The sequence below is a fragment of the Pongo pygmaeus genome, chromosome 8 (assembly GCF_028885625.2).
Source record: "Pongo pygmaeus isolate AG05252 chromosome 8, NHGRI_mPonPyg2-v2.0_pri, whole genome shotgun sequence".
Classification (NCBI taxonomy): domain Eukaryota; kingdom Metazoa; phylum Chordata; class Mammalia; order Primates; family Hominidae; genus Pongo; species Pongo pygmaeus.
Window position 1 is genome coordinate 78,949,249 of NC_072381.2, and position 576,716 is coordinate 79,525,964.

Genomic DNA, 576,716 nt, shown 5'->3' on the forward strand with positions numbered 1-576,716 from the left:
ATTTTTATTTCATTTTTCATATTATCTGTATTTTCCAAATTTCCTATAGTAAGTATATTACTTTTGAGTTATAAACCAATAGGTTGGGTGCGGTGGCTCACGCCTATAATCCCAGCACTTTGGGAGGCTGAGGTGGGAGGATCACCTGAGGTCAGGAGTTCCAGACCAGCCTGGCCAACATGGCAAAACCCCGTCTCCACTAAAAATACAAAAATTAGCCGGGTGTGGTGGTGTGTGCCTGTAATCCCAGCTACTTGGGAGGCTGAGGCACAAGAATCACTTGAACCCGGGAGGCAGAGGTTGCAGTGAGCTGAAATTGTACCACTGCACTCCAGCCTGGGTGACACAGCAAGACTCTGTATCAAAAATAAAAATAAAAATAAACCAATAAATGCTAACAAAGAGCTTGAGAGGAATGACCATCTGATTCAATTGGTAAAAATTCTCTTTAATAAGAGGACTGGAAAGCAGGCCAGGAGAGATCTTAGAGTGTATCCTGGAGTTTAAGGAGAGCTAGTGAAAGATTTGAGTCTGGCAAAGATCACCGTAGGTGCAGTGTAAAGAATGGATTAGAAGGGAGTAAGTGAGAGGTACAAAGTCCTCTTAGTAGGCGTTTGCAAGAATCTGAAGGAAAAAATTCTGAGGTCTTTGTTTATATTGAGAAACAAACCTTGTGTACTTTCTGAGATCTCTGGAGTGCCTGTTGCTTTACTTTTGAAGTTGGAACAAGTACCACACCTTGAGCTTGGGATCTGCCTTCCTGAGAGCCACCAAGCGGCCAGATGACACAATCCAATTCAGGGGTGTTTATCTCTCCATGGGGTAAAACTTCACCAATGGCAAATGGATCCAGGAGAGGGACAGGAAGACACACTCGCCCTTTTTCTCATGTGGAATAGTCCAAGATGGAGTTCTTCCTTGTTAACCCTTCCAGGGACGTCCCATGCCTGCTGAGTGACTTGTTGTATGACTGCACAACAGTAAACAGTATAACAGTGCATCTCACTGTGTCCCATCTTCCCCTCCTCTTCCCCCTCCTTAGCAGACTGCTTTGTGCCCTGCTTTCTACAGTAGCTGGGCTTACACCACCTTTACCAACATAGTGGCACCAGGAGCGAGTGAAGAGGAGAACAAAACTTCTAGAGATATTTGGAAGGTAGTATTGGCGCCAGTTTGGTGGCTGACCTAACGTGGGGAGTGAATGAGGGGGGTATATTTAAGACGACGCCTAGGTTTCTTTTTCTTTCTTTTCTTTTCTTTTTTTTTTTTTGAGATGGAGTCACTCTGTTGCCCAGGCTAGAGTACAGTGGCACGATCTCGGCTCACTGCAGCCTCTGCCTCCCAGGTTTAAGCGATTCTCCTGCCTCAGCCTCCCGAGTAGCTAGGATTACAGGTATGCACCATCACGTCCAGCTAATTTTTGTAATTTTACTAGAGACAGGGTTTCACCATGTTGGCCAGGCTGGTCTCGAACTCCTGACCTCAGGTGACCCTCCCACCTTGGCCTCCCAAAGTGCTGGGATTACAGGCGTAAGCTACTGTGCCTGGCCCAACTCCTAGGTTTCTAACTTGGACAACTAAGTGGCTAGCACTAGCACAATTCCTAGCACATATTAAGCCCTCAGGGAATATTTACTGGATATATAAATACATGATTTATGGGACCATAACTAAGGTAAAGACTGCAGAAGGTGTTTATTATTGAATCATATGTAGAATAACCTCAAGGAGGTTTCAACAAACACTAGTTGGGGGTGTTTGCAGTCCTTTCTAAAGAGGCATTCATACAGTTATATATGAATGAGTCAAGGCCCTAGAAAGAGAAGAGAAATGAAAAGCTGAGCCTAGAAGGGTGCTGACAGCCTGTCCACAGTTCAAACAGGTTTCATTCTTGTTAAACCCGAATATGGACCTAATCTGTTCCAAATAACAGTTTAAACTATTTCAATTGTCCATGATTCACAAAGCATCCAGGCCCAGTTCACATAGTGCTAAATCTAGAACCTCTCATTTCTGAGCTATTTATATTTTATGAAAACCACAGAAAAACAGAGCTAAAAAGCCTTCCAAAGGTTATCTGGCCCACTCCCCTAGTTCAGGAATGATTTGGTACACAGGTTTAGCAAGATCACTGGTATTTATTTTTCTGTAGAGCTGACTGACACTCAACTACCAAATAACAATATTATGTTATGGAAATGCCAGCCAAGAAAAGCCTACAGAATTAAAAAGGAAGAAACATCTTTTTTTCAACTATAATTGGGTGGTGACCCCTGAAGGTACAGTTTTTTGCAAAGTTAGGGATATTTTGGCTTAAATGGAATTTATGGCTAAGCAAAAATGCTAGACTAGCAATGGTTATAAAATAATTATTGTACTTGGTGCTAAAACTAAAATTACTGGTCTAAAAGCATAACGAAAATTCCAATGCCAGTCACTTCAGAGTAGCATCTTTTTTTTTTTTTTTTTTTTTTAGATGGAGTCTCGCTCTGTCACCCAGGCTGGAGTGCAGTGGCGTGATCTTGGCTCACTGCAAACTCTGCCTCCTGGGTTCACACCATTCTCCTGCCTCAGCCTCCCGAGTAGCTGGGACTACAGGCACCTGCCACCACACCCGGCTAATTTTTTTGTAGTTTTAGTAGAGACGGGGTTTCACCATTTTAGCCAGGATGGTCTCAATCTCCTGACCTCGTGATCCACCCACCTCGGCCTCCCAAAGTGCTGGGCAGAGTAGTATCTTATAAGTACTCAAGTTATAAAGTCCCCAAGAAAGGGGAGAACCAAGTACAGCCAAATAGGTTTGCTTTAAAAATACTCAGACACAGCTTACTATGTTCTAGGCACTGTTCTAAGACGTTTATATTATTAATTTAATCCTTGTAACAATCCTATAGAGGTAGTACTATTATTAGCCTCATTTCATGGATGAAGAAACTGAGGCATTGAAAGGGTAAGTAACTTCCCCAAGGTCACACACTAACGTGGTGAATCCAAGATTCAAACTCATTACGAAACTTCTCTGCATGTAAGGGCCATGCTGTTCAAACTGTCAGCATCTTTAAACACCCAGCATGGCACATTGATCATACTGTGAATAGCATAGGGGAACTAAGAGATAAAGTAGATTCACATCTCCCATCTCATACTTGTTCTAGTGCATACACTTACTGAGCAAAATAGTAAACACACTTCCTCACACTATTTAAATTGCTCTCATTCTTTCTCTGTCACTGAGTGACTGTAGTTTGATTTGCATATTTATTGGGTGCCTTTTCTATGACAGGTACAGTTTTGGACTGGAGGTTCCTTGTTGAACAAGATTGACCAAGTCCCTACACTCATAGAACATGCATTCTAGAGGTAAAGCAAACAATAATCAAGTAAACAGGTAAACAGGTTATTTGATAAGAGATGTGAAGGTGAATAAAGTAGGGCAATTGGTTAGGGAATGGCTACGGCTACGGTGCTTCATTTATATTAGGGGTGGTGATGAGGGAAGTCCTCTCTGAGGCATTTGAGCAGAGACCTGAGTGAAGTAAGAAAGAAAGCCATGTGATGCTCTGAGGGTTGAAAACAGAGGAAACAGCAAATGCAAGACCCTAAAGCAGTAGTCTGCTTCATATTTCTGAGGAACAGTGAGAAGGCCAGTTCCTGGAGAGGAATGAACAGGGAAGAAAGTGATAGAGGATGAGGTGAGAAGATTAGGCAAGAGTCCAGTCATATAGGCTGTGGTGAGGGAGTGTGGATTTTATCCAAGTGTGAAAAGAAACTACTAAAGGATTTTGAATAGTAGAGTGAGCATATTTCATTTGTATTTTTTAAAAAAACCGCTTTGGCTGCTGTGTGGAGAATGAAATACACGGTGAAGGAGTGGAAGCAGGGAAAATAATTAGGAGGTGATTGCAGCAGGTTGGGCAAGAAATGATGGTGGTTTGGACTAGTTGTTAGTGCAGGAGGTAGTAAGAAGGGATGGGGTTTGGGATACATCCATATCCATAAATTAGAGCTGAGAGGGATGGCTGCTTTTGCCTTTGCTGGTGCGGTGAGAGCAGCTTCAGGAATCTGATGGCCCTTGAATATTTTGGCATCTTCAGCCTACCAAAACTGTGTCAAGAATGCCTCTCTTATTTCTGCATTGTCCACTGGACGTTTTAGTCATATTCAAACACCAGTTGTTTCCTCCACTCCCAGACTTACCACATCTGAGAGAAACCTGACATGTGGGCATACTTCAGCGATCCTTAATAGAGTGTCCCCCTTGCTTCCGAGTGTCCTGAAGTTGCCAGTCAGATCTCTAACATACTTCAGCACACGAAAAGACAAGAGAAAGACTGTGAAAGCTGTCATCTACAGGTTTCTTCGACTTCATTGTGGCCTTTGGGTGAGGAGAAAGGCTGGTTATAAGAAAAAATTATGGAAAAAGGAACCTGCAAGAAAAAAGGATTGAGGGAATTTGTATTCTGCAATAAAACCCAGAGTAAACTCTTAAGATAAAGTGGCGACGTCCTTCTGGGAGAGGTGAAACTGGTATGTCCATGATCCTTATCAGAAGTATCACGATTGAACAAACCTGAAAGTATAGATCAGAAGTTTCACTTGTTTCTGTTATTGAATATGTATCTTTGTGTACATGCTATCTTTGCAAAAATGGAGAAGTATAAAACGATGTAAATTGTACCAATGAATATGTAAACATACAGTGACAACATTAAACTTATAAAAGTTTAAAAAAAAATTAGACCTAAGAGAAAGGGCTGATCCATTGGATGTGGAGTGTGAGGGAGATAATTTAGGGAGATGAGGCAGCTGTGTTATTATTTGGGAAATATTTCTCAGGGAAGATGATGAGAAAAAAATTGCATAGGAGGCATCTGAAGGTAAAATGGGACTAGAGCCCTGACCACAAAGGCCACAGCTCTATCTTGAGGAACTTTCTGAGAACATGACAGGAGACCCACAAGAGGGCACACTTCTCTCTTCCAGCCAAAATCATGGACACCTTCCATTCCAGTCCCTTCTGCTGCTGAAAAGTCATCCTTCAGACCACGATCATAGACAGAAGAAAATTCTACCTGTTTTGTAGGTAAGGTATTAGGAAGACTCACAGGGTGATCTGTGTGTATACAGAATCTATACTATAGATAAGCTAGAAATAAATACATAGGTACCTCTTATTTTTAAAATATATATACCAATGTATATATTAATATATCCACTACATATATTGAAATATGTTGGCCGGGCACCGTGGCTCACACCTGTAATCCCAGCACTTTAGGAGGCTGAGGCGGGCGGATCACAAGGTCAGGAGTTCGAGACAAGCCTGGCCAACATGGTGAAATCTCGTCTCTACTAAAAATACAAAATTTAGCCGGGTGTGGTGGCACACGCCTGCAGTCCCAGCTACTTGGGAGGCTGAGGCAGGAAAATTGCTTGAACTCGGGGGGTGGAGGTTGCAGTGAGCCGAGATCGCGCCATTGCTCTCCAGCCTGGGTGACAGAATGAGACTCTAATCTCAAAAACAAAAACAAAAACAAAAACAAAAACAAGGAAAGAAATACGGCTGGGCGCGGAGGCTCATGTCTGTAATCCCAGCACTTTGTGAGGCTGAGGCAGGCAGATCACGAGGTCAAGAGATCGAGACCATCCTGGCCAACATAGTGAAACCCCATTTCTACTTAAAAAAAAAAAAAAAAAAAAAAAGCTAGCTGGGCATGGTGGCACACACCTTGTAGTCCCAGCTACTTAGGAGGCCAAGGCAGGAGAATCGCTTCAACCTGGGAAGCAGAGGTTGCAGTGAGCCAAGATCGTGCCACTGCACTCCAGTCTGGTGACAGGGCGCTACTCCGTCTCAAAAAAAAAAAAAAAGAAAGAAATACGTTGATATATACCTGGTTATAGACACTTTACCTTGCTTTATAATTCGTACTGGTCTGAGTTCCTTAGCGTCTCTTCACTCCATGATTTTTTTTTCTCTTTCTCTTTGTTTTTTTTTTTTGTTAAGAGACAGGGTCTCACTATGTTGCCCAGGCTAGTCTCAAATTCCTGGGCTCAAGCGATCCTCCTGCCTCAGCCTCCCAAAGTCTGGGATTTCAGGTGTGAGCCACCACACTTGGCCATGATATTTTGTCAAGCCCAAAGCCTCTCAAAGTCCTTCCCCTCCTGGTCAGGGCTCTGGAATACACAGAAAATACCTGGACACAGCTACCTTTGAAACCAAAGAGTTTGAGTGCAGGAAGGAAGAACTAGTCCAACCCTTCTTTAACTTTAAAGCAAAGGAAGCTGAGCCTGAAAAATTTAAAAGACTCCTATAGTTTCAGCAGCTCCCCTCTATACGCAATAGCCCTGACCTTTTCAGAATTGCACTTTCTGTGCATCTAATATATTTTTGAGTTCCCAAATTTTCACTTAATACAGAGGTTGCCTTGATCAGATTCTTCTAAAATTCCAAAGGAAGAAGGGGCTACACAGAAAAAGGAAGAGGATGTTTTTAACATACATCTGTTAATACCTTATCATCACCCTAGTGAAATTTTCTGAAAGAACGAACAATCTTCTTTGGGAAGTGGTTATAATGGGAAACCCAGAAGTCAAATCCATGTTTTAAAAGGCTTTCACAGTATGATGAAAGACTAGGTATGCATCATTATCATTTCATCCAATTTCCTCTAGTTAGACTGAAAGCTCTGCCAGGGCAAGGACTGGAGATGTGCCTAGAGTGTTGTGGGTTTTATTCATTCATCAAATGTATTAAAACTCATACTCCTTTTAAAAAAGGTCTCTGGAGGCTACTCAGTTACCATTGCCCACACCTTTCATTTTGGTGGTAAACAGTCTACTCACATTGATAATAACAATTATGTTCTTCCTATGCATCAAACTTTGTGTTAAGCACCTGATTTGCAATATCATTAATCTTTAACCCTTACACCACCCCTATGCTACTCTAAAATGTACAGTTACATTTTAGAAATGATGAAGCTTGCCAGACATGGTGGCTCACGCCTGTAATCTCAACACTTTGGGTGGCTGAGCTGGGAGGAATGCTTGAGGCTAGGAATTTCAGGCGAGCCTGGGCAACATAGTGAGTACCCTATCTCTAAAAAACAAAAATAAAAAATTAATCAGGTGTGGTGGCATGCGACTATAACCCTTGCTGGTTGGGAGGCTGAGGCCAGAGGATAGTCTGAGCCCAGGGGTTTGAGGCTGCAACGAGCTAGGATCGTGCCACTGTACTTTAGCCTGGGCAATACAGTGAGACCCTGTCTCTAAAGCAGCACCAGGGGCAAAAGACATTGTGTAATTTGCCACAATTCACAGAAATAAGCAATGGAAGAGCTCATATTTGAAAACTTACCGCAGGCATTTAATATCTTGTTTTCTTTTCATTCTCAGTGAAGCCTGGCAGTCTTTGGGAGAGGAAACCCCAAGGCTTGTTCAGAGTTTCAGCTGGTGAATAAGGTGGGACCCATTCATGCACTTCGCCCCCAACGGGAGATGTGCCATAAATTGAAGACTGTGAATTGTCACTGGTTTTGTAAGAGACTATGCGTCAACTGGGACCATCCGATGAAAAAGGACCAACATCATTTAACATAATTTTCTTGTTGGTTATGATTTTTTCTCTAAGGATATTTCCCCCTCTGGTTTTCTAAATTGTCACAAAACATTTGCGCAACGACCTGGGGTGTTATGACACCCTTAGATGAAAATCTGAGGACAGCTTGGATGAAGGGTAACTTTTAAGTAACAACACAGTCCGCCCTCGCCTTGGTTAAACAGATCGAATGGAAACGATTTGTTCAAGATGGGAGCATCCAATAGACGCAAGCTCTTCGAAACAGCCCTGATTGCCTGGCAAACGCTGTTGCTTAGCGAAACGTCAAAACCCCTGCGTGCAAACAAACGTCTGAGGGGCGCACCCGCCCTGAGCAAGGTTCTCCCGGTAGCTCGGGCTTTGGAGAACGTCTGGAGGACATTGGTAGCTCCTCCCTCTCCGGTTAAGGACTTGGTAGGGGGAAGAGGGCAGAGGATCGAGGATCTCCGGGTCGGGTCATCTGGGTTGACGCCTCCGGACTCCCAGGACAGTGCAGGAGAGCTCGGGGGCGAGTCGCTCCGCGCCAGGAAACGCCTGCGTCTCAGCGCAGGAACAGAGGCGAGAGGCAGAGGGGAGCCCCGCCCTCGGTCCAGTTCTGGAGCAGTGCGCCCCTCCCCCGCCCCGGAAACGTCCCCGCCGCCCCTCCCTCCGCCACCACCTCCCGGGGACCTAGGTTGTAAAATCCCACGCAGTGGGGCGGGCACGGTGACGGGGGTGGGGCGGGTGGCGTAAGGCGCCACCGCCCACTGGCACGGCACCAGCGCCCTCCAGCACCCAACCGCCGCCTCCCTCTCCCCGGCGCGGCTCCAGCCTCCCCCGCGCCAGCCCAGCCCCCCAGCGCGGCTCCAGCCTCACTGCACCCACCCACCCTGCACCGCAACCTCCCAGCCCCCTAGCTGCCCGGCCGGCCCAGCTTGGCCCTGGAGGGCGCCCCTCGCATCTCGACTCCCGCTGCCCGAGGGAGGAGCCGCAGCCACGGTCGCCCCGCCCCTGGCGTTCTTTGACTCCCCCGGCCTCTTGGACATCTGGGTGCGGGGGTTAGTGCATCAGATGTGGCTCCTGGGCCGCCAGATGTGCGCGTTACCCGCCCGGGGCAGGCAGCCGGCGAGTCTGGGCGGACGCGTGGGAGGGGCTGGGAGTTTTCCCTCCTAGCAGACTTAAAAGCCAGCAGAACCTCAAGCCCCCTGGGCTCCCGGCCTGGGCCTCCCAGTTCTCCGGGACGCACTGCCCAACGGAAAAGTTTTCAGCCCAGTCTGTGCCTCGCCGCCAAGCAGCCGTTGGGGCTTCTCAAAGTGGTAGAGAAAATAGGGCAGCTCTACAGGATGCCCCAAAGAAAACTCTCATTTGTCGACCAGGCGACCTTAGTGCTGGCGTGGGACTACAGCTGCGCAGCCAGCAAACCCCAGTTGGGGGAGGGGGAGAAGTGGCAGTAGAGTTCGCATCTGGGGCTTGCTCTAAAGCACTCTTTGACTGCTTTTGGATTCCATATTTGAAGTTGAGAGTCGTATTCCACCTGGTACAGGCAGTTCAGGGCAGGAGAAAAGCCAAGTGAACTCCGTGACTCAATCCCCTTGGAATGTGCCTGGAATAATAATAGGGACTTGAAAGGGTTTTATGGCCGAGGTGGCTAGTGGAGACCAGGCTCCTACGCCTTGCAGTTGGAGGACGGCCGAGGGGGGCAGTATTGCCTTATGCAGAGCTTCTGCGCCTGCAAACGGGACAAAAATAGTCGGAGCATCTGGTTTAAATCAACCAAAAAGCATTTCTATCAGCTTAATCCACCGGCCTACAGAACCGACAGAACAGGACAAGCCAAATATATTCCCGGTACTCTTTTAACACTCCAATAATAGCTAAGCCCAATCACACTTTACCGCTGGGATTTCTGTGTCCTACCATACAACTGTCGTTATTTTATAGATGCTGCAAATTAAACTTCCTTTTCTGGGGTTGTGTGTGGGCATGTGCTTAAGCAGTTACATTTGCAAGCAACGCTCGACTACGCTGCCCTTTTCGTTTTCCTTTTTCTTTCTCTCTCTCTCTTTTGCTATGAGGTCTTAGAATAGTCAAAAGTATCTGAGGCCAACATATGGGTTGCTTACACCACTAAATATATAGCTGCATTTTCCTCTCTTAACGCCCTAATCAGAATTCCAAAGGCAAGCTGGAACAAAAGAAAAACGTGTCTGAGTGTAAAGGGAGAACTTGTGCCAAGAATTACAGTCGCAGGGTAAATAACCTTGTTTTCTCCTTCATCAGTGGCCGCTACCAAGCCCCGTTCTTGGAAAGTAGCCAACAGTCTGTCTGGTGGAGGGTGCTGCTAATTAGAAAGAGCCCATAAACCTCTCTGTCAAAGAGGGCACGTGACCTTCCCTTCAAGTTTGAACAATAAAGCCGGCGAACTGCAGACTGCACTCAACACTGGCTGCCCCGCGGATTCCCTAAATAGGAACAGGATGAAGGCCAGGCTCAAGAGGTTACCATAGCTCTGCTCCCACACTTTGAGGAATCGGTCACTCCACTTCCCCATATAACTTGTTTCAATTACTCTCTACAATCTATTTAGAGGAGAGCAGCTTGCAGAGAGCACTCATTGTCTAATCTAAATGAGGAAGCAATTATTACTTGCTGCAGTCTAATGTGCTTTGAGACTGGTAGGTCAAAGAGCAACCTGATTTCTTGTAACGTGTCTTTGCACTTTGGAAGATACACCTTTTTAACATTTATTTACTCCTGCTTTTAGGACACATTTTTCTTTCTATTAAGATTACAAAATTAAGGTTTCTTCCCCTTCTCAGTCTTCAATGTCCTTTTTAATTTTAGAATTTAAGCTATTGTAAACACCCGAACTACTTTTGCATATTGCTTAATATTAAATATTACTTTTTTTTAGTGCTTTCTTATAGGCATGTTCTCTGATTATAGCAAAATAGAGTTCTCTAAGTCTTCCCTTCTTTGTTTAATTTACCTCCCTGGGAGCCCCCTTGCTAGCTTTAATTTTATACAACATGTTGTAAACTATAAATAATACAGCTCCACTTTCCTAGAACATATGGAAACTGTCGCCTGCTATATATCCTAACTGTACTTGCTTTCAGCTTAAAGACTGAATAAAGTTAATCTCCTGTGTAAAAAGGCATTTGGCCTTTTGTGTGTGTATGTGCATTTTATTAGTTAAAACCCAGTATGGAACAGCACATGAAATTCTTCTTGTTGTGAACAGAGCACATAAAAGGGTTTACAAGGTGTGGTTTGAAGAGAGGAAGCCGTGGAACAAATGTTGGTGGAAAGGAGAGGAAGGAAGGAAAGCACTTCCTGAGAGGATACTCCTGTTTCAGCTGCATCCACTCTTCAGATTCTTCCTGTTTGTCTTAGTCCATAACTGATAGTAAATTATTTGTCTTCATTTTTTTCTATTCACTTTAAAAGCATCCTTTCTCTCTGTACGAAAGCTACTCTTAAAACCAAATCCATTAACTTCCAATGACTTAACAACTTTACTTCATTTAACATTCTGATAATCTGAAAGTTTTGTATTATATAATACATGTATGGAAGGAATCATTTCCATGTTAACTTTCCAAGTGTTCTGTGATCTCTAAGATAACCAGCTGTGACGGAATTAACAACAGAGTCCGAAGTCACAAACATTGCGGTTGCTTGGGTCATAGGTTGGTCACTGTTTTTTGTTTTTGTTTTTGAGACAGTGTCTCACTGTGTCACCTAAGCTGAAGTGCGGTGGTGCAATCACAGCTCATTGTAGCCTCAATTTCCCGGGCTCAAGCGATCCTCTTGCCTCAGCCCCGCAAGTAGCTGGGACTACAGGTGTGCACCAGCCACCACGTCCAGCTAATTTTTGTATTTTTTGTAGAGACGGGGTTTTGCCATGTTGCCCAGGCTGGTCTCGAACTGTGCTCAAGTGATCCACCCGCCTCAGCCTCCCAAAGTGTTGGGATTACAGGCATGAGCCACTGCACCCGGTCACAGGTTGGTCACTGATGAGTCTCTGCGTATTTGTAAAATCGGGATGATGCCTCTTCGCAAAGTGTGAAAACAAACATATGCTACTGTTGGTTATCACAACTGAATGTAAGGGGCATCACAAGCCTTATAAAGTATTAATTCTTCTTCCAAATACATCACGTGCTACAACATCCCCTTTCTTTACAAGATAAATTAATAAAATATTTATAATTTCTACATACTGAATTTATGACTTTATATTTTGAAGTGGAGTTTCTTTTGGAATTTTTTTTTTTTTTTTTTTTGAGACAAGGTCTCACTTTGTCACCCAGGCTGGAGTGCAGCACAATCTCAGCTCACTGCAGCCTTGACCTCCCAAGGTTTAAGCAATCCTCCTGGCTTAGCCCCCCAATTAGCTGGGAATATGGGTGTGTGCCACGACACCCAGCTAATTTTTGTATTTTTTCATAGAGATGGGGTTTTGCCATGTTGCCCAGGCTGGTATTGAACTCCTGGCCTCAAGTGACCCACTCACCTTGGCTTCCCAAAGTGCTAGGATTACAGGCGTGCGCCACCATGCCTAGCTTTTGGAATTTAATTTTAAGGATACTGCGATAGTTAATTTTATGTGTCAAATTTGGCTAGGCCATGGTACCCAGGCATTTGATCAAACAGTAGTCTGTGTTGCTATAAAGGTATTTTCTAGATGCAATTAGCATTTAAGTCAGTAGACTTTGAGTAAAACAGCTTACTCTCCATAATGTGGATGAGCCTCATCCAACAGGTGAAGGGAGAATTCTACCAGCAGAATTGCCTTTGTACTTGAAACATCAGCTCCTCCTTGGGTCTCTGGTGTATTGGCCCACCCTGTAGATTTTGAACTTGCCAGTCTCCACAATCACCAGTCAATTCCTTGAAATAAATCTTTCTCTACATATCTTATTTGTTCTTTTTCTTTGGAGAACCCTGACTAATTCAGACACTTACTATTGACTCTTGGCACTACCATATCTATTGTAGCCCTCAAATTGAGAGTGACTTAAATTATGCTTAGCATTGCCATGGGGGAAATGCCCACATATACCCTATGTTTCCCAGTAGTTTGAGATAACATCCTGTCAAAACACATTAGAATTCAGCCAGATATTCTAACCTGGCTTCATTAACTCTCCTCACACATCTTTTCCAAATCTCAGCATTAAACAGTGATTGGAAGAGAAAAACAGGACTGATGTGCAAAAAAGCATCTGATCCTGTTCTCTCCTTTCACAACTTTCTTTTTATGAGTATTCCCCCAAGGCGCTGGTTGAAAATATAAGAAACTGTGGCAGTCCTAAGGGACTCAAGGTTAAAAGTCACTTTGAAAAATTTGCAAGGCTACTGAAAATGTAGTAAGGTTTCAAGAGTGAGATGGTCAGATTCAGGATGTATTCTGGAGATAAGACAGCCAAAACAACTTAGCAATGTATTGGATGTAGGAGGTAAGGGAAGGGAACCAATAATTAAAAAACAAAAACTGCTCTGAGAGAACCACATGAATTATTCAATAGCCAAGAAGAAATTCTAGAATAAATAATACTCAAATAATTCAAACATTGATTTGGTTGGTAATGGTCAATTCATTTTATTAACAGCAAGAATTATTTCCCTTAAATTAATTCTATGCTACTTTACTTAGATATAAGCATTGTGCAGAAACCTAACAGTGCTGTCATAAGAAGTAGGGAATCAGTGGATATTTTCGAATTAAAAAAAAATAGATGCTGATTTGATTTTCACATAATGCCAAAATAACATGCTTGCCTTTTTCTCTCTTAATCTGGGATTGTAAGGTAAACAGTATGCATGGTGACTTTCCTGCTTTTGTTGAGCATGGTCCTTTAGTAATTTACACTTATAGACAATTATCAATCCTGTGCTTTAAAATTTCAACTCAAAGCATTGTCTTATAAAAAGCAGTTTAAAAAACGCTACCAAAGACAGACCATAAGGAGAGTGAGTTAAGACTAAAATACTGATGGGTAGGTAAAGGGGTAGAATGTTTTCCCAGAGAACAATTCATCAGCCTCTGACATGATGTTTGTTGTGTAAATCTCTTTTTTAAGAACAGTGACCGATTTAAAGGGAGACTAAAACACTGAAAAAAATGCTGTTCATATATTGTGTTCTTTTGAATTTTTATTTCTAACCTCTTTAGATCATTACAGGTATATACCTCATAATAAAAATGAAAATAATTCCATTTAAAATGCTATCTAGAAAGACCTTAACATACATTATGTGTCATAATGAAGTAACACAAAGAAACTTCTTAAAACATAGGATTTCTCTCTAAAGCTTAAATGTGATGCAGACAGACGTCTAACTTTAAAACAGATGGAACCCCAGAACATTTCCAGGATACATAAATCTGAATTTTGTGTTACATTTTATGCCTGAGACAGCTAACCAATCCAAATTGATGGTGAGGATTTCTGTACTCATTGTTTTTCCTATCTTCCCTTTCTAACATCCAAATTTAACAATTCAGTATTTCTTTTTCATAACCCTATGGATGACCACACCAAATGTTTATGATTTTCATAATTTGCTCTGTGATTTGTAATCCTAAGTGTGTGCATATATTTAATCAACACATAATAATAAGTAATACCAATTCATGGAATCCAACATATGTACTCTGGCATAAAAAAAAGAAACGCAAATTGCCACAAATAAAATGAGTTTATTTTATATTAAAGTTATAAAAAAACACACCTGTAAAATTACCCACATACTAGGCTTAGAGATAGCCTTTACAAAGAGATTATTAAAAATCTGCAAACTTATTTTCTCTTAACTATTAAAGTACATAGATTTAAAAGGTGTTAGAAGACAAAATGTTAAGTCATGGTCAATGTCTTAAAAAAGAGTTAATATAATTAAATCTGTAGCATACTACAAAAAGATTAAGTCTTAAAAATATTTTGGGAAAAAAGCTATAATTTTCTTTCTGAAAAATTTAATCTTAAGTGATATTTACTAAGAAATATATACTGCAAACCACAATAACAATGATCTTCTCAAAATTTACCTAATTGCTTCACAAATGAGTCAACTTACAAAGAAGAAAACACAGAAAATTGCTTTTAAATATATAACTCCTTAATTTTCCTGATAATCAAATGAAAATTTAGTCCATCCCAATTAAAAATACAAATTAGACTCATGCTTAATGTAAGATATCATTATATATTTCTTAACAACATAAAAGTTCAAGCATTTTTGGAAAGCACAGACTGTGTTATTCTAAAAAAGGAAAAAAAAGAAAAAATATTTAACCACAGAAATTTGGAATATTTATATACTTTATAACACTGCAGAAATCTTTGGTGGTGACATATGGAATAAGATCCCTGAAAATACTTTAATCATTTTGTCCCATCAATCAGTGTACTCAAGTATTTATAATCAGTAATTTTGGCAGTATAATTTTTTAGCCAAATACACACACACACACACACACATATATATATTGTGAAGTATGTGAGGGGGATCTTATGCAGGACCTAGGTGGGCTTACATAATTAATTATTTAGCAATAAGGTTTATTTCTGGCTCCTTTTTATACCAGGAAAAATATGGTAAACTAAAGAATGGGTCAATTCTTACTCCTAAACAAACTCTGGAAATAGTTAAATACTAATGGATAAGTTGAGTAAATGTACAGCAAAATAAAATACCAGCTGCAATTTCTGGATAAACTCAAACAGCTACCAAAATAGTTCCCTAAATAGGTTTGTGCATTTAATCCCGTGCTCCATGTGCTGGCAGAGGAAAAAGCAAGGCACTGTGGTCTATGGATACATTTACCTCTTTTAAAACCAGTAGACTTAAAAGGAGAAACAAAAAAAGATCTGTTCTGTCTTAAAAGAAACAAAAATGTATAGGCTAATTAGACAAAGTTCAAAGAAAAGGGCCCACTAAAACACATGTACAGGAAAAGAACCAAAATTTAAGAAATGTAAAAGAGAAAGAAGAATAAAATGATATCAACAGTGTATAATGATGTAAGGAAAGATATCAGAGGAAGCACTGTGAATGTGAAAAAGTACAGTTAAACAGGACTTGGACTACCTCTTTGAGACTATCTTTGATAGAGAATTTTGAGTCTAGAAGTACAGAGGAATAAATAATTTCTTCAATTTAGAACAGTAATATGAGTTTACTAAAGAATAGGTTTAATACTGAGACTAGACTTTAAAGAGATAAAATGGTGGCTGGGTGCAGTGGCTCACGCCTGTAATCCCAGCAGTTTGGGAGGCCGAGGCGGGCGGATCACGAGGTCAAGAGATGAAGACCATCCTGGGCAACAAGGTTAAACCCCGTCTCTACTAAAAAGACAAAAATTAGCTGGGCGTGGTAACATGTGCCTGTAGTCCCAGTTACTCGGGAGGCTGATGCAGGAGAATCACTCGAACCCGGCAGGCGGAGGTTGCAGTGAGCCGAGATCGCGCCACTGCACTCCAGCCTGGCGACAGAGCAAGACTCCATCTCAAAAAAAAAAAAAAAAAGGTAAAATAGTGCAAATCAGCTCCCACAGATAAAGTTCTTGACTCGACTCACATGACCTTATTAGGCAACTTCAGATGATATTGTCTTTGATTAGGAAAGACAAGGACAGTGTAACAGTTATATTAAGAAGTCTAGTACCAGGTCATATAAATAAAACTCTCTTCCGAGAATTTACAATTAGAATTCATAGGAATTTGGAATAGAAATTAGAGTCCTTCCAGAAACTAAGAGGCTAAAAATTAGGGTAAAGTAGATAGAGTTATTCAGAATTAAACGTTGGGAGAAAAAAACTGAATTAATTTTACTTGTTATATATGAAGAATGTGAAATAATCCATAAAATATTTTATGACTATTATCATGAGACAATGTGTGCATTATACCAAGGTACTCCTGTGTAAACATTATGTTCTTGGCCAATACTCTGAGGAAGTCCTGAATATACATTACCAGCTGGCTTCATTTCTTAAAAGGGAGACAGATCAAAGATCTCTCAAATCTCTCTCATCATTTTACCTTTTGGACAAACAAATAGAACAGTCAAGTAAATTACCTGAACAAGCATAATAAGTACAAATTTGATTATTGATCACTAAAACCACCAAAAATATATTGACTTAGGGTTCATAATGCATAGTTATCAGTTCAAGCTAAAAAAGCCTTAAGAGTTCAATAACTCAAAATCTCTTTGAGATTTAAAGTTAAAAAGTAATATGTTTCTAATAATTTCCAATGTGCAGGATTAATGACGACTGTACTTTGCATTGGCAAATTATCTCAGCCAGAAGAGATTCAAATGATTTTCGTCAACGCCAGTTTATAAACTAGCAGCACATATCAATGCCAAGCTTGTGAATGGATTGGCTGAGAAAAATTATATGAGTTAGAAGGGATCTAAGTGCTATACTGGTCACTGATTCTATTTCACAAAAGCTACCATTTTTAAAAGCTGAAAATGTAATTGGTGTTGACAAAAACATGTTAAGTTCAACTACTCTGTATAGCTAAATATAGAAAATTGGTTAATGTTTAAAGCAACTTCTTATTTGTTAAGAAGATAATTAAAAATAGTTAAAACTGAACAATTAGCTATACTTTTATATTATTAAAATCCAATGAATTTAACAAATGAAACCCACAGGAAAAGAGATGATATAATTCAAGGCATAGATTTGACATGTCAGAATACGGCAAACGACAATAAAGATAGCGTCAGTAAAACAGTTGTAAAATAAGTAAACAATTTTCAAGTGTGCAAAACTAGTCAGGAATAAAAGTGCTATGTGTGGATACCTGGTTTTCAAACATTTGTTTCAAAAACTTTCAGCTGATGGTGGAAAAACTAGAAAGTATTCTATAAGTAAAAATTTAAAGAATATATAAAACATACTTTGTTATCTTACATTATGTCCTTGTTATGTCACTGCTGAGGCCTATTTAATTACCAGATATAACACAAAAGGAGGTAAACACAGTACATCACAAAGGCTGATTTATCCTGAACCGTAAAAAGGCTCCTTTCAAGTATACTGTGGATTTGTGTTTCATTTTACATCTCAGGCACTCTAGGCTGTTGATGAATTTGAAAACGGACAACATGATTTTCTACAATTTCTAATATACATATTAGTACATCTTGCAGAACTGCCTTTAGTAGTCAATATTTGGAAGCAATTGTTACAGAAATAAAAACAATTTAAATTCATGAAAGTAAACCCCATCACTGCCACAATTTAAATAATCATTTTAATGTGTAAATCTTGAATATATCATGTTAGAAGATGAAGTCGATGTATTTAGCATAATCTGTCTTGGGATATTTGAAGTGTAGATGACTAAAAATACACTTGTGGTCGTTTCTTCACTTTATATTTTAGTGACCCGTACCGCACCTGAAGAGAGAAATGTTTTATTATTAAGAATTAGATTATTACTTTAAAAAATTACATCAGATTTAATAGTTCATAATCATAGTAATTTTTTTACCTTTTTGATATAAAGAATAAATTCTCTTAATAAATGCATATAAGACAGCACTACTTATAAACTCATAAAAAATGTAGTTGGTACTATTTAGACATATGTTACAGATTATTATTACTAATAACATAAAAACATTAATGTAACATAAAAACATTAATCCTATTATTTATGTTTTGCTTAGTACAATGTCAGTGAACATTGATTATAATGATCAGAGGCCATTCACAGTCCTCCACTGCTTTCTGGGTACAAAGACAATATGTTATTATGGTTAACTGTTTACTGTTTAATCTTCATGTATCATTAGCTGAAAGCAAAACTGTGTGGTTAATTTTATTCATTGCTTTCTTTGTTTATGCATAGGGCTGGGACTGGGTATTTGAACTACGTGATTTGCTAAATGAGAATGCCATTTTCTACTTATAGCAGAAGATCAAGAGTTTACCATTTTCAAAATTTCCTGATATCCTGATACATCGATCTGAATAAATAATTTTAAATTTAAACTGCTGGCCGGGTGAGGTGGCTCACGCCTGGAATCCCAGCACTTCGAGAGGCGGAGGCGAGTGGATTACTTGAGGCCAGGTGTTCCAGACCAGCTTGGGCAACATGGTGAAACCCTGTCTCTACAAAAAATGAAAAAATTAGCCAGGTGCGGTGGCATGTGCCTGTAGTTCCAGCTACTTGGGAGGTTGAGGTGGGAGGACTGCTTGAGCCCAGGAGTTTGAGTGAACTGTGATTGCGCCACATTGCACTCCAATTTGGTTGACAGAGCAAAAAAGCTCTATCCCCAAAAAGTAAAAAAAAAAAAAAAAAAAAATCAAACTGCTGTTCTACCATTCCAATCCTTCATTTATGGATCATTAATACCTTAAACGATAACGCAGCAGGGAAATCCTTTACTAATCATTAGGAAAACAGCTCTACACTTAACTAACCTCTTTGCGGCCTTTGGTGGTTTTCACAGATTTCATGCTTTGCGATCTTCGAAGCCCTTTGTGTGTTAACATCTCATCATCTGAATATGGCCCCTCTGCTTCTTCATCTGTTTTCTCATCTCCATCTTTCAGTGGAATTCCATAACCTAAACGAATTGTAAAAAACAGCATGTTTTGGTAAAAGGACACCAGTCAGCGCCAGCTCTTTGACCCATCTGTGTACAGTTCTTTGTATGGTTTGCATTTCCCCCAGTTACTCTTTTTGCATCTGGAATGGGCTCCATGCCCTTTATCATTAAGCTTTGCCTCTTGCACTATTCCAGGTGAAACTCATAACTCATTTCCTTCAGGAAATATTCCCTGATCATTCTTATTTTTACTATGCATTTTTAAAAATAATTATAAAATAATTTATTTTTGAGTAGGTAACATACCATCTTGTTAAAAAATTCGAGAATATAAATATAGAGCAAAAAGTCTCTTCCCACCTTTCCTCCTCTTCATGAATTCAACCCAAGCATTTGTATTTTAGTCTGTCATTTGCACTTTTGCCTTGAATTAGGAATTAAGGCTTTTCCCTTCTGTGTGTCGTATCTTTTGTCAAGACTGGGAATGGTAGGGTTTACTTAAGGCATTGAGGAAGACCCCAGGGGGCTAGAACTTTGGGCAAAATAAGGTCACTGGGGGCAGGTGATGAGGATGGGGATGTTAGCTGCTATTGCAGTTGCTGAGATAAAACCCAGCCAGGTAGGCTGCAGTAATTAGAAGTACCACAGACTATGTGACAGATATTAGTCAAAGAAAATAGAATCAGGCAGATCAGTGAGAGATCATGCAAGTATGCTAGAAGGCTGTTATGTGTAGCTATAAAGACTTACTACGGGCCAATATGCAAACATCCACACAGTCAGGATGGTTATTGTCAGGAAGTCTGAGAGCATCCCAAGGCTTGGCCTCAAGGACAAAAACTCTTCCAACCCTGAAGCTGAGGTTCTCAAACTTGAGCACATTAGAGTTACCTTGAGAACCTGTTAATACAAGTTCTGACAATCCCAGAATTTCTGATTCAGCAGATTTGAGGTGGGGCTGAGAATCTGCATTTCTGACAAGTTCCCAGGTAATGCTTGTGCTCATGGTCTGTGGTCCACACTTTGAGAACCACTGCCTGAGGATGCTGGAAACAGCAAGACAGGGGCCCAAGTCTCAGGCAACCAGAGTACTAAGTAGGTTATGAAGAAAGGGGTGAGATTAGAAATCCCCATGAAGAGGCCGGGCGCGGTGGCTCAAGCCTGTAATCCCAGTACTTTGGGAGGCCAAGGCGGGTGGATCACGAGGTCAGGAGATCAAGACCATCCTGGCTAACATGGTGAAACCCTGTCTCTACTGAAAATACGAAAAAAATTAGCCAGGCGTGGTGGCAGGAGCCTGTAGTCCCAGCTACTTGGGAAGCTGGGGCAGGAGAATGGCATGAATCCGGGAGGTGGAGCTTGCAGTGAGCTGAGATCGCGCCACTGCACTCCAGCCTGGGTGACACAGCGAGACTCCATCTCAAAAAAAAAAAAAAAGAAGAAGAAGGAGGAAAGAAATCCCCATGAAGTTATAAATTCTCCTTTAATAAAAATAAGGAGCATAAGGAGCATAAATACTTAAATCTTCAGGTGAGGAGAAAGTGGAAGGACTTACAGCCAGGCGCAGTGGCTCACACCTGTAATCCCAGCACTTCGGGAGGCCAAGGTGGGCAGATCACCTGAGGTCAGGAGTTTGAGACCAGCCTGGCCAACATTGTGGAACACCCGACTCTACTAAAAACACAGAAATTAGCTGGGCGTGGTGGCAGGAGCCTGTAATCCCAGCTACTTGGGAGGCTGAGGCAGGAGAATCATTTGAACCCAGGAGGTGGAGGTTGCAGTGAGCTGAGATTGCACCACTGCACTCCAGCTTGGGTGACAAAGCAAGACTCCGTCTCTTAAAAAACAAACAAACAAACACACAAACAAAAAAAGAATAGAAGGATTTCTAGGCTCAGAAGAAGGCACGGGATAGATTCCATGCATGTGATAAAAAGTAAAACTGGGGTGAGCTTGGTGGTTCATGCCTGTAATGCCAGCACTTTGGGAGGTCAAGGCATGTGGTTCGCTTGAGCTTAGGAGTTTGAGATCAGCCTGGGCAACATAGTAAAACCCTTTCTCTACAAAAAATACAAAAATTAGCCGGGCATGGTGTTGTGCACCTGTAGTCCCAGCTACTCCAAAGGCTGAGGTAGGAGGATCACCTGAGCCTGGGAAATCAAGGCTGCAGTGAGCTGTGATCATGCCACTGCATTATAGCCTGTTTCAAAAAATATACGTCTTAAAAAAATTGAATACATGTTTATTGGTCTGCTCTTCTAAGACATGAATAATTTGAGAATCACTAAGCAAACTACAAAGAGTTGTTAATAAGCTTGTTACTTTCATAATAACATGAGCAACTTGAATTGTATATTAGTCAAGTATAATTTTATGTTCTTAGACTTCTAGGCTAGAAGTCAGAGGAGATTTGGAAGTGGAATCAGTCCTTATTTAGGCCAAGATCCTTTGTTTTCTTGCAGTGGTCCAAGGAAGTGTGTGTGTTCCGGGTAGAAGAAACAGCATGCACAGAGGCACTGAGAAGAGTAGCTAGGGCTTGGGGACTGCTTGGAAGAACTGCAAGGAGGCCAGTGTGGCAAGGAAGGGGATGGGTCAGTGGTCCTGGAAAAAAGCTCCTGAAGCAATATGAAGTGTGGAAAAAAAAATGTACATATAGAAACAAACAAAGGAAAAACATAAATGAAAGGATTACACCTCATGGAAGTGAGCTTTTAAGTGATTTTAAATTTTTTCATTTTTTCTTTTTTTACTTGCCAAATTCTTATTTTAAAAAAATGTTTATTTTATAATTGAGAAAAATAAACCAGGCTTCAGGTTTAGGTTGTCATTTCTAGATTTTTTTTCTATTGATGTTGCTTATATAGTATTCCTGATCCTAATACGGTAAAACAGAATGAGGAATCAAGGAAAAAGTCAGAAAGGAAGTAACTGTGATAAACAATTTCTCTAAGGCCACAAATGTAGCATAAGAGCACAGTTCAACAAACCCAGTCCTTGCTATTTTAATTGCCTCTTATTTTGTATGATTAGGAATTGGAATTTCATTCAAAAGCTGATTATACATCTTATTCTTTTCTTTTTTCCTAATTCCAGCCAAAAAAAAAAAAAATCTTATTAGCTTTCTAATTACAGCTTCAGGAAAAGTGATGGATTGATTCATTACTCCACAAGTATTTTTAAAATTCTATTATGAATGAGGCAGTGTGCTGAATTATGAGGATACAAGGATGAAAAAGACACAGCTGTCTTTTTCTACCCTCAAAAAATTTAGAGTCCAAAATTTAGGGAAACAGACGGTAATGGGCATTATGATACTGTAATAAATACTATAAGCTAATGACAAGGTGTCAGAGGGCATACAGTAAGAGAATGTAATCAGCATGGGGTGGGTTGGAAAGGGTGGGTTATGAGAGAAGGCCTTGTAGGAGGTGGTGGCTAAGCTAAATCCTCAAAGAGTCATGATTCTGTATGGCTAGCACTTGATGCAGTGGGAGAACAAGGCTGGGGAGTTAATATACCATGCTATCTAGTTTGGACTTCATCAGAGAGCAATGAAGCCTCTGGAGGCTTGGGGAGAGTATTGAAATGTTTTAAGCAGAAGAGTAACATGATTAGATTTGGGTTTTGTAAAATATTCTTCTTGCGCTTTGGAAAATGAATCAGAAATGGATAAGGCTGAGGGAAGGGAGCGTAAGTGGGGAGGTTACTGTAGTATAGCAGGTCAGAAATGACAGAGTCCACAGAGAGTGAGGACAGAGCAAGGATCCAAATTTAGAATTTATTGGGAAATGAAATCAACAAGTTTAGGCTGGGTGTGGTGGCTCACGCCTGTAATCCCAGCACTTTGGGAGGCTGAGGTGGGTGGATGACATGAGGCCAGTAGTTTGAGACCAGCCTGGCTAATATGCAAAACCCCATCTCTACTTAAAAATACAAAACTTAGCTGGGTGTGGTGGCACGTGTCTGCAATCCCAGCTACTCGGGAGGCTGAGGCAGAGAATTGCTTGAACCTGGGAGGTGGAGGCTGCAGTGAGCTGAGATCCTGCCACTGCACTCCAGCCTGGGCGATACAGTGAGACTCCACCTCAAAAAAAAGTTTAATTTAGCAATTTATTAAACCAATCCTTGAATCAAAGAGAGAGGAGACACTAGAATCAAGTCAAATATTTTCATTAAAATATACATTTTCTGGCTGGGCTTGGTGACTCATGCTTGTAATCCTAGCACTTTGGGAAGCAGAGGTGGGCAACATACTGAGATCCCATCTCCATTAATATATTAAAAAAAAACAAAAACAAAAACAAAAAAACATTTTCTGTTTAACTTAAAACCCGAAAATGAATACCTTATTTTTTCAGAATGAAGAGTATGGCTGATTTACTTCTGATTTTAAGATTAATAGGTTAATTTAAACAACAACAACAAATGAAAAAGCTCACTACTCAGGGCTAAACACTGTTACCATTTTAGTAATACCCTTCCAAACTTTCTCTTATGTATATACATTTAAAAAATTAGGTATATTAATCCATTTCATCATCTACTTATTATTGTTTTTTCCCTACAATCTGGATATGTTTTTATATCATTAAGTATGGATTGACATTGTTATGTTTCACAGCTAATAAACCACCTTTTGCTTAATCATTTCTCCTAGGCATTTGGTTCATTCCAATATTTGTGATTATAAACAACGAGATGAACATTCTTGTAAATACATTTTTGAACACTTGTCTGATTATTTTCTTATGACATATTCTTAAAAGTTTCTTGCTGAGCTAAAGGGAATAAATTATGATGATTACTGCCAGATTGTCATCCAAAAGGATTATTTCATTTTAAACTCATAAAAAGTGCCTAAGAGTGTTTCTTAACAGGCTTGCTGTGTGGTTTTAAAACATGTCTACAGATTCTCTGACACTCCTCTTCCCTTCCCTTAACATCTCAGAGGCCTTTGTACTTGCCTCAAAAAATTGCCACAAAACATGTGACGGAAGTGATGCTGCTTCTAGGACTTCTGCAAGTTTCTCTCGGCACACTGGCCTGGGAGCCTTCAGCTGCCAGGTAAGAAGTCCAACTACCCTTAGAGACCACATGGAGAGAACATAGAGGGAGATGGCTGAGAGGCTCCAACCATTCTAGCCAGCAGCTGCTTGACTCTTTTCAGCTCAGACAGCAGATGTGTGAGCTCTCTTTGAGATTATGACTCTAGCCCAGCTGCTGTCAGACCACAGCTGCAGGAGACCCTGCTTTGCCAAGTCTAGTCACCCCCAGATCTGTGAGCAAAATAAATGACCATGATTGTTTCAAGCTGCTGTTTTGGGGTGGCTTATTATGCAGCAATAGATAACTAGATAACTAAAACAGTTCCCAACACAGAGCACTGTTAATTAAAAACATTTTTTTGTTGGCCAATCTGGCAAATGAAAATTATTATTATTACTATTTTTTGATGATCTGAGGCTGAGAATCTCTTTCATATATTTCTTTTGCTTTTTTTTTTTTTTTTTTGGAGACGGAGTCTCGCTCTGTCGCCCAGCCTGGAGTGCAGTGGCGCGACCTCGGCTCACTGCAACTTCCTCCTCCCGGGTTCACGCCATTCTCGTGCCTCAGCCTCCCGAGTAGCTGGGGCTACAGGCGCCTGCCACCACGCCCAGCTCATTTTTTGTATTTTTAGTAGAGATGGGGTTTCACCGCGTTAGCCAGGATAGTCTTGATCTCCTGACCTCGTGATCCACCCCCCTCGGCCTCCCAAAGTGCTGGGATTACAGGCGTGAGCCACCGTGCCTGGCCTCTTTCATATATTTCTTGACCAGTTGTATTTTTTAATAGCATTGACAATAATTGCTTTGTAAGGGTTACTGGATGTTGAATCTGAACCCTTTGCCTATAACATATAATGGGAATATTTCTGACAGTTTGTAGTTTGTCTTTTTTATGTTTTTTCCCCCCTGTATTATAGTTTTATGTATTTTTTATGCAGGAAAATCTCAAAAACTATTCCATTATGTTTTCTGGTTTTGATATCATGCTTAAGAAATTTTATCTATCTGAAGATTATAAAAATATTCACAGGGACTTCCTACTATATAGTTTAATTTTTTTATACTTAAATCTTAATCTTTTAAGAATTTATTTTGATCTAAGATTTGAGGCAGAGATATAACTTCATTCTCTACTCCACCTTCTGGCAGTCTAACAGTTATCCTAGCATCATTTATTAAATAATCTGTCTTTCCTCCACCAATTTGAAAGATCGTCTTTCTCATTTGATAAATTTCCATGTACACCTGGGTTTGTGTCTATCTAGATGATCTATTATTAACTTCTCTTCACCTATTCCGGTCCTAGAACCATACTGCTTTGTTAAAAATACGGTCAAGAGAGAAAGTTTTGATGAAAGTTTTTCCTTAGGGAAGAAAGGCTCAGAATATATACCATTCTGTAGAAAAATTGGAAACTGGGCAGAGTTTATACTCTGAACAAGTACCTTTCATAACTGAACAAATATCTTTCTCATACTGCTACCACATACTTCATATTTTTATAAAACTTATTTAATTTCATGATTTGAAATTTAAGAACAGCACGTCAATATTTTAAGATATTTTAGTCACAGATACAAAATTTGGTAGGTGGCCAGGCACAGTGGCTCACGCCTATAATCCCTGCACTTTGGGAAGCTGAAGTGGGCGGATCACGAGGTCAGGAGTTCGAGACCAGCCTGACCAACATGGTGAAACCCCGTCTCTACTAAAAATATAAAAATTAGCCAGGCGTGGTGGCGCACGCCTTTAATTCCAGATACTCAGGAGGCTAAGGCAGGAGAACTGCATGAACCTGGGAGGCGGAGGTTGCAGTGAGCCGAGATTGTGCCACTGCACACCAGCCTGGGTGACAGAGATAGACTCCGTCTCAGAAAGAAAAAAAAAAAATTGATAGGTGAGTACCATAAAAATAGTATTACGAATTTTCATATTTATAAACCTGTTTTTATTTACCTAATTAGAATATAATTCTTAGCCAATCCTTGGGTATGATTATGAATACACTGCTAATAAAGGACTCTGGTCTAAGATATCTGGTCTAAATCAGCAAAATATATATAGCAGACTCCAATCAAAATCAATATACCTAATTTTTTTTTTTTTTTGAGATGGAGTCTCTCTGTCACCCAGGCTGGAGTGCAGTGGCACGATCTTGGCTCACTGCAGCCTCTGCCTCCTGGGTTCAAGCGATTATCCTGCCTCAGCCTCCTGGGTAGCTGGGACTGCAGGCATACACCACCACACCTGGCTAATTTTTGTATTTTTGGTGGAGACAGGGTTTCGCCATGTTGGCCAGGCTGGTCTCGAACTCCTAACCTCAGGGAATCTGCCTGCCTCGGCCTCCCAAAGTTCTGGGATTACAGGTGTGAGCCACTGTGCCTGACCACCTAATTTTAAATGCATATTAAGAAATGCCAAGGCCAGGCGATGTGGCACATGCCTGTAATCCCACACAGCACTCTGGGAGGCCGAGACACGCAGACTGCTTGAGCCCAGGAGTTTTAGGCCAGTCTGGGTAACATGGTGAAGCCCCGTCACTACAAAAAATGGAAAAATTAGCAGGGCATGGTGGTGCACGCCTGTAGTCCCAGCTTCTCCGGAGGCTGACACAGAATCACTTGAACCTGGGAGGTCAAAGCTGCAGTGAGCCAAGATCATACCACTGCACTCCAGCCTGGGTGACAGAGTGAGACCCTGTCTCAAAATATATAAATTAACAACAAAAACAAACAAACAAAAAGGAAATGTCTACATTAGGAACTACTTTTACATTATTAATGTACTATTAAGACTGATGGTTCCTCTCTCTCAAAGGCATCACTACCTTAATCAATGGCCAATGCTTGATCATTACCTCTTAGATAATAGTCACAACTTGTAAAGGTATTCATTCTTGGAAGAAAGCTCATTATTTTTTCTTTTTCTTTTTTTTTTTTTCTGAGAAAGGGTGTTGCTCTGTCACCTAGGCTAGAGTGCAGTGGTGTGATCACGGCTCATTGCAGCCTCGACTTCTGGGCTCAAGTGATTTTCCCATCTGCCTCCCAAGTAGCTCGGTGAGTACCACCATGCTCGGCTAATAAAATTTTTTTTTTTTTGCAGAGATATTTTTCCTTTTTTAAGGAGGAACAGTTTATTTTTATTTTTATTTTTCAAATTGATTTTAATTATAAAGATGATTTTCAATCTCTCTCAAAAGAAAACTTCTTTTTTTAATAAAAAGTCAAATCGCCCTATACCTTATGGACTTAACACATTAATAAGGAATGTCTTGAAAATCTTTGTTCTCAGCCTTGCCTTTTGAATTAAAACTTTCTTATTATATGTGATAAAATGACTAAGGAACCGTGTCTAATTTATATGTATGTTTCTAAGATCATGATAGTTTTTTTAAAGTTTTAGAATATATTAACTATGACATGTTCATAATTTATACTAGAATATGCCTACAAGCTAGCTCTTGAACTAGAATATGTAATTTTAACACATTTTCCATGGGAGTAATCTTATTTTCAAATTGAGTCATCTTTTATCACGTGCTTAAAACTTTTAATCTGTGAGTCAATATCCTTATTTGTCCACAGCACTTACAGTAAAGAGTGTTCAACTATAAAACTCCTTAGATGTCAGTGCACAGTTCGAGCAGCAAGAGTACTGATTACAGGTTAGAACTAGTGCTGGTGGTGAGAAGGTGTTGGTAACCACACCTACAGCTTCTAAAATTCATGGCAGCAAAAGAGGCTACTTTGTTAGCTAGATTATCTCCAGAATCAGCAAAAGGCAAGTACTAATCTTTTTTTTTTTTCCTGAGATAAAGTCTCACTCTGTTGCCCAGGCTGGAGTGCAGTGGCGCCATCTCAGCTCACCGCAACCTCCACCTCCAAGGTTCAAGCAATTCTCCTGCCTTAGCCTCCCAAGTAGCTGGGATTACAGGCGTGTGCCACCATGCTCAGCTAAGTTTTTTTGTATTGTTAGTAGAGACGGAGTTTCACCACGTAAGCCAGGCTGGTCTTGAACTCCTAACCTCGTGATCTGCCCGCCTTGGCCTCCCAAAGTGCTGGGATTAACATTGTGAGCCACTGCTCCCAGCCTGAGTCGCTGTGCCTGGCCTAGCAAGTACTAATTTAGAGAAAATTCAGAGAAAAAGAACTATGATTAAATGTAAAAGTAAAAAATACAAGCTTAGAAGTAAATTTTGTCTACCTAAATTCAGATAGTTATCATGTATCATGTATTATTTTACTATCCACAAGCCCAATTATGAAAGAATCATATATACGTATATGATATATTTATATATATACGTATATATACACATATATGATATACAGATATATATACGTATATATTTATATATGTGTATATATACGTATATGATATATTTATATATACATATATGATATATTTATAAATATACATATATATATAATATACGTATATATATATATTTTAATTTTACTGTAAGTTCCAGGATACACGTGCAGAATGCACAGGTTTGTTACACAGGTATACATGTGCCATGGTGGTTTGCTGCATCTATCAACCCATCATCTAGGTTTTAAGCCCTGCATGCATTAGGTATTTGTCCTAATGCTCTCCCTCTCCTTGTGCCCCACCCCCCGACAGGCCCCAGTGTATGCTGTTCCCCTCCCTGTGTCCATGTAAAAGAACCATATATTAAAACAAACAAGCACACCTGCTGATTCACTGGGGGCTGGTTTACTTTTCTTTTTTGCTTCTGGTAGAGGTTGGTATGGTCTTTGTCCCACAGGCTCATCACCTTGGATAGTTGTTAAATCATGCATACTGAAGCTTCTTAAACGTTCAGTTATTGCTCCTTGGCTCTATTTAACAGAGAAGTGATAGATCCAAGAAAAAATATTTAGTATGCTTACATTTAACTATCCCTGAACATTTTATTAGGATAACTTCAGAAAAGCTGAAAGAATTGTACAATGAACACCCAATATTGTTTACATTTTGCAGTATCTGCTTTCTCACATATCTACCATCTACCCATCCATGAATTCATTTTATTTTTTCATGCATTTCGAAGTAAGTTGGAGACATCAGTATATTTCAACCTCAACATTTCAGCATCATATTTAATTTTAAAATGTAGAAGATGTATGATGGGCTTACCCTCAGAGTAAACAGCATCCATAATATTGCTGTCTCCTAAAACTAGTACTTTGGGGCTTAAACTTTAATATTTAGGGCAACTTTTAATTTTTTGTTTTATTTATTTATTTTTATTTATTTATTTATTTAGAGACAGAGTCTCACTCCGTTGCCCAGGCTGGACTGCAGTGGTGCGATCTTGGCTACTGTACCCTCTGCCTCCCAGGTTCAAAGGTTTCTCCTGCCTCAGCCTCCCGAGTAGCTGGGATTACAGGCATGTGCCACCATATCCAGCTAATTTTTTTATTTTTAACAGAGATGGGGTTTCGCCATGTTGGCCAGGCTGGTCTTGAGCTCCTGACCTCAGGGGATCCACCTGCCTTGGCCTCCCAAAGTGCTGAGATTATAGATGTGAGCCACTAAGCCCGGCCAAGGGCAACTGTTTTTTTTTTGAGACGGAGTCTCGCTTTGTCACCCAAGCTGGAGTGCAGTGGTGCAATCTTGGCTCACTGCAAGCTCTGCCTCCCGTGTTCACACAATTTTCCTGCCTCAGCCTCCCCAGTAGCTGGGACTACAGGCGCCCACCGCCACGCCTGGCTAATTTTTTGTATTTTTAGTAGAGATGGGGTTTCACTGTGTTAGCCAGGATGGTCTCGATCTCCTGACCTCATGATCCGCCCGCCTCGGCCTCCCAAAGTGCTGGGATTATAGGCGTGAGCCACCGTGCCCGGCCAAGGGCAACTTTTTAAAGTAAAAGAGACATGACATTGTTTTAAAGCTAAGCTAAGTCAGGACTGGTAACGACTCTTCCAGAACAAGTTAGAAACATATAAGAGCCAAAGAATCTTGAATACAAAATGATAGTCAATTAGTGAATTAACTATCTGGCAAGACATATCTACTACTCTACATTTGACTTTAAGTCCTTTCCCTTAACAATATGGCAGGCACTAGGCACAGGTGGGTAGGAGACAGCAACATTATGGATGCTGTTTACGCTGAGGGTAAGCCCATCATACATCTTTTACATTTTAAAATTAAATATGACGCTGAAATGTTGAGGTTGAAATACACTGATGTCTCCAACTTACTTTGAAATGCATGAAAAAATAAAATGAATTCATGGATGGGTAGATGATAGATATGTGAGAAAGCAAGATACCGCAAAATGTAAACAATATTGGGTGTTCATTGTACAATTCTTTCAGCTTTTCTGAAATTAAGTTAAATAAAATACAATATTCAGTTCTTTAACTGCACTAGCTACTTTTCAAATGTTCAATAGCTGCGTGTGGCTAGTGGCTACTGTATTGGATGGTGCAGACACAGAACATTTCCATCACAGCAGCTCTGAAAGAGGCATTTTCTGAACTGTTCATGTATAACTACATTTCCCCTCCTAAAGTATAAAGCTTTGTAAAAGCAAAAAAAGAAAAAAAAATTCTAAATTTACCTACTTTAAATTTGCATAGCATATAGATGAGTCATTTCTTATTTATAGCTAGATTAAAAATATTCTTCGAAGGGGTTTTTTATACTTATTATTTCTTCTTTTCACACATATGAATTTATGATTTCCTCTAGTTACAGTGTTACCATAGAAACTAATCCATAATGCTTCATCTCTAAATTTCAAAGTCAAAGGTGCTACAAACATTTGGGCATTACAGTTAACTTGTATTTTACACTCAAGAGAAAGGTCTTAATTTATGAGTCTTGATTCAGTTACTTTGGGTTAATAATATATTATGTCAAAACCAAATGCCATCTCCATATCCCACTTGAGCTGCGTATTTCTACCATATTTTTGAATTGTGATACGAAATCATTAAAGGTCTTTATTCTCAATAAAAATAATTGGATTTCACACATTTAAAAAACATTTGTGGCATGGATTAATTTATTATACTTGCTTCCTCCTTAAAGATATCATTTACTTATCAAACAGATAGTTGACAGAAGACTCCAGAGACACACTACAAGGAAGTGACCAGTGTTCATCTGAAACAGATGCCTTGTTTCTCAGAAATGTCATTCTCTTTATTTCATCTTCGTAGTTCTGTGCCTTCTCTCAGCAATTTCTGATTTCTTTATTTACTGCCACACAGATGACAAATGACATGCATGTCCATGATACCCTTTACTCAATTCACATGCGATTTCCAAGGCTGGCTATAATTCCCAAACCCTCCCACTCAAGAAGGTACATTTCAGGATACAAATGACTCAAAGTGCAATGGAATCAGTCTAGTTTTATAATTATATCATCCCCAAACTCTGGTATGTTTAACAAGCATAATCAACAAATCTCTTGGGATATACCTCACAAATGAACTCACGTACTACTGTTACTTCTATTGTTGGGATAGGTATATTTTGCCTCCAGAGCAAACTTTTAAGACTCTAGAGGAGAGGGACAAATCTTAGGCTTCTTCTATTCTCCTGGAGCGCCTGGTATGCTACTGATATTGAGCATGTAATAAATAAACAAAATACTCTTTTTATGTCCCTTCTTTTTCATTAATCTTGACTGTTAAAGACTTCTCCATAGATGGCATCATGTTTTAATGTAAACACTGTAGGTTTTATGCAGAGTTCAGCAGCAAACTACAGGTATGGCCACAAGTTTCTCCATGGATAGACTACACAACCCACCAACGGTTTGCTTCAGGTTTAGAATAAACATGAGGAAGGCAAGGCCCAACCTTGAGGTATCTGGGTGATCTATCTAAAGGCTGGATTTAAATTTAGCTCTTGAGTAACCAATGCTACTATTATCAATACCCAAGTATTATCAACCTCTTCAAGGCTTTCAGGAAAGCCAGGCACTGTAGGGAAAAGCAAAAAGGGAATATGAGCCCTCTTTGAGAAACTCCAACACTTTAACAGCCATTATTACCTTGGAAAATTGGACTTTCCACTGTATATTTTTTATGGATCCAGAATAAAACTAATATAAGAGAGAAATTGGTGCAGTATTGTGGACTTTGAAAACATTACGTAAATTACAAGTATCCAATGTAACCAGTTTAAAGATGGGTATAATTATAAAGTCATCACTCTGAAGGCCATCTTATTCCTTCCAGTTTTTACATCTTCAGCACAAAAAGTCCAGTAATAAAGGAACTATGTTTGCTATATTAATGGTAAGTGGAGATCTCTTCCCTCTACCCCAGAATTCTACAGCACATGCATAATATGGTTGCAAGTATGCAGTATGGCTATAAGTAGGCAGGGAAAAATGCAAAACTAACAACAGTACAATGTTTAGGCAGATGGGATGGGTGACTTTTTTCCTTTTTTAAAATATTGTCTTTAATATTACAAAATTAGTCAATATGTGGTATACTATAAGAATTTCCAATCCATTTCTCACCCATGTGTCCTGTATCTAATGCTTTATTCCCATCAATAAAAGAAAAATGTCTATTTTTGAGGCCACAAATAGAACATTATAGTCACTTGTAAATAACAATGCTAAAAGGGATTGGTTTTGTTTAAATTAATGCTTTGTGTATCTATTTTCTTCTATTTAATTTATATAATATTAAGACAAAAGTATACGAAAAGTGAGAAAAGGACCCGATGCAGTGGCTCACGCCTGCAATTCCAACACTTTGGGAAGCCAAGGTGGGAGGATCATGTGAGGCCAGGAGTTTGAGGCCTTAGTGAGCTGTGATCACAACTCTGCACTCCAGCCTGGGTGATAGAGCAAGACCCTGTCTCTAAAAAAGGAAAGAAGAAAGAAAGAAAGAAAGAGAGAGAGAGAGAGAAAGAGAGAGAAAGAAAGAAAGAAAGAAAGAAAAAGAAAGAAAGAAAGAAGGAAAGAAAGAATAAAAGTTCTAGTCTAGTCTGCTGTATGGAAACAGCGGTCTTAGTCAATAAAGGGGACAGGCGGGATTACCATTCACAAGATAATTCCATATTTCAGCACTTTAGATCCTATTCTCTGCAGAATTGTCTGTACTCTGTGTATGTTAAAATTGATCCTAACAATCAAAGTAACAGAGATTATGATGAAAAGCCAAGGTAATTAAGTATTCTGTAGAATATTTTACACATTGAAACTGATCATCGGTGAGCAGAATTGTTTCTGAACCATCTGAACTTCAGGTGGCATTAAATTCTCAGGTTTTGGATTTAGGTGGGCCCAAATGCCTCTGTAAGAGAATACTGAGAATACTGCAGGGGCTGACTGGGCAGGAGGGCTGGGTCCAGAGCCAGCACACTCAGGCTCTGGAAGGGATTCTTCAGCAGAGAAGCAGCTCCCCACACTGGCTCCACACAGAGCTCATTTACATCCAAGGGCACTAGGACATCTGAATGTCTACTCAAGTATCTAAGCACGTGGTTGGCATCCATAAAAAGGGACCCTGAATGTATGAGTAATTCCAATTTCTTTATACTCAAATAATGCTGTCTTTGTTTAAATACGTCATTTCCTGGTTAAACACTACATTACTATATTTTGTTTTAAATAAGGAGAACTTATTTTGTTTATCAGCACCTTTGTATAAAACCTTTAATTTATTTTCTTCACATTTTAAATCACAGATTTAAAAACATATAACCAGCAATGCTTTATAATCTTACAAGCACAGAACATTCTTCTACAGAATAATTCTTATTATACTATTCAGTAAAGAATAGCCACTAAGCTCTATTTCTTGTTGATCCTTGATGTTACATTATAATTGCAGATAAGGTTAGTTCCCAGTTTTTAGGGAAATCTCATTTCCCCATGCACATTCAACAATTAATCTGATCAAGCCCAGAATGGAATTGACTGCATTTGCATTAGGTGAATAAAATATTTTAGTGTGTTTAAGATTAAAGCAATACGTATTTACTGAAGAACATTGATAACATGGAGAAAAATTTTAAAAAGGAAGTAAAAATTATTTGTAACCTACCACCAAAACTACTTATACATATTTATATATTCTTTTAGTTTTTTATGACTCATCATACTTTCAGAGCAGTTTCTCAACCTTAACACGCTTGTTATTTTTTGTTGTGGGGAACGTCCTGTGCTTTGTAGAATATTAAGCAGCATCCCTGACCGTTCTTTACTGACTAGATACCAGTAGCAGCCCCCTCTCAGTGGTGACAACCTAAAATGTCCCATGGTAAGGGTAGGGGCACAAAATTGCCTCTAGTTGAGAACCACTGTTTTAGAGATATAAGGGGTTTTAGAAATCATGTTTCACCTCTTCATTTTACAAGTGAGAAAAATTAATACTTAGATCAATGCAGATGATTTGCCCAAAATCTCATGGCTAATTTGTGGCAGAATCAGCACTAAAAAAAAAAATCCAGATTAAGTCAATTGCTGTAACATTCAATGTTTGTTATACCATTCTGCTTCCCTATATTTTAGGAAAAATAGTACAACCTTCTTTTTCCATTGTCTGGACAAACGTTCTTTCCTTTTTTTTAAGTGTATAATACTAAGCTGTATATCCTCAAAGCCATTCACAAACAGAAAGTCATAGACAGTAAGATATTTGGATTTTTGACCTAATCGGGATCATTTAAAGTTAATTAGATTTAAACAATTTTACCTGTAAAGTTCAAAAGTCTGTGGTAATTGATTTCTTATATCTGCTAAAGAAATTCACCAAAAAAAGGCTGCCAGAGAAATTCAAAGACATGATTAATACAACAGTACTTTTCTTCATCTGTCCTTCATCTGGCAGTAGTGTTGCTCATCTGCACAAAACCACCTACGTTTCTCATGTGAAAAGCTATGGAATGCTGTACATCCTCAGCAAAATCCTTGAAGGTCCTTCAAATGTTTATGCTTTGCTCAGCCAAAATAAACTTGTACAGTGACCTTGCGAACAGATGCCTGGTAATGAGGTCATAGAACTGAGTAAGATTTTCAGAAAATTGCTTTACGGTGTAATAAATGTTCTGATTAGATTCCTATTTTCACCTTTAACATGCTCAGGTGGTTCAACCTGGGAAACCTAGTCAGGGTTATTACCCATTCTTGAAAGGTCACACCAAGAGTCCAAGAATTTTTAGCCTGAAAGATACTTTAAACAAACTATATATTGTAAAAATTTTAAATAATTTTCAAATCTTACTGTTGGCTTTCTTGCAGCTTCTCCTTAAACCTGACCTATTTCCTATTTCAGTTTCAATTTACTCTTCAGTATGAAGTGTCTGGTTCAGTGATTCTTCTATGACAATGCCCTTGTTTGACATCTGCAGAGATGAAACTAATTTTGTATACTTTAAAATAAGCGCAGTATAACTTGAGGCAAATAGGGTTTACATTATGCTATGTTCAGCATATTTAATGACCATTTCTAGTGAATAATATAGACTCCAGGATGGGGTCTCCAACATTCCTGTACTCATGAGAATAGTGAAGGTCACCTCATATACAGGGATGTTATGGATAAAAGAATCACAACATTGCAAACAAATGGGGACAGTTCCAAATTCAGTATCCGATTTCATTTAGGGGATATGGGCTTCTACTTGTTTTGCAGGAATGACTTAGATGATTTTTATCAATATTACTGCCTTTGGGGTGGACACGTGATTTTAAGGTGTTAAACATATAAATTAAAAGAAACAATAAATCACAAGAGAGCCAGAAAAATAGATATATGAAATAGATACATTTTTGTTTTCATGGCATTTTTACAGAAAAGTATTCCTGTGAGATAATGCTTATTTTAATAATGAAGGGTAATGGGTGGGGTCTTTTTTTTTTTTTTTTTTTTTGAGACAGAGTCTTGCACTCTCGCCCAGGCTGGAGTGCAGTGGCGTGATCTCGGCTCACTGCAAGTTCCGCCTCCTGGGTTCACACCATTCTCCTGTCTCAGCCTTCCGAGTAGCTGGGACTACAGCCACCTGACACCACGCCCAGCTAATTTTTTGTATTTTTAGTAGAGATGGGGTTTCACTGTGTTAGCCAGGATGGTCTCAATCTCCTGACTTTGTGATCCACCCGCCTCAGCCTCCCAAAGTGCTGGGATTACAGGCGTGAGCCACTGTGCCCAGCCATGGGTGGGGTCTTATCAACCAGGGGTGAAATAAAATTTTCAGTTAGAAATAAAATTTTTGTGGGCTATTCCCTAGCTAATACAGACATTAGCTCCAGACAGACAGTAGATTGTGCAGGTGAGGGCTGTATCTATCTTGTCCTTGCTACATTCCCAGTATCTACTATGCAGTAGGCACTAAATAAACAGATGCTGAATAAATAATATGTAGAATGCTAAATACCAATGGAGGCGAAGTGTAAGATAAAAATAAATGGGAAGGGAATGAGGATAAGATAATAGAGTGGGGACTGCTGATTCCCTACGTGGGAGTAGTAAACACAAGTCAAAATAAAACAAGTACCGCACAAAATAGTCACAATATGTACAAAGGTGTCTCACAAAATAGGAGAATAATAGATTATTATATGCAAATGTTAAAAGTGAGGAGGAAAAATGGGATTTGTATGCTTCTTTGTTTTTTAAGACAATATTCTAAAATGTGTTCTCTAAATAATTTTTCAACTTGAAATTTAATTTTTAGTTTTTCTCCACAGAACCATGTTGAAGGATGCTTTTAAATACGAAAAATTCAGACAGCATCTTCATTGGGTGTAAATAAATACATGCACTTGATTTGCAAAGTCAAAAATGCTAAATTTTATAGCAAAAAGCAACAAGCTCTTAGTCTCCTTCTCCTCTTCATCTGCTGCCGATGCAACCCCTTTAAACCCTCTACTTTCCTATTGTAACCAACGAGGATTTTAGTTCTCTTCCACTTTACTTCTCTTTCCCCCACACTCTCAATATGGCAAAACCACAGTTGTTAAATCCTTAGTCTGTGTTCATTATTATAATGCAAATGCAGTCATACTCCATTATTTCCTTTCTTATGTAACTTTTGTTTTTTTCCCCAGAGTTAATGATTATGCCTTTTTTTTTTCTTTTTCATTGTCTTACCCTCTTCCTCTTTACATTGCCACCAATATATTTTTTCATGGTGCTCAGGTGTCCATGCAGCTGCATGGGCACCAGTGGCCTATAGCCAATGTGTCATCTGGTTGAAGCACGCCCTCTCCCTGCTTTTATTTTTTATTATTTATTTATTTTATTATTAGTATTTTTTGAGATGGAGTTTCACTCTTGTCGCCTAGGCTGGAGTGCAATGGCGTGATCTTGGCTCACTGCAACCTCCACCTCCCAGGTTCAAGCGATTCTCCTATCTTGGCCTCCTGAGTAGCTGGGACTACAGGTGCCCACCACCATGCCCAGCTAATTTTTTTGAATTTTCAGTAGAAACTGTGTTTCACCATGTTGGCCAGGATGGTCTTGAACTCCTGACTTCAGGTGATCCACCTATCTCGGCCTCCCAAAGTGCTGGGGTTACAGGTGTGAGCCACCACGCCCGGCTTCTCACTGGTTTTAGTATCATCCCTGGGCAGCATGAAAAATCCTCTTGGCTTTGTAGGTCTACCAGAGACATCCCTCCTGGCACCTTTCACCCACCACATCCAGTTTTGGCTGGCTGCACTTTGGACTTGCTGTGTGGTGTTCTCTCTGGGAATTTTTGTCATCTCCTTTCTGTGCTGAATGACTTGTTTCCCAGATCCCATGGGTTTCCTTTTTTGTGGACCATTCCCTAGCTCTGGGGAGCATATCTGCCCGGACAAAAGATAACCAGTGGGTAAATCTTGTGACTCTGCATGCCTAGAATTAAGAAATTTCTGAATTCTAAGCTCACACAATTGAGAGCTTGACTTGACTGTTATAGTACTTGAGGGTGAAAATCATGATGGTATCATGGATGGTATTACTGTCTTCAAGCTTTCACTGTCACTGTTTAGAAATTTAATGTCATTCTGATTCTACATTATTTAAATGTGACATGCTTTTTTTTTTGAGATGGAGTCTCGTTCTGTCACCCAGGCTGGAGTATAGTGGTGTGATCTTGGCTCACTGCAGCCTCCGCCTCCCGGGTTCAAGCAATTCTCCTGCCTCAGCCTCCCGAGTAGCTGGGATTACAGGTGCCCGCCACCACGCCCAAGCTAATCTTTGTATTTTTAGTAGAGACGGGGTTTCACCATGTTGACCAGGCTGGTCTGAATTCCTGACCTTAAGTGATCCACCTGCCTCGGCCTCCCAAAATGCTGGGATTACATGTGTGAACCACTGCACCCGGCCAAATGTGACATGCTTTTTATATTTGGAATCTTTATGAATTCTTTCCTTATCACTGGTGTTTTGGGATACCCAATGACTTCACTTAGAGTCAGTCATTCTTTTCATTCATTGTGCTAAATACTTGGTGGGTCCTTTCAATCTGAAGATTCATATCCTTCAGTTCTGGGAAATATTATTGTATTATTTCTTTGATAATTGCATCTATTCCCTCTTTTTAGAATTCCCAGTGGCTGGATTATCTCCTGGATAATCTTTTTTAGCAGATATGGAAATCAGGAATGCATTTTCACTAAGCAAGAAATAAAAAGCAAAATGAACTTCTAAAATAAAACATAGTCCTTTAAGCTGAAAATTTTGCTATTTCTGTATTCATTTATAAACCTATCCTAATAAAAGAAAAAGCCTTTAAAAGCCAAATAACAAGAAAACTATGCTATATTAAAGTGCTGATGATTAATAATCATTAATAATATAGTTGTCTTACATGTATAGTGCTGCATAGTTAATAAACTTCCATTTAACCCTCAATGTAACGCTATTAGGTATATAATTTGAATTTTCCTTCTTGTTCATTACATTCATTTTGATACTTGAGCCAAAGACCTCTCTGAAAAGTGGAAGTGCCCTCATTTCATATCCCTTCACCATTACAGTTATATAAAATCACCACTTAACTAGAATATTTATTTCCATAGCAGTTGTTTTAGTTCAAGATAACTAAAACAGACTAACTTGAAAGCAGAATACTATTCAATCTCAATTTAATTTAATAGCAAAAAACTTAAATTTTCACTTGAATTTTGAATGGAGATAGACACATGATATTTATGTTTATCGGGCTCCTACTATATGCAAGCAAGCACTGTACTTTTATATATTCTCACAGGTATATTACCCCCATTTTATACATGAAGCAACTAAGGAACACGGAAGGCTATTTTCTTTCCATACCAAACACACCAAAATCAATTATGCTAAAGTATTTAAAATAAACCACACAAATTACAACATGCAAAGAAATCCAAAACCATAATGCAAATTTTTACAGAACACATTCATCTGATAACTTGGCTTGCAAACACAACAAATGACATTAGTAACTGGCTAAGTATCAAATTTTAAGAACAGACTTTTTCATGCCTTATTTTGAATAATCAGTTACCTCAAATTGATTGAAGTAGAGGTGCAGAAGTAAGCCAGAAATCCTACCAAGATATTGCCATTGAGAAAGAGACAGAAAAAAAGAGAGAAAGAACACCAAAGACAGAGAAATAAACAATGGTCATCTTTACGTCAGGTGATTTACTCAAACTACTTTAAGGTGATTAAGTGGGAAAGTTATGACTAAATGACATTTTCAGGTATGTATTATTTATTAACTACCTCTCATTTTGTGATCAATTAAGAGATTCAAAATATCAAGTATGGAAAACATAAAATATCTTTTAAATTATTTACTTGTTTTCCAGTATTAGAAAAATAAATATACAGCAAAATGCCACAATTTTATAATGGTTTGAAATAAAAAGCCACCTTTATTTGTTGACTTAATATGACATTGGATTAAAAAGTTAAATGAACAATTACCTTTACTGCTGCAGTAACAGCAGCAGTAGCTGCAAGGTTTAAACCTTGCCGTCCAAAGTTTACCATGGTTTCATAGCCTCGTTCCTTTGCTTGTACAATATAATCATCAATCTCCTGGGGGAAAAAGCCACAGATGTTAGTTTTACTTAAAAATAGTGTTAATAAGCCCCAAACTAGAACATTCTCCCTATAACAGTTTCATGAATTTTATAGCATTAAGCATGTGTTGATAGGCATTTCTTTCTTTTCTTTTTTTTGAGAGCGGGTCTCTTCCTTTTGCCTAGGCTGGAATGCAGTGGCATGGGACAATAAGCGTGCACCACCATGATGAAATAATTTTTATTTTTTTTGTAGAGATGGGGTCTCACTATATTGCCTAGGCTGGTCTCAAACTCCTGGGCTCAAGCAATCCTCCCACCTTGACTTCCCAAAGTGTTGGGATTACAGGCATGAGCCACTGCACCCAGCCCAGGCGCTTCTTTTTTTTTTTTTTTTTTTTTTTTGAGACGGAGTCTCGCTGTCTTGTCCAGGCTGCAGTGCAGTTGCGCAATCTTGGCTCACTGCAAACTCCGCCTCCCGGGTTTACGCCATTCTCCTGCCTCAGCCTCCCGAGTAGCTGGGACTACGGACGCCCGCCACCACGCCCAGCTAATTTTTTGTATTTTTAGTAGAGACAAGGTTTCACCATGTTAGCCAGGATGGTCTCGATCTCCGGACCTGGTGATCTACCCACCTCGGCCTCCCAAAGTGCTGGGATTACAGGCATGAGCCACCGTGCCCGGCCTTTTTTTTTTTTGAGATGGAGTCTCATTCTGCCGCTCAGGCTGGAGTGCAGTCGTGAGATCTCAGCTCACTGCAACCTCCGTCTCCCAGGTTCAAGCGATTCTCCTGCCTCAGCCTCATGACTAACGGGGATTACAGGCATGCACCACCATACCTGGCTAATATTTTTTTTGTATTTTTAGTAGAGGTGGGGTTTCACCATGTTGGCCAGGCTGGTCTCATATTCCTGGCCTCCAGTGATCCACCCACCTCAGCCTCCCAAAGTGCTGGGATTACAGGTGTGAGCCACCACACCTGGCCTCGGCTTAGGCATTTCTAAAAAATTATTTACGGAAGTAATTTATATATCTTACCCTTTCCTTTGAAGAAAGAAGTGGATGAAGGAATTTTCTATATATTAAACTTGCTCCTTTGGTATAGGGAGAAAGCAGCCATATGACAAAAGCAATCTTCAGCTCATAGTACAGGGGAAACCTAATAAGAAAAACATTTGGAAATAAACTGCCAGTGAAAAATAAACCACTGTAGAAATCACAAAAACACCTTTTAAAAAGTTCAGTCACTATGCTGTTTTTTTTTAATTTTTTTTTTTGAGACGGAGTTTTGCTCTTCTCATCCAAGTGCAATGGCACCATCTAGCTCACTGCAACCTCCGCCTCCTGGGTTCAAGTGATTCTCCTGCCTCAGCCTCCCCAGTAGTTAGGATTACAGGTGCACGTCACCACTCCCAGCTAATTTTTGTATTTTTAGTAGAGGCAGGGTTTCACCATGTTGTCCAGGCCTCGTCTTGAACTCCTGACCTCATGTGATCCGCCCACCTTGGCCTCCCAAAGTGGTGGGATTACAGGCATGAGCCACAGCACCCAGCCTATGCTAAGTTTTTGAATGTAAAAGTTAGTGATCTGGAGACAACTGTGTTTGAATAATCTTGTTTCAACTATAGGTCAGTTCATGAATGTGTGACCTGAGAGATTCCCCCCTCATTCTAATACAAGAATCTTCCTTTGTAGTAAGCATAGGAAAGCTGCCAAACTGAATGCAGCAGTTAAGAGAAGGCACTAATACCATTTATCCAGTGCACAAGGTATGGCCACCCTATCTGCAGAGCCAAACTGGCAATGGAAGTACATGACCCTATCTCATATGATAGTTGTGTCTATCAGAGAATGACTTCATATGCTCCAAGTGCACAATGTCTACCCCATACACACACGTCTTCATCTTTTTCAGAACTCCAAAAAAATATCCCTTCCAATTTCATTTGGCCAGAATTGTAGCACTCTGCAGACCTAAATTGTTCACTTCCAAGGAAAATACAAAGTGTTACAGTGGGCCTCCCCTGTTGGCCCAGTATACTTCCTCAACCAATGACTATGGCTTTAACCATGTGACTTGCTTGCTTTGGCCGGCAGAAAGTGAACATGATACATATCACATGCAAGCAGAAGCTTTAGAACACCCTTTGACTCCCTCACTCCATTACCCTCAAACTCTTGCTTTAAGCTTTTGCCTTCTGGCATGAGAATAGCTGCTTCTTCAGCCTTGGTTTAAGGGGCCAGGTGAGGTGCTCACGACTGTAATCCCAGCACTTTGGGAGGCCAAACTCGGAGGATTGCTTCAGCCCAGGAGTTCAAGGGTGGGGTGAGCTATCATCATGCCATTGCACTCCAGCTTGGGCAACAGAGTAAGACCCTGTCTTTAAAACAACAACAAAAACAACAGCAAAAGTGACCTGACCCCAGCAAAGATGCAGTCAACCATTTGCCCTCATGTAGCTTGAACAAGAAATAAAAGTTTGCTTTTCTAAGCCACTGTACTTTTATGGTTGTTTTTTTGCCACAGCAAAAGTTCACTAATATATAATGAGAGGCTCAGTATCTTGTTATCTGTGAGAACCACACAAATGTAGTCCATTTATCACTAGGATAAATGATAGCTGAGCAAATTTGAGTTCTTCTGTCAAGGCAGGCAGGTAGAGAGCAGTGAGGATGACTTACTGTGTAGTCAACAAAGAAGTCTCTGCCACACTGCAATTACAGGAGTTTCTGGATTCAGTTGTTCATGTTAAACATTTTCTACATCGTTCACTTTTAAATAACATATATAGCCTACATTTGCAATCAGAAAAAAATGAAGTCTTAAAAAAAGAACTTGGAAACTTAGATGTAGCATGGTTGGGGATCTGTGCTCTGTCACTTAAAAACAAAGAGACCCCCCCCCCCAGCCAACGAAACCCCTATACCAAAAATATAACAGATAAATGAATGAGCTTTGGGGCACAGGAAGGGAAATTTTTACAGTATTTCAAATCAGAAGAGAGATACAGTGACGTTTGCAAATAAACGAAGGTTGTTAAAAATATTTTAGTATGATGACTTCTATTTTTCTCCTAGCAAATCCAATAGGACCTAATATGCCACATGAATAGGAGAATAGTAAAATGGGAAAGAAGCTTAAGGAGAGAATAGTAAAGGTTTGAAACAGACCCAGGCAAAATGTAAGTAGACACTGACCAGGAGCAAGTAAAAATAATGAGGTTCAAGCTGATACCTATGTGAGCAGCTGATTAATTTTTTCAGCTGCTGAATTTAGCAGCCCAGTTAAAGAAGTAAAAAAGAGTCATTTTAGCTGGGTGCAATGGCTAATGCCTGCAATCCCAGCACTTCGGGAGACCAAGGCGGGCAGATCACCTGAGGTTGGGAGTTCGAGATCAGCCTGGCCAACATGGTGAAACCCCATCTCTACCAAAAATAAAAAAATTATTACATGGTGGCATGTGCCTGTAATTCCAGCTACTAGGGAGGTTGAGGCAGGAGAATCGCTTGAACCCGGGAGGTAGAGGTTGCAGTGAGCCAAGATCGTGCCACTGCACTCCAGCCTAGGCAACAGAGCAAGACCCTGTGTAAAAAAAAAAGAAAAAAAAGACGAGTAATTTTTAGGCTAATTTAGACAGCAGGTTTGTGCATCAAGGGTAGATGAAGATATCAGCAAGGTAGTAAACCAAAATATTTGAAAAGGACAAGTTCTCAAAGTGATTGCAGGGTTTAAATGGAAATGCACTACTGAAATATACCACAGGGAGATTTGAGTTGTCCAGTTAAGTACTGCTCCTTGGTAAAATGTCAAATCCCTGAGTATATAAACACACTTTAATTTTGCCTCATCTATTTGGAACAGAGCAGCCAGGAAGCTGGTGCCGAGTGGGTGTCCACGTGGGTGCTGACGTTTTCCAGTTCAAATGTTTGTAGATGAGAGTTTTAAGGATAGGATAAGGGAGGGGGTGCTAAAACCAGATACTGTGGGCTTCAAAAGCGGAGTCATTTAGGAAGTGATAAAGGAAAATGTTCTGAAGTCATCAGTGCAGAAAAGGATGATGACAATCAACTTTCCCTATTCCAAGATACTGGGGGAAGGTGTGTGGGAGGTGAGCAGGGAGCAGTGCATGGGGAGGAAGATGAGCTGCCTTTATTTGATGGGGCCTAAAAGGAAAGTAGTGTTCTATGGGAAAGCAGATGACAAAAACAAATGGCTGGATAATTAGGTAACTTGATGAAAATCACTCAGTTAATAGCAAGAGCAGGATAAGAACTTAGGACACCTGATTATGAGTCTGTAGTCTGGCCCCTTCTCAATAGTAAAACTTACCAAGCAACTGTTTGATCTGCTACTGTTTCAATCACAGTATAGAGAGCAAAAACAATCCAGTACATCATCCATCGAACCTGGAAATAATAAAAATACTCATGAAACAACAGACGAAAATTATTTGCAACTCTGAATAATATGTATGTATGTATCTATTTCTGGATTTCATAATAATTTCATATTATGTATGTATTTCTGGATACACAGTATGTTGGGTCAAATGCAGAAAGTGATGGTTTAATTTTCAACAGGTTTTATGTTTGAGTTCTTTACATTACTACATCAACAGTCTTGGGATAGAAGGAGCAAAGATTAATAAATCTCTGGGACTTGATACAATATAATCTAGGAATCTAAATCAAGGAATTGGGAAAACAGGAAATATTTTTCTTAATTGGAAAAAAGTTCTTTAAAAGACGTTATCTACTTGCTTCTTTATGAAGACTATAAGTTATTTATTTTTGTTTTTTGTAGAGACAGGGTAGGCTGAAGTGCAGTGGTACAATTATGAGCATGACTCATTGCAGCCTTGACCTTCCAGGTGCAAGTGATCCTCTTGCCTCAGCTGCCCGAGTAGCTGGGACTACAGGTGTGCACCACCACACTTGGCTAAATTTTTTTTTTGTAGAGATGAGGTTTTGCCATGTTGCCCTGCTGGTATTGGACTCCTTGGGCTCAAGCTATCTGTCCGTCTCGGCCTCCCAGCGTGCTGGGATTGCAGGCATGACCCACCATGCCTGGCCTTAGCTATTTAATTGTTACATAAATAATATAGTATGATATGATAAGACTACATTTAATCTTTATTAGTCTTTAAAATTTTATATTCCTTATTTCCCAATATATATAAATTGTTCAGAAAGCAAAGAACAATCCTGGGCTTCTTACTTCTGTTAATGATGCATCCATAATGCTAGTTACCCAGGTGGACAGCATAAGGTTAATCTTCTTCCTCTTCCCCTGATGTAAACCTGTAATCTCTCACACATCTTTCCCCTTCTTCCACTCTAATTCCACAATGGTAGTTCAGGACGTTTTAATCTCTTCTGAATCAGGGCATGCTGAATGGTCCCTGGCACTCTGCCTTCTCTTGGGATCTATCCTTCTCAAAGAAGCATGCCGGATTAATGTTTTCTGAGTTAATTCTCCCAAATTTATATTTTTTCATTGACCTCAGTACACAGAGTTTCTTGTCTCTCAAGTGCACTGGAGTTTCACTTACGATTAAAATCTCTGCTTTTCTGTGCAGTAATAGTAGCAAATACACAATGCCATGCCAACCAGGTGGCGAGGAATTACGTTGATAAACATATAACATAAATTAATTCATTTAATCCCTGTAACAACCTTTACAAAGTAGGAAATATAATTAATTCCATCATCGATAAGAAAACAGTGGCAAAGAGAGGTAAAAGAGAAGTCATTTGGCTAGGATTTGGGTCCAGGCTGCCTGACTCTGGAACTGGTTAACCCATTATACCAGGCAGAGAGAGAAGATGTGAGAAACTGCCCAATGTAGGGTCCAAGGATGACTACCACTTTCCTTGTTCTCACCTCATGAGTGACAAAAAAATTTAGGTCCTTATATATAACTGGGAAATTGACCTATTAGTTTTAATACAGATACTTGTTTGGGTATTTCGTAGGCAATATAAAACGATAACTCAAGTAGCTTTTTCAATTGTCTATTTACATGAACAACCCAATAGAAAATAGCCATGAATAACTTCTGAAGCAATTGTATTGTGAAATATGAATACTGCCAATTTGTTCTAATTTATAGAGAATCCTGAAAGCTTAAAAAATTTCCCAGAGCAAATAATAGGGTACATTATCTATATTTGAAATATGAGGAAATTGATTTATAAAATTATCTTAAATGTTAAAAAAGTTAAGACTAATGTTTTCTTTAGTTTTCCACTTTTCATGAGTTCTTTTCAATCTCTCCCTGCTCCCAATCCCAAGCTTTTGTCCAAGTATGGGGATTTTCTTCAGGTCTAAAATCCTATGCGGGTCTCTGTGTGTGTTATCTTTTCTTCCCTCCCCACTCCCTACCCATTTCTTTCTTTCTTTTTTTTTTTGAGACGGAGTCTCACTTTTTCGCCCAGGCTGGAGTGCAGCGGCGTGATCTCGGCTCACTGCAAGCTCCGCCTCCCGGGTTCATGCCATTCTCTTGCCTCAGCCTCTGGAGTAGCTGGGACTACAGGCGCCCACCACCACGCCGGGCTAATTTCTTTTTGTATTTTTGGTAGAGACGGGGTTTCACCGTGTTAGCCAGGATGGTCTCAATCTCCTAACCTCGTGATCCACCCGCCTCGGCCTCCCAAAGTGCTGGGATTACAGGCGTGAGCCACTGCGCCCGGCCCCTCCCTACCCCTAAAAGAGGAAATGATGCTCTTGTATGAGTTCATTCCCTCAGTCCTTCCAAATCCAAACACTAATTTAGTACTTTCACTTCTCAGCTGTATTCATAAGGTTTTTTTTTTGTTTGTTTTTGTTTTTTGAGACAGAGTCTTGCTCTCTCGCCCAGGGTGGAGTGCAGTGGTGCAATCTCGGCTTACTGCAACTTCCACCTTTCTGGTTCAAGCAATTCTCCTGCCTCAGCCTCCTGAGTAGCTGGGATTACAGGCACACGCCACCACGCCTGGCTAATTTTTTTGTATTTTTAGTAGAGACGGGGTTTCACCATGTTGGCCAGACTGGTGTCGAACTCCTGACCTCAGACAGTCTACCTGCCTCAGCCTCCCAAAGTGCTGGGACTACAGGCGTGAGTCACTGCGCCCGGCCCATAAGGTTATCTTTTAGAGTCAATCATGACTATAGGCCTCCCTCCTAAAAAGAAACAAAGGAAAAAATGACTACAAACTGAACAATGTGCTTTTGTTAAGCTAGCAGGGATTTGGGGAATCATCATGCTTTTTTAAACTAAACAACCCTTTAATGAAAAAAATAAAAAATAAAAAACCTGTAAATACATTACAAGAGAAACTGTTCTGGCTGAGTCTCTCATTCATTCTACCCTAGACTCTTGAGGAGACTCCAAGAAACCCTTGTGCTCTATGAGAAGAGTTTGAAAATAAGTAATATGGTGAACTCCTCTCATTTTACAGAGGGCCAAAATCAATAAGTTGCTCAAGATCACTGCACTAGGAAATGGCTGAAGGAGGCACAGTCCACCTTGAAGCCCAAAGGATGCAGCTTTTTAAACAAGCGGCTGCCATCAGACCAGTCTCTCCAGTTCTCTAGGATTTCTTGGCTCTCTCCCTCTCCAGTACTCAGCACAGAGACCTCAGTGTAAATATTATCACCTCCTTTCCCAGGAAAGTGGAGGCTTAAGTGAAATATGGCTCACTTCACAGAAAATTTAATAAATTCACAGAAAAATAAAAGCATTTAAGTAACTGCTTGCTATTTTTCATTATTTCACGTTTTCATTATTTTACAACTGTGTTGATGGTTGTGATCTTCCAAGGGGATAACAACTATAAGTAATGCTCCACAAATTGTTTTAATTTACTTGTTAATAGGGTTGAGTAGAGGCAAAAGGACTGTACAGATAGTAGCCATTTGCTGATATTCCCTGAATGACGAGTTGTGGAATGAATTAGAGCTGCTGCACAGTCCGAAGATTTCAAAAGTAGCTGTGCTTCAGTTAAGTGCTTATTCAATTTTCAGATGAAGTCATCAAATTAATTTTAAAACTCACAAAATAAATATGTGCTTTAAAATATATGTTTTTTTCTAAGAAAGCAAAAATTATGTCTGTTTAGGTTGTGAGAATATTTAATAGTGTCAAAAATAAAAGAGAGAGAAAAGGCTTCAACTTTTAGTTAAACACCCAACAGCAAATTGTCTAATCAACAGGGTATTTCTAGGCATTTTCCTGGTGAATTGACTACAGTTCTACATATGCAAACCCCATGGCTTTAATTTGTTTTTAATTAATAAATTCTTTGACAATTTGGTCTCTTGAACCTATGATTTTTTTGTTCTCATCACAAATATGAACCTTAAATATAGCTGAATATAGGCAAAAATTAAATAAATTCAATGACCATGTATTATTCATGGAAGCAACCATAAACAAAGTTAACCTTGAAAATATATTGCTTTCTTTTTTTCCATTAATGTATTTGGTTGGGAGTTTATACCAAATGATTACTCAGTGATGCCTTTATTAAAACTACACCTCAAGGCCATTCAGCCTGCTGTTTAAGGTTTTGCTCAAAAGAAATAGCAGAAAGAAGTCAAAGTCAAAAAAAAAAAAAAACCCACAAAACCTAAATGTATGTGACAATAAAGGAAATATTCTTTAGATCAACAAAAAACATTGATAACAAAATGCAGTATTAATACCAAAAAATTGAAAGGAAACCAATACACTATCTTATGAACATATGTAACCAAATATAATAGAAAGAATTGCTGTTAAAATATGTAAATAGAAGTCAGTAATTTATCAAGTGACTTTAATAAATCACAAACCACCTTTTAAGCTACTGGGAAAAAAGGTTACTAACTTTATTGATAGAAATATATTATCAGGGAAGTGAGAACAAACCGTATTTCTTTCCAGTTCAGAAACAATTGGTAAAATCAACAAACTGTTGTTTAGATATCTTCACAAAAACAGTGAATAATGAGAAAGCTATACCCAATATTTTCTTAAAAGTCCCTTTGGCCCTTGTCAATCTACAAATCCCCCATTCCCAGTGGTGCACAATTTCAACCCAGATGACAGTTCATTTTCAGAAAGGGGGCTTGTATTATAGGAGGCTCACATAACATAGGAATTGCCCGAATACTCTGCACCTCCCTTCTGTGTAGCCTAGTCGATAATTATAAACAACTCAAGGAAAGAAAAAAAAATTTCCTTGATCCCAGAGAACTTAATTATCCAAAAAGGTGAAGTTTACACCTATAAGCACTAAGATGGGGACACACGCACATATATCCTCCTTTTCATTAATCTTTCATGTAAAACATAATTTAGTCAATTCTTGAGGACTCAGGTGGCAACATTAAAAATAACACTCACTGATTCAACTGTAAGCAAATACTACCTGCCTCATGGCATGGGAATAGAAACATAAACATGATAGTTCCATCCTCAAGGATTCAACATTTCACTGGGCAGAAAAACATGTAAATAACTATGATTTTTAAAATGCGTGAGTGCACCTGTAGTTCGAGCTACATGGGAAGCTGAGGTGGAGAACTGCTTTGGCCCAGGAATTCAAGGCCAGCCTGGGCAATATAATGAGATCCCGTCCCTAATTTAAAAAGATGTTCTGGGCCAGGTGCGGTGGCTCACGCCTGTAATCCTGCCACTTTGGGAGGCTGAGGTGGGCGGATCACTTCAGGTTAGGAGTTCGAGACCAGCCTGGCCAACATGGTGAAACTCCCTCTCTACTAAAAATACAAAAATTAGCCAGGCATGGTAGCGCGTGTCTGTAATCCCAGCTACTTGGGAGGCTGAGGCAGGAGAATCACTTGAACCCAGGAGGTGGAAGCTGCAGTGAGGTGAGATCATGACACTATATTCCAACCTGGGCAACAGAGCAAGACTCCGTTTCCAAAAAAAAAAAAAAAAAAAAAAGATGTTCTGCTGTTCTTAGTACATTAGACGTCCTAGCTCCCAGTATGGGTCAAAATCCCAATATTTGGAGGAAAGTTTACTAAAGGGATTATTTATAAATCTGTGTGCAAGGTTCAAGAACACCAATAAAGGATAGTGGCGAGCCCCTGAGCAAGCAACTGCAGGAATTGGTATTATATCTAGGTGAGAAGGAGGTAGGGGAGGAAAAGGCTTCCTGGAACCCAAAGATGGTAAGTAGGTGAGAGCTACAGTCACAGCTAACTGGTGGTGGCAGCGAGGGGGCTGGGAGAACAAATATTGTGACCTCATACTTTTCCTGTCTTCTGATCTTGTGCAGGGGCCTCTCATGGGCCAAACCCAAAGGAGGCCAGAGATGATCCAGCCTGTATAGATCAGTCTCCTGGGCCATAAGCAGCAGGGCAGAGAAGTATGGAGAGTGGAGGGGAAGCTCCACTGGAGGGGCAAATAGAAGGTCCCAGCACTACTAAACCTGTTAGCCCTTTGAAACACCCAGAATAGAAATCATTTTTCATTACCTCCTCAGCTCAGATGACCATCACCTCCTGTCTGGATTATTTCAGTAGCATCCTAACTGGTCACTCCATTCTTTTGACTCTATTCTGCATACAACAGTCAGGGTGCCTACTTAAAACAGAAGCCAAATCATGCCATTCCTCTGCTCAAACCCCTCCCATGGTTCCCAATCATTGCTTACTACAGCCTGGAAAGCCCTGTGTATCTACGTGGCTCCAGCGATCTCTCTGGCCTCACCTGCTACTGCACCTCCTGTTCTGTTCTGCTCCAGCCACACCTGCTCTTTTACTGGCCCTGGTATGTGCTGATATGCTCCTGCCTCAAGGCCTTTTGCATGCTGTTTCCTTGTCTAAAATGCATTTCCCCCAGTTATCCATGTGAAGAGCTTGCTCACTTGCTTCAGGTCTGTGTTCGAATATCTCCTATCAGAGAGGCGTTTCCTGACTACCCTCTTTAAAATATCAAAATCCTTACTCCCTTATTCTGCTTTATTTTTCTCTTTAGCATGTATCACATATCATAAGCACATCTAACAAATACTTGCTTTCCCCCCTTCCTCTGCTTTTTCCCTAGTAGAATGTAAACCCCATGATGACAAAGACTTTTATTTTGATCACTGATGAATCATCTGTGCCTGGCATAAAAGGTGTAAATAAATGTATGTTGATGAATTGGTGAATGAATGTGGGAATGCACATAGCTTAATGTGTTCCTTTTTGTAAGAACTGCAAAAGGCTAGAAAGTAGATAGGAGGTAAAAACATGATGAGTACATATAAATTAATCTTTTAAGAGATTTTTTTTTTAAGGAGAAGGAATAAAAAATAGCATGAGGCAACACGAAAGCATGTTTATGTTCTCAAGGATTTAACGTTATACTGGAGAGATAATGAGATTCAAATTATGAGAAAGCAGGAATATTTAATGGAACAAGATCCTGGATGAGACAGACAAGAATAAGATTAGGAATACAGAGGGAAAAGAGTGGGCTCAAAAAAGAAGCAGGGATACCTCTTCCTCTGGGACAGATAGGAAGAAGAGAGTGGCTGTGTCCAGAAGAGAGTTGAAGGGTTCATGGGTTAGGCCCTCTACCTTTACTCTGCAGTAGGGGGTATATTAGCTGTTAAGGCTGGACATGAGTAGGAAGGTGAGTGGATTTCAGAACAGCAGTAAATGTTTAGAAAAGATGTTTTTAAGGATGGGAAAGGGAGTTGTCTAGGGAAGAGCTGGAACAGACTATGACCAATGGTGCCTTCACCAGTTCTGGGTGCTGGTGCCAGAGCTATAATGAAAGGTCTAGGACAGTGAAACAAGTATGAAAAGTCTAGGACAATGAAACAAGAGAAGTATGGATATGACGTACTGCTGTCCATAAAAGGCAGAATGACAGAGTGTGGCTAGAAAATGGCTGAGCCAGGGCCTGGGTTCCTCAGCCCCTCTTTGCAGGTAGATGAGGAATCTGTCGAGTTCTCACCAAAAGAATATGAGGTAAGGCTTTTGAGAAGTGGGGGTGTCTCTTCCACTTGCTCTTCCTCCCTTCCTGCTGGCTGGGATGGCAGGGAGCAGAGCACCCTTGGAAGCTATGTGTTGAAGATGGGTAGAATCTGAGTTTTCAAATATTAATAGTTGCATGGGGAGAACTTCTTCATGAAATGAGCACCTAACCAGGACTTTTATGTGAAAAAGAAATAGATTTCTATAGTTCTTCAGTCATTGCATTATTGTTACATACTATGATTATAGCGGCTTAGCCTACCGCAGTATAAGAGGTTACACTAATCTCTGTAATAATGAGAGAACAAGGCCACAGCAGCAGTGGTTCCAGAATTAGGTAGGCACTGGTCATCATACTATTAGCTGCCATCTGTGGCAGGGCTAATGCCCGGACTTGTCGTGACAGTACTACAATGATTGAGAAATGGAGAAGGAGACCACATTTTAAGCAACTGTGGTTGAGATATCCTTAGGGAAGTATTTTGGAAGGAAATGAAGGGTAGGAAGGATTGATGTTCTCATGCAGCAGACTGAGGCAGAGCTAGAGGAATACCATTTTAAATTATTATTGTGATCCCTTGGCAAGTGTGGAGTCTGTGTGAATTTGTTAGCTATCATCTGCATTCAGTCTACATGGCTTCAGCAGCAATCCTCTTCTACTTTCAATAGGCCAAGAAATCAGATAAATGAACTTGTTAGAAATAGGCACAATATTTCAAGTAAATATATTCTGAGTGGGAGGCCAGTGAATAAAATGCAAAAAAAAAAAAAAAAAAGCATAAACGTCAGTAGGAAAACTCTATAAACAAAGATGTTTGTTGTTTTATTTTGCTTACTTTGTTTTCTTTGCCAAGAGTGTATTTAATGCCTTGTACAGTACCTGGCACAAAACAGAAGCTCAAAAATACTTATTAAAAGAATTAATAAGCCAGGTGTCGTGGCTCATGCTTTTAATCCCAGCACTTTGGGAGGTTTAGGTGGGAGGATTGCTTGAGCCCAGGAGTTCCAGACCAGCCTGGGCAACACAGCAAGACCCCATCTCTACTCCTACCATAAAAAATTAATTTTTTAAAAAAAGAACGAATGAACTGGGTTAACTTGACAAGTGAGATTATAATTTCCATTTTTTCTAATTATTTGGTAATAAACTTCTCTTTAAAGTGGTCACAATGAAATGGCAATCATTTTCACTACTGGAGCACTTTACCTACTATATTTCTTGTGGCTAAAGAAATGTGATGAATATTTTCATTTAAAATAAAAATATATAAATAAAATAATCCTCAAATGGAATCTTAAAGTCATTTAAAAATCAAAAGAAATTGATTTTCCAAGGAAATATGCTCTTATAATTAGTCAAGTTCTTTTGAAGAATATGGAGTCATCTGCGATATAAAGTCATGGTATTTAAAATTACATTCTGATTTATATAGTGCATGGATCAGATTAGCCTACTTAACAAGCCAGCACTTGCTTTATTATTACTCAAATCCATAAGGCTTTTATAAAGACTTAGCATTTCAGAAATCCAGACGGTCATGTGAGAGTTCTTAGCTTCACTCTCTCAAAGGAATTAGAGGATATTTAAAGCTGGAGTGAATATTGTAAAATGAACATACTCCTAGGCTAAATTTACTATCAAGAAAACCATGCTTCATTTAATAGGTATGCATTTACCTACCCTAATGCCAAATGAAGAGTTAGCTTCATTTCATGATCTCTTAACATTTTCAACAAAACAAGATTCTACGATTTACATTCTTAGAGAAAACTTTTGTGAAATTGATTTAGATCCCAGGATAAACAAATAAAGCAAACAGAAAGTAAGCTGCAATTGTAAAATGATCCTCACGATTTCCATCACAGAAATTGAGAGCAATACACAGGCCCCAAGTATACAAGGAAATATGGTATGGTTGGAGGTACACTGCTGTAGATTTATAAGAGCCATAGATAACAGCAGTAATGGCATCTTAACTTCAAAGTATTTTTCTTAAATGATACCTTTATATAACTTGTTATACTATGACCAGTGAGATATTATGATAGCAATGATAATGTTAAATGTTATAATTGTAATAATTTACACTTGTATAATAAAAAGAAAAAATGTGATATATTAATTTGATAAACATTACTTAGGGCCTACTACAAACAAAGCCTTTGACATGAGATAGTCATAAACCTTGATGTCAAGGTTTTCCTACACCCACAAAGCTTTCATGGGGGGATTAGTATAAGATAGAAGGATAAGAATAGGTGATTACCAGCACAATGTCTGATTCAACATATAACTACTAGTATTTTATTACATTACATATTATTCACTGCCTTGCATAAATAAAATTTCTTTATTTCCAAAAGAAAGCCTTTCCTAATTACCCTGACTCCCTCCAGAGATCATATATAATCCCTGTGTACTGTACTTTTCCTTTGTAACATATCCATATGGTTGGTTTATGTAACAACCACCCCTGCCATTTGACTGTAACAACAAAGAGGGATCAAAAGTGCCTTGTTCATCTTCATATTATCAGTACCTAGCACCCTGTGCCTGGAAAGCAAGCACAATGGATGGCTTCCACTTCTTACATTTTAAGGTCTGAATTGATACATGATCCCAACAAGTAACTCTAAACTGCAGGCAGCAGTTTATCACATATAAAATAGCCTATTTTTTCAGAGTTAACAGAGATTAAACAACTCTTCAAACTCTCTTAATTACAGACTCTTTGAATTATGAAGCTATTAATGCTGGTCTTTAAGAAAAAATGAAAAATCACACATGCCTAATGATTCACTTAAAACCATACTAAGTAAATCCAGAGCATAACATGTTAAAATATGCTTCACTGGAAAAAAAAAATCTCTGAGTCTAAAAAGAAATAAACACTGCTGAATTTCAGACCACCCAATGAGAACTTTATTTTCTGACCATTACTTGTTACCCACTCAAATCAATTCACCCAAAACATTCATTCTACACCACATTTCAGAGACAACAGAGAGATCCTCTGATACAGATTTTTTTAGAGACAGTATAGAGTTGAAAAGATCTATTCCTGATTCACTAACTTATCCAATAATTTGGTTACTTCATAATGATTTCCCCCCCCCCCCAACCATTAAAAACAAAGAGGAACAAAATGTGAGAAATCAAATAGAAAAGCTCCCTGTTTTATCCAACCCAGATGGCTTGGTTATGGGATTTTTCTCAGAGCTGTGCCAAGTTAGAGGCATGGTTGAAAAAAAGCTATTTGAAGTTAAATCCAAAGTGACTAGAGACTGTGGCTGAAAATAGTTTGTTTTTTTGTTTAAAAAAAAAGATGGGGCATGTGTTGGGGGTGAATATGTTAGCTTAGGATTAATGTGAGCTCCCTCAACTTTGGGGTACTTCTTCCCCCACGCCCATCTAAGTAGGTTTTAACTGTCAGCACCTCCCCAGTACACCAATGACTGGGAGTTCTACTTTCAGATGCGGAACTGGCAGCAACATTGTTTACCTGTAGTTTCTAATTATCACTGCCAAAGACCTCACAGAATATCCTGTTGCTCTGAAGGAGAAAGCCTCACATTATATAAATGTATCTGGTGTTACAGTGAGTTAAAATGGGGCCGACTGTATATAGAAATGGATACCTCTGTCGCAACATTGCACTGGTCTTCCCCAGTGCTCTTGAATCAGAGAAGCCTTATATATCTCAACCCTGACCTCAGTAGAGTCTAAGAAACTTGAGAGATGGGAAAGTACAGATATGTTTAAAAATTAGATGTTAATTAATTTAAAAGAAGTGTTAAAGATGCAAAAATCAGGAACTGCTTAAGGGAACTGTTCCCAGGAGCAGAATTTAGGAAGGAATGACTTCTCAGTCCCAAAATAACTCTCTCCATCAACACTGGCTGAGAATTCATACTTCACTTTTTATATTATTTAAAGTTCTATTGATTTATTTGGGATAATAAGCATTTGTAAGAGACACAGTTCCCTTTTAACAGGACCACACAGAATTTCTCGGGATTTTATATGGGAAAAAAGACTATTCAAATATAGACTGGGCTACACAGCCATCCTACTGGTTATCTTAGTTCCCATCCCAAACTGTCATCCTACTTCCTTCTTTCTCTTGGTCTTGGTCCCACTTCTTAGGCACCTAGGCCTTTTCTAACTTCACATAGTCGACTCCATCTGGCTCCTTCCACAAGGGACCTTAACCGAGCCACCAAAAGAGATGCTTCATTCTCTAGGTGTCTGGCATGGCTATGGCTGACTTAGTAAATGAAAAATTCCATTCTTTAGGGAAGATAACACCCCCTATATACTACTGTTGCTTTATAGTAGGTTTGACAGCATACTTTAAACATACAGTAAGTATTTAAATGTCAAGAACTGGCCCTTATAATAGTAGGACCACATGGTCTCCCTGAGAAAGCAAAGACTGATAGAAAAAAAACTCCAAGGGCCGGGCGCCGTGGCTGATGCCTGTAGTCCCAGCACTTTGGGAGGCTGAGGTGGGCAGATCACGAGGTCAGGAGATCGAGACCATCCTGGCTAACACAGTGAAACCCTGTCTCTACTAAAAATACAAAAAATTAGCTGGGTGTGGTGGCGGGCACCTGTAGTCCCAGCTACTTGGGAGGTGGAGGCTGAGGCAGAAGAATGGTGTGAACCCGGGAGGCAGAGGTTGCAGTGAGCCGAGATCGTGCCACTGCACTCCAGCCTGGGCAACAGAGCGAGACTCCATCTCAAAACAAAAAAGAAAAAAAACTCCAGGAAGACAAAATCTCCATCATGACTGAGAACAAACCTGTGTTATCAAATTACTTCTCTTCAAAGGCATGTGCAATCAACCACACAGAGAGAAAGTTCACATTTAGGTGAGTGGGAGATGGGGGAGGGCAGCAAGTAACGGAGCACAGAATACAGGATACATGGGTAAAGAAGGGCTGCCTGAGTGCCACAGTGGAGGCCTAAGGAAACAGAGGTGCACAGAGGCTGCAGAGAGCTATGAAAGAAGGGTGGGTGATTATAAAGGGAAACTTCACTGACGGAGACATTTGGTCTAGAGCCAGCCACAAAAAATGGAAACTAGGAGAAAGTCCTACTCAATAGTCTTACTCCCCTAATTGTATCTTATAGTTAATTTTGCTAAAATATTATTTTTCTATAATATATTCCAAGTTGCTAATCAATCAATTTACATAAGATGTTTCTAAAATCAACTATTCATTTACATAAACATATATGTTTTTAAAAGCACACAGCGTAGTAAAGGTGTAGTGAAGGGTTGCCTGAGTGCCACAATAAAATAAGATACTCCTTAATCAGTGGTTTTCAACTTGGCTGTGGATAGGAATCATGTGGTGATTACAGTTATATAGATTCTGAGGCCTCATCATCACAAGGTGCAGAGAGAGGGCAGACAGATGTTTAAAAGGCAAGCTCCACCAGTGGTTTTGATGTGTAACCAGAGTTGAGGACATGCACAGAATCTTTGCGATGTGAACTGTGGTCTACAGACTAGCAGCACTGGCATCACCTGGAAGCCTGTTGGAAATGCAGAATCTGAAGCCCAGGCCAGAACTATGAAATCAGAATCTGCATTTTAGCAGAATCCCAGGGGATTGGCATGATCATTAAATTTTGAGAAGCACTGCAGTGAGAGGCTGTGCTGTGCATGTTCTGACAGTATCAACTAGGGAAGGTGGTGCCATTTCCGAAGAGAATGTAAGAGCCTTGGGTTTAGAGAAAAGACAAACTTGGTATTGTGAGATAATCTGTTCAGTGTAAACATTTAAAATGTACCCTTACTTTCATAATACTGTTTGGGCACATCATCATTTAAAAGAAAAATACCAAAAAGCTAAAAAAAAAAAAAAAGGAGCTGAGCCTTTAGCATACTTCTCAGAGGCACTGTTCATAGCTATCAATTGAGTAGATAAAAGAATTTTAAAAAATACAATTTAAAAAACTCTATTCTAATAGCAAGAGTTTTTTTTTTTTTTTTTTTTTTTTTTTAAATACAGGGTCTTGCTCTGTCACCCAGGATAGAATGCAGCGGCACAATCATAGCTCAGTGCAGCATGGAACTCTTGGGCTCAAGCGATCTTCCTCCCTCAGCCTCCTCAGTAGCTGGGACTATAGGCATATGCCACCACGCCCAGCTAATTTTTCCTTATTTTTTATTTTCTGTAGAGACAGAGTCTTGCTACGTTGCCCAGGCTAGTCTCAAACTCCTGGGCTCAAGCAATCCTCCTACCTCAGCCTCCCAAAGTGCTGGGATTACAGGCGTGAGTTGCCACACATAGCCAAGAGACAAAATTTAAGGTAAATATTTGTATAATACATTTCAATGCATTTTAATTTTTTATAGTTTTTCAAAAAAACTTTATCATTTTACATTTCCATTACATTTTGGGTGCTTTTAAAGTTATGACGTTTTGGAGAGTGATTTTATTTTATGTATTTAGCTACAATCTTCAGGAATAGCTCTAGCTTTTATATTTTTAGGAGGACCTTTCACGGTGTGATGGCAATCTGGTTGACAATCTGATTATTACAGCTGTAGTTGGTAAAGCACTATATTTTTAAAATTACATAATGGAAAGATGATGTACATGTCTGGGTATTCCAAAGACAGATCCTAGTATTGTGTGAAAGGGGAAATGGAAATGTCATTGCATAAATAATATAATCTTTAGCTGAAAAGGAAAAAACAGGTCTATCTGATATTATTAGAAAATACTCTTTTTAATTTGTTTAGAGGCAGGGTCTCTCTCCCTTAGGCTGGAGTGCAGTTGCATAATCCCAGTTCACTGCAGCTTCAGCCTCCTGGGCTCAGGTGATTCTCTTGCTTTAGTCTCCCAAGCAGCTGGCACTATAGGCACATGTCTCTATGCCCGGCTATTTTTATTTTTTTTGTAGAGGTAGGGTCTTGCTATGTTACCCAGGCTGGTCTGCTGGGTTCAAGTGATCCTCCTGCCTTGGCCTCCCAAAGTGCTGGGATTACGGGCATGAGCCATGGTGCCTGGCCCATTTCTTAATAAAAATTATAGGTAGTTTAATATTTTCTATGTCACTTAAATTTAGTACTGCTTGCTTAAACTCTTTTCTTGTTTTTCATTTTTTTCAGTCCTTTTCTACCTTACCCTGTACCTTAGTTATTTCAAGTGTTTATTTTATTAAACTTATTCAAAGAAACTCCTAGATACACTAATTTACCTGATTGTTTTTATTTTTTGTTCTTATATTGCTTTATTCATGCTACATTTCTCACACATTCTTTTAATTTTGATTTTTCTTCCTTCCTTTTCAAAATAGTCTTTTAAAGCTATTATAGCTGGATGTAGTGGCTCACACCTGTAATTCCAGCACTCTGAGAAGCTGAAGTGGGAGGGTCACTTGAATCTAGGAGTTTGAGACCAGCCTAGGCAACATAGTGAGACCCCCATCTCTAGAAAAAATTCAAAAATTAGATAGGCGTGGTGGCACACATCTGGAGTCCCAGCTACTGAGGAGGCTGAAGTTGGAGGATAGTTGAAGCCCAGGGTGTTGAGGCTGTGGTGAGTTTGATCACACCACTGCACTCCAGTCTGGGCGACAGAGCAATACCACCCTCTCACCTCAAAACAACAACAACAACAACAACAAAAAGCAGCTATTATAGTCAAGAATATAAATTATGATATATATTACTATCATTTCAATTTTTTATAATTAGTTTATTACTACATTGCTGATTTCTCTTATAGTCAATGATTATTTCTCCTGTGTGGAAATTATTGGTATTTTCTTCAAAGTAGTGAGGCTATGTTTTCTGAAAAAGGGAAGGCAAACACTGGCTGCCTCTGAATTCGGGTCTCCCTGCAGTGAGGGTGGTAGCAGTTGAGTTTTCTGGTTATTGTAGCTTTTATGGTTTTAAACTATTCCATCACTAGGGATTAGGATGGGGGTGGCTAGGCCTCCCTCCAACTTACTTCTTAGCAACATTTCCTTTAATGGAAACAACTGTTTCAGTCCCATTTAAAATGGTTTAAAAAATCCATTTCCATTGGCACTACAGTTGGTAACATTCTTCCTAGATTTTAGCAAAAGCCTGATTGCTTAGCCTCTTAGGTTTAAGTATTACTGTGAGAATTTCTTTTTCTATGTGTATGTTTTCCAAAGCATTTTCATTGGAAGCTAAAAGAGGACAGGCAGCTGTGAGTTGGCTAGCTACATTCTAGTGTGAACACTGTGGAAATGCTTTCAATTTACTTCAGAAGGGTCAAGGGTTCCTTGAATTCACATTCTAAAATTTTGGATCAAACTCTGTTAGGCATTTAATTTAAATCCCCTTATTATATAATCTTATTCAAATTTAATACTTACTTTCCTAAAGTTAGATCTGTTGTAATAATCCCCAGGTGATCATAAATTGTTTTTAGAAAACATAATGAAGGGCCCGGTGTGGTGGCTCAGGCCTGTAATCCCAGTACTTTGGGAGGTTGAAGTGGGGAGATCACTTGAGGTGAGGAGTTTGAGATCAGCCTGGCCAACATGGTGAAACCCCATCTCTACTAAGAATACAAAATTATCTGGGCATGGTGGTGGGTGCCCGTAAACCCAGATACTCGGGAGGCTGAGGCAGGAGAACTGCTTGAACCAGGGAGACAGAGGTTGCAGTGAGCTGAGATGCGCCATTGCACTCTAGCCTGGGTGACAGAGAGAGACCCCACCTCCAAAAAAAAAAAAAAAAACCACATAATGAAGAATATAAAACACTTGATGATTATAACAGTACCAGTTAGTTTACCAGTGAAGTGATATGCTGTATATATTACATATAAAATAGTAAACATGACATATGAAAAATTAGGTTTATAAAGAAATAATAACCTAATTTAAGTAAGCGCACATGAATTCAGTGTATGTCAGCTACAATCAAATGTTAAAGTTATTTTCAAGCATTGAAAAAACGACAGTATGTATTACTTTATTTTTATTTTTATGTTTCGAGATAAGGTCTTGCTCTCTTGCCCATGGTGGAGTGCAGTGGCATGATCTTGGCTCACTGAAGCCTTGAACTGCCATGCTTGAGCGATCCTCCCACATCAACCTCTCGAGTGGCTGGGACTATAGGAGTGTACTATCACACCTGGCGAATTTTTGTATTTTTTTGGTAGAGACGGAGTTTCACCAAGTTGCCCTGGCTGGTCTCAAACTCCTGGACTCAAGCAATCGATCCACCCACCTCGGCCTCCCAAAGTGCTGAGATATAGGTGTGAGCTACCATGCCCGGCCATGTATTACTTTAAATCTATTTCCTAAGTGAACACATTTAAAAACCAATGTTAAGGGTATAATAAGTCTTACTTAATATTATAGAGTAACTTGGCTGGGCGCTGTGGCCCACGCCTGTAATCCCAGCACTTTGGGAGGCTGAGGCGGGTGGATCACGAGGTCAGGAGTTTGAGACCAGCCTGGCCAACATGGTGAAACCCCGTCTCTACTAAAAATACAAAAATTAGCTGGGTGTGGTGGTGGGTGCCTGTAATCCCAGCTACTCGGGAGGCTGAGGCAGGAAAATCGCTTGAACCTGGGAGGTGGAGGTTGCACTGAGCTGAGATCACGCCATTGCACTCTAGTCTGCGTGACAGAGCAAGACTCCGACTCTAAATAAATAAATAAATACATACATACATACATACACACCATAGAGTAACTCATCTACAAGTATCCCACTCACAAAGTCAATTTGGAAATTTGGGTAAAGATGGTAAACTGAATATACATATTCAGTTCCACTCCCTCTACAAATATTAAAACAACAGTAAAGTGATTTTTAAAGACGGCATAAGCTCAGAAGAATATAGAAGAGAACATAAGAATTTTGGAACCAAGAAGGAAATGGATGAGTAGTAACTGAGTTAGGAGACCTGAGAAAACTGAACAGCAAGCTGGCAGGGGGAAAAACTGAGAAGCAACCTAACTCTACACTGCAGAGCTCGCCAAAAGAAATGGTGGCAAAATTCCTGGTCAAAAGGGTTACAGAGGCTGGGTGGAGTGGTTCATGCCTAACAATCCTGGCAATTTCTGAGGCCCAGGTGGATGGATAGCTTGGACCTGGGAGCTCAAGAACAGCTTTTTTTCCTACTTAAAAGGAAAAAAAAAAAAAGAAAAGAAAAATAGCCAGATATGGTGCCATGTGCCTGTAGTCGCAGCTACTGGGGAGGCCAAGGAGGGAGGATCGCATGAGCCCAGGAGGTGGAGCTTGCAGTGAGCTATGATGGCACCACTGCACTCCATCCTGGTCAACAGAGCAAGACCCTGTCTAACAAAACAAAAAGGACAGGGGTACTAAAGGTAGGAAGGATGGCTGTACATCTGCTTAAGGAGGAGGGAGACTCCAAGATACCTTCTCATTCCAGAAGCCTGTCAATGTCCCTCCTTCCCCAGGGAAACCCTTATGTTTATTCTCTGGAAAGGGGTGAATCAGGGTTTCTGGATTTGAAATCTCCAGAACAACTGAGAGTGGGGCTAATAGGGATCGAGTAAAAGTTTATAAACTGAATGTTGAGCGCCCCCAAGCCTTATTCTCCCAGTAGGATGCTGGTAACCAAGTACCTTTCAGAATGGAAGAGTCTTCTCTGAAGAATCTGACTGGCACAAGAGAAAATACCTAAAGATATAGACATTGATAACTTTCCAAGAAATGGTTATGGGTTGAATGGTGTTCCCAAAACAGATGTGTTAAGGTCTGCTCTAGACTGAATTAGGTTTTCCCAAAATTCATAGGTTGAAGTTCTAACTTCAAATGTGTCTATATTTGGAGTTAGGGCCTTTATGGTGGTAATTAAGGTTAAATGAGGTCACAGGGTGAAGCCCTACTATAGGGCTGGTGTCTTTATATGAAAAGGAAAAAGAGGAATATTTCTCTCCATGTGCACACATCAGAAAGACCATGTGATGACATATGGGAGGGTGGCTGCCTTACAAGCCAGGAAAAGAGCCCTCACAGGAAACCAACCCTGGCAGCAACTTGATGTTGGACTTCCAGTCTCCAGAACTGTGAGAAAATAATTCCTGTTGTTCAAGTCAATCAGTCCATGGTTTCTGTTATGGCAACACAAGCTGACTAACACACAGTCCTAAACCCCAATCCCTCAGAATGTGACCTTATTTGGAAATAGGGTCATTGAAGATGTAGTTAAATGAAGTTATGTGACTGGTGTCTTTTTAAGATGAAGAGACAAAATAGACACACAGAGACATGAGGGGCGAGTCCTATGTGACAATGGAGGTAGACTGTGGAGGTAGACTGAAGTGCTGGCAACAATCAGCAGCTAGGAATTCACAAGGAACGATTCTCCTCAACAGGTTTCTGAGGGAGTGTGGCCCAGTCAACATCTTGATTATGAAATTAAGGACTTCAAGCCTCCAGAAATTGTGAGACAATACATTTCTGTTGTTTTAATCCACACTGCTTGTGGTACATCCTTATGGCAGCCATAGGAAAATATTCTATAGTCTAGTCAGATCACTCTACAGTGAAGATCACGTTCAACAAGCCCTTTCATGGGCACACAGCTCCAGGCAGCTTTTCATTATTATCCTAAAAAATGAGCAGAGAACCAGAGATCATCCAACATTTGAGGAAATTATACATGAAAAACAGAAGCTGAAACAAATGTAAAACAGAATTCAAATGAAAGACTATGTAGAAAGAAGAAAATGTCCGCCGGGCACAGTGGCTCACACCTGTAATCCCAGCACTTTGGGAGGCCAAGGCAGGCGGATCACCTGAGGTCGGTAGTTCAAGACCAGCCTGACCAACATGGAGAAACCCCTTCTCTACTAAAAATACAAAATTAGCTGGGCCTGGTGGCACATGCCTGTAATCCCAGCTACTCAGGAGGCTGAGACAGGAGAATCACTTGAAGCTGGGAGGCAGAGGTTGCGGAGAGCCAAGATTGCACCATTGCACTCCAGCCTGGGCAGCAAGAGCAAAAACCGCCTCAAAAAAATAAAATAAAATAAAATAAATAAAAAGAACGTGTCCAAAAAATTGTCAGTCATATTCTCAGGAACTAAGCACATAGGTACAGAAATTAAAAGATCAATTGAAGGGTTAGAAGGTAAAACTGAGAAACTCAATCAGAAAGTAGAACAAAAAGAGATGGGAAAGAGAAGGGAAAAGATTAAAAAAAAATTGGAGTCCAAGTGCCTTATAAATGAATAAAAAGAATTCCAGACAGAACAACAGTAAAAATGGAGTACAGAACAGTATTAAAGAGATAATTTTAACTAAATTTCTCAGAGCTGAAGGAAAAAGGATTCCCAGATTAAAAGGGACTACTGAGGGTTTAGCAAAATTGACTATAACGGACTCACGCAACAAAGCACATCATCATGAAATTTTAAAACAACAGGAAAATAGAAAATATCCCACAAGCTTCCTGAATGGGGAGAAAAACAGGTAAGAATCATAATGGCTTCAGCCTTCTCAACAGCAACACCAGAAGTTAAAGACAATGAAGAATTGCTCTCAAAATTCTGAAAGAAAATGATTTCCAACCTAGCATCTCAAGAAACTGACCTCTTGGGGGCTGGGCGCGGTGGCTAATGCCTGTTATCTCAGCACTTTGGGAGGCCGAGGCAGGCAGATCACGAGGTCAGGAGTTCAAGACCGGCCTGGCCAATATGGTGAAACCCCATCTCTACTAAAAATACAAAATTAGCCAGGCATGGTGGCACATGCCTATAATCTCAGCTACTTGGGAGGCTGAGGCAGGAGAATTGCTTGAATCTGGGAGGCAGAGGTTGCCGTGAGCCAAGTCGTGCCACTGCACTCCAGCCTGGGTGACCAAAAAAAAAAAAAAAAAAAAAAAAAAAAAGAAATTGACCTCTCATTATAGCCTTCTCAGGAAGGATGCATTTTATCAAAATGAAGAAATTAAGTAATTAAGAAATCAGAGAGTCCAAAACAAGAACCAATCCAGAATGTCTAATGGAGGTGAATTCACTGAGAAGAAATGCACACAACTCTAGGAAAGTTTGGGTCTGGATACACAGTAAGAACACAGAGAACACCACACAAATGAAACAACAAGACAGTGAATAACACCAGAGTAAAGAATGGTAATGGCAGGATACTGTAGAGATCAGCTGTGAATAGTGTTTACATAATGAAAATGATTATATGACAGGTACTGTTATGTTTAAGGTACTGATTTAAATGCTTTATGTGCATTCATATAATATAATTAAATAATATGTTCATTATTTACTACTACTTACTGATTAGAAAACTGAGGCACAGAAAGGTTAAATAACTTGTCCAAAGGTACAGCTAGTAATGGGCAGGGCTAGGATGAAACCTAGGAAGCCTGTTTTCAGACATTGTGCACTTTAGCTCTATATTCTATTGCTTCTAATTTTGTCTAAATAATATAAATATTGAATATTGAGCTAACCAAATTATACTGCAATGATTCTGGGAAGCTATAAGAACAGAGAAATATGCATGTGTATAGTGGCATTGGGTAACTGCTAAATCATCTTTCGTAGAAGGAAGTTAACTCATGAGGTCTATCTGAAAAATTAAGAAATAGCACGGTAAGCATGTTATTTGGAATATGGCAATAAATGCTAAAAGATTCAGATAAAAGAGTTTGAAGTAGTTGCCTCTAGAGAGTTAGACATAGGGATGGGAGCCTGGGGAACTATTGTTTTCCATAATAAGCCTTGGAAAACTAATTGACTTTTTACATTATAAGTAAATACAGCTTTGATAACAATAAAAACTAAATTAGAATAGAAAATACACAGACAAGTAAGTGGCCTGACAAAACTAATTTTCAGTAAAAATCCCATCATAATCAGTAGGCTAATCTTTAAACTTTCTAAATTATTAAAATCCTTAAATGAAATGAATACTTTTTATCAAAATTATCAAAAGATACCTAGGAAACACTTCTTGAGAACAAAGAAAAGTTCTTTAGTATGTTTTTCCCCTTCTATTTCCACTCTAAAGTTAGCAGACAACTTCAGATTTCATTATCAATAAGATCTGTAGAACTGGCATGTGGTATATTTGTTCATTTTCCTATCACCTAAATAGTCAGTCGAAAATTAGGTCACTTTCCAAAACCAAGTCAGCAGACTTTTAGAGGGCCATTTCTAGGCCTTTTAAAGAGTAATCTCCCAGTTTTTCCTGTTCTTTGTTCTTGCTCACAGTAAATCTCAGGACCAAATGTCTGATTTTGATTTCTAAGTGCTGTTAGCCAATCTTTTCATTGCTGCTTTCTCCAACATTCTTAGAATAAGAACACTGGTTTCCTAGAAAAGCTACAGCAATTACACACGACTTGGAAGTAAACACTCTATTTTCAAGTCATGAGATGGAATGAGCCTGAAAAAATTTGCAAAACCATACTAATTCTTCAGTAAGTTTACATTTCAATTACTGCAAGACTGAAAGTCTTTAAGTAGGCCATATCAGCCACACTATGTAGGAAATTATATCCTAGGAAAGCTCTGTTTTAAAAATAGGCAAAGGAAGAAAGGAAGGTTGCCAAAATACACAGTACTTTCCATTTGTTTTGATTTGAGCACAGCATCTGTTTTATCAGGTGCAATCTACCATTTGCAGGCTTAAGGGGAATGGTAGTAGTTAGGGGTGGGAAGAAGTAAATTAACCGAAAATGTTTGCTTTCTGAAAATAATCTTGAAGTAGATAGCAGTGGAATCTAGGTCATAACCAAATACCACAAAGAAACTGGGTTTTGGGATAAATGTTAAGAGTGGACTGTATTCTCCCTAACCCAGCAGAATCAAAGCTGGTAAACTAGATCAATCCACTTAATAAATGTACAAGCTATTAAGCACAATATTTGATATTTACTTAAAAGTCAACTTTTGTCATTTATTTATTCAAGAAATATTGAGTACCTATTATGCAGCCAGGTACTGTTCTAGGTACAGGAATATAGCAATTAATAAAACAAAACACTTCCCCATGGAGCTTATTCTGGTGGGGAACACAAACATATTCAAATAAAGAATATAACATCAGATACTATAAGGTGCTATTAAAAACATAACAGGGCAATATAAAAAGGTTAATTTTACTAAGAAAATACCATTTATAAAACAAAGCAAATTTGGATAGGATTACTGTATAGGAAAACTTTATGAGGACAGAGTTCTGATAAAACTGTTAACAGTCAGTTTAACAATGAGAACACGTGGACACAGGGAGGGGAACATCACACACCGGGGCCTGTTGGAGGGTCAGGGGCAAGGAGAAGGAGAGCATTAGGACAAATACCTAATGCATGTGGGGCTTAAAACCTAGGTGACAGGTTGATGGGTGCAAACCACCATGTCACATGTATATCTATGTAACAAACCTACACGTTCTGCACGTGTATCCGAGAACTTAAAGTATAATTAAAAAAAAAAAAAGAGTCAGTTTAAATCAGATGGCTAAGTTTAGGACTTAGCCTTGCACTGGGTGCAAGCAAATAATGTTCAAAATTTTTGTCAGAGTAAAATTAGATTGGAAATACTTAGAAGATTGTCAAGATTTAAGGGATTTTATTTTTTTTTCAAAGGAGGAACTTTACAGAATTTTCAAAACCTTCTATTTCATATTGAACCTCTTTGTTCACATGTGTTTTCAATGCTGGTGGGTCCCGCCCTGGTAACCTGCCTGATTGTCCTTGGAAAATATCTATATGGCCGTGGCCCCTGAACATCCAGCTTTGAATTAATCAGATGCATATTCACTGGCTGGTTGTGAAGTCTGTTTCAACTTTTACGTGAAGCTAGAATCTTCACCTGTGTTTCTACAGGTAGCATGGTAGAATAGAATGAATAAAATACTAGAAACAGAAGATCTCTGGTACCAATTCTGTCTTTACAATCCATGTGACTCCAGGTAAATTCACTTCTCTAAGCCTGTAAGACTGGAATATTTTCTATGCCTACTTCATAGGACTGCAGTAAGAATAAGTGAGATATTATTGGAGTAGGCAGAAAAATGCCCTCTCTCCCCTGAAGATGTCTGTGTCTTAATCTCTGGAAACTGAATATGTTAGGTTACACCGTCAAGGAGAAATAAGGTTGCAGATGAAATTAGGGTTGTTAATCAGCTGACCTTGAAATGGGACGTTTATCCTGGATTAATCAGGTGGGACCAATGTAATCACAAAAGTCCTTATAAGTGGAAGAGGAGGCAGAAGAGAGAGAACCAGAGGATGGCAGCATGAAGAGGTCTCAGCCCAACGTTGCTGGGTTTGAGGATGGAAGAATAAAGCCATAAGCTAAGGAATGCGGGCAGCCTGTAGAAGCTGGAGTAGACAGGGAAACAGACTTTCCCCTAAACCCTCCAGAAGGGGCGAGGCCTGTGAACTCATTTTAGGTTTCTGACCTCTAGGACTGTAAGAGAATAAATTTACGTTGTTCTAAGCCAATAAGAGTGTAATAATTTGTTTCAAAAAATTATCCAGGGTAGCAAATGAAAACAATAATAAACAAAAGTACTTTGAAACTGGTAGGAAATCATATAAATGGAAAATATTACTATTCCAAGGTGACATCTCAACTTAGTCTCTCTAGCAGCCACCCCCTGATCCCACCACCCCACCCGATGGTCTCACTCTGTCTGTCGTCCAGGCTGGAGTGCAGTGGTGCAATCAGGACTTACTGCAGCCTCGACCTCCCAAGCTCAGGTGATACTCCGACCTCAGCCTCCTAAGTGGCTGGAACTACAGGCACATATCACCACGCCCTGCTAAGTTTTGTGTTTTTTGTAGAGATGGGGTTTTACCATGTTGCCCAGGTTGGTGTCAAACTCCTGGGCTCAAGAGATCTGCCTGCTTCAGCCTCCCAAAGTGCTGGGATTACAGGTGTGAGCCACTGCACCAGGCCTCTCTAGCAGCCTTGATGGAAGGCAATATGGTTGCTGGGAGGGTCTTCAGAGATGATACATTTCCCTGTCAAAGGCAGACGCCCTGTCCTTGTTTCAGTGCCTGACCATTTATTTTGCTTTTAGTTCTCATTTTATTTGTGAAGTAGAGTTGATTACCATGTAATTATCAAACCAGCTCCAGCCACCTGCCTTTCACCTTCCCTAATTTCTCCTCAATTACTCATTATTCTGGTCTTCTCAAATGGATGGTTAAGAAAACCTTTTTTCAGGGTACTAGGCTTAATACCTGGGTGATGAAAGAGTCTGTACCACACACCCCCATGACACAAATTTACCTAACAAACTTGCACAAACCCTAAACTTACAATCAAAGTTAAATAAAAAGAAATGCTTTTCAGAGTCATGGTATTACTGCAAAATTATGTATAGATAATTCCAGCTTTATTAATGAGTATTCTCTGAAAACAACTGTGCAAAGCTGTATGCTCACTATGTAACTAAATACACACATATACATATATTTCAATACATATCATGTTTATAGTTTTCTCATCAGTTTGAATGCTAATGGATTATCTTCCATAGCTTAAATTATCTTCACACTTGATCTTAGCCAAAATGCCAAGAAGCAATTTAATTATCTTTATAAAGTTGAATAAAAATTTCAGGGTTAGACCATCCTTACTAATCCCCAATTTTTAATCTAGTAATGAAAATCTGAGCGTTGTATCAGGGGTAATAAAACACACAAATTCTTTTTTTTAAGTCTTTTTTTGTTGTTGTTTTTAAGTCTTTAAAAATAACAAAGTTGAATTGATGCACATCATTTATAAATGGATTAATCTTTCTGATTTTTATTTTATTATTATTGTTAATATTTTTTTTTGAGAGAGGGTTTCATTCTGTTGTCCAGGTTGGAGTGCAGTGGCAGGATCATGTCTCACTGTAGTCTCGATTCCCAGGCTCAGGTGATAGTCCCACCTCAGCCTTTCCAGTAGCTGGGACTACAGGCATACGCCACCATACCCGGCTAATTTTTATATTTTTTGTAGAGACGGGGTTTCACCATGTTGGCCAGGCTAGTCTCAAACTCCTGGCCTCAAGTGATCCACGTGCCTTAGCCTCCCAAAGTGTTGAGATTACAGTTGTGAGCCACTGCACGTGGCCAAGCCTATTTTTTATTACATTTTATTTACTATTTTTATATTTCTTATTGCTATCCCTTTACCTTTGACTTTTATTTTAGAGATGGTATTTCTGTGCTTACTGATAATATCCTCAAGTTATTAGAGCTTCTCATCTAAACATTTTAAATTTGTACTTAGCTTTCTTTTCCTAAAAAAAAAAAAGCAGATTTGGGAGAAAAGATTGGAGAATACTGTAAACACAAATATATATACAATGCACACACACACACAGCAGCACACCAAATTATTATATATCCCGGGCTTCTGGAATGCTTTCTAGGTGAAATGGGCCCAATGTTGAGAGACATAATACCCTGTACTTCAACTGTACATTGAATTAGACTCAAAAAAAGATCTAATTTAATAACAATATAAAAAACATTCCAAATAGGGAAATGGTTCCCATTTATTAAGCACTGGCCAGAAGTAGATTCTTCAACTCATATTTTCATGGTGTTTGGAAATGATGGCCAACTCTTAATTTTATCTTTCAAAAGAGAATTCCAATTAAAATATTACACAGTAGGGCAGAGTGTTGTCTATGGAATTGTACAAGGCTGTAAAAGCACTACTGTGTTACTGTAAGTATATTAATAATACAATAAAGAAAACAATAGGCAAAAGTACATTATTTGACAGTAATTTCATGTTACTGAATATAGCAATAAAAAATTTGGGAGTTGGGCACTGTGGCTCATGCCTATAATCCCAGTACTTTGAGAGGCTGAAGTAGGTGGATAACCTGAGGCCAGGAGTCCAAGACCAACCTGGGCAACATAGTAAGACTCTGTCTCTATAAAAAATAATTAAAAAAAAAATTAGCTGGGCATGGTGGTGCACGGCTATAGTCCCAGCTACTCAGAAGGCTGAGGTGGGAGGATCGCTTGAGCCCATGAGGTCCAGGCTACAGTGAACTATGATGGTGCCACTGCACTCCAGCTTGGGTGATAACAGCAAGACTCTGTCTCAAAAAAAAAAAAAAAAAAAAAAAAAAAAAATTATGGGTTGTATTTCAGGTTTAGGGGCTTTTTTCATTTCTTTATTTCTAGTGATTAGTATTTCATTTTATAAAAGTATTAGTCGGCCGGGCACAGTGGCTCACGCCTGTAATCCCAGCACTTTGGGAGGCCAAGGCGGGTGGATCACGAGGTCAGGAGATCGAGACCATCCTGGCTAACACGGTGAAACCCCATCTCTACTAAAAATACAAAAAAATTAGCTGGGCGTGGTGGCGGGCGCCTGTAGTCCCAGCTACTTGGGAGGCTGAGGCAGGAGAATGGCGTGAACCCGGGAGGCGGAGCTTCCAGTGAGCCAAGATCGTGCCACTGCACTCCGGCCTGGGTGACAGAGCAAGACTCCGTCTCAAAAAAAAAAAAAAAAAAGATTAGTCTATGACTTATTCGAAAAACAAAAGTGGTCCTGTACCACAGGCAGCTTGAGAAGCACTGTTAACAGACATGCTGGCATCTAGAAACTAATGTATTCCAGCACTATAAAACAATACACAAAGTATTTACTCCAACTTATATTAGAATATGAACCTTCAAACCATGTATAAAATGAATTTAAATTACCAGGACTTAATATGGTTCCATCTCTTAAGATTAATTTCACCAATCCTAGGTCCAAGGACAGAAAAATTTCAGAGCCCACTTATGTAACTTATTTACCTCTGCCAGATGTATTCCACCATTTTGACTTAAATTAATATATGCTTCACTTCAGAAGTTAGTTCTATATACAAGAGAAAAAAATGACTGTAAAAGTTTAATAAAATGAGTTAGTTATAAAAGTTTCAGAGTCTGTCCCTTCCTCCCACCCCCCAAAAACCCTGAAAATATAAAGAATCATGATCTAATCTCTGTTCATTTGACCAACTGGATGACAAGACTATCATCTAAGATTCCTTACAAAGAACCACAGCTATATATCCCAAAGAATCAAACGCAGGTGCTCAAACAAATCCTTGTATGTGAATGTTTGTAGCAGTACTATTCATAATAGCCAAAAGACAGAACAATTCATATGTCTGTCAACAGATGAATGGATAAGGAAAATGTCATATATCCATACAGTAGAATGTTACTCAGCCATAAAAAGGAATGTAAAACATTCGAAATAAAATACATACTAAGATATGTATGAACCTTAAAAACACTATGCTGAGTGAAAGGAGCCAGACACAAAAGGTCACATATTATATGATCCTATTTATATGAAATATCCAGGATAGGTAAATACATACAAACAGCAGGTTGGTAGTTGTCAGCGACTTGGGCACAGGGTTTTATTTGGGGTGACGAAAATATTTTGGAACTAGGAAGAGTTGTATTATATTGTATTATATATATGTATAATATTGTGAATGCATCAAATGCCTCTGAAATGGTTAATTTTATGTTATGTGAATGTCACCTCAATTTAAAAAAAAGAGCCATAGTTATTGATGTGCTGTTATCTCAGTATTGACTGCTTATCCTGTTGATTAACACCACCAATACAATATGCTTTTGCTATTCTCTAAAAATTCACTCCATCACATATACTAAACTATATCAGGATTTATAGGTGGGGAAGGCCATTTACTATTACACAGTATGAATAAAATGGGAAATGAGGAGAACTTCAGAAATCATAAAAAATAAATGTTAGTGACAGAAAAAGAAAATTAGGGAATAGGGAAGAGGAAACTAAAAACAAAGAAATACTGAGGACTCATAGCAAATCAAAGCAAAATAATTACAAATGGAGTCTGATTCAAGAAGGAAAAAAGACTGTAGTTGTCAGTGGTGATGGAGTATCTGCATATTTATATAGATTAGAAAGTGATGAAACACCTACAGAAGAGGAAAAAAGCTTTGGGGCCAGAGAGATATTCTCAATGTACCTATAAATTTGTAAGGCAAAAAGCCCCACAACTCCCCTCCCCACATCAAACAAACAAAAGTTCTCCAACCCCTTATTACACTGGAATTTATAGACTAAATCAAGACCTATTCAATTACTCATCTTGGGAACCATACACTTATTTTTATTGAAACTCCACTTTGGGGTTATCTTCAAAGATTGTAAAAAAGATTAGTTTTGTTACTTCACATTCATAACACCTTTTAACCCAAAACACTACTCCAGCCATTTCTAAGAGAATAGCAGTTTTTCAGTGTGTATCATTAAAATATTAAACTCAGATTAATCACTCATAAAACTATACTTACATATTCCTTCACGTTTTTTGTTTTCACAGCTTTGTATGAATAATATGCAGGATAAAGCATTCCAAACACCAGCCTAAAAGTAAAAAAAATGAGAATACTGTTCAAACACAACGTTTTAAACAGCTCATAAAAATGTAACCTAATAAACAAGTAACTGTAAATTTGTGTGTAAATTAAATCCGCTCAGAAAAAGTAAAAATATATTTTTAATAAAAAGATAATTTAGCCAGGCGCGGTGGCTCATGCCTGTAATCCCAGCACTTTGGGAGGTCGAGGCAGGTGGATCACGAGGTCAGGAGATCAAGACCATCCAGGCTAACACAGTGAAACCCCATCTCTACTAAAAATACAAAAAAATTAGCCGGGCGTGGCAGGTGTGCCTGTAGTCCCAGCTGCTGGGGAGGCTGAGGCAGGAGAATGGCGTGAACCCGGGGGACAGAGCTTGCAGTGAGCCGAGATCGTGCCACTGCACTCCAGCCTGGGTGACAGAGCAAGACTCTATCTCAAAAAAAAAAAAAAAAAAAGATGATTTAAATATTTAGATAGCAGTTTCATGAAAATAAAAACTTTATTTTTTGAAAAAATTGACTTCTAAAACTTTTTATCTCATTGCAAAAAATATTCTGTGATTCCTTGAACAACATTTAGAAAATGTAGGAAATCACCAAGAATAAAATAAAAATTGCTCCAACCATACCAGTCGACATAATCACAGGCAACATCTTATTGCACACAAATCCCACTATTTATCCACGTGTAGTATACCTAAGACATAAACATACACATACACAATTTGTGGTAATGAAAACTTGGTCCTTCACTCCACTAGTTAGAAGCACTGGGTTCTAATTGTGACAGAGGTGTAAGGCAATTCTTGATACATTAACTATAATATGCATTAAAATAACTTTCTTTAAGCATTTATAAATTGACTTTAAATCACGAATAGGACTTAATTTAATGCCATTTGTAAAGATCACCAAATCCCAGGTCCAAGAGATATGTACAAATGAATAATGAAAAGATAGACACAGAAATCTCACGACACAGTATACACAGTTTACAATGGATGTTTTCACATAATATGGCATACAAGTTTTTGTCCTCAAATGTTATCCTACAGTATTTTTATTTATTGATTGACCAATTGATTGAGACGGAATGTTGCTCTGCCACCCAGGCCGGAGTGTAGTGGTGCGATCTCAGCTCACTGCAGCCTCTGCCTCCTGGGGACAAGCGATTCTCCTGCCTCAGGCTCCTGAGTAGCTGGGATTACAGGTGTGTGCCACTATGCCCAGCTAATTTTTTTTGTATTTTTAGTAGAGACAGGGTTCACCATGTTGGCCAGGCTGGTCTCAAACTCCTTACCTCAAATGATCCACCTGACTTGGCCTCCCAAAGTGCTGGGATTATAGGCATGAGCCACCACGCCCTGCCAGTATTATTCTCAATGTCTGCATTGCATCACACATTGACGTTCCTTTACTTTATGTAAACAATTCCATGCTTACAATCTTTTGATTAATTTCTGAGGTTTTACTATTCTACACAACACTGTGAAAAACTTTGTCATCACCGATGTTCACTTCTTGGTTGTGATGTTGCTGCTTCAAGGGGTACACATATTTTTACCTATTACCAAAATGCCCTCCAGAAAGGCTGATCCATTTTACATTCCTTTACATTGCCGATCATAGGTATCATCGTTAGGAAAAAAAAAAAAATTGCAAGCTAAACAGGAGAAAAACAATAACCTTATAGCTATTTTAATGTGCATTTCTTTTTTTTTTTTCTGAGACAGGGTCTCGCCGTCGCCCAGACTAGAGTGCAGTGGTGTGACATCGGCTCACTGCAGCCTCCGTCTCCCAGGTTCAAGCAATTCTCATGCCTCAGCCTCCCGAGTAGCTGGGATTACAGGCATGTGCTACCATGTCTCGCCAATTTTTGTATTTTTAGTAGAGACGGGGTTTCGCCATGTTGCCCAGGCTGGTCTCGAACTCCTGACCTCAAGCAATCTGCCTGCCTTAGCCTCCCAAAGTGCTGGGATTACAGGCACAAGCCACAGCATCCGGCCTAATGTGTGTTTCTGAATACCAGTAAATTTGAAATTTTTTCAAGTGCTTACTAGCCTTTTGATGAGTATACGATAACTTTTTGTCTATTTGTTTTCTGTTGTTTTAAATGGCCATTTTTTGAGAATATTTTACAGAAAAGTTGGAAAGATAGTACAGATAGTTCCCATATACTCCATACCCAGTTTCCCCTATTATTAACATCTTATATTGGCATGGTACACTCATTACAATTAATGTACCAGAGCTGATTTTTGTTTATGAATTAAACTTTATACTTTATTTAGGTTTCCTTAGTTTTTACCTAGTCTCCTTTCTCTGTTCTAGGATAGCACATTACACTCAGCTGCTCTCTTAGCTTTTTTGGCTGTAAATTTCTCAGACTTTGTTTTTTATCACCTTGACAGTTTTCAGGAGTGCTGGTCAAGTATGTTGTACGATACTTCTCTATTCACTCTAATCATGATTAGAGTGAGATATGGGTTTTCGGGAGGAAAACCACAGAGGTCAAATGCAATTCTTATCACATTATATCAAGGACACAGTCTATCAACATGACTTATCACTGCTGTTAATCTTGACCACCATGCTGAAGTAGGGCTTTGTCAGATTTTGCTGTTACTCTTTTTTGTCCACTTTTTAGTACTATATCATTTGGAAAGAAGTCACCATGCACAGCCCATGCTTGAGTGGGGAGTTATTCTCTACAAATAACAAATCATCCCTTTGTTCAGTGTATCCATGCTGTATACATTACCTGCCCTGTAGTCGCTTATTCTTAGCAGCTGTTTTGGTTATCAGATTAAAAAAACATAGTATATATAGGCTTTGGTGCTAACCATGGTTTCAGGCATCCACCAGGAATCTTGGAACATATTCTCCTCTGATAAAGGGGGACTACTGTATCTCCTGCCCCATTCCTAGAATCAGCTATTTCTCCAAGGAGCCCCAGTTCCTTTTACTGGAGAACAGTATTTGAAACCAAGATCTGGGAGCTAAGTGTGCTCATTGCTACTGGAATGTTGTTGATTCTAGGTCCTTCTTTGTCTATTTTATATGTTAATCAGTATTTTCGTAGGTTATTATCTTTTGTTTTAATTTACAAATTTTGCAGAAACGCATGCATATTGTATTAGTTTGCTAGGGCTACCCTGACAAAATACCACAGACTGGGTGGCTTCAACTACAGAGATTTGCTTTCTCACAGTCCTGGAGGCTAGAAGCCCAAGATCAAAACGCTGGCAGATTTGGTTTCTTCTGAGGCCTCTTTCCTTGGCTTGTAGCCTTCTAGCTGTGTCCTCACATAATTGCCCCTCAGTTTGTGTGTGTGGCCTAATCTCTTCTTAGAAGGAAGCCAATCATACTGGATTAAGGCCCTCTCTAAAGACCGTACTTGAACTTAATCACACCTTTAAATAACTTAACTCCAAACGTAGTCACATTCTGATGCGCAGGGGTTAGGACTTCAATATATGAAGTTTGGGGAGACAGAATTCAGCCCATAACACATATATATTTGTGAACCGTTAGAGTAAATAAGTGTTTGCATTTACATAAGTCTTTCTTACACTGGAGCAAATATTTACATCTCTCCATATTTTTAGTTCATTTATAGTTAGTTTGTTTACCAATTGATTGACTGATTGCTGCAGAGGGCAGTACATGCCTGGTGGCTTCCTTATCCATCGGTTTGGGGCTTATGTCAACAAGTCACAGGAAGAACACCAAGTCTTCTCTTGCTGGGGATTTTATACTTATCAACTAGAAGCCACATCATTAACAATCTCTGCCTTAAGGCCGGGCACAGTGGCTCATGCCTGTAATCCCAGCACCTTGGGAGGCTGAGGGGGATGGATTACCTGAGGTCAGGAGTTCGAGATCAGCTTGGCCAACGTGGGGAAACCCTGTCTCTACTAAAAATACAAAAATTAGCAGGCGTGGTGATGTGTGCCTGTAATCCCAGCTACCCAGGAGGCTGAGGTAGGAGAATCGCTGGAACCTGGGAGGTGGAGCCTGCAGTGAGCCGAGATCGTGCCACTGGCACTCCAGCCTGGGCGACAGAGTAAGACTCCGTCTCTAAAAAAAAAAATCTCTGCCTTATTTAACAATATTACCCATGAAAGCGACTTCACTAAACTGCCAACCCCCAGGCTCTGGATACAGGATTTTTAGCTGTGCCACAAAGCTTGGGGCTTTTCAATTTAACTTAGCACCTCCACCACTCCTCCACCACACAGGAGCTTTTCAGTTTAGAGACATCTAAGGAAACAACTAACAAGAGTGTAAACAAGAACACAATTCCCAGATCTGCTGTGTGTTCATCCACACTGCTGACACTAGATATAATCCCAAAGTTATGTTTTACATATTCAAGCTAATTATTTTAATTCACTTTGTATTTCCCTTTAGAACTTGGATACAATCAAAGTATTATCTTCTGTATTCCCATACAATCTAGTACCATCAGATTTACATTCAATGTGGGATTCTTCACTTCTTTCACTGGATGGGGCTTTGATACCTCCTTCCCCCAGTACAACATTCTTCCCATCTGTAACCTACTCCTGGTGGTTCTACCTTGGTGAGAGTACATGCATCCATTCTCTTGTTTTATTTTTCAACTCGTGGCCAATAATACATCTGGGCTCATGCCATCTCATCGGACTTACTGAATAGTTTCCCAACACATTCCTCTGTGTCCACTGTCAGATCAGTTTTTCTAATATACCTGCAGCACTGCCTCACTTAAAGACTTCACTAGTGGGCCTCCTCACCCCTTGCTGCCTAGCCCCTCTGGGGGTGGCATCAGAACATAACTTGAAAAGCACTGCCTTATATAAACCATCTGGTCCAACATGGTTTCCTCAATATGCCTCTTGTATTTCTACTTCAATCCAGGAGCGTCTGCTTCATGCCTGGATTGCCTCCCTCCCTATCTTTCTTCCTCTTCTTTCTTCCCATTCTTTATTTTCTTCCTTAATTAAAACACATATTTTTCTTCAAGATCTACCCTTCCTCAATAAACTTCTAAATTATCGCTATTTTGCATTTTAGAAGAATTTGTCAGGACTAGTCATTTTCCATTTAACATATTCTTTTTAGATTGCTTGACATATTTCTTAAATGTATGTAACTGGCTTCCAAAGCAGATCATTTTCTCTCACATAGGAAGGATTTGGTGCTAGTTGATACTATACATATATGTGCTTTGCCTTTATTTTTTAACTTCTGTATTAAAGAGAGTAAGTCAAACAAATAAACAGAATACCCTTAACACTTCTTTCTTGTAAGAGTAGAAAGTAGAAAACAATAATCATGTCATCTGGAACATGGGTAAGATTGAATGTCTTAGTGAATAGTGGGACCATTTTTAAGGACTGCTACTACTAATATAATTTATTACTGCTCCAATGTGAATATTACTGAGAATTTATTATTAATAACTGTAATATTTTCTAGGGTTTTGAGGGGCTTGTTTTCTTTAACACTGGGGTCTACTGTAGATGTCTGCAGCCTGGGAGGTTGGGCATAAAGCCAAAGCATGAGCACAGTGTGTAAAATCAAATAAAGTATATTTTACAGGGCCACCTACAAGATAAATGGAGGGCTTATAAAGGGAATATTTGCTACAAGTAAAATTCACTTATATTGAATATTGTTTCAGTTATAGAGACAAGAAGAAATAATTACTCCTTTCCTCTTTGCCTCATTTCCGTCTAAAGAGGGGGAATTTTGTCAAAATAAGATACTGTTCACCCCCACTAATGTAAAGTTGACTTTCGAAATGTACGAACGCTGGCTATGTTGAAAAATCTGCACTATTTTAAAAGATGAAAAATAAAACCACTTATGGGAATGCAGTAGTGGGAGATGGTCCTCATATCATTTTCAGATACGGAAAATACTTAAAACAGCTGTTTTCTAGACAGATATTCAGACACAATCCTTAACCAAGCAAGTCTGATATACATCTCTCAAATGCTTTAAGAAACCATTAAAAAGTATAAATAATGGTTTAATAACAAAACTGGTCAAGAGTTAATTTACATTTAAACAGGTTACAAAGCACTAATATCAAGGATTTTATCTGTTTTTAATCTGTTCTTGTCATTCTTTTTAAAAAGTATTATGAAAAACAAAAATATGTAGAAATAGAATAGTATGAATATAATAAATCTCCATATACCTATTACCTAGTTTTAAGAATTATTAACAGTGAGCCCCTCTTTTCCAGATTTTTCTATATTTTTAAGAATCATTACATGTAAACATAATTAACATATTTTAAAAACAATATTTTATAACATCATTAGAAGATAGTTTAAAACATAATTAACATCTTAGAGCATATAGAGATTTTTATCCTTCTGTTTCACTCAATGCTACATTATCAGCATTTTCTTATGTCTTTAAATATTCTTTAAAAATATTATTTAACAACTACGTGGTATAGTATTCCCTTATATGAATGAAAATCATTCAAATCCTTTCCTACCTGTTTTCTATTTTAACTAATGCTATGAACAATCTTTCTACGATTATTAACAACAGCAATTATTTATTGACATTTCATAAGAGCCACAATGTTAAGCACTTTACTTATATCACTTGATTTTCACAATAACAACTAGAGATGGGTGTTATTTTAAAACCAATTTTACAGATGCAAAGACTGAGGCTTAAAAAGGTAAGAAACTAACCCAAGGTCATATAATTTGTAAGTCTGTCGGCTGCATTCAAAGCCAGGCACTCTCACTCCAGAACTCACACTTAAAATCTCTACTTCCTAATGATATTTTCCTAGAAGTGAAATAACTGGGTCAATTTTGAAGGTCCTCTGCCAACGTGCTCTTTAGAAGGTTAACACCTATACATATTCTTACCAAGAATGTATGAAAATATCCATTTCAGGACTATTTTAAAAAATAAGAAAAAAGTCAACAGATGAATTAAGTAAAGTAAAAGAGTAGCTAACAGACATTATTTTCAAAAAATGAATTGTATTTCTAAGGTAATAAGGTATGGATTAGAACAATTATGCAGTGTATACATCACTACTAAAATGGAGAAAAATCCATAAATATCATAGTTAGTAGTGTTAATAATTAATTTCTGAACTAGCTATATTTTCCCCTGAAATTTTCTTTAGATTACAAATTCCCTCTCTAATATGACAAAATAATTTAAGTTGTAGCTTGTTAAAAATAAATATAACAAATAATTTATTGCTGATAATCTACATATTACTTAAATGTAACATGACCACACTTACACAAGAATTAGTGGGCCAAATTCTCCTTATTTCATGGCTTTCAGAATCATGCTTCTAAACAACAACAACAAAAATGTAATTACAGTGTACTATTAGACTAAGGGACTAAAAATAATGAGACTAGAGGTAAACTAAAATAGAATAGCTAATATTAAACAAACAAAATAAACTAGAGGATCAAAAATTGGAATGATGGAAGACATGTCCCAAGCTCATTAGAATGAATTAGTCACAATTCACACACACACACACACTATATACACTCTCAAAAATCAATACAAAATACAACACTCCAGCCTCTTTTTTAAAACTATTTTTTATTTTTTTTTGAGACAGAGTCTTGCTCTGTCACCCAGGCTGGAACGTAGTGGCATGATCTTGGCTCACTACAACCTCTGCCTCCTGGGTTCAAGCGCCACCATGCCTGGCTAATTTTTGTATTTTTTTTGTAGAGAGGGGGGTCTTGCCATGTTGGCCAGGCTGGGCTCGAACTCCTGGCCTCAAGCAATCTGTCTGCCTTGGCCTCCCAAAGTGCTGGGATTGCAGGTGTGAACCACTGTGCCTGGCCTCCAGCCTCTTATCGAAGAGTATAAACTCCATTAGTAATCCAGTTTATACTAGAGATGCCATCTAAAACCAATGAAATTTACATAAGATGTGAAGTAAGGATGGCAAAGATGCAGAGGTAACTGTGCTACTCCTCATTCTTGTGATCAAGTCAGAGATTGCTAGGCATTACCTACATTTGTTTCTGCTGACCCTGGTCTCAGAATCCTTGTCAACACAGCACCATAACCTCACGCTAACCAAGGACAGGAGCTAGGTAAACCTATCTGTCATCTTTTGCCAACATTGTTGTAAATCTTTATTCCTCTAGGTGATGTTATTATAACTTGATTACTAGGTTATATTCCTAAACTATTACACCTGTCTCCTTTGGGGGAAAGTCATACTACATTCTTGATTTTTTTGAAGTATATTATAATAATCTGCTCTATAAAATCCATAAGAAGTAGAGAAATATGGCACTATTTTATTAGTCAGTATCCCTATATATGAAATTTCATGTGAGAGATTTACTCTGAAATTCAGTACAATGCAATGCTTAGCTTTCTTTGAGAAATTGATGCCTTCCTTCCATCTGAAAAGAATTATATTATTCCTTGCTTCCCTCCACGGGTTGCCAGGAAACTCAGAATCAAATCTGTTGTTCTACTGTATCAACACTTGTGGTCCTCAGAATTGGCATATTTTTATTTGTACTCACCAGATTTTTATTTTCTTTGATTGCTATTTTCTAGTCTCAATTCTCTTATTTTTCTTTATAATTTAACATGTCAATTTGGAAAAAAAATTCTCAAATCATTTGAAAGAACATAACAGAGCATAAATAGTTAAAATGTAGTAGTCAGTGCAATTAAGCACAAAATGCAGCTCTAAGGTGCCAGGCAAACCAAGAAAAGACTGGTCCCCAACCCTGCAACACCTCAAAATCACCCGGAGAGCTTCTTTTTTGTTGTTCATAAATTTAACATAGGTAATTAATTTAAATAGAATAAGGAAGAAAACGCTAAGCAAAAACCTCCCATTTTGAAACAGTGGCATTTCCCAAAGATAAGCATGGAAACAGTTTATTTGGTATCCAAACAGTAAAATAAGTTATACATATAAAATTTATTAAAGACAAAGGTAAATAGTCAAAAACTCATTCTTTTCTAATTATATTTATTCCTAATTATTTTACATTTTACTATGCTCTTCAAGTTATATACATCTATTCTATCTGTATGGTGGAAATACTAGAAATACTAAGCGTGCTGTGTGCACTTCTTTCCAGCTCCACATTCAGTGAGGTCACGCTGGGAGCTTGAACTAGGCTATTGTAGGGAGTACTTTACATCACAGAAATTAGCAAATTGTATGAATCAGTCCTCTTTCCCTCAGTTGTCAAGCATTACCGGCACACCACTGCCTACATGGGTTTTAGCCAAGGGAAACTATAGTATGTTTTTATTGGGAGGACAATGGAACACTATACATAGTGAGAATTCACAGAATTTAGTGAAATCAAAAAGGCAGCCCATTATAACAACCAAGTTTTCTGGCTTGACCCTGGGATCAAAAAACAAGCAAACAGAAAACAAAACAAAACAAAACAAAAATCCCACGAATTTTAAAAATCGTTTAATGCAAAATTAAGAGAGAGGGCAAATTTTTCTGTCATTTAAAATAGTTCACTCCAATTCTGTTTGAGTATTAGCTCTCTAATATTAATATAGACTGTAGTGAATTTAAAAAATAGAATCATAGGCCAGGCATGGTGGCTCACACCTGTAATCCCAGCACTTTGGGAGGCCAAGGTGGGCGGATCATTTGAGGTCAGGAGTTTGAGACCAGCCTGACCAACATGGTGAAACCCCGTCTCTACTAAAGATACAAAAAAAAAAAAATTAGTCAGGCATGGTGGCCCGCGCCTGTAGCAGGAGAATCGCTTAAACCTGGGAAGCGGAGGTTGCAGTGAGCTCTGTTGCAATGGGTGACACAGCGAGACTCTGTCTCAAATAAATAAATAAATAAATAATAAAATAAACTCAGAATCTTAATCTCAATGAGGAATCCCAGAAATAGTTTATAAGAATGGTTTTCTGGTTTTTTTTCAAGGTAGTATTTTTTCCCCCAGAGGAAATGTTTCTTATGAACTTCATAAATAAAGAGATAAACGCAGTTAAGAGGTTCCTAAGACAACTTATTTTCATTGATTGTAGAATCCTCTGACGAATTTTAAACCCTTGAGAATTATTTGAAAAGCACCCCTTACAAATGGTTCAGTAGCTCCCAAACCTGTCTATGTAAAAGAATCAACTGGGAAGGAGGATTTTTGGCAGTAGGGCTCAAGGATCTGAATTTCTAAATTCTGCATCTTCAACAAACCAATGTGTGACAATATTACGCTTACTTTGGTGTTGGATTAAAACTGATTATGATTAAGCAATATGTTGTCAGTACAGTACGTTGGTTAACTGGATTTTTTAAAGTAATGTGAAAGTCGTTATAGGTTATCTTGACTTTTGCCACGCTCTATCCTTCACTTAGATGCAAAAATAAATGTAAGACATCATGATAAAAGAAGACAGAGTTACAAAGAGTAAACTGAATGATTACAAGTAGTGCAAAGTCTACTGATAACCAAGGTACCTGTGTATATTCTTCCTGTGATAAACCTCCTACATGAGTTTTTCTGCCACGGCAGCCATCAGGTAGCAAAGGTCATGCATGATCACTGCCAAAATAATATGCAATTTTTGTCTTACACAAATTTTAAGAAAAATACATTTGTTGCTAAAAATCTCTGTCAGTAGAGAATTCCCATTTAGTAAAACAATGGTTAAGTGACTAAACCTTAAAGAAAAATATGAAAATTCCATACAAGGAGAAAGAGTCAAACCCATGGGGAAAAAAACAACAACAGCCCCAAATCCTGACTGAATTCTATAACCAAAGGTCCATGTTTAAAACCATGAAGGAGAGAAAAAGACAGTGGAAATTCCTTTGAAAGACTTTATGTTTTTCATAATACTCATCAAAAGCTATGAAACTTAGAATTTTCATGTTAGAGCTAAACTTAGCTAAATTGGAGCTACACTTCTAATTTTACTCCAGAGCCTATAATTTCTATTCTAAAAGGAAAGGTAAAGATGAAACTAGAGGGGAAAAAAAATCAAGCTACAGCAACTCAGACTCAAACTTCCTCATCTCCTCACTCTCTCCCCACTAGCCACGCCCCACTACAACCACAAGGGCCTACGATGTGGTAGACCCCAACAAAAAAATGTTTAGAAGAATGCTGAAGTTGGAACAGAGTACACTGTAGAATCAAGGGCTACAAACCCTTGAAGCACTCCAGTAACTCAGCATCCTGTGAAGAGTACCACAGAATGGCTCATAGGGCTGAAAGAAGACAATGGTCCCTACAATCTACAGCAGCTCCACAGTTTTCCAGTTGCAATTTTTCCATCCTGATTGTCATTACACATAGAAAATTCATAGGCGAGGTAGGTGCTATTGTTCTAGTTCTACAGATGATAAAAGTAAGGCTCAGAGAGATTAATGATCTTATGAATTAAGCACCTAGCAAGTGTTAAAGCCAAAACATAGAACTTCTAATTTGAAGACCTGTGCTCTTTCCTCTATACCAAAAAACTCTCCCCCAAAGAAAATCTGTATTTCATACAATGTATAGCTTATAGCAGATCCCCAATATTAACAGTTCAATGATGTCAATATTCCGAAGTTCTCTAAACAATTGTAACTCCACAGGTATACTACTGTCATATAAAAAAAGATATCTGAGACCCATTTTCTGATTGTATACTAAGTCTACATAAAGGAATATCCATGTCTTTAATCAACAATCATCACACCCTTTAATTCCTATCAAATGATTACTCATCATCTGACCAACTCCTGATTCCTGAGTAACTCTTGACTCAGAGGAGTTGTTTACTTTATTTAGCCCCTTAAGCACAGGATGTGTAAAACTCGAACTTACCATTAGCCCCACTGACTTACAGATAACGTGAAAGTTCAATTGCAATCTAAGGTTGTTTTTTTTTTGAGACAGAGTCTCGCTCTGTCACCCAGGCTGGAGTGCAGTGGCGTGATCTCCACTCACTGCAAGCTCCGCCTCCCGGGTTCACGCCATTCTCCTGCCTCAGCCTCCGCCTCCCAAGTAGCTGGGACTACAGGCGCCCGCCATCACGCCCGGCTAATTTTTTGTATTTTTAGTAGAGACGGGGTTTCACCGTGTTAGCCAGGATGGTCTCGATCTCCTGACCTCGTGATCCACCCGCCTCGGCCTCCCAAAGTGCTGGGATTACAAATGGGCGTGAGCCACCGCCCCCGGCCAATCTAAGGTTTTTTAAAAAAGCTTCTGGTGAAGAAAAAACATGTACAAACAATTGCGAAAACGTTGCAAAAAATTTCCTCTCTTGAAATACATCTGTCTCTACAAATTAAAGGAGGATGAGTAAGGAAAGCCATAAACACAAATTCTACCCTATTCTGTGCAATTCATTCAGTATCACATGACCACAAAGTGAACTTCTCTAAACTGAACTCAGATATAAAATTCTGGCCAAGCCCTCCTATAGAACATTCATACCTAATGTACAGTCTAAGCTACAGTTACCTACAGGCACTTCACCAATGAGCACGAAAACGCTTCACTAGGTGAATTTAATATTTTGCTTTCAAACAATCTTTTAAGTCTCCGTTAAACAATAACAGGTATCACTGACGGCATACTACATGTCAAGGGGCTGTGTTTTTCTATCACTCGGATACATCAGTGAACTTGCTATCGCTTTTTAATTAAAATTAAATTTGTGATGATTTGGAAACCAAAACATTCTATTTTCATATTTCTTAAACCATTTCCTTCATTCCATTTATTCAAATCACTCTAATACCTCCAGCATCTCCAACACAGTAATTTTTTCCCATGCCACTCCCTGTAGCTAGAACAATCTCGCTCTTCATGTTGTGAGCTCTCCCTCCTCTCAGAGCCACACTGCCTGTTTACTGTCTTTCATTAATGAGGGTTTAAAAAAAGGTTTGGTCTTCTTATTTTGTAAAGTAAGTGAACAATAACAGAAATTACATTACAGAAGCAACAACCAGAATATAAAAATTAAGTCATTGTAAAAGCATTTGTGAGTATTCTCCATGTTCTCTTGAGATGGTCAACTGACAAAGAGAATGTCTAAGTACCTTCTTAGAACAAGAAAATCAGAGAGGTGGGAACTTTATTTCTATCTGGGACAACCTGACAGAAAAAGAAACAAACATGTGCCACAAGAACTACACTACCACCTAATTTAATTCTGACATCAGTAATTACAGCACAAAACCAGCAGACTAGCTGCTTGGCACTAGCAAGCCCCCTGTGTCTAATGAAATGTCACTCAAAGGCAGTCTGGGATGATCCTACTTGAGAAATGGTATAATCTCCACCAATCCTAACTTTACTACTTTTTTCCTCTCTAAAGAAACATATACAAGTGATTAAAGGGCAGTCCATCTATCAACTGAAAAGAAGGGGTGTTAAAATTCCTCATCATGAGGGCACTGTTCTGCTAGGCAAAAAAAAGAGAAATGACAATAAGATGCAATGCTATTTGATTGGCTTCTGTATTAAAAACAATAACCACGTAGTTACATAAGGCACTACTTGGGCAACTTGGGTATTTTGGATATGAACTACTTTAGGTATTAATAGTTCATCAATGTTATATTTCTTTCTTTCTTTTTTTTTTTTTTTTTGAGATGGAGTCTTGCTCTGTGGTCCAGGCTGGAGTGCAGGGTCAAAATCTGAGCTCACTGCAGGCTCCGCCTCCTGAGTTCATGCCATTCTCCTGCTTCAGCCTCCTGAGTAGCTGGAACTATAGGCATGTGCCACCACACTCAGCTAATTTTTTTTTTTTTTTTTTTTTTTTTGTATTTTTAGTACAGACAGGGTTTCACCGTGTTAGCCAGGATGGTCTCGATCTCCTGACCTCATGATCCACCCGCCTCGGCCTCCCAAAGTGCTGGGATTACAGGCGTGAGCCACTGCGCCCGGCCCCAATATTGTATTTCTTAAGTGATATTTGTCTTGTGACTATATAAGATAATGCCTTATTTAGGAGATATAATAATTAAGACAGAAATGCCATAATGTTGGCCACTTACTCTTTTAAAATAAAATTTTAATTTTAGAACAGTTTTGCAGAAAAAGTGTGAAGATAGTACAGATAGTTCCCATAAACTCCACAACCAATTTCTCTTATTCTTAAAATTTTACATTGGTATGATACATTTGCCACAATTAAGAAACTAATAATAATATATCATTATTAATTGAAGTCCATACTTTATTCAAATTTGCCTGGTTTTTCCTAAGGTCTCGTTTCTTTTCCAGGATCCCATCTGGGATCCCATCCATTTACCATATCATGTTTACTCATCATGTTTCCCTAGGCTCCTCACAAAGTTTCTCAAGCCTGAGTTTTGATAGCCTTGATAGTTTTGAGGAGTGCTACTTAAGTATTTTTTAGAATGTCCCTCAATTAGGGACATTTGTCTGAAATTTTTCTCAAGATTAGACTCAGGACATGGGTTTTTGGGAAGAATATCACAAAGATGACGTGGCTGAGGTAGTATATGTTAGGTAAAGTTACTGGCGCCCCTCCCCAGATTTACAAACCACGTTTTTTTGGCAGAAAGTCACTATGTACAGCCTTAAGGAGTGGGGAGTGATGCTCCATTTCCTTGAGGGCAGAGTATCTACATAAATTATATGGATTCTTCTACAGGAGAGATTTACCTATTCTCCTGTATTCATTTATTAATATGAGTATGGACTCATGATATTTATTTTATGCTTTGGGTGGTATAATCCAACACTACTTTATTTTGCTGCTTAAATTGTTCCAGATCTCCTTGGGTCATTGGGATCTTTCTCAATGTCCTGTGTCCCTACGACATACCTACATTGTTTTTATTTTGTTTGAGCACTTTCTTTACTTTCTGGCACTACAAGATGCTGCAGGCTCATCATGTATATTTCCTGCCCATTCCTAGAATCAACATGTCTCTAAGGAGCGTTTATTCCTTTTATTGGAAAATGGTATTTGAAACCAAGATCTGGACACTAGCTATTCTTGTACTACTGGAGTGTTGTTGATTCTAGTGTTAGTTTTATATGTTAATTGTCTGTTTTATATGTTAATTGTTATTTTTATAGGTTATTGTTACCTTTTGATTTTATGCATTTTGCTGAAGTGTATATATTGTATATCTGTGAACCCTTGTATTAAATAACTTTGCATTAAGACTTTCCTACATTGAAAGCAAGCAAATACCTGTATCTCTATATATTTTTTAGTTCATTTATAGCTTATTTATTTTCTTTAGATGGAGAGGATAGAAGATACTAGCTGAGGTCCTTACCCCTGACATCCTTATCCTTCCTTAACCTGGAGCTCTAGGTTTATGGCTTATTGGGCCCAAGGAGGAATACCAACTCTTCCTCTGTTGGGGATTCCATCCTTACCAAATCTCTGCCATCCTTAACAATACTACCCTGTGAATGCTACCTTACCAGAAGTGTCAACTCCTAGACTCTGGATATGGGATTTTTGGCTGTGCCACAGTACTTGCGACTTTTCAGTTTAACTTATCCCCACCCCTACCTAGACTCAGAAATTTAGAGACTTCTAAGAAAATTAACCTTAAGAACTGAGTTGTAAATAAGAATTCCCAGGTCTGCTGTGTGTTCATCCGCACTGCCGACACTAGATATAATCCCATAGTAAGCCATCTAGTTATATTTGATATATTCAAGCTAATTATTGTAATTCCCTTTGTAATTCCCTTTAGAACTTGGATACAATCAAAGTATTAACTTCCATATTCCCAACCTAGTACCATCAGATTTACATCCAACATGAGATTCTTCACTTCTATCACTGGATGGGGCTTTGATACCTCCTTCCTGTGGTATAATATTTCTCCCATCTGTAACCCAGTCCTGGTGGTTCTCCCTTGGTGAGAATACATGCATCCATCCTCTTGTTTTATTTTCAAACTCGTGGCCAATAACACATTTGGGCTCATGCCATCTCATCGGATTTACTGAACAGTTTCCCAACACATTCCTCTGTGTCCACTGTCAGATCAATCTTTCTAATACACCTGCAGCACTGCCTCACTTAAAGACTTCACTAGCGGGCCTCCTCACCCCTTGCTGGCCAGCCTCTGTGGGAGTGCATCAGAACATAATTTGAAAAGCACTGCCCTATATAAACCATCTGTTCCAGCATGGTTTCCTCGATATGCCTCTTGTATTTCTACTTCAATCCTGGGTTATGATTCTTAGCTGGAATGCCTCCTTCCCTCCTCATCTTTCCTCTTCCCCACACGGATCATTCTAGCTTCCTCTCCTTTCTTATCTGTACCCTAACATTCCAACAATGAGAAATATTTACTTAACTGTTCAATTCCAGTAAACATATATGGTGGTTTCAGAATTGCTAACCATACACATTCATGGTATACAACTTTATCAACTACAGTAGTATCATGTACGAGTCTTTTTGAGTTCAGTCTTACTGATTCCAATCATTTCCAGTTACTTACATCAGCAGCTTTTCTTTCTATTCCCTTTGACAATATCACCCAAACTGGAGTACAGTGGTGTCATCATAGCTTATTGCAGCCTCAAAATCTGGGCTCAAGGGATCCTCCTGCCTCAGCCTCCTGAGCAACTAGGATGACAGGCGAGGGCCATCATGGCTAGCTAACTTTCAAATTTTTTGTAAAGATGGGGTCTCACTATGTTGTCCAGGCTGGTCTCCAACTCCTGGGCTCAAGTCATCCACCAGCCTTGGCCTCTGAAAGTGTCGGGATTACAGGCGTGAGCCACCACACCTGGCTGTTCTTTCTTTATCTCTCTCCCCACTCCACACCCCTGCCTTCTATGGAATAAATGAGACATAGTTCTTTATTTCTTTGGTTTCTAGCTTTATGCTATTAGACTACCTACACTGGGTCAGTCCTTGGTGTTGCTTTTTGCCCAACATGCCCCATGAGAACGTGAAAACCAAAATGTCAAGGTTATCAGGTTTCAGGAAATGTCCTTAGGTGAAAGGTGGCTTTAGCTGTTTACCTTTCTTGGCCTTTGGCCTCTGAGTAAGCTGTACTTTTTAATAAACTCAATGGTGCATTAAAAAAAAAAAAAACAAACAAACAAACTCAAAAGTCACTTATTTTGACTTTTACAAGAGATCACCATCAAACATTTCCAATTCTGAGAACTTACATGTTAACAACGGTATATTCTTTATACAATATTCATTGGTTCTAAAGTTTTTGGTTGACCATGTTATCAAGTAGTATTTGATTATCATTTTGTTTATACAAAAATGCATGGTCTGAATGGTCCCTGACTGGTGCATTGAAAAAGCATAATTAAATAAATATTTTAGCTAGCATTTTTTTTTCAATGGGAGGGCCCATCGCAGTTACATTTTTGTTCATTTTGCTGAAAATAAAAACCTAAAACCTGGTCTTTAAATTTTCAGCAGATTTGTTCTAAAAAAGGACAATCAGAAATATCCATAAAAGAAAATCAGTTTCTCATTAGGCACTTCTGGGAATAGAGGAAATAAAACAGAGGTATAGGAGTTCCCTATACTGGATGTGAATTATGTAAATTAAGCACCTAAACTACTGCTTATGCAGGGGAGTGTCTAATGTTCTTTGATGCTTATGGTAAAAAAGCTTTTCTTTAAATGGTAATTACATGTTCAAGAATAGATTTTTTTTTTCTTTAAATGTACCATCATTCAATTTTTAGGCCAAATTTGAACAATCTCAATTTCTATTCAATTCTAAAGATTTAATAGCACAAAATAAAAACTCAGGCAGCTCTAATTCTTTCCCCAAAGATATATAAAGAGAATGGAAATGTGGTTCAGCATTACATAATGTTGCCACCCACTCCAGAAACAGAAATGAGTGCCTAGCAACAGTAAAGGGTCATCTCAGGAGAGTGCTGATTGCTCATTGGAGCATTCTAAACACAGATGCTTTTCTATCCTTATCACTTCCAGTCCCCGCTGAACACAGGCTGGTTACCTTGGATTCCAGTGCCATCTCATGAAAATCTTCTTCTTATGACAATCAATAAGTGACACTCAGGGCAGCCTCTACCTTTAGGTTACATCCTTGGGAAAAAAGTCAAAATAGATTTTGAAACATTAGAAGAAAATAGGCATTCTTTGTACAGAATTGTCTCGGTGTTCTTCTTCCCTGGTGATATTTCTTTTAAAATATGAATTGTTAGTTTTTGTAGTGGTATTTTTCTGACCTCATTCTCCATTCCACAGGTTTTAGCTGCAAGGCTGAGGCATCCAACTCTTAATAAAGAGGTTATGCATGAGCGTGAGTGTGCCCAATATTATCTGATGCAAATGGTAGAAGAGCTTTTCTTAAAATAGTAATCTCATCTTCAAGAATACATTTTTATTCTCTTTAAATGTACAACCATTCACATTTTAGGCTAAATTTGAACAATCTTGATTCCTATGCAATTCTAAAGGTGTGATGGTACAAATAAGGGCCCAGGAATCTCTAGTTCTTTCCCCAAAGATATAAAAAGAGGATAGAAATGTGGTCCAGCATTACATAATGTTGCCACCACTCCAGGAAAAGAAGTGAGAGCACCTTTTCCTATGTTTCTTGGCTATTTGCATGCAACCTACCCCTTTTTTGGTGTGAAGTATCTTGTTCATTTTTCTTTGTATATTTTGAATATGAGCCGTTTCTTGCATTTACATGTGATTTTCTCCCATTTTGGCTTCTTTTTTTACTCTCAATGGTGTCTTTGATGAAGAGAAGTGCTTAATTTTAGTGTTTTCCAATTTGTCATTATCAGCCTTTTCCTTTATGATTAATGCTTTTCTGTATCATGTTTAAGGTTGTTTTTGGTTATCTTAAAGTTGTGAAGAATTGGACGGGTGTGGTGGCTCATGCCTGTAATCCCAGCACTTTGGGAGGCTGAGGCAGGCAGATCACGAGGTCAGGAGTTTGAGATCAGCCTGGCCAACATGGTGAAACCCCGCCTCTACTAAAAATACAAAAATTAGCTAGGCATGGTGGCGGGCGCCTGTAATTCCAGCTACTTGGGAGGCTGAGGCAGGAGAATTGCTTGAAACTGAGAGGCGGAGGTTGTAGTGAGCTGAGATCGCACCACTGCACTCCAGCCTGGGTGAAAGAGTGAAACTCTGTCTCGAAAAAAAAAAAAAGTCATGAAGAAGTTTCCTATATTATCTTTGAGAAGCTTTATTGTTTTATTTTTATCTGTGATCTGACTGGAATTTATTTTTTGTGTTTGGTCTGAGATAGGTGACTATAATTCTGCAAGTGAAGGATATCCAATTGGCATACAATCATAATTGCGAATAGCAATCTTTCCCCAATGCTGTGTAGTGCTACCTTTGTGATAAGACAAATGACTATGTATGTATGGGTCACTTTCTAGACTCTGTGTTTTTTATTGATCTATGTGTACATCTTTGACCCAATACCATGTTGTTGTAATCACTGTAGCTTTATAATCAATCTTGATATAAGTAACTTATTCCACTACTAATATCTGTACGGCATCCCAGTATTTTGTTCTTTGCTCTTCTACTTCAAGATTGTCTTGACTATTCTTGGCCCTCTGCATTTCCATATACATTTTATAAATAACTTGTCCATTTTCTTCTCTTCTCTAGGTATACTTACTCCCTACTTCATGAACTCATGAGGTTTCTTCACTTTGAATATTCACAGCCAATCTGTCAAACAATCCTATGGGTTCTATCTTTAAAATGAATCTAGCATCTGACCACTGCTACCAGCCTGGTCCAAGTCACCACCCACTACTCACCACTACTCTCTGGTTTATTAATATAGCCTCTTAACTGGTTTCCAAGCTTCCATCTTTGCTTTGATACAGGCTGTTCTCCGTAGTAGAGCTTTTAAAACATAAAATCTGATAATGTTACTTCTCTGCTCAGAACCCTCCAACAGCTTCCCACCTCACTCAGAGTCAGTTCCAGTGTCTTTAACAATGGCCTACACCTCTGGTCACACTACTCTGCTCCAGCCACATTGACCTCCATGTGATGAGTACAGACCTGTCTTAGGGTTTACACCCGGTTGGCTTCCTTCCTGGGACACTCTTCCCCAGAATCTGTGTGGCTAATGCCTTCACCTTTAACTCTGTTCAAATATCCACTTCTCAGAGGCTTTCCCCAACTACCTTATTTAAAATTGCAAGTTACCCCTGAGACTAAATGAAAATTTGATTCCAAACAAAATGTTTTACCTTCAACAGAAATGTAACACCATAAACAAGTTGAGGCTAGGCGCAGTGGCTCACGCCTGTAAGAATCGCTCGAACCCCGGAGGCAGAGGTTGCAGTGAGCCGAGATCGTGCCACTGCACTCCAGCGTGGCCAACAGAGCAAGACTCCATCTCAAAAAAAAAAAAAAAAAAAAAAAGTTGGCCGGGTGCAGTGGCTCATGCCTATAATCCCAGCACTTTGGGAGGCCGAGGTGGGCGGATCACGAGGTCAAGAGATCGGAGACCATCCTGGCCAACATGGTGAAACCCTGTCGCTACTAAAAATGCAAAAATTAGCTGGGCATGGTGGTGGGTGCCTGTAGTCCCAGCTATTTGGGAGGCTGAGGCAGAAGAATCACTTGAACTTGGGAGGTAGAGGTTGCAGTGAGCCGAGATCGCACCACTGCACTCCAGCCTGGCAACAGAGCGAGACGCCATAAAAAAAAATAAATAAATAAAAAGAAGTTCAAATGTTCTATAACACTGTAGGATGGCTATAGTTAACAGTAATATACAGTTTCAAATAGGTAGAACTAGAATATTGAATACTCCCAGCACAAAGAAATGGTAAACATTTGAGATGACGGGTATGCTAATTACATTAATCTGTTCACTGTATGTTCTATGTATTAAAACATATATTATGTAAATTTTAAAAATTAAATTTAAAACAAAGAAACAAGTACCCATAATCACCACAAACAATTTAAAAAGCAAAGTTTTTCATTTGCTTCAAATAGCTAATTCTGTCTTCTTTGTATTTATTAAAAAATAAGATAGCCACAGAAATTAATCTAACCACAATAAATACCCCAGAGTTGCAGGTGATAACTTTTTCTGCTGGTCATAGAAATCACTGTTCCTTTGTATTTTTCATTTTTAACATATGAAGAAGAGCTATATAAATCAAATAGTCTTTGCTTTGGTGACATTTAACTAATCCCTAATGCATATACATACGGGGAGAATTGGGTTGTCTTCTCAAAATCTTAACATAGGGTATTTTTTTCCAATAGCAGTTTTACCAAATGTTACTTTAAAAACTTACTACATATTATCCATACTAGAAAATATATGTAATATGTGCAAGTTATGAAGTCTAACAACAAAATGAACACATGCGAACCCAGTATCCAAATTAAGATGAAAGCATTGCCCTAACATCCCATCTGCTTCTGTGTACCTTCCTTATCTAAAGTGCTCTGTTCACCCTTTCCCCAACAACACACTTGCTGTTGTTTAAGCTCATCATTCCTTCTCTAAACCTTTTCTTCCTCTCATGTTTGACACCTCCCACTCAAGGATCCAAGCCAGAAATCTGAAATTCCTTCCTCCTCCTCACACCCAATCGTCAAGTTTTGTCAAATTCTCCCACCTCCCCTAAATCTCTTTCATATCTGTTCCCATGTCCCAAATACTTACTTCAGCCTTAATTCTGACCTTTCTTATTTTTCATGGGAACTGTCTGCCCTCATTCACTTTCCTTACACCCCCTATTAATATCAACCATTACTTAAAATATTTCAACAACCTTTCCTTGCTTTCTCATTAAAGAAAAATCCCCTCATCAGGCTATGCAGGTTAGACCAAATTGATCTAACTCCTCCGACTTCTCCAGTTTTATCTTTTGCATCTCTGTGCTCAATTGATATTGAACTGCTTGATTTCTGAAGAGAGTCATATTATTTTTTTCTGCCTTGGCATATTTTGTTCCCCCTGACTGGGGCCTTTTCACAAGGAAGATAATTTCAAAGATGAAATTGAAAGTTCATTTTCTCTGGGAAAATATCTTTGCTTCCTCTAGGTGAGGAACCCTTTCTCCATGTTCTCATAACATTTTGTACACACTTGAAGTAGCAGTGTGACTTTGGGCAAGTTGTTAACCTTTCTGTGTCTGTTTGCTTTTCTGTAAAAACGTAACAATAATTATACGCATCTTGCTGTGAACATTAAATGAGTTAAACCATATAATAATGCCAGGCACATGGTACACATTTCGTAAGTATTACTCGTTTTACTGTCATCAGACGATATTATGTTCACTGACTTTCCCATTTGTGGTCTCTGTGTTGAGTATTCCTTTAAAATGGAAACTGTGCCATGCTTAGCTCTGCATCCCCAGGCCTGATACGTAGTAGGTATTCAATAAATATTTGCAGAAAGAATAAAAGAAAAAAATCCCTTTCTTTACTGTGGATAGGAAGGCAGAACTGAATCTTCCGTACACACAATTTACCTAAGTTGAGACTAGAAAATGAAAATGTGACAAAAGAAATGGACAAACTGCTAAATATTCTGACAGTTCTTTGACATTCTTTTATGGTTTTAAAACACAATAGTGAGACCTTGTCTCTAAAAAAAAAAAAAAAAAAAACTTAATGGGGCATGGTGGTGCAAGTCTGTAATCCCAGCTACTCGGCAGTTTGAGTCAGAAGGATGGCTTGAGCCCAGGAGATGGTGGCTGTAGTGAGTCATGACTGTGCCACTGTACTTTAGCCTGGGCAACACAGCGAGACCCCGTGTCAGAAAATAAATAAATAATTCCAAACAATACAAGTTTTCCATGTTATTAAAACATGAGAAAGATTAAAGAAAGCCAATGTAGAACAGAATTTTCATGTGAACACATTTGTGAGAAATAATAAAATGATTATTATTTTAAGCCACTAAGTTATGGGGTGGTTTGTTACACAGTATTAGGTAACTGAAAGCAGCAAGGAACTCCAGGTGGCCTTGGTGGCAGTGAGCACAGACTCCTGAGGTCACAGAAAGCCAGGGGTGAATCATTACTGCTGGATGAATGGCTGGGGAGGAGCACTGGGGTATAATAAAACATAGAGAAACGTGGCAGCAATATGGCATGAGGAATAGCTAGAGGAGAGAACTGCAGGGCTGCAGGATGCTACTCTGATGATACTTGTGGCATCCTGTACCTTCAACGTGCCCAGAGAGACATAGTAAAGAGCTGAGGTCTTACCTAAGTTAGACATGTTAGAATTATTAATCTATTAGACTTACGGTCAAACTGTTAAAGTCACCTTACTTAAGGTCCACAAATTGGCATCTACATGATATTAAGATGTGAAAAAACTCCAAAATATAAAAATTCCAGAAGCTTATTTTTCATCATCTTTCATTTCTTTGTAATTCTAATAATGTTCTTACAAAAGGGTTGCGAGTCTGAAATACTGATTAGTGCCTTGCTGTAATGCAAATGGATTGTTTTAAAGGAACAAGGAGTGGTAATATAGTGCTGTATTTGTATAGTTAATACAAAATTTATGTAGATAATACACTTCTCTGTAGATAATATAGTTCTTTGTATCATAAGGATATAAAGGATATTTATACAGAATATCACACTTGTGCCTTTCAGCAATGTCTGTGAGTTAATCAAGAACAGATGTGTCCTCATTTTAGAGCTGCAGTAAAGTCATACAACTACTTAGAATTAGTGATGTTGGGCGGGTGTGGTGGCTCACGCCTGTAATCCCAGCACTTTGGGAGACAGAGGCGGGTGGATCACCTGAGGTCAGGAGTTCGAGACCAACTGGCCAACATGGCAGAACCCTGTCTCTACTAGCCAGGCATGGTGTGCATGCCTGTAATCCCAGCTACTGGTTGGGCTGAGGCAGGAGGATCGCTTGAACCTCGGAGGTGGAGGTTGCAGTGAGCTGAAATCATGCCACTGCACCCCAGCCTGGGCAAGAGTGAGACTGTCTCAAAAACAAAAACAAAAACAAAAACAAAAAGAAGTAGTGATGTCACTTATACCAACTCTAATTAGGATAATGAATTAGGATAATGATGTGTTTGGCATTTTATGAAGCTCTAAATTCTGGAAACTAGAAGTAATATGACATAGAAATATTAGTAAGTTTTACCTTATGCATAAAAATGGAAAAATGTGAATTCTAAAAGTTGTTATAATTTCATAAAAACAATTTCAAAGTTGGCTGGAAGAAGGAATTTAATATTGCTTTTATCCCATTGCTACGGGCAGGGCCACTTTAACTGGAAAAAAGAAATATCACTTATCCTTTGTTGAGATATCTTAGTATCAGATTTTGAAGAATTTAAACTGCATGTAAAATGCTACTGGTTGACCTTTAAATAACAAACTAAGTACTCAGTTCTTTCGTTAATATAACTGGAGAGTTTATTAACCTTTAAAAAAAAAACTTCTCTGGATAGAATAAGTATGTTAGAACAAAGGTCATCAATTTCTGTTCAGCGAATCGTATACTGGTAGATGGTTATACTTCTGTAGCTAATAAACACTGCTTATTTGGGTTTAAATGCTACCACTTTGTTTTTGTCCTAATATAGAATAGATGGAAACTTTATTCTTTTGTACTGTCTCATTTTCATCTGATTATTTAAGAAAAATGAATTCTACCTAGTAAGCAAATTCTAGGGTTCTATGGAAAATCTAGAATTATATGAACCATCTGAAAAGAGTCAATCACACCCCTCTCCTCCTATAAATAACTTTTAAAGGTTAAGGTCATATGGTTAGACACATGCTAATATTTCAGCTTGTTTTGTACACATACGCCATTCTACGGCCAGCACTTAAAGATTTTAATCATGGTTGATATGAAAAGTTGAGACTATAAAATAAAGGTATTGATAATTCTGAGGGAAGATGAATTAGAACCAGTCTTCAATTTAAATTATTTTATTTGTTTAAAAAATAACATGTTTTATGGCTTAAAATACATGCTTTTAGTAGAGATGATTCATATTTATTATAGAAACACTGCCAGAAAGAATAAAGAAATCTAAAACTCTCCCCTAGATCCACTGCCCAGAAATAATCAATGATAACATTTGATTATCTAATTTCATATTATCAGTAAAGAAAGAAGATTGATAGACTACATAGAAATGGGATCTTAAAAATATGTCACTTAAAATAACAATCCTTAAGCTGGGCATGGTGGTGTATGCCTGTTGTCTCAGCACTTTGGGAGGCTGAGGTGGGAGGATGGCTAGAGACCAGGAGTTTGCCATCAGCCTAGGAGACACAGTGAGACCTTGTCTTTTTAAAAAAACAAAACAAAACAAAAAACTTTTAAATTACATTTTGCTTAAATTTAACAGGTGATAAGTAAAACTGAAGGAATAAATAAGTTGTACTTAATCAGTAGAAATGTCAGGGTCTAACATAATCTTTTAAGAAAAGGATTATTATGAAAGGCTGGTGTTCCAATTCTAAAAAGCATCTGTCTTTCTGCTATGGAAGATAAAATTTGCCCTCAAGCTTCCTTCCTCCCTTTCCCTTCCCCCTCCTCTCCAGATTTTTATTACATATTATTTTTTAACCAAGATGTAGAACACATTCTAGTTTACAGTCTTAATACTGTGGATACATTAAAAGGTATGAAATGATTTTAATTAAAAACAAACATAAAGCTCCACACTGACAAATTTTACAAATGATCTTTTCAAGGCAGCTTAAATGTGTATTGCTACAAGTGTGCTGTACAGCCATCTCACAAATATGTTATTTTGCTGTTTGCTAGACTTTGTTCTCATACTAACTGGAAATATAAATTGCATTTCCAAGTTGAATTTCATGAGGTACTGCAGAGAATGTTGTAATAAAATCCAGACAGTCCATCTATTACATTCTTTTCTCCTAATACTTCTGTAATTCAATCTTAAAAGACCAATCAAGTTTGTCTAGAAAGATCACTTCCTTATAGGCCACTAATGTTGCTTACTGTTAAGCTTCAGATAATTTTTAGATACTCAAATTTTCTTGTTTTAATATCATCAAGTCACTGAAAATCGAACTGAGAATATTTTACAATTTTTGTTGCCTTGTTTTAAAATGGTAATATTTGGCAGCTCAGCTCTGTGACCATTTCCTGACACTACACTACCATTTCTCAAAATATCATCACCCAGGTTTTCTCTCATATCCTCTAGTGTAATGTTTTTCAAACCCAATCACCTGGGGAGTTTTTTAAAGAAAAAAAGTATGTCCAGGCGCCATCCCAAATCAGTTAAATCAGAATCTTTGGCAATGAAGTCTGAGAAAGGGTTTTTAAAGCTTTTAAATATGGTATAATACTTTGTAAGCTCTAATTCTAAATGAAGAACCCAAAGCATCTCTAAGACAATGGATAATCTTAATTTATCATGTGTTCAGTAACAGTGAACATAATTTTAACATTTTTTTTAAAGAGATGGGGTCTTGCTCTGTTGCCCAGGCTGATCTCGAACTGCTAGGCTCAAGAAATACTCCCGCCTCAGCTTCCTCAGTAGCTGGGACCACAGGTACACACCACTGTACCTGGATTCTTAAGATTTTCTAAGAGCTTAAAGTTACATGAAAAATATATGGTCTATCAACCATGTTTCTCAAATTAAATGACAGCATCAATTTCCAACATTGGTAAAGCTATAAAACTGCTCTTCTGGCTCAAAGCTATAATTTTAAATTACCCCATCTTACAAAATTCAAAGGGTCAATACAGTTAGAAAATTTTGCCTGTTTATCAGAAAGTTTTAGGATTGGTTTGAGAGATTAAATGTTACCAAAACATAAGACCCTAATAAACCTATAGTTAAACAAGAATCTGGTTAGGAGTAAAAGAAGTAAATGGTCACTGATTTCAGGGCCCATCTGTAGACTAGCATTCTTCATACAAAAAAAAAAAGGTGTTATTTAACCTAAAGTTGGCAATCTGTTGGTATTTCGGGCAACTGTAGGAGTGCAGTATAGGTATAGATAACTTTTAAAGTGAAATCTAGTAAATTTAGTTACCTTGCATTCTTGAACTAGAAATCTTTGTGAACAGATCTGCAAATCTAGCTAATGTCTCACGGTTATGTTCTTGAGGGGCAGTGAGGCTGTGAATGTCCTCTACTGATCAAGTGAGCACAGCACATGGAATGACAAGGAAGCAAGGGGATAGTCTCATAGGCCAAATAAATCCTGGCCAGCAGTAGGTGACAGATGTCTTAGCCAGATCACCCCCACAGCAATGTTGACCACATGGAAAACACACATGGAAAATTCACCATTTAATAATGTTCATTTTCTTCATCTTTATTTATTTATTTATTTATTTTGAGATGGAGTCTCGCTCTGTCACCCAGGCTGGAGTGTAGTGGCTTGATCTTGGCTCACTGCAACCTCTGCCTCCTGGGTTCAAGCGATTCTCCTGCCTCAGCCTCCCGAGTATCTTGGATTACAGGCATGTGCCACCACATCCAGCTAATGTTTGTATTTTTAGTAGAGACAGGGTTTTGCCATGTTGGCCAGGCTGATCTTGAACTCCTGACATCAGGTGATCCGCCCGCCTCGGCCTCCCGAAGTGCCAGGATTATAGGTGTGAGCCACCACACCCGGCCCATTTTCCTCGTCTTATATAAATGACACTCTGCGTGCATAAAGAATCAGAGCTACACATCAAGTATAAAATGTTAATATTAGATGTTATCTCCCACGATAGGTTTAGAACCATCTAGATTCTGGGCTAATGTTATTTTCTTTCTAATTATGGGGAATTGCTGTGAAATAGAACTCAAAAATTTAAATGACTCTTTTTCTTTTCTCTTTTTTTTTTTTTTTGGCGACGGAGTCTCGCTCTGTCGCCCAGGCTGGAGTGCAGTGGCGCAAGCTCGGCTCACTGCAAGCTCCGCCTCCTGGGTTCACGCCATTCTGCCTCCCTCCGAGTAGCTGGGATTACAGGCGGCCGCCACCACGCCTGGCTAGTTTTTTTGTATTTTTAGTAGAGACGGGGTTTCACCATGTTAGCCAGGATGGTCTTGATCTCCTGACCTTGTGATCAGCCCACCTCGGCCTCCCGAAGTGCCAGGATTATAGGTGTGAGCCACCACACCCGGCCCATTTTCCTAGTCTTATATAAATGACACTCTGTGTGCATAAAGAATCAGAGCTACACATCAAGTATAAAATGTTAATATTAGATGTTATCTCCCACCAATAGGTTTAGAACCATCTAGATTCTGGGCTAATGTTATTTTCTTTCTAATTATGGGGAATTGCTGTGAAATAGAACTCAAAAATTTAAATTACTCTTATGTAGGTATTAGGGAGTTTCAAGCAATGTGACATTTTTGATAGGCTAAACTAACAAAATAGGCAAGAAATATCACAAAAAATAAGAAGCAGAAGCTGTTGAGTGAAGAATATTATTCTACATTTCAATATCAACACTATCTCTTAGGCCTGTCTTAAACTGGAAGGAGCTATAGTGCAGGCACATTAATTTACACATTTTTTAGACATTTTCTTTTTATAGCAATATCCCATATATCAAATGAATAGACAAGAAAACAACTGCTATCTGAATAGACAAGAAATCAATGGGGGTGGGGGGGAAAGAAAGCTTTTAAGTGGCTATCTATGTATGTACCTCCAGAACCTCAAAAATCCCTTGGGTAAATAAGAAATTGGACATTCTTCTTTGGATTCATACCAGCTTTGAGAAAAAGAAAGGACAAGAGACAGCCTGCCTGGCGATTTCATAGAGGTTCTGGCCTTCTGTTCACATACTCATCATGACAGGTGCAGCCCCTTCCCTGCCTCCATCTGTGGCCTGGCTCAGCACTGAAACTGGCCTCTACACCAGGAAGAAGCATATGGGCTGGGACAGGATCAGCCTCTCCTTTCCGTTGCTATCTGCTCCCTGCTTGTCTAAGCTCGCCCCTTTAGTTACTGTAGATATCTTGGTCCTGACTCACTGCAAGTGTTAAACATGTTTTTAATGTAATCATTGATTAAAGGAAAAGAATATATGACACACACTTCTAAGTTATGAAGCACAGTAAAATGAGCCCAGTGAATCTGGCATCCAACTTAAGCAGCAGAATATCAAATACCATTGTTCCAGATCCCTCTCCTCTCCCAGACTCTCAGAGCTAACCCCTATCCTAAAATTTATCATTATTGTCTTTTCTGAAAAATAGACTTGCTAAATATATATATGTGTGTATATATACATTACTAAACTATACATTGTTCAGTTTTGCCTATGGTAGGGCCTTTAAAATGCTATCATACCATAGGTAATCATATCTGGCTTGCTTTAGAAAAAAACAAAACACAAACACTATAACTTTCCTAATGGTCGTCCAAGTTGAGGCTTCTAAGTAGTACTTCCTGTTGTATAATATTCCATTTTGTACATAAACCAATGTTTATTTACCAATTCTTCTGTCCATGTAAACTATTATTTTTCATAGACTTTTGCTTTAAGAATTTTCCTATAAATATCCTTGCAAATGTCTTTTGATGCATATGCCAAATTTCTTTGATGGTACATAGCTACTTGTGGAATTGCTGGGTTATAGGGTATGTGAATGATTAACACTATAAGTTAGGGCCAAATTGTTTTCCAACGCATTCTTAAGTTCCAGCATCTTACTCTCCTACTGGCATCATGAAAAGGATCCTGTTGCTCTACACATCTTTGCCAACACTTGGTATTTTCAGACTTCTTAATTTTTGCAATCTAGTAAGTGTGAAATGGAATTTCAATGTGGTTGTAATTTACATTTTCTTGAAAACTAATGAGTTTTGTCTATCTTTTTATATGTCTAGTTGCCATTGGTTTCCTCTTCTATGAGATACCAGTTCATTTGTCCACTTTTCTTTTTAGGTTAACTTTTTTTCTTACTGATTTTAAAGAATTCTTTTTATCTTCTGATTATTATACTTTGTTAGTTATCTAAGCAATGTAACTGGTGACATTTTTTACTCTCACTGGGCAACACTCCTAGTGCTGGCTTCTCCCATTGCACCCTCCTTCCTTGCCCCAAGTTAGAAAGGAATTGAGAAAACAGCAATATGAGTTTCTAATTAGCTTTTACAATTCTATATCCTGAGGATATTTTAAATAATTTAGATACTTTTCACATAGAGAGAGATAAAATTATTATCAGGAATGGTCAATGTAATAGAAATGGACATTCAACCACCACTGTGGATAATGTAAACTGAATCTTGATAGGGTGATGATATGTGAGTGTACACATTTGATGAAATGCATAGAAATTATTGTATATAAATTCTATATCAACAAGGAGTATTTAAAATAACAGGTGTAAATTATAGCACATTAGGGTCTATGTCCGGAGCTCGACTGCCATATAGCTTTGCTACTTGGCAGCTGTGTGACCACTTTGGGCAAGTTATTTTACATTTCTAAGCCTGAGGTTTCTCATTGGTGAAACGAACATAACAGCAGTACCTGTGTCATGAAGATGGTTGTGAAACAGAAATAAATTAGTTTGAAACTGCTTAGAATAATGCCTGATGCAGAATGAGCATCAGATACATGGTAGGCTATAAAACATGTAGACAAATGTATCTGTTGCTTCCTCTATGGTTTGTTGTAGGGTCTGAAAAATTCTTCTCTACCAAATTGTGATATTCTTCTACCTTTTCTTCCAAAAGTTTAAGTGCTGTACTTTTTACACTTGGGCAGATAATACATTTACGATTTATTTTTGAGTCTGCTGTGTAGTAAAGATCTTTACTTTTAAATTTTTTTTCTGAGAGATAATCAATTATCACAACACTATTTATTAAGTTAGGTATATTTTCCCATTGATTTTGAATTCTACCACTGTCATATCAGATTCCTTGCAAGCTTGGGTTAATTTCTGGATTTGCTACATGTTCCATTAAGTCTACTGTCAATCACAGCAATAATACTACATGGTTGTAATTCCTACGTTATAATAAATCATGATATGTAATAGTGGAAGTTTTTATTCCTTATTCTTCACAGTTGTCTTATTGATTCTGGGGCTTTTGCTCTTTCATATGAACTTTACAGGTAATTAGCCTACCAGGTTCCATGAAAACAACAATAAAAATCCTGTTGGAATTCCATTAAATTTACAGCCTTTTTAGGAGATGAACTGATAATCATTAATTAATATTGACCCATTAACATAAACTATACATTTATTCAGATATCCTTTTATCTTTCAATCATGTTTTATACTTTATAGTTCTTCTCCTTCCAGTATTTTAGTCTGTCTTTTAACAGGAAGATATAATCTGTTGACATTTATTGTTATTATTGATATATTTGAACCCATTTCTACCATCTTTTTTTCCCCTTATGTCTCTCTCACCTACTTGACCCCTTTATTCTGACCTTCTGTATCTCTTTAGCCTCCTTTGCTCTCTTCTGTTAGTTTGGAAACAATAGATTATATTTCTAATCTTTAAAAATTATTATTTCTCTTCACATGACAGAGACCATGCCATTCTCTTCCTACTTTTATTGAGAATGAAGGAAAAAGAAAAACCCAGAGATAAAGGTGAGGAAAGAATAAAAGAGAGGCCAAGTGACAGTGATGGCATACTTTGAAGTGGGAGAGCATAATTTTAGACCTCAAAGGAAAAACTGACTGCTTTCCTTTCTCATACAGTTCCTGCCCTCATCACACACTTAAAAAGTGTGTCTAGGCAGTGTCACTTGCAGGGTTATAGGTCATTTCATTTTCAGTGTTTCCTTTATATTTATCAAGTCATTCAGGAACTCAAGGTCTCTATTGTAACCATTACTCTTAAAATGGCTTACTATCCTATATTTTTCTGATCCTAGTTTTAGGTGAGCTATTTTAGTTAAAGCACTGTAAGAATTTGTCACCAGCAAAAATCTGAGGCAATTGGGTACAGATTTACACAGAGACAATACATTTGTATCTTAAACTTATAGGAAACCAATTGAAGCAAGGCAGTATTTGCATCCCATTTACCACATAAAATATTAAAAACTGGTTGTAGTGGCTCACGCCTGTAATTCCATCACTTTGGGAGACCAAGGAAGGAGGATCACTTGAGGCCAGGAGTTTAAGAACAGTCTGGGCAACATAGGAAGGCCCTATCTCTACAAAATATAAAAAATTAGCTGGGTGTGGTGGTGTGTGCTTATAGTTCTAGCTACTTAGGAGGCGGAAGCAGGAAGATCGCTGGAGCCCAGGGATTTGAGGTTACAGTGAACTATGATTGTGCCACTGCACTCCAGCCTGAGCAACAGAGGGAAACCCTGTCTCTAAAAAACAAATAAAAAAATAATAATAATACTTCAAGATATAACATCTAGAAATTCTTAGGAACTATTTCATCATAATAAGCATAATCTTTGTGGACAAAAAAGTTTATTTCCAATTTAAATTTCTCATTTTTACTTAGCAAGGAAAGATCAGTTTTTTTTTTAGAATATCTCTACACAGAACTTTCTGACTATTTTTCTCATATAACTTTATTTCACACCTTAATATTTTCAGGTTCTTTAAGATTTACATACTTCCAAGGGCACGCGTGATGGGTCATGTCTGTAATCCCAGCACTTTGAGAGGCCGAGGTGGGCAGATCACCTGACGTCAGGACTTTGAGACCAGCCCGGCCAACATGGTGAAACCTTGTCTCTACCAATACTACCAAAAATTAGCTGACATGGTGGTGGGCACCTGTAATCCCATCTACCCGGGAGGCTGAGGTAGAATTGCTTGAACCCGGGAGGCGGAGCTTGCAGTGAGCCAAGATCGCGCCACCGCACTCCAGCATCGGAGACAGAGCAAGACTCTGTCTTAAAAAAAAAAAAAAAAAAAAAAAAAAATTACATACTTCCAAGGCTCTTTCATGTGGACTTATATAGGTATATCTTTAAAGAGTACTTTCATTCACTCACGATCCATTAAACATCCTAAAACCATTATCATTTCTATTTGCAAAATTAACTTAGGTATACGAAGTTAAAACAGAAAGTCCCTATATTTCAGAAAACCAGAAAAAAAACTATGCTTGATGAAAATTAATAACCAAAAATATAATGCAAATAAAAACGACTGAATGAACAACTTGGAAGTGTGTTCAGCAATAGTGAGATTGATCAGCTTCCTAAGCAGAAAATAAAGACCACAGCCACAAAGCAGTGAAGGACTGATCATGACAATAACAGTATCAATTAGGCAAATATCACCAAATATTCTATTTTATTCCCATATCTGCACTTTCTTCATGTCAACACTCAAGAATGACTAGGCTTGTTGTTTCTGTGGGCCTCTCCAAGAGTCAGTTTGCCCACTTCACAGTTTTGGTGAAAGTGCATTCCAAATTTTATCTCTGATCCTCCACAGGAAGCATACAAACAGTATAGTTTAAGATCTTCAACTAGGGTTCTACCCTGCCTTTATGCCTCTAGTGATGGTATACACACTGCACTCATGATGTTGGCAGTCTCAAAGTTGAACAATTTTAGATGTTATAAAGTTTTCCTCAATATATGGAATAAAACTGGCTTCCTTATAAGACCTACCTTTAACCTTGGATTCACAATAACAGAAAAATCTGTCCCCCTTCCCCATGTGATGACTCTGAGACAGTTAGTTTGTTCGACATTTTTTCTCCTTTTCTTTCTTATGAGACAGGGTCTCGCTCTGTCGCCCAGGCTGGAGTACGGTGGCACGATCCTAGCTCACTGCAGCCTTTACCTCCTGGGCTCAAGGGATCCTTCTACCTCAGCCTTCTGAGTAGCTGGGACTACAGGCGCATGACATCATGCCCGGCTAATTTTTGTACTTTTTGTAGAGACAGGGTTTCACCATGTTGCCCAGGCTGGTGTGGAACTCCTGAATTTTTTTTTCTCCTTTTCGTTTCTTTTTTTTTTTTTTTTGACAGAGTCTCGCTCTATCGCCCAGGCTGGAGTGCAGTGGCGCGAGCTCGGCTCACTGCAAGCTCCGCCTCCTGGGTTCACGCCATTCTGCCTCCCTCCGAGTAGCTGGGATTACAGGCGCCCGCCACCACGCCCGGCTAATTTTTTGTATTTTTAGTAGAGACATGGTTTCACGGTGTTAGCCAGGGTGGTCTCGATCTCCTGCCCTCATGATCCACCCACCTCGGCCTCCCAAAGTGCTGGGATTACAGCACTTTATTTCTTTATTTATAGGTGAGAATAATTCTTTCCCAAAATGAACACATCATTACTTGAAAGTGTTAATGCTCCTGGTATTAATATATCTGAATATTTCCTAAGATTATGTTTTGAATTATTGGTTAGCATAAACCTATTTTGTTTAGATTTGTCCTATGACTTTTACTTTTATGATTTCCTTGATAGTTTTGATTCTGCAGAGTCAATGACACTGTTGTTAAGAAAAGCAACATAGTGGTAACCTTCAGCTCTGTATTCTAATCCTAATGTCTTAATCAATTCTAAGACCAGGAAAAACTATAACTTGTAAGTCATACTTCATTTACAGGCTAAAAAATATTGATTATAACACCTGATGTGCAGAATATGTGAGTATAAAAATATTTGCAAAGTGTACTATATCAGTAATTTTCATCAATTTTTAGAAATTCTCTGTAAACATGAAAATAGGAATTTTGAAATAATAAAAAAGATTGTGACAGATTGATCAGCAACAGTAATTTCTTTTCTACAAGTAGCAACAGTATTTTTATATAGAATATTCTTAAGCCAGAGCTATCCTAAGATACTTGTGAATTTCCAAATATCATTATAGAATTTCTCTCATAAAACACATAGAAGCAGCAAATAGAAAATAGCACAGCCATTTTCAGGTGGAGATGCTGAGCGGACTATATCTCGTAAAGGATCACTTCAACAGAACTCTGCGATGATAAAAATGTTCTATTTTTATGCTGCCCAGTAAGGTAGCAGAGAATAAGATAAGCATTCACATAGCTACTGAGCACTTGAAATGTGGCTAGTGTATTGAGAAATTTAATTTTAATTAATTTACATTTAAATAGCCACACATAACCATATGAGATAGCACAGTTTTTAGCCTCATGCCCTCTCCATATATATTTTTCTTCCCTTTTTACTTAACACAGTGGTTCCCAACCAGTGGCAGTTTTGCCCACTAGGTGACATATGTCAATTCCATATCTGGAGCCATTTTTGTCTGTCACAACTGGTGGATGCTGCTAAACATCCCACAATGCACAGGAGAGTCTCCCACAACAGAGAATTATCCACTCAAAAATATGAATAATGCTGAGGTTAAGAAACTGTGATATATTAAAACCATCTTCAAATGAAATGAAAAGTACTTTGAAAATAATTATGAATGGCTATATAACATTCTAATGTTAGCTAGTCTCCTCATTACATAAAATAATCTCTAACCACTGTTGGATAATTCCATCCTGATTGCTACTGTTTTCCCTGTTCACAGTATTTTGGTGAGTATGCCATCTCGCCTGATTTTCATTCAGTCATAGTGGCCTCTGTAAATATAACAACATGACCGAAACTGGTAAATTTACTTCAGTAATAGGGATAAGTATGCATAAACCCTTAACAGTTAGTTTTGTAAACATGAACAATTTTATAACAAAAATTTTTATCTTTAACCTCTCATTTACCTCAAAAGTTGTATGAAAGGATTAGTTTAGTGCAGATGTGTAATCAATGACATAAAAATAAGTTCATGTTGTTATGAATCACCAGTAATCTTTTTCCATGAAATGATCAAAACAATAACATCTTTTAAGATATTTAAAATACCAATTTATGCCACTGTTGTTGTAATATACCATTTATTTGAACAGTTTCATCTATACTGAAAGTACAGAATATAAAAATCTCCATCCTAAAAGGGTTTAAAATATAGTGGAAAAAGAAATAGCTAACAGAGCAGCAGTAACAAAAAATGGACAAAAGCAAATTGTTTTTGAAATGCAGGCTAATAAAGGAATCTTGTTGGAAGTTCTAGCCCATGCAGTGAAAACAAGACCCAATAGTTTAGAATGTGTTTTCTTTCTTAATGAAAGAAGACAGAAAAGATGACCTCTTACAGGGCATTTCCTACATATATTTTTAAAATGTCAACTTTTTAATTTTCTTGAAAACATCATTGTTCCTATTTACCTTATTTCTCATTGTCTAACAGCAATGTATCTTATTCTTAGATACAACTAATGAACATGTAAGCTATTCACATATGGATCTCATAAAAAATGGTAAATAAAGACAAAATCTACCTTAACCTAATTGAAATAAAATATTTTAGCTATCATTGAGATTTTACCAGTTAAAAAATTTAAAGCACATATAAAGGAAGAAAAATATCACTCATATAATTGTGACTGCCCTCAAACTTCCGTAAGGATTTAAAAATTAGGATGTTTTTCATTAATCCTATCATAAACTTAACAAACATATACCCTAACAAATGGTACATTCTCTTGCTATATTATAGCAAAGATGAATATAAAAATGACATTCATCAGGGCGCAGTGGCTTATGCCTGTAATCCCAGCACTTGAGGAGGCCAAGGCAGGTGGATCACCTGAGGTCAGGAGTTGGAGACCAGCCTGGCCAACATGGTGAAACTTTGTCTCTACTAAAAATACAGAAATTAGCAGAGCATGGTGGTGGCCACCTGTAATCCCAGCTACTCGGGAGGCTGAGGTAGGAGAATCGCTTGAACCCAGGAGGCAGAGGTTGCATTGAGCCGAGATTGCGCCATTGCACTCCAGCCTGGGCCACAAGAGCAAAACTCCTCAGTCTCAAAAAAAAAAAAAAAAAGAATGACATTCATGGCCGGGGCAGTGGCTCACAACTGTAATCCCAGCACTTTGGGAGGCCAAGGTGGTAGGAATCCTTGAGGCCAGGAGTTGGAGACCAGCCTGGGCAATATGGCAAGACCCCCATCTCTACAAAAGTAAAATAAAAAAATTAGCTGGGTGTGGTAGTGCATGCCTCTAGTCCTGGCTACCTGGGAGGCTGAGGTAGAAGGATTGCTTGAGCTCAGGAGTTTGAGGCTCCAGTGAACCAGGATCATGTCACTGCACTGTACTCCAGCCTGGGTGACAGAGTGAAACCCTGTCTCTAAAATAAACAAATAAATTAAATAAATAAAAGAATGACATTCACTTCCAGTCATATTATTCTATTTTCTTTCCTATATTTGTTAAGGTATCCAATCCTACTTCCCTATCTATCTCCAAAACAATTTTAGCTAGGTTACCAAGATTTAAAGAGATTGTTTTTAGTAACAGTACAAATGCAGAGCCTTTTCTCTTTTCCCTATCTGGAATAAGTGTGTCTGGAAAGAGGCTCATTAGTGAAAAAAACTTTTATTCAATGCTGAGATCCTTTCAGTCTCTCTTTCCAAATAATTCATTCACTGCAGCTTTCATGAGAAAAATTAATTGTGAAATAAGCTCTGGAGGAGGGAAAAAAGGCAGTCCCCAAATTCATGAGGCATAATATTTACTATCAATAGTTCTGTGATTTATAGTTCACATTCATTTTTTTCATTCTCTTACTGCAGAAAATATTTATTGAGCTTCTTTTTTGTGCAATGAACATATTAGAGAAAAGACTTCCCTGATGGAGACTGTTTTCTAGTTGGAGAGGACAGATGATAGATTAAAGAAGTGACGTACCAAATACTACAGACAACGGAGCGGGGAAGGAAAGCAGGAGTGCTGGGGTCACTGAGAAAGTGAACACCTGAAGGAAGCGAGGGAATGAGGCAGGAGAGTATCTGTGGGAAGCGCACTGAGGCAGGGGCCATCAAGTGCCCAGGCTCTCAGGTAAGACCTGAGAGCCCACTGTGTTGGGACCACTGTGGCTGGAGTTATAACGGCATCGGGCAGGGGGAGACAAAGGTTTGAGATGGAAAAAAGTCCAGATCATGTCCTGTTTGTAGACCATCATAAGGACCTGGCTTTCCTGAGTGAGGCAGGAAGTCATCTGAGGGTTTTAAGCAGACGAGTCACATTACTTGACTTGGGTTTCAACAGGACTATTTTGGCTGCTGTTGAGGAGGGACAAGGGCAGACACAGGACACTATGCCACCACAACACATTTCAGAGACGATGTTGGCTTGGACTAGAATGGTATATGTAAAGGTGGTGAGTACAGGATCTATTTTGAAAGCAGAGTCAACAAGATTTGCAGATTCAATGTAGGGAACTAGAGAAAGAGAGGAATCAAGGATGGTATGATCCCAAGGTCTTTGGCCTGAGCTGCTAGTAGGTGGAGCTGGCATTAACAGAGTGGGGGAAAGCTGCCAGAGGAGCCAGATGGAGAAGGAAGCTCAAGAGCCTAGTTTTGGATGTTTTAAGTTCAGTCTGACTTTCAGATGTTTCCAAGTGGAGCAAAGAACGCAGCTGAAAATATGATCACAGAGTTCAGCAGAGAGATCTGGGTTGGAGATGTAAATTAATGGGAATCCTTAAAGGACTACAAATAGAAAAGAGAAAACGGTCTAAGGACTGATCCCCGTGACATGCCAACTTTAACAACTTTAAGAAGTCAGGGAACATGGAGAAATGTGCCAGGTAGGCTGAGAAGGGAGTGGCCGTTGAGTTATAAAAACAAAAAAAAAAACAAAAAAAAGCAAGGTTTCTTGAAAACCAAGTGAAGAAAATACTTCAAGGAGAAAGTGAGCAATTGTATCAAAAGCTGCTGATAAGTCAGATGAGGACCAAACAATTTGGCCAAGTGGCGGTCACTATTGATCTGAGAAGGGCAATTTCAGTGGAGTGGAAGGAGAGAAAAGTCTAAACAAACGTATGGGTTCCAGAGTATCCTGAAGGAAAGAAAGTGAAGATGGTGTATAGACTATCCTTTTTTTTAAAAAATTATTTTTCTTTTTTTTTTGAGACAAGGTCTCACTCTGTTGCCCAGGCTGGAGTGCAGTGGCATGCTCATGGCTCACTGTAGGCTCAACAACCCAGGCTCAAGTGATTCTCCCACTTCAGCATCCACAGTAGCCGGGATTACAGGCATGTACCACCACGCCCAGCTAATTTTTTTGTTTTTTGTATTTTTTGTAGAGATGGGGTTTCACCAGGTTGCCTGGATTGGTCTCGAACTCCTGAGCGGAGGCAATCTGTACGCGTCAGCCTCCCAAAGTGCTGGGATTACAAGCGAGAGCCACTGTGCCCGGCTTGGACTATTCTTCTGAGGAATTTTTGCTTTAAAGAGACAGAGGGAAATGGGGTGATAAGATGAAAAGTATAGTAGATTAAAAGAGTTTTTTTTTTAAGATGGGAGAAATAATAGCATGTTGGTATGCTATTGGGAAAGATCTAGTAGAGAAGAAAAAAGAGATGAAGCTGAAAAGAAGGGGGAAAACTGCTGAAGTATGGTTTTTAAGATGTATAATTTAGCCTCTGAAGACATCCATTATAGCATCCAGTATAAATGAAGAGAATCAGTTAGAGAAAAATAATTGCCGGTTTTAAGAGTACTGCCAGACAATTAAACTAAGGTAAAACAAAAATGTATTATCATTGTAAAAAAGGGAAGTATAGATATATAGAATTGAAAAGGAAGTCTCCAAATTAATCCACTTCTACATAGGAAAGTAGTACTTATCAAATATCTGTAGTACCTAATTTTACATTTAGAAATGATCAAGAAATCACAAAATAAAAAACAAACAAGGCGAACTATATTAAAATTATAAACTATGCAACCAAGAACAAAATATCTAAAAGAAAACTGAAATTAGATTGAGAAACACATTTGCATGAAATATCACATAAGGTTAATTCCTTTATTATGTAAAAAGTTCAGACAAAACAAGTAAATTATCAAGTAACCAAGAAATAAATGGGCAAAGTATATACATACTATATGCACAATATATATAATTAATAAAAATCTGGACAAGCATTCAACCATGCTGATACAAAAGAAAACAATGAGATATGTTATATTTATTGGTAAAGTATTAAAAAATTAAAACTTCTGATTTTGGCTACATTGTGATAAAGAAAGTACTCATACATTGCTGCTAGCATGTAAAATATTAATATTCTTTTGGAAAGCAATTTGGCAATTCATATCAATGATCATAAAAATATTCAGTGTTTGACTCAGAAATATTCTTCTTGTATTTTTATCCCAAAGAAATATGTACTTCAAAAGAAGTATATATAATGTCCATTATAGTATTATAATTGCATTGCAGCATTACTTATAATAATGAAATATTAAAAATTATCTAAATGTAAAATTAAATACAAATAGATGAATGGCTAAGAAAATAATACTGGCCTGATCAAACAGAAGATATTAAATAAGATTTCAGAGCAACATAGAAGATGCTTATAAGATTTCAGAGCAACATAGAAGATGCTTACAATATAATAAAGAATAGTATAACATTTTTACTATACTCTAATTAAAATTATGTTACCTATACACAAAGTGATTCAAACAAAAAATGTATATTGAAGATACTTTAAACATTCAGCACGCTGGGATTTTAGGAGAGCATGTTTTTCCTTTTTCTGATAACTACTACTAGCATTTACTGAATGCTTACTATGTGCCAGATGCTGGACTATGGACATTACATATAGTAATGTATTTAATCCCATGGGGTAGGTTATGATGCATAAATGGCAGAGCTAATAGCTGAATTTGGCAATCTGGCTTTAATCTTGATCTTAATCACAATGCTACATCATAAAAACAAATTAAGAAAAGTTAGGGAAAAAAATGGAATTTCCCTCAACTTATGAGAGTCATGTTTCAAAAGGTGAGGTGTGGATATCATATATGAATGGAACATCATTGGTAATCTCAAACTACTATCCCTTAAAAATTGGTAACTACTCATGCTTGTAATCCCAGCACTTTGGGAGGCTGAGGTGGGAGGATCACCTGAGGTCAGGAGTTCAAGTCCAGCCTGGCCAACGTGGTGAAACCCCGTCTCTACTAAAAATACAAAAATTAGCTGGCCGTGGTGGCACATGTCTGTAATCCCAGCCACTTGGGAGGCTGAGGCAGGAGAACTGCTTGAACCTGGGAGGCGGAAATTGCAGTAAGCCAAGATCGTGCCACTGCACTCCAGCCTGGATACCAAGAGAAAAATTCCGTCTCAAAAAAAAAAAAAAAAAATGGTAACTAATCTGTCAATCTTGCCTGTGATGTTAAAGTAAGCTGAGATTGAACAGACTGTAAGTAATGGAAAAATACTTTCATATCATCACAGAATGCTAAGGCTGGACAAAAGAGCTTGGGGGTTATCAGGTCTCTTTGCCTCTTCTGAGAAATTGAACCAAGGTCTATAATCAGCAAGAGACTGCCTCAGGGTCATTCAGCTGGTTAAGGTAACCAAAGCCAGTTCTGAATTCCAAGTTTCTTGATAACAATCCAGTGATATTTCTTCCTACACCATTTTACTCACTTCCCTCATAAAAAAGCTATCTATATATCTATTACGTTTTAAGTGCACACTCAATGCCAAGCACCACACTTCCACGTTTTAGTTAAACTAATTTAATCTTTACAACAGTCTTTTTTTTTTTTTTGAGACAGAGTGTTGCTCTGTTGCCCAGGCTGGAGTGCAGTGGCACGATCTCAGCTCACTGCAACCTTTGCCTCCAGGGTTCAAGTGGTTCTAGTGCCTCAGCTTCCCGAGTAGCCAGGACTACAGGTGTGCGCCATCACGCCTGGCTAATTTTCTTTACAACAGTCCTGTGTAGTATTTATTATAATCACTTAAAGGCAAGAAGACTGAAGCTCAGAAGGGTTTAGCATGCTGCCCAAGACCACACAGCTGTAAACAGTGGTATCCAGGGCCAGGTGCGGTGGCTCATGGCTGTAATTCTAGCACTTAGGGAGGAAGGTTGGCGGATCACTTGAGGCTAGGAGTTCAAGGCCAGCCTGGCCAATATGGTGAAACCCTGTCTCTACTAAAAATACAAAAAAATTAGCCGAGTGTAGTGGCGTGCACCTGTAGTCCCAGCTACTTGGGAGGCTGAGTCATGAGACATGAGAATTGCTTGAATTGGGAGGTGGAGGTTGCAGTGAGTTGAGATCACGCCACTGCACTCCAGCCTGGGCGACACAGAGAGACTGTCTCAAAAAAGAAAGAAAAAAAAAAGAGTGGCGTCCAGGGCTGATTTCTCTGGTGTTAAAGTGCAGGATCTTGGGACAAAGTGCTTCTACATACAGGGTGCTTTGGTTATGGAGGTTCCCTGCCCATGCTACCAGAGGTTCATGTTGAGAGAAGGGTCTGATCTTGCTCAGGAGGAGGTGGTTGTCTCAGTAGGTTAGAAAGAATCAAGTAAATTCTACTTCCTGGTGTGAAAAAGGTTTCCAAGTTTGTGTAGATCCTGTGATTGCTCTTTCATGTTTAGAGAGAGAAACTGAGTAAAGAGGAAAAATAGAATGATGTTTATATTCTCTACAAGTGTGCTTCCTAATGTGCTAATGTGTTCATGGCTCACAAAATAACAGTTCCTGACACTTGAGAATACATTTCTTTACATGACATTTTCTTCCTCACATTATTGCTCCCTGTCTTTAGCCTCAAACCTTATATTCTGTAGCTCAAGCACTTTAACTGGAGAGAGGCTTTAATTCCCTCTCTCCAGTTAGGGAGCCTCCTAAGGAGTCTCCTTGTCTTCCAGGTCTCCATTGCCAATCATTTCACAGAAGGGCAGAGAATCTTCCAAAGCAAAGCTGTTGCTGCCTTATAACATTTGCCCCTTCCTTCTTGAAAACAGGCCCCAGGCTACCTTTCCAGCTTGCTTTTTCCCCACCCGAGTCCCTCACGCCCACTGTAACTAATCTGGGCTTTTCCTCCTCTGGGCTTTGGCTCACGCCAGTCCCTATATCTGGAATCCTTTCCTTTTTCATCTTTGGCTGCCTAGATTCTGTCCATTCTTTTTTGTTTTTTTGAGGCACAGTCTCACTCTGTGGCCCAGGTTGGAGTGCAGTGGCACGATCACGGCTCACTGCAGCCTTGACCGCCTGGATTCGAGTGATCCTCCCACCTCAGTCCCTGAGTAGCTGGGATTACAGGTGTGAGCTACTGTGACTAGCTAATTAAATTTTTCTTTTTTTGTGGAGACAAGGTCTCGCTATGTTGCCCAGGCTGGTTTCTAACTCTTGCGATCAAACGATCTTCCCTCTTTGGCCTCCCAAAGTGCTAGGATTACAGGTGTGAGCCACTCTACTGGGCCTATTCTTTAAGGCCCATCTGAAACGCAATCTCCCTTGCCTTTTCTGATTCTCCAACCAGATATCCCTTCCTTGTCCAACACTGGGTATTAGACTGGGGGTAACTTTTATAAGAGTTGACATTTGGACCTGTACTGCAGATATCTGTGCACCCAAACTGTCAATTCCCATGATTAACTACGTGTTACTGACCTTTGTGTTATAGGTAGCACCTAGAACAGACGTTCATATTCATTGTCAATTATGAAAAACAAAAGTCTAAAAGTGCTTCACAATTTTCTGCCAGCTGAAGAACTAGTCAAAGAAATCCAGAGGCTTTTTTTTTTGTAAAGTACAGCTTCTTAATAGGGCACTTGATTTTCTAGGTGTGGACACAACAGTTGATAGACATCTACTAGATCAAGAAAGGTATGCCTGAATTAGGTAAATGACAGACTCAAAAGAGAAGCCAGGAAAAGGCTGAAAAACAATCTGAAGGCATCTGTGGTATCCTTTTGTTTATATCTTGATTTTTAGTTTCGTACAGGGGAACACAGGAAGCTCTGAGGCTTTAAAACTAGAAACTTTGCAATTTAATCAAATGAAAAATTTTGAATGCTGTGCTGCAAATCAGAATAGGGCTAGTAATTCACTTCCAAACAAAATAAACCCCAAACTCAGAAAATTTAGCTCCTTTTAACAAAAAGTCTGGTAATGTTCTTTTTCCTAAATTCTAAAGCTAATCAGAGAAGCCTACCCCCTCACATAAACATTTTTTCGTATACCTTTATGAAACCTTCTGAGATAACACTACTACAGAGATGAATAATAAATTCACAGGCCCTAGCTGTAACTACGTCACTGTTTACTTGGTGACTTTTTTTTTTTAATCGGGGAGAGGGGTAAAATGGGGATGAGAGAAAATCAGTTTAAATTGTATTCAAACATTTACACGATTAACACCACAACTCAAGGAATTTTTTTTTTCTTACAGACCTGTAGCACTTGTTGGTAGGAGAACAATGAAATGAACCGATAATTTGAACAAAGGCAACAGGCACCTGCAGCCTTTCAATCACTTAGCAAATATTTCCGCCAAGACAGGGCCGAATTCGGGGATCTGGGCGAGCAGCCGGTGTCACCTTTCTCGGTAAGCTGCATATCTTGGGAAAACTAGGACCCTTCCCAGGGATCCTGGGCTGGGAGCGGTCTCCGGTTTTTAGACAAATCTCTCCTCCTACCACACGTGACCGAATGGCAATCAGCCGCCAAGAGAGACACCGCAACGCATCAGCCGCGGGATACAAAGGCTCGGCACTGCCGTTGCATCCTCGGGAGGATAGCTGAGCCTCCCGCGCTCGGCGTCTGCGGAGCCTGCGCAGGGAGCAGCTGCGAGGCGCGCCGCTCCCGGGCCCGCAGGGCGGTGCCGCGCTGCGCGGGGAGCAAGAGCGGGGAGCGCGCGCCGCCTGCCCTGAGCGCCTGCCCACCCAGCGCCGCCGGAGCAGGGGCGCCGCACCGCACGCAGCCGATCAGCGCCACAGCCGTCGCCGCCGTCGCAGTCGCCGCAGCTAGGCCCTCGGCCGTCGCAGGGAGCCCCGCAGCGACGTGGACCAAGGTGAGGAAGCCGAGGGCTTCCCCAGACCCTCGGCAGGCCCGAGGCCGGGCCACCCCGTCCCCGCCCAGGCCCAGGCCTTCCCTTTCCTCTCGGCTTCTTCCCCTTCCCACAGCTCCCCTGGGCCTCGCGCCGGCTGCAGGGCGCAGTGAGCGGCACTTACACCACGGCTCTGGAGATCATCCAGGACACCATCTTCACGGGGGCTTGGGCCCCACGTCCGGGGCGGGTGGGCGCAGAGCACTGCGGACCAGGCCGCCAACGGCAGGCCGCGCGCTTCGCCGTCTCCTCGCGCTCCCCGGGGCCGCGCTGGCGCCCTCGGGAGCCGGGCCCGGTGTGTGCGCGCGCGGCGGCCTGGGCTGCGCGGCGGTCGGTCCCCCGCCCGTCCCCGCCCGCCCCCGCCCGCCGGCCCGGCCGCCGAGCCGGCCAGCCCCGCCCCTGCGCTCCGCTGATAGGCGGCGGCGGCGGCGCGTTGGCCCGGGCCAGGGCCGGGGCCAGGCGGCCGGGCTCCAGGGCTGGGCTGGCGGGACCCTAGCCCGCGCTGGACGGCCTCGCTGCCGCGGCCTTGGCCCCTGCGCTCTAACCAACCTTACCCTCCTCCTTAGCTCTTCGGTACGCCCACCTCGCGGCGAGAGTGGGGCAGGAGGCTGAGGAAGGGTACTGGAGGGTAGGGATTGGCAGTGCCTGTGTGAAAAGTGAGATATTCGCAGCAGCTCGGTGTCCAGTAAAACTCTCGACCAGGCCTTGGCCTTGGTTTTGGAGAGCCAAGACTTTGAGGTGTGCCTGGCCACATCCGGTATCCTCAGTGTTTACGGAGGCCCAGCACCAAAGGCGTCCTTATATTACCGCATTTTAAGGGAAACGTCGAGAGATTCTTGCACAGGCCTCCGTGTGTGCCACAAGTCTCGTGGTGCATTGCAGGGAGGGACAGAGGAGGATTTCATGTTTGCAGTAGTGGGTGCAGTGATACCACTGTTCTGGGCCTCTTAGGGCACCTTTTCATCAGAGCATCTGCAAAGACTGTTTACAGATACAAATCTCCATTATTTCCCTGAGGACTGCCAGATGTTCAAAGTGAAGGCTGGGTCTAGGATTCCTGACCTGTCTTAAGATTTACAACTATATTACAGCTATAAGATTTACAACTGTATATTTTGGAGGTTGGGTTACTGCTTACACCTTGCTGTTCTTGCAAATATCATTTCAAGGGTAGATTTTTAAAACTGTTTTTCTTTTTTTTTTTTTTTGTGACAGTACCAAATTGAGAAAATGATCTTAAAGTTTAGATATTTTTCTTTTTTCCAGTTAAGACGATAGTAAAAGATAATTCTAGTATTCAGATGGTGCGAAGAATAGAAGATGAAATGTAGGCTTGGAGCATTTAATTAAAGTCCTAGAAAATATGATGGCTTTTGTGACCATACTGTAATTTTGTATTCTTGTTCCTCAGTTTCCCTGTGATAAAAAGGGGATAATAATACTGTAGTCTGTCTCTTGCCTTTCAAGGGTGATGTGAGGCACTGCTAAATAATATGTTTAGGAAATACTCTGACTTGCATGGAAGACAATCAAAGGATACAACAGATTATCCTAAATTATTTTCAGTTCTTATTCAATAAATTGGGTAATAGTTCATTATTTAAGAAACAAGCTCAGAAGCTACTTTCTACTCTTGGGTTAGGTTCTTTTTGCTTATTAATTCATGTCAAGACTATTTTTATTTCAGGAATTTCAGTCATAATTTGCATTTACTCTGAATCTTTTATTTTTGGCCATTATTCAGCATTATTTGAGGATCAGGTGTGCTGCATAAGCACCAGTTTTTTGGCAAACTCTCTTGTTCAATAAAACTCAACTGAATTTGAATATCATTCAGATCCCTTCATGAACAGGTCCTGAAATAGCTTTACAGCCTTTACTTTTACTACTTTCACCCCCAACTCCTAATGTATCCGTTCCCTACCTCTCTTCTCTCAGCCAACCTGTATTTTCATGCTCAGTGCTTTTGCCCAGATTTTGTTTTTCCCTTAACACTTTGCTCCCCATTCTGTACCTATCAGAACTCTCATTTTTCAGTGGCCTATGCCATGAAGACATCCTTGGTTTTCCTCAGGGACAATTATTCCTAATTTTGTCTGTGCCCTCATAATTTATTACTTGAATTTCTATTTCTTATCTGTGTCATTCTGCCTCTACCATGTCTAATGTACTGAATGGTAAAATGTTTGAGAACAGACATGGTGTATTAGATTTCTTTGTGTTTTCCAACTATCTAGCCTCAGATAGAGTAAACGTCCAATAAAAATTTGAATAATGTTTGTGAAATAGTCACTCTTTAAGCATCAGATTTAAAAAATTTCAGCCACGTACATTGGAAGTCTCTTTTAAAAATGTCTTTCTTGTCTTTTTACTTTGGAGGTCATCATTGTGAATATTAATTATTTCAGCTAATCCTAGTACATTAATGCCTTCAGGGGTTGCTGAGATAGGTAGGATGGCTGGCTGCTCTCTGAAATGTCCCTAGACTGCTGTGCGTTAAATTTCATTTTGTATGCTTATTGTATCTTCTGCCTCTTCCACATTTAGGTTACTTTTTGCTGCTTTCTTTCTATTTACCTGGAACAGTGCCTTTTTTCACATCTCAATAGGCCATGGGTTGGAAACCACCTACCATGTGCTATACACATGTTATTGAGTCATTCTGACAACTTAAAAAGCCAGATAGTGTTTATTCCCTTTTGGTCCCATGGAAAGTGAGGTTTAGAGAAGTTAACTCACTGGCCGGTGATCACATAGGTCATTGGTAACAGAACTGGAGATCTAATTCATGCTTCCCAAGCTTGTTTACGTTATACTGGGATAGATAGCAGAACTGTGTTTAAGGCGGTGGGTCCAGCTTGGTGTTGCCCTCCAAGGGGAAACTGGAAGGCATTTTTTAGATTGTTGTAATGATTGGAGCTAACAACTTGCATTTGTTGAGTGGAGGCTAGAGGGGTGTGGGACAGTCCTGAACAAAGTGTTCCCATGTCTTGCATGATTTAAGAATATCTGCCTGACTTTCATGTAATATTTGTAATTATCAAAGCCTGGAACCTCTATCTTACATCATGATTTTAACTGAGACTGAATTTTCCAGTGTCTGTTTCCACATGCAACGGTTATGTGAATTGAAGGAAGATTGTTTTGTTCACAACTTGACCAAGAATTGTTTACAGTTTTGGAAAATTGTGTCACAAACAGCTCTGCATTCATAGATACATTCAGCTACTAGTTACTTCTTTAAGTCTTCTAGTGTAGTTTTGCCCCACATCGAAATATATGTTATTATAAATCATTTTCATGTCTCTTTTCCACTCTTATTTAGGGTATATGGACTTGTTTGAAATTGTAGGAATATTGTTATTTTGTTTCAGGGTGGTAAAGCAGAAGTTGGAAAATATTTTATGCAAGGGGCACATTGAGTCTGATATGGTTGAGAACTGTTGATCTAAAGTAAGAGTAACTTCATCTGAGGAGAGTCTCTCATGAAAAGTGCCCAGATTTTAGTGGAGGGTGTTTATAATTTCTGTGTATTGGACTGTGACTCAGATACACAGAAATCTGCTAAATTTATTAGCAGATAGTTGAGATTTGCTAAGAAATAAGTGGCCGTTATGCTGGGTGTGGTGGCTCATGCCTGTAGTCCCAGCACTTTGGGAGGCTGACAAGGGCAGATCACTTGAGGCCAAGAGTTCGAGGCCAGCCTGGCCAACGTGGCAAGACCTCATCTCTACTAAAAATACAAAAATTAGCTGGGCATGATGGTTCACACCTGTAATCCCAGCTACTTGGCAGGCTGAGGCAGGAGAATCACCTGAACCTAGGAGGCAGAGGTTGCATTGAGCTGAGATTGCACCACTGCACTCCAGCTTGGGTGACAGAGTGAGACTCTGTCTCAAAAAAAAAAAAAAAAAAATTGGCCATTAGATAAGTACTTCACTGTATAAGATAAGGCACTAGGGGCACTAGGAGAAAAGGAAATATAGTACCTTCTGCCTAGAAGCTTTTATACTGTGGTCTCTTGGAGTGCTTGAAATCATTTCTTATATAGAAGATATGATTTCTTTAAGTACTGAACTTAATTTTGATTTTATACATATATCACTAATATTCATACATTGTGCTATATAAAGTGCATCCTTCATTGTGTTCTGCAAAGACACTTCTTCTCTGAGGAAGGCAGTGTATTTAGGGCAAAGGACAGTCTCACAGGAGACCTAGTTCTACTACCAGTAATGTGATGTTTGGTAAATCACACTGTATATTTCATGTTGAATATGGGGATGATACTGTTACGAAGATCAAACATAAGGGGCTTTAAAATCTAAGGGTAATTAGACTGTTAAAAGCATTGGTTTCTCTTTTAAATATTAGTTTTCCTAGGAGATATGTGGAATGTGCATCTTCTGCATGTTAAAAGAGTTCATTTATTAGCAGAGCAACAGAGAGTAGGAAAGTACCTAGGAGAGCAGGTAGTGAGAGCAGAATTAGAGGGTACAAAGATAATGTCTGATCCCTGTAATTATTAATGAGAATGCTAATGAAACTGAATACTAGGTCACCTTCGCATTTCTATTAAGAGAGCATTTTCAGTGGCTAAAAAATATATTTATTTGGAGAAAGGCTAAAATTACTAAATGAGTCTATCTTTCATAGTTGTTTAGAAAATAGGGGGAGAGAGAGGATCTTAAGAAGACTGACGTAACAGAAGAAAGCTGTTCTTTTTCTATCTGCTGCTAGGTGAATACCTCTTTTCTCTCAGGCAGTCTGCTTATGGAATTATGGTTACAACAGAGGTTAAGTTTGGCTTCAGAGATTGAAATTGAATGATAATGAAATGATATTGAAAATACAATGATCAGCAATAGAATAAAAAGATTAGGTTCTGATTAAGTATTCACTATAGGTATTGGTAGAAAAAGATGGTGACTAGCTGACAACACAAAAAGTAAAATACATCTGTGTTGGCTGGATCTGGGAAACACACAGAGTAAGAAATTGACATTTTCTGAGATTCTTATACATTTCCAGTAGTAGCCTTAACTATAACAATTAAGGATTTAGACAGAAGCTTTTGTTTTTCCTTCATGGTAAAATATGGTTTTGTGTTTGACCATGTTAAGTGGCAGAGAAACATCTAGTTTAAGACAATTGAGGTACTTTTACTATTTATTTAAAATAGAATAGATTAAATCAGGGTTTTAAGCTCAAGATAGACTTATGATTTCAGGTATTCAGGTGCATATGGGGTTGTGGTATAATTTGCCAAATCTGAAATATTTGATAATGACATGTCTATTAAGCAGAACTTCAACAAATTTCTGTTGATGTTTTGAGTGATAATTCAAAGCACATGGAATAAATTTAAAAGGGAACATTGAAAAGTTAGTCTTTTTTTCTTCCCTGTTTCCAGCTGCTCAATTCATTTCACAGGCAGTCTCTGTTCCCAGGTTTTTTTTTTTTCCTCAAAGTCCAGAAACATACCCAATTATTAATAGATATTTAGTCTAAGATAAAGACAGCATTTTAGGGTTTTTGGAACACGATGGAATTATTCAGTAAATGATGTGACAGCCAGCCAGCCATTTAATAAAAACTGAAGAAAAAAAATTCTGATAGGAAATGGAAAAACTGAAGGTACCATAAAAGTAAAAAAAAAATAGATAAAGGTATTATATTCTTGATAGCAGGAGGACTTTCTGTCATAAAATCAGAAACCATAATCATAGATTTGAGGATATAAGAATTGAAACTCCTGTGCCTCCAAAACCAATATAAACAAGATTGAAAGACATGACAAACTAGGAAAAAAATTGTAAAACCTGACAGAGGGTTTTTTCTCTGATTTTTGGGTATACATCTTCATATACAAAGCATTCTTAAAAACTATTAAGAAGTAATCTCTGAAGACTTCCAATTTCCAGTGTAGCATGTAAGGAGCTCAGTAATTGCCACTTGGTCCTGACAACAAATAAATAACTGAACAAAATGAAGAATAGACTACACTTCTTAGATTCCTCAGATAAGTGAAGTCACAGGGCAAACCACATCCTCCAAAACTGGAGAGACAGACAGCTGGATACAGAGAATTACAACTACTGAAGCAGAAACCGAGGATCAGAAACCCCTGAGGGAACCAGTACCCGGGTAGGAAAACCTGAGCTGTAATTGAGGAGTTGCTGGAGGCTCAGTGTGGACAAGTCTGAGACCTAAAAGCTCCAGGGAGAGCCAGTCCTAAGGAAGCCCCCATAGTTTTGTGAGATTTACTTCCTGGAGCTCTACCAGGTCCTCACAGTAAATATTTGAGAAAAATCCTCTTATGCTGTCAGCAGGAGAAGGGAGAAGTGAAACATTTTGAAATACACCAAGGTATTCTGTTCTTAACAAGGCCTGCCCTCAGGAGAAATTATTTCTCTTCAACCAAACCTAACTGGGGAATGGGAAAAATGCAGCTCCAGTCAACTGTAGCCCTCCACATGGAGAAAAGGAAATTCCTAACTCCACCTCCCTCTAGACTTCCAGTTGGGGGAAGGGAAATAACTCCAGCCCTCTCCAGCCACCCTGTTCCATTTGAAGGGAGGAAAAACCTGAGAAATGCTGGTGGAAGTTCACAGTCTAGAGGCACAGGCTCACCAGAGGACTGAGACCTAATCCTAGGCCTATAGAATGCTTCTCCTCCCCTATCACCCTAGTACTGCATTACAAAACACCTGTTTACTGTAGGCTTTTTTTTTTTTAAATACTTAGTATATTATGTCCGCCTTTAACAAAAAATTACAGGCATACTAAAAGGCAAAAACTGTAGTTTGAGGAGACCGAACCAAACATCAGAACCATAGCTAAATATGGCAGGAATGTTGGAAATATCAGACCAGAAATTTTTTTACGTATTTTAACTTTTTTTTTTAAACTTTTATTTTAGATTCTGGGGTACGTGTGTGTGGTCTGTTACCTAGGTATGTTGCATGATGCTGAGGTTTGGGGTCTGAATGGTCCCATCACCCAGGTACTGACCTTAGTATCCCACAGTTTTTCATCCCTTCCACCCCCTCCCTCCCTCCTCTAGTAGTCTCCAGTGTCTATTGTTGCCATCATTATGTCAGTGAGTACCCCTTGTTTAGCTCCCACTTATAAGTTAGGGTATGCAGTATTTGGTTTTCTGTTCCTACCTTAATTTGCTTAGGATAATGACCTCCAACTCCATCCATGTTGCTGCAGAAGGGCATGATTTCATTCTTTGTTACGTCTGCATAGTACTCCATGGTGTGTGTGTACCACACTTTCTTTATCCAGTCCCCTGTTGATGGGCACCTAGGTTAATTCCATGTGTTTGCTATTGTAAATAGTGCTGTGATGAATATGTGAGTGCATGTGTCTTTTTGGTACAACGGTTTGTTTTCTTTTGGTTGTATACCTGGTAATGGGATTGCTGGGTTGAGTGGTAGTTCTTTTAAAGTTCTTTCAGAAATTTCCAGACTGCTTTCCACAGTGGCTGAAGTAATTTACATTCGCACCAACAATGTATAAAGGTTCCCTTTTCTCTGTAGCCTTGCCAACGTCTGTTGTTTTTTGACTTTTTAGTAATAGCCACTCTGACTGATGTGAGATGATAACTCATTGGGATTTTGATTTGCATTTCTCTAATAATTAGTGATGTTGAGCCTCTTTTTTCATATGTTTGTTGGCTGCTTGTATGTCTTCTTTTGAGAAGTGTCTGTTCATGTGTTTTTGCCCATTTTTAAATGGGGTTATTTTATTTTATTTTATTTTATTTCATCTTTTGAGCTAGAGTCTTGCCCTGCCGCCCAGGCTGGAGTGCAGTGGCGCGATCTCGGCTCACTGCAAGCTCCGCCTCCCGGGTTCACGCCATTCTCCTGCCTCAGCCTCTGGAGTAGCTGGGACTACAGGCTCCCGCCAACATGCCTGGCTAATTTTTTTGTATTTTTAGTAGAGACGGGGTTTCCCTGTGTTAGCCCAGATTGTCTCGTTCTCCTGACCTCGTGATCCGCCTGTCTCGGCCTCCCAAAGTGCTGGGATTACAGGCATAAGCCACCGCGCCTGGCTTAAATGGGGCTATTTTTTGCTTCAATTGTTTAAGTTCATTATCAATTCTGGATATGAAACCTTTGTCAGATACATGGTTTGTGAATACTTTCTCCCATTCTGTAGGTTGTCTGTTTTCTAACTTGGTAGTTTCTTCTGCTATACAAAAGCTCTTTAATTAGATCTCAATTGTCAATTTTTGTTTTTGTTGCAGTTGCTTTTGAGGACTTAGTCATAAGAGTCTTTCCCAAGGTGCCAATGCCCAGAATGGTGTTTCCTAGGTTTTCTTCTAGGATTCTTATAGTTTGAGGTCTTACATTGAAGTCTTAAATCCATCTTGAGTTAATTTTTGTATATGGTAAAGGTAGGCATCCAGTTTCATTCTCCTGCAAATGGCTTGGCAGCTATCCCAGCACCATTTATTGAATAGGGAATCCTTTCCCCATTGCTAATTTTTGTTGACTTTGCCAAAGATTAGATGGCTGTAGGTATGTGGATTTATTTCTAGGCCACGAATTAAAAAAAAATAGACGATTAACATGCAAAAAGCTTTAATGGAAAAAGTAGACAATGTGCAAGAACAGATGGATAACGTAAGCAGAGAGATGGAAATTTTAAGAAAGAATAAAAAAGAAAATACTGTAGTAAAAAATATTGTAACAAATGAAGAATTTCATTGATAGGCTCATTAGTATACTGGACTTTTAAAAATCTCTGAGCTTGAGGATATTACAAAAAGCTTCCAAAACTGAAAAGCAAGAAGAAAAATGACAGAGAAAAACTCCCTCAAAACAGAATGTCCAAGAACTGTGCGACAGCTGCCAAAGGTGCAAAATATACATAAGGAAATACCAAAGCAGCAGAAAACAAGAAAGGAACAGAAGCAATATTTTAAGTAATAACTGAGAATTCCCCCAAATGAGTGTCAGATATCAAACTACAGATCCAGGAAGCTCAGAGAACACCAAAGATGATAAGTGCCAAAAATCTACACTTAGCCACACCATATTCAAACTTCAGAAAATCAAAGATAAAGAAACCATCTTGAAAGAGGCCAGGGAGGAAAAATACCTTACCTATAGAGAAACAAAGATAAAAATTACATCCAACTTCTCCTCAGAAATCATGCAAGCAAGAAGAGAATAGTGAAATATTTAGTGTTGAGACAAAGAAGCCCACCACCTAGGATTTTATATCCTGCCATGTTGTGTTACCCTTCCAAAGTGAAGGAAGAATAAAGACTTACTCAAAGTGAAAATTGAGGGAATTTGTTGCAAATCTGATTTGTAAGAAATATGTATAAAAGACTTAAAGCAAAAATTGAGGGAATTTATTGCAAATCTGATTTGTAAGAAATATGTAAAAAAAAAAAAGTTCTTCAGAGAGAAGGAAAATAATATAGGTCAGAAGGTTGAATCTTAGAAACTTTTATATTCCTTATTCATAATTGATCTGACAGATAACAGTTTGTTAAAATAATAATAGTGACCATGTATTCCATTATGCTTCTGTGGGTTTGTGTATGTGTGTGTATCTATACATGGTACTTAGGTATAAGTGAAATGAATGACAGCAATGATGCAACAGATGAAAGAGTGGATTTAGGAATATTTGGTTATTATAAGGTATTTGGACTGCTTATGAAGTGGTATAGCGTTATTTGAAAGTGGACTTGAATGAGTTGTAAATGTTTATTGCAAACTCCAGGGAAACTGCTGAGAGAAGTAAAAATTGAAAAAGAAGAAGGGGAAGGAGGAGGAAGGGAAAGATGAGAACAGTTATTTCTCAGTATACATGGGCAATTGGTTCCAGGACTCCTTGAGTATACCAAAATCCTCATACTCAAGTCATGCATATGGTCCTGTTGAACTTGTGTATACAAAATGTTGGTACTACATATATGTAGTTTTCACATCCCACAAATACTGTATTTATTTATTTATTTTTATTGAGATGGAGTCTTGCTCTGTCACCCAGGCTGGAGTGCAGTGGTGCGATCTCAGCACTCACTGCATCTTCTGCCTCCTTGGTTCAAGCAATTCAATTCTCCTGCCTCAGCCTCCGGAGTTGCTGGGATTACAGGCGCCTGCCACTGCGCCCGGCTAATTTTTGTATTTTTAGTAGAGGTGGAGTTTCAGCATGTTGGCCAGGCTGGTCTCAAACTCCTGACCTTGTGATCCACCAGCCTTGGCCTCCCAAAGTGCTGGGATTACAGACGTGAGCCACCACGCCTAGCCAAATACTGTATTTTCTATCTGCTTTTAGTTAAAAGAAATCTGCATATAAGAGGACCCATGCAGTTCAAACCCATGTTGTTTAAGGGTCAACTGTATAATCGATATGCCAAGAAAAGGGAGAGAATGAAATCATATAACGTGCTCAATTAAAACCACAAAAGGCAGAAAAAGTGTAAAAGACAGAAATAGGAACAAAGAACAGGGGCCACACACAGAAACCTGTAACAACTATGATAGATACTAGTCCAGACTATATCAATAATCACTTTAAACATCTGTGGTCTAAATATACCAATTAAAAAACAGATTAGTAGAGTGAATTAAAAAGCAAGACCCAACTATATGTTATCAACTAGATACCCACTTTAAGTTTAAAGATACAAAGATTAAAAGTAAAGGAATGGAGAAAGATATGCTAACATTAACCAAAATAAACTGAGGGTAGCTATATTAATAGTAGACTTCAGAGCACTGTACGTTATCAGGGATAAATAGGACGTAATGACAAAGGGATAAGTAATCCAAGAAGATACGACAATCCTTAATATCTATATGCCTAACAACAGAGCATCAGAATATGTGAGGCAAAAACTGATAGAACTGCAATGAGAAATATATGAATGTACTATTATAATTGGACACTTTAACACTCCTGTATCAGAGATTGACAACCCCAGTAGACAAAAAATCAATAAAGACATAGTTGGAGTTAATAGCAGTATCAATCAACTGGGTGTAATTGACATCTATAGACTACTTCACCAAATAACAGCAGATTACACATTCTTCTCAAGCTCACATGGAACATTCACCAAGATAAACTTCATTCTAGGCCATAAAACAAACCTTTAACAAACTAGAAGTCATGCCATATCTGTTCTCAAAGCACAATAAAATTAAATAGAAACCAGTAACTGAAAGATAGCTGGGAAATCCCAAAATATGTGAAAGATTAAACAACTTCTAAATAATACATAGTTCAAAGAAGAAATCTCAAGAACACTTAAAAATATTTTGAAATAAATCAAAATGAAAATACAGTTTATCAAAATTTGTGAGATGTAGTGAAACCAGAGCTTAGAGGGGAATTTATTGGATTGAATGCATTTATTAGAAAAGACGAAAGATCCAAAATTGGCCAATCGCGGTGGCTCATGACTGTAGTCCCAGCACTTTGGGAGGCCGAGGTGGGCGGATCACGAGGTCAGGAGATAGAGACCATCCTGGCTAACACGGTGAAACCCTCTCTCTACTAAAAATACAAAAAATTATCCGGGCGTGATGGTGGGCGCCTGTAGCCCAAGCTACTTGGGGGGCTGAGGCAGGAGAATGTTGTGAACCTAGGAGGCGGAGCTTGCAGTGAGCCGAGATCACGCCACTGCACTCTAGCCTGGGCGGCAGAGTGAGACTCCGTCTCAAAAACAAAAAAGATCTAAAATCAGTAATCTAAAGTTCCACATTAGGAAACAGAAAAAGAACACATCAAATCCAAAGTAAGTAGAAGAAAAGAAATATAATAAAAGTTAGAGCAGGAATCAATGAAATGAAAATCAGCAAACACCTAGAGAAAATCAATAAAATCAAAAGCTGATTCTTTAATAAGATTAGTAAAATAGGTAATCCTTTAGCTAGACCAGCTAAAAAGAAAGGATACAAATTACTAATATCAAAAATGAAAGAGCAGCATCTTTACAGATCCCATTGACATTAAAAAGGTAATAAAGGAATATTGTCACTGACCCTGTGCTTATAAATTTCATAACCTAGATGAAATGGACCAGTTATTTGAAAGGTACAATCTGTCAAAAGTCACACAAGAAGAAATAGACAATCTGAATAGGCCTGTATCTAGCAAAGAAGCTGAATCTACAATTAATAATCTTCCCAAACAGAAAGTACTAGGTCCAGATGGTTTCACTAGTGAGTCTACCAAATATTTAAGGAAAAACTTACGCTAATTATTCACAATCTTTTCCAGAAGACAGAAGTAGGGGAAATACATCTTAATTCATTCTACCATTATCCTAATTCAAAAAACACATATTGCAAGAAAAGCCAAGTACATACTAACATCTCTTACAAACATAGATGCAAAAATCCTCCATAAAATTAGCAAGTTTGATCCAAAAATGTATGAAAAATTATATACCACAACCAAGTGGGATTTATCCCAGGTATGCAAGGCTGGCTTAATATTGGATAATCAATTAGTGTAATCTAGCACATTAACAGGCTAAAGAAGGAAAATCACAGGGTTGTATCAATAGATGCAGAAAAAGCATTTGATAAAATCAAACATTAATTCATTATGAAGACTTTCAGTAAATTAGGAAGAGAGAGGAACTTTCTTACCTGATAAAGAAAATCTGAAAAACCCTACAGCTAATATCATAGTTGATGTTGAGAAACTGGAACCTTTCCTGCAAAGATTAAGCCAAGGCAAGAATGTCCTCTCTAATCATTGCTTTTCAGCATCATTCTGTCCTAGCTGATGCAGTAAGACAAAAAATGGAAATAAAAGGTATATAGATTGAAAAGGAAGAAGTAAACTGTCATTGTTCACAGATGACAAGATTATGAAGAAAATTCAAAAGAATCAAGAAAATTACTTCTGGAACTTATAAACCACTATCACTTTCTCATATTGCCAGCAGTGAACAAGTGGAGTTCAAAATTAAAAACACAATACCATTTACATTAGCAACCCCCAGAATGAAATTTATAGGTATCAATCTAACAAAATATATACAAGATCTATGTAAAGAAACCTACAAAACTGATGAAAGAAAACAGAAGAACTAAATAAATGTAGAAATATTCTATGTTCATGGATAGGAAGACACAACATCATCAGAATGTCAGTTCTTCCCAACTTGATCTATAGATTCAATACAATCCCAGTCAGAATCCCATTAAGTTACTTTGTGGCTATCAAGAAACTGATCCTAAAGTTTATATGGAGAGGCGGAAGATCCAGAACAGTCAACACAATATTAAAGGAAAAGAACAAAGTTGGAGAATTGACACTGCCCAAGTTCAAGACTTAATATAAGACTGCAGTTATCAAGGCAGTATGGCACTAGTGAAAGAATAGACCAATAGATCAGTGGAACACAATACAGCCCAGACATAGACCATTGTAAATATAGTCAAATGATTGTTGACAAAGGAATAAAGGCAATACAATGGAAAAAAGATACAATATTTTCAAAAAATAATGTTGGAATAACCTGACATTCACATGCAGAAGAAATCAATCAAGACGCAGACCTTACACCAGGCAGGTTGCAGTCCAAGATTGTGTCTTTGGTGTAGTATCTAGAAAGCCGTTGATAAGACTTGATAAGCTGGAATTTCATTAAAGTTAAATTTTTTTTTTCTCTGCAAAAGACACTGTGAAGAGAATTAAAGGACAAGCCACAGGCTGGGAGGAAAATATTTGCAAAAGATATATTTGATAAACGACGACTACTTAAAATATACAAATAATTCTTCAACGTCAACAGTAAGAATATAAACAACCTGATTAAAAAATGAGCTAAAGACCTTAACAGACACCTCACCAAAGAAGATTTGTAGATGGCAAGTAAACATGTGAAAAGATGTACCACATCATATGTTGTCAGGAAAATGCAAATTAAAATGTGAGATACCACCATATACCTATTAGAATGCCCAAAATTCAGAACACCGATGACACAAAATGCTGGCCAGCATATGAAACAATAGGAACTCATCCATTGCTGGTGGGAATGCAAAGTGGCATAGCCACATTTTTTTTTTTTTTTTTTGAGACAGTCTTACTCTGTTGCCCAGGCAGGAGTGCAGTGGCGCAATCTCAGCTCACTACAGCCTCCACCTTCCGGGTTCAAGTGATTCTCCTGCCTCAGCCTCCCGAGTAGCTAGGATTCCAGGCATCTGCCACCACTCCTGGCTAATTTTTTGTACTTTTAGTAGAGACAGAGTTTCACCATGTTGGCCAGGCTGGTCTTGATCTCCTGACTTCTGGTGATCCACCCGCCTCAGCCTCCCAAAGTGCTGGGATTACAGGCATGAGCCATCGTACCCGGCTGGCACAGCCACTTTTAAAGACGGTTTGGCAGTTTCTAACAAAACTAAACATACTCTTAACCATTTAACCCAGCAATCATGCTTCTCAGTATTTTCCCAAATGAATTGAAATGTGTTCACGCAAAAACCTGCACACAAATGTTTATAGCAGCTGTATTCATAATCACCAAAACTTGGAAGTAACCAAGATGCCTTTTAGTAGGTAAATGCATAAATGAGTTAAGGTACATTTAGACAATGAAATATTAGCATTAGAAAAAAATGAGCTATCAGGCCATGAAGAGACATAGAGGAACCTGAAATTCATATTAGTAAGTGAAACCAACCTGAAAAGGCTGCACAGTGTATGATTATGACTGTACGACATCTAGAAAAGGCAAAAACCATGGAGACTGTAAAAAGATTAGCCATTATTATGGGTTACAGGGGAGAGAGGGATGAATAATCAGAGAACAGGATTTTTAGGGCAATGAAGCTATTATGTACAGTACTGTAATAGTGGATACATGTCATTATACATATGTCAAACATGGTAGAATGTACAACATCAAGAGTGAACCCTAATGTTAACTATGGACTTTGGTTGATAATATTGGGTCACTGTAGGTTCATTGATGGTAACAAATGTACCATTCTTGTGTGGGATGTTGATATTGGGGGAGGTTGTGTCTGTGTAGGGACAGGCGGTAAATGGGAACTCTACTTTCCACTCAGTTTGGCTGTGACCCTAAAACAGCCTTAAGAAACAAATTTTATTAAAAAATAAGTCTCAGAAGAAAAAATATGCAAAGGATATCAGCAGAAAGTTTACAGAAGCAGCTAGGCTTTTCCAGGTGGCCAGGAAAATGGCCTGGATGTAATTCCAGCTAATCTAGAAAAGTACATGGTGCAAGTTCAGAACTGGGGCTTGTTCAAGAAGCATAGTTTAAAACCAGAAGGAATTAAAAAGGAATTCTATTTGTCTTCAAAGAGTGTATTAAAAGGAACTTAATTCATAACCACATTAATATTTTTTACAAGTTCTTTTTCTCTTTTCCTTTCTTCCTGCTGCCCAGGAACTTCTCACTGGTCAAACTCTAAAGCTTTCTTCCTAAATCCCAACCAACAAGGTTTCTTCTCATCAACATGTCCTTCTTTATTCCTTTATTATATTGATCAACTTAGTCCCAGCAAATCTTTCCTTTTTAGGAAGGGCAGAATGAGTAGAGGAGGAAGACTGAGTACACTCACATGTTAATAAATTTTGGCATGTCACAGTAAGGAAGTGTTTTTGGTCTCACTGATTATTAAAGAAATCCAGATAAAAATTTTCTTACCTGCCAAATTAGCAACTATTAAATAGAAGGATACTGCTGTATTGTTGAGAAAGTGTGGATACCAGTAAGTTCTTATTGGAGAGAAGAAAGACTAAGTTAAATTTTGGCAGGGGGAGAAATTGTACACGTTTGCCTTTTCATGGATGTCAGGCTTTGATTCTGAATCCCACCTATAAGACGTTATCTCAGGCCTGTTTCAGGTTATGTGTGTGTTGAGGTGGGGTGGGTACTGTGGGAGGAGGAGGGCTATCTAGTATGTGTTTAAAAGCTCTATTTGCATCTCTGTTTGTTTTACATTCTCAAAAGTGACTCTGTGCTATTTATCTTGAAATTGTTTGTACAACCTATGCTCAAATCTTCTGTGATGCTTCTTGAACAAACATTCTCAGTTCCTACCCCAGACCAACTAAATCAGAATCTCTGGGTAGGACCCAGTAACTTTTTTAAAAGCCCACCATAATTAGATATATAATTAGCTATATGGTTAAATAATCAGAGCCATTATAACAGACTCTAAAGTTGTGAACTACTGCTCTGCTATGAAGCTTCCAATCCCATTCAGCTCAAACCCTGAAAATGCTTGTCCGTCTCTAAAATCTTGAATTTTCAGTCATCTTACCGTGAAATTCCTTTACGTTGCTTAGCCTCCTCCCTTCTTTTTATGTCTGGTTCTAAGGAGGAACATGTATGCCTTGCTAAAAATCACTCGAGGAAGCTTTTTTTTTTTTTTTTTTTTTGAGACGGACTCTCCTACTGTCACCCAGGCTGGAGTGCAGTGGCGTGATCTCGTCTCACTTCAAGCTCCGCCTTCCGGGTTCATGCCATTCTCCTGCCTCAGCCTCCTGAGTAGCTGGGATTACAGGCGCCAGCCACCATGCCCAGCTAATTTTTTTAAAAAATATTTTTAATAGAGATGGGGTTTCACCGTGTTAGCCAGGATGGTCTTGATCTTCTGACCTCGTGATCCACTTGCCTAGGCCTCCCAAAGTGCTGGGGTTATAGGCGTAAGCCACCGTGCCCGGCTGAGGAAGCTTTTTTAAATGGAGATAAGACCTTGCTATGTCACTCATGCTGGAGTACAGTGGTATGATCATAGCTCACCTCAAACTCCTGGGCTCAGTTGATCCTGTCTCAGCCTCCCAAGTAGCTGGGACTGCAGGCTTGTGCCACCAAGCTCGGCTAACATTTTATTTTTATTTTTTGTAGAGACAGGGTCTTGTTTTGTTGCCCGGGATGGTGTTGAACTCCTGGCCTCAAGTGTGCTGGGATTATAGGTGTGAGCCACTTCTGTGTCTGGCCCCCTAATTCTATTATTGACCTGTTTCATCTGCATAGCAAGCAGAGTGGCCTTTTTAGTACACAAATGAGAGAACTTCTTAAAACTCCCTCCAGTGGCTTTCCTTGCACTTGGATTAAATTTCATGTTTGCCCACAAAGCCTTGTGTGAGCTGGTCCCTGCTTGTCTTTCCAAATTCATCTTATTATCATTATCCTCCTGGCCCACTAAGCTTCAGTCCTATTGGCCTTTCTTCTGTTTCTGTAAACATGTCAGCCTACTTTTTGCCTTAGGGTCGTTGATTCTGCTGTTCCCTGCTTCAGAATGAGCAACTGTCTCACCTGCATTGGCTTCTTAATGCTGTTCAGATTCCGTGGTGACTCCTTCATTTATTACCCAATCTCACCTAACCACCTAATCACTCCTGGGTCATCCTGTTGCAGTTCCCTGCATTGTACTTAACCACTGGCTGCTGTTCTTGTTTTCTGTTTCCTCCTCCAATTAGAATGTAAGCTCTATTAGAGCAGGAATGTTGTCTGCCCTGTTTTATTGTTGTAGTCTCAGTACCTATATATCTCTTATATAACATCCTCTAGGAATTTGGGTGGTTATCTATAGCCAGAAAAGTACAGAAACAAGTAATGACTTTATACATTAGGTATGATATTATACTTTTTGTCCATAGGGCACTCATAACATTTTATGGAGTATACCTCAACCAAAATCAGCCAAAACAGAATGATCAATTAAAGGGTGTCATGGCAGAGTGTGGGTTGTAGCAGCTCAAGTGGAACGAGCAAGGAAGCAGAATAGGGAAAACAGTGCCCATGAAACACAAGCATGTGGACCATGGTGGTTAGATACTTCTTAATCTATCAAAATGATCCACATCCCAGAGGAGGCTAGGATGGAGACTCAATGATCATACTCCAGGCAGTCACCAGGAGATGTTAGGAGTTGAAGGGGCAGAACTACGAAAGTTGTCAAAGGCAAATTAATCAACAAGTATCCAGGAGAATCTGAAAGTAATGGGAAGAAACCAGATAAATGGGAAGAAAAATTGCTTAGGATTCACAGCAAAGAATAATGTTGAGTCAACTTTAGGTTTTTCAGCTCGTGCTGGTGAGAGCCAATCTCAGTTTCTTAGGCTCGTCCGTAGGAATAAAAAGCAGCTGGTTGGTTGTGAGTGTGGTATTCAGAGGGAGGGAATAAGGGACAGGAGTAAGGGTGGGGCAGGCACATTACTGGTATAGAAGCCTTTAGCAGAAACTCACGTTAGATCCATCATAGATCATGCAGGTCTTTTAGTCCATTGTCTCCCAAACTTCGTAGAAAGGATCTCTTAAATTGTTTTTTCCACTATAAATTTCACACTACAAAAATGTTTTTGCTCAGAACGCTTAATTATTAATAATTTGTCTCCCAGTTTTTAGCAAAAGATTCTAATTAGGGCAGCATATTAGTATCTATACTGAATTGACCTAAGTTGAACTAAAAGCCCCCCAAAAACCCCTAAAAAACCTACAATTTTAGTTAGGGAATTTCACATATAAATGATTGTTTCATTTAGATTTTGGAAGTATTAAAAATGGCCTGTGCCATTTAGGTTGAGAGCTTTTGGAACTTGGTCATTAAAGGCCTAAGCATATTTCTAAGGCCCTTTGTCTTCAAATCTATCTTTGTGTGTCACTTAAGGGCTAAGCTTTTTTACATGGATCATTTAGCTTTAAGACTCAGTTTCCCCATCTGCAAAATGGGTATAATAATAGTATCTACTTCCAGGAGTTATTTTGAAGATCATTTGAAGCACTTGGCATATTGGGTGATACAAAGTATGTGCTCAGTAATTGTTACCCATTATTCTGTTTTTATTGCTGTAATCTACAGCTGTACAGCTCATGTTTCTCGGAATAGTCTTGTAGATTTTGGATTCCGAGTTTGATCTTTTTATCCGTAAGAATTGATTCCAAGTTAGAGTGAGATCCTGTATCAAAAAAATAAAATAAAATAAAAATAATTGATTCCTTTTCCTTTAACTCCAAGAAATGTAGAGTTGAACAAAGAATATATTATATTGGCAGTTGTGGGTAGAAGGAGAGTTGAAGAGCTGGCAGCTGGCAGTTTTTTTTTTTTTTTTTTGAGACGAAGTCTCGCTCTGTCACCCAGGCTGGAGTGCAGTGGTGCAACTTGGCTCACTGCAAGCTCCGCCTCCCGGGTTCACACCATTCTCCTGCTTCAGCCTCCCGAGTAGCTGGGACTATAGGCGCCTGCCACCATGCCCGGCTAATTTTTGTATTTTTATTAGAGATGGGGTTTCACTGTGTTGGTCAGGCTGGTCTTGAACTCCTGACCTCTTGATCCACCTGCCTCGGCCTCCCAAAGTGCTGGGATTTACAGGCATGAGCCACTGCGCCTGGCTGCTGGCAGATTTTTAAAGCTAACATTCTATACAGAAAACAGCTGTTCTAGTTTCAGTGAGCACAAACAGGCTGTAACGTCAGTAGTAAGTGGGTTACTGATGTGCAGCTGCTGGTGATGTTGTAGGGGTTACCTTACTTGGGAGAAAGGAGATAGAAGAGGTGAAATCTGCAAACTGGCAAAATTTGTAAAACTGATTGTGACCTTAATTGTCTCTCATGCATTCCATTTTCTTGCAACATGTTTCACAATAGGAATCAATATAGAAATGAATGTACATAAATAAGTATTTTCCTTGGTAGCCATTTGGCATATTATTTCAACACAGGAAGGAAAATATTTCCTTTATAAATTATCAGTCTTATTTACTACCTTTAGAAAAATGATAAATTTGGCTGTATTTTAAATACCAAAATTAAGTCTTTACCCTGTCCCTGCCTCCTTTCTTCTCTCCTTCTTTTTCTTTCTTAGGACCATTATCAGTTTGTTCATAGGTGATGATTTTGCTGGAGGATTAATAAAGCACTCATGGGGCAGAAATAGTAGTAGTAGTATTTTTTTGTTTTGTTTTGTTTTGTTTTTGAGACGGAGACTCGCTCTGTTGCCGAGGCTGGAGTGCAGTGGCGCGACCTTGGCTCACTGCAAGCACTGCCTCCTGGGTTCACGCCATTCTCCTGCCTCAGCCTCCCTAGTAACTGGGACTATAGGCACCCGCCACCATGCCTGGCTAATTTTTGTATTTTTAGTAGAGATGGGGTTTCACTGTGTTAGCCAGGATGGTCTCGATCTCCTGACCTTGTGAATCACCCTTCTCGGCCCCCCAAAGTGCTGGGATTACAGGCGTGAGCCACCGTGTCTAGCCAGTATTATTCTTACTAAAACAATTTTTAAAAATGTGAACAGAATAATAGATTTAGTACCTTTGAAAAGTATGGGGGAAAGGGCTGAAAAATGTGACACAATTAGCAGTGAATTTTTTAACTGTGAAATAAAAGCACAATTAACAGCAGTATCTTTTTCACAGTCTTTTCCAATAAATCACTTTGTCTTCTTCAACACCTTTGTAGCTACTGTAAAATTTACATGACTGAAATTCCATGCCTTTAAAATTCATATAACTAAAGTATTGTAAACTCTATTCATAGCATTGAATAAAGTGGCACTAAAATGAGCTGATAATATGGACATTCATGTGTCCTGATTCAGCTACAGCGTCTGGCAGGTTCAAGAGCCAGAGGCCTGGGTTCAAGTTGTGATCCTACCTCTTAAGGACTGGGAATCTTGGGCACTTTACTCAGTTTTTATGTCTTTGTGTCCTCATCCATAAAATGGGAATTATGAAGTCTATCTTATATGAATGTAGTAGTTCGTGTTATAATTTTAAAGTGGTATACAGAGGAAAAACATATTATTTGAAAAATGTATTATTTTAACTGTTTTATGTTGTTTTCGTTTTTTAACCAAGCTACCTTCTATAGTTAAACATACATTTATCTCTCTATCCATCCACCCATCCTTCCATCCATGCATCCATGCATCCATCCATCCATCTATCGAGACAGTCTTGCTCTGTTGCCCAGGCTCAGTGGCCTGATCTCATCTCACTGCAACCTCTGCCTCCCAGGTTCAAGTGATTCTCCTGCCTCTGCCTCTCGAGTAGCTGGGATTACAGGCGTGTGCCATGACGCTTGGCTGATTTTTGTATTTTTAGTAGAAACAGGGTTTTGCCATGTTGGACAGGCTAGTCTCGAACTCCTGACCTCAAGTGATCCACCCACCTCGGCCTCCCAAAGTGCTAGGATTACAGGCGTGAGTCACCATGCCCTGCGACAGTTCTTTGTTTTTTTTTTTTTTTTTTTTTCCCCCTCTGGAGACAGGGTCTCACCCTGTTGCCCAGGCTGGAATAAGGTGGCGTGGTATTGGCTCATTGCAACCTCTGCTTCCTGGGCTCAAGCAATCCTCCCATCTCAGCCTTCCAAGTGGCTGGGACTACAAGTGTGCACAACCACACCTGGCCAATTTTTGTATTTTTTTGTAGAGATGGGGTATCACCATGTTACCAAGCTGGTCTCGAACTTCTGGGCTCAAGCAGTTCTCCCGCCTCAGCCTCCCACAGTGCTGGGATTATAGGCATGAACCACCATACCTGGCCTTACAGTTAAACATGTATTTATTATGGACAGTTCTAAATAACACATAAATTATATGCCAGGCCTCTCAGTTTGTTATTTACATTTACCCATAGTAAGACCTTAAAATATGACTAATTCAAGGCTGATTTACCTAATATGAATATGTTTAGGTACAAAGTAGACTACTAAGTGTTAGTAGAATTTTTTGAGGCAGTAGCATTATAATAGGTAAAAATGATTTGTAAATATCATGTAAAGCATTTTAAAGTACATAGCTTCACCTAAAACAAGAGGATTTATTCAATAATGATTTTCTTCTGAAATATTTTAACGTCTCCTTTGATAGTGTGTATGTTTATAAATTTGCTTTTTAAGTATTTGCATAAAATAAAGTTCAGAAATTTGAATTTATAAATCCTTAATGAACAGGGCTTGAGGTAATGAGATTCAATTCTGAATTTGTTTTTTAATTGTTTGATTTTTCTTTTTTTCTTAGTATTTGGGTGTATAGCCTTTCAGACATGGCTGAAAGGATACCCTTCAGTATTCTCTAAACTGTTGTTTTTCCATTATATCTTTGCTATAGGGACTAGAATGTAAATTTTTTTCACTTGACATGAAGGCCATGATCTACATTAGTATGGTGGTCTCTAATCAGTCTTGCCTATACATTTTATACAAGTTTAGAAGTTTCGTTGTCTACTTTTTAGTGCATCCACTAAAGGCAGGTCACCAAAGGCAAAGCCAGACTAACAGCTATTATCAAAAAAGAAAATATAACAAGTGTGAGAATGTGGAGAAATCAGAACCCTTGTCTACCTACTGGTGTTGGGAATGCAAAATGGTGCAGCTGCTATGGAAAATAGTATGAAAGTTCCTCAGAGAATTAAAAAGAGAACTACCATATGATCCAGCAATCCTGCTTCTGAGTATTTATCCAAAAGAATTGAAATCAGCATGTTGAAGAGACATTAGCACTCCTGTGTTCATTGCAGCACTATTCAGAATAACCAAGATGTGGAATCAACCTAGATGTCCATTGATGAATAAAGGAAATGTGGTATATACATACAATGGAATATTATTTAGACTTAGAAAAAGAAGGAAATACTGTCATGTATGACAACATGGATGAACTTTGAGGACATTGTGTCAGTGAAATAAGCCAATTACAAGGTCAAATACTGTATGATTTTAGTGATAAGAAGAATCTACAATAGTCAAAGTCATAGTAGCAGAGGGTAGAATGGTAGTTCCCAGGGGCTCATGGGAGGTGGAATTTCAGAGAGTTGTTGCTCAGTGGACATAAAGATTAAGTTATGCAAGATAAACAAGTTCTAGAGATCTGTGTAACACTGTGCTATAGTTAGTTAACAATAACACTGTATTGTATACTTAAACATTTGTTAAGAAGGTAGATCTCATATTAAGTGGTCTTACCACAATAAAACAACAAAAAAAATAGGAGTCCTAGAAAACTTGAATGATATATCTCTTTTTAGTCTGTTTTTATTCAGGTTTCATAATTTGGCACTACATTTTCCAGGTTTTTTGGTAGGGAGTGTAGGGTTGGGGCCCCACACTTTTACCTCATTAACTCCTGAGGGCCTTGCTATATAGTAATGATATTTAAAGTGATGACATTGTTTAGTTAAGGAAAGACAAAATTAAATATAATTTACATTCTTCAGGAAGGTTAAAAATGTTACATGTTTTGGAAGTGGAAAATGTGAAAGTAGAAGCTTTTTTTCACTAGGGGCAAAAATAAAACAAATTTTAATAGTAATCAGATAAGGGATTGTTTTCAAATATGTAAAGCTTATCTGAAGCCCCTTGTTTCTTGCTGATGAGAATAGAATATTAAAGGCAGAGAATGGTCACTTTTACAACTGTACAGCATGTTGATAATTCATCTTCTTATGCAGACTACATGATTTGCTCCCATCCTCAAACTTACTGCCCTTTGGTCTCCATTCTCTGTTTTCATTAGATTAGTGACTTGCTATTTTTTAGTCATGTTATTTACTTATTGAGGAAAAACTGTTAGTATCTGACTCTTGATTTCATTGCTGTAGTATATGCTCGTGATATTTTTATTACAGGGACCGTATCACTCTTTGATAGGTATCTCCTTCATCTCTCCATGAAGTATAACTTTACTGCACAACTCATAGTGATTGGTTGCTTCGACATTTAGCAAAGGTTTTTGCATTATCTTTTCTTTGTTTTCTGAAGGATTTGATTTTTTTATTCCACCTCATCTGAAGGTTATGTTTGGAATCCGTTTTCAAGCAAAATTTATCTGAGCTTTTATTCTGATGTTTTCTCTAAAGTTTGCTACTTGCCTCCACTTTCCCAGGTACTTAGGGCTTTTTAGGGAGGTCGTTACTCCCAGTTTGCAAAGAAAGCTTGAACAACTTTAGAGCAGAAAATTGACTTGTTACTTCCTTTACAGTTTTCTTAACTTTCTAAAACCATTCATTCATAGACTTTAAAATAATAGCTTTATTGAGGCATAATTCACATACCATGTAATTCACCCAATTGAAGTACACAGTTCTATGGTTTTTAGCATGTTCACAGAGCTGTGCAACCATTACCACAATTTGAAATTCTTCATCAGCCCTAAAAGAAACTGTCTTTTAGCAGTCACTTCCCATTTCCTTCAACTCATCCGGCCGAGGCAAACGCTAATATCCTTCTGTCTCTATAGATTTGCCTGTTCTGGACATTTCATATAAATGGAATCATATAGTATGTGGTCTTTTGTGACTGACTTCTTTCACATTGCAAAAAGTTGTAGCATTTATTGGTACTTCATTTTATTACTGAATAATAGTCCATTGTATACATAAACATTTTATATCATCAGTTGATGGATATTTGGGTTGTTTCCACTTTTTGGCTGTTACGAATAATGCTGCTATGAACGTACATGTACAAATATTTGTAGCCATATGTTTTCATTTCTTTTGGGTGTTTTTTTTTTTTTAAGTAAACTAAGATTAATCAAGTTCTAAAGGAAAAGAGGTTGGCTGCTACTTTTGGAAAAAATCTTCTGTGAATAATATAACATTTCTCTCATTCTCTTTTTATCCTCATGTATTTTTGCCAGGTTATGCTGCACTAACATGTTCGGATAACATGTACAATAACAAAGGTTTGTTTCTTTCATATGTTACATGTTATAATTGGCTGGGGCTCTGCCTTACCTCTCTTTTCATCCAGTATTCAGACTAAGGAAACACCCTTATTTGGGTAATCTTGTTCTTATTATAACCAAAGGAAAAAGCAACAGAACTAGTGGAAACATGCATTTAAAGCCTTTGCTCAGAAGTGGCATATGTCACGTTTCTGGTCACATTTCACTGGTCTAGGCAAGTGATAGGACCAAACCCAAGAATTGAGCAGGGAAATATAAACTGACTATAGGTAGGCACTGAAAATCACATGGCATTAGGTGGGGTCATATATAGTCTTCATTTGTAGAAGGAGACACAAATGATTTGGGACAGAAATTGAGGCTATTACAGCTCAGAAGAAATAATGAAACTTGTGGAGGAAAGCTGAAGAAGACTCAAGTGGCATGGAGTGAGGTTAGTGGAGCTCCATGTCTCTGAATTCAAGGGACTATCCCATAGTCTGCAAATATTTAGAAATAAACCAGAGACCTTTGGAAGAAGAAGAGAGTGAGGAACAAGGCAGAGATCATATTATGTGTGTTATTGTGGGGGATGACTTGGAAGAGGGGAGCTACCCCTAGGTAGTTTTTATATTTCCCCAATTATCTTTTTTTTTTTCTCTCTTTTTAAAAATAGTTCGAGTTGAGATCAAAGTAAAGTCTGCATAATATGCTGGTCTTAAATTTTTTAAGTTTCTAAAGTTTTTTTCTCTCTTCTCCCCCTTCTCTGTCCTCTGTTCTCTTTCTCTTATTTTCTTGTACTTTTTTGGCTGAAAAAAATAAGTTATTTATCCTGTAGTTTTCCTCAGTCTCGATTTTGCTGATTACATACCTGTGGTGTCATTTGACATGTTCTTCTTTTCCTATGTTTCCTACAAATCAGTAGTTGGATTTAGAGGCTTGATCATATTCAGGTTTGAGGTTTTTTTTTTTTTAATTTTTTTTTTTTTTTTTAGTGCAATTGCCTCACAAGTGATATTGTGTATATCCATCAGAGGAACATAATGTCTGTTAGTAGCAATTGGTGGTTGTTGCTTAGATCCATTAAGGGTTGAAAAATGTTGATATCCTTTTTTAAAAATATAATTTCTTCTTTAATTGCTAAAATATTTTAAAATAAAGAACTTTTCCTCTGCTCACTTTTTGTTACCCTGAGGTATACTTTAAATAGTAAAGGAAGGATAAATGCTTCATTCTTTCCCTTTATCAGTTTTCTTCTTCTTCTTTTTTTTTTTTTGAGTCAGGAGTTGTTTTTTTTGCGGCTGGAGTGCAATGGTGCAATCTCGGCTCACTGCAACCTCCGCCTCCCACGTGCCTCAGCCTTCCACGTAGCTGGGATTACAGGCGCCCGCCACCACACCCCAGTAATTTTTGTATTTTTAGTAGAGACAGGGTTTCACCATGTTGGCCAGGCTGGTCTCGAACTCCTGACCTCAGGTGATCCTCCCGCCTCAGCTTCCCAAAGTGCTGGGATTACAGGCGTGAGCCACCACTCGTGGCCCATCAATTTCCAAACTAATGAACTGTTTTCCTTAGAGTCTTCCAAAGTTGATGAATGAATTATTTTTAGTCTTTTTTTTATGAATTCTTGGGTTTAAAAAATATTTGATATTTCAGTTCATTAGTCTCCTTATTGATACATTGGCCAGTGAAAGTCTCCAGATTGGCTCCTATGTCTTACCTTAGCAGTCTTTGCTAGCTTCCTTTTTTTTTTTTGAGATAATCCCAGGATTATCTCATAAATGTCCTGACCTAGACCTGGAATCAACCGTTTTCACAAAGAACATTGGTTCCTTTGAGTGAGAAATGGTATGTAGAGACCACATTCTGTGTGCCTGAGGCATTCATTGTTGCTTAGCTTTTCAATGAAGAAAGAAGTTAAAAAAAAAATGCACTAACACTGTGCTTAGCACTTGGAGGAATAGATATAAAACATAGTCCCTGTCTTTGTTAATTAAAGTACAGCATTATAAATACTAAATTGTTTGACTTTTGGTATGGAAGCTTATAGGAGGGTCTTCTCACATACAGAGGGAAGTGGGGGCATCAAGGAGGGCTTCCTCAAGGTACTTGACCTCAGCTTTGAGGAATAAAGTGAAGGTATTTTGAGAGGAGCCTGTTCAGATCATATTGTGGTATGCCGTTCTCTCTGTACTAGTGACCTGACCAGTGTGAGCCTCAGTTTCCTCATCAATAAATTTATGATATTTGTCAGCATACATTTTGCTTCTCTTTAGGTTTTTCTCTGTCAGTAATAGTACAATAATTATTGCAAGGAATATTACTATGTGTGTACTTTTGTGCATTTGTCCATGTATTTTGATAGGACAAGATTTCTAAAAGGGAAATTGCTTAAAGAGTATATATGCATTAAATTTTTCTTATGGATATTGCCAAATCACAATCAAAGAAGGTTATGACAATTTAAAACTTTTACTCATGATAGGCTAGTGAAATCTTAAAATTTTTTTTTTTTTACTTATTTATTACCATGTTGTAATTTCTTCCCATAATATAAAAAGAAGTTAATTTAAATATCTTTGCTTTCTAATATACACAGTATGATGACATTTTTAACTTAAATGATATGCAGCACTTTTTGAACCTAGAAACTTATTTAATAATGAAGCTTTATAACTCTTTGCTATAGATTAATAACTTTCCAAACTTTTTTTTTTTTTTTGAGATGGAGTTTCGTTCGTGTTGCCCAGGCTGGAGTGCAGTGGCGCAATCTCAGCTCACCGCAACCTCTGCCTCCCGGGTTCAAGCGATTCTCCTGCCTCAGCTTCCCAAGTAGCTGGGATTACATGCATGTGCCACCTTGCCCGGCTAACTTTTGTATTTTTAGTAGAGATGGGGTTTCTCCATGTTGGTCAGGCTGGTCTCAATCTCCTGACCTCAGGTGATCCGCCCGCCTCGGCCTTCCGAAGTGCTGGGATTACAGGCATGAGCCACCAGGCCCAACTTTCCAAACTTTGAAAAGTATTCTGAGACAGGCTACATAGAAATCATATACCCTACTTCCTACTAGCTACAGGAAGAAAAGACTCCATGATTTCTCTCTCTCTTTGTTTTTTTTTTTCCTTCATTTTTAAAAATGTGATCAGAGATCTGGATTGGAAAGAAAACATTCTTAGGGTTATTTGAGAGCTTTGTTATTTTCCCAGTTCCTTTCTAACTTTATATGAGTTTATTACCTCCGTTTGTAAAGTGGCCACTCATCTGGTCTGTGAAAATGGCTGATCCCTAAATTAATTTATGTTCAAAAAGAGAACATTTATGCTTCTGTTTTAGGTGCTGTTGAATTTATTATCTAATAATATGTACTTTCAAAAATTAGGAGTTAGCCGGGTGTGGTGGCTCATGCCTGTAATTATCAGATTTAAAATTTTTATTATAAAAATTTGAATTAGGCTGCGGGCGGTGGCTCACCCCTGTAATCCCAGCACTTTGGGAGGCCAAGTCAGGCGGTTCACCTGAGGTCAGGAGTTTGAGACTAGCCTAGCCAACATGGTGAAACCCCATCTCTATTAAAAATACGAAAATTAGCAGGGCGTGGTGGCTGGTGCCTGTAATCGCAGCTACTCATGACGCGGAGGCAGGAGTCATGAGGCGGAGGCAGGAGTCATGAGGCGGAGGCAGGAGAATCGCTTGAACCAAGGAGGTGGAGGTTGCAGTGAGCCTAGATCATGCCACTGCACTCCAGCCTGGGCAACAAGAGTGAAACTCCATCTCAAAAAAAAAAAAAGAAAAAAAGTAGGAGTTTTGTTCCCATCTACTTAAAAATAGCCTGTGATTCTTACATATATGTTGATTTAGATTGTAGGAGTATCTTTCTGCTATAAATAGATTATTTTGTTAAGTCTCCATACTCAGTGATTTTGCTTGAATTACGAATGGTGTTGAAAAAAGATAATGGAAAGGTTAACATAGGAGAGAAATGGAAAGAAAGAAAGAAATTCAGGCAATTGAAAATCATCCTTCTATTTCTCCCCCTTAAGCTAACACTTTCACCTGATACTTACCTTGAAGATATATGTGACAGTTATCTAGACTCATATTTTAGTTAGTACCTCACAGCTAAGAGTGAAGACTTTAAGTTCATGTTGGGGTTATTCTGACAAAACTGTAGTGGGTTATTTGTCTGAATTATGTTCAGTTGCTTTGACGTGCATCCACACTTTGAACTTGCCACTTGGAGATTGGCATATTAAAAAGTGTAATTTGTTTTTTCCCTTTTTCTTATATTTTTAATGATTATTTTTATTAATGTGCTTTTTAAAAATAATCTTTTATTTTTATTTTATATTGTTTTGAGACAGAGTCTCACTCTGTCAGCCAGGCTGGAGTGCAGTGTTTGCAATCTCGGCTTACTGCCACCTCTGTCTCCTGGGTTCAGGTGATTCTCATGCCTCAGCGTCCCGAGTAGCTGGGACTACAGGCCCACGCCACCATGCCCAGCTAATTTTTGTGTTTTTATTAGAGACAGGGTTTTGTCGCGTTGGCCAGGCTGGTCTTGAACCCCTGACCTCAAGTGATCCACCAGCCTCGGCCTCCCAAAGTGCTGGGATTACAGGCGTGAGTCACTGTGCCTGGCCATTTCTTTATAATCTTTTAAATCTTTATTGTAGGCTAAAATTTTTCTTCCCATGATTAATTTCATCAAACTTTGTTCATATCAGAAGGAATCTTTTTATTTGGAGTTTCAGCTTGACTTTGAAAGAAAAAGTGCCAGCCTGGGCAACATGGTGAAACACTGTCTCTACAAAAAATACAAAAAATTATCCGGGCATGGTGGCATGGGCCTGTAGTCCCAGCTGCTTCCCGGGCTGAGGCGAGAGGATCCCTTGAGCCCAGGAGGTCGAGGGTGCAGTGAGCTGAGATCACGCTTTACTCCAGCCTGGGTGACAAAGTCTCTCGAAAGAGAGAGAAAGAAGAAAGAAAAAGTTATAATTTACTCTATATGTTGTTTAAAGGAAAAGTTTCTCTGTAAGGAAAAGGAATTTCTGCTACGTTGCATTCCCCCCACTCTGCCCCTCTTAATTTAGAATGAATTCTGTTTTGTGCTGACAAATAGCTGTTTCTGAAGTTGGCAAGAAAATTTCCTCTTGGGACTCCACTAGAAGTGTTGTAGCAGCTATCTGATTCAACTGCTTAGAAAGCTCTCTGAAAGTTGCCTTGTTTGTCTGGAAAGAGTGAGGAGCCCAAACCTGCTTTTTCCCTGGAGGGGGGTTGTAGCTATAAGCTGTTATGGGAAGAACTAGGAGAGATTGTGTCGTAACAGTATGAAATTGAGCAATACCAAGGCATAATTAAAATTTCATACTCCAAAGCAAATTTTCAGACACAATAAAGAAGGGCTCTTAAAGGTAGGCTTGTGTAGTATTTTATACTCTTATCCACCTTCTTAGGAGATAGAAAGGAAAGAGGAGGAAGATTTTCCTTTTCTTCATTTTCTTTTTATTTAAAACAGTCCACAAGTAAGCTGACTGCCTTATGCGAGTCATTATGCAAGAAAAGAAGGGGGATCAAGAGTTACTGGTGCAGATTCCATCTTACTATAAAATAAAATCATGGGTCTTTATGTAATATCTTATTGAATACTAATTGTTTTATATTAAAATATTACATGTAAATATTAAAATACCCCATGAAATTATTTTGAATCAGATCAAGTGGCAAGGAGAAAAGAGTCAGTAGTTAAGAATAACTGGGGGAGGGGGTGATGAAAAAGAAAAGTTATAATGGTAAAATGAGATGAGGAAGGTAATAGAAAAGTTGGAAGCAGAGAAGTTAAGTAAAATAACTATTTCTGTTTTCTCCATCTGCCATCTTCATTCTTTGCCAACTTTTAGGCCACCTTGAAGAGATTACCTTGATTATCTTGCCCACACACTAAATTGTGTGACCACAGGGGAAGATACAACAATTTGTCATCTCAGTTTTCTTATTTCTAAGGTTAGTAAACTAGTACTTAGCACATAGAGTTGTTGCATGGATTAAATGAGCTATCTATAGATTGCTCATTAGCGTGCCTGGTGCATGGTAAGTGCTCAGTAAATGTTAACTTATTTTTATTGTCACTATTTTTATTAATACCTCCTTTATTTATTCATGCATTCAACAGATGTTTATTGAATGCTTATATTGGAAGTTGGTGATTAAACAAAACAAAGTTCCTGCCCTTCTTGTGTCCCTGCCCTCAAGAAGCTTTCATTCACTCTTGTGAACAAGACAGATAATAAGCAAGCAAATAAATAATTAGGCCGGGTGCGGTGGCTTACGCCTGTAATCCCAGCACTTTGGGAAGCCGAGGTGGGTGGATCACAAAGTCAACAGATTGAGACCACCCTGAACAACATGGTGAAACCCCGTCTCTATTAAAAATAGAAAAATTAGCTGGGCATGGTGGCACGTATCTGTAGTCCCAGCTACTTGTCAGGCTGAGGCAGAAGAATCACTTGAACCCGGGAGGCGGAGGTTGCGAGGAGCCAAGATTGCACCACTGCACTCCAGCCTGGCAACAGAGCGAGACTTTGTCTCAAAAAATAAATAAATAATTATAGATTGTGCTAAGTGCTGTGAAGGAAATAAATAGAGGGACAAGAAAGAAAGAATAACTGAGGAGTCACTTTCTGTGAGGGTGTCCATGAAGGGCTTCATGAAGAGGCGGCAGTTTAGCTGAGGCCTGAAAATTGAGAATGAGCCCAGTAGGTCAAGAGCCTGGGAAAGTGCATTCCCATAAAGGAAGCAGCATGTGCAAGGCTCAGGTTGGAGACAGCTTGTACATCTGAGGTGTAGAACAGTGGTTCCCAGCCTTTTTGGCACCAGGGGCCAGTTTCATGGAAGACAGTTTTTCCAAGGACTGGGGTGGGTGAATAGTTTTGGGATGAAACTGTTCCACCCCAGATCATCAGGCATTAGATTCTCATAAGGAGCACACAACCTAGATCCTTCGTGTGCTCAGTTCACAGTAGAGTTTGTCCTCCTGTGAGAATCTAATGCAGCTGCTGATTTGACAGGAGGCAGAGCTCAGGCTAGATAATACTCCCTCACAGGCAGCTCACCTCCTGCTTTGCAGCCCGGTTCTTAACAAGCCATGGACTGGTACTGGTCCATGGTCCGGGGGTTGGGGACCCCTGGTATAGAACATGGAAAAGTGGGCCAGGCCCAGTGGCTCACGCCTGTAATCCCAGCACTTTGGGAGACTGAGGTGGGTGAATCACTTGAGGTTAGAAGTTCAAGACCAGCCTGGCCAATATGGTGAAATATGTCTCTATTGAAAATACAAAAATTAGCCAGGTGTGGTAGTGCATACCTGTAATCCCAGTGTTGAATCTCTCCACTCATTCGTTTTAGACCCCCATCCAACAGTTACTCCTCTTGCTTGCAGTACTTTTCCTTGAGATTTTTCTGAAAGAATGCGTCCTTTAGTTACAGTTTCAGCTCCACTCCTTTCAGCCAGTACTTGGTGAAAGAGTAGAAGAAGCTTTCTAAACACTTGACCTGCCATGACTCCTGCTGCTGTAGCTTATACTCACATTATTTATTTATTTATTTATTTTTCAGACAGAGTCTCACTCATGTTGCCCAGGCTGCAGTGCAGTAGTGCGATCTCAGCTCACTGCAACCTCTGCCTGCCGGGTTCAAGTGATTCTCCTGCCTTAGCCTCCTGAGTAGCTGAGATTACAGGCGCCCACCACCATGCCCAGCTAATTTTTGTACTTTTAGTAGAGACGGGGTTTTGCCATGTTGGCCAGGCAGGTCTCAAACTCCTGACCTCAGGTGATCCGCCTGCCTCAGCCTCCCAAAGTGCTGAGATTACAGGCGTGAGCCACTGCGACTGGCCTCATTTTTTACTTTTTAAATGACTAGCAACACAGTAGGTTTGTTTACCCCAGCATCACCACAAACATACGAGTAATGTGTTTTGCTAGGATGTAATACCAGCTACGACATCACGAGGTGATAGGAATTTTTCAGCTCCAGCATAATCTTATGGGACCATCATCCTATATGCCATCTGTCATCGACCAAAAAACGTCATGTGACACATGACTGTGATAAGGATATATCTCAATGAATTTTAAAAAACTGAACACACTCATATAAACAGCACCCAGAATAAGAAACAGCACATTACCAGCACTCTCAAGCTCCCCTCAAACACCCCCTGCAGGTTATCAACTTCCCTTAGCAAAATTAGGCTATTTTATGCCATACTATAACATATCTTCAGTTGCCAAATAATGGGAAAGATAGAGTTAATCTCAGCTTACTCATATATAAGTCACATAAAACACTTTTTATTTTATCTTTATTGCTGTCTTTTCAATTAAATGGATACAATGAGTGCTGAGAGCATGTCCCTGCTGTGTAGTGTCAGTAGTGTTATCTTTAAATATAGTACAGTTTTTTTTAACATTCATTTTCAACTCATTTTGAAAAGAACCTGGGCTTAATGGTTTTTCAAGAAATGTTAGGAAAGCCTTGTTTATTTTTCTTTTTCTCTAATGTATGTTTTATATTTTACCTAAGAAAAAGAAGCACCATATTTTTTTCCCACACTGGTCTTAGAAAGGTAGCTTTAGAACATTGATATTTTAAAAATATTTACAAATACTATTTTCCCAGTTCTAGGGAGGCTCCACATGGTTAAAGTCTTCTGGTCTGATGGATCACCACTTTGTTTGAAATAAGGGCACATATTAGGAGGGCCTTCCTTTGAAGTAAAGAGGTATTTGCATACATAAATCTATGCTGTGACTATAAAGTACTGAGGCCATGTGTACTTTGTGTGCAAACAGGTGTCTGTAAACATATGGGCCAGTCTCTTCTCCCACCCCATTTTTTTGTAAGTCATGGCTCCTATGTTTTGGTTCAGAAAGTGTGAATTTGGAGATTCACTCATTCTGGAGTGAATCCCAGCTCTGTCATCCACATTGTATGGCCATATACACTTAACTTTCACCTCTCTGTGTCGCAGTGTCTTCATTTATGAAATTGGAATAATATACCTTTCTTATAAGTATTACATGAGGAATAAATGAAATAACAAATGTGAACTAGCATCCTGGTTGGTTCATACAACTTCATAGTAAATGATAGTTTCTTCTCTGTCACTCAGAGTTGAAAACTGCAAAGTCTATCACATTATTCCTGGATGAATGTAGTAATGTCTTAAGAGTGATCACTCATTGATGACATGTCAGCCATTTGAACATTTCAAACACAGAGGCAACTTTGTCCCCCTCATTGATCTGTCGGGCCTCTCATATACTAAATTTTTGCCTTACCCACCTTCATGGTCTATCGCCTTAACTCTGATCAGTGTCTTTTAACTTTCTTGTCCCTTTGTCTTCCCATTGATTTGCCTAGGAAATCTGCCAACCTGGATCAGTCAGGGTTTCTCAGCATCAGCACTATTGACATTTTGGATCCAAATAATCCTTTGTTCTAGAGTGCTGTCCTTGGCATTATAGGATGTTTAGCAGCATCCTAGCCTCTATCCACTGCATGCCAGTAGCAACTCTTTTCCTGCAGATTGTGACAAACAAAATTGTTTCCAGACATTGCCAAATGTCCCAAGGGGAGAAAATTGTTCACCCCAGCCCACCTGTGTTGAGAATCACTATCTATATGCTTTACTTGCCCCTTCATCTTTGGTCCTGATGAAAAGTGACACAGGTCATTGTCACTATAAATCCATATTTTCTAATTTCAATTAGGTCCTTAATTTTGCCTGGTAGTCCTTTAATACTTCCTAGTCCATTCTCTCTTCCATTTTTCATGGGCCTATTTTAGACCTCCTTTATTGTCTTCAGACTTCCTGTATCATACCTTCCTCTTATTCTTAACAGATGACCTTGTCTTCTTTTCAAACAGAAAGTAAAATAGAAGCTATTATCTTTGTCCTCCTACAATTTTGTGATGCCAGCCATGAACTTACCTAAATCTGAGTTCTGGCTTCAGCATTTAGCAAATGTTGTGACCTTTGGCAAGATAGCTTTTAAGCCCCACTTTCTTCATCCGTATCATTACTGTTAATGATAGAAATCATGTAAGGTACTTAGTGTAGTGCCTTGTCCATAGTGTCTGATGATGATAAGGGGTAGGGAATGCCACAGGTGTGGAAGGTGGTGCTATTTTATGTAAAGTGCTCAGAGAGCCCCATTTTAGGGTAATATTAGAGTAGATTTCTGAGGAAAGTGAGGAGTAAGCCACGCAGAGTTATTTGGAGTTATTTGGAGAAAGTCATGCAGTTCACTTTCAAGAAGTGTACTATGAGTGAAGAGACAGAATGGTAACTGCAGGGTGATATGCAGTTAAGGGAGTGGGTGGGTTTGTTGTTTTTTTAGATGAGAGAGATATAAACATTTTTAATTGGCCATAGTAAGGTACCATTAGAGGAGGAAGGACTAAAGTTACAAGAAGAGATAAATTAAGCTTATTTATTTCAATAGACTGAATTATTTCTATCCATTTTCCGTGCCACAGGTAGATTAATTATTCTAAATGCTGATTCCTTTACTTCCTTGCTTAAAGTCCTTAAATGCCTTCAGTTTCCTTTAGTTTAAAATACAGCTTCACAAAGTGCTTTTTACCAGGTCATGGTCAGTTGGTCCCTGCTAACATATCCACCCTCAGCTCTCAGCACTCCCTCTACTCATGCTTCTTCTGTCTCCCAATCTCCCTTGCCCCTGCTGTCCCTTAAGCGTGCTAAGCTTCAGTCATACTCTAATGAATTTCTCAAACTTCCTCAAATGTGGCATGCTCTCTCAAGTTTTTTTTTTTTTTTTTTTCACATTTGCCTGAAGCCCTTTACTTTCCCCTTCTCCACTTCTTTGGCTGACTTTCATTCATTCTTCAGGCTTTGTCATGTCTATCACTTATTTTCTGACTACTTCCCTGACCCCAATCCTGGATTAGGTGCTGCCCCTTCTGTGTGCTGCCATCATCCATTTAATATCTTCTGTTGGATTTCTCACTTTGTGATACTAAATTATATAGGCCGTTTTGTTTGTCTTGTCCCTACTGTGCTGTAAACTTGGTGGGAACAGGCCATATATGTCCTGTTCACTTTTGGATCCCTGTACAAGGCAACAGTACCAGGCATACAGTAGGCCCTTTGCAAGTATTTACTAAGTAAGTTAATAGATTTAATTGCTTGTTAGATAAAGGAAAATATTAGTTCATTCATATAGCACTGTTATTTAAAATTACCCTGTGCTGGATGTTGTGCCAAAGGTCCCCAGGCACTGCTTTCAAATGCCAGTCCTGGAAATGAAACATGCGCAGTGATGCTTTTCCAAATATGAGTTCTCCTAACTCAAAATGGAGTAAATTTGGATTTATTTTTAATACTTCTTTGTTAATTTTGAGAATTTTATTTCTAGGATACGATATCACTCATTATTCTACATCAAACTGTCACACGTGCTTAGAAAAAAAGAAACAAATAATTGAAGGGGAGAGGGGATCTTTTCTCTTTTCTTTTTTTTTCTCCTGCTGCTGTTTTGTCTGAATAAAGACTTGTGAGGTAGAAATGGAGACTGTAAGAAAGGCTTGCATTCTCTGAGCACAACCTGATAGCAAGGGGATTTTGAAAGAATAGGTATAGAAAGAGGAGAGCACAGTAAGTGTTTCAGGAAGAGCCATAGATACTCTCATCTGTGTTTTAAAAGTTTTTCTAGTAGCGTTTCCTTTCAAAAACAAACAAACAAAAAGCAATGAACACCTAGTGTTTACTCTGCACTTATATGCCTGGCACTGTGCTACTTGTTTTGAATTTTTTTTATTTAATCATTTTAAATATTTAATTAAATTTATAATTTAATTTATAAATAAATGATTTATTTTAATCTTTATGAGGCTAGTGTTGTTACCATCCATTTAGTGGGTATACATCTATTTCTGGATTTCTTTTTTTTTTTTTTAAACCCATAATGCCAAATCCTAATTCACTCCTCCAGTGAATTAGGGGAGGGGAGAGCAGCACGAACCCTAGCTTGGTCTAGTGTCCTGTGGAGCCTCTAGGGCCTTGGAGTAGTGGAATCGGGAAAACTGAGGAAAGTTGAGTGTTTCCTTCTTTCCTTTTTTTCCGCCCTCTATTTTCTATTTGAGTCTGGCCATTGTCAGAAATATGTCATATTATCTCAGAATCAAAGCTCAATAGAAATTAAATGTACAGTACTCATTATAATCAATTTTAGATAGATACATAAATTGGCATGGATAGTCTCCTTATCTATTCTTATCTATAATCTATTCTTATCTATTCTTCTATTTTTATCTTATTCTTATTCTTATTCTTATCTTATCTATTCTATTCTTATCTATTCTATCTCCTTATCTATTCTTGCCATTTTTTTTTTAAGTTAAGAGACAGTAAAAGTAGGGTTGTCATTGCTTTTATTGGTTTGATCATCAAGATCTTACGTTTTCAACTCCATTTTTTTTAAACAAAATCTCAAGTTCAACTACAAATTATCCTACGACAAAGGCCACTATTGAAGTTCAAATAAGTGCTGTGCTTGCTCTGAAGTGGGAGGGTATAAATAGCGTGAAAAGGGATATATTTGGAAAAGTTACGTACACTAAAAGTTACATATTGAAAATTATTCAATGAGGAAAGCAGTATGATCTCAAAAAATACGAAGTCCATTATTAGTTTTTGAAATGGTGGTTCTTAGGATCATTCTGGTGTTGTGAACTTTTTTATTTTTATCTGTCTATCTTTATCTATCTGTCTGTCTGTCTGTCTATCCATCCATCCATCCATCCATCCATCCATCCATCCATCCCAAAGTGCTGGGATTACAGGAGTAAGCCACCATGACCAGCTAGTGAATATAAACACTGACTTTGGAAGCTTGCAATCCAGTCCTGGTTCTGTCACTTCCTATCACTGTGAAGTCATGTTCATAACTTAGGCATGTTATTCTTTCTTAGCTTCAGTTTCCTCACCTGAAAAAGTAGAGATAATATGTATTCAGATTATTGTTAGGACTAAATTATATAATTCATGCTAAATGCTTATTAGAGGCTTAGTAGATATCACATGCTGAGAAGTATTAGCAGTGCATTTACTGAAGTACTGTGCTAGTGATTGGCAACATAATGTGTCTGGTTTAAGATATTAAAATTTTTAATCCTAATGAAGAAAGGACAAATTAAAAATGAATCACAGTTAAAATGTATATATACATTATTGAGAAATGAATTACATTATTTTGGGTTCTGCAGAGAATCAGGTAAGTGTAAAATAGATGCCAGCAGCAATATCATTTGCAAGTATAATCAAGATACTAAAATGCATTTGGGGAAGATAATCCATCTTTTTGTGAAGTTTTCAAAAAATGGCAAAAGGGGGAGGGATGGGAGAAAATTGGTTGTTATTATAATGCTACTTTGTTATAAACAAATTTTCTTACAAAGCAGAGCAATTGTCATTTGACAATGTCTGGAGACACATTTGGTTGTCACATGGAGGGTGAGAGTTGGGGAGGTAGGTACTGCTGAAATCTAATGCGTAGAGGCAGGGGTGCTGCTCAGCTTCCTAAAATGCATAGAGGATAGCCTCCCCCTCCAAAACTTATGTTTCCTAAAATGTTACTAGAGTGAAGGCTAAGACTTTCTGATCTGGACTTATGCAACCGCTCACTTGGAAGCTAATGTTATGGTACGTTTTGTGGTAAATACTTTGTAGAAATGTCTGATTGTTTTAATCTTTCATACTTTATCTGTAACTGAAAATGGTGTTTTATCCTCTTGAAATTCTATTGGTTTTCATGGAGGAACGAAAATTAGTAAATTTCTCAGATAATTACTTGTTTTCATGATGAATAATGAACAATCCAATTGACCAATTTTAAAGACTATTTTGATTGACATATAGTTATTTTACATTAGATTTTATAGTTATAATTTGAGATGAGTTCCTTTATGATGATAATTATTTAGACTAGAGTTATTTGGAGATTTTTCAAAATGGTCATAATTGATTAGATTAACCATACATAGTAATTAGGGATTTAATTTTTCAAAAATTAGGAAGCATTTCATTGATTTTTTTAAAAAAGCAAATGGGCTATTACTGACCTTTCTTAGCAATAGTTAATTGAGTGCTTCCTTTGCTCAACTATGTTCTATGCATATATTATGTATTCATTATGTGATCCCCACCCACAGCAGCTTCTTTATATAAGAATTATTCCCATTTCATAGATAAGAAAGCACAGAGATCAAGTGATTTGCATGGTAACACAGCTAGTAAATGGTGGAGCTAGGATTAGAAGTCAGGCAATGTAGCTCAAGTTTGGGGTCTCTCTCTCATTTTTTTCTTTTTTTTTTTTGAGATGAAGTCTTGCTCTATCACCCAGGCTGGAGTGCAGTGGCGCGATCTCAGCTCACTGCTACCTCGGCCTCCTGGGTTCAAGTGATTCTCCTGCCTCAGCCTCCTGAGTAGCTAGGACTACAGGTGTATGGCCACTGTGTCCAGCTAAGTTTTGTATTTTTAGTAGAGACTAGGTTTCGCCATGTTGTCCAGGCTGGTCTTGAACTCCTGACTTCAGGTGATCCGCCTGCCTCAGCCTCCGAAAGTGCTGGGATTACAGGTGTCAGCCACCATGCCTGGCTCATTTGCTGTCTTAACCACAATATCATTAAAATCTTATACTGACATTTAACGAAGAATGTTTAAGTACTTTCTGATTATTTACTTGTCTCTAGAACACATCAGTGAATAGTTAAGTCCTTAATGTCTTGATAAGTTCCTGGAAAGGTCTACTTAAAGTGAAACAATGTATAATGAAACCAATTTTTTTTTCCTCTTCAATGTCGAAATGAGGTTGATTGAAACAACTTTGGAGAACCTGCTGTACTCCTTTCATTTAGTTGCGGTTTCCAAGAACCTATCCACAACATTAAGTGGGGACTTACTATATAGCCAAAAATAAAATGAAAGGCATATACTTTTGAAATGTACTCGTAGCTTTGGAATATACTGTACAGTGAGTTCGTCATACATCTAGATGAGGATGTAAAAGAACAAAAACTTGGAATTTCCCTCCCTCTCCATGCAGCTTTGAAGAGTCTTTAATCCAAGGGAAACCTACAGTTCTTTCTCTGCCTTAGGTTCTCTTCTCCTCTCTTCCACTTCCTCCAGCTCCTGTTTGTCTCTTCCTTCCTGTGTGTCTTACTACCTTGTTTTGGGGGTCTGTTTTCTCTCCTGATTTTTACCTCTTTCGGTTCTCAAAATGGTCTGAATAAACTGGAGATTTATTTTTGAAAGAACTGTTTGTATCTACTAAGTGAGGTTATGGAAGAGATCCAAAAATGTTCTGGGTGGCAGGAGAAGACATTTAAAATACACAGTTAATAAGCCACATTTAGATAATCTATAATTGACTGTAGTTTATTCAGAAATGTCTTTTGTTAAATAAAGCTTCTAAGTGAAGTCTCAAAGCCACAGAATTAAAGGCTGTTTAGTCAATGTGATTACTGCTCATATTTTAAAAAGGAAAAAAAAGCAAAAAAGAAATCAGTTTTTTTATAAAAGGAAATGTGTCCACTGTTTTAAAGATATAAATATTCTATCTAGTAGATATGGTATGTGCAATAAATGTGTTTGGACATATTGTCATATTCTGTTAATATCACCGTAATTTCCAAGTGAACTTTAAAAAACTATAAGGGATCAATTATTTTTCAAATCTGAAAATTTTATCTGAAGTTCAAAAACTATTTCATTCTACAGCTATTTATCAACTAAAGAAGAGGACTTCATATCATTTATTAGCAGTACCTATAATACAAGGAAATCCTATTTAGTTTCCTGAAGAAAAATACTTATAGTTTCTCAACAGGTAGAAGTTGAATTTAGTAAAAACATTTGAGGATTCAGTCTATGATATGATTAACCTAATTTTATAATGTCAACACATGAGTGGCATTTATAGAATTTACAAATAATGATACTTAGTTCTGATGAGTCTACAATGTGGTTATATTAAACATAATTTCTCTTACATATAAATATGAATTATATGCTAGGCGATGAAAATGCTTACCATTTCTTCTCCAGAAAATTAATATCCTGTGATATACAATGAAAGTAAGGAAAGGACTGTTGTTGGTAGTCACAAAAAGGAACTTTTTCTTCCTTTATAGCTATAGCCAGAGTCCTGGGCTTTTTCATTTGCCATTTCCATTTTTTTTTTTTAACTGAGTGATATAACAGCAATGTAGCAAAAATAAGTTTGAATTCACAGTGCTTTCTGTCAGAAATGGTGCCTCTATCTATAGGCATTCAAACCGGCTGTGATGAATAATAGTTTTTTTTTTTTTTTTTTTTACAATAGTACTTTTAAATTGTCAATAACATCCACTGAAGGAAGCTTTAAATGCTTTGGTCCTGTAACCATTGTGCTCACAGCTTTCATTGCTAACATTCTAGGGTGCCAGTCCCTGGAGTTGTGTTGGCTTTATAAAACTATAGTTTAGGCCAGGTGTGGTGTGTCATTCTTACGATCCCAGTGCTTTGCGAGGCCAGTGTGGGAGGATCACCTGAGCCAAGGAGTTCGAAGTACAGTGAGCTATGATTGTACCACTGCACTCAAGCCTGGGTAGCAAAATGAGACTGTCTCCAAAAAAAAAAAAAAAAAAAAAAAAAAAATCAAGCAAACTATAGTTTAGGCTGTTTCTGGAGGATTCATTAGTGCTCCCATCGAATGTATTTAGGAGACCCGCATAGGGTTGCAAAAGATGGGCTTTGTAGGTCATTTGCATCTTGGCAAAATGGGACCCTTTCCAACAGGATCAAAACCTTTTATATTGGCCGCAGAACATTGTTGTCTCATTTGACAAACTCTGGACTACAACTATATAGTGTAATTCTTTAAAGATTTAAAAAAATTGTCAAAGTAATAGATATTCATTCTTTTTTATAATGGTATTCTAGAGTATCATATTTAGAAAATCAGAAAACGAACAAATTAAAAAATATGTATTTGGCAAATCTATCACCCAAAGAAATCCACTGATAGTATTTAGTCTTCTCAAAAATCTCTTCCCTGTTTTTGGTTACTGGGATCATTATAGTCTGAATCTTTCAAAGTAGAAATCTGGGTCTCATATGTCATTAAATTTAAGAAGTTCTGCTATTTCTGTGTCACTCTCTTGGGACAAGAAGACATTATGTGTGTCCTAATGTAATGGATTAGGAAAGTACATGTATCACCTATGGACTATTATGGACTATTTTTGCCAAAAAATTGAAACTGAATCATGTCTCTAGATCTAGATCTTACTACCACTTTACAAGAAATATGGGGAACAGAATAGTAAATTAATACCATGAGGGAACAGTTAGCTGAATTTAGGATATGGGAAATTCTCCAGGACAAATGACTTAAAGGAGATTAAATGAGATTTAAAGAGACTTATCAATCAGATGCAATGTGTGGTTCTTGTTTTGTTTCTGGTTTATACAAACTAATGGCAAAAATTTCATTTTTGAGGTAATTGAGGATATTTGAGTATGGACTACTTATTAGATTATACTGAAGAATTATTGCTTATTTTGTAAAATGTGATAATGGTATTGTAGGGTTACTTTAAAGAAAAGTCTTTAACAGATAATGATACCTTCTTTACTATTCCTGGGTGAGATGATACGGCATCTGGGATTTGCTTTAAAACATTCCAGCCAAAAAAAAAAAAACAAGAGAGAGAAGAAATAAGATCGGCAATTTGTTGGTATTGTTGCATGAAGGGTATGTGGGTATTCATTCTTCTTTTTCTCTCTCTCATTAATGTTTGAAAATTTTTGGAACAAAAAGCTGAAAAAATTAAATAATACATAAAAAGTGTATGGCAAAAAATGTTCTAACAGCCTACATAGAAAGAAAATTGGGTCAGTGGTATAATTCATTGTCTATACGATAAAAACAAAACACCTGCTAGGGAATAGAACAATTCTTGCTGATATTAAGACCAAAAAATTTTCTTTATTAGTGGTTTTTGTTCATTTGTTTTTGAGACAGGGTCTCATTCTGTTGGAGGTTGGAGTGCAGTGGCAGGATCCATAGCTCACTGTAACCTTGAACACTTGGGCTCAAGTGATCCTCCAGCCTCAGCTTCACAACTAGCTAGCAGTGTAGGTATGCACCATGTGGTTACCAGCTTGACTTCTGGAGGGTCTGGAGACTAAGGTCAGCCATGCACATAGCCCCAGTAAAAACCCTAAATACTAAGCCTCAGGTGAGCTTCCCGGTTGCCAGTATTTCCTGCATGTTGTCACATGTTGTTGCTGGGAGAAATAAGCCCTGCCTGCATGACTACACTGGGAGAGGACAACTGGAAGCTTGTGCTTGCTGTCTCCTATGCCCCTCTTCCCTTTGCTGATTTTAATGTTATCATTTTAGTGTAATTAACAGCAAGAGTATAATGTTTCTTTTGAGTTTTATGAGTCTTTCTAGTGAGTTCTGAGGGTGGTTTTGAGGATTCCCCAAACGCAGAGCTTCATCCATATCCATATTGTTGCATGTATAATATTTCGTTTATTGTTGAGTAGCACTCCATAGTTTGCCTGTTTCCCATTTGAGGGACATTTTTGGTTGTTTGCAGTGTTTGGCAATTACAAATAAAGCGGCTATGTACATTTGGGTGTAGAGGTAGGTTTTTGTAGGAACGTAGGTTTTTATTTCACTTGGGTAAATACCTAAAAGTGGAATTGCTGGGTCATATGAAAAGTATATGTTTAACTTTATTAGAAACTCTTTTGCAAAGTGGCAGTCTCTTCCAGTCAGTACTGTATGAGAGTTCTGATTGTTCCTCATCTTCCTTTACTGGGTCATATGAAAAGTATATGTTTAACTTTATTAGAAACTCTTTTGCAATGTGGCAATCACTTCCAGTCAGCACTGTGTGAGAGTTCTGATTGTTCCTTATCTTCCTTTACACTTGGTATCTCATTGTGGTTTTAATTTGCATTTCCCTGATAATTAATGATGTTGAGTGTCTTTTCTTGTGCTTATTTGTCACTTGCATGTCTTATTTGGTGATGTATTTGTTGAAATATTTTGCCCAATTTTTAAAAATTTGTTTTTTTATTATTGAGTTTTGAAAGTTCTTTAAATATTCTAGATATCAATCCTCTATCAGATATGCATTTTGCCAATATTTTACCTCACTCTGTGACCTTTGGAGAGCAGAAGTTTTTAATTTTAATTATGTTTACTTTTTAGTTTTATGAATCATGCTTTTGGTGTTGTAGGTGAGTAATTTTTGCCTATCCCGGTGTCACAAAATGTTTCCTCCTGTTTTCTTCTGAAAGTTTTTTAGCTTTATATTTTACGTTGAGATCTATGCTCCATTTTGACTTAGTTTCAGTATATGCTGCAAAGTATGGGTCAAGGTTCTGTTTTTTTTTTTGATATATGGATGACAAATCGTTCCGGCACCATTTGTTGAAGAGATCATCCTTTCTTTGTTGAATTGCATTTTTACCTTTATTGAAAAATCAATTGACCATATAAGTATGGGTCTGTTTCTGGACTCTCTTATTTTGTTCTGTTCATCTATGTATCTATCTTTTTGCCAACATTATGGTGAGTTGATTACTGCAGCTATATAGTAAGACTTAATATAAGATAGTATATTTTATATAAAGAGTCTTCCAATTTTTTCATTCTGAAATTGTTTTGGCTGTTGCAGTTTCTTCATCTTAACTTATTTGGGTTTAGAATCAACTTGTCGGTGTCAAAAAAAAATTAATACTGTCATTTTGATTGGGATTGCTTTAAATTTGCAGATCAATTTGGAGAGAATTAGAATCTTACTAATATTGAGTCTTATTAGAATATTATTAATACTGATGCATGGACATGGTATATCTCTCCACTTATTTAGATCTTCAGTCTATGTCTTTTTGAGAGAGGTCTACAGTTTGTGTCTCTTAGCAATTTCTGTTTCATGTAAATTGATGAATTTTTTGTATAAAGTTTTTTATACTTTCTCTTTTATCCTTCTAATATTTGTAGAATCTGTAGTGATGTCACCCCTCTCATTCCTTTTATTGGTAGTTTGCATATTTTCCCCTCTTCCTTGTCTAGAGATTTCTTTCTGCAGCTTTGATCTGCTGGCCTCAAGTGATCCTCTTGCCTCAGCCTCCCAAAGTGCTGGGATTACAGGTGTGAGCCACCATGCCTGGTCTTTTAAAAAATGTTTTTAATTTAATTTTAAAATTTTGTCTACTTATTTTAGAAACAAGGTTTTGCTCTGTCATCTAGGCTGGGGGGCAGTGGTGTGATCATGACTCACTGCAGCCTTGATCTTCTGGACATAAGCAATCCTCTTGCCTCAGCCTCCCTCCCAAGTAGCTTGGGCTGCATGTGCACACCACCAGGCGTGGCTAATTTTTAAAAATTTTTTGTGGAGACAGGGTCTCACTGTGTTGCCCAGGCTGGTCTTGAACTCTTGGCCTCAGTTGATCCTCTTGTCTCCCAAAGTGTCGGGATTACAGGTATGAGCTACTCTGTCCAGCCTATAATTTTTGATTGAATGCCAGCCATCATTTATGGTAAATCGTATTTATGCTGAGAATTTGTCATGACTCTTGTTCTGCTAAGGTGTTAGCATGGAGGGTTGAATTAGTCTTGCTTGGAGTTGATGAGAATTTGCCGTTTATTGCTCTGATTACCTTCAGTGCATTATCAACTTTATTTATATATATAATAAATAAATATATATATATTTATTTATTTTTAGACAAAATCTCATTCTGTCGCCCAGGCTGGAGTACAGTGGTGCAATCTCGGCTCACTGCAACCTCTTCCTCCCAGGCTCAAGGAATTCTCCTGCCTCAGCCTCTCGAGTAGCTGGGATTACAGGCACCTGCCACCACGCCTGGCTAATTTTTTGTATTTTTAGTAGATACAGGGTTTCACCATGTTGGCCAGGGTAGTCTCAAATTCCTGACCTTAAATGATCCACCCACTTCAGCCTCCCAAAGTGCTGGGATTATAGATGTGAGCCACAGCTACCAGCCCATTATCAACTTTAAATCTTTCTGTTATCACCTAGTACTTAAGATGGGGATTGATTTGCTGGAAAGTTTTGACCAATGTTTTTACTCCATGTTTACCTGTTAGCCTTATCTGCGCACCTGAACTTCAGAGAGGGTCTCTCTCTGTTCTTTTGCTACTTCTCTAGTAGTCTAATGCTCTTACTTAGGTGTTACTCGGAGGTGGTTTGTGTTGTGGTGGGCATGGGGCCTTGGATGCTGGTTACCTTTGTGGTGGTAGGAATTGAGCTTTCTCTTTTGTCCTAGACCAGTATTAGTCTTAGGCAGGCTCTGTTTTCCTCTATTCTTGATAATCCTGCTTCTCCCCAGTAGTAGGAGACCTCTATTGTTTTGGTTTCAGGTTACTTTCTTGTCTGTCCCTCAGAAGTACATACAGTATCATCTAATTTTGCAGGAATTTATTAGGAAGTGTTTTCACATCCTGTATTAAAAGGAATATATTTGGAAGCCATTTTTGACAAGTACCTGAACTTTTTAAGGTAGCGCTATTTTCATGGAATTAGATCTTCCTTACAAGTAAAACATAGTTTTCAGTGGTGATAATGTAGACCAAATTGAAGGCTATTTCTATTCCCTCTAGGAAGTATGTTTTCAGATGGATTATTTTTTTAAAAGCATAAAACAAAATTGTAAAATGGGGAGTATCCTTAGCTGTCCAGGGTTCATAAATGCAGTCCTAATGAAACTGAGCATTTGAGAGAGAAATAATGACTCTACATATGTTGCAAGTAATAATGATGTAATTACTTATTATAACTGTAAAGGAAAGGATAATTATGTTTAGAATCATGAACATCTGCAAATTTTCATGATTTATCTTTACATTTTATACTGGTTTAACCATCACTATATGACGAAGATATAGGGCATTTCCAGCACCTTCATGCCACTTCACAGTCAATACTACCCACCCCCATGGGTAAGCACTGTTCCAACTTCTATCAGCATTCATTAGATTTGCTGTAATTTGTTCATTTAACAATTTGTCACATTTTCCTTATTACATTATTACTCATTTTTTTTTTTTTAAATAATTTGAGAGTAGGCTGACTGGACTACATAATTTGGAACTTTTGACCCCATTACCTTCAGTCTTCTCTTTGATTTTATTTTGCTGTGTTTAACAAATTGTTTTGGGCTGAGCACGGTGGCTCATGCCTGCAGTCCCAGCACTTTGGGAGGCTAAGGTGAGAGGATTGCGTAATGCCAGAATTTGAGACAAGCCTAGCAAAATAGTGAGACCCTCGTCTCTACAAAAAAATAAAAAAGAAAAAATGAGCTGGACGTGGTGGTACATGCCAGTGGTCCCAGCTACTTGGGAGGCTGAGGCAGGAGGATTGCTTGAGCCCGGGAGGTGGGTCAAGGCTGCAGTGAGCCATGATTGTACCACTGCACTCCAGCATGGGTGACAAGAGTGAGACCCTGTCTCAAAAAAAAACAAAAAAAAAAAGGTGTTTTTATTTCTATTTCATCCCCGTCCTTTGATAAATTTTCTTCAGGATTCAAGTATGTATCTCTCTCATCCTAAAACACTCTTCTTCATGGCTGCCTGCTTTATAAGCACTCTTACACTCCCACTCATTTTAGCGATTGAGGAGAGATTTAGCAATCAATTGACCAAAGCATCTAACATACTTTTTCCGTATTTTGATATCCTTAGTCTGTTCACTGAGGGTGATTTCCAAGGAGTAGAATTACTGAGTCAAATGGTATGATTTGTTTAAGGCTGTTATCAGTAAAGATGGTCAGATTGCTTCCCAGAAGTTTTTTTTTTTTTTTTAGTGTACCAAGTGTGTATTTATTTCTTTTTTTCTTTTCTTTTTTTTGAGACAGAGTTTCACTCTTATCACCTAGGCTGGAGTGCAATAGCACAATCTCGGCTCACTGCAACCTCTGCCTCCCAGGATCTAGGGATTCTCCTGTCTCAGCCTCCTGAGTAGCTGGGATTACAGGCACCCATCACCATGCCCAACTAATTTGTGTATTTTTAGTAGAGACGAGGTTTCACCATGTTGGCCAGGCTGGTCTCAAACTCCTGACCTCAGGTGATCCGCCCGCCTTGGCCTCCCAAAGTGCTGGAATTACGGGTGTGAGCCACTGTGCCTGGCCCCAAGTGTGTATTTCAGTTTACTTTATGCAATTCAACAAAAATTTAGTCATAATTTACCAGATATACATAAATGATTTAAGTAGTGAAAGAAAATTCAGCTTTACAACAATAAGTTCATATCTTGAGGAAAAGTAAAAGTACATTAAGAATGTAAAGGCAAGTCCAGTTTTGATGCAATAAGTGAACTGTAATTCCTAGAAGTTCTTTTTACCTGGCCAGGCACAGTGGCTCATGCCTGAAATCCCAGCACTTTGGGAGGCCAAGGTGGGAGGATCACTTGAGGTCAGGAGTTCGAGACTAGCCTGGCCAACATAGTGAAACCCCGTCTCTACTCAAAAATGCAAAAATTAGCCAGGTGTGGTGGTGTGTGCCTGTAATCCCAACTACTTGGGAGGCTGAGGCAGGAGAACTGCTTGAACTTCCGAGGTAGAAGTTGCAGTGAGCCAAGATTGTGCCACTGTACTCCAGCCTGGATGACAGAGTGAGACCGTGTTTCAAAAAAAAAAAGTTTTTTAACCAAATGTGTATTACTTCTACAACAGAGCATTTGTTTTACCATATCCTTGTCCTACTTAATGTTTTTTCTTTTTCATCTTTATTAGTTTTATAGAAAGTATTATATCTCTATTCTGTATTTCTTTTGTAGTTAAGGGATACATTAACAGATTTAAAATTTGAATTAGGCTGGGGGCAGTGGCTTATGCCTGTAATCCCAGCACTTTTGGAGGCCGAGGAGGGCAGATCATGAGGTTAAAAACTCGAGACCATCCTGGCCAACATGGTGAGACCCTGTCTCTACTAAAAATACAAAAATTAGCTGGGCGTGGTGGCGCTCGCCTGTAGTCCCACCTACTTGGGAGGCTGAGGCAAGAGAATTGCTTGAACCTGAGAGATGGAGGTTGTGGTGATCCTATGATTGCGCCACTGCACTCCAGCCTGGGAACAGAGCAAGACACCATCTCAAAAATAAATAAATAAATAAAAATTGAATTATAAAATTCCTAAAAGAAAATACCAAAGAATACCTACATAGAGTATTTTTAAAGCATGCCTTAAGGCTGCAACATAAATATATTAGCATATTTGGCTATATATGAAATTTTAAAACTTGTGAATATAAAAAGAAATTGCAGGGCGGGGCGCGGTGGCTCATGCCTGCAATCCCAGCACTTTGGGAGGCCGAGGCAGGTGGATCACTTGAGGTCAGGAGTTAGAGACCAGCCTGGCCAACACGGCGAAACCCCATCTCTACTAAAAATACAAAAATTAGCCAGGCGTGGTGGCACATGCCTTTAATCCCAGCTACTCGGGAGACTGAGGCACGAGAATTGCTTGAACTCAGGAGGCCGAGGTTGCAGTAGCTGAGATTATGCCATTGCACTCCAACCTGGGCAACAGGGAGACTCTGACTCAAAAAAATAAATAATTAAAAAGAAATTGCAAGTGGGGGAAAGAAGCATCCATGCAAATTTAGATATAAAAGCAAATGAAGCAATTGCTTTTAAGATAATTTTTGTAGCTAGAATAGTTGAAATTATTAAGAAATTATTATATATTATATATAATAGTTGAGATAGGATTTTTATCTATTATAGATGAAGACGGTATATAAGGTTAAAAAGTGTCAATTCAAAAGTTTATTTGTAATGCAGAACATTGCAAAAATTCTTCCATTTCAAGTTAGTTTTGATAGACTGTTTGTTTGTTTGTTTTGAGACTGAGTCTCACTCTGTCGCCCAGGCTTCAGTGCAGTGGTGCAATCTCAGCCCACTGAAGTCTCTTGCTTCCCGGGTTCAAGTGATTCCCCTCCCTCAGCCTCCCGAGTAGTTGGCACTACAGCCATGTGCCACCATGCCCAGCTAATTTTTGTATTTTCAGTAGAGAAGGCATTTTACTATATTGGTCAGGCTGATCTCAAATTCCTGACCTCAGGTGATCCGCCCCACTCAGCCTCCCAGTGTGCTGGGATTACAGGTGAGAGCTACCATGCCTGACCTATTTGTTTTAATATAACGGTTTTATGACCAAAGTTGGAAAGCAGAGTAAAGAAGCAGTTTTACAATGTTTAAAAACTGTTATTTAGTACTTTGGTTTGTATTATATTATTATGTATTAATATTAGTAATTAATTAGTATGTAGTAATATTAGTATTAATCTATGTATATCTTCTTTGAGACCTTTGAGAAATAGCATATGCTGAAGTCTTTCTAGCAATATTTGTTTTGCTAAGCAAGATTACTTTTGTCAGTCCTTTAACATTTTGGGGGTTTGAACCTACCACATGACAGGAAAGTATACTTTGCTCCTTGCTGAATTACGTGTGTTCTTGATCATAAAGTTCCTTCATTATATAATACCTAGCTTCACTGGTGAGGAAGAACATAGATGGAGTATATGGTTAGCATGCAGAGATTTTGAGTTTGTATTACTTTTTAGTTTAGATTTTACATTGGCTTTCCTTCATTTATAGTTTTAATACAAGTTTAGAACCTCCTTTACTTAATGAACTTTCATGGATGTAAACAGAAGACTTTTATCCTGCTGCTATTAACTTGTAACAATAGTGAAAGCTTGTAAGATTAATAAGAACACGACCCTTCTGGAACCTAACCTGTTTGCAAAGTGCAAACTTGCATATTTTAATGGTAGTTAATAGTTGGAGCATTTATGATAGGGATGATGAACAGAGAAAAAGTGCAGTGGGACACCCCGGGAAGACTCTTACTGTGTGCTCAATGGCAACTTTCCATTTCTTTATTTATTGTAGTTCCTCACTCAGCAGATTAGGAATTTTCTGATGCTTTGTGTATTCTTTCTAAATTTTTAATTTTTTATCATTAAAAATCAACCTTGTTTTTAATAGAGAAGAGAATGTTGAAAAGAAGTGGTACGTTCCTGTGCAGCCAGAATTTAAACTGGAAACTGGATAACAGATGTATAGAATGTACAATTAGAAGGCCCAATAGAGATTGCTTCACTTCCTCCTTCATTTCTTTTCTATCTTCCTTTTTTTCTTCTCTTTCCCTCCTTCAATGGCATCAAGAAGATAGTCAGAAAGTTATGTTTGTATATTGGCTCCATTAAGGATGTTATTTGAGACTGTTCTTTTTAGAAGACTAAGAATAGACTAGTGTTTTGGATATACACTCATAGGATCATTTTTGGGTTTGTATTAAATTGGTAGTTTGGTAATGAAATGAATGTTTTTTCTTGAGAATTGTAACTCTTCCTTCTACATCTGTTCTTTAGAAATTTTCCCAGGAAAAACCTTGCTTTTCTATTGAAGCATGTTTTCGAAGGCTTAACATTGTACCTCCATGATGAAATGAGATAATGTAGATAAGACATTATTTTGAAGGTGATGAATAACCCTGTAGGAAGAACAGGAACTCTCATTTATATCCGAGATTCTAAGTTCCTCTTAGTTGGGTTAGATTTAGAAAAAGGTACATTTTGCTATATTCATTCATTCATTCATTCATGCTATAACATGTATTATCATCTCTTAGCAAGGCCTGGTAGCTGCTGGGAGTATAGTTATGAACAAGACAAAGATGCCTTATGGAGCTTATATATCCTATAAAGGGAAAAAATATAAATGATCAATTACACAATAAATGGTGTAAATACAGTTGTGGTAGTACTAAGACAAATAAGGCATGTTTTGAAAATCTGTTATTGGGGAATCCTACATAGTCTGAGAATCAGGGATGGTTTCCTTGAGGAAGTGATATTTTGATATTTGAGTTAATTTATCATTATCATAAATGTGATTGAGGAATTCATTTTAAATAAGTGCTTAGGGTATACAAACCCCAAACACAAATTATTTAAGGTTTAATAAAAAAATGGTAACATAAATTTATATTCCATTTATTCTTGGTCTTCCACTTGCATAATTCAGTTGAAACTCTTGGTTTCCCTTGTTTAAATAGTGGCTTGCACGATTCTTAGTGCTATCTATATATATAATCTAAGACTTCATAAACACAGTCCATTATTTACATTTGAGAATTAATAAAAGCCTTCAAGTTATAATAGGTTTGAAAAATATTTGTTAAAATGCATTAAATTTGGATGAAATTCTATTGATAGTTCCTTAATTAAATAAACCAAAGCATTTCTATTGTCTATCTTTCCAGATAGACTGTGAGCTTCTCAAGGATAAAGGTCCTATCTCCAGAACCTTGCAGGATGTGACCCACATAGTAAGTGCTAAATAAATACTGAACACATCAACTATGAGTAAACTGTAAATAAGGATGAAACAACTTGATAACTGACCTTCATGTTTCTTTTAAGTGACTTTTTAGTATAATAGTTAATAGCAGGGAGCCTTTGTTATCACAAGATCTGGTTTTGAAAACCAGTTTCTTTAATATGTATTCTTAGGTAAGTTACTAAACTTCTCTAAACCTCATTTTCTTCATCCTCAAAGTGAGATTACGTGTGTAAAGTACTTAGTATACTGTCTGACACATAGTAAGTGTTCTATAAGTGGTGGCTAAAAAGATGTGTTGAACTTTTTGTCTGTGTTAGATAATATCTGTGATATTTAAAGTAGACATGTATAGTGGCATAAAATATTAGTATGTATGAGAGCAGATGATGGACACTTTCCACAGTTACATACCAAGTCAAAAAGTGAAAAATCTATAACTACTAGGCTTTTGCTTATTCAAACTAAACTAAGTAGATAATTATGGTTCTTATTGCAGTGAATACATTTTCTTCCTTTATAAGTCAGTTTTTTTAAAAAAACAAACAAAATAGTTTGTGGGTTTGTTTTGTATTTTAAAAATGTTTTTTAGAGACAGGGTCTTGTGATGTTGCCCAGCCTGAATAGAAGTCCTGGGCTCAAGAGATCCTCCAGTTGCAGCCTCCAGAGAAGCTGGGACAACAGGCACATGCCATCATCCAGCCCAAGCTGTTTTTATGAATAAATTTTTGTGAACTTCTAAAAAGGGAAAAAATCAAATAATCTCCCAGTCTTTGGTGTAGATTAAGATATTTGATGTAGGAGGTTTGCTTGAATTGATGTGTGTATAGACATATTTAATGGACATATTTACACGTGGGGATGGAAAGACTAGAAAATCTAATTTATACGTTTAATTTTCAGCTTCTATAAGTAAACTTAGTTATTTTAAGTACTTCACTGTCATTCTTTTTACCTGTATAATGAAAACAAATACCATTACTCTTCTGTTTCCGAGTATCTTTATGGAAGTAAAGAATGTAAGGAAACATTAAGTTAAGAAACAAATATTCTGAAGTTTCAAAACCGACTTGAAAAATTTTTTAAATTCCTTGTTATTTACAAAGTTATGATTTGCTGGCAAAAATAAAATAATACAAATACCCCTTAATACAAAATGAAGCAAAAAATGCCAGCAAACAAACAAAAAATCTTTAAGAACTTTTTATTCTACATTTAAAAAAATGTACTTTTAAGTTTTTCCAACAGCAAAATATCCACAAATTAGTGTAAACTCTAGGCATTGGCTATAGTCAAGGGATTAGTAGAAGAGAATTTGGACCAGAGTTCTAAAAATATTAAGACACTTGATTAAAAATATTTTGGGGATATATGCCGTCCTGAAAAACTTTGTTTCTATACATGAAATTTTTTTTTTTTTTTTTTTAGCTTTCATTGAATTTTTTTTTTTTTTTTTTTTTTTAAATTTATGAAGTATTTATTGATCGTTCTTGGGTGTTTCTCGGAGAGGGGGATATGGGAGGGTCATAGGATAATAGTGGAGAGAAGGTCAGGAGATAAACACATGAACAAAGGTCTCTGGTTTTCCTAGGCAGAGGTCCCTGCGGCCTTCTGCAGTGTTTGTGCCCCTGGGTACTTGAGATTAGGGAGTGGTGATGACTCTTAAAGGGCATGCTGCCTTCAAGCATCTGTTTAACAAAGCACATCTTGCACCGCCCTTAATCCATTTAACCCTAAGTTGACACAGCATATGTTTCAGAGAGCATGGGGCTGGGGGAAAGGCCATAGATCAACAGCACCCCAAGGCAGAAGAATTTCTCCTAGTCAGAACAAAATGGAGTCTCCTATGCCCACCCCATTCTACACAGACACAGCAACAATCTGATCTCTCCTTCCTTTCCCCACACTTCCTCCCCTTCTCTTCAACAAAACCGCCATCGTCCTCATGGCCCGCTCCCGATGGTCGCTGTCTCTTTGGAGCTGTTGGGTACACCTCCCAGACAGGGCAGCCAGGCAGAGGCGCTCCTCACGTCCCAGACAGGGCGGCCGGGCAGAGGCGCTCCTCGCTTCCCAGACGGGGCCGCCCGGGCAGAGGCGCTCCTCTCCTCCCAGACGGGGCGGCCGGGCAGAGGCTCTCCTCACATCCCAGACGATGGGCAGCCGGGTAGAGGCGCTCCTCACATCCCAGACGGGGCGGCCGGGCAGAGGCGCTCCTCACTTCCCAGACGGGGCCGCCCGGGCAGAGGCGCTCCTCGCTTCCCAGAAGGGGCCGCCCGGGCAGAGGCGCTCCTCGCTTCCCAGACGGGGCTGCCCGGGCAGAGGTGCTCCTCACTTCCCAGACGGGGCCGCCCGGGCAGAGGCGCTCCTCACTTCCTCCCAGACCGGGTGGCAGCCGGGCAGAGGTGCTCCTCACCTCCCAGACGGGGCGGCCGGGCAGAGGCGCTCCTCACCTCCCAGAGGGGGCGGCCGGGCAGAGGCGCTCCTCACTTCCCAGACGGTGTGGCGGCTGGGCAGAGGCGCTCCTCCCTTCCCAGATGGGGCAGCCAGGCAGAGGCGCTCCCCACTTCCTCCCAGACGGGGTGGCGGCCAGGCAGAGGCGCTCCTCACTTCCCAGAGGGGGCGGCCGGGCAGAGGTGCTCCTCACTTCCTCCCAGACGGGGTGGCAGCCGGGCAGAGGCACTCCTCACCTCCCAGACGGGGCAGCCGGGCAGAGGTGTTCCTCATCTCCCAGACGGGGCGGCCGGGCAGAGGTGCTCCTCATCTCCCAGACGGGGCGGCCGGGCAGAGGTGCTCCTCATCTCCCAGACGGGGCAGCCGGGCAGAGGTGCTCCACACTTCCTCCCAGACGGGGTGACGGCCGGGCAGAGGCACTCCTCACCTCCCAGACGGGGCGGCCGGGCAGAGGCGCTCCTCACCTCCCAGACGGAGTGGTCAGGCAGAGGCGCTCCTCACTTCCCATATGGGGTGGCGGCCGGGCAGAGGCGCTCCTCACTTCCCAGATGGGGCAGCCGGGCAGAGGCGCTCCTCACTTCCTCCCAGACGGGGTGGCGGCCAGGCAGAGGCGCTCCTCACTTCCCAGACGGGGCGGCCGGGCAGAGGTGCTCCTCACTTCCTCCCAGACGGGGTGGCGGCCGGGCAGAGGTGCTCCTCACCTCCCAGACGGGGCGGCCAGGCAGAGGCGCTCCTCCCTTCCCAGACGGAGTGGCCAGGCAGAGGCGCTCCTCACCTCCCAGAGTGGGCGGCCGGGCAGAGGCGCTCCTCACTTCCCAGAGTGGGCGGCCGGGCAGAGGCGCTCCTCACTTCCCAGAGTGGGCGGCCGGGCAGAGGCGCTCCTCACTTCCTCCCAGACGGGGTGGCGGCCAGGCAGAGGCGCTCCTCACCTCCCAGACGGGGCGGCCGGGCAGAGGCACTCCTCACCTCCCAGAGTGGGCGGCCGGGCAGAGGCGCTCCTCACTTCCCATAGGGGGTGGCAGCCGGGCAGAGGCGCTCCTCACTTCCCAGATGGGGCAGCTGGGCAGAGATGCTCCTCACTTCCTCCCAGATGGGGTGGCGGCCAGGCAGAGGCGCTCCTCACCTCCCTGACGGGGCGGCCGGGCAGAGGCACTCCTCACCTCCCAGAGTGGGCGGCCGGGCAGAGGCGCTCCTCACTTCCCAGAGTGGGCGGCCGGGCAGAGGCGCTCATCACTTCCCATAGGGGGTGGCAGCCGGGCAGAGGCGCTCCTCACTTCCCAGATGGGGCAGCTGGGCAGAGGTGCTCCTCACTTCCTCCCAGACGGGGTGGTGGCCAGGCAGAGGCGCTCCTCACCTCCCAGGCGGGGCGGCCGGGCAGAGGCGCTCCTCACCTCCCAGGCGGGGCGGCCGGGCAGAGGCGCTCCTCACCTCCCAGAAGGGGTGGCTGGGCAGAGGCGCTCCTCACTTCCCACATGGGGTGGCAGCCGGGCAGAGGCGCTCCTCACTTCCCAGACGGGGTGGCGGCCAGGCAGAGGCGCTCCTCACTTCCCAGATGGGGCAACCGGGCAGAGGCGCTCCTCACTTCCTCCCAGACGGGGTGGAGGCCAGGCAGAGGCGCTCCTCACTTCCCAGACGGGGCGGCCGGGCAGAGGCGCTCCTCACTTCCTCCCAGACGGGGTGGCGGCCGGGCAGAGGCGCTCCTCACCTCCCAGACGGGGCGGCCGGGCAGAGGTGCTCCTCATCTCCCAGACGGGGCAGCCGGGCAGAGGCGCTCCTCACTTCCTCCCAGACGGGGTGGCGGCCGGGCAGAGGCGCTCCTCACCTCCCAGACGGGGCGGCCGGGCAGAGGTGCTCCTCATCTCCCAGACGGGGCAGCCGGGCAGAGGCGCTCCTCACTTCCTCCCAGACGGGGTGGCAGCCGGGCAGAGGCGCTCCTCACCTCCCAGACGATGGGTGGCCGGGCAGAGGCGCTCCTCACTTCCCAGATAGGGCGGCCGGGCAGAGGGGCTCCTCATATCCCAGACGATGGGCGGCCAGGCAGAGACGCTCCTCACTTCCTAGACGGGGTGGCGGCGGGGCAGAGGCTGTAATCTTAGCACTTTAAGAGGCCAAGGCAGGAGGCTGGTAGGTGGAGGTTGCAGCGAGCCGAGATCACACCACTGCACTCCAGCCTGAGCACCATTGAGCGTTGAGTTAGCGAGACTCCGTCTGCAATCCCAGCACCTCGGGAGGCTGAGGCGGGCAGATCACTAGAGGCCAGGAGCTGGAGACCAGCCCGGTCAACACGGCGAAACCCCGTCTCCACCAAAAATACAAAAACCATTCAGGCGTGGCGGCGCGCGCCTGCAATCCCAGGCACTCGGCAGGCCGAGGCAGGAGAATCACCGGAGCCCGAGGCAGGGAGGTTGCAGCGAGCCGAGATCACGGCAGTACAGTCCAGCTTCGATAACAGAGGGAGACCGAAAAAAGGGGAGAGGGAGGGGGAGGGGGAGGGGGAGGGGGAGGGGGAGGGGGAGGGGGAGGGAGAGGGAGAGCTACATGAAATATTTTGATTGATTTGTTGGATTACATGCTTTTCAGAGGACTGAAAAGGATGGAATTAAACATGTAGTGGGAGTTCCTAGGGGCCCATTTAGAGCAGTTTGCCTACAAAATTGAAAACAGCTGGCAGTTTTATGTAAGGCAACCAGCAACCTATACTCTTAAGAATGTAATTTGGTGAGTGGGATTTATGTAATAACTGATGAATTTGCATGTTTTTCTCAAATGACTTTATTTGTATGTTTTGTTTGCTCCTAGGATATCACTGAAAATTAGGATTCAGGCATTTTTGCATTTTTACAATTGCATCATGCCCACGGTCACAAAGCAGATCACTGATGACTTGGTATCTGGATGTTGATCTCCCTACTCTTTTATTTTACATATGTTGAATTATTGTCACCAAGTCACTTTACTGGCTCCCTAATCTACATTGATTTTAGAAATCTTCATCTGTAATTCTTAAGATAATTTGCTAAGTATTATACAGTGTACACTGAAAAAGTGGACTTGGAAATAAAATTGCCCAAGCAAAATTAAGTTTTTCTCTGAACTTGCCAATATGCATATTTGGGTATGTTTTGCCATTTTAATTTATTACAGGTTTTTTTTTGTTTGTATTTTTGGGGGGGACTGAGTTTTGCTCTTGTTGCCCAGGTTGGAGTGCAGTGGCACGATCTCGGCCCACTGCAACCTCTGGCTCCCAGGTTCAAGCGATTCTGCTGCCTCCTGAGTAGCTGGGATTACAGGCATGCTCCACCATGCCCAGCTAATTTTTTGTATTTTTAATAGAGATGGGGTTTCATCATGTTGACCAGGCTGGTCTCGAACTTCTGACCTCAGGTGATCTGCCTCCTAAAGTGCAGGGATTACAGGCGTGTGAGGCACCGTGCCCAGCCTATTTATTACAGTTCTATGTTTGGTCTTTAGCAAAATTTGACCATGATTATTAAAATCCATCTTCCTTATAATTTTGGTTTCTAACCTATTAGCAGTGGTTGTGTTTCTCCACTTCAAATTGCCCAGCTTAAGTGTTCTAGAGAAAACAGATAAAAGCCTTATAGTTATTTTAAACATTCAGATTACTAGTGTAAACTCTGTTAACTTTTTTAATAGAGGTTCAGGAAAATCTCTAAGAAACTGAAATTTAGAATATTGGACTACCTATAAAAAAAAAGCAGTATAAAGGGTGCCTGAAATAGAACTGCTCACTGACATTTGTAGGGAGGTTTGATTTATAACAATTAAATAAGTTGATCAAAGAAGAGTGATTGTTCCAAGTTAGAGATCTTTGTGTGGGTTAAGGAGTCCTATTGTAATTGGATGGGAAATAAATATTTATTTTCTTGAATTGTGATTGGCTAAAATCCTTTTCTTTCCATGGTATTTTCTAATAACTGAATCTGGGGATTTTCTCTGCTTTTATTATCTGACCAGTGTGTTTGAGCTGTGTACCAGTACTAAAAGTACTAAGACTGTCGCAGACACGGTTTGTGAAATTTCAGGACGTTGACAAGGGCCCGCCACGGAGCATTTGCTGTTCTTATAATAAAGCAGTGACGAATTTAAATCTGTGAATAGCTTAAACATGTAATTAGTACCACCACAAATGAGAAGAATGAAAGGATCACATTTTCCCCCTCGTTTTCCCTTGAAGTCATGAACGGTTGGTTCTGCTGTGACTTTGGGGCTTAGTTTTCAGTAGAAGTGTTGTCCTGCTCTGCTGCTGTTACTGCGGGACTGCTAATTCAGGCTAACTCAGGCGGCGAGCGCTGTGTGCTCTGAACATCGCGCCGCGGGTGAGGCGTCAACCCAGGAGTTTATTTTGTGATCAGAGTGGAACCACTACACTTCACTTTCCCCTCACCTCCACCTCTGAGGGAGCAACGAATATAAAGGTAGACCCCCAAAAGCTTTGAATAGCTGTCGCCTACTTCCCTGCGGCCGTCTTCATTTTTTCGTCTCCGGCCGCCGCCTCTCGATCTCGACGGACCCAGTGGTCGCTGCCGCCGCCTCCGCAGGGCCGGGCACTACTTTCCGTCTGCGGTGGTTCCGCCGACCCTCCCGCGGCTCCTGCCCCGCCCGCGCCGGCGGAAGGAGACGCGCTGCGCGCCGCCGCTGCCCGGGGAGGGAGACGGAGCAGTACTGGCCGCGGCGCGGTGGCGGCGGCTGGGCTGCCTCGGGGTCTTCGACGGCTGCGTTGGGTTTTGTCTCAGTTTTCTGGTGTGGCGCTGCAGCACAAGGCTGCGAATCTGGGAGTCCAAAGGAGTGTTTGGGGGAGGGCCCGAGGTCGCCGTGTCCGGGGCAGAGCGGCCGGTTCGTCCCGAGTCTGTGCTCGTTCAGGTCCGCTGCTGTGCCCCAGGCTGCTCTCCTCAGCATGAGCGGCCGGTAGGAGTGAGGTTTAATCGGTTCCCTCGCACTGGAGGAGGCAGCGGCCGCTTCGGCAGCGACAGCTATGGCGGTGGAGACGCGGCCGGAGCTGGTGGGGAAGCGGTTCCTGTGTGTGGCGGTCGGCGACGAGGCGCGTCCGGAGCGCTGGGAGAGCGGACGCGGCTGGCGAAGCTGGCGAGCGGGGGTCATCCGAGCCGTGTCACACAGGGACAGCCGCAATCCGGACCTGGCGGTAAGAGAGCGAGCGCCCCCCTTCTCCCCTGCCGCACCCGCACCCGGCTCTCGCAGACGTACCTTGCGGGCTTCCCTCTGGCACCTCGCTCAGCCCGGCCAACTGGCGGTCACGCCCCTCTGCCGAACCCTTGGCGCGTTTGCCCGCATCCCTTGCCTGGGTTCCTGCCTCTCTCCGAGCGGCGTCCCCTGTGGAGGTGGTGTCGGAGCGGGACTCCCGGGATAGCCGCGGAGGCTACCCTGGCCCCCATCCCGGAGGGGTCGACCGCGGCTCCCCGCTGTGGCGCCTGGGCGGCCGCGGAGACCTCCCCGAAAGGCGGAGCTGCGAGTCCGGCGCCGCGCGGGCAGGTAGGGGTAGGGGGCGGACCACTCATAGCGATAGGCGGCCAAGCTTCCCTGGCATCTCTTTTCTTGGAAAAGTCTTAATAGTGCTGTAGCTCGAGACTTAAAACTTATCCTGTAAGGTTGCTGAAGGGGAGGGAGAAAAGGAAAGAGACCTTCCCACACAGTCCGGGGATTCCTATGTGTTTCAGAGGCAGAGGCCGTGGTGGTGGCTGTGCCCGGATTCATCCTCTCCTTAATAGATGCTTGGCTTTCTAACCGTAAAGGATAAAAGTGAAAAATTTTGGTATGGAGGGTAATCTCTCTTTCTGTCCCCAATGTGCTTTTTTTGTTAGAAAGGTATAGTGCTTTGGAGTCAAGCTGTTTTTGGGTTTTATACGATTTTAAATAAGACAAAAAATGTTGTCAATTGAAATGTTAAATGCCATGCAGAATTGATTATCTCTTTTTTTTTTTTTTTGGTTTCTTAACATGTGAGTGACACTGCCAGTGTTTTCTTTGAGTAGCGTAGGTATGTGCATGATATTGAGCTGTAATATGCTCTGTTGTGTTCCAAGTACATTCTCACTGAGGGACAGCTTGAAGATAAGGGGCGGAGTAGAGACAAGACATGGACTAGACTTCCAAAGGTTGATTTATGAATACGTAATCTATGAAATTTATTTGTAGTGCCCTGAGCCATTTACTTTTTCACTGAAAACTTCAAATTTAGGAATTTTTTTCCCTTTGTGTGCATGCAAGATTACAATTCCAAATTCACTGTAATATCTGTACAGGTATCTACCTAATATTTTTTACCTACCTATTTTAATAGTTTCTGAGTGTGTTTTTGTAAACTCGGGTTTTCATCACTGTAGTCAATGATATGGTTAATGCGGCATGTATTAATATTGACTCGATATTGCAAAATAGGTGTGTTTTGCTAATAGGTATTTCTAACATAAAATAGAGGTAGTTTTGAAGGTTTTGGCTGGTTATTTTCGTACAGAAATGTATAATCTTCCTTAAAAAGTATTGGTGATGTTAGTGGTTCTAGAAATTGTGGCAGTTCAATTCAGTAACTATTTTTATTTTGTTTGTGTAAAAGGCTTAGGTGAGAGGATTGCTAGAGCCCAGGTCTTATTAAGAGTCCAGCCTGGGCAACATAGGTGAGACCCCCTCATCTATAAAAAAGGAAAAAAAAAATTTTGTATATATAAATGACTTAATTGCTTTCTTAGTTGGGAATTTAAGTGATGTAAAGAGTAAGTTTACATATGTTAGTAAGGTATTAAGCTGGATATTAAAAAATAAATTATCTGTGGATGGTAGAGATTGACTGGAAAGAATAGGAGTTTCTTCAGGTGATAGAAATGTTTCCTATCCTGATTGTTGGTTACACAGGTATATATATTTGTCAAAACTTATTGAATTCATGCTATCTTTGTGTTTCACCATATCTAAATTTTACCAAAAAAAGAAAAATGTATCTTGAACCATACCTATGTGAACCCTTGATGAGGTTTTTTAATCTGTCTTTATTTGAAAATTTGAATATTACTAATTTAGTTTTTTTAGCCTAGAATCTACCATTTTAGATTTATTCCCAGATTTTCTTACATTCACATTTCTTAAACGAAACTTGGAACAGTTTAGCATTAACATAATGTAATATTCCTGTTCAACTTTGATTACTGCAGAGTAGATTTTAAGTTACATGAAATTAGGCTAGGCACAGTGGCTCACGCCGGTAAACCCAACACTTTGGGAGACTGAGATGGGAAGATACTTGAGCGCAGGAGTTTGACCCTGTCCCTACAAAAAATACAGAAATTAGGCGGGCATAGTGGTGCAATGCCTGTGGTTCCATCTACTCGGGCGGCTGAGGTGGGAGGATCACTTGAGCTCAGTGAGGTTGAGACTGCAGTGAGCCAAGGTTATGCCACTGCACTCTAGCCTGGGCGACAGAGTGAGATCCTATAAATAAATAAATAAATAAATATATAAAATGAAATTGTGTGGAAAATGTTGAATAGGCTAGTTTGTGATTTTTTTTAAAGCTACAAATATGTATAATTAAAAACCTATTAAGTCTACTAGAAGTCCTGGCTGGATACACCTGTGGCACATGATTTGGAAGGATAATAAGAACTTCGAAGTAGTTGAGGGAATATTGTGTCTCAAAGATAATCAGTTATTCTTATTTTGGGTCTTATGTATGAGGAATTGCCACGTGCATTAAATTTCTGTAATTGTTTTAACTAATTAACGTAATCTTGGTGGTTTAAATGTTATACGCTTATTATTTTGTAGTTCTGGAGATCACAAATAAGACCTGGATTTTGCTGGGCTAAAATCAAAGTGTGGCAAGACTGTTTATTCTAGGAGAGATCCATTTTCTTTCCTTTTCTAGTTTTTAGAAGCTGTCCACATTCCTTGGCTCATGGCCCCCTTCCTCCATCTTAAAAGCCAACCAAGTTGTATCTCTGACCATTTTTCCCTAGTCATCTCCTTCTGACTCTCCTGCTTCCCCATTACACTTCTAAGTGCCCTGTTGATTACTTTGGGCTGGTTGACATAATCCAGGATAATCTTGCCATCTGTTAACAACCATAATTCCTTGTAAACTTTAATTCTCCTGTGCCATGTAATGTAACAGTTACAGGTTCCTGGGATTAGGACATGGATATCTTTGGGATTAAATTATTTTTTACTACAGCGTGGTAGCAGACATATTTCTTGTACAATATGAACATATATAATTTGATACAAATAAAGTAAGATTAAAGTTTTATTTTTTCAGCCAAGGGTTATAGTGATATTACTTTCTAATCTTTTAAGTAATAAGTTTAATTAATAGAGTTTTCATTAGGTTATGTTGGATAATTTCAAATAGTTTGTCAACTTTTAAAAATACGGGTTGAGAACCTTTTGGGTTATCTGTATTGGAATTATCTTTGCTAACAAAATATCTAAGCCTTTTTTATGCAGGAGGACAAAGTTGTTGAAGAAGTTGAAATATATACAGCACATTGTGAACCTTTTTCATTTTGAGTTTCTTTTTTAGCCCCATTACTTAGTTTTGTCTTGGGATACATTTTTGACATTAATGCTGTTCTACTTTTTGAGGAATTTTTCTAGAAAATTGATAGTGTAAGGAAAACTGGCAGTTGAGAAGTACTGTTGCATATTTGTCCTTGAATAATATTGTAATATTAATTGAAGAGCAGACATCAATTTACTCTCCTCTTGTTTAACTTTGCTTCCATTTATGATCTCAGTGATTTATTTATTTGCTTATCTGTCCATCCATTCATCCATACACCCATCTGTCTACCTTTCTTTGATGCTTAGGTTGATTGTATTTCTGTTTTCAAGCCAGTTCTGTCTAAAGTGTAAGTATTTAATAAAATATGTCTGGTTTTTTCAATAGAGAAAAGGACAATAAAAAATCATACTGTGTATTAAAGGCCAAACCCATAAATTTGCTTGTATTTAGGGGATAACCTGGGAATGAAGAGTTTAAACTGTTCTGAGATGTGTATCAGCTGATGTTATTTTGCAAAACTTCTGTCTTAAATATGAATAATATTCATGTTTAGGAAATTTAAAGTGATTTATGATTTTGCATGTAAATAAAACCTTTTTGTTTTTGGGTCTACACATTTCTGCTTAGTTTTCTCATTTAAGTTTCTTATTTAGTTGGTAGCATTACATTTCCTTGTATGTTTGTTTCTTTATGTCAGTCTGACATTTATGTTGTCTTGCATCAATATTAAAAATGCTGATTTCTGGTCTGTTTACAAAATGTTGACTGTATGAATGAATAAATGATTTTTACTTCATTGGTCAATACGATCTTGATAGGTTTACTATAGCAAAATTGGTTTTTTTGGTAGGTAGAAAGACTTCTATGTCTGATGTAAGTATGCCAACTATTTTTCACACTCTTGAATTTGTTATTGCTATTGGTGATAAAGACTTGAATATAGGAAAATGACAAAATTGTCCCAATGGTGGGACATAAACTTGTGCAGTTATTACCGCTAGCTAGTTTTAAAAGAAGGTGATGATCACCCAATACATGTTGTTAATTGTGTTTCTGTGTAAAATTCAAGGGGCTATTGTTTTATATGATCTTTTGACCCATTATCTGTATGTTCTGGCACATATTTTAAATAGGGAATTCGAATAATTTCCAATAATTTTAAATAGGGAATTCAATAAGTTTCAATAATTTTAAATAGGGAATGTTTTCATTCATTAGAATAGTTGAACTATAGAAATTTTACCATGTGAAACCTTATCGTCTTTGTATAGGGATATTATTGCATGTGAAAGTAAAAATGTTAACTAGATATTTCAATGTAATTGAAAGCATACAGGCTATTTTCCTGTATTTATAGATTTTATATATTATTTTTAGACAATTTCAAATTATATACAAGAAATGTCTTTCATATTTAGTACAGTACCTAGCATTTACTTAGGTGTTCATAAATGCTTATTGAATAATAAAGGAATATCATAAGTTAACTTGAATATTTTAATTCATACTAACCATCTTAAGTTTCTATTACTATTTACTCTGTTTTGACACAGGGTCTTTCTCTGTTACCCAGGCTGGAGTGCAGTGGTGTGATCATTGCTCACTGCTGCCTGGAACTCCTCAACTCAGGCAGTCCTCCCACCTCGCCTCCTGAATAGCTGGGACTACAGGCATGTGCCACTATACCCAACTAATTTTTTAATTTTTTTTTGTAGAGATGAGGTCTCACTTTGTTGCCCAGGCTGGTCTTGGACTCCTGGCCTCAAGTGAGCCTCCCACCTTGGCCTCCCAAAATGCTGGGATTACAGGTGTGTGCCACCTACACCTGACCTTACTATTTACTCTTAATTGTAAATTTTTTGTTTCTCTTAAGGCACTGTGTACCTTCCCCTCCCCAGTATCCATTCTATCTTTTATCCAATTGTGTGGTTTGACTACAGGATGGGCCATGATTTTTCTAAGCTAACTTACAGAATAGAACTCCATTGATTGGTACAGGCCATAAATGGATCCAGTTGGAGGGATTTCAAGGATAGCATTGTGTGAGTATGAGTCTGGAACTGCTGCAGCCATTTTTCTACTTTAAGGTAAACCAATTTGAAGGCAAAGCTGACATACAGAGGTTAATAGTATTGACACGGTAGTAGGAAAAAATGTGACTGACCAAACTTTTTCTGAATCCTACATACTACTGTGGATTTTTCTCTTACGGAGTTTTCATTTTGGGAGGATAAATTTACTTAAGGTTTAAGTCTGTTTTGCTTCCTTTTTGTTTGCCTTGGAAGCAAAAGTATGTTAACTGATACACATGGTAATATTTCACTTCACTCTTTTTGAATAATGAAAGCAGCATTTTCTTGAACCTTTTAAATTTGTTATTTGGTGTTCAGATGTTAGAGTCTTCTCATACTGATTTTTGTATAACTGATGATTTTCAAAAAGGGTGATATGTTCTGCTTTTATGTGTCCAGGTGTATCCCAAAGCTTTGTAAAAATTAATTTGTTTTAATGTGTATGAAGTATAAATATCTAACTTTCTAAATATTTACAAATAAGAAATAGCATTGAGTTTTTATATTAGGAAGTGTGCCATAACTCCTCACAGTTAAATAGAAATTTCAGAAGAGATACATCGTTAATATTTCAGAAATTAGCAAGAGAGGGCAAGATTGGCTTTTTAGGTCACATATATCATAAACCCTAGTTTATACTCTGTCAGTGTTGGTCAGATAAATAACTGTAGGTCCGCTGTTCTTTATCTGCAATTCTGAAATTCAAATAGCTGTAGCAACTACATTTTTTAATGACTCATTTGGAAGCAAAACCTGACTGACTAAACTCATTTTTTTAGTAGAGCTTAATAGGAATTGAGTATTTCTTATAGGAGAAATATTAATGTGCTTAACTTTTAGAGTTCTGTTCTAAATCCTTCAGAGATGTTATATATTGCCTAGGAACTGTACTATATTACCATAGTTAACTACCATAATGTAAGGACTTGTACTATATTACCATAATCAACTACCGTAACGTATGCTATAGGCCAAGCGCAGTGGCTAACATCTGTAATCTCAGCACTTCGGGAGGCCAAGGCAGGGAGATCACTTGAGCTCAGGAGTTCAAGACCAGCCTGGGCAACATGGTGAAATCCTGGCTACTGAAAATACAAAAAGTAGCCAGGCGTGGTAGTGTGCGCCTGTGGTCCCAGCTCCTTTGGGTACTGAGGTGGGAGGATGGCTTGAGCCTGAGAGGTCAGGGCTGCATTGAGCCGTGATCATGCCACTGCACTCTAGCCTAGGTGACAAAGTGAGACTGTTACTCAAAAAAATAAAATAAAATAAAATAAAAAAAACTATATTTAACTTTATAAAAATCCAGTAAACTTTTAATACCAAAATATGTTGAAAGAGTTTGGATAAGGGATTGTTATTTGATTACTAATACAATTTTGGTGGTGTAGATTTAATGGCAACAAATACTGCTAATTTTATTTGTTAGGAGATTTGATAGTGATCATATGTCTGCCTAATTTCAGATAAATAGTTTTTCCAGTGTGGATTTTAGCAGACTTTTTTTTTTTTTTTAAAGACAGGGTCTCGCTCTGTTGCCCAGGCGGAGTACAGTGGCATAATTACAGGTCATGGCAGCCTTGACCTTCCGGGTTCAAGAGATCCTCCCACCTCAGCCCCACAAGTAGCTGGGACTACAGGCATGAGCCACCATGCCTGGCTAATTTTTTTTTTACTTTTTGTAGAGATGGAGTCTGACTGTGTTGCCCAGGCTGGTCTCAAACGTCTGGGCTCAAGCAATCCTCCTGCCTTAGACTCCCAAAGTGTTGGGATTAGAGGTGTAAGCCATGGCATCCAGCTTCACACTTTTATTAGATATAAAATTCTTAATCTGACAAAGAAATGTTTAGGGATTACGTACTTTTACAACTGGTGTTTACTAAATTGTTAATGTTGAAACATTGTCTGAAATTATCGAATTGGATAAAATCCCTTTGTGTAGAATTTATATTTTATATTCTAGCTAGTTTACGGAATTATTATCTTAAACCCCTTGATGAAAATGTTGATTTATCTTATATTGTAGAACTATTGATTTAATTATAGAATACATGGCTAAGTAGAAAAACAGCAGCTCACAATCTGTTTACTGTTTTGTCTGGCAAAACAAAACTATGCATAGTGCTGACTTAGGAAAAACTCAAAAGAGTTTTTGAAATCACGCAATCAGTAAGTGTCAGGGCAGGAATTTGAATGCAGATTTCTGATTTCAAATCTGTTATCTCTGTACTCTGCCATATTGCTTCTCCCAATGGTTTGTGATTCACAGACTCAAAAACCAGAAATTCCCTTTGATTGTAATGTTATATATTCTTTCTGAGTCCTTTCTCTTTCTTCATTTCTATAGCCCTATGGTTTAAGTCCTCTTGGACTTTTATTTCTCCTTCCTTCCTGTCTGCAGTTCCTTTCATCTTCTTAATTTGGTATTTCAAATTCAGTCCTTTGCTTACTGTTTGTTGTTGTTTTAATCTTGTTATTTCCTTTGTAGAATTTACTTATACTATGTTGCATAATTACTCACAAATCTACAATTAAAGATTGGCATTTTTTCAATTTGATCCACCATCTCTACTGTTTGGAAGCTTTACATGAATGTCCCGTGTGTAGGTTTGAAATAATGTGTTTAAAGTATAATTTATTATCTTCATGTGAAACCAGCTGCCATTTTGAGATTTAATTTGAAGTCTCACCTGGGCTTGAAAACACCTTCATCTTAAATGTTTTTCCACCTTGAATGTCGGCATTTACTCAGTTCTGCAGATTTCTTCCCTTTAAATCGGAACCCGCTTTCCTGTCTCCATTCTTTTCAATTTGTACTACCACTTGCTCAAAACCTTCCTTACTTGATTTATTTGGGTTATATCTATTGATACTTACTGTATTAAAAACTAAGCTGAAGTTTTTAAAACACAAGAGCAGTTTTTCATAAGTCAGCACTATGCAGACATAGTTTTGTTTTACTAGACAAAACAAGTAGTCTTCTGCTCTAACACTGATGAAAGAATGAATGGAAAAGGCAAATAATGTCTTAGTAGTATTTTGAGAAATTTTTATCTTACTAATCCCTTGAATGGATTTTGTTGCCCTGGAAACATTTGGCGAAGGTATCTGTTCATCTAATTCTCTTTAGTAGAATTATTTACATTAGTATCACTAAATAGTTAAATTTTAAGTTGAATTTGGCTTCTTCATCATTTCAGGTTTCTTCCAGTATTTTCTATGTGGCTATATTGCTTATGAAAATTATGTATTTTGAACGTAGAAGGTTGCATGTAGCATGCCAGAAAATGTTAACATGGCAGTAGGAATAGTCAGCATTCCTAGAATAGACTTCAGATTTTTTCAAAGCTAGAAGAGGTCTGTGTGACTAATTCATTTCTTGTGAAAGACTGACACTTAGGAGCTGAAACATCTGATCCATCTGTTAAAGTTAGGAGTTTAAGATTCAAAAATCTTTAGGCTCAGAGGAATATCAAAGAAGGAAGCAGTATGTTAATGTTTGGTTAAAATTATGTGTTGTTATTTAATATAAAATGACTATGTATATTTAACATAGAATTTCTTTCCTCTCTATATTGTGATTCTATAGATGGAATCTTGATGCAATACAGGACTAGGAAAAATATTTGTATAAGAATTTAAAGTTGATGAACTATTCCAGTGTGTTGACTAACATACTATTATTTGGTCTATGTTCTTTTTCTTCTTTAAAATCACATTGATAAAACTATGTAGAGCCTATTTTAGAGCATTTCCACTATTCCCTAAAACATTTTATTGCCATAATTTTCAAAATCTCTGATCATATTTTAATACCAAAGTGAATCATTTTAAGGGAAACCATTTTACTTTACATTGTTCATGTGAATTAAGAGAGTAAGTTGTGAATATGAATATAGCCTATATGTGTTTCACCTTTCCATAATGGTTTTGAACTATACAAACATATACACATAGTTATATAATAGAAATAATTATTAAGACCCCTTGAACTAAGTATAACAAGGAAAAAAGCAAATATGCTTACAGTTAATATAATATTACATTAAATTTGCCTCAATTTTCTCAGTCTTAAGAGCAAAATAAGAATTGTGATTAATTAAAATACCATTTTTTTCAGAGTGTTTTTTCACTAGGTTCTACTGCCTTTTTGAATTGCTTTCTTTGGTGTCTTGGAAAACTAAGTGACCAGAGGGTATAGGAGACAAGAAACCTGAGAATACTGAATTCTCATTTTTATTGCTTTCAATTAGAACACCACTGATTTTATCAATTTTATTTAATAATGATTTCATAGGCCAGAAAATTAGGTTACACAGTTCTTTTTTCAGAGAGAAGGAAATAAGCCATTTTTAAAGAGAGAAACTTTTCTTGAAAAAAAAAATCTGAATCTGGTAGCTTAATACAAGGGAAATAGCAAATGAAGAGCTCTTTCTTGGTAAATAAGAATCCAGTGTGTCATTATGAAGTACCACTTCATGAGGATATTCCTGCAAGAGATTAAAATAATGTTGACATATGTAACTGTATAGTGATCAGTGGAACTTAAAGGAGAAGAAACTAATAATAAATATGACTAAAGTTCATGATTGTCAACCTTTTATTTCTTGTATTCATTGCAGTGTCCCAGTGGATAGGGTTAAGCTTTAACGTGCAGAATTGTGGAGGAAATATGTTTGAATGGTTTTTTTCTAGACCTCATACCCAGATACTGTGATCTTGGATATGGAGTATAGGACAAGAATCTGTACTAAAATTTATTAACTTTTTTGATTGGGTACCACAGAAACATAAAAAAGTATATTTTGAATAATCTCACTCCCACACCTGCCCCGATCAGCCTAGTTTACTCTGTATCTCTTTAAAATAACCATTTTTGTTAATTTCTTATGTTTTCTTCCAGAGTTTTTTGTTAAAAATAAAGATGTGAACAGATGCACATAGTCTTATTCCTCCCAGGCATATGTAATCAAGCTGAGCATCACCTAAAGGAAAATAACCACGTTATAGGTGTTGTGATACAATACAACAGGAACTACACAATTCAACTTATGAGGTATTTTTGCCAAGAAGAACTGAACCTGAATATAATGAAGCTTCTAGATTCTGACAACAGTTTACAGGACATATGGAGGTAGAGGAACATGTTAAATTACACCATGAGGATACAGTCAGCCATATTCATTATGTGGGGAATTAGAGAGCTGTGCTTTTCAGTATGGTAGCCACTACTCATGTGTGGCACTTTAAATTTAATAAAATGAAAAATTGGGCTAGGCGCAGTAGCTCATGCCTGTAATCTCAGCACTTTGGGAGGCCAGGGTGGGTGGATCACTTGAGGTCAGGAGTTCAAGACCAGCCTGGGCAACATGGTGAAACCCTGTCTCTACTAAAAAATGCAAAAATTAACTGGGTATGGTGGTGCAGGCCTGTAATCCCAGCCACTAGCGGCGCTGAGGCATGAGACATGAGAATTGCTTGAACCCAGGAGGTGGAGGTTGCTGTGAGCTGAGATCGTTGTACCACTACACTCCAGCCTGGGCAACAGAGTGAGATTCCATTTCAAAAAACAACAACAACAAAATTAGTTGGGTGTGGTGGTGCAAGCCTGTAATCCCAGCTACTCTGGAGGCTGAGGCATGAGAATCTTGAACCAGGGTGGTGGAGGTTGCAGTGAGCTGAGATCATGCCACTGCACTCCAGCCTGGGTGACAGAGGGAGACTCAGTCTCAAAAAGAAAAAAAAAAATCAACTTCTCCTTTTAGAACTCTGATCACATTTTGTATGCTCAGTTGACGCATAATGGTTAATATCCACAGTCTCAGACAGTACAAATATAGAAAATTTCCATCATTGCAAAAAGTGTAGATACAGCTATTCAATTGGATACAGCTATTCTATAGTAACCATTAAAAAAATTAAAAATTAAAACGTGTAATTTTCTGACTAGTAGAAAAAAATTGGAATGATACAAACAGAATTGGAGGCCGGGTGCAGTGGCTCAAGCCTGTAATCCTAGCACTTTGGGAGGCTGAGGCGAGCAGATCACCTGAGGTCAGGAGTTTGAGACCAGCCTGGCCAACATGGTGAAACCCAGTCTCTACTAAAAATACAAAAATTAGCCGGGTGTAGTTCCAGCTACTCAGGAGGCTGAGGCAGGAGAATTGCTTGAACCTAGGAGGCAGAGGTTGCAGTGAGCCAAAGTAGCGCTACTGCCCTCCAACCTGGGCGACAGAGCGAGACTTTATCTCAAAAAAAAAAAAAAAATTATTGTTTTTTCACATGCAAGTTTTTTCCTAGTCTCTTGCCGTTTTTAACTACTTACAGTACATTATTCTGTATGGCTTTGCTTGAGAGACACAAAGGATCAGTAAAAATTTTTCCTTTGGCATCAGGCCTTTGTTTCAGCTTAAGAAATTCTTTCTAATTTGAAATTATATTTTAAAACATTCACTTTTTCTCCAGTAATATAAAATGTCTTTGTCTTTTGCTATATTTTAGGAATATTTGTGGACTATCTGTTATATTCCATATATCTTTCTGTTTCTTGTACCGCAAGATCAGAGTGTTTTAATGATTGCAGTTTTATAGAATCTTAATAGGCAAGGCAAATGTGTTCATTACTCTTCATTTTCAATAACGGACATTCTTTAAAAAATTTTTCTTATTGTGGTAAAATATATGTAACAGAACTTACAATTTTAACTTTTTGTTTTGGTTTGTTTGAGACAGGGTCTTGCTCTGTTGCCCATGCTGGAGTGCAGTGGCGCCATCTCGGCTTACTGCAACCTCCGCCTCCTGGGTTCAAGCGATTCTCATGCCTCAGCTTCCCGAGTAGCTGTGGTTACAGGCACCTGCCACCACACCCGGCCAGTTTTTGCACTTTTGGTAGAGATGGGGTTTTGCTGTGTTGGCCAGGCTAGTCGCAAACTCCTGACCTCAAGTGATCCGCCTGCCTCAGCCTCCCAAAGTGCTGGGATTACAGGTGTGAGCCACACACAGCTCATTTTAACCATTTTTAAGTGTACAGTTTAGTAACATTAAGTATATTCACATTATTGTGAAATTATCAGTACTATCCATTGTCAGAAGTTTATCATCCCAAACAGAAACTCTCTATCTAATGTGTCTGTGAATTTGCCTGTCCATCATAAAAGTGGAATTGTACAATATTTGTACTTTTGTGTGTGGCTTATTTTAACTTAGCATAATGTCAAGGTTTATCTGTGTTGTAGCAAGTATCATAACTTCACTTCTTTTTATGGCTGAGTAATATTCCATTGCATATATATACCACATTTTATTTATCTACCAAAAGGTAGAAGGGTTGCTTCTACCTTTTGGCTATTGTGAATAATGCTGCTATGAACATCAGCATATCTATCTAAGTCCCTGGTTTTTACTTCCTTGGGGTATGTACCCAGAATTGGAATTGCTGGATCATATGATAATTTTATGTTTTGTGAGGAACCACTGCACAGTTTTCCACAGTGGCTGCACCATTATATGTTCTCAACAGCAGTGAAGATGGTTTCCAGTTTCTCTACATCCTAGTCAACACTTATTATTTCCTGGGTGTTGTTTGAAAATAGCCATCCTAGTGAGTGTGAAATGGCATTTCATTATGGTAATTTTCCCAATGATTAGTGATTTTTGAGCATCTTTTCATGTGCATGTTCACAATTTGTATATCTCCTTTGGAGAAATGTTTTAAGTTGTTTACCCAGTTTTGATTCAGCATGTTTTGTTTTGTTTTGCTTTGTTATAGGAGTTCTTTACATATTCTGGTTATTAGTACCTTATCAGATAAATGATTAGAGATATATTCTCTATTCTGTAGGTTGCCTTTTCACATTCTTGATAATGTCTTTTGATGCATAGAAAAATTTTAAATTTTAATGTAGGTCAATGTATCCATCTTTTATTTTATTTTATTGTTGGTGCTTTTGGTGTCATTTCCCAGAAGTTGCTGCCAAATCTAAAGCGTTGAAGCTTTCCAGTCTTCATTTGCTTCTAAGTCTTCTATAGTTTCAGCTCTTGGTTTAGTTCTTTGATCCATTTTTAGTTGACTTTTGTATATGGTGTAAGATAAGGGTCCAGCTTTATTTTCTTACATCTGTTAATCTCGTTTTCTCAGCACCATTTATTGAAAAGACTGTCCTTTCTCCGTTGAATAGTTTTGGCACCTTTTTCAAAAATTATTTGGCCATATATGCAGGGGTTTATCTCTGGTCTCTCTCTTCATCTGTACAGTTGTCTCTCAGTATCGTGGGGGATTGATTAGAACCCCCAAATCCATGGATGGTCAAGTGCCTTATCAACCTTAAGGTGGCATAGTATTTGCATGTAACCTACATACATCTTTCTGTATATGTTCAGTAATCTCTAGAATACTTAAAATTCCTAATACAATGTAAGTGCTGTATAGTACTTATAATACCTAATGCAGTGTAAATGCTCTGTAAATAGTTGTTATACTGTGTTTTTCAAATTCATATTTTTTAAATTTTTTTCTGAATATTTTTGATCTGTCATTGGTTGAACTCATGAATGCAGTCTGTAAATACAGAGGACCGACAGTATATCTGTGTTTATCCCAGTCTTGCAGCGTTTTTGATTACTGTGGGTTTGTAGTAAGTTTGAAATCAGGAAGTGTGAGTTATTTAACTCTGTTCTTTTTCAAGATTGTTTTGGCTCTTAAGGGTCCCCTGCGATTCCATGTGGATTTCAGAATTGATTTTTCTATTTCTGTAGAAAACATGGATATTAATAGGGCTTATATGTATTGAATCTGTAGATGGCTTTGGGTAGTGCTGATATCTTAATATCAAATTTTCTGATCCACAAACACAGATGTCTTTCCATTTATTTGTGTCTTTAATTTCCTTTGATATGTACCAGTCATTTGTCTCCTTGGTTTCTTATGTATTATTTTTTTGATGTTACTGTAAATGGAATTGCTTTAATAATTTCCTTTTCAGATTGTCCATTGTTGGTTTATAGAAACACAACTGATTTATGTGTGTTGATTTTGTATACTGCAATATTGCTGAATCTGTTAGCTCTAAAATTTTTTTTTTCTCTGTGTGTGTGAAATTGTTAGGGTTTTGTACATAACAAATTATGTCATTTGAACAGAGGTAATTTTACTTCTTCCTTTCCAATTTGAATGTCTTATCTAAGTTTCTGACTAGTCCAATGCTATGTTGAATAGAAGTGGCAACAGCAGGTATCCTTGTCTTGCTCTTGATCTTAGAGAAAAAGCTTTTAGTGTTTCACCATTGAGTATGATGTTAGCTGTGGGATGTTCATACCTGGCCTTCATTATGCTGTATTTTCCTTCTTTTCCTAGTTGGTAGAGTGTTTTATGAAAAAATGTTGACTTTGTCACATGCTTTATCTGCAATCAATTGAGATGATCATAAGATTTTTTTTCCCTTCATTCTGTGAATGTATTGTATGTATTGACTTTTGTGTGTTGAACCATCCTCACATTCCAGCAATAAATCTCAGTTATGGTATATAATTTTTTTTTAATTTCTCTTTTTAAGAGATATGATCCCACTCTTGCCCAGGCAGTAGTCCTATGGCTGTTCACAGGCAGAGTCCTGGTAATAACGGTAATAATGCTGCTATGGTAATAATGCTGCTGTGAACATCATTGTATGAATATCCTTTTATACACCCCTGGCCTCAAATGATCCTCCTGCCACAGCCTTCCAATTAGCAGGAACTACAGATGGGTACCTCTGCACCTGGCTTTAATTGCATTTAACTAAAAAAAAAATTATTTTGTGATGCCTTTCATTGTTTCTTTGCCTTTCTCACACTAATACCCTGGTCTAATTTTGCTTTTCTTTTCCTCTTTTTTTGTTTTTTGTTTTTTGAGACAGGGTCTCACTCTGTCACCCATACTGGAGTGCAGTGGCACAATCACAGCTTATTGTAGCCCGGACCCCCTGGGCCCAAGTGAGCCTCCTATCTCAGCCTCCCAAGTTACTGGGTCCACAGGTATGTGCCACCATGCCTGCCTAATTTTTAAATTTTTTTTGAAGATGGAGTGTCCCTTTGTTGCCCAGGCTGGTCTCAAATTGGCCTCAAGTGATCTTCCCACCTCGGCCTCCCAAAATGCTGGGATTACAGGCAAGAGCCATCACACCTGGCCTAACTTTGCTTGGAATTGTGTACAGTTTTATAGACTAATTTAGGAAGTGTGAATATCTTTTCATTACTGAGTCTGCACTTCAAATAACATATAATATTCCTCCAGCTATTCATGTTTGATTTTTTTACATGTTCTCCAGTGGATATGATTTTCTTCATGTAGGTCCTGTGTTTGTTAGGCTTATTCTTAGACACTATATATTTTGACACTTAGATGTATATTGATATATGCCTCAATCATTAATACATATCTTTTACTCATTTGTTTCTTCAGACACAACTTTTGGAATAAAAATAATGTGATCTTTCTTTTCCCAGTATATATTTTTAGCTCATATAATAGCTTGGTAGCTTTTTTCATTCATAGGCTTAATAAAGTTACAGTAGACTTTATGAAAAGTGTTGTAAAGAAAAAGTGAAATAATGTTACTAGCTTCTTAAATCTTGCCTAAAGTTTCAATAAACTGTTCAAGATGTTATTTCCTTATCATGTCTTTTGTTTTATCATTATAATCAATGGAAATATAATGTTTATTTTACAGAATTTCACTTTTAGATTGTGTACCAGTTCATCTTCAAGTGAAACTGTAACAAAAAATTTCTCATTCAAAATACAGATTAAAAAACATTTTAGTGACGATTATTTACTATACAAAGCAAGTGTATATTAGAATCCTTTACATTTTATTTTATTTTATTTTTGAGACGGAGTCTTGCTCTGTCATCAAGGCTGGAGTGCAGTGGTGCGATCTTGGCTCACTGCAGCCTCTGCCTCCTGGGTTCAAGTGATTCTCCCGTCTCAGCCTCCTGAGTAGCTGGGATTACAGGCACACGCCACCACACCCGGCTAATTTTTGTATTTTTAGTGGAGAAGGGGTTTCGCCATGTTGGCCAGGCTGATCTCGAACTCCTGACTTCAGGTGATTCGCCCACCTCTGCCTCCAAAGTACTGGGATTACAGGTGTGAGCCACCGCGCCCGACCTCCTGAAGTATCTTAAACACTACTTTTTCAAAATGCTGTGTCTATTCAATACAATCACAATGTGTTTAGCATGATATATATATAGACCTTCTATAGAGTTCTTTTAATTCTTTGCAATAGACTTCAAATGATTTTTCACCTCTGTCAAGTTTTAGAGAACTGCTTTATTTCTATTTCTCTAGAACTCTACTTTAGCAAGGGTTAAAATTTGAAGAATAGCAAACTGACTTTCTCTTATGTATTTCCTTCAGGTTCTAATGTTTTTAAACATTGGTAGGGTTGAGGAAATAACAGATCAGAATGTATCCACTTCAAACAACAAATGGTTATACTCTGAATTCTTGGCTGAGGTACTTGTGATATTTTAAAATGTATTGGGGCCAGGTGTGGAGGCTCACACCTGTAATTCCAGCACTTTGGGAGGCCAAGGCAGGTGGATCACTTGAGGTAGGAGTTGGAGACCAGCCTGGCCAACATGATGAAACCTCGCCTCTACTAAAAATACAAAAATTAGCTGGGCATGGTGGCATGCATCTGTAATCCCAGCTACTTGAGACGCTGAGGCAGGAGAATCCCATGAACCCGGGAGGTAGAGGTTGCAGTGAGGGGAGATTATACCGCTACACTCCAGCCTAGGTGACAGAGCAAGACTCCATCTCAAATAAAATAAAATAAAAATAAAATAAAATGTATTGGGAAAATGTTTAGTTTTACTAAATTCAGTAATGCACAAAGGATGAAAAGAGGATAGGCGCTTTAGGTATTGTCTATTAATGTCTTTTTTATTTTTACATAGGACAGAAAAGCAATAACCTAGGTTTTCACAATACTTTATTAGACTTTGTTTCAAGGAAATTTTTTCTTTCTCTCTCTCTTTTTATTTTTATTTTTGGAGACAGAGTCTTGCTCCATCACCCAGGCTGGAGTGCAGTGGCGTGGTCTCAGCTCACTGCAACCTTCGCCTCCTGGGTTCAAGCGATTCTCCTGCCTCAGCCTCCCAAGTAGCTGGGATTACAGGTGTGTGCCACCATACCCAGCTGATTTTTGTGTTTTTAGTAGAGATAGGATTCAGCTTCTACCTTCCCCTATGGTTGACATACTGCAACTAGATGGATAATGCACTTATACTGCTGATTCCTTTTAGTTGTGATATTGATGTCACAAAACCATAGAAAATAAGATTTGATCACTTCAGGTTATAAACTGTTACCTTTATTATTTCTGTCCGTCTAAGTAATTTGGAATATTATGATTCATGTTAGAGTACCCAGCAGATGTGAAGGAAAATATATAAGCTTAGTGAAATTTTGACTGGTCACTTAATTGTTCATTGGGAAATGAAAGAGGTCTAGAATATGTTGAAGTTTATTACAGACAAAAATAAAAAGGGGAATCTAAATGCATTAACATTTTGTACCTTTTAATATTACAGTTTTTTTCTTCCTCTGTTCCAAAGTTTTCCAGACACTGTAGCCTGCTTTTTACTATGTTGATAAAGAGGAGGTGTCTGAGAAGCTTTGTAGAAATAATGTGGGAACATGGAGAAGAACTGAATTGAGGTCAGGGAAGCTATAAACCTTTGAGTGCTTTTGTGATGTGCTGTGCTCTATGGGAGGCTGTATATGAGTTCAAGCTTGAGAAACTTGCTTGATAAAAATGTGACTATTAACACTTACTGTTCCTTCCACTTGTTAAGAGTCTCTTGAGAAGATGAATTTTTATTTAAATGCTGTTTTGTCATTTTTTTTTCTGGTTATAAAATGCTTACAGATATTTTGTCCTTAGAGTTATACCTATCCCTCACAAATAACCTGAAACATAAATATAATAACAGAGTATGTCGCAAAGATAGGAAATTCCTGGTGATTCCAGAGAAACTGGAATCTCTAGTTTGTAAGGAAAATAGTCTCTATCTTTGGCTCCTTTGACCTGTAAAGTGCTTGGTATTATACAGATTGTCCCCAGTTTCTTGACTCCTATTATGACTTGAACCTGCTCTAGAAAGGCTTTTGCCCCCATTACTCCAAGGAAACTGCAGTGATCAAGGTTGCAAATTACCTCTTTTTAAAATCAAGCATCATTTCCCAGTCTTCATTTTACTGGGCTTATCAGCAACATTTAATATGGTTAATCACCTTCTTTTCCTTCAAGTACTTTGTTTATTTTGCATCCTAGGACATTATGCTCTCTTGGTTTTTCTTGTATCTGTCTTTCTTGCCTCTCCTTGGAAGGTTTTCCTCATATCTACAATCCTTTAAGGGCTAATTTCTTGGACGTCTTTTCTAGCTACGCTCTTGTTCTTGGTCACATCTATTCCTATAACCTTTAATACCATCTATATGCTGGAGACTTCTATATCTATGTCCTTGTTTGGATCTCTCCCCTAAATCTCAGACTCTTATTGAAACAGCCTATTCATTGTCTCTATTTGGATGTCTAATAGGCATCTCAGACTTAATATGTCTGCAGCTGAGTTCCTGATACTAACCTGTTCTGCTTTGAGTCTTCATTATCCAGTAAATAGCAACTCCATCCTTCTAGTTTAGGTCCCTTGCAGTCATCCTGGACTCCTTTCTCTCACATCCCATATCCGAACTGTCAGGAAAGTCTTGTTGGTTCTATCTATAAAATATATTCAGATCCCAGGCAGGGCACGGTGGCTCACACCTGTAATCTCAGCACTTGGGGAGGCCAAGGCGGGTAGATTGCTTGAGTCTAGGAGTTCAGGACCAGCCTGGGCAACATGGCAAAACTCTGTCTCTACTAAAAATACAAAAAATTAGCTAGGTATGGTGGCACGCGCCTGTAGACCCAGCTACTTGGGAGGCTGAGGTGGGAGAATCACCTGAGCCTGGGAGGTTGAGGCTGCAGTGAGCCCAGATCACACCACTGCACTCCAGCCTAGGTAACCAGAGTGAGACTCTGTCTGGAAAAAAAAAAAAAAAAAAAATCAGATCCCAGCACATGTCATCTTTTCTATTACCATTATAGTAGTTCAGACTTCCATTATCTTTTGCCTACATTTTCTTCTTAAGAGTCTGTTGAGTCTATTTCTAGTAGTCACTTAACTAGTTACTTGTAACTAGATATCTAACTGCCTCATAACTAGTTCTTACCCATAAAAGTCTATAGTGCCTATAGCAAACAGTCAGATTATGTTACTTTCATGGTCAGATGCCTCCAAAGGCTTCTAAACTGATTAAGAATAAAAGATGAAGGCCTTATAATGGGCTGAGAGACTCTACATGATATCCTGCTTTCCAGTCATTGCACATTGACATTATCTTCTATTACCCTCTTACTTGGCCTTTTTGCTGTTCCTTGAACATGCCAGGTCTGGTCTCCGCTTATGGCCTTTGCACTGTTTCCTCTGTCTAGAATTTTTTCCCCAAAGATACCCACATGACTCCATCACTTCTTTCAGGTAAGTATGTTCAGATGTTAACATGCTGGCTCGTTTTGGTCTTCTTTGAAGACTACCTTATCTAAAATTGACCTCTTCCCTCCTCCGTCAACATTTTCTATCATCTGTCACCAAATATCACTCTACTTGCTTTGTCTCATTTCTTTTTTAAAATAAAAATCATTTAAAGACTGGTTCTTGTTCTGTCACCCAGGTTGGAGTACAATGGCGTGATCATAGCTTACTGCAATCTCAAATTCCTGGGCTCAGGTGATCCACCCAAGTAGCTGAGACTACAGATGTGTACCACCACACCCAGCTAATTTTTTTTTAATTGTTTTTTTGTAGAGACTGGGTGTCATTATGTTGCCCAGGCTGGTCTTGAACTCCTGGCCTCAAGCGATCCTTTCACCTCAGCATCCCAAAGTGATGGGATTACAGGTGGGAGCCACTGCATCTGGCTCTTGTCTCTTATTTCTGTCATACTAAACATTGTACTTCTTTTTCTGCATTAGAATTGAATTGCTCCATTAAATGGACTTTTGTCAGCTTTCATAAACTGTATTCCCAGCATTGAGAACATTGCTTAGTGGATAGTAGGTATTCACAAAAAATTAGCTGGGCGTGGTGGTGGGCACCTGTAATCCCAGCTTCTCAGGAGGCTGAGGCAGGAGAATCACTGGAACTCAGGAGGCGGAGGTTGCAGTGAGCTGAGATCGTGTTATTGCACTCCAGCCTGGGCAACAAGAGTGAAACTCTGTCTCAAAACAAAAAAAAAGATAGTAGGTATTCAGTAATTGTTTGTTTAATTAATTAAATAGAAATGTCCACCGGGTACGGTGGCTCACACCCGTAATCCCAGCACTTTGGGAGGCCGAGGCGAGTGGATCACTTGAGTTCAGGAGTTCAGGACCAGCCTGGCCAACATGGTGAAACCCGGTCTCTACTAAAAATACAAAAATTAGATGGGTGTGGTGACATGCACCTATAATCCTAGCTACTCGGGAGGCTGAGGCAGGAGAATCTCTTGAACCTGGGAGGCGGAGGTTGCAGTGAGTCGAGATTGTGCCACTGCACTCCAGCCTAGGTGACAGAGTGAGACTCTGTCTCAAAATAAATAAATAAATAAATAGAAATGTCCTAGAATTTTTTGAAATTTATCTTTAATTCTTTGAGATGCATCACTTTTATTTTGAAAAAATCCTAGTAAAGCCAATAAAATAAAACTCTGTAATATGCATATATGAAATCAGAAAACTCCCCAGTCACTTACTGTTATGAATTGACTCTCAGTAAATGTTTTGAATGTATAAATATCAAGTATTGATTATGTATGTGGTCAGTGTTGTAGGCTAACATAGCATTTAAGAAGTAAACCCATTCTCAAGAAATTTCTACTTCTAGTGGAGAGAGGTGATGAGTATTCAGCGGTTGATTCATACTACTGTATACAGTTGTATATTTAGAAACATGTTTGTTATTTGTTCCCAGTTCCTGGCACAGAGCTTCTGATACCCTTGGACTCTCCCGAGTGATAGGGGTGACAGAAGTGTCATTTGTTCTATGAGGCAACCCTTGGTGGACTTCTAGATAACTTCAGGATATGGTCTGGTCACCAGAAACACCAGACCTTGATTAGAAGCTTGGAACACTCTTATCTCCATGCCCTAACCTCTGGGGAGTAGGGAGTGACTGGAGATAGAGTAGAGTAAATTACCAGTGGCATATGTAACCAAACCTCTATAAAAGGTTTGCATATGTAACCACATCTCTATAAAAACTTGTCAAAAGGCTGGGAGCAGTGGCTCACGCCTGTAATCCCAGCACTTTGGGAGGCCAAGATGGGTGGGTGCCTTTGAGCTCAGGAGTTTGAGACCAGCCTGGGCAACATGGCAAAACCCTGTTTCTACAACCAGTACAAAAATTAGCGGGGTGCGGTGGCTCACACCTGTAGTCCCAGCTGCTTGGGAGGCTGAGGCTGGAGAATCGCTTGACCCAGGAAGAAGAGGTTGCAGTGAGCCAAGATGCTGCCACTGCACCCCAGCGTGGGTGACAGAGTGAGACCCTGTGTCAAAAGAAGAAAAAGCAAAACAACAAAAAAAAACAAAACCCTGTAAATGATGGGGTTTGGAGAGCTGAGAGGGTGACACCCTGAGAGAGGGTGTGGAAGCTGGAAGCTCCCTTACTTCCTACCTCACCCCATGCATTTCTTCTATTTGGTGGTTCTTGGGTTGTATCCTTTATAATAATAATCTAGTAAGAAAATGCTTTCCTGAGTTCTGTGAGTAATTGCACCAAATTACCTAACCGGTTGAGGGGGCCTGGGAGCCCCCAATTATTGCTGGTCAGTTGATCAACCAGAGGATTGGGGAACCCCATGCTTGTGACTGGTGTATGAAGTAATGGCAGTCTTGTGAGACTTAAATCTGTGGAGTCTGATGCTAACTCTGGGTAGTTAGTGTCAGAATTGAATTGTAGGGCACCTAGTTGATGTCAGAGAGTCGGAGAAGTGGTATTGGAAAAGACATCATGTATTTGGCGTTAGGAGGAAAAAAAACTCAATAATTAAGGATTGGATTATGTAGTAATAAGTGCTGTAGATATTAAGAGAAGGAACGTTATGAAAATGTGGCATTGTTATACTTTCTATGACAGGAAGGCTTAATGGAGAAGCTGGATTATATAAAGGATGGGTAAGAGTTGTGTTTGATGAAGAGACTGTGTTCGAGAGAGGAGAATAATGTGAATATTTGCTTGGAGGCAAGAAATGTATGGCATGGAAATAGAAACACTTGCCACATTTTTATGACATCTTGAAAACTTTCTCTTCATTTTCTGGTTGGTTACATTTTGAATTATAATGCATTTATTTTATGTACATTAAATACATAACATTCCGCTGCACTGCTAGAAGTTACAGATGATACAGTGACCTAAGTCTCTTCTTAGAAGTTTTTAAGTATAATCGCTCTTGAATCAAATCTAAAACAAATATGAATACACATACCTTCTTCATATATATTCAACATTGTCTTAATGTATTTTGTATGTGCGTGTAATATACTTTAAACTGCATTGTAAATTCTCTTGTATCCTAGATTTATTAAGAGTAACTGATTTCAAATTGATACATACCCAGGTTTAAAAATTGTTGGTGTTTTTTCTCCCTGGCAATCTAGGACATCTTACTCTGGGCTTGTTCACTATACTCTTTACCCTGTAATGGCAAAACTCAACTCTTGATTAGATCAGTCTTCCTGAATCTTTGGACAGTATTTTTGGTTGCTTGTCTGTACATCATTTTACCAGGTCTAATTTTCTTGCTGAAGATCTCACCAGTTACCTCAACCAGTCATCAGTATGTACATTTAACACCTTAGATGTGTAGTCCACAGAACAGTGCTTAACAAATAACAGGTGCTATATAAATATTCTTGAATATTTAAATGTCTAGTAGATGTTACTCACTTGGGTCTCCCATGCTTCAAAAACACCTAACGCTGTTAACATTGAGAAGAGGATTGAGAGGAGCAGAATACAAAGGTATTTATTAAGGTGATTATAATAGCCGTAGAATAACAGCCCAGAGAACTGAAAGTGATTGAATAATGAGAATAAAAACAAAGGAAGAGGGTTGAGTGTGGCAGTACAAAGGGATCAAAGTCAGGGTTTCTTTCACTCCCACCATATGTTGGAGTTAACCCTTTAAGTCAGCAGCTGATTATGATGTGATTTTGTTGAAAATTGGGTGATGCTTGGAAAAGGAAAACTGAGAAGAGGGCGTTAAGTAAAGTTGAGGAATTCAAAATGAGATAATTTTGAGAAGGACTTAAACGATCTAATGCAGTAGGAAGGGAGGAATGATTGGTATTAGTTCCCATTAATATAGTACTTCCTGTGTGCTACGTATTGTCTTAATCTTAAGCACTTTATATGTATTAACTTGCGTCGTTCCCCATGGAAACTTTATAAGTTCATTACTACTATTATTTCCATTTTATAGATCTGGAAACTGAGGAATAAAGAGGCTAGAAGAATTTCTCCAGCTCATGCATATTGTAACTGATAACTAGTATTTGAACCCAGGTCCTATGACTCCAGAGTCCACTTTCTTTTGTGTTATACTGGGTCCCAGTAATAGAATCCAAGGACACCTTTAGGAGTTACAGAATTAAGTGACTGTCAAGATTCAGTCTAAACCGTGTAAAAAAGGGAGAGTCTTCTAAATCAACGGATTAAAGAGAGCTTTTAGTTCTTTTGTATATACAATACTGTTTTACACACGGCCTTTTTCTGTTTGTCCCTTTTTCCTATAATCCCTTTGCCTTTACACCTACTCTGTGCCTGGTTAATTCGTACTGTCCTTTTAAAGCACAGTTCTTCCAGGAAGTTTTCCCTGACCTCAGGCACCTTTCCTCCTACTTATTTGTGTTAGTGACTTCATAGTAGGTTGTCTTCATAACTGTTACTTGTATGATTTAACCTCTCTGAACCATGGCTTTTTTGATCTATAAGATAGGTACTATTTTACCTAAAAGGGTTGTTATATGAATTGAGTGAAATTGTATGAAGCAGTTACCACAGTGCCTTTTTATGTTTCTTTTACTAAACCTGCTTGTGCACACTTAGTGTTAGGGAGACTTCAGTAGACAGTACAGTAATAAAGGTCAGTAAGCTCAAGGCTCAGTCTTCAAGGAAGATATTTTGAATTAAAATATCCAGCAACAGTCTGGTGGTTCTCTTCCTTCTGAGACTCAGTTGTCTCCTGGGGTTCTAAGAGGTAGATCATAGAAACTTTTTATAAAGGCTACCATTATTTGGTGGATGCTCAGAGAATGTGTCTGAATTTTGTTGATTAGAAACTTCTGAATGAAAAACAGTGTAATTAAGAATCATTTGAGGTATTTTAAAGGCAGATGTGAATGCTTGGATGTTTATTGGAATTGCAGAATTTTCTTATTGATTTGAGTAATACTTCCTTAATCGGCTCTCCCTCGTGCGCTCGCACGCTTGCACGCCCACTGTATCTCTCTCTCTCTCTCTCTCTCTCTCTCTATATATATATATATATATATATATGTATATATATTTTTTTCTTTTTTCTTTTGAGACAGAGTGTTGCTCTTGTCACCCAAGCTGGAGTGCAGTGGTGCGATCTCGGCTCACTGCAACCTCCATCTCCCAGGTTCAAGCGATTCTCCTGCCTCAGCCTCCCGAGTAGCTGGGATTACAAGCGCCTGCCACCATGCTCAGCTAATTTTTGTATTTTTAGTGGAGATGGGGTTTCACTGTGTTGGTCAGGCTGATCTCAAGCTCTTGACCTCAGGTGATCCGCCCACCTTGGCCTCCCAAAGTGGGCAATAGATACTGAAAAAATATCCATCAGTAATCCTGGTTGGTTTTCTGTAATGTGCCTACGTTTCTCAGTGTCTTTACACTGTAGATATGAAAGCAATCTGTAGATTAAGGTTGCTTTCATATCTCACTGTCACTTTAGGCATCATTGTATCTCATTCCCTTGCTGCATATGCACTTTTCTCTTATTGGTAGGTATCGTCATCCTTGTAGCTGATAGAGAAATAAATTCCTAGTTAATTTTGTTATGTCAAATTACTTAAAAAAATAGACTATAGACTAGAAGGACTGCAGTATATATGTCAGTGAAGTGATTTAATGACACATAAGTGACTTTTTTATGATCTACATGTTGTTTTTATATATGGTAGTATTAGAGAATTATATGGTCTGTTTTTCAGTTATTTACCTAAATAAAATTTTTTTTTATTTTGAAGTGACTTTTGTTAAGGATAACTATGAATAAGATTGATAAAATAGAAATAAGGCCTTAAGAAACATCCATGTAAACTGAGGTGGTTCAGTAGAAATCTCCTCCTCAACTTAAATGTATGAACAAATGATAAGTGTTTAATTCTGAAATTTGTTACTTGTGTGGAGTTGGTGAGAGTCAGGGATATATTTGGTAAATAATGAAATAAATAAATTTTTAAGAGGTTGTTTTTCCTGGCTGAGTTTAAAAAGAACCCATTTTTCTTTAAGTAATATTAAATGTTGTAATTAATAGTGATGTTTATAATAGTTTTGTGCTTTGTGTGGAGGTTCTTCATATGGCTGTTAAAAAATAATAATTCTCAGTGAAAGCCAGGAACAGAACATTACACAATAGCTTACTGTTGTTCTACAGAGAAGAAAGCTACTGAGGTCTAAAAATACAGCTTTATAAAATGATAGAATTTTGAGTATGTACTAATGGGCATTAATACTTTATCCTGTGGTATTTGAAGACCGTTTTCACATAAGCATCTTCAAATATCAGTGTTATTTAGTCTTTGACAAGTGTTGGATAGCAGTTAAAGATTGAAGTATGAGGGGGCAATCCTAGATTTAAAATCCATTCAGCAGATACTTATTGCATGCCTTGTACATATCAGGCACTGGGAATAAAGTCATGAACAAAGTGGATCAAATTGCTGCCCTTATGGAAATCAGTTTATGGAAGGAGAGACAAAAGATAAGAAGACAAATGAGTATGATGAATGGTATGTAAAATAGAGATAAGTGCCAGGAAAGAAAATGAAAGCATGAATATTGAGGGGGTGGAGGTGACATTTTAGATAAGGGAGCCAGAGAATGCCTCTCCGAGTAGGTGATTTTTGAGTGAAGACCTGAGGGAAACAAGGAAGCTAGTCACGTAGATGTCTGGAGTAAGTACCAGGCCTAAGGAAGAGCAAAGTACATAGCCCCTGAGATTGGGAATGAGCCTAGCATATTTGAGGAGCAGTGAATGTGGTATGGTCAGAGAGGAGTGAAAAGTGGGAGAGGAGAAGGAAAAGATCAGAAGGGGAACAGGATGGCAGGGGATAGTTTGTGAAGGACCTTATAGACCATTTTAAGGATTAAGCTTTCATTCTGGATGAGATGGGAAGGCATGAACGAGATGGTTTTAAAAGGATCCCTCTACTTTTTTTGTTGATAGTAGACTCATGGGGTGTGGGGTGAGGCAGATGCAGGGAGAGCAGTTAGGAGGCAATTGTAATGATTCTGTGGTAGCATTAGATCATGGTGATAGCAATGGTAGAGGTGATGAAAAATGCTGATTCATATTTATTTCCAACACAGAATTGATAAGAGTGGGTTGCTGAATTGCATATGATGTGAGAGACAGGGTTTAAGATGGGTTCTAAGGTTTTGGCTCCTGCAAAACATAAGAGTTACCATTTTTTTTTCAGATGAGAATTGACTGGAGGAGCAGACATTTTGGAGAGTGGTGGTGATAGCGGTAATAATACTGGGGATTAGGAATCTGTCCTTTAGATATGTTAAATTTGAGGTGTTTATTTAGACAGGCAGTTACTTAAAGTATCATGTTTGTTAGTTAAAGGGAGAGGTCTAGGCTGGAGAATCTGGGAGTAGTCAGTATATAAATGGCATTTAAAGTTATCAGACTGAATGAGTTGATGCAGAGTGTGAATATAGAACATACCTAAGTGTTAAACCCTGGAGCAGTTTTTAAAGATTAGATATATGAGAAAGAAGGGACAGGGAGGTATGGAATCCAGAAGTGATGTTCAGAAAGCTTAGTAGAATAAGTGTTTCGAAGAGGAGGGATTATGGGTTGTGTCAAATGCTGCTTAGTGAAATAAGATAAAGGCTGAGAATCTACAATTCAGTTTTAGCTAATGAGTCATTGGTAACCTTGATCAGCAGTTGCAGTGTAATAGTGGGAACAAAAGCCTGATAAAGTGAGTTTACTAGAGAACTGGAGATAGTAGGTTGGAGACAGATTATAGACAAGTCATTTGGGAAAAAGAGAAATGGAGCAGAGCTTTAGGAGGAAGATAAGATTTTGTAAAATGGAAGACAATATACCGTATTTGCATGCTGATGAAAACAATTCAGAGATAGGATTAAGTTGATGATGCAACTAAGGAGGAATTACTAGAACCCTGTCTTTAGGTAGTAGTAGAATTGGCCTTACATAGTACCATAAACTTATTCCCTAGTAACAGAAGAGAAGGAAAAGATACTGTATTTGAGAATAGCTGTAGGTAGCTAGGTAGTGAGAGAGAGGTAAGAGCTTGTGGAAATCTGATTGCTTCTGCTTTTTAGTGAAATAGCAGCTGATAGGATTTGAGAAGAGAAGTTATGAAATAGTCATGTAGGGGAGTAAAGATTGAATGAAATAAGGAAATTATGTACAGCAAAGACTGACTTGACATTGGTCATGATTTTTTAACTGACATCATTAATTTTTGATGAATTCATCATTCATTTCCCTACAGTCACTCATCTCCAGCTATGTTCAGCTGATTGATTAGATACAGAAACAAAGTAGGCGGAGAGTTGGATTTAATGATGATTGGGGTTTGGCTGGAAAACTAAGATGCATTCAGAGATGGGCAAATGAATTATTCTAATGATAGACCTAGGATTTTACATTTGGTGAGCAAAAAAGTGAGAAAATGAGAGATGAATAGCAATGAAATGGTGTTGAGATCAGTGAATCTTAAGTCCAGGGGAACTTGAATGTGAAAAGGAAAAATAGGAGGTAGTGGCGTGAGAGAGAGAAAGATGCTTGAAATCGAGATTTTTGAGGGATTGCTGTTTGGGGCCATGATATAAGGGTCTAAGATAGGATTTCTTACGTCTGAAAGGATAGTCCATAGGTTTACATTGCCCGAGTAAAGTTAAAGATCCTCTGGTCTAGAGTATGCCATGGTAAGTCAGTGGTTGAGATAAGGTTGAGGACAAAATCATTAAAGAAGAGGAAATCAAAGAAATGAGAAATGGAACAATTAAAACAGTCATCACAAAAAACAACAACAACAAAAAAAAACAGTCATCACTGTGGATACTGAAATCACCAGAAATGATTATTGGACAGAAACTAGGACAGAAATAATATTGAATGGCATGATGAATAACATCTTAGGGTACGCATGAGTGTGGTGGATGACTGGTTGATGGTAGTAGGTTAGTATAATGTGCTGTTCAGATTTCAAGGTACTGATTTTTAGAGATGAGAGGATAGAAGTCTGAAATCATGGTAGAGGAAACAGCTACACCACCATACAAGAGAGTAAGTAGCTTCAAAGGAGATTTTAAGAGTGATTTTGGGGAATTTAAGAGCTGGAGTCATTGTTTACTTCACTGTGGCACCTTTGAAACTGTTACATTAACATAAGGTAATTGAAGAATTGTTATTCCTCTTGTATTCAACTGAATATTTATGGTTAGCTTACAGAAATTTGCAGTTGTGAAAAAGAACAGAAACTTGTGTTGAATTCGGCTACTACTTAAATATGCATTTTTAATACTCTTTAACACCTCCTCCCTGCTCATATAATCTCAAGGCCTGTGATTACATATTGCATATTGAAGTCACTTCTTTTTTCTCTTTCATAGATATTAATGCCTTCCAATGCACTGTTGTTGATAGAATATAAAACTATGAGGTAAAAATATCTCAAGGTTTTGCCTTTGAATATAGAATCTAACCTTTCCACCATATTGGGTATTTATTTAGAGAGAGTACTCAAGTATTTTGCCACACTCTTTTTTAGTTTGTTTGTTTATTTGTTTGAGACAGAGTCTTGCTCTGTTCCCCAAGTTGGAGTGCAGTGGTGCGATCTTGGCTCACTGCAACTTCTGCCTCCTGGGTTCAAGCAGTTCTCATATCTCAGCCTCCTGAGTAGCTGGGATTATAGGTGCATGCTACCACGCCAGCTAATTTTTGTACTTTTAGTAGAGATGGTGTTTTACCATGTTGGCCAGATTGGCGTCGAACTCCTGACCTCAGCCAATCCACATGCCTCAGCCTCCCAAAGTGCTGGAATTACAGGTGTGAGCCACCGCGCCCGGCATTGTCACACTCTTAAGTCATTTTCAGCTGGAATTCAGGAGTCACTATGTGGGACACTGTGAGCCAGTAGAATATTCTAAAAGTTAGAAATACATATTAATCCTCAGAAATTAGAAATTTCTTTTCCAAGTTTTTCATTTTCCATTTCTTGGACTATTTGCTGTTACAATCTGTGTTTACTATAATCTTTCCAAATTAAATATTAATTTTGTCTCTGTTCTACTTGTTTGATTTATTCAGTCATTCCCTCCCACTTTTCAATTATTCAGTCTGTTAAAAGTACAATTATTTTCTGGAAAAAATAAGCCAAAGCTAGAAATTGTTCAAGCAGGAGATTTTGTTTGTGGAGTGAAAGTGAACCTCACTAAAATAGCAATGTGTTACATACTGGACTGGCATGTATACAGAAAACAGCAAATTGATCTGTAAGGCACTGTTGTAGTAAAGGAGTGCAAGTTATAACCTCAGCTGAATGATAAAAGGTAATTTATATGAGAAGATTACAGGTCAGGAAATGATTTATTCCAAATGCAAATACTTGAGTGCATTGTTCAGTAGAGACAACATTTCTGTGTAGGCTGTTTCACAGACAATGTGAGATTTTAATTGGTGTTCTAAAGATGTGCTATTGGTATGAGGAAGTGTTGTGAGGAGGGCATTTTAGAGCAGATATTAGTCTAGGGCAATTTTTTTGTCCGTTACAAATCCTTGTGAGTTTTTTCAGTGCCCTGTAAACTATGAAGTTAATCACTTCTACTGTTGGGAACTATTCCAAACTCAGGTGAACTTAGAGAATTTCACTCTCTGATCCTTTCAGTTTGTTTCATCCACCTTTGTGTAGCTTCTTAAAAGCACATAGGCTTGGTCAATTTTTTTTTTTTTTTTTTTCTTAATAGATGCGCTTTGACTTTGTTGCCCAGGCAGATCTTGAACTGCTGGGCTCAAGTGATCCCTCCTGCCTTGGCCTCCCAAAGTGCTAGCGTTTACTGCGTGAGCCACCGTGCCTGGCCCAGGTTGGTCAATCTTTATCTCATTGCTCAGAGAGAACCTCCTCTGGAAATCTTCCTCTCTCGGTAGCTTATTCCTCTCTGCTATTGTGTCCTGAGAACTCCAGAGTCTTAGCCTCCCTGGACTTCTTTCTAGCCTTATCTCCTTGACTTACAAAGGCTCCTGAATCCCATGTGATTTCCCCCTTCTTTGCAGGATAGTTTGGAAACTCTTCAGTCAAACTGGTGTGATCAGAAAGCTTACATAATTTGTTTCCCATAACCTAGTCCATTGCCGTTTGTTAACATATGTTGCATCTTAATTGTTTCATCTGTTTTTCCAGGTTTTTTGTCGTTTCAGGCAGAAACATAAATGCCAACTCTGCTAATTCATCTCACTGAAAACAGAAGTCTGCTTATTAAATTTTAGCTTTTTGTTATTAAAATTTAAATAAAATGTGAATGTTGGGTACCCAATAGATGTTAGCCCCAAAGCTGCAAAATACCGGCTTGTAGAAGTGTTTTGTTGGTTTATATGACAGTTTAAATTTTGGGACATTAAACATAAAAACTGGATTTGGGATTTCTCTTGATACGTTTATACTGTAATGTTTTGTTTGCATTTCAGCATTTAGGTGGAACTGAAATGATTCCTAGTTTAGTCACAGCATACCCTCTCTAAATTGTTACCTTAATTTTCCCTTTTTTTGGAACTCAATTTATATCGTATGGGCCAGGTACAGTGACTCACACCCGTAATCCTAGCACCTTGGGAGACTGAGGTGGGAGGATTGCTTGAGGCCAAGAGTTCAAGACCAGCCTGGGTAACAGAGTGGGACCCCATCTGTACAAAAAATAATTAACTGCATGTGGTAGTACACGTGTGTAGTATCAGCTACTCGGGAGACTGAGGATCACTTGAGTGCCAGAGGTCGAAACTGCAGTGAGCCATGATCTCACCTTTGTACTCCAGCCTGAGCATCAAAGCGAGACCCTGTCTCAAAAAAAAAAAAAAAAAGTGTACATTGTTTCTTGCCCAGTAGAGTTTGAGTTTGAAATTTGTCATTGAGGAGATATGAATATTCTCATCATGGTTTGTGAATGACATAATTGAATTATTAGTTATTCCTGATGTTACAGTTAATCCATTGCTGCTATTTTTTAAATTCTCGATATCTAAATAAATAAATAAATCCCTTAGGCCGGGCGCGGTGGCACAAGCCTGTAATCCCAGCACTTTGGGAGGCCAAGGCGAGCGGATCACCTGAGGTTGGGAGTTCGAGACCAGCCTGACCAACATGAAGAAACACCATCTCTACTAAAAATACAGAATTAGCTGGGCGTGGTAGCGCTTGCCTGTAATCCCAGCTACTTGGGAGGCTGAGGCAGGAGAATCGTTTGAACCGGAGTGGGGGCGGCAGAGGTTGTGGTGAGCCCAGATCGCGGCATTGCACTCCAGCCTGGGCAACAAGAGCAAAACTCCGTCTCAAAAAAAAAAACCAAAAATAATAAATAAATAAATCCCTTGTTTGCGATCCATGTATATAGGAAAACAGATTATTTTTATTTTGTGTTTATAAGCTATGGTAGGTTGACAGTGAAGAGAAGAGCTCAGGACAGTTAATGAAAGCATCACCTTTTCTTTACTGAGATCTCATATGTAAGGAAAGCATTCAGTTAGTCTTAGAATTGTCGTGAAAGTTAGATTAAGGAATGTTCATAGCACTGTGATCATCATCTTAGGTATTCAGTCTGTGAATTTTTGTTTTTAGGTGTAATCTAAAAGTTCTGTAAAATAAACATCAACAATGTTGTACGCTTCTTATGGCTGTTCTAGGTCTCTGTTTTTATTATGAACTTGTATCTGATCTTTTCAAGTTTTTGTCTCATGGTATTTTTTCCTCAATGCCAGTTAACAGTGGTTAAACAAAATAGATAAGGTTTTCCTTCTAAGTCCAGAAGTAGACATTCCAGAGTTGATGTGATCATTTAAGGATGCCAGGGCTGTCGAAGACTGGGCTGTTGTTCTCTTGGTCTTTTCCTCATGGTCAGTTACAATATAGCTGATACTGTTGTTGTCTTCCTTAGTTCAGCTCCAGGCAGGAAGGAGGAGAAGCAGAAAAGGGCAAGAAGGCTCATATTGTTATGCACACAATGGGTGGATTCATTTGGTTGGTGGGTGACAAGTCCAGTGACCACAACCAAGTACGATTTAACAGGGGGATTTTATTACTTGCACCAAGTAAGGAGGACACTAGGGATAGTCCCAAAGGCAGTACCTCCCCAAACAAAGGTGAACACCTGGGCTAGTTAGCTGAGTCATTGTATTAGAGGTGGAATAAAGGCAGTGCAGGCACGTTTATCATGCTTTTACATACATCAGATGTATAGAAAATGGCACATAAGCTACTTCCTGGGTGGAGATTTTAGTATGGTAGTGAGGAGAGTTTGCCAAAAGTTCATCTCCAGTTTAGTCATCTCTGGACCCAACCACTGGGCTGAGCTTCTTTCTGAAACTTCTTGAAACAACAAGAACTCAAGGTGCAACAGTTACAAAAGTGAGTTTTCTTTTTCTTTTTCTTTTCAGACGGAGTCTCGCTCTGTCGCCAGGCTGGAGTGCAGTGGCGCCGTCTTGGCTCACTGCAACCCCTGTTCCCTGGGTTCAAGTGATTGTCCTGCCTCAGCCTCCCGATTAACTGGGACTACAGGCATGCACCACCATGCCCAGCTAATTTTTATACTTTTAGTAGAGATGGGGTTTCACCTCGTTGGCCAGGATGGTCTCCATTTCTGGACCTCGTGATCCGCCCGCCTTGGCCTCCCAAAGTGCTGGGATTACAGGCGTGCACCACTGTGCCCGGCCACAAGTGATTACTTTTTCACAGTGCATACTCCAAAACCTGGGAACCCTGAGTTACAATATCACCTTAGTTTGCCCCTAGTCAAGGAGCTTTCTAAAACTCACCCCAAGTCATCTCAAATATTAAATCTTATTTACCAGAATTATGTCATATTATCGTCTCTGTCTTCCAGAACCTTAAAAATTTTAGGATAGTCCATTATTGCCCCTAGCAAAATCAGTGTTCTTTTGGTAAGAAAGCAGGAGTAGATGGATACTGTATTTACAACTTGAAGTCCCTACCTCAGAAACCACCATACTTTAGGAGCCTTCTGTTATACCCATAGGTTGGCCTCCTCATTTTCCATAACTGTGCCGCTTCTGAAAGCATAAACTACAGTATGTCATTCTTACATATTTCGGTACATTGATCTTTTCCGTTAGCTTTTATTCTGTTAACTTCCTCAATAATTAAGTTGGTCTTTTTGAATGAGATGATTGCCCTCCAAATGTTTTGAAGGCAGGAGAAGTGATTAATGTTTGTTAAGTCAATATATGTTATAGTATTTTATTGTTCATACTCTGTCATTTCCTCCTTTCACAGACCAGTAGATAGACTTGGTTATAAAGTCTGTAATCCCTGAATTTGTTTGCTTTTCATGACCATCTGCACTGGTTTTATTGTCATCTAATATAGGTGTTAAGCCATTGTTACTTTTTTTAAAAAATAGTTTTGCCAGGGTCAGTGGATCACATCTATACTCCTAACACTTTGGGAAGCGAGGTGGGAGGATCGCATGAACCCAGGAGTTCGTCTTCATCGAACGAAACAAAACAAAACAAAAATTAGCCGGTATGGTGTTAAACACCTTGTAGTCCCAGCTACTCTGGAAGCTGAGGTGGGAGGATCTCGTGAGCCCAAGAATTCCAGGATGCAGTGACCTGTGATCATGCCACTGCTCTCCAGTGAGTGAGCTCTTGTCTCTAAAATAAATAAATTAGATAGTTTTATTGAGATATAATTTACATAGCATAAAAATTCAACCTTATAAAATTCATTGATTTGTAGTATACCACAGAGTTGTGCAACCATGACCACTATCTAATTTTAGAATACCCCCAAAAGAAACCCACTATCCATTAGCAGTCACTTGTGTTCCTCTTCCTGCCACTTCCAGCCCTTTGGCAACCGCTTATCTACTCTCTGTCTCTATGGAAATGTCTGTTGTGAACATTCCATGTAAATGAAATCATATAATCTGTGCCCTTTTGCATCTAGCTTTCTTTCACTTAATATAATGCTCTCAAGATTTATTCATGTTGTAGCGACAACTTCCTTATCAGATAATGATTTGCAAATATTTTCTTCTATTCTGTAGCTTGTCTTTTCACTCTTGATTTTGATGAAGCCCAAGTTATGTTTTCTTTTGTTACTTGTGCTTTTGGTGTCACATCTAAGAAACCATTGTCACAAAGATATTCTTATATGTTTTCTTCTAAGAGTTTGATAGTTTTGGGTCTTACATATTGGTCTCTGATTTGTTTTGAGTTAGTTTTGTATATGGTGTGAAGTAATTTCCCAACTTTATTTTTTGTATATGGAAACCCAGTTGTCCCAGTACTATTTAAGAGACTCTTCTTTCCCCCATTGAGTTGTCTTGGAACCATACCAACTTTTTAAAAAGTGACTTTAGAAATAGTTGTGCATAAATAAACATGATTTTTTAATTCTTAATATTGAATCTGGATATTTAGAAATGGGACAGAGTTTTTAGTCCTTAGATAAGAGCTTACTTCCCTGTTGACAATGACTAGGATAGCAAGTAGCTCACAGTAGGAACTCTGAATAGGTTTGTTGAATATATATGGATGGTCTCTTGAGAGAAAATTGAGTGGGTGAATTTAAATGCTGTTGGAGCATTCAGTTAGAGATACTAAAATCATAAACATTCTTATTTGTAGTAATATAGTGCTATAATAAGAGGCATAGTGATGATTCTTCTTTTTGCTTTGGTTTTTTATTTTGATTGTGCTGAGTATTCATACTTGTTTGAGATGTCAAGGTGCTGCTTTCTCAACTGGCGAATGTTTTAGAATAAGAAAACCTTTGCTCACAACATTTTCCTTGCAGGCTACTTTAAATTTTGCCTTGAATCTGAAAGCCTATGTAACATTGTATCAAAGCAACTCGTTTTATGCATCTGTGTTGGTCATTAATGCTGTTTACCAAATAGTTTTTGTTCTCATCCTTCATGTTAGGGACTGTAACTAATTCTGGCCAATAAGTGAGTTGTGAGAAAAACAGATGTTTGAAAGAAAATTGTGCATCCTAATATTGCTGCAGTATTTAAGTTCCAGTATGAGATCTTCAAAGCTGTCTTTTTTTTTTTTTTCTTCTTCCGTCCTCGGATCCTGAGGCAACATTTTGAGGTGCTATTCCCCCTGAGTTAAAAAAGACCTGTCAGGCTGGGCTCGGTAGCTCATGCCTGTAATCCCAGCACTTTGGGAGGCTGAGGTGGGCGGATCACCTGAGGTCAGGAGTTCGAGACCAGCCTGCCAACATGAAGAAACCCTGTCTCTACTAAAAATACAAAATTAGCCAGGCGTGGTGGTGCATGCCTGTAATCCCAGCTACTCGGGAGGCTGAGGCAGGAGAATCGCTTGAACCCGGGAGGCAGAGGTTACGGTGAGCCGAGATCGTGCCATTACACTCCAGCCTGGGTAACAAGAGTGAAATTCCATGCCCCTCCCCCCTCCACCAAAAGAAAGACCTGTCAATAAGGAATGGACAACCTGAAGAAGTAAATTTTATTTTAAGCCAGAGATTTTATGGTTCTTTTTGTAGCTACATAACCTGGCTTACCTTGACTGAGTATTTTTTTCTTGTTGGATTCTGAGACTTAGATAACAGTATTGTTATAATAGTATAGGTATTTCAGAAATACTTAGATAAAAGTCAAGGATAAGGGAAAGATAAGATACATGGTATTGAACAATTAGCATTTTTGAGTTTTAGTTTCTTGCCCTTATTGTTTCTTCTCTTTTTTTCATTGTTCTTAATTTTCTTTTATGTTTTGTTTCCATAGTCTAACTGGTGAGGTAATCATGATCAGTGGTAACTTGAACTGAAGAATGGTTTTGTTCCAGTACGTGTTTCTGCTTATGGTCACTGAAAAGTTTCTCATCTATTCCAAAGCCCTGCTTCTGTGCAAATTTAGTTCCTACTACATCAAGAAAAGAAAGGAATTTTAAGGATCAGAACTGTAGAAACATTCAGTTGATTTCTTTGACCTGTTGAACACTGTTCTGACATTTCAAGTAGTGAATGTTTTGTAATGAATGAGTCTTTTTAATCTTTGTGAAATAATTTGTAAAATTTCGTTAATTGATCTTTTGTCGATATTAATGCAAGTTAGAGAAAAATGTTCTTTACTGGCACTGCGTAATTGAAATCAGAGTTACGAAGAATATTCTTAGTATGTAAACTAAGTATATACATTTGCAAAGGAGAATTTTATTTAAAAAAAGTAATTGATGTAGTTTCTTTACTGTGAAAAGAAAAATGTTTTCCTGTTTTTAAGGCAACTTGTTTTTTTAGTCCCCTCCTCTCATATGAATTCCTTCATAAAATCTATGATGTTTGGTAAAGTAATTGATCAGCTGTCTTAATAAATATATATATGTGTGTGTGTATTTTTAGGGCTGGAAATTGATTTTTAATGATAAAGTACAACAGGCGGCGCAGAAGGGGCTAAGCCAAACTGTCTGGGATGCTGTGGTGGCAATGGGCTGGCCACACAAACTGCTGCTGCTGCTACTTCTAGGTGGCTGCCTTGCTGGTGAGGTCCTTGCCTTATCTGTGGCTGCCAGTGCCATCTCCTTTGCTTGCTCCTTGGCTTCCTTGGCTGTCTCAACAAGTGTTTTAGAAGGGGCCTAGCGTTGCGTCTTTGCCAAGATATATTCAAAACCCTTCATAGTCTTGGTCACGTTGCTTTTGAACTGGGCAAGACCAAATTCCTGGACACTTCTGGAGACACCAAATAAGCTAGAGGAGACTCAGGCTTCTCCGCGGATTTTGGTCCAGCCACTGTTGTCAGAGTTCATATGGTAAACTCATCGTTTCTCCACCACCATCAGCTGTGCATGGTTGATGTTCCAGGTGAAGGTGGTCATGGTCTGATTCTATGGGTCCACAATAGCGTCCTCCAGGATGTACACTGAATGAAGAACATTGGCAGGAAACAGTCGCTTGGCCCAGTGGTCTTGGTCAGGAGTTGCCGGGACAGCAGTTTCTGGTCAGCGGTCACCTCCTGGTGTACTATGTCTTCCGTCAAGACATGTTTGCTATAGGGATTTGGGTACTGATGCCAGAAGGCAGTGAACACTTGGTCCCAGGAACTCTGGAGCACGCTCTGGCCCAGGAAATACTTCACCATGGTCCCGGCTGGAACGGGCTCCAGAGTTCCTGGGACCAAGTGTTCACTGCCTTCTGGGAGACAAGTGGGGACCGGAGCTTGGCGAACACCTGCCGCCAGGCTCCTAGCTCAGTCACCACTGCACCGTGCCCAAGCAGCTGCTGCCGCCACTGCCGTGAGTTGTCTGCTGTCTTAATATATCTTAAAAGACTTGTGTATAGCAAATGCTGTTATAAGTGTGGACAGCATTACTTACATACACAAACCACATTGTAAACCATGATACTTACTTTTAACGAGGTTGTCTTAAAGTTATTTTTAAATTTGTGCTTTTTAAGGAAATAATAGAAGCAAAGGGAATATTAAAACATCTGATTGGTTAGTTTTATACTTGATGATAAAATGTATTTTTAACTGTGCTAAATCAGTAATGGAGGTGAAGCCAAGTACATTACTAATTTTCTATCTTTTTCTCTTTTGGAGAAAATATTATCTTAAACTAGATACTCAGAGTAAGACTTCTAAAACTAGTGGTGAAAAGGAAAAAAAAACTTCATATATTTCATTTTCTTTCTTGTGAAATGAGATTTTCATAAGGATAGTAAGTAACCTGTGGCTAAGATATGTGTTGGGGATGATTTCATTGTCTTTTTTTTTTTTGAGACGGAGTCTCCCAGGCTGGAGTGCAGTGGCGCGATCTTGGCTCACTGCAACTTCCACCTCCCGGGTTCGAGTGATTCTCCTGCCTCAGCCTCCTGAGTAGCTGAGATTACAGGCGCGCACCACCACGCCCAGCTAATTTTTGTATTTTTAGTAGATACGGGGTTTCACCACGTTGGTCAGGCTAGTCTCAAACTCCTGACATCGTGATCCACCCGCCTCGGCCTCCCAGAGTGTCATTGTCTTTTTTATATTTACTGTGTAGTAATAATACAGTCTCTTAACGTTTTAGAATTTTTTTTTAATAGATAGGGTTTTACTCTGTAGCCCAGGCTTAAGTGCAGTGGTATTCATAGCTCACTGCAGCCTTGAACTCCTGGGCCCCAAGGATCCTGTGAGGACTACCGGTATGCACCACAACACCTGTCTAATTTTTAAATTTTTTTGTAGAAAGAGGGTAGGTGTTGCTGTGTTGCCCAGGCTGGTCTCAAACCTCTGGCCTCAAGCAATTCTTCTGCCTTGGCTTCTCAAAGTGCTGGAATTACAATCGTGAGCCACCAGGCCTGGCAAGAAATTCTTAAATGCATTGTGTCACATCCTTTTACATCTTACTGAAAAATAAATACAGAAGAACAATGTAGAAAAATAATGCCTAAAAAATGTCTTAAAATTTGTATTTAAACTTATGCCTGTGTATGTGTTTTCCCTAACTTACATAGTAAGCATTGACATTCAGTAGGGCTGTGTCCTTAGCCTTTGCATATCTCCAAATTCAAGAACACTCACATAGAATATATTTCCATTGAGGGGAATGTATTTGCAGAGTATTTGGTTATATAAAATGTTTAATTATTGTTTCAACTTTTGTTTTTTTATTTTGGAACAGGGTGTTGCTCTGTTTCCCAGGCTGGAGTGCAGTGGTGCAATCTTGGCTCACTGCCACCTTCTCCTCCTGAGCCTAAGCAATCTTCCCACCTTAGCCTCCCAAGTAGCTGGGATACAGGTGCGCACAACCATGCCTGGCTAATTTTTTTTATTTTTTGTAGAGATGGGATCTCACCATGTTACCCACCCTGGTCTTGAACTCCTGGGCTCAAGCGATCTGCCTGTCTTGGCCTCCCAAGGTCCTGGGATTACAGACATGAGCCACTGCGCCCAGCCTTTTCAGTTTTGACTGAGATTTTATTTGTCATGTGATGTGCAATTTGGACATGGTTTAGAGAATTCACAGGAGCAGTTTCATCACTCCTTATTTCTTTGTAGATTGTATAGAGACTTTTACTCTCATAAGATCTAAACTACCACTGAATTTTTTACCGTGTTTTAAAATTCACCTAAAAATTTTGGCTTTCTGGCCTCCCCTGCATGCCTGACTATATCAAAATTTAGTTTTAAAATTTTTTATAATTTAAGGATATAGTATTAATAGTTTCATGTCAGTTTAAAGGAAATATATTATTTGCAGTTGTTCAAAATTTTATCTGTATTTATACCTATATTTTACTTCAGGGTTCCCATCTTTTCCACTTTTATTTTTTCCCAGAAAGTAAGGTGAATTTCTAAAATTAGAAATGGCAATTAAGTAGTTAGTGCCTGTGTCCTATAGTTCTGGGTGTTTATGTGTAATAGAGTAGAAATTATGGAAAGATGTTTTCAAGCTGGTAAGTCAATGAGCAGCCACAGTTAAAAGCTGAAGGGTTGAATGTTTCAGCATGAGAAATAGTGGTGGAAGGATTTCTAACTTACTCATTGATTGTGTTCAGTTCTGAAAAATTTTTCTTGATGTCCCATTGCAGATTTGAATGTGGTCTTATAATACCCCAAATGTATCATCACTTTTACTTCTCTGAGTAAAGAAAATCTGGTGTCGAGAGTTTGCTTTTGCTGATTGAGCAATTTATACTTTTTTCTCAAGAAATTGTAATACCTTTTATCATGATGTTCAGGTCTGAATGATAGATCCAGATTATTTAAAATAATGGGTTTTGGGCCAAGCATGGTGGCTCACACCTGTAATCCCAGCTACTTGGGAGGCTGAGGGAAGATTGCTTGATCCCAGGAGGTCGAGGCTGCAGTGAGCCACAGTCGCATCATTGTACTCCAGCACAGGCAACAGAATGAGACCCTGTCTCAAAAAAAAAAAAAAAAAATAATAATAATAATAATGGTTTTTGTGTAAGTTAAAGATGATGTTGAGCAAGCCACTTTAAAACAACACTGATTTTTCCATATAAACAGTAGTTTTATATGAAGAAGTATCATTTTGTTTTTCATTTCAGAAATACAGGCCATGTGCAGTGGCTCATGCCTGTAATCCCATCACTTTGGGAGGCCATTGCAGGGGTATTGCTTGAGATCAGGAGTTCAAGACCAGCGTGGGCAATATGGTGAGACACTGTCTCTACTTAAAAAAAAAAAAAAAAAAAAAGCTGGATATGGTGGTTTGTACCTGTAGTCCCAGCTGCTACTCAGGAGGCTGAGGTGGAAGAGGTTTACACCTTCAGTCGCTTCAGTCCATGAGGTTACAGTGAACCACGATAATGCTGACAGTAAGATCTTGTCTCTAAAAATCCATTTTTTAATTAAAAAAATACACACAATCATATGTCTGACAGTGGTTTAATATGCAGAATATATAAAGAACTTCTAAAACTTCAACAACAGGAAAACAACCCAATTTTAAAATGGGAAAAGGGCTTGAATAGAAATTTCTACAAAGATATAAAAATGGCCATTAAACACAAGGCAAGATCCTCAGTATCTTTCCGCAAATGTAAATCAAAACCACTGTGAGCTTCAAACTTACTAATATGACTATAATTTTTTTAAAAAATACAAAACCTGGAAAATATCAAGTGTTGGAGAGGATTGGAGAAATTGGAACCTTCGTACATTGATGGTGGGAATGTAAAATGGTTTAGCCACTGTTGAAAACAGCTTGGCAGTTCCTCGAAAAGCTAAACATGGAATTACCATATGACTCAGCAATTTCAATTCTGCATATTTATCCAAAAGAACTGAAAGACTCAAACAGATACTTGTATACCAGTACCATTATTGACAATAGACAAAAGGCAGAAATAACCCAAATGTCCAGCAACAGAGGAATTGATAAATAAAAGTGAGGTGGCTATATAATACAGTGGAATATCATTGGTGCCTAAAAAGGAATGAAGTTCTGAGGCATGATACAACATATGGATAATCCTTAAAAACACTATACTATGTGAAGTAAGCCAGACACAAAAGGACAGATATATTATTCCACTTAAATCTAGAATAGGCAAATTCATAGAGACAGTAAATTAGTGATTACCAGGGGATGAGGGGAGATGAGAATGAGGAATTATTGCTTAATGGATGCAGAGTTCCTATTTGGGATGATGAAAAAGTTTTGGGCCAGGTGCGGTGCCTCACGCCTGTAATCCCAGCAGTATGGGAGGCCGAGGTGGGCATATCACCAGAGGTCACGAGTTCAAGAACAGCCTGGCTAACATGGTGAAACCCCGTTTCTACGAAAAATACAAAAATTAGCCGGGTGTGGTGGCACATGCTTGTAATCCCAGCTACTCAGGAGGCTGAGGCTGGAGAATTACTTGAACCTGGGAGGCAAAGTTTGCAGTGAGCCGATATCGTGCCATTGCACTCCAGCCTGGGTGACAAGAGCGAAAACTCAGTCTCAAAAAAAAAAAAAAGAAAAAAAAAAGTTTTGGTAACAGTGGCGACAGTTGCATAGGGTGTGAAAGTTATTTTAGTGCCATTAAATTATACATTTAAAAATGGTTAAAATAACTTCATATTATACATCTTATCACAATTTTTTTAGAAAGTACATGTGAATACCTTTTCACTAAATTGCCCTCTCGTTAGTATGGAATGGCAAAGTCTATATCATCCATTTGAATATTTTCTGTGCCCATGATTTAAACTTTCCCAAGTTCCACTATTTATTTTTGTGGTAATCAAATTCAGGAAGCATATTATTGCCCTCATGCTCTCTATGCAAAAAGTAGCATATAGTTTGAAAGTCCAGTACATTTAATGTTCATTGAGTGGGTCTGCAGTAGAGACTCCTGCTTTGAATATATATGATCAGAATTAATGTTCTGAAGCAAAGTGCTTGGGCTGAGTAGAAAATATAAGATATTCCAGATAGAGGAAATCTTGTAAGCAAAAGTGTGAAAAAGGTAAAATAGATCTATTATTTGCCATATTAACATGAGCAAATGGCAAGTGTTCCTTTTTTTTATTTTTAAATGAGACATGAGACAGAGTCCTGCTCTGTTGCCCAGGCTGGAGTGCAGTCGGCTCACTGCAACCCCGCCTCCTGGGTTCAAGTGATTCTCCTGCCTCAGCCTGCCAAGTAGCTGGGATTACAGGCGCACACCACCACACACGGCTAATTTTTGTATTTTGGTAGAACCGGGGTTTCACCATGTTGACCAGGCTGGTCTTGAACTACCAACCCCAGGTGATCCACCCACCTCGGTCTCCCAAAGTGCTGGGTTTACAAGTGTGAGCCACTGCGCCCAGCCCCTTCTTTTTAAATACATATTGTTTTTATAATAAATGGTGTCTCTCTCTTCTATGATCTCAAAAAATATTTCATTGTATTTTTATCTTTAAATTTAACACCTTGCATTATAATCTTTTAAAAAGTGAAATGGGACTGTATTAGTTTGCTTAGGGTTGCTATAGCAAAATATAGACAGGTAGCTTAAAAACAGAAATTAATTTTCTAACAGTTCTGGAGGCCACAAATTCAAGATCACAGTGCCATCAGGGTTGGTTTCTAGTGTGGGCTCTCTTCCTGGGTTGCAGAAGGCTGTTTTCTTGCCATGTCCTCACATGGCCTTCTCTTGTGTGTGACAGGGTAAGAGAAGCAAAGAGGAAGTGAAGCTCTGATATTTCTTCGTCTTGTAAGTACTCCAGTCTTAATCAGATTTTACTTCAGAGTCTCACCCATGTGATCTCATTTATTCTTAATCATCTCCTTAAAGGTCCTATCTGCAAATATAGTCAGTCACATCAGGGGTTAGGACTTCAGGGGAAGGAGCACAGCAGTTCAAAATAATAACAGAAAAAGTACACAAAGTACAGATTTACAACTCAGCTAATCATTCTGAAGAACACCTGTGTAACTTTCCCCCAGGTCAAGAACTAGAATATTGCCCACACTCCAGAACCTCCACCAGTTCAACTTCCCAATCATCACAAATCTCTTCTACTTAGAGATAATTGCCAACTTTATGGCAATAATTTTCTTGCTTTGCTCTATATAGTTTTGCCATCTAAGTTTGCATTTTTTTTTTTGAGACGGAGTTTCACTCTTCTTGCCCAGGCTGGAGTGCAATGGCGCGATCTCGGCTCACCTCAACCTCCGCCTCCCGGATTCAAGCGATTCTCCTGCCTCAGCCTCCCACGTAGCTGGGATTATAGGCATGAGCCACCACGCCTGGCTAATTTTGTATTTTTAGTAGAGATGGGGTTTCACCATGTTAGTCAGGCTGGTCTCGAACTCCCGACCTCAGGTGATCCACCCGCCTTTGCCTCCCATAGTGTTGGGATTACAAGCGTGAGCCACCACACCCGGCCTGAGTTTGCATCTTATAAGCAATGTCTAAGATCTGCTGCAGTGTCTTTTTCATTTTTTTGTCTTGCTGGGGTTTTTTTAGTCTCACCAGAAAGTTATCAGTTTCATTAATATTTTCAAAAACGCATGTTTTGGTTTTTCGGTCTCCATTATACAATGTTTGTTTTGTACTTTGTTGATTTTGTTTGTTTTGTACTTTGTTGATTTCTTCTCTGTTCTTTATTTTCTTTCCTTTTACTTTCTTAGAGTTTGTTTTGCAGTTCTCTTTCTAATTTTGTCAGGTGGATTCTTAACTAATTCTTTCTTTCCCAGCCTCCTTTTTTTTTGAGACTGGGTCTCGTTTTGTTACCCAGGCTGGTGTGAAGATGGCTCATTGCCTCCTCAGATTCCTGGGCTCAAGTGATCCTCCTGCCTCAGCCCCTGCCCCACCCCCCCACCCCCCACGTAGCTGGGACTAAAGGTGTGTGCCACCATGCCTGGCTAAGTTTTGTATTTTATGTGAAGACAGGGTTTTGCCATGTTGTCCAGGCTGGTCCTGAACTACAAAGTTCAAGCGATCTATGCTACACCTGCCTCCACCTCCCAAACTGCTGGGATTACAGAATGTGAGCCCCCATACCCAGCCCTTTTTTAGTTTTTAAATGGGCCTTAAAGGCCCATTTGAGCCTTTAGATTTTCCCGTTTATTCTTACTGTGTTCACAGATTTTCATATGTGATACTTTTGTTGGCATTTAGTTTTACAGAAATACTTACAAATTTTGTTGTTTATTGATCTGCTGGTTTTTCTTCATGTCACCTTATTTTCTCATGTACTTGTTTATCTGTGATTGTGTGCTGGGCACTTCATTTGAAAAATTAGTTGTAGAAATAACTTAATGTCTGGGGTGTTTTTTTTTTTTTTTTTTTTTTTGAGACAGTGTCTCCTCTGTTGCCCAGGCTGGAGTGCAGTGGCGTGACCTCGGCTCACTGCAGCTTCTGCCTCCCGGGTTCAAGCGATTCTCCTGCCTCAGCCTCTTGAGTAGCTGGGACTCCAGGTGCGTGCCACCACGCCCGGCTAATTTTTGTATTTTTTAATAGAGACAGGGTTTCACCATATTGACCAGGCTGCTCTCGAACTCCTGACATTGTGATCTGCCCACCTTGGCCTCTCAAAGTGCTGGGATTACAGGCGTGAGCCACCGTGCTTGGCCTTTTTGTTTTTTGTTTTTCATAGAGGATTTGTATTTCTTTCATCCAGGTGCCTGGTGATAGGGATTGTCTGATTAACTATCCTTTTCTTAGTGTGATTTGAGATTTTCTAAGCCACCTTGATTACTCAAAGCTGGACTGCAGACCATAAAGGAACTGACTTAATTCTGGGTCACTTTTGCTCCCAGGATATAGCCTTTCTGAATTCTAACTCAATCAGGGTCTTTACCTTTGTTGGACCCTAGATTTGGACTTTTTTAGATCTATTCTGTAGAAGCCACCAAGTGTATTTCTTGGCCTTTCAATCCCAGGACAAAAGTAGCTGACAGTGCTTTGCTTATTTCTCTCCCTGGGTTTCTCACCTTTTCAGGTCTTAGCTCAGTAGTTCTTGTCTGTTTTATTAGTATATGGCTTAAAACCCCCAAACTTAAAGTATATCTTATCTAGATTTTTTTTTTTTTTCGAGACAGAGTCTTGTTCTGTCGCCCAGGCTGGAGTGCAATGGTGTGATCTTGGCTTACTGCAACCTCCGCCTCCCGGGTTCAAGCCATTCTCCTGCCTCAGACTCCCAAGTAGCTGGGATTAACAGATGCCTGCCACCATGCCCAGCTAATTTTTGTATTTTTTAGTAGAGCCGAGGTTTCACCATGTTGGTCAGGCTGGTCTCGAACTCCTGACCTCAGGTGATTGACCTGCCTCGGCCTCCCAAAGTACTGGGATTACAGACAGGAGTCACTGTGCCCGGTCCTTATCTAGATTTTTTTTTTGAGATGGAGTCTCACTCTCTGTTGCCCAGATTGGAGTGCAGTGGCACGATCTCGGCTCACTGCCACCTCCGCCTCCTGGGTTCAAGCGATTCTCCTGCCTCAGCCTTCTGAGTAGCTGGGACTACAGGCATGTGCCACCATGCCTGGCTAATTTTTGTATTTTTAGTACAGACAGAGTTTCACTACATTGGCCAGGCTGGTCTCGAACTCCTGGCCTCGTGATCCCCTGCATCGGCCTCCCAAAATGCTGGGATTACAGGCATGAACCACCATGCCAGGCCCCTTATCTAGATTTTTAATGGTCATGGGAATGGTTGATGCTGTTCTCAAATATACAGGAAGCAGAAACCCCCACATGATATTTTAATTATTTGTTTATATGTCTGTCCTTTCAGTAGGGTGGCCTTTTAAATTTATTTTTAGTATTTCTCTACTGTAAGCCTTTTATTGTTTGTAACTCAGCACGTGATAATGTCTGATACATAAGTGCATAGAAAATATTAACTGGTTTTGGCATGGCTTTAAGAAAAAATTGTGAAGGTATCCTTTCCTTTGAGCCATAAAGGAAAATTGAGATTAAATCTAATTGTTTTATTTGTTATACCTTCAGTACCAGACATAATAAATTTGGATGTTATTGGCAGTGGAAAATCATGGGATAATTTCTGAATAACCACTTAGTGCCTCTTAAATGTGGTTAAAGGGAAGATTAATTTCAAAACTGTATGCAGGATAGATTAGATATTTTGTCAGGATGCATTTTATAAGTATTCTCTAGTATGGTAATTTTTAAAGCGTGGTCCCCAGACTAGGTAGCGTTGGCATTACTTGGGAATTTGAAATGCAAATTATCTGATCCTGCCTCAGATCTTCTGAATGAGAAACTATAGTGGTATGGCTAAGCAGTTTGCTTTAAAAGTCCTTAGTTAGGTTCTGATGCATACTTAAATTATTGAGCTACTGCTGTTAACAGAATAAAACAGGGTATGATTTTGATTTAGGCCCCTTAAAAGCTAAAGGTTATTTATCTTCCTATGATGAGAATATTTTTGGAAAATATTTAACGTAGTCTCAATGTTGATCTTTCTTTAGAATTAAATTTTAAGCTTCTATAAAGTCATTAGGTTTATTAGTGCAAAATTATGACCTGAAATAGTTCATTGAAAAATAAAAACTTGTCTGTGTTACACAGGAAAATGATACCGGTCTAATTGTTGACAATAACTGACTTATTCCACTTGCCTTGCAGTGTTCCTTAAGGGAGTGGATTGTTTAGGACCTAACTTTCTTAATACAAGTTTCATTAGAAGTAAATTCTCTATTTTTTCATTGTTTGGAAGGAAATATTTAACATATACAATATGATGGAACTTCTGTAGAATATAGCATAATCACAGAGACAGTTGTATCCATGCATTTCCTAGTCAGTTTCACCATATTTTTAAATGAGGCACAAGATTACTATGTTAGCAAAATGTTAACATTAAGCTTTTTAACAAGTCTTTGTGTAGTCACTTGATTTTTCAAATTTTGCTCACTAATTTTATGAATGCCATTGGGCAAAGTGTTTTAATCCAGAATTTAAAATTGTTCATTTGTAATTGGGCAGGCTTATAAAAAGGGGCATATTTTAAATCTTTATCATCACTTTATAGCCATAATATACTTACTAAAAGTTTGGTAGCAATTTGAGTATTTAACTACATAGGGTGGTACTTTGAAGGAAAAAGCGTTTTAAGTTGAGCTTTAATTTAATTTCTGCTTTTAAAAACCCAATATAGTAGTACATCATCTATGTATGTACATTGAGCATGCTTCTTAACAAATATTTAACTTCAATTCTTTGATAACCGGTTGCATTCAATTACTTGTTTAAATAATTGGACAAGTTTCCTGAGTTGTAGACTGTGAAATATTTTCAAGATGGTTTGGGTAAAAAATTTTTTCAAAGTAGGTGCCATCAGTCACTTTGATCACAGAGAAATCAGTATGATCCTGTGACAAGTTTAGTTTTAACAATGTAACTTCTTGTGTAAACTCAGTCACCTAGTAATGTGAATTAGTTGCAAAGTAATTCTGTCTTCTTAGTGACCCACTGTTAGATGTTTTCAGACTAGTAAAAAAATGATAAATATTTATCGTTAAAACCATCCTTAAAATTTTATTTGAACATGCAGCACTTTTTGCAGTGTGAAATTGAAAAATCAATTGTTTAGTTTTTACCAAAGGAAAATTAGAGTTTTGTATACATATTTGATGAATACAGTAAACAGGTTAAAATTTAGCAAATAGAATTTTGTAAGCATTTTTTAAATGTGTGAATTCTGTGATAAGGGGGTGGCTTTGCTACAATTTATTACAAAGCTAAGTTATATTTCATTACTTATGTAAAATAGTGTTCTTTGTTTAGCTGCTTAAAGTGGTAGGAGAATTGTATAGTTCCATTGATTGGTTCCATGCAGTGGAAATCTGACCTTTAGCAGATGTTTGAGAAATTGCCAGCACAGCATGATCAACCAAAAAGACAGTTTTCCCCTTGTTATTTGACAGGCCTTTCATGCTTTAGTAACATGCCAAAGAAATGTTTAAATTATTTTTTTATAATGTCACATGCTTTCTAAAATGTTAACAATACATTGAAAAACATGGATAAAATGAGATAGATTTTTCCTGCAATTGCGGATTGCAATTCAGCTGACTTTTAAATGTTTATTATTAAAAAAAAAACAAAACTAAGATAAATGCTGATTGTTTTGTGAATTATGTTTTACTTTGAGATTTAAAATGTCTTTGGCTATGTTGTTAATTGTTATTACGGTTTGATGTGTGTTATTTTTTCCATGATCATGTTTTCCTTGTACAATTTAAACATTGTTATAAGTTTCTCTTATTTTAGTGTTATTTAATCGCAAGTATCGTCTTTGGTTGGCTTTTTTATTTTTTAATAGAGGCTTTTTGATAGGGGTTAAATGCATCACAGAGCAGTTATCCTGTCTGGAACTTCTCGCTAAGGGCAGGATACTGCATGAATCCACTTTAAAGCCTCTTCTCTGAAGGACAGTATTTCTTTAGAGAATGAAATGGGTTCAGCTGTGTAGTTGTGGGGGTTCAGCTGTGTAGTTGTGGGAGTTCAGCAAATACACTGTAAGCTCTGTTTTCTTCAACTTCATGGATTGAGCGTACAGGAAGGGGAAGGAGTTGCCTTAATGTTTAAGAATGAAGTGATGAATTGATAGTATCAGCAGTTGCCAGACTGTATCTTTTTCTGCAGGTGCTTATTTTCTGTAGGGCATTGCAGTTGTTTTTCATTGTGTTAGGTTATGAGAAGAAGATTTTAAGGAAAATTTAAGGAATATGATCGTACATAGTTTCATTTTACAGTTTTGTAACTGTTTTGTATGTCTTAGGTTTATATACTGAATTAGTTCTTCCAGAGGATTATGATTGAAAGTTTTGGCTGTGTGTACCTATCACCTTACAAAAATAAAAAGATTTTTTTTAAGGTCATGTTCAGTATCAGTATTTCTGAGAATATGCTAAATTAAAATTTAAAAATCAAACACCTATAATAAAGTTTTGCTGAAACCACATGAATTGAACTAATGGTTTGTAATACCAGTTATATTACAAATGAGAACTAGTTTCATATTTTGATGTATAAAAGCTTTAAAGGAAGCATAATTGATAACTGTTTATTAATATCGCATAATAGTTAATCTTTCATATTGGTACTTTCTGATAAGGTTTTATTAGATGGAGAAGGGTTATATAATTTAGTAAACTGGCAGCTTTTAAAAAATGACACTAAAATTTAAAGATTTAATCATAATGAGGTATATCTGATACATAATACCTGTGATATTATATATTAATAGTAAAGTCATTTTATATAAGGAAAAATTTTATTCTTAAGTGAGGTTTTCTAAGTAACCATATGTTTACACAAAGTCATACTGTTACATTTAGTCACTTCCAGAGTCAGTGGAGTTGTATCCTGAAGAGGATTAAATTGCAAAGTTGGCACAGCACATAAAGCAAAAATGCACTTAAATTCAGTTCACTTTTAAGGCCTTGTTGGGAATACCAACCTATTGTTTGTCAATTCATCCAAGACAGCTTTTTTTTTTTCCTCTAGTGTTGGAATAATTTTTTTTTTTTTTTTTGAGATAGAGTCTCGCTGTATCTCCCAGGCTGGAGTGCAGTAGCCTCATCTCAGCTCACTGCAGCCTCTGCCTCCTGGGCTCAAGTGATTCTCCTGTCTCAGCCACCCGAGTAGCTGGGTCTACAGGCGCCTGCCACCACACCCAGCGAGTTTTGTTGTTGTTGTTGTTGTTATTTTTAGCAAAGAAAGATGAAGTTTCACCATGTTGGCCAGGCTGGTCTTGAACTCCTGACCTCAAGTAATTCACCCTCCTCAGCCTCCCAAAGTGTTAGGATTACAGGCATGATCTACTGTGCCTGGAGCAGAATAAATTTTTAATATATATTTTGATAGGCTTATTTTCTTGCATCTCGATTTTTCTTGTATGTCTAAATAACTGGAATCACAGTTACCTTTTGAGCGTGGTGCTCACATTATGAGAGTTGAGAAAATTACGGGGAACAAACTCTAGCCTTATGGTGATCCTGGTTAGACTTGAGATCTCTAAATTGATATTTTTAAATCAGAATATATAATACACAGACTAAAATATACATTTTAAGGTTAGAAAAAGAGAAACTGTTTACTAAGAATGTTTAGTAGATTCAGTTTTCTTAGTGTTTAATACTAGAAAATATACAGTATTGGCTGGGTGCGTGGCTCACGCCTGTAATCCCAGCACTTTGGGAGGCCGAGGCAGGCAGATCACGAGGTCAGGAGATCGAGACCATCCTGGTTAACACAGTGAAACCGTGTCTGTACTAAAAATACAAAAAATTAGCTGGGCGTGTTGGCGGGCGCCTGCCGTCCCAGCTACTTGGGAGGCTGAGGCAGGAGAATAGCATGAACCCAGGAGGCGGGGCTTGCAGTGAGCCAAGATCCTGCCACTGCACTCCAGCCTGGTCGACAGTGCAAGACTACGTGTCAAAAAAATAAAAATAAAAAAAAAATACAGTGTTGATAGCATACTTTTAAGAAATCCAAATGTCTTTGTAAAAGTAGATATTTTTCATTCTTTCAGTATTTATCAGTTACTCTTCACTATGGTTCTTTTTCACATTTAAATGGAATCAAGTAACCTTTTATCTTTGGTTTATCTGGTATTTTTCAGTGTTAGCAATTTTGAAATTCTCTAATTTTTACCACAAACATTTTTGACTCTTTCATTCAGCTTTTAGTCTGAATTGACAGAAAAATCCAGGGAGAAAAGTTGAAATACTTCCTAAAGTTAAAATATTTGCTTTATTTAGATTTCTAGTATTTCTTATCAAGAAAAAAAATACTTTTTCATTATCTTATCACTTGATAACTGTTTTTTGTCTCAGCTAAACGGAAGAAAAGTTACCTGGCAGCATAAGATAGCTATGAAGAATCTTTCCTCCACCAGGAAGAAGTTTAGCAAACTATTTTACTGAATAAATCTAAGACTTCCTCCTTCCCAGTAGTTGCCCACAATTTTCCTACAATATGAGATTATGTCTCTATTTTGTAATTCTGCTCAGAAAACCTATCTTAAAATCTACACATATTAAACTATAATGTCATAAATTTTAAGAATGTTATTTAACAGAGGTAAATTTATCATGAATACCATATATTTAAGGTAGCAAAACATAAAGAGAGTAATAACCTCTTTTGATATTCAACAGCAGACCAGGTAAAGTCCAAACAGTTCTGTCTCATCAAAATAGTGAAGGTTGCTTGTCTTTGACCTCTTTTCCTGTTACCTCTTTAAGAGGTAACACACATATACATATGCTTTTGTAGATGAGACCATTCTAAAATTTATAAATTGTGTTATATATCTTTGTCTGCCTGATTAAAATGGCTTGTCTTAAGATAACACTGAACTGCTTACTCTTTCAATAGGAATTTATTTAGCAACTACTTTGTGGTATTGTTTTGATATACTCTATTTTTGTGTTTTGGCTTTTTCTTATTTATTTTAATTAAATCAGTATCATCCCTCATATACACTATTCTTATGTGCAGTTGACACTTGAACAATGTGGGTTTGAACTTTGAGAGTCAATTTATATGCAGATACTTTTAAATAAATATATTGCAAAATATTTTAGAGATTTGCAGCAATTTGAATAAACTCATAGATGAACCATGTAGCCTAGAAATATTTTTAAAAATTAAGAAAATGTTACGTATGTCATAAATGCATAAAATATATGTACATCTTAGTTTTATCATTTGCTACCATAAAATATACACAAATCTATTTAAAAAGGTAAAATATCAGAACTTTACCCACACAGAGACGTGACATGGCACTATTTACAGTAGAGAGAAATATAAACAAACATAAAGATGCAGTATTAACTCATAACTGCATACAATTAACTTCAATACATGCTGTGATAGGTTTTTAGCCACCTCCTGATTTTACTGTGTTGAACTCAAATGTTGCGAATGTCTGCTTAAAACTCAGTGTGATGCTAACATCTCCATGTGAGTAGTTGACCTCTCCACTAAATACCATATTACAATAAGAAATGATCTCTCGCAGTCCTTGCATAATTTTTAATGTTGTTTAGTGCAGTCTCGCAAACCTCGAATGATACCATAGAACAGAAATTTAGGGATCGATAAGTACAGTACTGTAAATGTATTTTCTCTTGCTCATAACTTTTTTCTCTAGCTTACTTTACTGTAAGAATACAGTATATGATAGACATACAAAATATTTGTTAATTGACTTTATGTCATTGTTAAGACTTCCAGTCAACAGTAGGCTATTACCAGTTAATTTTATGGGGAGTCAAAAATTACACTCAGCTTTTCGACTGGGCGGGGCGTCCTCAGTCCCAACCCCTGAATTGTTCCAGGGTCAGTTGTACATAGCTCTTCGTGTTTTTTAAAAAACACATTTTTGGCTGGGCGTGGTGGTTCAAGCCTGTAATCCCAGCACTTTGGGAGGCTGAGGTGGGCAAATAGCTGGAGCTCAGGAGTTCAAGAGCAGTCTGGGCAACATGGCCAAGATCTTGTCTCTATTTAAAAAAAAAAAAATCGGGCCAGGCGCTGTGGCTTACACCTGTAATCCTAGCACTTTGGGAGGCCAAGGTAGGTGGGATCACGAGGTCAGGAGATCGAGGCCATACTGGCTAACATGGTGAAACCCTGTCTCTACTGAAAATACAAAAAATTAGCTGGGCATGGTGGCACGCACCTGTAGTCCCAGCTACTTAGAAGGCTGAGGCAGGAGAATCACTTGAACCCAGGAGTTGGAGGTTACAGAGAGCCAAAATTGTGCCACTGCACTCCAGCCTGGACAACAGAGTAACACTCCGCCTCAAAAAAAAAAAAAAAAAAAAAAAAAAAAAATCAGGCCGGGTGTGGTGGCTCACGCCTGTAATCCCAGCACTCTGGGAGGCCCAGGCAGGCGGATCACCTGAGGTCAGGAGTTGGAGACCAGCCTGGCCAACATGGTGAAAACTTGTTTCTACTAAAAGTACAAAAATTAGCTGGGCATGGTGATGGGCACCTGTAATCCCAGCTACTCAGGAGGCTGAGGCAGGAGAATTGCTTGAACCCGGGAGGCAGAGGTTGCAGTGAGCCAAGATCAGGCCACCTACTCCAGCCTGGGCAACAAGAGCGAGACTCCGTCTCAAAAAAAAAAAAAAAAATCAGTGACACATTTGTATCTACTCATGTAACTACCATGTTTCTCACTCACTGTAGTTAACCTGGTACCTCTACCCAGTCTATACTGCCCCTCTGTTCCACTGATCTCAGTTCTATCACCAAAGATGAGATTTGCCTGTTATTGAACTTAATATAACTGGAATCATTCAGTGGCTTTTTACACTCAGTATAATATCTGTGAAACTTAACTATATTAGATTCCTAGGGCTGCTGTAACAAATCACAACAAATTTGGTGGATGGAAACAACAGAAGTTTATTCTTTCATTGTTCTGAGGACCAAAAATCCAAAACTTCTTCATTAAATGGGACATAGACTGATTAGTAACAAGATTTACTTGTTTTTCTCCATGGTTTCAACAGTGAAAAGTAGTTTTAATGTTGACTGAAAGTTGATTAGTGCTTAAGACCTGAAAATGCTTAGGATTGTTTCCTGTTGGAAGATATGGCTCTTATCTGCTTTTCTCCATTAGAGCTCTGGAGTTCTCTTGGGCCTAGAAAGAAGTAATTTGGAACAGTTAGTGTAGTGTGGGGTATTATGAAAACCAAAATAGAGTATTATAATAAAATATAAAATAATATATAATAAAAACATACATAAAATTACTGATTTGGGCTCAGTATATTTTTTGTCTTTAAAAAGAAGATGCTAACTCAAGGAAAGGGTAATAAGGTATGCTGGAAAGTTTATTTGCTTAGAAGTTAGGACTGATTTCTAGTCCTGGCTCTGTCATTAATTATTATGTCTCTGGATTCTTATGGAAGGTTTTTCCAGTTCTTCATATGACAGCTTGGTATTAGCAGTGGTCCTGACATTTATAGATATTATCACTTTCTTTCACCTCACTCACTCTTCATTTCTTTCACAATATTAACAGTTAACCTTTTTTCTTACATTTTGTTAACTTTAGAAATAGTAGATCATGTTAGACTAAGTAGAGATCACAAAAAGATGAGATTTAGGAGAAATCCATAGATGTTTTGAACTGTGGATGAGTAGTTCACCAACTATTTCCTGTACACAAAAGCCATGCAATATATGTGATTAAATTTGTGCCTTGGTGAAATAATATGTTATATGTCACTGTATGTATTGTGGGGTCATTTATAAATGGTTACAATATTTTAAAGTAGGAATACCTAGGGTCTACTTGTCATTAGTTTTCTGTGATAGATATTTGACAGTGCTTCCTGGCATTTAGGAAGGGGCAGTGAGATCTTTTAATACATCTAGAGAAGAAACTTCCTTATATGATCTTTTCATTTATTCAAATATATATTTATTACTTCCTCTGTGCCAGGTACTGTGTGGCTGAGCAGCCTAGACTTGATTCTGTAAAGAAAATTAAAAATCCCAGGACCTCCAGACTCCTTATGCAAAAGGAAAGTTAATCCTGGAGTCTGAGTCATGCAACACACTCTTTCAAATGAGTAGCTGTTACTAACATTATGCCTTAACCAGATCCCCATGTAAAAGTAAAAGACCTCAGGCATCTATGAAAGACTTCCCCCACAGATCATTGAAAAGCAAATGCTTTGCTGGTCTCCCACAAACAGATACATGCCAATTGTAACTTTAGGTCTACAATCTAAGTCAAGCTCCTAAAACTAAGATCTGTTCTGTGCCACACTGATAATGTCATTTACAATCTTCTCAGGTGCAGAACAGAGACAAGAACAGTCATTCTTCCACTGACCCAGAGATGTCTGCAGAATTGATATTTCCTTTACTCTGTTTTTCTTTCATTCACCTAATATTATGTAAAATATAGTTTTTACTAGATACCAATTAAAATCTCACAGGAATTTAACCATTCACCTTACTGCCTACCTGCCCCTCTTCCTACATGCCTCCCCCGCTTTAAGGAAACACATAAATAGGAAACCTCCTGAAAATCTCTTTGGAAAAACAGTTACATATGTGTTGGTTTTTCCTGGATGGGCCGTAAATCTGGCTGAATAAACCTTGATTGGTTGAGACTGTGGCCTCAGTCACTCATTTTGGTTGCCAATTCCATCCCTCCCATAGTTTTCTGTGTATGGAAGTTGTTTTATGTATGTAGTAAGATTTCAATTACAACTGGTTTGTAATGACTGTGCTTTTGAAATGCTAGTACTTATTAAACATTAGTAATTTGAGAAATTAACCTGCATGAGACTTAAGAGAGAACATTAAAGTAAACATTTAAAAGTTTTATTTCTAAAATGTCAACACAGTTTTTGGTTAGCTACTTAGTATATGTTGACTTTTAATTTCTTGGAAAATACTATTTTTTTGGAATTAATGATATGTACTTGCCACTGATTAATCAGATACTCCCTAAGTTATGTAAAATCATTTCAGTACATTCAGGTTTGTATATTAGGTATCCTGTCAATTTTACCTTCTTTATGAAATCTTTCCTCAGGCCTTTGTATCTGTACTGGCCCTCCATGCCTCTTGATTTTATGTGACTTATCATCTTGGTGATTTCCTTGACTCTCTTTTGCTGGATTCTTTTCCTGGATTTCTTGTCTTAGTTTATTCTGTTGTATCGATGGAGTATATCTTACTCTTTAAAAAAAAAAAAAAAACAAAAAACAAAAACCCTACATTTAGGATATACTTGATGGCCCGTTCATCTGAAAATATCTTAATTCTACTCTCAAATTTGACTCAGAGATGACTGGATATAGAATTCTAGATGAAAGATTAGAAATGATTTTTCCTCAGAATTTGGAAAGCATTAATCAGTGACTTCCAGGTTCTGAATTTGCTTTTAAAAAGTCAGTCAGATGCCATTCTGGTTTTTGATCTTTTATATAAAAGAAACTTGTGGGATCTTTTCTTGTGTCTCTGCTTGGAAATTTCACAATGACGTTCCTAGATGTACATTGATTTTTATCTGTTTTTTTTGTTTTGTTTTGTTTTGTTTGAGACAGTTTTGCTCCTGTTGCCCAGGCTGGAGTGCGATGGCGTGATCTCGGCTTACTGCAACCTTCGCCTCCCAGGTTCAAGCGATTCTCCTGCTTCAGCCTCCCGAATAACTGGGATTACAGGCGCCCGCCTCCACGCCCAGCTAATTTTTTGTATTTTTAGTAGAGATGGGGTTTCACTGTGTTAGCCAGGATGGTCTCTATCCCCTGACCTCGTGATCCGCCCGCCTCGGCCTCCCAAAGTGCTGGGATTACAGGCATGAGCCACTGCACCAGGTGATTTTTATCTGTTGTACTTAGCTTTTGAGGAGTTGCTTTTCAGTTTTGAAATTTATGAGTTTTAGTTCTGAAAAGTTTTTCTGAATTGTTTCTAAGATTCTCTTTTTTCTCTGTTATGTTTCTCTTTTCTGAAACTTGTGTTGGGATATTGAACCACACCGATTCTATTTTTCCCTTTGTCTCCTATATCCTTTATGTTCTACTTGGAAAAATTTTCAGCTTCCTTTTCTAAACCTATTGTATTTTTTATTTCTGCTATCATAATTTAATTTGCTAAAGATTTTTTTCTGTTTTTTTGTTTGTTTCTCCAAATCGTTGTATTTTGATAGCATCCTTTTTCTTTTGATTATGGTATTTCCCTCTTACCTCATTGAGAATATTCTTTTTTTTTTTTTAATGTTTTGTTTTCTTCTCTTTGGTCTATTTTCTTCCTGTCATTTTTCTCTATGTATGTTTTAGTCTCTGTATTTTATGTTTAATGTTTTCTTCACATGAAATTCCTGACAATTCTTTCTGACTACTCGTATGTAATAGAGTAACACTAAAAAAGTACATTGGAAGCTCTGAGCATGTGGGTGGACTTTGTTGGATGTTATCTTATCTATTTGAGATCTGCTCATTTCCATAGGGGAATACCTAATGTCTGTGTATCTAGATTTTTTAAAGTGGTTAGGTTTCCAAAGAAATCTGTCAGTGCTTTGTCTGGCTTTCAGAGTTATGCCCTGTGAGGAAAGAAGACTGAGGATGAAAGGAGAGTCTAGTCCTAGACATATTTCATTATGTCAGCTTTCACTTAATCCTTCTTCTGTTTCAATGGTTATCTCTGCCCTCAACCTGCTTTAATATGCTTCTTGGTCCAGGGACCCTTTCATAACCTTTTCTAAGAAATAAACCTTTTTTTCGTACCATAATGGGAAAGGAGACAGTTGCTAGGCTAGAGTCAGGGAGAAATCTGAGCGTCTAGCTGCTGCTTCAGTAGACTATGGTCAGTCTTCCTGTTAGCCCTACTTTACCCCTACTCAATTTTTGAACCTTTGGGGCATAGCTTATCTTTGGTAATTTAGCATATTAATCAGCTTTCCCTAATATTTGGCTTTAGATTAAGCTTCTTTTTTTTCCACTAAGTTAGCCACCACTGGTTTTGCTGTTATTTTAAAATTAGTTTATTTTACCCATCTTTTCAATCTGTTGAAACCTTACAATCCTCATCATCCAGCATGTTAATTGTTATTCTTTGAGTCCTACATTCATTTCACAATTTGACTTTTGTAAGAGTCTTGACTGAAGTGTAAGGATAGAGCCCTGTGGAATATATTTGAAGACATTTTATCAGTTTTACTTTAGTTCTTGGTTAATATTATAAGTTACGGTTATTTATTCCAGCTATGAGTACCTGCTTGTGCTGTATTATTGAGTTTTTATTTTTTTATTTTATTCCTAAGAATATTTTCAGGATATTTTCCCATACTATTTTGCTTAAAAAAAAATCTAGTGTTGGATTAGTTATACTAGCCTACCTAAAAAGAATAAATTTATTAATAATAAAAATTTAACATCACTTGTAGGGAAATAAAATTACCTTTTGGTGTAGCCTTTTTTCTTTTTTTATGCCTTTAAACCATCTTACAAATAAAAACTTCTGGACTTTGATGTGGACGCATATTGATGGATTATTAAACTTTTACACTTGAAACTTCTGTGATTGTTTGATACATATTTTCTAGGAAATGTTTTTCTTCATGTCCAAAATTGCTTATTAGAAACTGTTCTCTTCCAGTATTGTTTTCCACACATTGGAGATGCATACATGCCTAATTTTGACCTGTGATTAGTTAAGCTCTACAGACAAAAACTAAATTTAAAAGTGGCTAGGTATTCTCTGTCTTCTTATTTGATCTTCATTTACTTTTTAACCATGTTTCTTCTACCTTTTCCAGTTTTCTATTCAATTCTCCTTGGTGGAGAAGATGGATACAAAACAGGAGGTGTGAGTAGTTGTTTATTCTCTCTGCATCTGTTAATATTACACCATCTTTCCCATGTAATATTCTTGTTTCTTCTTAGTTTAGCCTCCTAAATTTATGCAGCCAATGGGCCTGTTTGGTTTTCCTTTTTACTACTTATAAAATGTAGTTTATTCTGATAACGTTCTTATAAGATTGATGATATTAATCTGTAAATATGCATATTTATGTTTCTCTCCTGTTATATATATGTCCTTTAAAAATCGGACACCAGAAACTATGTAGCTGCATTGTTTTACTCATCCCCTTCATTTATTCAGTCCACTGACAGTAAGTTCCTAATGTATGTCAGGCCCTGAGAAATCAAATATTGATATTACTTTTTACTACTAGAGTTACTACTTTCACAGGAAATGTCTGCTGCATTTTCTTATTAGGATTATTCACATCTATAGAATTAAAAAATACATCTTTTGCTTTTTGGTCTCCCATCCATATTGTCAAGTACTGTTTCCTTTTAAATGTACATGTGGGGCTGGGCGCTGTGGCTCATGCCTGTAATCCCCGCACTTTGGGAGACTGAGGTGGGTGGATCACTCAAGCCCAAAAGTTCGAGACCAGCCTGGCCAACATGGTGAAACGTCGTCTGTATTAAAAATACAAAAAAATTAGCTGAGCTTGGTGGCGCACACCTATAATCCCAGCTACTTGGGAGGCTGAGGTGTGAGAATCGCTTGAGTTTGGGAGGCAGAGGTTGCAGTGAGCTGAGATCATGCCACTGTACTCCAGCATGGACAATAGAGCAAGACTCCATCTCAAAAAAAAAAAAAAAAAAAAAAATCTACATGTGGTATTAAAGTAGACTCAGGTTTGAATTCTGACTCTCCCATGTATTAGCTGTGTAACAGATAAATCACTTAATCTTTTTGGGTCTTGAGTTCTCATCTGAAAAACATATTTAATACCTACTTTATAGGATTTAATTGAGAGAATTGAGGTGCTAAAAATGAAGTGAGAGAATGTACATACATGCATTGTGTAAACTTCTTAAATTTAAAAAGTTATATGATGGTAGTATTTTTATAAGGATTGCTATTCACATATTTATCCTTGCACTCTGTTTGAAATATAAATGTAGTTATCCTTGGGAGCAAGAACTAATTGTATCATGTTGATCCTTAAACATTGCAGCTGGTAAATAGCAAAGACTCCTACTTTTTGGATTGAATTTCTTTAGAAAATGGACTTAGAACAAGTGTTAAGGTAGTTGCTATTTCTTTTCACCCCATGTACTGCTTTTGTTTCATTTTAAAATTTAATATTAAGAAAACATTCTTTATATGACCAATTTTTGTTACATATTTATAAGTAAATAACTGCTTCTCTTCATCCTCCTTCCCTAATTACTATGTTGTCACCCTTGGGTTTATGGATTTTAGATGTTTTACATCTCTGCTACTCAGTAACCCTTCTTGTTTAGATCTGTTTTTGAAAAGATAAATTATACAGACATGTTACTATATTCCAATCATAAAGTTCATTTTTCTTCTTTTTTCATATTAAGAGATAATTTTTACTTCTTCATGTTAAAATCTCAAATATATCTTAATACTTACTGGGTATGCTAGCACGTAGCTATAGTTACTCAGCTACTCAGGAGGCTGAGGCACAAGGATCCCCCGAGTTCAGGAGTTTAAGGCCTGCCTGGGCAACATAGCAAGGCCCTATCTGTTTAAAAAGAAAAAAAAAATAGCGTGTGGTTCCACCACTGGAATATAAAAAGCCAAGATTAAAAATATTAGTGTGTTGTATATCTTTTCTCTCTCTGCTTTTTTTGGTCTCGTTTGTTTTGAAATGAGACTGGCCAATTTATCTCTTGGTTCTTCCTAAAATCAAATTTGCTGTTTCTCTCTAAATAACTGCATTTTATGTGTCCTTACTCTTTTTAACATTTCATTACAGTGCAGTCTTGGTCATGGTGACAAATATCTGTCCAAATATTGTCTCTCTAGTCTTTATGAAGTACATCATTCATTTTTTTTTTGAGATGGAGTCTTGCTGTGTTGCCCAGGCTGGAGTGCAGTGGTGCGATTTCAGCTCACTGCAACCTCTGCCTCCTGAGCTACAGCGATTCTCCTGCCTCAGTCTCCTAAGTAGCTGGGACTACAGGTGCATGCCACCATGCCAGGCTAATTTTTGTTTTTTTCATTGTTGTTTTTTTTGAGACAAGAGTCTTGCTCTATCGCCCAGGCTGGAGTGCAGTGGCGCAATCTCGGCTCACTGCAACCTCCGCCTCCTAGGTTCAAATGATTCTCCTGCCTCAGCCTCCCAAAGTGCTGGAATTACAGGCGTGAGCCACCATGCCCGGCCTTTTTGTATTTTTTAGTAGAGACGGGGTTTCACCATATTGGCCAGGTTGATCTCAAACTCCTGACCTTGTGATCCGCCTGCCTCGGCCTCCCAAAGTGCTGGGATTACAGGTGTGAGCCACTGCGCCTGGCCTGTACATCATTCTTTTAAGTTGGAAAAAAGAAAGGAAAACCAGTGCTTAAACAGTGTTCGCACTTAAGGTCTATTGGTTACTTTGTTAAGTCCTTTTGTTATCATGGTTAATCCTTAAAACAGCCCTCTGAAATACTATTAATTTTGACTAACTTGAAAACTAAGGCTCAAAGACATTGTGTTCAATGTCTCTGGTTCTGACTCCAAAGAATATAACCTTTGCATTGTAATGGATTACCTGGAAGCTAATGTTGCAGAACATTGAATATGTCATTTCACAAGCTCTTATATGGTATTACCTATGTAACTTGATCATCTGATGTGAAGACCTTAAGTGATTTTAAGTACTACCTTTATTAGATTTTAGAAATATTATAAGTACTCTTTATTCATTGTCAGTCTTACTAAATTGGTACTTAACTGGAATGCACTTTGGAAGTTTGTTTCTGAAGTTTTAAAAAGTTACACAGTTTGGATAAGTAATGTACAGTTGAGTGGCAGGATGACTTATACTAGCTTTGGGCGTCCCTTGGCTTTCCTGGTGACACTTAAATTTCCAGTGTGCTGACACTAACTTCTTTTCCTTAAGAAAATAAAAGCAGAGATCCAGAGAGTGGTCTGTCCACCTCAGCTTCTCCTTAACTTTCTTTTGGTTTCAGACATTATTTCAATCATGCTTTCCTTCTACCATGATGGAAAAATGAGCTTGGTATGTTTTAGGAATAGGAAGAAGATTTACCATACTGATCCGTAGAGTAAGGGACAAGTGGTTGTAGTAAGGTCAGAGGAGTCTGCAGAAACCAGATCTTCAGGGACTTTTTAACTAGTATAACGAGTTTAGATTTTATTCTAGTCCCATAGAATGCTAAATTTTAAAATAAGGGGCATGATTTGACATCTTTTTTGAGGTTTTTTAACATGTTATTCCACACACAAAAAGGGAGATTTAAAAACGTACCCATTAAACTGCTAAAAAGTAAATCGAGTGGTGAGAATCTAACAGAAGTCTAATTTCTAGTATGTTTATTATATGGTTGTAGTTACAGGGACTCTTCCTAGCTTAAAGCTGGGGCTCTGGAGGCTATTTTATACTTTAATGCAACATGATAGGGAATTAAAGTGCTGAAATGTTTGTTTATTATCACATTTTTCTATCCCAAAGTGGCATGAAGAAAACAGCTACTTGACTGCACAGCTTGTGGGAATGGGGATAAGGCATTATGATATTCGTAAAAACATCTTGTTCAGATGAGTGTTATATATCATCAGGTATTAAGCTTCTGCTCATTTACACAGTCACAATTTCATTTATTCACTCAACACAAAGGACTAACAATTTTTAAAAAGAAAAGGGAAAGTGGAAAGTTTATTTTAACGAAATGTTACAAGTATTCTTCGTAAATGTACTTACTTCCTCATTTTATATGTAAATTATGGTTTTAATTTTTTATTTCTCTGATGATTTGTGACATTGAGCATTTTTTTCATGAATTTTAACCATTTTTTAGCCCTTTGTATGTTTGCTTTTGAAAACTCTCCCCTGCCCACTTTTTTTTTTTTTGAGACAGAGTTCGCTCTTGTTGCCCAGGCTGGAGTGCAATGGCGCTATCTGGGGTCATTGCAAACTCTGCCTCCCAGGTACAAGGGATTCTCTTTCCTCAGCTTCCCGAGTAGCTGACATTACAGGCATGTACCACCATGCCTGGCTGATTTTGTATTTTTAGTAGAGATGGGGTTTCTCCATGTTGGTCAGGCTGATCTTGAACTCCGACCTCAGGTGATCTGCCTGCCTCGGCCTCCCAAAGTGTTGGGATTACAGGCGTGAGCTAATGTGGCCTGCCGGGTCCTCTTTTATTAGGGTATTAATTCTATACATGAAGGCTCTGCTCTCATGTGTTAGTCACCTCCTGAACATCCCACTTCTTAATACCATCCCAATGGTGACTAGGTTTCCACATATGAATTTTAGTGGGGGACACAAACATTCAGAATATAGGAGATATTTATAAAACAATCCCTAAAGCTTCATAATGCACACTCTTTTCAAGTGTACGTGGTATGTTCATCAAGAGAGACCATATGCTGGGCCATGAAACAATCTTAAATACATTGAAACAGGCAGAATTAATACAAGAGTATATTCTCGGACCAAAATGGAATTAAATTTGAAATCAGTAACAATAAAAGAGGCCTAGGTGGGGGGATTGCTTGAAGCCAAGAGTTCGAGACCAGCCTGGGCAATACAGTGAGATTCTGTTCTACAAACAAAAACAAAAAGTACAGTATCTAAAAAGAAACCCAAATATTTTTACATTAAACACAACAATTTTTGACAACCTGTTGGCCAAAGTAATCACAAGGAATATTAAAAGTCCTTTTGAACTGAATTATAATGAAAATAAAGCAAATTAGAATATGCCAGTGCATCTTCAACTGGAATTAGAGAGAAATGTGCATCTTCACATGCTTGTAATAGAAAAGAATAGAGGTTAAAAAAAAAATTGACCTAAAGTTCTACCTCAAGAGAGGAAATGAGGCTGGGTGCAGTGGCTCACGCCTGTAATCTCAGCACTTTGGGAGGCTGAGGCGGGCGAATCACCTGAGGTTAAGAGTTTGAGACCAGCCTGGCCAACATGGCGAAACCTCGTCTCTACTAAAAATACAAAAATTAGCCGGGTGTGGTGGAGGGCACCTGTAAATCCAGCTACTCAGGAGGCTGAAGGAAGAACTGCTTGAACCTGGGAGGCGGAGGTTGCAGTGCACTCCAGCCTGGTGACAAAAGTGAAACTTTGCCTCAAAACAAAAACAACAACAACAAAAAGGGCTGGGTGTGGTGGCTCACACCTTTAATCCCAGCACTTTGGGAGGCGAAGGTGGGTGGATCACAAGGTCAGGAGTTGGAGACTAGCCTGGCCAACATGGTGAAAAACATAGTGAAACCCCGTCTCTACTAAAAGTACAAAAATTAGCCGGGTGTGGTGGTTGCATCTGTAATCCCAGCTACTCGGGAGGCTGAGGCAGGAGAATTGCTTGAACCTGGAAGGCAGAGGTTGCAGTGAGCCAAGATTATGCCATGGCACTCCAGTCTGAGCGACAGAGCAGGACTCCATCTCGGGGCGGGGGGAAAGGCGGAAAAGAACAAAGTAAACTCAAGAACAAGGCAGGAAATAAAGAGCAGAAATCAATGAACTAGAAAATAAGCAGGAAAAAAAAATGAACCAAACTACACTGAGTTAACAATGTTCACCTATAAGGTAGTCCCTCACTTGGCTTCTCTTCCCTCAGTGGACAACACACCCAATTGGTCAGACTGTAGAGGAGAGGAATGGACACACTCACATGTTGTTTATTGGAATGCAGAGTGGTATAACCTCCTATAATGGGGTTTTGTCAACATCTAGCTAAATTACATGTTCATTTACCTTTGATCTAGGAAATCCTACCTTAGGAGTATACCTTAAAGATAGAATGGCAAAAACACAAAATGACATATGCACAAGGTTATATTCATTGCAGCATTATTTAGAATAGCAAAAGATTGAAACAACCCAAATATCCATCTATTAGGGTTCTGATTGAATAAAATGGTTCATGTGCCAAGTGGGATATTATGTAGGTATAAAAGTCAAAAACAATACCTTTTAAGCTGTGATTGCTACTGTACATTTTGTTAAGTAAAATAATAAGATATAGAACAGTGGGTAAAGTAGGCTATTTTTTATTTAAGTAAATATATTTGAGTATGTGTTCATGTGTATATCTATGTTTCTACTTTTATTTTTTTTTAAAATGGAATTAATCCAAAACTAATTTATTATAGGGAACAGGTATAGAAGGACTAGCTAGAATTCTCCGAATATACCTTGTTTTCTATATGTGACTTTGAATCAAGTATGTCAATATTTTACATAATCCTAAAAGAAGTGTTTGTCATTAAAAAGAAAAAACCCTAAAAGGAAAAGCAAAATGAAACAGAAGCCTAGGTGGCATAACCATAGGAAGAAACTATTTTAAGTGTTTTTAAAACATAGTGATTTAATTATATATGCCTGGGGGTTATACCTTTGTACAAAAAGAATGGAATATAAACCATTTAATCATAGTGTTAGTATTATTATTTCTAGACTGTTGTATATGTATTGTGTGACAAAGTAAATGAGTTTATGTTGTTGCATAACAAGATTTTCAGTATAAGAGAAAAGATCAAGGAGGTTGAAAAACAGTGTAGAATTTTATTTGAAAGTGTCAGTATACTAATTCTGACCACTGTATAAAGGCCTAGAAAAGGTGACCAAATCAGGAGTAATGAGCACCCCTAGCACTCTGATTGTTGTTTCTGAACACAGTTTCCCGCAGAAAAGTACCAAGGTTCCTTGGATATATGGTTGATTTCAGGTCTGGGGCAGGAAATGGACAAGATGACGCTGGGATATTTTGTAATACCAGAATCAAAGAAGCTATTAAGAGATTACTAAGATTGTATCTAAAGGACTTAGGAGCTACCTTGAAGATTGTCTCACTGACCAAAGATAGGAAAATTTGACATCAATAAGAATAACAACTGCAGTGATTTGATACGTATCACATTTATTTAAATCCGGAAAGTTTATGATGCTTTCCCTAAAAAACATCTATTGTTTACTGTTCAGGGAAGTCAGGATACCAACTGATTTCAAAACTCATAAAAATCAAGGATTTATTCTTCTTTTTAGAAACAACCTCAAAGAAACCAAAGGTTTGATGAGGGAATTCTCACTTAAAAGATATTCCAGTGGCCAGGAGCGGTGGCTCCCACGTGTAATCCCAGCACTTTGGGAGGCCAAAGCGTGTGAATCACACTTGAGGCTAGGAGTTCGAGACCAGCCGGGCCAACATGGTGAAACCCTGTCTCTACTAAAAATACAAAAATTAGCTGGATGTGATGGCACATGCCTGTAATCCCAGGTACTCAGGTGGCTGAGGCATGAGAATCGCTGGAACCTGGGAGGTGGAGGTTGCAGTGAGCCGAGATTACGCCACTGCACTCCAGCTTGGGTGACAGAGTGAGAGTCTGTCTCAAAAAAAAAAAACAAAACAAAAAAAAAAACGTTTTTCAGATAGTAAATGATGAAGTAATTATAGTTAGAATATCAGTATTTGCAAATCTCAGTGAAATACTAGATTTAGACAATTATCATTGGCTGCTGTCACATAAAAATATAATCAGACAATACATATGTGCCTCTTGATGAAGAACACCGTATTATGTATGAGGTAGTCTTTTCTAATTATCAACCTTGAATTTGATTAATACTCCAGTTAAACAATTACTGGAAATACAAGAATGGAGAAACATATTTTAAAATGCCACAGAATAGTAAAATACAGGTAATTGAAGGCTGTATGGGAGCAATGACTTTATTTCTTTAACCAAGAGGAAAAAAGCAAGAGGAACCTATAAATAATAGATTTAAGAGTCATATATGATTGAGTGACCTGGGGAAGCAAGAAAAAAAAAAGTCATGTCAAACAGTTGCAATATGTGGACCTTATTTAGATCTTAACTTGAACAAACTGAAAAAACAAAAAAAAAACCTGAGAAACTTTGAATACTGACTGTTAAATAATGGATAGTTTTAGAGAATTAATACTTCTTTCAGTTGACACAAGGTTTGCCATGAGTTGAGAATTGTTGAAGCTGGATGATGAGTACCTGGAAATCTGCTGTTACTGTCTCAGTAACAAAAGGTTAAAAATTTTAAAAAGAACAATTAGGTTATTTTCAAAATAGCATTTCGATATTCCAAAGTTAGACATGAAGAGACTAAATTGCTAAATTATTATTTATGAACTTTAATTATTTGTAATTTTCACTCTCTTCTGGTGATGAAACATTGGTTAAAAGATCAAGCCAGGCACTGTGGTTCATGCCTGTAAAATCCCAGCATTTTGGGAGGCCAAGGCAGGAGGATCACTTGAGCCCCAGAGTTGAAGACCAGCTTGGGCAACGTAGTAGGACCTTGTGTCTAGAAAAAAATTAAAAACTTACCTGGGTGTGGTGGTACATGACTGTATCCCGCCTACTTGGACAGCTGAGGTGGGAGGATTGGTTGAGCCCAGGAATTTGAGGCTGCAATGAACCGTGATTGTGCCACTGTACTCAGCCTGGGTGAGAGTGAAATCCTGTTCAAAAATAAAATAAATAAAAAGGTCAGATCAAAATAAATAAAATAGGCCAGGCACGGTGGCTCACACCTGTAATCCCAACACTTTGGGAGGCCAAGGCGGGCAGATCACCTGAGGTCAGGAGTTCAAGACCAGCCTGGCCAACAAGGAGAAACTCTGTCTCTACTGAAAATACAAAATAAGCCGGGTGTGGTGGCACATGCCTGTAATCCCAGCTACTCGGGAGGCTGAGGCAGGAGAATTGCTTGAACCTGGGAGGCAGAGGTTGTAGTGAGCCGAGATTGTGCCATTGCACTCCAGCCTGGGTGACAAGAGCGAAACTCTGTCTCAAATAAAATAAAATAAGGATCAGTTCAATAAATAATAGTTACTTTTGTTTGAAGACTGTGGTTATTTATTAAATGTAAGCACTATAGTGGATCCAGTAAGAATGAAGAGATCAAAACAATTACTGATTAATAGGGTTTGATAGGAAAAATTCAATCCATTAATTTGTCAAAATAGAGTGTTACTGAAAAAATATATACATGTAAATAGTCTTAGAAAAGCTTTCTTCAGACGTGATTGTGACACTTAACTCCAGCTTAGACAATGGGAGTGAGACCCTGTCAAAAAAAAAAAAACCAGTTCTTGAACGTGGCTGTGATATGAAGGTATAAAAAATGAAAATTTCTATGAAACTGAGATGTAGTTTGTATGCCAGTTGTTACTTTCCTTTTTTAAATTTTATACTTTATTTTTTTTTGCTGAATCTAAGGAAGTATATCACAAGACATACCTAATGCTCTGTGCCTATTGTATCATTAGTTTCTCTTCTCTAAAACATAGAAATATCCTTTCTAACATTTCCCTGGAAACAAATGTTTCTGAGCTTGTAAATAAGATTCCATATCCTAAACTTTTCTGGGACCCAAGATTTACCACGGTTTCATTTAGGGAATACTATTCTGTTAATGCTTTCTCTTTCAGCCAAATTCACTACATTGTCCGTTGTATATCATCTGATTTGTTGTGTGCACACCACATGTCTTTAATCTCAAGTTGGCAGCGTTTCTATAGCTGCTTTCTCACCCCTACTTTTACTCCTACATTTGCCTTTTTAAAGCAAAAAATAAAAAAGGAGAGGTGGAGGTGAATATGTCAGAGAACTAACAAGGCTGTTCTTTTTTATCTCTTAGGAAATACTATTCGGGGACCAATTTGTGCCGTGATAATGGGGTATAAGTGCAGTAATCTTCAGCCCACAGTGTGTTAGGATATAGCCTCTGTTCGAGATTATTGTCTCATTCTTCTACCCTTTAACATAAAAGGCACGTGAGATTTAGAATGTATAGTCTAATCTCTATATATATCATCATTGCCTTTGGGAGAAGGGAGTGGCATGATTTTTTTTTAAGTCATGCTCATTCTCACTTTTTAACTTTTTTATATAAATTCTCTACTTAGGCGTTTAATTTGTTTTTAATTAGAGTAAAATTTAATTATTTTTAAAAGTTTATAAATTAGGACAAATGCAGTCATGTAACCATTACCACGATTAAGACATAGAACAGTGCAATCACTCCCCAACAAAATTACTTTTGCTACCATTTCTTTGTAGTGAAACCTTCAACTGTCTTTCTCTCTCAACTCTGAACATTAGATTTTCTTGTCTTTTTCTTGGGTGTCGCATGAATAGAATTATACAGTGTATAGATTTGAGTCAGGCTTCTTTTCATTATACTAAAACATTAGAAATTCGTCTTTATTGTTGCATATATCAACAGTTTGTTTCTATTTATTGCTGAGAAGTATTTCATTATATTATCTGCTACAGTTTGTCCGACTTCATTTTGGGGACATTTGGGTGTTTTCCAGCTTTTGTCTATTAAAAATAAAACTGCTTTAAACATTCATGTACAGGTTTTTGTGTAAATATAGGTTATTTCACATGGGTGAATATCTAAGTATGGAATTACTTTTCTTAAGTAGTTTATCATTTTGTGTTCCCACCAGCATCCAGAGTTAGTTGCTTTGCATCCTTCCCATTCTTTGGGCAGTTTTAAAAATTTTAGTCATTCTTTTTTCTTGAGACAGAGTCTCCCTCTGTCGCACAGGCTGGAGTGCAGTGGCACGATCTTGACTCACTGTAAACTCCGCCTCCCGGGTTCACGCCATTTTCTGGCCTCAGCCTCCCGAGTAGCTGGGACTACAGGCATCCACCACCCGCCACCACGCCCAGCTAATTTTTTGTATTTTTAGTAGAGATGGGTTTCACCATGTTAGTCAGGATGGTCTCAATCTCCTGACCTCCTGATCCGCCCTCCTTGGCCTCCCAAAGTGCTGGGATTACAGGCATGAGCTGCGGTGCCTGGCCAAAAATTTTAGTCATTCTAATAGATGTGTAGTAGTAGCTCATTGTGGTCTTTATTTGTATTTCTCTAATTAATAATTTTGAATATCTTTTGACGTGCTTACTTGCTGCCTGTATGTCTTCTTTAGTGAAGTACGTGTTCAAATCTTTTGCCCATATTTTTGAATTAGTTTTCTTTTATTGAGTTTTGAAAGTGTTTTATATATTCTTGATACAAGTCTTTTGTGAAATACATGATTTGTAAATATTTCCTTACAGTCTGTGGCTTGTTTTCATTTTTTTTAACATTGATTTTCACAGAGTAAAACATTTCCAATTTTGATGGCATCTAACATGACTTTTTTTTTTTTTTTTTGAGATGGATTTTCACTCTTGTTGCCCAGGCTGGAGTGCAATGGCGTGATCTCCGCTCACTGCAACCTCCACCTCCCAGGTTCAAGTGATTCTCCTGCCTCAGCCTCCCAAGTAGCTGGGATTACAGGCATGCGCCACCACGCCTGACTGATTTTGTATTATTAGTAGACACGGGGTTTCTCCATGTTGGTTAGGCTGGTCTCGAACTCCCAACCTCAGGTGATCTGTCTGCCTCAGCCTCCCAAAGTGCTGGGATTACAGGCATGAGCCACTGCGCCCAGCCCACATTTTTTCTTTTATGGATTGTGCTTTTGATCTCATTTCTAAGAATTCTTTGCTTAATCCAAGGTCATGAATATTATATTTTCTTGGACAAAGTTTTACCTTATACATGTAAGTCTGATTTATTTGAGTCTAATTTTTGTATATAGTGAGTATAGATTGAATTTATTTTTTCCCTGCAGGCATTCAGTTATTGAAGCATCATTTGTTGAAGAGACTATCCATTCCCATTTGAATTACCTTTGCACATTTGTTTAAAAAATTCAATGTCAGTTCTGTTTGGATCTGTTTCTGGACTTTATTCTCTTATTCATCTGTGTGTCTAGTTTTTTTTGATGCCATATACCTTTACTGTAGCCTTTTTTTGGAGACAGAGTCTCACTCAGTCGCCCTGGCTGGAGTTCAGTGGTGCAGTCTCGGCTCACTATAACCTCTACCTCCCGGGTTCAAGCAATTGTCCTTCATCAGCCTCCCGAGTAGCTGGGACTGCAGGTGCACACACTACCAGTCCCGGCTAATTTTTTGTATTTTTAGTGGAGACGAGGCTTTGCCATGTTGGCCAGACTGGTCTCGAACTCCTCTTGACCTCAGGTGATCTGCCTGCCTTGGCCTCCAAAAGTGCTGGGATTAGAGGCATGAGCCACTGTGCATGGCACCTTTACGATAGCTTTATATGCAGTCTTCAAACCAGGTAATGTGAACTGTGCAACTCTTTGTTCTTTTTCAAAATTATTTAGCGATTCTATTTCCTTTTTCCTCCCCCATGTAAATTTTAGAGGGTACACGAAATTTGTGTATATATTCCACATTTCTCCATTTATTCATCTACCAATAGTTGAATAGATGAAGAAAAATCTTGATGGTATTTTATTGTGTATATATTCTACATTTTCTTCACCTATTCATCTGTTAATGGACACTTAGGTTGATTCCATATCTTGGGTATTGTGAATAGTGCTGCAATAAAATGGGGGTGCAGGTATCCCTTTGATGTGCTGATTATCTTTTCCTTGGATAAATACCCAGTAGTGAGATTGATGAACCATATGGTAGTTATATTTTTAGTGTTTTCAGAAGTCCCCATACTGTTTTTCCTAATGACTGTACTAATTTATATTCCCGTCAACAGTATATGAGAGTTCCCTTTTCTCCACATCCTCACCAGCATCTGTTATTTTTTGTCTTTTTAATAATAGCCTTTCTCACTGGAGTAAGATCTCGTTGTGGTTTAGATATATACATTTCCTTGATGATTCATGTTGTTAAGCATTTTATTTTCTGTTTCACTTTTGAGACAGGATCTCACTCTGTTGCCCAGGCTGGAGTGCAGTGGTGTGATCACAGGTCACTTCAGCCTCATCTTCTCAGGCTCAAGTGATTCTCCCACCTCAGTCTCCTGATTAGCTGGGACTACAGTTGTCCACCACCACATCCGGCTAATGTTTTGTAGAGACAGGGTTTCACCATGTTGCCCAGGCTGGCCTCAAACTCCTGGGCGCAGGCGATCTCCCTAACTCGGCCTCTGGAAGTGCTTGGATTACAGGCATGGGCTGCTGCTCCTGGACTCATTTTTTTCATGTACGGTGTTGGCTGTTTGTATGTTGTCTTTTGAGAAATTTCTGTTTATGTCCTTTGCTCGTGTGTGTGTGTGTGTGTGTTTATGTACTTTTTTGCCCACCTTTTTTTTTTTTTTTTTTTTTTTGGGAGACGAAGTCTCTGTCACCAGGCTGGAGGGCAGTGGCGTGATCTCGGCTCACTGCAACCTCTGCCTCCCGTGTTCAAGCAATTCTCTTGCTTCAGCCTCCCGAGTAGCTGGGATTACAGGTGCATGCCACCACGCCCAGCTAATTTTTGTATTTTTAGTAGAGATGGGGTTTCACCATGTTGGCCAGGATGATCTTGATCTCTTGACCTCATGGTCCACCCACCTCGGCCTCCTGAAGTGCTGGGATTACAGGCACCACCGCGCCCGGCCTTTTGCCCACTTTTTAATGGGATTTTTTTTTTTTAAACTGTTGAGTTTCTCATATATTCTGAATTATTAGTCACTTGTGCGATGAGTAGCTTGCAAATACTTTCTTCATTCAACAGGTTGTCTCTTCATTCTGTTGTTTCCTTTGCCGTGCAGAACTGTGCAGTTTAATATAGTCGCATTTATCATTATTTGTATCGCCTCTGGAGTTTCAGGTCCTAGCCATAAAATCTTTGCATAAATCTGTGTCCTAAAGTGTTCTCCCTTTGTTTTCTTCTAGTAGTTTCATAGTTTCGGGTCTTATGTTTTAAGTTTTTAATCCATCCTGAGTTGAATTTTGTATATGGTGAGAGATAGGGGTCCAGTTTCATTTCATGTGGATATCCGGTTTTTCACATACCAATTATCGAAATGGTTGTTCTTTCCATAATGTGTTGTATGTTCTTGGAACCTTAGTGAAAAATCTGTTGGCTCTAAGTGAGACTGTGTTTGCAAAATTATAACTGAGGAAATTGTGACAGTGAAAGAAATCAGGGGTTTTAAATACATGTTAAACCGTTAGCAACTTTTGGTTTAAAGCCTGATTAGTACATGATTTTAATTTAACCAATACCATCCTGTTTTGGCCACTGTAGGCTTGTAATATATTTTAAAGTTGGGTAGTGTAGTGTGATTCCTTCAGTTTTGTTCTTTTTGCTCAGAATTGCTTTGGCTCATTAGGCTCTTTTTACTTCCATAGGAATTTTAGGATTGTTTTCTCTATTTCTGTGAAAAATGATGTTGGTATTTTGATAAGGATTGCATTGAATCTTTGTATTGCTTTGGACAATATGATCATTTTAATGATAATTCTTCTTTTGAGCATGGGATGTCTTTGTATTTGTGTCTTCAGTTTCATTCATCTGTCTTGTAGTTTTCATTGTAGATATCTTTTCCCTTTTGGGGTACATTTATTCATGGATGTTTTTTCTTTAGGTATTGTAAATGGAATTGCCTTCTTCTTTTTTTTTTTTTTTTTTTTTTTTTTTTGGTGAGACAGAGTCTCTTGTCGCCCAGACTGGAGTGCAGTGGCGCAATCTTGGCTCACTGCAAGCTCTGCCTCCCGAGTTCACACCATTTTCCTGCCTCAGCCTCCCGAGTGGCTGGGACTACAGGCACCTGCCACCACGCCCAGCTAATTTTTTGTATTTTTAGTAGAGACGGGGTTTCATCATGTTAGCCAGGATGGTTTCCATCTCCTGACCTCATGATCCACCCGCCTCGGCCTCCCAAAGTGCTGGGATTACGGGCATCAGCCACCATGCCTGGCCACCTTCTTGATATGTTTCTCAGCTATTGCATTATTGGTATATAGAAATGCTACTGATTTTTGCTTGTTGATTTTTTTATCTTGCATCTTTACTGAATTGATCAGTTCTATGAGGTTTTTGGTGGAATCTTTAGGTTTTCCAAGATACACAGTCACATTATTCTCAAAGAGGGACACATTGACTTCTTCTTTTCCAATTTGGATGACTTTATTTCCTTATTTTGCCGGATTGCTCTGGCTAGGACTTGCAGTATTATGTTGGATAGGAGTGAAGAGAGTGGCAGCTTTTTTGTTTTGTTCCAGTTCTTAGAGGGAAGGTTGTCAGTTTTCCCCATTCAACATTATGCTAGCTGTTGTTTGTCACAAGTGGCCTTTATTATGTTGAGGTATTTTTCTTCTGTGCTTAGAATGTTGAGAGTTTTTATTATGAAGGGATGTTGAATTTTATCAAATACTTTTTCTGTGCCTGTTAAGATGATCATATGGTTCTTGTCCTTCATTTTATTGTTGTGATGTTTCATGACTCTTGATTTACATATGTTGAACCATCCTTGCATCCCTGGGAAAATTTTCACTTGATCTTGATGTTTTTGATGTGCTGTTGAATTTGGTTTTCTGTTTTGATAAGAATTTTTGTATGTATGTTCATCAGAGATATTGGCCTGTAGTTTTATTTTTTTGTTGTTGTTGTAGCATTCTTGTCTGGTTTTGGTATTAGGGTAATATAATGCTGGCTTCTTAGAATAAATTAGGAGGAATTCCCTCCTCTTCAGTTTTTTGGACTAGTTTGAGGAGAAGTGGTGTTAGTTGTTTCAAAGTTTGATAGAGTTCTGCAGTGGAGCCATCTGATCCTGAACTCTTCTTTTTTGGGAGATGTTTTACTACTAATTTTACCTCATTACTTGTTATTAGTTTGTTTAGATTTTCTATTTCTTCCTGATTCAATCTTGGTAGTTGTATGTGTCCAGGAATTTATCCATTTCTTCAAGGTTTTCCAGTTGGTTTTTGTATAGTTGTTCATAATGGTCTCTGATGATCTTTTGTATTTCTGTGGTATCAGTTGTAATTTCTCCTTTTTCGTTTCTGATTTTGTTTATTTGCATATCCTTTTTTGTTGTTTATTCTCAACAAGCAGTTAATTGATTTTGTTTATCTCTTCAAAAAACAATTTTTCATTTCATTGATCCTTTGTATTTTGTTAGTATCTGTTGCATTTGTTTCTTCTTGATCTTGTTTCTTTCCTTCTGTTAATTTTGGGCTTGCCGTGTTCTATTCTGTTTTCATGGGATGTATGGTTTGACACTTTGTTTGAAATTCTGTTACTTTTTGGATATAGGTATTTATTAATTACAAACTTCCATCTTAGCACTACTTTATTAAATATTCTCTAGATTTTGGTATGTTTTGATTTGATTTTTATTTATTGTAAAGCTACATTTGATTTCATCCTTAGTTTCTTTCTTGACCTAGTGGTCATTTAGGAGCATGTTGTTCACTTTCCATGTATTTGTACACTTGCCAAAGTTCCTCTTTGTTGATTTCTAGTTTTATTTCGTTGTGGTCTGAGAGGTTTGATACAATTCTGATTTTTAAAAATTTGTTGAGACTTGATTTGTGTCCAAACATATGGTCTATCCGGGAGAATCTTCCATTTGCTGGTGAGAAGAATGTGTGTTCTTTAGCTGTGGGATGAAATGTTCTATAAATGTTTGTTAGGTCCATTTGGTCTAATGTGCAGTTTAAATCTAATGTTTCTTTGCTAATTTTCTGTCTGTTAGCATGCAGTGAGTTTTTGAAAAAAAAAAAGAAAAAAAAAGGAAAAAAAAAAAAGAAAAACAAAATTCTGTCTAGATGACTAGATGATCTCCCTAATGCTGAGAGTGGGTTGTTGCAAACCCCAGTTATTATTGTACTCTTTCTCTCCATTTAGATCTTTTTTTTTTTTTTTTTTTTGAGACAGGGTCTCACTTTGTCACCCAGGCTGGAGTGTATTGGCATGATCTCAGCTTACTGTAACCTCTGCCTTCCAGGTTCAAGCGGTTCCCCTGCCTCAGCCTCCTGAGTAGCTGGGATTATAGGCGTGTCACCAATTTTTGTATTTTTAGTAGAGGCAGGGTTTCACCATGTTGGCCAGGCTTGTCTTGAACTCCTGACCTCTGGTGATCTGCCCACCTTGGCCTCCCAAAGTGCTGGGATTACAGGTGTAAGCCACCACACCTGGTCTCCATTGAGGTCTAATAATATTTGCTTTATACATCTGGGTCCTCTGCTGTTTGGTGCATATATGTTTAGAATTGTTTTATTTTCTTGCTGAATCAGTCTCTTTTATCGTTATATAATTACCTTGTCTCTTTACTGCTTTTGACTGTTTAATTGTAGCTACTTGTCCCCACTTTTGGTTTCTATTTGCATGGAATGTCTTTTATATTCCTTTACTTTCAGTTTATATGTACCTTTATAGGGGAGATGAGTTTCTTGTGGGCAGCATATAGGTGTGCCATTATTTTAAATCATTTCAACTAGTCTGACACTTTAATCTGTTTTATTATTAACATGTGAGGGCTTATTGCTGTTATTCTGTTACTTAATTTCTGGTTGTTTTATGTATTCATTGTTCCTTTCTCTCTTCTTGTTAACGTTGTGGTTTGGTGGTTTTCTGTAGTGCTATCGTTTGAGGCTTTTCTCTTCCTTGATTGTATTTGCTCTACCACTGGGGTTTATATTCTGCGTGTTTTCATGATGATAGATACCATTCTTTATTTTCCCAGCATCAGACTCCTTTAAGCATTTCTTGTAGATTTGGTCTAGTGATGATGAATTTTCTTGCTTTTACTTGTTTGGGAAAGACTTTATTTCCCCTTCATTTATGAAGGATAACATTGTTTGGTATAGTATATTCAGCTTTTTTTTTTTTTCGCCTTCAGCTTTTTGAACCTATTATCCCATTGTCTTCTGCCCTGTAAGGATTGTGCAGAGAAACTGCCGTTAGTCTGATGGGGGTTCATTAATAAGTGACTAGATAGTTATGTCTTGCTTTTTAAAGAATTCTCTCTTTGTCTTTGACTTAGTGACATTTTTACTATAAGGTGCTGTGGAAAAGATATTTTTGAATTGTATACCTTTGGGAATCTTTGTGCTTTATCTGGGTATCTAAACTTTTTGCTAGCCTTGCGAAGTTTTCATCTATTATTTTGTTAAACAGACTTTCTAGCCCTTCAAGTTTTCTTGTTGCCTCCTCAAACACAAAAAATTTGAAAATTTGGTAGCTTTATGATATCCTATATATGATGAGGATTTGCTTGTTCTTTAAGAAAATTTAAATTTTCTTTTTTCGGCTGGGCGCAGTGGCTCACGCCTGTAATCCCAGCACTTTGGGAGGCTGAGACAGGCAGATCACGAGGTCAGGAGATCGAGACCATCCTGGCTAACATGGTGAAACCCCGTCTCTACTAAAAATACAAAAAATTAGCCGGGCATGGTGGTGGGCACCTGTAGTCCCAGCTACTGTGGAGGCTGAGGCAGGAGAATGGCGTGAACCCAGGAGGCGGAGCTGGCAGTGAGCTGAGATCGCGCCACTGCACTGTAGTCTGGGTGACAGAGCAAGACTCCATCTCAAAAAAAAAAATTTTTTTTTCTTTTTTCTTCTGACTGGGTTATTTCAAAAGGTCTGTCAAGTTCTGAGATTTTTTTCTTCTATTTGATCTAGTCTGTTGAAGGTTTGAATGCATTTTGTTTCATTCGGTGAATACATCAGGTCCCGAATTTGTTTCATCCTTTTTTATGCTGTCTCTTTGGTGAATTTTTCATTGATATCCTGAATTGTTTTTCTTTTCTTCGTATTGTTTTCTTTGTATCTCAATGTAACAGAATACTTCTTTAGTATCAATATTTTCAATTCCAAGATTTTATAAATTTCTTTCTGATTGGAATCTGTTGTTGGAGAATTACTGTGTTCCTTTGAATTTATTATCATGGATTCACATTTTCTTACATTTTCTTGTTTCTTTTATTTCTACATTGATATCTATGCATCAGGTATTGACAGTCACTTCTTCCAATAGTTTGAATTTCCTTTCATAGGGGAGGAATTTTTCCTAGAGATGTATCTGTGGTGTTGGTTGGGTAGGGCACTTTTGCTTTGATTCTGGATATATGCGGTAGTGTAGACTCCATATGATTTTTTTAGGCATTAAACAGGGTCGGTGTTGTCTGTGATTTCTTCTGTGGTTTAGTGGGTGGTTCTTAATGGAAGCTGTGGTGACATTTTATTAGGGAATGGGTTGCCACATGGGCCACTTTGGGCTCTTTGGGTGGTAGTAGTCAGAAGATCATGTCTGTTTGGGGCTTCAATGTGGCATATGCTGCCACCAGAATTAGTGGGTCTGTGCAGGTCGATTCTTGGGCTTCCAGGCAGCTTGCTTGGGTGCCAGGAATGGCAGTAGTGGGGTGGATGAGTGGACAGGTTATGGGCCCTGGGTGGTAGGCGTGGCATAGTTGATGTCAGTAGCAGTGGCAAGACAACCCTCTGGAACCCAAGCATTTCACTTTGGTGTTGGCAGTGGTTGTGACAGGCTGACTAAATCAGTCTCCAGGCCTGCTGCAGGTGCCCACATGTGGGTGGGTGTCAGCTTTGGTGATAGTGGTCAGTTGAATGGACCCTGGCCCCTGGAAAAAGTGCTCAGGTACCAATGGTGGTAGACTAAGCAGGGTAATCTCCAGACCCTGAGCAGTGTGCTTACATACTGGAGGGGGCTGAGCTTGGATGAGCAGACCTGTCCTCAGGTTCCCTGATTGTTTGTGCAGGCACTGGCTGTGGTCAACAGGGGTGGCATGATCCCCAGACTACCAGTGGAATGGTCAGGTGAGGGCTCCAGCCATCACGTTGCAGCCCTGCTACTGGGGAAGGTGAGTTGCTTTCTGTTGGAGCAGCTATAGGCAGGCAACTGGTAACTGGGCAGGTGCACTTTGCTAGCGTGTTGACCCTGGCAGCAGTAGCCCACAGTACCGACGCTGGGGTCTGTGAAGTTTGTATTTAGGGCATATGAAAATGCCTAGTTACCCCACTGCTAGAGAGGGTGGGGTCCGGCTAGTACCTTGTGTTTTCCTTCAGGGCTGTTGATTTGAGAGATAACTTATTCTTTTTTGGGGGGGGGTGTGTTTGTTTCACATTTTTTAGGGTTAGCCTGCATCCAAAGAGAGTTTATTCTTTACAATAGTGAATCTTTTCATTTGTGAACACAGTGTATCTATTTAAGACTTAAGATTCCATGTTCGGTGTATTGTAGTTTTCACCGTATATACTCTGAACATTTTTGTTATATTTCTTCTTCATTTTTTTCTACTTTTTATTGTCTTAAAATACTGTTCAAATCAGGATCTGGAGTATCCTGGGTTATACAAACCTATATATAAGTGAATATACATTTTTTATTGTAGTTTGCTTTATTGCACTTAGCAGATGCTGAATTTTTTTGAACGAATTTGAGGTTTTATGATAGGTGAAATGACATGCACCTGTAATCCCAGTTACTCGGGAGGTTGAGGTGAGAGGATTGCTTGAGGCCAGGAGTTTGAGACCAGCCTGAGCAATATAGCAAGACCCCATGTCTAAAATAAATTTAAAAAGGAAACATTAGCCGGGTTGTGGTAACATGCACCTGTAGTCCCAGATGCTTGGGAGGCCATGGTGGGAGGATTGCTTGAGCCTAGGAGTTGGAGGCTACAGGGAGCTATGATCTTACCACTATACTCCAGCCTGGGTGATAGAGCAAGACCCCATCTCTTAAAAACAGCAAAAAAAAGCAAAAAAAAAAAAAAAAAAAAAAAAAAAGCGGGGGCAGGGAAGGCATGGGATTTGTGACAACTTTGCGTCTATTAAGTCTGTCGGTTTCATTTTTCCAGCTGCATGTGGAAAAATATTTTCATGTGTCTGTTACATTTTAATTATCACGATATTTCAAACTTTTATTATTATTACTATTACATCTCTTATGGTGATGTGTCATCAGTGATCTTTGATGTTAGCATTTTAATTGTTTTGGGCACCAGAAGCCACACCTGTGTAAGAAGGCAAACTTAATCCAGAACACTCTGTGTGTTCTGACTGCTCCACTAACCAGCCATTCCCCTGTCTCTTTGCCTCTTCTTGGACCTCCGGACCTCCCTATTCCTTGAGACACAATAATATTGAAATTAATCCAATTAATAATCCTATAGTTGCCTGTATGTTTTCAAGTGAAAGGAACAAGTCACACATCTCTAACTTGAAATCAGAAAGCTAGAAATGATTAAGCTTAGCGAGGAAGGCATGTCAAAGCCAAGACAGAGCACAAAGCTAGGCCTGTAGCACCACACAGTTAGACAAGTTGTTATTGCCAAGGAACAGCTTTTGAAGGAAATTAAAAGTGCTACTCCAGTAAACACAGGGATGATAAGAAAGTGAAACATTGTTATTGCTGATATGGAGAAGCCTTATGGACAGGCCGATTCTCTTGTTAGGGACTAAAGTAACTGGTGACTTTTTGTTGAAGTCATTGCTCATTGACCATTTCATAAATCCTAGGGCCCTTAAGAATTATTTTAAATCTACTTTGCAGGTGCTCTGTAAATGGAACAACAAAGCCTGGATGACAACACATCTGTTTATAGTAGGTTTTTCTAAATATTTTAAGCCCACTGTTGAGATGTACTACTCAGAGAAAAAGATTCCTTTCAAAGTATTACTGCCCATTGACAGTGCATCTGGTCACCCAAGAGCTCTGAAGGAGATTAATGTTTTCATGCCTGATAGTACAATTTTCATTCTGCAGCCCATAGATCAAGGAATAATTTTGATTTTCAAGTCTTATTATTTAAGAAATAACATTTTGTAAAGCTATAGCTGCCACAGAGATAGTGATTCCTCTGATGGATCTGAGCAAAGTAAACTGAAAACTTTTTGGAAAGGATTCAGTATTCTAGATGCCATTAAGAACATTCATGATTCATGGGAGGAGGTCAAAATATCAACATTGAGGTGTTTAAGACTTTCAAGGGGGAAGTCATTGCAGATGTGGTAGATATATCGAGAGATTTGTAATCAAAATTAGAGCTTGAAGATGTGAGAGAACTGCTGTAATCTCATGGTTGAACTTGAATGGATGAGGCATTGTTTCTTACGGATGCGCAAAGAACATGGTTTTTTGAGATAGAACTGAATACTACTTAACTTTTGGTGATAATGCAACCTCAGCTTGTGAGAGGATTGACTCCAGTTTCAAAAGAGGTTCATTTGTGGGTAAAATGGCCAACAATATTGCATGCCCTAGGGAAATCTTTGATGAAGGGAAGAATTAATAGATGTGGCAAACTTTTGTTGTCTTATTTTAAGAAATTGTCACAAACACCCCACCTTCAGCTACCACCACCCTGAGCAGTCAGCAGCCAAAAAAACACTGAGGCAAGGCACTTTATCGGCAAAAAGATACTACAACTCTCTGAAAGCTCAGATGATTGTTACTGTTTTTTGGCAGTAAGAACATTTTTAAGTTAAAGTGTGTACATTGTTTTTGATTTTTATTTTTTGAGACTGGGTCTTGCTCTGTCACCTAGGCTGGAGTGCAGTGGCGTGATCATGGCTCATTGCAGCCTCAACCTCCCTGGCTGAAGCAACCCTCCCATTTTAGCCTCCCAAGTCGCTGGGACCATAGGCACATGCCACCATGCCTGGCTAATTTTTTTCATTTTTTGTAGAGACAAGGTCTTACTGTGTTGCCTAAGCTGGTCTTGAACTCCTGAGTTTAAGTGATCCTCCCTCTAATAAAACAATGGGTTTTATTAGAAATAGCCAGCTGTTTTGTTGGCTTCTTCCTTGACTTGGATTTCTTCCTTGACTTGGTATGGATAGTTAACTGGAAACAGATGTTAACTCCTTGACCAGTGCATTTCTCTTTCCCCATTCTAATAGATAAGCTTTAATGAATATCTTTAGTGGATATTCTAATAGATAAGCTTTTTTTTTTTTTTTTTTTTTTAACAAGCTTCCTAGTGGGCAGCAGTATAAACACCACCAAATCAAACTTACCTTTTACCAGTTTGCTTTTATTTTTTAAAGACCATGATTGAGTCTAAGAGTCAGGAGGTTTTTAATGTTAATTAAAGACTTTATATGTATGCAGCACTGTAGTGAGCACTAAAAATAAATGAAAGAACAGTTCTACCTTAAGTGAGTTTACATGCATAATTTAAAGATACTTTTATTACACTTAAAAATATAGGATGGTATTTGCTTATATACTAATACAGTGTAAGCTGTAAAAAAAGTAATTTCAGTAGAAATTCAGAGCTAAGTTGGAGTTGAAGTTGGGGGATGTAAACATCATGGAAGAACTTGAGCTGGGCCAAAAGAGCAACCATGATTCAAATAAGTGGAAATGGAAACTCTTCAGGTGTAAGGGAGCAGAAGATGGGTGGCAGAATTAGGGTAAAAATATAAGTGATGAGAAGACTGCTTCCAGCGTAACTAATAATGAAGTTGGGAAGACAGCTCTATGAACAGATAACCTTAGGGAATGAATGCAAAAGAATGAAAGTAGGGGAGCAAAGAGTGGAATGATTGAATGTCCTATGAGCATAGAGTCAGCTTCAGTTTTCCAAATTGTAACGTCCTTGTCTTGTTCCCATCTTAGAGGAAATGCTTTTGATTTTTTACTGTTGTGTATGATGTTAGCAGTGGGTTTTTCATATAGACCTTTTTATATTTAGATATTTTCCTCCTGTTCCTAGTTTGTTGTGTGTTTTTAATCATGAAAAGCTATGGAATTTGGTCAGATGCTTTTTCTGCATCATTAAAGATGACTTTTTTCCTTTATTCTGTTAATGTGCTATATTACATTAATTGAACATCATATGTTGAGCCATCTTTGTACCATTGACTACCTTTGTAAGTAATGTTTTATTAGCATAAAGTCAAGCTCAATTGTTTACATGTTGTCTATGGTTGTCTCTGTGACAGAGACAGAAGTAAATAATTATGACAGAAACTATCTGGTTTGCAAAATGTGAAGTATTTACTATTCACTCTGTTGTGTGTGTGTGTGACGGAGTTTTGCTCTTATCACCCAGGCTGGTGTGCAGTGGCCTGATCTTGGCTCACTGCAACCTCCGCCTCCTGGATTCAAGCCATTCTCCTGCCTCAGCCTCCTGAGTAGCTGGAACTACAGACACCTGCCACCACACCCAGCCAATTTTTGTATTTTTGGTAGAGATGGTGTTTCACTGTGTGACCAGGATGGTCTCGAACTCCTGACCTCAGGTGATCCACCCGCCTTAGCTTCCCAAAGTGCCGGGATTACAGGCGTGAGTCATCGCGTATGGCTACTATTTACTCTTTAAAAGCATTTTCTAACCTCTCCTTCTAGAGTCATCAGTATAGACATCATTATTTAGTGTACATTTAGAAGTTAATGGACTAATCTTTACTGAACAACACTCTGTAAATTGCTTTACTCGATATAGTTATGGTTTATCTCCCTGTCATAAGGGGTATAATCTGATTAAGGGAAGTTAAATGATGGTTTTATGAAACATGTTAAGTTAAAGAATGAATTTGTTAATGTCCTTTCTAATTCAAGTTCATGGCTTATATTTTGAAATATTGTTATACTCATTAACCAGCCTCTTTTCTTCTTCCCCCTTCACCCATCCTAGTCTCCGATAACCATCATTCTACCCTCTACCTCCATGAGATCCACTTTTTGTTTGTTTTTTAAATAGGCAGGGTCTCATTCTGTCACCTGGGCTGCAGTGCAGTGGTGCGATCATAGCTCACTGTAGCGATCATAGCTCACTGTAGCCTCAGATTCCTGGGCTCAAGTGATCCTCCTGTCTTAGCTTCCTGAGTAGCTGGGACTAAAGGCATGTGCCACCATGTCCAGCCAAGTTTTTTACTTTTCTCTTTTGTTAGAGTCAGGGTCTCACTATGTTGCCAAGGCTGATCTTGAAGTCCTGGGCTCAAGTGATCCTCCCATCTCTGCCTCCCAAAGTGCTGGCATTACAGGCATGAGCCACCATGCTGGGTCAAGATCCACGTTTTTGACTCCCACATATGAGTGTGAACATGTGATATCTGTCTTCTGTACCTGGCTTATTTCATATAACATAATCATCTCCAGTTCCATTCATACTGCTGCAAAAGACAAGATTTCATTCTTTTTTATGGCCTAATTGTATTCTATTGTGTATCTATACCACATTTTCTTTACCCATTCATATGTTGATAGATACTTAGGTTGATTCCATTATCGTGGCTGTTATGAATAGTGTTGCAATAAACACTGATGTGCAGCTGTCTCTTCAATATACGTTCCTGTCTTTTGGACATTTACCCAGCAGTGGGATTACCAGATCCTATGATAGATCTACTTTTAGTTTTTTGAGGAACCTCCATACTGTTTTCCATACTGGAGGTACTAATTCACATTCCCACCAACAGTGTACTAGAGTTCCCCTTTCTGCTTCCTACAATTAGATAGAAGGAGTAAGTGCTAGTGTTTGATAGCACAGTATGGTAACCATAGTTAGCAATAATTTATTGTATTTTTCAAAATAGCTAGAAGAGGATTTGAAATGTTTCTAACACAAATGATAAATATTTGAGGTGATGGATATTCTAATTGCCCTGATTTGATCATTACACATTGTGTGCATGTATCACAATATCATATGTACCCCATAAATATGTACAATTATTATGCGTTAGTAAAAAAAAGATATACCACTCTTCTATTTTGCTAATTGAATTTTGTGTTTTTGTTTTCATAGGTGTATGTGGAATTTGATGATCTTGAATGGGATAAACGAGAGTGGGTTAAAGTTTATGAAGATTTTTCAACTTTCTTGGTGGAATACCACTTAATCTGGGCCAAAAGGAATGACCCTAGCCAGACTCAGGGATCAAAGAGCAAACAGATTCAGTGGCCTGCATTGGTAAGGTGTATTCCTGTTTCATTAAGCATTTTCATTTGTTCGTTTAAAACAAAGAACAACAACAACAAAACAAAGTCTGTGTTTGGTGACTGACACCTGTAAAACTAGCACTTTGAGAGGCTGAAGCAGGACGATTGCTTGAAGCCAGGAGTTGGAGATCAGCCTGGGCAAAAAAGCGAGACCCCATCTCTACCAAGAAAAAAAAAAAAAAAAAAAAAAAATAGCTGGATGTGGTGGCACATACCTGTGGTCCCAGCTACTTGGGAGGCTGAGGTGGGAGGATCCTGTGAGCCCAAGAATCCAAGTCTATGTGAGTTACTGTCATGCCGCTGCACTCCAGCTTGAATAACAGAGTGAAACCCTATCTCTTAACAACAACAAAAAAAAGAATAAATGAAAATTTAAGACCAAGAATTAAATAAAAGTTCAGATTCATCTTACTGATTTATAAATTAATATTTTTGAAGAGTCTCTGACGAATCTGGCAGAGATTTTAAAACACTGCCTTCATTTTGTTAAAACAACTTTAGGTGTCTCTTTGTTAGTATTCTGTCAGTATATGTAGTTCACAAATAAGTTTATTCTATCAAATTAAAATATAAATTGGATTAAAGGGACCTGAGAGATAGTTGACTGTATGCCATGTGGAACAACTTTGCTGAATGAAACTTTGTTAAGTGGGAGATGGAACATACTTTGTATTAAAACATTTAATAACGAGTAATTCTTCTTGGTTTGTTAATCAGTAAATCATTGTGGGTGATAGATGTTTAATGTGTAATTATTCAGGTAATGGATTAAATTACTTCTTATCAGGAAATGTTTAAGAAAATATAATAATTTTCAGCAAATTCTCTGGTACTTTGAAGAGTTTTATTAAAGAAAAGAAACAGGAAGTAAACAAGGTCATTAAATTGTATTAGGAAAAGAGCCACATTCATTTAACTATTGTTATCGCTGTTTTCTGGCAGAATGTCTAGCATGTAACAAATTTGCAATATTTGTTAAGTTTTCTTCTTATGTTACTATCAAAGAAATACTTTAAAAGCCGCTGAAACATTATTGCAGGTATTTGATATAACTAATGAGTTAGGGTAGTTCCTTTCAATTTTTTAAACCTGCAAATTAACTAATTACAAGGATAGCTTCTGCTTGCTAATAATTTTAATGCATATACATTTTCTATTTTAGTTAATCCTGATGCTTTTCTGTATAGAATAGAAATTTAATAGATCTGTTTATTTGATTATTCTTTTTTAAGAAGTCAGTGGAGATATGAATAAAAAGACAGGATAGGAAGGGAGGGAAGAGAGTGAATGGAATCAGTGGCATTTTTAAAAAGAAAATATAATATTGAAAGATGAAAATAATATCTGTGTCCTGTAGTTTCGATAGGAAATTTTGCATAGCAAACTAAAGATAATTTTATCCATAGTAGATTTTAAAAAATATTTAATGAGTATGTTGAATTGTTCATATAAAAAGTTTAAACCATTACTAGCATGATTTTAATTTTATAGACCTTAATCCAAAAACTGGATAAAATTTGTGAGTGATTATGAATAATTAGACATATAGGTGAATTTTGTATGAGAATTCTCAAAAGCAGGAAGCAGTAGCATCAATAATATGAAAAACTATACGTCAGTATCAGAGTTAAAAAATTAATAAAGCTTTAGAAAAATCTTTGCCTTTTTGTTTTTTTGAGATGGAGCCTCGCTCTGTTGCCCAGGCTGGACTGCAGTGGCATGATCTCGGCTCACTGCAAGCTCTGCCTCCTGGGTTCACGCAATTCTCCTCCCTCAGCCTCCAGAGTAGCTGGGACTACAGGCGCCCGCCACCACACCCAGTTAATTTTTTTGCATTTTCAGTAGAGACTGGGTTTCACCGTGTTAGCCAGGATGGTCTTGATCTCCTGACCTCGTGATCCACCTGCCTCGGCCCCCCCGAGTGCTGGGATTACAGGTCTGAGCTACCGTGCCCAGCCAATCTTTGCCCTTTCTTAAAGGCAATTAAGATTGAGATGAATTTCTGTTGTATTCGTAAAATACTGATTTTAGAGATAATTTTTATTGGAAAATACTGTTTAATGATAATTTTGTCGTAATTTTACAAAGTTGTTTCTGTTGAAAACCTCTGAGCCTTGAAATTAGGCCTACAAATCACCAACCTTTTCTTTTTAACTATATCATATACAAAAGAAAAAGTGATGAAAAGTTTGAAAAACACTGTGGTATAAAAGTAATAGAAAATTATCTTTTTAGTCCTATTACTAAGAGATAACTCGTATATATTATATATATACTAATATATATAATTTTTGATATATTTTCTTATGAAACATATTGCTCTGGTTCCTTTTTTTTTTTTTGCCATACTATTTATTTTATTTTATTTATTTAGACAAGGTCTCACTTTTTCACACAGGCTGGAGTGCAGTGGTGTGATCACAGCTCACTGCAGCCTTGAACTCCTGGGCTCAAAAAAGATCCTCCCACCTTGGCCTCCCCAGTAGCTAGGACTACAGATGTGTTCCACTGTGCCTAGCTAAATTTTTTTTTTTGAGACAAGAGTCTTGCTCTGTCACCCAGGCTGGAGTGCAGTGGCACAATCTCGTCTTACTGCAACCTCCGCCTCCCAGGTTCAAGCAATTCTCCTGCCTCAGCCACTCGAGTAGCTGGGACTACAGGTGCCTGCCATCATGCCCAGCTAATTTTCGTATTTTTAGTAGAGATGGGGGTTTTCAACATATTGGCCAGGCAGGTCTTGAACTCCTGACCTTGTGATCTGCCTGCCTCAGGCTGCCTCCCAAAGTGCTGGGATTACAGGCATGAGTCACCATGCCCAGCTTTCTGCTAAATTTTTTAGTAAAAATTTTTAATTGTGGTAAAATGTACTTAACATAAAATTTGCCATTTTAACTGTTTTTGAGTACACAGGTCATTGGTAGTAAGTACATTCGTGTTGTGTGTTACCACTGTTGTCATCCAAACACAGAACTTTTTCTGTCTTGCAAAACTGAAACTGTACTCATTATAGAGCAGTTCCTTATTCCTCGGTCTTCCTGGCCCACCATTCTACTTTTGGTCTCTGAGTATCTCATATGAATGTAATTATACAGTATTTGTCCTTTTGTAACTGGCTCATTTCACTGACAATGTCTTCAGGGTTCATGCATGTTAAACCATGTGTCAGAATTTTCTTCTTTTTATTGCAAAATAACATTCCATTGTGCTTATACACCATGTTCTTTTCATCCATTTGCCCATTAATGGACAGTTGTGTCACTTCCACCTTTTGGCTATAGGGAATAATACTGGTATGAACATGGCTGTGTAAATATCTGCCCAAGCCTCTGTGTTCAACTATTTGGGTATATACCCAGAAGTAGAATTGCTGGATCAGATGGTAACTGCATTTTTAATTTTTTGAGGCACTTTCATACTGTTTTCCAAGTGGCTGCACCATTTTTCATTTCCACCAGCATTGTGTAAGGGTTCCAGTTTCTTTACATCCTCACCAACATTTACTTTCATTTTTTTTTGGTATTTACTTTCTCAGTAGGTGTGAAATGGCATGTCATTGTGGTTTTGTTTTATATTTTTCTAATGCTTAATGTGATGTTGAGCATCTTTTCATGTGCTTCTTGGCCATTTGTGTCTTTTGAGAAATATCTATTCATAAAGTTCTTTGCCTGTTTTTGAATTGGATCATTTGTTTTTTTTTGTTGTTGAGTTTTAGGATTTCTCTATATATTCTTGATATTAATCCCCTTTTAGATACATGATTTGGTAACATTTTCTTTCATTTTACAGGTTGCCTTTTTACTGTGTTAGCAGTGGCCCGTGCTGCACAAAAGTTTTAAATTTTGATGAAGCCCAACTTGTCTGTTTCCGTTTGTTGCTTATGCCTTTGTTGTTGTATTAAAAAAAAATTGCCAAATCCATGTCATGAAGCTTTTCCCCTTATGTTTTCTTCTAAAAGTTGTATAGTTTTAGATCACAAATTTTGGTGAATTAATTGATTTTAAGTTTGGAATATCATGTAAGAGTCCAACTTTTTTTTACGTGTAGATGTCCACTTTTTCCAGCACCATTTGTTGGAAAGACTGCTTTTGCCCCAGTGAATGGTCTTGATGCTGTTATAGAAAATATTTTGACTGTATATGCAAGGGTTTGTTTCTGGGCTTTCTGTTTCATTCCATTGGTCTATACGTTTGTTCTTATGCTGATACCAACTCACTGTTTTGATTACTGTTGCTTTGTAGTACATTGTGAAATCAGGAAATGTTTTTCCATCAACTTTCTTCTTTTTCAGGATAGTTTTGGTTATTCAGGGTCCCTTGAGATTCTGTATGAACTTCAGGAAAGATTTTTCTTTTTCTCCAGAAAAAGGTCACTTGGATTTTGATAGGGATTGAATTGAATCTGTAGATGGGTTTGGGTGGTAGACATCTTAATATTAAGGGCTGGGTGCTGTGGCTTACACCTATAATCCCAGCTCTTTGGGAGGCTAAGGCGAGAGGATTGCTTGAGGCCAGGAGCTCAACACCAGGCTGAACAATGCAGCGAGACCCCTTCTGTGCAAAAAAAAAATAAATAAATAAGCCGAGTGTGGTGGCTCACGCCTATAGTCTCAGCTACTTGAGAGGCTAAGGCTGAAGGATCGCATAAACCCAGGAGTTCATGGCTGCAGATTGTGTCATTGCACTGAAGCCTGGGTGACAGAGTGAGACCCTGTCTCTAAAACTACACACACACACACACACACACACACGTGTAAATATTAAGTCTTCTAGTCTTTGAACAGGGGTGTCTTTTTACTTGTTTATGTTTTCTTTAATTTTGCTCAGTTATGTTTTGTAGTTTTGTTTATTTCATCTCCTAGGTAATTTATTCTTTTTTGATGCTCTTGCAAATGGAATTATTTGTTAATTTCATCTTCAAATTATTCATTATTGTTATATAGAAACTAGTGGGCATGAGCCTGTAGTCCTAGCTACTTGGGAGGCTGAGGTGGGAGGATCCCTTGAGCCCAGGAATTCAAGGCTGCAGTGAGCTGTGATTGCACCAGGGCACTCCAGCCTGGGTGACAAACCAAGACGTTGCCTCAAAAAAAAAAAAAAAAAAAAAAGCCGATTTTTATGTGTTGATTTCATATCCTGTTGCTTAGGTAATATCCTAGTCAATGGTGAAAGACTGAAAGCTTTTCCTCTAAGATCAAGAATAAGACAAGGAATCCCTGCTTTTGCCATGTCCACTCAACATAGTATTTGAAGTTATAGTCCAGAAATTAGACCAGAAAAAGACAGAAAGCATTTAAATTGGAAAGAAAGAAGTAAAATTGTGTCTGTTCACAGATGATATAATCTTATGCTTAGAAAACCATAAAGACTTATTGGAACTAATAAATGAATTTGGCAAATTAGCAAGTACAAAATCTCTGCCTTCTTTTAAACATAGTTTTAGCTAACACTCCATTAAAATTGTAGATCCTGCTTTTTTGCTTAACATCTATCCTCTACATTTCTCCTCATGAGTAGTAATTTAAGATCATTTTTAATGGCTGCATAATATTTAATCTTATAATGACCCATTTCCTTAATGTTTGACATTGTAGTTGTTTCCAGTTTTAGGGAGCATTATAAGTAACTGGGATAAATACCATTGCAAGCCTTTGTCTGCATCTCTGATTTTTTAAAATGTATATTAATAGTAGTAGAATTAATAATCACAGGGTATGAACTTGAAAGCCACAAAAATCTATCTCCTGACACTCTTCACAAATTGTCTAAAGGTTGTACTGACTGCCATTGTCCTCAGTCAGTGTTGGGGTGTTTTTATCTCACTCATCACACCCTTGTAAGCATTAATTATTTGTTTGCAGTTTATCTTGTTTTAAAACACAAATATTTGGCCAAAACAGGAAGAGTTTTACATCCTAAGGGGATGCAGCATTGAATGTTACTCTTTCTCTGCTAATTGGATATTTAAAAATAATATTTTGTTGTTTCAATTTGCATTCCTTAAATAGGGTGAATTTTTTTCATGTTTATGAGCAACTTGTATTTTTAGTGAATTGTTATTTAGTACTTATTAGGGCTTTGTGTTTTTGATATTTGTTATGAACTTTCTTTATATTATTACAGATATTATAACCTTTTTGTCATATTTCATAGTTTGCTTAGCCAATTGTTTGATAGTAAGTCTTTTTGAATTGTATGTTTATTTTTAAAGTCTATACAATGGGATATTGTCATTAATTCCAGTAGTCAGGTTATGTGTGCTTGCCTTCCTTCCTTTTTTCTTTTGTTTTAGAAGATTGTAAAAATTAATAAACAAATGAAGTGAGGATGCTTGTTTGTAATAATTAAGAAAATAGTCAATTTAAGTTTCATAAGCATTTTGCAAACATTTATATACAGTAGATATGACTGAGATTTTATTGTTTCCTTTTTTGTTCATTAAAATTTGGCTTCTTTAAGGATGTCTATAAACAGCAATTATGAAGTTCAGCATTTTAAAATTCCTACAGCGTAATGAAATACTATATCTACAGATTTGAGAAATTTGAGGGATCTGTATATGAGATGGCAATAGAATGAAACACAGTAGAAACTAATACTTTGTCTTTAATTTTCTACAAATTTAATGTTTCTATTTCTGTGCACATGATACTTGCTTTATGTTCTTTTGTATTTAAACATGTTTGTATTTATTATCTTCTTTCTAGTTGTTTCACTCCTCGTGTGGTACTTGTTTAATATTACATATCGGTTACGTTATCTTGTCTACCTCTTATACCTAGAAATTAGTGGAAACTGGCAGTGTACCTGCTGGTTCTTGAGATTATGACAAGACAAAAACAAATCCTGTTGTCTCATTAACATATTTAAAAGTATATTTTTAAAAACTTAACATAATTGCATCTTCAACAAAATATGGATAGTATAATACCCAGGCTCCTTCTCTGGAATTGTCTGGTTCCTCTTTCTTTCTAGGATATCAGTAGCAAAACATTTATGGGAGCACCACATGTAAGATGCTGAAGTGGTGTCTTTTTTTGCTTGGTCCTGTATAATCAGAGTACCACTTGAGGCCATTCTAATGCTGTAGGCTGAGGTAACTTGCATCTTCATGTAAGTTACTTAATAGATTGTCAAATTTTATTTACTTTTTAATAAAGTAAAATACTTGTGAAAGCACATTTATCGGCACCAGGGAAAGAAAGTGTTGGCATTCATAATTGAAATCAACGAATCACCTACCTAACTGGGTTAGGGCCCTGGCTCCATCTCCTTTAGGAAAACCTTCTGTGGGGAGTGGGGCTTCGACCCTAACCCAGGTGGGCTGTAACACTGCTGTATTTTCTAAGGGGCAGAGTTTTCTACTACTTTTCTGCTGGCCCAGCCTTCCAGATCACCCCAACCAGTGCTCCTATATAACCATCCTGTGCTCCTATAGAACTTTGTTTTGTACCTCTGTTTTAACAATCAGCACATTCTGCTTTGTATTATATCTATTTGTTTGCATGTCTGTCTTCCCTTAATAGATTGTAAGTTCTTTGAGGACAGGAGTCATGTCTTAGTCATCTATGTATGGTTCCTTGGAGTCTAACACAGTGCTTTACCCATCTCAGAAAGTAAATTCTTATTTTAAAGTGATGAATGTGCTGCAACCCAGCCAGTGAAAAAGAACCCTACTGGGAGTTATCACAAGTTTTCTGACTATTAACATATGATAATATCAAAGGACAGGAAAGCAGAATCACCCAATTGTGGTAAAACTGTGAGTTACCAATTTTAAACATGTCAATATATAATAAAAAACAAATACTAAAAAGCTTATAATGCCAGTTCTCATCAGGTACAAATTTGATTCCTGAAATCACCAAGGGGAAAAAGGTAAAATTACCTGAAATATGTTACTTTAAAGATGTTAAAGGAAGAAACAGAAGTCCTCACAATTGACTTAAATATTCAAATCTTTGATAATTTACCTGAATTTCTGAATTGAGTTTTAGGAAACTCAGACTACTTTTTCTCAATGTAGCTTTTCCTTCATAGATAGGCGTTTCTGGTTCAACCAGGAACTGTGATGATATCATAAACACGTAAACTCTTAGCAATTTATTTATTTTAAAATATTCTCTTAGTGAGAGTGCGTTTTAGTTACTATCTGTTCCAAAAGAAACCCCTCAAAGGAGAATAGAGTTCACTGCTCTTTGGGACAAGATTACCTTTATATCCAACAGTTACATTGCCAAAGTTGGTTTAGATTATGGCCTCAAGCAAATTTTACTAAAATGTGAAAATATGCCACCTTCCAAGTCAGAAATAAACTTTGGAGTATGTTCATTTAAAGAGTTTTTACATATTTATAATTGAATTTCCACAATTAGAATAAACAGTTGCATGTCTTTTTGTACTTTGTTAAATAATGAAATGGAAGTAATGACAATATAACTTCAGGATTATTATTTCTCTACAAGTAAAGCACTTTAAGAGATCAAATTATACATAATAAAATATTAAGCTTTTTAAATGATAAACTAATACTGGCATGTATTGCAATGAACGAGTTCACACACTCATATCTTCTGGATTATAAAATGACATTATTCTTTTGGAAAGTATTATAAGAACCATAAGAAGTTCATACTCTTTGATTCATTAATTCTAGTCTTAGGAAACGATGCTTGAAAACCAGTTTTTACAAAGTGTATTCAGTTTAGCTAATGTTTGTCACATACCTCATACGAATTAGACACTGTGGTGGGAGCTGCAGATTAAAAAAATGAAAGGCTTAATGTTACTAGAAGAAAGATGTTTATTGCAGTCATAAAAGAGGAAAAGAAAAATGGAACAACTTTGATGTTCAACAATTTGTGAATACTGTTAAATTAATATTTTGGCATATTATGCAGCTTTAAAAGTGATAATTGTACATACTTTAGGAAAATGTAGAGGAAATTTAAGTAAAAAAGTATTAATTACATCAGCACTAGAATTATGTATTTAAAAAGTCTTACAGACCGGGGACAGTGGCTCGTGCCTATAATCCCAGCACTTTGGGAGGTTGAGGCGGGAGAATTGCTTGAGTCCAGGAGTTCAAGACCAGCCAGGGCAGCATAGCGATACCTTCATCCCTACCAAAAAAAAAAAAAAAAAAAAAATTAGCCTAGTGTAGTGGCACACACAAGCCTTGTAGTCCCAGCTACTCAGGAGGCTGAGGTGGGAGGATTGCTTGACTCCAGGAGTACAAGGCTATGGTGAGCTATGATTATGCCATTGCACTCCAGCCTGGGCAATGGAGCAAGACCCTGTCTCAGTGGAAAATATATATATTATAAAGTAATGAAGATCATTATTTTATATTATGGCAGAATTTTGCCTGACCAAAATTGTCTTTTCCCTAAAAAAACAACTATTACTTCCTAGCAAATTGGAAATTTCATATAATGATGTTATTCAGTATTTTATGTTTTGGAGGTAGTCTTCTTCAAATGAGTTATTTTAGTAAACTTGTTTTATGTTTCTGTTAGTATACTTTGATAGGTATTATTTGTGTTTTGCTATTGCAGCATTTAAAAAACTGTCCTTAATATACAAAGAATTAACACTTAATAATAAAAATGACAGCTTAAACCATAACAAAGTAAAATATAATGAAGATTATTTAAGGCTTGTTTTAAGTCTGTCTGAATTTCTTGTTTACTTGTAGATTTGCATGGCTTGAACGTTAGAATTGGGGAGAAAAAAACAGCAGTTATCAAGGAAGGTAGCATAATATGTTAAGGACATAGACTTTGTGGCATATTTCTTGGTTCAAATCCTGATTCTTCCATTTACTGTTAATGTCATTTATACTCTGTATGTCTCACTGTGTTCGTAATAGTAATATCTACCACAAAGAGTAGTGAAGATTAAGCAAGACAGTATATAAATAAAACTTCAGTATAGCACTGCAGTGAGTTTAGATAGGTGCACACTTTGAGAGAAACCTCTGTAAGAACACCTTCACTTCTGGCACTAGTTTCAAGTTTGAGGCATTCCCAAAACCATCCACAGGGTTGATAAATCACTGGAAGATTGATATAACTCACTGAGAGCGGTTATGTTCATGCCTACAGTTTATTGCAGAGAAAGTATAAAATCAGCCAGGGGAAGAGATGTTTAGGTTAGAGTCCAGGCTCTTCTCCCTGTGCAGTCATGTCCAGCATTATCTTTTTATGTCCACAGTATGTGAGTTTTGTCAGTGAAGAAACTCATCTGAGTCTTTGATTTTCTGGTTTTATTGGGGCTCAAAATCACATACTAGCTGAAAGGTGTAGCTTTGGTCTCTGGGAGGTCAGACTAATAACTTTAGTTCTCACTTCTTCTGGAGATCAGAATTGATACTGGAATGTCGAAAGCCCCCATTGTAAATCACATTGTTAAACTGTTCAGTGGCCAAAGCCTCCAGGCAAACAAAAACACTCCTATCAAGCAGGTACTCCTAAGAAGCAAGATATTCTAGATCCCTGGAGATCATCTCTCAGTTGCCGAGGTGGAAGCCCAGGCATCTTTTTCTTCTTTGGTGTATAGGCTATGTCCTAGCCTTTGGCCTACACTCTTAAAGCAAAATGAATATATTTGAACGTCTACATTTAATTTTTATATGACAGACATTGCAGTCGTAACCCTTTGAATATGCCTGATATTGGGAGGAGCCAGTGTTGAATAGGTATACATTTAAATAAACAGTCAAGCTAATTTATAAAGCCATTATGTACATCATTTTCTTGTACTAATTTAATTACTCATTTTCCCCTGGATTTACCACTATTTTTGTATCTTACGAAAAATTTATGCAGGACTATTGGCATAGAAATTAGTTGATGGGCTGGGCATGGTAGCTCACGCCTGTAATCCCAGCACTTTGGGAGGCTGAGGTGGGGGGATCACTTGAGGTTAGGAGTTCGAGACCAGCCTGGCCAACATGGTGAAACCCCATCTCCGCTAAAAATACAAAAATTAGCTAGGTGTGGTGGTGCACGTCCATAATACCAGCTACTTGGGAGGCTGAGGCAAGAGAATCGCTTGAACCTGGAAGGCAGAGGTTGCAGTGAGCCGAGATTGCGTCATTGCACTCCTGGGCAACAGAGTGAGACGAGAAGAGGAGAAGAAAAGAGAGAGAAAGAGAAAGAAAACAGGAAGAAAAGTAAGAAAGAAGAAAGAAAGAGAAAGAAATAAATTAGTTGATGGTTAACTAATTCTTTTAGGCTATTCATTTTCCATCATTATTACACCCTGAGGAGGCTTTAACTAAATTTCCTGATACATTAGATGATCAATATCAGTATTATAAGATTGATTTCTATAAGGAGCTGGGCATGATGGTTCATGCCTATAATCCCAGCACTTTGAGAGGCGAGGGTGGGCAGATCACCTCAGGTCAGGAGTTCGAGACCAGCCTGGCCAACATGGCTAAACCCTGTCTCTACTGTAGTCCCAGCTACCTGGGAGGCTGAGGCAGGAAAATCGCTTGAACCTGGGAGGTGGAGGTTGCAGTGAGCTGAGATCACGACACTACACTCTGGCCAGGGCAGCTGAGCAAGACCTTGTCTCAAAAGAAAACAAAAAAGATCTATTTACATAAGGTGAATGAATCTTCCCAACAATGTCACTTGTTATGCCATAGCGTGTTATGTCACAGCGTGATGCTGTTTTATTACTGTTCTGTAATCAGAATTGCAGAGGAATTTGCTATGCCGCCTCAGCAGAATTGACCCTTACCTAGATACTGGATATTTTCATGGATAGGTATAGTTACAGTGGGCCCTTACTCGGTTATTTCTGAGTTTCAAGTCATTTAAGAACAAAGCTACTTACCTTGTCTCAGTTCACAGGCTTGTACTAAGACTGGTTTCCCTATGTGCTGTTATATAGTAGGGTCTCCATGTTTGTGAATATGATGTATTTCTTTGGTAGCATTTTCCTGCACAGAGCATTCCAATTTAATTATGGAACTCTTCTGGGTACTGCTTTCCCATGAGAATTTTTCTCCAACATTTCCCAGGACAGTATATATATTTCAGGTTTTCAGATTCAGAGAAGCAGTGTCAGTTAATGCCCAATAGTAAACTAGTTGTCCCTCAAATTGAAATTTTTGGGTCCAGAATCCTGGTGGTTTTCCTATAAGCTCCAGTCTGTGCTCCACACAGGACTGTTGTATAAAGAATTTGCCCAGCTTCTATTCCGTACTATTTGAAATTAATTTGGGTGGGCTCAGGCATTTTCACTGGTTTTCAATTAGCATGTCCTATAAATATTGCCTGATAGGAAGATTTATATGTATTCTGTTTAAGTAGGGGAAACATTCACCATTCAGACATAATAAATATCTCCATAATGCATTCAGGTAAAGGAGACACACTACTGTACATAAAGTACGTTCAGACATCCTGATTTTAATCCAGAGTTTTACCTTAATCCATAAACTCTTGTGTTGTTATGTCTTTCCAATATAACTGTAGCTCCTGTTAGGACTTCACCAACAGATTTGTAGGTTCTGTGCATGGGTCTCTCGTGGAAACATCTCTATGCTTAACTATTTTATCAACATTTAAAAGCATTTGACTCTGGGTCCCCAGCTAGGGACTAGCAAGGAATCCAGGCCTTCTCTTCAGGCCTTATCTTAATTAGATTGCAGAAGCATTGGCTTAGGCAAGTTGAAGTTAGATTTTTCTTAGTCATTTTTGCCTTCCAGTTTTTAAAGTTTCCTCAAACTAGGGTGAATTGCCGGGTGCGGTAGCTCACTCCTGTAATCCCAGCACTTTGGGAGGCCGAGGCTGGCAGATCACCTGAGGTCAAGAGTTTGAGACCAGCCCGACCAACATGGAGATACCCCATCTCTACTAAAAATACAAAATTAGCCAGGCATGGTGGCACATGCCTGTAATCCTAGCTACTCGGGAGGCTGAGGCAGGAGAATTGCTTGAACCTGGAAGGTGGAGGTTGCGGTGAACTGATTATGCCATTGCACCCCAGCCTGGGCAATAAGAGTGAAACTCTATCTCAAAACAAGCAAACAACAACAAAACAAAAACAAAAACAAAAACTAGGGTGAATAAAGCAGATTTGTTTAGGGCGCTTTAATGGAAGGAGACCAGCAGGGGCTTGTTGGTCCACTCAACCTCTGAGAGTGCTGCAGTGTGACCTTTGTTTTGGCTTCAATATTTTATTCATCCCATTTCTTAATAACTGTTTAAAGATTTACACCCAGCTGGGACTAGTCTCTTGAATCTCCTCTTTTTTTTTCTCCATTGTCTTTGAATCTTTATTGCCTGTTATTTTGGCAAGACTTTTACCTATGTCAGTGGGTCTGTGACTACTGGCTATAACTGGATCTGGCCAAAAACCAGGCTTGGCCCAGCATTAGGTTTTGCGTTTCTGTTTCGCTATTCCAGGTAACAATAATCAAGGGATTATATAGTAACCTTATTTATTGTTTATGTAACATTTTCTTATGTATCCAGTGAGCCAGGCCCCCAGGAGTTGGATCTATCATTTCTAAGTCCCACTGATAACTTTCATTTCTACTAATTGATTGTAATACAGCTGTAGTTGGAGCTATTATTTGTAAATTCCACTGGTAATGTTTGCCTCCAGTAAATGATTATAGCACAGCTGTAGTTTTATACCATGAGTGGCCCTGTAACCACCCAGGAAACAAAGGTTTGTCATCCCTCATTCTTTCTCTTCATTCAGTGAGTCAGCTTCAGCAAGTTAATGTCATTCTCGTGCGCACTTCTGATACCATTGCTGCAAGCTTGAGGGATTCCAAAACCAACCTCAGGTTTGATAATTTGCTAGAAGAACTCACAGAACTCATTATATTCATGGATATAGTTTGTTACGTAGAAATGATACACATTAAAATCAGCCAAGGGAAGAGAGACAATAGGGTGCAGAATCCAGGATGAGTCCAAATGTAGAGTTTCTGGTTGCCCTCTCTCTGTGGTATCATAGACAACATTAGCTCATTTCAATCACAGTGTATGACAGTACTCACAGAATATTGTCAAACAGGGAACCTCAGCAAAGCCTTTGGTGTTCATTGTTTGTATTGGGATTTGATCACATACCACCCACATGACTGACCTTTAGTCTCCTGCTGCTTCCAGAATGTCAAACTATTACCTTTAGTTATTCCTTTCTCTGGAGGTCACAGCTATTACTGTGTGGCCCAAAGCCATACTGTGTGCTGTTATATAGTAGGGTCTATGTGCTCATTATAATGATAAGTTCCTTTGGTAGCATTTTCCTGCACAGACCATTCCCATTTCATTATGGAATTCTTCTGGGCACTTCCCATTGTAAATCACATTTTTAGATAGTCCAGTGGCCAAAGCCCCCAGACGAACAAAAACACTCATATCAGCCAAGACATGTCAGAGGCCTAGTGATTGTTTCCCAGTAGCTGAGGGCAGAAGCCACACCTCTTTCAATAAGGTTGATCTTTCACTGTATTAACACCATATATAAAGGACTTTTATAAAAGCTTGTAGTTATGGTATTATTGTCATCATCCAGTTTAATGCCCTCTTTTTTCCAGTAAGAAAAGAAAGGTCTGGGATAATTATGTTAGTTGATTTGTTTACATTTTCATTTTAATTAGTAGCACAACTGAGAGTGAAAATGGAACCCAAATAGTCCATCTTCAGCATAATACTTTTTTTCCTCCTCTAGTGGAGCTTATACCTTGCCAATTATTGAATCTTGAACTCCTGACCTCGTGATCCACCTGCCTCGGCCTCCCAAAATGCTGAGATTACAGGCTTGAGCCACTGCGCCTGGCCTGAATTATTGAATCTTACTGAGAATAATCATGAAAAAAACATTGGTATTTTTTGATCAACCTAGTTTCAGGAAAAGTCTTAAAAGGAAAACAACCTAATTTTTATTTTAGTTTACTCCTGATCAGACAATTTAAGATTTGGAGATATAAATGAGAATAAACTAAAATTTTTGTGTTCGGGAGGTATAGAGAGTAAGGAGACAGATGCACAAGTGGAAAATGAAACATTCAGTAATAGAATAAAAGTTTATAAAAATGGGACAAATGAAGAGGAAGTGCCTGGCTTGGCTAAGGAAAAGCGATACAGAGGAGGATGAGGCTTGCTATGATTTTAAATGCTGAATTGGCATTTTCTGATCCAAAAAGGTTGGAAGGCGTTGTATGAGAAAACAGGTCCTGATTGGGAAATCCCAAGGTCTTGTGCCAGGCTGGCATAGGTAGAATAATTGTGATGGAGTGGCAAAAGATGAAGTAGAAAAGAGTAAGTGGTGATCAAATCATAAAGGGTCTTGTGTTACAATAGAATTTTGGAAATATTCCTCCTGTAGGGAATGGAAAGCCATGGAACCAAAATTATCTGGATTAAATAATCAATTTTGTATTTTAAGTAGGTTGCTGTAGCTATAGTATAGTGGGATTTGAGAGAAGCTAGTACATTATCTTGTAATTCATCCTTTTGTTTGATCTAGGTGAGACTTGGATAAATTTGTCTGGTAAAACATGTGCTTGGCCAGGTGTGATGTGGCCTGTACTCCCAGCACTTCGGGAGGCTGAGGCAGGCAAATCACTTGAGTCCAAGAGTTCGAGACCAGCCTGAGCAATATGGTGAAACCCCATCTCTACAAAAAATTAGCCAGGTGTGGTGGTGCCTACCTGTAGTCCCAGCTCCTTAGAAGGCTGAGGTGGGAGGATTTCTTGAGCCCAAGAGTTTGAGGCTGCAGTGAGCTGTGATCCAGCCTGGACAACAGAGTGAGAGCCTGTCTCAAAAAACAAACAGAAAACATGCTTATCTTTGCTTCCTCCAAAATTGCACCAAGATAGCAACAACAAAAAAAAAGATGAACAGAGTAAGAGATAATGGTCACAAGATAGAAATACATTTTTAGAATGTAGGGAATGGGTGTCAATTAGTGACCAATTTAACAAGATTAAAGAAAACTGGGCCAGGCTTCACGCCTATAATCCCAGCACTGTGTTTTTGTTTTGTTTTGTTTTCACCCCTTGCCCACTCCAATCCCAGCACGTTGGGAGGCCAAGGTGGGAGAACCGCTTGAACCCAGAAGTTGAAGACCAGCCTGGGCAACATAGTAAGTCCTCATCTCTACATAAAAGTTAAAAATTAACCAGGCAGGCTGGGCGCAGTGGCTCACACCTGTAATCCCGGCACTTTGGGAGGCCAAGGTGGGCGGATCACCTAAGGTCAGGAGTTGAGGACCAGCCTGGCTAATATGGTGAAACCCAGTCTCTACTTAAAAAAAAGATATACAAAAATTAGCCAAGAATGGTGGCACATGACTATAATCCCAGCTACTCAGGAGGCTGAGGCAGGAGAATTGCTTGTACCCGGGAGGTGGAGGCTGTAGTGAGCTGAGATCGTGCCAGTGCACTATAGCCTGGGCAACAGAGTGAGACTCTGTCTCAAAAAAAAAAAAAAAAAAATTATCCAGGCATGGTGGCCGTGTACCTATAGTCCCAGCTACCCAGGAGAGGCTGGGGCCAGAGGGGGAGGATCACTTGAGTCTGGGAAGTAGAGAATACAGTGAGCCATCACTGCACTCCAGCATGGGTGACAGAGTGAGACCCTGTCTCATAAAAAGAAAAACCTGAAATCTAAATGTCATCAGAGGGAAATGCTAGCAGATTTTAGAAAGCTTCAAAATCAAAGCCCCAGATGCTTTGCATGGTAGAAGTGATGGGAACTGATAATGCAGGAATTGATTGAAAAATTGTATGGGTCAGGTGTGGTGGCTCACACCTGTAATCCCAGCACTTTGGGAGGCCAAGGTGGGCGGATTCCCTGAACTCAGGAGTTCTCAGCCAGCCTGGGCAATATGGTGAAACCCCATCTCTACTAAAAACAAAAAATTAGCCGGGCATGGTGGCATGCACCTGTAATCCCAGCTACTCGGGAGGCTGAGGCAAGAGAATTGCTTAAACCCGGGAGGCAGAGGTTGCAGTGAGCCAAGATTATACCACTGCACTCCAGCCTGGACGACAGAGCGAGACTCCATCAGAAAAAAAAAAAAAAAAAAAATTGTATGAAGAGAAGTAGACTCCCAGTGCTTTCTTCATACTTCTCACAGTTGGCAAGCTAACCTCTCCACTACTTACAGTACATTCTCTCAAGAATATGAACAGTAGAGGTTCTGGCTTTAAGAACATTTGGCCCATCAGAATTTCTGATGGGACAAGTGCATTAAATGAAAATCCTTTTTTAAGTGGTTCTTTCAGCCCCATTTATTTCATGTCAACCAGGTACATCCCCCCTGAAATGATTAGAGGATCGTTACCTCAGGGAAAGTGAAGGTCCCTGAGAAAAGAACAATAATAAATACTGGTAGTAAGTGCCCTACAGTAATACTCACCAAGCCACTCTCATTCACAAAGTGTTTTTCAATAGCTTTTTAGTGCCTCATGCTTAATTATGAATGCTTAGTCAGGGATCCTCAGTCTTCTAAGCACTGATCATATTTTAGGAATTGTATGTAAATACAATATACTAGGCCAGGCATGGTGGCTCATGCCTGTAATCCCAGCATTTTGAGAGTCCAAGGCAGGCAGATTGCTTGAGCCCAGGAGTTCGAGACTAGCCCAAGTAACATAGTGAAACCACACCTGTACTAAAAAATACAAAAATTAGCGAGGTGTGGTGGTGCCCACCTGTAGTCCCAGCTACTTCAGAGGCTGAGGCGGGAGGATCATTTCAGCCTTGGAGGCCAAGGCTGCAGTGAGCTGTCATTGTGCCACTGCACTCCAGCTTGGGCAACAGAGTGAGACCCTGTCTTAATAAATAAATAAATAAATATATATATATATATATATATATATGTAACTGAACTATTTAAACTATTGTGATTTACAACTAAGTTTTTGCCTATATGATGACAAGAATTGTGCATTTCAGTGTATTCAGTAGAGGCTGAATACCTGATACTGTTAGCTGTTGAGTAGATAATGAATAAAAGACACTTTAGTTATGAATTAAAAGGAATGTCTTGATTTTATTGTTAAACACTCCTTTCAAACTAGTGATTTTTTTTTTTTTTTTTTTTTTTTTTTTTTGAGATGCAGTCTCACGCTATTGCCCGTGCTGGAGTGCAGTGTCATGATCTTGGCTCACTGCAGCCTCTGCCTCCCAGGTTCGAGTGATCTTCCTGCCTCAGCACCCCTAGTAGCTGGGATTACAGGCACGTGCCACTATGCCCGGACAATTTTTGTATTTTTAGTAGCAGTGGGGTTTTGCCATGTTGGCCAGGCTGGTCTTGAACTCCTGACCTCAGGTAATCCACCCGCCTCGGCCTCCCAGAGTGCTGGGATTACAGGTGTGAACCACTGCGCTTGGCCCAAACTAGTGATTTTTAAAAAGCCAGTATTTCTGAAGTTGCATGAAAAAAGGAAGTGAACCATTATTCTAAATATCCTCTTAAATTGTTTTCCAGAATTAAGTACATTTAAAGAGTAGATTTAATTTTTTTTTTGCTCTGTAATTTTGGACTTTGCTTTCTATATTTCTTGAGTGTGTGAAATTGAGGAGTAGGATATTCTTTTTTTTTTTTTTTAAAGTTGAGACAGTCTTGCTCTGTTGCCCAGGCTGGAGTGCAGTGGCACAGTCTCAGCTCACTGCAACCTCTGGAGTAGGTTATTCTTACTGAGTCCTTAACTTAAGACATGCCATAAATAAAGTTGAGAGGAAGCTGATTTTTAATTTTAACTGCTTTCAATTGAACTATTTGTCAAACCCCAGAGACACTTCTGCTTTTTATCTAACTTTTCTTTCTTTTTAGTATTTGGTGTATACCAAGTTCTAGGTATACAAGTATCAAGTTGTTCGTTTGTTTGTTTATGTACTTATTTATTTATCAAGACGGAGTCTTGCTCTTGTTGTCCAGACTGGGGTACAATGGCGCAATCTCAGCTCACTGCAACCTCCGCCTCCTGGGTTCAAATGATTCTTCTGCCTCAGCCTCCCAAGTAGCTGGGATTACGGGCACGTGCCACCACGTCTGGCTAATTTTTGTATTTTTAGTAGAGACAGGATTTCGCCATGTTGGCCAGGCTGGTCTCAAACTCCTGACCTCAGGTGATGTGCCCAGCTTGGCCTCCCAAAGTGCTGGGATTACAGGCGTGAGATACCGCACCTGGCCTAGTTATTTATTTCTTAAGACATTAAAATAACTCACTTAAGTTTAAAATTAGAAAATTATTCAAAAATAAATTTAAAAATTGTAGTTTTAAGCCACCAGCCAAAGTTAATATTTGAAACTGTTCATTTGTAATGATGAAGATAATGGAAAACAATTGGAAGTATTTAATGGAAACTATACTTTTTAGGCCGGACTCGGTGGCTCACGCATGTAATCCGAGCTACCTGGGAGGCTGAGGCAGGAGAATTGCTTGATCCCAGGAGGCAGAGGTTGCTGTGAGCCAAGATCTCACCACTGCGCTCCAGCCTAGGTGACAGAGTGAGACTCTGTCTCAAAAATAAAAAAAGAAACTATACTTTTAAAATCAGGTTTAAATATATTTGAAACATGTAACTTTTGTGGTAAGTAATATTTATCTTTATTAGAAGTAATTTTTTTATAATATAAGCATGCCATCATTATCCAAAAACGATCTACCTGCCTATCTGGTAAGAATTCTGATTAGTGATTTCTAATCATTTTGTTATGAACAAAAATGTTTGTGTTGGATTTTCATTAAGTTAAACATACCTATTGTCAAATATCCTTTTAGGAAATTACTGCATGACTGCAAGTTTAGTCTTACCAAGATTGCAAGCCAAGTTTTAAAATTAAGGCGCTGGAAATAAGAAGACTTACAAGGTTGGATTAAAACATATCCACAGAGTAGATAAGGTATATAATACCTGCTTAATACATGTTTAAACAAAGTACATTTTAAGATTTCATTTCTTTTATTTGGAGACAGGGTCTCACTCTGTCACTCGGGCTGAAATGCAATGGCATGATTATAGCTCCTTATTACCTCAAACTCCTTGGCTCAAGCGATGCTCCTACCTCAGCCTCCCAAGTAGCTGTGACTTAGCCGGCTACTAGGGAGGCTGAGGTGGGAGGATCATTCTTCTAAGAATGCACCACCACCATGCCTGGCAAATCTTTTTCTTTAATTTTTTTAAGAGTTGGAGGGTCTTGCTATGTTTCCCAAACTGGTCTTCAACTCTTGGCCTCTATTGATTCTCCTGCCTCAGCCTCTCAAGTAGCTGGGATTACAGACACAAGCCATTCTGCTCCCTATTTTAAGATTTCTCTGTGGTATTCCTTATTGTTTTCTGTCTGCTATCTATAGAAAAGATAAGGTCTTCCATACTTTTTTTTAAGGAACAAAAGGTATTTTTAAATTCTACACTGACTGATAAGAAAATATGCAGATCCAGTCTTTTTAATTATCTTGAATCTAAAAGTACTGGGCTACCATATGGAAACAATACCAAGCCATCCTTACAAAAGAGTTTTAAATTCTAAATTGTGAGAGCAGTTATAACAACTTTCAGTACTTTCTTCAATAACTATATTTTGATTAGCATTTCTGTGACATTAGTAACTGATAAAATGATTTCATGAAACAGGAGGAAACGACCAACTCAATGGCTAGAAAAGAAACATTTCAACTAGATTAAAACAAAGTTAAAACTTGTACTGAGACCACAAAATTCCTATCATGGGTAATGAAAAGTATTCACTAAAATTCAATTCAATTTTTTATGTAATAAGAAGTTAGAAGTTGGATAGTCATATTCAGTTAAATTGGTCACATTATATGGAATGCAGAAAAAAACAAGGGAAATAAAACCAGTTCTACAAAAATGTTTTGTCATTATAAAAATATTAGATCACATTTTCAAAAATTAACTTTTGAAGAAACTGCTGTTTTAAGAAAATGAAAGTTAGTAGGATAAATTCTCTGCAAAATGTCCAGAACAAATGTATGAACATAATATGTGGTTATTACCATGATAAATGTGCACAACAGCTTAGAAAAATGTTAAATAGTTGTGAATGTAGAAATGGTGATAGCCATGAATATGGCCCAGGCCAGTTATACCAATGGCTAGGTAATAGTGAGAAATTATAATAGCAATCTTTAAGATGATACTAAAACAAAATGTTACTTTCTAAGAATTAACATTACTAGGATTATAAAACAACTCCAATTTAAATGGGAATTTAGGCTCTCAAATATTCTAGTATAGCAGGTGTTCCTTTCATTAGTATGGCTGCTCAAAGAATATGAAATGAATTTCTATCTGGTAGTAATATTCTTAAATTCACACAATTACCATGCTTCGGTGGAAATTGAAGGAGGTCATTATTTTGAAGGTCCAACATGGTTAGATTTTCTGTCATCTTCATTTTCAGAGGGTCCACAGATACAATCTGATCGTTACTAATCAAAACTGTTTTAAATGTGAATATGTTGTAGAACATAAGGTAGTATTTTGAACTGGATAGTTTTAACTGGCCGCCTTTCCAGACTGCCTTTAACAGCCCCTGGGTTATGGAGGTATTGCATTCTCTTCTATTAACGTTGAAACTTACCTGGGGACCTCACCCCACTCTTCTACTGTCAGATGTTCAAACTTTTATACAGCTTTTTTTCTGTTTTAAAATCTTGTTTTTGTTGTGATTTTATTAGGATCTAAATCCTAATAAAAACCATATTACTGAATTTTCATAATTTTTTCTTTTTTCTGTTTTTCCCCTATTCTAACCCTAATATATAATATATCTTAATTATATCGTATTAAAGAGACAGGATCTTGCTATATTGCCCAGGCTGGACTAGAAGTCCTGGCCTCAGCCTTGTGAGTAGCTGGGATGACAGGCACACACCACCGTATCTATCTTCAGATTTTTTTTTTACCCCATTTCTTAAATTGTTATGTCATATTTCATTGTTTTATCCAAACATGACAATTAGTTGCCATTTACTAGAATTTAACAGAATGTTTAGATTTCTCAGGATTTCTATGATCTTGTAGAACTTTTCTGGTTTTGCCTATTTCTTAAGCCATAGTGAGTTTTCTTTGGTTATAATCTGTGAAAAAATTTTCATATCCTAAAATAGATGATAGTTTGGAATCATTTCTTTGATTCCTTGGCCTTTCCATTATAAGTATTTCCTATATCTATTCATCTCTTTTGTTATACTTGGAGTTACTTGGGATTTTCACTTTTTCATTATTGTAATTCAAAACAGCCAAGAACAGCAAGCCATTTAAATATGAAGGGTGTTGATTCCATTTTTCTCCTGTCCAGAAATAAAGTTGCCACGTCTACATGTGTTCTAATTTGAGAGGTTTTTTTTTTTAATTTAGTTCTTGGGGGGCTGGCAGGGGGAGTCTGTTTTGGGTATTAAAAGTGCTTGCTTTTTTATGTAAGGAGTTTGTGTGTGTGTGTTTGTGTGTGTCTGTGTCTTTTGGCATTTTAAACACAGCATCCTATCTGTGTTGGGAGATAATTTCATTCATTCAATAAATATATTTGAATACTTACTGTTGGCTAAGCATTATGTAGATACTATGAATCTCTGCTGTCTGACACAAATAGGTTAACTGCAATTGTGAAGAGTTTTATGAAAAATAAATACAAATATCTTTTTATACTCTTTTTAAAGCACATTTATGCTGGGCGTGGTGGCTCACACCTGTAATCCCAGCACTTTGGGAGGTGGAGGCGGGTAGATCACCTGAGGTCGGGAGTTCGAGACTAGCCTGGCCAGCATGGTGAAACCCCGTCTCTACTAAAAATACAAAAATTAACCAGGTATGGTGGTGCACACCTGTAATCCCAGCTGCTGAGGAAGCTGAGGCAGGAGAATCGCTTGAACCTGGGAGGCGTAGGTTGCTGTGAGCCAGTATTGTGCCATTGCACTCCAGCCTGGGCAACAGAGCTTGACTGTCTCAAATAAACAAACACATCTGTATTTACCATTTGAAGAAAAATATTTGTGTGATCATGAGGTCAAGAGATCGAGACTGTTCCTGGCCAACATGGTGAAATCTCATCTCTACTAAAAATACAAAAAATAGATGGGCGTGGTAGCACACATCTATAGTCCCAGCTACTGGGGAGGCTGAGGCAGGAGAATCACTTGAACCCAGGAGGCAGAGGTTGCGGTGAGCTGAGATCGCGCCGCTGCACTCCAGCCTGGCGACAGAGTGAGACTCCGTTAAAAAAAAAAATCATATAATGTCAGTAATGTATTATTACTAGTTCATTTTTGAAGGCATACCAAGTTCCAGATATTTTTCTCAGTGTTTTACATTATTCTTTTGAGGTAGACACTATTATTCTTGTTTTTATAGATGAATAAACAGGCATAGGGTAGTTAATTAACTTGCTAAAGTCAGAATCAACTGTATATTGAAGTTTAAATAGTTGTGAATAGTATAAGGTTAAAAGTGAAAATGTTCTGTCTTTCTCTTCCTGTATTTCCCAGGGGTATCCTTAGCTAACAGATTGTTATATGTTCTCAGACTTGCCCTCCCTTCCTCTCACTGCCTCACTTTGCTTCCTTCTTTCTGGGTAAACATAAATATTTGCCAAAAATCTTGTTTTAAACTAAATAGAGAACTTATATACATATACAGCCTTGTGAATGAAATGCAATTTTGATATCTTATGGTTGTAAAGTTGAAATGCAGATGGATGAACAATGAAAAATAACAGTCCCAACCATTGTAATATCTTCTAAATCTGGTAAGCCCGAAGGTGCTTGTGCTAACCTTGAGGGTCGGGTCCACTAGGGATTTCAAGGAATCAAAGAATGCTTTCTCAGGTCTTTTTTGTTCTTCAGTGAGGGTCTGGAGGTAAACTAGCTCAAAGTAATTCATTTTCAGAGTGAAGGAAGGAGGTCCTTTCTTTGATGATGAAGAAATCATTACAGATTTAGAAATATTTGTATTTCATGTGTCTCTATCTCCCACTTTTTAGTGAGTAATGCCAGAAAATATCTAGTATTCAGACACACGTTGTGTTTGTAGGTAAAGTTTGTCTTCTACTTTGTAGTAGATGAAGTAGTTATTGGTCAGTAATATGTAAGTAGTTGTGTTACATATGGGTCTGGATTAAATCTTTTACAATCCCTTTTGTTACTGTAATGTAGCACTGCCATATACTGCTATGTAGATTGTGTAACCCTAACACTATCTTACAATTTTTCACGTAATATAATTGGTCTTTATGCTTAATTTTTCCTCTCATTGGACTACGAGAAGTCCTCATTTAAATATAATTTATTTGAAGAACATGAGTAATTTTGGAACACCAGATGAATTTATTTTAGAGAAATAGTGATGCAGTAGCCTGCTATTTTAGCTCGATTGTGGTTTATTTGGGCTTTAAATCAGCTAGCCTTGAAACCTCATTATTGTGTAGTCCAAATAAAGTTGGACCTGCTTGCTTTCTCACTGGGCTCCCATCTCATTATTGTATGTGATCTAAAATAAATGCGCATGAGCACACATTACCTTTTTTTTTTCAATAAGTAACTAGGGAAAACATCATAGAATAAAACTTCTACAAAATCTTCTTTGCATATCTTTCTTTCCAACCAAGAGCAACTCTCTCACACAACTGTTACTGGAAAAGTTCTCTTTTCCAACTCCTCAACTTTTTGCTGTTGTTCCCTCTTTCACATACGGCTCAAATTTTTCTCTTCCAAGAGTAGCTTTGTAGTCTGTCTCATGTAAATAAATTTAGGCTCTGTTTCAAGAGTTTTATAAATGAAGGCAATAGGGATCCTTGTGACGATGGAACAATTCTCTGTTACAGTTGTGGTCGTGATGTTAAATGAATCTTCACATGTTACAAAATTGCATAGAACTGCACAGCCATGCGCACACATATGCACACAAATGAGTATATGTAAAACGGGTGAAATGGAAATAAGCTTTGTGGTTTGTACTTAATGTCAGTTTCTTGGTTTTGAAATTATACTGTAACTATGCAAGATGTGACCTTTGCATAACATCTTGAAACCAGGTGATGGGTCCTCAGGGGCCTCCCTGATTTTGTTTTTTAATGCAGTTTCTTGTGAATCTGTGATTATTTCAAAATGTTAAAAAAAAAAAAAAAGTAGATCGGTTGGAACATGGCAGCACAAGTGAAAGAGGTTAGAGAATCACTTGCTTTTGTTTTTTTCTAAGACAAAATCTCTGTCTTCCTCAACATTGTGCTGAAAGCCATCTTTATTTATTTGTTTATTTTTTTCCTGACACAGGATGTCACTGTGTCACCCAGGCTGGAGTGCAGTAGTGCAGTCTTGGCTCACTGCAACTTCCACTCTCCAGGCTCCAGTGATCCTCCCACCTCAGCCTCCCAAGTAGCTGGGACCACAGGTACACACCACCATGCCTGACTTTTTTTTTTTTTTTTTTTTTTTTGTTAAAGTAGGTATGGGGTCTCACCATGTTGCCAATGCTGGTCTTGAATTCCTGAGCTCAAGCAATCCACCTGCCCCAACCTCCCAGAGTTCTGGGATTACAGGCATGAGCCACCACACCCAGCTGCTATCTATTTTTAATTCAGATATATTAAAATTTTTAAAATAAATATAAACAGAAAAAAGCAGTAGAAAATTTGGGTAGAAAATACTCTGAATAATAGAAGAAAGTAAATATAAAAGATGATTAAAATAGAAAAGGTATTTTTGAAACTAGAGAAAAAGTGAAATACACAAGTTTATGTAAAAATCAGTTTAGCATGCTCATCTCAGTTGTAATAAAAAAGGATAAGATTGTTAAATCCAGAGAGCTACACAAATAAAAAATATGAAAAATTGGTTAAAATGAAATGATTAATAAGATAAATTCAGCTACTTAGACACAGTAAATAATACAGTACATTCATAAACTTAAAAATTAAATAGGCAATATATTCAAACAATGAAAATGAATAATTTTAGGTTAAGAAAAATATACAATTTCATTAGATTAAAAACTAGTGACTACCCTTCTCTTAGTGATAAGAGAGTTGTTAATTGTGGGGACAATTGATTCATAATCACCTTTTTAATTAGTTGAAGTTGTGGATTACTATTTATATTGTACTTAACCTTTGCAGTTAAATGCTGGATTACTATAAAAATACCAACTCAGGGCTAGGCGCAGTGGCTTATGCCTGTAATCCAGCACTTTGGGAGGCCAAGGCGGGCAGATCATGAGGTCAAGAGATTGAGACCATCCTGGCCAACATGGTGAAACCCCGTCTCTACTAAAAATGCAAAAATTAGCTGGGTGTGGTGGTGTGTGCCTGTAGTTCCAGCTACACAGGAGGCTGAGGCAGGAGAATTGCTTGAACCCAGGAGGCGGAGGTTGCAGTGAGCTGAGATGGCGCCACTGCACTCCAGCCTGGCTACCAAGCGAGACTCCATCTCAAAAACAAACAAACAAACAAAAAAGCCTCAGTAATAAATTTAAACAAGGATTCCTTGGCCAAGCATGGTGGCTCACACCTGTAATCCCAGCGCTTTGGGAGACCGAGGCGGGCAGATCACTTGAGGCCAGGAGTTCGAGACCAGCCTGGCCAATATGGTTAAACCCCATCTCTACTAAAAATAACTGGGCGCGGTGGTGCGCGCCTGTAATCCCAGCTACTCCGGAGGCTGAGGTAGGAGAATCACTTGAACTTGGGAGGCACAGGTTGCAGTGAGCCGAGATCGCGCCACTGCGCTCCAGCCTGGGTGATAGAGTGAGACTGTCTCAACCAAAAAACAAAAAAGATTCCCAAAGTACCTGTGGTTCCTAAAGGAAGCAGTCAATTATTGTGAATATATTTCCAAATAAAAATCTACCGTTTCACCTGCTTTGCATAAAATCTGTTAGCATCTTCACATTAGTAGTAGATAAAAAGACCAAATATATTCATTTATAAGACTTGCATGGTCTTGCCTTTCTAGCCGTATGAACCACCATCATTACTGTGACCCCTTCCCAAATCTTATTCACAATTTATTGCTGTTTCTTTGAGTTCTTACAAAAAAATACTGTATTTTCTTCTGCCTAGTTCTATTGCATATACTATTCTCTCTGCCTAGAATGCTTTCCTAGTTAACTTGACTCATAGTTCAGATATTACTTTATGTCTTCATGGAAGAGCTCTCTACACCCATGGTCTTGATTGAGGAAAGTACTTAATAAATTTTCCTAACTTCGTTTATCACACATGAAATGTAATATATTTTATGTTGTTTGATGACCATCAGTCTCTCCTTGTAGACTGTATGTCCCATGAATACAGTTGTCAGGATTGGTTTTGTTCAGTGTTGTGAACAATACCACTCCTCCATTAGTGAACTCCAAATAGCATTCTAGGACCACCAGCCTGTTTTTACCAAATTCCACACATACTCAAGTCCTGAAGTTTGACCCATAGAACACACTCATAAAAAGTCAGCCGTCTGTATACACAGGTTTCACATCCCATGAACACTGTATTTTTGATCCATGTTCGATTAAAAACTACGTATACCTATGCATTTCAAACCTCTCTTGTTCAGCGGTCAACTGTATATTATTTTTACTGTTTTATTGCTTTGCCTCTGTGCTGTATTTCCTCTGACCTGACTTCCAGTTTAAATTTTTTTTTTTTTTTTTTTTTTTGAGACAGAGTCTCACTCCATCACCCAAGCTGGAGTGCAGTGGCTCTATCTTGGTCCACTGCAAACTCCACCTCCTGGGTTCAAGTGGTTCTCATGCCTCAGCCTCCTGAGTAGCTGGAATTATAGGTGCATGTCATCATTACCAGCTAATTTTTGTATTTTTAGTAGAGATGGGGTTTCACCGTATTGGCCATGGTGGTTTTTAACCCCTGGACTCAAGTGATCCACCTGCCTCGGCCTCCCAAAGGGGTGAGATTACAGGCATGAGCTACCACGGCTGGCCAGACTTCCAGTTTACTTATCCTTTTTATTGGTATCTAATAAACTTTTATCAATTCATTGCTTTTTGAAAATATGTCTATTGGTCTTTCATTTTTAGAAGCTCTGTGTAGTTCTTTTTCAATTTTACTTGCTCATTTAATTTGTTTCTAAACGTATTTCTAAACTTACCTTTATTTCGTTAAACATAAAGTACCTCAAGTTAGTCTGTGTTAATCTGTATCTGCTAATTCCTATGTCTAAAATTTTTTTGTTTTCTGTCTTCGTTGGTTCTCAGTCATGTGACCTTGTTTCCTTGTGTTTATTTTTTTATTCTCGCCCCTCCTTACTAGGATGAGATGGTTAGGGGAGATTTTTGAGAATGATTTAGGTCTAGAATGGCGGTAGAATTCTCTAGAGAGGATTTGCTATTGTGTCTGCTGTATATCTGGGGAGATGGCACTGATGGCCTTGGACTACATTAAATTGAAAGCTTGAAGTTTTTTATATCACTAAGATGATGTGAATGAATTCATAGTGGGACCGGTTTGTGGTTACAGCTTTCAAGGATTTTTTTTTTTAAGCTGTATTTGCTCGGTGCTAACCTAGCTTTCTTTGCAGACCTGTGAAGGTAAAAAGAGTTACTTCTGGTACTCTGTTATCCCAATGAGTAGTTAGCCCTTTGTCGGTCTCTTGTTAGTCTTCTTTACATGAACAGACTGTGCTTTTATGTTCTATTTTTGTTTCCCCACAAGGCTCTATAAACTTGATTTTGTTTGTCCCCATTCAGCAAATGCTCTCAGGGTAAAAGAAGAAAAGTCTATATACTGTTCCAGCTTTTTTCATATGACAGTTTTGAAGTAAATGAAATTAATGTTGTCTAGGAATTATAATAGATCTCAAACTTGTTTTATACAAATTTAATACATATATTGGAATTATTCAAGTTAGATTATTATTGGTTATAGTATTAATGGTTATAGGCTGGGTGCAGTGGCTCACACCTCTAATCCCAGCACTTTGGGAGGCCGAGGTGGCTGGATCACCTGAGGTCAGGAGTTCAAGACCAGCCTGGCCAATATTGTGAAACCTCTTCTCTACTGTAAATACCAAAATTGGCTGGGCATGGTGGCAGGCGCCTGTAATCCCAGCTCCTCAGGAGGCTGAGGCAGGAGAATTGCTGGAACCTGGAAGGCAGAGGTTGCAGTGGGCCGAGATCTCACCACTGCATTCCAGCCTGGGTGATAGAGCGAGACTCCATCTCAAAAAAAAAAAAAAAAAAAAATTCTGTTTGTCAAGGCACAGTTCAGAGAAGAACAGAATCTATATCAAATGTTAATATTAATGTAATTAATATATATTGATGTATATTAAATATAATGATTGCTTATATATCTAGTCATAAATACAGCAGCAGAGCCGGGAGAAATATTTAATATATATAAAAATTTTGGGCTGGGCGCGGTGGCTCACGCCTGTAATCCCAGCACTTTGGGAGGCCAAGGCGGGCGGATCTTAAGGTCAGGAGATCGAGACCATCCTGGCTAATATGGTGAAACCCCGTCTCTACTAAACAAATACAAAAAAATTAGCTGGGCATGGTGGCGGGCGCCTGTAGTCCTAGCTACTCGGCAGGCTGAGGCAGGAGAATGGCATGAACCCGGGAGGCAGAGCTTGCAGTGAGCTGAGATTGCACCACTGCACTCCAGCCTGGGCGACAGAGTGAGACTCCGTCTCAAAAAAAAAAAAAAAAAAAATTGGTTCTGCAACTCACTAGCTGTTTAATTATGGGTGACTGCTTAACTCCCTCTGTAATTCTATTTTCATATCTCTACAAAGGAGAAAACAATAATACCAACTTCATAGTAATGTTGTGAGTTTTAAATGTGTTTACCTATATAAAATCCTTCGATGAATTCATAGTATTTCTTGGCACTATTACTATGCAAAAGTTATTTGACTTTGAAAAATGAAAAAAAGTTATTTCGAACAGTAGTTGGTATATTAATCAGCAATAAAATTGGCAGTATGATTATCATGACAATAGATCAATCAGGTAAGGATTTTAAAAATCTGAAAAAACATAAACCCTTTAGTATGTATCTAATGATATTGGGTGAGAATAGCTTTTCCTACGTCTGCCACTCATAAACAATAAATCCTCACACAAGTTGCTTATCTCATGAGTCAAGTCACCTTTTCTGCAAAATGGAGATAATAAGGATGTTACAGAAGAGTTAAGTATTTGGTTGTGAGATTTCATTGATAGAGAAGTGAGAAAATCATTTTATATGAATAATACATTAAAATCTTATTCTTTTTGTCTTCTTTTATAGGTATAAATTTTTATGACATCGTAGGATGCTTGTCATATAGAAGTTATAAATGCTTTACTTTTTAGTTACAAGCTTTCAGCACGGGGCAGATTGTCAAGAGTTTTTAAAAACCCTAAAGTTTTAAAAAATTTATGTAGATACTCTTTACCAGTTATCAATCTGTAATGTCAGGTATCTGTCAATTATTCTTTTAGTGAATTTACAGTATTACAAAATTCATCAGTATTTTCCTCAATGCTATATTTTATCTATACCTAACTGTTTAGCACTTCCGGAAAACACTAGGTGTTTTTACATGTCCATTCTTTTATTCATACTTTTCCCCCACCTATGAAGCCTTTTCACCTATTTCTGCTAATTAAATCCCTAAAAATCCAGAGTAACTCATATAGTTCCCACATTTCAAGGATTCCATTGGTTGCAATCAGAGACTCCTCTTTGTAAGTCTAATGCTTTTTATAAAAAGTTTCAACATTTACATGAGGCCTTGAGATACAGTTACTGCTAATATATTCCTGGCTATCCTACTATTCTATAAGCACTTGGAGGACAGGGATTGATTATGTTTTATTTATGTGTTTTACTTCCTTTTCCCCAAGTGCTAGAGCACAATATCTTGAACTCATCATTGACACAGAGCGTATGAGAACGCAAAACTGGTATTGATAACTTCTGTTAACAGACTTTTGTTCCATACCAGGCATTGTGTAAAAACACTGTCTTAGTCCACTTGGCGTTGTTATAAAAGGAATACCTGAGACTGGGTAATTTATAAAGAAAGGAAGTTTTTTTGGCTTATGGTTGTGCAGACTGTAGAAGAAGCATGATGCCAACATCTGCTTCTGGTGAGGGCTTCGGAGAGCTTCCGTTTATAGTGGAAGGCAAAGGAGGGCCCGCATCACATAGGGAGAGTGAAGGCCTTTTTGAGACAGAGTCTCACTCTGTCACCCAGGCTGAAGTGCAGTGGCGTGATCTCAGCTCACTGCAACCTCCGACTTCTGGATTCAAGTGATTCTCCTGCTTCTGCCTCCTAAGTAGCTAGGATTACAGGCGCCTGCCACCACGCCTGGCTAATTTTTGTAGTTTTAGTAGAGACGGGGTTTCACCATGTTGGCCAGGCTGGTCTCAAACTACTGACCTCAGGTGATCCACCCGCCTTGGCCTCCCAAAGTGCTGGGATTACAGGCATGAGCCACTACCCAGACTCTCTTTAATGATCATTTTTCCTGGGAACTAATAGAGTGAGAACTCACCCATTATCTTGAAAAGGACACCAAGCCATTCAAAGGATACGCCCCCATGACCCAAACACCTCCCATTAGACCCCACCTCTAACAATGGGGATCAAATTTCAATATGAGATTTGGAGAGGATAGACATCCAAACAGTATCAGTCACCTTCGTATGAATTTATCACAACATCCTGAATCTTCACAACATCCTTATTATCTCCATTTTGCAGATAAGGTGACTTGACTCATGAGATAAGCGATCTGCATATGGATTTATTGTTTGTGAGTGGCAGACCTAGGATTAAGCTATCCTGACCCAATGTCATTATATTTAACCAGGTAAACTATCTGTAGAAATGAATCATATCTCTGGATTATGTAAAGCTTTCTTGTTAGTCATGGTGTAAACTGAGAGCCAGTTTTAGTTCAGATAGCCAGTACATCTTCATAGTCTCATGGACTGGAGAGATGACTTTATCAATTCTCAGAGTTGACTCAGTGATACCTGCTTAAGATATCTGCCCTGGTCAAATGCCAGGACTTTTTGATGTCTCGATGACATTTGAATGCTTTTTTTTTTTTTTTTTTTTGAGATGAAGTCTCTCTCTATCACCCAGGCTGGAGTGTAATGGCGCGATCCCAGCTCACTGCAACCTCTGCCTCCTGGTTTCAAGCGATCCTCCCACCTCAGCCTCCCAAGTAGCTGGGATTGGAAACATGCACCACCACACCTGGCTTATTTTTGTATTTTTAGTAAGTGGAGGTGGATTTCACCATGTTGTCCAGGCTGGTCTCGAACTCCTGACCTCAAATGATCTGCCTGCCTTAGCCTTCCAAAATGCTGGGATTATAGTCATGATCTGTTGCACCTAGTGGTAATTTCTCTTGTTTTGAGATGGAGTCTTGCTCTGTTGCTTAGGCTGGAGGGCACTGGTGTGATCTCAGCTCACTGCAACTTCGACCCCCTGGGTTCAAGAGATTCTCCTGCCTCAGCCGCCCGAGTAGCAGGGATTACAGGTGCCCACACCACGCCTGGCTAATTTTTGTATTTTTAGTAGAGAAGGGGGGGTTTCACCATGTTGGCCAAGCTGGTCTTGAACTCCTGACCTCAGGTGATCCACCCATCTCAGCCTCCCAAAGTGCTAGGATTACAGGCATGAGCCACTACGCCTGGCCTGTAATTTCTTTTTTTCTTTTTCTTTCTTTTTTTGAGATGGACTCTCGCTCTGTCGCCCAAGCTGGAGTGCAGTGGCGCAGTCTTGGCTCGCTGCAGCTTCCACCTGCTGGGTTCAACAATTCTCCTGCCTCAGCCTCCCAAGTAGCTGGGACTACAGGCGTGCATCACCATGCCTGGCTAATTTTTTTTGTCTTTTTAGTAGAGTCGGGGTTTCACCATCCTGGGCAGGCTGGTCTGGAATTCCTGACTTTGTGATCCACCCGCCTCGGCCTCCCAAAGTGCTGAGATTACAGGTGTGAGCCACCATGCCTGGCCCGTAATTTCTTTATTGAAAAATTTTTACAAGGAGGCATAAAGTTGGAGTTGACAAAAATACAAAAATCAGCCAAGCATGGTGGCAGGTGCCTGTACTCTTAGCTACTTGGGAGGCTGAGACAGGAGAATCGCTTGAACTTGGGAGGTGGAGGTTGCAGTGAGCTGAGATCATGACACTCCTCCAGCCTGGGTGACAGATTGAGACTCCGTCTCAAAAAAAAAAAAAAAAAAAAAAAAGAAAAAATTCTTTTCATTTGTTCTATACTGCAGAATAGTAAAAGCTCATTAAAAATGTCATCCCTGAGGGGCCAACTTTACTTCTGGTGTGAAAATATATATCATGGAGGGCCGGGGCTATAGGGGGACCTAAGTCCTGAAATTATAGGACTTTCACTTTTTCCCAAAACTGTGTTACTCATTAGCAGATGAATTTTAAAACTGCCTTTTAAAATGATATCTTAGTTGCGCTAAATTATGGTATGACACTGAATGATACGGTAAGTCCTTAAAAATAGTAGCAAAGTAGATAGACCAATAGACTGTTAAAAGAAAAACTTTTCAGACAAATTTTCTAATTTAACTGAGCAAGGAAAAATGATCCACAAATTGGGTAGCCCTTAGAGCAGATTCAGAGAGGCTGTGGTACTGCTGCATGGTCTTAGAGAATTTACAGACAGAAAAAGAAAAGTGATGTATAGAAAATGGAAGTATGAGGTACAGAAGTGAATTGGTTACAGTTTATTTGCTTTATTTGGCAAAATGAACATGGTTTGAACAGTTGGTTATTCATGAGTGACTGAAGTATGGCTGCTGTGGTTGGCTGAGATTTAGCTATTGTTACAGAAGCGTATTGCTGAGAATTTGCTTACCTAATAAGTTAGGTTGCAGTTCATACAAAAGAACCCAAGTATGCTTTAGGGCTGTTTCAGGCCAGATTTTGATTTAACAAAACTAGTGTCACTCATAGGCTTTAGAGCCTCCTCTTCATTTATCTTATGTTTCCCCTTTTCATGGCTTTATTTTAGTTGCTTCTCAGCTACTCAGAGAAATCTCTGTAACTTGTAGTATCTAATCACACTTTTAAAAAATGATTCATTTCCCAGTGGGCAGAGTAGCACACAGCTGTAGTCCCAGCTACTTGGGTGACTAAGGTAGGAGAATCTCTTGAGGCCAGGAGTTCAAGGCTATAGTGTTCTATAATTGCACCACTGCATTCCAGCCTGGGCAAGATAGTGAGACCCCATTTACTGATTATAAAATTTAAAAATATCTGCTGCGTGATTTGTGAAAAACACAGAAAGTCATAAGGAGTAAAATAAATCATCCTTAATTTTTTTTTAAAGTTAACCTCGGTTAAGAGTTGGGTCTGTTTCCTTTTATTCTGTGTATACCTTTTTCCCTGTCTCCTTTAATTAGTACTGAGTTAAAGACCGTGCTTTACTTAGTACTTGAGTATGATTTCTGGAAAAAAAAAATTACTGGTTTTATAAAAACGTATGTACACTAAAATTCATTTATTTTACCATGTACAATTTTGTGAGTTTGGGCAAATTCATAGACTCAGGTAACGACTGCCACAATCAAGATACAAAATAGTTCTCTCACCTTAAAAATGTTCCTGTGCTGCCCCCTTGTAGTTGTCTCCCTACTCCTAACCTCTGGCTAGTTTCTGCATTTTTCAGATCATTGTATAAATGTAATGATAAAGTATATAACCTTTCGAAGCTGGCTTCTTTCTTTCATTCATTAATTTTGAGATTCATTCATGCTATTCCATAGATTGGTAGTTTGTTACCTTTTTTTTTGAGACGAAGTCTCGCTCTTGTTCCCCAGGCTGCAGTGCAATGGCACAATCTTGGCTCACTGCAACCTCCCGCCTCCCGAGTTCAAGCGATTCTCCTTCCTTAGCTTCCCGAGTAGCTGGGATTACAGGTGCCTGCCACCACGCCTGGCTAATTTTTGTATCTTTAGTAGAGACAGGGTTTCACCATGTTGGCCAGGCTGGTCTTGAACTCCTGACCTCAGGTGATCCGCCCGCCTCGGCCTCACAAAGTATTGGGATTACAGGCGTTAGCCATTGCGCCCAGCCAGTTTGTTCCTTTTATTAATGAGTATTCTGTTGTATGGATATACCACGATTAGATTATCCATTCACCTGCTAACAGATACCCATTCTACTTTTGAGTGATTTTGAATCATGCTCCTAAAAACATACATATACAGATTTTTGTGTGAACATACATTTTTATTTTATTTGAGCAGATATCTAGGAGGGGCATTGCTGGATTATATGGTAAGAGTATATTTAATTTTATAAATAGCAGCTGCCAAACTGTTGTCCAGAGTAGCTGTACTATGTTTCATTCCCACTTGAAATGTTTGAGAGTTCCAGTTGATCTGCATCCTCACCAGAACTTGGTATTATTAGGGTTGACTTTTATTTTTTATAGGCATACTGTTAGATATGTAGTGGTACGGCATTGATTTAATTTTTTTTTTCCTTGTGGTAATAAGTGTTGAATACTATTGGTGAACTTTTTTACCGTCTATATTTTTTGGAGACATGCTTGTTTAAATCATTTTTGTTGTTTTTCTTATTTTTAAGTTGTAATGGTTTCTTTTCAACTTTGAATAATATATGTCCTCTTTCAGATGCATGGCCTTCTACCGGTCTGTAGCAAAAGATCTTTATTATTATGAAGTTTATGTTTTTATTTCTTTCATGGGTCAGATTTTGGTGTCATACCTAAGAACTCATTGCTGTGATCACAAAGGTTTTTTTCAGTTCTCTTTTATGAATAGCCATGCATCACTTAATGGAGGGGATACATTCTGAGAAATGTGTCCTTAGGTGATTTCTTTGTTGTGTAAACACCACAGAGTGTTCTTACACAAACCCCACAAACCCCATTACTAGTATATACTTAGGCTATATGGTATGGCCTGTTGTTCTGAGGCTACAAACCTGTATAGCATGTTACTGTACTGAATATTTTAGGCAGTTGTAACACAATGGTAAGTATTTGTGTATCTAAACATAGAAAAGATACAAAAAAATATGATATAAAAGGTAAAGGAAATACTGTACAGGTTACTTACCATGAATGGAGCTTGCAAAACTGGAAGTTGCTGTAGGCATGTCAGTGAATGAGTGGGAAGAGAATGTGAAGGCCTAGAATGTTACTGTACACTACCATAGAATTTATAAATGTTGTGTACCTAGGCTATGCTATATTGGTTTTGTTTGGTTTTGTTTCTTGAGACAGGGTCTCTGTCTGCTGCCCGGGCTGGAGTGTAGTGTTGCTGTCTTGGCTCACTGCATGCTTGACCTCCCGGGCCCAAGTGATCCTCCCACCTCAGCCTCCTAAGTAGCTGGGAGTACAGGCACACACCACCACACATGGCTAATTTTTGTAATTTTTGTAGAGATAGGGTTTTGCCACGTTACCCAGGCTCGTCTTGAACTGCTGAGCTCCAGTGATCCACCCACCTCCGCCTCCCAAAGTTATGGGATTACAGTCGTGAGCCATTACGCCTGGCCCACTAAATTTATTTTTTTAAAAATAATTGCAGTACAGTGTTATAATGGCTGTGCAGTGTCACCAGATAGGAATTTTTCAGTTCCATTGTAATTTTATGGCACTGCCTTCATATGTGGTCGGTTGTTGACTGAAATGTCATTATTCAGCACATGACTGTACTTTAGTTTCACATTTTACATTCAAGCTAAGATGATCAGAGTAGAAGCAGTGATGTAAGGTATATATATTGACAAAATCTTTTTATGTATATATTGTATGTATGTGTATGTGCTTTATTAATGATACCAGAAAAACAAATGAAGTCACCAGCCAACCTAGGCTATATGTACTTCATTAGTCCATGTGTTAGCATAAATTAAAATCTGGGTTTTTTTTGTTTTTTTGTTTGTTTTGTTTTGTTTTTTTGAGATGGAGTTTCACTCTTGTCACCCAGGCTAAAATGTAATGGTATGATCTTGTCTCACTGTGTCCTCCACTTTCTGGGCTGAAGCAATTCTCCTGCCTCAGCCTCCCGAGGAGCTGGGACTACAGGTGTGTGCCACCACACCCAGCCAATTTTTAAAAAAATTTTTTGTAGAGACAGGGTTTTGCCATGTTGTCCAGGCTAGGCTTTAATTCCTGAGCTCAAGCGGTCTGCCTATCTTGGCCTCCCAAAGTGCTGGGATTGCAGACATGAGCCACTGTGCCTGGCCAAAATCAGTTATTTTTTTTAATGCAGGTTGAGTATCCTTATCCACAATGCTTGGGGCTGGAAGTGTTTTGGATTTTGGATTTTTTCAGGTTTTGGAATATTTTCATATACTTGAGATATTGCGGAGGTGACCCAAGTCTAAACACAAAGTTTGTTTATATTTTGTATACACCTTATATACATAGCCTGAAGGTAATTTTAAATAATACTTTAAATAATTGTGTGCATTAAACAAAGTTTGTGTACATTAGAAAGCAAAATTATCACTATTGCAGCCACCCACGTGGACAGTCATGGTTGTCACCATTTTTGAATCTGAAATTATATGCTATTGATAAGTAATCATTTTCTTATATTTATTCACACATAACTACTGAACAGTAAAAATATGAAATATCATTAGTACAGTGAAGAAATAATGTGTTCACTGTAACTAATCAGCACAGTAGCATTACCAGAATACCTGTATCAGATATTAATAGCAACAACAGACAACAGGCTTTCAGTCTCCCACCTCTGATGCTGTGTTTTGATTAAAAGGTTACTGTACATTGTATTTCTTTTAGGTGAGAAGAAAGCTTAGAAGGATTTGAGGACCAGGAAATGGGTCCTCTAGTGATGAGGACTTTAATAATTTGTGATGAGGAGGTATTCTGCTAGATGGCTTTTAAAAATGTTTTCCCCAGTGTCATCTGCCTCATTAACAATGGTTTTTGTCTTAGAGGTCTCTCTTTGATTTTATAAACTGACATGATTTCTTCTTCTGTTATGAATGCACAATGCTTTAGTCCTTCAGTAAGCCCATCACACATTTTTATCATGTCATGCATAGGCACTTTTTCCTGCAGTGTTTAACAATGTCATCTTCATTGTCACTTATTATAATCACTTTGACTCAGAACCATTTTGGCTATTTCACTATTGGTTAATGAATGAACAATTGGAATATCATTATCAGTGTCAAAGTCTTCTTCGTTATCTACTTCCTATAGCTTACTGATGGACTGTGATGGAATTTTTTTTGCATATGTAAGAAGGTTGGAAACTTTTTTCTCACTTGACATACAGAATTCTTCAAAGTCACCATTTGTTCACCATCATCACTGAATATAGTTACAGGCACACATAACTGCATCATTAGTAACTGTGTTCAAAGCGTTGGCAACAGCGTATGTGGCATCTTCACCTTTTTTGAAAACCTTCTACACCTACAGTTCTGTTTTACTGCTGTTAGCATGTCGTTCAAGAAAGTGTGTTTATATTTACTCGTTATTGATCTAAGGATACCCTGGTCACATGGCTGAATTAATGAAGTCATATTTGGGGGAAAGTACATGGCACGAACATTATTTTTATTGAGAATTTCAGCTGAAGGATAATTAGAACAGTTGTCAAGGAATAAGAAAATCTTGCAGTCATCATTCTGTCCAGCTTCTCTGCAGTGAACATGAGCTACTGATACAGCATGTTTGTGAAACCAATCAGAAAAGATGTCCCATGCGTTTTCATTAGCTTAATATGGGCTTGTAAGAAATTCACTCCTCGAGAACAGGGAGGACACAAGCTTTTGCCTATCATAGGAAGTGTACATTTATGTATGCATATTGTATTAACGTATCCCAACACAGTTATTCTGTCCTTGCCATCCTTAATTCCTGTAGAGGCTGTCTCATCAGCTGTAGTCAGTGTCTTTCTAGGGCAATAACGCCACAACATTGATGTTTCATCAGTATTATAGATTTGTTCTGGTGTCAGATTTTCATAAGCAATGACCTTGGCAAATTTGTCAATGAATTTCTCTACTGCTTCATGATCAGCAGATGCTTTATCACCACAAACCTTTAAAAATGCAATGCTGTGCCTTTTCATAAATTTGTGCAACCCACCTATTGAATATTTATAGTTCCCTTCAGTTTTTCAGCTCATCCTGATGGATATTTGCTTGTGTCATGATCAGAATACCATTAAGTGGCATTTGTTCACTGTGACACTGTTGGATTCATTCTTTTAATACACAGTTGAGATCTTCATTTTTAGCTTTGTACAGCATTTCTCACTAACTTCTGTTTATCAGTTTCAGTATGTAACTATCTTTTGTTTCTTCTACTTTTTTTTTAAGACGGAGTCTTGCTCTTGTTGCCCAGGCTGGAGTGCAGTGGCGCGATTTCAACTCACTGCAACCTCCATCTCCTGGGTTCAAGCGATTCTCCTGCCTCAGCCTCCCAAGTAGCTGGGATTTCAGGTGGCTGCCACCACGCCTAGCCAATTTTTGTATTTTTAGTAGAGATGGAGCTTCACCATGTTGGCCAGGCTAGTCTCAAACTCCTGACTTCAGGTGATCCACCTGCCTTGGCCTCCCAAAGTGCTGGGATTACAGGTGTGAGCCACGGCGCCTGGCCTATCCTTTTGTTTCTTCATGTTATATTAATATATGGTGGTCATGCAAGCACCATACTGTTGTGTAAGACATGTTACGGTTACACTGCTGTCCAGTTTCTCTAACAACTTGACTTTCTGTGATATAAACATAAATGCCTTCTCTTTTTTTTAATAACCGTTACCCATAGGAATATCTGAAGGACTTTTTGACATTTTCAATAGTATCTTTACACCACAGAGCAGAGAATAAGTAAAAAAAACAAAAAACCACACACACACAGTGAGCAACGCACATAGGTGTTGGCTCCATGTGGAGCCTGCCATTGTCATGTCCTGCCTGTGTATGTGCCATTTTGGCCAACTTTATGTGCACACATGTGTGGGGTAATCTGGGCGTATTCAGAAAAGATATATTGCAGCTAAAGGGGGCTGAGAGGGTCTTTTTTCCCTCAGGATTGCTGAATAAACTGTGTGTTGTATGCCTGCATTTTGTCTGTGAATTGTCACATGAGGTCAAGTGTGGAAATTTCCACTTGTGGTGTCATTTTGGTGCTCAGACATCAGATTTTCAGATTAGGGATGCCCAAGCTATATATGTGTAATTTACTTATTATTTATTTATTTATTGAGATGAAGTCTCGCTCTGTCACCCAGGCTGGAGTGCAGTGGCGCTATCTCAGCTCACTGCAACCTCTGCCTCCTGGGTTCAAGCATTTCTCCTGCCTCAGCCTCTCAAGTAGCTGGGACTACAGGGACTACAGGTGCATGCCTATAATGAGAATTTCAGCTGAAGGATAATTAGAACAGTTGTTAAGGAATAAGAAAATCTTGCAGTCATCATTCAGTCCAGCTTCTCTGCAGTGAATGTGAGCTACTGGTACAAAATGTTTGTGAGACCACATCCGGCTAATTTTTGTATTTTTAGTAGAGACGTGGTTTCACTATGTTGTCCAGGCTGGTCTCGAACTCCTGACCTCAAGTGATCCACCTGCCTTGACCTCCCAAAGTGCTGGGATTATAGGCGCGAGCCACTGTGCCTGGCCTACATTTAATTTTTTTTTTTTTAATTAGAGATAGTGGTCTCACTATGTTGCCCAGGCTGGTCTTGAAGTCCCTGACTCAAGCGATCCTCCCATCTCTGCCTCTGAAAGTGCTGGGATTACAGGCGTGAACCAGCACACCTGGCCTCAACCTATATACTTAATGTATTTCTTGTTTTTGCGTCTAGTCTAGTCATTATCTCAGCCTGCAGTGTGTTTTGTTCATTCCTCCACCATTTTCTCATACCGTGTATATGCAAGTGTTATTTTTTCAAGGTTTAGTTGAAGCTCTGTTTTTTTAATCACCCTCACTTTTCTTGATCTTATGTCTAAGAATGAGAAATGGTTTAAAGAAAAATACGGGATATAGCTAGTATATAATTGCTTACAGCACTGTTTCCTAAGATGTCTGTATTTGCCTTAGTGCAGTAAGTCTCTTCAGTGAATCTCTTATTTTGCTCCTTTACATTGGTGTATACAGTACCATCCTCTCCCTGTTGGGCTGGCTAGATCTATTAGGCAAGTGGTAAAGTGGTATATGTATCAGCTTGTAGAATGGTAATAGAAATATATTTTTTGTTTTTTTTACCATAAACAAGGGGCCTCTTGGGATGAAGAAAACATATTTGCTCATTCTCACATCTTCATAAAGTGAAACAATAATCTTTCGTACTACACAAGATGAAGAATTAAACTAAAGGCTGGGCGCAGTGGCTCACGACGCCTGTAATCCCAGCACTTTGGGAGGCTGAGGTGGGTAGATCACCTGAGGTCGAGAGTTCAAGACCAGCCAGAGCAACATGGAGTAAACCCCGTCTCTACTAAAAACACAAAATTTGCTGGGCGTGGTGGCACATGCTTGTAATCCCAGCCACTTGAAAGGCTGAGGTAGGAGAATCGCTTGAACCCAGGAGGCAGAGGTTGCGGTGAGCTGAGATTGCACCATTGCACTCCAGCCTGGGTAACAAGAGCGAAACTCTATCTCAAAAAAAAAAAAGCTAAGGAGCAGAAAGATATTTGATTATTCAAAATGTTTAAAGTTTGTAGTGGCTAATGTAGCATGTGTAGTCAGCCCTTAAGCTTCCTTGAAATGATGCCACTATATCTAGGTCTATCTTAGTGGTGCCTACTTAAATTTTATCTGAAAAGTTCTAAAAACAGCCAGCCAACAATAACAAAACAAATCATTAAAATCCAAATCAAGGGCTGAGAATGGTGGCTCATGCCTGTAATCCCAGCACTTTGGGAGGCTGAGATGGAATAATTTCTTGAGGCTAAGAGTTCAAGAGCAACCTGGGAAACATGGTGAAACTCCATCTTACAAGAATTTTTTAAATAAGCTGGGCATGGTGGTGCACGTTTGTAGTCCCAGCTACTTGGAAGGCTGAGGCAGGAGGACGGCTTGAGCCCAGGAGCTTGAGGCTGCAGTGAGATCTGATTGCACCAGTGCACTCCAGCCTGGGTGACAAAGTGAGACTCTGTCTCTTAAAACCGATGATATTCAGATCTGCTCTAAAGAGCTCCAGATAAACTCTTTAGAAATAGTATTTCTGTTTGTTTATGTTGGTCTTTCATTCTTACCTCTGTGAAAAGAAAACTTGGGTTAGTGGTCAGCTGACATGGATTTTAGTCCCAGCTTTCTTTATGAAGATTATGAACTTGTATGTTATTTAACCTCTTATAGTTTTACTTGCCACATCTTCATCTTGAGATTTTTATGGTGATTAAGACAATGAATATGAAGTGGTTTTAGTTTACAATTTTAAATTATCAAATACTTTGTGAAGAGATTTCTTACTTAGTAATAACTACAGAATGTCACTAAATATACCTTACCTCTGGGAGAAAAGGGCATGAGAGCATGATCACACATTTTCTGGCTCATCAGCTTGCTCTTCCTCAAGTGGTAGGAAGAATGACGGAATCCGTAATCTATATGAGGCTTCCCCAAGGAACAGGACTGCCACTGTTAGTGGATTACTGTGAGGAACAGTAGCGGATTTTTTCTTTTCTTTTCCTTCTCTCTTCTCTGCTCTGCTCTGCTCTCTGCTCTCTGCTCTCTGCTCCCTTCTCCCTTCTCCTGTCTTTCCTTCTGACAGAGGCTCACTCTGTCACCCAGGTTAGAGTACAGTGGCACGACCTCGGCTCACTGCAAGGTCTGCCTCCCAGTTTCAAGCAATTCTCCTGCCTCAGCCTCCCGAGTAGCTGGTACTACAGGCGTGCGCCACCACGCCCGGCTAATTTTTATATTTTCAGTAGACATGGGGTTTCACCATATTGACCGGGCTGGTCTCAAGTGCCCGGTCTCAGTGGTGCCCATGCCTGGTCTCAATGGTGGAGTTTTATGATTTTACAAAGCATTTCTTAACTTGGAAGTTAAGAGGGCTAGAGTTGGCCAGGCATGGTGGCTCAACGCCTGTAATCCCAGCACTTTGGGAGGCCAAGGTGGGCGGATCACCTGAGGTCAGGAGCTCGAGACGAGCCTGGCCAACATGGTGAAACTCCCCTCTACTAAAAATACAAAAAATTAGCTGATTGTGGTGGCGGGCACCTGTAATCTCAGCTACTTGGAGGCTGAGGCAGGAGAATCGCTTGAACACAGGAGGCGGAGGTTGCAGTGAGCCAAAATCATGCAACTGCACTCCAGGGGCAACAGAGCAAGTCTCCGTCTTAAAAAACAAACAAACAAAAAAAGAGGGCTAGAGTTGAATGCAGTGGGCACTAATTAGGAGTTAGCTTTTCCTGGCTCACACTCTGTTTATTTGCATTCTTCTATAAGGGAAAATCACAAGTTGATATCAGATTGTCAGGGTTTTCTAATATAGGATTTGTGTGAAACCAAGGAGCCATAACACCTTGTTGATGTCATTGAGATAGATGGTGAGTGCTGACCCTTTGTAATATTTGTCCTTTGTTTTTTAGATTAACTATCTGATTCTTCTTTTTTATTTATTCTATAGATTTTAAAGTATCCTAGGAAATAGCTTTAGGGATTGTGATGTGGAAACTAATGGAAAATCAAATATATTATTAGGATTGAAATCTGGGTAAGTAGTTTTATTTATTAATTATTATTTTTTGAGACAGGGTCTCGCTCTGTCGCCTAGGCTGGAGTTCAGTAGTGCAATCTTGGCCCACTGCAACTTCTGCCTCCCAGGTTCAAGCAATTCTCCTGCGTCAGCCTCCCAAGTAGCTGGGATTACAGGCACATCCCACCATGTCCAGCTAATTGTATTTTTGGTGGAGACGAGGTTTCACCATGTTGGCCAGGCTGGTCTCGAACTCCCAACCTCAGGTGATCTCCTGCCTTCGGCCTCCCAAAGTGCTGAGATTACATGGTTAATACAATTTTAAGGATGGTTTTAGATATTTCTGTTTCATAGACGTGGTTTTTTTTCTTTTTTTCTTATTTTTTTTTGAGACAGAGTCTCATTCTGTCACTCAGGCTGGAGTGCAGTGGTGCGATCTCTGCTCATCGCAGCCTCCGCCTGCCAGGTTTAAGTTTCTTCTGCCTCAGCCTCCCGAGTAGCTGGGACTACAGGCACAAGCTACCTCACCCAGCTAATTTTTGTATTTTCAGTAGAGATGGGTTTTCACCATGTTGGCCAGGCTGTTCTTGAACTCCTGACCTCAGGTGATCTGTCTGCGTTGGCCTCCCAAAGTGCTGGAATTACAGGCGTGAGCCATGGTGCCCAGCCAAAGTTTTTTTTTTTAAGGAAAATATTATGCCAGGCGCTGTGGTCTTCATGCCTGTAATCTCAATACTTTGGGATGCCGAGGCAGGCAGATCACTTGATGTCAGGAGTTCAAGAACAGCCTGGCCAACATGGTGAAACCTTGTCTGTACTAAAAATACAAAAATTAGCTGGTTGCAGTGGCAGGTGCCTGTAATCCTAGCTACTTGGGAGGCTGAGGCAGGAGAATGGCTTGAACCCTGGAGGCGGAGCTTGCGGTGAGCTGGGATTGCGCCACTGCACTCCAGCCTGGGCGTCAGAATAAGACTTTGTCTCGTAACAAAAGAAAAAAAACAAGTATGATGGTTCAGATTGCACATTGCAGTGAAAATGCCAACTTTTAAGGGGAATTATATTTGGAATCAATTTTCTTTTTAACTGAATGTTAAATGGAATATTTAGCTTTTTAACTGGAATATTAAGCACTTCTTTATATTCTTAACAAATGGTAGTGCAGAGGTCTTTTTTTGCATTGCTTTGCCCCCATGCCTACATTATCACCATTTTTAAACAGGGTATCCAGGTTGATTGTCTTACAGCTTTCATTGTTCAGGTTGAAGTAGTGTTCTCTGATAGCAATATTCAGAGGCACTTTGTCAGACTGCTGTGTCTGACCTGGAACAACAATCTCTGATAGCAACATTCAGAGGCACTTTGTCAGACTGCTGTGTCTGACCTTATTACCTGTGAGGTAATGTCTCCATTTTTCTGGGTCAGTTCTTTTTTGTGAAGGACTGGAACTCCTTAGTTAGGAACAAGATTTTTTTTTTTTTTAAAGACGGAGTCTTGGCTGGGCATGGTGGCTCACACCTGTAATCCCAGCACTTTGGGAGGCAGAGGCGGGTGGATCACCTGAGGTCAGGAGTTCGAGAACAGCCTGGCCAACATGGTGAAACCCCGTCTCTAATAAGAATACAAAAATTAGCCGGATGTGGTGATGCACACCTGTAGTCCCACTACTTGGGAGGCTGAGGCCTGAGAGTCGTTTGAACCCGGGAGGTGGAGGTTGCAGTGAGCTGAGATCACACCACCCACTCCAGCCTGGGCGACAGAGTGAGTTTGAGTCTGTGTCTCAAAAGACACAGTCTCACTCTGTCGCCCAGGCTGGAAGGCATTGGCACAATCTCAGCTTGCTGCAACCTCCACCTCTTGGGCTCAGGTGATCCTCCCAACTCAGCCTCTCGAGTAGCTGGGACTATAGCACATACCACCACGCCTGGATAATTTTTGAATTTTTTGTAGAGACAGGGTTTCATCATGTTGCTCAGGCGGGTCTTGAACTCCTAAGCTCAAACTGTCCACCTGCCTAGACCTCCCAAAGTACCCGGTGGAACAAGATTTAACAACAAAATAGATAATTTTTTAAAACTCCAAAATCTCTGGAATGTATTCCTGACATATAGAAGTATAGATTATATTCATCTGTGTTCATTAGTATTTTAATGAATATTAAGGTGGTATGATTTGATTTATTAAATGAAATCCAAATTACATGTCTTTTCCCTAATCTAAAAAGAGTTACATCAGTCATTTAAAATTGAACACAAATTTATATTCAGAAGAAAACAGCAAAAACCATGTTGTGTGTCTCCTTTATTCATCAAAACTTGTGATTCTAATCATATTTAACAGTACTGAAAAAGTGGTACATGCTGAAGAATAATGGAGTATGTCTACCACCTCTTCTTGGGTCAGCATCTAATGTATTTTGTGACAAGTCTTGTGTCAGTACAGTCTCTGAAGGTTATTTAGGAGTGCAGTGAATCACTTCTGTTACTTATTTTCTTTTTATCAGTATACCAAATAGCCTCTGATTCTAATACATTATTTTTTTTTTATTGATCTGCTTTGTGATTTCATTTTGGTATTTGGATTTAGAAAACTGTCTATAGATACAGATATTTTGCTGGAAAAATAGTAAGTATTTAAATATTCAAAATTTAACTAAGAAATTATATCAAGGTGAAATGACCCTTATGTTTCATTTGCAAGGATTGTAAAAGTCTCTGACAATTTTAAGTGCTCAAATGAAGAGATAGTGTAGAAGCCTTTTCTTCGTTTTTTTACAGAAGAATGATTATGTGGGCAATGCTCCTAGGTTTCTGCCTCATAATTGTCATGTAGATTACAATTAAATTAGAAGTTTTTGCAGAGCAGTGAGTGAGTTTACCACAAGATGGTAACATTTTATTCAGATTCATGCTTTGGGAGACATTTATGGTCAGTAATAGTGCTTTGCCTTTCTTTCTCTCTCTTTTTTTTTTTTGAGATAGGGTCTCACTTTATTGTCCAGGCTGGAGTGCAGTCATTGCAGCCTCAACCTCCTAGGCCAAGCCCTTCTGCTCCAGTCCCCTAAGTCATTGGGACCACAGCCACCATGGCTGGCTAATTTTTCTTATTTTTTGTAGAGAGGAGGTTGCGCCCTGTTGCCTGGGCTGTTCTCCAACTCCTAAGTTCAAGTGCTCCTCTTGCCTTGGCCTCCCTAAGTGCTGGGATTACAAGTGTGAGCCACTACACCCAGCCCTGCCTTTCTCATACACAAGAAATAGGAGAACGGATATTGTTTTTCTTAAGAAGCTGTATTATGTGATTTGTTTTAAAAATTTTGTATCATGCCTTTTAAAGGTCAACAGTTTTTCATTTGTAGATAGAAAAATGCTAAGAATCTATTAATTTTGTATGTTTTACTATATTATAAAGAAAAATAATATGCCAGTGTTATAAAAACTGTGTTTTTCTTTTAGGAAATATTTCTGTTGCTAAAAATTAAGCTTAAGCAATGCTGATAGAATATACAGGTTTGCTTTTTTTATTTTTGAGAAATGGGTTGTCATTCATGATATGTATTGTGGTCTGATAATTAGCATAATGGTTTAAAACTGGAAATGATAATAGAAACAATGAATCTAAGCCTTTCACGTGATAGATCAGTATTCCTAGACAGCATAAGTTAGAAATCTCTACCTGATACAGCTAGTTGAAAAATTAAATATGTATAACTCTGAACCTAGCATATTCTTTTGAATTCCTTTCATTTGAAAAGTGATTCTTTAACCTATAAAAATAAGTGGAACATAGAGATGATTATTACTTTTTGAAATCTAATTGATAATTATCATCATTGATACTATTTATCAGGCATTTAAGTAATACGTAAGATATCTCTGTTTTGTAATTGAGAAACCTGGAAGGTGAAATGAGGCCTAAACTCACACAATTGGTAAGTTACAGAGCTATTACTAGATCTCTTTCCCATTCATTTCTTTCTCTGCCTTCTTTGCCATCTTGATTTAGTTAAACTGAGTCTGGCACCAAAGTTACAGTCTATTCCTCCATTATTATAAGGATCCAGTATTCATTACACAGGTGATACTTAGGTGTTTTCATTATCTGACATGGTGCTTGAGATGTCTGCATCTGAATTATCTTATTGGTTATATCAATATAGAGTTGGTGCATCATATTAAATTTTGGGGAATTCCTAGAAATCATGAATTGACATCGAATTTAGTGACACATATGGTGGCTTATCCAGCTGAACCTTTTTCTTACTTTACTTATATAAGCTGCATTTTCTTGTGGGAGTCATATTTTGAGGTCCACTTAGAAGTCTGATGTCATGCCTAACTTAGACTTCATCTAGTCAATGTTAATATAGAGTTTGGTTTTGTTTTTTAGTTAGGGTAAATGGTATAATGTTAGAAAAATGTTGGCTATTGTCTTTTGTGGAAAGCAAGAAGTTAACTGGTTTTTAAGATACGCATATTAGTATTTAAGTGAAGAATAGGCAGTTACTTTCTGAGCATGTAGTGAATATGGGTAGTATGTGTACCCTGGGAATATACAGTAATCTGTGATATGTTGGTTGTTAAAAGGTCGGGTGCTGTGGCTCATGTATGTAATCCCAGCACTTTGGGAGGCTGAGGCAAGGGATCACTTGAGGGTCAGGAGTTTGAGACCAGGCCGGCCAGTATGGCGAAACCCCATCTCTACTAAAAATACAGAAAAATTAGTTGGGCGTGGTGGCACATGCCTGTGGTCCCAGCTTCTTGGGAGGCTGAGGCATGAGAATCACTTGAACCTGGGAAGCAGAGGTTATAGTGAGCCGAGATTGCACCACTATACTCCAGCCTGGGCAACAGAGCAAGACTGTCTCAATATATATGTTTATTTATTGAAGTGTTGAACTTCTCTGACATTCTGATAAAACGTCTGGATCACCCTAGAAACAAATGGAGGCGAACAATTTTATATAGAATATCAGTGGATTTGTGGACTTCCCTGAAGTGTATCTTTGGATCGCAAGTTAAAACCTCATAATCTAAAAGTGAAAAAAATAGGGCAAGCAAATGAAAAACCATGTAAGCGAATGTATTGGAAATGTAATTCTAATTGTGCAGTTTCACATATAATTTTGTAGGACGAGGATATTGAAGTAAGTAAAATTGAGATTTGATAGGAAAAAAGTAAGTAATGAGAAGTGGGTTTAAGAGTTTTAACAGAGGATTGGACATATTTTTATAGGGCAAGAGGTAACGTAGAAAGCTTAGGCAGAAATGAGCTGATCACATGCGAAAAAGTGTTATGTTTGAAACCAGAGTCTAGGAGAATAATAAGAAATGAAGGAGAGAAAAAACTTTGTTTTAGCATATTATATTTTAAATGTTTGAGATACTAGCATTGGAAATTTTCTATTGATAGTACATATTTTAGAAAACAGATTAATTATTACTATGAATTTAGGATTCAAAATGAAAGTGATACTTGAAGATAATGAAGTCAAGTAAGTAGGTGGGGAGTATACAGGTCATAGAGTAATTGACTGTACAGAGCCTTAGAGGAATGCCTACCTTGAACAGTTTATATCAGAGATGTGAGATGATTAGATTCTAAAATTATTTTAGAAAGGAAAAATAAGAACAATAAGTCTTTTGGAGTAAGCGCTGTGTTATTCTGGGCATTTTAGTAGAGCATTGAAGGTAAAGCCAAATTTCAGAAATACAAAGAGGAGGACTGTTAAAGAGGAAATGGTTTTAATTTTTGATTTTAGAATATTATCTGTGAAAAGGAGGTGGATCATTAGCATCTGGTAGAAGTATCTTCAGAACAAATGAGATATAGGTAGGCTAAACAATAGAAATAATCCTAAGAAGAGAAAGAACAAATGATAATAGAAAGGAGAGTAGGGACTTCAATATTTTAAATATGCGAACATTAAGAGGAAGAAAATGTAGATATACTCTTACTGTCTTTGATTCTCTCCCTTCTTTGCCATTGCCTCTTTATATGTAATAAACCTTTGGATTCTAATAAAATTTAAAATCATGGATATATAATACTTTCATTTTTTTAAAAAAGTAGAACATGAATGGTAAAGCATTATGGTAAACTAGAAAGATACCATTTTCTTCTTTTACATAAATAGAATTGTTTTCATGTGTTCTCTTACTAAGCATGTACAGATGTTCTTTGACTTATGTTAAATTCTAAAAACCATTGTAAGTTGTGAAAATATTCTAAATTGAAAATGCATTTAGTACACTTAACCTACCGAACATCATAGCTTAGCGTAGCCTACCTTTAAACATGCTTAGGGCCGGGCATGGTGGCTCACGCCTGTAGTCCCAGCACTTTGGGAGGTCAGGGCAGGTGGATCACCTGAGGTCAGGAGTTCGAGACCAGCCTGACCAACATGGTGAAACCCCGTCTCTACTAAAAATATAAAAAATTAGCTGGGTGTGGTGGCGCGTGCCTGTAGTCCCAGCTACTCGGGAGGCTGAGACACGAGAATCTCTTGAACCCAGGAGGCGGAGGTTGCAGTGAGCCTAGATTGTGCCACTGCACTCCAGCCTGGGCGACAGAGCGAGACTCCGACTCAAAAAACAAAACAAAACAAAAAAACATGCTCAGAACACTTACCCTGTAGTTGGGCAAAATCATCAGGCAACACAATAAACTATAGAATTTCTGTTGTTTACCCTTTGTAATAGTGTGGCTGACGGGGAGCTGTGGCTTACTGCCGCTAACCCACATTGAAAGAGAGTATCAACGGTGTATCACTAGGTTGGGAAAATATCAAAATTCACAGTACGATTTCTACTGAATGTGTATTGCTTTCACAATGTCATAAAGTCAAAAAATTCTGAGTTGAACCATTCTAAGTCAGAGAACATTTGTATATACATATGTGGATTTGTTTTTATGTGTTTGTCAAGTTAGTGTATTGTTGCTGACAAGATTTTTCTTTTTTTTTTAAGTGTTTTTATGGTGGACCCGCAGTTGACTTTTTCAGTTCATATCCTTTTTTTTTTCAATTGATGGAGATAGTTTTGTTTATTCACCCAAGTTTCTGAATAATTGTTCAGGCCCTGTTGCTAGCTTATCCTGTCACAAAAATGAGTAACAGAATTTATTCATAGTCTGCAAAATACCTTTTAGGAATTTTTGAGGAGATGAATGCTAGTCTTTAATTTCCTTTTTTCTTTTTTTTTTTTTTTTTTTGGAAATAAGGTCTCCCTGTTGCCTAGGCTGGAGTTCAGTGGCTCGATCATGGCTTACTACAGTTTCAACCTCCCAGGCTCAAGCCATTCTCCCATCTCAGTCTCCTGAGTAGCTGGGATTATAGGCGCATGCCACCAAGCCTGGCTAATTTTTGTATTTTTTGTAGAAACGGGGTTTTACCATGTTGCCCAGGCTGGTCTTAACTCCTGGTCTCAAGCAGTTCTCCCACCTCAGCCTCTCAAAGGGCTGGGATTATAGGCCTGAACCAGGGCACCTGGCCAGCTTTTTACTGTTAATAGTGAAGATAATTTCCAGTGCATGAATACAGTGTTTTCACAAGTTCCACTGCCACTGTGGAAATGATAGTGTAATCCTAGATCTTGTGAAATACAATTAAAATATAATGTACATTTACTTACTAATAAAAGTAACTAGAATAAATGTCCCAGATAAATTAAAACAGCACTCTTTTTAGCAAAGTTAAAGTACATATTAAACTGAGTTAGACATTTTTGCATAATTCTACTTATTAGCTATTTATTATAGTATGTTCCAGGTATTTAAGTTGGAATACAAAGATATAAAAACATGTCTCTACACCCTCAAAATATACAGTCTAAAAGCGAAAACATTTAGTTTCAGATGAAAGCTGTTCCCATATTTACGCGTTTATGTATGTGTACATGTTGCAAATTTCAGTTGTTTGAACAGAAAATTACTTCTGATATGAAACAGCCGTGACAAAGTGCTCACCAATAAAACTGGAAATACAGACAAAACATCACATGTCTATAAATATAATGTTATTCACCTCGTTTATGAAATGTGTGCATTTCAATTTGTAATGAATTTGCAGTGGGAGCTCTTTTTTAAGTATATGCAAAATCAAAGGTTATCAACATATTGCCAGCTTTTTCCCCTAATCCTCTCAAATTTTTTATGTGTGTGACAAGGTAAATTGGATAGCATTTTTATATATTTCTTTTCTTTCTTTTTTTTTTTCTTTGAGATGGAGTTTTGCTTTAGTTGCTCAGGCTGGAGTACAATGGCACAATCTCGGCTTACTGCAACCTCCAACTTTGGGGTTCAAGCGATTCTCCTGCCTCAGCCTCCAAAGTAGCTGGGATTACAGGCATTTGCCACCATGCCTGGCTAATTTTTGTATTTTTAGTAGAGATGGGGTTTTGCCATGTTGGCCAGGCTGGCCTCAAACTCCTGACCTCAGGTGATCCGCCTGGCTTGGCCTCCCAAAGTGTTGGGATTACAGGCGTGAGCCACTGCACCTAGCCTTACTACTTTTCTAAAAAATTTCGGCCAGGCATGGTGGCTCACACCTGTAATCCCAGTACTTTGGGAGGCTGAGGCAAGTGGATCACCTGAGGTCAGGAGTTCAAGACAAGCCTGACCAACATGGGAAAACCCTGTCTCTACTAAAAAATTACAAAATTAGCTGGGCGTGGTGGCGCGTGTCTGTAATCCCAGCTACTTGGGAGGCCGAGGCAGAGGAATCGCTTGAACATGGGAGGTGGAGGTTGCAGTGAGCCAAGATTGCGCCATTGCCCTCCAGCCTGGGCAACAAGAGCGCAACTCCATCTCAAAAAAAAAAAAAAAAAATTTCTGTGTACCCTTGATATAGTGTCCTTAAAAAGCAATTTAGTTGAAAGTGCATTGACAGCAGAATGAAAATCTGAAACTTGGATTCTTCCACTACATCTTCTCGTAACTTTGTGATTTAGGAAGTCCATTTACCTTTTGTGAGCTTCTTCCTTAGTTGTAACTGGAAGGTATATATCTAGCCCAAATTTATTCTTCTGCCAGCACTAAAAGGCTTTTACTTGGGAGTGGGGGAAATATACATATAATGGCAATGAAGTAGCTTTCTCTATTTGTTTCATCCTTTTAGAAATTGAATTTCAGCAGATAAAACCACAGTTGTGTAGGCTTATTTACATTAATAAAGCAAAGTATTGGAATGAAGGTGAAGCATGTTTACATAGAAACATATGTTTTAGCCCCAGATATTATTATTATTGTGTTCTCATAACACTTGTCACTTTTCAGATTGTAGGCTGTCCTGTTTTTTGTTTTTGTTTTTGTTTTTTTTGAGGCAAGGTCTCAGTCTGTGGCTCACGCTGGAGTGCAGTGGTGCTTTCACAGGTCACTGTAGCATCAGCCTCCTGGGCTCAAGCGATTCTCCTACCTCAGCCTCCTGAGTAGCTGGGACTACAGGTGGGTGCCACCATACTGGGCTAATTTTTGTATTTTTTGTAGAGATGGGGTCTCACTGTGTTGCCTAGGCTAATCTCAAACTCCTGGACTCAAGCAATCTTCCTGCCTCGGTGTCCCAAACTGCTGGGATATCAGGCATGAGCCACCATGCCCAGCCCCTGGTTTTTTTTGTTTTTTGTCTTGAGACGGAGTTTCACTCTTGTTGCCCAGGCTGGAGTGCAATGGCACGATCTCGGCTCATTGCAACCTCTGCTTCCTGGGTTCAAGTGATTCTCCTGCCTCAGCATCCTGATTAGCTGAGATTGTAGGCACTTGTAGGCACCCACCACCATGCTCGGCTGATTTTGTATTTTTAGTAGAGACCGGGTTTCGCCATGTTGGTCAGGCTGGTCTCGAACTCGTGACCTCAGGTGATCTGCCTGCCTCGGCCTCCCAAAGTGCTGGGATTACAGGCGTGAGCCACTGCGCCTGGCCCAGCTCCTGGTATTTTAAGGAATGTGTCAGTGTCCAATGTCTGTCCAGCCTCCACCAGTTTGATGTGGACCTTCAGTATTTCATGTTAGGCTTTATAGGCAGTATCTCATAACATTACTGATTTCTAGCCATTGTAATAAATTGTTATCATATTTTATTTTATTTATTTATTTATTTATTTTTGAGATGGAATTGCGCTCTGTCTCCCAGCTGGAGTACAGTGTATTTTGAGTAGAGACAGGGTTTCACCATGTTGGTCAGGCTGGTCTTGAACTCCTGACCCCAAATGATCCGCCTGTCTCGGCCTTCCAAAGTGCTGGGATTACAGGTGTGAGCCACCATGTCCGGCCATTTTATCATCTTTAAACATGGCTTTCACTGCGTTATTACACTTCTCAGAAATTGTTACACTTCCCCGTCAATTACAAATGTCATTTCTTATTTGTCACCTATTCATGTTGCTCATTGTTCCTCTATATGGATACTTCATTACATGAAAGATGTTCTTAGTTGTACTAAAATATATTATGCTCACATATGCATCTTTGTCTTCATTATATTGCTGTTGTCGTTTAAAATAATTTTTTATAATTCAAAAACAACTGTGCTATGATGGATTTAGCAGTTAATATGTAGATGGAATAAATATAAGTATGTTGATCTACATAGAATATATGCATTAAGACATTGGAGGGATATGGAAACAAGTATATGATCCCTAAAAAGTTGGAAATAAGGTGGTTCACTGAGATTTATAGTTTATTCTAACAAGGATTATGTTTAACTGTGTCCAGAATAAATGAAATATTTTTGGATAAATTAACAATTTATCAGTTATAAGTTAACTGGATGTCAAGTACATACTTAAGGAATTTGAGGGATGGCACCAAAATATAATTGAATTTAGTAATTAGATATCTAATCAGTTGTATTTACTCCTTTTTTGAGTTTAGAAGGAAAGAAAAAAGAAGTTCTTTTTAGGCTCTAGATATGGAAAAGAGAGGTCCGAAGAGCCAGAAGTTGACATTGCTGATTTAAACACTGTTGGAGGAATTAGTTGGGTGGGCGGTGTGTGCCTGTGGTCTCAGCTACTCCAGAGGGTGAAGTGGGTAAATTGCTTGAGCACGGAGGTTGAGGCTGCAGTGAGCTGTGATCTCCTCACGGCACTCCATCCTGGGTGACAGAGCCAAACTCTGTCTCAAAACAAAACAAAACAAAAAGCCAAAACACTGAGGTAGAAGAAACCCTATTCTAGTATTCTTGGGCTTATTATTCCCCAATTTTACATCATTTGTGTTTATCAAGTAATATTTTGATTTAGCTTTCCTAAGGAAAAGTTTGTATTATTTGTTAATCCCCATGCTTTCTACACTAATTGACAGCTAATAATAATCATTTTAAAGTAATAAATTTGCATTCTGGTTTATATGTCAGTAGCTATGAGCTTGATTACTAAGTTTGTCCCTAAGAGGACATCTAGTCTCAGTATGCTTACAAAATCAGGTGTCTGAGTTTGTAATATTAGGAGTTAGGCTATATATATCTTTGTCATTTTATGAGAATAAAGGCCACCTATGATGGCTTTAGGTAGATAGCCAGGTGACAGTAAACATCTATGTTTGGTTTGTATGAAGCAAGCTAAGGATTTCATGAGTCCAGCAATTTACAGTTTAACTCAAAATCTAGCTCAAAGCCTAGTTCAAGTTCTGTCTTTTCTATTAAATGTTTTCTGATTAGACTTACATGCAGTGACTACCCAGTATAAAACACCACCCTGGAACCTCTTTTCTTCCTGAAAATGCTTATTTTTCTCTAAATCAGTTATCACCATCTGACATACACGTTTACTTGTTTATTGCCATTTCTACACTCACACAGGATTGTGAGCTCTATAGGTAGGAGTTCTGTTGTTTTTTTTGTTTTTTTTTGTTTTGTTTTTTTTTTTTTTTTTTGAGACGGAGTCTCGCTCTGTCGCCCAGGCTGGATTGCAGTGGCGCAATCTCGGCTCACTGCAAGCTCCACCTCCCGGGTACACGCCATTCTCCTGCCTCAGCCTCCCGAGTGGCTGGAGGAGTTCTGTTAACATGCTGCTTTGACTTTGTGGTTACCAGTGCTTGTCACATATCAAGTTCTTAGGAAGCATTCATTGAATGAAGGAATCTGTTTAATTCTGAATCTTTCTTTCCTCTAGGCTTCTTTGTTTATAAGTTGTAGTCAATATAGAATAATACAGGGTTTGTATTGTTTGATGTCTATAAATCTGATCTCCGTCTGCAGGAACTTTCTTGGAGCAAGGGCCCAACTTTGTACTATTATCTCCTCCACAGAATCTTAGTTGGCGTTTGTGTTTGAGCTCTTGATTTAGATAGACATGAGTTTGATTTTTGGTTTAGCTGTTTACTTACTTTTGTGACAGTAGGTAACTTTTCTGAACCTTGGTTTCTCTGTTTTAAGGATATACGAGATAGTGTTGGTTGAGGACTGTGATGGTTCATTTTATGTTGTAAGCATGACTGGGCCACGGGATACCCAGATCCTGGTAAGATATTATTTCTGACTGTGTCTGTGAGGGTGTTTCCGAAGAGATTAGCATTTGAGCTAGTAGACTGAGTAGGGAAGACCACCCTTATCCATGTGGGCAGATACTGTCCATCCTTTGGGGGCCCACACAGGGAAAAAAAAAAAAAAAAAAAAGGCAGACGAAGGATGAATTGGCTCTTTCTGAGCTGGAACATCCTTGTCTCCTGCCTTCAGATGTGGGTGCTCCTGGTTCTTCGTTTTTCAGACTTGGACCAAGACACACCACTGGCTTTCCTGTTTCTCCAGCTTTTGGGCTGCAGATCATGGGATTTTGGCTTTCATAATCATATGAGATAACGAGCCTATATATATATATGTATACACACACACACATATGCATACACACAGATATGCTCACACTCTATTGGTCCTGTTTTTGTGGAGAACCCTAATACAAAGACATTTGAAGATTGAGAGAATGCACAAGATGGCCCCCACAGGCCATTGTACTAGCCATCTCATTTTATATCACATCTAAGTATGCCTTGAATTTTTTTAGTTTTATGTACCTGGCCTTAGTGTGCTCTTATCAGTATGACTTCTGGTTTTTGAATGGATAACATTGTTTTATAACTTGTGCTTCAGAAAATACCAGTGCTGTTTCTTTCCCCCCTTTCTTTTTTTGAAACAGAGTCTTGCTCTGTCACCCAGGGTGGAGTACAGTGGCGCGATCTTGGCTCACTGCAACCTCAGCCTCCTGGGTTCAAGTGATTCTTCTGCCTCAGCCTCCCGAGTTGCTGGGATTCCAGGTGTGTGCCACCAAGCCTAGTTTTTGTATTTTTAGTAGACACGGGATTTCACCATGTTGGCCAGGATGAACTCAAACTCCTGACCTCAAGTGATCTGTCTGCCTTGGCCTCCGAGAAGTGTTAGGATTCCAAGTGTGAGCCACTGTACCTGGCACCATTGTTGTTTCTAGGCTTAATTAATTTGTTGTGGCCAACAGGCTTTTCCTTGTGTTTCAGCTTCGGCACCACCTGTCCATCATAGCTATCATTATAGCTTTGTTGACTTTGCTGTCTCGCATACTCTTACCCAGTGCTTCTTTGGTCTTGCCCAAGGCGGCAGTTCTTTCCTTTTCTCTCTCCTCTACTTTTTGTTCAACATTATCTAATTTTCATATATAGATCTATGTATGTATATGTTAAATTTTTATATATATTAAATACTTTTCCCAGCTCTGCGTCTGTATTTATGACTAGATACGTAAACAATTATTTTTAATATACATCAATATATATTAATTACACTAATATTAACATTTGATGTAGATTCTGTTCTTTCCTCAACTGTGCCTTGACAAACTTAGAAAAAAATTTTTTTTTTTTGAGATGGAATCTCACTCTGTTGCCCAGGCTGGAGTCCAGTGGTGCGATCTTGGCTCACTGCAACCTCTGCCTTCCAGGTTCAAGCAGTTCTCCTGCCTCAGCCTCCCTAGTAGCTGGGACTACAGGAGCGTGCCACTAATTTTTGTATTTTTAGTAGAGACGGGGTTTCACCATGTTGGCCAGTCTGGTCTTGAACTCCAGACCTTGTGATTCTCCCTCTTCGGCCTCCCAAAGTGCTGGGAGTACAGGTGTGAGCCACTGCGCCTGGCCAGAAAATTTTTTAACAGTTCAAATAAGTGTAAAAAGTTAAACCCTGTTCTATCTTAATTTCTTGCATTTTGTATTTTACAATTTAGCAGCTTTAAAATCATCATACTGAGTCCCTTCCACCTAAGTCACTTTCCATCTCTTGCGCTCATAATATACTGCAAGTTGGCATATACCTTTTAACTAAGAGTTTGGGAGGGGGATTTTGTCGTTGTAGAAATTTGAATTTTCCAGAGGAAGAAGATTCTGAAAATTTAGAGTCCTTAGGTGAGATCCTCAGTAAACTGACATCCACTCATTTTAATAATATTCTTTTCTCTTTTATGTAAATTGATAACCAAGGCATGTGCAACATTTGAAAAGAGCTTTCCTAACATGAGAGAGAATAAACATGCAGGAAGAAAAGAATAGCCAGGAAAATACAAGGAACTGTTTTGAAAGCTTTGGGGGAAAATCCTCTTAATATACTCAGATGAGAAGATATTTCATCATTTCAATGAATGAACTGGTTTAGATTCCTTGAAAGACATTCAAGAAGTGTGACTATTGGCTTCCTCACCCAAGGTCAGTTTCAGCAGTTACAAGGGAAAACTAAATGTTCTGAGCAAATGGTGAGAAATCCCCTAGGTTGGTGGAAGAAAGGCTGTTTTGAACTGGTGTGTGGAATAGAGAAGCTTTGTCCCAGGCCAAGAGAGAAGGCATTCTCCTGGCTATCAGAAGAAAAAATAGGAAAGGAACAAAAGTTCTTCACCCCTTTGAAGCAAAGGTGCCTAACTCCCGTACACTTGTAAAGTATCAGACCTTTGATATTTTGAGGAGTCAATTCAGGATAGTGCAGAGGCCCTTTGCTTCTGATTTAAAAAATGAACTTTTGCTTCCCTACCTCTTACCCAGAAGGTTCTCAGTGCTAATATGCTATAGTTGGTAAGAGATGCAGGAAAAACCAAACCAAATTGTTTTTTCCACTATTGGCTCAACACAACACTTCTGACACCAGATGTGTTGGGGTATTTTCTTACACACCTAGCAGATCTCCAGCAGGCATGAGCTGGATATCCTCCAATTGAATTATTTTTTCACGCTGTCTACCTACAGCTAGCGTCAGATCCCACTGATTTGAGGACTCAGTCTCACAAGACTGCCTCCCACTTCAGATGACAATCGCAAGTAGTAGTTCGTCACCTATACTTCTGACTGAGCAGCTATAAAATCCACTGATCAGCTATAAACCAGCTCCTCCTCATGTTCAATTAGTTTGCTAGAGCAATTCACAAAGGTCAGAGAAACACTTTACTTATTATGTTTACCTATTTATTACAAAGAATATTTTAAAGGATACAAATGAATAGCCAGATGAAGAAGATAATGGGATGGGATCTGGAAGCGTCCAGAGAACAGGAACTTTCATCCCTGTGGAGTTTGTGTGTGCCACCCACCTGGCACGTGGATGTGTTCTTGTACACCAGTCTGGAACCTCATTCAAACTCTATTTTTAGGGGGTTTTATGGAGACTTCATTACATAGGCATCATTGATTACATAATTGGCCATTGTTGATCAACTCAATTCAGCCCCTCTCCTCTCCCTGGAGGTCTGGGGTGGGGCTATGAACTTTCCAACTCTCTAAACACATGGTTGGTTCCCTTGGTAACAAGCACCATCCTGGGGCTATCTAGGAGCCCACCAAGGTTGCCTCATTAGAACAAAAGAGTCTTCTGTCACCTAGGAAATTCCAAGGGATTTAGGAGCTTGGTGTCAGGAACCAGGAGTCAAAGGACAAATATTAGAACAAAAGATTCTCCTAGTGCCTGTATCTACAAGGATTTTAGAAGCTGTATGTCAGGAAATGGAGACAAAAAACAAATATATATTTTATATTATCACAATAGTCGACGGAGAGTCTCCATTTAGATGCTTTAACATGTGAAAAAATAGTGAAGCTACTTTCCAAGGAATTGTTTTGAGAAAAGATGAGAGATTGTAGTTTTCTGCTGCCTGGAATATTCCATCTTAGGTATTTTCCACTTGTATGTCTTGAGCTCAATGGGGCTGACAGTGATTATGGGCTGACATCGTCTATATACATTGCTTAAATGTATTTTCCTAGAAGAAAATGAGCACACAGACCAAATAAAACATTCAAAGGAAAGAAAAATAATATACTGGATTACAGATGCCATTAGTAGTAGAAATACTAGATTAGACAAATGATGAATATACAATTATCCTAATAAATGTATTAAAAATATTAGAGGAAGATAATATGAAATAAAATCTAAAAGAAAAAAATTACTCAATATCAAAAACATAATACAAAATGTAGGATAGGCTGGGCATGGTGGTTCACTCCTGTAATCCCAGCACTTTGGAAAGCTGAGGTAGGCGAATCACTTGAGGCCAGGAGTTCAAGACCAGCCTGGCCAACATGGTGAAACACCATCTCTACTAAAAATATAACAGTTAGTTGAGTCAAGCATGGTGGCTCATGCCTGTCATCCAAGCGCTTTGGGAGGCTGAGGCGGGTGGATCACCTGAGGTCAGGAGTTTGAAACCAGCCTGGCCAACATGGTGAAACCCTGTCTCTACTAAAACTACAAAAAAATTAGCTGGGTGTGGTGGCATGTGTCTGTAATCCCAGCTACCCAGGAGGCTGAGGCAGGAGAATTGCTTGAACCTGGGAGGTGGAGGTTGCAGTGAGCCAAGATAGCACCGCTGCATTCCAGCCTGGGCAACAGAGCGAGACTCTGTCATGGAGAAAACAAACAAACAAAAAGATGAATAACAGAATTGATCTATTTGAAGAACAAAATTGTTAATTGGAAGATTAAAGAGAATATTTCACGGGGATAAAAGGACAAGGAAATAGAAAATATAAAAGAAAAATTGACAGCTATCAAATACAGAAATAAAGGTATTGACATCCAGAAGATAGGAATCTAAGAAGGGAGATAATTTTTTTTTAAGTGGAGAATAAATACTTAAAGGGATAAAAGGGATAGGTTTCTAGAATTAAAGTGAGAGAGAAAAGAGGTGAGAAATTTCAGATTAAAAGGGGTTCAGAGTCAAGAGAGAAGAAAGAAACATAACATACGTTAGAGTTAAAATATAAGACTGCTAGAGATAAAGAAAATGCTAAAGACTTGCAGAGATGAGGGGAAAAAAAAGTCACAAACAAGTGAAGAAGAATTAGATTGGCATCACACTTTTTCAGCAGTAACTCTTAAATGTAAGCAGAAAATGTATTAGCTTTTTTTTTTTTTTGAGATGGAGTCTTGCTCTGTCGCCCAAGCTGGAGTGCAGTGGCGCAATCTCGGCTCACTGCAAGCTCCGCCTCCGGGATTCACGCCATTCTCCTGCCTCAGCCTCCTGAGTAGCTGGGACTACAGGCACCCACCACCACGCCCGGCTAATTGTTTGTATTTTTAGTAGAGACGGGGTTTCACCATGTTAGTCAGGATGGTCTCGATCTCCTGGCCTTGTGATCCGCCCGCCTTGGCCTCCCAAAGTGCTGGGAGCATTTTTTAAGGTTTGAAGAGAAAGAACCTAGATTTTAAATCCCACCAAGTTGTCATTCAGATATTAAAGCCATAACAAAGATTGTTATCAAGAATACTGATATCAGAAGTTTTGTCAAACCTTAATATTAAAAATAAGTTTAGATGAAGCACTGAAATGAGCAGACCCATTTAAGGAAACGTTGAAAGAGATAAATGAAGTAAAGGTGATGAAATACATTGGTTAGTGAAGCTAACCAAAGTATAGAGAAAATATGTCCATATTAACCCTGAACCTAAAAGTCTAGGTCATTACTTCTCAAATTATCTATGCTGAAGAAACATTTTTTTTTTAAATTCCAGTTTGTTTAGACAAATCACAAGTATTGATGTCCCAGTAATATTGAACTTACGTAAGGGTTCTGGACATGTTATTATCAGTTCCTATACTTTTGGACCGGTAACAGAATATTTAAAGGAGCAAACAACAGAAACAGATGCAATAATGACAGAATGAAGGAAATGGCAGAAAAGGGCATGATTATAATATACTCAGTATACTCAAGGATTTAAAGGAAAACATTAACATAAGAGAAATGTAAAATATAAAAAAGACTCGAACATTTAGAGGTGAACAACACAAATGAAATCACTGGATGGTGATTTCAAGATATTAGACATGGGAAAAGAAAAGATCAAGCTGGGTGTGGTGGCTGACACTTGTAATCTCAACCTATAATGCCAACACTTAGGGAGGCCAGGATAGGAGGATTCCTCGAGTCTAGGAGTTCAAGACTAGCCTGGGCAACATAAGGAGACACCATCTCTACAAAAAAGTTAAAAATTAACAAAAATTAGCTGGACGTGTTGACATGCACCTGTAATTCCCAGCTACTTGGGAGCCTGAGACACCAGAATTACTTGAACTTGGGAGGCAGAGGTTGTAGTGAGTCGAGATGGCACCGCTGCACTCCAGCCTAGGTGACAGAGCCAGACCCTGTCTCCAAAAACAAAACAAAGCAAAACAAACGAGCATGGTGGTGCATGCCTATACTCTCAGCTACTTGGGAGGCTGGTGAGGCAGGAGGATCACTTGAGCCTTGGAGGTTGGGGTGGCAGTGACCCGTGATCGTGCCACTGCATTCCAGCCTGGTTGACAGAGCAAGGCCCTGTCTCGAAAAGAAAAGAAAGAAGATCAGTGACCTTTAATGTAGCAATAGAAACAATGCAAAATGAAGCACAGATAGAATAGATGGGATGGGGGCAACAGGGGACACACTGAATAGAATTTCAGTGGCCTGTGGAATGATATCAAATATTTATGTATGCACCATTGGCATTCTGGTGTTGGGGGAGGGTAGAAGGACAAGGAGGCAGCCAGTGAAAATATTTGATTAAATAATGTACAAAATGTTTTCATATTTGCAAGAACATTATAAACATGCAGAGTCAAGAATCTTAAAGAATTGCAAACAATGGGAATGATTGTGTGTGTATGTGTGTGTGTGTGTGTGTGTGTGTAGCAGGTTTAAGAGGATGAGAGAAGTTGATTAATTAGTAGAGACATACATTCAAATAGAAGAAATAAGTTCCAATGTTCTATGGCAGAGCAGGATGACTATAGTTAATAAGTCAAGCGATTCTCCTGCCTCAGCCTCCCAAGTAGCTGGGACTACAGGCACATGCCACCGTGCCAAGCTAAATTTTGTACTTTTAGTAGAGATGGGGTTTCGCCATGTTGGCCAGAATGGTCTCGATCTTCTGACCCCGTGGGTCCGCCTGCCTCGTCCTCCCAAAGTGCTGGGATTACAGGCATGAGCCACCACATCTGGCGTTTTATATTTCAGAATAGAAGAGAAGACTTAAATGTTCCTAGCACATAGAAATGATAAATGCTGGCTGGGCATGGTGTCTCATGCCTGTAATCCCAGCACTTTGGGCGGCTGAGGTGGGTGGATCACTTGAGGTCAGGAGTTCGAAACCAGCCTGGCCAACATGGCAATACCCTATCTCTACTAAAAATACAAAAATTAGCCAGCCATACTGGCATGTGCCTGTAATCCCACCTACTCGGGGGGCTGAGACATGAGAATTGCTTGAACCCAGCGGGTGGATGTTGCAGTGAGCCAAGATCCTGCCAGTGGGCTCCAGCCTGGGCAGCAGAGCAAGACTCCATCTCAAAAAACAAACAAAAAAAAGATAAATACTCAAGGTGGTGGATACTCTAAATACCTTAACTTGATCAATACAATTCTATGCATGTAGCAGAATACCACATTACTACATAAAAGTGTATGAATATTGGCCGGCTGTGGTGGCTCACGCCTGTGATCCCAGCACTTTGGGAGGCCGAGGTGGGCGGATCACCTGAGGTCAGGAGTTCAAGATCAACTTGGCCAACATGGTGAAACCCCATCTCTACTAAAAATAAAAAAATTAACTGGGCATCGTGGTGGGCACCTGGAATCTCAGCTACTCGAGAGGCTGAGGCAGGAGAATCGCTTGAACCCAGGAGGCAGAGGTTGCAGTGAGCAGGGATCATGCCATTGCACTCCAGCCTGGAGAGGAGCGAAACTCTGTCTCAAAAAGTATGAATATTATATACAGAATAAAAGAAAAAGAGTTACAAGCAAGAGAAGTACACACAAAACAAACCAAAAAACACGTATGAAGCCACATCATAACCAAATGCCTCAAAAGCAGTGACAAGTATAAAATGCCAAAAGCAGCCAATGAATCAAGACACATTACTTTCAGAAAAACAAATATGAAAATTACTGCGTACTTCTAACTAACCAAAAAATTTTCAAGCCAAATGCAGTGGAATGACATGTTTGAAGTGCTAAATGAAAACAAATTTTTGTTTGCATGTTTGCTTTTGAGACAGGATCTTGCTCTATAGCCCAGGCTGGAGTGCAGTGGTACAACCATAGCTCACTGCAGCTTCATACTCTCAGCCTCAAGTGATCCTCCCACATTACCCTCCCAAGTAGATGGAACTCTACAGGTGTGCACCATCATACCTGGCTAATTTTTTTATTTTTTAAGGAGACGGGGTCTCACTGTTTTGCCAGGGCTTGTCTTGAACTCCTGGGCTCATGCACTCTGTCCATCTCAGCCTCCCAAAGTGCTTGTATTACAGGCATGAACCACCATACCCAGCCATTAGAATTTTTTCTTCTTTTTCTTCTTTTTTTTTTTTTTTTTTTTGGAGACAGAGTCTCACTCTGTCCCCAGGCTGGAGTGCAGTGGCGCGATCTCAGGTCACTGCAACCTCTGCCTTGCGGGTTCAAGTGATTCCCCTGCCTCAGCCTCCCAAGTAGCTGGGACTACAGGTGCATGCCACCATGCCAATCTAAGTTTTGTATTTTTAGTAGAGATGGGGTTTCACCATGTTGGCCAGGATGGTCTCAATCTCCTGACCTTGTGACCCGCCCGCCGTGTCGGCCTCCCAGAGTGCTGGGATTGTAGGCATGAGCCACTGCACCCGGCCAGAATTTCTTACAGCAAGTATAACCTTCAAAAGTGAAGAGAAATAAACTTTTCCAGGCAAATAAAAACTGAGTGGGTTCATCATTAGCAGACATGAACTGGAAGAAATGTTAAGGTTCTTACAGCAGAAGGAATGTTATAATAGATGAAAAGTTACCCTAAACAAATTAACACAAAAAGAGAGAACCAAATACTGCATGTTCTTACATGCAGTAAGAGCTAAATATCTGGTACTCGTGGACATAAAGATGGCAGCAGTACACACTGGGGACAGCTAGATAGGGGAGGTAGGAGAGGGACAAGGGTTGAAAACTGTTGGGTACTATGCTGAGTACCTGGGTGATGAGATCATTCGTACCCCAAACTTCAGCAACATAATTATACCCAGGTAACAAACTTGCAAGTGTACTTCCATGAATCAAAAATAAAAGTTGAAATTAGCCAGGTGCGGTGGCGTGCACCTGTAATCCCAGCTACTCGGGAGGCTGAGGCAGGGCAATCGCTTGAATCCAGGAGGCGGAGGTTCCAGTGAGCCGAGATCGTGCTGCTGCACTCCAGCCTGGTGACAGAGTGAGACCCTGTCTCAAAAAAAAAAAAAAAAAGAGGCTAGGCACAGTGAACTCACGCCTGTAATCCCAGCACTTTGGGAGGCCGAGGCGGGCAGATCACTTGAAGTCAGGCATTTGAGATCAGCCTGGCCAAAATGGTGAAACCCCGTCTCTACTAAAAATACAAAAATTGGCTAGGCGTGGTGGTGCATGCCTATAATCCCAGCTATTCCAGAGGCTGAGGCAGGAGAATCGCTTGAACCCAGGTGGTGGAGGTTGCAGTGAGCTGAGCTCGCACCATTGCACTCCAGCCTGGGCGATAGAGTGAAACTCGCATCTCAAATAAAATAAAATGAAAGTTGAAAAAAAAAAAAAAGAACAAAACTTTGAATCCTTACAAAGGAGTGAAGCCTACCATAAATGATTAATTAATTGGAAAATATAGTTTGTGTGTGTGTGTGTGTGTGTGTGACAGGGTCTCACTCCGGTTGTAGTGGCATGATCACAGCTTGCTGTAGCCTCGACTTTGCTTGCTCAGGTGATTCTCCCACCTCAGTCTCCCAAGTAGCTGGACTACAGGTGTGTGCCACCATGGCTGGCTAACTTTTGCATTTTTAGTGGAGATGGAGTTTCTTTATTTTGCCCAGTCTGGTCTTGAACTCCTGGACTCAAGCAGTCTGCATGCCTTGGCCTCCCAAATTGCTGGGATTATAGATGTGAGCCACCACATTCCCTGCCTGAGAAATACAGAAGATTCTAAAAGAAATTTTTTTAACAAATACAACTGATCCTCAACAAAACAAACAAAAACATGAAGTGGGGAAAGAACACCCTATTCAACAACTAGTGCTGGGAGAATTGGCAGGTCACATGTAGAAGAATGAAACTGGATCCTCATCTCTCACCTTATACAAAAATCAACTCAAAGTAGATCAAAGACTTAAATCTAAGATCTGAAACTAACAATTCTAGAGGATAACATTGGAAAAACCCTTCTAGATGCTGGCTTAGGCAAAGATTTCATGACCAAGAACCCAAAAGCAAATGCAACAAAAACAAAGATAAATAGGTGGGACTTAAAGAGCTTCTGCATACCAAAAGTAACAGCAGAGTAAACAGGCAACCCACTGAGTGGGAGAAAATCTTCACAGTCTATACATCCTAAAAAGGACTAATATCCAGAATCTACAATGAACTCAAACAAAAAGTTCAACAGTCCCATCAAAAAGTGGGCTAAGGACATGAATAGACAATTCTCAAAAGAATATACACAAGTGGCAAATGGCCAACAAACATATTTAAAAATGCTCAACATCACTAATGATCAGGGAAATGCAAATCAAAATCATGAGATTATCTCACACCAGTCAGATTAGCTATTTTTAAAAAGTCAAAAAATAATGGATATTGGTGCAGATGTGATGGAAAGGGAACATTCATTCTTACACCGCTAGTGGGAATGTAAACTAGTACAACTAATATGGACAGTGTGAAGATTCCTTTAAGTAGAACTACCATACCCAGTAGTGGGATCCAGCAGTCTTACTACTGGGTGTCTACCCAGAGGAAAAGTAGTCATTATATGAAAAAGATACCTGCACACTCATGTTCAAAGCAGCACAATTTAGAATTACAAAAATATGGAACCAGCACAAATGCTCATCAATCAAGGAGTGGATAAAGAAACTCTTACACACACGATGGAATACTACTCAGCCATAAAAAGGAATGAGTTAGTGGCATTCACAACAACCTGGATGGGATTGGAGACTATTACTCTAAGTGAAGTAACTCAGGAATGAAAAACCAAACATCGTATGTTCTCTTTCATAAGTGGGAGCTAAGCTGTGAGGATGCAAAGGCGTAAGAATCATACAATGGACTTTGGGGCCTTGCGGGGGAAATGGTGGGAGGGGATTGAGTGATAAAAGACTACAAATCGGGTTCAGTATATGCTGCTCATGTAGTGAGTGCACCAAAATCCCACAAATCACCGCTAAAGAACTTACTCATATATCCAAAAGCTACCTGTTCCCCAAAAACCTATGGAAAAAAAAGTTTTAAAAAACTAATTGTTTAATGTAAAAGTGTGCTTCTAGTTTAATAACATCTAAAATTAGGGTGGCCACGGTGGCTCATCCAAAGGCACAGAACTAATCAATTCTAAGTATAATTAAATCGGAAATACCATTTATAATTATATTTGGTAATCAGAGACAAATACTTTGGAATACATTTAGCAAAAAATTTTCAAGGCGTGTATAGAAGCAATTATAAAACATACTATGTTACAGGAATATTTACTATAATATCAGTTCCTTCTCAGATTCATTTGTGTATATAATATAATTTCAGTAAAAATTCTGATGGAGGTTTTTTTGAAGGTTAACTTTACTCAATTTTATTCAGAAGAGCAAAGATACTCTTGGGGAGAAAATCCTGGTGTTGATGTTCACTTTACCAAATATCAGGACTACTGTGAAGCTTGAATAATTAAAACACTGTGGCATTGTCACAGGAATAGATAAGTTGTCCAGTTCATAGAATAGATATTCTACATAATAGAACTGCATATGCTGTAGATTTTTTTTGTTTTGTTTTTTGAGACGGAGTCCCGCTCTTTTGCCCAGGCTGCAGTGCAGTGGCGTGATCTCGGCTCACTACAACCTCTGCCTCCCAGGTTCAAGTGATTTTCTTGCCTCAGCCTCCTGAGTAGCTGGAATTACAGGCACACACCACCATGCTCGGCTAATTTTTTTGTGTTTTAGTAGAGACGGAGTTTCACCATGTTGACCAGGCTGGTCCTGAACCCCTGACCTCAGGTGATCCGCCTGCCTCAGCCTCCCAAAGTACTGGGATTACAAGCGTGAGCAACCGCGCCCGGCCTGCTGTAGAATTTTGATTTATGACAGAGGTGAAACAACAGATCAATTGGTAAAGGAGGGACTGTTTTAGGTGGGAAAAAAACACTATCCTTATGAAAGATGAAATTAGATCTTCCAAAACATATACAATAAGTAGATGGATTTGTAAGAAACTGATGGGTACACATCTCAATTTCAAAAAGAGAAATTTAAGACTTTGCGAAAATAAATGTGAACATTTAGGCTGTGAAGTAGGAAATGTTTCTTGAAAACAAGATTTAAAATGTCTTTTTGTTTTGAGACTGTTTGGCTCTGTCGCCCAGCTTGGAGTGCACTGGCATGATCATGGTTCACTGCAAACCTCTGCCTCCCATGCTCAAGCGATCCTCCTGCCTCAGACTCCTGAGAAGCTGAGACTACACATGTGCCATCGTGCCTGGGTAATTTTTGTATTCTTTGTAGAGACAGAGTTTCCCCATGTCATCCAGACTGGTCTCGATCTAGACTGGTCTCGATCTCCTAGGCTCAAGTGATCTGCCCCCCTCAGCCTCCCAAAGTGTTAAGACTACAGGCGTGAGCCACTGTGCCCAGCCTCAAAATGTCTTAATAAATATCGGTAAAACAAAAAAAAAAATTGGTAAAACTGAGTTTATGGTTATTTTTTCTTTTCTCTTTTTTTTGTTTTTTGTTTTTTTTTGTTTTGTTTTGTTTTGAGACAGTCTCACTCTGTTGCCCAGGCTGGAGTGCAGTGGCATGCTCTCAGCTCATGGCAACCTCTGCCTCCCGGGTTCAAGCAAGTCTCCGCCTCAGCCTCCTGGTTATTTTTTCTTTATCTAAACATGCTTTAAAATTTAAGAGGATATTAAATGATTTCTATAGTGAGTAATGCACAAAACAGCACAACAGGATAAAGAAAAAAAAAGGAGGGGATGCATGAAAAGACATTTCACAAAAAGGGAAATACTTTGTGGCTAATAATCTATTAAGGTATTCCGTATCATTAGTGATCAGGAAAATGCACATTAAGAAATACTATGACGTTGAGAGCAGTGACACATGCCTGTAATCCCAGCTCCTGGGGAGTCTGAGGCAGGAGGATTGCCTGATGCCAGGAATTTGAGGCTGTAGCATCACATCTGTACATTAGTCATTGCACTCCCATCTGGGCAACATAATAAGACACCATCTGTTTTTTTTTTTTAGTGTATATATATATATATATATATATATATATATATATAAAATAACAATTATATGTATATATAATTATACTAAGTAAGATTTTTAGTCATAAAAAAAGAAAAAATATTACACAAAAACATTTTTGAAAGAAATGTGGTAATACTATGTGTTTGGAGACAGTGCAAATCCATGAAATCTCTTTTACCTTTCTGGTGAGAGTCTAAGGTGGTATTAACACTTTTATAAAATATGTATCTTCTCAAAGTGGCCATTCACATAGCTTTTGTTTTAGAATTTGGTTATCATGTTTATTATATTAAAAATAAAATAACATTTAATACTTCCTTACAGTTATTTTAAAAGCCATGAATAAGAAACATTAACCAGAAATTTGATTTGTTTTTTGATATTGTCAAAAAAGCACCTTTCCACAAACCAGCCCACCCCCACACTTCCATCCTTATATATTTTATTTGTATGACATTTTTGTGTTTCTTTTTTTTTTTTTAGATGGAGTCTCGCTTTGTTTTCAGGCTGGAGTTCAGTGGCACAGTCTCAGCTCATTGCAAGCTCCGCCTCCCAGGTTCAAGCAGTTCTTCTGCCTCAGCCTTCCGAGTAGCTGGGACTACAGGGGGCATGCCACCACGCCCGGCTAATTTTTTTTTTTTTTTTGTATTTTAGTAGAGACGGGGTTTCACCATGTTGCCCAGGCTGGTCTCGAACTCCTGAGCTCAGGCAGTCCGCCCGCCTCAGCCTCCCAAAGTGCTAGGATTACAGGTGTGAGCCATTGTGTGTTTCTTTTTAAAATGCGGTGGATTTTGCTCAGAGGCTAACATCTCTGAGCAAAAGAATAACCTTTCTTTTTGTCTTATATTCAGTATGAGAGTGGCCAAATTGCTGTTTGAACACCATATCATTTTAGCACTAGAAATTTATTTGTAGTCCATGTGGCCTACCAGCTGCCATAAGAGAATATTTATGTTATAGGAAAAAGAGAGATAAATTTAAAAGCGTTTAAAAAGAAAAACACTTTTTATTATATTCATTTTAGGAGAAAATATTATTTGTTTCCTTTTCCACAGTCTGAGCTTCTAGGTTTTCAATATTACGAGTCGTTCTGAAATGCTATGAGGTGGAAAAAGTTGGTGAAAAGTAAATTAATGTCTTAGATTTTTTAAACAAAGTGATTAATTCGCAGAAAATAAATAGAAAAAGAATGAGATAGGAGAGAAAATTCAGGAGTGGATTGTTAAGTATATAGCACAAGGCATTTAGAAAACTTGTTACTAAATTGTTTAGTTCAGATTTCCACTTCACAACTTTTTAAATATAAAAAACTTCTACTTTTGATACCTTTAGTTTAATCCTTGTAAGAAAGAAATTATTTTTATTTAGATTTCCTCATGGAGTTAAGTGGGAAAAGTAATTTTTTAGGTTAGATTATTAGGTTAACTCCATATTTCTTGGATTTTGATGCACAGACACATGTAATATTTACTTACCAACACACAGATATGTTTAATATTTAGCTAGTCAACTGGGCATGGTGGCTCATGCCTGTAATCCCAGCACTTTGGGAGGCCAAGGTGGGCGGATCACCTGAGGTCGGGAGTTCAAGACCAGGCTGACCAACATGGAGAAACCCCGTCTCTACTAAAAGTACAGAAATTAGCCAGGCGTGGTGGTGCATGCCTGTAATCCCAGCTACTCGGGAGGCTGAGGTAGGAGAATCGCTTCAACCTGGGAGGCGGAGGTTGTGATGAGCCGAGATCACGCCATTGCACTCCAGCCTGGGCAACAAGAGCGAAACTTCATCTCAAAAAAAAAAAAATCTTTAGCTACTAGTCATAAATCCATGACTGGGGAGAAGTATTCCTTATTATGAAGAATTTTGTTTACTTTTTATTTGTTAAGTAATTTATTTTGGCTTTTGACAGGTACATAACTTTATATAATTGAGGTTTTCTCAAAATCAGAAGAAATAATTAAGTGAAAGCATATAATAAATTAAGAATAACCCAATATATTCCTAAGTACGTACCCTGCAGCGTTGTTATCTTAACATTTTGCCTACTTCTTCCAGACCATTTCTACTTGAAATAAAAGTGTTCTTGTACTTCTTTTTAATCCAGCTCTCCTCTTTCTCCATCAGTAATCACTGTCTAAATTTGTTGTTTCTTACTCTCATCTGCGCTTTTATACTATATGTGTAGGCGTTCATAAACAACGTGGTATTCATAAATGTATTTCACATGTTTCTGAACCTGACATACTGTATAAATTGCAATTTTTTCAGAATGATTTACTTGCTTTCATGATTTCGATTATGTATTTTAACTTAACGTGTGGTTTTCAGTTATATGATTCCGTCAGAATACATTTATCCATAACTCTTTTTAATAACTTTTAGGTTTCTTGGTTTTTCTTTTTAGACACAATGTTGGAGTAATTGTTTTTTACTTTTCTCCATGATGGACACGTGAGGATTAGTACAGAGTATATTTTGGAAAGTGGAATTACTGAGTTTATTTATTTTTTGAGACAGAGTCTCACTCTGTTGCCCAGGATGGAGTGCAGTGGCACCATCTCAGCTCACTGCAACCTCCACTTCTTGGATTCAAGTGATTCTCCTGCCTCACCCTCCCGAGTAGCTGGGATTACAGCTGCCCATCACCACACTTAGCTAATTTGTTTTTTTTTTTTTTAGTAGAGCCGGGGTTTCATCATTTTGGCCTGGCTGGTCTCGAACTACAGACCTCAGGTGATCTGCCTGCCTCGGCCTTCCAAGGTGCTGGGATTACAGGCATGAGCCACTGCACCCGGCTGTAATTAATGAGTTTAGATCATACCCATTTACTAGACATTCTCATACGTCTCTCCAGTGTGGTTTTCTTCATATATTTTCCCATCACTTCTTTTTGAAAGTTCCTATTTTGTAACATCTTTATCAACATTTAGTATTTTCAGTCTTTGTAATTGCTGTAAATCCCGTAAGTATAAAATCGTATCTTAATGTCGTGTTTATTTGTCCTTCTTTGATGACCAATAAAGTTAAACATCTTTTTTTACATTTGTTGACCATTTCGGCCTTTTCTTTTCTCAGTGACTGTTCATTATTTTTCCCCATTGTCAATAGAAAATTGTATTTTAAAAAAATGATTTGTAGGATTTGTTTTTATATTTTAGATAGTTACTTATTGGTTCTATATCACATATGTCATTTCCCAGCAGCTCATTTTTCCACATTAGCAAGTTTTAGTGAATAAAAGTTTTAAATTTTAGAATAGTCAATTTATCAAGTTAATTTCATGTATCTTCTGAAGAATCAGATTTTTTCCTATGTAGTGTATTAAGTTTCTAAGCAACACTTACTAAGTAATCTGCCCATCCTTCACAGTAATCTTACACCCGCATCTTGTTTTAATGAGTAGGACTGTTTCTGATTCATTTAATCTGTACCACTGTTCCAATTGGTTTTCTTGCACCAATAGAACAATATCTTAAATATTGTAACTTTATAAGTCTTGCTATCTGGCAAGGCAAGCGTTCCCATTTTGTTGTCTTGAAGTTCTATCTTAGCTATTCTTGGCAGTTTTCAAGATTAGCTTAATACATAAAAGAAGGAACCCCTTCGAGATTTTTCACTGGAATGGCATTGAATTTATGTATTATTTTAGGGAAAATGTCTGTTTACTGTAATCATTTCGTCCATGAATATAGTATTTATGTCTCATTTGTTTGGAGTCTTGTATTATGCTGTTAGATAGGGTTTACACTTTTTTCTATAAAGTTTGCAAATTTTTTGTTGATTCCTGTGATCTGATAGTGGTTATTGCTATTATGAGTAAAATCTGCATTTGGTGGTAAATATTGATATAGAGAAATACAGCTAATTATTGTGATGTGATCTTTTGTCCAGTAGGCTTGCTGAACTCTTTTAAATGTTCTTATGGTTTGACTATAAATTATCTTTTTCTTTTGAGACGAAATCTCACTCTGTCACCCAGGCTGGAGCGCAATGGCGCGATCTTGGCTCACAGCAACCTCCACCTCTCGGGTTCAAGTGATTCTTCTGCCTCAGCCTCCTGAGTAGCTGGGATTACAGGCGTGCGCCACCACACCCAGCTAATTTTTGAATTTTTAGTAGAGACTGGGTTTCACCATGTTGGTCAGGCTGGTCTCGAACTCCAGACCTCGTGATCCGCTTGCCTCGGCCTCCCAAAGTGCTGGGATTACAGGCGTGAGCCACTGTGTCCGGCCTGTTTACCTGATTTTTGAATCAAAATGTTTCAATGTGGATTGGTTACCATGCAGGTCTGTTATACAGTTATAAACTTGGGATCTTCCTTTATTATCATCTTAGAGGTTGCTTTATTCCTTTTTTTTTTTTTTTTTTTTTGAGATGGAGTCTCGCTCTTGTTGCTTAGGCTGGAGTCCAGTGGTGCGATCTTGGCTCACTGCAACCTCTGCCCTCCCGGTTCAAGCAATTCCCCTGCCTCAGCCTCCCGAGTACCTGGGATTACAGGCGCCTGCCACCACGCCTGGCTAATTGTTTGCGTTTTCAATAGAGATGGGGTTTCACCATGTTGGCCAGGCTGGTCTCGAACTCCAGACCTCAGGTGATCCACCTGCCTTGGCCTCCCAAAGTGCTGGGATTACAGGCCTGAGCCCCCGCGCCCAGCCACTTTATTCCTTATACTGTGTTAATATTTGCTTCTGTTCTTAGTTTACTCTGTCATTTTGGTGGGGTACATCCTGAGTAGTTTCTTGAGATATGGTGCTTGAAGTTTTTTGTTGTTGTTGTTTGGTCTTTCTTGAATGGTTTGCCCCGGGTGTGGAATTTTAGTTTGGAAATTACTATTCTGAAGATGGACCATTGTAAAAGCATCCAAGCCTGCCATTCTGCCATTCTGTTTTCTGATCTTTTGTCACTTTTTCTTTCTAAAAGCGTATAGAGTCTTCTCTTTTTCCCTAAGATTCTGAAATGTTACTGTGATATTTCTTTATGTGTGTCTATTTTTATCTGTTGTGTTAGGCCCTTTCAATCTGGCAACTTATTCTTCTGCCCTGGGAAATTTTCTTTAGTTGTTGTTTTTTTTCTTTTTTAAGGCAGTTTTCCCTTTTTTTTTTTTTTGTTCTCAAATGGATGTTGTCATTTCAATTTTATTTTTTGGCTTTCTAGTTTTCTCTCCTATTTCTGTTTCTCTCTCTTTGTTCTTCTTTCTGGGATTTTTCCTTAAGTTTCCTTTTAAGCTTCCAACTTTTTTTTTTTTTTTTTCCTATAGCAGCTTATTTTTGTTTCTTAGATGAAATAACTCTTTTTCTGATAATACAAATCTTGGTTTTGTTAATGTTTTAGAGTCTGTGTAAATCTCTTTTTCCTACTTGTTGCTCTTATTCTTTTGTCTCTTTGTTCGTGGACCCTTTAAATTTAGAAGCTTTCTACAAATACTAAATAATCACTGGCTAGGATGGATAGGGTTTGTCTATTTTGAACTTTAGTTGATGGTGATCTGGGAACCTTATTTTGTGGGTCAAACTCCAGTATACTAGAATTTTGAGGTATCATCTCTCAGACTGGTTACTTTCCCCAGGGAAGAAATCTATCTCCTACATAGATGGTAAGGATCTTTCTGCAAGAATTCTGGGTGCAGAGTCGGGGAAAATGGCTGAAGTTCGTTAGATATTAGTATGCATACAGTCATTTAATTTCCCAATTTTTTTTTTCTTTTGAGATGGAGTCTCACTCTGTCGCCCAGGCTGGAGTGCAGTGGCGCAATCTCAGCTCGCTGCAGCCTTCACCTACTGGATTCAAATGATTCTGCATCAGTCTCCTGAGTAGGTGGTATTACAGGCATCTGCCACCACGCCCAGATAATTTTTTTTGTATTTTTATTAGCGACAGGTTTACACCATGTAGGCAAGGTTGGTCTCGAACTCCTGACCTCAAGTGATCCTCCTGCCTCAGCTTCCCGAAGTGCTGGGATTACAGGTGTGACCCACCGTGCCCAGCCTAATTTCCCAATTTTGTTCTGGATATGATGATGAAGCACAGAAATGGCCTTGGGTTTTCTCTGTATTGAGACCCTCTATTTTAAATTCTGCAGAGCCTTAACTTCTAAAACAGTGAATCTCCCTAGTACAGAGAGTTATGGAGGGGATTGAAGGATCTATTTTTTTTTCTTAAATGGCTGTCACTGAAATTCTCCTTGCTTTTTAGCCCTCTACTTCCTTAGCCCCCAGTGCCAGTCTTACCTGGTGGTACCATTTCTTATGCCTGTTTAAGATTCTATGGCATACAGTGGGTTGGTTCTCAGCTTCTCTGTCAGACTGGAATTCAGCTTTCTATCAAATTGCCATTGCTTTTTCTGTTTCTACCCACTTTGCCCCTGTCCTTATGAGGTATTTTTCTTAAAGATTTCTCCTGATGTAGTTTGTAGTAGGTTTCACGAGGGACTGAAATTACATAGATGTCTATGATTTGCCATCTTAACCTGGAAACCTAAACCTACTTTTAAATTGTCCTCCTTATTTTTAATATGTGTGGTATTTATGATGAAACATTGAAATATCCTGAAATGCATAATATCTAGTTGTTCCATATATGTTTTTAAAATACATGTTTCGGCAATTCTATTAACTATTTTTGTAAATCTCAGCATTCATGCTTTCTTTTTGGAATGGGAGCAAGATTTTTATTTTAAAGAGACAGTTTAGGAAATTTTAGATGAATCCTCAGAATTATTTGTTGTGAACACCAACCACTGTAAAAATACCTAAATGAAAAAATTTTGCATTTAAATACCTCTTTTCAGATAAATGTTTAAGGAGAAATATCAGAAAAACGGTTTTTAATTAAATTACTTATGTTACAGTACAGTTCGAGTACAAGCATAGCAATATCCCTTTCAGAAAGATCTTTCAATAAAGTAAATGAAGTTAACTCTAGGATGTCTGATCCTTGTAAATGAAGAGGGATATGATTGACCAGACTTAATACTGATCCTTATAAACATGTTATAAATATTTTTGTTTCATATGGCAGTAAAGCTACCTATAAACCTTATTTATCATTGTATTTACTTGAATATTTGGAAAATTTTTGAAAACATCTATTATCCCAATAATACATCTGGTGTTATTAATAGGTTATTGATATGTAACATTTTTATACTTTTCCTACAGGCTCAGTAGTGGGAGCTCTTAAAAATAAGGTCATTGTACTTCTATATTTTTAGTTTCGAAATATTTAGACTCTTAAGATAAAATGTGAAATAGGTAAGCCTAGGTATATATACCATTTTTTAAATAAAAAAAAATTGTTTAAGTGATGTCACAGTCATATATTTTTTCTTTTATAAATCTGGTTTCATCTCACAACCACCTTGATCTTAGACTTCCAGCCTTTAGAATTGTGAGTTACTGGAGTTTGAGGCTCTGTATTGATGAGACCATAGGATCCAAAAATTAATCTAAGAGTCATGTCAAGACTTTGTCGGCTGGGCACAGTGGCTCACGCCTGTAATTCCAGTACTTTGGGAGGCCAAGATGGGCAGATCATTCGAGGCCAGTAGTTTGAGACCAGCCTGGCTAACATGGTAAAACTCCATCTCTACTAAAAATACAAAAATTAGCCTGGTGTGGTAGCAGGCACCTGTAGTCCCAGCTACACTGGAGGCTGAGGCAGGAGAACTGCTTGAGCCTGGGAGGCGGAGGTTGCAGCGAGCCAAGGTCACACCAGTGCACTCCAGGCTGGGCAACAGAGCAAGACTCACTCTGAAAATTAAAAAAAATTAAAAATAAAAAAAAACGTGATAAACTAATGACTAAGTCTTTTTCTTTTCTTTTTTTAAGAGATGGGGTCTCTACCGGACACAGTAGCTCACACCTTTAATCCCAGTATTTAGGAGGCCAAGGTGGGCAGATTGCTTGTGCCCAGAAGTTTTAGTCCAGCGTGGGCAACAATGTGAAACCCCAACTCTGCAAAAAATAAAAAAATTAGTTTGCACATGCCTATAGTCCCAGCTACTCAGAAGGCTGAGGAGGGAGAATCACTTGAGCCCAGGAGTTCAAGGCTGCAGCGAGCCGGGATTGTGCCACTGCACACAGAAGAAATATCAGAAAAATGATTTTTAATCAAATTACTTATTTACAATACAGTTCGAATACAAGCATAGCAATATCCCTTTGAGAAAGATCTTTAAAACACACACACACACCCCCCTTTGAGAAAGATCTTTAACACACATACACACACACACACACACACACACACACACGCCAGCATGGTGGTGCTTGCCCATAGTCCCAGCTACTTGGGGGCTGATGTAGGAGGATCTCTTGAGCCTGGGAAGTTGAGGCTGCCAGACCTTGCCGAGAGAGAGAGAGAGAGAGAGAGAGAGTCAGAGCGTCTTGCCATGTCATCCAGGCTGGAGTGTAGTAGTGGTACAGTTAGAGCTCACTGCAACCTTTTTTGTTTTTTGTTTCTTGTTTTTTTTTTGAGATGGAGTCTTGCTCTGTTGCCAGGCTGGAGTGCAGTGGCATGATCTTGGCTTACTGCAGCCTCCGCCTTCCGGGTTCAAGTGATTCTCCTTCCTCAGCCTCCCTAGTAGCTGCGACTGGAGGCACGTGCCACCACACCCAGCTAATTTATTTTAGTTTATTTTTTTTAGTAGAGACAGGGTTTCACCATGTTGGTGAGGATGGTCTCCATCTCCTGACCTTGTGATCCGCCCGCCTCGGCCTCCCAAAGTATTGGGATTACAGGGGTGAGCCACCATGCCCGGCCACTCACTGCAACTTTTAACTCCTGGGCTCAAGGAGTCCTCCCACCTCAGCCTCCCGAGTCACTGGGTCTACAGGCACATGGCACCATGCCTGGTTTATATTTTAAAATACTTTTTTGGTAGAGATGGGGTCTTGCTCTGCTGTGTAGGTGTTCTCAAATTCCTGGCTTCAAGTGATCCTCCTGCGTCAGCCTCCCCAAGTGCTGGGATTACAGTTGTGAGCCCCTGCCCCTGGCCTCCTAGTCAATCTTTAGTTGGCTATTTACCAATTTGCTGTGTATGTAAATACACACATACATACACGTTTATATTTAAGTTTCCTAGACTTTGCATACAGATTAAAAGAGAGTAAAAGCAATTGCCATCTGATCTTTTCTGTGGCCTTATTTGAGTTTTTCTACCTCAACCCAGTTCCCAGTGTTTTTACTATATAGACTATGGTCATTATTATTATTCTTGTGGCAGATTCTGCCAACATTAAAAGTTGATTTGCATTTTAGACAAAGTAATCTTACATTTTGAATTATTCCTGACAACCCAAAAAACAAGAGTTTATTAATATGAATGTTTAATTAAATCCCGCGTCTTTTATTTCTTTTTGAGTCCTTTTCCATTTTGAATTTTAACAGGGAGCTGGGTTTTTTTGGTGTTTTTTGTTTTGCTTTGTTTTTTTAAATTCCTGGCTGTGAATCTTAAGTCCTCATTCTCTCAGATGTAGCCAGCAATCTGGGCATGCCTGTGTCTGAAAAGTAGAGACAGCCTTATGCCCAAACTTCTGTTACCAACTCCTTCTGATATCCAATATGAGTTATTTTGCTTGCATTTCTGATAATGGCAAAGGCAGTAACCAACTATTATTCATATTTAATGGTTTTCAAAATTTTGAAGTTTGTGTCTTTGGTCCCATTTTGAGGTCATAACAATTAAGATATTTTATATAGTACTAACTATAAGAATATTCTGATAGAAAGATACTGCCAGGAATACAAAGATGAGTAAGGCAAAGTCCTTGCTCAGACAGGTCCATTAATTACTGTAATTCAAGGTAGAGTAAGATTAGTGTCGTAAGAGTATTTGTTTCTAACATCAGTTCCATGACAGACACTGGCTTCTCAGGGATATCCTTACTGTTCCTTCTAAAACTATTATATTGTTATCAGAAAAACTCTTAGTATGAATTTAGAGTATCTGGAAGTATTAATGATAAACAAGAATCTTGGTTATTTTTTGCTTGGCAAAGATAACAAGCTATTATTAATGGCTTTCTGGGGCAATGAGCTATTACTGTGACAGAAATAAAAAATATTTTTTTAAACCTGTATCCAAATAGTTTGTATGCTATTGATCTTAGATGCGTGAAATGTCTATGTGCTTACAAAGTGACGTAGCAGTACAAGAAATAACATGATGTGAATCACATATGCACATTATACGTGAGGTTGTCATTTAGCACTGGGATTGATTAAAAGCACAAGCAGGCCAGGCGTGGTGGATCACACCTGTAATCTTAGCACTTTGGGAAGCCAAGGCAGGCAGATCACCTGAGGTTAGGAGTTCGAGACCAGCCTGGCCAACATGATGAAACCCTGTCTCTACTAAAAATACAAAAATTAGCTGGGTGTGGTGGTGCGTGCCTGTAATCCCAGCTACTTGGGAGGCTGAAGCAGGAGAATTGCTGGAACCTGGGAGTCAAAGGCTGCAGTGAGTCAGGGTTGCACCACTGTACTCCAGCCTGGGCGACAGAGCGAGACTCCGTCTGAACAACAACAACAAAAAAAGGCACAAGCAGAGTCTTTTTCAGTAAGTTAGAAGAATGCCTCTCTTCCCTGAATGAGTCACAATACATACAAGCATTTTAAAGTCAGGTTAATAGTTGAAAGATCTTAGATGCAGAGAGTTTTAAATCATTAGTTCAAGAACTAGTCAGTGAGTGATTGAATAAACTTTATTAAAACATGCTTAGTGAATTAGTGAATATTACAACACAATTTTTTTCCTATTACTTTCTTTGAGTTTCAAGAAAGTTTCTAGCTGGGTATGGTGGTGCGTGCCTGTAGTTCCAGCTACTCGAGAGGCTGTGGTGGGAGGATCCCTTGAGCCCAAAAGTTGGAGGTTACAATGAGCTATGATAGGCAACAGAGTAAGACTCTGTTTCAAGAAAGTTTCTAGCTGGATATGGTGGTGTGTGCCTGTAGTCCCAGATACTGGAGAGGCTGTGGTGGGAGGATCCCTTGAGCCCAAGAGTTCGAGGTTACAGTGAGCTATGATAGGCAACAGAGTAAGACTCTGTCTCAGAAAAAGTAGTTTCTATATGTGTATATAAACTTTAGGAAGAAGTGGATGTTTATCACTGTTGGTTTGTTTCTAAAGTGTAATTATTATTTGACTGTGACTTGAATCTACTTTTTAAGAGGCCATAATTTTGGCTAATTCCAAATAAGACCTGACCTTACAAATGGCCTCATTACTAAGTCCTGCTTGTGCTAGAGCTTTCACTAATTACTGTCTGGGTCTAGGACTAGTAGTCAGACTGCAGCAGTCACAACTTGGCAAACATTTTAAATACTGACTTAAGATTTTTATATTCATACATGATTCGTAATTGAAGTAAAAACTTAGTTCCAAGATGTTGTAAAGGTGTCTTTCACTTTTTCTTCAATCTTAGCTGTCTGTGAAGATAAACATACAACTTGCCTCTTATAAATGGTTCTCATGCAAGATAAAGCTATAATGGGATACTTTTTTTCTATTTTTCAAATATCAGATTAGCAAAGATCAAATGTTTTGAACACATGTTTTTTAAAAGAGTGTGGAAAGACTGCCACTGTCGTTCATTGCTGGTTATGAGTATACACAGATATAAAGCTTGTGGAACGCATTTCTAATTATATATATTCATTTACTCAGTCATTTTTCTTCTCGTAACTTATTGTGCAGTCTACATGCATTTATGCATTTGTGGGAAATGACTTGAGTACAGGGCTTCTTTTTGTATGTACTAGAGGACTGGAAACAGCCTAAGTATCTGTTAAATAAACTGAGTGCAGGTGCTAATGCCAGTAGTCCCAGCTACTCGGGAGGCTTAGGTGGGAGGAATTGTTTGAGCCCAGGAGGTCAAGGCTGCAGTGAGCCGTGATCCCACCACTGCACTCCAGCCTGGGCAACAGAGTGAGACCTTGTCTCAAGGAAAAAAAGAGTTTAATAAATTATTTTACATCTGTCCAGTGGAATACAATGCAGCCAGCCATTTAAAAGAATGAAGTAGTTCTGTATGTACTCATAGGAAATGGATTGGTTTCCACGTCATAGTAAGTTTTTTTAAAGTGTAGGACAAGACAGAATTGCTTTAGCCATTTGTTTGTTTGTTTTTTCCTTCGTTGTGAAAATGTTTTATTTTATCTTTAATTTTACTTTTAAGTTCTGGGATACATGTGCAGAATGTGCCAGTTTGGTACATAGGTATGTATACACGTGACATGGTGGTTTGCTGCGTCATCAAGGTTTTAATCCCTGCATGCATTAGGTATTTGTCCTAATGCTCTCCCTCCCCTTGTCAGGCCCCCGACAGGCCCTGGTCTGTCATGTTCCCCTCTCTGTGTCCGTGTGTTCTCATTGTTCAACTCCCACTTATGAGTGAAAACACGCGGTGTTTGGTTTTCTGTTCCTGTGTTAGTTTGCTGAGAATGATTAGCCATTTGTTTTATTTGTGATCTATATCTTAAGTGTGCATGTATGTGTGCTTGAATATGCATACCATATCTCTGGAAGAAAACATAAGAATGCGTTAAAAGTTGTTGCCTGTGTGATAAACTAGGTGTACTTCCTAGAGTAAAAGGGTAATTGGGATTTTTCTTCATATTTTTGAATTTTTGTACCCTGTGCATGTGAGAGAGAAAGATTCTCAGAGGCTGGACGTGGTGGTTCATGCCTGTAATCCCAGCACTTTGGCAGGCCAAGGTGGGAGGATTGCTTGAGGCCAGGAGTTCAAGACCAGTCTGGACAATATGGCAAAACCCCATCTCTGCAAAGAAACAAAAATTAGCCCGGCGTAGTGGTGCATGCCTATAGTCCCAGCTACTGGGGAAGCTGAAGCAGGAGGATCACTTGAGCCCAGGAGGCAGAGGTTTCAGTGAGCTAAGGTCATGCCACTGCACTGTAACCTGGGTGACAGAGCAGACTCTGTCTCAAAAAAAGGTTCTCATGCATTTTCCTTTATTGCCCTTCCTGGGATATATGCTTCAGTAGCCTGAGAAAATATGCCAGGGCCTTAACATTGAATATTCAACATTTATAGATGGTTCTCTCTTAATGAATTCCTTTTTTTTTTTTTTTTTGAGACAGAGTCTCAGTCTGTTGCCCAAGCTGGAGTGCAGTGGTGTGATCTTGGCTCACTGCAACCCTTCTCTCCCGGGTTCGAGTGATTCTTGTCCCTCAGCCTCCCAAGTAGCTGGGACTATAGGTGCATGCCACCACATCCAGCTAATTTTTGTACTTTTAGTAGAAACAGTGTTTCACCATGCTGGCCAGGCTGGTCTTGAACTCTTGGCCTCATGAGATCTACTGCCTCGGCCTCCCAAAATGCTGGGATTACAGAAGTGAGCCACCACGCCAGGCTTCTTAATGAATTTCTTTTAGGCTTCAACTTTAACCCTAAAAATAATTCTCTGCTGTTTACATGCTATGAAGATTCAGACAAAGAAACAGCAAAGATTTTGTTCATATAGTGGAGATGGTTCGATTAAAAAAATTATTCCTGTGATAGAACATTTTTCTTTTTTCAAGCTCTTGAAACAATAATACCATTTCCCAAAGTAGCAAACTTAGATGATGTGTAAATCTCTTTTATTTGTATCTAGACAAACAAGGATAGCTTCCCTTTCTTTTGGTACAAATATTTTCATCTCTAACTTTATTGTGCATACAGAGCTTCATGTGAGATAGTGTCCTTGACCTTGGCCTCACTAGTACTATAATCAAGCTTCCTTACCAGACTGCCTGAGTGTATTAACTTGAATATTTGGTTGAACATTGTATTCACTTTAATGTAATAACTGCCTAGTGGAGTCAGCATTCAAGTAGTGTGGTTGTTTTATGCTGTATACTTAGCTGTTTTTCTAGAAAACACAGATCATCAGCAATTCTAATTGTACATACTCATCAACTCAGACATTCCACTTGTAAGGAATTTATCCTACAGTCTTATTTGTTGGAAATAAGTATAGGATCATCATCATCATCATAAGTGACATAATTCAAAGACCTGATCATCTGTAAAAAAAAAAAACTGAAAATTCAAGAAGACTGGGTTCCTTGAAAGGCTTTAACTATTTCTTGCAGAGATGATTTTCCAAGGCAAAATCATCTCTGAATTTCAGAGATGAATTTGAACACAAGGATGAGGGCATTCTTGTAGAGTTTCTTGGAAAAGTCATAGGAATTAACCCAGTTTGTTCATCTTCAAATCGTTTTTATGTTTTTGCCAAAGAGAAGATTATCAATTAACAGTAATAGTTTTTTTATACAAAAACTATAGGCAGCAGTATCAAAGTTGACATTATTTGTAGGGCATTTGAAATGTTTGTTTTGCTCTATTATTTGTGCTATTGTTTGTGCCGTAGGTGAGCTCTGTTTTGTTGTTAATTAACCATTTTTAAATGGTCTTGCTGTTAAACTAATAAGAAATCTGGGCCAGGTGCAGTGGCTCATGCCTGTAATCCCAACACTTTGGGAGGCTGAGGTGGGCAGATCACTCGAGGCCAGGTATTTGAGACCAGCCTTGCCAACATGGTGAAACCTCATCTCTACAAAAAAAAAAAAAAAATACAAAAATTAGCTGTGTGTGGTGGCATAGGCCTGTAATCCCAGATGCTTGGGCGTCTGAGGGGCGAGAAGTGCTTGAACCCAGGAGGTAAAGGTTGCGGTGAGCCAAGATCGCACACTGCACTTCAGCTTGGGTAGAGCAAGACTCTGTCTCAAAAAAAGAAGAAAAAGAAATTCAGTTATAATGTTTAAGGATAATTCATATATCTTTATTTCTAAACTTTTTGTATTATATAGTTTCTAGCATGGTGCTTGATATAGACTTAGTAATAATGTTTATTAAATATGTAAATTAATGACTAAAGTGTTTTTTTAAAGATTAGAATGAAGGCCGGGCATGGTGGCTCATGCCTGTAATCCCAGCACTTTGGGAGGCTGAGGCGGGCGGATCACCTGAGGTCAGGAGTTCAAGACCAGCCTGACCAACATGGAGAAACCTCGTCTCTACTAAAAATACAAAAAAGCCAGGCGTGGTGGCGGGCACCTGTATTCCCAGCTATTCGGGAGGCTGAGGCAGGAGAATTGCTTGAACCCGGGAGGTGGAGGTTGCGGTGAGCCGAGGTTGTGCCATTGCACTCCAGCCTGGGCGACAAGAGCAAAACTCCGTTTAAAAAAAAAGATTAGAATGAATGTGGCATTCTGTCTTTTACTGATGTAGGGAGAACATCTTAAATAGATATGTTACGGGCTGAAATGTTTTCCCCAAAAAGATATATTGAAAACCTAATACTTATAGTATATAGTACTTATGAATATAACCTTAAGAAATAGGGTTTTTGAAGATATAATCAAATTAAGATGAGGTCATTAGAGTTGCCCTCAATCTAGGGTTCTTATAAGAGAGAATATGGATACAGAGATACACAGTGTAGACACCATGTGACAACATTGGCAGAGATTGGCATGATGCTTCTGCAAGCTCAGGATTGCAAAAGGTTGCCAGCAGACCACCAGAAGCTAGGAGAGGCAAGGAAGGGCTCTGGTACAGTTTTCAGAGGAGACATGGTCTTGTTTATGTCACAGGTGTCACTTCACCAGCTAGAAATTATGTGGCCAGCGGCACCAGTGCTGGAGTTTTGCTCATTCCCGCTGGGCTCATTCTGCCTACTTGGCCTGGCAGGCTGAACTCGGCTCACACTACTGGCCTGGATCTCATGCCTATCAAGGGCGAGCCAGGAGCAGAGTGGTGAGGGGTGTGTGACCGGGCAAGCACAGGGTCCAACCACTGTGCACAGCCAGGCGTACTGGCTGCTACGGGGCAGACAGCTCCAGGCACCAGCACAGGTGCTGGCCCCATTGTGAGGCTACAGCTGGATCAGATGTACCGTAAGTGGCTGTCGCTGCAGCACCTGCGTGTGGATGGAGGGAACGTGGTATCATCTGAAAGCTTAGAGGTGCCAGTATCTGCAGAGCCCCCAAAAAGGGTGTTACAGCGTGTCACAGCCCTGGCTTGAGGAGCCCTGAGGTGTGGGCTCCCAGTAGGGCCACAGCTCTTCTTTCTTTTTCATCGCCTGCAGTGTGGCGAGTGAGGGGGCGAGTTTCTGGAGGGCGGTTTCAGCCCAGTTGTGTTACAGCTCTTTCAGTCTTGCCATCCCTCTCCAGCTGGCAGCTCCTGGGCTGGCCCAGCCCGGCCCTGTCACTTTTTCCCATCCCATGGGGTGGCTACCTGGTGGAGGGCAGGAGGGCTATAGTGTTACAGAAGCTCTGGCTTTGGGAACCCCGAGGTCTGGGCCCCCAGAAAGTTCACCACTCTTCACTTTCACAATCTGGGAGCATGTTACCACCCACACCTCAGTAAGCCAGCCAGGAATGTGTTACAGCTCCTTTCAGTCCTGCCATTTGGTGGGTCCAGAGTTCTTGTCCTGCATCCAGGAGGAATGAGGTTATGTGGACAACTGGAGGGTGAGCAAGGCAGAGAGGAGCAACAGAACAGCTCTCAGCGGAGAGGAGATCTGAAGTAGGTAGCTCCTATCTGCAGACAGGTAGTCCTGATGAGTGTCCAAGCCTGGCTGAGCCCGGGGTTTTTGTAGGCTCAGAATGGAGGAAGTGCATGCTGATTGGTCCATGGGTAGGCCTGGAAAAAGCACTATCTGTCTGGCCAAAAGGCATCAAGGAAGTTCCCTGGGTTGGAGACTACCCAGAACTGGCAGCCCGGCCTCCAGGCTTCAGGCCATCCCTGGCTTGTAGGATTACAGGCGTGAGCCACCGCGCCCGGTTTATCTAATGTTTTTAAATAAACACTTCACTGTCGACACAAGTAACTGCATATACTTTTCAGGATCCTGGGTATGATGATGAGAAAAGATGCCAAAGGAGATGACTGGTTCCTAATTTTGAGAAACTCTCAATCTAAGTGGTGAAATAAACACATATGGTTCAAGAAGGGAATAATTATCTAGTAACAGGTACTTCGAAGAAATGTGTAACTTGATTTATGAAAATCTTAAAATGGGAACTTACGAGTAAAATAGAGATTTTTGTTTTAAATTAAAAAAAAATTGTCTATCCTCCACCCCCTTTTCTTTTAAAAACTTCATACTGTCAACCAGGAGAGACTATCTTTTACAGCTAGATAACTAGGCTTACTAGCATGTAGAAAATATAGCTGATCTCATTATATGCAGATTCTGTAATTGCAAATATGCCTACTCACTAAAAATTATTTGTAACCCAAAATGGCACTTCCTTGGCCGTTCATAGACTATGCAGAGTGGAGAAAAATTTTTGTCACCTATACGCACATTTCCAACTGAGACTGAACAGGTGATGTTCTGCTTTCTTGTTTCAGATTTCATACTGTACACGAGTATCCTTTTAATGGTCTATTTAATGTCATGTTTTTTGTACTATTGTGTTTTTCTGGTTTAGGTTAGTGATTTTGCTGTTTAAAATGCTCCCCAAATGTAGTGCCGAGTACTGCCTAATGTTTTTTAAGTGCAAGAAGGCTGTGATGATATGCCTTTTGTGGAAAACACATGTGTTAGACAAGTTTCATTTAGGCATGAGTTAATAGTGCTGCTGTTCGTGATCTCAATATTAGTGAATCAACAAGATAGCCAGGCATGGTGGCTCATGCCTGTAATCCCAGCACTTTGGGAGGCTGAGACGGGTGGATCACCTGAGGTCAGGAGTTTGAGACCAGCCTGGCCAACATAGTGAAGACCTGTCTCTACTAAAAGTACAAAAAATTAGCTGGGCATGGTGGTGCATGCCTGTAATCCCAGCTACTTGGGAGGCTGATGCAGGAGAATCGTTTGAACCTGGGAGGCAGAGGTTGCAGTGAGCCGAGATCATGCCATTGCACTCCAGCCTGGGCAACAAGAGTGAAACTCCATCTAAAAAAAAATATATATATATACACACACACACACACACACGTATATATATATACACGTATACACGTGTACACGTATATACATACACGTATTCACGTATATATATACATAGTGTGGTTAAACAGAAACACGCATGAAACATGTTTATGGATAAATACAGTTAACAAAAACGTGACAAGGGGCTCATTGGAGCCTACCTTGTATTTTCCTTAAGAGCAGTAGCTCAGTATTTACTAATTCATTGTTTGAAGTGGCTTTACAGAGCGTAACTACCATGAATAACAAGAATCAATTGTACCTACCAGATTTTTCTTGACTAAACTGTTGAAAAAATTTTGTCTCTAACAATTTGGAAATAAATTGTACCTTTTTCTGTTTGAAATGAAACTTGCTCATAAAACAATTCAAAATCTAGTTAATGTTTCTTGAGAGAGACCTTCTTGATCAACAGGTTCTCTGGTGAGCCTATATAGAATCATAGCAAGAAAGCAGCCAATAAAGACAGAACTCATAGGCTTGAAACACTAATTGTAATTTCTTAACATTTTCAGTTAATACTTATGGTTGCCCTCAGAATTCTAAATGCAAGCCAGGCGTGGTGGCTCACACCTGTGACTTTGGGTGGCCGAGCACTTTAGGAGGCTGAGGCAGGAGTATCACTTCAGGCCAGGAGTTCAGAACCAACCTGAGCGATACCCTGTCTCTACCAAAAAACAAACAAACAAAAAAAAAAACAAAATTAGTTGGGCACAGTGGTACATGTCTGTGTTCTGAGATACTCAGGGAGGCTAAGGCAGGAGGATCACTTGATCTGAGGAGTTCATGCCTGCAGTGAGACTGAGCCATGATCAAGCCACTGTACTCCAGCCCCAACGACACAGAGAGATCCTCGCTCAAAACAAAAAACTAAATGCTATTCCTTTTTTTTTTAACTACTTCAGAAAGAATCTTTATCTTCTAATTCCTGTTTCTTAAATGTGATGACCTAAGATGGTTGTGGCTCTTCTTACATAATTTCCTCATAAAAAATTGTAGACTGGCTGCAACAATTTAGTTCTACATTTTCAATAATGCCTTTCAAAATTTATTTCCTAGGAGCTGGTGGAAAGTGTTTTCCTTAATGACCCTCGATTTTAGAACTTCTTTAAAAATATTTAATGATAGCCTTTGTTTTTAGATACTATGGAAAATACAAAAACAAAACTGAAGAAATCTTTGTCTTCCTAGAACTCAAAAGTTTTGTGGAGACAGATACATGCATAAATAATAAGTTAAAACTATTTTTACTGTGTTGTAGTAGAAGTCCAAACAGACAGCAGTCGGTATATAAAGCAGGAAAGGATTAATTTTGAGTGGTGAGATACAGAAATTCATAGACAAGGCTGTGTTTGAACTAGGCCTTGGAAAGATTGATTGACCAGGGCGCAGTGGCTCACGCCTGTAATCCCAGCACTTTGGGAGGCCAAGGCGGGTGGATCACGAGGTCAGGAGATGGAGACCATCCTGGCCAGCATGGTGAAACCCCGTGTCTACTAAAAATACAAAAATTACCTGAGTGTGGCCGCACACACCTGTAGTCCCAGCTACTCAGGAGGCTGAGGCAGGAGAATTTGCTTGAACCCTGGAGGCGGAGGTTACAGTGAGCCGAGATCATACCACTGCACTCCAGCTTGGCAACAGAGTGAGACTCCGTCTCAAAAAATAAAAAAAAAATTAAAATAAGATTGAACTGAACAGATAAAGGGAAACATCTTGAGCTAAATTAGAGGAGAATAAATGTAAAAGAACAGAGGACGTTTAAGGATGTGAGATACGCATAATTACGAAAATGACCCTAGTGAATGAATCTGGAAAGAGGAAAGGGTTGAATTGCTGAAGAGTTCATCTGCAAGGTGAAGATGATTAGGATACCTTTCAAAATGTAGTAATAAAGTGCTTTGAATAGGGAATGATTTAGTTAAATTTGTCTTTTAGGATCAGTTGGAAGAGTTAGATTAAATGCAAGAAGGCCAATTAAATAAAAAAGAACTGAATTAGTACATGGGAAAGGTCAGAAAAAGGACCTAAATGTGACAGTTTACTGCATATGGATAATATTTAGAGCCGTAAGATGATCAGTTGGAGTTCAAAGTGATTGGCTTAATCTTGAGCCACATCCACATTTAAGGGTTGTAAAGAAGTGGAGCCATCTGGGAAGACTGAAAAAAAAGAATTAGAGAAATAGGGAAAGCATCAGAATATGGTATTTTCAAAGTCGAAGGAGAAATAGGCCTCTTATAGGATATCATGAATACGAATGCCCCTGTGTTGAGGAGGGTGGAGGACTGAATTTATCAATAATTGGGCCACTACTTTGCGAGAGGAGTTTCAAAGGAATGTAGAATTAGAAAGCTAGATCACATGTGATTATAAAAGTAGGATGACCTGAAGATTTTATCTTCAGGCCCTATTTTATGACAATGAGTGTGTTGATTGTGTATTTTTGATAAAGAAGGAAAAACAAATATTACTTATTTTATCTTATTTGATGGACCTGAGAGAATGGTAGCAGTGAATATTACGTGGTAAGTAAAAGAAGTAGGCGAGGTCTGATCATCAGAATATGGCTAGGAAGGTAGTGATATGTTCTTGGAATAAAAGCTCTGTGAGAGCAGAAAGATTTGTTTGGTTTTACACACTACTTACCTCTAGGTATTTGTTGGTTTATTTGCCAGCAAGAAGGATGAATATAAAATGGAGTGACCATGGTTTATTTCAGTTAAGGTTTGGTGGCATTGAGACCACCAAACCAAGAAAAGGTCGAGGAAGTCATTTATTCTTTTAGACTGATTCTAGAATAACAACAGTAGAAGTGATTATTTCTGATAATGGGGATTAGAATGTGTAATCATCCTGGGGAAAATACTTGGCTAGGTTGGTTGTAGGTAATGGTTTGTTTGTTTGTTTTGTTTGTTTATTTTGAGACAAAGTCTCACTCTTGCCTAGGCTGGAGTGCAGTGGCATGATCTTGGCTCACTGCAGCCTCTGCCTCCTGAGTTCAAGTGATTTTCCTGCCTCAGCTTCCCAAGTAGCTGGGATTACAGGCACGCACCACCACGCCCAGCTAAGTTTTGTATTTTTTGTAGAGATGGGGTTTCACCATGTTGGCCAGGCTGGTCTCTAACTCCTGACCTCAGGCGATCCGCCCACTTCAGCCTCCCAAAGTGCTGGGATTACAGGTGTGAGCCACCACACCCAGCCGGAAATGGTTTTAAGGAAGACATTAAGAATGGTAGGTGACTTTATATCATCATGTTAATAAAGAGGGACTATGGACGAAGTGGATTTGGTTTTAGGATGTTTGTAAACTTTAATATGATGTGATGATTATCCTGTTTTATTTTTATTTTTTTGAGACAGAGTCTTGTTTTGTCATCCAGGGTGGAGTGCAGTGGCGTGATCTCGGCTCATTGTAACCTCTGCTTCCCGGGTTCAAGCAATTCTCCCACCCCAGCCTCCTGAATAGCTAGGACTATAGGCATGCAACACCACATGTAGCTAATTTTTGTATTTTTACTGGAGACGGGGTTTCGCCATGTTGGCCACGCTGGTCCACTGGTCTTGAACTCCTGGCCTCAAGCAGTTGCCCACCTCGGTCCCCCAAACTGTTGGGATTTCAGGCATGAGCCACTGCACCCAGCCAGTTTAGTAAAATTCTTTAAAACAAGCCTGTGGGAGTGAAATTAAAATGCAGAATAGAAATATAAATTTAGGGCCCAGCATAGTGGCTCACATCTGTAATCCCAGCACGATGGGAAGCTGAGGTGGGAGAATCACTTGAGACCAGCAGTTCAAGACCAGCCTAGGCAAAAAAAAAAAAAAAATCTGTCTACAGAAACTAAAAAAAATTAGTCAGGTATAGTGGCGTGTGCCTATAGATCCCAGCTATTCAGGAGGCTAAGGTGGGAGGATTGCTTGAGTCCAAGAAGCTGATAATGTAGTGAGCTGTGATCGTGCCATGACACTCCAGCCTAGGCAACAGAGTGGGACCCTGTCTCAAATACACACACACATACAACACACACAGACATGCACACACACACTTCTCATGTCTATACATAGTTTATTTTCCATTTCCAATCAACCTCCCCCACCCAAAGAAATGAAGAGACAGATTAAAATAAAAGATTAGTTTTAAACCCAGCTTTATTATAGAGACTAGGATAGCAAAAGCATTGCAAAATTGTAATTCCAGCTGGCCACATTGGCATATGCCTGTAGTCCCAGCTACTCTGGAGGCTGAGGCAAGAGTTTGAGGCCATAGTGCCCTGTGAATAGTCACTGCACTCTAGCCTGGGCAACTTAGCAAAGCCCTGTTTCCTTCCTGTTTTTTTTTTTTTTTTTTAAAGACGGAGTTTCACTCTTTTTGCCTAGGCTGTAGTGCAGTCGCGCGATCTCGGCTCACTGCAACCTCTGCCTCGCGGGTTCAAGCAATTCTCCTGCGTCAGCCTCCCAAGTAGCTGGGATTACAGTCGCCTGCCATCACGCCTGGCTAATTTTTTGTATTTTTAGTAGAGACGGGGTTTCACATGTTGGCCAGGATGGTCTCGATCTCGTGATCTTGTGATCCGCCCACCTCGGCCTCCCAAAGTGTTGGGATTGCAGGCGTGAGCCACTGCGCCCAGCCTTTTTTTTTTTTCTGAGACGGATTTTCACTCTTTTTTCCCAGGCTGGAGTGCAATGGCGCTATCTCAGCTCGCTGCAACCTCTGCCTCCCGGGTTCAAGCGATTCTCCTGCCTCAGCCTCCCAAGTAGCTGGGATTATAGGCATGTGCCATCATGCCCAGCTAATTTTTTTTGTATTGTTAGTAGAGACAGAGTTTCACCGTGTTAGCCAGGCTGGTCTTGAACTCCTAACCTCATGATCCACCCGCCTCGGCCTCTCAAAGTGCTGGCATTACAAATGTGAGCCACTGCGCCCAGCCCAAGCCCTGTTTCTTAAAAAGAAACAAAATAGTTGTAATTGCAATCAGATTTTTCTTACTAAATATCTATAAGTGTTTGGACATGTTTTGAAACAACTAATATACTTAATATTTTTTCTCAATATTTGTTATCTTAAAAAAATAAAGATTTTCTACTGATTTTTTTTACCTTGTCATTACTTTCTTCATGAAGAAACTTAAATTTCTATAGCCAGTCCTCATTCATTTTTGTCTTTGTTATTGTGAAATGAATTCCAATCCTGAATATCATGAATTATAGTAATAGCAAAATTGCAAGCATTTTGCTACAGTGTGTATTTTAATCTCTTTCCATAAATAAGTACCTCAGAGTAATCATAGACATTAGACATAGAAAAGTCCTATTAGATTATTTTGTTTGTGTCTTTCCAGTATAGCTTTAACCTATATTATTGCTTCAGAAGCTTTTTACCATCTATTTTTATTTATTTATTTTTGAGACGGAGTCTTGCTCTGTCGCCCAGGCTGGAGTGCAGTGGTGCGATCTTGGCTCACTGCAACCTCCGCCTCCTGGGTTCAAGCGATTCTCATACCTCAGCCTCCTGAGTAGCTGGGTTTACAGGCATCCACCACCACACCTGACTAATTTTTAATAGGGATGGGGTTTCACCATGCTGGCCAGGCTGGATTCAAACTCCTGATTTCAGGTGATCCACCCGCCTTACCCTCCCAAAGTGCTGGAATTATAGGTGTGAGCCACCGCGCCTGGCCACCATCTACTTTTAAATGTTTTTCGTGTTTTCAGAAGTTTCGGAAATATACAGAGTTCCCTAGAAGTCTAATATATGCCTTTTAGACCTTTCTTTAAGATTCTTTTCTCAGTTATAAAAGTTTAGACCTTCCTTTAAGGTTTTTTTCAGTTATAAAAGTTTGGGTTATTTTGACCCAAACTTCTTTTGGTGCTTTCCAAAACAGTCATGTAATTTATATATTTTCAAAGAATTGTCCTGTTTATTATTGCTTATTTGACGTAGGCTGTATTGTAGTATTTGATTTTGTTCACCTTTCATTAATCTTTCCTTTAAATTTTTTTAACTTCTGTGATTTTCATATTCTTTTATTATGTATTTAAATTTTATAAGTAACATGGGTACAGTCATCTTGGAATTTTTGCCTGTAATCAGATTTTTGAATAATGAATGACCTTTCTAAAATGCCATAATTTAAAAGTGTTTGTGGCATCTGTGATCTAATATTTATGTAAAATCCTGTTATAGTATATACTATTGCACTGAAAACTGAGTTTTAAAAAAATTATGAGATTCAACCAGTAATCCAGAAACTTTTAAGTAATATGGATTACAATACTGTTTATTTTAGAATTAAGGTATTTGTAAATTTTCTTGGCGCTTTATTTAACAGGATTTAACTTGTAAATACATAAATTTAAACTATATGCAAACAATCAAGTAGAGCTTGTCACTATTCATGAAAGGCAAGTCACTGCTCTTGAAACTTTAATTTATAAACTAAATCACTGCTGCCACTGCTAGAAAAAACAAATACTCTCAAAGGTGTTAAAGTTATTTTTTGCTGTTTTAGTTGATATTTCCATCCACTAATTTACATTTTTTTATTTCATCCATTTCAGATCACAAATAGTTTTTATCATGTGCCTAGCAAAATGAATCATTAGAAAGTAACTTACCAGTCCTCTAAGAGAAAAAATGTTTATGTTTCTCTTATTAAATTTGTGTACGCATAAACCAAATGAAAGTCTTATTACATGACTATGAAAAGAATGAACTGAGTAGAAGTACAATGATTTAAATTTCACTAGTTCTGGATTTTTTATAGCTGAGGTGATGTTTACTAGTGTTGTGTAGAAAACTACCCTAATTTAATGTTATTATCCATGTGTACTAACTGGCAAAGTCTCCCAGAGGCCAGGCAACAAAAAGACCCATAACCCATATTAAAATACTGGGATTCTAGAATTATTAAATCAATTTATTGCAAGAACTAAGGATATTGAAAGAATGAGAAAGCAAGCGTGAAGAAAATCTTTGCAAAAGACATGTCGGATTAAGAAAAAAGACTGTTAAATAAAATATACAGATTATTATCATTATTATTATTATTGTATTATTATTATTATGAGACAGTCTCACTTTGTCGCCCAGGCTGGATTGCAGTGGTGCGATCTTGGCTCACTTCAACCTCTGCCTCCCAGGTTCAAGCAATTCTTATGCCTCAGCCTCCCAAGTAGCTGGGATTACAGGCATGTGCCACCATGTCCAGTTAATTTTTTGTTTTTAGTAGAGATGGGGTTTTGCCATGTTGGCCAGGCTGGTCTCAAACACCTTGGCCTCCCAAAGTGCTGGGATTACGGGTGTGAGCCACTGTATTCAGCCCTTGAAATATACCAATTCTTAAAACTCAACAATAAGAGCATGAACAACCTGACATAAAAATGGGCAAAAGACGTGAATAGATTAGACTATAAGATACAGCAGTCATTCCTTGGTGTTTACCCAAATGAGTTGAAAACATGTCTACCCCAAAACCTAAACGTGGATTTTTTTTATAGCAGCTTTATTCATAATTGCTAAAACTTGGAAGCATCCAAGATGTCCTTCAGTATGTGAATGAATAAATAAGCTGAGGTACATTCAGACATTGAAATATTAGTCACTGCTAAAAAGAAATGTTCTATTAAGCTATGAAAAGACATGGAGAAAAATGCATTTTACTAGGTGAGAGAAGCCAATCTGAAAAGGCTACATAGTATATGATTCCAAGTACAGTTGACTCTTGAACAATACAGGTTTGAACTGCATAGATCTACTTATACAGAGATTTTTTTTCAGTAGATACAGTTGGCCCTCTGTGTCTGTGGGTTCTGCCTCTGCAGTGAAACATGGATAGAAAATTCAGTGTTAGCCTGGGCAACAAAATGAGAACCTGTCTCTACAAAAAATTTAAAAATTTAGCCAGACGCAGTGGCTCACACCTGTAATCGCAGCACTTTGGGAGGCTAAGGCTGGTGGATCACGAGGTCAGGAGATCGAGACCAGCCTGGACAACATGGTGAAACTCCGTTTCTCCTGAAAACACAAAAATTAGCTGGGCGTGGTGCAGGTGCCTGTAATCCCAGCTACTTGAGAGGCCGAGGCAGGGGAATCGCTTGAACCCAGGAAGTGGAGGTTGCAATGAGCCAAGACCATACCATTGCACTCCAGCTTGGGCAACAGAGCGAGACTTCGTCTCAAAAAAAAAAAAAAAAGAGAGAGAGAGAGGAAAGAAAATCTAACCTTTTAAGGGGAAAAGAACACATATTTATCACGTATTTATAAATATTTGCAAATAATTACAGGGTATTCTAAGACTCCTTGAGTGCTTTCTAAGAAAACTCAGGATGAGATCCTCTGCTCTAGAATAAGATATATGAAATTTTTCGTGTATATTAAAGTATAATGAAGGTTTTAGACTAAACATTTCTATTTCTTTTAGCCATTCATAACATAACGATTCTAGATAGACCTTCACTATCCGTATCACTTGGCTTTATTTTCTTATGTTTCTAATGTCTTTGTTTGTTTTGTTTGTTTTCTAATGTTTCTAATGTCTTTCTGAATGGTATGTCTTTAATTTTCATTTCAAATGATTTCAGTATATTGAGACTGGTACTTCACATACGTGGAATGACAGCTTTAACCTTCATACCACAGAACAGTGTTGTCTCCTACTGAGTTTCTGTTTAGCTTCATCTTTGCATCACCCAAAATCTCTGAGACAATGCTTAACACACTTTAAATGTTCCAGTGAATATTTGTTGAATGAATAGAACTTCCTAATCCTTTTTTGCATCAAAAGCTGCCAAGCTGGTTTTACCACATATTATACTAATATGTGCCTGTGGGGGTGGGGTTTGTATGTATTGCAACATACTTAGCCTCTTAAGTAGATGGAACCACAGGTGTGCGCCACCATGCCCAGCTAATTTTTGTAATTTTTGTAGAGACGAGATCTCCCTATGTTGCCAAGGCTGATAAATTTTTTGTTGAATGATTAACTTAACTTCTGGTTTCTCATGTCTTCTTTTGAGGCACTTTTTCTTTGTTCCTCTTAGTATGCATAGAAAGTTGAGATCAACAATGATTGAATCTTCATCTTTTTTAAGCATCAAGAAGAAACTACTTTTGAGGTTATTCTGTTTACTATTTTTACTTACATTCTTTTTCTGTGTATTCTGGGGAGGCAGCATAATCACTTTCCCAGGGTGCTGATTTAGCTGCTTGATATTTTTAGGGAGCCAGAATACCTTTAAATAAATATCTTTCTGCAAAATACCAAAGAGCTTATTCTCTTACTAGCCCTAGGTTTTTCGTATTTGAAAACCTGGTGTGTATAATTGGGTAAAGTTTAAAGGGCCTCTATGAGGTTCAAAGAGCTACATACTGAGGATGGGCAGCTTTCCAATGTAAGCTCTTGGTAAATTATTTAAAGGTCCTGTGGTTCCTGAGAAAGTAGGATGTTGAGTGAGCCAAGTGACCAGGAAACTGATCTGTTAAGAGAATGTCTAAGTTCTGGACTGAGGTGCTCTGCTCTGAGATATATTCACTCTAGGCCACGTGTTCTTAACCGTATTCATGGTCGCAATGGCTGAAGCAACGGTTCCTAAAGGTGATTGAACCTCAGAACTAACCCAGAGAGCTTTTTAAACGTAACGATTCCTGGGACCTACCCTCAGTTTAAGTTACAGAGTAAGGCTTAGAAATGTACATTCTTAGAATGTTCTCCAGGTGATCTTGAAAATTCTGAAATTGTGGAGCAAAATAGTGTGTGTCTCATGTTTCTTTTGGAGCTACAGCTTTCATCAGATTCTTTAAAGGGTCTTTGATTCGAAAATGTTTAAGAACAGTTGCTAGAAGCCACTGATTCTCAAACTTGATAGTGTATCAGAATGACCTAAGAATTTGTTAAAGCACAGATTGCTGGACCCCACTTCTAGAATTTCTGATTCAGTAAATCTGGTTTGGAGCACAGGAATATGCATTGTTAATTACAACAGGTCCTTGAATGATGTCATTTTGTTATTTCATTGATGATAAAAAGTATTGATTCCTAGCTGGGGCTACTCTCAAGCAAATGGGCTTGCTGTCCAGTGTGCAACTGTGGCACTGGCTTTTTAGAAAAGAAAGGTTTTTTTTGTTTTGTTTGTTTGTTTGTTTCTGAGACAGGGTCCCACAGTGTTGCCCAGTCTCAAGTGCAGTGGTATGATCATAGCTCACTGCAGCCTCAAACTCCTAGGCTCAGGCGATTCTCCCAACTCAGCCTCCTGAGTAGCTGGGACTAGAGGCACACACTACCACACCCAGCTAATTTTTATATTTTTTGTAGAAATGGGATTTCCCTAGGTTGCCCAGGCTGGTCTTGAACTTCTGGGCTCAAGTGATTGACCTGCCTCTGCTTCCCAAAATGCTGGGATTAGAGGCTTAAGCCACTCTGCCTGGGCAGTAAAGAAAGGCTTATGGCAAAACTGGCTAGGAAGGAGACAAGAGTCAGACTCAAATCTGTCTTTCTGATTTGGGATCTGCGGCAAGTTTATGGACTCAGAGGGCAAGGGAAGGGATTTAGAAATGTTGGCTTAGCAGGGTCTGATTGGAGGGCTTCAAATTTTGCCATTTACGGTAAGTTATGTTGAGGCCAATTTTAGCCCTGTATCTTTTCAGACCACTGGACCCCTCACTTCCAAAAGAGGTTCTGATATTCAAGTTCTGCTCCTGTCCCAGTCTTGGTTCTGAGGAGAGGAATTATTGGTTCCAGGTGTTAAGTCATTAATGCTTTTTCTGTCGTGCATGCTACATGACTTACAGTTTGGGGCTCCATTATACCTATGAGATAACTCGACATTTTGTTATCAACAGTGTAGGCCCAGTTTGGTCACAAACTGGTTGTGACAGTGGTGCTTATAGGGCCACTGTCTGTGAGGAGTTTGCACTTTATTTCCACGTCTGTGTGGGTTTGCTCAGGATACTCTGGTTTCCTCCCAAATCCCAAAGATGTGCAAGCTAATTTAATTTACTTGTGTAAATTGTGTGTGTATGTGTGGCGTGTGTGTGTGAGAGAGTATGCACGTGTGTGTGTGAGAGAGAGAACAAGAAAGAGAGAATGTTTGTGTGTGTCTGTGTGTGTGTGAATCTTCCCTGCCAGGGAATGGCATCTTGTGCAGGATTGATTCTGGCCTTGAATGGTGAGCTTCTAGGATAAGCTCTGGCCACTCACAACTCTGAACTGTAATAATTGGGTAAATAATTACCTTGTTTTTATTAATCTTTCTTAAATGTATGTATAGCTTACATTTATTTCAATGTTAAATAAATATTGAATGTGCTTTGAGTCCTTATTTCGAAGTTTAATGATATTTTTGTCACCAGAAATATGCCATAGGAACTTAACTCTTGTTTATATCAGCCTGTGGTTTTGGTTTCATTATATGTTATTCCCAAGAACCTATGGATGAAGTTAATGAAGGGTTGGTGTTTCTGCAGATGCTGCTGATCGAGGGTTATCCTTTGAGAACCACTGGTTCTAGGCCTTGGTTAACACCACTCTGAGCCTTCAGCATCAAGCTTTCAGGATTCTTCAGAATGAATGACAGTAATAAACATAATGAAGCATAACAAAGCTCAATCTAATTCACCACGGTAAGAGAAGGATAAAGGAAACTCCAGGCCAGGTGTGGGTGGCTCACTCCTGTAATCCCAGCACTTTGGTAAGCCGAGGTGGATGGTTCACTTGAGGTCAGGAGTTCAAGACCAGCCTGCTCAACATAGTGAAACCCCATCTCTACTAAAAATACAAAAAATTAGCCAGGCGTGTTGGCGTGCGTCTGTAATCCCAGTTACTCAGGAGGCTGAGGCAAGAGAATAGCTTGAACCTAGGAGGCAGAGGTTGCAGTGAGCCAAAATTGCGCCACTGCACTCCAACCTGAGTGACAGAGCGAGACTCCGTCCCCCCCCCCAAAAAAAAGGCGAAGAAAAGAAAAAAGAAAATTCTCTTTTTCCTAGCAAGGTACACAGACATTTTAAGTTGACTCTTGACAAACCTAGTTCATGAACAATTGCTTCTCTATGTAGCATTTTGCTTTTCTTCTTGTCAGAGTAGAAAAATGCATATTTCCATGACTACTTTAAATGGTTTTGTTTTGTTTTTTTACACTGAATTATGTAACTTTTTAAGTATACCCACATTTTTCCAAGGCCAAGTAGAATACAGCACAAAGTTAAAACAAAATATTGTTTAACCTAAATATGACAGGAAGCAATATGACAGGAAGCAGGAAGAATGATTCTGAGAATTCCTGAAATGAAGAAGAATGGTTCTATTAAAAAGCTCAGAAAGGCCAGGTGCAGTGGCTCATGCCTGTAATCCCAGCACTTCGGGAGGCCGAGGTGGGCGCATCACTTGAGGTCAGGAGTCAAGACCAGCCTGACCAACATGGTGAAACCTCATCTCTACTGAAAATAAAAAAAATTAGCTGGGTGTGGTGGCGGGCACCTGTAATCCCAGCTACTTGGGAGGCTGAGGCAGGAGAATCGTTTAAACCCGGGAGGCGGAGGTCACAGTGAGCCAAGTTCGTGCCATTGCACTCCAGCCTGGGTGACAGGGCAAGACTTGGTCTCAACAACAACAACAAAAAAGGCTCAGAAAGCAGGTGGTCAGGTTGCTAATACAGGGAGGCTTTCAGATCCCCAAAGAAAAGGCAATTGTTACCAAAGCTATAAAACACTGCTAAATCCATAGGAGTCCTACAAAGAAGTTTATTTGCTCAGACTGCTTATAGGTTATCTGAAACTTTGTAGGAAACTGCAACTCTGGAAGAAATCTCTATTATTTATGAAGAGTCTATGAAATTTTCCTGTCTCTACAGGGATGAACTTGTAATGATGCCCAAAGGCATCATTAGTGGGCCTTAACTTTTTTCTTTCCCAGTTAGATCTGGGACTCCTGTCTCATTCCTTTAGAGGGACAGGTCTTCAGTGAAACTGACCTGAATTAAGAAAACCTAGAGGGCTGGGTGCTGTGGCTCACACCTGTAATCCCAGCAACTTTGGGAGGCCCAGGCAGGCAGATCACGAGGTCAGGAGATCGAGACCATCTTGGCTAACACAGTAAAACCCTGTCTCTACTAAAAATACAAAGAATTAGGCATGGTGGCACGCGCCTGTAGTCCCAACTACTTGGGAGGCTGAGGCAGGAGAATCACTTGAACCCGGGAGGTGGCGGTTGCAGTGAGCCGAGATCATGCCACTGCACTCCAACCTGGGCGATAGAGCAAGACTGTCTCAAAAAAAGAAAACCTAGAGTTTTAGTGGGGAAGGTCTTTTAAAGAAGAAATGTTATTGAAATTTTATTAATAGTTATTGACCTGAGAGGAGATTAGTATATTTGTTTTCCCTGTACATTTTTAAAATATAATGTTGTTACCCCTTAACATGTTAGAAAGGGAAGAACTTTTAAGTGAATAATAATTTGTAATTGAAAGAAAACACTTCAGTGCCAATCTTTGTGTGAAGAAGGTCTCTCTTTCAGTATAGTCTTTCTGTGTTGCATATCAGTACTTTGATATTTCACTGCTGTCAAAATATTGGCATAAGTTACCAATACTTAAAGAAATATGGTAGAAACTTGGATTACTTTGTTATTACTTTACTATGTTTTGAATCTAAATACTACTTAACATAGGTGATCATTGTCACCTAAATGTTAATCTTCTAAATATGCAAAAATAGATACTGCATCGTATCATATACTTAATGGAAATTGTGAATCTCATTTGTCCATTGAAAAATTCAGCTTCCAGATTGTTGCTGACATCAGCAGTTTTAACAAACCAGGAGGTAATGGGGAAATAATTGTAGAGGCTTGTTGACTTATACTGCACAAGAAACAGATGTTTGCCAGATGGAAATGAACAAAACCAGTGCAAAAAAGGTGTCTTATTCAAGTTTCTAAGAGGACAAACAATGAAACGATTAGGAAAAACTGGAAGATGCATATTACTAGCTTTTGACCAAAAAAGGTCAGGAAATCAGTCATATGCAAACGTAACGTCATATGTCCTACTCCCTGAGGATAGTGTGCTTGACAGGACTCAAGACTGAAGACATTTTATTTTAGGTTAACCTCAGTTTCTCCTGTGATTTTTATGAGTATTAACATTTTAACACAAACATTGCTTTTATGGTTGGGTTGATTTAATAGTGTAATATTTCTTATTCCCACAAAATTATATTTAATTTTTATCCTCAAGAGGTAAAGGATCGGGTGGGCGTGGTGGTTCATGCCTGTAATCCCAGCACTTTGGAAGGCTGAGGCGGTGGATCACGAGGTCAGGAGATCGAGACCATCCTGGCTAACATGGTGAAACTCCATGTCTACTAAAAATACAAAAAGTTAGCCAAGTGTGGTGGCACGCACCTATTGTCCATGCTACTCTGGAGGCTGAGGCAGGATAACCACTTGAACCCGGGAGGCGGAGGTCGCAGTGAGCCGAGATCACACCACTACACTCCAGCCTGGGCCACAGAGTGAGACTCCATCTCAAAAAAAAAAAAAAAAAAGGCCAGGCGCAGTGGCTCACGCCTGTAATCCTAGCACTTTGGGAGGCCAAGGTGGGCAGATCACAAGGTCAGGAGTTCAAAACCAGTCTGGCCAACATGGTGAAACCCCATCTCTACTAAAAAAAAAAAAAAAAAAAAAAAAAAAAAAACCAGAAAAATTAGCCGGGCATGGTGGCGTGTGCCTGTAATCTCAGCTACTAGGGAGGCTGAGGCGGGAGAATTGCTTGAACCTGGGAAGCGGAGGTTGCAGTGAGCCGAGATCGTGCCACTGCACTTCAGCCTGGGCGACAGAGCGAGACTCCATCTCAAAAAAAAAAGGCCGGGTGTGGTGGCTCACGCCTGTAATCCCAGCACTTTGGGAGGCAGAGGCGGTGAATCACGAGGTCAGGAGATCAAGACCATGCTGGCTAACACGGTGAAATCCCATCGCACCACTGCACTCCATCCTGGGTGACACAGCAAGAATCCGTCTCAAAAAAAAAAAAAAAAAAAAAAGAAAAGAAGAAAAAGAGGTAAAGGATCCCACGCCACACAAGCATCTTGTGTAGTTTTATTTCTGTCAAGTGGGACAGCCTACTTGGTTTACTTAATCAAGTTTAAAATGGGAGATGTTACTTTTTACCTTTAATTCTGCCAGTTCATGTGAATAATACATGAAACATTCAGGAGTACTTATTTTATGCTTCTTTATATATACACAAGTGGTAGCAGTGTTTATGAAGAGTTTGGTTTATCACATTTATCTGTACTTTGCTCTTAAACACTAAGTAGATTGAACAAGATAATATTAAAATCTTAGAATTGAAAAGAATCTTTAATATTTTATAAACCATCCCCAGGCAGAGGCAGAAATGTATTCCTTATGGTGACGACTTGACAAATTTTCATTCAGAATCTTCTTTTTTTGAAATGGAGTTTCACTCTTGTCGCCCAGGCTGGAGTGCAGTAGTGCCATCTCGGCCCACTGCAACCTCCACTTCCTGGGTTCAAGTTATTCTCCTGCCTCAGCCTCCCGAGTAGCTGGGACTACAGGTGCGTTCCACCACACCCAGCTAATTTTTTTTATTTTTAGTAGATACCGAGTTTCACCATGTTGGCCAGGATGGTCTCAATCTCTTGACCTGTAATCCGTCCACCTCAGTCTCCCAAAGTGCTGGGATTACAGGCGTGAGCAACCGCGTGTGGCCTACACTAACTTTTTAAATAATCGTACATATTTATTATTTGCCCCTCTTCTCTTCCCCAGGCAAAACATTTACCATTCCTTCAAATGATCTTATTATTCTGCAATTTTTTTTTTAATTGATAGAAGTCTCACCCTGTCACCCAGACTTGAGTGCAGTGGCATGACCTTGGCTCACTGCAACCTCTGCCTCCCGGGTTCAAGTGATTCTCCTGTGTCAGCCTCCTGAGTAGCTGGGACTACAGGTGTGTGCCACCACACTCCAGGTAGTTTTTGTATTTTTAGTAGAGACAGGGTTTCACCACGTTGGCCAGGCTGGTCTTGAGCTCCTGACCTCAGGTGATCGCCCACCTCGGCCTCCCAAAGTGCTGGGAAAACAGGCGTGAGCCACCGTGTCCAGCCTATTCAAGTTTTGATTCCCCCCACTCCCATTTAAAAATGTATATGTAATATGTATTGGTTTAGTGTCTTCAAACCTTTCAGGATTCTTTCTCATTAATTAATTAATTTAGAGACAGGGTCTTGCTTTGTCATCTAGACTGTAGTACAGTGGCACAAACATGGCTCACTACAGTCTTAACTTCCTGGACTCAAGTGCTCCTCCTTTGTAGCTGGGACTACAGCCACATGCCACCATGCCCAGCTAATTAAAAAAATTTTTTTTTGTTGTAGAGATGGTCTCACTATGATGCCCAGGCTGGTCTCAAAGCAATCCTCCCACCTTTGCCTCCCTACCAAAGTGCTGGGATTATGGTGTGAGCCCCTGGCCCCTGGCCTCTTTCACATGCATTTCAAGGAAGCTAGTGCTTCTGTACATTCTACTTGAGTAGTTTGAGTTTTTAAACCTAAATGTAGGTAAACTTTTTCATTATTAAAATTTAAGGTTAATCCTTATTTCAGCTTTTTAAAATTTTTTTTCTATTTCAGTGGATACAAATCCAGATTTTCTTGATCATTTTAAAATCTAGGTCATGATTGTTTTTATCATAAGACATATTTTTAAATCACTATGTAATTTGTTTTGTTTGTTTTGAGACAACGTTTTTGCTCTTTTGCCCAGGCTGGAGTGCAATGGCACCGTCTTGGCTCACTGCAACCTCTGCCTCGCGGGTTCAAGCGATTCTCCTGCCTCAGCCTCCTGAGTAGCTGGGATTACAGGCACCCGCCACCACACCTGGAGGATTTTTTGTATTTTTAATAGAGACGAGGTTTCACCATGTTGGCCAGGCTAGTCTAAATCTCTTGACCTCAGGTGATCCACCTGCCTCGGCCTCCCAAAATGTTGGGATTACAGGCGTGAGCTACCGTGCGCAGCCAGCCATTCTGTCATTTGTTAATTTGAAAATAGAGATAGCTTTCAAGCGATGATGGGTATATAAGACCAGAAATGAATGAATAACATATCACAGGTTAATAACAGTACTATTTTTTTTTTTTTTTTTTTTGAGATGGAGTTTTGCTCTTGTTGTCCAGGCTGGAGTGCAATGGCGCAGTATCAGCTCACCGCAACCTCTGCCTCCTGGGTTCAAGCAATTCTCCTGCTTCAGCTTCCCAGGTAGTTGGGATTACAAGCGTGTGTCACCATGCCTGACTAATTTTGTATTTTTAGTAGAGACAGGATTTCTCCATGTTGGTCAGGCTGATCTTGAGCTCCCAACCTCGGCCTCCCAAAGGTGCTGGGATTACATGCTTGGCAACAGTACTGTTAATCAGTACTCTTTTTTTGTTTGTTTGCTTGCTTTTTTATTTTTTTGGAGACGGAGTCTCGTCTGTTGCCCAGGCCAGAGTGCAGTGGTGTAATCTCAGCTCACTGCAGCCTTTGCCTCCTGGGTTCAAGCGATTCTCCTGCCTCAGCTTCCCAAGTAGCTGGGATTACAAGCGTGTGTCACCATGCCTGACTAATTTAGTGTTTTTAGTAGAGACAGGATTTCTCCATGTTGGTCAGGCTGGTCTTGAGCTCCCAACCTCGGCCTCCCAAAGGTGCTGGGATTACATGCTCGGCAACAGTACTATTAATCAGTACTCTTTTTTAGTTTGTTTGTTTGCTTGCTTTTTTATTTTTTTGGAGGCGGAGTCTCATCTGTCGCCCAGGCCAGAGTGCAGTGGTGTAATCTCAGCTCACTGCAGCCTTTGCCTCCTGGGTTCAAGCGATTCTCCTGCCTCAGCCTCCCAAGTAGCTGGGACTACAGGCATGCGCTACCACACCTAGCTAATTTTATTATTATTATTATTATTCTCTTTTAATTGTTGTATTTTTAGTAGAGACAGGGTTTTACCATGTTGGTAAGACTGGTCTCAAGCTCCCAACCTCAAGTAATCTGCCTACCTCAACTTCCCAAAGTGCTGGGATTACAGCTGTGAGCCACTGTGCCTGGCCTATTAATCAGTACTCTTTAACCCACTGCAGATATGTAATTATCATCCAGCCTGTATTTCATTGACTTACCTATTGTAGGTTGTCTTGATAAAAGTTTTGTTTAAGTCAAGTTCCTTAAATCTTAGTTTCAAATCTTATTAACCCAATAACTTTTGTTTTTATTAAAATGCAGGCTGGGTGCAGTGGCTAATGCCTGTAATCCCAGCACTTTGGGAGGTCGAGGTGGGCAGATAACCTGAGGTAGTTGGAGACCAGCCTGGCCAACATGGCGAAACCCCATCTCTACTAAAAATACAAAAGTTAGACAGGCATGGTGGCGCGCACCTGTAATCCCAGCTACTCGGGAGGCCGAGGCATGAGAATAGCTTTAACCCAAGAGGCGGAGGTTGCAGTGAGCCAAGATCACATGATTGCACTCCAGCCTGGGAGACAGAGGAAGACTCTGTCTCAAAAAATTAAAAAATACATAAAATAAAATGAAATGCAAATTACTCTCAATGAATATATTTTGCTCTTACTTGGTCAATTTGTATTTTAAAAATTTTCATTATACTGATTATCCATTGTTGGCTCAAGATACCCCACCCAAAATATTCTGGTAAGAGACCAGAATGTACCATCCCCAAAATATCTTTTTTTGCCATGTTTTGAGCTAGTTATTCTGAGAATCTGCAGACACAGGAGTAATTCTGAAAAGCTGCCCTTTTGTCAAAGAAATTTACCCATCTATAAAGGAAATCTACTTTAGTAAAAGTTACCTGTATCAGGGAAAGGGCTGCTGCAGACAACTGTTATTACCTGAGAGACTTTAGTCTGCATAACAAGACTATCTTTATTCATCATGTATTTCCTCCTCTCACTCCATTTTGTATAACTTGCGTAGACACCAACCCTTAAAAGCCCCGAGCTTCTGGGAGCCGCGATGGCTCAGGCCGGTTGCCCTGGCACTCAGGGAGGTGAGGCTACACATTCGAGGCCAACCTGGTCAACACTGATTTAAAAAAATAAATAAATAAATAAAAAATAAATAAATAAATAAAAAATAAAAAAAATTACTATTTTGGCCAGGCCCGGTGGCTCGTGCCTGTAATCCCAGCACTTTAAGAGGCCGAGGCGGGCGGATCACGAGGTCAGGAGATCGAGACTATCCTGGCTAACACGGTGAAACCCTGTCTCTACTAAATATACAAAAACTTAGCTGGGCATGGTGGCGGGTGCCTGTAGTCCCAGCTACTCGGGAGGCTGAGGCAGGAGAATGGCATGAACCCGGGAGGCAGAGCTTGCATTGAGCCGAGATCGTGCCACTGCACTCCAGCCTGGGCAGCAGAGCGAGACTCTGTCTCAAAAAAAAAGGCCCCAGGCCTCTAGTCCTTCCATAGCTTCAGATACTGTATAAGCTTCAATATCTGACTCTTCAGTGAGTCTCATATTTTGTGGGACTACTGTTAATTACATATGTAATTAAAATTGGTTTCCTGGCAGGGTGCCATGGCTCAAGCCCGTAATCCCAGCACTGGGAGGTTGAGGAGGGTGGATCACCTGAGGTCAGGAGACCACCCTGGCCAATATGGCAAAACCCTGTCCCTACTAAAAATACAAAGATTAGCTGGGGCGTAGTGGTGGTGGGTACCTGTAATCCCCATGCCCACCTCAGCGTCCTGAGTAGCTGGGATCATAGGCACCTGCCACCATGTCCAGCTAATTTTTGTATTTTTAGTAGAGTTGGGGTTTCACCATGTTGGCCAGGCTGGTCTTTTTTTTTTTTTTTGAGACAGAATCTCGCTCTGTCGCCCAGGCTGGAGTGCAGTGGCGGGATCTTGGCTCACTGGAAGCTCTGCCTCCCAGGTTCACGCCATTCTCCTGCTTCAGCCTCCCGAGTAGCTGGGACTACAGGCACCCGCCACCCCGCCCGGCTAATTTTTTGTATTTTTAGTAGAGACGGAGTTTCACCGTGTTAGCCAGGATGGTCTCGATCTGACCTTGTGATCCGCCCGCCTCGGCCTCCCAAAGTGCTGGGATTACAGGTATGAGCCACCCCGCCCGGCCTCAACTGCCTATCTCTAATGTCTTGGCAATGCCATGATTTTTTTCAAAGACTGCCAGTAAATGGCTCTGAGCTTGTACCTACCAATTTAGTATTCTAACATATAATTTAATCTATGATATTTAATTACTAAAAGCATGAAGATGTTCATAGTATTGTTTATAATACAAAATTGCAAGCAGCTTAAGCATTCAACATTAAGAGAATGAATAATAAAACTAATGCTTTAATAAACTCATGCCTATTTTTTAAGTAGTTAAAATGATCGCAATGTGAGAACATGAGAAGATTATTAAATAAAATGAGCAACTTAAAATTTGCGTGTATCCTGAATGTTGATAACTAATATGGTTGTGAGGAAAAAAAGGGCTGAAAGTGCGTTTAAATAGTTAACTGGCTGGGTTCGCTAGGGATAAGAATATGGGATCTTTTTCATGCATTTATTTTACAAATTTTCTCAAATATAATTATGTTACTTGTTAAGAAAACTATTTTTGGAAACAAAAAGGATCGTCTACATATCATTTAATCTTTAGTTTTATTTTTAATCTCTAGTTTATATTTTCCATAGTAAAATCACTTTTTCTTGACAGAAATAAAAGTAATTAAATAAGCTTTTCTTTCTTCCAAATATTGGTGTTTTATCATCTTCCCCAATGTTCTTTTTCTGAACATAGCTTTAAAAACCCTTTATGTTGAATTGATTTTTCCTCCTAATCCTGCTTATTTCTCCTTTGTGAAAGGTGACGTATGTCAGTAAAGCAAATTAAAAATATATAAACTTATGTCATACTTCTTTTACTTTGTACTTTGTGACTTTGCAGTTTCTTCTAGACAGGCGTCATTTTTCTCCATTCAACGTTCAAAGTTTAAAGTTTAATTCAGCAGATGGCAAAACACTTTGCTCTCTGCCACTCATGCCAACCAGCATGAAAATAAATACAATGCTTTCACACCATCTTATGATGTAAAAATCATTCAGCTGTGAATTAGGAAATCCAAGTTCTGGTCCTAGCACTTCTATAAACAAGATTTTTGACAAGCAAAGTCACTTAAACTCTTGAGTGTCCATTTTTTTAATCTGTAAAAATGAGAGTATTTCTAACATTAAAGTAATAGGACTAAATTTTGTATTTCTTTTTGAAAAATACCTATATTTTTAGAGACAGGGTCTTGCTCTATTGCCCAGGCTCAAGCCATCCTCTCAGCTCACCTTCTAAGTAGCTGGGATTCCAGGGGCATGCCACTATGTCTGCTTGTATGATTGCTACTTGATTTGTATGATTACTGTATTCTGTTCTCTTATAAAAGACTGAATACTCTGCTAGGGTAAGAATTTGGTTGTCTTTTCCTCACTATTGCATATCCTGGCCCAAAGCATGGTGCCTTGCACATAGAAGCCATTTTATACCTATTGATTGAATGAATGTGCTACAATGTTTCCTGGAGATAGCAGAGTTAAAAAAGTCTTAAGGTCCGTATCTACTAGAAATCCTTGTAGAAATCATAGACTATTGAAGGTTTGAAACTGTGTTACACAAGTTTTGCATTGCATAGAAGATCTGCATGGAGTTATTAATGTTAAAAACTTTTTTGTTTTTTTTTTTGAGACTGAGTCTCGCTCTGTCACCCAGACTGGAGTGCAGTGGCACAATCTCAGCTCCCTGCAACCTCTGGCTCCTGGGCTGAAGCGATCCTCCCACCTCAGCCTCCTGAGTAGCTGGGACCACAGGTGTATGCCACCACACCTGGCTATTTTTATTTATTCTTTGTAGAGACAGGGTTTCACCATGTTGCCCAGGCTGATCTAAACTTGTGGGCTCAAGTGATCCACCTGGCCTCCGCCTCCCAGAGTGCTGGGATTACAGGCGTGAACCACTGCGTATGACCTACTGTTAAAAACTTAATCCTTTGGACATTACAATGATGTAGGAGTTACATTTTTATGTATTTTCATAGATTTTACACTATGGCTTATTGAAAAATACTTTAATGAATTATAATCAGCTTTCTTGTAAGGCCAGTCAAGTTGAATTCCTCTTATTATTGTTGTTCATCTTTTTTTCCACCCATATGTCTTTAAAAATATTTATATTGCTAGATCATTGAACTTGTAAGAGTTTTTTGCTTTTTTGTTTTTGAGTCTGTATAATTTTTAAAAATCCAGTGGTTTGTTTAGGCTTCCACATGTATAAAGATGAGAGGTGTATTCGTTTCATGGCCCAAGATAAATGGAACCAAAATCCTTGTTTATTTCAACTCTTAAAATTGTACATATAAGATTCTCACATTACTGAAAGGAGTAGATTTTCTTTGGGTAGGCAGGCAGTGTTGCCTTCCTTTTAGCCTCTGTTTACTTTCTGACCTCTGTTGATTTATTCAGCTTGTAACCTAGAAACCAACTAAAAAGGAAGGAAGTTAGAGATGTGTATTTCTGGGCAGTAACTGGAGTAGTTTCCTCTTCCCCTAGCCTGGTTTAGCAGCCAAAAAAGGCCTTTTACTCCCCTCCCCACCTCCCAGCAAAAAGAAAGAAAAATTAACTAACTTTTCACCTTTTTACCTCAGTCTAGTAAAGAAGGTATAAGCCATAAGAACAATCAATTTAAAGGACTAAAAAAAAAAAAAAAAATTTAAAGGACTAAAATGTGTGAAAGGTGGGATCTACCATTCTCTAATGAGTTCTAAGAACAGGAGTGCATTAAGGAGACTTGAAGTAAAACCTAGCAATTTATGCTTGATACCAAGTGGGTTCTCTATGTCATTACTTCATTATTTTTGTTTGTGTTAAAAATTTACCAGAGTACCAGACCAATTAATACCAGACCAGTCACATTAATATATTTATATTAGCCAGATGTGGTGGCACTTACTTATAGTCCCAGCTGCTCAGGAGACTGAGGCAGGAGGATGGCTTGAGCCCAGGTGTTTGAGGCTGCAGTGAGCTGATAGCTCCACTGCACTCTGGCCTGGACAACAGAGTGAGACCCAATCTCTAAATATATGTATGTCAAGCCCATTTTAAATATTTAAAAGGCATTCATTATTACCAACTAGTTGTAACTCTGCATCCTTTGCATCAAGAATTGATTCTATAGTATTTTTAGTAATGGAGAAGCTAGTCTTATTTTAATTCAACCATGATGTAGTGTGAAATACTTTTTAAAAATGAATGTTTGGTTTTTCAGTATTGTTAATTACATTAATTTTAACTAAAAATGAGTACATTTGTGTTACTAAGAATGTATGACTTTTGAGGCAATTGTATGGTTTAGCTAAGTGTACTTCTGTGTGCTATATGATTCTGTAAGGGACTGAAGTACTTGAGAAGCAAAAATAGCTGTTTTTAAGTCTATATCATATAATGTAGACAAACTTGAGTTTATGCAAGATTATGAGATAAATCCTGTGAAATTTTCTAATGTACAATAAATTGGGGAAATGTACTAAAGTACTTAAAATTTGATAGCTTGTTATATTAAGCTGTATTAAGCATTTGCTTTTTTTGGTTTGGTAACATGACATTGTGAGTTCTTTTATTTACATAGGTTCTTTTTATTTTATGTCTGATTAATTGTGAATGAATTATTAGGATGATTATATGCGATTTAATGTCCACTTGACAGCGTTATTAAAAACACTTCGTTCTAAAGTTACCTTGGCTGGGAGCGGTGGCTCACACCTGTAATCCCAGCAACTTTGGGAGGCCGAGGCTGGTGGATCACCTGAGGTCAGGAGTTTGAGACCAGCCTGGTCAGCATGGTGAAACCCTGTCTCTACTAAAAATACAAAATTAGCTGGGCGTGGTGGTGTGCACCTGTAATCCCAGCTACTTGGGAGGCTGAGACAGGAGAATTGCTTGAACCCGGGAGGCAGAGGTTGCAGTGAGCCGAGATTGTGCCATTGCACTCCAGCCTGGGCAAAAAAGAGCAAAACTCCATCTCAAAAAATAAAGTTACCTTTTTGTATCATGCGTGTTCTACACAATATGTTCTGTAAAATAAAGCCATATTTTACTCACAGTCTTAGGCTAATCATTGCCCATCTCTTTTTCATTCTTTTTATAAGTGTGAGTTCATCATATACTAAATTGAAAATATCTTTTCAGTAGTTTTTCTTGGTTCTTTTTTTTTTTTGAGACAGAGTCTTGCTCTGTCACCCAGGCCAGAGTGCAGTGGTACGATCTCGGCCCACTGCAGCCTCCGTCTCCTAGGTTCAAACAATTCTCCTGCCTCAGCCTCCAGAGTAGCTGAGACTACAGGTGCGCCACCATGCCCTGGCTAATTTTTGTATTTTTAGTACAAACGGGGTTTGCTGTGATGGCCAGGCTGGTCTCAAACTCTTGACCTCAAGTGATCCACCCACCACTGATCCCGGCCTCTTTTCAGTAGCTAACCTGATAATTTCTGTGAAATGAAATTGATACTTCTGGAGTAGATTTAAAGGGATTATGTATGTGGTATTTAAAAAACAGTATGAATACAAAATTAGCCAAGTGTTGTGGTGCATGCATGTAATCCCAGCTACACAGGAGGCTGAAGCAGGAGAATCGCTTGAACCCAGGAGGCAGTGGTTGCAGTGAGCCAAGATTGCACCATTGCACTCCAGCCTGGGCAACATGAGTGAAACTCTATCTAAAAAAAAATTATTTTTTAATTAGCATGAATTTTTAGATTTACTGAAATTGAGATTTCTCCATAGGGATACATTTATAATAAAAGACTGTTTACATCTGGGCATGGTGGCTCACGCCCGTAATCCCAGCACTTTGAGAGGCTGAGATGGGTGGATCACTTGAGGCCAGGGATCTGAAACCAGCCTGGTCAACATGATGACACCCCTGTCTCTACTGAAAATACAAAACTTAGCCGGGCACAGTGGCGCGTGCCTATAGTCCCAGCTACTCTGGAGGCTGAGGCAGGAGAATTGCTTGAATCCCCACAGGGGAAGAGGTTGCAGTAAGCCGAGATCGTGCCACTGTACTCCAGCCTGGGCAACAGTGAGATTCTGTCTCCAAAAAAAAAAAAGAAAAGAAAAAAAAGAGAAAGACTGTTTACATACATCTTTTTAAAATAGATTAAATATTTTCTTGCACCTACAAGTGTATTTTTAAAGTTTCAGTGCATGTTACCATATATAATTCCTCTATTTCATCGTGTAATTTCTACAATAAAACTGAAACCATTTCAATTAAATTGTAATACAGAAGCGTGGTTGACTTAAGTATATGGCCAGCTTTCCTTCTCTAAGTCAGAAACTTGCAAATTTTCACTGGATGCTCTAAAGGTTAAAATTTAATTATACTGACAAATTAATAGACATAACCTGATGTTTTACATAGAGCCACAAATTTATATTCCATCCCATCTCTGCTCTTTGATTTATTGAGTAGCCAAAGTCAGTCTCATATCATCACGTAAGTCTCCACTATGAAACAAGAAATTACTATAAGGCCTGGCAGGGTGACTCATGCCTGAAATCCCAGCACTTTAGGAAACCGAGGTGGGTGGATCGCTTAAGTTCAGGAGTTCCAGACCATTCTGGGCAACATGGTGAAACCCTGTCTCTACAAAAAATACAAAGAGTTAGCTAGACATGGTGATGCCCACCTGTAGTCCCATCTACATGGCAGGCTGAGGTTGGAGGATCGCTTGAGCCCAGGAGCCAGAGATTGCAGTGAGCCAAGATAGCGCCACTGCACTCTAGCCTGGGCAACAGAGCAAAATCCTGTCTCAAAAAAAAAAAAAAAAAAAGGCTGGACACAGTGGCTCACACCTGTAATCCCAGTACTTTGGGAGGCCGAGGTGGGTGGATAGCCTGAGGTCAGGAGTTTTTGAGACCAGCCTGGCCAACATGGTGAGACCCTGTCTCTACTAAAAATACAAAAATTAGCTGGGCGTGGTGGTGCATCCCTGTAATGCCAGCTACTTGGGAGGCTGAGGGAGGAGAATCGCTTGAACCCAGGAGGCGGAGGTTGCAGTGAGTTGCGATCATGCCACTGCGCTCCAGCCTGGGTAACAGAGCAAGACTACGTCCTCCAAAAAATAAAGAGAGAACTTACTATTAGAGCATTCTTGTCCAGTAGAAATAAAATGCGAGCTACATGTGTGATTTTAAATTGTCTTTACATCAAAATCTTAACATAGGTATATTAATTTTACAGTATTTTATTTAACCCAATATGTCAAAATATTAGCATATCAAAATAAAATTATTCATGAGATACATCTTAATTATTTTTTATATTCAATGTGTATTTTGTACATCACACATCTCAATTCAGATTAACTACATTTCAGGTGCTCAGTTGCCGCATATGATTAGTAACTACCATATTGGACAACATCAGACAGAAGAACTCTAGAATTTAGATAGATGTTAAGAGACTATATAACAATCTGAGAAATGCATTTTATGCTTTCAAATTGTATCTTAGAAGTATCTAGGTTAAGTTGTTTTTTGTAATGAGTGAAAATTGTTGAGGAATATTTTCAAATCTACCAAAATAAATATTACCAGTTTTTTTTTAGTAAAATGCCTATGAGATTGTTGAGATTGTCTAAAAATATTTTTAATTGATTTATTTTGAAGTTTTTAATATTTTTAAGGCAAAATGGTTATATTAATAAATAAATCGTGCCCAAAAACATACAAAGTATATTTGATGCTTTATTTTTGCCAACTTGAGAGAGTCACATGTTATTTCTTTTCTGCACTTTCTCACCTTGGTAAATCTGGAAAGCAAAAACTTAGTATTTGCATTTGCTTTATGAAGGAGACAGTAAACTTGAGCTTTCAGTCTCGCCACTAGTCTGTCTTTGTCTGTTGTTAAAATTATGAGCCAGTCTCTATGGCCGCAGCCAAATGAGTAATCACCAGTAATGTGACTCGTGCTGGAAGTGACTCCATCAGCACCTGTGACGGGGGATTAGTTACAGTTTACAGAGCACCGCCTCTTCCCTTCTCTCAGTGTGCCCTAAGCCAAGTACTCGTTCTCATTTGGGTGTCTGCACTGTTGGAAGCTACTGCACTGTGTTTCCACGCAGACAGAGTACAGTGGGAAAGGCTTTCTCCAGCTGATGGATGGCTGTTCTCTTTATTTGGAGTATCTTACTGGTTATGTAAGCGACCTCGAGAGAAATTATCCTGACCCAGATCGGAGGATGCAGTAGTGCTTCAGCTGCAGGATTTCTTAGTCGTTAACACCACAGTGCTGATGACAAAGAGCGAGTTGTAATCCTCATCACTGCCAGGGCTGAGCCAGAGCAGACAGAAAATCGTCATTTGCTCGTCGGAGACTTGTTAAGTTACAGCTCCTGCTTCGTTCTGTGGTCTTGGCTTTTCTTCCTATACAATGACGCCGCTGCAAGTGAGCTCAGAAATGCTTGGTTTGAGAGCCATTTGCCTGTGATTTTTGAAGACTAAAGAAGTATTTACACTAGATACTCTTCCAGAACAAAATGGAAATTTCAGCAAATACTTGCTGACCTTTAAAGCCTTGTTGTGGATTTCTGAGATTTAAAGATACTTTAAAATTCTCAAGAACAAAGTACGGTTTGTATTTTTCTGCTTCCTTTTTCTTTTGTCTTAATTTACATTTGGTTTTTCTTCTCAGCCTGAGAAATTAAGGTCACTGCCTTTTATAAAAGATCTGGCCTCAATGTTTTTAGTTTTAAGAATTTTTAACTTTCATTTGTTTAAAAAGGTTTATTGTGTTTGTAGTAATTTAATAACTAAATGTTAATTAAAAAACGAGTTTAATTGTTTAAAGTATTATGGCAGAAGTGCTTCAAATTAGAGTTTTCAGACTAGTGTTCCAAGGGAAGTGGGGGTATTTGTTTTGTAAGGTTTTTTTTGGTTATTCCCTTCCCCACCCCCGACTTGTTTTCTAACAGTATCGTGTTTTTCAATAGACCTGCTTGGGTGGGAATTTGGACTTTGTTCTTTCAAGTCACTCCAGTCCTTTTTTTTTTTGGTAGACTAAATCTTAACTTCTAAAATGTTGCTTAGGTTGTTTTCTGCTTTAGTATTTACCTTTGGTGAGATTTATATTAGTATTTTTGCAGTTAATAAGCCTGTTTTTTTGTTTTTTTTTTTTTTTTAACTTGGAATTGTTAACTGTTAACCGGAGATTGTTAGAAACTAAGACTGCAGACATAAGCTTCTTGAATTTCCTGTTAAATATGAAATGGTGAGCTTTAACATCGTTTGTTTGAGCAGCTGAGTTGTGTTTAAGAGCTGTAGCTGATTTATTTTAAAAATGTTTTTCGGGGAGGGCTCATCTGTTCGCCTCTTCCTCATGTGAATGGAATGTGGTGCAGCATGGAGCCCCAAACAGGATACAGTTGTTCTAAGCATTCTTCCTATAGTTTGGTAGGCCCTACTAGAAATGCAGGCTCTCAACTATATTTATTTTGGCTGTAGACTATTTTTAAAGTATGTTTAACACTGATAAATGACCTTAAAAAACACTTTCACTCCATTAATAAAATTGAAAAAGCATTTTGTTTCAACTGAACATTTAGTGTTAGTAATTTTCATTTTGGTTTTCAAAGGCTTTTTAGAGTATTTGAATAATAGTCTTTTGTGATTAGGGCCATATTCTACTGTGACTTTCATCAGATGTTAGCTCATTGCTTCCCTTTAGGCTGTGGAAGTTACTCATAGAATGATATATCTTTAGAGTGTTGAATTAGTTATGCATGAGTTCTAGTTTCTTTACGTTCCAGCGCACCTAGACCCATGAACTATTTACTACAAATTCATCATACCAGCTGTAGGACCTATTTGTTTTTATTTAAATATGTTTTTTATTATTTTTAAACTTATAATGTTCCTTTGAAATATACTAGACTAATACAAAAATTAGCAATACATACATGGTTGTTTTGCCAGTTAAAAAAACCGGGGTGTATTTTAATATCACTTCATATGTTGTTTGCCTTTCATTTTTCCTTAAAGTAGAGCAGTCACACATACTCACTGTTGCTCATTTAATAAATATTGAAACATTTGTTTTAACAAATACTATAAAAGTATTTATCAGCACTTTTTATTTGCTATTTAAGAAGCATGATATACTTTGGACTTCCACTTGTAAATGATTATAAGTACTCATGTTCTTGTAAGAGTATTCAAATTTGATCATTGTCAGCTAGTTTTTAGATTTCTGGTAGCCAAATTTTACTTGGCTTTCAATGAGACATCTTAAAACGTGAGAATTTTTTTAGCTTAGAAATCTGTTTTTCAAATTAACTTAGAATAATTTAAATCATAGGTCGGCTTGTTGAAATTTACCCTTAGAACTCTGACCTACCTTGAAAAGGAGAGAGCTCTCTTCAGAAGAATGTTTTTCATATTATAAAATGACTAGGTCTCATAGGAAATGCAAGCCACCTGTATTATTTGCGTAAGAAAGAGGCACTCCAGAAGGAGAACTTTACTTCTTTTTCAAATCCTAACTTAATTGAATTGTATCTTTAGCCACTTAGATAATACCTTTTGTGGACCTTTTTGTTAACCTTCATGAGTTGACCTGACATGGTACTGTTTGAAAAGAAATAGATCATTTGATAATGTTCAAGGATTAAAAGTCCTCTTGAGAAGATGCCAGTGTTTTCTAGTTTACTTAAAAACTAAACTGACAGATATAATATGAAAAAACATTTTTTACAGTAGGGATCAGCCGAATATCCCTGTTTATGTTACATATTTCATGTCAATTGGTCACGTAGTGGTGGACACTTTTAAAGCCTAAATACAATGAGTGCTCTTGAATTTCTTACAAACTTTTTGTCACTTGTTAAGTAAAATAATAAATAGGATTTTATGTAATTGAAAAGTGTTAAATGATAACAGTAGAAGGAAATAGCTAAATAATGTGAGGATTTTCTATTTTGAAATGTGATTTCTCACCCAAATAAAAATAATTTTGATAAATAATAGAGTGCTTAAAAGGTTAGCCTAGGATATGGGAGAGAGGATGTTATTGTGACTAGATTTTCTAATCTTAAATATTGAAAATAAGTGAGAATGTAAGAGAATTTTTTCCTGTTTTTTAATTAAGAAAAAAATATTATTTGTAACTTCATGATGTAGATAGCGTAGAAATAAGACTTGCTTAAATTTAATATTAAATTTTTAACTTTGAAACATTGTTACAGATTGCAGTGAGTCAACCTGAAATTCCTCTTAGGAATTTCTTAAATATAGAAATTAACTCCTTAAAAGCCACTCCAAACCAAACATCTTGAAGTTTTTCCTTGGAGTATGTTTATTGTTATTAACAAGATGTTATATATTTTTTAAGACAGAATAAAGAAAGGGGAAACACAATGATTTTGAAATGCCTGGTAATTTGTACTGTCTATGCCAAAAGCTTTGTTTTGTGTGGAAATATTAACACACATTACCCTGTAGCTAGAAAGATTTCTCCATGTGATATAGGTAACTTAGAAACTGAGTTGATTATTAATTCTGTTTTCCAAACTTTTTTCCAGTTAAAAAAAATTTTCATAGTAAAGCAGCTGTGTTTTTAAAATGGTGGAATTTTGTTTTCATTTTCAAGTTTTTAGAACAGTACCATGAATATAAGACACTTGTGTTTTATTTAATCGTCATCTACTTTGAAAGTGAGTGTGATAGTCATAAAGAAATTTATATATTGTATCCCTATTTCCTTCCTCTTCCTCCCCTGGCTCTGTCCCTGTCATCCCCACCCAAGATACGAGTGAAATCTCATATGTTAAAGGTATCTTCTTAAAGGAATCAAATGACCTTGGATTGACTTTTTTTAAAAGAAGTAGTGGAGATTTGGACTTGACTGCAAAGTAGAGTTTTGTGTAGTACTTCTTACCGGACTCTTTCTCTACTCCCTTCCTCCATGCTTCTCTCACCGAAGCTGCAGGATTTTTATCTGTGCTTGGTGCAGGGGCAGGGGTGGGAGTGCAAGGGGTGGAGTTAAAAGACCAGTTACTTCCTGATCATTTAAAATCCTGCTTAATGTGAATGAGCTAGACAAAAAGTGTACATTGAAATAATAACTACTCTCTTTAATAAGAAATAATACAGTTTAAAAAAAAAGGTGGGGGTAAATATGCTCTCCAACCCAGTTTACTGTTTCAAAAGCAATTTCTTTTTGTAAGCAGACATTTTTACACACATGCATATTTTATTACATCCCTTTTTAAAAGTAAACAGTTGGGACTTAGTATACTCAAATATGTCCATATCACATGTAGATCTAGTTTGTTCCTTTTAAATAAACACAAATACCTTATGGTGTAGATAAAAGCATTAGTTTATAATATGAAAATTAATATTAGGTATCCCAAGACTCTGTAGTGATAATGACATTGATACATTGTATTGATGTGTGTTCCTTCATAATTTCAGGATACTACCCAGAAAATTATCATTAGAAATTTTTTTTTTCTTGGCAGACTTTCAAACCTCTGGTTGAAAGAAGTATACCCAGTTCAGTCACTGCAGTAGAATTCCTTGTAGATAAGCAACTGGATTTTTTAACTGAAGATAGTGCCTTTCAGCCCTACCAGGTAAGAAATTTTAGATTACTTTTTAAAATTAACGGTTAATTAAACTTTATTGATATTCAGACATTCTTTAAACATCATTTCATCTAACTTCTAGTTGTGCGAAAAACCCAATGAATGCAGTCAGTCGATTTTGCTTATAGGATAAACGATTTATTTATTCAATTAACAATATATACTGAGAACCTACTATGAGCCAGGCAGTGTTCTGTTGCAAGGAATACAGAAGTAAATAAAATAAAGTATCTGACATTCTAAATAATCATTATTAGAAAATAATTGGTTAAATATTAGTATAAATTGTCTTCAGCGCTAAAGGTTAAGAATTGGGTAAATTAATATAATTAAATGAGATTAGTGTTTAGGTATACCTATCAGTTTAGCATAATAGTTCTTTTTTTTAAGGGGAAATTTTTTTTAGATTGTCAATAATTGAATGATTTTATTTATAAATTTCAGTTCTCCATTATTGCAATTTAAATACAAATATATTTAATTAGTAAAACATTTTCCAGTTGACTATTAGATTTTAATTATGTGAAGAAACTCATCCAAAGTATTAAGCTAAATATTTTTTAAGATTGTTGAAATTACCAGTTAATTTTTTCAGGTATAAGTAAAGCTCACAGAAGTTTGTGTGTGTGTGTGTGTGTGTGTGTGTGTGTGTGTGTGTGTGTGTGTGTGTGTATTTTTTTTTTTTTTTCCCCGAGATGGAGTCTCACTCTTTCACCCAGGCTGGAATGCAGTGGCGCGTTCTTGGTTCACTGCAACTTCCGCCTCCTGGGTTCAAGCAATGCTCCTGCCTCAGCCTCCAGAGCAGATGGGATGACAGGCACACACCACCACGCCCAGCTAATTTTTGTATTTTTAATAGAGACGGGGTTTCACAGTGTTGACCAGACTGGTCTCTAACTCCTGACCTCAAGTGGTCTGCCCGCCTCGGCCTCCCAAAGTGCTGGGATTACAGGCGTGAGCCACCACATCCGGCCTTCATTTGTATATTTAGATTTTAGGTTGAATTAAATGTATATATTATAGATTTCTTTTTACTCAGATGTTTTAAAATAATACAGTAATTGCATGGAAAGAAAGGATGAGTGAACCAGTTTAAATTTTTTCTAATGAGGTAAAAAGTTAATACTATTTTATTTCAGACTTGTTACTGTTTTTCAAAAATAAAATGTAGAGCTGTTATTTCCATGGAGAGAACAAGAGCTTGTGTTACTGAGCAGTGATTTGTTGTGCATGGATTTGTAATACTTAGGGAATTAGAATAGTTCTATTAGGTTCACCAAAATGAGATGATAGTTCACTTAGTGTAAACATTATTTCATGTTTTGAAGTCTATATAGATGTGCTCTTGTCTTTCCACTTGATTTTTCTTGTTTCTTTAAAGGACCTAGTTTTTTTGTATTGTTAGCTTTTGTTCTTTGTTTATAATATTTATTTCATAGCAAATCCCAGTTTAATAGTGGAGGTGTTGGAGCTTTTCCCTGGGGTTTTATTTTGTTAATTGTGAATACCATTTAGTTTACTACAGACCTTATCATTTCATTTCCCCCAGTCAGTTAGAGAGAGTTAGAGTAGGTGAATCTAGGTGAAATCAAAGGAACCTTCCAAATCTTAATGTTTTAATTCTGTGGTTGTATTATTAGCACGTTTGGAACCAAGTTTCAGCTTGGATTTGGTTTAGAGAAGTGAAATCGTTATGTAGAAATTACTTTTAAAAATAAACTCTTGCCAGGTGGCCTAAAACTTGACATGTTTTTGAAAATTACAATGATTGAAAGAATATGCTAGGGGGAGAGTGGGGGGGTACCCTAACTTTTTTTAAAACAGTTTCAGAGGCGTAAGAGCTAAAGTCTTAAGAGGTTTGGTGAATTGTATGTTTGTCTCTGTTAGTAAGCTATTTAATCTGCTCTGCTAGTATATATACTAAGTCACCCTCTGGCCTAGAAGGATGCCATATCTTCCAGAAGTGAAGTGATTGACTTGACATTTTAACCATTGTGTTTCTGAAAAATGTGAATTCTGAGTTCAAAGAAATCAGAAGGAATTAACATGAGAGCACTTGATTTAGGATCTAGCATACCTTAGTTTTAGAATTTCTTACGAATTTTAGACTAAGTGCTGGTTTATAGCAGAGCTTATCTATGTGCGTTTTTATAGTTAGGGTTTTTTAATAAGATCAGGTTATAAATATAAAAATATTTTCTCCCATGTGTAAATGATAGACATTTATCTTATTTTGAATGAAAATTTACTACAGATACCTAAGATGGTTAATTTATTTAAATACATCTTGTGAAATACAGAAATGTTCTAGAAAGAAGAAAAAAAATTTAGAGTTTGTGTAATTAGAATGGCTTTATACCAGATTGATTATTTTCTAACCAGTTGTCCAAGCAGTACATTAAATTCCTTAGCTTCTTAAAATGGCAGCTGTTACTGGCATAAATTTTGTAAATAGTGCCTTGACCTATCTCAACCTTAGGGTAACCCTCTGTAAGTCAAAGGGAGTTTGGGTACACTTGAATAAGCTTTTTAATTGAGCTCATTTCTTTCTCATTTTTTAAAATTTCATGAGGCAGTTTCTTAATATGGATGCTAATTATCCTTTATAAACTTTTTAAGTAGGTGGGGGAAAATTCTCTTTGGAAATGGCCTTTGTGTATATTATTTTTTAGTCTAGAGTGGTAGGTACATGTAAGTTTTTAAAATTTCCACAAATGATGCTTTGCTGTGAATCTAATTAAATGTTTTCAGTGGGAATTCCCAGTCTACCACCTTTATCCTTGATTTCTCAGCATTTTATTCAGTAGCAGTATGTTTTTCTTTAGTTTCCTTTACAAGTTGCACAGCCTTATTCTTCATTAAATCAGAATGATAAACTAAGGTAGTGGTTAGGAAACAGATGAGTCAGGATTAATACAAGTCCTTTCACTTTTAAGTAATGGTTTGAAGCCCACTCTTTGAATGATTTGAATGTATTGAATATCAGATAGCAAATTAAGTTAGTTAACCTGGTCAGCTTTTTTTCTTCTTCTTCTTCTTTTTTTTTCTGTTGCTCAGGCTGGAGTGCTGTGGCACAATCTCAGCTCACCGCAACCTCCACCTCCCGGTTTCAAGAGATTCTTCCTGCCTCATCCTCCTGAGTAACTGGGATTACAGGTGTGCACCACCACTCCCGGCTAATATTTGTATTTTCAGTAGAGATGGGTTTTCACCTTGTTGACCAGGCTGGTCTTGAACTCCTGACCTCAGGTGATCCACCCTGCCTCGGCCTCCAAAAGTACTGAGAATACAGTTGTGAGCCACTGCGCCCGGCACTGGTCAGATTTTTGGGTGACATTTAGTTGGGTATTCCAGGATGCAATCAGTATAGATAACAGTTTTTAGTATTTTGGAAAGAAACATGACTAAAAAGAGAAATTGAACCAACGTTTTCAGAGAGTATAATGGATATATATTAATTAGGCCACTGAAGCAACAGGCCCTGATATTGTTAAGTGTCTTTCTCCTTCCCTGTGCACACAAATAAGTTTCTACTTCCTCCTTTTAGGTTTCCTGATCATGCCTGGCTACACTTAACTTTCTTTGAAGTAGGGGGAAGGGAAAAGGGAGAGGAAGTAGTGGGGAAATCTGCAGATTCTACTGTGTTTTTTAGCTAGCTGGGAAGAAGGAGGAGAAAACAAATTATTGCTTCTTAAAGGTACTTTTAATAGTTTTTTGTTACGTCAGGCCCGGTGGCTCACGCCTGTAAACCCATCACTTTGAGAAGCCGAGGCAGGTGGATCACGAGGTCAGGAGTTCGAGACCACCCTGGCCAACATGGTGAAACCCAGTCTCTACTAAAAATACAAAAAAAAATTAACCGGGTATGGTGGCGGGCGCCTGTAATCCCAGCTACTTGGGAGGCTGAGGCAGGAGAATCACTTGAACCTGGGAGGCAGAGGTTGCAGTAAGCCGAGACCGTGCCACTGCACTCTAGCCTGGGCAACAGAGTGTGACTACATCTCAAAAAAATATATATATAGTTTTTTTTGTTACTATTATCTCTGTGGTATTGTTGCTTTACTTTGGAGTATGATTATAGAAGTTCAAAAAAACTTTCCATTAAATTTTGATAACAGTTTTGATCACATTCACATAAAAATTTTGATAATGAAATGAAATATTTAACTTTTAGCATGATTTTGAAATCATTTTATCATGGATTTTGGCTACTGGCCATGCACACACCTACAGTTTTCAGGTTGGGGTTGCTTCACAGAGGATGTGGAAGAGATTATTTGTTACCTGAAAGTTGTACATGATTCATACCAACTAACCTGGCTTGGTCTGGCTTGTTAGTCCAGTATTTTTAGACATCACATTCCTCTTTGCTTTTAAATGTAATAAAGAAATAAAGGTCACTAGTTAAAACCGTTAGAGATTTGATACGGAATGTGCTTGTCCGAAATTATACCCCATGTTTATCTTACAGTATATTAAAATTCATTGTAGTAATGAGGTGTTTTCCCTAAAATAAGGTAGAATCATAAATCCTAGACCTGAAGGAATAATTCCATTAGAAGTTCTGGATCCCAGCTACTCTGGAGGCTGAGGCAAGAGAATCACTTGAACTCAGGAGGCGGAGGTTGCGGTGAGCCGAGATCACACCATTGCACTCCAGCCTGGGCAATAAGTGAAACTCTGTCTCAAAAAAAAAAACAAAAAAACAGTTCTGTATCATAATGAGCTGATAAAGTTTAGAGATAAGACTATTAATACTACAGTTCTATCATTGTAGAGTATAGACATTGAACTATAGTACTTTACTAAATACTAAATACAGTACTGTTGTGCTGTGAATTGCTGGTTGAAGGGAATGGGTAGAACAAACCTGAGTGTTTTCTTAGTACCTGGACTAAAGATTGCTTAAAGACTTAACCAGAGAAGACTCACACATTGTCTAGTAAATGAATGTGTCTGTACTGTGCCAGATTGTTTATCTATTTCTGTAGTCTTTCAATGATAGTTTTTCCAGTTTGAATCCATTTTAACCCATATTTCTTTCATCGTTGATCATATAAATTTATTGGTTGTGGTTTCTGAATATCCCTAAGGTAATTGTTGCTCAACACATCTGTTTTACTAAAAATAGCCCAAACAGTTGCCTAGGGTAAGTTAGCAGTAGTTTAGGGAGTAGAGTGTACCAGAGACATGTATTTTTTTTTTCTCCTAAATTTGTGTTATTGTCCTATGGCATTTGGAATTGATTCACAACCAGGATGGACTAATGCAAATAAGGTGAAATTTTAGCCATTAGTCAGCCAAGGTGAACAATTTAACCAGTTGTTTGGTCGTTACTAGACAAATGTTGTACTTTGTTGAATTAAATATTTGACATAAGTGGTCCACTGACAAAGTTTGAAATATTGTTGATAGAGGTTTGTTTATAAGCAGATTTATTTCTCAGGGTAATATGATATTGCTAATAGTTTACAGAAAGAGGTAAACAGAACTTCCTGTTACAGTGCTTTGTATGGTGGAGAAGGGACTTCCTTTTTCAAACTTTACCTTCACTTCAGCTTATAGTACAGACAGATCACTTTAGATTATTTTAAAAATGTAACATTTCTATAGTGTGAATGGGAATTTGACCTGGTACAGTATTTATTAGTATACTTCCATAATTATTTTTGTCCTACAGTTCCTTTCAGATTTGTCATTTTCCTGGTATCATGTCACTGTTCTGGCATTACTTTTTACCAATTTCATGGCTCCCTGCTAGTTGTTTAATGATTTTTTAAAGTTGATAAAAGTCTTCTAAGTAATGATCTTTATTTTATTTTCAAGAAGTTTATAATCTATGATAAAAACTGACATAAAAAATGACTTCCTTGAAGTAGACTGGATTTAAGGAGCCTGAAGTAAAAACTTCAGAAATACAAAGATAGGAGAAGTCAATAAAGACTGTAGTGGTTAAAGAAGTAAGAGATACAACTTAATGGGTTTCACCTGAAGAGAGATGGAAGTGAAAGGATGAGGTGGGGTTGGTGGGGTGGTTGGTGGTGGCGGTGGTAATGGTAATCCAGACATTTGCCAGGAGGAACAGCATAATCGGTGATGAGGTATTTTAGGGGACAGTAGAATGTCAGCCTAGCTAAAGAAGAGAGTTTATGAATAGAATTAATGCTGGATACACATGGTGTGGGGTCAGATAAAAGAGGAAAAGATCACTAAGCACAGTTCTCAGGAGAGTAATAAAATTATCTGTGTAACAATGGCATGTTGGTTATTGTAAATATCAGAAGCAGCTAATTGATTGGGTCTTCACTAGAGCCTTTTGTTTTAGAGATTCATTATAGCATAATGGTAAAGAGCATGAATTTTGACATCAGTTCAAGCAAACTTAGTTTCAAATCTTACCTTTACCATTTGTTAGCTATTTCACATTGGGAAAGTCTCAACTGCTCTGAATAAATGATTTCCTCAACTGTAAATACTGTCTACCTCAGGGTTGTTAGGAAGATTAAATGAAATGATACATTATAGAGTTTATAGTATAGAAACTGCTCAATAAGAGACATATTGTAAATTTCCCTTTTCATAAATGGTATCTTAAACCTTTTTGGTGGATATTTGAAACTCCTTTCTCTTCCTACCATTCACACACTCATTGACTATTTCTCTGCCACCATCTGCTGCTTACTTTTAACAATCTTTCTTACTAGTCTTCCCTAGAACTCTTAGCATTTTTTTCTCCAGCTGGTGCTAAACAAACTTTTTCAACTCTCAATATAACCCATAGACAGTGTATAATAGAACACGTTTTTGTAGTAGTGTTTTTTTTTCTCCCACTTTTTATGAAGAATAAGTAGGTAAGATTTCATTGTGACTTCTTAAACTATTATTTTAAGAAAATGATATTAGAAAAGATGACTACAAAACTGTATTGTGGTGGTATCCTTTACAGCACACCCTTACCTTTTTTCCACGGGGGAAAGTCGTGTACTCTACTTGTTGCTGATAGTTATTTTTCTCTCAGAAAGTAGAAGTGATATTCAATAAGGTACAAAATTATTTTTCTTTGTTTGGCTCTGGGAAGACACTTTGTAGCTATAATACTAAGGTCTGGAAGTCCCCTAAGCATTAAATAAAAGAGTTAGACTAAATGACCTTTGTAGCAGTGAGTACACTAGCTCTGTGAACTTGTTAAAGGTGAAAAAACAGCCTTTTCTGGTCAACATTAAACGAATCAATCCCTAATTATTTTAGTCTTTAGTATAAGAGGCATTCAACTAAAGCTAGGTTTATCTTAAAAGAACTTTTCAGTTAGAGTGCCAGATGCAAATCACATGTTCTGCAGAATTGGAAAACCAGGATCATTTGGATTAATAGTACTTACTCAGCACTTTCTATTCTCTCTTTCTTTTTCCTTTTCCTTTCCCTTTTTTTTTTTTTGAGATGAAGTCTCACTCTGTCACCCAGGCTGGAGTGATCTCAGCTCACTGCAACCTCCGCCTCCCTGGTTCAAGTGATTCTCCCACATCAGCCTCCTCAGTAGCTGGGACTACAGGTGCGAGCCACCACGGCCGGCTAATTTTTTGTATTTTTAGTAGAGACAGGGTTTCACCAGTGTTGGCCAGGATGGTCTCGAACTCCTAACCTCAAGTAATCCTCCCACCTCGGCCTCCCAACGTGTTCAGATTACAGGTGTAAGCCATTGCGCCTGGCTACTCTCTTTTTCTATATCTGTTTCTGGATTATATTTTGACAGGCGTCGAACACCTTCCCAGTTAGTTACTCCCTGAGTTTTCATATGCATCTCCCTTTTCCATTTCACTTTGCGTTCATTTTAACATTTGATTAAAATTTAGAGGTGCCTTGTTGACATAAAATCAGTAAAGTGAGAACAGTTGTAGCATATATACTGTGCCAAAAGTATTAAAAATACATAACTATGAACTGACTACTGGTAGATTATTGGCTTGGTAGGATGAGCATCCATGGGCAGGCATAGCCTGGGGGTGGGGTGGTCTAGGAGACCAGGCCAGAACAGGAAACAGCTATTTTGTAATATTTGGCTTTGTAATATTTGGCTTTATTCCATTTCAAGTCAAAAGTGACAGCTTGCAATAGTAGAGCTAAGCTGAAGCCTCGATAGTAGGATGGACAACAAGAAAAGAGGAACCAGCGGCTAAAGCAGAGTCAATATACTTCCTTGTTTTTTAAAAATTATTTTTAATATAAAGTTGCTGTATCATGTTTTAATATTCAGTAATTTTGCTCTGTATTCTATTTAAATATTCCGTTACCTACCTATATGATTTTATATAGCTATAATTTCAAAAATAGTAATGAAACATGCTTATTAAGGTCCCATAAATTACCCCAGTACATATCTGTTGCTATTTAGAAAAGGAGCTCTTCATTTGTAAAAATTGGTTGCGAAACTTGATGTGTTGAAAATGTGTCCTTGGAGTTCAGGAACATGTTATTTTGACTGAAATTTGGCCCAAGTATGAGCTATTCTGCAATATTCAGATTAAAAACATTTATAAGTCACTGCAGTAGTTCTTTCCTGGTCCCAAATCTGCTATGATCATATGCTGAAAAATCTGCCAGTCTCCTTTTAAATTTTCATAGCTGCTGCTATGAATTTAAAGTATGTGAAATTATGCTTGTAGACTCTAAGCCATCACTAGTTACCATTGAGAAAGATTTTCTGGTTTCTTTTTTCCAATCAAAATAAGATCATAGGATTGATTTATTCTTTTTCTTAATTGCATAATCTTACTGAAGCATGGTCATATTATTTAAAATCTCAGAATTAGAGTTTTATTCCTCAGTATAATAGTAATATTTTACTAGAATTAGAATTTAATTTTGGGAATTTGATCATTCCCAAAATATTTTCATGTGCATTATTTTATTTCCAATGTTAGCTTTATAAGGAAAATAGATTGTATTCTCTTATTTTGTGTAATGCTTTCAGGATATATATTAATTTATTAATCCACACAACTCTTTGAGAAGTCTAACTTACAGATGAGAAGGAAGCAAAAATGGAAACGATGTAAAGTAGATTAAGTTTTAAAAGGGTGTGAGTATTGTGATGATACAGCAGGCAATGTCATGGTACATCCATTTCAAGAAAGTACAGCTGAACTTTACTCAGACTGGAATTGGGAACTAGAAAGTCAGGAACTCAAGTCACATATTCCCTTTTCTCCCCTCTCCAGAATTTCCTTTTTTTGACGGGTTTATTCTGCTAACTCATAGGTATTGCTTCTCATAACACTAGTTTTCATTTGACTTATGTGTGTCAGTATCAATTCACCTACCTGTCCCCGCTCCTTTACAAGACCTTTTAGATCTAATATTTATGTTTTCTACTAAAATTACAGATAGATGGCACAGGGGAATGAAACGTTGAAAAGAAGAAATAAATATAAGGAAGAGAATATATGGTAGTAATTTTCTATGGTAGGCAGAGAAAGTGAGGTTTAGCTCAGCTGTGACTTGGCATCTAGGTTCACACAGCTTGTGATAGTCAAAAAAGAACCTGGGTTGGGTATGGTGGCTCACAGCTGTAATCCCAGCACTTTGGGAGGCCGAGGTGGGAGGATTGCTTGAGCCGAGGAATTTGAGACTGGGTAACATGGGAGAACCCCTGTCTACAAAAAAATAAAATCAGCTGGGCATGGTGGTGCACGTGTATAGTCCCAGCTACTGGGGAGGCTAAGGCAGGAGGATCGCTTGAGCCCAGGAGGTTGAGGCTACAGTGAGCCATGTTCTCGCCACTGCACTTGAGCCTGGGTGACAGAGGGAGACCCTATCTCATAATAAAAGGGGGAGCTGTGCACCATAATGGCACACACCTGTAATCTCAGCACTTTGGGAGGCTCAGGCAGGCAGATCACTTGAGCTCAGGAGCTCGAGACCAGCCTGAGCAGCATGGCAAAACTCCGTGTTTACCAGTACCAAAAACAAAACAGAAAACAAAAAAAACTTTTGCTGGGCACCTGTAGTCCCAACTACTTGGGAGGCGGAGATGGGAGGATTGCTTGAGCCTGGGAGGGTCAAGGCTGCAATGAGCTGAGATCCTGCCATTGCAATCTAGCCTGGGTGACAAAGTGAGACTCTTGTCTCAAAAAAAAAAAAAAGAACCTGAACTCAAAATTTTAGATTATAAGATACTATTTCTGTTACACTGCCTGCCTTTGTGAGCCATCCAGTGGGAAGTGTCTCCTATTTACATATCATTCTCTTTTGTGTGGCACTTTATTTTTCTTATAGTTAATATCTTTCCTAAATAAAAAACTTAAGTTTTTCCTGAATTTTATTGCCTGTACAATTTACCCTAGATTTTGCGTACACTGGCATCAAGCTACACTCCAAATCTGTGCATTATTTTCAGATTCATTTGTTCCCTTGGCAGATAATCCATATTAAGCTGTTTTCTAGTCTCTTTTTTTTTTTCAGCTGCCTAGTTTTTGTTTTGTTGTTTTTTGTTTGTTTGTTTTTTTGGTTGTGCATATGGGTATTCTGAATACCTAGATTTGCTCAAAGCTAAAATTCAAAAATAAAATACTTTAAAATGAAGCCCTTGTCAGTCTCTTGCCAAAACAGTTGTCTCTAAAATTCAAGTCTTTCTAGGCTTCAGACTAAAAACAAAACAGTACTGGTCCTTAGTCATTAAATAATCTGGATGAGGGTCATTAATTCATATATTTAAGGGCCAGGTGTGTTATATTCAGAACTATAAATACCTTCAAAGAACCTAGAATCTAATGGGGGAAACACACATAGAAAAACAAATACAAGCAAAATGTAGTAAGTAGCAGAGACCAGGGAGGAATAAGGAATTCATTCTGGTTGTAGGAGGGATGCAGAGGTATTGTTAGAATTAGAGTAGGTGACGCCTGAGTTACATCAGGGTGAATAGAAATTAGCTAAGCCACTAGGACATCAAGGTTGGTTAAATACCACCATGCCTGGTGCAGTATTACACCATATTTTTAAAAAATGAGGCCGGGTGCGGTGGCTCACGCCTGTAATCCCAGCACTTGGGGAGGCCGAAGTGGGCAGATCACCTGAGTTCAGAAGTTCAAAACCAACCTGGCCAACATGGTGAAACCCCATCTCTACTAAAAATACAAAAAAATTAGCTGGGCATGGTGGCGGGCCCCTGTAATCCCAGCTACTCGGGAGTCTGAGGCAGGAGAATCGTGTGAATCCAGGAGGCAGAGGTTGCAGTGAGCCGAGATCGTGCCAGTGCACTACAGCCTGGGCGACAGAGCAAGACTTCATCTCAAAAAAAAAAAAAAAAAAAAAAAGGTGTAATATAAAGGTCCAGTTTCATTGTTTTGCATGTGAATATCCAGTTTCCCCAGCACCACTTTTTGAAAACTTGTTCTTTCCATATTGAGTGCTCTTCCCACCCTTGAAATCAGTTGACCATTTGTGTAACAGTTTATTTCTGTGCTCTCTATTCTGGTCCCTTGGTCTATATATCTGTCCTTATGCAAGTATCACACTGTTCTGATTACTTCCGGTACCTTATTTTTTTCCCCCCACTTTTCTACAGCTGAATAATTTGTTCAAATGATTGCTCACCCTAAGATAAATCATTAAAGTGTACTATTCTGTTTTGGTGAAATTTACTGAAATACCAGATCAATGTCTTGAGTATAACTCCTGCCTTGTAAATTATTAGGCATAAGACCTCCCTTGTAGGAAACATGTTTTTAAGATTCGAGGAAAAAGAAGATCCTGTGATTGCTGAGCTGTAACATACAGGCATTCAGTTATTGCTGTGTGCCAGTCACTTTGCTCTAAATGTGAGCTCAAAGACAGATAAAATACTTGATTCTCTTTCAGGTCATAAATATAATTACAGCAACATGCCAGAAGTTCTGAAATAGAACTGTATGCATAGTATTTTGTAGTATAGAATCAGCTGATGGGGGAATATCTTATGGTTGCCTGTTTCTTTTTCTTCTCAAAAGACTAGGGTTCTGTAGTAGTGTTTCTCACTAGAGTGCTGTATTAGGATTCTCCTCATACACAACCAGTATGGGGTGTGGCAAGTGGGGTTGTATATATGTTTGTGTATAGAAATTGAGAAAGAGGAGATTTTTATTGATTGGCTCTTGGAATTGTGGGGACTAACAAGTCCAAATTCCACATGGCAGACCAGCAGGCTAGTAGTTCAGGCAAGACTTGATGCTGCAGTCTTGAGTCCGAAAGGCAGTATGAAGGCAGAATCCATTTTTCCTTGAGAGACCTTAGTCTTTTTTCTTAAGGCCCTCAACTGATTGGATTAAACCTATCCATGTGTTAGGGGTAATCTGCTTTACTCAGAGTCCGCTGGTTTAAATGGTAATCACATCTAAAAATACTTCAGAGCAACATCTAGAATGATGTTTGACCAGACCACTAGGCAACATTTCCTAGTCAAGTTGACACTTAAAATTAACAGTCATGACTGTTATTCATATTTGATTCTTAGTTTTGTCATGCATTTGTAGCATGGTGGGAATCTGTACCTCTGACTTAGTAAATAAAATGCCTTTGGCATGTTCTCCCAGTCATTAATGGATATCCCTGAGCCATTTCCCATCCCCTTTCAGCCTTTATTTAGAGCCATTGGGATAGATATAGATTAAGACAACTGGGAAAGTGGGAGCCTTTATTTATTTTCTTTGAGACGGAGTCTTGCTCTGTCACCCCAGGCTGGAGTGCAGTGGCACGATCTTGTCTCACCGCAACCTCCACCTCCTGGGTTCAAACAATTCTTCTGCTTCAGCCTCCCGAGTAGTTGGGATTACGGGCGCACCCCACCACACCCAGCTAATTTTTGTATTTTTAGTAGAGGCGGGGTTTTACCATGTTGGCCAGGCTGGTCTTGAACTCCTGACCTTGAACTCCGAGGTGGGTGATCCGCCCACCTCGGCCACCCAAGCGGAAGCCTTTAAAACAATCTTGCCAAGTTGACCGAGAAGTGGGCAACAGACAGCAAAGTATTTATGTGGCATACCAGGTGCTTTCAGCATCCTAAATATGAGAAAGTATAGTATCTGTCTTTCCTTTCTGAATGGTTGTAATAGTTCTGCTTCCTCCTGAGTCTTTAGGTACTATGGTGTTTTCTCCTGGCTGTCCACAATCTCCTTTCAGTCCAGGCTAATTCCAGATCAAATTCTTCTAACTGCTTCTTCGGATTGCTTAACTCAAGTATTCTTAGCTGTCTAGACCTAGTTATTTAATAAGAGTTGTTAATTATAAATGAGGAATCTTTCTGTCACATTTGCACTTAAATAGGAATACTGATATATTCCAAAGTATCTGTCAGTTGTGTAAAGTAATAAGGTATTTTTAAAATAAATGCAATGCACAGTAAAAAATCACGATAACAAAAATACCCAGTGCTTTTTCAGATGCTCTTTGCCTGAGAGTCCAGTACAATATATGGAACTAATTCCCAATTGACAGCCCTTTTCCCATTTGCCATTTATGGAATAGCCATTTTTGTAAATGTTGAATTCTGTATGACAAGGATGAATCAACAACTAGATATATGAGATCTCTTTGTATATGTAAAGTCTTCAAGCTAAAATGCCCAAAACATCCAGTATGTGGACTTCAAAAACACAATACCTAGGCTAGTTATGGTGGCTCATGCCTAGGCTGATTATGGTGGCTTATGCTTGTAATCCCAGTGCTTTGGGAGGCTGAGACAGGAGGATCACTTGAGGCTAGGAGTTTGATATTAGCCTGGGCAACCTAGCGAGACCCTGTCTCTAAAAATAAAAATAAAAATTTAGCCACATGTGGTGCCATGCACCTGTAGTCCCAGCTACTCAGGAGGCTGAGGTGGGAGGACTGCTTGAGCCCCGGAGATCGAGGCTGCAGTGAGCTATGATTGTGCCACTGCACTCAAGCCAGGGTAACGGAGTGAGATACTCTCCCTTAAGAACAAAAATAAAAGCAAAAATACCATACCTAACCCACCTCCAAAGGATGAGTTTCTAACTGTTTCTCTCATCGAACATCCATATCGTTTTTCAAGGTCATTAAGTTCCATCACATATTAACAGTTCCTTCCCGTGTTTAACAAAACCTAGTGTTAAGAATTTTTCTTAATATTTATTGCATATATATCAGTCAGGAAATTTTATATCAGTTGGTAGTACCTGCTTGGCATGTTAGTGTTGGGAAGCATTGTGAGGCTCTACCCTGGCTAAGTAAGAGTGTGCAGTTAATTAGTGATATCCACTACCAGCACTGTAAATGAGTGTTGAACTGCTGATTTGTTTTTATTAGTCTTGATCACTTCCAAGGTATCTTTTCGTCATTTTGTCTTATCTATAAATATGCTTACTTATCTGTATTTATATTTAAAAATTCTTTTGGCTTGGTGCAGTGGCTCAAGCCTATAATCCTACCACTTTAAGAGCCAAAGCAGGAGGATCACTTGAGGCCAAGAGTTCAAGACTAGCCTGGGCAACATAGCAAGACCCTGTTTCCACAAAAAATAAAATCAGCCAGGCATGGCTAATTTTGGTGTGTGGCTGTAGTCTCAGCAACTTGGAAAACTGAGGCAGGAGGATCACTTGCGCCCCAGGAGTTGAAGGGGCCGTAGTGAGCTATGATTATGTGATTGCACACCAGCCTGGGTGACAGAGGGAAACCTGTCTCTTAAAAAAAAAAAGAAAAATTATCAATACATAATAGATGTACGTGTATTGGGGGTACATGTGATAATTTAATACATTTATATAATTTCTAAAGATCAAATCATTGTAATTGAGATGTCCAACACCTTAAATATTTGTCTTTTCTTTTTCTTTTTTTTTTTTTTTTTAAGATGAAGTCTCACTCTGTAGCCCAGGCTAGAATGCAGTGGTGCAATCTTGGCTCAATGTGACCTCCGCCTCCCAGATTAAAGCGATTCTCCTGCGTCAGCCTCCCAAGTAGTTGGGACTACAGGCGCACACCACCACGCCTGGCTAATTTTTGTATTTTTTAGTAGCGATGGGGTTTCACCTTATTGGACAGGCTGGTCTGGAACTCCTGACCTGGTGATCTGCCTGCCTCTGTCTCCCAAAGTGCTGGGATTACAGGCATGATCCACCGTGCCCAGCCCAATATTTATCTTTTCTTTATGCCATAAACAAATTATTATCTTCCACCTATTTGGAAATACACAATAGATTGTTGTGCTGTATAGTCACCCTACTGATCTATAAACCATAGGTCTTATTTATTCTATTGAATTGTATATTTATATCTATTAATCAAACTCTCTTCATCCTCCCTCCCCCAACCCTAACAGGTCTCTGATAACCACCAATCTACTATCTATCTTTAAGCATCCGCTTTTTGTTGTTGTTGTTTTGTTTTTTCTTGAGATGAAGTCTCACTGTGTCACCCAGGCTGGAGTGCAATGGTGCAACCTCACCTGACTGCAACCTCCACCTCCCAGGTTCAAGCGATTCTCCTGCCTCAGCCTTCTGAATAGCTGGGATTACAGGCGCCTACCACCACGTCCAGCTAATTTCTGTATTTTTAGTAGACACAGGGTTTTATCGTGTTGGTCAGTCTGGTCTTGAACTCCTGACCTCAGGTGATCCACCCACCTTGGCCTCCCAAAGTGCTGGGATTACAGGCGTGAGCCACCACACCTGGCCAAACATCCACTTGTTAATCTCCCACGTATCAGTGACAACATGTGATATTTGTCTTCCTGTCCTTCGCTTATTTCATTTAACATAATAACCTCCACTTCCATCCATGTTGTGGCACATAACAAGTTTTCATTCTTTTTCTGTCCAGAATAATATTCATTATGTATGTATACCACATTTCCTATATCATTCGTCCATTGATGAACACTTAGGTGGAGTCCATATTTTGGCTATTGTGTATAGTGCTGCAGTAAACATAGAAATGCAGCTATCTCTTTGATATATTGATTTCATTTCTTTTGGATATATATCCAGTAGTGGAACTGCTGGATCATAGTTATATTTTTAGTTTTTTGAGAAGTTTCCATGTTGTTTTTCATAATAACGCTACTAATTTACATTTCCACCAACAGTGTACAGGTTCCCCTTTCCCCACATATTTAACAGTGTCCATCATTATTCCCTGTCATTTATTTATTTATTTATTTATTTATTTATTTATTTATTGACATGAGGTCTTGCTCTGTTGCCCAGGCTGGAGTACAGTGGCACAATCTGAGCTCACTGCAACCTCCACCTCCCAGATTCAAGTGATTCTCCTGCCTCGGCTTCTGGAGTAGCTGGGTTTACAGGCACCTGCCACCACGCCCAGATAATTTTTGTATTTTTAGTAGAGACAGGGTTTCACCATGTTGGTTGCTTTTTCTTTGGGGTTCGAAAAACTTCCCTGTGTTAGCAACTTGACCACCATGTTGATCAGGCTAGTCTCAATCTCCTGACCCTGTGGTCCGCCTGCCTCGGCCTCCCAAAGTGCTGGGATTAGAGGTGTGAACCACTGCGCCTGGCCTTCTGCTAAATTTTTTAATAAAAATGTTTAATTGTGGTAAAATATACTTCTGCTTCAGCCTCCCAAGTGGCTGGGATTACAGGCACCCGCCACCACACCCAGCTAATTTCTGTATTTTTAGTAGAGACAGGGTTTCACCGTGTTGGCCAGGCTGGTCTCAGACTCCTGACCTTAAGTGATCCACTGCCTCAGCTTCCCACAGTGTTAGGATTACAGTCGTGAGCCACTGTACGAGGCCTATAGTTTCCTTTTTTTGTTGTGTCTGGATAATGCTGGCCTCAAAGAATGAGTTTGGAAGTATTCCCTCCTCTTCGTTGTTTTTTTTGTTTTGTTTTATGCATTTGAGTATGATTCATATAGAATTCAGTAGTAAAGTCATTAGATCCTGGACTTTTCTTTGGAAAAGAAATGGAAAAAGATGGAAGGTTTTTGTTTCATGTTTTTTTTTTTTTTTTTTTGGTCAGGGTCTCGCTCTGTTACCCAGGCTGGTGTGCGGTGGCTCAGTCTTGGCTCACTGCAGTCTTCACCTCTCTGGCCCAAGCGATTCTCCTGCCTCACCCTCCAAGTAGCTGGGACTACAGGTGTGCACAACCATGCTAGGCTACATTTTGTATGTTTTGTAGAGGCAGGGTTTCACCATGTTGGCCAGGCTGGTCTCGAACTCCTGGGCTCAAGTGATCCACCTCCTTTGGCCTTTCAAAGTGTTGGGATTACAGGTTTGAGCCACCACACCTGGCTGGGAGATTTTTTATTAAGGCTTTGATTCCATTATTTGTTACTGGTTTGTTGAGGTTTTCTATTCTTTCTTGGTTCAATTTTGGTAGGTTGTGTGTCCACGAATTTATCCATTTTTCTGGGTTTTTCAATTTGTTAGCTTGTATAGTTGTTGATAGTAGTCTCTAATGAGTCTTTGTATTTCTGAGGTCTCAGCTATATCTTTTTCTTTACATTTCTAATTCATTTGGGTCTTCTTTTTTTCCTCAGTCTAGCTAAATGTTTGTTGATTTTATCTATCTTTTCAAAATCCAGCTTTTCATTTTTTTTAAATTTTCTTCTGTTTTTTGTTTTTTGTTTTTTTTGCTTTTTGTTTTTGTTTTTGTTTTGTCTCAGTTTATTTCCGTTCTCACGTTTATTATGTCCCTCTTACTACTAATTTTGGATTTAGTTTGTTCTTGCTTTTGTAGTTCCTTGGGGTGCATTGTTGGGTTGTATATATGAAGTCTACTTTTTTAATATAGATGTTTATTGCTGTAAACTTTCCTCTTAGTATTGCTTTTGCCATATCCCATAGATTTTGTGTTTGGTTTTCATTTTTTTCAAGAAATTAAAAAAAATTTATTTAAGTTTCTTTATTGACCTATTGGTTGTTCAAGAGCATGTTGTTTAATTTCCATGTATTTGTGTGTTTTCAGAGGTTTCTCTTGTTACTGATTTCTAGGTTTATTCTATTGTGGTCAGAAAAGATAGTTTGACGTATGATTTTTGCTTTTTTGAATTTGTCGAGGCTTGTTTTGTGGCCTTAACTTGTCTGTGTATTTGATTTTACCAGTAGCTTTTATATTTTTAAATATTTTCTTTTTTGTACGTTATTGTTTGTTTTTCTTTCTGATTGAAGAACTTATATCTTACATTCCTGTAAGATGAGTCTAGTGGTGATAAATTCTCTCAGGTTTTGTTTCTTAGGAAAAAAATTCTCTCTCCATTTTATTTGAAGTACAGCTTTGCTAGAGACAGTATTCTTGCATGTCAGTGTTTTTGTTTTGTTTTGTTTTGTTTTTTATTTTCATCACTTTGAAAATGTTGTCGCCCTCCCTTCTTACCTGTATGATTTCCATTGAGAAGTCTGTTGGGAGCCAAATTGAATCTCTGTGTTTTTACTTTTCTCATACTTCTTTTAGGATCCTCTCTTTGTTTTTGACCTTTCAGAGTCTGATTATTATATATGCCTTGGGGTAGTCTTATTTGGGTCACATCTGTTTGGTATGTCTGACCTTCCTTTACCTGGATATTATCTCTTTCTCAAGTCTTGAAAAGTTTTCTGTTATTATTGCTTTCCACTTTCTACTGTTTCTCCACTTCCTCTTAAATACCAATAATGCTTAGATTTGGTCTTTTTAGATAATTTTGTATATGTCTTTTAGGTTATCTTCATTTCTTTTCATTGTTTTTTTCTTCTCTGACAGTATTCTTAAATAACCTATCTTTGAGCTCACTGATTCTTTCCTCTCTTCATTCTGTTGTTGAAAGTCTCTGATATGGTTTGCCTGTGTCCCCACCCAAATCTCATCTTGAATTGTAACTCCCACAGTTCCCACATGTCCTGGGAGGGACCCAGTGGGAGGTGATTGAATCACGGGAGTGTGTCTGTTCTTGTGATATTAAGTCTCACGAGATCTGATGGCTTTAAAGAGAGGAGATCCCGGCTGGGCTGGTGGCTCATGCCTGTAATCCCAGCACTTTGGGAGGCCAAGCCAGGAGGATCACCTGAGGTCAAGAGTTCGAGACCAGCCTGGCCAACATGGTGAAACCTCCTCTCTACTAAAAATACAAAAATTAGCCAGGCGTGGTGGCAGGTGCCTGTAATCCCAGCTACTTGGGAGGCTGAGGCAGGAGAATTGCTTGAACCTGGAAGGCAGAGAGTGCAGTGAGCTGAGATCCCGCCACTGCACTCCAGCCTGGGGCACAAGAGCAAGACTTCATCTCAAAAAAAAAAAAAAAGAGTTCCCCTGCAGAAGCTCCCTCTCTTTGCCTGCTGCCATCCATGTGAGACATGACTTGACTTGCTCCTCTTTGCCTTCTGCCATAATTGTGAGGCCTCCCTAGCCATGTGGAACTGTAAGTCCATTAAATCTTTTTCTTTTGTAAATTGCCCAGTCTGGGGTATATCTTTATCAGCCGTGTGAAAACAGACTAATAATACAGCCTCTAATGAAATGTTTGGCTCAGAAAATATGTTTCTCAATTCTAAGGTTTTTGTTTGGTTTTAAAAAATTATTATTTCAATCTCTTTGTTAAATTTCTCTCATAATTTTTTTAATCTCTTTTTTTTTTTTTTTTTTTTTTTTGAGACAGAGTCTCACTCTATTGCCCAGGCTGGAGTGCAGTGGCACGGTCTCTGCTCACTGCAAGCTCCACCTCTTGGGTTCAGGTTCTCATGCCTCAGACTCCCGAATAGCTAGGATTACAGGCACCTGCCACCATGCCCAGCTACTTTTTGTATTTTTAGTAGAGGTGGGGTTTCACCATGTTGGTCAGGCTGGTCTCGAACTCCTGACCACAAGTGATCTGGCTGCTTCAGCGTCCCAAAGTGCTGAGATTACAGGCGTGAGCCACCGCGCCCAGCCTTAACTTATTTTAATTGTTCTCCCCCCCCGCCCCCCTTTTTTTTTAAGAGAAGGAGTGTTGCTTTGTCATGCATGCAGTGGCGTGATTGTAGCTCACTGCAGCCTCAGTCTCTTGAGGACAATAGGTGTGCACCACCACCCCGGCTGATTTTGATAAATTTATGAATTGCTTTTCTGTGTTATCTTGGAGATCACTCTGTTTTCTTAAAACTACTGTTTTGAATTTTTCATTTAAGAGTTCACACAGTGCCACCTTGTTAGGGTCAATCACTGTTTTCTTGCTTTATTTGGGTATGTCATGATTCCCTGTTTGCTGTTGTTCCTTTTGGATGTATGTCTATGTCTTTGCATTGAAGGACTGGTTATTCTAGACTTCTCTGACTAGCGTCTTTTGGCTTTAATTAGATATTTTTGCTTAGACTTTTTAAATAATTTACCTTTCTTGTTTTCCCCAGTAGTTTGCTGCCTCCTTTTCGGCACTAAATTACATCTTAAGCCCAGATTTGCCTTGGTTCTAGTAAACAGTCAGGAGTGCCAGGAGTCCCAAATTGCAGTGGTCCCAAAGTGGGGAATATCCTGGTAGTGCGAAGGCTGTCTAGGGGTTTGTGCCTCGGGTAGCTGTGGAACTAATCTCCACAGCATGGTGCTGCTGAACTGCCACTCTGATATGGCATCTCCTTTGTCTAATTTATGGAGCAGAGTTTCCAGGACTGAGGATGGTAGTCCTTCTCTGCTTCCTTTGTTTCTGGCTGTCCTCAGGGATATTTCTCCCTTTGGGTGTTCCTGATGCTTCCTGTCAGTTGAGGCAGTGATAGATCTCCTGCCAGAAAACCCCAGGTGGTAGGGAAGCTGGTTGTCCACCTTGATCTTACTTTTTCCAGTGTTGTAGAAACCATAAGTTGGTGGGAAAGTGTGGTCCTGGGCAGATTGCTGGGAGGGGCACTGCAGATAGAAAGTGAGATTCTCTCTCAAAATAAATACATAAGAAAGTCCAATTCTCTTATTATCTGCTTCTGGTTTTTTCACTTCTCTGTGGCCCCAGGACTGTCTCCCTCTCATATTTGAGGTCTGGGATGTTATTGGTGATAATCTCAGCATTGTGTATTTCTTTTTTGTTTTCTACTGAGGGGAGTGAACCCAGACATTGTCATTTTGGAACTGAAAGTCTGTACTTGTATTTTTTATCAATTCAATTTCCTGGTGGTACAAGGTGGGTATTTCTGCCTTTGTACCAAGAACTCCAAGAACTGATTTATTGCTAATATTATTTAAAATCAGAAGTTTCTTACGAATTAGTGAAAAAAAAATTTTTTTGAGACAGAATTTTGCTCTTCTTGCCCATGCTGGAGTGCAACGGCGTGATCTTGGCTCACTGCAACTTCTGCTTCCCAGGTTCAAGCGATTCTTCTGCCTCAGCCTCCCAAGTAGCTGGGATTACAGGCATGCACCACCATGCATGGCTAATTTTGTATTTTTGGTAGAGACGGGGCTTCTCCATGTTGGTCAGGCTGGTCCCGAGCTCCCGACCTCAGGTGATACTCCCGTCTCAGCCTCCCAAAGTGCTAGGATTACAGGCGTGAGCCACCACGCCCGGCCAAATTCATCAAATTTTAAGATAGAGAACCAGAATCAGCTCACAACAATTGTAGAATAAGTTACTAAATTCTATTGAGATTTTGTTGAAAGATACATATCTAGCCATATATGTGTGTGTGTGTGTGTGTATATATATATATATATAATTTATGTTAGTGTATTTTGGCTCTTTGAGAGAAGTCAAAGTTTACGGCCGTTAAAGTCTCAGAAATTGGTAATAGAACAACAGTCCATCTTGGACTCCATTCCCAATTTTGTTGCTTACTATCTGAAATGCTATGAAAGGCGTATAATCACTTAACCACTTAAATTTTTATTTTTATCTGTAAAATAGGTATGAAATCATTGCCATTGTCTATGAGGTAGTATGAAAACACTTTGTATTCTAGATTTTTTTTAATAAGGAGAATATATATGGTCAGAGTTAAGAAAATAAATAGGTCTGTTTGGGTAAATCTCAGTTTCTGTTCTGTGTGCTTTCAAGAGACTCATTAGAAAAGTAATCTGTTTTTGTTTTTGAGACAGAGTCTCTCTCGCTCTGTTGTCCAGGCTGGAGTGCAGTGGCGTGGTCTCGCTTCACTGCAACCTCCGCGTCCTGGGTTCAAGTGATTCTCCTGCCTCAGCCTTTCAAGTTGCTGGGACTGCAGGCATGTGCCACCATGCCCAGCTAATTTTTGTATTTTTAGAAGAGACAGGGTTTCACCATGTTGGCCAGGCTGGTGTCAGACTCCTGACCTCAGATGATCCACCCACCTCGGCCTCCCGAAGTGCTGGGATTACAGGTATCAGCCACTACGCCTGGCCTGCGTTTTTCATGTATCCTAAACCTGCCGTGTCCATTATTGGTAGCTACTAGTCATATGTGACTATTTAAATGTAAATTAAATAAAACTAAATTTTAAAAAGTTCTTCAGTCCTGCAGGTCACATTTCAAGTGCCCAAATAATCGTATGTGGGACAGTGCATATATATACCGTTTATGCTGTAGAAAATTCTTTTCAATGACTTTGCCTCTAAATGCTGAATACTGCACAGAAAATGACATCCATGTATTTTGGTACCATTGTATTGTCTCCAGTATCACCCTAGCCCTTAGTATATCATTTGGCATTCTTTTGCAAGCCCCTGTGAACTTCTATTTCCTAAAGTAATTATTCCAAATTCTCACTACTTTACTCAGCTTCCTCCTTTTCTCTTAATAGATGATCTTTCTCCTGTTGCACAAAGGAAATTGAGGTTATAAGCAGGAACCCCGTTAGCTTCCTGTTCTCATATCTATTTTTGTACCTCTCCTTACCTGCTTTCCTCTTGTCTTAGAGATGTGTCTGTTTTACTTCTACTACTTCAGTTTTACAAATATGTATTAGATACCTGCTACATCTCAGGTACTACTTTTGGTATTTAGGGTACAGCCATGAACAAAACAAAACAAAAATTTGTTGCCTCCTATAACTTACCTTCTAGTGGGAAAAGACAGATGGCAAACAAAGTAACTATTTAGTATATTAGAAGACAGTAGTACTTTGGAGAAAATTAAAGCCTGGAAAGGGACAGAAAGTGTCAGTTGGAACAGAAAATGGATAGGCCCTAAAGCAAGAAGATTGAAAAAAATAACATACTATGTGAAAATTAGTAGAAAATGATGTAGAAAGGCTATAAGGGTAAATTAAATTGGGCTTTGTAGGCTATTATAAAGACTTTATTTTTTATTCTGATTAAGCTTGGAGTGAAAGCCTTTGAAGCATTTTGAGCAGAAAAGTAATATGATAAAACTTTTTCCCTTATATAAATAATTTTAAACCTATGTAGTCATAGAATAGTAAAATGTGCTTCCATGTAGCATGCAGCTTTAACAATTATATATTTGTGGCCAGTATTGTTTCATTTTACTGCTCGTCTTCTATTATAGATGTTTCCCTACGTATGATGGTTCAGCTTGGGACTTTTTGACTTCACAAGGGTGAAAAAGGAGCATTCAATATGTTTCTGAGCTTTCAACTTAATATTTTCAGTTTAGGATGGGTTTATCTGGATGTAACCCCTTCATAAGTCGAGCATCCGTATTTCAAAGCAGATCCCACACACTATATTATTTTGCCCCTAAATTTCTAAGTGTGTGTGTATGTGCATAAATTAAAACAGTCTAGCTCTACAGTCGAGTCTCATTCACAGTAGTTATGTTTTATAATATCACCACTTCTCAGCAACACCAGGAATGATAAGAGTATCATAGGCTTACTCATTTGATTTGTCTTACATTATGTAACGACTAGACTTAGAGTAACAATACTAAGGTTACTACCAATGGTATAATTGCTGAAAACAGTGTATTTTTTTGTTCCAGTTCTTTTTATCCTTAGGAGATATCCTTAGGAGATATAAATTGAGTCATATACTCAATTTATTGTGTTTTGTAGTCTTTTGGAATTGTTCCTCTCTCTGCCTTATGTTTTAAAAAGCTATTATCTTTTGTATTCTAGAACCTGTCTTCACAGATACTTTTCTAAGTTTACCAAATCTTAAGCCTATTTTTCTTTCATTGCTTTTTTTTTTTCATTATATAAACTCAACCCTCTAATATAAAAAACTAAAACACACCCAGTCTGGTTATGGCCTTATCTTACTCCTTTCTTTCATAGCTGGACTTCTTATAATGTGAACCGTTATATGTATATTTTCTTGCTTCCCAATAATATGTTCAATTATTGCAGCCTGGTTTCTTCCTCCACTTCACAAAACTGATGTTGCTAAGATGGCTAATAATCTCTTAGTTACTGCATTTAATATTCAAGTGTGCATCACTGTCCTACTGAACCTTTGCATTTAACACTGGATCACTGTCCTTTTGGAAATTCTTTGTTCCTGTTGCTACTCTGATACTTCTCTTCAGGTTTTCCAATTTTTTTTTATTAGTCTTTGCTGTATGTTTGTTCTCTGTAGAACATTTAGTGTTTATGTGATTTTTTTGTAGTGCTCCTTATTTTCTATAGTGTTCCTTTTTGGTTTTTTTCCATTTCACTACTCACCCTAAGCTGTGTCACATTTCCACTGTCTTTTAAAACCCTGTCTTCTGAATCCAAAACTCCAGACCTCTCTGCTGTACCATTATTTAATAACTGTTTACTAAGCATCTTCTCTGTGCCAGGCAGTATTCATACAAAAATTCCTGCCCCCATGGAGTTAAAATTCTAGAGAGGCCAGGTAGATAATAAGTGTAATAAGTAACTTATATAGTGTGATATACAATGTAATAAATGCTATGACAAAATGAAAATGTAAAGCAGTGTAAGATCAATAAGGATTGGGGAGGGGAGAAGCAGATATTTAATAGGATATTCAGAGTAGATATTGAAAAGGTGAAACCCATGTCTTCTGCTATTTACTGTATTCACATTCAACCATCAGACCTTGATTTTGTTTTTCTTCCTGATCATTCTGTATCCCAGCTAATGAGATCAATCACATCTATCCCAGTTTGTCACTCAAATCAACATATAGGGCCAAGAGCGGTGGCTCACACCTATAATCCCAGCACTTTAGGAGGCCAAGGTGGGTGGATCACCTGAGGTCAAGAGTTTGAGATCATCCTGGCCAACATGGCAAAACCCCTGTCTCTACTAAAAATACAAAAATTAGCCATGTGTGGTGGCACATGCCTGTAGTCCCAGCTACTCAGGAGGCTGAGGCAGGAGAATTGCTTGAACCCCAGAAACGGAGGTTGCAGTGAGCCAAGATTGTGCCACAGCACTCCAGCCTGGGTGACAGAGCAAGATGCAAGTCTCAAAAAAAAAAAAAAGAATCAACATGTAGGAATGTTTTAGGTCCCTCTCTTGCCCTTAGATAATAGTCTCCCAGAATTACTGATTCTGCCTCTTTAACTTTGCTTAATCTGTCCCTTCTCCTGTATCGTAAGGCTCCCATCCTTACCCGCCTAGACTATTACAGAACACTCCAAACTAGAGTCTTTCAGTTTTCTTCCTCACCTACTCTGCTGTCCTCATTCAATCCATACCAGTGTACTTGTCCCTGTATTCCATACTGTTTCACCCATCTATTCTTGCATATGAATTTTCCTCTGTCTGGAAAGACCTTCTTTTCTGATCTCTTATTATCTGGCAGATGTCCTTGCAGTTTTGAAGTTCCAACTCAAAAACCTTGGTTTCATGCTTTTCTTAAGTCTCAACTCAAATATTTCCTTCTCTGTAAATCCTTTCCTGACACACCTAACTAGATCACCCCCCAACCCATTTTGTCTCACCTTTGTATCCTAGAGGATACAAAGATACTTTAATCTGTACCGTGTCTGTCTCAATTCCACTGGATTGTAAGATTCTTGAGGTCAGGAACTTTGTCTTAGATATATTGCCAGTGCCTTGGCACAGTAATTGATACCAGGTGTTCAAAATCTTGTTGAATGAAATATATTCCTAATAAATTTTAGTAATGAGAGCCTTTTAGTCCCACACTTAGACTATTTCAAACATGATTCTAACAAGCTGTCAAATCTAGTTTCCCTTACTATAGCGTATAAGAAGCCAACAACTTTAAAAAGTGGTGATGGTAGATTGGCAGCTTGACAGCATGAGGTTAAGGAAGAACTAAAAAACAGTTACAACTAAAATTTTGTCTTTCTGGAACAATTTGTTATAGAGGTTACAGTTTACATCGATTATAACTGCATCATAATATAAAGATAACCATGAGTATTAATTTAAAGACCTTATGTTTAGTATGTTATTTCATGAAGGAACTCTAAATATTTTTATTCAGAATTAATAGAATTTCAGCAAATTATGTTATATAAACTTTTTTAAAGATACACTATAATAAGCATTTAATATGCTTCATTCAGTTTATGTTCTCTTCCCTTTTTTAAATTAAATTTTCTAAGTACATTAAACTTTCTAGGAGCAGTAAAAAAAAAATGCTGAAAAGCATTGTAAAGAGTACTATGGATAATACCTTTCTTAACAATTCTAGGTGGCTAATGTGCTTTTCTATTATGATACATTGGAATTTTAGTTATAGCTTCCTTCCTTTTTTTCTTTTCTTTTTTTTTTTTGAGATGGAGTCTCGCACTGTCACCCAGGCTGGAGTGCAGTGGCGCAATCTGGGCTCACTGCAACCTCCACCTCCCAGGTTCAAGCGATTCTCATGCCTCAGCCTCCCAAGTAGCTGGGATTACAGGCACCTGCCTCCATACCCGGCTTTTTTTTTTTGTATTTTTAGTAGAGACGGGGTTTCACTGTGTTGGCCAGGCTGGTCTCTAAGTCTTGACCTTGTGATCTGCTCACCTTGGTCTCCCAAAGTGCTAGGATTACAGGCATGAGCCACTGTGCCGGGCTGCCTTTTTTTCTTTTTGTGTAATTTAACACATTTCTTATGTATAGGTTGAGTATCCCTAATCCAAAAATCTGAAATCTGAAAAACCCCAGAATCTGAAACACTCGAAAGAAGTGCTCATTGGAGCATTTTGGATTTCAGATTTTCTAATTATGTATGCTCAACTACTAAGCATAATGCAAATGTTACAGAATTTTTAAAAATCTGAAATCTGAAACACTTCTGACTCCAAGCATTTTGGATACAACCTGTATTTGTAATTGCTCTACAAAGACCTCAGTGAAGGAAACGGATGGACTCAAATAGGTATCATAAAAGACTAAGTCACTGGGCAAGTCTAGCAAGTCTTGCTGATCATTCCAATTTGTACTGGATTGTATTAGTTCTTTCTGAGAAAATAGAAGTATGGTACTATAGTTCATTTATAGATTTATCATTTCCATAGCACTATATGCTACAAGTGAAAATCAGCCCAAAAAAACTTTGATGCGGTATTAATTTGGAAGTTATATTCATTGCACTTTATATTTAAAAAAAAAATTTTTTAAATGAGTGTTTGGCGAGGCGCAGTGGCTGACGCCTGTAATCCCAGCTCTTTGGGAGGCCAAGGCGGGCGGATCACTGGAGGTCAGGAGTTTGAGGCCAGCCTGGGCAACATGGTGAAACCCCGTCTCTACTAAAAATACAGAAATTAGCTGGGCATGGTGGCAGGCACCTGTAATCCCAGCTACTTGGGAGACTGAGGCAGGAGAATCACTTGAACCTGGGAAGCGGAGGTTGCAGTGGGCTGAGATTGCGCCATTGCATTTCAGCCTGGGGGACAAGAGCAAGATGTCTTAAAAAAAAACAAAAACAAAAAAAGAGTGTTTATTCTATATAAATCAATCATTGACACGATTGTATATGTACACTATTTCAATATTAGTTGTTTTTAAATATATATTTAGAGACAGGGTCTCTCTGTGTTGCCCAGGCTGGTCTTGAACACCTGGCCTCAAATGATCTTCCTGCCTCAGCTTCTCAAAGTGCTGGTATTACAGGCATGAGCCACCACGTCCAGCCTCAGTATTAGTTTGTGCATAGGAATTTTCAGTAGAATACCTTATACAAGTATATAATTTTACTTCTTTTTTGTTGTTGACCTCCCTCCCCAGCTTCCCAGGAATTTTTTACTTCTTAAAGCTTGGGTTGTGCTGGAGGAATATTTTCAGTTACTACTTTGGAAAATATTAAACAGTTCCCAGGCCTTCCTGAGTTTGTTTCAGTTTAAGTTTGAGGAAGCTGCAGTTAGTAAATTGTGGTTGGCAGATGCTGTAAGCAGGTGACTCAGTAGGTTAAACTCATGATGACTCAACTGTGTAAAAGTCATGCCAACAAATAGCTTGAAAGAAAAACTGCCTTCCAGACTTTTGAACTGCCATAAAAGTTCAAAACTATTATTAAAAGTATCACAAAGAATATTAACATGTGGCTTTAGAAGGAAACACATTTTTCTTCAAGTGGTTTTAAAATATTTTCTTAATTTATCTGATTTTTTTACTCTGGTTATTCTGAGAGGAGAGGACCTTATATCAATGACACTTAGCAAATTGTAGTTACAATGCAGGAATATTACAGGTCTGGATCAAGTTTATTCAAGGGAATATTGTTATGAAAGATAGGTTTCAGTTGGGTGATCAACCAAGAAACCCTATTAGTAGTTATTTTTAATTAATAAAAAAGCTAGTTAATAGCTGGTAATGTAATATTGCTGTAACCGAATAGATAAAGCAAGATACGTAGTTGTTTGTTTTGATTTGATGTAATAGGACGTGTGTATTAAGATAGTATATCCAATTCCAAAATTACTCTTGAGGATTTTCATAAATTATATAATCTGTTTATGATACCCATTTGCAGTCTCGGAATACCATATTCTTCTAACCTGGTTTTAATTTAGCTATGTAATTTTCTGTTTTTAAAAATAACAATAAAATGATTGGATAAATTGGGTCATCTTCCTTTTTATGGGACCATATTCCTAATAATGTAGGTAAGTTATTGAAAACCTAGCAGAGAGCATGCAAAATTTTGATTATGCAAGCGCATGGATGGGGAAAAGGGTGTGTGGGAAGTGCTTTGACATCAGACAGACCTTTGCTGATTTGCCTTCTAGCTGTGTGATTTTGGAGAAATTACCTAATAATATCAAAATAGCAGAGTATTGTTAGGATTAAATGAGGTTAATCTTTGTGAAAGTGCATCTCTTGTGACAATTTAAAAAATCTTTTAATTTACAGTGGCAAGTAAATATGCTTAACTCTTAAATAGATAATCTTTCTGAATAATAGGGAATTGACTGAGTTTCGGTTTTGTGTTCATGCTGATTTTCTTTCTTTCTTTTTTTGAGACCAAGTTTTGTTCTTGTTGCCCAGGCTGGAGTGCAATGGTGCAACCTCGGCTCACTGCAACCTCTGCCTCGCGGGTTCAAGCAATTCTCCTGCCTCATCCTCCCTGACAGCTGGGATTACAGGTGCTTGCCACCACACCCAGCTAATTTTTTGTATTTTTAGGATTGATGGGGTTTCACTGTGTTGGCCAGGCTAGTCTCGAACTCCTGACCTCAGGCGATCCACCTGCCTCAGCCTTCTGAGTGCTGGGATTACAGGTGTGAGCCACCGTGCCCGGCTGATTTTCTTAAATTGCTATTTGTATTGGCAAAATACTTATAGAATAAGGCATTTAGTCTTCTAGAACAGTATCTGAAACGCTGCATCAAGTTTTTAAAATAAATATAAAATTTATTTTACCTGGTGCTTTCTAAGTTAAAAGTCTGTTTCTTAAATGTGTATGTTGTATTACTGTTTTTTTCCTAGAACATTCATCATCAGATACATACTATGTGATATGTTTCTGTATACCACATCTGTTAAGTAAAGAAAATGTATGCCCTCTAGCTAAGTTAAATTTGAATTTTATGACTTAGTTCATAAAAAATGTATTACAGAATTAAATTTTTATTTTTATGACTAGCAAAGGTTTTATAAGAATTTCATTTGAGTAATACCTGGTACAATCAATGTCGTACTAATAGAATAGCATTGTTATTTTATTTTATTATTATTATTTTAAATAGAGACAGGGTCTCACTATGTTTCCTAGGTTAGTCTTGAACTCCTGACCTCAAGTGATCCTCCCGCCTTGGCCTCCCAAAGTGCTAGGATTACAAGCGTGAACCACCACGCCCAGCTTAAAATTGCGTTAAATAACTCGTTCTTTTTATAGGCCTTTAACAATATTTTTAGCAAATCTAAAAATTTAAGTATTAACATGTTAAAAGGTTTTTTTAATAGGATAGGGAGGGTTTTTTTTGTTTTGTTTTTTGTTTTTTGTTTTTAGAGGGGGTTTCTCTCTGTTGATGAGGCTGGAGTGCAGTGGTGTGATCGTGGCTCACTGCAGCCTCTACCTCCCATGCTCAAGCAGTCCTCCCACCTCAGCCTCTCAAGTAGCTGGGACTACAGGCATGCACCATAACACCTGCCTAATTTTTGTATTTTTTGTAGAAACGGGGTCTCGCCATGTTGCCCAGGCTGGTCTCAAACTCTGGGCTCAGCGATTCACCTGCCTCAGGCTCCCAAAGTGCTGGGATTACATTTCGTTTGTTTTCAAGAGATTCTAAACAAGAGTCTGTCATGTTACCCATGCTAGACTTCTCATAACTCTGGATCTCAAGTGATTAAGTCCACATTTTAATGTGAGTGTTTAAAAGAATGCAAAGAGTATTTTCATTTACTCTGTATCATTACCAACAAAATTTCTAAATTAGCTAAGTTTCTATGGCGTATGCTTATCATATTTAACTATCAGATTATATTGCATTTTTTGTTGAAACTTTGTAACAAAGGAAATTAGTATTACTGTGAATAAATTGTTGGCATCAGTCTTTTTCATCTTAAATGTTTCTTTTTCTCATTATAAAAGCAAAACATGGTCATTGCAAAATAAAAAACTTCCAGAAAAATACATAAAAGCATAGCAAAGTAGATTATTCATAACTCAGCTAAAGAAATTACTGGTAATATCTGTTATATATTCTGGTGTGTGTGTGTGTGTGTGTGTGTGTGTGTGTGTGGAGATACATATATATATAAAATCTTTATAGTTGGAAAAGTAAAAGGAATGTTTTTATGGTTCTGTTTGTGATCATTTGAGCCAAGATAAAATATTTTTAAGGCTGTATCCCATTGCATAAGTAGATTTCCTTTGAGGGATATTTTAATTCCAGGTCATAAATTCTGACAAATATAATGAAAACAATTATATTAAAATACCCTTGTATTTGTCATTAATTCTGTTTTGTTTGCCTGGTATGTTTTAATGTGATTATAATTTGAGATTTGGTTTTTTGGGTGTTGTTAGACATGAAGTTTAAAAATTTTTTTTAAGTCTAATTTTATCAGTGCTAATGTTACAGACAGTGCTTTTCTAAGAGTTAAAATGACTATACTCTTTTATCCTTAGGGAAATATGCTTAATAAGTAAATCAGGTTATTAATATGCTGTGAAGAGTTTGAAAACAGTGGTGCTCAGCTGAGCGTATTTTAGTCTATGCAGGTTAATTGAACACATTTTTAACTATAAAGGATTAACTAAAATTGTGGCAACCTTTTCAGCCTTGAGATTCCATTAAATTGTACTGTGTTTGCTTGTTTGTTTTTGTATTGATAATTTTTGTGAAAGCCTTCAGGGCAGAGTCACTTTTCTAGATCAGAATGTCAAAATTAACTGAGAGAGAATAACTTAAAATATTCAGTGGAAGTAGACAGCATTGTAGTTTTCTTTTTCACTTTAAATGAAGTTTGCAGTAACATTTCAGTTCCCAAGAATTGTGGTTTGCTAAAAATTTGAACAGAGGAAAAATTTAAAAGTAAACAGAAAATGAACTTTGAAATTAATGGTGAATTTATATATACCAAATAATGAAAATGACACAGGAATGTTATTTCATGTAATCATATTTCAATTTGAAGAATCTTGAGTCCATAGAAACATCATAGAACTTTGTAAATAAAATGTTAAAATCTTGAGACTTTAAAATTCAGAACCCTTTTACCATTTCATAATTTCTCATGACATATACTTCTCTTAAACTTTATCATTTCCTCCTTAGTAATTAATGATTTAAGTAGTTGCAAGCAATGTCAAATGGATGTTCCAAGGAGAGATCCCTGAAATATCTGGATATATAACAGTGGGTTGCTTATAGCAACAGCAAACTTCTAGGTATATTTCTTAGGACTATGGAATTTTTTTCCTTCATAACAGTTAATGTTCTTGGATTAAGCTGCAGGTTTTAGCTATACTCATTCTCTGAAATGAATTATCATTTTTACATTTTTCATTTATCAGTTTTACATTTTTCATTTCTTTTCATAGATAAAAGTAAATTATGTTGTCATTGTAAAGGACCAGGTGCAGTTTTTAAAAACTTTTAACATTCATGGGCTTAATAAAATTTCTTTCCTGAAACTTTTAAACAATTTTAAAAGATCAGTGGTTTTTTAATCAGGACAACTTTGAAAAGATGAACGTGTTCCAGAAAGGGGATGACTTCACATTATAGTAGTATATTGAGAAGATGATTCTTAAGACTATGACAAAAAAAAAACTTCAGAAGAAGCTGTATGAAAATAAGCCCTTAAGGGTAAAGGAGACTGGGCGCTGTGGCTCACGCCTGTAATTCCAACACTTTGGGAGGCCAAGGCAGGTGGATCACATGAGGTCAGGAGTTCAAGACCAGCCTGGCCAACATGGTGAAACCCCTACTAAAAATACAAAAAATTAGCTGGGCATGGTGGCAGTGCCTGTAATCCCAGCTACTCTGGAGGCTGAGGCAGAAGAATTGCTTGAACCCAGGAGACGGAGGCTGCAGTGAGCTGCGATCACACCATTGCACTCCAGCCTGAGTGACAAGAGCGAGACTCTGTCTAGAGGAAGAAAAGAGTAAAGGAGATAGTCTATTTTCTTGTTTTGTTTTATTTTATTTTATATTTTTTTAGACGGAGTCTCGCTCTGTCGCCTAGGCTAGAATACAATGGCACAATATTGGTGCACCGCAACCTCCGCCTTCTGGATTCAAGCGATTCTTCTGTCTCAGCCTCCTGAGTAGCTAGGATTACAGGTGTGTGCCACCATGTTCGACTAATTTATGTGTTTTTAGTAGAGACGGAGTTTCACCATGTTGCCCAGGCTGATCTTGAACTCCTGACTTCAAGTGATCTGCCCGCCGTGGCCTCCCAAAATGCTGGAATTACAGGCATGAGCCACCGCGCCCGGCCTATTTCCTTGTTTTATATACTTGCAGTTCCTGTATAGGCCCTGCCACGTTTTGATTCCATGCAGATCTCAGGCTTGCTCATTGATTTCTGTAACTAATCAGTGTTTTCGATTGTGTTTGGCAGGAAATTCTTAAGACCACCAGGCTAATTGCAGTAAGTCATTGCTTCTAAAGCTTGCTTTGTAAAAAGCTGGGCTTAATTGCCATTGAAGTCAGTTCTGTTCTCTAAACCGACAGTTTTCCCATCTTATTTAGAAAATCAAAGTAATCACAGAAATTTAGGATCACAGTTGAGTGAATCCTGTACTACTAGCTTAATTCTGATTTGTGTGCATTAAGGTCTTGCTTGTATAGTTTAAGGTTTTTTTTTGAGGGGGGAGGGTTGGTGTGTAAATAGTGTCCCAAGTGCTTGGCTCTAAAATATTCATGTTTGGAATGTATACAGAGAATCAAGAGGTTCCTTAAAAGTTACAATAATTTAAAATTCTGCCTACAACTTAGAAACTTATCAATGATGATAAATCTGGTAATTTTTAGATTTTATTATATTATGTGTTGTACAGAATCACATCACCAAAATTGACAATACAGACTCAGAATTATGTTAGAAATATTTAGAAATAACATTGCATTAACCTTATGTGGTAGAAAGCCTCCTTTCTCCCACTAGATTTTGGAGACAATTTTGTGGCAATACGTGGTGGTCAAATTTTATTTTTTATTTTTTATTTTTTTTTTGGGACAGTCTCACTCTGTCACCTAGGCTGGAGTACAGTATCATGATCTTGTCTCACTGCAATTTCTGCTTGCTGGGTTCAAGTGATTCTCATGCCTCAGCCTCTCAAGTAGCTGAGATTACAAGGGTGTGCCACCACACCCAGCTAAGTTTTTGTAATTTTAATAGAGCCGGGGTTTAAGTAACTACCATTGTGAATGCAACTTAAAGCTCCAATTGTATTTACAGTTACCATTTTATGAAATGGACAAAACATTTAGCTCTTAGATCCTGTAATGTTTGTGGAGCCTTCTGCATATTATACAAGTTAATATGTTTCTTAAATTCTTATGATTAAATATTGATGCTTTGAAAATGAATGGTATTCAAGACTTGTAAAAAGTGCAGGGTAAAGAAGTGGTGGAATTTTTTTGAAACAGAGTCTTTGCTCTGTTGCCCAGGCTGGAGTGCAGTGGCTTGACTTCAGCTCACTGCAGCCTCCGCCTCCCAGGTTCAACTGATTCTCCTGCCTCAGCCTCCCGAGTAGCTGGGATTACAGGCAAGCGCCACCATGCTTGACTAATTCTTCTATTTGTAATAGAGACAGAGTTCACCATGTTGGCCAGGCTGGTCTCGAACTCCTGACCTCAGGTGATGTGCCTGCCTCAGCCTCCCAAAGTGCTGGGATTATAGGCATGAGCCACTGCACCCGGCTTATTTTCATTTTATGTGTAGACAGACTTAATACCAAACTTAATGATTTGCCCGTGGACATGCTGGACATTGTCTTTAAGGTTCAAGTTACCAATTCCACTTAGGCCTCCATATCTGATGAATATGCTTACCAGTATGTTAATTTTTAGGAAAAAAACCTAAACCTATTTCGGATTTTTTAAAATACCCTTTTACTGAAATTGCTTTCTTTAGTTCGGTGTGGGATCAAAGTCATTCATCACTTTGTTTTGTTTCTAAATAAAAATAAAACTCTAATGCAAAGAATATTATTGGAATGCAAAAATGTAATAATTATAACAGATTAAAATGTTGGTGTTTGCTGTTTTCCCCTGGTACAACAATCCTTTTTTAGCCAATAAAAAAATAAATCTAAACATCATTCTGATTTTCTGAATGTCACTTCCATTTCTAGACTATTTCCAGTTATAATAAATGAAAATAGAGTTTTATTGTATTTACTCCTTTCATCAATTCTATTCAGAAACTAAATTTATCTCATCTAGTTTCAGAATGTAAATAATTTAGAAAGACTAAGCATATTTTATATTATCTTCTTGATTGTATGAATGAGAAAATAATTATATGGATAATATAAATTGTTGTCCTATTTCTTCCTACCATCTCAAGCTGTTTTTTTTTTTTTTTTTTTAAACTGCTCCTCATGGAGCAGGGCTACCCTGTAGGCAGTGTGCCCAGAGTAGCCCCATCCAAATCTTTATGTATAATTATGTTTTGGAAAGATAGACATTTTATTGCTTTAGTTTAAATGATAATCTGGATTCTAGACATCTGAATTAACCACAGCTAATCAAATGATGAAATTTTGTATACAGAGACTTAATTACCCCTTGCTTTTAATTATGTGAAATCTTTTAATATGTTTCCTTTTTTAAAAAAAAGTATTTATTTATATTTATATATACTCAGACACACACACACACACACACACACACACACACACACCTACATAGAGAGCTTAAGAGATTAATCTCTCGTGTCCTTAATAAATCAGGTAAAGACTATCTTTATAATATCTCTTACTTTTCAATGCATATTCTCATTTTTACTTTTCTTGGGAGCCCAGAGAAGATGATGATTCCAATCTCTGAATGTAATAGTCATTGACCTAATGGAGGAAATCTTATCTTGCAAAGTAGATAATTTTTCCTAAATTATGTGCATTAAAATCAAGTATACTGTTATATTTGGAAGGCTAAGCATTGTCCAGAATACATTAGGGAAACTCATTTACTTGTGAAAGTTTAAATGATATATTTACCTTAAGATATTTTTGTCTTTACTGGTGAAAAGTATTTGGTATTGATTTAATTTCCTGTGCTCATGATTGTATATATTTCAAGCATTTGTGGAAATAAGAGTTTGCAGTCAATTAGATCAAATTGCATTAGTATATTTAAAATTGTATTTGATACATTGATGTAGAAGTTTTTAATCTTGCTTCATACTGGTTGTTCTGTTTTGTTGTTTTTAATCAGGAAAAGGCAAACTGTACCTACAAGCTAAATCCAGCCTACCTCTTGTTTTTGTCTTTTCCTTTTTAATTTTTTTAGAGACAGGATCTCCCTCTGTCACCCAGGGTGGAGTACAGTGACTACAGTGATCATACCTCACTGTAGCTTTGAACTTCTGGGCTCAAGGGATCCTCCCACCTCAGCCTCCTGAGTAGCTAGGATTAGAGGTACAAGCCACTGTGTCCAGTTACTTTTAGATTTTTAAACAGTTGAAAAAAACTCAAGAATATGTCATAACACCTAAACATTCTATACAGAAACATTTATTGGAACATAGCCATGCTCATTCATGTATGTACTTTTATGGTATTTTTTAGCTACTTTTTTACTGTAACAGCAGGGTTGAGTAGTTGTGACAACTGGTATGGCCCATAAAGCCTAATATATTTACTTTCTGGCCATTTACAAAAAATGTTTGCTAGCCCTTATTATAATTCATGAAAATACATGGAAGCCTTCAGTGGTACCTTCATTTAGTTAAACTGCATGTCGTATAGACAGCTGTGCTTTTTGAGCACCCCTGTAGCAACTTTCAAACTTTATATATTTCTTGTCCCAGCAAATCCTTACTAGCAAAATGGATTCTTAGTTAAAAAGTTAAAAAGATGCGGTGTGGTAAAAATTAATGTCACTCTTGTGGACTTAACATTCACATTTTAAAACTGTTGCCAGCAATCTCAGGGATCTAAGAACAAGCAACTATTTGTAGTTTTACTAAACCATGAATTTATGACTGGCGAAACTGGTATGGCAAAACATGTTCAATCACCTAATCTGATGTTCAGGATACAAAATAATTGCTTTTATGGTAACTCTTATACTATCAAAGATGGTTTTTATGGAGAAATTTATGTAATGGAATGGAATTTAAGAAAGCACACTGGATGTTACCACAAAGGTCAAGGGTTTTATAACAGAGGGGAAAATCATTCCATTAATAAGCCACACATATCAGTATCAATTTGAAAGTGAGCATTCAGTCATTATGTATCAGAAATTGTCCAAAGGAGGAGAAACTGCTCCAGTTTTGTGATATTTCTTTTATCCTGAAATGAAAGTGCTACTCTAGACATCAGTTGAGACTTTAGAGCAAATCTGTTACATTATTAAGCCAATCTTCTCTGTCACTTAGAAACTAACCACCCTTTGTTGGCTTTTTGTCAGCAGTCAAATGAGACTATGTATGACATGAAGAATATATTTCTTGAACTGGCAAGGAGCACTCTACCTTATTATCTTAGGAAATGAGTTATGTATATTTTTAACATTTTCATAATACTAGTGTCATTAAACCTAACCAGGCATATCTGAATATTTTAGTGTTCTGAGCTTATGTCTTACATTACCTAGATGGTTATTTTTTTCTTTTGAATTAAGTAGAAAGTACATAATCACTTAAAATTATGTTAGTACAGTAGTCTTACTGTCAAAATACACATTCCAGCCTGATTTTAACCTTTTCTTTGAGAGTCTCACTCTGCCACCCAGACTGGAGTGCAGTGGCACAATTTAGGCTCACTGCAACTTCTGCCTCCCAGGTTCAAGGGATTCTCCTGCCTCAGCTTCCCGAGTAGCTGGGATTATAGATGCGCACCACTACACCCAAATACATTTTTTTTGTATTTTTTAGTAGAGATGAGGTTTGGTTTCACCATGTTGGTTAGGCTGGTCTCGAACTCATGACCTCAGGTGATCCACCTGCCTCGGCTTCCCAAAGTGCTGGGATTACAGGCATGAGCCACCACACCCTGCCTGATTTCAACCTTTTACTCCATCATGTCCTTCTCTTTTTTTTTTTTTTTTGAAACAGGGTCGTGCTTTGTCGCCCAGGCTGAAGTGCAGTGGCACGATTATAGCTTACTGCTGCCTTGAATTTCTGGGCTCAAGTGATCCTCCCATCTCAGCCTCCCGAGTGGTTGGGACTACAGGTGCGCACCCCACCATGCCTGGCTAATATTTAAATTTTTTGTAGCAATGGCATCTCGCCATGTTGCTCAGGCTGGTCTCCAATTCCTGGACTCAAGGGATCCTCCCACCTTGGCCTCCTGAAGTGCTGGGATTATAGGTGTGAGCCACCGCACCGGGCCCCATTACCCCCTCCTGTACACGTGAAAAAATACCTTTATTTTGATCATCCAAACAGTCATTCAGCACAGTGTTAACCTAGAAAAAAACAGCATTTGGGTATTTGTAGATCGTGACTAAGGTACATCACCAAAGTGAGGTTTCTTCTCTTTTACACTTTCTGATTATAAGATTGCATGAGTTTGCCACCCTAAGTCTCCTCTCTTTGATGAGTATTTGACTATTTCTATATATGGAATGTCACATAACCAGTGTTAGAAGTTTATAGAAAGGTATCTTCCACCCATTGTCCTTCAGTTCTTTGCTTTTGAGTCAGCCTCACTTTATAAGATAATGTTGCCTTTTACACCTTACATATAAAGAAATGTGTCAAATTTTAAAAGGCAATAATAGTAAACTTTCATTTCTTTTGATTGTGCTAATGAGAAAGAGAGTGTATGTGGAGGGAAGGGGTGGTGGGGGAGAAGAACCTGAGCCCTGGAAGTCACAGAACTAGGTTCAGATATCAGCTCTGTCACTTCCTGCTTGTAACCATGTGCCTCTCTGAACATACTATGTATTTCAGCTCACAAAGTTGTTACAATTGATACCATATGGAAGGCACCCAGCACAGTGTCTGCCATAGTAAATGCACCTTTAGGTTAGCTTTTTTTTTTTTTTTGGAGATGGAGTCTCGCTCTTGCTGCCCAGGCTGGAGTGCAATGGCGCCATCTCAGCTCACTGCATCCTCTGCCTCCCGGGTTCAAGTGATTCTCCAGCCTTGGCCTCCCCAGTAGCTGGGATTCACAGGCGCGTGTCACTACACCTGGCTAATTTTTGTATTTTTAGTAGAGACGGGGTTTCACCATGTTGGCCAGGTCGAACCCCTAATCTCAGGTGATCCACCTGCCTCGGCCTCCCAAAGTGCTGGGATTATAGGTGTGAGCTACTGTGCCTGGCCTTATGTTAGCTATTTTTGTGTATCAGTACATTAAGGTGTCTCACTAATGTTCAATTAGAGTTCATGTCTATCTTTGCAAAAGGAGGAACAACACACAAGTGAACGATGTACTCCCAAACCTCATTTAAGATGTTTTTTGAACTTTTTCTGTGTTCTGTATAGGTTTCTAATAAAGCAGATCTTAGTGAACTGATTTTTTTCCATTTGTCATTTGCTGGAGGTTATAACTAGTAGCTCAAATAGGATACAGTTTACATAGGAGGAGAGGTTCACAGAGGGTCCTGTCTCTTCAATTAGCTAGGTGACTTGTTTTTGAAAAATTAATAGGTATTAGTTATTCAAGATAAAAACTATATATAGGTAACTACTTATAGTTACTGTCTTTAAAGTGTGAAATGTGAAGACTGTGCCGTTAAGTGGATTTTTTTCTTTTCTTTTCTTTTTTTTTTTTTTTTTTGAGACAGAGTCTCGCTCTGTCCCTAGGCTGGAGTGCAGTGGTGCAATCTTGGCTCACTGCAACCTCTGCCTCCTGGGGTCAAGCGATTCTCCTGCCTCAGCCTCCCTGGTAGCTGGGATTACAGGCGCCCGCCACCACACCCAGCTAGTTTTTGTATTTTTAGTAGAGATGGGGTTTCACCATGTTGGCCAGGATGGTCTCGATCTCCTGACCTCGTGATCCACCTGCCTCAGCCTCCCAAAGTGCTGGGATTATAGGTGTGAGCCACCGCGCCCGGCCCATTAAGTGGATTTTTAATCTCACACGAGCTCAAGGCACGGCTGAAGACCTTTTAAATTCTGTGAAAGATAGTGGATATTCATAGCTAGTTTTTAATTCCAGACCCTTAATTTCTCTTATCTGTAAGTCAGCCTTGTTGACTTGTATCTAACATTTAGCACCTTTACAAAATTATTCAAGTCAGTAAATATATATATAAAAAAACTATTTGGCTTTGTTTCAAGATTTGCTCATTTAACATTTAACAATCCTCTTTAAAATGGGAATGATGATGTAACAGAAATCCCTGTAACTTACAAAGTACTATATGTAGACAAGGGGGAGGAATTCAGCAACAACAATGCCTGTCATAAATCAGGCAGTGCGTTGGGATACTTTTTGTGGGTTTTAATTAACCAGGTTCACATCATTCAGTGCTCAAATGTCATAATACAGAATTAGATGTTTTAAGAAAGCTAATTTTTGTACATAAGAAAAAATCTTATTAAAACATTTATTAAGATAGAAAAAGAGGGAAATATTAGTAACTGCTTTATAGATGAGGAGATTGAGAGACCAGAGTTTGAACCTACATAAAGTCATTATCAGTAAAGGGACTCAATTTAACAGTTTTTAATGGTATGCTATTTCCACTAGATAATTAATGGTTTATTGTTGGAAAAATATTTATATATTGTTTAATGATCTTGGAAATAGAGCCCATGATTTTAACCTGTTGAAAAAATATTTATAAGGCTGGGCGCGGAGGCTCATGCCTGTAATCCCATTGGGAGGCTGACGCGGGCGGATCAAGAGGTCAGGAGTTCGAGACCAGCCTGACCAACGTGGCGAAACCCCATCTCTACTAAAAATACAAAAATTAGCTGGGCGTGGTGGTGGGCACCTGTAATCCCAGGTACTCAGGAGGCTGAGGCAGGAGAATCTCTTGAACCCGGGAGGCGGAGGTTGCAGTGAACCGAGATTGCACCACTGCACTGCAGCCTGGGTGACAGAGTGAGACTCCATCTCAAAAGAAAACAAAACAAAAAATATTTATAAATAAATGTTGAAGAAATAGATTATATATCCTAGTAGTTATAACTTATAAAATTTCAACATAGGCAACTGGTTTTATAGCCCATTATTTTAACCTGTTGAATAAATAAGATATAAATAAATGAGTTCTAAGTTGTAAAATTTCAACACAGTCAACTGGTTTTATAAAGTGTACTTGTCTGCAAGGTGTTGGCAATGCTTCTTTAAAAACAGTTTATAGCCAGGCGCGATGGCTCAACGCCTGTAATCCCTGCACTTTGGGAAGCCAAGGTGGGCAGATCGCTTGAGTCCAGGAGTTTGAGACCAGCCTGGTCAACATGGTGAAACCCCGTCTCTACTAAAAATAAAAAAACTAGTTGTGCATAGTGGTATGCGCCTGTAATCCCAGCTACTCAGGAAGCTGAGGCAGGAGAATTGCTTGAACTTGGGAGGCGAAGATTCCAGTGAGTCAAGATCGTGCCCAGTACACTACAGGCTTGGGAGAGTGAGACTATCTCAGAAAAAAAAAAAAAAAAAAAAGCACAGAAAAAACAGTTTATAATTCCCTATATTATGGAAAAGGTATATGGATGGTTAGGTATGGAAGTTTTTTTTGTTTGGTTGGTTTTTTTTTTTTTTTTTTGCAGATAATTTCTTTATTGAAACTATCGGTAAGTTTTACTATGAAATTTTACATACATGATGGAAAGTGGAAGACATATACCAATTATATTCCAGGAAAAAATACTTTCATAGTATTGTTATATAGTGTATTGGCTGATTCCAGTGGATCCTCGTCTCTCACTGCTGACGTTATCTCCAATATTTGAATTACATGGCAGAGTTCATTTCTGTCTTTTAAGCAGTGCCCACTTTCCCACTTCTTTTTGGTAGGAAATGCAGTTTTTATATATTTTGATCCAGCATGTGTACTTTTGACTCCACACCAAGGTGCATTTGTCTCAATCATTAATTTTTCACTAGGAATTGACTTCAGAACTTCCAAATTAGTTTCAGTTTTCAGTGAGCAACCATTAAATCCTATATAAAGATCCAAGTCAATCAAAGCAGCTGCTGCTTCCTTGGTACCATCAAATGAGTGCACCACTCCCCCTACACACCGATCTCTATTTCTTTTAATTATGTCCAAAAATTCAGCATGTGAGTTTCGACAATGAAGAAACATTGGTAATTTTGTTTGTTCTGACAGTTCAAACTGTTTTTAACAATATTTGAGTTGAGTATCTTTGGGACAAAACTGCAGTCAGTCAAAATCAAGTCCACATTCTCCTATTGCCACAACTTTCCCTTTATTGTTTTCAGCAAGATTTAGCACTCTTTAAGTAAAGATCAGGGTTATTCTTTTCAAATTCACCACATCTTGTAGGATGACATCCAACTGTGCTGAAAAACATATGATTTGTTTGTGCCAAATGCAGTGCATCTTTACTGTCTTGTAGATTTCCACCTGTAATCATAAACTTTTTAACACCAATCTTGACAGCTCTCCCTATTACATGCTGTAAATTATCTTGATGCTTTTGAACCCCCCTATAAATTCCTCTGAACGTGGGGTCAGTCAAGTTGATAACAATATCGATAAACTTGAAATGACTCATGACTGTGGATGGGGGACCTCCCCGGCGGAAGCGCTATGTATGGGAAGTTTTAAAGTGAGAAAAATTTTAAAAGAACTTGCTGTCAGAGATGTCTGAAAATTTTCAGTAATGGTTTTCCTTGTAAAATAGTTTTCTATGGGCCGGGTGTGGTGGCTCACGCCTGTAGTACCAACACTTTGGGAGGTCGAGGCAGGTGGATCACTTGAGTGAGGAGTTCGAGACCAGCCTAACCAATATGATGAAACCCCATCTCTACTAAAAATACAAAAATTAGCCAGGCATGGTGGCATGCTCCTGTAACCCCAGCTACTTGGGAGGCTGAGACAGGAGAATTGCTTGAACCTGAGAGGCGGATGTTGCAGTAAGCCGAGATCGTACCATTGCACTCCAGTCTGGGCAACAAGAGCAAAACTTCGTCTCAAAAAAAAAAAAGTTTCCTATGTTCTGTTTGTTATAGACTAGACTGTCAACAGCTGGTGTGCATTAAGGGGGTTACAGTCTGATAGGACTTTCTAAGTGTGTACTGTATTATTGAGGGGGTGCAGAGAAAAGAGATTGCTAGAAAGTTTCTTTGCAAAGTAAAGAAAGACATGTTAATGCCCATTTTTTTCTCCCAAAATGACAGATTTTGCCTACTTATTTGTATGACAGTTTTTCATTCTGGTATTTTCTTCTGCTATAAAGCAGTACTTCTATATATTTTCCAAGGAACATAATTAATTTAAAGGCCCTTACTTTGGTCTGTTGGCTTTCACTATGTTTAAGTACATATCAGATAGAATATTTACCACAATACTATTCTAAAAATACAGAGTAGTGCCTTAAAAAGCAGTATGAGAAGGAAACACTTTACCTGGATAGACACTGAAGAAGAGTGAAGTATGACCTACTTGATTAGGGGTCCTTTTTTATTTTTTACACTTCACCCACCTTTTGGCTTTTCGAAGTTGCCAAATTGTTTTTTATTCATCAGATATAGTTCACTTAGTTTAGCTCTTTTCTATTCACTGGTTTCCATGATCTGCCTGTCCACTTTTTTTTTTTTTTTTAAGACGGAGTCTCACTCTGTCGCCCAGGCTGGAGTGCAGTGGGGTGATCTCGGTCCATTGCAAGTGCCACCTCCTGGGTTCACACCATTCTCCTGCCTCAGCCTCCTGAGTAGCTGAGACTACAGGTGCCCACCACCACGCCCAGCTAATTTTTTTTTTTTTTTGTATTTTTAGTAGAGATGGGGTTTCACCGTGTTAGCCAGGATGGTCTTGATCTCCTGACCTTGTGATCCGCCCGCCTCAGCCTCCCAAAGTGCTGGGATTACAGGTGTGAGCCACCGCGCCCGGCCCTGCCTGTTCACTTTTAAAATAGTTGCCATTTGACAGTGCTGGTTTGTTATTCTTCCCAGCTACTCTAGTGTTCCTGCAGCTGATCTCAAATGCAGGAGCAGCAGAGGTACTTTGAGAGAGAGAGAGAGAGAACAGAATGTCAAGAGTCCAGTGGGAGACCAGCAAATTGTGGGAAATCACGTGACTGTATGATTCACATCTCCAGTGAGAGAGAATCGGTTGTTTCTATGTCTAGATCCACCCTGTTATGAGAGTAATACCATCAATAATGTAATTTTAATTGTCTGGATGCTTTGGCGCTAGTTTCAAGAATTAAAATTTTTAGTAGCAAAATTACTGGTCAGATGACTGAGTAGAACTGAATTTGATGACATTTAAATCAGGACAGAATAAAAGTAGTTTCAAACTCTAGAGGTTAAGTATTATGGGAAGGTCAGTAAGTCCTCTGTGTATGTATCTATTGTCATTCAGATGTTCACCTCAGTTCTTTCGCCAACACCTTTTAAATTACCTGATGTTATTTGATTTGTATATTGCTTCCAATAGTAAATCCCTTAAAAAGATGACTTGAATAAGGCTATACTTTAAAAGTTAGAAAACACATTAATTTCAGATTTTGACTTTAGGACATTGTTGTCAAGGGTCAAATCTTACCACAGATTAATTTCTTATGCTCTTTTGTTACACAATTGCCAATGAACTATAACTCATGAATTTGTGTTTTTGCGTACATTTAGATCAAAGGAATTTTCTTCAGTCCTTAGAACGTATAGGAGGGAAAGTCGGTAACATTAATGGTAGGAGAGCGTAACATGGACCTTTCTTTTAATCTATAATTCTAGGACGACATAGACAGCCTAAACCCAGTTCTCAGGGACAACCCGCAGCTTCACGAGGAAGTGAAAGTCTGGGTAAAGGAACAAAAGGTTCAGGAGATTTTTATGCAAGGTAACTATTTTGAAGTTATGCATTAAATTTTTTTGGATCTAGGCAACTTATCATATTTGTTTTTGGTTATTCAATTGTGTGCAATATAAATAGAAGGCCCAGTCCAATATTTTGAGTTATATACATCCAGGAAAATAATAGCAGAGTGATAATAATTTTGATAGAAAGTTGATAATTTCACAAGTGTATTAACTTTATTTGAACTGAATGCTTGTCATGAAATTACAGCCACACAGGTGTTTTGTTCACAGAAAACTGCATATTATGGAATTCTTTAGGTGTGTCTTTCCTGGAGAAGGAAGTATTGTTTGCAGTAGAGGGTTGCCCGCAGCCACAATTGATTTCCTTTGAAGAATGTTCTTTGTATCTGGTAAAGTGGCCTATTTCAGTGCACCTTTTTCAGAAATTTACTGGTCTTGTTTCCTTTGTTTAGTATGTTACAATGTGTGACCTTCAAACCAGTGGGGTTTGACAATTTTTAGCAATTCCCATTTCTGTCAGTAAAATCATGTATTGTAAATACAAGCTTTTTGGAAATTGAATGGAAAGTGAGACAATATGGCATGAACTGTTGTCGAATGTCTTTGTGAATGGAATTTTGTTGTTAAATTCCCATATTTATCTCAACTGTCAACTTCCATGCCGTTAAGCATCAAGAGAGAACCCCAAAGCTGTTTGCTTTATATGGGTATGTACAGTAGTGGATTGTCTACATATTTAATTCTTCCTAGGCTAAATATTCTTTACACTTTTCTGTGGAGAATTTCAAACACATACAAAAACAGAATATTTCAGTGAACTTTCATTCACCTCTCTCCCAGCCCCAACAACTATCAAATCTTGGCTGATCCTGCGCTATCCATACCCCCTTCTATCAAATTTCAGACATCACCCTATTCTATCCATTTTTTTTAACAAAACAATGCTGGAACATTATTCTGAAAAAAGTAATAGTTTTTAAATTAAAAATACTAGGTATTTCAAGTTTTCATTTGTCTCATAAATGTCGAAGATTTTAACAGGTTTGATTTATTTTTTAAAAATTAAGAGATTCAGAAAAGGTCCACACATTGTGATTATTTGGTACATCCCCATTGTTGCTCTTTTTTTCCCTTTCCTTGCAATTTATTTGTTGAAGAAACCAGGCAAATTTTTAAAAAATAATATTTTGTTTCTGCATTGTATCCTTAGAGGAGAAAAGATTAAGGGGCAGTATAGTCCCTATTCATTCTATGCAGAATTATGTGAGGCTGACTCTAAGCTATGTTAAGTAGTGGGAACAAACCAGTGTAAACTGTTTGTTAATGGGAATTGAAAACCGATCATATTTGGAGTTACTCTATAAGCATGTCCTATATTATTTAGAAAAAATAATATGAAGTCTTATTCTTCAATAGTTAGAAAAGACTGAAGTTTATGTAATTGATATGGCTACTAAACAGTGTTTACGCATCACCTCCCTTAAATTATGGCCAGTCAACATCTTCACTTTTCTCTAGATGAACGTATTTAATTTACAGGTCATATGGAACACTTTCTACAGTTCATTGATTTATATATATACATTTAAAGCTGGCAAAGGATTGTTGAATCTGTTACAACTGTAGAAGAAGGAATATCAGAAAAATAAATTCAGTCCCAGATCTTTGACTTAAAATTTTACCCAATCTGTCAACCTCTCACTTTCTTGATTTTTGTAAAAGGGCTAACAATACTTAGGAGAGAGAATTAAATAAGCACTTGAAAATTTTGAAAGCACTTTGTAAATTATTAAGGTACAGCAGTTTTTTCCCTTACAGTTCTTTGTTACAGTATTTGATACCATTTTAATACCTGTGAATTAAAGATCGTTTTCATTTCAGTATCCTCTTCTGTAGAGTGACTTGTTTTGTTAGGCATATCTGAACATCTGCAGATAAATATGTTTAATATTTTTTATTATTTTCTAATGGATATCTATACAAGAATATCCTTTGAAAAAGTGAGTTTAACACAAAAGTGTACCATATTTCATTAAAAATTTTTAGTGCTATATGTATAAATTCACTTAGCCAATCTCTTTTTTAAGACTTTTAGCAGCTTTTTCTGGCTGTGATAGCAAATCAAAATTTATAGTTGTTTATGGTAAAGTTTTGGCAACTAGAAGACTCAAACATCAAGTTGCAAGTTAATCTTTCTGTTTCAACCGTGTAGTCATCTACTGCAGTCTTACTAAGTAGCTTCATAACCTTACTACATTCTACACTACCATAACTTTGCATTTTGAACTGTTCTCTTATTAACTCGTGATCCTAGAAACCTTCCTTCTCTCTTAAAGTACTTTATTTCTATTGAATCAGGAAGTATGTAGGTCTAGTGCAGTGTATATAGTAAATTCAGAATGATTCATTTGAAAGGATATTTACTTCTAAAACATTTTTTTGAAAACTGATAGTTGGATATATTACTATTATACACTAGCTCATGTTTCTTCTAAAAGGCAGTTATTAAATGAAGATGTCTCCATTTAAGATGTTTCTGTTTCTTGTGTTTTTTTTAAGGTCCTTATTCCTTAAATGGATACAGAGTGAGAGTATATAGACAAGACTCTGCCACCCAGTGGTTTACTGGCATAATTACTCATCATGATCTCTTCACCCGCACCATGATCGTTATGAATGATCAGGTAAATAGTTCCACTAATATTTTTGTAGAGATTTTAAAAGTTCAAATCATCCATGCCCCCCAAAATACATCAACAATTTGATACTAAATAATTTTTATCTCTAGGGTTTTTAGTCGTGTAATTCTAGTAAGTTTAAATGTATCTGATATTACATAGAGGTCATTTCAGGTCATAGGGAGACAGCAATGCTCAATTTATTTCAACACTGATAAAATCAGTTCCTAAAATAGAGGCATTAAACTCTTTTAATTGATTAGTCTTTTTTAAATCCTTAGATCAGCTAAAATTTTCTTTCTCAGAGTTTCAGTTTTTCTGTCTCTCCAGTAATAAAAATATTTCCCAAATCATTTCTTTTCATCAGTGAAAACTTAAACACACACTACAGTTCTTCTCACATCAAATGTCAGTGTTGGTATGCTCAATTAAGTTTTATGGTGAATCTTAAGGATTACAAGTTTCCTGTGGAGTTTTTTTTGTTTTTGTTTTTGTTTTTGTTTTTTTTTTGAGTTGGAGTCTCGCTCTGTCGCCCAGGCTGGAGTGCAGTGGCATGATCTCGGCTCACTGTAAGCTCCACCACCTGGGTTCACACCATTCTCCTGCCTCAACTTCCCAAGTAGCTGTGACTACAGGCTCCTGCCACCACATCTGGCTAATTTTTTTGTATTTTTAGTAGATATGGGGTTTCACCATGTTAGCCAGGATGGTCTCAATCTCCTGACCTCATGATCTGCCCACCTCGGCCTCCCAAAGTGCTGGGATTACAGGCGTGAGCCACCACGCCCAGCTCCTATGGAGTTTTAAGTACCAGTCTGAAAGTCTTGAGATTTCAAATTTTTTTTTAACTTAATACAAAAAATACTCATTTTTAAAGCTGTTGTTTATGTAGAAAAAATCGATATTTATACCTTCCTGCCTGATTAGATTGTGGAGATTATCTGATAGAGCGCCGTTATACACAATTCAAATACTTTGGTTAAAATGTAGTTAAAATGCTAAATAAGTGTTACTGTTTCATTGCATTTGATTTTTTCCCTAAAACAGTGACAAACTTTTACCTCTCAAAAAAGCACAAAACTGCCTTGAATTGTTAAAATAGTTTTAACCACATTTTAAAAATTATTCATTTGCACAATTTTTGTCTTTTTCTTCTCCCTAAAGTCTACCTCTGAGTTTTATTTTACAACTGCTTTTTGAAAATTACTTTCTATTTTTAAATAAATAATTTAAAAATTGTTGGCATCTATATTCTTGATACCGTTGTTTTTCAAGATGTACTTGCAGTAAATATATTTAGTTTTTAATTCTTGGTTAGCAGTTGAAATGGTGAGTTTCAGAAGGTTAAAAAGGTAATTTTGTCTTAAGTGAATAAAATAAATTATTATAACAGCATCTTATAAATTAGGGATCCCAAGCTGATTTCTAAACATTTCTACTGAGTAAAGAAATTATACCAAATATTTGATTAGCTCATTCTATTTAATTTTTGTTTTTGTTTTGTATCATGGATTAGGTACTAGAACCACAGAATGTCGATCCTTCTATGGTTCAAATGACCTTTCTAGATGATGTTGTTCACTCTTTGTTAAAAGGTGAAAATATTGGCATTACATCACGACGCAGGTCTCGTGCCAGTCAAAACGTCAACGCTGTTCACGTATGTATGTTATTAGGGATGAATTTCTGTAAAATATTTTTCCTTAGGCTAGTAGAAACCAGGTAGTAAACAATTACTGTTAATTGGTTATTTTTAGAGCCATTATACACGTGCCCAAGCAAATAGTCCCAGACCAGCAATGAACTCCCAAGCTGCTGTACCAAAACAGAATACGCACCAGCAACAGCAACAAAGAAGTATCCGTCCAAATAAGAGGAAGGGCTCAGATAGCAGTATACCAGATGAAGAGAAGATGAAAGAGGAAAAATATGATTATATATCACGAGGAGGTAGGACCCACTTTTTTTTTTAAGGGAATGAAAACAAATAAAAATACATTTTAAAATATGCTTATTTAGTATGAAAAATAAGACTGTTCTTTCTTTAATCCTACAGAAAATCCTAAAGGTAAAAACAAACACTTGATGAATAAAAGAAGGAAACCTGAGGAGGATGAAAAGAAACTAAATATGAAAAGACTTCGAACTGACAATGTTTCAGACTTTTCTGAGAGCAGTGACTCAGAAAATTCAAATAAGAGAATAATAGATAATTCCTCAGAACAGAAGCCAGAGAATGAATTGAAAAATAAAAATACTTCAAAAATAAATGGAGAAGAAGGAAAACCCCATAATAATGAGAAGGCAAGAGAAGAGACCCTAAAAGATAGCCAGCCTCCCTGGGATCAAATACAGGAAGATAAAAAACATGAAGAAGCAGAGAAGCGGAAGTCTGTTGACACTCAGCTTCAAGAAGATATGATTATCCATTCGTCAGAACAATCCACAGTTTCTGATCATAATTCTAATGATTTACTTCCTCAGGAATGCAATATGGATAAAACACATACCATGGAATTGCTACCAAAGGAGAAGTTTGTGTCCAGACCACCCACACCAAAATGTGTTATTGATATTACAAATGACACTAATTTAGAAAAGGTGGCTCAGGAAAACTCAAGTACCTTTGGCCTTCAGACACTTCAGAAAATGGATCCTAATGTTAGTGATTCAAAACACTCTATTGCAAATGCAAAATTCTTGGAAACAGCAAAACAAGATTCTGACCAGAGCTGGGTCAGTGATGTAGTTAAAGTGGATCTAACCCAATCAAGTGTTACAAATGCTTCTTCAGGAAATGATCACTTGAACATGGAAAAAGAGAAGTATGTCTCTTACATTTCTCCTTTAAGTGCAGTTTCTGTCATGGAAGATAAGCTGCATAAGCGAAGTCCACCTCCAGAGACTATAAAATCTAAACTTAATACTTCAGTAGATACTCACAAGATAAAATCCAGCCCATCACCTGAAGTTGTGAAACCCAAAATAACTCATTCTCCTGATTCTGTAAAGTCTAAGGCCACTTATGTGAACAGCCAAGCTACTGGTGAAAGAAGACTGGCAAATAAGATAGAACATGAGCTATCAAGATGCAGTTTTCATCCAATTCCTACTCGAAGCAGTACATTAGAAACTACAAAGAGTCCTCTTATCATTGATAAAAATGAGCATTTTACAGTTTACAGAGATCCTGCACTTATTGGGTCAGAAACAGGAGCTAATCATATTTCACCTTTCCTAAGCCAGCATCCTTTTCCTCTTCACTCCTCATCTCATAGAACCTGTTTAAATCCAGGTACCCATCATCCTGCCTTAACTCCTGCACCCCATTTACTAGCCGGATCATCTAGTCAAACTCCATTACCTACCATTAACACTCATCCTCTGACTAGTGGTCCACACCATGCTGTTCATCACCCTCATTTACTTCCCACTGTGTTACCTGGAGTGCCTACTGCCTCCTTACTTGGTGGCCACCCACGACTAGAGAGTGCTCATGCCAGCAGCTTGAGCCACTTAGCACTAGCACACCAGCAACAACAACAGTTGTTACAGCACCAGTCACCTCATCTTCTTGGACAAGCCCATCCTTCCGCTTCATATAATCAGCTTGGACTTTATCCAATTATTTGGCAGTATCCAAATGGAACACATGCATACTCAGGACTTGGTTTGCCTTCTTCTAAGTGGGTTCACCCAGAAAATGCAGTTAATGCTGAAGCTTCATTAAGGAGGGTAAGTTACATTGTGGTTTGCCACATACCAATATATATTAATGAACATGTACAGATGCTTTTTCAATATTCCATCTATTTTTTAGGTTATTTCCTATTATAAAATATGTGAGAATTTTTCGGTTGTTTTTCCATATACTTAGTAACCTCAAGAGTGGGAGGTGAAACCTCAGAAAAGCCTATTTATAAAAAGAGTTAGTTTAAAGAAGTAAAACTTTTTAGATTGTAATATTTATTTATTATAGATTTAAATTTTTGGTATATTTTCTTTTTCTTTTTATTTTTTGAGATGGAGTCTCATTCTGTTTCTTAGGCTAGATGCAGTGACATGATCTTGGGTGACTGCAACCTCTGCCTCCCAGGTTCAAGCGATTCTTCTGCCTCAGCCTCCTGAGTAGCTGGGATTACAGGTGCCTGCCACCATGCCCAGCAAATTTTTGTATTTTTAGTAAAGACGGGGTTTTGCCATGTTGGTCAGGCTGGTCTTGAACTCCTGACCTTGTGATCCATCTGTGTTGGCCTCCCAAAGTGCTGGGATTACAGGCGTGAGCCACCGCACCCGGCTAATTTTTGGTATAAAAGTTATTATTATACATAATTATAATTATGCAATAATTATATATAATACAAATTATACATAATTATTTTGCTCAGCCAAATTCCCAGAAGTGAAATTTCTAAAATTTTTATAAAATTGTAAGGCTTTTGATATATATTATCAAATTATTCTTAAAAACAAATTGTTGTATTCTCCAGATGTATGTTTGTATATTAATGGTATAGTACAATGTTTGACTATTTAACCCCCTTGTTCCCTTAAGGGTGCTCAAGGTTGCAGATTCCCAGTATTTGAGGGTAAAGCTGCAGCTGAGATTCTGTCTGCTTAACACAGTATTGCTAAAGGTAGTGGTGTAAGGCTGCTGTTCATTCATGAGCTATGTGGTTTCTATAGCAAATTCATTTTTACACTAAAAAATGGTTGTTGAGAGCAATACGAGCCCCAGTATAAAAAATGGAAAAATTGGTATCACTTTTAAACTCCCAGGAGACAACCTTGTCCTTTGTACATCCTAGGATGCTCATCAAGTATCCCCTAGAATCTCTTTTTAACACCTTGTTTGTTTTTGTGGTTAAAAAACACACACATACATAATATTAAATGTGCCATCTTAAACATTTTTAAGTGTACAGTTCAGTAGTGTTAAGTGTGTTCACATTGTTGTGCAGCAGGTCTCTAGAACTTTTTCATCTTGTAAAACTGAAACTATAGCCATTAAACACTAACTCCCCTTCCCTGCCAGCCTTTGGCAACCACCTTTCTTCTGTTTCTATGGTTTTCATGACTTTAGATACTTTCTGTGAGTAGAATGATAGAATATTTATTCTTTTGTTACTGGCTTATTTAGCTTACTACAATATTCTTGAGGTTCATCCATGTTGCAACATGTGACATGATTTTCTTCTTATTTAAGGCTGTATAATATTCCACTGTGTGTATGTGCCCTATTTTCTTTCTCCATTCACCTGTCAGTGGACATTTGGGTTGCTTTCACCTCTTGGCTGTGGTGAATAATGCTACAGTGAACATGGGTGGTTTTTTGTTTTTTTGTGGGTTTTTTTTTTTTTTTTGAGACGGGGTCTTGCTCTGTTGCCCAAGCTATAGTACAGTGGTGCGATCTCGGCTCACTGCAACCTCTGCCTCACATGGGTGTTTTTAACACCTTAAGGTCATCTTTTTTGACAGCTTTCTGAAGTTAAGTGAGATTACAGTTGGGGGTGGTGATTTAGAAGACAATTTTAGTGACTTTCTCTTTCACTCAGGGATATTTTTTACATATAACATTAGTGATGCCAGTAGATAAAAGCATGCTGTTCATCATGCCAAAAGTTTGTGAGAGGAGTCATTATGTTTTGGGTAGACTGTGGCCATGAGTCTTTTTATCATACCCAAGTTGTGATAGATAAACTTTTTTTTTTTTTTTTTTTTTTTTTTTTGAGTTGGAGTCTCCCTCTGTTGCCAGGCTACAGTACAGTGATGCAATCTTGGCTCAGTGCAACCTCTGCCTCCCAGGTTCAAGTGATTCTCCTGCCTCAGCCTCCCAAGTAGCTGGGACTACAGGTGTGCAACACCACACCTGGCTAATTTTTTTGTATTTTTAGTAGAGATGAGGTTTCACTATGCTGGCCAGGCTGGTCTCGAACTCCTGACCTCAAGTGATCCGCCTGCCTCGGCCTCTCAAAGTGCTGGGATTACAGGCATGAGCCACCATGCCCAACCATGTGATGGGTGAACTTTGATGATAAGAGGCACCAAGTGGTTGATGATGCATTTGCATAAGGTCTACCAGTTTTGAAAGATGTTTCCTGTGGTTTATTCCTGTTGCAAACGTGGACTCCTTTTGGCTCTACTTTCATATGACCTTTGGCCTTTAATGAAGTCTCACCAATGATCCCCACAGTTTATTCTGCACCAGCATCACCACATTTGAGGTTGACAAGATCTCAGTTCCAGAATTATGCTGCCATTGATCACAAGCTTCCCATTACCATTTTGGAGGGTGCCGTTGCTCTTGCGGTAGATGGGAGTCATACTAGAACCTGTATGTTACATAGTCAAACTCAGTGAAGAATCACTAATCACTATATTATCCTCTTTACCAGAATAGAAAGCAGGCCTGGTGACCCAAGTGCCCTACTGCACTCAGATTATTAATTCAAGGTTTCTATTTTTATTGTTGCACTCACATGTTTATTCTGACCCTTCAATCTCATGTCATTAATGTAGCTGCAGCTGCACAAAGATAAGCTAGCTAGAGGAACACAGGAGAGCCAAGAGCTGGCTAACAGATTTGTGTCTTTTTCCTTAACATCCAAAGTCTTGAAAACAGATTTAAGTAACTTAAAAATGGCTTGGAAAGGAGCAATACTCAGTATGTGTCACATGTATATGGACTTAGACCATGACTGTCTAGCCTCCGTGTTTATAAGTACATAAAATATTTTATTAACTGGTCATAAATGTGTTAAACTAAAAACAAGTGTATCGGATTTTTATTTGTTATATAAAATTACAACATAAAGGAGTAAATTTGAATAACATTTTGAGCAAAAAATAAAAAAGTCTTACCCCCTACTATTGACCAAAAGTGAAGAAACAATACAAGCATAAGACACTGTTATTAAATAATTTTGAATGGCATTTTATAGAGCAAAACTTTGTTGTCATTGCCATAATGGATTGCTGTTTAAGATTTCTGGATCTTATAGAACTGAGGCCGTTTGAGACACATATTTGATCCTTATGTGTATATTTATGTATTTTTCTCTTATGTGGGGTTTATGGCTATAGTGTATGTTTTTAATCTCATAGCAGTATATTTTTGGTGTGACATACTGCTTTTGCATTATTTTGAGAAGTAAAATGTATTCCCTTTGTTACGGAATAAATTAGAGAAAATACAAAGGAGGTTGTATTTTCCTGCTATTTGACTATCATCCTATTAACAAATTCATAAAACATGTTCTGGAAGGATGTCAGTCAGAATATAGAAAAATCCTTAAGCATGTAGTCAGATAGCTGTATGTCTCGATGAAGAGGTTGCTGTCACCTTATATTCAGTTATGAGACAGGCAGCATATTGATGTATAAAATTAACTTTATTAGACCTCTACACCTCCAAGCTTAATGGTACAACCTTGTTTATAGCTTAGAGTGAAATGGGGAGTGCATTTGGGTTTTGAAATGTAATTATCTGCCAATTGTCAGTAAATTGTTACATTGGAAAAGTTAATTTTTTTGATGACAAAAATTGACAAATGAATTTGGTTATAATTTCTATTTCTGATGAAATGTGTTTTAGGAATAATATTCTGTTTTTACTGTTAGCAATATATATTCTTTTGCTGTTAGAATCAGGAAATCATATAAGCTAGGTTCTGTACATGGCATTTATAGTAAATTAAAGGCACTGATTTCAAGATCTGTTTTTAGTAAGATGACAATAAATTATTTAATACTGATAACTTTATGATATGGAAAAATCTGTTTAATTATGTTATTATTTGTCTGAATATTTCTCATAAGATGTATTTAGAAAAAGTTACAAGTTTCCCAAAGAAACTGCTGTTTGAATGAACTAATAAACCACCAAGATCATACCCAGTTCTACTGTGACACGGTATTTAGCTTTTTCTAGTAACTGAAATCTAGGTTTTTTGTTTCGTTTTGTTTTGTTAATAGAATTCTCCCAGTCCTTGGCTACATCAGCCCACCCCTGTGACCTCAGCAGATGGTATTGGATTACTTAGTCACATTCCTGTCAGACCTTCCAGTGCAGAGCCTCATCGGCCTCTTAAAATTACAGCCCATTCCAGTCCACCATTGACAAAAACTTTAGTAGATCATCATAAGGAGTAAGTTCACCAGTGCTTAAAAATTATAAATACCTTGTTCATAATTTTTCTTAATTCGCCTTTTAAACAGTTAATTTTAAGTTAACACATATCTTAAGATTAGGCTTTGTTCTGTTTTGATATTTCTTCAAATTTATTATAGTATTAGAGTACATGCAAAGATGTCTTTTACTTTCATAATAGAATGATATTGCATAGAAGCTATCTTTGTATTTTGCAGGAAAAAGTGGTTACAGAAATATTTGTGTATTTTCTTTACAGAGAATTAGAAAGGAAAGCTTTTATGGAACCATTACGGTCTGTTGCATCCACATCAGCCAAAAATGACCTGGATCTAAATAGGTCACAGACTGGAAAAGATTGTCACTTACATAGGCATTTTGTGGATCCAGTATTAAATCAATTACAGAGGCCACCCCAGGAGACTGGAGAGAGGTTAAACAAATACAAAGAGGAACACCGTCGAATTCTTCAAGAAAGTATTGATGTTGCTCCCTTTACAACTAAAATCAAGGGACTTGAGGGTGAGAGAGAGAATTATTCCAGAGTGGCATCATCATCTTCCAGTCCTAAAAGCCATATCATCAAACAAGATATGGATGTAGAACGCTCAGTATCAGATCTTTATAAAATGAAGCACTCAGTGCCTCAGAGTTTACCCCAAAGTAACTATTTCACTACATTGTCTAATAGTGTGGTCAATGAACCACCAAGATCATACCCATCCAAAGAAGTTTCAAATATTTACGGTGATAAACAGAGTAATGCCCTTGCAGCGGCAGCAGCTAATCCTCAAACTCTGACTTCATTTATAACATCTCTTTCAAAGCCTCCACCTTTGATTAAACACCAACCAGAAAGTGAAGGTTTAGTAGGCAAGATACCAGAACATCTTCCGCATCAAATTGCATCTCACTCAGTAACAACCTTCAGAAATGATTGCAGGAGTCCTACCCATTTGACAGTTTCTTCTACAAATACACTCCGCAGTATGCCTGCATTACATAGAGCACCAGTATTTCACCCACCAATCCATCACAGCCTGGAAAGAAAGGAAGGCAGCTATAGTAGCCTTTCCCCTCCAACTTTAACTCCAGTGATGCCAGTAAATGCTGGTGGTAAAGTTCAAGAATCACAGAAGCCTCCAACTCTAATACCTGAGCCAAAAGACTCTCAGGCAAATTTTAAGAGTACTTCAGAACAGAGTTTGACAGAGATGTGGAGACCTAATAATAACCTCAGCAAAGAGAAAACTGAATGGCATGTGGAGAAAAGCAGCGGAAAGTTACAGGCTGCTATGGCATCTGTCATTGTGCGTCCATCTTCTAGTACAAAAACTGATAGTATGCCAGCAATGCAGTTAGCTTCTAAAGATCAAGTTAGTGAAAGATCTTCAGCTGGGGCACATAAAACAGATTGCCTCAAACTAGCAGAAGCCGGAGAAACTGGAAGAATCATTTTGCCAAATGTGAATTCAGACAGTGTTCACACAAAATCTGAAAAAAACTTTCAGGCTGTCTCACAGGGCAGTGTTCCCAGTTCAGTCATGTCTGCTGTAAATACGATGTGTAATACCAAAACGGATGTAATCACATCTGCTGCCGATACTACCAGTGTTTCCAGCTGGGGTGGTTCAGAAGTAATTTCCTCTTTATCAAATACCATTTTGGCCTCTACATCATCAGAATGTGTATCTTCAAAAAGTGTCAGTCAGCCAGTGGCTCAAAAACAAGAATGCAAGGTCAGCACCACAGCACCAGTTACATTAGCCAGTAATAAGACAGGAAGTGTTGTTCAACCCAGTTCTGGGTTCTCAGGCACAACTGATTTTATCCATTTAAAAAAGCACAAGGCAGCATTGGCCGCAGCTCAGTATAAAAGTAGTAATGTCAGTGAGACTGAACCTAATGCTATAAAAAATCAGACACTTTCAGCCTCCCTTCCTCTGGATAGCACTGTAATCTGTAGTACAATTAACAAAGCAAACTCTGTAGGAAATGGGCAAGCTTCCCAGACAAGTCAACCAAACTACCATACTAAACTGAAAAAGGCCTGGCTCACCAGACATTCAGAAGAAGATAAAAATACTAATAAAATGGAAAATTCAGGGAATTCTGTATCAGAAATTATTAAGCCATGTTCTGTCAACTTAATAGCCTCTACATCTAGTGATATACAAAATAGTGTAGATAGTAAGATCATAGTTGATAAATATGTAAAAGATGATAAAGTCAATAGGAGAAAAGCCAAAAGAACTTATGAATCTGGCTCTGAAAGTGGAGACTCAGATGAAAGTGAAAGCAAGTCAGAGCAAAGGACTAAAAGACAACCTAAGCCAACTTACAAAAAGAAGCAAAATGATTTGCAAAAGAGAAAAGGTGAAATAGAAGAAGATTTGAAACCCAATGGAGTTCTCAGCAGGAGTGCCAAAGAAAAAAGTAAACTGAAGTTGCAAAGCAACAGTAATAGTAAGTCAGTTACTTTGCTTTATCTCAGGTAAAATGGGCTGAATGTTTTAGCTATATTAGTGTGCTGCTTTAAAGATCAGTGAGCTTAAAGGCATCCTTTGTCTTCATTTGCATGCCTTAGCTTTATGTATATGCTCATTGATCTCATTTCTACATTTCACAAGTAAGTACCCTTTAAGAGGAAATGAGAGAACACTTATTCCTCCATTTTTAAAAGACTTGTAGAAATATATATTTTACCTGACAGTCATTGTAGGTAATTTGCATAATTTAACGTGGAATTTAGTAGTTACTCGTAATTTTGGCCATTTCTAAGAATTGTCAAAATGCAGTTATGGCTGTCACACCAAAAGTGGATTCGTAATATCAGCTAAGATACTTACCTCTAACTAGATGTAGTCAGAAAAGAAATTCTGCTCACATATACATATTTTGAGGCAAATTTCTAGAAGACAGTTACAGTTGTCCCTGGGTATACCTGTGGGGGATTGGTTCCAGGACGCCCCCACGGATACCAAAATTCACAGATGTGCACATCCCTTATATAAAATAGCATAGTACAGTCATGTGCTGCATAACAACTTTCAGTCTGTGACAGAATGCACAGCTGGGCACAGTGGCTCACTCCTGTAATCCCAGCACTTTGGGAAGCTGAGGCAGGAGGATCACTTGAGCTGGGGTGGTTGAAGCTGCAGTGAGCCATGATTGCACCACTGCACTCCAGCCTGGGCAACAGAGCAAGACCATGTCTCAAAAAATAAACAAAAAATGATGGAATGTATATATGACAGTGGTCTCATATAAGATCATAAGACTGTGTTTTTACTATACCTCTTTCTTTGTTTAGATACATAAATACTTTGTGTTACAGTTATCTACAGTATAAAGTACAGTAAATACTGTACGGGTTTGTAAGCTAGGTTTGTGTAAGTACATGCTATGAAGTTCCTACAATGAAGAAATTGCCTAATAGTATATGACTATATTTGCATGTAACCTACACACATCCTCCCATATACTTTAAATCATCTCTAGATTCCTTATAATGCCCAACACAATGCTTACACATTACTTCATTTATGTAGGATTGAACATAGTACTCTGCACGTGGCAAATTAAAGTTTTGTTTTTTTGGAACTTTGTAGAATATTTTTTCCCCCGAGTATTTTTGATCCATGTTAGGTTGAACCCATGGGTTTGGAACCCACGGTTATGGAGGGCCAATTTTACTTCAGAGTAATATGAATGTGGACTGTATTTCACTCATCTGGTGACAAAATTGGAAGCTTATGGAAATTACTATTTATTTAATACTGCTCATTCAAACAGTCCTTAACAATAGGTAAAAATTAACATAAGGGGAGGATTGTGGTTTTGTGTATTCATTTCGATGTTAAAGAATTGCCATATTAATAGCTTCACAACTGATTATATATCCTTTGTGGCAACAGCTGGACAAAATAAGAGATACTTAACAGTAATATTCACTATAAAGTGTTTCTATATCATTTTACTCTAGTAGTAGTTTTTCTCAGTTTGCTTATTTCTTTTTAGGTATGTTGCACAATGCAGAAAGCACTTAGTTTCACTATATCCGTGTGTTCATCCACATACAATATATGAAATATCTGTGACAATGTGGACACTCAAGAAGTACTTTCACAAGCACTTGGATGCTTGAAGGCTCCCATTTGTGCCTTTTAACTGAATGAGGTTTTCCCACATGCCTGTGTGGAAACCAGAGGCAAAGTGAAGGAGAGGAAAACAGGAGGATGGAATCATAGAAAAGGACAGTCAGAAAGTGAAAGAACAAAGGACAAACTCAACTAGAGCCAGAGACTGACAGACTGAAATGCAAGCATAGTCAGAAGACAGAGAGGGGGATTAACATCGAAGGATACCTGCCATTTACTTGAATATTGGATTATATACAGTGTTGCTTTTTCTTATGTGTTCCCCTTATTCTCCCTCACTGCCCCCTATGAATTCATAATAGGCTTAGTGTGAGCAATTTAATTGTTTCTCTTCTGTCTTATATGACATTTCCTTTGGTGTTGGGTGTTCAGATACTTGAGTAAAACTTAAACAACAAAAACAAAAGATAGGTACCTTCCAGGTTTTAATGCTTAGAAAACTCTTATGAAGTTAAATTTATGAAATTAAGTCTTAGTGAAATACGTATTCTCTTTTCATCTTGAGACGAATATACATATTCACATGTAAGAGTTCTAAGAAAGGGGCCAGAATGAGTGCCTTTTTTTTTTCCTCAGGTTGTAATATTTAGTCAAATCTCCCCTGCTTGGTAACTAGCATGTAGCTTTAGAGGGCTGTTTTATGACCCATTTGTTCACCAAGTCCAAAGTAATATTAAGTCAATAATAGATGTCATCTATTAATTGTGGACTGAGTTGACTTGCTTTTGTTCTAGGCTACCTAGAAAAGTTTTTTTTTTTTCTTAAATATTTTTTAGAGACAGTCTCCCTACATTGCCCAGGCTGGAGTGCAGTGGATATTCACAGGTGTAACCATAGTGCACAGCAGCCTCCAACTCCTGGGCTCAGGCAATCCTCCTGCCTCAGTCTCCTGAGCACAGAAAAGTTCTTTAAGTTGGGAGTTTTCGTAAGTCAGGGAACTTCTAAATATGAATGGATTATCTACTTCATGGATTAAATAATGTCCATTTTCTTTCTAATGTTTAATAGAATTGTCATCAGTCATGGTCAATCAAAAAGAATGAGTTAGGCTTACACCTCAACTATGTAATATGATTACATACACCATTATACATGTATAATTATATATTTTATATACACATACACATAATAGTGTGTTTCTTAGTACATTAAAGCTAGATATAATAGATTTTGTTTTATCTACTGTTTTGGAATGTCTTCCTCTCTGCTACCTTTTTGTTTCCCTTAATTAAAAGTCAGCTGCTTTTTCTCCACTAATTTTTATGTTTTATTTACTTCTATCTTACATTTTATCTAATTTTTACATTTAATTTTATGATCTGAAATTGCCACTATATTTAAATATATAAATTCTACAATGCAAAACCAGTGGTTTATGATCACAGTTAATTTCTCTATCTCCAAAAAAATATTTTTTAAGGGGGTGGCATATCAGAGATTAATGTTTGGCGAGTATTTCTCTCATTTTCTTCCTCCCCAGTTTTCTGCTAGAGCAGCTATTTGTGGATTTGCTACTAGAGAACTAAGGTTCTTACTATAAATGAAGAAGTATCCATTGAGTTAGGTATTTTTTTGTTGACTAAGTGTCTTAATCTCAAACTTTTAGGTTTTATATATTGCCGGTAAATTATATATATATGGAATTGAAGGATGAAGTTTTATTTATTGTACAAATACTATGACAGTTAAATTCATAAAAGGAGTTAGTTGCAGTCATGTGTGCCCTTGACTAGAAGCAAAAATTATAATATCAAAAGCTCTCCATATGAATTGGGCCTTAATGTCTTTGTACTCATTTATTCTTTTATTGAAAAAAAGTTCTAAATGCCTATTTTGTGTCACATAATTGAGATTTGCTTTGAAATGTCTGATTCTTCACTATAGTACTATCTGAGTTGTTCACAGTGGTATGGTGATCCATACTCTGAACTGTTCCATTATCTGGAATTAAAGGCATATAATAAAAATGGAAATAGACTGTATTTAGTTTATTCTAGTGTAATAAATTGAAAAGTAAATAGATGATTAGAAGCAAGTGTGCCAAATAAAAATTTATCAGCAGTATAACAATTCTATCATTCATTCCAACTTGTAAAAGCTCTGAATATTTTACACAGTTCATAGGAAAAATCCGTCTTTTGCACAATGGAGGAAATAAACATTTTACATAAGTCTTCTGGAAATGGGTTTATACCATAACTGGGAGATGTGGTGTGTGGTTATACACATGGGTGTTTCTCTAGTGGATTAAGCCAAATGGCTCCTTACCCTAAGTTAGAGACAGAGAGGGGAAAGCATGTAATTGTAAAGAATGAGGCAGCAATTCTAGAAGTGCTTAATAATTGGACCTGATTTCAAATGGGCCACTCTATATGGTTTATTTAAACACAGTGCTTTCTAAGTTTCTGCAAGAAGTATGTAGTCTCAGGAGAATAGCTGTACCTCTGATCCACACATTGGGCATAATTAGAAAACACAAGGGTAGGAAATACAGTTTTATTCTTTCAGCATGACAGAAATAGCAAACTATGTAAATCTAATGTCTGACATATAGGTACATTAATATGGGCGCAATAAGTACACTTACAAGTTAGAGCCCACAACTAATTGCTGATCCTAACATAGCTTGCTTTTATTTTATTTTATTTATATATATTTTTAGACAGAGTCTTACTCCGTCACCCAGGCTGGAATCCAGTGGCACGATCTCACCCCACTGCAACTTCCGCCCCCCGGGCTCAAGCAGTTCTTGTGCCTCAGCCTCCTGAGTAGCTGGAATTACAGGCATGTGCTACCGCACCTGGCTAATTTTTGTATTTTTGGGAGAGACAGGGTTTCACCTATTGGCCAGACTGGTCTTGAACTCCTGGCCTCAAGTGATCCACCCACCTCAGCCTCCTAAAGTTCTGGGATTACAGGCATGAGCCACTGCACCTGGACCCCAACAGAGCTTGCTTTTTTTTTTTCTTTTTTCTTTCTTTCCTCTTTTTTGTTTTTTTTGGACAGAGTCTTGCTCTGTCGCCAGGCTGGAGTACAGTGGTGCAATGTTGTCTCACTGCAACATCTGCCTCCCGGGTTCAAGCGATTCTCTTGCCTCAGCCTCCCGAGTAGCTGGGACTACAGGCACACGCCACCATGCTAGGCTAATTTTTTGTATTTTAGTAGAGATGGGATTTCACCATGTTGGTCAGGCTGGTCTCGAACTCCCAACCTCAGGTGATCCGCCCGCCTCAGCCTCCCAAAGTACTGGGATTACAGGCATGAGCCACCGTGCCCGGCCAGCTTGCTTTTAAATAAATACATTTTTAAAAATTTTAATAGACAACATTTAATTTTTGGAGTTCCTCTCGGTCCAGAAATTCTTCTTACTCTCTAGATGATGGATTTCTTGAGCCAATGTTCTTATACGTATTAAACATAAGTCAGTAAATGTGATGGAGCAATGATGTAGAGTATGTAAATAAGTTGATTTTTTTTTTTCACATATTAGACTGTATAATGCATTAGAGTTTTGTCCTTTTTACTTTTTTGATGGCTATTTTAATTCATCAATAAAGATAGCCAAGTTAATTTTTTTTTCCTTTTACTTTCTTCAAACCCTTTTATTTTTCTAAAAGATACTGCCACCATCAGTATGTTGATATCAAATGCAGGGTATTATAATAAAGGAAAAATGTTAGGAGAAATAGCTCAGCACCTCTTCTCCCAAATACAGGTTTTATAAAATTACCACTTGTCTTAATGAGCCACACTTACCTTGGAAAATCAGATTATGTATTTCAATAGAAATATGTTGAAACTAACCTGTAGTTTCTAACTATATAAACCTTTGATCTTTACGTTCTTGCTGTGGATCTTGAAAGAGCTTTCTCCTACATAAACCAACTTTTGGTATAGAAGGACTGTATTTTCAGTTATTGATATACACAGAATATGAATGATTCTTATGTCTGCTATTATACATACACGAATATTTAATATTTAAAGAGTTCAGTCAGCTGGAAAATTTAGTTCTGCATTTTCAGTACACTGACATAAGAGTGGTTCATTTGGTTAGTAGAATTGGTTAATAAGTAAATAGAAACGCTGCTGCACTTTTAGTCATTAATCGGTCCCTAGAGCTCTTAATGTCTTTGCTTCTTTACTAAAGTCTTCCTGTATCATCACAATTATATGACTGACTTGAATTTCATCTCAAGGAGTTTAACTGTCTACAAAGCATAATCTTGCTAAAACTTTCCTACTGATTTTACAGCTGGCATTCCTCGTTCAGTATTGAAAGATTGGCGTAAAGTCAAGAAGCTGAAGCAAACTGGGGAATCCTTTTTACAGGATGACTCCTGCTGTGAGATAGGGCCTAATTTACAAAAGTGTCGAGAATGTAGACTTATTCGCAGTAAAAAAGGAGAAGAACCAGCTCACTCACCAGTATTTTGTAGATTTTACTACTTTAGACGGTAAGTGAAAATATGAGATTAGGAAAAAAGTAATTTATTGATTTGATATTGGAAATTATATAGTGTTATTCTGAGTGTCCCTTTTGGATGGGGGAATAAGTCTTTGAGTCTCCATGTTTTGGAAACATTATAAAAGTGTTATTAAATGTTTTTGTGCTAAATTTTAACAATTTCTAACTATTAGACTAAATACATACATTATTACTCATGTTCCATATGACCTTTCTGTTCTGAGAGATTTATTCTTAATGAGAAAATGATTTTTTTCCTTAACAGTTGTTAACCTATATACTAATTTAATATGAATATTACCAAATAATATTTTAAAATTAAAAACTTAAAGGTAGACTTGTAAGAGTTCAACTAAAGAATAGCTGGATAACCCAGACAGTAAAGACTAATTAACATGTCACACTCCAGAATCAGTCATTTCTAGTTGTGAATTCCATCTCTGTCCCTTAGTTCCTGTGTGAGTTTATTAACTGTGATAGGACAACTAAGCCTGTCTCATCTGCAAAATGTAAATGTTAGTACCTACCTAAGAGAGGTTTAATGTAGGTTAAATGAGATAAGTATGCCAAGTCCTTAAGTGTAGTCCCATGCGCATATGAAATGCTCTATTGTTAGCCGTAATTATCTTCCTAAGAAATTGAGACACTTTACTCTGCTGAATACTCTATGCTGGTAGCCCAGTATAGACCTCTAAAAATACGTGTTGATAAGAATGGACCAGGTTCTCTTTCTTCCTCACTTTGTAGCCAACAATCCCTAAAAGACAGACAATTTCAGGGAATAATTATAAGAGGTAGTACCCATGGAAGTGCAGAAGAGATGAAAAAAGGAATCAAAAGGAAAGTAGGTTTGAGACATAAGAAAATCTAGGAAAAGTCTGAAGGAAAGAAATGTTCAGGCAAAGATGGTAACATAAAACCAAAATAAGATGCTGGGTTATGACAAAAAGGAGAAATTTGGTTTAAAAAAAAGGAAACTTTGGAAAGAATAATAAAGGTATGAAAAGTAGGGATAAAAGAAATGTTGCTGTTCATATGAAAAATACAGTATGACTTGTATCTTAGACATCACCTATTTGAGAGTAAAGAGAGTGGAGTACAATATAATTGAGGAATAACCACCAGCCAGTAAGAGAATGGCAATTTTGCCTTCCGTTTACCATAAACTTCTCTGAATAGGGTAGTTATTTGGATATCAGAAGCTAAGAGCGAGTAAGCACATTAATGGGGTTCCTATAAAACTATTAAGAATTTCATCTTTGTTCTCTTAAATCAGTAATGTGTCAGTCTAATTAATGAAAATGTATGTATAGTTGGCATTTTTAAAGTCCTCCTGGTGAAAGTGTTAAGGCCATTTCAGCTTTAGTGATTCCAATTTAGATTATGTATAAAATAACAGCATTGCTCTGGGCAACATTGGGCCCACATTTTTACTCTTGTCATTCATCAAACACTTAAACAGTTTTCATTTTGTTGGAGTTAAGTAAGTATAAGTGATCTTATTTCTTGAAATAACCTAAAATTAGTACTACTTATTGCCATTTGCATAACACCTATGAGTTATTTAAATTAATTCAATAATTAGTGTGTGAAGAATTAACCTGTTTTCCTGTTTTTAATGTAATTCATATTTTATAATGCAATATAAACATAATTATAAGTTTACAATTTTAAAGACTGGACTTATGTTTTAATGTGGGTACCTAATGCTTTTATGTTTTAATATTTCAGGTTGTCATTTAGTAAAAACGGAGTAGTTAGAATAGATGGTTTCTCTTCTCCTGACCAATATGATGATGAAGCTATGAGTTTGTGGACACATGAAAATTATGAAGATGATGAACTAGATATAGAGACTTCTAAATATATCTTGGATATAATAGGTGATAAGTTCTGTCAATTAGTAACATCTGAAAAAACAGCTTTGTCCTGGGTGAAAAAGGATGGTAAGGAAGTTAAATATAACATGAACTGCACAAATTTCATTTTAAGAATTTCTCTTTGAATTATGTTTATGAAAGAAGTCCCTAATCTTATCTAACCTTGATTTTTAATTATGATAATGATACCTTTTTACAGTATGTATTTAAGGTTACAGATATTTTCCTATAGAGGGTGAACTGAGTCAATTAACCATTTATGAAATCACAATAGCATTTTGCTGTTTCTGCCATTACAACATTAAGTTAATGTGTTAAACCCACTTTGGAAATTGTGAAATTTCAACATTTGGCTTATAAAGACATAATCTACCCCAATTATTTGTATTGGAATCTCAGCTTTACTCCCTGTTAAACTGTTACCTTTGGCAAATAACCTCTCTGGGTATCAGGCAGGTCTGGAAAATAGGAAAGATAACTATCTCATTAATTTGTTTAGAAAGTAGTTATGTTAATTATGTTTACTTAAGTACTTAATAGTTCCTAACATAGTAGATGCTCTAAATATTAGCTTCTTTTCCTTCCCTTCCTTGAAATCACTGGTTTGCCCCTCAGGGGACACTTAGCAATGACTGGAGACATCTTTGGTTGCATAACTGAGGGAGTTAAGGATATGTTGCCAACATCTAATGGGTAGAGGCTACAGATGCCTCTGAACAGTCTGCAATGCACAGAGTAATCCCTCCCAACAAAGAATTATTCAACCTAAAATGTCAAAAGTACCAGAGTTGAGAAACCCTGCTTAGATGTAAGGCATTTTTATTTTTCACTTATGATCATTTGTGAGTCTTCTAAAGAGAATTACAAATTACTTCAAGAAATCTATTGGTCTTCAGTTAATATAGCCTTGAAAGTTCTTGGTTTGCCTTTACATTTTTATTTCTTCTGTATTTCAGCCAAAATTGCCTTGGAAAAGAGCATGTTTGCCTTTAAAATTTTTGTTTTTTCTGTATTTCAGCCAAAATTGCCTGGAAAAGAGCAGTGAGAGGAGTCCGGGAGATGTGTGATGCATGTGAAGCAACATTGTTTAACATTCACTGGGTCTGCCAAAAATGTGGATTTGTGGTCTGCTTAGATTGTTACAAGGCAAAGGAAAGGAAGAGTTCTAGAGGTTGGTATATAAGTTTATATAAATTGAAGTTTTTTATAATATTTTCTTTAGGATCACTCTTCTAGAACATGAGATGTGTTTTTTTATTCCTACGTTCCTTATTAATGTATTAAGGAATTTTTTTCAGTTTGTTTTTAAGAGGAGAAGTAACCACAGTTTATTAACAGCTATATTTTCTAGAATTAAACTGCATCTACACCCATCAGCCTCATGAGTATATCTATCTTCTCATTTCAGTCAGATAGTTCCTTAATGTAGCCCAAATTTAGGTTAGGCCTTGTTGCTTTAAGATTCCAGTGTGTGGGCCAGGCACTGTGGCTCATGCCTGTAATCTCAGCACTTTGGGAGGCCAAGTCTGGCTTCCAAAGATTGCTTGAACCCAGGTGTTCAAGACCAGCCTAGGCAACATGGCAAAACCCTATCTCTACAAAAAAAAAAATACAAAAAATCAGCTGTGCATGGTGGTGTGTGCCTGTAGTCCCAGTTACCTGGGAGGCTGAGGTGGGAGGATCACCTGAACCGGGAGGATCACCTGAACCCAGGAGATGGAGGCTGCAGTGAACTGTGATTGCCCCATTGCACTCCAGCCTGGGTGACACAGTGATACCCTGTCTCAAAAAGGAAGTAATTAAATGAATCAAAAGTGTTTTAGAAAGATTATCCAAGGCAATTTTGGAAGTGACTACCTAAAGCTGGTATTGAATTTTTTGTTAGGAGTAAAGTTCTGATGAAATAAGAGGATTAATATTGTGGAAACGTTAAAAGTACTTGGTATAGATTGTCTGTCTCAAAGTAATGAATGTCATTTTCATTTCAGGCCGCTCTTTTTTCAGAGTAGTGTATCAGGTAGATGAACCATGATTTAACCATCAGTATCTTCTACTGATAGGATTAACCAAAGTCTCTTACCCTTTCTTACCAAAGAAACCTGAGCAAATGTGGAAGCATAGCTGAATGTCTACAGCTAAGTGTTTCTGGGATATGCAATAAATATGTTAATATGAGTAAAATGTGAAACCACAATACATGTATTTTGATATTTTCAATTGTTATAAAACTTGATGACATGACGTGCATTTCAAATTCCTTTTTTCCTGGTTTCATATTACTTTTGGTTTTCCTTTGCCAAATTAAAAAAGTTAATTTTAATGTACTCTATTTTGCTGTGTCGTATGTATGTATATATATGTAAGCTACCATAAATCCTTTTTTTGAATAAGATAAAGAATATTTATATTAAAACTAAATTGTTGTATTGCTGCTGATTTTCTTTTTCTTTTTCTTTTTTTTTTTTTTGGATGTTGTTGAGACGAAGTTTCACTCTTGTTGCCCAGGCTGGAGTGCAATGGCGCAGTCTTGGCCTCCTGGATTCAAGTAATTCTCCTGCCTCAGCCTCCCGAGTAGCTAGGATTACAGGCATGCGCCACCACGCCTAATTTTGTATTTTTAGTAGAGACGCGGTTTTACCAAGTTGGCAAGGCTGGTCTCAAACTCCTGACCTCAGCCTCCCAAAGTGCTGGGATTACAGGCATGAGCCACCACGCCCAGCCTGCTGATTTTCATAGTAGTATTAATTTTGAAAGTATAGTCTTGTTACCGTATCATTCTTTTTTCTTTTTTTGAGACAGAGTCTTGCTCTGTTGCCCAGGCTGGAGTGCAGTGGCGCGATCTCGGCTCACTGCAACCTCCGCCTTCTGGGTTCACACCATTCTCCTGCCTAGCCTTTCTGAGTAGCTGGGACTACAGGCGCCTGCCACCAAGCCCGGCTAATTTTTTTGTATTTTTAGTAGAGACGGGGTTTCACCGTGGTCTCGATCTCCTGACCTCGTGATCGGCCCACCTCAGCCTCCCAAAGTGCTGGGATTACAAGCGTGAGCCACCGTGCCTGGCCACCGTATCATTCTTTTAAGTGTAACTTATGCCTTGGGTTATTGTCCATACTATCTATATATCTATTTTACTGTTAAATATTATAATAAAACTCAGATTGAGTAAGTTTAATATATAGCTTCATGTAGTGGTAATCAACATAAGTGTCTAAAATATAAGCAATATATAAAATATTTGCAAGTTACCATGTAGGTTTTGCAGAGGAAAGTCAAAGCTTTTAAAGGTAACTAGTTTTAGACCGGGTTTGAATTTTATTTAATGTATATTTTTATGAAACAGTAGTTCTAGATTTTTTTTTTTTTTTTTTTTTTGAGATGGTGTCTTGCTCTGTCACCCAGGCTGGAGTGCAATGGCGCGATCTTGGCTTGCTGCAACCTCCACCTCCTGGGGTTCAAGTGATTCTCCTGCCTCAGCCTCCCAAGTAGCTGGGACTACAGGCATGCGTCACTACACCTGGCTAAATTTTTATTTTTAGTAGAAATGGGGTTTCACCATGTTGGCCAGGCTGGTCTTGAAGTCCTGACCTCAAGTGATCCACTGCCTTGGCCTCGCAAAATGCTGGGATTACAGGTGTGAGCCACTGTGTCTGGCCTAGTTGTAGATTTTTTTATGCTGAGTTTATTGAGCTTTGTGACACTGAAACTCTTGTAGCCACATCATAAGTAGCTGTCTGTGTCACTAAATTTGTAGAGAAAGTTCTTGAGATCAAGGTATCAAATGCTTTTATTCTTTATGTTATGCCCTATGCTATGCCTTAATTGTTTACAACTTCAGGGATGAAAACTTATTTGAAGTCAGCAATAGCAGTTAATAGTAACTGTATGGTACCAGCTTTTTCACGTCTCATGTTCCTCTACATGTCTTTGAAGCATAAGAGGAAAATGAATTAACAGTCATCTCAAACTGTGTCAGTCTGATGTACTAGGATCAGGCATAAATTGTGTTTGGCACAGAAAACAGCTAAGAGATAGAAGATTAGCTACAAAGATAGAGGTGACTAATAATAATGACTGGTAATTTTTAGAAAGGCTATCATTATATCCATTTTGTGTCACTGTTTTTATAAAATTCAGGAAATGGTGGAACTGTTTTTCCTGACTTGTTTCAGAACCAGACATCTAAAGCATATCATTGACATTTTATTTCATTATTTTTATTTTTTTCTTTTTCTCATTGGCTGTGACTCTAGCCAATGAAACGTTTTATATAATAAGTTCTTTACACTATCAATTTATAATTATGAAACCATGAGTGTGATATACAACAAAGTATATTATCTTACAGATAAAGAACTATATGCTTGGATGAAGTGTGTGAAGGGACAGCCTCATGATCACAAACATTTAATGCCAACCCAAATTATACCTGGTTCTGGTAAGTATATCTTCTTCATGTAATATAACTGGTCTTGGTTGCTCCAGATTAAGGAAACACTTAAAGGAGTATCTAGAAGTATAACAGGGTGGAGAGAGATTTAACTAGTTTTGAATTGTCTTGCTCAGTTATTGGAAATCCTCTATGTAATAAAGCTCAGAAGATAAGTCCAAGCCTCAGTGATGAAGAAAGTTCACCATTAGAAGTGGAAAGCTGGAGTGTAATGAAAAGGCCTATTGGATTTTTAATGAAAGCTTCTTACAATTTTTGAGCATATCTAATTTTTAATAAAGATAAGAGAGAAAAGAATAGAGAACATAAATTTGGCTGGGCGCGGTGGCTCACGCCTGTAATGTCAGCATTTTGGGAGGCTGAGGCGGGCGGATCACGAGGTCAGGAGATCGAGACCATCCTGGCTAACACGGTAAAACCCCGTTAAAAATACAAAAAATTAGCCGGGCGTGGTGGCAGGCGCCTGTAGTCCCAGCTACTGGGGAGGCTGAGGCAGGAGAATGGCATGAACCGGGGGGGCGGAGCTTGCAGTGAGCCCAGATGGCGCCACTGCACTCCAGCTTGGGCGACAGAGCGAGACTCCGTCTCAAAAAAAAAAAGAGCATAAATTTGGTTGAATAATCAAATCTGTAATAGATGGAAGAGAATGGAGAAAAATGGAAGAAATTTAAAGGGCACAAGAAAACCTCCATTATTCCCAATTATAATATAAAATATTGTAAGAAAAAAAATTTACAGCGTTAACAACTAGTGGTAATCTTTTTATTAACTACCATTTTATTTTGTAGTTTTGACAGATCTTCTAGATGCCATGCACACTCTTAGGGAAAAATATGGTATTAAATCCCATTGTCATTGTACTAACAAACAGAATTTACAAGTTGGAAATTTTCCTACAATGAATGGTGTATCTCAAGTGAGTAAAAATCTCTGGTTATTCAAATAAAATCTGTGATTAAATTAGTCAACTTTGATATTTATTTGAAATTTGGTATAGGACTTATGTATGAATTAGGTTTGCTGTGTTTCTGTGTAAATTTTTTGTATCTATACTACTAATTGAATAATTGAAGAAAGTGTTTAAAAATGTAATTGTTCTACCTTTGTAGGTTTTACAGAATGTTCTTAATCACAGTAATAAAATTTCTCTGTGCATGCCTGAGTCTCAGCAGCAAAATACTCCTCAGAAGTCTGAGAAAAATGGTGGCAGCAGCCCAGAGAGTGATGTAGGCACAGATAACAAGTTAACTCCTCCAGAATCCCAGTCACCACTGCACTGGTTAGCAGATCTTGCAGAGCAAAAAGCCAGAGAGGAAAAAAAAGGTAAACATGATTGATTATCTAGGTATGTGTGAGAGGAGTATAGTATCACTAACCAACAATGTACTATTGTACAATAAAGTACTGTTAATATTGAGGTAAACAATTTACTTTGGTCTTTTGCTTGAATTATGGGTTAGGTTCAATGTAAAATATTTTGTCTTCACTTATTAGGAACTAGCCTGTTGTTTTTTTGTTGTTTTTGTTTGCTTTTTGTTTTTGTTTTTTTGAGACTGTCACCCAGGCTGGAGTGCAGTGGCACAATCGTTGCTCACTGCAGCCTTGACCTCTCAGGCCCAGGCGATCCTCCCAGTTCAGCCTCCCAAATAGCTGATACTACAGACATGTACACCATGCCTAATTTTCTTTTTAGGGGTGGGGGAGCACGGAGTTTTGCTCTTGTTGCCCAGTCTGGAGTGCAATGGCACGATCTTGGCTCACTACAATCTCTGCCTCTCAGGTTTAAGTGATTGTCCTGCCTCAGCCTCCCAAGTAGCTGAGACTAAAGGCATGCATCACCATGCCCAGCTAATTGTGTATTTTTAGTAAAAACAGGGCTTCACCATGTTGGCCAGGCTGGTCTCAAACTCCTGACCTCAGGTAATCCATCTGCCTCAGCCTCCCATAGTGTTGGAATTACAGGCGTGAACCACCATGCCTGGCCAATTTTTTTTTTTTTTTAGTTTTTGTAGACATGAAGTTTCACCATGTTGCCCAGATTGTTCTTGAACTCCTGGGCTTAAGCAGTCTACCTCGTCTTCCCAGAGTGCTGGGATTACAGATGTGAGCCACCATACCCAGCATTAGCCTTCCTTTGACTACATATCAAAGTTAGTTACAGAATTGTTTGTGGATGAGCATATTGATAAAGCCACCAGAGCACTAGAAGTGTAACTTACCTATGTCTTCTTTTTTGTGTTTTTTTTTTTCTTTTTTTCTTTTTTTTTTTTTTGAGACAGAGTCTCACTCTGTTGTCCAGGCTGGAGTGCAATGGCATGATCTCGGCTCACTGCAACCTCTGACTTCCAGGTTCCAGCGATTCTCGTGCCTCATCCTCCCAAGTAGCGGGGAGTACAGGCACATGCCACAATGCCCAGCTAATTTTTATATTTTTAGTAGAGACGGGGTTTCAGCATGTTGGCCAGGTTGGTCTTGAACTCCTGACCTCAAGTGATCCGCCTGCCTCAGCCTCTCAAAGTGCTGGAATTACAGGTATGAGCCACCACGCCCGGCCAACTTACCTGTATTTTCTACCTGTCTTTGCTGTAGTGTTTTTCATTTGTAACAGGTGTAAACATGTCTTAAATATTGAGGAAGGCCTTTTTATATTTAGATTGTTTGAATCCATTTGGCCAGGCTGGTCTCAAACCTCCTCATCCTCAGGTTTGTGTTTAGGTGAATAAATCACAATGCTTCCTTCAGTTTTTATCTCACAGTAGAAAATGCTGGGGCCAGTTTTGTCTGTACTTTAGCACCATGCTTAATAGAATTAAAATTTGTAAGGGCTGAGCACGATGGCTCACACCTGTAATCCCAGCACTTTGGGAGGCCAAGGTGGGCAGATCATTTGAGGTCAGGAGTTCAAGACCAGCCTGACCAACATGATGAAACCCTGTCTCTACTAAAAATACAGAAAAATTAGCTGGGCCTGGTGGTGCATGCCTGTAGTCCCAGCTACTCAGGAAGCTGAGACAGGAGAACCACTTGAACCTGGGAGGCAGAGGTTGCAGTGAGCCAAGGTCACGCCACTGCACTCCAGCCTGGGCGACAGAATGAGACTCCGTCTCAAAACAAAACAAAACAAAAAATCTGTGAAATTTTCTATTTCAGAAAACAAAGAACTTACCCTTGAAAACCAAATTAAAGAAGAAAGAGAACAAGACAACTCTGAATCTCCAAATGGCAGAACATCACCTCTTGTGTCCCAGAATAATGAACAAGGCTCAACCTTACGGGATTTGCTGACTACAACAGCTGGAAAGCTACGTGTGGGGTCTACAGATGCTGGCATTGCCTTTGCCCCAGTATATTCAATGGGAGCCCCAGTGAGTGTGATGCCAGATTTTTGGTTTTAATTTGGGCCTTAAATAGAGATGATTTGGAGACTTGGTTTTTGGCTCTGAACTACCCAATATGCTGATGAAATCAAGTGTACCAAATTGCTAGGCACGTTTCTATTTGCATTATAACTCTCTTTACCTTGAAAGCTGGCATTTTCCGTCTTTTTTTCCAAGGTGAAAGGTGGAAGGGGGGGGGGGGCTCTTCGATTCCAGAAGATCCCTAAGATACCCCTTTAGAATTTGGAAACTGTTTGTCTAGTGAAGGGAAAAACCCACATGAAAGTGAATGTTGTATGTTACTTAATTAGAAGTCAAATTTTGCTTTCATTATTTACCAGGAAAAAAGAGCAGTATAATTTCTTTTAAAACTATATAGGGGGCCAGGTGCGGTGGCTCACACCTGTAATCCCAGCACTTTGGGGAGACTGAGGCGGCTGGATCACGAGGTCAGGAGTTCAAGACCAGCCTGGCTAAGATGGTGAAACCTTGTCTCTACTAAAAATACAAAAGTTAGCCAGGTGTGATGGCACATGTCTGTAATCCCAGCTACTTGGGGGGCTGAGACAGAGAATTGCTTAAACCCAGGAGGCGGAGGTTACAGTGAGCCGAGATCACGCCACTACACTCCAGCCTGGGCAACAGAGCGAGACTCCATCTCAAAAAAAAAAATGAAAGCATATGGGGGCTGGGTGTGGTGGCTCATGCCTGTAATCCTAGCACTTTGGGAGGCTGACGTGGGCAGACCACCTGAGGTCAGGGGTTCGGGACCAGCCTGGCCAACAACATGGTGAAACCCTGTCTCTACTGAAAATACAAAAATTAGCCAGGCATGGTGCATGGTGGTGCATGCTTGTAATCTCAACTACTTGGGAGTCTGAGACAGGAAAATCACTTGAATCTGGGAGGCGGAGCTTGTAGTGAGCTGAGATCACGCCACTGCACTCTAGCCTGGGTGACAGAGTGGGACTCCATCTCAAAAAAAAAAAAAAAATATATATATATATATATATATATATATATGTATATATATATATATATATATATATATATATGGAGTAGCGGGGGGTCAATTATGCCTGTAATCCTAGCACTTTGGGAGACTGAGGTGGGAGGATTGCTTGATCCCAGGAGTTTGAAACCAGCCTGAGCAACATAGCAAGACCCTCATCTCTATTTCTTATAAAATAAAATACTAAAAAATTTTTAAAAATGTATATGAGGGATGCCACCTACCTGTATTCTCTGTCCCAGGCCTATGACAATGTAAAAGACAGGAAGGCTGTACTTCTAAGTTTTTCAGACCTGGCAGTTCTCACACAACCAGACTTCTGGTTTGCATTTTGTCAGGAATATAGGAACTCAAATCTAAGATAAGTGCATATTCTGGAGTGTAGGGATATTGTTTAAAAAAAATAAGTCTGTGGGAGGAAAATGTATATGACTTCTCTCAAAAACAGGTTTTGTTTTGTTTTTTTCCTTAATAGAGTAGCAAAAGTGGACGGACTATGCCTAACATTCTTGATGACATAATTGCTTCAGTTGTTGAAAACAAAATTCCACCAAGTAAAACCTCCAAGATAAATGTAAAACCAGAGCTTAAAGAAGAGCCTGAAGAAAGCATAACATCTGCAGTGGATGAAAATAATAAATTATACAGTGATATACCACATTCTTGGATCTGTGAGAAGCATATTTTATGGCTTAAGGATTATAAGAATAGCAATAATTGGAAGCTTTTCAAAGAATGTTGGAAACAAGGACAGGTGTGTATTTTAGGCTGATTAAGAACACTCTTGGTGGAACTGAAGCTTATTAAATAGAATGGTTCCCTCCTTAGAAATAGAAATGGAGTGGGGAAAAAGTTAACACATTTGGGGGACAATAAGATATAAAAGTACCGAAAAGATTGTTGGAATGCTTGTTTCTCAATTCCTGTTTTTTGGCCAGATTTAATATGAATTAATAGGGAAACATTGATTATTTTATGTTATTTTTTGATCTATCAGAACAGACATGTAATAACGCCTTGAATTTACAAAATGCAGTTCCTTTCTCCTCTTTTTTAGATTGGTATTTTAGTCCAGTTAGTAGATCCATGTCTATTATTAAAATGTTAATATTGGCAGCATTTTTCATGAACCTATGTAGATGTTCTTATCTGTAATATTTATACATAGAACATTTATTTACAAATTAGTTCATCAAATCTTGAATGACAAACTATATTGTTTCATTCTCCTCTAATATAAATGATTTTCTGTTGGACAAAAGTTTTGATAATGTTTGATATACATTTCAGATGGTAATTAACTACATTAATGCAAAAATTATGAACAAATTAAGTGTTTGTATGACAGCATTCTGTTAAATTTATTTCTTGTTTTCTGGAAAATGTTTTCTTTGTTCATTCAGCCATTATTGAGCATCTAATAAGAGATCCAGTCTCTGTCATAGGCAGTAAGAATATATAAAAATGAGTAAGCTATGTAAAAATGAGTAAGAACCATTTTAGTGCAACGCTTCTTGATCTTTTTAGGTAACTAATCCCTTTCAAAATCTGATGAAAGCTGAATCTTTCGCCCACAAAAAAGAAATGCACACTTGTGCATTGCATATACACAAGATTTAGCATGTCTTTTTTGCCTTGGTCTCCTTCAAGCCCTGATGACATTACTGGGCTGAAATTTTATTTAGTTTTTGTGAGCTTTTGAGGTAGAAAAGCGTCACACAAATAATTGTTTTCATAATTATGTTAAGTGTTTTAAGAACTTTGTTCAAGGTGCTATGAGAACCCAGAAAAGGAAATGTCAAAGCTAGGATACTAGTTCAAAAAGGCTAGTCTAAATTGATTCCTTAGAGGTTAAGTGAAGTTTTTTGCTAGGTGGACAAAAGGCTGGACATACACAAGAACATCAGGTGTTTAGGGAACTCTCTGAGTGGGTGTGATTATCTGCAACATAGATGATGGTTCATGGGGGAGAGTGGTGTAAGGAGATGGCTAGAGGAATGATCATGAAATGCCCTTATATATCATACTAAGGAGTTTTAACATTATACTCTAGGTAATAGTTTTAATTGTGCAATCTGTATAATCAAACTGACATTTTATAATAAGTGACAGCAAGGCAGATTAGAAGTTGAGTTAGAAGAGAATAATACCATTGGCAAGGAGTCTAATCAGAAAGCTTTACAGGCCTGGTGCTGTGGCTCTTGCCTATAATCCCAACATTTTGGGAGGCCAAGGTGGGAAGATTGATCGCTTCAGCCCAGGAGTTGGAGACCAGCCTGGGCAACATAGTGAGACCCTGTTTCTACCAAAAAATTTTAATTAGCCAGACGTGGTGGTTCACACTTGAAGTCCCAGCTACTTGGGAGGCTGAGGCAGGAAGATTGCTTTAGCCCAGTAAGTCCAGGCTGCGGTGAGCCATGATCATGCCACTGCACTCTACTGGGCAACAAAGTGAAACCGTGTCTCCAAAAAAAGTAAGAAGATCATGGTGATAGCCTAAGATTTCTGCTTTGAATTATTTTGATATACTAATTAGCTTAACCCTTATCTTTTTCAAAAAATTTACTTTTAACAAGCTGCTGATTACCCTAATAGCAGCAATATTATTGGATAGATACTAGGCACTAGGAATTAATATGTGAATTGCCAGCAAGAGTTAACTAATACCTGGACCTATTTTTAAAGTCGTATATATTATTGGCTCATTGAAAAAATGTTTAATGGAACGTTCAACCATGTAGTAAACCAGAATTTAGGGTGTTTTTTTCTTTTTTAAGATGTCTTTTGTAATTTAAAAAAAAAAATCTAGCTAGAGATTATTCTTCTTTTGTGGTTCCTAAATTTTAATTATCTTACAAGTTTTAAGAATACTAATAATCACTTAAATTTTTTGTTTGTTTGTTTCTGGAGACAGGGTTTTGCTGTGTCGCCTAGGCAGGATACAAACTCGGGCTCAAGCAATCCTCCCACCTCAGCCTTGGGAGCTGGGACTACAAGAATGCATTGCTACACCCAGCCTAGTAAATATCATTTTTCAGAAACTTTTAAGTCATAGCTTACTGTGTTCTCTATATTCCAGAATTCTGCTTCATTAGAGACAGGAATTTGTTTAAAACCTGAGAATAATACATCAGATGTTCTTAGATATGTTTTCATATCATTTATTGTAGTTTTAGAAGCTGTAAATCTTCCATTACTGGTTTCTGTGTTATTAGAAAGCTATTAGGGAATTTGGGTGGAGAGGACAGCTACCCTCTGTCACCAAGTGTAAGAAAGCTGTGAGGGAATTTGAATTTATGTAATTTCAAAGGAGACATTCACTTTCAGAGAATAACTCATTAGGCTCGAAATTTAATAGTTTCAGCTACTGAAGAGGCTGAGGTGGAAGGACTGATTGGGCCAAAGGGTGACAGTCAGGTATGATGAGGACACTGCTCTCCAGCCTGGGTAAGAGAGCAAGACTGTCTCAAACAAACAAAAGTCTATATATCTTTTAACTGTTATTTATTTATCTATCTGTTTATAAGCCTGCAGTGGTTTCTGGTGTGCATAAGAAAATGAACATTAGCCTATGGAAGGCGGAATCAATTAGTCTTGATTTTGGAGACCACCAAGCTGATCTCCTGAACTGCAAAGATAGCATCATTTCAAATGCCAATGTTAAGGAATTCTGGGATGGTTTTGAAGAAGTTTCAAGTATGTTGGTTTTTATTTTACTATTTTCTCCATCATACTCCTTCAAAATGATAAATTTCAAATGTAACTTAGATTTTTAGTCTTTGAAACATCTGTTTTACATTGTCCAATAAAAAGAAACAAGTAATTGGAAACAAAACATTGGGTCCTAATCCCTGTCTCTAGCACTAATTTCCTTTGACCTTAAAGATGCCGTTTATATGTTTTGCTTATGGAGAAATGTTTGGCAGTTCCATAAGCTTTTGAAAATTGAATTATTTATGTAAAACTCTTTCAAAATTAAAAGTGTAAATGTAAGATTGTGATGTTACCAAGATTTTTAAAAATAATTTTTGAGATATTACAAGTGGGTAATTTAATGAATTCTATTTATGTACAAAAGGAACAAAGGTTTTAATACTACATAAGTACATAAGTAATAAGTCAATAAGCAAGCATTCATTAAGCATGTAATGTGCAACGATCAAATCATTCATTTACATTTCTTTCTTTCCAAATGTTAATAAAGATAAAAAGGCAGAAATTACCCTTTTAGTAATTAACTGCATTCCTTATAGAACGGCAGAAAAACAAAAGTGGAGAAACAGTTGTTTTAAAGTTGAAAGATTGGCCTTCAGGAGAAGACTTCAAGACTATGATGCCAGCAAGGTTTGAAACTTTTCGTTTTGACTCTTGACTTTTTGAGATCGAGCTGAGACTGTCCCCAGAGATAGGATAAGTAACTGTAAATGTGACCTGTAGGCTTTTTCTTTCTCAATTAAAAATAAATAACTTGAGGCTGAGCGTCATAGTGGCTCACGCCTATAATCCCAGCACTTTGGGAGGCCAAGGTGAGGGGATCGCTGGAGTCCAAGACTTGGAGATCAGTCTGGCAAACATGACAAAACCTTGTCTCTACAAAAAAATACGAAAATTAGCCAAGCATGGTGGCAGGCATCTGTAGTCCCAGCTACTCGTGAGGCTGAGGTGAGAGGATCACTGGAGCCGAGGAGGTGGAGGCTGCAGTGAGCTGAGATCGTGCCACTGAACTCCAGCCTGGGTGACAGAGTGAGACCCTGTCTGATGGATTGATTGATAGCAAAACTGAGTTGGTAGCCTCAGCAGCGGGGAAGTCTTTATGTTAGGACAGTGAAGGAAAGAATGTTCGTGTTAAAGAGGCTGGGCACGGTGGCTCACGCCTGTAATACCAGCACTTTGGGAGGCCGAGGCGGGCAACAAGAGTGAAACTTTGTCTCAAAAAAAAAGAACACAGGACCCTGTTTAGGACCTCCCTTCTATTCGAGCTTTTTAATGGTTTAATGGTTAGAGAAGCAGAATTGCTATTTTAGTTAGTATCACTTGAGTCAAGGAAAATTGTTACCTGTCTTATGGAAAGGTAGTCTGCTGTTTTGAACAACTTGAAAATTATATATGTGAAAATACTTATCAATGCAAATCTTTATTTATAAGAAGGCAATGTTGTTATTCTTCAGATACGAAGATCTTTTAAAAAGTCTGCCATTGCCAGAATATTGTAATCCAGAAGGAAAATTCAATTTGGCCTCTCATTTGCCAGGATTTTTTGTACGTCCTGATCTAGGACCCAGGTTGTGCAGTGCCTATGGTAGGTATATATTCACATTTCTCCCATGTAGGAATTATATTGGATTTTTTAAAATTTTTGCTCAGGCCAGGCACAGTGCCTCACGCCTGCAATCCCAGCACTCTTTGGGAGGCTAAGGTAGGTGAATCATGAGTTCAGGAGATTGAGACCATCCTGGTCAACACGGTGAAACCCTGTCTCTACTAAAAAATACAAAAATTAGCCAGGCATAGTGGCGTGCGCCTATAGTCCCAGCTACTCAGGAGGCTGAGGCAGGAGAATTGCTTGAACCCAGGAGGCGCGGAGGTTGCAGTGAGCTGAGATTGCACTACCGCACTCCAGCCTGGGCAACAGAGCAAGACTCCGTCTCGGAAGAAAAAAAAAAAAAAAAAATTCTGTTCAAGGATGGGCGTGGTGGCTCATGCCTGTAATCCCAGCACTTTGGGAGGTCAAGGTGGGTGGATCATGAGGTCAAGAGATTGAGACCACCCTGGCTGACATGGTGAAACCCCATCTCTACTAAAAATAGAAAGATTGGCTGGGTGTGGTGGCATGTACCTGTAGTCCCAGCTACTCAGGAGGCTGAGGCAGGAGAATTGCTTGAACCCGGGAGGCGGAGGTTGCAGTGAGTCGAGATCCTGCCAGTGCACTCCAGCCTGGCAACAGAGCGAGACTCCTTCTCAAAAAAAAGAATTACTGTTCCTACAAATTGTCTAATGATTTTTAGTTTCTACTAAATCTATTCCTTTAATCCATCGAAACCCTTTTTTATATGAAGCAACATGTTAGGAATTAACAGCCAATATATAGTTAAGTACCTGCTTATTGATTTTTTATTAATTTGATTTTTAATCATAGTACATTTTATTATAATAGAAATGTAATTATTGAAATAATAGGGTCTTTTATAGATTGTGGCTTTTGGAACAGGTTTTTGTAATAAGGAAACTAAAACTCAAATTACAATTAAATTATGCAGATCGAGCTAATTTGGGGGAATATCTGATTATACTATTATATATATGTAAGTATTTTGTCAAGTAAAATTTTGTTTTATACACAGGTGTAGTCGCTGCTAAAGATCATGATATAGGAACAACAAATCTCCATATTGAAGTTTCTGATGTTGTAAATATTCTAGTCTATGTTGGCATAGCAAAAGGAAATGGCATTCTCTCAAAAGCAGGTAAACTTAAAAGAATAAGTAGTCTTTGAAATAACAGTTGAATAATCACATTCACTAGTATTGTCCAGAATATCAGCTTCTGAGTTAACAGTGAAGATTTCAAAAAGAATTGCAATGGATGTAGGGGCATTTTAGCCCTTATTACTTGAAGATTGAATAGTTTTCCTATTTTTTTTTTATGTAAGTGAAATTTTAATTTTAAAAGTGAATATTTTAACTTCTTTTCTATCATTAAGTATTGTGTTGATGAAAATACACCGTTAAGCGCACTTGTAAACATTTATTGAGGCCGGGCGCAGTGGCTCACACCTGTAATCGCAGTACTTTGGGAGGCCAAGGCAGGTGAATCACTGGAGGTCAGGAGTTCAAGACCAGCCTGACCAACATGCTGAAACCCCGTCTCTACTAAAAATACAAAATTAGCTGGGTGTGGTGGTGCATGCCTGTAATCTCAGCTGCTCGGGAGGCTGAGGCAGGAGAATCGCTTGAACCCAGGAGGCAAAGGTTGCGGTGAGCCGAGATCGTGCCATTGCACTCCAGCCTGGGCAACAAGAGCAAAACTCCGTCTCAAAAAAAACCAAAAAACAAACAAAAAAAATGTATTGAAGAATAGAAACTAATTCCTAGGGTTCTAAAGATGATTAAAATATGGTTTGTGACTCAAACATTCTTTTTTCCCCTCCAATAAAAAGAGGAAGAAGGGGGTCTTTTAAGTGGAAGTAACTTCTTTCTATCCAGTATATAGGTTTTCGTTTCTGTGCCCTGAATTTCTTTCTGAAACCATGCTGTCACTTATTCCCTTCTTTATAAATACGTAGATACAGTCATAGGCCTTTAACGTTTTCTTCTCCATTGGCTTTTTCTCTGTACAATAGAAGCAGAGTCTAAGATTATTTTTTCTTTCTCGAAAGAAAGCCTCCTTTAAACCTTTCCATCCTGTTGCTTCTACCCTCATAAGAAATATTTTACCACCTCTGTCACTTTCCTTTTATATTTCAGCTCATTGCAGTCTTATTCCACACCAGTCTGAAATTACTATTGCTACTGCTGTCATGCACACATATTTGGATAATTCAGTGTATCTTTCTGGTTCATTTATTACTCACCCCTCTCTATAATGAATGGCATCGTTAATCACAACCTCTTTGAATATAGTTCTCTGCTTCTGTGATACCACTTCTGATTCTGACACTTTATGGAGTTGGAGGCTTCTTCGGAGTTTCAGATGTTCTCTACCTTTTCTACTTCACATGCACTTTCTGTGAAATTCTGTGGATGACATCTAGCCATGAAATAGATCACCAGTTGTATATCTGGATCCCAGAATGGATCTATAGCTTAATGGCTAGGTGCTGGGGACATGGGATTCATTATAGTATTCACTCTACTTTTGTGTACATTTGTCAATTTTATAATACACAACCTAAAATCCCTCAAAACTGTAGAAACTCATTTTTACATTATGCTACTCAGCTTTTTAACTGACACTATTGACTATAAAAGGTAACCACCCCCATCCCCCAGAGATTTGAGAGTCAGTGGGCACACTTGAGTTATAGTCTGAGCGCTGCCACAGAAATGTGACCTGTGGTTCAGATTATTTATCCTTTCTAATCCTGTGATGCCATGGAGTTAACATCCTTTGTATCTCATTGTAGTTTGTTCAGATCTTTCCCTGTAGCACTTAGAAGTTACAGTATAGAAGTTAACCTGCTTTCCTCCATTACTATTCATTCATGTCCTTAAAAGCTAGAACTTTCTTCCTCATCTTTGTTTATGCATATCCCCCAGCTTCTGTTCCTAGCATATTTCTTTTGAGAAAATTTCAGGAGAATTTCAACATTTTAAATAATCCTTTTGCTCTCTTTCTTTATCTAAAAAGTTTTTGTCGCTTTTTATAGGTGGTCACAAAGCAACATTTTAGGGTTATAATAATGTTTCAAACACATTGAAAAATACTTAGAAGAACATTCTTTTTTTCTCCATCTGCCGTGTGTCTCTTAGCTCCATGTCTTCTTGGCAAACTCCTGTATTCATTCTTTCAATTGTAACTCAGATTATCATTCACCCTAGAAGTCTTCATTAAAGAAAGTAAACTTACTCTGCTCTAGCCAGTCATTCTCTCTATTACGATGCCTCCCCCACCTCATGTACTTTTTATTTTAATTTGCAGAGCAGTAAAATTTAAAGGAAAAATGTCAGAAAACCAATTCAAAGTTTCCAGCTTTTAATTTTGTTAAGAAAACAGATTTTAAAAACATCAACTGTCATTTTTTAAAGAGAACATTTTAAACTCTCTCTATAAGAAAGATAAGCCAGGCATGGTGGCTCATGCCTGTAATCCCAACACTTTGGGAGGCCGAGGTGGGTGGATCACTTAAAGTCGGGAGTTTGAGACCAGCTAGCCAACATAGTGAAACCCAGTCTCTATTAAAAATACAAAAATTAGCTGGGCGTGGTGGTGTATGCCTGTAATCCTAGCTACTTGGGAGGCTGAGGCAGGAGAATTGCTTGAACCTGGGAGGCAGAAGTTGCAGTAAGCCAAGATTGTGCCACTCTACTCCAGCCTGGGTGACACAGCAAAACTCCATCTCAAAAAAACAAACAAAAAAAAGATACCGGAGTAAAGGATGATTTTTTTATGATCAACTTTTTACATTGCCCTTAATTTTTTTGTTTTAACATGACTGGGAAAAAACTTTGTCACAGATAACATTGGAGGACTTAACCTGTCTCTGTACCCTTTGTACTGATGTGATTGCACTTACCACAGTGTGATGTTTATTTGTCTGGATTTATTAGGACCCTCTTTAACTCCATGAGCTCTTGAATGGATCTTTCTTAATTCTAATTCCCAACTTCCTAGGACAGTGCCTGGCACTTAGTAAACACTTACCAAATGTTTCAATTAGCAGTGGCTCACGCCTGTAATCCCAGCACTTGGGGAGGCCAAGGTGGTGGATCACCTGAGGTCAGGAGTTCGAGACCAGCCTGGCCAACATATAGTGAAACCCCATCTGTAGTTAAAAAATACAAAAATTAGCTGGGCATGGTGGCGGGTGCCTGTAGTCCCAGCTACTTGGGAAGCTGAGACAGGAGAATCGCTTGAACCTGGGAGGCAGAGGTTGCAGTGAGCCGAGATGGTGCCACTGCGCCCCAGCACTTCAGCCTGGGCGACAGAGTGAGACTATGTCTCAAAAAAAAAAAAAAAAAAAGAAAAAAATACGTTTGCAGCTAAGTTTGAATATAAAACAGACATTACTGTCACAAATTAGGAAACATCTGATATATACTTTGTAGCAGGTAACAGCTTTCTTTAAAAAGTTTTATACAAGTGATAACGTGGTATTTGACTTTCTGAGTTTTTTTGCTCAAGATAATGGCTTCTAGTTCCATCCATGTTGCTGCAAAAGACATGATTTTTTTTTTTTCTTTTTTAAAGACAGGGTCTCCTTGCTCTGTTGCCCAGGCTGGAATGCAGTGGCACAGTCTCAGCTCACTGCACCTTCAACTCCTGGACTCAAAAAAGATCCTCCTACCTCAGCCACCAGAGTAGCTGGGACTACAGACAGGCACCACCATGCCTGGCTAATTTTTTTATTTTTTGTAAAGACGGATTTTACCATGTTGCTCAGGCTGGTCTCAAACTCCTGGGCTCAAGTGATCCCCTCACCTCAACCTCCCAAAGTGCTGGAGTTACAGATGTGAGCCACCTACCCAGCAGTGATTTCATTTTAATGGCTAAATAGTATTCCACTGTGTATGTACATCAGATTTTCTTTTTTTCTTTCTTTTTTTTTTTTTTTTGAGATGGAGTTTTGCTCTTGTTGCCCAGGCTGGAGTGCAATGGCGTGATCTTGGCTCACTGTAACCTCCACCTCCCGGGTTCAAGTGATTCTCCTTCCTCAGCCTCCCTAGTAGCTGGGATTACAGGCATGTGCCACCACACCCGGCTAATTTTGTATTTTCAGTAGAGACGGGGTTTCTTCATGTTGGTCAGGCTAGTCTCGAACTCCTGACCTCAGGTGATCCGCCTGCCTCGGCCTCCCAAAGTGCTGGGATTACAGGTGTAATCCCACGCCCGGCCACACATTTTCTTTATCAGTCATTCGTGGATGGACACTTAGGTTGATTCCTTATCCTGATAGATATTGGAGACTCAGAGGAGGGTGGTTAACAGGGCTGGGTGATGAGAAATTACTTAGTAGATACAATGTACATTATTCAGGTGATGATAACTAAAAGCCAAGACATCACCACTAGGCAATATATCCCTGTAACAAAAATTGCAGTTGTACCCCTTAAATTTATACAAAAATTTTAAAAAGAATATTTATTTAAATGTTCACTGGTCCTTTTAAAAAAGGACCTTCCTGTGGTCCTACACTTAGAGACAACTAGTTACTATTTTTGTTTGTACACTTCTAAAGTTTTTTTCTGTACATACATACATGTGTAGGGATTTTAGTTTGTCAACATTTTAGAAGGATGGCTTGATTTTCCTCAAAACCACAACTTTGTTCATGAAACATTTGCATTTGATTACAGATTAACCATTATCAAATATGAGAGCCCCTCGAAATTAATCAGAATACATTTTGCCCTGCCATTCATTAGTCATGGTAATGAGTAAAACCTTTCACCTCATGGAACCTTTTTACTCAGGTATAAAATAGAGGTTATCCCTTATTCTTAAGTAGGTATAGGGGCCAACTAATAAATAGTGACCATAAAAGACCTTTGTAAGTTAGGAAATGCTATGAGTACAAGTCATTGTTAGGACCCCTCCTTGGGACAGGGAAGGAAGTTGGTTAAATTTTACATAGTTGCTCTTAGGTTTTCTATCTCCTGCTTCTTGGTTTGCAGAAAACAAACCGAGAAAATCACTATTGCTTTGTATCCACTTATCTATTCTTGTAGTCCTAAAAGTTATGAACATAGAACTGTGTTTGACTCTTTTTAAGAGTACTGATCCGGCCAGGGACAGTGTCTCATGCCTGTAATCCTAGCATTTTGGGAGGCCCAAGCAGGTGGATTGCCTGAGCTCAGGAGTTCAAGACCAGCCTGGGCAACACGGTGAAACCCCACTGCTACTAAAATACAAACAATTATTTTAGTAATTGTTTTAGTAATTAATTTAGTATTGTATGGGTGTGGCAGCTTGCACCTGTAGTCCCAGCTACTTGAGAGGCTGAGGCAAGAGAATTGCTTGAACCTGGAAGGCGGAAGCTGCAGTGAGCCAAGATCATGCCACTGCACTCCAGCCTGGGTGACCAAAAAAAAAAAAAAAAAAAGAAAAAGTACTGATCCTAGTCAGGCACTCTGCTGCTCTGATAAATCAACTTTAGGAGACTTGGCTTTCTGGTATTCTTTGCCGACAGTTTGAAATTATGTTCCTTTGTTTCAGGAATTCTCAAGAAATTTGAGGAAGAAGATTTGGATGACATTTTAAGGAAAAGATTGAAGGACTCAAGTGAAATACCTGGTGCTCTGTGGCATATTTATGCTGGGAAAGATGTTGACAAGATAAGGGAATTTCTTCAAAAGGTATAAGTTAGTTTGCATATAATATCTCTTCCCCTCGAGCAATGACTTATTCATTGTTACCGTACCTTCACTTGGCATTCAGCAATATAAGATCATTACATAATTTTTACTTCAAAGTAGATGGGGGTTTTTGTTGAAAGTCAAAACCCTCTTTCTCTTGCTCCTCTTTGAAAGTCTGTTACATTTTGAGGGTTTTGAATGGTGATTTGTTCCCAGTTGGTAGTGTTCCTCCATTCCCTGTTAATAAAAGACTAATCTGTTGTTGAGCCAGATATTAGTTGGGTGGCGAAAAGTAGCTATCTGGAGTTGCAGGATGTAAAAACAAATATTTCATGGAAACATCTAAAGAAGGTAGGATCTTTATTTTCTTTGAATCTGATTGATATTTTTGGCTGCTGACCTAGGGCATGATTCTACACTATCACATCTGATACTATGATACTGAATAGACTCAAATTTTGAGTAATCATACCTTGACTGTAGTTGTCATACACTCTGAAAGAAATTTATATATCAACCTGAAATAATTGGTTCAAACCCTTTGCTCAGGTACTTTTTAAACTTCGTAATTATGGAAATTTCTTTTAAGAAATGTTCAGTGCTGATACATCATCTTTCTGAAAGGATATAAGTTCTGTCTGTGATCAATGTGAAGTGAAAGAGTTACAGCCTTGTTTGTACCATCTTATCCCTGAATACCTACCTGTATTTTAATCTGAAGTATGATCATTTGTGCCTTCCAAAGCAGATTATTTAACTGATTAAAGAGTCCCTTGAAATTGACTTTTCAAGTGTTAGAAGGTTAGCCATGTAAAGGTATTTATACTTACCTTAAAAAAGGATCAATAAATGTTTATGAAATCCATACATATGAATGGTTTGGCTTTTGGTTAAAAAAAAAAAAAAAAAGACCCTGTTCCTCATCCACGTGCTATACTTTTGAAGCAATTGTAAGGAAGAAAACCAGATAGATGGAAACTTCATAGTGGAAGGAGGCGGTGAGAAGGAAGTAGTAAACTGTTAAGAGCATTTCAGTGTTGCTGTATTGTTTTAATATTCTTTGTCTCTCCAAATTATTGCAGAATGTTATTTTTTAACTGAAGAAGCTCATTCAGTTGTTCCATTGATTCTGAGAACAAAAGACTTGTTATTACAAATAAAATTGAAATTTAACTGAACAGGATTTACCATTTCCTTACTTAAATTGGGGTGTCTATTTTAATTCATATTTCAGATTTCAAAAGAACAAGGCCTTGAAGTTCTACCAGAACATGATCCAATACGTGACCAAAGTTGGTATGTGAACAAAAAGCTCCGTCAAAGGCTGCTTGAAGAATATGGAGTCAGAACCTGTACTCTTATTCAGTTCCTTGGTGATGCTATTGTTTTGCCAGCAGGAGCACTTCATCAGGTATATACAAACTTATTTCTAACATATCTTTTACTGACTGAAAGAACTAGTTTTGAAAAAAAAAATTGCTCTTAGTATAGATATAAATGGAAGAAGACGCAAATAAGAGAATTACCTGCACCAGTCTGCCTTTATTAGAATGACATCTCAGTGCTTGCAGAAATCTGACATAATTTCCTTAAGATTTTAAATTGTTTTAACATGAGCCAGATTTCTATTTGTATACTGTCTCCGATTTAATAGATTGAAATCTGATTTTTAAGCCTTCCTAGTGACATGTATACCTCTGAATAGTGAGGCTTAAAAGCATGGGGGGACACAGTATACAGACTTTTTATCAGGCTTTAAGCATACCTCCTACCTTTCTTCAGCATGCTAGCATAGCAGGGGCCTGTCTAAAGAAAGACGGTATGTAATTTATATAACTGTTGATCCACAAAACATAAAAACTAAAATAAATACCTAGTTTAAAATACCTAATTTTTCCAGCACCAGGAAAAATGGCATAGAATAGATGGGGTGGTTATGGAGGGTGGGATTAAAAGTACACACTGGATTCCTATAGGTGGAATGGGGCTACTACAGCCCAGGTTAGCCCTTATAATTAACAAGGTGTACCAGGGAAACCAGAAAAAACTCGAAAGCTGCTTTGCCTCAACAGTTGGTTCTCTACCTTTTCCACTGCTAAGTAATTGAGATGTAGCTGATGTATATTAGTTTACCAAGGAAACTTTCTCACATTTTATATAAGTATAGTCATTGACTGTTTAGCATTTATGACACTATTCCATACAAATACTACTTAGGTGATAATAATTGCTTAGCTTTTAGGATGTGGCAGATTCAGGGTCAGATTTATCATTATTAGATCTCAAATGGCATTTATGATATAGTAGTAAAATACAAATGTCATAATAATAAATGTAACTTTTTCTCTATGATAACTTCCTGGAAAAAAATGTATTTACATTAAGTGGTTATATTTTCCCATGGACTTATGATTATTTCAGAGATGTCGTATTATTTATGATTCGTGTTTAATCTGGGATTCACCCTATACACCGTTTCTTTGACTTCTAGACTCTTAGCAGAAAATAGCTAATCTGTATTCAAATGTAAATGCCCTCAAAAGAAGAGCCTATTTAAGAGACTAGTATTATAAATCTTTTTGTACATAGGAATAATCCTTTGATAATACAAAGTAGATTCCCTTGAAGATCTTTATTCACATATTGAATTTATCCAATGTCAGTTTTTATAAAGTTAACCTAGGTAGTGTAGTCATTTTTATAAATTGAGATATAATTTGCATATAGTGAAATTTACCTTATTTAATGTATAATTCTGTGAGTTTCAACAAATGCATAGTTAGGTAACAACATAATCAAAATGTAGAACAATTCCATCACTCCGAAAAAATTCCCTCTTGCACTTTTTTTTTTTTTTTTTTTTTTTTTGAGACAGTCTTGCTCTTGTTGCCCAGGTTAGAGCGCAGTGGCGCAATCTTGGCTCACTGCAACCTCTGCTTCCCAGGTTCAAGTGATTCTCCTGCCTCAGCCTCCTGAGTAGCTGTGGATTACAGGCATGCACCACCACACCTGGCTAATTTTGTATTTTTAGTAGAGATGGGGGTTTTCCACGTTGGTCAGGCTGGTCTCGAACTCCTGACCTCAGGTGATCTGTCTGCCTTGGCCTCCCAAAGTGCTGGGATTACAGGCGTGAGCCACCATGCTCGGCGTCCTCTTGCACTTTTATAGTCAACCTCTTCCCACCCAAAGTTCCTGCAACTAATGTGCTTTTTTGTCCCTATAGTTCCTCTTTTATGAATATGCCATAAATTTGGAATCACACAGTATGTACCCTTTAAGTCTGGCTTTTCTTAATGTATTTGAGATTCATCCCTATTGTTGTGTTTATCAGTTGATGATTCTTTTTTTATTGCTGGGTACTTGTATGAATTTTTTTTCATTTTTTAAATCCGTACATTCACCAGCTGAAATACATTTTGGTTTTTTCCACTTTGGGGCAATAATAGATAAAGCTATCATAAACGTTCATATACATGGTTTTATGTGAACAAAGATTTTTATTTCTGTTAAGTAAATACTGAATGGTGGGATTGCCTGGTGATATTATAATGTATGATTAAGAAACTGCCAGACTCTTCTCTAAATTGGTTGTTCCATTTTCATTTCCCAATGCAGGGTTATGTGATTTTCGTTTCCTCTGCTTCCTCACTGGTGCTTGTTACTGTCAGTTTTGTTTTTAGACCATTCTAATAAGTGTACAGTGGTGTCTCATGGTGGTTTTACTTTGTACTTTCTTAATGACTAAACATTGGGCTCTTTTTATATCTTAATTTGCCATCTGTATATCTACTTTGGTTAAATATGTGTTCAAATATTCTGTCTATTTAGCTGCTTTTTTTCTTACTGAGTTTTGAGTGTTTCTTGCCAATTTCTGGTAACAAGTCTTTTATCTGATGATGTGTTCTACAAATACATTTTCCTTTCCTGTAGCTTCTCTTTTCAAAGAGCATTTTTTTTTTCCTTTTTCCATTTTTTAAAAGACAGTATCTTGCTCTGTTGCCCAGGTTAGAGTGCAGTGGCATAGTCATAGCTCACTATAGTCTCAAACTCTTGGGTTCAAGTGATCCCCCCACCACACCCTCCTGAGTAGCTAGTACTGTAGATGCACACCACCATGCCCAGCTGATTTTTTAATTTTTTATGGAGATGGGGTCTTGCTGTGTTGCTCAGGCTGCTCTTGAACTCCTAAGCTCAGGCAATCCTCCTGCCTTGGCCTCCCAAAGTGTTGGGATTGTAGGCATGAGCCAACCCACCTGGCTGGTTTTTTCCATTTTGATGAGGTCCAGTTGATCAGTTTCTCTTTTATGGATGATATTTTCATAGTATCTACAAAATTGTTGCCTAGCCCAAGATCACTAAGATTTTCTCCTCATTTTCTTCTAGAACCATTGTAGTTTGAGGTCTTACATTTGGGTATGCAATTTAGTTCATCTTTGTATGTAGTGCATAGTATGGATCGAGGTTCAATTTTTTGCATATGGGCATTTGGCTGTTCCAGTACTATTTGTTGAAAATACTACTTTTTAATGTTTTTCTTTTGAAAATATAATACATAAACAGAAAAATTCAAAAGTATAAAAAGTTGACGGTGAAAATTCAGTATCTCACATTTTTCCCCCAGTTCCTTTTTTCCAGATGCAATCATTGTTACCCCAAAGAGATTCCATGCTTACACTTGTCTTCCTGCTGCTACTTTTTTGGGAAGAGTGGTCTTTTAAGTAGGCTCAAAGTGACCTTGTTAAAATGTTAGGTTAGTTTACATATCCACACTTCCCCTTCTGTCTCACTGCCTTCATCTCGTATGGCTCTCCTAGTTCCTCTCTAGCCATCCTGCCCTCTTTGCTTCTTTCACACACACCAAGTATGTTTAGCCCCACCAGGGTTTTTGTGCTTGTTAATCCTTTTTGCTTGGAATCGTTTTTCTCTCAGGTATCTGTAAGACTTGCTTCTTTACAATTTTTTAGGCTTCATTCAAATTTCACCTTCTTGGTGAGGTCTAGTTTAAAGCTGTAAATTGTGTCCCCCAACTTTCTGTCGTCTTTCCTGCTTTATTTTCCTCCATTTCAGTTGTCACCTTAAAATATGCTTTATAACTTAGTCATTTGCTTATCTTTTAACCCCCACTGGAACGTAAGCATGATGAAGTAAGAGATTTATCTTTTCCATTGCTCTCTTCCCATGCCTAGAATAATGCACTTAATGTTTGTATTATTAATAAGTCTCTATTCTGAAGGCCAGAAAATACGTTCTCAGTAACAACATGTTTTTGCACAAGGGTTAGAGGAAAACAAATTTATGGCTTTCTATAATTTATATATATTGGGCTATATATATATATATAAAATTTATATATATTGGGCTTTTTGTAAAACATGTAAATGTTTACTTCTTCCTATATGTGCTTTCTCTGGCTACTTCCAAAAGTTTACTTAGGTTGGAACCCACTTTATGACTATACACATTTTCTTTGAGATAGTTAGAAAATTCACATAGATTATAGAAACAAGATATTTAGATAAAAAATGTTATATCTAAATACACCAAGGCAGCATATATGACCTAGACTGACAAATTATATTCTGAGCTCTGCCACTAAATTGCTGAGTGATCCAAAACAAGATCTAACTTCTTTGCTACATATTTTGGCATAGAAATTGCCAGCTGTACAAAAGGGAATTGCTACCTTTCCTCTCCTGTGTGGTGTAATGACAACAACACAGCTCTTTATACTCTGTTGAAACGATGTTGTCCATAATTCACAATTGGTGGCAATGAAGTTTTAAGAGAAAATTCAAGGGAAGTAATAAGTGTTTACAATATTAACCTGGATTTGAGATGCATTATTACTTAAAACCTGTTAAGGTCTTAGAAGTTCTGAAAACTGTTCATGACTTCAACACTTCCAGTAGGCTATAGGTGGCCCTCAGAATAATCAGACTCTAAATCAGTATTCTGACACTTTAGCATATGTTAGAATTTCATGGAGGGCTTGATAAAGCAGATTGCTGTACCCCACCCCCAGAGTTTCTGATTTCAATGGGTTTGAGGAGGGACCTGAAACTAGATTTCTAACAAGTTTCCAGGAAATGCTGATTTTACTGTTCAGGGACCACACTTTGGAAACCACACAAATAGGAATCTCATGCAAACCCAAGGCACCTATCAAAAAATTTTCAACCAAGTGATTCTGCATGACAAGGGCCAGCAGTGCTAGGGAAGAAACAACATTCTGTTCTTTGGCCTGTCAACAATGACCATTGCAAGAGCCAAACTGAGAGAAGAGTGGGCTGTCTGTTCAAGGAAGCTGAGATATATAATCTTAGCAAGCTGAGGGAAAGCAGCATAGCCACAGCCCTCTTTATATGCTAAGAACTATTCTAGAATTGGAGACTTACAAATCTTACCTTGGTAACTGGGACTCAGTCTGTGAAACTCCTGTACATCCCTCCACAGAGCAATGACCCTGACCTCCAGGATTTTTGTTTCAGCTGTAGTATTCTGAGGTTTAGAGTGGCCTTTACTTAAAAACAGCAACAGTTTTTTATTTTAATACACAATCGTTAGTAAAATTTGTCCAAAAATACTAAGTTTAATTGATAGTGTTTGGTCATTTATCATGAGTTTAGAAAATTGTAAAGTTGTAATTCTCTGTATTCATATGACCAAAAGGACTTTCCACACTATGTTCTCACAAATAACTGAGTAAATAGCAATCACAGTGTCAATATAATAACCTTCCTACTATGAATACAAATTATATTTTCTTAACATTACCTATTTATAACTGATGCTTTTAGGCAAGTATGAATAAGACAATGTCAAGGAAGTGAAATATAAATGACTCAAATGTGGCAAAGAAAAGGGATAATCAGAATGAGAAGTTGAGTTGTGCTCTGCTTTAAAACTGAACCTTGGCTCTTCAAAGTAACCCTCAAGCCTTTATCCAAAATATATCAGGTAGGGGTCATTAGGAAACCTAATAGCATCTTGTAAGCACTAATAAAGGTTACTGTTCTAAAAGTCATTTTAAAACAACCAGAAGCTGGCAAAGACTGACAGAATGAACTTTTTCAGAACTCTGGAATCTAATTGAAAACTTACACAGCAACCAAGCGACTGCTTAATGAAGAAAAGGGCAGCTGATTTTTGGCATTTAAGGAAATCTCTTGTTAGGTCACTGGCTGACCAGTGAGATAGTGGAACAGAGACTTCAGTGACCACACCCAACAAGGAATACTGCCTTTGCAAAAACAGTTTGGAAAAGTCACTAAACAAATGGATGACTGGAGCCCTCAGGAATCAACAACAGCAAACCCTGAGGCAGGGAGAGAATATGATTATACATTGTAATGTTCAGATGCCCAGTTTTCAACAGAAAGGTATAAGGCATACACAGAAAGAGGAAAGTATGGCCCATTCAAAGGGAGAAAATAAATTGGCAAAAACCTTCCCCGGGAAGCCCAGACATTGGACTGACTACTAGATAACTGTCTTAAATGTGCTCAAAAAGCTAACAGAAACCAGGAAAATGATGGATGAACAAAGTGAGAATATCAATAAAGATAAATTATATAAAAAAAGAACGAAGTATACATTTTGGAGCTACAAATGATTTTAGGACATGCCAGAGCTAGATATACCAAAAGTTCTTTCATGCTAAAACTTTGGAAAGACTTACTCTCCTTAAGTTCAGATAAATGAAAGACATAAGGAGAGAGGGCATTTGGAGACTGTGTATGCTGGTATGAGTTAATAAGCAGGACTGTAAAGCATCTGTTAGACAAGACACCGCAGGAGTTGGGCTCCTGTTGACTTGCCATTTATTGGCTGATTTGTCTTGGGACAGGCGCTGAACATCTCATCCATAGTTTCCTGCTCTGTGAAATAGAGCATCTGTTCTACAGACACATTATGAAGAGCCAGTGAGACTGTACAGAAATGCTGAAAATGTGAGGCATCCACTATGTTCATCCTCCAGAGGAACCAACAGCCTAATGATTAAAGAAAGAGAATGTTTACTTTACTATGCTACCAAGTTATCAATAGAGGCACAGTGCTTGAGTTAAAGAACTCTGCAGACTTCAGCAGCTGTTCAGGTGGTCATTATGCCCAGAGGAGGAATTCTAGCCCCTCTGGAATTCCATCACCCTATCATCAATTAGATTTTTTTTCCCACAGTCTCCATTTCCCACTTACTATCTCCTTCATCTCACTCCTCCCAATTAAATTTATTTTGCGTACTTAAAATTAGAATAAATGCTTAGTTTTTCAATTATTTCTCCTTTCCCAGGAATTTTTATGATATTTTTTAATATCACTAGAAGACAATCTAGAAACACCACAAATCCCAGATTGGATCAGCTTGGGCCTTCCTCTCGTTTTACTGGCATTAATAGAAAGCAGCTCTAATAGTCAAGTGCAAAGTCAGTTTGTAAATGCTGAACAAATAACAGATAAGACTATTGACTGGCTTCTTGGGAAAACTGGTCAGGAGAGAGAAAACTGTTGAAAAACTGTTGTACTGATGTCACCGGTGATTGAAGGGGTATCTTTAATTGGCTAATTTGAAAGAAAGTCACAAAAGAAAGGCATGAATAACCAAAATCCTGGGATATTTCTGAAACTCAGTCGAGGTCAGTAGATCTGTCTGGGACTACATTTTCCATCCCAGTTCCTAACAAAGTTTCATTTTCTTTTCTTTATTCTCTGATGTAAGAGTTAACAGCGAAATGACCAAAATCCTGAAAGCCAATGGAGCAACAATAAACATACTCAGATAGATTGCCTCATAAATTCTTTCAAGTTAGTTTTTAAAAGTAACACATTTTTTAAAAGTCTACTTTGGCAAAATTGATAATTTAATATCTGGTTATCATCCTCTCCAAAGGATTCCTGGAAAAGTTATTTTCTTTTTATCATTTAAAAATATTCCATTTACAAAGTCACTTTACATGAAGCTTTTCAGTGACATAACTTTCTCATAAAATGTGGTCTTCTGCTTTAAAATCCATTTGATGTTTTGGAGAAAGTAAATTCTCCGGCAGAATTGTCTCTTGTGTTTATTGGTTTTAAATAACTTGGCTTTTCTTTGCTCCACCTCCTAAAACTTATATTTCACGGTTTTTCTTTTGGGGATAGGTTCAGAATTTTCACAGCTGTATTCAGGTAACTGAAGATTTTGTGTCTCCAGAACATCTTGTAGAGTCATTTCATTTAACACAGGAACTGAGACTTTTGAAGGAAGAAATCAATTATGATGATAAACTACAGGTAAGAGTTGGGTGTTCTAGGTCCTGTTCTGCAGGCTTTTTATATTCAGAAATATGATAACATGTATAACAGCTTAGGCAGTCATTGCCTAGTTGGTCACATTAGGGTGACAACCAAAGATTAACAACAACATGTATTTAATTGTATGATTTATAGTGTCCCTTTTGGCTTAACACTTTTAAACATTTTTCTTATATTTGGCTTTCCTAGTTCCCTATTAAAATTGTTTTTTTAAATCTGGAAGTTGTCATTTTTTAATTTCTGTCCAACTGAAGTGATTAGAAATATCAACATCTCTTTCAGGTTAAAAATATTTTGTATCATGCAGTCAAAGAAATGGTGAGAGCCTTGAAGATACACGAGGATGAAGTAGAGGATATGGAAGAAAATTAAGTGTGATCCAGTTTGATATTTTTAGGTTGTTGAACTGGGATTACTTAACCTTGAATGATGATATGTATGCACACTGACTTTAAGCTTCATAAAACCATCAGTGCCAAGAAATTCTCTTTGTAGTAATTACTTGTTACTGACACCACAGCAGTATAGCATATGTCACAGCTCCTGTGATTCAATGTTAGTTATAAAGCAAGCAGAATTTTAAAAGCAGCACTATATAGCTGTTTTGTATTATAGTGTATATGATGTTTGTGAAAATGCCAGATTTAAAATGATGTATTTATTTTTGGTAAAAAATAAAAAATTCTATGCTATATTGTTGATCAAGTGTAAATGTGACCTTGTACAGTTTACTAAAATTACTGATATTTTTCACTACATTGAGACAGTTACTGTGAGAATAGGACACAAACACCAGCTATTGCCTGCATCTGGGAAATTGCTGAATCGCACAGCAGTCATGTCATAATCAGAAAATTACTGCCAAATAATTGTAAAATTTGTAAAGTATAAAGTATATAAAGTAGATACTAAATACAGACACTTCAATATTTTGTTGAAGCTATTGACTGTACAATTAAACATTTTCAAAAGGTGTAATTTATTTAAAATTGTCTCATTTTGGTAAAATTTATGTGAACTTTTAAAGCTAAATATTAAACTTAATATGCTATGTAAATATATACATATATACATTTAATGATGTATTTTTTTAAAACATTGGCTTGCTTTTGTTAAAGTGCAAGTGTTACATATGGCTTTGTACATTAAAGTTGAAAGGGGTTTTACATTTTCCATTAAAAGGACTTTATCAAAAATTGGCTTTTTCCAGAGTTCTCCCTCTGTTGACAAGCATGACATTGGGGGCAGAGAAGAGCCCGAAGTCAGTCATCCTGGGTATAAATATGAATTCTGCCACTTACTTACTGTATGACCTTAGCAAGTTGTTTTAATTTGAAGTCTTGGTTTTAATAGCTGGCTGCTATTGTCGGTTGGTTGAGGCTTACATATTCCCAACCCTTTAAGTTACTGGAAAGATGTAGGTCTCCACTGACACCTGCAGGATATTGAGAGGATAGCCTTTCTTCTCAACTGAAAGCATTCAGCTTAAAAGAAAAAAGTGGGAGTCCAAGTTGTGACAGACACCTTGCAAGTTGCTTAGTTTATACTGTTTTTCCTTATGTCACCATTGTTTGTTTAGCTCCATGTAATCTGTTACGACACCCTCCACTTCAGGCAAGGTTCAGCCAGGAATGTGAGCAATTACATTTCATGTGAATTACCTACATGTGGCATTTCACATTAATTACCTATACTTATCATGGGATGGATAATGACTACTTGGCTAGAAAGAAAAACTGGCCTGAGGAATATTTCAAATGATTTTGTGAACCTTCTTTGGTGAGCTTTTGACTTTTTTAAATACCATTTTTCCAAATGTGCCTCAGCTGATAAAAAGTGGCTTCTTTTGTCTAATGCTTTCATATGTTCCATCTGATTTAATTTTGATGTAAAATTAAGTGAAAGCCAAGTGTTAATTAATTCTGGAGTAGAGTACCACCTGCTGATCCCCTAAAGCCTGCCAGGATCCCAAAGTCTGTGGTGATTGTTTTTCCTCAAAACCTTTTGCTTCTCTTGCTCTTGCATGAGCCACCTTTTAACCATATTTACAACTTATTCTGAATAGCTGAAGCTAACGATGATAAAGCCAGGTAATGTGGCTTCTTTCAGTGCAAACCCACCTTAATGACAGTATTCTATCCGTAGTCTGAAGAATATTCTATCCATAGTCTGAATTCCATGCTGCTGACCTAATTCCTTGTAAATCTGGGGTGAAGAGAGAGGACCATAATGCTTACATCCTTAATGACATTTGTAGGCTTTTTGGAAGGCTGGGGAGTTGATTGCTGATTACTCCCTAATGAACCACTGGAGCAATTCCTCTGGCCTTTTTCTCTCCATCCTTTTGGTTGGGTCTTATGCTCCTCAGGAGTATGTCTGAGTATGTCAGCTCCCTCCAGATGGTGGTATGGTGTTACCTTAAATGTGTACAATAATTTGAGAAACAACAAAGAGCCTTTATAAAGGGAAAGTCGTGGTGAATAGTTCTTTCCCATTCTAGTGTATAATGTTTTTTGAGACAGTCTCGCTCTGTTGCCCAGGCTGGAGTGCAGTGGTGCAATCATAGCTCACTGTAGCCTTGAACTCCTGGGCTCAGGTGATCCTCCTGCCTCAGCCTCCCGAGTAGCTGGGACTATAGGCACGCATCACTGTGCTCAGCTAATTTTTTTTTTTTTTTTTTTTAAGAGACTGAGTTTCACTCTGTCACCCAGGCTGGAGTGCAATGGCGTGATCTTGGCTCACTGCAACCTCTGCCTCCCAGGTTCAAGTGATTCTCCTGTCTCAGACTCCCGAGTAGCTGGGACTACAGGTGCGTGCCATCACAACTGGCTAATTTTTGTATTTTTCGTAGAGATGGGGTTTCACTATGTTGGCCAGGCTGCTCTCGAACTCCTACCTGATGATCTGCCAGCCTCAGCTTCCCAAAGTGCTGGGATTACAGGCATGATTTTTAAAATGTTATTTATTATTATTATTATTTTTTTTAGAAGAGATGAGGTCTCTCTCACTATGTTACCAAGGCTGGTCTCTATCTCCTGAGCTCAAGTGATCTTCCCACCTCAGCCTCCCAAAGTGCTGGGATTACAAGTGTAAGCTACCACACCTGGCCCTAATTGTTAATGATTTTACTGGAATATGGATTTCTCATGAATAATCAATACGTGCATTCAAATTCATTTCTGCCATGCATCTGGGGACTGTAATACCCAGACAAATCAGTGTCTGGTTTTCTGTCACTTCCCTTCTTGGTAGATGGGTTATGGATTTAATAACATCTGGGTAAAATTAATAAGCTTCAGAAAAGTGCTGTCATACCTTTACTTTGCTCTGTGCATATATACTATAGATAGATTGATACAACATGTTCTGTTTCTAGATGCCAGCCTATCAAAGATGCTCTTACAAATGAGATCAGCAGTCAGCCATAGGAGAGGAAAAAGTGATTTAGTTATTCTATATAATAGGTTTTTTTTTTTTTTTGATACGGAATTTGCTAATTTGCTGTTGTCATCCAGGCTGGAGTGCAGTGGCGTGATCTCGGCTCCCTGCAACCTCTGCCTCCCAGGTTCAAGTGATTCTCCTGCCTCAGCCTCCCAAGTAGGTGCAGTTACAGGCCCACACCACCACGCCCAGCTAATTTTTGTATTTTTAGTAGGGATAGGGTTTCACCATGTTGGCCAAGGCTGGTCTTGAACTCCTGACCTCAGGTGATCCGCCCACCTTGGCCATCCAAAGTGCTGGGATTACAAGCGTGAGACGTCGCGCCTAGCTAGTTATCATTCTGTATTCAATACAGTATTCAGTATGAATTGGGATAACAAGTTGGCCAAGACACAAGGTTATGTATGCTGCCAGACCTGTCACCAGGATGCAGACTCAGACCTTTCCAACTGCAAAAGTTATGACATGGCCTGGTTATGCAATTACTATGTAAACCTAGATAGATATGCTTTGAAACCATATAAAAATATAGCAAATGTGAGTAGTATGTGAAGTACTCTGGCTCCCACAGTAATCAGCCTGGTTCTTTTAATGAAAATTAATTGACTTTTAAGTAACAAATGTTGGCAGGCTCCAGGTCACTGGCTGCATGCCTTGTAAGTTAGTTCCCTTTCTTGGCTGGGGAGGTTTTCACAACTGGCTGTAGCTAAAACAGGATTGTCCTTCTGTGTCTTGTCTGTGAAAAAGACCTCAGCCCTGGGGCCAGTGGAGGGTATACCAAGGACATGTGTTGTATGGGTGGGTTAAATGGACTGCAGTTTGAGAGGAAGGGCATTATGGGTACAGAGGCCAACACCACCTCACCACCCCTTAGTCTTTGACCCAAATTTTGGAGATGATAAAAGATGTGGAGAGCCGGATGAGGAAACAAATACACTTTGGGAGGCCAAGGTGGGCAGATCACGAGGCCAGAAGTTTGAGACCAGCCTGGCCAACATGGTGAAACCCCTTCTCTACTAAAAATATAAAAACCAGCTGGGCCTGGTGGTCCCAGCTACTCTGTAGACTGAGGCACCAGAATTGCTTGAATCTGGGAGGCAGAGGTTGCAGTGAGCCGAGACCATGCCACTGCACTCCAGCCTGGGCGACAGAGCAAGACTTTCTCAAAAAAATAGAAAAAAAAAAAAAAAAAAGACGGAAGTATAAGATGAGATGCGAACTGACTGCTTTCCCAAGGAGAGCGAGTGTGGTCCTCTGGCAGCATAGTAAGAATGGTAACTGACAGGTGGGGCTACTGTGGAATATGGAAACAGTGGTTCAAGGTAGGTGATACAGGTTTGCTTTAGTAAGTGGAAGAACTTCATGATCAAGACTCAGGGATCACTGTTCCCAGCCGCACATGCCATGCCCTACATAAGTGTAAGATACAACTATTTTGGGCCAGGTGCAGTGGCCCACACCTATAATCCCAGCACTTTGGGAGGCTGAGGCGGGTGGATCACCTGAGGTCAGAAGTTCGAGACCAGCCTTACCAACATGGTGAAACCCCATCTCTACTAAAAATACAAAAAATTAGCCGGGTGTGGTGGTGCAGGCATGTAATTCCAGCTACTTAGGGGGCTTAGGCAGGAGAATTGCTTGAACCCGGGAAGTGGAGGTTGCAGTGAGTAGAGATCGTGCCACTGCACTCCAGCCTGGGAGACAGAGTAAGACTCTGTCTCAAAACAAAAAATAAACTTGTATTTACAACTTATTCAAAAGTGTTAGGCAGGCATTGGTGATGTGATGGTTAAAAAATTTTAAAAAAGATGCTGAGGATTGGCCCATCTATGCTAAATATTATATAACAGGTATATACAAAGTATTTGGAAAAGGTGTAATAAAGTTTGCCTGGGGTTAGGGAAGGCTTCAGAAAGGTAGTATTTGCACAACCCTTCAAGTAACAAAAAGGACAGAGCAAATGTGTGCATATTTAGATCTCCGTTCGGCCCTTTTGCATAAACACATTCACTGAGACATATACACTTTTAAAGAGAGATTTACAAAATCATTCACTCTTCAGTTCTTGTTCTAGAAGGGCAGCAGGGAAAGAGCTGCTTCTTGAAATGGCCTTTATAAGAGGTGAATGTCAAATAGACAAATTCCTATCATAGATGTCCAGTAAACAACTACCAGGATGTCATAGGCAAGTCAATGTAGTCTCATCTCTCCCATTCTATAGATAAAATATAATCACATTATTTTCACATTAAACATCTAGAAGATACTGTGGTAGCCTGAGGCGTTTTTCTTAATCAGTGAATTGAGGCTGGGCATGGTAGTTCATGCCCATAATCCTAGCACTTTGAGAGGCTGAGGCAGGCAGATTACTTGAGGTCAGGAGTTCGAGACCAGGCTGGGCAACATGGTGAAACCTTGTCTCTACTAAAAATACAAAAATTAGCTGTGTGTAGTGGTGCATGCCTGTAATCCCAGCTACTCTGGAGTCTGAGGCAGGAGAATAGCTCGAACCCAAGAGATGGAGGTTGCAGTGAGCCAGGATCACACCACTACACTCTAGCATAGGTGACACAGCCAGACCTCGCCTCCCAAAACAAAAAAAATAAACTGATTTTATAGCCAACCTAATATATTTATTTTATCCCCTAATTTATTTGGGAGTGGGTAATCCGTATGTGGGGACTCATCCCCAAAATTTTTGAATAACTAGAATTTACTCCTGTTTTGCAGAAGCAAATTATGTTGAACAATAAAATATTTTATTAAGCAAACGTTTCATATAGAAAGGAAAAAGGCCAGCCTATACAACCTTTTAGGAAACTGAATTCCATTTTAGTTTCTAAAAATCACTACACTATGAAAAGTCCCACAAATACAAACCACAGGGCTTAAATGAAAAATGGTATTAGGGCATAGCACTTTAAAACTTCACCAGTGACACATTTAAAAACAGTGGGTTTACACATGTTAAACATTTAAGAAATAAATAAACACTACAAACAAATATGGCACTTTACCTTGAAGACGACTCGAAATGGGCCTCAGAAGGGTTGTGGTTTGTGATTTGACTTCCTGTGAAATGAAGGGCTATCTGGAATAAAGGGAAAAGAAGGTGGGTTATCTGGAAGGTGGGCTGTCTAGAATCAGAGGGAAAGGAAGTATGGATGGGTGTAGTTCAATGTCACTGTGAAAGAAGTTAGCTGGTATCTATTGGAGGTGTGTGTATGTGTTTATGTGTTTCCCTGCAGCTTGGTTCAAGAGGTGCAGTTTTCTGCGTTCATTTTCTTGCAGAATGAATTGCCCACTAAGCAAACAATATATTACGTTGGAACAAATTTGCATGTTCAAAACTAACTTACAGCTGAATTGACTTGTACACCAAAAGATTCTTCTAATCAAAGCTTTCTAAAACCAATGAAATCATAGAATTTCAGGAACCAATTCTAGAACATTAAGGATTTGGCATATCTGTTGAATTGGTATGTGACTTGATCCATTATTTCTCACATTCCCTCCCAGAGGATAAATAAAAGTAGCAATTTAGCCCCTTTAGATTGAGTCCCATGAGAAATTGTTGTAAATCTGTTCTAAATGTACAAGCTCCAGAAATTACTTAGTCCTAGAAAATTGCTGCTCATCCCTGGGCCACTGTAGTCTGCTTTCCTGTATGCAACCTGAGTTAGGAGTCCACCTAAGTATTCCAGTCATGTCTTTCCAACCTTTAGCAGGTGGCTGGATTTTTCACGTCAGTTGAAAAAATTTTGGTCAACTGAAAAATTCTCATAGTCACCTAATTTTGTGTTCCTAATGTTTAAACTAAGTTAAGCTAAAGTTTTCTGTGATACCCAGTGAGCCAGAAGTCACTACTGTCAACTATAGAGAGAGGGGTTTATTTAAAAGGTATACAGGGATGACCACTAATTGATTTGAGCTCAAATTGTTTCTGATTCTTAAAAACCTCACGGGTTTTATCTATTTTTTCCCCAAACTTATCAAGATAATGTGAAGACTAAGAAGTGTAAGGAATCAGGGGAAGGGAGGGTACCTGGAGGGAGGACACCTGTAATTTCCCCACCCAGAGGCGATCAAGGTTATTGGCTTACTTCTGACAAATCTTTTCTATGTATTCCACTCTACAGAGCATAGATCAATATATAAAAATTGGCATACCGTTTTTTCTGTCAGCATATCAATATCTCAAGCACTTAAACTGAACATTTCTAATAGCTTCATAGTCCGACATACAGATTTATCATCACAGAACCATGGACAAGCAATGTAAGTCTGTATCGCTCCATTTTGAATTGTGAGCCTATTTATCGTTGCCAGCCTTTCAATAAATGAGCCTACCTTTCAAAAATCCAACCAATACCTCAAGTACTGTATTCAGCCAACTTTAAAGACCAAGACAAGTGCCCTTCTGGAATTTACCACAATGCCCAAAGTGTGGGTATTTCAAATAAATGAAAATTACCTAAGGATGAAAACTGGTCTATGACCCTCTTGCCCCACTTAACATCTTGCTGCCTCCATAGAAGTTTATTTAGTTTTAACACTGAAACCAAAGGATTTTGTGGCAATGTTTAACTTTTTTTTTCTTTTCCAGTCACCAGCTTAATGGCATGTTTAATATCCTTCTGTTTCTTCTGTTAACATCCGGCCTTCCCTGAACAGCCATCTCCTCCTAAGAATAGGGACATATCTGATAACAGTCCCTCCAAAAAGATCTATTAGTGGCAACGAAGACCCTGGGACTTAATAACACTCTGAATAGCAAGACTTTTCTTTAGGGAATTTCCATGGAGGAGGCCTAGGGCTAATCATTGTTTGGTTCTTCTGATCAACCAAATCAAGAGTCCCTTTCTCAGATGACAAACTCCCTTTCCTCTTTCTGGAAACTACATTTGGGCATCCCTTAGGAGGCTTTGGTCCCTCAGCCCTATCCCACTCCCTAATTAACCTGTCTCCTTTGTCTTCCTTTACATCCTGGAATCTGTGTTTGGCAACTTTAAGGACATTCTCATTTGTATTCTTGATTCCTTCACCGTTTATCCTTCTGTCATATCTGGACTACTACTCCCACTTTTTTTCTAATGTAGTGCGCCCACATTAGAGAAACAGACTAAGAACACAAAAACTAAACTCGCCTTCACTTGGATTTTTTCAGCCCTAACTTTGAGGGCCTATACCAAATATTTTCCATTCCTCAAGTCCGGAAACTGATCCTGGCCCCTTCACCTTTAGGAAATAATAAAAAGCTAATCCACTTGAGCCTCCCTCAAATTTCATCTCATATTGTCCTACTATGATATGATTCTGACCAAGATTACTCACCTCCCTTAATTCCATGCCTTTGTTCCTGCTGTTCTAGAAATACAGCCAGGCGCAGTGGCTCACGCTTGTAATCCCAGCATTTTGGGAGGCTGAAGCGGGTGGATCACGAGGTCAGGAGTTCGAGACCAGCCTGGCCAACATAGTGAAATCCTGTCTCTACTAAAAATACAAAAATTAGCTGGGTGTGGTGGCACATGCCTGTAGTCCCAGCTACTTGGGAGGCTGAGAAAGGAGAATCGCTTGAACCCAGCAGGCGGAGGTTGTGGTGAGCCGAGATCGTACCACTGCACTCCAGCCTGGGCAACAGAGCTAGACTCCGTCTAAAAAAAGAAAAAAAGAAATACCTAGAAAGTCATTTCCCCATTCTTTGATCCCAGATACTTTCCTGATGGTGAAAAGTATACCAGCTACTTTGTATTTTTAGTAGCACAAGGCAAGATGTTTATAAACTGCTCTTACTATGAGACATTTACCAGCATCCAACTAAGGACTTTTTTTTTTTTTTTTTTTTGAGACAGTGTCTCACTCTGTCGCCCAGGCTGGAGTGCAGTGGTGCGATGTCGGCTCACTGCAACCTCTGCTTCCCAGACTGAAGCGATTCTCCTGCCTCAGCCTCCTGAGTAGCTGGGATTACAGGCGCCCACCGCTACTGCCTGGCTAATTTTTGTATTTCTAGTAGAGATGGGGTTTCACCATGTTGGCCAGGCTGGTTTTGAACTCCTGACCTCAAATGATCCACCCGCCTCAGCCTCCCAAAGTGCTGGGATTACAGGTGTGAGCCACTGCGCCCAGCCTTGGTTAACTCTTTGTGGCCCACCACACCTCCTTCCCAGGTCCTGAGCAAACATCAAGTTGATTCTTTTCTAAAGAAATTGGTATTGGTTCAGGCCTGCTTTGGCTGCCAAATTCTCCAGATCAGCAAACCCTTCTCCCCAGCTAGACCAAGTCTTGCTAATGATAGCTTTCAACCTAACCTCCAGGCACTTCCAGGCCCACTGAGGGTCAACCTTCTTGAGATTAAACCCAGGCAGCAAAACCTGAAAGGTCGTATAAGACAGGAAACTAGTATGCAAGACTACAGTCCCTGCCTGCAACTAACCTGGCCCAGGCTTCTTAAACACACTTTCTTTTTCAATTGGTTTTCCACATCTGTTCTAGACAGGAAGTCAAGTAAGACCTCAACAGATTCATTTTTCCATGTCAGTCATTGGCAGGGCCTAGCCTTGAGTCTAGACACCATAATACCCTTCCTGGCTAATGGACCCAACAAGAACCAGAAGTTTCTTACTGTCCACCAGATGGCAGTGTTGGTTAGCAGTAGCTCTTAAAAGGACAAGATTCCACCTGGGAAACAACAAATAATCTGAGGATGCCCTTTACTTTTTTAAACAGCCACGCCATCCACTCCCAGAGATCTTTGATTAGGCTACACTGGGATTATGACACAATATAATGATATTAAAATTAAATACTTTTGATCTTTACATAACCTATGATCTAGAATGAATCAATAAATAATAGCTACTATTAGTTTACACCCTGACTCTTCAAATAGGTTATAAACACCCTGTGGCAGACTGCCTCACACAAGTATCCATCTTAGTCATTTTCAAACAAGATTCTAACCACAACTGCTCACAAATGAAGGGTTATCATTAAAAATGGACATGAAGCTTTTTTCTATTGAGTGTAAAGACAAACTCAAGTCTCACCAGATGGTCTCTGAATAAAGAAAAACCAGGCCAGTCATGGTAGCTCACGCCTGTAATCCCAGCACTTTTGGAGGTTGAGGCAGGAGGATCACTTCAGACCAGGAGTTCAAGACCAGCCTGGGCAACATAGTGAAATTCTGTCTCTACAAAAAATTTTAAAATCAGGTGTGGTGGCACACCTGTAGTCCTTGGTACTCGGGAGGCTGAGGTAGGAAGATCCCTTGAGCCCAGGAGGATCAAGGCTGCAGTGAACCATGATTGATCCACTGTACTTCAGCCTGGGCAACAGTGAGACCATCTCAAAAAATAAAATGATCTTAAAAAAAAAACAAAAAAAACCAACACTTGTTTTCTCTCAACTCACTCTCAGCACTTCACTTCCAGCACCAGATATGAGCTTTTTTTCCCACACATCAATTCTCTGGTAGGTGATCCTACAAATTTAACTCTGACTCTACCTACCTGGAGGTTATGGGCTCAGTCCCACAAGACTACCCTTAATTCAGACCCAACCACAAGTCCCAGGTTCGACCTGGTATTCTGACCAACCAGTTGCGAATCAGAGGTTCCCACAACACTCCCCACCGCTGCCTCACACTTTCGGATTCAATCCTTTGCCAGAATGGCTTAGGGAAACATCTTATTTACATTTAACCATTTATTATGAAAGTACTTATCAGAACAGCTAGATGGGAGACAGACATAGGGCAGGGGCACGGGGCTTCTGTGTCCTCTCAGGGCACACCAGCTCCACATGTTCCGTAACACGGACGCTCTCAGGATCCTATAGTTCAGGGATTTTTATGGAGGCTTAATCATATGGGCATCATCAATTGTAACTCAATCTGCAGCCTCTCTCCCCTTCCAAAGGATGGGGCGTGGGGCTGAAAGTTTTAAGCTTCTAATCATGCTGGTCTCTCTGGTGTTCAATCCCTATCCAGGGGCCCACTGAGAGTCATCACATTAGAACAAAAGTTCCTACCAGCCAGGAAATTACAGACTTTGGGAGCTCTGTGCCAGGAACCAGAGACAAACAGCAAAATATTTATTTCTTCTTATAAATCACAATATCCTAGTCTCCAATGCCTCCTTGGGAAGCAGAAAGTAGCAGAGGTACAGTGGTACCTCTAAGAGCTCATCTTTTAGACAGAAATGGCTAGGCTATTAGAGTCATGTGACATATACCATTTCAGTCAATGATGGGCCACATGACAGATTATAAGACCATACCTTTATATTTAGATACACAAATACCATTGTGTTACAACCGCCTAGCCAGTACAGTCCCATGCTGTAAAGGTTTGTAGCCCAGGAGCAAGACTATACAGCCTAGGTGTGGAGTAGGCTCTGCCTTCTAGGTTTGTGTAAGTCCACTTTAGGATGCTCACATGAAAAAAATCACCTAACAACACATTCCTCAGAACACATCCTTGTTAAGCAACACATGACTATTTTTGGCACAAGCTTTTAAATGTCAAGTTTTATGAGCAAGGTTAGGCAAGTAAAATGTCCTCAGAGTCTAGGATATTAAAACACTGAGATATTTAGCAGAACAGAAATTCTAGTCAGCCAAACAAAAAAAATAATAAAAAAACACTGAGATAAACAAATTAACTTTTTTTTTTTTGAGACAGAGTCCAGCTCTGTTGCCCAGGCTGGAGTGCAGTGGTGCAATCTTGGCTCACTGCAACCTCTGCCTCCCGGGTTCAAGTGATTCTCCTGCCTCAGCCTCCTAAGTAGCTGGGACTACAGGTGCATGCCACCACACGCGGCTAATCTTTGTATTGTAAGAGACAGGGTTTTGCCACATTGGTCAGGCTGGTCTCAAACTTCAGACTTCAGGTGATCCGCCTGCTTCAGTCTCCCAAAGTGCTGGGATTACAAGCGTGAGCCACTGTGCCCAACAAATTAATGTAACTTTTAAGAAAGTATAGAACTCAAGACAATTTAGCAGGCTAGTTTATTTTTGGTTTCATCTGCAGCAAGATGAGACAGGAAAAAATACGATTTCTCCATGGTCACTTCTGTTTTTTTTTTGAGACAGAATCTCACTCTGGTGTCCAGGTTGGAATGCAGTGGTGTGATGAGAGCTCACTGCAGCCTCAACCTCCCAGGCTCGAGTCATCTTCCCACCTCTGCCTCTGGAGTAACCGCAACTACAGGCGCGCCATCACCGCACCCAGCTAAAGTTTTTCTGGGTAGAGACAGGGTCTCACTATGTTGCCCAGGCTGGTCGCAAACTCTTGGGCTCAAGCAACCCTCCCACCTCAGCCTCCCAAAATGTTGGAATTACGGGTATAAGCCACCATGCCTGGCCCTATTTCTACTAGTTTCATCACTGGATTTGTGAGCCTAACCCAACTTCCTCAACCCAATTGTCCTCAGAGAAGGCAATATATTTTTCTCACTTCTGTAATTCCACACAGCAAATCCAAGCTTTAAACTCGCCCAGTAGCTTGCACCCAAATGTTTTGATTATATTCTCCTCTTCCCCTTCCTTCTCATGGAACATCATCCAGCTTGGTAGAGAGAATCCAAAGCAGCACTTCCCCACACTATGCTCTGACAGAGTGGCAGGTGCCCAAGGGACAGCTGCCTCCAGCCTAGGGCAGCCCTGAGCATTTTCCATGTGGTGGTCAGGAAAAAGGTTGGAAACAACACATTTAAACCTCAGGAACTTCTGTCCTCTCTGTCACCCTAGTTGTAAGGGAAATGGACAATAACACTGAAAGAAAAAAAAAATCCTTGACACACAAAAGTAATCATCTAACCGCATCTGTTCAAAGTTTACAACGCAGAGAGAAGCCACTCAGTGCCTTGCTTTTTAACTATCAACCACATTCAACAAAGGTATAAAACACAATTACTTTATTGATTTCTTACAATCAAATACTGCCAACTAGCATTACTTCCACTCTTGCATCATTAAAAACAAGGGTATTTCCTCCTTGGTATTTTCAAATGATGCATTATACAATAAACAAAGTTAGAACTTAAAATGCACCCTGATTAATTATGTAAACTGGTAATTTTTTTAAAAAAGCATAATAATTTGGTTCCTTTCTTCATAAAATGGAAATTTAAATATTTCTTCTGATAGTCTTGAGGTTATCATTATGAGTAGTGCAAAGTGTGGCACATATAGTTTCATCTAGAAGGGTGTGTATCTTAACACACCTTAAACAAACAAAATGTGCATTAACAAAACGCATACAGTCAATGCATGATAGAAAGCATGTTTCAAATATAAGGCAGCCCCTCCGGCCACCATATTATTTAGGTTTTGCATTATCTTTATGGCATTATAGATTAATTACACATAACTTTTATACATTTTAACCCTGAAGATAAGAAAAATAACTGTTGCTTGAAAGAAATTATTCCAGGTAGCCATTTGGTTTGTATCAGGAGAAACCGAACCTCCATGAGTTTAGCGTCTGCCGAGTCGGAATCATTAGCTCAAGTGAGTGAATGAGATACGCAGCGCATTTCACAGTGACTGTTTCCCAAGTCCTGGCAATGCCTCTGCTCCCACAGTCCACCAGATGAAGCATTTCCGGGATTACCCTTCTATGTGGTTTTCCCTTTTCATTTTTTTTTTTGCTGGATTAACGATTACTGTATTATTTCCTCTTTTCCCCTTTTCTGTGGCCTTCCATTTTAATTATTCATAAATCCTTTCAGAATATCCTCAGAGAGCTCCATAAGAGGAAGTTCTGGAGATGGAAAATCCAAGGGAGGAAGATTGGGGATTGGAATGTCCTTGGCTTTCCCGGTATTTGCTGCGAACTTCTGCCAGGTTGAGGAGGCTGTAGCAGTTTCTGAATGTGGTGGCAAGCTCCATAACTCTGATGTTTCTACAAAATCAGCATCTACATCCAGCTCCTTTTCTATTGGACCTTTTAGAAGTCTGGCCTTTTCAGCCTTTAGTTGTTTATTTTCTTTCCTTAATCTTTCATTCTCAGCCACAAGGAATTCCACATGCCTCTTCAAATCTGCAATTTTGGTTGCCTGCTCCTCTATAATTGTTTTATCATCTTTTGGGGCTTTGCTTCCAATACACGGCTCTGCTGGCTCACTCTTTTGCTGAAGTAAATAAAGTAGTGTGTCTGGATCCCTGTCAAAGATCCCCTGAATCTCAGGCAGGCATTTCTCTGTGGAAGGGCTGTACTTCTGAGAAAGGGGACTCTGGCCCTCTGCATCCTCTGCAGAGGGTTTGTGAGATGTCTGAAGATGGGCAGCTACATCCTTGTCTGTGTTCTGCTGGGCTTTCAATCTTTCTTCACGCTGGGCCCTTTTCCATCTCTCTTGGATGAGGAGGAGCTGTTTCATATGGCTATCCCTTTGCAATTCCAGTGAAAGATGAGCCTATTACATAGAAGGAAAGATAAAATTAGAAGAATTTTAATATTTTAAGTGTCTTAGTAATGTCCAACATACACTATTCAAAATCCTCCTTTCTGAATAACCCAACACTTACAATTTACTATGTTTGCAAAAATACCATTCAGAAAGTTAGAAGTCCTATTCCCAATCAATACACTAAATTGGATGTTTTCCTCAATGTGCCTGACTCCATGTGTAACGTCATTTGTACTCAACTTAAAATTAGAAATCTTTCCTCTGTAGACATATTAATTCTACCGACAGCTAAAATGAAAGTCTTCCTATCAACAGTGTGTTTGGATAGCTCAATGCATGCCTGTATCATGAGCAGATTCTATACTTTCAAAGGCAGTGAAAGGGATAGAACACAACTTTAAAGTTCCCTTGGTTCAGTTTGAGAAACTAGTGGCTTTGCCTGCCACTGATATACCTCACAGAAATGATCTCTTTAACTGACACTTTTATAACAAAAAGTTTTTAAAAAGATATTTTATATATATTTATTTTAGAGATAGGGTCCCTGTTGCTGAGGCTGAAGTGCAATGGCGCAGTCATAGCTCACTGCAGCCTTGAACTCAGGTGTTCAGTGATCCTCCCACCTCAGCCTCCCAAGTAGTTAGAACTGCAGGCATGTGCCACCATGCCCAGCTAATTTTTTAAATTTTTGTAGAGATGGGGTCTCGCTATGTTGCCCAAGGCTGGTTTCGAACTCCTGGGCTCAAGTGATCCCCCTGCCTTGGCCTCCCAAAGTGCTGGGATTACAGGCACGGGCCACCATGCCCAGTCTTATAAATAAATGTATCTTGAAACACTTGGCAGGGCCTCCGCAAACACAGAAGACAATTTCAAGCAATTGGTGAAACAAATTTAAAAGTACCTGAACTGCTTAAGAATTCAAGCAAAGACAAGTGGGAGACTGGTCAGATTTAAATTATCTTTGACAAGCAAAGGGTGGTCCAACTGGTTTCCTCTTGGCCAGGCCTGTTTACTGACTGTGAGCTAATGATCAAATAAGAGCTAATGATCAGGAATGGTCCAAAGAGGGCTCTCTAAAAGGTACATCTGGCTGGCAATCTGAGATCTGTGAGTAACCACTAGAAAAAAAGAAGTTTCTGCATTCCATGTCTGGGGCATCAACTGCAGTTCATTTAGTTTTAATTTCTGTTGTGAAGTGCTCTTCCCTTGCCCATTTTATATATTTTTGACTATAGCATTTTGAGAGGGACACAATGCTTTGCTTTACACACAATTCAAGCCTCTACATGAAAACCCTTCTAACCCTTGTTGCAAATATTGGGAACATGTCTCACCTGCTCTGACTGTGTCAGCTTCATGGCTTCAGAAAGATACGCTGTTAAAAGAAAAAATAGGCATGTTAATATGTGTCTTCATTTTGTAATTAACAGGTAGAGTTTTAATAATCCTCATATGACAAAGAGAACTGGTCTGATAATTCTGATACAATTGGGGATTTTTTAAAAGAATTCTTAACTTCCCCCAAAAGGATGTCAGTGGCAATAAAATGAAAATATTCCCTACCCTATCTTGAAGGTTTTGTTATTTAAACTCCTGCAGATTTTATAATTCAGAAACTGAAGATAGCCTAATCAGAAAAATAAGTTTAGGAAAGATTAAAATCAAACAAGAACCTATCCAAACCCTATTACTCATCATACTCACAAAAATATCATGAGATTATCAATGACTTTTTATCCATCTGAATACCTGGAATCTATCATTTTGGACTCCTATAGAATCACTTTTAATGAATTGTCTCTGAGCTAAGCCATCAGCCTTACGGTTAAAAGCCCTAAGAACCTGTTGACATATTTACTGTGAGGAAGTTACTGAGGACAGTAAAATGTCATTTATGAAGACCTTCAATAAACTTCTCTCTGATCTTAGATCCTTGGTGACTATTTGTTTGAATTTTAATAGCCAATGTAAAAATTATTATCTTTCCTCTTTAGAATGACTGCCAGAAAACTTAAGTTCTTAAAAAAATATGCAAGAACTAATGGTACATTTTGTGAACTATACTACTAGTCCTTTCTCATTTTCTCTATGGATGTCCTTATCTATGTATCTTTAATTACATTCGATATTTTATTGTACATTCATCTGTAAGACATTTTATAACCTTTCAGGAACAAGGTTAGGTATAAATAAGTTCTGTGTTATCAATGAATTGTCCATAATGAATCTCCATTTTTATCTTGCTTGTTATAAACATTTTTCGCATCTCTCATACCTACATTAAGTTCCTCTTTTGCCTTTTTGCAGATACTACGAGGCATTGCTTTCTGTCCAGTCTTAATCCAAATAATTTAATGATTTGATGTCATAACTTAAGAGTTCTTGCCTGCTAGGTTCTACCGCAGTCCTTAAGATACAATTATATCAGGGGTCCCAAACCCCCAGGCTGGTACTGGTCTATGTCTTGTTAGGAACTGGGCCACACAGACAGCAGGAAGTGAGCAGCAGGCAAGCCAGTGAAGTTTCATCTGTATTTACAGCCACTCCCCATTGCTTGCATTACCGCCTGAGTTCCACCTCCCAACAGATCAGCAGCAGCATTAGCTTCTCATAGCACAAACCCTACTGCGAACTGCACAAGCAAGGGATCTAGGTTGCGCTCTTCTTATGATAATCTAATGCCTGATGATCTGTTGCTGTCTCCCATCACCCCTAGATGAGACTGTCTAGCTGCAGGAAAACAAGCTCAGGGCTCCCACTGATTCTACATTATGTTGAGTTGTACAATTATTTATTTCTATTATTACATTGTAAAATATAAAGTGCACAATAAATGTAATGTGCTTGAATCATCCTAAAACCATTTTCCCGACCCCAGGTCTATGGAAAATTGACTTCCACAAAACCGGTCCCTGGCAGCAAAAAGGTGGGGACTGCTGAATTAGATGCTCCTTCTCCAAGAAAAAGGAGAGTTGGGGCCAGGCGCAGCAGCTAGCACTTTGGGAGGCCAAACAGGAGGACTGCCTGAGCCCAGGAGTTCAAGACTAGACTGGGCAACATAGCGAGACCCTGTATCAATTTAAAAAGAATTTAAAAAAAAAAAGAAAAGAAAAAACAGTTGGTTATACAGTCTTTGCTCCAGCTATGCTTACCATAATTACATCCTTCCCACAACCCTTGTCTTTTTTTCCTGTAGTAAGTCTGTACAGCTGCATACTATTTCTTTTCCTTTTGTTCATGCTTAAATCTGTGGAGACGGCCAGGTGTGGTGGCTCACACCTGTAATCCTAGCACTTTGGGAGGCCGAGGCTGGTGGATCGCCTGAGGTCGGGAGTTCGAGACCAGACTGGCCAGCATGGTGAAACCCCATCTCTACCAAAAAAAAAAAAAAAATACAAAAATTAGCTGGGCGTGGTGGCAGGCGCCTGTAATCCCAGCTACTAGGAAAGCTGAGGCAGGAGAATCGCTTGAACTCATGAGGTGGAGGTTGCACTGAGCCGAGATCACGCCACTGCACTCCAGCCTGGGTAATAGAGCGAGAATCCATTTCAAAAAAAAAAAAAAAAAAATCTGTGGAGACATTCTATCTGCTCTGCTACTGCTCTGATACACTGTAGACACATTTTCTTAGACATCTCTTCCATCTTGCCTGCATATATTTGTCTCCCTGTTTGAACTATAGTTTGCTTTAAATCCACTTTCTTAACAAATGGAATAGTTTTCACAAAACCAAGCTTTAGCCAACTGAAATGCCTCCCTTTGTAGAACCTTGAAATTGTATATGACAAAGGAGGTTACAGAAGGATATCCCAAAGCACAAAGAATTCAACAAGAATCATACTGTCATTTAAAGTATTCCCCACATTTAAACCTTATAAGTGGGGCATTTTAAAGTTATTTTTAAAGAAAAAAAAATTATTTTAAATCTGAGTCCATGTTCATGGATTTCTTCCACAGACTCACAATAGAAACAAAAGTATAGCAACACAGAAATTTAGAAAAAGAGTATCTCAAAAACTGCTAACAATCCTGGTTAAACTACTTCCTTTAATTATGACACAAGGCTAAAATTTAAAGTAGATATTAAGCAAATGATACAATAAAGGAACTAAGGAAATCTGAAGAATATCTTAAAATAATAACATCGGGCCGGGCACAGTGGCTCACGCCTGTAATCCCAGCACTTTGGGAGGCCGAGGTGGGCGGATCACTTGGGATTAGGAGTTAGTTCGAGACCAGCCTGGCCAACATGGTGAAACCCTGTCTCTACCAAAAAATACAAAAATTAGCCAAGTGTGATGGCGCATGCCTGTAGTCCCAGCTACTTGGGAGGCTGAGGCAGAAGAATCACTTGAGCCTGGGAGGCGGAGGTTGCAGTGAGCTGAGATCATGCACTCCACCCTGAGCGACAGAGCAAGACTCCGTCTCAAACAAAAACCAAAAAACAAAAAATAATAACATCTATTGCTCTTCTATCAGGAATCTGTTAAACTGGTCCCAAAGCATACAAGGTGCAGCAATATACTGCCTCTGAATGATAAGGATAGAATCATTTTCATGTTACCAGTTTCAAAAGGCTTAGGTTAAGATTTGTTTTCAAACAAAATATTCATCAAATCCATCCAAATACTGTGTACTCTGGGGCCTGCTCATCTTCTGAAATGCTCATTGAGTTCTAAGCACTGTCAATGGCTATTAACTTACTTCAGGTTTTGTTCTTTTGTTGTGTATGAAAGAAGAGAAATTCACTTAGGGATGTGCTTATCTGGCAAATGAATGCTCACATGCTCAGTTTCATTTAATTTGGCCATTGTCCACCTCAAGAGTAGATCCTACCTTTCCTCAAAAGGAAAGAGACATCAAGCAACTTAATTCAGCACATTTACAATACAAACACTACAAAGAGGCTATAAAGTCCTTAGCTAGGTAATCTCAGGGTAAGTTTTTTAGTCTCAGAATCTCCTCTGATCTTTGACAGCTGGACACCCAGGTCCCCTCTGTTTGCCCTTAAATTCTCTCATTTCAGCCTTTCCTTCCTATTAGTCTTTCTCAGATGTTGATCTTTCCTTGTCACATCTCTAAAATGATTTCCAAATAATAAGTTGCTTCCTTTCAGAATACACCTAATCCATACCTTCCAAGACCAGTTATAAGCCCTAGAGATGCAAGTCAATTTCAGAAAGTGGGCTCATTTCAACCACATCAATTTTCAACTCCATTCTAAAACACAAGTTGGAACCCCAATCAACTCAGTGGGATTTACTATCACATTAAGTTCTATCTCTATAATTTAAGCTAATGTGATCTAACAGTTTGCCTTATTTTTCTGGAGTGGGGAGTGGTTAACTGAAGCCCAACATCAGTTTTAAGTCTTCAAAGACAAGGATTAGGTTACAACTAAAACTTCCTTCTCTTTATATATTCATAACATCCCATAGCTCAGTGCCTAACATATGCTGATTCACTCCACTTAACATATGTTATATATATGTAACCATGACCATTTTGGGTTACATAAGGTATTGTTTCACTGGGGCATCCATATAAAACACGGTTTTCTTAAATAGTTAAACATGGTACATCGTCTTTGTAGTGACTACAGATTTAACAGTCTGATTCATAACAAAATATGGTTTAGGAAAGATTTAAAGAGCACTAGTTGACATGTTTAATACTGTACAAAGCCCTCTCACCATAAAAACACCCAAAGATTTATAGGATATCTACTGTATGCTCGGCCCTCTAGCAGATACCTCCAGTACACTTCAGTGGCAAAACTATTTCTTTTTTTTAAAAAAGGGGGGGTGGGAGGCTAGGGGAGGGATAGCATTAGGAGAAATACCTAATGTAGACAACAGGTTGATGGGTGCAGGAAACCACCATGGCACGTGTATACCTATGTAACAAACATGCACATTCTGCACATGTACCCCAGAACTTAAAAAAAAAAAAAAAAATGGCTGAGAGCAGTGGCTAACGCCTATAATCCCAGCACTTTGGGAGGCCAAGGCGGGTCAATCACGGGGTCAGGAGTTTGAGACCAGCCTGGCCAACATGGAGAAACCCCGTCTCTACAAAAATACAAGCCGAGTGTGGTGGCACACACCTGTAGTCCCAGCTACTCAGGAGGCTAAGGCAGGAGAACCACTTGAAACCAGGAGGCGGGAAGTTGCAGTGAGCCGAGACGGTGCCACTGCACTCCAGCCTGGGCGACAGAGCAAGACTCTGTCTCCAAAAAAAAAAAAAAATTTTTAATTTTCTCTGAAAATTACCAACTTCAAGGCAAAAACCACTGTAGTAAGAAGACTTATCCAATCTACTGCCTACCTTGTAGTCTGTATTTCACAAGTAAAATAACAAGGGAGGGGCAGCCTCTGTCAGGAAAGAATATGGCTCTGATCATCATACTGGCCTAGAGGGAAAGGAACATGCCTGCCAGCAGAAGACTTCAGGGTTTGCCCTAAGAAAGGTGACTTGCACTCATTTTGGATGCGGCATGAGTAAAACATCCTTTCCCCAAAGATTTTTAAATTTTTTTATTTTTATTTTTATACTTACCACTACACTAACGAGGACCCAAAGTTTTTTGGTTACTCAGCCAACAGAAACTGGTCTAAGCAAAACAGGCCCCCAAGATCTATTTCTGAATTCAACATATGCTAGGTTGCTTGACTGACTAGGGTAAAATTAGGTCTTTGATAAGAAGCCAACAATTCTAAAATTCATACTGAAATGAAAGCTATCATCAGCATGTTACTATAGGCATGCATGTAGAGATGAGATATTCAGAAGGGAAGCTAAAAAAAGACCACAGGAAAAATCTCCCACATTTTAGGTAACAAAAGTCTTATAGTAAGTTTTGCATTATCAGCATGTTAGAAAACAGAAACTCAGTGAAAATGAATTGGTTGGAATTGAACTGAATTACTATTTTTAGAACCTGAAATGGCCAACTATTTGAAACCCAAACTCCTTTTTTATAATAACTAAGATAAAATGGCAGACTTGTTACAATCAGCTCCTGTTTTTAGGGATCTTTGGGCTCAGAAAGCTGTATCCAGGAACTGTTTACCACATTTATGCCATCTTCATGGTTTAGAAAGAAGACTGGATTAGCAGGAGCTGGGAAATCCAACACACTTACTTGAAAAATAATCAAAGCTGATATTCTGGTGGGTCAGCAGTATCAGTCTTGCATATGAAAAGCAACACACATTATTACTATTGTGACTTTCTGCTCTTCAGGTTTACACTGAGTACTTAATACTCACCTGCAGCCTTTTTGTGACAAGAAATAGCCTCTTCGTATTTGCCTGCAGCTAATAAACGGTCTGCTCGTCTGCTCTGTTGATGAGCCTAGAAGACAAACATCCCTAAGTTCCTCTGGATCATAAAATAAAACATGATTTCTTTTAAAAAGCAACTACCTTTTAAGAAGATAAATAACACTGTTTGTTGCCACATATCAAATCACTATTACAGCTCTATCTGTAGCTGGGGAAATGTAATGGGTAGAGCCTAGAACTGCAGCATCTGAAAGGAACTGGCAACTTCTTTCACTTCTACCATAAGCCCTCTCAAGGTTAACACCAGGCACTTAACTCCTTCAGTGACTCACATTCTTCCACTCTTTGGAGATTAACCAAGAGTTACAATCATAGATTGTTATTCAAAATGTCTATTTTCTTGATTTTTAACAAGCTCCTTTCAAAACGAGAGCTATTTTGTAGATACTTTCACTAATCTGTACAGTCTAAAAACTATAATCAGGAAATCACTCATCATGTAAAATCCAAGCTTCTATCATCTCATTCTTTAAACATTAAAGTTACTATTTGTTTTTTAAAAATTTGGACATTGCACAGTTGAATTCATCATACCAACATCTAATATTACAAAGATTGTTTTAAAGATATCTCATCAAAAGAACAAAGTCAAAAAAATCAGAAGTTCTAACAGCAAATAATGTAATTGAAGGAAAACTGATTAAATAAGCAGTCACTGGCCTCCTTACACTTTAATAATTTCAAAAGAGCTTTAAGGCCAGGCGCAGTGGCTCACGGCTGTAATCCCAGCACTTTGGGAGGCTGAGGAAGGCGGATCATCTGAGGTCAGGAGTTCAAGACCAGCCTGGCCAACATGGTGAAACCCCATCTCTACTAGAAATACAAAAATTAGCTGGGCGCAGTGGCTCACGCCTGTAATCCCAGGACTTTGGGAGGCCGAGGTGGGCAGATCATGAGGTCAGGAGAGCGAGACCACCCTGGCTAACAGGATGAAACCCCGTCTCAACTAAAAATATGAAAAAAAAAAAAAATTAGCCAGACAGACATGGTGGCGGGCACCTGTAGTCCCAGCTACTCGGGAGGCTGAGGCAGGACAATGGCATGAACCTGGCAGGGGGAGCTTGCAGTGAGCCGAGATCGCTCCATTGCACTCCAGTCTGGGCGACACAGCAAGACCCCATCTCAAAAAAAACAAACAACAACAATAACAACAACAACAAAAAATTAGCCGGGCGTGATGGCGGGCGCCTGTAATCCCAGCTACTCAGGAGGCTGAGGCAGAACTGCTTGAACCCGGGAGGCAGAGGTTGCAACAAGGCAAGATCATGCCATTGCTCTCCAGCCTGGGTGAAAACGGCGAAACTCCATCTCAAAAAAAAAAAAAAAGCTTTAATATACATTATTTCAGCTGCTTTAACTATGACTTTGTGAATGTGTTTTCCTCTCTTACATAAGGAGGCCCAAAAGACTGATGGGGGGTCGTGTACCTTACATAAGATTATACATTTAACTAGCAAGGAGAAAGGCAGAGATAATCAGCTAAAGTTTTCTACCTCATGTAACGGTTTTCCTCAGTAACAAACTCACACACGATTTAGCAAAGCTTCACAGTTTCACAAAAAAGCAAAAAGCATTGTACACCCATGTTCATAACAGCATTATTCACAACAGCCAAAAGGTGAAAGCAATCCAGATGTCCATCAACAGATAGATGGATAAATGCAGTATACAAACACAAAGGAAAGGTACTGTCTTTAAAAGGAAAGTAATTCTGGCCGGGCGCGGTGGCTCACACCTGTAATCCTAGCACTTTGGGAGGCCGAGGCAGGCAGATCACGAGGTCAGGAGATCGAGACCATCCTGGCTAACACAGTGAAACCCCGTCTCTACTAAAAATACAAAAAAAATTAGCCAGGCGTGGTGGCGGGCACCTGTTGTCCCAGCTACTCAGGAGGCTGAGGCAGGAGACTAGCACGAACCCGGGAGGCAGAGCTCGCAGTGAGCCGAGATCGCACCGCTGCACTCCAGCCTGGGTGACAGAGCGAGACTGTGTCTCAAAAAAAAGAAGATAATTCTGACACATACTACAACATGGATGAACTGTGAGGACATTAGACTAAATAAAATAAGCCAGTCATAAAAGGACAAATACTATACAAATTGACTTATTGGGTATCTAAAGTAGTCAAATTCATAAAAACAGGAAAGTTGAATGGTGGAACAACTCATCATTGAATGGGGGGGGGAAACGGAGAGTAGGTATTCAAACCGCATAGTTTCAGTTTTGCAAGATGAAAAAATTCTGGAGATTTGTTACACAACCATGCGAATATGCTTAACACTACTAAACTGTACACTTAGGATAAACTTTACATGTTTTTTACATCACCTAAAAAAGGTAAAAAGTGGCTGGGTGCTGTGGCTCATGCCTATAATCCCAGCACTTTAGGAGGCCAAAGCAGGCAGATCACTTGAGCTCAAGAGTTCGAGACAAGCCGGGGCAATACGGTGAAAACCCATCTCTACAAAAAATACAAAAATTAGCCGGGTGTGGCACTCGCACCTGTAGTAGTAGTCCCAGCTACTCAGGAGGCTGAGGTAGGACAATCACTTGAGCCTGGGAAATGGAGGCTGCAGTGACCTGTGATCGCGCCACTGCACTCCAGCCTGGGCAACAGAGTGAGATCTTGTCTCAAAAAAAAAAAAAAAAAGCCGGGCATGGTGGCTCATGCCTGTGATCCCAGCACTTGTGGAGGCCGAGGCGGGTGGATCGCCTGAGGTCAGGAGTTTGAGACCAGTCTGGCTAACATGGTGAAACCCCATCCCTATAAAAATACAAAAATTAGCCCAGCGGGATGGTGGGTGCCTGTAATCCCAGCTACTCGGGAGGCTGAAGCAAGAGAATCGCTTCAACCCGGGAGGCAAAGGTTGCAGTTAGCTGAGATCGCACAATTACACTTCAGCCTGGGCAACACAGTGAGACTCGGTCCCAAAAAAAAAACAAATCTGTTCTGTCAGTTAGCTGAAAAATGATTTGTCTTGGATGCTTTTAAAAGACATGTCCCTTTGATGCTGCATAAAAATACTTCACAGAATCACGTTTGCAACTGAGATTATAAATATTCTGGGCATGTTTACAAATCATACTCAGTAGAAAACACAGGTGAAGACAAAAGTAGAAAACAGCACTTCCAGCAATGCCTTGCTGTTTGCCTTTTCCCCACTTCTATTTTTGTAAGAAAGAAGCAACAATCATAAAGACAAGATTCGTGCCTTTCAATTAGAGGATTTCAGATACTTTATTCTTTAAATAGTAATCAAACTTTCCTCTAAGTCTTAACATATGCCTGGGAACAACAATAGGCCACAAGAAATGACTGGGTAGACTGGACGCAAAGGCTCATGCCTGTAATCCTAGCACTCTGGGAGGCTGAGGCAGGCTGATCACTCAAGGCCAGGAGTTCAAGACCAGCTTGGCCAATATGGTGAAACCCCATCTCAACTAAAAGTACAAAAATTAGCCAGGCATGGTGGCACACGCCTGTAATCCCAGCTACTCAGGTGGCTGAGGCACAAGAATTGCTTGAACCTGGAAGGCGGAGGTTGCTGTGAGCTGAGATCATGCTACTGCACTCCAGCCTGGGCAAGAGAGAAAGACAGCCTCAAAAAAAAAAGAAAGAAAGAAAAGAAATGACTGGGGGCTTAAAATAATGGATGAATTTTAACCTGGAGACTTGGACTGAGCAAAAAATACATTCTGAACACATGAGCATTTTCTAGTACCCACAAATTATACAGGTATTTTGGGAAGAGAATGTACATGATAAAGAAAGCTAGTATGCACAAGCAGTTATGATTAACCTAATTTCTCTAATGAACATGTTTTGATACTATTAAAGCAAGTGGTATTAAATCAATAAGCAATAAGGCTCTAGGTTTTAATGAAAATACAAATCACCTGGTTAAAATACAGATTCTTAAAGGCCGGGCGTGGTGGCTCACACCTGTAATCCCAGCACTTTGAGAGGACGAGGCAGGAGAATTGCTTGAATCAGGGAGGCAGAGGTTGCAGTGAGCCGAGATCGTGCCATTGCACTCCAGCCTGGGCAACAAGAGTGAAACTCCATCTCAAAAAAAAAAAAAAAAAAAAAAAAAAAAAAAAAAAAGATTCTGATTCAGGAGGTTTGGAGTACAGCTTGAGATTCCACCCAGGTAAAGCCAAAGTTGCTGGCTTATGGATACACTCTAAGAAGCAGGGATGAGATGTGAGATGCTATTTCAGGTTACTTCATTCTAACACCTTTTTTCTATCTGTGTGTGTCGCTGATGATTTCAATCACTTTCTTATACTATGGATATTTATGTAGCTCCATAATTAAACTTCAAACTCTGTGATGACAGAATAAATTCTTAATTGAACACCAAAAAAATAAAAAGTTCTCAAACAGTGAGAGCAGGTCCTCATGGCTCTCCCAGCTCCTTAAAACATCCCCATGTAGAGTCCAATCTCTAATCAGTCTGCCAATTTAGGAGTTAAATCTCATTATAGTTTCAGATTATTGCTGAGCTCAACAAAAACACACTATCTCCTCTAGGTTATTTGGCACCAGAGCAATCAAATTTCGTATTTTAAGTACATTTCCTACTATGTTCTTATCAGACACACAGCAAACACAGACTCTATAGAGCTCGGCTGCCAACGTTCAAATCTCAGTTTGACCACATATGAGACACATGGGCCGGCTTTCCCAATTATCTGCCTCAGTTTTCTCATCTCTAAAATGAGAGTTATTGTCTGCTTATGAAAATTTGATGGCACCAAAAACAAAAGAGTTTGTGAAAATTAAACTAGTTGAAACATCACAGTGCTTAGAATGGTGCCTGGTACTGGTACATACTCGATATATTCCTCGTTAAGTACTACAAAAGACAACAGAAGTGATGGAAGTACCTGCCATCAAGAAGTTGACAATATAGTTGGGTCTAGACTAAATTGCATTTTAAAAAAATTTTCATCTTAATTATTTTTGAGACAGGGTTTTGCTCTGTTGCCCAGGCTGGAGTGGAGTGGTGCAATCATAGCTCACTGCAGCCTCAACATCCTGGGCTCCAGCAATCCTGCCACCTCAGCCTCCTGAGTAGCTAGAAATACAGTCACACGGCACCATATCCCTCTAACTTTTCTTTTTTGTAGAGGTGGGGTCTTGATATCTTGCCCAGGCTGGTCTCAAACTTCTGGGCTCAAGCAATCTTCCTCCCTCACTCACCCAAAGTGCTGGAATTATAGGCATGAGCCAACACGCCCAGCTAAATCGCATTTTTTATAAACTGAAGATTTTACAGAAAACCTATCTTGGTGGTGCTTCTCATTTTTAAAACAACTTTTACAGTTTACACATATTAAAACTAGTCTCTCTTTAAATACTGTTCTTGGTAGAATCACAGCCATTAAAAGCACTAGGCTGAGGCTGGGAGCAGAGGCTCAGGTCTGTAATCCCAGCACTTTGGGAGGCCGAGGCGGGCAGATCACCAGGTCAGGAGTTTGAGACCAGCCTGGCCAACATAGTGAAACCTCATCTCTACAAAAAATACAAAAATTAGCCAGACATGGTGGCGCCCACCTGTAGTCCCAGCTACTTGGGAGGCTGAGGCAGGAGAATCGCTTGAACCTGGGAGGCAGAGGTTGTGGTGAGCCGAGATTGTGCCACTGCACTCCAGCCTAGGCGACAGAGTGAGACTCCATCTCAAAAAAAAAAAAGTTAATAGGCTGGGCACGGTGGTTCATGCCTATAATCCCAGCACTCTGTGAGGCCGAGGTGGGAGGGTTGCTTGAGACCAGCATAGGCAACATAGTGAGACCGCATCTCTACAAAAAATAGAAAAATTAGTTGGGTGTAGTGGTGCGCACCTGTAGTCCCAGCTACAGGAGGGACTGGTAGGAGGATCAGGAGCTTAGGAGGTTGATGCTACAGTGAGCCGTGATTACGGCACTGCACTCTAGTCTGTGGGACAGAGGAAGATATTGTCGCAAAAAGAAAAGGGTAGTAAGTCCATAAATATGTTTCTCTGGTAATTCAAAGTAAGTTAAGAAATTCACAATAAAACGTCCCACCTCTGTGTACTTCCTAGGCAATCCATATGATTCTGTGGGACTTCCCACATTCTTTTTTTTTTTAATTGCTTGATGGGTTACGTTAGATTGAGGTCTACAGCTGTGGTTGCCCATCATTTCTGACAGATGATTCATTTTGTAAACAGCTGACATAAACTTATGGTATTGGTAACTATAGTATAGAACTATAAATATATTTTCTCTTCCTTATGATTTCCTGGCTGTTTTTTTGAGATGGGGTCTCATTCTGTCACCCAGAGGCTGGAATGTAGTGGCATGATAACGGCTCACTGCAGCCTCAACCTCCTGGGCTCAAGTGATCCTCCTATCTCAGCCTCTCAAGTAGCTGGAACCACAGACATGTGCCACCATGCTCAGCTAATTTTTTTTTTCTTTTGGTAGAGACCGGTTTTCACTATGTTGCCCAGGCTGGTCTTGAACTCCTGGGCTCAAGCAAGCAATCCACCTGCCTCGGCCTCTCAAAGTGCTAGTATTACAGGTGTGAGCTACCATACCGGGTCCACATTCTTGTATTACCTTGTCGTCTGGATACCTAAAGAATCCCTACTCCAGATTTTCAAACTTAGGAGCAGAGAATATGAAGAAAGTCTAATTAATGTGACATTCAGAGGCTAGCCAGGTGGAAATATAGGTCTGCAGAAAGGAGGAGTGAAGCAGACAATCCTGAAAAGGCAAAAAAGAGAGGGAGAGTCTGATTAAGTATGACTGACAGGCTCTATACGTTCATAAACCAAGCTACATTATACCCCTGCCCTTCCTGCACCTTTCTTTGGAGTCCAATAAATTATCTCTTTTGGCTTAAGCTAATTTTAAGTGGGTTTTCATCAACTACAACCAACAAAAATCCTAACTACAATAACTAGGTTACTAAGTGACTGCCATCACTGACAAGTACCTTTTACTTCCACATGCTAACTGCTTCAAAAATACATGTTCATTACTACCCTCTTTCCCAAAAGAAAACAGTATTACTTTCTGTAACTTTCTATTTATTTGTTTCTGTGTTCTTGGGGAAAGCTGTTAAGTAAAGATGAAAAAAAAAAGGAACACCAGGCCAGGCGTGGTGGCTCACGCCTGTAATCCAGGCACTTTGGTTTGGGAGGCAAAGGTGGGCGGATCATGAGGGCAAGAGTTCGAGACCAGCCTGGCCAACATGGAGAAACCCCATCTACACTAAAAATACAAAAATTAGCCAGGCATGATGGCACGTGCCTGTGGTTCCAGCTACGTGGAAGGCTGAGGCAGGAGAATCGCTTGAACCCGGGAGGCAGAGGTTGTGGTGAGCTGAGATTGCGCCATTGCACTCCAGCCTGGGCAACAGAGTGATACTCTGTCTCAAAAGAAAAAGAAAAAAAGAAAAGGAATACCATATGAACACAGTACTGAAAGGGCAGCAGAGGAAAATCTAATATACACCTGACCTTATGGTAGGGTCTTCAGTTGAAAGAGAAACCTCACTCACTCCCCCTTTCCCAATCAATGTGCGTCTCCTACAAACAAGTAGCAAACAGTTTTCTCAAATCAATAAGCACTGAACTGAGTGTCTAAGTAATACAATGCAATTATACTGAAGATAAGTGCTCAAGTGTTGGAGAATTCCAGGAAAGACTTTTTTTTTTTTTTTTGAGACAGAGTCTCGCTCTGTCACCCAGGCTGGAGTGCAGTGGTGTGATCTCGGCTCACTGCAAGCTCCGCCTCCCGGGTTCAGGCCATTCTCCTGCCTCAGCCTCCCGAGTACCTGGGACTACAGGCACCCGCCACCGCACCCGGCTAATTTTTTGTATTTTTAGTAGAGACTGAGTTTCACCATGTTAGCTAGAATGGTCTCGATCTCTTGACCTCGTGATCCGCCCGCCTCAGCCTCCCCAATTTTTTTTTCTTTCTTTTTTTTGAGACAAGGTCTCGCTCAGTCGCTCAGGCTGCAGTGCAGTGGCGTGAGCTTGGCTCACCACAATCTTCACCTCCCGGGTTCAAGCGATTCTCCTGTCTCAGCTTCCCAAGTAGCTGGGATTATAGGCATGTGCCACCACCCCTGGCTAATTTCTGTTTTGTTTTGTTTTTTGATAAGGAGTTTTACTCTGTCACCCAGGCTGGAGTGCAAGGGCATGATCTTGGCTCACTGCAACCTCCACCTCCTGGATTCAAGCGATTCTCCTGCCTCAGCCTCCCAAGTAGCTGGGATTACAGGCACCCGCCACCACACCTGGCTAATTTTTGTTTTTAGTACAGACAGGGTTTCACCTTGTTGGCCAGGCTGATCTCGGTGACCTACCCACCTCAGCCTCCCAAAGTGCTGGGATTACAGGCGTGAGCCACTGTGCGCAGCCCAATCTTGCCTTCATATCCTACTATCACCACTTACCCTGCATTTCAAAGTCTTCATCTTTAAAATAGGGGGAATATCTCATATTTAGCTATTAAGAGGAAAAGATAAAAAATATACATAACGTGCCCGATGCCAATCCTACCACTTAGCAATAATTGCTGGATATCTCTTAGTACTCTCTACCTCCTTTTTCCAGAGTGCTTTCATTATGCCTAGCTCAGCTTATGACAAAGAAATTTTCCTTGGAATTTTTCAGGGCAACAAAGAAGGGGTTCAAATCGCCTCTTTTTACCTTGAAGATTTTAAAGCCAATATAATTAAAATGGGATAGTTATAAGGACTCCAGGTATGTATAAGGCCATTCCTTGGACCATGATAATCTGACTACTTTTCTTACAGAAGCTGGAAAGTAAGAGGCTTCATTAATTACCTCATGTGATGTGAGAACTGACCACTCTGGAGGGAAGCTGTTACTCAACAAACATTCTCAGCACTCTTAAGGGCTAAACACACAGAAAACGATTGTGGCCAGGCAGTCACATGGACCCTGCCCTTTGCAGCAGAGGTAAGCAAAACATGAGCAATAGTCACATATAAATTAAGATCTGACATCACTTTCCAAATCAGCAGCAAACAAACCAAAGAACTAGAAATTATCTCACATGAGCTTTGACATTTGTTACCAGTAGTCACACTGACAAAATGTGTATGGAAAAAAATATCTAAATATACACTAATTTTATGTTATAATTTTTCCATATTTAAAATTGACAGGCTGGGCACAGTGGCACATGCCTGTAATCCCAACACTTTGGGAGGCTGAGACAGGAAGATTGCTTGAGGCCAGGAGTTCAAGACCAGCTTGGGCAACACAGCAAGACCCCATCTCCACAAAAAGTTTTTGAAAAAATTAGCTGGGCATGGTGGTGCAAACCTGTAATCCCAGCTACTGTGGAGGGCTCAGGCAGGAGGATCCCTTGAGTGTGGGCAACAGAGTAAGACCCTGTCTCTTAAAGAAAAATTGACCAAAAAACCCTAACGAAACAAACTTATTCAGAGTGCAAAGACTAGCTATTTTTTTCTTCAGTGGAAGTACAATTTTTCTTTTGACAAACTTCAATAACCAGAGAATTAGAATCCATTACCTCTGTGGTACATATTAAAATGAATATTTCAAACTAGTCTCCTCCAGATCTTAAAAATTCACTGTGAGGAATTTCTAAGGCCCTTACTGCCAAACCTAACATAAAAGAATCAATACTGGAACAGAGGTAATAAATGCTAACACAGAATCTACAGTTCAATATAGATAAGAACCACATTGAAATGGACATGATGAGTACAATATGGCAGCACTGCTAGAAAGAGGTCTTGACATCAAAATAACTCGTGATTCATAATGTATTTAAGTCACTGACCTAAGTAATTACCTAATTCTCTCAGCTTAGGCTTATTTATCTGTAAAACTGGAAAACACATCTTACTAAGTTCCGAGGATGCTCTGAGGACACATGATTACAAATCCATGTACTGTGATGAGTCCTTATACAATGAATTTGGACTACACTATGATGTCATTAGACAAAGCTTATTGCATTAGTAACTCTCTGAGTATAGAAAAAGAAAAAGCTTGTATAATACTAGTGGAATTTTCAAAGACATTCAAATTATAGCACTGAGAACTATCTCTCATCTTGAGTCAACCAGATACTAAGTTAGGTGTTCACTGACATAAAAGAATGTCAGAATTTTCATAGCCAGGCAGGGTGGTGCATGCCTGTAATCCCAGCTACTCAGGAGGCTGAGGCAGAGAACTGTATGAACCCGGGAGGTGGAGGCTGCAGTGAGCCCAGATCGTACCACTGCACTCTAGCCTGGGTGACACAGCGAGACTCTGTCTCAAAAAAAAAAAAAAGAACGCCAGAATTTTCAAAAACCCCATCTTATAAAACTGTGAGTGACAATTCTGAGCGCCAGAGGCCTGTAATTGGTACTCATTCAAGTAACTGTCAACGTCTGTTCTATTGTTACCTTCCAATAAACAACTATGCTGGAAATTAGATCTTTCAAGACTCAAATGGTTTAAGAATTCAAGGTATCGGCCGGGCACGCTGGCTCACGTCTGTAATCCCAGCACTTTGGGAGGCCAAGGCGGGCGGATCACGAGGTCAGGAGATCGAGACCATCCTGGCCAACGTGGTGAAACCCCGTCTCTACTAAAAATACAAAAATTAGCTGGGCGTGGTAGCGCGTGCCTGAAATCCCAGCTATTCAGAAGGCTGAGGCAGAAGAATCGCTTAAATCAGGGAGTCGGAGGTTGCAGTGAGCTGAGATCGCGCCACTGCACTCTAGTCTGGTGACAGAGAAAGACTCCATCTCAAAAAAAAAAAGAATTCAAGATGCCAAATTTCTGATACTTGCAGCCACATAAATTTTACGGCTGAAATACGGAGTTACGCTAGCCTGCTTAAAAAGACTCTTTGTCGAAACTCACTCTGTTTTATGGAGGAGAATTTAAATAGTATTGCCACCATTTAACTAATTTTTCCTGAACTGGTAGTGATTCTGCAGTTCCATCTGCAACTGTCACCCAGTTCCAGTCTCCTTTTAAAACACCACACATTTGTGGAGCAGGTGGCGGGGGTTATGCTGCAGCCAAATAATGTGAAGCTAACTAGAACTGAACCAATGGTCATTTGGCAAGGACACCTGAACTCTGAAGCACTTCGTAAACAGCTGATTATTTCTAGTAATACTCCTGTGAAGTTTCAGTATTGAGCCATCCACTATATTTCATTGCCAACTATATGTCGCCTTAAAAACAAGAAAAGTGCAAGACAGTTCCCTGGTTATTTGAGTCTGAGTCTCGCTCTGTCGCCCAGGTTGGAGTGCAGTGGCACAATCTCGGCCCACTGCAACCTCCACCTCCTGGGCTCAAGCGATCCTGCCACCTCAGCCTCCCGAGTAGCCGGGACCACAGGCGGGCGCCACCACGCCAGGCTATTTTTGTATTTTTTGTAAGTGATTCGCCCGCCTCGGCCTCCCAAAGTGCTGGGATTACAGGCGTGAGCCGCGGCGCCTGGCCAGTTCCCTGGTTTTAAAAAACTCGCAAATGTAGTCCAATTCGTCTTAAGTGTAAATAACTCTTACCTACCACCTGGGGCAAGACTCAACTTAAAACTGGGAGGGGCGCCTCACAACAGTTAACCTGGCACCAGTGATTTGGTCCGAGAATCTCAGGCTTTTAAAGCTCAAGTCCAAACCTTTATTCTACAAATAGATTTTAAATTAAGGGCTTATGGTCTGGTTATAATCGCTAACTCTTACACTGTACTATGTACTTAGTACAGTTCTAAGTGCTTTACACCTATTTACTCCTTTAATCCTCCCAAAAAACCTGAAGCCGAGTGAAGCCAAGTAGTTTGCCCAAGGTAACACAGCTATCAAGTGACGAGGTTAGAATTCAAATCCAAGCAGCATAGCTTCAAAACCTAGAGTCTTAAACCACCAGACTCTATTGCTCTTCCAGCGCTCAGAGTTCTAATGTGAGAAACGAATCCCCTATAGTGCTTTTTTTCAATCCCACCATCGCAAATGAATTGCAAACCTGTGACTCAAAAGTTCTTCCTGTGTGCAACCTTAAGTAATCTGACTTTTACATCCAAAATGAGTAACCTCCCTGGGAAACTAAAAGATGCAATGGCCAGTCTGAAAAGAACTCATGCTTCCCGTTGTTAGTGGGGTTCTGTTGTTTTTTTAATTGCAACACCTGAAACGCCTTAAAACACAAGTAAACAGGCTATCAGCCATTTTCCTGAGAACAGCAAACACCTATTACACTTTCATGATGCCTAAATTGATGAATCTGAGCTAAATACAGGAACGGCTGTCTTTTTCCCAGCTGTCTCTAATATATTTGGAAGACGGTAGACTCAGTTTATGCATGTGAATGTATGTGAGAAATGAGGGGGAAGTGGGGGGTGAGGAGGCTATTCATTCCTCCATCTCTCCAAAGCGGGACGACTTAGACCCTGCTACTAGAACTTAAAACCAGTATCACACCATTTCTGCCTTGGCCGGCTTCAGTGCCTCTCCAGGCTGTAGGGAGGTGGCTACGTGGCGCTAGGAGGCCTTCCCCCAGCCAGAGAGGAGGTGGCAGCCCCAGCTGGGGGCATCCCCTCGCCCGGGGCCCCGCGACAGGGGACGCCAGGACTTCCCGGGGATCCCCCTGGAGGGCAAAGTCTGAAGTGGCTAGCCTGGAGCCGCAGTTGGGCCAGGGCCTGCCTAGCACCTCCTCACAGCCTCTGCGACCACTCCTGCCAAACCAACCTCCCAGCCTCAAGGGTTAGCCGACGCGCCGGTGACGGGGCCGGGCTCCTGAGGCAACGGCACCCAAGACGAACGCTATATTCTGTGGGACACTCACCAGGTTGAGGGGTCCTTCCATTACTTCCATAGACCCCGGGGTAAGCGGCGGCCTTAGGAAGGGGAGTAGTAGTGCCGGGGAACATGGAGGGGACTGCTACGGAGCGCGACGCAGCCGCGGAGACTGCAGTCCCTCTCTGCGCCCCAAGAGCCAGCGGTACGAGCTGAGGGAGCAACAACCTCGCCACTTCCTCCTCCGGCGCCGCGCCGCGGGCCCGCCCCCTGCGCCACCGCCGCGGCCACGCACGGCGCCATGTCGTCACACGCGCAAAAGGCTGGTTCAAGGTGGGAGTGAGGACAGGCAGTGGGTGGGGCCCAGGGAAGGCGGGGCACCAGCTGATGTACGCTTGCGAGCGGTCAATCTTTTCTCTCGCGAGAAGCGTTAGTTTAGGTTCTTAAAGCCTACTCTAAAGTCACGTGAGGAGGTACAGCCTTGTTGTTGAAGTCTTGAAATGGCTGTTTTCTGCAACTGGCTTCTCACGTTTCCTTTTAGACTGACTTTTCCTTAAATCTGCTAATCGTTACACCGTTACTTGTGGTCCCGTCCACACCTTTATCCTTGTATATGATTCATTTTTTCAAAAGGCCGATTTGAGCAATTCTAGACCATGCACTGGACTAACCCCTCTAGAGGTCAGCACACTTGAATGATTTAGGGCTCTGCCCTCAAGTTGCTCACAAACTGATAGGGAAACAATTTTGGTCTAGCCAAAATAATACTGGATTCATTTAACAATTATGTGCCAAACCAAAGCTAGGTTCGTTCTGTCATGGAATTCACTGACAAATAGTTGTGATTTATGCTGGAAAGGGAACACATAGGGAGCTGTGATAGAGTAACCAAGGTGGAGTTGGGGGGTAAAGGAAAGCCTCTCATGGGGGGTGTGATTTTTTTTTGAGAAAGTGCCTTGCTGTTGGAATCTCCACTCAACTGCAACCTCCCTCTGCTGGCCCCCTGCCCCAGGCGATCTTCACACCTCAGTCTCTTAAGTAGCTAGGAACTACAAGTGCTCAGGCCAGGTTAATTTTTGTATTTTTTGTAGAGATGGGGTTTTGCCATGTTGCCTATGCTGATCTTGAACTCCTGAGCTCAATGATCCGCCCTCCTGGACCTCACAAACTGATGGGATTACAGGCATGAGCTACCTCACCTGGCTAAGGGCGTAATCTTTAAGATTAAACCTTAAAATGCCAGTTAAACAAAGACCCTTCTCGACAAAGGAAATGTCTCATGCCTCAACTCTAAAGGCGGGGAGGTAGGGTGGGGGGAGCTGCAGCATTTCAGAGAGATGCAAAAGAAGATACCAGAGAGATAGGAAACTTCCAAAACACAGGTGTCCTTGTAGTGCACAATGAAACATTTGAATTTTACTCAAAGTGCATTGGGAAATAAGTAAAGGATATTAAGCTAGAGAATAATCTGCTTTAATTTACAGTTTTGAAAAGATTAATTTCCCTGTAATGTGAAGAATAGATTGTGGAAGGCCTAAGGAAAAAGAACCAAGACAAGCTAGTTGATTGACTAATTATGGGAGCTCAGAATGGAATGGAAGTAGGGAAGATTGGGTCATGCATCCACTCATTACATAGTTATTGTGTTTCTACCATGTGCCGGAAACTTTGGAAGAGAAGTAGATATATTCAAGATATATTTTTGGGCGTCAAGTTGAGAGGAGTTGGTGATGGAATGGCAGTAAAGCATACAGAAAATGGAAGAATCAAATCTCATGTTTAAACAACCAAGTGGCCTGGCGCACTGGCTCAACCCCTGTAATCCCAGCACTTTGGGAGGTCGAGGAGAGCAGATCACTTGAGGCCAGGAGTTCGAGACCAGCCTGGCCAACGTGGTGAAACTTCATCTCTACTAAAAGCACTAAAACTTAGCCAAGTGTGGTGGCGCGTACCTGTAATCCAGCTACTGGGGAGACTGAGGCAGGAGAATTGCTTGAACCTAGGAGGCAGAGGTTGCAGTGAGCTGAGACCAATCACACCACTGCATTCCAGCCTGGGTGACACAGAGAGACTCTGTCTCCAAAAATAAAAAAATAAATTAAAAAAGTAAACAACCAAGTGGACAAGATAGTGAGAGACAGGACTAGCTGGATTTCCTAGGCCAACTAAGAATTCCTAAGCCTAGCTGGGGAAGGTGACTGCACCCACCTTTAAACACAGGGCTTGTAACTCAGCTCACACCTGACTAATCAGGTAGTAAAGAGGGCTCACTAAAATACAAATTAGGCTAGAAGCAGGAGGTAAAGAAATAGTCAAATCATATATCACCTGAGAGCACAGGGGGAGGGACAATGATTGGGATATAAACCCAGGCATTCGAGCAGGGAGTGGCAACCCCCTTTGGGTCCCCTCCCATTGTATGGGATCTCTGTTTTCACTCTATTAAATCTTGCAACTGCACACTCTTCTGGTCCATGTTTGTTACAGCTCGAGCTGAGCTTTCGCCCACCGTCCACCACCACTGTTTGCTGCCATCACAGACCCGCCGCTGACTTCCATCCCTTCGGATCCAGCAGGGTGTCCACTGTGCTCCTGATCCAGGGAGGCGCCCATTGCCGCTCCCAATCGGGCTAGAGGCTCGCCATTGTTCCTGCATGGCTAGGGGCCCAGGGTTCGTCATAATCAAGCTGAACACTAGTTGCTGGGTTCCACGGTTCTCTTCTGTAACCCACGGCTTCTAACAGGGCTATAACACTCACCGCATGCCCCAAGGTTCCATTCCTTGGAATCCGTGAGGCCAAGAACCCCAGGTCAGAGAACGAAAGGCTTGCTGCCATCTTGGAAGTGGCCCGCCACCATCTTGGGAGCTCTAAGAACAAAGACCCCCTGGTAACAATAGGAAGGAGCTAATTTGCATGGAAAATGAAAAGTTCTATCTTGGGCACTGTATTAATTTCCTATGGCTGCTGTAAGAAGTTACTACACATTTAGTGGATTAGAACAACAGAAATTTGGAGGCTAGCAGTTCTGGAGGCTAGAAGACCAAAATAATTTCATAGCGCCAAAACAAAGGTATACAGCAAGGCCTTGCCCCCTTCTTTTCCAGCCTCTGGAGCTACATTCTTTGCATTCCTTTGACTCACAGCCCCTTCTTCCATCTTCAAAGCCAGCAGCACTGCATCTTCAAAGCTCTTTCTGTTTTTGTCATGTCATCTCCTCTTAAAATCCTTCTGCCTCCGTCTAGTAAGGACTCTGTGAATACATTGGGTCCACCAAATAATTAAGGATAGTTTTCCTATCTCAAGGTTAACTTAATCATATCTACAAAGTCCCTTTGCCATATAAGGTAACATTCTCAGCTTCCACAGATTAGGACCTGGATATCTTTGGGACCATTATTCAGTCTACCAGAGGCATTGTATCTAAAGCAAATCAATGACATACTCAAAATAATCCCAGAAGGGTTTAATAAAGGGACTATTTTATAAAGGTGTGGCCAGAGTTTAGGTATTTACATGAGAAAAGCAATAACTCCTAGGCTATAAAGAAAGAAATAGGAGGGGCCGGGTGCAGTGTCTCACACCTGTAATCCCAGCACTTTGGGAGGTGGAGGCAGAGGTGGGCAGATCACTTGAGGCCAGGAGTTCAAGATCAGCCTGGCCAACATGGCGAAACCTCATCTCTATCCAAAATACAAAAATTAGCCAGGCATGGTGGCACATGCCTATAGTCCCAGCTACTCTGGAGGTTGAGGCATGACAATAACTTGAACCTGGGAGGCGGAGGTTGCAGTGAGCTGAGGCTGCACCACTGCACTCCATCCTGGGAGATGGAGCAAGACTCTGTCTCAAAAAAAAAAAAAAAAGAAAGAGAAATGAATAAGAAGGAAATCTGAAATGAGGAGAAAAATGTAGATTATAGTTTGAAGAAGCACTGACCTTCAATCAAGGACACTCTATCCTGAGGTGACCTCGCAGGGAGGATCCAGGGAAATCACCTTATTTCCTCTTCCTCTGACTTCCATTGTCCAAACCCAACCAGAAGCCAGAAGGCGAGGGAGCCCATTGATGTAATTCATAAAAATCAGCCTCCAAGGGCAGGGAGCAGGGTAGTAAGAAGTAGAGAATGGATCTGAAAGAGTAATACAAAATATCTGGCACATACAAATGAAAGATTTAAATCTGTTTTTGTTTGTTTGTTTGTTTTTGAGATGGAGTCTTGCTCTGTCGCCAAGGTTGCAGTGCAGTGGTGCGATCTCAGCTCACTGCAATCTCCACTTCCCAGGTTCAAGGGATTCTACTGCCTCAGCTTCCCAAGCCACCTTGCCCAGCTAATTTTTGTATTTTTAGTAGAGACAGGGTTTCACCATGTTGGCCAGACTGGTTTCAAACTCCTGGCCTCAGGTGATCCACCCTCTTCAGCCTCCCAAAGTGCTGGGATTACAGGTGTGAGCCACTGTGCCCAGCCAACATCTGTTAATTGGGAAACTTTAGATGAATTAAATGTAGAAGAGTTTATTGGAGCAAAGAATGACTCGTGAATCAGGTAGCACTCAAAATTTCAGAGAGCTGCCCACAGCAGCAGAAGCAGTGAACTTTTATTCGCTGAATGTGGAAGTAATTACTTGATTGGCTATAGCTAAGCATTTGCCCTATTTGGGTATGGTCTAGTAGAGAGTCCCTAGTGAGAGGTTGGTTGGTGGTTTTTTTTTTTTTTTCTGAGACAGAGTCTCCCTCTGTCGCCCAGGCTGGAGTGCAGTAGTGCCATGTTGGCTCACTGCAACCTCTGCCTCCCGGGTTTAAGCAATTCTCCTGCCTCAGCTTCCTGAGTAGCTGGGATTACAGGTGCACACCACCACACCCAGCTAATATTTGTATTTTTAGTAGAGATGGAGTTTCATCATGTTGGTCAGGCTGGTCTCGAACTCTTGACCTCATAATCCACCCACCTCGGCCTCCAAAAATACTGGGATTACAGGTGTGAGCCATTGTGCTTGGCTGGTTGGTGATTTCTAACTGGTTAAGTTTTGTCTTGCTGGATTTTTTTTTTTTTTTTTTTTTTTGAGACAGAGTTTTGCTCTTGTTGCCCAGGCTGGAGTGCAATGGCACGATCTCGGCTCACTGCAACTTCCGCCTCCTGGTTCAAGCAATCTCCTGCCTCAGCCTCCCCAGTAGCTGGGTTTACAGGCACCTGCCACCACGCCCGGCTAACTTTTGTATTTTTAGTAGAGACAGGGTTTTGCCGTGTTGGCCAATCTGATCTCGAACTCCTGACCTTAGGTGATCCACCTTCCTCAGCCTCTCAAAGTGCTGGGATTACAGGCATGAGTCACCGCACCCGGTAATTTTGTCTTACTGTTTACATTGAATTGGGTTTTAGTTTGCTTAAGTAGGAGTCCAAGACCCAAGACTCTGGAGCCACCTAAGCCTGATAGCCTCCCTATTAATTATTTTCACACATCTAAGTGGATATGTGAGGTAGGCAGGTAGATATACAAGACTGAAGAGGCCGGGCGCGGTGGCTAACGCCTATAATCCCAGCACTTTGGGAGGCTGAGGCAGGTGGATCATGAGGTTAGGGGTTCGAGACCAGCCTGACCAACATGGTGAAACCCCATCTCTACTAAAAATAAAAAAAATTAGCTGGGCATGGTGGCAGGCACCTGTAATCCCAGCTACTCAGGAGGCTGAGGCAGGAGAATTGCTTGAACCCGGGAGGCGGAGGTTGCAGTGAGCCGAGATCGCGCCACTGCACTCCAGCCTGGGCAACAGAGCAAGACTCTGTCTCAAAACAAACAAACAAACAAACAAACAAGAAGACTGAAGCTCAGGAAAGGTCTGGGTCAGGGGTGTCCAATCTTTTGGCTTCCCTGGGCCACATTGAAAGGTCTTAGGCCACACATAAAATACACTAATGATAGCTGATGAGCAAAAAACAAAAAAATTATACGTACCTCATAATGTTTTAAGAAAGTTTACAAATTTATATTGGGCCACATTCAAAGCCGTCCTGGGCCGCATGTGGCCTGTGGGCTGTGGGTTGGACAAGCTTGGTCTAGGTAAATACATTAATTTTAATAGGGAGAACATTTAATTTTCTTTTCTTGTTTTTTTTTCTTTTTTCTTTTTTCTTTCTTTTTTTTTTTTTGAGACAGAGTCTCCCTCTGTTGCCCAGGCTGGAGTGCAATGTTAGGATCTTGGCTCAGTGCAACCTCTCCCTCCCAGGTTCAAGCACTTCTCCTGCCTCAGCCTGCCTGAGTAGCTGGGACTAGAGGTGCGTGCCACCACACCTGGCTAGTTTTTTTTTTTTTTTTGTATTTTTAGTAGAGACGGGGTTTCACTATGTTGGGCAGGCTGGTCTCAAACTCCTGACCTCAGGTGATCCGCCCGCCTTGGCCTCCCAAAGTGCTGGGATTACAGACGTGAGCTACAATGCCCGGCCACATTTCATTTTCTGCTGCAGAAAAGAGCAGCAGACCTAGAACTGCTGCTGAGGAGCCAGGAATTAGACATATGGTAGAAGAGGAAGGCAGAGCCAATGAAGTAAGGAAATCCAAGACATTCCATAGAGAATAAAAATGGGACAGTGGTGGAAAGAATCAAAGTGACATACATAAAAATATGAAATAGACAATAGGTGATGTAGATAGGATGACTGTATCGATGAAGTTCCTTGAGAAGATGAAAGAGGAATGGAATTCAGAGCACAAATACAGAAACTGGCCATGGGAAGGAAGGATGCTTGCTCCATTTTAACAAGTAGGAAAAAGAAAAGACGGGCATATAAAAGTAATTGTGTAGTTTACTTACGGAGAAAATGTGGGGATTTGAAGCCAATTACTGCTTGCTTTTTTTTTTTTTTTTTTTCCTTTTAGATGGACTTTTGCTCTGTTGCCCAGGCTGGAGTGCAGTGGCCCAATCTCGGCTCATTGCAACCTCCGCCTCCCAGGAGTGATTCTCCTGCCTCAGCCTCCCCAGTAGCTGGGATTACAGGTGTGTGCAACCATGCATGGCTAATTTTTTTTTGTATTTTTAGTAGAGATGGGGTTTCACCATGTTGGCCAGGCTGGTCTTGAACTCTTGACCTCAGGTGATCCACCCACCTCAGCCTCCCAAAGTGCTGGCATTACAGGCATGAGCCACCGCACCTGGCCCAATTACTGGTTTAAAAAAATGAAGCGGGTGCAGCAAACCAACATGGCACAAGTATAGCTATGTATCAAACCTGCAGGTTGTGCACATGTACCCTAGAACTTAAAGTATAATTTTAAAAAAAAGAAGAAGAAAGAAAAAAAGAAAAAAATGAAAGATGAAGTAAAATTATTAACTGAGAACAGAGGGGATAGAGTTTATTTAAAAACATTAAAAGAAAAACTTAAGAAAAATTAAAACAGAATTTAACTGAGCAAAGAATGATTATTGAATCAGGCAGACCCCCTGATCCAGAATAAATTCAGAGAGACTCTACTACTGCTGTGTGGTGGGAGAAAATTTATGGACAGAAAAAGGAAAGTGATGTACAGAAAATAGGAGGGAGGTACAGAAACAGGTAAATTGGTTAAAGTTCAGGTGTTTACCTTACTTGAACACAATTTGAACAGTTGGCCACCTGTGAATGGTTGAAGTATGCTGCTGTGATTGGCTGAGACTCAGCTCCTGTTACAAGTGTGGGTTACAGTTTGTTTACACATCCAGTGAGGTTACAGTTCACTAGGTATGGAGAAGCCTTAGGCCAAACAAAATATGTAAGAGGCAGCTTCATGCTAAACTTGACAAAAGAAAGCCTCAGAGTGGGAAAGTCAACCTAAGAGAGAAACCGTTTATTTTGTGGGTAATGCTGAGTGCCCATTTGAGGTATGAAATTATAAATAAGGCAAAAAGTAATGTCAAAAGGAAGTAAAGGTAGTGCCAAGGGAGCAGAGGTTTCTTTTAGATGTTGGGCCACAGAAGACCATGGAGGCAGTGCCATTTGAGCTGGGCCTCAGGTCTGGTGAAGGTAGGGTTAGTACTGAGGAGACTCAGGGAGAGTTTTTTTTTTTTTTCTGAGACGGAGTCTTGCTCTGTCTCGCCCAGGCTGGAGTGCAGTGGCGCGATCTTGGCTCACTGCAAGCTCCACCTCCCGGGTTCACGCCATTCTCCTGCCTCAGCCTCCTGAGTAGCTGGGACCACAGGCGCCCGCCACCACACCCAGCTAATTTTTTGTGTTTTTAGTACAGATGGGGTTTCACCGTGTTAGCCAAGATGGTCTCGATCTCTTAACCTCGTGATCCGCCTGCCTCAGCCTCCCAAAGTGCTGGGATTACAGGCGTGAGCCACCGCATCCGGCCAAGTGAATGACAGTTTGTGGGAGACCTGTATGTCCGGAATTCACTGACTACGTCTTCTGATTCTTTCAGTGGAGACCTAAAAACCAGACTCTGAGCAGTAGCATGAACCAAATGTTATCCTAGACCTGAAGTTTGGCCATATCCCATTGTAAGCATTGACATCACCACCTACCTCTCAGAGACAGTTAACAGGCCTGAGGTATGATGAAAAAAGAGGTGAGAAAAATAAAATCCTGAGGCCCCCCACCCAGCTGATCAGACTCCCTCTTCGCCAAGGAGACCCCACAGAAACCTTAAAAACTGAGTTCCAGCCAGGTGGGCGTGTGGCTCACGCATGTAATCCCAGCACTTTGGGAGGCCGAGTTGGGCAGATCATGAGGTCAGGAGTTCGAGACCAGCCTGGCCAACATAGTGAAACCCCCATCTCTACTCAAAATACAAAAATTAGACAGGTGTGGTGGCACGTGCCTGTAGTCCCAGCTATTCAGGAGGCTGAGGCAGGAGAATCGCTTGAACCCGGGAGGTGGAGGTTGCAGTGAGCTGAGACCACGCCATTGCACTCCAGTCTGGGTGACAGAGAGAGACTCTGTCTCAAAAAAAACACACACAAAAAGACTGAGTTCCTGGCTGTGATGGGATGAGAGGTTGGACACAAATGCCTCATTATACTCTCTCCCTTGCTAATCACCATTAGGCTTTCTTCCCTAGGGGTTAAACAGAAAAACTCACTCCACTCCTTTTTGTGGTTTCAACATAGCAACCAGACACAATAACTGACCAGCATTCCTTCCTGATAATAGACCACTGACCTTGGAGTGGTTCTGGCCAGTCTACAAAGAATGCGCACTGAGTACCTTAGTGTCCTCTGCTTCACCTTTTGACATCAGAGGGCAGAAAACTCCACCCATGCCTCCAGGCTTCCATGAAGAGGCCTCAAGCTCAGTTGCCCTTGTGCATGTTTCCGCTTTCATAAATATTTATGACTCCTCCTGTAGCTATTAAATATGTATATTTGACACTCAGTTCAGCATAAATTCTTATTCCTTTTGCCCCTCCCTTGAAGTGCCTCTTTCTGACTTCTATTCAGACACTATGTTTCCCAGTCTGTTGGAATGGCCACTCTCCAGGCTGCAACCATTTATAAGAAATAAATCTTTCTGGTCAGGCGCAGTGGCTCGTGCCTGTAATCCCAGCACTTTGGCAGGCTGAGATGGCTGAATCACCTGAGGTCAGGAGTTCAAGACCAGCCTGGCCAACATGGTGAAACCCCATCTCTACTAAAAATACAAAAATTAGCCAGGCGTGGTGGTGCATGCCTGTAATCCCAGCTACACTGGAGGCCAAGGCAGGAGAATCTCTTGAACCCAGGAAGCAGAGGTAGCAGTGAGCCAAGATCACGCCATTGCACTCCAACCTGGGTGATGGAGCAAGCTTCGTCTCAAAAAAAAGGAATGAAAGAAATCTTTCCTTTCCAGTCTTATGAACCTCATTATTCTTCAGCTGACAGAAGGTAACAGTATAATACACAATGGCTCATTTGCAAATACGTAAGCAAGCGGCTTCTTTGATTAGGTAGTTACTCTGAGGAAGGGCGCAAACCCCATGCTCTCTCAGAACCTCTCTAAATAATGGCTTTAGCACACACTCCTGCCCTCACCACACCTGGCAGAGTGAGCCTGCCTGAGGGTGGAGGGTAGGGAGGTGGAGGTTGTATTTTGGGGAGGAGGATGGAGGTTTTGCCCTGAGGGGCCAGCTGCTGGGGGATGAGAATAAAAGAGTATATGACAGACCACAATGGCTGCCACAGCAGAGGCTCCAGAGGAGACAGGGAAGTAAGCAGTCACCATCTCTCCTCTCCATAGGACTACCATTTCTAGTCCTATGGTAGGCTGAATTCTAAAATGGCCACCAAGATTTCTTACCCTGGAATGCATGCACTGTAAACCCCCTTCCCTTGAGTGTGTCCAGAACCTGGGAATATGTTGGCATAACACTTCTAGGATTAGGCCACATTATATGGCAAAGATGAAGGGAATGTGCAGGTGTAATTAAGGTTCCAGTTGGTTGATTTTAAGTTAATCAAAGGAGAGACTCTCTTGGGTGGGCCTAACTTAATCAGTTAAAAGAGGGGCTAGACCTTTCCTGAAGAGAGGATGCTCCCTTACCAGCTTTGAGGAAGGAAGCCACTGTGAATTCTACAGCTTCAAAGAAATGAATTGTTTCAAAAGCCATGTGAGCTTGTGGGGTCCTTCAGACCAGCTGGTGTCAGTAGTTTCACTGGTATGCAGGACTTGACAGAATATCTGAAAGAGAAAAATTTAATGTTTCATAATGTTCAAGTTGTTTTCCATAGAGCAGGGGTCCCCAATCTTCACTCCAGGCTTCAGGTGAGCCCTAGCCCTGGCCTATGCCTTGATTGCAGCCTTGTGAGATCTTGAGCAGAAGACCTGTCAAAGACATGCCCAGACTCCTGACCCACAACAATTATGAGGTAATACACGTGTATTGTCTTAAGCCACTAAGTTTGTTATGTGGCATAGAAAACTATTGCAGACTCCTCAAGAGAGTGGAATTCAGAGGCAGAATTTTCTTGAAAAACAATAATCATGGCCAGGCATGGTGGCTTACCCCTGTAATCTCAGCACTTTGGGAGGCTGAGATGGGCAGATCACCTGAGGTGGGGATTTCGAGACCAGCCTGACCAACATGATGAAACCCCCAACTCTACTAAAAATACAAAATTAGCCAGGCGTGGTGGTGCATGCCTGTAATCCCAGCTACTCAGGCAGCTAAGGCAGGAGAATCGCTTGAACCCGGGAGTCGGAGGTTGCAGTGAGCCAAGATAGCGCCATTGCACTCCAGCCTGGGCAACAAGAGCAAAACTCCATGTCAAAAAAAAAAGAAAAGAAAAGAAAAACAATAACCATGAGTAGTGAATTCATGTCATTGCACTACTCAATCCACAGAGGCTGCTGCACAGTGGGCTTAATACCTCTGAGGGCAACTTCAGCAACTACTCAACAAGGAAGGAAAGTACGATATATTCAGGTGCCAAACACACTGACGTGTGAGAACCACTTCATCAGGATCAGCAAAAGAGGAGAAAGGATGGAATTTTACAACCATGTCCAAATGGTGACGATGGGCATAGCACCCACCCATGCCATCCTCTGCCATTTGATGTCATGCTGTTGGTCAATCAGTCACAGGCTGTGAAGAGCATGCTGGACTTGGCCAGGCTATTAAGGGAAGATATTATAAACCTACTGTCTTAGTCTATTTTGTGCTGCTGTAACAGAATACCTGAGACTAGGTAATTTATAAAGAACAGGGATTTATTTCTTACAGTCTTAGAGGCTGGGTAGTCAAAGGTTGAGGGGCTCATATCTGGTGAGGGCCTTCTTACTGAAACTATGCTTATAAACTTTATGAGTTAATCAGGGAAGAAGGAAAGGGGAAAAACAAAAATAAACCAAGCTTGCAGCACATTCAGCATGAATTATTAGGTCAGCTTGCTCTCCCTAACCTGCTGCCTCATAGTTATTTGCTGCCTATTGCCTCAGAATCACACAGACCCTGTTACAAGATTATAGGTCCCCTTAAATGCTCTATAGCAGCAGTTCCCAACCTTTTTGACATCAGAGACTGGTTTAGTGGAAGACAAGTTTTCCACAGACGAGGGTTGCGGGGTGGTTTTGGGATGAAACTGCCCCATCTCAGATCATCAGGCATTAGATTCTCATAAGATAAGGAGCCAGCAACCTAGACCCCTCAGCAACCTAGATGATGTGCAGTTCACAACAGGGTTTGTGCTCCTATGAGAATCTAATGCTGCCACTGATCTGACAAGAGGCAGAGTTCAGGTGCTAATTCTTGCTTGCCCACTGTTCACCTCCTGCTGTGCGGCCTGGTTCCTTACAGGCCATGGATCATTACCAGTTTGTGGCATGGGGGGTTGGGGACCCCTGCTCTATAGATAACAACTTGAACATTATAAAACATTAAGTTTTCCTCTTTGAGATATTCTGCCAAGTCCTGCATACCAGTGAAACTACTGACACCAGCTGGTCTGAAGGACCCTACAAGAAGCTGACGCACCAAATAATGCAGTTGCCATGTCCTGATTATTTCATTCCTTTTACCACAACTAATGACTTCCACTTTCCAGCCCCTCATCCCCCATGATTCCCTTAAAAACCCCAGCCCAGAAGTCCTTGGGGTGGTTGATTTGAGGGCCTCCTCCCACCTGTTTGCCCTGTGCACTGTGATCATTAAACTCTTTCTCTGCTGCAAACTCTGCTGTCTCAGTCTGTTACTGCACATCCGGCATGCAAGCTGTTTGTCCTAAAACATTGCTACAGCATCCCATGGGGGAAGGTAGAAGGGCAAGAGAACATGCATGCAAGAAAGCAAGAGATCAAACTTGCAGCCTCAAGCCCTTTTATAACTGGCCTAAGTCCATTCATAAGGGCGGAGCCATTATGGCCTAATTGCCTCTCAAAGGTGCCACCTATTAACATTGTTGCATTGGGGATTAAGTTTCCAATATTTGCTTTTTGGGGGACACATTCAATCCATAGCACCTACAAAGACTTTAAAACTATCCGGGTTTTGGCCAGGAACGGTGGCTCATGCCTGTAATCCCAGCACTTTGGGAGGCCGAAGCGGGTGGATCACGAGGTCAGGAGTTCGAGAGCATCCTGGCCAACGCAGTGAAATCCCATCTCTACTAAGAATACAAATATTAGCTGGGTGTGGTGGCACCCTCCTGTAATCCCAGCCGCTTGGGAGGCTGAGGCAGGAGAATCGCTTGAACTTGGAAGGTGGAGGTTGCAGTGAGCCGAGATCCTGCCACTGCACTTCAGCCTGGCGACAGAGCAAGACTCTGTCTTGGAAAAAACAAACAAACAAACAAATAAAACCTATCCAGGTTTCTTCCCTTGATATTTGGGAAACAGTAGCTACGCCTGAACTTGCCACAGGGTGTTCTTTGTTTTGCATTTTTGTATCCCTTCAGATACATGGAAGACTTCTTTAGTTATCAGAAAAAGCCATTTATTTTCTGAGACCACCAGTGGAGGGTTGCACTAATCCCCAGGCAATCCCAACTAGAGACACAATGGAAATGCCTATTATTAAATGAGAGACAAGAAGAGCCAAGCAGTAAGCCTTCTGCAACTCAGAAAAAATGGGGCCTGGGTGCTTTGAGAGAGCATCTAAAAGCTGGTCCTGCAAAGCCTTTGGTGCTCTCCCAGCCTCCCCAGGAAAATGCATTTCATGTCAAAGAGCCCAAGCCTAAATGGGCCAGTATTGAGGTATTTGCCACATTGGACAGGTTCTTGATGCTTCTCCAGAATGTGCCACAGGGCTAAATTTCAGACATTCCTTGGATATTAGCTGCTCTAATCTCATACTCAATATTGTAATTATTATAATCATCCCTTTACCATCATGATAATCCAGTCTCTCCTTGAACTACTCAAATCAAGGCAGACCAATCTGTGGTAGGATATATTTTAAAATTCTAACATTTGTATATTTGATGTTGGATTTTTTTTACTATTAGAAAGTCTTTCATTTGTGTGAATTGTAATCTGTCTTCCCATGACTGCTATGCTCTGAATTTTTTTTTTCTTATAAATCACTATAACATATGTGTGTGCAACCAGGCACAATCTGTTCCCTGTATCAAAATGCAAAATGTGCATATCCTTGACTCAGCAATCCCCATTGTGGAAACCTTCTCTACAGAAATACTAGCACAGAGGTAGAAAATAAAGGTATGTGAGGATGTTCATTGGGCTGCCATAATAATGCCCTCCCTAGTTTTGGAATAGTTCAAACAAAACTAGCCAGACCATTTGACAGGCCTGCTAGAGAGAGGGATTCCTGCATCAGATGGAAGCTTGGATTGATGACCTCAAAAGTCTGTCCGGTTATAAGTCCTTGGTTTGCTCATTTATGGGAAGAGTGGAGCAGACCATCCTGGTCCCACTTTCTGCTTTCTGAGCTTCTCTGCTGAGCAGGGGAAAAAGATGAACCTCCATTATGCAGTAGGAGAGGGAGTCCAGTGCACCTGCCACACATATGATGTTTGCAGACTGCCCAGTGAAGCTGCCCAAGAACACTCTTCTGTAGTCACAAAACCTACCAGGCCTGCCACAGAGACAGTAACAGGGACAACAGCAGGGTTGGGAGTAGCAGGGGCAGCAGCAGGCCCCAGAGCAGTGCTGGGTGCTTGGCTGCAACCAAGTCCACATATCCAGAACAGATAGCACAGCAATGTCAGGAGCAGCCAGCAAGGGCCCAGGAGGAAAAGGAGCCAGGATGGTCACAGCAGGACCACCAGCGTGTCCTCAGTGGGTGTTAAATTAGCTGTGCGAGTGCTTCGTGCATATCCTTGGAGAGCATGTCTAGCATGTGGCCAGGGGCTGCCAAGGGATCCTCAGAAGGCAGAATGAGTGTGGTGACTACAGCAGTAGAGATCACTAGCAGGAGTGTTGTGAAAACAGCAAAAGGGCCAGTAGGGAGATCTGTCCTTTCAGTCTTATAGAGTAAAGGCTGCATCTGTAGGTCTGGATCGGAAAATAATAATAATAACAAAATAAAGGCTGCATAAATGAATGGGATGATAGAGAGTTTCCCAGGTCAGTGCTGAGGTCCAGATGGAAAGATAGGAAGCAAGGGGAAGCCACAGAACATAGAACTCTAAATTGGAGAATCCTCCATTACAGGAGGATGTGTGAAGATAGCAGCAAGACAAATGAAGATAAGTAAATCTGAAAATTATATTCCTGCCAGTCGTTAGCCATGAGACCATTAGAAATTTTAAAAAGGGCTAAGCATGGTGGCTCACACCTGCAATTCCAGCATTTTGGGTAGGCCAAGATGGGAGGATGGCTTGAACCCAGGAGTTTGAGGCTGCGGTGAGCTATAATTGGGCCACTGCACTCCAGCCTGGGTGACAGAGCCAGATACTGTCTCTAAAAAGTAAATAAATAAATTACAAAAAGAACAAGGGCAGGAGCAGCCCAGGAGGCACCAGCAACAGCTTCTCCACTCACAAGAGCTTCAGGCACCATCCCACCATAAAAGATTCTAGGACATTTCACCATTGGAATTGGGAAGCTGCTCTACAAACTAGTTCAGATTCTGCAAGTAAGATATCCAGCAGGATAGGCTCTTTTCTTAAGCTACTGCAAAGCCAATGCTACTACAAGAAAGAACAGTGGCCCCACTACCTGGTAGAGAGAGGGACGTGATGTCTAAGACAATAGAAGGCAGCAACCTGGGGGTTCTCTGGAGACAGCAGAGGGTAGCCAGGGGCTAGAGATCATTGTATCGGGATATGAGACCAATGAGGTAGATGGTAATCTTTGAAACTGAGCCTGTTAAAGAAGAACTAGAGCAGGAAACTACCATAGGGATCTGGACTTGGGGGAGTATCTTTTTTTTTTTTTTTTTTTTTTAAGACGGAGTCTTGCTCTGTCTCCCAGGCTGGAGTGCAGTGGCGCGATCTCGGTTCACTGCAAGCTCCGCCTCCTGGGTTCACGCTATTCTTCTGCCTCAGCCTCCCGAGTAGCTGGGACTACAGGCACCCTCCACCGTGCAGGGCTAATTTTTTTTTTTTTTTTTTTTTTTGTATTTTTAGTAGAGACGGGGTTTCACTATGTTATCCAGGATGGTCTCGATCTCTTGACCTCATGATTCACCTGCCTTGGCCTCCCAAAGTGCTGGGATTACAGGTGTGAGCCACCGCGCCCAGCCTTTTTTTTTTTAAACAGGGTCTCGCTCTGTCACCTAGGCTGGAATGCTGTGGCACAATGTTGGCTCACTGATAACGCGACCACCTGGGCTCAAGTGATCCTCCCATCTCAGCCTCCGAGTAGCTGGGACTACAGGCTTGGGCTATCATTCCTGGCTAATTTGTGTATCCTTTTTGGTAAAGATGGGTTTTCGCCATGCTGCCTAGGCTGGTCTTGAACCCCTGAGCTCAAGCTATCTGCCCATCTCGGCCTCCCAATGTGCTGGGATTACAGGTATGAGTCACCGTGCCTGGCCTGTTTCCCTTTTTATATATGCACAAGACTGATATGGGATAAAAATATGCCTAAGTCTGAAGAACCAACCCCTTTCATTATATATAAAATAAAAATTCTAAGTGGCAAAAACTAGGGCTTAACTTCAGAGAAAAAAAAAAACAGTTTGCCAGCAGAGCCAGCATGTAAGCAATGGCCATCTTTCCCGTACTTAATAGGTGTGAGGGCCCATCATCCTTCTGCGTCATTCCCTGATATTAAAGGATCTGATAAGTCCTTCCCCATTTCCAACTTCATCATGAACAAAAGGGAAGACTGCCTTTAACTTTAAACAGAAACTAACTACAGTATAGTTTAGTTGTTCATTTTTAAGACTGGTGTTGATTAGTAAGTCCCATTTTGCTTCAGGCTGATTCGAGTGTTTTTTGAACAATTAAATTATTCTGTTTCCTGAAACTTTCAAATTATCCCTATTTCCCAATACTAATGGTTTAACTTTGTACTGTATAATACTTTGCACGTTTCCAAGCACTTACATGTACATTCCCTCTTTCAGTTCTAACGGGCTCAAATTAGGGACTTGTCCAATGTCATAAAATTAATAAATGGCTGAGCTAGGTCTTGAATCTAGCTCTGTCTGGTTATAAACCCAGTTATTTTTCCACGACAAGCAGCTAAATATCTACCGGAATCACTGGATGTTGGTAATAATAGAAATAGAGGGTAACCCACTGCAATTACATATGTTATTTTTGGTTTTCCTAGGTTCACAGTCCTGAGTACTAAGAGGTTCAGGCTAAAAAGAGAGTTGCTATTGTTAGTGACTCTATTCTCCTCCAGGGTATTTTCCAAGAACTATTCACAAACTAGACTGGGCAGGAACTGGCCATATGAGAAGGGGGAGGGTAGCTGTGAGGTCAGCAGGCTCTAACTCCTCGGACTCTGAGCCAACTTGTCCAGTTGCTTCAGCCTGAGCCAGGGTGAACAAAGCCAAGTTAGGCAGGAGTCAGGCATTCTATTCAACCAAGTTCAATAGAGGAGAGTCCAAGGAAAGCAGAATTTCAGGGTAGGTTTTTTATTCAGTAAGCTGACACTTGGGAAAGGGCAGTCAAATAAATGCAGAAAGGCAATGATTCAATGGACTTTGTACTAAGTTAGTGTTTCCCAAATAAGGAAGCTGAAGCTAACGCTCCAGAATCCTAATGTCCTTGGACCACTCAGCTTCTGGTGCACCAGTAGTGCTGCCTTTTTTCTATCTGTAAAATATAACTTTGGCTGGGCGCTGTGGCTCATGCCTGTAATCCCAGCACTTTGGGAGGCCAAGGCAGGTGGATCACAAGGTCAAGAGATCAAGACCATCCTGGCCAATATGGTGAAACCCCGTCTCTACTAAAAACACAGAAATTAGCTGGGCGTGGTGGCAGGTGCCTGTAGTCCCAGCTTCTCAGGAGGCTGAGGCAGGAGAATTGCTTGAACCCAGGAGGCAGAGATTGCAGTGAGCCAAGATCATGCCACCGCACTCCAGCCTGGTGACAGAGTGAGACTCTGTCTCAAAAAGAAATATATATATATATATAAAACTTACCTGTTGATCTATGCTGGGTTGGACACAAGGGAAATCCCTTTCACCTACATTTTCTTTCCAGGCACTTCAGGACACTGAGACATCCGAATCAAATCCTTTCCACTCGTTATATTCACTACCCCCAATTATACAGACCTCAAACTTCCAGTTCTACCTCTTCCTCTGACCCTTTGTTGGAAAATGCTAGTCAATCTGGACTTTATTTCAAATAGAGTGGTCACATACTGGGAAGGGATCAAGAGAATCATGAGATATTAGAAGATGGTAGAGTATCATGGCCTTAAGTAAATGTCAGTGAGAGGACACTTAGAAATGATTGAAATCATAAGGCATAAATTCAGCAACTGCTCTTAAGTTTTCTTTTCTTTTCTTTTTATTTTTTTGAGACGGAGCCTCTCTCTGTACCCCAGGCCAGAGTGCAATGGCGTGATCTCGGCCCACTGCAACCTCTGCCTCCCAGGTTCAAGCGATTCTCCTGCCTCAGCCTCCTGAGTAGCTGGGATTACAGGTGCCTGCCACCATGCCCATCTAATTTTTGGATTTTTAGAAGAGGTGGAGTTTCACCATGTTGGCCAGGCTGGTCTCAAACTCCTGACCTCAAGTGATCTGCCTTCCTTGACCTTCCAAAGTGCTGGGATTACAGGTGTGAGCTACTGTGCCAGGCCTCTGCTATTAAATTTTCTAAGAGAAATTTGCCTCCAGCCTCCTTTTAAAAGTATTTTCCACAGTTGCCAAGATTCTTCAATCCACTGTTAATCTATTTTGTTTCTCCTGTGTTCCATGCTGCCTGCTGCTGTCCCTCCTAAATGATACTAGCACAGAAGATATGTGTTTGACATCCTGGGAAGCCATATGAGGGCTTCAGGAAAGGGAAGGGTCAAGCCAAACAGCACAGGAAAAATAAGAATTTTACCATGAATTGAACTTTCTACCCTTCATTTTCACTGTATTCTTTATTTCTGAGGTGGTCTTTTAAAATATTTTCTCCACTCTTCTGTGGAAGGAAGGAAGGAAGAAAAAGAAAGAAAAAGAAAATATGACAAATACCTTTTACCTCTACCCTAACATGTTTTCATCATATGCTGTTGATATTCAGTCCAGAAGCAACTACGGGAAGAATGATGCAACCTCAGATGTTAGGACATCAGGACTGTGGCCAAAGAGTTTTCACAACATACATGGAGCCTGGCCAGGCTTCAGCTTTGGCTAGACACAGGTTATTCTACACTGAGTTCTCCCTTGCCATTTCTAAAATCTGCAGGGCTCTGACTTTCCCAGCATGATTGCCATATATATCACATGCTTTTTTTTTGTTGTTGTTGTTGTTTTTTCCAGTTCAGGGTTTCAGGGAAGGGAGCAAAGTAATTAGAGAAATGGACCAATTGGAAAAGTTTTGGTCACAATATTGAAATAATTTGCAGAAACCTCTAGACTTCTTCCATCATCATGGAGCAAATATTCTTGGCTAGCTTTAACAGGATGTTTACTTTGTAAATGTATAAATAATTAATCCTTTTTTTGTGTGTGTTTTTGTTTTTTTTTTTTTGAGACAGAATCTCACTCTGTCACCCAGGCTGGAGTGCAGTGGCGAGATCTCAGCTCACTGCAACCTCCACCTCCTGGGTTCAAGCAATTCTCCTGCCTCAGCTTCCTGAGTAGCTGGGATTACAGGTGCGTGCCACCATGCCTGGCTAATTTTTGGATTTTTAGTAGAGAAGGGGTTTCACCATGTTGGCCAGGCTGGTCTCAAACTCCTGGCCTCAAGTGATCTGCCTGCCTTGGCCTCCCAAAGTGCTGGGGTTACAGGTGTGAGCCACTGCACCTGGCCTAATCCCTTTTTGGATAGGTGCATTCCCATTAATGACTTACATTCTTCCCCTTTTCTTATGAACCTTACCGCACAGATTTGAATAAATTATAATCCTTGGTTCATGACCAATTGTCATCAGTGGTTCATGCATGGTACCTTTTGTTTGTAGTTAATTTGATTTACAATGTAATGAATATCCACCACTACTCCAAAACAAAGCTGATGTGAACATTCCTGTACATGTTTTCCTGAGTTAATGTGCATGCATTTTGCTAAACACTTACATAGGCTAGAATTGCTGCATCAAGGATTATGCATATATTTGGCTTTAGCAGAGATCGCCAAACAGTTTTTCAAAATACACTACCACTAGCAGTGAATAAAAATGCCACTTGCTTTAAAAGGTTGTCAATAGTTTGTATTCTTTGTCTTTTTAATTTTAACAATTTTACTGGATATGAAGATTGTCTTACTCTTTAACCCCTTAAAAGTTGACTTCTGTTCCCATTACTTTATGCAGTCAAACAAGGTGCTTCTGAAGATATCTCTACTAAGCTCTTGATCACCAAGTTTGATGACTTTTCTTCAATTCTTGTCCTTCATCTCACAGTAATATTTAACACCACTTTTTTCTTGAAACTCTATTTTTTTGACTTCTATCATGCAGTATTATCTTAGAAGGTATGCATTTATCATTTATCCACAATTTCAAAATCCAATATATCCTGAAAACTAAGTTCTTTTTTTTTTGAGACAGAACCTTGCTCTCAAGGTTTTTGTTTTGTTTTGTTTTGTTTTGTTTTGTTTTGTTTGAGACAGAACAAAGCTGGAGTGTAGTGGCGCGATCTGGGTTCACTGCAATCTTCGCCTCCCAGGTTCAAGCAATTCTCGTGTTTAGCCACCCAAGTAGCTGGGACTAGAGGTCCTGTGCCACCATGCCCAGCTAACTTTTGTATTTTTAGTACAGACAGGGTTTCACCATGTTGGCCAGGCTGGTCTCAAACTCCTGATCTCAAGTGATCACTCCCTTGGCCTCCAAAAGTGTTGGGATTACAGGTATAAGCCACCGCACCTGGCCTGATTTTTTTTCTTTTTCTTTTTCTTTTTCTTTTTTTTTGAGACAGGGTCTTGCTCTGTTGCCCAGGCTGGTGTACAGTGGCACAATCATGGCTCACTGCAGCCTCCACCTCCCAGGCTCAAGTGATCCCCCCACCTCAGTCTCCCAAGTAGCTGGGACTATAGGCATGCACCACCACTCCCAGCTAATTTTTAAACTTTTTATAGAGATGGAGTCTCACTATGATGCTCAGGCTGGTGAAATTTTTATATACTCATTTAATGGCACACTCATCCTGAACTGCCACAAGACTATTTTTGGTCCTTCTTTAACCCACTTATGAATATTCACATGATTCATTAAAGATTTATCAATGTGTTTGATTGTGAGATACTTTCCCAGTCCCTGTTCTATAATATAGAGTATAGGCACTATATTATCTTTCTAAAATCAGTAAATTCTGAATTCTGAAATATATCTGACTGACTTGGAATTTTGGGCAAGAATTTGTGGACTGTAGTTGAAAAAGCAGAGAGTCCGATGAACCTGGGCATGGATCCCATTTCACTTAATGTCTTGAAACGTCAGCTGTTGTTGTTTTTTATTTTTATTTTATTTTATTTTATTTTATTTTTTGAGATGGAGTTTCACTCTTGTCACCCAGGCTGGAGTGCAATGGCACAATTTCGGCTCACTGCAACCTCCACCTCCCAGGTTCAAGTGATTCTCCTGCCTCAGCCTCCGGAGTAGCTGGGATTACAGGCGCCCGCCACCAAGCCCGGCTAATTTTTTTGTATTTTTAGTAGAGACGGGCTTTCGCCACGTTGGCCAGGCTTCTCTCAAACTCCTGACCTCAGGTGATCCACCTGCCTCGGCCTTCCAAAGTGCTGAGATTACAGGTGTGAGCCACCGCGCCTGGCCTGTTGCTTTTTATTTCTAAAACAGGGATGAAAATAGCTAGCTGATAAGGCTGTGAACATCTTTACTTTTATGACTCACATGTCTACAACTCAATGTACTGTATTGAATACTGAGTTTACCATCCGGCCCTCCCCCTGACCATCTGCTTTTTTGTTTCCTATCTCAGGGCATGTCACTAACTGCCCAACCACTGGCTCAACTCAGAAACCTAAGCATCATCCTCAGTTTATTCCTTATTTTCCAGTCCATTAGCAAGTCCTGCCAACTATAGGTTCTGAAGATTTCTCAATTCTGTATACTTCTCTCTATTCCCATCCTACCTATTTTATTATAAAAACCTCCTAACTTGTCATTCTATTTCCAATGTTACTATTTTTCACTTCACTCTCCACACTAAAGCCAAAGTGATCAATGTAGATATGGTTCTATCAGTCTCTTGCTTACAGAGTTCCACTGGCTTCCCATTGCCCTGAGACAAAGCCCCAATTCTATCATGACTTCCAAGGCCTTCCAAGGTTCTCTGTTGACCTCTCTGGTATTATCTAGAAAATCCTTTTGGTTTTCAGCCTGGTGCAGTGGCTCATGCCTGTAATCCCAGCAGTCTGGGATGCCAAGGCGGGCAGATCACCTGAGGTCAGGAGTTCGAGACCAGCCTGGCCAACATGGTGAAACCCCGTCTCCACTAAAAATACAAAAATTAGCCGGGTGTGGTGGTGGGCGCCTGTAATCCCAGCTACTGGGGAGGCTGAGGTGGGAGAATCACTTGAATTCGGGAGGTGGAGGTTGCAGTGAGCCAAGATTGTGCCATTGCACTCCAGCCTGGGTGACAGAGCGAGACTCCATCTCAGAAAAAAAAAAAAAAAAAAAAAAAATACTTTTGGTTTTCTGATGTGCCATACTTTTTTGTTCTCTGGCCTTTGACCAGCATTTACCTGCAGTCTGAAGCACTCTTTTCTGCACTCTTTATTTTTATCTTTAAATTTAATTGCTTCACAAATTTGCATGTCATCCTTGCTCAGGGGCCATGCTAATTTGCTCTGTATCATTCCGTTTTTTAGTATATATGCTGCTGAAGTGAGCAACTTTTCCCCACCCTTTTTAAATTTTAATTTTAATTTTAATTTTTTTTTTTTTTTTGGAAATGAAGCCTAGCTCTGTCACCCAGGCTGGAGTGCAGTGGCGCGATCCCAGCTCACTGCAACCTCCACCTCCTGGGTTCAAGCGATTCTCCTGCCTCAGCTTCCTGAGTAGCTGGGATTACAAGCACCCCCCACCACGCCCAGCTAATTTTTGTATTTTTAGTGGAGACGGGGTTTCACTGTGTTGGCCAGGCTGGTCTCAAACTCCTGACCTCGTGATCTGCCCTCCTCAGCCTCCTAAAATGCTGGGATTACAAGCGTGAGCCACTGCGCCTGGTTCTTTAATTTTAATTTGTATTTAGAAAGGGGGGTCTCACTATGTTGACCAGGCTGGTCTTGAACTCCTGGTCTCAAGCGATCCTATCATCTCAGCCTCCCAAAGTGCTGGGATTACAGGCATGAGCCACCACACCCACCATTCACCACTCTTTACCTGGCTAATTCCATGCAAATTCAAACCTTACCTTGGATGAGATTTATTTCTGGAAATCTAACCTGTTGATGGATTGAATTATGTTCTCCCCAAATTCATAGGTTGAAGTCTTAACAACTAATATGACTATATTTGGAGACAGGGCTTCTAAGGAGATAATTAAGTTTAAGTAAGGTCATAAGGGTGGGCCCTAATCTGATAGAAGTGGTATAATTGTAAGAAGAGGTAGAGAGGCTAGGCAAGGTGGCTCAATCCTGTAATCCCAGCACTCCCACTTCAGTGGATCACCTGAGGTCAGGAGTTCAAGACCAGCCTGACCAACATGGTGAAACCCCGTCTCTACTAAAAATACAAAAATTAGCCAGATTCAGTGGCGGGTGCCTGTAATCCTAGCTACTTGGGAGGTGGAGGCAGGAGAATTGCTTGAACCTGGGAGGCAGAGGTTGTAGAGTGGTGTGAGATCACACCACTGCACTCCAGCCTGGGAGACAGAGTAAGACCCTGTCTCAACAACAACAACAACAACAAAAAGAGGTAGAGATACCAGGGGTATATCTGCACAGATGTAATCACCTTATGAGTTCTTCTTGCCCATAGCAAAGACAAAACTAGAGAACATGCTATTGCAGTAGAGAAAGAGTTTAATCAACATGAGGCTGGCCACGCAGGACGTAACAGTATTACTCAAATCAGTCTCCCCAAAGGCTCAGAGGTTAGGATTTTTATGGACAATTTGGTGGGGGGTAGGGGAACCTAGGGAAAGGGTGCTGCTGATTGGTTGGGGATGAAATCACAGGGGTGTGGAAAATGGTCTTTATATGCTGAGTCTGTCAGTGGGGCCACAGGACCAGATGAGTCATCAGTCATGAGTCCAGGTGGGGTCAGTCTGGAAAACATCTCAGAAAACCAATCTTAGGTTCTATAGGCTGAGTGCGGTGGCTCATGCCTGTAATCCCAGCACTTTGGGAGGCCGAGGCAGGCGGATCACGAGGTCAGGAGATCGAGACCATCCTGGCTAACACGGTGAAACGCTGTCTCTACTAAAGACACAAAAAATTAGCCGGGCACTGTGGCAGGTGCCTGTAGTCCAAGCTACTCGGGAGGCTGAGGCAGGAGAATGGCGTGAACCCAGGAGGCAGAGCTTGCAGTGAGCCGAGATCATGCCACTGCACTCTAGCCTGGGCGACAGAGCAAGACTCAGTCTCAAAAAAATAAAAGTAAAAAAAAAAAAGAAAACCAGTCTTAGGTTCTACAATAGTGATGTTATCTATAGGAGCAACTGGGGAAGTCATAAGTCTTGTGACCTTGTACCACATGGTGGTACCCCTGAGCAGTAAGGGATTATAGGAACTACGCCTACATTTTAGCAAAATTCATGTCATTACCTTAATCCTAATCTTGTGGCCTTTCGTTAGTCTTACAAAGGCAGTTTCAGCCCCTGAACAGGGATTGGATTAATTTTAGGGACTATTGTCATTCTTGCTTCAAAGTTATAAAATGCTCCCAAAGAGAGCTTGGCTTGTGCCCAGGAATGACCAAGGATGGCTTGGAGGTCAGAAGCAAGATGGAGTCAACGTTGTCAGATTTCTCTTACTGTCATAATTTTGCAAAGGTGGTTTCACAGAGAAGGCCATGTGAGGAGACAGCAAGAAAGCAGCTGTCTGCAAGGCAAAAAGAAAGACCTCAGGAGAAACCAGCCTTGCCAGCACCTGGTCTCCAACTTTCAGCCTTTAGAACTGTGAGAAAACAAAATTTTGTGCCTTAAGCCACCCAGTCTGTGTTATTTTGTTATGGTTGCCTTTGCACACTAACACAATCTCTTGAGGCAGAGTTTCACTCTCGTCACCCAGGCTGGAGTGTAGTGGTGTGATCTCGGCTCACTGCAAACTCCGCCTCCCGGGTTCAAGCGATTCTCCTGCATTAGCCTCCCGAGTAGCTGGGATTACAGGTGAGTGCCATCACGCCCAGCTAATTTTTGTATTTTTAGTAGAGATGGGGTTTCGCCATGTTGGCCAAACTGGTCTCAAACTTCTGACCTAAGGCCTGCCTCAGCCTTCCAGTGTGCTGGGATTACAGGTGTGAGCCACTGAGCCCAGCCCCTAATACATAATCTTTCCTCTGTCTTTTCATAGTGTGCCTTAGAACCTTTACCACATGATATTGTAGTTATCTGTTTTGTCCTTTATGTCCTCCTTTTAGACTGGAAGCCGTCCAAGAGCAGAGATTTGTCTAGCTTCTTCACCACCATAACCCAGCACCTGCATAGTAGCTAGCACATTGTAAAGAAAAAAACAAACTGTTTTTCTCTCCACTCACACCCAACACAAAACACTTCTGTGAAGAGATGTGTGGGTTTTTCACCACACCACACACCAAGCAATTCTCCAGCAGATGCCAACTGGGTGTCCTATTATTCAATTCCATTCTGATGCTGCCTACCTGGAGATTGGGTCAGATCCCACAGGTTAAGGATTCAGTCCCAAAAGGCTGCCCTGCTTCAGGCACCAGGGCTGACTGATTACAAATTGGGTTCCCACAACCCTCCTTCCCCAGGATTTGGTTTAATGATCTATACTATAAAGGATATAGGTCTGAGTGCAGTGGCTCATGCTTGTAATCCCAGACTTTGGGAGGTCGAGGCAGGCGGATCTCTTGAAGCCAGGAGTTTGAGATCAGCCCAGCCAACATGGTAAAACCCCGTCTCTACTAAAAATACAAAAATTAGCTGGGGGTGATGGCACAAACCTGTAATCCCAGCTACTCAGGAGTCTGAGGCAGGAGAATCGCTTGAACCCTGGAGGCAGAGGTTGCAATGAGCCAAGATAACACCACTGCACTCCAGCCTGGGCAACAGCGTGAGACTCTGTCTCAAAAAAAAAAAAAAAAAAAAAAAAAGAAAAAATAGATAAAGGATACAGATGAACAGCAAGATGAAAAGATGCATAGGGTATGATATGGGGAGGGATGCAGAGACACCCTCCTAGTGTAACAAGGGGTTTGTTCACCTTGCCAGCTGCCTAAACAGAGCCGATTCATCAAGACAGGGGAATTGCAATAGACAAAGAGCAATTCACGCAGAGCTGGCTGTGCGGAAGACCAGAGTTTTATTATTACTCAAAGCAGTCTCTCTGAGCATTCGGGGATCAGAGTTTTTAAGGACAAGTTGGTGGGTGCGGGGAAGCCAGTGAGCCAGGAGTGCTGATTGGTCAGGGATGAAATCATAGGGAGTCGAAGCTGTCTTCTTGCACTGAGTCTGTTCCTGGGTGGGGGCCACAAGATCAGAGGAGCCAGTTTGTCCATCTGGGTGGTGCCAGCTGATCCATCAAGTGCGGGGTCTGCAAAATATCTCAAGCACTGATCTTAGGAGCAGTTTAGGGAGTGTCAGAATCTTGTAGCCTTCAGCTGCATGACTCCTGAACCATAATTTCTAATCTTGTGGCTAATATTAGTCCTGCAAAGGCAATCTAGTTCCCAGGCAAGAAGGAGGTCTGCTTTGGGAAAGTGCTGTTATTGTCTTTGTTTTAAACTATAAACAATAAACTGAGTTTCTCCCAAAGTTAGTTCAGCCTATGCCCAGGAATGAACAAGGACAGCTTGGAGGGTAGAAGCAAGTTTGAGTCGATTACATTAGATCTCTTTCACTGTCTCAGTCATAGTTTTGCAAAGGCAGTTTCACTATTACTCAGGAAATTCCAAGGGTTTTAGGAACTCTGTCATAGGAACCTGAGACAAAGACCAAATGTATTTCTTATGCCACATACATTATAGGCACTCAATTAATATTTTTGAATAATAAATAAATTAGTGAAGTAGCACATGTGAATGTCCTACCATAGTTCTCAGTACATATCAACAGTAAGTATAGCCAGGCTCGGTGGCTCACACCTGTAATCCTAATCCCAGCACTTTGGGAGGCTGAGGTGGGCCGATCACTGAGATCAGGAGTTCAAGACAGGCCTGGCCAACATGGTGAAACCCCGTCTCTACTAAAAATACAAAAATTACCCAGCCGTGGTGGTGGGTGCCTGTAATCCCAGCTACTCTGGAGCCCGAGGCAGGAGAATCGCTTGAACCCGGGAGCTGGAGGTTGCAGTGAGCTGAGATCGTGCCATTTACTCCAGCCTGGGCAACAAGAGTGAAACTCTGTCTCAAAAAACAAAAAACAAAACACTAAGTGTGAGATCACTTTTTTTGTTTTTGAGACAGGGTCTCACTCTGTTGCCCAGGCTGCAGTGCAGTGGCATGACCACCATGCCCAGCTGGTTTTTAAGTTTTTTGTAGGGATGAGGTCTTTCTCTTTTTTCTGATTGCTTTTTCCTGTCACCAGCTCCCTCTCCCACCCAGTAAATGTAGTTGCAGCTTGATCTCGCTGTGTTGCCCAGGCTGGAATGCAGTGGTGCGATCTCAGCTCATTGCAACCTCCGCCTCCCGGGTTCAAGTGATTCTCCTGCCTTGGCTTCCAGAGTAGCTGGAATTATAGGGGCCCGACACCACACCTGGCTAATTGTTATATTTTTAGTAGAGATGGGGTTTCACCATATTGGCCAGGCTGGTCTTGAACTCCAGACCTCAAGTGATCCTCCCACCTCGTCCTCCCAAAGTTCTAGGATTACAGGGATGAGTCACCTCGCCCGGCCCCCAACTCCATTTTGCTTCTAACTTCCAAGCTGTCTTTGTTTATTCCTGGGTGTAGGGTGAACTAACTTTGGGAGGAACTTAGTTTATAGTTTATTATTATTATTATTTTTTGAGATGGAGTTTCATTCTTGTTGCCCAGGCTGAAATGCAATGGCGCAATCTCAGCACACTGCAACCTCCGCCTCGCAGGTTCAAGGGATTCTCCTGCCTCAGCCTCCCACGTAACTGGGATTACAGGCATGCATCACCACACCTGGCAATTTTGTATTTTTAGTAGAGATAGGAGTTTCACCATGCTGGCCAGGCTGGTCTTGAAATCCCGACCTCAGGTGATCCACCCACCTCGGCCTCCCAAAGTGCTGGAATTACAGGTGTGAGCCACCACGCTTGGCCAATGGTTTATAGTTTAAAACAAAGGCCCTTTCCGAAAACAAACCCTTTTCTTGCTTGGGGACTAGACGGCCTTTGGAGGACTAACAAATTAGCCAAAAGATTAAAAATTATGATTTAGGAGTCATGCAGCTGGAGGCTACAAGATTCTGACCCTCCCAAATTGCTCCTGGGGATAACATCACTATTGTAAAGCCTAAAACAGTGCTTGAGATATTTTGCAGACCCTGCACTTGATGGATCAGCTGGTACCACCCAGATTGATAAACTGGCTCATCTGATCTTGTGACCCCCGCACCAGGAACTGACTCAGCACAAGAAGACAGCTTCGACTCCCTATGACTTCATCTCTGACCCAACCAATCAGCAGTCTCAGCTCACTGGCTTCCCCCAGCTCACCAAGTTGTACTTAAAAACTCTGATCCCCAATGCTGGGGAAGACTGATTTGAATAATAATGAAACTCCGCTCTCCCGCACAGCCGGCTCTGCATCAATTACTCTTTCTCTATTGCAGTTCCCCTGGTAAATTGGCTGTCTGGGCAGCAGGCAAGGTGAACCCATTGGGCAGTTTCAAGCCACTATGCCTGGCTAAAAATTATGTTTTGAATAGGTAATACATTTGCATGCTTCAAAAATTCCAAAGGCCAATTTCCCTCGCTGGAGGCATCTTCTGTGGACTTTGAGAGATACACATATCAATCCATACCACAAGAGAAGTATAGTGTACACACTATTCTCTACCTTTCACTAAACAACGTATCTTGGAAATCTTTCTATATCAGTACAGAAAGACCATAGCCAAACAGAAGTTTTTGCATGTTGTCATTGTCTTATCTTCCTAATCTCCCATTATTTCCTTAATCTATTCTCATATGGCTTCTGTATCATCTAATGGAATCACTATTTTCTTTTTTTTTGAGACGGAGTCTCATTCTGTCGCCACGCTAGAGTGCAGTGGTGCGATCTCGGCCCACTGCAAACTCTGCCTCCCAAGTTCAAGTGATTCTTCTGCCTCAGCCTCCCAAGTAGCTGGGACTACAGGGATGCACCACCACGCCCAGCTAATTTTTGTATTTTTTGTAGAGACAAAATTTCACCATGTTGGCCAGGCTGGTCTCGAACTCCTGACGTCAGGTGATCCACCCGCCTCAGCCTCCCAAAGTGCTGGAATTACAGGCATGAGCCACCACGCCCAGCTAGGAATATACTTGATCATGCAGCATATATATCTAAAAAAGTACTGTTTTTAAAAAATGGACATGAGGCAAAATAAAATTTGTCAGAATTCCTGTTTCTGGGGCAGAAACCTGAAGATCACTACAATGAGTATACACATGTATGAAGTCATGGGTTTTATTTATTTATTTGTTTGTTTGTTTGTTTGAGATGGAGTTTCACTCTGTCACCAAGGCTGGAGTGCAGAGGCACAATCTCAACTCACTGAAATGTCTGCCTTTTTGGGTTCAGGTGATTCTCCTGTCTCAGCCTCCTGAGTAGCTGGGATTACAGGTGAGGGTCACCACTCCTGGTTAATTTTTTGTAGAGATGGGGTTTTGTTATGTTGGCCAGGCTGGTCTCAAACTCCTGGGCTCAAGTGATCCGCCTGCCTTGGCCTCCCATAATGCTGGGATTACAAGCATGAGCTACCACACCCAGCCTGAAGTCACGGGTTTTATACATTCCAACATATGGGGTTGCATGTTTCAAAATTTATTTTTTATTTATTATTACTATTTTCCTTAATGTTGTAAATAAAGTTTTGGTGCACAAAAGAAATAGCTCTCGAAAAAAATTTTCTTTTTAATTTTCAGCAAGGCAAGTTACTTCTATAGAAGGGTGCGCCCTTACAGATGGAGAAATGGTGAGCGCACACTTGGACAAGGGAGGGGAAGGGGTTCCTTATCTCTGACACACGTGGCCCCTGCTGCTGTGTCGTTCCCCTATTGGCTAGTGTTAAATCACACAGGCTAAACTAATTCCGACTGGCTAATTTAAAGAAAGTGACGGGGTGAGTGGTTTGGCAGGAAAAATGGTTATGCAGGGTGGAGAATGAGTCAGGGCGGAGCAGGTAGCAGGCAATCGGAATGAGTCAGGGTGGATAAGGTAATCGGAATGAGTCAGGGTGGAGCAGGTGATTGAAATGAGTTGGGGGGAGCAGGTAATCGAAAAAGTTGCTTTATGAGGAAGTTAAGTTTAAAAGTAGAAGGCAAAGAATTGGACCTACTGACATATTGATTCTTTGAAAAGAAACTTAGAACTCATATCTAACATGAATAAAGATGAATTCTCACTATGTTGCCTAGGTTGGTTTTGAACTCCTGGACTCAAGCAATCCTCCGGCCTTGGCCTCCCAGTGTTGGGATTGCAGTTATGAGCTGCCATGCCTGGCTGGATTGCATTTTAGTATATTTGTCACATCTTGGTCTTCAAAATCTCCTGGTTCTAGATGAAATAGCACAAAAACTGGCATCAGAAAGTGAAGTGGTCTGAAGAATCCAGACACAGAACTCCTGCACTTCTTCATCAGTAAGCCGATGTATGCAATATATAAGGAATTTGACTGCACAATTATATTGTTCTATGCAATGTAGTAGCAATTTGAAACACATTTGGATTACTCTTGTATATGTCTTAGTTTTAGTTTTTTTTTGTACTGATGATCATTTCACTATTCAACTATGATGAGGAGAAGGCATCCTTGTGGAAATCAAGAAAGAAGACAGAAGCTTTAAAATACTTTAAAGTTGTTATAATACTATTACAACAGAAACTAAAAGCTCTGTTAGTTGCAATCAAGATTAGAAAAAAAAAATTTTTTTTGACAGGGTCTCACTCCATCACCCAGGGTCGGGTGCAGTGGTGAAATCATAGCTCACTGCAGCCTCAAACTCCTGGGCTTAAGGGATCCTCCTGCCTAGCCTCTTGAGTAGCTAGGACTACAGAGGGGTGCCGCCATACCTGACTGGGATTAGAAAAATATTCTTGATAGCCAACAGAGAAAATAAGAATGACTATGATAATCAAGATACTCAAACAGGAAATAGAAAATGGAATAAGGAAGATGAAAGTAATAATAAAGAAAAAACAAAAAGTCAACAGAACATACAAGAAGGTCAGCAGGCGCTTCAGTTTGGTGAATTCATTGATTTTTTTTATGGGTTCTCATCTGAGAATTCATTGATTTTGATAAGTGCCATGATCTTTCATTGTGGTCCATTATGATGAACAATAATTTTATTCAGCACTGAATAATAGAAAAGTTTGCTTTTTCAAATTTTTGATCTATTAATATTTACAGAGGAGCAGACAGAACAGCTCATGAAAAAACATGTTTCTCAAAGACATATCTATTTAGAATGTTTAAAAATGGTCAAACTGGTATGAGAACCTGCTTAGCCTATTCTAAGACTGAAGGTTGCATTTATCATTTTGTTAGTAAACTGTTTTCAACAGGGCAGACATTACAACAGATGGATTTTGGGGCTGGATAAATATATTAAGAAGTTTTGGCCAGGCATAGTGGCTCATGCCTGTAATCCCAGCACTTTGGGAGGCCGAGGCAGGTGGATCACGAGGTCAGGAGATCGAGACCATCCTGGCTAACATGGTGAAACTCCTTTTCTACCAAAAAACAAAAAATTAGCTAGGCGTGGTGGCGGGTGCCTGTAGTCCCAGCTACTCGGGAGGCTGAGGCAGGAGAATGGCGTAAACCCAGGAGCTTGCAGTGAGCCGAGATCGCGCCACTGCACTCCAGCCTGGGGGATAGAGCGAGACTCCGTCTCAAAAAAAAAAAAAAAATATATATATATATATATATATATACATATATATATATATATATACATATATATATATAAAGAAGTTTCAAAAGTCAAGTACATTCCACTGAGCAATTAGGAGGCCATGTTTACTTAGAATACATGTAAATCAAATAAAAATGCACTAGACTAATTTCTTGAAAAATAAAACATAATGCTACAAAGTGTAGCCATAGTTATTAAATGTTTAAATAAAAGTTGCTTCAGAGGTCATAGTAAAAAAATAGTGTTCTTCAGACGAAGGTACTTTCATAGGGATCATTGAACTAATTTCTGGATTCTATTCTATTTTTGCATTGTGACTTGGAAAAAAAGTCAATATAAAAGAAAAAATGTAACATCTAAAAACTTATGAAAGGTTAACAATATGTACAAAATGAAATAGTTACTGTTACTTTCTTTGAGACAGGGTCTCACTCAGTCACTCAGGCTGGAGTGCAGTGGTACAGTCTCAGCTCACTGCAACCTCCACCTCTCGGGTTCAAGCAATTCTCCTGCCTCAGCCTCCTGAGTAGCTGGAATTACAGGTGCCCTCCACCATGCCCAACTAATTTTTGTATTTTTAGTAGAGACAGGGTTTCACCATGTTAGCCAGGCTGGTGTTGAACTCCTGACCTCAAGTGATCTGCCTGCCTTGGCCTTCCAAAATGCTGGGATAACAGGCGTGAGCCACCACACCCGCCCTATATTCTACATTATTAATAGAAGCACTCATGAGCCATTTTTAACTTTGGTTAATTAAAATCTATTTATTTGCGACTTTATTCAACAATTGCAAGCTTCCGTTGAACAGTATTCACGATCTGTTGTACTATTATGCAACTTTTAGGAAAGGTGAAGATAAGGAGCTGGAGTCGGCTCGGTGGCTCACACCTGTAATCCCAGCACTTTGGGAGGCTGAGGCGGGTGGATCATTTGAGGTCAGGAGTTGGAGATCAGACTGGCCAACATGGTGAAACCTTGTCTCTACTAAAAATACAAAAATTAGCCAGGCGTGGTGGCGGGCACCTGTAATCCCAGCTACTCGGGAGGCTGAGGCAGGTGAATTGCTAGAACCCAGGAGGCAGAGGTTGCAGTGAGCCAAGATTGCACCATTTCACTTCAGCCTGGGTGACAGAGCAAGACTCTGTCTCAAAAAAAAAAAAATAATAATAATAATAATTATGAGGAATTAAAAGCATTTTGATGGAGAAAAAGCTGCCCTGAGAATAACTAAAGTTGTTGGTGACTTCCACATTTTGCAAGTTATATTTTCCCTCTTGAGTTCTTTATATATGGAATATTTTATTTCATTTTATTTTGCAATACCATCCTGACACTCAACATATGTGGAATATCTTAAATAAACATGCCAACTTGGATTTTTCTGTAGTAAGTCTAAGTGTAAGGAGATTGCCATAGATGTTCTAAGCTTTGCAAGATGAACACAACGTTTTAAAGATTCTAAAACATTTTTCAGGCCAGGCACAGTGGCTCACGCCTGTAATCCCAGCACTTTGGGCAGCGGGCAGATCACAAGGTCAGGAGTTCCAGACCAGCCTGGCCAATATAGTGAAACCCCGCCCCTACTAAAAATACCAAAATTAGCCGGGCGTGGTGGTGGGTGCCTATAGTCCCAGCTACTTGGGAGGCTGAGGCAGGAGAATAGCTTGAACTCGGGAGGTGGAGGTTGCAGTAAGCTGAGATCGCACCACCGTACTCCATCCTGGGCAACAAAATGAGACTCCATCTCAAAAAAAACCAAAAAGCAAAAAACAAAACAAAACAAAACAAAGAAACCAAAAAACATTTTTCAAAGACTCACAAGAGAAAGGCTAACACAACCTGATGCAGAGTTTATTTAAAATGTTAATGGGCTGGGCGCAGTGGCTCATGCCTGTAATCCTAGTGCTTTGGAGGGCTAAGGCAGGCAGATTGCTTGAGGCCAAGCATTTGAGACCAGCCTGAGCAACATGGTGAAACCCTGTCTCTACAAAAAATACAAAAATTAGCCATGCATGGTAACACAAGCCTGTAGTCCCAGCTACTCGGGAGGCTGAGATGGGACTTGAGCCCAGGAGGTGGAGGTGGCAGTGAGCAGAGAACTTGCCACTGTACTCCAACCTGAGCAACAGGGTGAGACTCTGTCTCAACAAATAAATAAATAAATAAATAAAATAAAATAAAATAAAATAAAATAAAATGTTTATGAAACTAGAATGTGCACTTTTAATTGCCATTTGGAAAATGTTTTGCAATATTTTAATAAAATAAGTGAGAAGTTACAGACATCTGATTTGGACTTATATAAAGGATATTTTCTTATATCATTTAAAATTAACATGTTAAATATTAATAATATATAAAAAATTCAGAATAAAAGATAAATTGGAAACGAAAGTGATAGAAAATTTTTTCTGATATTGAGAAGCAAATCATAAAAAATTTGCAGATTAAACCAAAAGCAGTAGCATGTTAAGAAGAAGAAAAATATTTTCAATAGATGTAATGAATAAACTCACAGATTTTTTTGAAAATCTCACTAATAGAGGCAAATAAATACATTGGAAAAAGATTTAAATTTCTTGCTAATTTACATGAAAAATTGACTTTGATGAAGCTAACATAACATCTAATATGACACGATACAAGGACATCAATGACAATTGGTTAGTGAGTGTTGTAAATTCAAAAAGCATTTAAGACAGTTACTACAAAAGATAACTTAAAATCCCAAATAACTTACAGATTGTAAAATAAACTTGATAAATGTTTTCCAAACTTGACATCATTCCTAAAAATATACATGACACTACAAATGATGACTTGTGAAGCTGAAAGAAACTTGTAAATTATTCATAATTCTTTTCTTTTTTTTTTTTTTTTTGAGACGGAGTCTCGCTCTGTCGCCCAGGGTGGAATGCAGTGGCGCGATCTCGGCTCACTGCAACCTCCACCTCCTGGGTTCAAGTGATTCTCCCGCCTCAGCCTCCCGAGTAGCTGGGACTACAGGCGCATGCCACCACACCCAGCTAATTTTTTGTATTTTTAGTAGAGACGGGGTTTCACCGTGTTAGCCAGGATGGTCTAGATCTCCTGATCTCGCGATCCGCTCTTCTTGGCCTCCCAAAATGCTGGGATTACAGGCATGAGCCACCGCGCCTGGCCTCATAATTATTTCGAAACCAAACAATCAACAATGCTAGAGGAAAGATTAAATTATCATTCTGTTCACACCATAAACAATTACCTTGCAAAGATATACCCATATGAAGCCAAAACGTAAAAAAAGCTTATTATGCGGTGATGTTTTTTCTCATTCTAAGTAAGTGTTTACTCTGAACCTAATTTTATTTTAATAACTTTGCATCTTTTAAATTGAAGCAGACTCTGGCCAAGCTTGGTGGCTCATGCCTATAATCCCAGCACTATGGGAGGTCAAGGCAGGAGGATCGCTTGAGGCCAGGAGTTCAAGACTAGCCTGGGCAAAATAGTGAGATCTTGACTCAAAAAATATTAGAAATAAATTCCTCTGGTGGATGCTGAGGTTTAGGAAAAAAAAGAAAAAGAAAAATTAAAAATAAAAATAAAAGAAAACAAAGCAGATTCCTCCCAAATAGTAAAACCATGAGGCCCCACACAATGTGGATCTGTCCCCATTGGTTTCCATGATGGCCACTACCCTGGTTTTCCAACTGCCTCCTTACCTCCTCCCCTATTCAATCTCTACCAGGTGTTGTGCCCCTGGGCTCTTTGCTGGGGACCCTCCTCTGCTCCAGACACACTTTCTCCCTTGTCACTCTCTGTGACTTTAATTTATTTATTATTATTTTTTAAGAGAGATGGGGGTCTTGCTATGTTGGCCAGGCTGGTCTTGAACTCCTGAACTCAAGCAATCCTCCTGCCTTGGCCTCCCACAGTGTTGGGATTACAGGCGTGAGCCACTGCACCCGGCCAAATGCTGTTTCCTCAGCCTGTGACTTTAAATACCAGCTACAGTTGACTCTTGAACAACAGGAGGTCGGGAGTAGGGGGTAGGGACTTGGGGTGCCAACTTCACTCAGTTGCAGATCTGCAAATAACTTTTTTTCTTTACAGATGGGGTCTTGCTCTGTCTCTCAGGATGGAGTGCAGTGGTGAAATCATAGCTCACTGCAGCCTCTAACGCCTGGGCTCAAGGAATCCTCCCACCTCAGCCTTCACAGTAGCTGGGATTACAGGCCCAACCCACTGCACCCAACCACATATAACTTTTGGCTGTTCCAAAACTTAACTACTAATAGCCCATTGTTAACCAGAAGCCTTACCTATAACATAACGTTGATAAACACATATTTTGTATGCTACGTGTGTTATATAACTGTATTCTTACAATAGAATAAGCTAGAGAAAACAAAATGTTATTAAGATAATCATAAGGCAGAGAAAATATATTTACTATTTATTAAGGGGATCATCATAAAGATCTTCATCCTCATTGTCTCGGAAGAGGAGGGGTTGGTCTTGCTGTCTCAGGGTGGCAGAGTTGGAATAAAATCCATTGTAAGTGGACTCATGCAGTTCAAACCTGTGTCGTTCAGGGGTCAACTGTATATGCAGGCTGGCTTTAAATATCAGGCTTTTAACCCAGCCTTTCTTTACCTTTGAACTCCAGGCAGCCTATTTGCCTATTTGAGTATTGGATCTCTAATAGACATCTCAAATTGAATGTGTCCAAAATAGAACTCTTGACACCCACTAAAGAAAATTAATGAACAACTATTCCTTCCTCAGATTTACCAGCGTAGGAAATGGTGCCAAAACCACTCAGTTGCTCATGTCAAAACCACCAGTGGTCATCCTTGACTAATTGCTCTTTTAATCCCTTTAATTCCAATTCATTACCAAGTCCCATTGGCTCTTCTCCCACAGCTATTCTTTTAGCCATCCATTTCTCTCCATCCTTGCTGCTAATAACCCTAGGCCAATCCACCATCACTTTTCCTGAACACCTGCAAACAGCCTCCCAGCTGGTCTCCCTGCCTCTCCTCTCACAGTGCAGTCATTCTCCACAGTCACAGCAGTGAACCAAAGTTAAATAATGACCTTTCCTTGCTTAACAACCCCCCTCAACAACCCTCCTTTCTCATCACACTAATAAGAAAGTTCAACTCTTTACTTTGGCCTGTGAGGCCCTCTGTGGTTTGACCTTGGCTCACCTTTCCAAAGCAATCCTCCATCACACTCCTTACTAAACACATTCCAGTCCCAGCAGTCTTCCTGCTCCTAGAACCCTCCAGGCTTGAGGTGTCACTATAGTGACTCTGAACCAGGTGTTTCTTTTGCCTGGAATGCTCTTTCCCCATGGCTCATTCCTTTTGGTCATTCAGTTCTTGGCTCAAAGGATAGCTCCTTAGCAAGCCCTTCCCTAATCACTTATTAGAGTGGTTCTCTATGAGGGTGGTACCACTCCCTAGCAGGCATTTAGGAAATGTTTGGGGACTTTTTTTTTTTTTTGAGATGGAGTTTCACATTTGTTGCTTAGGTTGGGGTGCAATGGTGTGATCTCGGCTCACTGCAACCTCTGACTCCTGGGCTGAAGTGATTCTCCTGCCTCAGCCTCCCAAGTAGCTGCGATTACAGGTGCCTGCCATCACACCTGGCTAATTTTTGTATTTTTAGTAGAGACGGGGTTTCACCACATTGGCCAGTCTGGTCTTGAACTTCTGACCTCAGGTGATCCATCTGCCTCGACTTCCCAAAGTGCTGGGATTACAGGCATGAGCCACTGCATCCAGCCATGTTTGCGGACATTTTTGATGGTCACAATAATTGGGGGTGCTACTGGCATTTAGTGACAGAGTGGAAAGGGAGGTCAGGGATGCTAGATGTCACACAATATACAATAGAATCCTCCCAATGAAGGACTGCCCTACACACATTTTTTTGTAAGAGTGCAGCTACCCTACTCTCTCTCTTTCTCTCTGTCTCTCTTTTTAAAAGAGACAGGGTCTCACCATGTTGCCCAGGCTGGAGTGCAGTGGATATTCACAGGCAGGATCGTAGTGCACTGTAGCCTCAAACTTCTGGGCTCAAGTGATCCTCGCCCCTCAGCCTCCCAACTAGCTGTGCCTACAGGTACATACCACCATACCCGACAGTACTACATGACTGACTTTTCCTCTGGACAGCCATGTAGGGAAAAACCTGTACCAAGAACCCACTCCATAGAGCCATAGGAATCTAATGGCTAAGTATTTTTTGCTTAGTTATAACAGCCACTGAAATTTTTGGAAATGCAATTATCATGTAAATTGATGAAAGATAATCCTTTGTTTTGTTTGAAACATTACCTAGAATTGTTCCTTTTTTAGATAAATCATGTCATCAAGGGCAATGCCGCTGATAATATATGAGTCCTTTGTAACACTCCTATAATCAGTGGACGTTTGAGGCTATTACATTCACAGTGACTCACTGTTTGGAAGCAAACATCTGACAATCTCATTATGCCTTCAAGTATAGTCATGCCCGATCATTTATATACTGAAATGCATCCTTTATTATAAATATGTCCTCTTATTTCTCTTTATTATAGTTAGGAATATATATACAGTATTCCTAATATATGTATACGTATATATTTAAACCATGTGCGTATGTAGATTGTATCATCTATGAATTTCATTTTAGAATCACAAACTCTGTTATAAAATATGCTATTAATAAAGGCTATTGGGTCTGATAGAGTTGAAAAATACTGAGTAGAGAGTAGAATGGTGGTTACCAGGGATGGGGGTGGGGTTGTGTGGGAGTAGCTGGGGAGATGGTGGATACAAAATTTCAGTTAGGTAGAGGAATAAGTTCAAGAGCTCTATTATACAACATGGTGACTAGAATTTATTTATTTATTTATTTTATTTATTTATTTTTGAGACAAAGCCTCCCTTTGTCCAGCCTAGGCTGGAGTGCAGTGGCACAATTATGGCTCACTCAAATATTACCAGTGGCATTGCTCTTGATGACATGCTTTACCTAAATAAGGAACAATTCTACATAATGCTTAAAACAAAACAAAAGGTTATCTTTCATCAATTTACATGATAATTGCATCTCCTCAACTGCCTGGGCTCAAGTGATCCTCCCACCTCAGCCTCCTGAGTAGTTAGAACTGCAGGCACTCACCACCATGCCTGGCTAATTTTAAAATTTTTTGTTGGCGGGTGGGGGTCTTCCTATGTTCCCCAGGCTGGTCTTGAACTCCTGGGGCTCAAGTGTCCTCCTGACTTGGTCTCTGAAAGTGCTGGGATCATAGGCATGAGCCACCATTGCCAGCCCAATGTGTTGTATTTTAAAAAATTGCTAGGAGAGGCCGGGCGTGGTGGCTCACGCCTGTAATCCTAGCACTTTGGGAGGCCGAGGCAGGTGGATCATGAGTTCAGGAGATAGAGACCGTCCTGGCTAACACGGTGAAACCCCGTCTCTACTAAAAATACAAAAAAAATTAGCCGGGCACGGTGGAGGGTGCCTGTAGTCCCAGCTACTCGGGAGGCTGAGGCAGGAGAATGGCGTGAACCCGGGAGGCGGAGGTTGCAGTGAGCTGAGATCGTGCCGCTGCACTCCAGCCTGGGCCACAGAGCGAGACTCCGTCTTTAAAAAAAAAATAAAAAAAGCTAGGAGAGTAGATTTTAAGTGTTCTCACCACAAAACAATAATAAGTATGTGAGGTAATGTGTATGTTAATTTAGTTTGACTTAGCCACTCCTCAATGTATATATATTTCAAAACAACTTGTTGTGAGATAAATATATACAATTTTTATCAATAACTAATTAATAACAAAATAAAATATGTGTTATGAATAGAGGCTGCTAGGTCTTGCAGTATTGAAAAATATTGTCTCTCCCTATCACCTCACCTTATTTTATTAAAATTTTTTTTAGATTTTTTCAATCTTTGTTTGAAACCTTATTTTGTTATCATAGCAATTATCACTAGCTAATAGCTTCTTGTTAATTTGTTGGTTTGATTGTTTTCTGCTTCCCCACACTATAATGTAAGCTCTGTGATATTAGTGACCTTATCTGTTTTTTTTTTTTTTTTTTTGAGACGGAGGCTTGCTCTGTCAACCAGGCTGGAGTGCAGTGGCTGGATTTTGGCTCACTGCAAACTCCACCTCCCCAGTTCAAGTGATTCTCCTGCCTCAGCTTCCTGAGTAGCTGGGACTACAGGTGCGTGCCACCACACCTGGCTAATTTTTGTAATTTTAGTAGAGACGGCATTTCACTGTATTGGTCAGGCTGGTCTCGAACTTCTGACCTCAGGTGATCCACCCACCTCGGCCTCCCAAAGTGTTGGGATTATAGGCATGAGCCACCGCGCCGGGCCTATCTGTCTTATTTAGTGTTTTTTTTTTTTTTAAAATTCTATTTTTATTTTAAGTTCCACGGTAAATGTGCGGAATGTGCAGGTTTGTTACATAGGTAAATGTGTCCTGTGGTGGTTTCCTGCACCTATCAACTCATCACCTAGCTATTAAGCCCAGCATGCATTAGCTATTTTTCCTAAAGCTCTTCATCTCCCCTTATTTAATGTTTTATCCTCAGTGCCAAGAACAGTGTCAAGCACAGAAGTTGGCCTCAATCAATGCTGATCGAATGGATGAGTGCATACGTAAATTAATGAATGAATGGAGACCATGGTGATCGTGTCTGTCTTCCTGTTGAGTCCCTTGGATTGAATTTGACTCCCTCTAGTTGAAGAGGTAAAGACAAGAAACTGACAGGACGGTGTGGTAGAATTCTGCGTATGAGGTCAAAACTTTTTTTTCGAGATTTTGAGAGATTCTAGATGTAGACAGATCTGTTTTGGAGGCTCAGGTGAGAAGATGTGGCACAAAATTGGAGGAGGTCAGTTTCCTTCCCTCTGTACTGCTCCCAGGGTTCCCTTGGTACTCTGAGGACTGGTAGCTTTGGTGGCTTCCAAAAAACCTTGGCAGAGCTTCTGTGGTTAGGAGAAGCCCATGATGTGGGAAAGCTGGAGCCTAGAACTACTATCTTGGCTGTAGGCACATGCGACGCTCCCCTTAGGGGCCTTCCAGAAACTTGTGTGGGGGCAGATGAGTTAGGTTTGAGCAGCAGGTAGGAACTGAAGGGTACATCGTGAGTCATGGCCATTTGGGCACCAAAATCAACTCTGACCTCTTTTTGACTGCATAGGTTGATGGGACAAGCAAGGTACAGATTACATATACATAACGTCATTTTAAGTCATCCAGATCTTTAACATAATCTGTACATATCGTTATATAAGAGAGAATATTGAGCTATTGATATTTGTGTTGTCTCTCACCTGTCCTTAATTTGGAACCACCATAGTTGTGAATGTCAAGACCTTTCAGCTGGGGGATCCTGTGGGAGCTGAAATCCAGCCCTTGCTTCACCCACTAAACCTCATGGGCTTCTTCTGCCTGGAGAAATAATTTTTCTTTTTTTTTTTTTTTTTTTGAGACAGAGTCTCGCTCTGCTGTCACCCAGGCTGGAGTGCAGTGGTGTGATCTCGGCTCACTGCAACCTCTGCCTTCCAGGTTCAAGCAATTCTCCTGCCTCAGCCTCCCGAGTAGCTGGGACTACAGGCACCTGCCACTGCCCGGCTAATTTTTGTATTTTTAGTACAGACAGAGTTTCACCATATTGGCCAGGCTGGTCCCCAACTCCTGACCTTGTGATCCTCCCACCTCAGCCTCCCAAAGTGCTTGGGATTACAGGCGTGAGCCACCACGCCTGGCCAATACTTTTTCTTAATTGACATGCAAATACCATCTGCTCACCAAGCCTTGGTGACTGTGGCTACCTAGAGGAAACATTTTTTATTGGCACGAAATATTTGCATGAGTGAATGGGATCCTCACCTTAATTCTTCTGACAGTTTCCTCCAGTGCACCTTTCTTTCTTTCTTTTTTCTTTTTTTTTGAGACAGAGTTTCACTCTTGTTGCCTAGGCTGCCGTGTAATGGTGTGATCTCAGCTCACTACAACCTCCACCTCCTGGATTCAAGTGATTCTCCTGCTTCAGCCTCCCGAGTAGTTGAGATTACAGTCATGCGCCACCACGCCCGGCTAATTTTGTATTTTTAGTACAGATGGGGTTTCGCCATGTTGGTCAGGCTGGTCTCAAACCCTGACCTCTGGTGATCCACCTGCCTTGGCCTCCCAAAGTGGTGGGATTATAGGCATGAGCCATCGTGCCCGGCCTCCTGTACACCTTTGAGCCTCTATGATGATGATGTCTCTTTGCATAGCTAAGGCTGAAGTGGCAACTATGCCACCAGCACCTGGTAAAGAGAGCTAGCATAGCACAGTGCTCCCTGCATGGACTTCAGAGCCTGGAGTACCTGGGTATGGATTCCAGCTCTGCCATTTACCAGCTAAGTGACCTTGGGCAAGGAGTTTAATCTTTCTGTCCCTTAGTTTCCCTACTTGAAAATAGGGATGAGGCTGGGTGCAGTGGCTCACTTCTGTAATGCCAATACTTTGGGAGGCCGAGGCTGGCAGATCACTAGAGGCCAGAAGTTCAAGACCAGCCTGGCCAACATGGCAAAACCCCGTCTCTACTAAAAATACAAAAATTAGCCAGGCATGGTGGCACACACCTGTAATCTCAGCTACTTGGGAGGCTGAGGCGGAGAATTGCTTGAGCATGGGAGGCAGAGGTTGCAGTGTACTGACGATGGTGCCTGTGACAAAGCGAGACTGTCTCAAAAAAAAAAAAAAAGGATGATAACAATAATACTTCTCTATTATGATTGTGAGATTTAAAATGAATTAACATATGTAAAGTATGATATCTCACATATAGAAACCCAATAGGTGCCACTGCAGCCAGGCAGCTGTGGCAGGCCATTCAAAAAAAAGAAACTCCATATAAAGGTTAGCTGTTGAGGTATCCTTTTCTTATGTAGCCTCACTTTTGAGATATTTACAAAAAGTGGTGCTGCCTGCCTCGTATGGTCACCATCACAACAGCTGAATGCAGTTATCAGGGGCTATGATGTGCGGTGTCTCTGCCAACCATGGTGTGACTGCCAGCACTGCTGACACCAGCCCTGCCAAAGGCGGAGACACAGGTGAAGCCTGTGACAAGGGCTCTACCTCTGGTTGCTTAAGCAGCCCTCAGCAGAGTATCTCATTTCTATCAAAGCCGCATGAATTGATTCTGTGAGAGCCTCGCTTCTCCCTCAGTGCTCCATGGAGGTGCTGGTGAATCTTCCTGATCATTCCAGAGGACAGCTGAAGGTGGAGATGCTGGTTACAAAGTTTCAGGAATGTTCAGGAAGTAGGAAATGGTCGAGGTGAAGTAGAGTGTAGGTTTTATTTTTAAATAATGGAAAGAGGAAAAAAACAATGATAGTATTTACTAGTGGCTATTATGGCTAAAAACAGAAATGATTATGGAAGACAACAAAGAACCTAAAGGAAATCATGTCAATCAATCGGACGGTATTTACTGTGCATCGACTTTGTGCCAGCATAGTGCTCTTGGTAAGCTCATCTTAATTTTTCATGTCATGGCTTGCATAGAAAATGATGATATTGCCAGGCGCAGTGGCTCATGCCTGTAATCCCAGCACTTTGGGAGGCCGAGGCGGGCGGATCACGAGGTCAGAAGATCCAGACCATCCTGGCCAACATGGTGAAACCCCGTCTCTACTAAAAATACAAAAATTAGCTGGGTGTGGTGGCACGCACCTGTAGTCCCAGCTACTCGGGAGGCTGAGGCAGGAGAATCGCATGAACCAGGGAGGTGGAGGTTGCAGTGAGTGGAGATCGCATCACTGCATTCCAGCCTGGGCTACAGAGTGAAACTCCGTCTCAGAAAAAAAATAAAAAATAAAGAAGAAAGAAAATGATGATATTGTATGAACTCTGGGGTAAACTAATAAAGCAGATCTGGCCAGAAACACCAATCAAGGGGCTCTCATGCAGATCGTGCCTGCCTATCATGAGATCTGAGGGGGATCAGTAGCTCCATTTGCCTGTAACCCTTTTATGGCACGATAAATTGTTGTTGGGAAGTTCTTAGAAGAGATCAATAAGAGCCAGATAATTGACAAAAGTTTCATGGAGGTGAAGGGAGAATTTTGAATGGGTAGGTTGGAGGGATGGTATTGACAGGAAAAGATATTCCAGCGGAGGAAATAACATAAACCAAGGCAGGGTAACTGGGGTGAATGCAAGATCTATGTGGTTAAGGGGAGGGCTGGAAACAGTGGCAAATGGCAACAGAGAGTTGATGTTAAAATGTTGTGGGATTTATGCAGACGAGACCCAGAATAGAGAAAGCCTAGAAAACTAGAACATTCAGGCTCAGGGAAGAAGGTGGTAAATATATTTTTAACTTATTTTTTTTGAGAAGGAGTCTTGCTCTGTCTCCAGGCTGGAGTGCAGTGGTGTGATCTCTGTTCACTGCAACTGCCACCTCCTGGGTTCAAGCGATTCTCCTGCCTCAACCTCCCAAGTAGCTGGGATTACAGGTGCCCACCACCACACCTGGCTAATTTTTGTATTTTTAGTAGAGACAGGTTTCACCGTGTTGGTCAGGATGGTCTCTATCTCTTGACTTTGTGATCTGCCCGCCTTGGCCTCCCAAAGTGCTGAGATTACAGGCATGAGCCACCACGCCTGGCCAGTAAATATTTTTTAAAGTCTATGTATTGAGGAGAATGAGGAAACAGACACCTCTGTACAATGCTGGTGCAGTGTAAAAGGCACAACCTCGTTGGAGAAAATTTGGCAGTATCTAGCAAAATTACAAATGCACATGTTCTTTGACTCAGGATTCCACTTCAAGGAATTTATAGATATAGATAATGTACAAAGTTATTTACTATGCCAATCTTGTAATAATCAGGATTAGAAACAAGATTTGAAAGCAACTGTTGAATGTCCACTAATAAGGGGTTCATTGAATAAAGTATGGTACATCCATATAATGGAATACTGTGTGGCTATACAAAAATAATGAGAGCTGGGACACGCATCTGTAATCCCATTCACTTGGGAGGCTGAAGTGGGAGGATCACTTAAGCCTAGGAGTTTGAATCCAGTCAGGGCAACAGAGTGAGACACCATTTCTAAAAGAAGATAAAGAAAAGAATGAAAGAGTGAGAGAGGTGTATGTACTATATGTTTGCACATATATTAAGTGGAAAAAGCAAGGCACAGAATGCAATGTTTAGAATGCTCACAAGGGCACAAAAAGCAAGAGAAAGAAGGTATGTGTGTGTGTGTTGTTTGTTTATGTATAAAATAAAGAATACATTAAAAAAAACTGATAAGACTGGTTGTTTCTGAGTCAGGAAACTGGTTGCTAAGGGACAGAAGTGGGAGGAAAACTTTTTATAGCCATATCTTCTTCTTCCAAAAAATTGAACTCATGTGGGTCTATTATATATTTAAAAATTAAAACAATTAAAATAGAGAAAATCCCTTGGACTACTAAAAATAAAAAAAAATAGCATTTGTTATCTTAGATGTCCTAGATGTGCGGGATACTTCTTTTTGTTTGTTTGTTTTGTTTTTTTTTTGAGACAGAGTCTTGCTCTGTCACCCAGGCTGCAGTGCAGTGGTGTGAACTCAGCTCACTGCAACCTCCCTGTCCTGGGTTCAAGCGATTCTTCTGCCTCAGGCTCTGGAGTAGCTGGGATTACAGGCATTCGCCACCATGCCCGGCTAATTTTGCATTTTTAGTAGAGATGGGGTTTCACCATGTTGGTGAGGCTGGTCTTGAACTCCGACCTCAGGCGATCCACCCACCTTGGCCTCCCAAAGTGCTGGGATTACAGGCGTGAGCCACTGCTTCCGGCCCTACTTCTTAAGAGAGAAAAAAAATTACACCAGCTTATATCTTTAGAATTAGGCCTTTGTTTTTTCCACTTTTTATGAGTCTCCTGGATTTCTGCTTTCTTACTAAATATCACAGTAATAGTGACTTGCTTTCAGTTTAATTCAAAATCTTTTAACATCATATGAACTTAATTAACCATCTAAAAAGATTCCATTGTGCTTATTTTTACATGGATTTAAATGAATTATGCTACTCAAGCCCCAGACTGAAACATGTTATGTATGGAAATCATAATTATTCATATGATTTAATTCTGCCCATTTCATATAGGTGTTCAATAAAGATTGAGCAATAATGCCATCCCCATGTATGTTAGCAAATGTTCCTTTTAACCTTGGTGAAACTATTTTTTTTTTTTTTGGAGAGAAGGTCTGTTTCTGTTGCCTAGACTGGAGTGCACTGGCACAATCATGGCTCACTGCAGGCTCAACCTCTCAAACCCAACCAATCCTCCCACCTCAGCCTCTCGAGTAGCTAGAACTACAGGTGCACACCACCACACCCAGTAAATTTATTTTTGTAGAGGTGGGGGTCACACTATGTTGCCCAGGCTGGTCCCGAACTACTAGCTTCAAGTGATCCTCCCATCTTGGCCTCCCAAAGTGCTGGAATTACAGACGTGAGCCACTGCAGCCAGCCAGAAACTAACCTGTCTTATTCATTGTTTTCCTCCTTGAAAAAGAAGTTGAAAATTGCCAAATGCACATTTTCCCCTGTTCCAAGTCTATGTCCAGCCACACCCTGTCTGGACATAAAAATGTAACCTCAGATTCGAGTTTGTCATTGGTAAGTACTTCCAGACACTGGGAAGCAACTTCTTTCTGTCCCCTGATCCCCACCCCAACAAAAGAGATGAAAACTTTTAAGCTAAAGTTTTCAAATAGTTCTTATAAAGAAAGCTCAAATATTTTAAATCAATAATTGGTCAATAAAGCAGATGTTCCTGAACTAATACTCTTTATACATAAATGGTCTGATCCCTCTATAACATAGGAAAAGGGAATTTTCTCATAAAGTAGTGTGATACTCCACAGGAGGGCCCTGGTTAAATTCCATTATCAAGGACTGCTAGACACAGCTTGCATTCTTGTTGTAATAAATATTGCTTAAAATATTTAAACTTCTTTCTGGGCCATGGAATTTTGTGTTAAAAATAGTCATTCTTGTGATAGTTGTAGCTGTGTTTTAAATGATTGTTACATTTGCTGTCATTGCATATTGCTGTTCACCCAGATTGTAAAATTTAGGTTCCCAAAGCAGGAACAAAACACTGTTTCGCACCAGCCTGCTATTAATTGGAAAGAAGACTGGGAGGTTGATGGGCCAAAGGGGACAAGATGGGTCATCTCTCCTTTCTACCAAAGGGTAGACCATAACTGGGGCTTTTGGAAAGTCAAAGGAGAGTTTTTAATGACCTAGAAATAACTTTTTAAAATTTCCACAATCATGGGTGCAAACAGGACTGAGCAACAGGAAAGCAAATAAGGAACTAGGACAAAGCAAAGATTTTCCTGGCATCTTTGACCACTGTCAATCACAATATAGGTTTTCAATGATGTTCTTTTTTAGCCAGGGAGACACACATTCTTATCTATAGTAACAGGACTATCACAGAACATGCTGTTATGGAACTAATGTAGCACATTATGAAAATTACTCTGGCATGTGCCAAGAATCTGATTTTCCAGTTTTTGGCACTAAAGGCCTGATTCCCCACTCCGCTCCCCTCCTCCCACAGGGTGTCCTGAGCAAATGCTCTTTAAACACAAAGACAGTAATAGGCGCTGTTGAACATTCGCTGTCCTGTTTTTGTGTAGTTTCTAAATACGTCCTCTAGGTGTCTTCAGTGACCAGCATTCGTGGAGATTTTCAAGTACTTCTGCCAGCTGGCTGGGTGTGGGTTCAGTTTGTAAGAACAAGTTCTGCAATCACTTCTATAGAGCATTTTGATAAACTAGAATGAAGTATTTTGGGTCATAAGTACTTCTAAGTATTTAATAAACTTTTCACATTCATTTTAGGTAAAATACTGATTTTATATTTCTGCAATGTTGGCTACTCAGAAAACTTTCTCCTAATACAAATGGTTTAGGTTAAATTGTTTTTAAAAATGCCACTGGGGCTAAAGAAAGCACATTTTCCCCCCATTGTTCTGTATTATTATTATTATTATTATCATTAGTTATTATTATTTTGACACAGAGTTTCGCTCCTGTTGCCCAGGCTGGAGTGCAATGGCGCGATCTCCGCTCACTGCAACCTCCGCCACTGGGTTCAAGCAATTCTCCTGCCTCAGCCTCCCGAGTAGCTGGGATTACCGGCGCCCGCCACCACGCCCGGCTAATTTTTTGTATTTGTAGTAGAGACAAGGTTTCACCATGTTTGCTAGGGTGGTCTCAAACCCCTGACCTCGTGATCCACCCGCCTCGGCCTCCCAAAGCGCTAGGATTACAGGCGTGAGCCACCGTGCCCAGCCTATTATTTTAAAAAATATATATTTAAATAGGTTTTTTGGGAACAGGTGGTGTTTGGTTACATGAATAAGTTCTTTAGTGGTGATTTCTGAGATTTTGGTGCACCCATCACCTGAGCAGTGTACACTGTACCCAGTGTGTAGTCTTTTTTGTTTGTTTGTTTTTTGAGATGGAGTTTTGCTCTTGTTGCCCAGGCTGGAGTGCAATGGCCCGATCTCAGCTCACTGCCACCTCTGCCTCCCGGGTTCAAGGGATTCTCCTACCTCAGCCTCCTGAGTAGCTGGGGTTACAGGCATGCACCACCACGCCCGGCTAATTTTGTATTTTTAGTAGAGACAGGGTTTCTCCATGTGGATCAGCCTGGTCTCGAGCTCCCGACCTCAGGTAATCTACCCGCCTCAGTCTTTCAAAGTACTGGGATTATAGGGGTGAGCCATCACACCCAGTCCAATGTGTAGTCTTTTATCCCTCACCCCACTCCCACCCTTTCCCCCAAGTCCCCAAAGTCCATTGTGTCATTCTTTGTGTCCTCAGAACTTAGCTCCTATTTATGAGTGAGAACATACGATGTTTGGTTTTCCATTCCTGAGTTACTTCACTTAGAATAATGGTCTCCAATTCCATCCAGATTGCTTTGAATGGCATTATTTTGTTCCTTTTTATAGCTGAGTAGTATTCCATAGTATATATATATATATATATATATATATATATATATATATATATATATATACACCATATTTTCTTTATCCACTTGTTGACTGATGGACATTTGGGCTGGTTCCATATTTTTGCAATTGCGAATTGTGCTGCTATAAACATGCGTGTGCAAGTATCTTTTTCGTGTAATTACTTATTTTCCTCTTGGTAGATACCCAGTATTGGGCTTGCTGGATCAAATGGTAGTTCTACTTTTAGTTCTTTAGGGAATCTCCACCCTGTTTTCCATAGTGGTTTTACTAGTTTACCTTCCCACCAGCAGTGTAAAAGTGTTTCCTTTTCACCACATCCATGCCAACATCTACTATTTTTTTTTCTATTAAGGCCATTCTTGCAGGTGTAAGGTGGTGTTGCATTAAGGTTTTGATTTGCATTTCTCTTATCATTAGTGATGTTGACCATCTTTTCATATGTTTGCTGACCATTTGTATAAATTCTTTTGAGAATTGTCTATTCATGTCCTTAGCCCACTTTTTGATGGGATTGTTTTTTTTTCCTTCCGGATTTGTTTGAGTTCCTTGTAGATTTGGATATTAGTCCTTTGTTAGATGTATAGATTGCAAAGATTAAGAATGCACATTTTTTAAAGGGGAGCAGCTTTATTGAAAAATGTGAATTGAATTTGCATTATGGAAATTAGAGTGGGCCCAAAAGACAGAGGCCAAGAAGACTCTGCAATAGGCTTAGGTTGTCAGGCTCTGAGATCCAAATTGTAACCTGTTTTCCTTTATTATTCACATTTGGTCTTGGAGAGAATTCTAAAAATATATTCAGTGGGAGGATCCGTTGTGAGGAGGGGGCTGTAATGTGGGATTTGACACTGATAAATGTGGGTGGGGTCAATGTACATGTGGCCAGGGAATTTTTGTTGTGGGCTAGAGGATCTATTGACTCTATCTACGCAGCTCCATGACCCTGGCCTAGAATACTGATGACCCAACAGAAGTGTGCAACATCTAAAATGGCACTTTCATTATCTTAAGATTTACATTCAAATAAGTGAAATAATTGATTTTCAATTATAATTAAAAGATAATAATAAGCATTGGATGAAATCATCTACCTTTATTCCTTTGTCCCTAGAGCTACTGAATGTCAAAGCATTTCTTTTTTTTAAGCTTTTTATTTGGAAATAGTTTCAAACTTACAAAAAAGTTGTAGAAGTAAAGACAGTTATAAGGAACATTCCTATACCTTTTATCAGAATTGACCTATTGTTAGCATTTACCCCACTTACTTTGTCATCTGAACTCTTTGGTCTCTTGCTCCTTCTCTTTCTCCCTCTTTCTTTCTTTCTTTCTTTTCTTTTTCTTTCTCTTTTCTTTTTTTTAAGACAGAGTCTTGCTCTGTTGCCCAGGCTGGAGTGCAGTGGCATGATCTCAGCTCACTGCAACCTCCGCCTCCCAGGTTCAAGCAATTCTCCTACCTCAGCCTCCCGAGTAGCTGGGATTACAGGCACGCACCACCACCACGCCTGGCTCATTTTTGTATTTTTAGTAGAGGCGGGGTTTCATCATGTTGGCCAGGCTGGTCTCGAACTCCTGGCCTCAAATCATCTGTCGGTCTTGGCCTCCCAAAGTGCTGGGATTACAGGCATGAGCCACCATGCCTGGCCCTCTGTATTTTTTTCTGTACTATTTAATGGTAAATTACAAACATCATGTCCTGTTACCCCTAAGTTCTTCTGTGTTTATTTCCTACGAATGACTTCAATATGGCTGTTTTCTTCTTACATTTACATTGATATAACGCTTTTATCTTATCTACCATCCATATTCCAATTTTATTAGTAATCTACTAATGTCCTTCATAGTATGTTTTTCTCTCCAGTGGATCCAGTCTAGGAATAGGCATTGCATTTAGTTGTCAGAATTCTTTAGCCTCCTTCAATCTGGAACAAATCCTACAACCTTCCCTTGTCTTTTATGACATTTTAAAAAGAACATAGTTTGTCCCCCTTTTATAAATATAACATTTCTAATTTTGTATTTGTGTGGTGTTTCCTGGTGCTAGATTGAGGTACTACATTCCTTAGCAGATTACTGCATTGGTGATGTGTATTTTTAGGACATCCCATCAGGAGGCCTGCAATGTCCATCTCTCTCTCATTCATGATGTTAACTTTGATACACTGGTCAAGGCAGCCTGATTTCCCCACTATCTAATTACTTTTTCGCCTCTCTCTCTTGCAAGTAATAGGACTATGCAAATATCTTGCATCTTATCAAAATTTCCTCCAGTATTTAACTTTCTTTGATAATTTTTCCTGATTTGATTTTAACCATGGTAGTTGTAAAATGATAATTTTCTAACTTTAGCATTACTTTGATATCTACTATTCAGCCCTCTGCATTCTACTGCAAGAAAGAGATCTCTCTTTTCATCTATCTATCTATCTATCTATCTCTATCTATCTATCTATCTATCATCTATCTATCATCTTTTGTGTGTGTGTGTGTGTGTGTGTGTGTGTGTGTGTGTGTGTGTGTGTGGTTTTAAGGAACAAAAAGTTTAATAGGCAAGAAAGAAGGAAGGAAGAAGAAAACAGCTCCCCCGTACAGAGACGGGGGGATTCGAACAAAGCGAAAACCCCTAATCTATCTATTTTCTGTCTGTCTGTCTGTCCATCTATCTTCTATCTTCACCATCATCATCATTTTTCCTAGTGTTTTTGCAATGGACATGAATTTCTATTCATTCAATGGTTTATAATTCATGATTGGTGCTAGGACATTTCATACTCACATTGTCCTCGATTTGGCCAGAATCAGCCAAGCTGGCTCTTGTGTCCTTGTAATATGCCTTCATTATTGTTTGGAGCATTTTCTTACTTTCAGGAATAGCCAGATATTCCAGGTTCTTTTGCACCTATCCTGTCCTGTTCCTGTAATCAGACATTTGTCTGAGAATCCCTGGATCCTTTTAGTGGAGAATGGTATTAGAATCCATCTGGGTGCTACTGGTGGGTATTTGCCTCTTGGCCCTCTAAAAGTGTAGAGAGCTAAGAAATACATATGTGTATATAGGCATATATACATACACATATACATGCATACATTTATGATATACATGTGCACACAGATATGCATATATAATACCTACATAGACATATTTTAGAAATCACAGTTCACACCAGTACCTCCAAATCTAATACACCTCTGTAGGATTCTTTCTTGCTTTCCCCAGTTTCATATTTTCATGTCTCTTCTTCCACAATGGGAACCATGACTCTCAACGTCAACATAGTTACTAATTTTCAAAGCACTTTTTTTTCCCCAATCTTCCATATTTGGCTCCACAGAGAGTAGACAGTTTACATTTTATTTTATTTATTTATTTATTTATTTATTTATTTATTTATTTATTTATTTTTTTGAGACAGGATCTCACTCGGTCACTCAGACTAGAGTGCAGTGGGGTGATCATAGCTCACTGTATCCTCAACTCCCTGGGCTCAAGCGATCCTCCTGACTCAGCTTCCCGAGTAGATAGGACTACAAGCACATGCCACCATGCCTGGCTAATTTTTTATTTTTTTTTTGCAGAGAGGGGGTCTTACTATGTTGCCCAGGCTGGTCTCAAACTCCTGGGCTCAAGCAATCCTCCTGCCTCAACCTCCCCAAATGCTGGGATTACAGGCGTGAGCCACCATGTCTTGCCAGACGGTTATATTTGAAAAGCTTGTTATGTGTACTGTAAAGAATAGTGCAGGCTGAGCATGGTAGCTCATGCCTGTAATCCCAGCACTTTGGGAGACCAAGGCAGGAGGATCATTTGAGTTCAGGAGTTCGAGACAACCCTAGGCAAAATAGTGAGATTCCAGCTGTACTAAAAATAATAATAATAAAAAAACTAGCCAGGCATGGTGGTATGTACGTGTTTAAAAAAACTTAAAAAATCAGCCGGGCATGGTGGCTCAAACCTGTAATCCTAGCACTTTGGGAGGTCGAAGTGGGTGGATCACCTGAGGTCAGGGGTTTGAGACCAGCCTGGCCAACATGGTGAAACCTGTCTTTGCTAAAAATACAAAAATAAATAAATAAATAAATGGCTGGGCGTGGTGGCTCATGCCTGTAATCCTAGCTACTTGGGAGGCTGAGGCAGAAGAATCGCTTGAACCCAGGAGGCGGAGGTTGCAGTGAGCTGAGATCGCACCATTGCACTCCAGCCTGGGCAACAAGAACAAAACTCTGTCTCAAAAAAAAAAAAAAAATGCAGAAACAATCTTCCACCAATTGAGCAAAACTGTAAAAAATGAAAAATTCTGAACAAAATTTTTTTCAACATTAAGGACTTTATATGTCTGTAGCTCTCTTTCTCACAGGATCTTATAAATATTGGAAATAGGTGAGTGGGTCAAGCACTTTGAGTTAGATATAAAGACAAAGTAGCCAGCTGCCCCACACTATTCCAACAAGGTGGGATTTTAGCTTCTTGTCTTGTGTGACTCAGTGTCCTTCAGTATATTCTCCACCATGACATGGAACAGGAAGAAGACAAGATGAGACTGAGAAAGGAAGGAAGCCAGAAACCTGTGGTGGGCGAGAACTGGCATTTGATGGTTGTTACAAGAAGGGAAACTGAGAGGCCTGGTCTCTGCAAATCAGTTTTAGAACTGCACCTGAATGGGCATGCGCCTCTGTCGAAGCTAGATTTTTTGGTATTGATTCATGCAAGAATTTCCTGAAACATTTATTTCATTATTGAACATGAATTGCAGTAGAGTTTTGTTTCCCTGTGCTTTAAAAATGAGAATAAGTTGCTTTTAGTTCAGAATATTTTGGGAAAAGCTTATCTGAAGGTTGATAGTTGATTGAAAGTATCTCCAATGCCTTTCAGCCCCTAAGACTGTCATGCTATGAGTGAAGAGATGAGTATACCAATTACTGAATTAGTTTTACAACTGTCTAATTGAAGTGCAGACACTTCTGGAGTGACATTCACTTCACAGGGAAAGCTCCTCCTTTGACCCAGACTTCCATCATAACTGTTCAAGTCTTTTGACCTCTGTATTTTTATAAACCTTCAGATTCCCTAGCTATTCTCCACATTGCAGCAAGGCAACAGGAAGAGGTCGCTGCTATTGTGATTCGACCCAGTTCTAGACTCAGTACAAGGTAGATCCTAGGAATACTTCCGTCTTTTCATGCTCACTGCCTTTCTATGCACTCACCCATTTTTTTCTCTTTTGTACTTCTTAAAATTTTTTTTTTAATTTTTAAAAATGTTTATTTATTTATTTATTTATTTTTTAAGATGAAGTTTCGCTCTTCTTGCCCAGGCAGAAGTGCAATGGCACAGTCTTAGGTCACTACAACCTCTGCCTCCTGGGTTCAAGTGATTCTCCTGCCTCAGTCTCTCAAGTAACTGGGATTACAGGCACATAGCACCAGGCCTGGTTAATTTTTGTGTTTTTAGTAGAGACTGGGTTTCACCATGTTGGTCAGGTTGGTTTGGAACTCCTGGCGTCAGGTGATCTGTCCGCCTCCGCCTTCCAAAGTGCTCAGATTACAGGCATGAGCCACTGCCCTCGGCCAAAAAATTTTTATTTTTAATAGATCTTCTCTAAGATTCCATCCTCTCCTTCTTCTTTTTTTTTTTTTTTAGATGTGGGGTCTCACTATGTTGCCCAGGCTGGTCTCGAAATCCTGTGCTCAAGCAATCCTCCCCCTTCAGCCTCCCAAAGCACTGGGACTACGGGCATGAGCCACTATGCCTGGCTTCCTTTTTGTTTCTTAATTCTATGCTTGCCTGTTGTTCTTTTTTTTTTTCTTCTTTTTTTAACTTTTAACATTAGTCTAATTTTTAGAGATAGGATCTCACTATGTTTCCCAGCCCGGACTTGCAATTCCGGGCTCAAGGGATCCCCGTTTCAGTCTCCCTGTGACCAATGGATGGCATTCTCCCTTGTGGCACTCTTTCATTCTTAAATTTCACATGGCTTGCCTTGATCCTAAATATCCCCATCCCATACTCCTCAGAAAGAATATTTTCTTCTGGATTCTTCAGGACTGGGCTCCTTCTGTCTTCAAGAGGAACATAAAGTACTCAGTGAGTTTGAGATAATGAAAGAGAGCTGGCCGGGCACAGTGGCTCGTGCCTGTAATCCCAACACTTTGGGAGGCCGAGGCAGGCAGATCACCTGAGGTCAGGAATTTGAGACCAGCCTGGCCAACATGGTGAAAGTAGTATTTTTTATCTACTAAAAAAATACAAAAATTAGCTGGGAGTAGTGGTGCATGACTGTAATCCCAGCTACTTGGGAGGCTGAGATGAGAGAATTGCTTGAACCCAGGAGGTGAAGGTTGCAGTGATCCAAGTTTGCACCACTGCACTCCAGCCCGGGTGACAGAACAAGACTCTGCCCCCTCTACCTTCCCCCTCCCCCGCAAAAAAGCTAAAGACCATCCCACCCAACTCCACCAAGTGTCTTCTGGAATGGTTTCCATTGGTCCGCATGTACCAGGCAGGAGATGTACAATAAATAGTAAATAAGTAAGTCCAGAAGTACCAGAAGTAAATGAAATAAAAATAAGATAATAAAATATAATGATAAATCCTTATGAAAGAATAAATAGGGTGGTGATATAAAGTGTAACTGGGGAAGAGGATTCATTTCTTAGTCTTTAGCAAAGATGAAGCTATGAACATGGTTTTTGACAACAAATGAAGGTTTCCCATTGTCTGATCTGGTTCTGTCCATTTGGTTATTTCTTGACACTGCCTGGAATGCACTCTTTTAATCAGATGTGTCTCATTTTCATGAGAAAGCCCCCCTGCCTTACCTGTGTCCCTGGGTTGTTGGGTTTTCTGATCTTTCTTCCTTTCTTCTAATCCTTACAATCCTTCAAGATCTTATTCCTCCACTCACTCATTCATGGAAAAAGCCTTCCATGATTGCTCCAGTTTTTCCTTCCTTTTCTGAAGTCTATAGCAGCTGAAAGTTTTGTCATACAATTTTAACTATACATTACCTTAATTTATTTAATATGACATTATTGACTTTATTTTTGTCTCTCTGATAAAATTGTTAGGTCTTGAAGGCAGGGATAATATCTCATATTTGCTTTTGTGTTCAGCCACCATTGGGCGTAGAGTAACTGTTTGATTTACACTTACTGGTTGAGGAGAATACTGGGGTCTTGCAGATTCATGGAAGAGCTATTTTATGGCCAGCAGGGCTTTGTTGTACACCTCAAATTATGCCACGTAGGTGGTTGCCCTCCTTCCTACACAGGCTGGCACTGGGCTGACTTACCCAGCCTACAGAAACCTTCATCCAAAATGCAGCACCTGCCAATGATTTCTCTTTCACTCACTGTCTGGCTGGTTGTAGACCAAAACCCCAAAACCACAGTTTGTTTTATTTAATTGCATCACTAGTGTTCACTATTTCTCCTTTCCACCTTTCCTCCCTTCATTAAAAATAACCCAGATCTCGGCTGGGTGCGGTGGCTCACGCCTGTAATCCCAGCACTTTGGGAGGCTGAGGCGGGTGGATCACGAGGTCAGGATATCGAGACCATCCTGTCTCTATTAAAAATACATGGTGAAACCCTGTCTCTACTAAAAATACAAAAAATTAGCCAGCTGTGGTGGCATGCGCCTGTAATCCTAGCTACTCGGGAGTCTGAGGCAGGAGAATCTTTTGAACTGGGGAGATGGAGGTTGCAGTGAGCTGAGATTGTGCCATTGCACTCCAGCCTGGGGAAAGAGCAAGACTCCGTCTCAAAACAAAACAGAACAAAACAAAAAAACCCCCCAGATCTCTAGTGCATAATGGGTTATATTATGCAGTTACACCTCCCTTGGAAGTTGGGAGAGAAAAAGAGAAGATTGTCTCCTATTTTTACTTTACTTCAATAAGAAGCAACATTAAAGTAGAAGCCCTCACAGGCAAAGCTATATTTTCTCATAGATCATAACTTTTGGTTAATATAGATGTCACTGACTGACTGTGACACCAACTATTTGAAAGGCAACATTTTAAGTGGCATGGGTTGATACACCACTTATCAAATCAAATATTACTTCAGTGGAAGTAATATTTGTGCTGTATTTTAAAGATAATTTGGAAAGCAATATCTATATGAAAATCTTATTGTATCTGCTTTTCAAAGTTTCCTATTTTGCCCAAATGAGAAAATTTTGGTTCTGTGTTAGATAACAGTGCAAAACTTAGGGGAACCCATGTCCTGCTCAAATGAGGTCCTGTTTGATTAGGTTTTCTTACACTACACATTGATCCAACAGTTGCAGTTTGACTTTTCATCTCATTTTACTGAAAGCAAAATAGGGCCAGTGTAAGTGATTAAATGCCAGGGCATCAGAGGGAAAGTTACAGTTTTTCTATGGCTATTTTTGAAAACACTCTGAAATAGTGTCTGTTGTCTTAGAAGTTTGTTTCATTCTTAAAAAGGGCTTGGCTATGAATGGACCCAACAGTGGAAGAGGCGCCTGCAATACCAGCATTTCCAGTGTGGAATTTGTGAGTGGGTGGGAAATGCTTAATTGCTATTTACCTGCCGAACGCTGCCTTTGACACACATGATGAGCCAGCGTTGTTTGACTGTCACCTCCTTAGGAGGCAGGATTCTTCAGCCCACACTCTGCTCAACACTGACTTCTCTTCTGTGCGTGCTTTGTGTCTGCAGTTTTTGCCCCGTCTGTGCATTTTGAGGGAAGCACCAATCCAAGCAAGATCCTCCGTTTTGTCATTGTAGGGGGACCCACAGAGCTTCCCACGCAACCACGGCCTCAAAGCGAGTCTTGGATGCTGATTCTTTTGAAGATGCATTTTTTAAACAAAAGAGATTCCCCTATATGCTGGTGTGCCTGACAATTCTTTCTTTTCTACCACTTCATATAGAACTTTCAGACAAATGTCCGTTTGTACCTATCAGGTCATATGTTGCTAAATAAATAAATAAATCTTGGAAGTCTAGGGTCTGGTTTCTACTCATTTCAAAGTTCAGGTGCAAGGATGCAATTGCAGATTCATAAGCAGACTAAATATGTTTCAGAAATAAAATAGACCCACACCTGATATGCTAGCTCTGGTAATTTCATGGATTATTATTATTAGTTCATTCAGATGTGCCACAGGTCAAAGTCTAGTCTCTGAAACATAATAGAACTGTATACATAAAGCAGAAAACAGCAAGTAGGATGCCCAGATGCCTGCTTCACACACACTGAGTATGTTGTATAACTCTCAGCAGATCCACACCAACAGGGAATGGATGTCTTCCAACTAAGAAGGGACCTGAAGTACGAGATCAGTGTCAAAATAATCTCATTTTCCAAGGGCCTTTTGGAGTGGAAGAGCCCATGTCTAGTCTAGACCTTTGGTCCCACATCAATCCACCAATCAGCCCGTCACCCCAAGTTCAGGTGGGAACTAAGTTGGTTGTCCCAGGAGGTGTGATGCAAAGGGAAGCCGCGGCTCTGTGGCATTCCTGGCACGTCTGCCCACGCTTGGCTGGCTGCCTCTTCTGTCAGAAGCTCTGCTGCACAGGCTGAGACAACAACAGGATGACCAGCCCATGTCCCCATGGCAGCTGTCACCAACCAGGTGAGGTGCTCTGTGAGAGTCCCCGAGGGCCTGGGCAGAAATTCATGCTGCCCCAGCAGGCTCAAAGCTAGCTCAGAAGTCGCACCAATTCCAGGGGGTTTTCCATCAGTTTTCTCTCCCGCTCTTTATCTTACTCCTGTTTCCCACTTTGGGCCACATATTCTCCACCTCAATACCCAACTCACCTACAAATTCAAAATGTCTTTGCTTACATAGCTCCTTTCACAATCGCTCCAGGCTCCCAAGTGGAGTAACAGATTAACAGTCTACCCTTTTCCATTTTGGGAAAATTCCTTTGGAAAAGCTTCTCTAGGCTGGGTGGGGTGGCTCACACCTATAATTCCAGGACTTTGCAAGGCCAAGGCAGGAGGATGGCTTGAGACCAGGCTGGGCAACATAGTGAGACTCCGACTCTGCAAAAAAAAAAAAATACAAAAAAATTAGCTGGATGTAGTGACTTGTGCCTGCAGTCCCAGCTACTCAGGAGGCTGAGGTGGGAGGATGGCTTGAGCCCCGAAGTTCATGGCTGCGGTGAGCTGTGATAGTGCCACTGCACTCTAGGCTGGTCCACAGAGTGGGATCCTGTCTAAGCAAACAAACAAACAAACAAAACATCTCTAGTTTTTGCTGCTTCCCTTGCTTTTTTTATTCCCCCCTTCTTATTCCAGAGGGACTCCTCTGGCCTACAGATGACTTTTATGAATGATGGCAGAAATTCAGTGAGCCAAACCAGCTAGGTTGTGGAGAACATCTTCCTTTCCTCCCCTTCACCCCACCCTGGGGGCCCAGGTGATTGGCTCTGGACCAGGCTGGTGTCCAATGGGAGGAAATCAATGTCCTATTCCCGTGACCCTGTTTCTCCTTTTCCATTTTGGGTCTGAATTCTGTTTGATTTAGGTCCATGGAAGAGAATAGTTATGGATTGTTATTGGAAGACCAGAGGAAGAGAGACAGAGCCAAGACTCAGCCAGTGTCACTTGACAAATTACTGAGGGCTGAGGGAGGAGGCAACATGTCCATGGTGGCGAGGAAACTGCAACTCGTTCTACGGAAGGTAAGAACCCAGAATGTGTTGTGAATTCCCCTGGGTCAAACTAAAGGCAGAAGGAAGGGGAGAATCATGCAAAAAGCAAGATGGCACCTTTATCTAAATATAGTATAGCACAGAGGCAGTGATGCTAATGTTAAAGCAGCCTTTGGAGTTCTCACTAGGGCAAGCCATTCATGTGTTTCAGTTTGTGCTAAACACCTAAACACGTGGGAGGCGGGATCAATCTACCTATCTCTGCATTTTTTTCTTTTCTCTTTTCTTTCTTTCTTTCTTTTTTTTTTTTTTTTTTTTTTTTTGCGACAGAGTCTCACTCTGTCACCCAGGCTGGAGTGCAATGGCATAATCTTCGCTCACTGCAACCTCTGCATCCCAGATTCAAGCGATTCTCCTGCTTCAGCCTCCCGAGTAGCTGGGATTATAGGCATGCACCACCACGCCTGGCTAATTTTTATTTGTAGTTTTAGTACAGACAGGGTTTTGCCATGTTGGCCAGGCTGATTTCAAACTCCTGACCTTGTGATTCACCCGCCTCGGCCTCCCGAAGTGCTGGGATTATAGGCGTGAGCCACTGCGCCCAGCCTATCTCTGCATTTTTATACCACCTTTTGCCAGAGAACCCAGGTGCTCAGACTGCGCCCAGTTGGACGACTTGACCCCATCCTGAGAACCTGGCAGGGACCCAGGCTAAACATTACAGCAATGTTTGAGCAATAGAGACTCAGTCTTAGCCCAGGGTTCCACCCCTGCACCTCCTGCCCCTGCCAGCAGAAAGCAGCAGGATCTTTTATGGGATCAGCTGAACAATCAGCTCCACTCTTGATAATGAGATCTTGAGCTCTACTAAGAAAAGACAGATATCGAATTTAGCTCTTAGATGCTTTCATAGCTCTGTCTGGTGACCTTTGGGCTTTCATGGACAGCTGTTTGGTGCTAGGAGGAAAACCTTGGGCAGAGAGGATTTGCCTACCTGCCCCAGTGGTGGGAGGAAACACAGACGAGAGGGTGTTCCTTTTATCATACTCTCCAAAGGCTAGAGGGGAGGAGGGAGAACTGATCACCTGGCATGACCAGCACTGACTCTGCTTAGAGGGTTCTCACCCTGGCTCAGGGCTTTTTTTTGGGTCCAGGATTTTTGCTGTACCAGTGCACAGGCTGCCCTGCTGTTTTTTACTTTCTAAAAATGTACATCTGCTTTAAAAACACAAATATCTCCTTTAGCATTGTTGTAAGCAGCAATAAGCATGGAATCACATGCATATGCTATATACTTATGCATATTTTTCTAATACACTTTCAAATAAAATATGTAACTACTACAAAATCATTTGTGAAGTACCTAAAATTTATTTGAGTACCCCATTTTAGGAAAACTACAGTTAAGGTTGGCCTTTGGAGGACATGACATGCTTGGTTAAGAACACTATCCCATGTCAATGTGAGAAGGGTAAAACCAGTTGATTTAGGTTGTTCTGACATGAGACTCAATATCTCATTCATCTTATGAAAAAGAAGAAGGAAAGAGGAGGAGAAGGAGGAGGTGGGGAGAAGTTTGGTAATTACGATGCTAGATGGTTGTAAAACATGAACATGGACTTGAGTGATGAGGCTCAGGTAAAAAGCATTTTTTTTTTTTTTTTTTTTTTGAAATGGAGTCTCATTCTGATGCCCAGACTGGAGTGCAATGGCGCAATCTTGGCTCACTGCAACCTCTGCCTCCTGGGTTCAAGCGATTCTCCCACCTCAGTCTCCCAAGTAGCTGGGATTACAGGCGCTTGCCACCACGCCCAGCTAATGTTTTGTATTTTTAGTAGAAATGGGGTTTCACCGTATTGGCCAGGCTTGTCTCAAACTCCTGACCTCAAGTGATCCACCCGCCTCAGCCTCCTAAAGTTCTGGGATTACAGGTGTGAGCCATCGTGCCCAGCCGGTAAAAAGCATTTTTGATTATTACATGGACGAATACTTCAGCTCATGGCACCAATCCTAACCAACCATTTTCTGAGTCTACAAAAGTGTATTAGGCAGACCAGGATAAGCAATCCTGAAGTAACATGAATGCTTGAAGCCCCTGTGGCTAAACATGCAACAGTTTTCTTCTCACTCACACAAAGCCTGCTGTGGGTTGAGTGGGTTCTCTGAGGTATCTTCCCTTCCCAAGGTGACTCAGAGATCCAATCTCACCACCTCGGCACATGGCTGCCAGAGTTGCCTGAGCCAAGGAAGAGCACCTGGAGAGTCGCACGGGGCTTCTTGCTACCCGAGACCCAGAGGACCTACGTGGGTTACGTGTCCCTGCCTGGCAGCAAGAGTGGCTGGGTTATGTTTTCCTCAGGGAGTTAGGAAAATGAGGAGAAAGGCGTATGGATGAGCACTGGAAGTCTCAGTAAGAAAAACACAACTTCTGGAAGCTGACAGTTTGTATTTCCACTTACCAGTTATGTGTTTTTTCATATGTGACACCGGCATACAGATGCCCACTTTGTGACTTTGTTGTGAGATTAGATAAGATAATGCACATAAATGCCTCATGCTTTACTGCCTCTATCTAATTAACCTGGACAAGTAGAGTGTGATGTGATGGAGATCTGAAGATTGCTTCAGGGCGCTGTGTGCTAAATTAGGACTTCATTTCAAGCCCTAGGGTGAGCCTGCTGCTATTTGACCTGCCTTCTACGGAAGTAGTGTATGTGTCTGTGAGTACCTGTCACCAGCAAATGATAGTTCCTGTTTCTTTCCCTCTTGGCAAGACTGAAGAGTCAGTATTAGGTTTTAAGTTCTATTTAAAATATAAAAACAACTTGGCCAGGCACGGTGGCTCATGCCTGTAATCCCACTCTTTGGGAGGCAGAGGCAGGCAGATTACCTGAGGTCAGGAGTTCAAGACCAGCCTGTCCAACACAGTGAAACCCCATCTCTACAAAAAATACAAAAATTAGCCGGGCATGGTGGCGTGTACCTGTAGTCCCAGCTACTCAGGAGGTTGGGGCAAGAGAACTGCTTGAACCTGGGAGGCAGAGGCTGCAGTGAGCTGAGATAGTGCCACTGCACTCTAGCCTGGGTGACAAAGTGAGACTGTGTCTCAAAAAAAAAAAAAAATCTATATATGTGTATATAGATACATATAGATATCTATACCTATATATATGTGTGTGTGTGTGTATTTATAAACAACTTAAAATAAATTGTGATTAAAAAACACATAAGATGATGAGCGTAATGGCTCATGCCTGTAATCCCAGCACTTTGGGAGGCCGAGGCGGGTGGATTACATGAGGTCAGGAGTTTGAGACCTGCCTGGCCAACATGGTGTCCCCATCTCTACTAAAAACACGAAAATTAGCCAGGCGTGGTGGCATTCACCTGTAATCTCAGCTACTCAGGAGACTGAGGGAGGAGAATCTCTTGAACCCAGGAGACGGAGTGATCTCAGCATTG

The 576,716-nt window shown here is 39.2% G+C and overlaps 4 protein-coding genes, 1 non-coding gene and 2 pseudogenes across 14 annotated transcripts; 2 read left to right on the top strand and 5 right to left on the bottom strand.

Moving 5' to 3' along the window:
• Window positions 1–4,015: 4,015 nt before the first annotated feature.
• LOC129006590 (large ribosomal subunit protein bL35m-like) lies at window positions 4,016–4,522 on the top strand (annotated as a pseudogene).
• Window positions 4,523–14,265: 9,743 nt separating this feature from the next.
• On the bottom strand, window positions 14,266–118,694 carry REEP3 (receptor accessory protein 3). Its single transcript, XM_054436438.2, has 8 exons — window positions 118,469–118,694; window positions 73,467–73,539; window positions 44,526–44,602; window positions 41,234–41,354; window positions 40,098–40,211; window positions 28,904–29,051; window positions 19,035–19,180; window positions 14,266–18,005 (listed from the first exon to the last, which is right to left on the bottom strand). Exons 1-8 carry the CDS (start codon window positions 118,498–118,500, stop codon window positions 17,949–17,951), a joined length of 768 nt encoding a protein of 255 aa, XP_054292413.1. The 5' UTR covers window positions 118,501–118,694; the 3' UTR covers window positions 14,266–17,948.
• Window positions 117,969–479,668, top strand: JMJD1C (jumonji domain containing 1C). Of its 8 annotated transcripts, none has more exons than XM_063669935.1 (27): window positions 117,977–118,308; window positions 261,358–261,591; window positions 263,056–263,220; window positions 382,121–382,234; window positions 426,913–427,018; window positions 429,559–429,683; window positions 431,194–431,337; window positions 431,435–431,627; window positions 431,734–433,412; window positions 437,652–437,824; window positions 438,086–440,292; window positions 446,242–446,443; window positions 448,186–448,400; window positions 449,353–449,505; window positions 452,680–452,769; window positions 453,570–453,697; window positions 453,891–454,104; window positions 455,932–456,146; window positions 457,646–457,924; window positions 460,698–460,866; window positions 461,424–461,514; window positions 462,339–462,469; window positions 463,512–463,634; window positions 469,042–469,181; window positions 470,416–470,592; window positions 478,320–478,451; window positions 478,755–479,668. In XM_063669935.1, the coding sequence occupies exons 5-27, from the start codon at window positions 427,012–427,014 to the stop codon at window positions 478,842–478,844; spliced, it is 7,077 nt and encodes a 2,358-aa protein (XP_063526005.1). In that variant the 5' UTR covers window positions 117,977–118,308; window positions 261,358–261,591; window positions 263,056–263,220; window positions 382,121–382,234; window positions 426,913–427,011; the 3' UTR covers window positions 478,845–479,668. The 8 variants fall into 8 exon arrangements, with proteins under 8 accessions (XP_054292409.1, XP_063526005.1, XP_063526003.1 ...); XM_063669933.1 differs by lacking the exon at window positions 117,977–118,308 and adding an exon at window positions 177,011–178,048; XM_054436437.2 differs by lacking the exon at window positions 117,977–118,308 and adding an exon at window positions 177,011–178,048 and having other exon boundaries at window positions 431,273–431,341.
• LOC129045054 (PRELI domain-containing protein 1, mitochondrial-like) lies at window positions 215,493–216,177 on the bottom strand (annotated as a pseudogene).
• On the bottom strand, window positions 416,099–424,695 carry LOC129006593 (deoxyribonuclease TATDN1-like). Its single transcript, XM_063669938.1, has one exon. The coding sequence runs from the start codon at window positions 424,295–424,297 to the stop codon at window positions 423,839–423,841; it is 459 nt and encodes a 152-aa protein (XP_063526008.1). The 5' UTR covers window positions 424,298–424,695; the 3' UTR covers window positions 416,099–423,838.
• A 12,144-nt stretch (window positions 479,669–491,812) lies between the features above and the next one.
• Window positions 491,813–513,829, bottom strand: NRBF2 (nuclear receptor binding factor 2). Of its 3 annotated transcripts, none has more exons than XM_054436226.2 (4): window positions 513,493–513,829; window positions 500,593–500,677; window positions 494,656–494,696; window positions 491,813–493,327 (listed from the first exon to the last, which is right to left on the bottom strand). In XM_054436226.2, the coding sequence occupies exons 1-4, from the start codon at window positions 513,520–513,522 to the stop codon at window positions 492,620–492,622; spliced, it is 864 nt and encodes a 287-aa protein (XP_054292201.1). In that variant the 5' UTR covers window positions 513,523–513,829; the 3' UTR covers window positions 491,813–492,619. The 3 variants fall into 3 exon arrangements, with proteins under 3 accessions (XP_054292201.1, XP_063526000.1, XP_054292202.1); XM_063669930.1 differs by lacking the exon at window positions 513,493–513,829 and adding an exon at window positions 496,474–496,693; XM_054436227.2 differs by lacking the exon at window positions 500,593–500,677 and having other exon boundaries at window positions 513,493–513,714.
• Window positions 513,830–536,155: 22,326 nt separating this feature from the next.
• LOC129006963 (U6 spliceosomal RNA) lies at window positions 536,156–536,263 on the bottom strand. Its single transcript, XR_008492149.1, has one exon. It is a non-coding gene; the product is annotated as a U6 spliceosomal RNA (small nuclear RNA).
• Between the last annotated feature and the right edge of the window lie 40,453 nt (window positions 536,264–576,716).

Excerpts from the sequence above, each read along its gene's own strand:
- REEP3 (XM_054436438.2), bottom strand. The coding sequence starts at position 118,500 with ATGGTGTCCTGGATGATCTCCAGAGCCGTGGT. Across the intron at positions 40,212-41,233 it reads TTCTTTCTTCAAAGGAAAGG|GAGATTGATGATTATATTGT; the intron begins GTAAGATATATA and ends TTTTTCCCCCAG. Across the intron at positions 18,006-19,034 it reads CCACCAAAGGCCGCAAAGAG|GTGCGGTACGGGTCACTAAA; the intron begins GTTAGTTAAGTG and ends TTCTCTCTTCAG.
- JMJD1C (XM_063669933.1), top strand. The coding sequence starts at position 177,881 with ATGGCGGTGGAGACGCGGCCGGAGCTGGTGGGGAAGCGGTTCCTGTGT. Across the intron at positions 460,867-461,423 it reads TGGTTTTGAAGAAGTTTCAA|AACGGCAGAAAAACAAAAGT; the intron begins GTATGTTGGTTT and ends CATTCCTTATAG. Across the intron at positions 469,182-470,415 it reads TAAGGGAATTTCTTCAAAAG|ATTTCAAAAGAACAAGGCCT; the intron begins GTATAAGTTAGT and ends TTCATATTTCAG.
- LOC129006593 (XM_063669938.1), bottom strand. The coding sequence starts at position 424,297 with ATGTTTCTTCATTGTCGAAACTCACATGCTGAATTTTTGGACATAATT.
- NRBF2 (XM_054436226.2), bottom strand. The coding sequence starts at position 513,522 with ATGGAAGTAATGGAAGGACCCCTCAACCTG. Across the intron at positions 500,678-513,492 it reads TGGAAGGACCCCTCAACCTG|GCTCATCAACAGAGCAGACG; the intron begins GTGAGTGTCCCA and ends TTTGTCTTCTAG. Across the intron at positions 493,328-494,655 it reads AGCTGACACAGTCAGAGCAG|GCTCATCTTTCACTGGAATT; the intron begins GTGAGACATGTT and ends TCTATGTAATAG.